Source organism: Drosophila simulans, chromosome X (assembly GCF_016746395.2).
Source record: "Drosophila simulans strain w501 chromosome X, Prin_Dsim_3.1, whole genome shotgun sequence".
NCBI classification, from domain to species: domain Eukaryota; kingdom Metazoa; phylum Arthropoda; class Insecta; order Diptera; family Drosophilidae; genus Drosophila; species Drosophila simulans.
This window is the reverse complement of record NC_052525.2, coordinates 10,949,233-11,501,011: the sequence shown is the minus strand read 5'-3', so window position 1 is coordinate 11,501,011 and position 551,779 is coordinate 10,949,233. Positions and strand designations below refer to the sequence as shown.

The 551,779-nt window shown below is 42.8% G+C and overlaps 78 protein-coding genes and 1 long non-coding RNA gene across 166 annotated transcripts in view; 41 read left to right on the top strand and 38 right to left on the bottom strand.

Annotated features, from left to right (window-relative positions):
• The window catches only part of LOC6725746 (regucalcin), a 4,587-nt gene extending 2,140 nt beyond the window's left edge, over positions 1-2,447 (bottom strand). Inside the window, exon 1 of one of the 2 annotated variants that reach the window (XM_016173788.3) lies at positions 2,307-2,447. The gene's annotated coding sequence lies outside the window, so the exon portion shown is untranslated. Of the gene's footprint in view, positions 1-369; positions 526-2,306 lie in introns of those variants that run through there. The other variant, XM_016173787.2, reaches the window with a different exon arrangement.
• A 132-nt stretch (positions 2,448-2,579) lies between these two features.
• On the top strand, positions 2,580-5,024 carry LOC6725745 (glutathione hydrolase 1 proenzyme). The gene is made up of 4 exons (XM_002106709.4): positions 2,580-2,809; positions 2,870-3,855; positions 3,929-4,122; positions 4,181-5,024. The coding sequence occupies exons 1-4, from the start codon at positions 2,719-2,721 to the stop codon at positions 4,686-4,688; spliced, it is 1,779 nt and encodes a 592-aa protein (XP_002106745.1). The 5' UTR covers positions 2,580-2,718; the 3' UTR covers positions 4,689-5,024.
• LOC27207333 lies at positions 4,846-7,495 on the bottom strand. The gene is made up of 6 exons (XM_039296372.2): positions 7,244-7,495; positions 5,973-6,516; positions 5,781-5,907; positions 5,567-5,718; positions 5,171-5,502; positions 4,846-5,112 (listed from the first exon to the last, which is right to left on the bottom strand). The coding sequence occupies exons 2-6, from the start codon at positions 6,411-6,413 to the stop codon at positions 4,959-4,961; spliced, it is 1,206 nt and encodes a 401-aa protein (XP_039152306.1). The 5' UTR covers positions 6,414-6,516; positions 7,244-7,495; the 3' UTR covers positions 4,846-4,958.
• Positions 7,496-10,666: 3,171 nt separating this feature from the next.
• Positions 10,667-21,778, top strand: LOC6725744 (sushi, von Willebrand factor type A, EGF and pentraxin domain-containing protein 1). 2 transcript variants are annotated; one of them, XM_016172662.3, is made up of 15 exons: positions 10,667-10,890; positions 12,089-12,671; positions 16,049-16,311; positions 16,976-17,450; positions 17,527-17,679; positions 17,740-17,889; positions 17,969-18,145; positions 18,308-18,603; positions 18,663-19,071; positions 19,181-19,360; positions 19,424-19,550; positions 19,615-19,727; positions 19,795-20,148; positions 20,208-20,732; positions 21,055-21,778. In XM_016172662.3, the coding sequence occupies exons 2-15, from the start codon at positions 12,503-12,505 to the stop codon at positions 21,186-21,188; spliced, it is 3,525 nt and encodes a 1,174-aa protein (XP_016039063.1). In that variant the 5' UTR covers positions 10,667-10,890; positions 12,089-12,502; the 3' UTR covers positions 21,189-21,778. The 2 variants fall into 2 exon arrangements, with proteins under 2 accessions (XP_016039063.1, XP_016039062.1); XM_016172661.3 differs by lacking the exon at positions 10,667-10,890 and having other exon boundaries at positions 12,088-12,671.
• Positions 21,779-21,889: 111 nt separating this feature from the next.
• On the top strand, positions 21,890-24,573 carry LOC6725743 (fibrous sheath CABYR-binding protein). Its single transcript, XM_039296699.2, has 6 exons — positions 21,890-22,111; positions 22,170-22,273; positions 22,333-22,404; positions 22,466-23,718; positions 23,796-23,982; positions 24,061-24,573. The coding sequence occupies exons 1-6, from the start codon at positions 22,021-22,023 to the stop codon at positions 24,451-24,453; spliced, it is 2,100 nt and encodes a 699-aa protein (XP_039152633.1). The 5' UTR covers positions 21,890-22,020; the 3' UTR covers positions 24,454-24,573.
• Positions 24,574-25,592: 1,019 nt separating this feature from the next.
• On the top strand, positions 25,593-26,582 carry LOC6725742 (protein twisted gastrulation). Its single transcript, XM_002106706.4, has one exon. The coding sequence runs from the start codon at positions 25,645-25,647 to the stop codon at positions 26,386-26,388; it is 744 nt and encodes a 247-aa protein (XP_002106742.1). The 5' UTR covers positions 25,593-25,644; the 3' UTR covers positions 26,389-26,582.
• Positions 26,583-26,733: 151 nt separating this feature from the next.
• Positions 26,734-29,568, top strand: LOC6725741 (serine protease gd). Of its 2 annotated transcripts, XM_016172665.3 has the most exons (6): positions 26,824-27,070; positions 27,123-27,273; positions 27,338-27,497; positions 27,577-28,128; positions 28,231-29,097; positions 29,160-29,568. In XM_016172665.3, exons 1-5 carry the CDS (start codon positions 26,858-26,860, stop codon positions 28,742-28,744), a joined length of 1,590 nt encoding a protein of 529 aa, XP_016039060.1. In that variant the 5' UTR covers positions 26,824-26,857; the 3' UTR covers positions 28,745-29,097; positions 29,160-29,568. The 2 variants fall into 2 exon arrangements, with proteins under 2 accessions (XP_016039059.1, XP_016039060.1); XM_016172664.3 differs by lacking the exons at positions 28,231-29,097; positions 29,160-29,568 and having other exon boundaries at positions 26,734-27,070; positions 27,338-27,515; positions 27,577-27,710.
• Positions 29,569-29,598: 30 nt separating this feature from the next.
• Positions 29,599-82,333, top strand: LOC6725738 (voltage-dependent calcium channel type A subunit alpha-1). Of its 30 annotated transcripts, none has more exons than XR_006542097.1 (36): positions 29,599-29,831; positions 34,338-34,656; positions 34,731-34,870; positions 36,909-37,009; positions 37,409-37,564; positions 37,629-37,849; positions 37,944-38,047; positions 40,080-40,195; positions 40,921-40,980; positions 41,043-41,147; positions 42,176-42,373; positions 42,443-42,956; positions 43,741-44,076; positions 45,200-45,763; positions 49,654-49,797; positions 50,155-50,356; positions 51,780-51,944; positions 52,056-52,166; positions 52,285-52,368; positions 54,286-54,291; positions 57,379-57,381; positions 59,963-60,145; positions 62,008-62,102; positions 63,957-64,238; positions 64,818-65,020; positions 65,233-65,441; positions 67,490-67,549; positions 69,996-70,213; positions 70,904-70,940; positions 73,965-74,086; positions 74,143-74,306; positions 74,859-75,059; positions 77,098-77,249; positions 77,448-77,692; positions 77,756-78,139; positions 78,209-82,333. XR_006542097.1 is itself a non-coding variant. In XM_016172689.3 (36 exons), exons 3-36 carry the CDS (start codon positions 34,438-34,440, stop codon positions 77,904-77,906), a joined length of 5,871 nt encoding a protein of 1,956 aa, XP_016039035.1. In that variant the 5' UTR covers positions 30,625-30,729; positions 33,354-33,775; positions 34,338-34,437; the 3' UTR covers positions 77,907-82,333. The 30 variants fall into 30 exon arrangements, 29 of the variants coding, with proteins under 29 accessions (XP_044779649.1, XP_044779642.1, XP_044779650.1 ...); XM_016172689.3 differs by lacking the exon at positions 29,599-29,831 and adding exons at positions 30,625-30,729; positions 33,354-33,775 and having other exon boundaries at positions 77,756-82,333; XM_016172668.3 differs by lacking the exon at positions 29,599-29,831 and adding exons at positions 30,649-30,739; positions 33,354-33,775 and having other exon boundaries at positions 77,756-82,333.
• Positions 82,334-82,915: 582 nt separating this feature from the next.
• On the top strand, positions 82,916-87,547 carry LOC6725737 (PDZ domain-containing protein 8). Its single transcript, XM_002106702.4, has 8 exons — positions 82,916-83,480; positions 83,549-83,809; positions 83,927-84,119; positions 84,332-85,601; positions 85,678-85,827; positions 85,884-86,516; positions 86,582-86,828; positions 86,891-87,547. The coding sequence occupies exons 1-8, from the start codon at positions 83,316-83,318 to the stop codon at positions 87,077-87,079; spliced, it is 3,108 nt and encodes a 1,035-aa protein (XP_002106738.1). The 5' UTR covers positions 82,916-83,315; the 3' UTR covers positions 87,080-87,547.
• Positions 87,548-89,162: 1,615 nt separating this feature from the next.
• Positions 89,163-92,224, top strand: LOC6725736 (leucine-rich repeat-containing protein 20). Of its 2 annotated transcripts, none has more exons than XM_002106701.4 (4): positions 89,163-89,691; positions 91,483-91,626; positions 91,698-91,865; positions 91,934-92,224. In XM_002106701.4, exons 1-4 carry the CDS (start codon positions 89,406-89,408, stop codon positions 92,083-92,085), a joined length of 750 nt encoding a protein of 249 aa, XP_002106737.1. In that variant the 5' UTR covers positions 89,163-89,405; the 3' UTR covers positions 92,086-92,224. The 2 variants fall into 2 exon arrangements, with proteins under 2 accessions (XP_002106737.1, XP_016039022.1); XM_016172702.3 differs by lacking the exon at positions 89,163-89,691 and adding an exon at positions 91,121-91,283.
• A 1,825-nt stretch (positions 92,225-94,049) lies between these two features.
• Positions 94,050-103,890, top strand: LOC6739887. Of its 2 annotated transcripts, none has more exons than XM_039297583.2 (7): positions 94,050-94,338; positions 98,877-99,118; positions 99,796-99,879; positions 99,950-100,087; positions 100,163-100,302; positions 100,358-102,560; positions 102,644-103,890. In XM_039297583.2, exons 2-7 carry the CDS (start codon positions 98,942-98,944, stop codon positions 102,791-102,793), a joined length of 2,892 nt encoding a protein of 963 aa, XP_039153517.1. In that variant the 5' UTR covers positions 94,050-94,338; positions 98,877-98,941; the 3' UTR covers positions 102,794-103,890. The 2 variants fall into 2 exon arrangements, with proteins under 2 accessions (XP_039153517.1, XP_039153518.1); XM_039297584.2 differs by lacking the exon at positions 94,050-94,338 and adding an exon at positions 97,907-98,003.
• A 244-nt stretch (positions 103,891-104,134) lies between these two features.
• On the top strand, positions 104,135-105,019 carry LOC27208795. 2 transcript variants are annotated; one of them, XM_016184348.3, is made up of 2 exons: positions 104,135-104,464; positions 104,528-105,019. In XM_016184348.3, exons 1-2 carry the CDS (start codon positions 104,448-104,450, stop codon positions 104,787-104,789), a joined length of 279 nt encoding a protein of 92 aa, XP_016039019.1. In that variant the 5' UTR covers positions 104,135-104,447; the 3' UTR covers positions 104,790-105,019. The 2 variants fall into 2 exon arrangements, with proteins under 2 accessions (XP_016039019.1, XP_016039020.1); XM_016184349.3 differs by having other exon boundaries at positions 104,142-104,440.
• Positions 105,020-105,791: 772 nt separating this feature from the next.
• On the top strand, positions 105,792-111,207 carry LOC6739888 (regulator of nonsense transcripts 1 homolog). Of its 3 annotated transcripts, none has more exons than XM_016180906.3 (4): positions 105,792-106,145; positions 106,264-106,436; positions 106,498-109,830; positions 109,898-111,207. In XM_016180906.3, exons 2-4 carry the CDS (start codon positions 106,269-106,271, stop codon positions 109,937-109,939), a joined length of 3,543 nt encoding a protein of 1,180 aa, XP_016039016.1. In that variant the 5' UTR covers positions 105,792-106,145; positions 106,264-106,268; the 3' UTR covers positions 109,940-111,207. The 3 variants fall into 3 exon arrangements, with proteins under 3 accessions (XP_016039016.1, XP_016039018.1, XP_016039017.1); XM_016180908.3 differs by having other exon boundaries at positions 106,204-106,436; XM_016180907.3 differs by having other exon boundaries at positions 105,793-106,145; positions 106,255-106,436.
• A 64-nt stretch (positions 111,208-111,271) lies between these two features.
• On the bottom strand, positions 111,272-116,588 carry LOC6740388 (poly(A) RNA polymerase gld-2 homolog B). 2 transcript variants are annotated; one of them, XM_039298160.2, is made up of 7 exons: positions 115,337-116,588; positions 113,805-115,276; positions 113,265-113,736; positions 112,998-113,211; positions 112,798-112,941; positions 112,200-112,509; positions 111,272-112,137 (listed from the first exon to the last, which is right to left on the bottom strand). In XM_039298160.2, exons 1-7 carry the CDS (start codon positions 116,393-116,395, stop codon positions 111,711-111,713), a joined length of 4,098 nt encoding a protein of 1,365 aa, XP_039154094.1. In that variant the 5' UTR covers positions 116,396-116,588; the 3' UTR covers positions 111,272-111,710. The 2 variants fall into 2 exon arrangements, with proteins under 2 accessions (XP_039154094.1, XP_039154093.1); XM_039298159.2 differs by having other exon boundaries at positions 113,805-115,279; positions 115,337-116,587.
• An 832-nt stretch (positions 116,589-117,420) lies between these two features.
• LOC6725638 (NADH dehydrogenase (ubiquinone) complex I, assembly factor 6 homolog) lies at positions 117,421-119,055 on the bottom strand. The gene is made up of 4 exons (XM_016173699.2): positions 118,817-119,055; positions 118,633-118,747; positions 117,778-118,403; positions 117,421-117,576 (listed from the first exon to the last, which is right to left on the bottom strand). Exons 1-4 carry the CDS (start codon positions 118,996-118,998, stop codon positions 117,495-117,497), a joined length of 1,005 nt encoding a protein of 334 aa, XP_016039014.1. The 5' UTR covers positions 118,999-119,055; the 3' UTR covers positions 117,421-117,494.
• Positions 119,056-122,911: 3,856 nt separating this feature from the next.
• LOC6725735 (glycine-rich selenoprotein) lies at positions 122,912-123,769 on the bottom strand. Its single transcript, XM_002106700.4, has 3 exons — positions 123,610-123,769; positions 123,468-123,552; positions 122,912-123,408 (listed from the first exon to the last, which is right to left on the bottom strand). Exons 1-3 carry the CDS (start codon positions 123,626-123,628, stop codon positions 123,156-123,158), a joined length of 357 nt encoding a protein of 118 aa, XP_002106736.1. The 5' UTR covers positions 123,629-123,769; the 3' UTR covers positions 122,912-123,155.
• Positions 123,770-123,883: 114 nt separating this feature from the next.
• Positions 123,884-124,885, bottom strand: LOC6725734 (glycine-rich selenoprotein). Its single transcript, XM_002106699.4, has 3 exons — positions 124,707-124,885; positions 124,555-124,639; positions 123,884-124,492 (listed from the first exon to the last, which is right to left on the bottom strand). The coding sequence occupies exons 1-3, from the start codon at positions 124,723-124,725 to the stop codon at positions 124,270-124,272; spliced, it is 327 nt and encodes a 108-aa protein (XP_002106735.2). The 5' UTR covers positions 124,726-124,885; the 3' UTR covers positions 123,884-124,269.
• Positions 124,886-124,936: 51 nt separating this feature from the next.
• On the top strand, positions 124,937-134,336 carry LOC6725732 (anoctamin-6). Of its 5 annotated transcripts, none has more exons than XM_039296342.2 (10): positions 124,937-125,180; positions 127,065-127,314; positions 128,507-128,934; positions 130,173-130,745; positions 130,809-130,864; positions 131,128-131,698; positions 131,762-132,383; positions 132,447-132,652; positions 132,725-133,006; positions 133,068-134,336. In XM_039296342.2, exons 2-10 carry the CDS (start codon positions 127,302-127,304, stop codon positions 133,311-133,313), a joined length of 2,997 nt encoding a protein of 998 aa, XP_039152276.1. In that variant the 5' UTR covers positions 124,937-125,180; positions 127,065-127,301; the 3' UTR covers positions 133,314-134,336. The 5 variants fall into 5 exon arrangements, with proteins under 5 accessions (XP_039152276.1, XP_016039008.1, XP_016039009.1 ...); XM_016172703.3 differs by having other exon boundaries at positions 128,507-129,021; XM_016172704.3 differs by lacking the exon at positions 127,065-127,314 and having other exon boundaries at positions 128,507-129,021.
• Positions 134,337-134,955: 619 nt separating this feature from the next.
• Positions 134,956-136,898, top strand: LOC6725731 (4-nitrophenylphosphatase). Its single transcript, XM_016172709.3, has 6 exons — positions 134,956-135,172; positions 135,309-135,390; positions 135,452-135,618; positions 135,670-135,804; positions 135,861-136,068; positions 136,132-136,898. Exons 1-6 carry the CDS (start codon positions 135,164-135,166, stop codon positions 136,473-136,475), a joined length of 945 nt encoding a protein of 314 aa, XP_016039006.1. The 5' UTR covers positions 134,956-135,163; the 3' UTR covers positions 136,476-136,898.
• On the bottom strand, positions 136,731-138,799 carry LOC6725730 (chronophin). Its single transcript, XM_016173786.3, has 3 exons — positions 138,607-138,799; positions 137,829-138,212; positions 136,731-137,668 (listed from the first exon to the last, which is right to left on the bottom strand). Exons 1-3 carry the CDS (start codon positions 138,607-138,609, stop codon positions 137,129-137,131), a joined length of 927 nt encoding a protein of 308 aa, XP_016039005.1. The 5' UTR covers positions 138,610-138,799; the 3' UTR covers positions 136,731-137,128.
• A 528-nt stretch (positions 138,800-139,327) lies between these two features.
• On the top strand, positions 139,328-140,754 carry LOC6725729 (BLOC-1-related complex subunit 5). The gene has a single exon (XM_039297898.2). The coding sequence runs from the start codon at positions 139,569-139,571 to the stop codon at positions 140,616-140,618; it is 1,050 nt and encodes a 349-aa protein (XP_039153832.1). The 5' UTR covers positions 139,328-139,568; the 3' UTR covers positions 140,619-140,754.
• A 178-nt stretch (positions 140,755-140,932) lies between these two features.
• On the bottom strand, positions 140,933-142,942 carry LOC6725727 (AH receptor-interacting protein). The gene is made up of 3 exons (XM_002106692.4): positions 142,759-142,942; positions 142,428-142,604; positions 140,933-142,359 (listed from the first exon to the last, which is right to left on the bottom strand). The coding sequence occupies exons 1-3, from the start codon at positions 142,849-142,851 to the stop codon at positions 141,667-141,669; spliced, it is 963 nt and encodes a 320-aa protein (XP_002106728.3). The 5' UTR covers positions 142,852-142,942; the 3' UTR covers positions 140,933-141,666.
• A 130-nt stretch (positions 142,943-143,072) lies between these two features.
• Positions 143,073-147,410, top strand: LOC6725726 (nardilysin). Its single transcript, XM_002105671.4, has 4 exons — positions 143,073-143,555; positions 143,613-145,373; positions 145,441-145,725; positions 145,791-147,410. Exons 1-4 carry the CDS (start codon positions 143,365-143,367, stop codon positions 146,968-146,970), a joined length of 3,417 nt encoding a protein of 1,138 aa, XP_002105707.2. The 5' UTR covers positions 143,073-143,364; the 3' UTR covers positions 146,971-147,410.
• On the bottom strand, positions 147,300-157,203 carry LOC6725725 (copper-transporting ATPase 1). Its single transcript, XM_039297897.2, has 4 exons — positions 155,887-157,203; positions 150,042-151,282; positions 149,180-149,971; positions 147,300-149,114 (listed from the first exon to the last, which is right to left on the bottom strand). Exons 1-4 carry the CDS (start codon positions 156,854-156,856, stop codon positions 148,359-148,361), a joined length of 3,759 nt encoding a protein of 1,252 aa, XP_039153831.1. The 5' UTR covers positions 156,857-157,203; the 3' UTR covers positions 147,300-148,358.
• Positions 157,204-157,340: 137 nt separating this feature from the next.
• On the top strand, positions 157,341-159,492 carry LOC6725724 (nudC domain-containing protein 1). The gene is made up of 2 exons (XM_016172711.3): positions 157,341-158,799; positions 158,858-159,492. The coding sequence occupies exons 1-2, from the start codon at positions 157,542-157,544 to the stop codon at positions 159,340-159,342; spliced, it is 1,743 nt and encodes a 580-aa protein (XP_016039002.1). The 5' UTR covers positions 157,341-157,541; the 3' UTR covers positions 159,343-159,492.
• A 139-nt stretch (positions 159,493-159,631) lies between these two features.
• LOC6740087 (transmembrane emp24 domain-containing protein 3) lies at positions 159,632-160,830 on the top strand. Its single transcript, XM_016180825.3, has 2 exons — positions 159,632-159,778; positions 159,860-160,830. The coding sequence occupies exon 2, from the start codon at positions 159,937-159,939 to the stop codon at positions 160,567-160,569; it is 633 nt and encodes a 210-aa protein (XP_016039001.1). The 5' UTR covers positions 159,632-159,778; positions 159,860-159,936; the 3' UTR covers positions 160,570-160,830.
• Positions 160,831-165,967: 5,137 nt separating this feature from the next.
• Positions 165,968-169,435, top strand: LOC6725722 (histone-lysine N-methyltransferase 2D). The gene is made up of 2 exons (XM_002106688.4): positions 165,968-166,128; positions 166,302-169,435. Exons 1-2 carry the CDS (start codon positions 165,979-165,981, stop codon positions 169,167-169,169), a joined length of 3,018 nt encoding a protein of 1,005 aa, XP_002106724.3. The 5' UTR covers positions 165,968-165,978; the 3' UTR covers positions 169,170-169,435.
• Positions 169,436-170,290: 855 nt separating this feature from the next.
• Positions 170,291-172,565, bottom strand: LOC6725721 (probable cytochrome P450 28c1). 2 transcript variants are annotated; one of them, XM_016173784.3, is made up of 6 exons: positions 172,348-172,565; positions 171,932-172,277; positions 171,463-171,873; positions 171,285-171,408; positions 170,765-171,225; positions 170,291-170,477 (listed from the first exon to the last, which is right to left on the bottom strand). In XM_016173784.3, the coding sequence occupies exons 1-5, from the start codon at positions 172,533-172,535 to the stop codon at positions 170,777-170,779; spliced, it is 1,518 nt and encodes a 505-aa protein (XP_016039000.1). In that variant the 5' UTR covers positions 172,536-172,565; the 3' UTR covers positions 170,291-170,477; positions 170,765-170,776. The 2 variants fall into 2 exon arrangements, with proteins under 2 accessions (XP_016039000.1, XP_002106723.1); XM_002106687.4 differs by having other exon boundaries at positions 170,291-171,225.
• A 1,461-nt stretch (positions 172,566-174,026) lies between these two features.
• LOC27206351 (protein new-glue 2) lies at positions 174,027-174,615 on the top strand. Its single transcript, XM_039297050.2, has one exon. It carries the CDS (start codon positions 174,034-174,036, stop codon positions 174,481-174,483), a length of 450 nt encoding a protein of 149 aa, XP_039152984.1. The 5' UTR covers positions 174,027-174,033; the 3' UTR covers positions 174,484-174,615.
• Positions 174,616-175,670: 1,055 nt separating this feature from the next.
• Positions 175,671-193,980, bottom strand: LOC27208139 (breast carcinoma-amplified sequence 3 homolog). 2 transcript variants are annotated; one of them, XM_039297044.2, is made up of 8 exons: positions 193,842-193,980; positions 187,477-188,674; positions 186,861-187,164; positions 185,865-186,795; positions 185,491-185,797; positions 185,174-185,424; positions 184,955-185,107; positions 175,671-177,269 (listed from the first exon to the last, which is right to left on the bottom strand). In XM_039297044.2, exons 2-8 carry the CDS (start codon positions 188,346-188,348, stop codon positions 176,725-176,727), a joined length of 3,363 nt encoding a protein of 1,120 aa, XP_039152978.1. In that variant the 5' UTR covers positions 188,349-188,674; positions 193,842-193,980; the 3' UTR covers positions 175,671-176,724. The 2 variants fall into 2 exon arrangements, with proteins under 2 accessions (XP_039152978.1, XP_039152977.1); XM_039297043.2 differs by lacking the exon at positions 175,671-177,269 and adding an exon at positions 177,508-182,450.
• A 1-nt stretch (position 193,981) lies between these two features.
• On the top strand, positions 193,982-201,998 carry LOC6725719. 4 transcript variants are annotated; one of them, XM_016172715.3, is made up of 8 exons: positions 195,241-195,392; positions 196,287-196,658; positions 196,944-197,128; positions 198,392-198,571; positions 199,195-200,140; positions 200,441-200,853; positions 200,922-201,249; positions 201,315-201,998. In XM_016172715.3, exons 2-8 carry the CDS (start codon positions 196,544-196,546, stop codon positions 201,845-201,847), a joined length of 2,700 nt encoding a protein of 899 aa, XP_016038997.1. In that variant the 5' UTR covers positions 195,241-195,392; positions 196,287-196,543; the 3' UTR covers positions 201,848-201,998. The 4 variants fall into 4 exon arrangements, with proteins under 4 accessions (XP_039152980.1, XP_016038997.1, XP_016038996.1 ...); XM_016172714.3 differs by having other exon boundaries at positions 195,242-195,388; XM_039297045.2 differs by lacking the exon at positions 195,241-195,392 and adding an exon at positions 195,561-195,582.
• Positions 201,999-204,536: 2,538 nt separating this feature from the next.
• LOC6725717 (endoplasmic reticulum chaperone BiP) lies at positions 204,537-209,965 on the top strand. Of its 3 annotated transcripts, none has more exons than XM_016172717.3 (3): positions 204,537-204,794; positions 206,607-206,752; positions 207,193-209,965. In XM_016172717.3, the coding sequence occupies exons 2-3, from the start codon at positions 206,628-206,630 to the stop codon at positions 209,036-209,038; spliced, it is 1,971 nt and encodes a 656-aa protein (XP_016038993.1). In that variant the 5' UTR covers positions 204,537-204,794; positions 206,607-206,627; the 3' UTR covers positions 209,039-209,965. The 3 variants fall into 3 exon arrangements, with proteins under 3 accessions (XP_016038993.1, XP_016038992.1, XP_016038994.1); XM_016172716.3 differs by lacking the exon at positions 204,537-204,794 and adding an exon at positions 205,235-205,392; XM_016172718.3 differs by lacking the exon at positions 204,537-204,794 and adding an exon at positions 206,225-206,366.
• LOC123327352 lies at positions 205,370-206,088 on the bottom strand. Its single transcript, XR_006542055.1, has 2 exons — positions 205,722-206,088; positions 205,370-205,565 (listed from the first exon to the last, which is right to left on the bottom strand). It is a non-coding gene; the product is annotated as an uncharacterized LOC123327352 (long non-coding RNA).
• On the bottom strand, positions 209,075-218,888 carry LOC6725716 (casein kinase II subunit beta). Of its 9 annotated transcripts, none has more exons than XM_016173779.3 (7): positions 218,741-218,888; positions 217,931-218,006; positions 217,576-217,678; positions 217,327-217,518; positions 216,555-216,744; positions 216,374-216,455; positions 209,075-211,628 (listed from the first exon to the last, which is right to left on the bottom strand). In XM_016173779.3, the coding sequence occupies exons 2-7, from the start codon at positions 218,000-218,002 to the stop codon at positions 211,560-211,562; spliced, it is 708 nt and encodes a 235-aa protein (XP_016038987.1). In that variant the 5' UTR covers positions 218,003-218,006; positions 218,741-218,888; the 3' UTR covers positions 209,075-211,559. The 9 variants fall into 9 exon arrangements, with proteins under 9 accessions (XP_016038987.1, XP_016038988.1, XP_016038991.1 ...); XM_016173780.3 differs by lacking the exon at positions 209,075-211,628 and adding an exon at positions 212,810-213,322; XM_016173783.3 differs by lacking the exon at positions 209,075-211,628 and adding an exon at positions 213,922-214,986.
• Positions 218,889-219,346: 458 nt separating this feature from the next.
• Positions 219,347-222,245, bottom strand: LOC6725715. Its single transcript, XM_002106682.4, has 4 exons — positions 221,955-222,245; positions 220,037-220,174; positions 219,849-219,972; positions 219,347-219,795 (listed from the first exon to the last, which is right to left on the bottom strand). The coding sequence occupies exons 1-4, from the start codon at positions 222,231-222,233 to the stop codon at positions 219,443-219,445; spliced, it is 894 nt and encodes a 297-aa protein (XP_002106718.3). The 5' UTR covers positions 222,234-222,245; the 3' UTR covers positions 219,347-219,442.
• Positions 222,246-231,136: 8,891 nt separating this feature from the next.
• On the top strand, positions 231,137-240,078 carry LOC6725714. Its single transcript, XM_016172719.3, has 4 exons — positions 231,137-231,864; positions 233,053-233,248; positions 236,852-237,167; positions 237,277-240,078. The coding sequence occupies exons 2-4, from the start codon at positions 233,102-233,104 to the stop codon at positions 238,911-238,913; spliced, it is 2,100 nt and encodes a 699-aa protein (XP_016038981.1). The 5' UTR covers positions 231,137-231,864; positions 233,053-233,101; the 3' UTR covers positions 238,914-240,078.
• Positions 240,079-240,355: 277 nt separating this feature from the next.
• On the bottom strand, positions 240,356-255,912 carry LOC6725712. Its single transcript, XM_016173773.3, has 8 exons — positions 255,522-255,912; positions 254,360-254,457; positions 246,412-246,517; positions 243,357-243,510; positions 243,159-243,286; positions 242,942-243,089; positions 242,722-242,844; positions 240,356-242,659 (listed from the first exon to the last, which is right to left on the bottom strand). The coding sequence occupies exons 3-8, from the start codon at positions 246,487-246,489 to the stop codon at positions 241,254-241,256; spliced, it is 2,037 nt and encodes a 678-aa protein (XP_016038980.1). The 5' UTR covers positions 246,490-246,517; positions 254,360-254,457; positions 255,522-255,912; the 3' UTR covers positions 240,356-241,253.
• Positions 245,216-246,265, top strand: LOC6725713 (farnesol dehydrogenase). Its single transcript, XM_002106680.3, has 2 exons — positions 245,216-245,867; positions 245,932-246,265. Exons 1-2 carry the CDS (start codon positions 245,292-245,294, stop codon positions 246,109-246,111), a joined length of 756 nt encoding a protein of 251 aa, XP_002106716.1. The 5' UTR covers positions 245,216-245,291; the 3' UTR covers positions 246,112-246,265.
• A 4,589-nt stretch (positions 255,913-260,501) lies between the features above and the next one.
• On the bottom strand, positions 260,502-272,212 carry LOC6725711 (synaptic vesicle glycoprotein 2B). Its single transcript, XM_039297615.2, has 4 exons — positions 272,007-272,212; positions 261,939-262,466; positions 261,210-261,866; positions 260,502-261,149 (listed from the first exon to the last, which is right to left on the bottom strand). The coding sequence occupies exons 1-4, from the start codon at positions 272,047-272,049 to the stop codon at positions 260,740-260,742; spliced, it is 1,638 nt and encodes a 545-aa protein (XP_039153549.1). The 5' UTR covers positions 272,050-272,212; the 3' UTR covers positions 260,502-260,739.
• On the top strand, positions 262,711-269,270 carry LOC6725709. The gene is made up of 2 exons (XM_016172720.3): positions 262,711-263,039; positions 269,142-269,270. The coding sequence occupies exon 1, from the start codon at positions 262,742-262,744 to the stop codon at positions 263,009-263,011; it is 270 nt and encodes an 89-aa protein (XP_016038977.1). The 5' UTR covers positions 262,711-262,741; the 3' UTR covers positions 263,012-263,039; positions 269,142-269,270.
• Positions 263,845-269,279, top strand: LOC6725708. Its single transcript, XM_016172721.3, has 2 exons — positions 263,845-264,282; positions 269,142-269,279. The coding sequence occupies exon 1, from the start codon at positions 263,975-263,977 to the stop codon at positions 264,218-264,220; it is 246 nt and encodes an 81-aa protein (XP_016038978.1). The 5' UTR covers positions 263,845-263,974; the 3' UTR covers positions 264,221-264,282; positions 269,142-269,279.
• Positions 264,561-269,266, top strand: LOC6725707. Its single transcript, XM_044923755.1, has 2 exons — positions 264,561-265,410; positions 269,142-269,266. The coding sequence occupies exon 1, from the start codon at positions 264,910-264,912 to the stop codon at positions 265,336-265,338; it is 429 nt and encodes a 142-aa protein (XP_044779690.1). The 5' UTR covers positions 264,561-264,909; the 3' UTR covers positions 265,339-265,410; positions 269,142-269,266.
• On the top strand, positions 267,358-271,490 carry LOC6725706 (mediator of RNA polymerase II transcription subunit 29). Its single transcript, XM_002106673.4, has 2 exons — positions 267,358-267,934; positions 269,142-271,490. The coding sequence occupies exons 1-2, from the start codon at positions 267,709-267,711 to the stop codon at positions 269,975-269,977; spliced, it is 1,062 nt and encodes a 353-aa protein (XP_002106709.2). The 5' UTR covers positions 267,358-267,708; the 3' UTR covers positions 269,978-271,490.
• A 475-nt stretch (positions 272,213-272,687) lies between the features above and the next one.
• LOC6725703 (BTB/POZ domain-containing protein 17) lies at positions 272,688-276,054 on the bottom strand. Its single transcript, XM_002106670.4, has 4 exons — positions 275,489-276,054; positions 274,334-275,318; positions 274,116-274,273; positions 272,688-274,022 (listed from the first exon to the last, which is right to left on the bottom strand). The coding sequence occupies exons 1-4, from the start codon at positions 275,825-275,827 to the stop codon at positions 273,768-273,770; spliced, it is 1,737 nt and encodes a 578-aa protein (XP_002106706.1). The 5' UTR covers positions 275,828-276,054; the 3' UTR covers positions 272,688-273,767.
• Positions 276,055-277,458: 1,404 nt separating this feature from the next.
• On the bottom strand, positions 277,459-280,067 carry LOC6725702 (thioredoxin domain-containing protein 5 homolog). Its single transcript, XM_002106669.4, has 3 exons — positions 279,769-280,067; positions 278,323-278,725; positions 277,459-278,261 (listed from the first exon to the last, which is right to left on the bottom strand). Exons 1-3 carry the CDS (start codon positions 279,957-279,959, stop codon positions 277,605-277,607), a joined length of 1,251 nt encoding a protein of 416 aa, XP_002106705.1. The 5' UTR covers positions 279,960-280,067; the 3' UTR covers positions 277,459-277,604.
• Positions 280,068-282,000: 1,933 nt separating this feature from the next.
• On the top strand, positions 282,001-286,937 carry LOC6725701. Of its 3 annotated transcripts, XM_044923754.1 has the most exons (5): positions 282,053-282,070; positions 282,274-282,499; positions 283,248-283,301; positions 283,368-284,290; positions 284,696-286,937. In XM_044923754.1, the coding sequence occupies exons 4-5, from the start codon at positions 283,492-283,494 to the stop codon at positions 285,544-285,546; spliced, it is 1,650 nt and encodes a 549-aa protein (XP_044779689.1). In that variant the 5' UTR covers positions 282,053-282,070; positions 282,274-282,499; positions 283,248-283,301; positions 283,368-283,491; the 3' UTR covers positions 285,547-286,937. The 3 variants fall into 3 exon arrangements, with proteins under 3 accessions (XP_039153550.1, XP_044779689.1, XP_039153551.1); XM_039297616.2 differs by having other exon boundaries at positions 282,001-282,499; positions 283,251-283,301; XM_039297617.2 differs by lacking the exons at positions 282,053-282,070; positions 282,274-282,499 and adding an exon at positions 282,821-283,034.
• A 160-nt stretch (positions 286,938-287,097) lies between these two features.
• Positions 287,098-290,758, top strand: LOC6725700 (alpha-(1,6)-fucosyltransferase). The gene is made up of 4 exons (XM_016172722.3): positions 287,098-287,892; positions 288,295-288,844; positions 289,111-289,535; positions 289,600-290,758. The coding sequence occupies exons 1-4, from the start codon at positions 287,648-287,650 to the stop codon at positions 290,237-290,239; spliced, it is 1,860 nt and encodes a 619-aa protein (XP_016038973.1). The 5' UTR covers positions 287,098-287,647; the 3' UTR covers positions 290,240-290,758.
• Positions 290,759-292,986: 2,228 nt separating this feature from the next.
• On the top strand, positions 292,987-293,750 carry LOC6725699. Its single transcript, XM_002106666.4, has 2 exons — positions 292,987-293,199; positions 293,286-293,750. Exons 1-2 carry the CDS (start codon positions 293,091-293,093, stop codon positions 293,519-293,521), a joined length of 345 nt encoding a protein of 114 aa, XP_002106702.1. The 5' UTR covers positions 292,987-293,090; the 3' UTR covers positions 293,522-293,750.
• On the bottom strand, positions 293,679-302,891 carry LOC6725698 (phosphorylase b kinase gamma catalytic chain, skeletal muscle/heart isoform). 9 transcript variants are annotated; one of them, XM_039297428.2, is made up of 12 exons: positions 302,612-302,891; positions 301,694-302,182; positions 301,465-301,602; positions 300,738-300,916; positions 300,387-300,671; positions 300,231-300,321; positions 299,554-299,690; positions 299,392-299,489; positions 298,594-298,677; positions 296,792-297,301; positions 294,498-294,656; positions 293,679-294,425 (listed from the first exon to the last, which is right to left on the bottom strand). In XM_039297428.2, the coding sequence occupies exons 3-12, from the start codon at positions 301,554-301,556 to the stop codon at positions 294,291-294,293; spliced, it is 1,770 nt and encodes a 589-aa protein (XP_039153362.1). In that variant the 5' UTR covers positions 301,557-301,602; positions 301,694-302,182; positions 302,612-302,891; the 3' UTR covers positions 293,679-294,290. The 9 variants fall into 9 exon arrangements, with proteins under 9 accessions (XP_039153362.1, XP_039153364.1, XP_039153359.1 ...); XM_039297430.2 differs by having other exon boundaries at positions 302,066-302,182; XM_039297425.2 differs by having other exon boundaries at positions 302,717-302,891.
• A 669-nt stretch (positions 302,892-303,560) lies between these two features.
• On the bottom strand, positions 303,561-318,906 carry LOC6725696 (serine-rich adhesin for platelets). 3 transcript variants are annotated; one of them, XR_005544640.2, is made up of 7 exons: positions 318,554-318,906; positions 316,741-317,011; positions 313,631-316,164; positions 310,331-310,504; positions 308,456-308,798; positions 306,461-307,181; positions 305,007-305,191 (listed from the first exon to the last, which is right to left on the bottom strand). XR_005544640.2 is itself a non-coding variant. In XM_039297424.2 (6 exons), exons 2-6 carry the CDS (start codon positions 317,000-317,002, stop codon positions 304,065-304,067), a joined length of 3,705 nt encoding a protein of 1,234 aa, XP_039153358.1. In that variant the 5' UTR covers positions 317,003-317,011; positions 318,554-318,905; the 3' UTR covers positions 303,561-304,064. The 3 variants fall into 3 exon arrangements, 2 of the variants coding, with proteins under 2 accessions (XP_039153358.1, XP_016038962.2); XM_039297424.2 differs by lacking the exons at positions 305,007-305,191; positions 306,461-307,181 and adding an exon at positions 303,561-304,456 and having other exon boundaries at positions 318,554-318,905; XM_016173760.3 differs by lacking the exon at positions 306,461-307,181 and having other exon boundaries at positions 318,554-318,905.
• Positions 318,907-319,222: 316 nt separating this feature from the next.
• On the top strand, positions 319,223-320,467 carry LOC27208023 (COMM domain-containing protein 10). The gene is made up of 2 exons (XM_016183649.3): positions 319,223-319,429; positions 319,483-320,467. Exons 1-2 carry the CDS (start codon positions 319,398-319,400, stop codon positions 320,165-320,167), a joined length of 717 nt encoding a protein of 238 aa, XP_016038961.1. The 5' UTR covers positions 319,223-319,397; the 3' UTR covers positions 320,168-320,467.
• Positions 320,468-320,472: 5 nt separating this feature from the next.
• On the bottom strand, positions 320,473-362,639 carry LOC6725695 (tyrosine-protein phosphatase 10D). Of its 4 annotated transcripts, none has more exons than XM_039297421.2 (13): positions 362,168-362,639; positions 332,748-332,997; positions 330,809-331,090; positions 330,567-330,614; positions 328,896-329,568; positions 328,397-328,821; positions 327,903-328,334; positions 326,007-327,404; positions 325,792-325,809; positions 324,909-325,591; positions 324,574-324,832; positions 324,383-324,511; positions 320,473-322,500 (listed from the first exon to the last, which is right to left on the bottom strand). In XM_039297421.2, the coding sequence occupies exons 1-13, from the start codon at positions 362,279-362,281 to the stop codon at positions 322,469-322,471; spliced, it is 4,743 nt and encodes a 1,580-aa protein (XP_039153355.1). In that variant the 5' UTR covers positions 362,282-362,639; the 3' UTR covers positions 320,473-322,468. The 4 variants fall into 4 exon arrangements, with proteins under 4 accessions (XP_039153355.1, XP_039153356.1, XP_039153353.1 ...); XM_039297419.2 differs by lacking the exon at positions 320,473-322,500 and adding an exon at positions 323,695-324,091; XM_039297422.2 differs by lacking the exons at positions 325,792-325,809; positions 330,567-330,614.
• A 3,256-nt stretch (positions 362,640-365,895) lies between these two features.
• Positions 365,896-370,409, bottom strand: LOC6725694. The gene is made up of 2 exons (XM_016173758.3): positions 368,279-370,409; positions 365,896-368,209 (listed from the first exon to the last, which is right to left on the bottom strand). Exons 1-2 carry the CDS (start codon positions 369,569-369,571, stop codon positions 367,352-367,354), a joined length of 2,151 nt encoding a protein of 716 aa, XP_016038959.1. The 5' UTR covers positions 369,572-370,409; the 3' UTR covers positions 365,896-367,351.
• Positions 370,410-370,718: 309 nt separating this feature from the next.
• LOC6725693 (replication protein A 14 kDa subunit) lies at positions 370,719-371,468 on the top strand. The gene is made up of 2 exons (XM_002106660.4): positions 370,719-371,076; positions 371,148-371,468. Exons 1-2 carry the CDS (start codon positions 370,840-370,842, stop codon positions 371,247-371,249), a joined length of 339 nt encoding a protein of 112 aa, XP_002106696.1. The 5' UTR covers positions 370,719-370,839; the 3' UTR covers positions 371,250-371,468.
• Positions 371,469-371,472: 4 nt separating this feature from the next.
• LOC6725692 (ATP-binding cassette sub-family F member 1) lies at positions 371,473-374,769 on the bottom strand. The gene is made up of 3 exons (XM_016173757.3): positions 374,490-374,769; positions 373,327-374,418; positions 371,473-373,258 (listed from the first exon to the last, which is right to left on the bottom strand). Exons 2-3 carry the CDS (start codon positions 374,414-374,416, stop codon positions 371,640-371,642), a joined length of 2,709 nt encoding a protein of 902 aa, XP_016038958.1. The 5' UTR covers positions 374,417-374,418; positions 374,490-374,769; the 3' UTR covers positions 371,473-371,639.
• A 137-nt stretch (positions 374,770-374,906) lies between these two features.
• Positions 374,907-380,745, top strand: LOC6725691. Of its 6 annotated transcripts, none has more exons than XM_016172726.3 (9): positions 374,907-375,047; positions 376,024-376,489; positions 376,564-376,772; positions 377,418-377,606; positions 377,701-378,305; positions 378,368-378,455; positions 378,509-378,777; positions 378,858-378,996; positions 379,059-380,745. In XM_016172726.3, exons 2-9 carry the CDS (start codon positions 376,030-376,032, stop codon positions 380,220-380,222), a joined length of 3,123 nt encoding a protein of 1,040 aa, XP_016038955.2. In that variant the 5' UTR covers positions 374,907-375,047; positions 376,024-376,029; the 3' UTR covers positions 380,223-380,745. The 6 variants fall into 6 exon arrangements, with proteins under 6 accessions (XP_016038955.2, XP_016038957.2, XP_016038956.2 ...); XM_016172728.3 differs by having other exon boundaries at positions 377,415-377,606; XM_016172727.3 differs by having other exon boundaries at positions 377,412-377,606.
• Positions 380,658-386,878, bottom strand: LOC6725690 (protein rhomboid). The gene is made up of 4 exons (XM_016173756.3): positions 386,351-386,878; positions 381,897-382,258; positions 381,484-381,826; positions 380,658-381,420 (listed from the first exon to the last, which is right to left on the bottom strand). The coding sequence occupies exons 1-4, from the start codon at positions 386,588-386,590 to the stop codon at positions 381,112-381,114; spliced, it is 1,254 nt and encodes a 417-aa protein (XP_016038950.1). The 5' UTR covers positions 386,591-386,878; the 3' UTR covers positions 380,658-381,111.
• On the top strand, positions 382,332-383,297 carry LOC27208202. The gene is made up of 2 exons (XM_016183814.3): positions 382,332-382,490; positions 382,655-383,297. The coding sequence occupies exon 2, from the start codon at positions 382,670-382,672 to the stop codon at positions 383,216-383,218; it is 549 nt and encodes a 182-aa protein (XP_016038951.1). The 5' UTR covers positions 382,332-382,490; positions 382,655-382,669; the 3' UTR covers positions 383,219-383,297.
• Positions 386,879-387,114: 236 nt separating the features above from the next.
• LOC6725688 (kinesin-like protein Nod) lies at positions 387,115-392,196 on the bottom strand. The gene is made up of 7 exons (XM_039296362.2): positions 391,934-392,196; positions 391,675-391,869; positions 391,036-391,570; positions 390,758-390,903; positions 388,459-388,649; positions 387,685-388,395; positions 387,115-387,622 (listed from the first exon to the last, which is right to left on the bottom strand). The coding sequence occupies exons 1-7, from the start codon at positions 392,048-392,050 to the stop codon at positions 387,517-387,519; spliced, it is 2,001 nt and encodes a 666-aa protein (XP_039152296.1). The 5' UTR covers positions 392,051-392,196; the 3' UTR covers positions 387,115-387,516.
• LOC6740084 lies at positions 388,771-391,011 on the top strand. The gene is made up of 2 exons (XM_002076931.4): positions 388,771-390,412; positions 390,469-391,011. Exons 1-2 carry the CDS (start codon positions 388,800-388,802, stop codon positions 390,746-390,748), a joined length of 1,893 nt encoding a protein of 630 aa, XP_002076967.2. The 5' UTR covers positions 388,771-388,799; the 3' UTR covers positions 390,749-391,011.
• Positions 392,197-394,132: 1,936 nt separating the features above from the next.
• On the bottom strand, positions 394,133-396,104 carry LOC27206743 (transcription factor grauzone). The gene is made up of 4 exons (XM_016182555.3): positions 395,868-396,104; positions 395,128-395,801; positions 394,873-395,070; positions 394,133-394,814 (listed from the first exon to the last, which is right to left on the bottom strand). The coding sequence occupies exons 1-4, from the start codon at positions 395,991-395,993 to the stop codon at positions 394,178-394,180; spliced, it is 1,635 nt and encodes a 544-aa protein (XP_016038948.1). The 5' UTR covers positions 395,994-396,104; the 3' UTR covers positions 394,133-394,177.
• A 200-nt stretch (positions 396,105-396,304) lies between these two features.
• LOC6740083 (enhancer of yellow 2 transcription factor) lies at positions 396,305-396,819 on the top strand. Its single transcript, XM_002076930.4, has one exon. It carries the CDS (start codon positions 396,458-396,460, stop codon positions 396,761-396,763), a length of 306 nt encoding a protein of 101 aa, XP_002076966.1. The 5' UTR covers positions 396,305-396,457; the 3' UTR covers positions 396,764-396,819.
• LOC27207417 (transcription factor grauzone) lies at positions 396,780-399,203 on the bottom strand. The gene is made up of 4 exons (XM_016183106.2): positions 398,946-399,203; positions 397,736-398,877; positions 397,292-397,676; positions 396,780-397,232 (listed from the first exon to the last, which is right to left on the bottom strand). Exons 1-4 carry the CDS (start codon positions 399,069-399,071, stop codon positions 396,891-396,893), a joined length of 1,995 nt encoding a protein of 664 aa, XP_016038947.1. The 5' UTR covers positions 399,072-399,203; the 3' UTR covers positions 396,780-396,890.
• A 93-nt stretch (positions 399,204-399,296) lies between these two features.
• On the bottom strand, positions 399,297-400,240 carry LOC27209291. Its single transcript, XM_016184738.3, has one exon. It carries the CDS (start codon positions 400,105-400,107, stop codon positions 399,436-399,438), a length of 672 nt encoding a protein of 223 aa, XP_016038946.1. The 5' UTR covers positions 400,108-400,240; the 3' UTR covers positions 399,297-399,435.
• A 199-nt stretch (positions 400,241-400,439) lies between these two features.
• Positions 400,440-401,206, top strand: LOC6725687. Of its 2 annotated transcripts, none has more exons than XM_039297246.2 (2): positions 400,440-400,730; positions 400,781-400,922. In XM_039297246.2, exons 1-2 carry the CDS (start codon positions 400,445-400,447, stop codon positions 400,873-400,875), a joined length of 381 nt encoding a protein of 126 aa, XP_039153180.1. In that variant the 5' UTR covers positions 400,440-400,444; the 3' UTR covers positions 400,876-400,922. The 2 variants fall into 2 exon arrangements, with proteins under 2 accessions (XP_039153180.1, XP_002106690.2); XM_002106654.4 differs by having other exon boundaries at positions 400,444-400,730; positions 400,789-401,206.
• Positions 401,201-402,153, bottom strand: LOC6725686 (transmembrane protein 242). The gene is made up of 3 exons (XM_002106653.4): positions 401,953-402,153; positions 401,625-401,866; positions 401,201-401,563 (listed from the first exon to the last, which is right to left on the bottom strand). The coding sequence occupies exons 1-3, from the start codon at positions 402,017-402,019 to the stop codon at positions 401,432-401,434; spliced, it is 441 nt and encodes a 146-aa protein (XP_002106689.1). The 5' UTR covers positions 402,020-402,153; the 3' UTR covers positions 401,201-401,431.
• Positions 402,154-402,368: 215 nt separating this feature from the next.
• Positions 402,369-409,901, top strand: LOC6725685 (DNA-directed RNA polymerase II subunit RPB1). The gene is made up of 4 exons (XM_016172729.3): positions 402,369-402,825; positions 403,408-405,651; positions 405,716-407,960; positions 408,086-409,901. The coding sequence occupies exons 1-4, from the start codon at positions 402,745-402,747 to the stop codon at positions 409,177-409,179; spliced, it is 5,664 nt and encodes a 1,887-aa protein (XP_016038945.1). The 5' UTR covers positions 402,369-402,744; the 3' UTR covers positions 409,180-409,901.
• LOC6725683 (peptidoglycan-recognition protein SA) lies at positions 409,895-410,791 on the bottom strand. The gene is made up of 3 exons (XM_002106651.4): positions 410,402-410,791; positions 410,225-410,343; positions 409,895-410,159 (listed from the first exon to the last, which is right to left on the bottom strand). Exons 1-3 carry the CDS (start codon positions 410,704-410,706, stop codon positions 409,975-409,977), a joined length of 609 nt encoding a protein of 202 aa, XP_002106687.1. The 5' UTR covers positions 410,707-410,791; the 3' UTR covers positions 409,895-409,974.
• A 3,011-nt stretch (positions 410,792-413,802) lies between these two features.
• On the top strand, positions 413,803-417,065 carry LOC6740627. Of its 2 annotated transcripts, none has more exons than XM_016170929.3 (4): positions 413,803-413,919; positions 415,983-416,145; positions 416,217-416,402; positions 416,534-417,065. In XM_016170929.3, exons 2-4 carry the CDS (start codon positions 416,029-416,031, stop codon positions 416,711-416,713), a joined length of 483 nt encoding a protein of 160 aa, XP_016038944.1. In that variant the 5' UTR covers positions 413,803-413,919; positions 415,983-416,028; the 3' UTR covers positions 416,714-417,065. The 2 variants fall into 2 exon arrangements, with proteins under 2 accessions (XP_016038944.1, XP_039153179.1); XM_039297245.2 differs by having other exon boundaries at positions 413,803-413,925.
• A 2,210-nt stretch (positions 417,066-419,275) lies between these two features.
• Positions 419,276-473,121, bottom strand: LOC27206814 (death-associated protein kinase related). Of its 3 annotated transcripts, none has more exons than XM_039297244.2 (6): positions 473,001-473,121; positions 472,180-472,485; positions 421,611-421,823; positions 421,374-421,549; positions 420,974-421,292; positions 419,276-420,583 (listed from the first exon to the last, which is right to left on the bottom strand). In XM_039297244.2, the coding sequence occupies exons 2-6, from the start codon at positions 472,311-472,313 to the stop codon at positions 419,410-419,412; spliced, it is 2,016 nt and encodes a 671-aa protein (XP_039153178.1). In that variant the 5' UTR covers positions 472,314-472,485; positions 473,001-473,121; the 3' UTR covers positions 419,276-419,409. The 3 variants fall into 3 exon arrangements, with proteins under 3 accessions (XP_039153178.1, XP_039153177.1, XP_016038943.2); XM_039297243.2 differs by having other exon boundaries at positions 472,815-473,119; XM_016182612.3 differs by lacking the exon at positions 473,001-473,121 and having other exon boundaries at positions 472,180-472,500.
• A 1,231-nt stretch (positions 473,122-474,352) lies between these two features.
• Positions 474,353-480,242, top strand: LOC120285322 (dentin sialophosphoprotein). The gene has a single exon (XM_039297242.2). It carries the CDS (start codon positions 474,557-474,559, stop codon positions 480,074-480,076), a length of 5,520 nt encoding a protein of 1,839 aa, XP_039153176.1. The 5' UTR covers positions 474,353-474,556; the 3' UTR covers positions 480,077-480,242.
• A 342-nt stretch (positions 480,243-480,584) lies between these two features.
• On the bottom strand, positions 480,585-481,579 carry LOC27208620 (signal peptidase complex subunit 2). The gene is made up of 2 exons (XM_016184182.3): positions 481,392-481,579; positions 480,585-481,255 (listed from the first exon to the last, which is right to left on the bottom strand). The coding sequence occupies exons 1-2, from the start codon at positions 481,428-481,430 to the stop codon at positions 480,695-480,697; spliced, it is 600 nt and encodes a 199-aa protein (XP_016038941.1). The 5' UTR covers positions 481,431-481,579; the 3' UTR covers positions 480,585-480,694.
• Positions 481,580-481,697: 118 nt separating this feature from the next.
• LOC6725682 (ubiquitin-like modifier-activating enzyme 5) lies at positions 481,698-483,315 on the bottom strand. Its single transcript, XM_016173754.3, has 2 exons — positions 482,878-483,315; positions 481,698-482,785 (listed from the first exon to the last, which is right to left on the bottom strand). Exons 1-2 carry the CDS (start codon positions 483,156-483,158, stop codon positions 481,852-481,854), a joined length of 1,215 nt encoding a protein of 404 aa, XP_016038940.1. The 5' UTR covers positions 483,159-483,315; the 3' UTR covers positions 481,698-481,851.
• Positions 483,316-483,551: 236 nt separating this feature from the next.
• LOC6725681 (cytochrome P450 4g15) lies at positions 483,552-489,794 on the bottom strand. Its single transcript, XM_002106649.4, has 6 exons — positions 489,032-489,794; positions 488,230-488,427; positions 487,615-487,797; positions 484,616-485,313; positions 484,229-484,520; positions 483,552-484,119 (listed from the first exon to the last, which is right to left on the bottom strand). The coding sequence occupies exons 1-6, from the start codon at positions 489,228-489,230 to the stop codon at positions 483,956-483,958; spliced, it is 1,734 nt and encodes a 577-aa protein (XP_002106685.1). The 5' UTR covers positions 489,231-489,794; the 3' UTR covers positions 483,552-483,955.
• A 551-nt stretch (positions 489,795-490,345) lies between these two features.
• Positions 490,346-516,095, bottom strand: LOC6725680 (TWiK family of potassium channels protein 7). The gene is made up of 8 exons (XM_002106648.4): positions 515,409-516,095; positions 493,405-493,566; positions 493,212-493,335; positions 491,856-492,005; positions 491,359-491,550; positions 491,188-491,303; positions 491,033-491,125; positions 490,346-490,974 (listed from the first exon to the last, which is right to left on the bottom strand). The coding sequence occupies exons 1-8, from the start codon at positions 515,649-515,651 to the stop codon at positions 490,819-490,821; spliced, it is 1,236 nt and encodes a 411-aa protein (XP_002106684.1). The 5' UTR covers positions 515,652-516,095; the 3' UTR covers positions 490,346-490,818.
• A 399-nt stretch (positions 516,096-516,494) lies between these two features.
• On the bottom strand, positions 516,495-520,714 carry LOC6725678 (microtubule-associated protein 1B). 2 transcript variants are annotated; one of them, XM_016173751.3, is made up of 4 exons: positions 520,284-520,714; positions 518,975-520,189; positions 517,698-518,807; positions 516,495-517,248 (listed from the first exon to the last, which is right to left on the bottom strand). In XM_016173751.3, the coding sequence occupies exons 1-4, from the start codon at positions 520,396-520,398 to the stop codon at positions 517,166-517,168; spliced, it is 2,523 nt and encodes an 840-aa protein (XP_016038939.1). In that variant the 5' UTR covers positions 520,399-520,714; the 3' UTR covers positions 516,495-517,165. The 2 variants fall into 2 exon arrangements, with proteins under 2 accessions (XP_016038939.1, XP_016038938.1); XM_016173750.3 differs by lacking the exon at positions 516,495-517,248 and having other exon boundaries at positions 518,658-518,877.
• Positions 520,715-521,062: 348 nt separating this feature from the next.
• Positions 521,063-542,965, top strand: LOC6725676 (ecotropic viral integration site 5 ortholog). 5 transcript variants are annotated; one of them, XR_006542117.1, is made up of 10 exons: positions 521,063-521,651; positions 536,489-536,920; positions 537,286-538,321; positions 538,387-538,501; positions 538,734-538,751; positions 539,097-539,764; positions 539,824-539,941; positions 540,011-540,109; positions 540,680-540,995; positions 542,083-542,275. XR_006542117.1 is itself a non-coding variant. In XM_016172731.3 (9 exons), exons 2-9 carry the CDS (start codon positions 536,689-536,691, stop codon positions 542,218-542,220), a joined length of 2,424 nt encoding a protein of 807 aa, XP_016038936.1. In that variant the 5' UTR covers positions 521,063-521,651; positions 536,489-536,688; the 3' UTR covers positions 542,221-542,965. The 5 variants fall into 5 exon arrangements, 3 of the variants coding, with proteins under 3 accessions (XP_016038936.1, XP_016038935.1, XP_039152389.1); XM_016172731.3 differs by lacking the exon at positions 540,680-540,995 and having other exon boundaries at positions 542,083-542,965; XR_006542118.1 differs by lacking the exon at positions 538,734-538,751.
• On the bottom strand, positions 529,226-533,077 carry LOC6725677 (sphingosine kinase 2). 2 transcript variants are annotated; one of them, XM_016173749.3, is made up of 2 exons: positions 532,875-533,077; positions 529,226-532,023 (listed from the first exon to the last, which is right to left on the bottom strand). In XM_016173749.3, the coding sequence occupies exon 2, from the start codon at positions 531,955-531,957 to the stop codon at positions 529,996-529,998; it is 1,962 nt and encodes a 653-aa protein (XP_016038937.1). In that variant the 5' UTR covers positions 531,958-532,023; positions 532,875-533,077; the 3' UTR covers positions 529,226-529,995. The 2 variants fall into 2 exon arrangements, with proteins under 2 accessions (XP_016038937.1, XP_039152392.1); XM_039296458.2 differs by having other exon boundaries at positions 532,973-533,063.
• Positions 542,966-545,250: 2,285 nt separating the features above from the next.
• On the bottom strand, positions 545,251-551,363 carry LOC6725675 (glutamine synthetase 2 cytoplasmic). The gene is made up of 5 exons (XM_039296459.2): positions 551,204-551,363; positions 550,841-551,025; positions 546,566-546,906; positions 546,279-546,470; positions 545,251-546,211 (listed from the first exon to the last, which is right to left on the bottom strand). Exons 2-5 carry the CDS (start codon positions 551,022-551,024, stop codon positions 545,819-545,821), a joined length of 1,110 nt encoding a protein of 369 aa, XP_039152393.1. The 5' UTR covers position 551,025; positions 551,204-551,363; the 3' UTR covers positions 545,251-545,818.
• Positions 551,364-551,779: the final 416 nt, after the last annotated feature.

Below are 551,779 nucleotides of genomic sequence, written 5' to 3'. Positions count from 1 at the left end.
GGCAAGAGCGCGCGAAAACGACATATGACAAATCACAAGTAACTGCTCAGATGGATAGAGCATATGAAAAAAATTGAGTACTTAATCCGTTTTTCATTCAAAATTTGTTTCGACTTCAGTTTTTTTTAATAAAAAAAAATAATTAAAAAAAAAAGTTTTTGTGCTATTACTTTAATAGAAGAAAAATATTGAAGCTATATTTTTTAGCAAATTTAAATATATTCTTTTGTGTAAGCTTATAAATTTCCATTTAATTTTGACGTTATTTCGATTTTTTCGAAGAAGTTTTCAGCATAAGCTAAACCTTCTTTTTCGCATCACTTTGCATCACTTTGAAAAAAAAGGGAATCCTTGCAGGAGAGCGCCTACCTTGGAGATAGTTTTAGCTTGAGCTGAGAGATGGGGAATCGAGAATGGAGAATCGAGAATCCTTGGACACGGCTCCGTTGAGTAGCGCGTTCAAACTGAATGCCATCCGATCCGGCCCAATTCTTATATACCCCAGCTGGCACGGGCGTGACACACAATCTCGCCAAAACCTCCTCCACCTTCACCTCCTCCTCCGCCCACTGATAAGCGGACAATTGGAGGGCTGGATAGCCCGGCCTGATAACAGAGCAACAGAAGTCGCCAACGGGCAAATTAACCCGATGGCAAATTGCAAAAAATATTCCAAAACAGATTGCGAAGCGCAGCATCGCAGTTTTGAAAAGCGTAATGAGAAGTTTTCAAGTTTAAGCACCTCAAAGTTTGAAAACTTTTTAAACAGACAACAAAAACTGAAGCCTAAATGTTGGGACATAATTTTCAGAATAATTAAGCTCCCTAAATTTATAAAAGTATCTTAGTAACTATAAAAAATAATATTTAACCAGCAGTTGATCAATATATGTGTTTTAGGATTTGCTGGCTTCAACTAACTACTAATCAATTTCAATTTTCAGCTGGCTAATCTTAACTTTTCACCTGACTTAACCTAATCAACTTGAATTTTTTTTACTAAAAATGCATTAAACTTAAACTTAAGGGGTTAAGGCATTATGCCAATTTTTTACAATAATAAATGCACAGGAGTGGGCGAATGGCGATAAATTTAAATTTCAATTTTAAACTTGAAACATTCAATGTTTCTCATTTCTTGGGCGCATTTCTATGCTTCCGCTGGACGAGAGATAAGTTGCAGCGATAAATCGCATCCGAGCCACTGTGCCAAAGTGCCAAAGGATGGATCTCCAAGTACATGGTGCATGTGGTGGTCCATGGTATCAGCTGCCCAAGTGACCTCCAGTGCCAAGTTATTTATGGCGCATCTCCCGCCGCCCTTTGCACCCAGACCATGGGATTGGGTTCGGAATTGGATTTGGGCATGGGATTGGGATTGGGAGCCATGACTGGACAGAATCCAAGTCCAAGTCCGAATCTGGATGGTCCAAGATGGATTGCTTATCGGCAGACGGCTGGCACACAGGTTTGCCCCCTGACTGGTGTTTTTTCTATTTTCATCGGTACTTTAAATTCGAATTGTTATTTAATTAATTGCTGTAAGATTTATGGGCATTATTGATAAGGAAAGCGCGACCTTTTACCAACCAAATTTGCAATAAATCTTAATAAATCGTAACAATAGAGTGGCCACTGAAATCCAAATGCTAAGCACTTAAATATTCATTTTGTTTGTAATTTTAAAACAGCTGTTGGAAGTTAATTATTACTTTTGGTTGTGTGGGATTATTGCTAGAGGTATTACTTTCAATAGGAATTTAGTTTATTTAGCTACTATTAATAATATATATCTAAAGCAGTTATTTTAAATGGTCTGTTCTTTGTATTTTAATTCCAAACCAAAAAACGCCTTCAAAACGCACAAAAAACGCGACAAAAACAAAAGTAGTGGCAAACCGCGCCAAAATCGCGTGCAAAACGCGTCTAAGCCAAATATATTTTACCGTTTCGCTTTGTTCCGTTTTTGCGCGATTTTCGTGCAATTTTGGAGCGTTTTGCGTTTGGTTAAGTCTTTTTGAACTTCAAAGCATGAAAAATACGATTTATGTTTATATGTTTGTTTATATTTATATACGTAAATGGAGATTTTTGAAATGAAAACATATTGTTGCCGAACTACCGTTACATTCAAAAAGATTGGCAGCGCAAAGTAAAAAGTAAACAGCGCTTGATCAACCAGTTTTTTGTTGTTGTTTTCATCGATAATGTTATTGCCCCCTGTTCTATGTCAAGGTTATAATAATTGTGCAAATTAGACAGATTTGCAACGCCTGTGCATCACCTTGCAACCTGTGGTTACTTACTGAAGATGAGCAATTATCAAATCACAATTAACTATGCTTAAATTAAGCAAAATAATTACTAAACAAAGCGGTAAAAGAAAAGATAAAAGATACAACAACAAAAACGCTCTATGGGGTCAGCTGGTAGCTTAAAGGGCTGCCACCTTCTACACTCTTTGGAGTTGCCAACTGTCTGGCAACGCGCATACCCTGACATTCGATAACAAGTGGCACAAATTTTAAATAAAAACGCGCCGTTTTTTCAAAATTTTAGTATATATATTCGATTATTTTGACCTATCGACGGCAGTATGACCACTAGAAAAGAGCAGAGAACAGCTGATTTTTGAAATGAAAAGGATATGGATATTTCCATTTGAACTGCGATGGTGCGGCAATGGGGTTGAAAACAATGGAAATCTAGGTGCTAGCGATGTACATTAGGATAGGATTGAATAGTTTGATATCCGTGGTGATTGTCATCCTGGTGGCAGTCTATATCTACCGACATCCGGGCGGAAATGGTGGGTTAAGCGACGAAGAAGCAGCTATTTGCACACAATTAACCCACATTTCTCTTCCAGCTGGCACACGGAAGGCGTCCAGGAGACCGCCAAACCCGGAGGATCAACTGCCACCCTCCAATTCGCTGCTCCATCGATTCTCCCAGGCGGCCATTTGCTCCGACAGCGATGTATGCAGCCAGTTGGCCAGAAAAGTCCTGGAGAATGGAGGAAGTGCTGTGGATGGCGCCTTGGCGGCCCTGATTTGCAACGGACTCATCGGGATGCAGAGCATGGGCATCGGTGGCGGCATGGTGATGAACATTTACGTAGCCAAGGACAACAAATCCTACAGCATTCTGGCCAGGGAAATGGCGCCGCTGGCACTGCGTGCGGAGAACTTCTCGTCGTTTCGCGATGAGCAGGATTTCAAGAGATCCGGCTGGTCCATTGCCGTGCCAGCTGAATTGGCCGGCTATGCGGTGGCCCACCAGAGATTCGGGCGACTGAAGTGGAAGGATTTGGTGCTGCCCACTTTGGAATTGTGTCGTCGTGGCTACCGATTGTATAAGCACCAATACGATGCGCTCATACTCAACCAGGACATGATCAGGGCCGATCCTGGCCTGCGCCGAATGTTCATCGATCCCGCCACCGGTCGCTTCTGGCCATTGGGCCATCTCATCCGCCCCGCGTCTCAATTGTGCACCACCTACGATCGGTTGGCCAACGAGGGACCACTCAGTTTCTACCGCGGATCTATCGCCGATGATCTGCTGGCCGACTTGAGGGACGCGGGCAGTGCAATAACTAAGGAAGACCTCAACCAAGCGCACGCCAAGTTGAGTAGGGCGATTGTGATGCCACTGGATGAGTATGATCTCCATTTGACTCCTCCACCTGGAAGTGGTCACGTTCTCGGCTTTATGATGAACATACTCAAGGAGTTCCGGGCGGAATTCGCAAAAGGGGGAATTATGAGCCCACGCCAAATCCATTTGCTGGTCGAGGCGATGAAGTTTGGATTCGTGAAGCGATGGCAACTGGACGAATCCGCGAGCGAGGAGGTGAGCACATATCCATCTCTTTCCAATTCGTGTGCTTTTGAAATTGATTAATAATGTACCCTTTATCCTACAGCTTTTGGCTAACTTGACCAGTTGTGAATTGGCAAAATCCGTGGCTAGGAAAATTAACCACACACATACCTTTAACCGCCCAGAGTTCTATGGAGCTGCACCTGGTATTCAAATACGAGATGAGCACGGCACAGCGCACACTTCAGTGATCCATGAAAACGATGCAGTTTCAGTGACCAGCTCCATCAATTTCTAGTAATTATATATTAAGAATGCTCTATAAATATTCCTATATCACCTTTATATTTTGCAGTTTTGGCAGTGGACGAACTGGCAGACGCACAGGTGTCATCTTTAACAACGCCATGTCGGATTTCTCCATCGAGCAGCTCAAGAACTACTTCGATCTGCCCTTCGTGGCTGGCACGAATGGTGTAGCTCCTGCCGCCCGTCCCATGTCCTCCATGAGTCCAGTGATTGTCACCGAACGCGCCACTGGCAAAGTTCGCTTGGTTGTGGGAGCCGCTGGCGGTACCAAAATAATCTCCGCCCTCCTGCCCCTCCTCGTGCGCATCCTGTGGCAGGAGGCGAGCATCAAGACCGCCATCGATGCCAGTCGCATCCATCACCAGATGCTGCCCAATGTTCTGCTCTACGAGTATGGACTACGGCAGAGCGATGTGGATAGCTTGGCGGAGAGGGGACATCGATGCGAGCGTTATGAGAACCGCGGTTCCGTCATCTGTGGAATCGCTCAAGCAAATGACACCATCTGGGTGAACTCGGATTTTCGGAAGCCAGGTGGAGTTAGTGGATTCTAAGAAGTCTGATGACTTTTTACAAATTATACCAAACATATAGTATTCACACAAAGTATTAATTATGTTGAAACACGTTAATTGCTCAAATATGTTTGAATTTACCAATTATTTTTGAAGAAGTTAGTAAGCCGCACGAATGAAATAGGAACAACCAGTATTTGTTTAAACGTTGTGTTATTTTAATAGTACTTAGATATAAATAATAATTTATTTGTAATTTGTATCAGTTGCTAAAATAATTTAAGTAGTATGTTTAATTTAAGTAATACCCTACACAGACGTGTAAAAGTGTTCTCGCTTGCGGTGGCAACAAATAAATAGCGTTATGTATAAGAATGTTGCAACAATGCCCAGAGTGTTGAGCGCCATGGAGAAGGCGAGCAGATACTTCCATTCGATCCGAAGCTCGGCACAACCATCGTTTCTAGAAAGTAGAATATTCTCCATAACGATGTTTAAGCATACTGCAGTTGGAAACTTACTGTGACGGCTCCTCCTGGCCAGCTGCGAATGCCGTTGGAGCCTCGGAGGAGGAGTAGTTGGCCACCATCTCACCTGCCGCCAAGCAGGTGCAATTGTGATAGCTAAGCAGTGAGCTCGATGTTGGACCACATTCTCCGTCTGCGGATGAGGTGAGCTCCGCGAACTCAATGGCCGCACAGACGAGGGCCAAGCAGCAGAAGATTAGCGCCAGGCCAGTGAACACATACGACTCGGCCAGCAGGACCTTGTAGCAACTGTTGGGCGGTCGGTGCTCCGTGATCTTGTGATCCCGTCGCAGCAGTATGAGCCCCGCAATGCTGGCCAAAAGCAGCTGAGCAAGAGATAAGTTTATTCTTATTATACACACTAATCCATCCACTTCACATTCATCTTACCGACAGTCCACTCAGATACGGATTGATCAATATGGACGCATTGGGGGCCAGGATTAGTATCCAAGCGGCAAGAGCCACAATGAACAGGCCCACAGCTAATTGCATAACCAGAAGCTGGCGCGATATATTCAGATTCCTGGTGGCCTGGAGACCTGTACATAAAGCATAAGTATAGATAGCCAAACTTTGATGACACCCACACACTCCGACTTACTGTCGTGGTTTTTGTGATTGACAACGATCATGCGGCTGTGCCTCAGGCTGTTGCGAGTTGGCGTATGTCGTCCGGCGATCTTCATGCCCTTCATGTTCTGCGGCACTGTGGTGCTCATGTAGACGGCCTTTTTTGGAATAAGAGTTGGAAATTTGATTTGGACTTTTCGATTATCTAGATGGCGTCATTCACCTGCGATGCCTGCGGTGCTTCCAAGTCGCTGAGTGGAATCTGCTCGTAGGTGGTCGCATAGCGCAGTGCCCTACTATGATCGCCAGCTGGAGCCGGCGGCTGTGCTGGTTGCGCTGGAGGATCGGGAGCAGCCGCTGCCGGCAGCTCCTCGCGTTGCGGAACATTTTGGTACCTTGGCTCTGGCTTGGCCATCGTCGTCACTCCGGCTGCACTCTTGCTGGCCACGGGTGACTCATAGTTGTTGATGCCAAAGAACTTCGACTTGGCATCGTTGAGAGCCGCCTTCACAGCGGCTATGCTGTGGCTGGTGTGGCTGCCATTGAGCTCCACTTCGACTTCCGCTTCCGGTTCGCCAGCCATACCGGCGGCCGTCAGCTGCCTGGACTGGGAGACGCCCAAGTTGTCGTAGGTGCTCACGGGACGCACTTGCTGCACTGGCATGACTCCCCAATCGCCTGGCTAGATGGACATTCCGGAACTAGGAGGTAACCAGGCGGAAGCAGCGCTTCAGGTGCTACGAGCATAGTACTCTCGGCTGCATTCGCTGCAAGAAAAAAGGTTTATTTAGTTTACAACACTATACAACACAAATATGAGTTCTTAAATAATCAACTAATGATGCAAAGTTTGTTGTTTCTCAATAACAATTCCCACGCCTCTGGTTATGCTACTATTTTTGTAAGCAACTTCGAGATCCTAAATGTTTTTATATTTTGAGATTGCAATCTAATCGATATATTATATATATATTTTAGCTGTTTTTGAAACAATTTCTAGTTTTTTTAACTCAAAGCACCGGTGCGTAAAGATTAGTCATTTTTTCCGGTTTCATAGATTTTTCCGGTTTTTAAATGGGTCGTTGGCATCCCATTGATGCTACCAATCGGCGAGAGGGAGATGCAGACAGCGAGAGCGAGACAGAGAGAGAGAGAGAGGAATGATAGTTATTCACAAATTCCAGAGAACGACGATATTGGTATTTGCTGGTTTCGTTACTTGGCCAGTTTGTTGGAACTCTCAAAATTTCTCCGTTCTAAAGTTACGGATCGCTGGACAGGCGTTCGTTAAATGGGAAAATACGAAGATATTTCTGCCGCTGGTGCAATCAATATATAAACCTCTGATTGCCAAACTCCACTACTTTCGATCTATTTAGGGACACACACACACACATAACACACATCGAAATCAACAAAAAACATTTCTGATCGTCGGTTGGGCGGGCCAGACTAAAAAACTTTACAACTTTATAAAGAGCAAACTTGTCGTACCAACAGAAAAACGAAAGTCCGATTCGGAATCGTTGCGTTGGAGAACAGCGAAGGCGGGGAAAGCAGCGTTCACAAAATGAAACAACAAAAAAAGGAAAAGAAAAACCGAACCGCACTAAAAACGAACTGAAATCAAAACAAAATCGAACTGAAGCTGAACTAAAAAAATAATAAAAAAATAAAAATATAAGCGGATTGGACGGATCGTGAGTGCAACTGTACGCACCAAGAGGCGAAAACAAACTAAAAATAATTCTCATCGAGTACGATCTAAAGCGAGCCATTTCCACTTATGCTCTCTATCTCTCATCTATGCATGTGTGTGTGTACACCTATGGCCTTAAATACCTGAATGCACAGGTACTGCCCAACACCTCGCTCTCACTCTCTCCTACTCTCGCTCTCTCTCTCGGAGAGGCAGTAAAACACAAGCTGAGATCGCGAGAGAGAGAGAGAGTTGGGAAAAGTGCGGTCTTGTAGAAGGCATTTTAGCCAAGGTTAAAACTATTGCCCACTTTCAGTGTTTGGAAGAGCAACAGATGCTTTTCCACATTTTCGGTTTGCTGCGGAATGTGGATGGGGTAGAGCTGATCCCAGAAGAAACTAATAAATATTTAAATATATGTGAAAAAAAATATATTTTTTATTTGGAGAATTATTTTAAGATGTTTTTTAGAGCTGGATTTAGTGTTAAAATGAATATATCCCTTTAAAAATGGTAAATAAAAATATCTTCTGCAATTACGGTCATATGTTCATGAAACTTTCATGAAATTATCGCCTAATTGCGTTTTTTATCACACCATTTACATTGATAATGAACTGAAGACTTTTGAACGCATATATTTATTCATTAGGAAAATTGGTTTGTTATAACATTTATAGCATTTCAAAAGATGCATATATTTATAGTATAGTATTAGTATTAGTTTATAGAACAAGCCTAAGATGTCCAGGTTCTACCAATACCTAAATTTGTATAATATTTTACCATAGATCATTAATAGATCATTAGTATTTCGTAAGTTCTTAGTTCGAAATGTATCTTGTAGATAAATTTCGCTTAACACTAATTTGCTATTTAAATGGATTTGCGTATATCTTAGCCCATATTCGCAAGCTTGATTATACTAAGCTTTCAGTTTGAACGGTTCAGCTATAAAAAGCTCTTATTAAAGTTGGCAAGACGACTAAGCCAAGACGTTAAGTCGTTGATTAAAATGGCTAGTACGCTAGTTTTTGCTGGCCACTCTTTTGTTTTAGCCCTCGATTTCAAGACCGCTGAATTGCTTTGCAGTTGTCTTTGCATTTAGCAGTTAATCTAGTTATATCATAGGTAAAAATGTTAAATAATATATGCCAACTGAAGCATTGCAATGCTGGCTCAAAAGACCATAAACTGACGTCAGTTGGGGGCAAAAAAAAAAGGGGGACTGTTTTCACGTCGAAGATGACGACAAAGCCTGGTCAACGGACCAATGCAACTTTGCGAAATGTTGCGGAATAACGTTAATAAATTGTTAATCATGCGCAATGTTGGATTGAGAATGAATCGAAAATGTTACGATGACAAATTTTAAAAATCCCGCTTCCCACAAAAAGCTGTCAAATTTGACTTCCTTTTTCCGCTAGTTGAACTATAATCGCCAGATGCGTTTATAGATTTTTCTTTTTAGTTTCAGAGCTTTTTTTTTGTTGCCAAAATAGCACTTCTCATTGCGGTATATTGAACCTGGAATTAGAACAACTATAGAAATAAAATCCGAAAGTCCGTTCGTCACCTTTTACTTGCACAATTTGCCACAGTTTGCGACTTAGAACGTTGGGCATTTGCCAATTATCGGTATTAAATAGAACACGGCTACTATTGTGATCCAGTTTTAGTACGGGTTTTAAGTCCCACTTCTTTCATTAACTTGTGTTAACTTGTCGGCTTGGGTTACTTTGCTGGGAACCAACTGGCCAGCGAAGTCTGGAAAACGAGCAAGCCGAAGTTTGTATACCCTTTCATATGTACATATTCGCAATAATTATAACTACTGGAGTTAACTTCTTTTCTTGATAGATTATTAAATTCTGTATAAAAATAACCATTTTATGTAGCTTTAGTAACCTTTTAATTTAGGCATCTATCTGTAAAGTACATTTAATCAAACATTTCTGGAATCAAAAAGGGAGACAAGATTAATTAGCAAATCTTTTTTGTTGCCAAAAGAAAGACTGTTTTGCCCCCGCTAATTGCGAAATTTACACAAATTTTTTATAGCTTAGCCATTTTGGCGGCATAAGTTTATACGCCTCTTGTAGAATTCTAAACAATCAATCTATCCAAATACGGACTTTCTAAAAAATATATGCAAAAAGATTCTTTCCAACGAAAAGAAGTTCCAAGTCAACGGATGTGATGATAGATTCCCGAAGAAAGGTGCGTCTAGCATCTGGTGGATAATATGCTAATAGTTGGCCACCGCGTTTTCCTTGATGGCTCGGATGAACTGCCTCGGTGGACGGGGGGCAGTGAAGGTATAGTATATATAGCGTATGGAACGCTTGGATCCGAATTGTGTAAAGCTCTGCGATTGCGCATATTGTGTTTCGCGTTGCGTCGGCAACGACGCCACAATGCAAAGACAGCCAAGCGACCAGCGAAAAGCAACCGCCATTCGTCGAGCGGTAAATAAGGCTACTACACTGAGAGAAATTAGGCTGAACTGGTAAGTTTACAACAAAAATGAAAATATATGCATAAGTAACTTCCATCAAAACGGCATTAGTTGGCCACTTGTAAAAGCGCATAATTACAAAAATAAAGAAAAGTTTCAAGCAAAATATATAGAAAATATTTTAAATATTAAATAAATATTAAAATATTTATATTATATATACTTTCGACTCAAAACCGGTTGAGTTAATAAATAATAAACTGTAAAGTTCCCTTTCGGATCGAAGTGATAAGAAAAGTGTGTGAGAACCACAGCATACTTTCGCCTTTCCAAATATTTTAACAATTTTGGGAAAATCTAGTAACTTTTGAGAATGTCTGTTTGTCAAGTGTAAGCGGCGATCGGTCAGCCAAGCAGACAACCTACCAATCAACCTCATGTTGGTGACGGTGCACAATGGGCCATTTTGGCCAACTTACTAACTGGTTCAACTGAAAAGGCTAACAAAAGCTGTATAGCCTAGGAAATATTGGGAGTATCGTATTGTGGCAGATTCTGAAACTATGTAGGATCTTTATCAAAATAACTCATAAATGGGAAAAGCGCCTGTTTGTGGCCCATGGTTGCTTCCATTGGCGAGTCCATCGCTGCACATGCGCAGTACTCAGCTCAGCGCAACGGATCGTGTTGCGTCGGTTCGGTTCGGTTCGGGTCGGTTCGGTTCGGGCTAGTTCGGCTTGGTTCGTATGGGTTCGGCTGCGGTGCAGAGTGGCTTGATACAGCTTGGAGTGCGGTTCGCTGCGAACTTCTGTGGGACATTAAAACCAGTTATAAGCCAACTTTCATTCCGAGCAGACGTGCTGGGAGTTTCGCATCGGAAAGCGGCGGTTTTTTGTTTCGCCGTTGCAGCAGCAACAGCAGCAGCGTTAACTCGTGCAAATGCAGCCAGGTCGCCCAAAACGAGAAATAAGTTCACGTTCATAGGTAGCCATTAATTTTTCCCATTTTCCTCGGCAATCCAATTCAGCCGCAAAACCAAGTCGCGCTCTTTTTTTTTTTCTTTTTCTTTATTTTTATTTTATTTTTTTTTCCTGTGTGTGGTTACTGTTTTGTATATATTTTTGTTTTAGTGGTTTTCAAAGTGTTTCTTTTCTTCATTTATTTATTTTTTTTGTGTGTGAACTGGTCAGAGATTCAGTGAGTTTGCTTGTCTTACAGCTCCCACCCAGAAAAACGGCTAAATCCGGTCATATTGAATCATGGCTGAGATATGAATGTTAGCAGTTCACGATTCATATGTACGTATGTGCACACACATACTATAATATGCAAATAAAATCGGGAATGTTTTTGATCGAGTGTTGTGCTTGTGTGTGTGTGTGCCCCAATATTTCTAGTTCTCCATCGAGCCAAAAAAAAATAAAAAATAATAATAAAAAACCGTGTACTTTCTCGCACGGCTCAAATTAGCACCGACCAAAATCGAATTAGAGTGCCCAAGCCGAAACTTTCCTAATTCTCCACCAGCGGCTATCCACAGTAGCCGATAATTAGTGAAAGATATATACCACATACATATATAAAATGATAGTGGCCTGGCTCTCGCACGAAAGTTGTACCGGATGGTACCCAGTTTCAAGTTTTCAGATCCATATCCCCGGGGCGAAGTGAAACCAAGTCCCAGTGGGTTCTGTTTTTTTTTTTATTATTTTTTTTTTTTTTTTTATAGAGTGGTAGTAGTAGTTGCAACCTTGAAAGCAACACCAAAACACAACACTCGCCCTCGGGCGATTTCGTTTGTTTCTCTTTTATCCATACCATACCATACTATACCATACTATATGTATCTGTATCTATACACATATATATTTCATCGAATGTCTGTGGCTTATTCTTTCGAATACCCATGGCATAGCCGGGCAGCCCCCAAAAAGGGAAGCCATTTAAAGTTTACTTTTACTTTTTCAATCGAAGCAATCGAATGGAACTGAGTCGCTCAGACGGCCAGACAGACTATATCTATAACTATATAGTTGTTCATACATATGGATATGTATATATTAGCTAGCAAGGTATGGGAACTTAGGCAAGCGGTTGAATTGGACAGGTGAGGGTGAAGTCAACGGCCGACAGCGAATACTATGTATGTGATTATCACGATTATTACAATGATTTTATGCAGTATCCAGTATCCAGTGCTATATGTAATATACATAAAGCATCATAATTAGCCAGTGGAAATTCAGTGTGAATGCAAAGTGAAACCTTAATGAACGCATCACGATCGCTCACGCCATCTATGTGTTATGTTTATGTGTAAATTTTACAACAATCTCACAACAAAAAATATACATATATATATGAATAATCGACAAGTGTATGCATAAATTAATCGCTGCTCATGCCGCAACAACAACAACAACAAAAACACCCCAACTAAAACAACAAAAGCTAAAGCTATATAGCCAAAGCTAATGCTAATCGTCAGCCAACGAACGGCATCGGGCATTATAATCATCAACTTCAACTTCAACTCCAACATCCCGGGCATTGGAAACAACAATACCAGCACACCTGCCACCAGCAGACAAACACAATGTTTTGCTGCAACATGCTGCTGGATGCATCCGTGGCCACATCCACATCCACATCCATATCCACATATCCATTGCAACGGGCCACAAAAAGAGCCATGACTCCTCCAAATGCAATGGCACTCATTATGCTGCTGCTGCTGGCACTGTGCGCAGCTGGGAATGGCCAAAGTAAGTTCATCCCATACTGTATACAAATCTATATATATATATATGTATATAAGACTCGTAGTATTTTTCAATTATCACCTCTAAACGGGGTCACCACGCTGAGAATTTCTCAAGTCGTTCTTTGTGATCTTGGGAAAGCGCCAGATGAGCAGCTTCAAGTTAATTATAAACTCAGAAACTCAGACGCTTTTCGATTTATGTAATCTTCGGGTAATTTATTAATCTTAAATTTAAAAAATATTTATATATAAATTTGAAAAAAAACACACAATTCTGAGCTTCAAAAGAAGCTGGAGTGGTGACTTTCTGTATCTGTATGCCATATTTTAATGATAATCAATCTTCTCTATTGAAGAAGATTTTTGAAGAAAAGTAATCTTATTTGAACTCATAAAGAATGTAATGATTAGAAACATTAGAATAAATATAAAAATTAATAGTTCTAGCCATGTTAAATTTTATGTGAATTTCTTAACAAAACCACTTGAGTATTTCCATACAAAATCCATAGTAATGATCTTGCAGTTAATGGGGTGATTTCAATTAGAGTTTGGGAAGAGACATCCCAATTACTGTGAGACATAAATTGCCTTATGGCCTGTTTCTTCTTCTTCTTCTTCTTCTGGCTGTTTGTTTGTTTGCTTCGGCCGCCAAGTAAATGGGGCTAACTCTTTTGGGTCATTTGGAGGGAGGGGCGAGAAGAAATGGACAGCCGGCTGGAGTGGAGCAGTGAAAGTTTCACAGACGCAGTGCCTCGAAAGACTGAAATGCTCAAAGACTCGGAGACGGAAAGACTGAAAGACTGGAAGACTGGAAGACTGAAGACTCAGTGGTTGAACGACTTCTGCGACAATGTGTTTGAGTTGGGTTTTATGTTGGCTTCGAGGAAGGCACTTTGCTTGTGACATTCTTACTTCAAAAGTTTCACAAGTTCACGTCGTGCAATACGTGATTGCGTTTGTACATTTCACCGTTTGTAGATTTACTAGCCAACAGTTACAGGTATCCAAACCACTCGCATATGTATGTAGTTATATATTTAGGTATTGCGCCCTCCTACGTGCACTAAATAACAATTTCCCTTGGCGATTTGCGTTTGATTATCATCGTCGTCCACCGATGTTGTCACATCGGCAATATGGGGCACCTTTCTAATAAGCCACAATACCCAAATATTGGCCAAAGCTTATTTTTGCTACTGAGCAGCTATTTTCACTCATTTATGTGGCTTAAAAACGCTGATATTTGCGCATTTTTTTAGGTAGAAAAAAAGTTATAAATATGGGATAATTCATAGATTTCGAAACAATTTCTTTTTGAGGTCTTTGAACGCTGATTCCCCCTTGACTTCAGTTTTTCGAAGGTCAGCCATGAATCGCAGACCAAAAAATCTTGTTAAATACGCAACTTTCGCATCAACGCACAGTGGGATTAATCAGGACTTTTTATGTAAAAAATAGAAAATATCTACAACTTATTACAACTTCATAAGTAAATGAGGCTTAGTATGAAAAATGTAACTACTTTGGTGGCTGCTTCTTTATTTTAACCAGTTTTCCCGCATTTTTACCACTGTGCGTGGCCTGTAGCATAGCCATAAATGTTTTAGGCATCCTTCCTGGGTTCTCCTATAAAAAAATTGTCAAAAATCTGGTTTCCTTCAACGATCCACGCCCTTTCAGCATTTTTACCTTTCGGAGGAAGTTGGATGGTTGGATGGATGGTGGGAAGGAGGGATGGATGGAGGAATGGATGGGGGATGGCTGGGAGTGTGTAGGAAGATCATTGACACCAGTAAAACCGGATGAATGCGATTCAAAACTCATAACAATAACGGCTCTTTGGCGGTTGGGAAAAAATAACATCATCGAGTTCAGCGAGCGCAGCTGTTACCATTTTTTTTTTTTACCATTACCATTTTACCATTTTGCGAAAACTCAAGACTGACTGCCATCAACAGCTGCAGTCGAATAAGAAATAAAAGCCAATTTCGATCTGAGAAACCTACGTATGCAAAATACTGTTTTCAAATTCGATTTAGTCGGATTTCGAGACAGCTTGTGTTTTTTTTTTTGCTAAAAAAATTAGCCAGGTGAATGCATATAAATACGTTGAATTCAACTGGCTTGTGCATCTTTTTGGGAGATTAGGTTCGAAAGACAGTCGGCAAATACAGAAAAGTGGTAACTGGGCCACTCAAACCGCACTTTGCATTTCGCAACCACTTTGTTTGCCTCGCAAAACGGCGTTCCCCTTGGAAACAAGACAGCTTGGCTTGGCCAACTTGTGCCCTTTAACTTGGCCAAAAACATGTTTGCCAAACCGTTTCGCGCTCTTTTTCACATTGTCCCCTAATTGCCGCTTTATTCTTAATGAAATTACTCAGGCCCAAAGAAATACACATATATATGTAAGCTATGCACAGCATAATTATGTATTTTTTTTTTTTGCTAATTTTGTGAGCAACAAACAATTGTGGGAGCATTGGAATTTTTAGGCTTTTGCATATTTATCATGGGAATAGGAAAAATACTTTTCACAAGTTCTTAGCTCAAAGTGTTCGTTTATAAAATTACAATTTTCCTGAATGGGTCACGGGTTTCGTCGGATGGAGAAACAAAGCTGAGAGATACGAGCAAGTAAAAAAAAGAAAAAATAAAATACCCACGCAATGAAAAAAAAAAAAAAAAAACACAAAGAGACACGACTTTTGGCGTCCTACTATTACTATATAAGGAATCGTTTAGCAAACTCCCAACTCAGCCGACTTAACTGGTTTGCTTTTTTTGCGGCTCTACGTGCTTTAGATATATTTTTTAGCACTCTACTTTAAAGAAAAAAACATTTTTTTTTTAAATAAAAAAAATATATATAGATATATTTAAATAGGCTTTTATAGGAAATATTCTCTCTTAAACAAGTCGATTTATTAAAAAGAAGTATATATTTCCTCACACAAAAAGTTTTAATTTTGCATTTATATTAAACAAATGATCAAAATAACTAATTGTGTATTTACCTACCCTTTATTTAAGCATTTTTGAGCAATTTATAAATGCTTGCTTTAAGGAAGTACCCATTTTCTAACACCCATTGAAATCTTTAGCATTTCCCTCGATAAATCCAAAACTCACAGCAATTAGCACTTTCGAAAATGAATTATAAGCCGAGGCGAGTCTAAAGCGATTAAAAATCGCTTTCTGGCTACATTTAATTAATCCAGTTTCTCGGCAAAAAAAAAACTCGATTGCGTCAAGCGGCGAGTGTGTGGATATTCGAGATTTAAGTCTTTCGTGTTGTATATATAGTATAGTATAGATATATATATCATACAAATATCAACGTCTTATGCCTGCTGTTTATTACCTTTGTTTCAGTCTGCGGTCCGCCGGCGGTGCCGCTGAATGCCAAGGTGCGAACCATCACCGTTGACTCCCAGATCGCGGAGGCGCACTACGAGTGCGACGCTGGCTACGAGCTCTTCGGGCCATCGGCGGTCAAGTGTGACCGGCGGACGGGCTGGGAGCGGGACCTGCCCTTCTGCGGGGTGAATGTGGCGTACCGCAAGCCGGTCAACCAGAGCTCCTACACGCGCAGCGGTCCTGCCAGCTATGCGAACGATGGCAAGCCGGGCAACAAGGTGAGTTGGCCACGTCCTTTGGACACATAACATCCAATCCAACATGCAAATGGCCAATTTTACTTTCATTTACTTTTGGTTTGACCTTTTTAACTGATTTAATTACTACCAAATATATTTTTAATCCGTAGTGCGAATAGTATTATTAGCAATCATTTTGTTGCAATTCGCTTGCTTCGTTTTTTCATGCAAAAAGTCAAAGTTCAAGGTGTTCAGGTGTCAAATTGTTGTATTAATCGCATGCAAATTATACATTCTGCTTGCTAGCTTTGTCTATTTTTTTTTATGTGCCATTTTAGCGAATTAAAAACAATAACAATAATATCTGTCAGGCTGCGCCAAAAAATATTGATGTATTCATATCCAAAAGGTGATTTGAAACAAGTTGTTAAAATTAATATCATAGATTTAAAATAATAGAATTTACTAAAAGCTATTGAAATTGTTAATAAAGCTTGGCAATATATTTTTTAAATTAGCATGGAAAATTTTATAGATAATAAATAATATATAATATGCAAATAACTAGAAATATTACTCATCCGCCATGTTGGCCAAGTAGAAAATGTTTATTTTGAGGCTCAAACTAACTAAGATAACTGCATTAGCTACTCAATCGCTTGGCTTGGAATAAAATGAGTTTCTTTTCCGATTCCCTGCCCAGAATCCCGATGGCCAGGAGTGCTCCGAGACGCAGAAGGAGCCATCGCCGTGGTGGCGCGTCGATCTCCTCACCCCGCAGGCGGTGCACGTGGTGCGGATAACGACGCGCGGCTGCTGCGGCCATCAGCCACTGCAGGATCTGGAGATCCGTGTGGGCAACAGCAGTGCGGATCTGCAGCGGAATCCGCTGTGCGCCTGGTATCCGGGCACCCTGGACGAGGGCGTGGTGAAGACCTTCACGTGCGCGCGCCCACTGGTCGGCCAGTATGTGGCCATTCAGCTGGTGGGCGTGGAGGGCAGCCTCAGTTTGTGCGAGGTGGAGACCTTCACCAACGACGAGTTCTCCGTGGATCGATGCCTGAGTCCGAAAATCGGTGTGGACACCGTGGTAACGACATTCTCGAAAACCTGCTACGACTTTCATATCACAAAAGGAGAAAGCTTCGACAAGGCGCAAGCCATTTGCAAGCAAACTGGTGAGTTAGTTGGCCATCCGCCTCGCTATGTGGGCATGTCCACCGGTGGCACTGATGAATTCCTCCATAATCATAGGTGGCGACTTGGTACACGACTTTCGTGGCGCCACCAGTTCGTACATCTTGTCCGAGCTGGAGCGCCGGAAGAGCGAACTGAAGCCGCAGCTCGTGTGGATTGGCGCCCAAAAGGAGCCGGGCATCACATCGCGCACCTGGAAATGGGTGAACGGTAGGTCTGGCCAATAAACGACTTGCTATCATTTAACTAATGATTGATCTTAACTTCCAGGCGATGTGGTGCAAAAGCCCACCTGGGGCAAGGACCAGCCGAACAACTACAATGGCGAGCAGAACTGCGTGGTCCTCGATGGAGGTCGCAATTGGCTGTGGAACGATGTGGGCTGCAATCTGGACTATCTGCACTTCATCTGCCAGCACTGTAGGTCTTGCCAGTGCGCCATCACATGGCGGCACATCACCAGCTCGTCTCATTTCGTCTCTTTACCTTCTTCCGGCAGCTCCATTGTCTTGCGGCTCGCCGGATGCCCAGCAAAACACCACTGTCATGGGCAAAAAGTTCACTCTGGGCGAGAAGATCCAGTACACCTGCCCCAAGGGCCACTCGCTGCTCGGTCAGACGGAACGGGAGTGCAGACTCGATGGCACTTGGAGTGGCTCCTCGCCGACCTGCAAATGTAAGCGATATTGTGCAATCGCACTGCTTCAGTTAGCCAAAACAAAGAGAAGTGTAATGATCAAGCAATTGTGCAGAAATATTATGGCAAATGGGTTGCAATTTCATTTGTAATTAAATTCAATCAAAAATCTCACATCGAAATCCTTGAACTCTCCCGCAGATGTGGACTGCGGCAGTCTGCCGGAGCTGAAGTTTGGCTCCATCCACATGTCGGAGGAGCGGACGAGCTTCGGCGTGGTGGCCACGTACAGTTGCCACGAGAACTACACGCTGATCGGGAATGAGAATCGCACGTGCGCCGTGGACGGCTGGAGTGGCAAGCAGCCGGAGTGCCTGGTGGACTGGTGTCCGGATCCGCAGCCCATAGCCGGTGGCGATGTGCGATTCAATGACAAGCGAGCCGGTTCGACGGCCACGTACGTTTGTGAGCCGGGCTATGTGCTGGTTGGCGAGGCGGTAGGTAATGAATCAACCCGTTACGTACACCAACTAAGCCCGTTAACTTCACTCTGTAGATCATCTCGTGCGGCTTGGGTGGCGAGTGGTCCAGCAAGACGCCCTCGTGCAGATTCGTCGATTGTGGCGCACCGGCACGACCAAATCGTGGCATTGCCATCCTGCTGAACGGCACCACCACCGTCAATTCGGTGGTCAAGTACGAGTGCGACGAGGATCACTGGTTGGACGGGCAGTCGGAGCTCTATTGCACCCGGGATGGCAAGTGGTCGGGTGAGGCGCCCGTCTGCGAACTGGTCACCTGCGAGACGCCATCGGTGCCATCCGGTTCGTTTGTCATCGGCTACGATTACAATGTCCACTCGAAGATCCAGTACAACTGCGATCCCGGTCACATCATGCACGGCACTCCGGTGCTTGAGTGTCTGGACTCCGGAGAATGGAGTGCCGATGCGCCCTACTGTGAATGTAAGTCATCGGTTACCATTATAATGGTGATCTTTACAGAAGAAACTTCTTATACATAGTAAATATAATTATTATATATGTATTAAATATAATCTTTCTTTCGATACAGATATCGACTGCGGCACAATCCTGCCCATTCCCTATGGCAGCCACAAGTACGTGACGAATACCACCTATGTGGGCTCCGAGGTGGTCTTCAGCTGCTCCCAATCGCACAAACTGAGCGGAGTCCTCAAGCGCACGTGCCTGGAATCGGCTGTCTGGAGCGATGCGTCGCCCAAGTGCGAGGGTGAGTATCCAAGCGAATAGATGCCCCAACGATGCACCTGCTCATCGCGTACATCTTCCACAGAGATCCGTTGTCCGGAACCGAAACTGGCTGCGCACAGTCTGCTCTCCGTCACCGGGAATGATCGCATGTATGGAAGGACACTTATCCGCACCGCTGAATCCTCGCAGAACACAGCTCAAACCTACAAGTAATTAATAGATCCCATCATTCGTAATGCTCCTTCTAATTCTATGGGTTGCTTTCTTCTGTAGGATTGGAGCACTGGCCAAGTACCGATGCGAACGGGGCTACAAGATGGTGGGCGAGGCACTGGCCACCTGCACGGATAGTGGACAATGGAGCGGCACCATTCCGGAGTGTGTGTGTAAGTATATAGAACCAATCCTACCAAGAATTCAATTCATGATATCATATTTTGCAATCCTCTTTAGATGTGGAGTGCGGTGCTCCGGAGGGCATCAACAATGGCAAGGTGGTCCTGGCCACAAATGCCACCTACTACGGCGCCGCTGTCCTCTACGAGTGCAATGTGAACTTCAAGCTGAACGGAGTATCACGACGCCTGTGCACGGAGCACGGCAACTGGAGCCACGAGGCGCCGGAATGCGTCGAGGTGGTCTGCGATACGCCCAACATCAATGAGAATCTGATCGTGGAGGCGGGTCCGCGTGCTGTGGGTTCCGTGGCCACCTTCAAGTGCGCCAAGGGCAGGATCATGATGGGAAACGATACGCGCGTCTGCCAGAAAAATGGCAAATGGACTGGCAAGAGTCCCACCTGCAGACGTAAGTATATGCCACTCTAACCAAAGATTCATATTCACCTCGCATCGTCTTTAACTCAGCCGTCGACTGTGGTCGTCCGCTGGCCATCGAGAATGGTCGGGTGATAGTGGTCAACGATTCCACGCTGTACGGCGGATCGGCGGAGTATCACTGCATACCGAACTACAACCGGATTGGCCAATACCTGCGCAAGTGCACCGAGGATGGAGCCTGGAGCGGCAAGCAGCCGCGCTGCGAATTGGCCACGGCGGAGGGTCAGGAGACTTCGGAGCTGGGCACGGGCGTGGGCATTGGTGCCACCGTGATTGTCGCCCTGCTGGTGATCTTTGGTATGATCTTCCTCTATCGCAACAAGGCGAGACCCGTCAAGAATACGGAGAACGTGCAGGCGGCAGAGACGAAGGACGAGCGCAATGCCGCCGTAATGTCCTACTCCACACTGGAGGCCAACAACCGGATGCACATGGACAACAATCCGTCGGCGACGTTCAACACGTTCCACGGCGGAGCCGGCGGAAGGAGCAACGGCGGCGGTAATCCGGATGCAAATAGCAATGGTGAAAGACTGAACAACAATCGGTCGGGTAAGTGGGAATTAAATTATATGGAACATAATATTCATAAATATATAAACAATATCACAATAATTGTATAGAATATTTAAAAAAAAGGGTAGAATAGTTAAATCTTCTTCAGTATATAAAAATAGTAGTTTACAAATGTTTTGAGCTTTCAAAAATATCAAAAAGTTTAGAAATATTTGAAAATCTTCAGGACGTTTAATATTAAAATGACATGTTAAATATAAGGAACATGTAAAACTATATTAGAAATTCACTTATTATCTATATTATTATCTATATATTTTGTATATCTTACACAATTTTTGTTTCTTTTTCTTTACAGAAAACATTTACGATCAAATACCAAACGAGCAATTCTACGACGCTCCCTACGAGATGCGCACCAATGATGAGGTTTACGAACCGGAACCGGTGGCCAGTAATGTCATCACCATCAACGGGATTTCCGTGAGATAGAGATCGATATCGATATATATACCGATATCCTTATTTATATAAGCATCCTTGTCTTGATATCGAAATCCAAAGGGATGGCAACGGATGGCAGAATTAATTGACGAACGTTAAACGTTAGTTTTGTGTTAATAACTGTACATATTAATTGTTTAAGGGAGGTTTTGAGTTACTCGTAGTTCGCCTAAATTTTAAAACTTGCTCACCCTACGCACATGTACACTGTAGCCCCTTCGTATGACATAGGTCTATCCATATACCGCATAATCTATTATTATTATTATTACTATTATTATAATTATAATTATTATATGTACTAAACATATCCAAATCGATGTACCTACTCTGCAGTCCATGTACTGAAATCGTGACTTGTCGCGTAGGAATTTTGGATCACGAGCCGAAAGATATGCGCTCCATATTCATACTCGTATTTTTGTTTGTTTGTATTGTTTAAATTATTCGAATTGTATTTGTAGCGTGAGAGGAGTGAACAATTTTTTTGTTATGCAATGTGTAAGAACTCGCCAATGTGTGTAATGTAAAAAGCGTTAATTTTACGAACAATTAAACGATTGTGGTTGACTAATTTATTTACGATTGCCAAGTGAATTTGAATTCAATGCAAAAAAAAGGAGGAAAAACTGGTAAATGAATTGGGAGGCGGGCGAAATTGGGGCGTCTTGTTTAATCAATAGTTCATGGAACATTCAGTTTCGTTTTGGCATCCAATTGAAAGGGGAAAAAATAGGCGTTCAAAATTCAGAAACAAAATCCAAAACTCGTTTCTTTTTTTGTTTTGTTTTCGGAAGTTGGTATGCAAATTTTTGGCTAAATGGCAAAGAAGGGGGGACAACAACAACTGCAGGCTGACATCCAGACGGACGAGGAGCTGGAGCGTTTCATGGAGCGGCCAGGACTCTTGGGTTTGTCTGCAGCCCATTTTAGGCTCCTAAAAACTCTATAAGTAATCCCTCCCATTAGTTTTGGATGTTTACTCGGAATGGTGTGGTCCTTGCCAGGGTATGGTCGGATCCTTGCGTAAAATCAAACTGGATGTTGGCGGCGATAATCTGCATCTGGCCATTGTGGGTTAATTCGTACTATTCACGTTGATCCTCACCTCCCTAATTGATTTCTTACCTAGTGCAAATCGGATACGATCACGGCCTTGAAACGATTCAATAAGCGTAGCGAGCCCATCTGGCTTTTTGTGACCGTAAGTCTTAGTTTTATCACTGGATTGTTAGACATAGGGATGTATAATATCTGATTTATAGGGCGGCAGGGCCGTTAATCTTCTGTTCGGCTCGGATGTGCCCAAGCTGGTGGGGCTGCTGATGAAAGAGCTTGAGAAGACCACGCAGAAGGCATCGCGTCCAGGCACCTACAGACTTGACGAACTGCAGCCCATCGAGGTGGAGCAGCAGCGCATCAAGATGGAGGCCATCGAGCGGGCCGAGCGGGCGGAGCGCGAGATAAAGCACAAGAAGCAGATTGACTACCTCACCCATGTGACGGACTCCATTATGGAGAATATGCCCGATATTGGAGTGACGGTCTTTGGACCGCAGGTAAATCGCGATATGTTCAAGAAGCTAACCGAACCAGCAGAGGCGCTCAAGATGCAGTGCAAGGATCGCCGGGTCATCCAGGTGAGCAGCGATCAGTTCGAGACTGTGAACTTTGCATGCAAGAATCCCATGCCGCCGGATGTGATCGAGCAACTAGACGGCAAGGAGCTGCTCATGTGCTTCTGGAAGATTGACGAAAGCATCGGCACAGTGCCCAACGTCCTGATGGCCTATGCCCACGAGCTGACCAAGGAGCGAGTGGCGCCGCCCAACGATGATATACCCGAGGAGCATGTTATACCGCCGCTTATCACAACCATGAAACTAAAAGTCGAGGTGGAGCTGAAGGAGGGCGAGACTTGGGTGGAGGAGATAAGCTCCGAGGAGGAGGCTAGGCTGCACCAGGCCAAGAGCAAGGCCAAAACCAAGTCCATTAGCCACGAGGAAGCGCATCTGGCCGAAGAGGAAGCAGCCGATCTGGATGCCGAGGAGGAGGCCAGCGAGGAGGAGACAGTCATGCCTGAGCCCGGAGGCGATGCAATGGGCGGGATCCCATCCATGCCCGGCTTCGAGCTGGAAGTGGATCCCGTCGATGAGGCCGGCGAGGATGAGGAGGAGGTGCAGGAGATCAAAGAGGAGGAGCCACCGAAGCCACTCACTCGCACCAAGACGGTGAAAATGCCACCCATTTGGGTGCCCAACAGCCGGCGCACCCATGCCGCTCTCATCTATGTGTTCTTCCGCGGTCAGACGTCCGGATTTCTGCCACCGGATCCCAAGCCGGAACCGCCGCACGTCATCATGGCCTTCGACGCCTCCAAGCGCAAGGAGATCATGCATGTGATCGATCGACACAAGGACGATGTGCCGCTCTATGGATTCTTCTCAAGCGCCGAACCGGATGAGGCCGAATTGATTGCCACCTCAACGGACAAGTACGAGAGCAGCCCTCACGCAGCGTACGTATTCTGGCCGGGATTAGCCCAAGTAGTTCAATAGTACTTCAATATTCAATCTCTTTCCTGCCCAACTGCAGGAGCGACAAGATCGTGCTGAAGGTCAACAAGGTCCAGTCCAACATGATGTTATCCTTGGTCTCGTACGGTCCCAGCTATGTGAGTCCCAATGTAACTGTCGGCAAGGACGAGGCGCTCAAGTTCTTCCCGGAGGACTACAAGCCCCAGGAGGAGGTCGTCGTCGAGGTCGAAAAGAAAAAGAAGAAGGTAGGTTCTATCTAAATATTATTACATTAACAATATCAAATATATTAATCATATTTCGTTTAATTGCTCTTTCTGCAGAGCAAGCGGGCCACCGAAATCAATCAGGAAGTGGAGGCTGCAGCTGCAGCTGCAGCTGCAGCGGCGGCTCATCCTCCGGAGGCTCCTGCTCCAGTCGAAGGCGAAGCTCCCGCCGCAGAGGCTCCCGCTGCCGTGGAAGGAGATGCCGCACCAGCGGCTGGCGAAGCACCGCCAGCCGGCGATGCCGCACCGGTGGCCCCACCAGCTGAGCCAGCCGCCGAAGGAGCGGCGCCGGAGGCACCGGCTCCAGCTCCAGCTCCGGAAGCCCCAGCAGCGGAGGAGGCGCCACATGAGGCGCCCAAGGAGGAGGCACCTGCCGCCGAAGCGCCACCAGAGCCGGAGGCAGAAGCTTCTGCTCCTGCCGAGCCAGCACCTGAGCCAGCAGCCGAGTAACCAGTATGACAACCAATAGCACTCATTATTTGGCTACTAAAGTTTTTAGTGTATGCGCAAAAATTCCAAGTTGTTGAAATGTTAAAATTATCTATTTAATAAAAAAAAGAAAAAGTAATATCGCTACCCATTAAATTTGTTGCGTAACGAAAATCGTTGCGTTTGAAATGTGCATAGCTATCTGAAATTATGCAAATAAAAATCAGTATTTTGGTTAAAACATTGGAAATAATGTTGCGAATATGGATTGTTATACCTCGTTCAACTCGTAATTAATTTCCCAATCGAATGGCATTCAAATTTGGATATATAATTTTTTTTCAGTTTTTTGACAATTTTAGTGATCTACAAAACATGCAAAAAATTGGTCAAAAAATAATTTTACAAAGTTCGTCAAAAAGTTTTAGGGATGGTTAGTATTGGTAATTAGGAGCATAAAACGGTAATTATTTTAGTTTTGTGACCATTTTTGACCAAGTTATACCAAAAATCGTTTCCCCGTTTTTTTGTAAATAAAAAAATCAGTATTTTGGTCAGAACATTCGAAATAATGGTCTATATATGGAATTATATACCTCAATAAGTTTGTTATTTAAATTCCAGTCGATTTGGATTATAATTTGAGTAATTTATTTTTTTTGAAAATTTTTCTCAGATTTTGATACATAACAAAAATGCAAAAATTGATCTAAAAATTAATATCTTACTATCCGCTTAAAAGTGATATGGGTCTTTAGCATTGGTAATTATCTGCGCAAATCAGTTTTTCTTTTAGCTATGTGATGATTTTTAGCCAAGTTATACAGGTAACAAATACCTGTTTGCGGTTAAGATATAGGTTTAAGAATCTGCGTTTTGCGTCAGCCAACCAGTGGACTTTATTTATGTTACCTAATTGGCTTATTTTATGGCGGTTCATATTAGTCAATAATACAGGTAAAAAGTGAGGTTATTTTGAGATGATCATCCCTTATTTTGGCCTATTTTATAGGGGGAGTTGCCTCTAAATGGTTTTAAATGACCAGCCCGGCTGATGTGGGCAACTACCTGATTTTCGCGACACGAGGATTAGCGAATTGTGGTAAGGATTAGCCATCTACCTGACCATCTGGATACTAATATAACCAAAACATATAAAGGCATGCCGTAATCGTGGATAATGTATCATAAGGCCGCGAGATCTCGACCAGAATGCAGTTGCTGTGCTACTTCGTCATACTTTTCGTTGGAATCGCACCGTGGTCATCATTGGCCAACGACGATGGATGCAACGAGGTGGTCTGCGGATCGGTGGTGTCCAAGTGCCTCATCACCCAGAGCTGTCAGTGCAAGTTGAATGACTGCCACTGCTGCAAGGACTGTCTGAATTGCCTTGGCGAACTGTACATCGAGTGCTGTGGCTGCCTCGACATGTGTCCCAAGCACAAGGATGTCCTGCCCTCGCTGACGCCGCGCTCGGAGATTGGCGACATTGAGGGAGTGCCCGAGCTGTTCGACACTCTAACCGCCGAGGATGACGAGGGATGGTCCACCATACGGTTCTCCATGCGAGCCGGCTTCAAGCAGCGCGTCCAGGGCGGCGCAGGCGGTGATGCCGGAAACGGAAATGGAAATGCCGGGGCTGCAGGTGTCACCTTATGCACCGTGATCTATGTGAACTCGTGCATCCGGGCGAACAAGTGCCGGCAGCAATGCGAGAGCATGGGAGCCAGTAGCTATCGATGGTTCCACGACGGATGCTGCGAGTGCGTCGGCGAGAATTGCCTCAATTACGGAATCAACGAGAGTCGCTGCCGCGGCTGTCCGGAGGATCAGGATCAGCTGCTCACCGCCGATACCGTTCCGGCGGAGGCTGAACAGGATCTGGAGCGATTCTTTGGCAACGAGGAGATCGAGGACGAGTGGGGCTATGGAGAGGAGGATGAATTTTCCTAATAGCACAGACAATTTCAAATAATTGTGGCTCTCCAATTTGGAGCTTGGAGCTCATCATGGCAAACGATCTCTTTGTAAATATCCATGTAAAAATACCAAATGCCTTGCTAATTTAAGTTCATATTAAAAAAGACAACAATAAACTTGGAAATTATAAAAATATCCCATTAAGTTCTAATAGTGGATCCAGTAAATGTTACGTTGAATCAATAATTGTGGGATTTATTCATCTTTTTAAAATTTGAATTTGAACGGAATTGAGAATTTGAAGGATCAATTTCCCTTGCGTGGGCATTTCTCTCTCATTTCAACTAACAGGGGCTATTTTCTTGGTCTGGCAACTCTGTTGGTGGATAAAATGCACACAGTGTTCCCGGACTGTCAAAGCTTCGATCGAGATTGCGGCATTGTTGTTTACGTTTGTTTTGAGTGAAAATCATTTTCATCCGGGCATTCCCAGACACTAACGATGAGGCTGCACCTGGCGGCGATCCTCATCCTCTGCATCGAGCACGTAACTAAGGCGGTCGCCCAGGGAATGCCGATCAGTCCGTGCCCCAAGGTGTTTCAGTACCGCTTCGACGGCAGCGAATGGTTCGGCCTGATGGCCGTGCGCAGTCCGGATGGCCACCAGCCGCTCCACATCCGAGTGACGCTCTCGATGCGTGGCAAGCCCACCACGGTAAGTGGTACAGTGTCATCCAGATGTTACCTAATCCTCATAGTACACACAGAACTATCTGGGCGAAATCGAGCTACTCACACGCGGCAAGTTCACCCACAATGCACCGGTGCTGTACAAGATCCGCTTTCCCAAACATCACTTTCCGCCCAAGCTGCTCCTCATGTCGGCCAACAATCATGTGATCTGCTTCGGATCCGGCGGTGCGTATCCATGGAACTTGGGTAGCAAACGATTTAACCCATGATTTGTTTGCCCGCACCACAGAGCACAGCATCTTCATGACCCAAATCCAGTTGGAGCACATCAGGAAGTTGTCCTTTATACCGGATAAGAAGAGCTCCCTGCTGCTGGATCCCGAGGAGGAGGAGGAGGTGCGAAAAACGGACGACAAGCCGCCCAGTACGCCGCACATCCAGTTCAAGAAGTATGCATCCGGATTTTGGTCGGTTAAAACACACACACGATCGTCACATTCATTCGTTACTTAATGTCCGCTTTTGTAGAAAACCCTTTGCCCAGGCGCCCAAGGAGATTTGCGGACGCATCGACAGGGATCTGGACTTTCACTTGTCCCAAAGAACGGAATCACTACATGGCGAAATCGGTGAACCAAAGAGCTCCGATGGCATCACATCGCCAGTTTTTGTCGATGACGATGAAGATGATGTCCTGGAGCATCAGTTCGTGGACGAATCAGAAGCAGAAGCGATAGAAAGCGATAGCGCAGATAGCCTGCCATCGATCACCAGAGGATCGTGGCCTTGGCTAGCGGCCATCTATGTGAACAACCTGACCTCCCTGGACTTCCAGTGCGGCGGTTCGCTTGTCTCGGCACGTGTGGTTATCAGCTCGGCGCACTGCTTCAAGTTGTTCAATAAGCGCTACACATCCAACGAGGTGCTCGTCTTTCTGGGCCGCCACAATCTGAAGAACTGGAACGAGGAGGGATCTCTGGCGGCCCCCGTCGATGGCATTTACATTCATCCCGACTTCAACAGTCAGCTGAGCAGCTACGATGCGGATATCGCAGTGATTATACTCAAGGACGAAGTTCGGTGGGTCCAATGCCTAAAGTATACATATTCAATCTAAACCGCGATTTAAGACCCAATATAAATATCATTTATTATATTGACATACCATTATTTTCTTCGCAGATTTAACACCTTTATTCGACCCGCTTGCCTGTGGTCTGGTTCCAGCAAAACGGAGTACATTGTGGGCGAGCGGGGCATCGTCATCGGCTGGAGCTTTGACAGAACGAACAGGACGCAGGATCAGAAGCTGTCGTCGGGGCTACCGGGCAAGATCTCCACCGATGCCAGTGCACCCAAGGTAGTAAAGGCTCCCATTGTCGGCAATGCCGAATGCTTTCGGGCCAATGCCCACTTTCGCAGCCTATCCTCAAACCGAACCTTCTGCGCCGGCATCCAGGCGGAGGAACGAGATAAGCATCAGAGCGGTGCGAGCATTTACACCGGTATATCTGGGGCCGGACTTTTCATCCGCCGGAACAATCGCTGGATGCTGCGTGGCACAGTATCAGCGGCCCTGCCCGCCGTAGAGTCACCGGATGCGGAATCTAGCCATAAGCTTTGCTGTAAGAACCAGTACATCATATATGCCGACGTGGCCAAGTTTCTGGACTGGATCACGGCCTTCGTAATTTGAATCGCATCCGAAATGTGTATGGGAACGCATTTCTAAGTGAGCGCTGTGATAGCCCCTTGGGCATGGCGATGGGAAAAAGTTACTCGGAGTAATTAGCGGATATCGGTTTTTTTTTTTTTTGGCTAGTTTCACTACGAAAACTTCTGATTATGGCATTTCAGTTATACTTTTATCTAAGACAGTAGGGCAATTCAAATAATAAATTATGGCACGGGAAAGCCAAAAGCAATTTTCCCATAGAATCGCTGCGCTTTTAGATCTCCACCTTAAAATTAACATTAAAAATCTCGAAATTTGCAATGTTTAAAAGTTCCTCCGACCAACATATAGAAAACATGTATGTAGAATCACAGGTATGTTTGATATCGAAATTAATTGTAATACAGAGTAACGTTTACCATGCCTTTGTTATCAGTGTGTTGGCGCTCGTGAACAAAGGAAGCTGCCAATTTCCGGAGTGGGCGGCCTGGCCCGTCTGAGTGGCGTTCACCCATGGACACCTGGACACCCTAATTACCAGCGGCAGACTGCACTGCGCATATGCTGACTACTATCAAGCACGTCATCAGCCGCAATCGTCGTCATCGCCATCTGGGCCGTTATCTATCTTGCTGGGTTGTTGGGGCATCGACAGCAGTCGGCGGTATCCATCGACTTTCAGTTCCGTCCGGACCGTGGCAGCTGGTGCATCACACCCGGGGCTCTGGGCCCGTTCGTCTACGGACATCCGCAATCGATGAAGATCTTCAGACAAGTGCAACGCATTGAATTGTGAACGTGCCCGGTAGTTGGTAGTGAATATTTTACAGAAATGGCCATATTTGGAGTACATTTCGCGCATTGCAAAGTTCGATTCACCGATTCCCAGAATGCTGGGCGGAGTGGGAGCTCGTCGCAGAAGGGGCTCATCTCCTATGGCGCGATTGACCATTAGCAACATCAACGGCCTGGATGACAATATTGCCATCATCGGCGATGGCGTCATCCGGCGGAGCACGCACTACGGCTCGCAAGGGTCCAGCAAAAGGCGCCGGGCTCCGGAAAGCTTCGCTCTTGTCCAGACGCGACCCAATCTAGGCGACCTAATGTGAGTACCACCAATTTAAATATAAATTATTTAAACTTAACATTCTTTTAAAAGATCAATTCATAATTAGAAAAGTATTGAAAATTGGTAAAAATCCATGGCTTATTATAGATAGTATGCACAGGTAGTTGTTCTGGCAAAAACTATTCACTTATTATGGAATGTCACCTTTTCGGAAAATACTTTGCTGTTCTTAATAACTGAATCAACTGATAATGGTTATTGAAATGCACAGAGATAAAATAAGGTCTGAAATAGAGTTAAATATGTTGCTCGTTTGTTTTCTAAACTCATTAATTAGATCAAGCATGAGAGCCCCTTTGATTCTTTGTAATTCGGTTAAAGCCGGGTTTTCAAATAACCGATATCTTGATGCAATGGTTTTTATAATAAGGGGTTGAAAGTATTCAGAGCTTAAAGCTTTATCAAAAATTGTGGCAGTAGTAAATCAGCAACCTTAAACATATTTAAATATCTCTTAGGATGGTTAAGTAGGTTAAACTTCGCCCATCTTTTTTTAAAGTGTAGAATTATGATTTAAGCCCGGTTTTTAAAACCTCGATTTCTCGAAAGTTCGATAGTTTTGTTCCCAAGGGGTGAATAGCAAGCGGAGCTTAAAGCTCAATCGACGACGGTAACGGTCCTACGAGCGGGTTTCCTTGGAGGACACGCATGCGCTCTCGCCCGCACTTGCTGGCCAGTGTGTCCACCCCTCCGATTGAGCTTGAACTGAAGCTTGGAACGGAGCTTTCGGGCGGACGCAGAGCGCAGGGCTGGTAGATTTTTTTCCCATATTTTTGCCCTTTGTGCGTGTGTGTGGACCCTGGCGATGTGGTAGTATGTGATACAAAGTCGCCGAGTTGAAGTCTTGCGTTTTGTTGAGTTTTTCGTCCAACTGGTGAGACAAAGTCGGTGGTGACAGCTCCCGTAGAAGCGGTTTTTGTTTTTTATTTTTAACTCGGGCCCATCGAATTTAACAGCAAATGTGCGACAACCCAAATGTGGCTGAATACAGAAGCCTGGTGTTAAGAAATCAAGTGCAAATCACTCGCAATGCGGGCTTAAAAGTGCTGTGAAAATTCCACATTTCGAATGTTGTGTGCGCTGGCATCCGAATTCGGGTCGAGTGGTGAAAAAACACTACAAACATCCAAACCAAGAACAAGAAATATAGTCGGAAAAGCGTGAAAATCGTGAGAAAACCCAATGGCAAAACGTCGAATTGGCGACAATGGCGGCGAGGACAGCAAAAATCGCAAGAAAAGAAATCGGGAAACCAAGTGAAAAGCATTATTCGGGCTTACTGAAGCCAATAAACGACCTCTGATTGTGCTCCTCCAGGCACGCAGATCTAATTTTTATTTTTAGCCACATACATATACCTATATATACAATCGTTTCAAGTCCCAATTACCCAAGTTATCCTTAAAAACCAGTTGTAAAAGTTAAAGTTAACAAGCACCACGAACGCACCACACACACCAACACACCCGCACGAATATACATATTCATATACATATACATATATATGTATATGTATAGCTATATATATACATATATACATAGTTGTTGGGATTGGGTCAGCGGGTCGGTAGCACAACGGGCGGAATGTTGCGTCGGTGGTGCTATATATTGCGGTGGATGGAAGTGGAAGTGGATGTGGCAAGAGGCAAGTGGAAAAGCAAAGGCGAAAGGAAAAGCTAAAGCCAAAGCTAAAGCTGAAGGAGAAGGAAAAGGAGATATGGAGTTTTCGGGTGTTTTAGCCTATCGGTATATCGTTTATTTTTGTGACGTGTACACGCACTTTCGAGGTGAATGAATTGCGGCGATGTAGCAGGAAGCACCCCCCGAATTAATATTTAAATTAACTATATTCCCAGTCCACACAAATATTTACTAGTCGTAAATTCCCCAACCCAACCACACACACACACATACGAATGTGTATGTTTTCCATACCGGAAACGAATTCTAATGATGTTCTCCTCTCTTCACGGAAGTGAAAAATTTGTTTGTCTCTGTTCTTTATACAATGCTCATATGAATATTCGTATGAATGCCAGCATATGAACAAATATTGTGGTAGTCGTGTGCTATGTAACTAAAGTATAACGACATATCAAATTTCAGTTAGTTGGTCCTTTAAGCCCAATTAAAAGTGTAACTGTTTCCAGAAAAAAAAATAACAAAAAGCGTTAGTTAAGAGGGGGCGACGATGGCAAGTGTGTCATTGTTGCTGTTTATTTTTGGCAATTACAGGTTCGTTGGTCTCACTGTGGCCCGATTGTAGTCAGACACACAGATATATATAGCTTCTGCCCATTCCAAAAACCCAAACTCGTTCCGAAAAACATCGTCAACATACAAAAAAAAAAACTGCAAACAACTGTGCCTGGTGACGTCACTAGGGAAAATAGAGCTGGAACTATATAATTGCTTTTAACAGCAACGATTTCCTTTAAAGGAAAAGACATTGCTTTGCGCAATTGAAAATGGACTATTCCAAATAGGGCAATAGTTAATTTAAATGCAAATGCAACCAGATTTACTGGGCCCTTAAAAGTAGGCAAGCGATTTGTGGCTGCGATGTTATCGTTATCGGTGTGACCCAGTGATTGTTGAAACCAGAGAGAGAGAGAGAGAGAGAGAGAGAGAGAGCTTCTGCCGGTACGTGTGTGTGTGTGTGGATGGAATGGAGAGAGTTGAAATTTGCAAATGCCAATTCTTGTTATCAGCGAAATAAATCAAAACATTTGACTAATCTGCAAAAACCTGTAAAGATAAAACCTTGTTCGTAGCTTCACTGCCTTATGGGCTAATTTGTTAATTCAAGAATACTCGCAAAAAGGTAAACAAGTTTTCAGAATTCTTCCAGTCGGAATTCAGAATCTCACCGTTTCACAACTCACCACAGCCCGTGTATGTGTGTGTGTGCGAGTGTATTGAGCTTTTTTTTTGGTGTTCCATACACATGCATTTGTATGTGTGCCAGTCTCTCAGCCTCTGACTTTTTCATCCCCTAACGTTTTTCATTCATGGCGTGTTCCAGTAATGGAATTTTATACCAATAACCGAAATAACCACATCTATCTGCTGACCGTGTCCATAGCCATTGCCAGTCCTAAATGTTGTGGATCTGGTTCTCTATAGATACATCCCATATTGGGTACAAAAATAACACCAGCCATGCACTTGGCATGCACCTAAGTAACCACATTCCCATACCCATGCCCGTACCCATGCCCATCCAGTCATATGTATGTATATGTTCGTGCGCGAGTGTATGAGCATGTTTTCAATAGGTCATGAACTGAATTGACCCGAGCGCATCATAATTATCGGTTGGCAAAATAAGTAGCACAACATCGAAACACTCAAAGCCACCGCAAAGCCATGCGAATGAAACAGAGATTCCGGAATCTGACCAGTTTCACTTCAAATCGAAATCAAAATCAAAATCGAATCGGGTGTGTGTGTGTGAGTGTGATTTGCATCTAATCGAATTCGTATTTTCAAATTCAGTTCAAGTGCAATAATAACACGGTGGTAATGCGGAATAGCTAATAAATAATAATAAAAGACAACGTTTTAAAGAGCGATAAATTCGTCAAAGGGATAAATAATAACGTGCACAAAAGAAAAAAAAAAAAACAGACGAGCCGAAATCAACGATCGAGGGATTCAGGACGAGGACGCGAGTTAAGGCAGTTAAGGAATCGCAGCCGGAATCCTTCAGCCACCAGCCTCCATCCTAAACAACCGCCACATCCTCCAGTAATCACCAGCAACAGCCATCGGACTCGCGAGCTAAATGTCCAGTTGCCGCTATCGTTCCATACGGACGGCGTGTCACTCCCGACAAATGCGTATTGTGGTTGACCTTGTTTAATATAATTATGGCCGAGCGGTCGTTACAAAAGTATCAGAAATTGGATACAGTGACGGTATGTGCCACCTTCATCTAATTACAAAATATTATGAATTCAGAATTCCAACAACTTGATGTTCTGAATCTCGGGACGGGACTGACTTTCCCTTCCCTTGAATTCGAGCTATAAAAATGTAATATTTTTTGCAATTATTTGCCAAACTTAATAGTAAACCACCTACGGAATATATCCCTGGGATCTTTGTTAGTCAAAATATAAAGTCTCTTTTTAATTTATTTTTTTTATATAAAAACCACAATATAACAGGCATGTAATGTGAGCAAAATATGAAATATAGAAACCAAAACTACCACCCACTTGGCGTATGAGCAATACTTCTATAAATACTTTAGAGACAACAAGAATTGAGATTATTTAAGTTAAAAATCCTTTTTTTTTAAATTTAAATTTATAAGGCCAGTAATGATATAGGTACAAATACAAGCCAAACAATTATTCCTTCATTAAAATCTGGTTTATGTATGTTAGGCGCTAGTAACTGACTAGGAATAGCTCAATTTGATTCGCGTAGGAAGTGCATATGTAAATATTTTACACTCTATCCTTTTCCATACAGGTTGGAAGCGGCTCAGGAAGTAGTGCAAGCAGAGCATCAACAGGACTCCTTAGGCGGGGGGCACTTGGGTCGAAAGGGAGCCCATCGCTTAGCTGATAGAATGGGTGGCCCGAAAAAAGAGGAAAACCCACCAGGTGGTGGTCCGACGTCATTGTTTATTCTAACCGAGGATAACCCAATTAGAAAGTACACACGATTCATCATAGAATGGCCGCCCTTTGAATACGCTGTGTTATTGACAATCATAGCCAACTGTGTTGTGTTGGCACTAGAGGAGCACTTGCCAGGGGGCGACAAGACAGTATTGGCTCAAAAATTGGTAAGATCAATTATGTTATTGGTATACGGAACGTGAACGGATTGACTGATCTACGTTTTTGGCCATTGAACTAGGAAAAAACGGAGGCCTATTTTTTATGCATTTTCTGTGTAGAAGCGTCGCTCAAGATCCTCGCCTTAGGGCTTGTTCTGCATAAACACTCCTATCTCAGGAATATTTGGAACATCATGGATTTTTTCGTTGTAGTTACGGGGTAAATAATGAACCAAACTATTTTCGAAACACATGCACCAATTTTATTTTCAACTAATATCGTATTAAAAAACTACACGCCGTGCAAGCATTATCTGTTTTTATTCAAACCAAAGCAATATCACCTAATGTTTAAGTCTTGATCATAATGAATCGCAAGAAAAAGTTAACTTAATACGCTCAGAAAAACTTAGTTACTTTTTCTACATTCATTATAGATCTGATCCATTTTAGTTGTAAGATATAAAATTGTAAAAACCACTCAAACTCTATATTAAGATATGTATTTAGTTGTTAAGTACCCAATATATTTTTGTGTTGCGGTAAGATATCTGCCTCAACTAAAGCATATAAATGTATTATAAGTAAGCGACTATATTAACAACTTCTTCCATATGTTCAAATTCGTGTAACGAACTCGATATGGCAAATAACAATGCCAATTGCAGAGCCATGACGATATTTGCTGAGGCCAATATAGATGTTGACCTGCGTATGTTACGATCTTTTCGTGTTTTACGCCCACTGAAGCTCGTATCCCGAATTCCAAGTAAGACATCTGCCAACAAAAAGAACCATTAGTTGCTACTACCAAAAACCTAGGCCAGATAATACATCGTTTTCTTCAGTAAACATATATATTAAGTAAACAAATTACACTCGATAAAGCTAGTTGACCTATATGGATCTTTAATATAAATTTAATTGGATTAGGAGTAGTGAAAACGACATAAACAGAAGCAAACTTAGATGCTAGGAGCCACGAATTAGATGCTAAAATCTATTTATTAGTTATATATTAAGTAGCTACATATAAAATGATATCACAATCAAGCTTACGATTTCCCTTGAGCCTTCAAACGAAACAAAATAAATTATATTCAGGAAAACGGTAGCATGGTTGTAAAATATTATTATAAAGAAAATAGGATTAGTATTATTCAACTATAGATGGCATCAGTAGGATGCAATGTGTTAACTTGTAGGATTAAAATATAAATCAATTCATGTACAGTGGTAGCCACGAATTTAGGAACTTTAAAACCGTATTATCTTTCGTGGCTATCACTCGGTAGTTTTTTTTGAATTTATATATACATATAGCTGTATATACTTTCTGATTTGTAGTGATTTCGACTAGCCATTTTTATTTATGTTTACAAAATATTATATTAGCTTTATAATAACTAGATATTTATACATATAAGTGAGTTAAAGACTATATAACTGTGTGTGATTCTGATGACTAAAATGTTTATATATTAGACATTAAGTCTTGAACGTAATTCAAGTTACCTTTCCATTCGATTTAAAATAGATCGCAACCTGCAAGTCATCTATGAACCCCCTTTTAAAGGTGGTAGAATAATAGCGAATATTATTGATTTTCGATAATAGCTGGCACATAAATGATAAATTTACATCTATATATAATGCCGAAACTATAGAGTGACTGACCAAAATCAGTTTTAGCCAACTGTAGATGTGTTCAATTTTTTATTATTTTTTATACATCGCAAATTTGTATCTCTTAAAGGGAAAATTTATTTATACTGTCCTAGAACATTGGTATAAGCCATGTGTATGTTATAAGCAATAGATTCATGTTATATATAGTTTAAATTATAGCCTTAACTTATATTCAACTCTATAGATGACCAAAACTATAGTTTATATTTGCTCTTTAACACTAATGCCTGAAAATATTGACCAATATTGTTCGGAATGGAGAGCAAAACTAAACTATTCTGCGTTTTCGCTTGGGTTACCCATTGTGTGTGCGAAAAATATGAACTAACCGCGCGTTAAACGTTACTCTGTATTATTTAAGTTATTTAAATTTGGTACACTCCTTAGTTGCTTCTTGCTTTCGATTCAAGTTTCGATTTAAGCTGCACAATACATATGTATGAAATTTTGTTTCGAACGTACACGTATGATTTCGATATTCCAATTATGATTATCTGATCTGTATCCATTGAGTATCGCTAATCAATATATATATAACTTCATTTCGATCGCTTAACGTCTGCAAACAGATTCATGACACAGTACCCACAAATAGGGCCCGAGGTAGACCTAAGAACACTTAGAGCCATTCGTGTGCTACGGCCCTTAAAATTAGTGTCTGGAATTCCTAGTGAGTAGTTCCTCTGTTTAATTCTACATGTCGTTTGTTGTCTTTACATTCTTGATTTTAAAACCAAATCTCGCTCCAGACTCTTTAATGTGCGTACATGAGATTGTTTTTGATTCTGTTTTAAGTTCTAGTACGAGTGAGTGGAAAACGAGTAAGACAAGAGCCTGCATTTTTGCCACCACTTAGTTTTCGATTTTCGTTTGAAACGTACTCTTTTTGACTAGAATGGTTGTTTGTGGCACATGATTGTCGTGGCGGAGCTATCCATGTCTGCGACAATCATGTCCTAAATGTGAAACACATATCCAGCATATCCATATTTCTAATCCAACGTCCATCTTCTCCAAACAACTAACTAACTGAATCGTTTCTGGATCGGATGAACGGCAACGTCAACAGGTTTACAAGTAGTTTTAAAATCTATAATCAAGGCGATGGCACCTTTACTGCAAATCGGTCTCTTGGTGTTGTTTGCAATCGTAATTTTTGCAATCATTGGACTCGAGTTTTATTCGGGCGCACTGCATAAGACTTGTTATAGCTTAGAAGATCCAAGTAATATACCCTTGAATGACTATATTCCGCGATCGCGAATCTAATCGATTTCGTTTCTGAGCAGACAAACTAGTGAAGGAGGGCGAATCAGAGACGCCTTGCAACACGGACAACATCCTGGAAAAGGCCACCGGCTCCTTCGTATGCAACAACACCACGAGCATGTGTCTGGAGAAGTGGGAGGGACCAAATTCAGGTATCACGAGTTTCGATAATATCGGATTTGCCATGTTGACCGTATTCCAATGTATCACGATGGAGGGCTGGACGTCAATACTGTATTGGGTAAGTTGAAATGAATCAATACGAGAATAGACTCGATCAGTGATCACTGATCTTGGTTAATATGTTTCATATCCTAATCGATTCTAATTCACAGACCAACGACGCATTAGGTTCAGCATTTAATTGGATATATTTCGTGCCTCTTATAGTTATAGGCTCATTTTTTATGCTCAACTTAGTTCTTGGTGTCCTCAGTGGGTAAGTTGATCGCGAATTGCTTTATTTTGCCGATGAAGCCACTTCTACACCAGTTCACATTATGTTCTACTTATGATTTCGATTACTTCTGTTCTACTGAGAAAAAAAAGTAAAAAAGAAAAAATTATGGAAAAATGGGATCTGAAAATACTGCATACATATGTTTAGATCATTTCCATATGGAATGTCGTCGAGTGTTTCTTCTGACGCGTTTAAATATTTTTGTAAAGATGAAATGTAAAGAAAGTGTGTCCAATTGCCAGATTATACATATGTATATATCGGTTTTACGTAGAGCTACGTGCATGTGCATACACGGTGCAAAAAAAGAAATGAAACAAAGTCAATTTGGCTGTAAATTATTCAAAATTTTCGCCTGTCGCCGGACGATTGAAATATATGTATGTACGTGTTTGATATACTGTCATTTTGATTTGCATTCAACTTGTACGTTTCGTTATATATTTGTTTTTTATCTTTTTCCGAAATTTTGTTCAATGCATTTAACTATCGTATTCCCGAATTCAGAGAGTTTTCGAACGAACGAAATCGTGTCGAACGTCGCATGGAGTTTCAAAAATGCCGCTTTCGGGCCATGTTTCAGACAGCAATGGTCTCGTACCTTGACTGGATCACACAAGCAGGTTTATACAACTAGATCTATATCTAAGTGCAACCAAAGTAAACTGCCATAATCAACCCGAACGTCATACAACACAACCTGCAATTATAACTAATTATAACTATTATCGGCCAAAAACAGAACAATAAGTCAACTCGTATCGTAATGCTAATGCTATCGAATCCGAGCGAGTTCATTGAGTTAAACACCCATCTAATTAAACCAAAAAGCAAACTCCGACCTATACTTCCTTAACCAATTTATAAAGAACGTGTTTGATTTGCTGCTAGTTATGTATTCTTAAATAGATCGCAAGCAATTCCCCGGCTACAAAGAGTTCTGGTACCCAAAACTAACTAACTATCAATACAATACAACTACTATGTACTTCCAATGAACCGAATTAATAATATTAACTGCGAAATGCCGTTCACCCCACTATAGTTTCAACTAACCAACCAACCAATAATCTAATCCATATACTCTGCAGTGCGTAATGCGTATTATATACTCTGCATTTTGCCACACACTTAACCCGATTCTTACTACCATAGCGATAAAGTTGAATTCCCCCAGTCCAACTAAACCAAACTAACCGAATACATAGCTATTTCAACTGCAGTTAGCCAACTTAACCTCCAGTTATATACTTTACATGCATACAATCCCCGCCAGCGGACTCGTGAATTGTTGTTGAGTCGCGGCCTCGTTCTCGATATCTCGGCTATATAGTACACTCCCCATACACTATATACACTGATAGAGCAGTGCACCCACCTATCAATATCAATGTTCTGTCCCCGGTTAACTATCGCCATCAAAATGTATCATCGCTCCAGACTCAGAGACTCCAAGACTCCAAGACACCCAGACTCCCCAGCGAATCAGGGCAAGATTAGAGTTATTCAAAACCCGATGACGCTATGGCATCATCACCCCATGCGTACTCTATATTTATTTGTCGCCACCGAATAAATCATCTTATATATGCTTGTATGCACACATATAATCTAACACATTTCCCTTCTTTTTTATATATATTTTTCCTTGACTTTTGACCTCATTGAAGGTTCCCGTCGGGGAGGCGCAATAAATATATATAATATATATAAATATGTGTTAAATTGCATTTCTGTTACTTCATTTCCAGTAAATAATTTCGACTTTCTGTTTATGCCCGTTTGTTGTGTTCTAAAAAAAAAGAAAACAAAGCACTGGAATATTCTTGATTGATTTTACGAATCTTTAAGTTATTCTTCTCTGTTGATTACACTCGTACAAAAACAATGACGAAAGTATGGTGTGAACTTTGATATTTTATTACCGAATACCAAAGCATACATGATCGTTTTAGCAATCAATCAATCCTGTTTTTTGGTTTATCACGTTCTATTTAATTATTTTTTGTAGTGAATTCGCAAAAGAACGAGAAAAAGTAGAAAATAGACAAGAGTTTCTTAAACTTAGAAGGCAGCAGCAACTAGAAAGAGAGTTAAACGGCTATGTTGAATGGATTTGTAAAGCTGGTATAGTATTTACCCCTATTTCTTGTTTGTAAATCTATATATACACACACAATGAATAACTCTCATACACACATATATACAAACATAAAAATTTAAACACTATGCGCCCCATATTCATCCACATCCATATGTACATATATATATTATAAAAACGAGATATATGCCAACATTTAAATCAGGTCCTTTTCTATGACTATAAAACTGAATTCAATGAAAATAGGGCAAATGCAATCACATTAAATTTACTTTCGAAATTCAAACAGGGATCACAAAAAATGCCTAACATAAGATTCTTCTTCAATGTCATTGCTTCACTGAAAGATACATTAACTGGATATCGTTTATATCATTTTCATATAAAATGACGATGTATTCATACATATTTAAAGTGATACAAGAATAAAATATACGTTGTATTGCGATGTTTCTTAATAGCCAGCACACTTTTGGCACATTCTTAGCATCCCTCTCCTCATAGAATTGATACCCTCGAATCCTATACATTGCCAAATTTGAAAGTGAATAAATTCCTCAATATACTCAGAATTAAAATGGTTTTCGTGGAAATATGGACACATATCCCTCATGCCGCCCCAATATATAAACATCTAACCACATTGACTATAATGTACATACGAGTATATCCTTTCTGCTTATGTGTTGATCAAATCGATTCCCACTTGTTGTGACCCATCACCAATCACTGGATTTTGATGCTATTTCAGAGGAGGTAATCCTGGCCGAGGAGCGCACCACGGAAGAAGAGAAAATGCACATAATGGAGGGTAAGTTCTAACAAAATGGATTGTGGCACACATATATATGATAACAACATTTTGCCTTTCAGCTCGAAGACGAAACGCTGCCAAGCGGAAAAAGCTGAAAAGTTTGGGAAAATCAAAGTCCACGGATACGGAGGAAGAGGAAGCGGAGGAAGATTACGGAGACGATGGTAAGAAAGATATTTTGAATATAGTTTTCAATGAGCTCAGGTCTATAATTGATAAACACACAACATAAAAGACATTCCAAGAAATGAAATGGATGCTTAATGGGATAAAGCAAATAACAAATAAACGAAACCGAAACAATTGGCTGCAAACTTAATTTAACTTTTTAGTTTTCCTATTGCATTGCGTTTTAACGAACTTTCGATATGCAATTAATACATTTTTTATTTCTATGTTTGAACTTACAACGACAAACGAAATTGTAAATCTTACCTTGAATATGTTCCAAAATGTGTAAGTAAATTATTATTTATTTTTTCACAACGTGAAAAATCTGCACAAGCGTCAGATAGTTGAAATCCCTTTTAAAACGCTAACAAAATAAATAGAATTGAGTCAACTCATTGTTCTCATCGTACAGAAACTCTTGAAAAAATATATGTAAACTTGTCACTTGTGTAAATACGAGAAAGTAGTTGGTATTAGATGTATCTGGGGTATACGATCTCCATAAATATTAGTAAACTAAAATCAACTAATTAACTCATAACGAACATTCGCTTTCGTAAACAAAAGCCCATATTTTCCCAAAAATAAAACACTGATTTCTTACGTTCTGGTAGTGAGGGTATGAATTTGTCTAAAGGATCTTTGGTATTTGAAAATAAGCACATTAGATAGAAACTTTAAGGACTACAATTGCAAGGACAGAGTGCCTTCTTCTTAGAGATAGTGCCCACCCAAAACAATCAACTTCGCACTTGTACAACGTCGTCTTTTCAACAAATAGTCAATCATACTCTTTTATCGCTAAGATCAACAACAACATACCTCTGTCGCATTATATTTGAGTACATTACTTGTTGCCAACAGTGCGTTTCAAAACAGTAGAGGCGATTGTTTTGAAGTGCACTGCACCCGTATTTAAAGAACGGTCACAACACTTGCCTGGTTGTAATCATAGGTGGAGATATATCAATGTATTTAAAGGCTTCTAAACTGATTAACTGTCCAACTCTGCTCTCTGTAGGTTACCTCAAAACGCGCTCGAAACCTCAAGGAAGTTGTACCGGATTTTGGCGGGCGGAGAAAAGGTTTCGTTTCTGGATCCGGCACACGGTGAAGACGCAGTGGTTCTACTGGTTCGTGATCGTCCTCGTCTTTCTGAACACAGTCTGCGTTGCCGTCGAGCATTACGGCCAGCCCTCGTTCCTCACGGAGTTTCTGTGTACGTATCACGATATCCATTTATATATACATTGGATAATGATTGTAAACTGTGTGTTATTCCCTGCAGACTATGCTGAATTCATCTTCCTGGGACTCTTCATGTCGGAGATGTTCATCAAGATGTACGCGTTGGGGCCCCGCATCTACTTTGAGTCGTCGTTCAACCGATTTGATTGCGTTGTCATTAGTGGTTCGATATTCGAAGTGATCTGGTCCGAGGTGAAAGGCGGTTCGTTTGGTCTGTCTGTGCTGCGTGCCCTGCGATTGCTGCGCATCTTCAAAGTCACCAAGTACTGGTCGTCGCTGCGCAATCTAGTCATCTCCCTGTTGAACTCGATGAGATCGATCATCTCATTGTTGTTCCTGCTCTTCTTGTTCATCCTCATATTCGCCTTACTGGGCATGCAGTTGTTTGGCGGCCAGTTCAATCTGCCCGGAGGCACGCCCGAAACCAATTTTAACACTTTCCCGATAGCACTGTTGACTGTATTCCAAATCCTCACTGGCGAAGATTGGAACGAGGTCATGTACCAGGGCATCATATCTCAGGGTGGTGCGCAGAAAGGAATGATTTACTCTATGTAAGTTTATGTTTGTATTACGTACCCATCATTCTATCACGTGCATTGTATGTATGCCAGTCGAAAACTCAAACAAACAAACAAACAAGTACCAGTAAATGTAAATGTAAATGTAGTTAACGCACAATGCAAAACCTTTTGATCTCGATCAAAGACGTTAGGATTATGATTCTATTTGCCGCCCCTCTTCTATCCCTCAAAATCGAAATGATAGCGACAATATGATTATGAAATTTCTACCAAGCGAGCATATTCGCAATTCATTGAACGTCGAACCATTAATGTGTGCAATCGACCTTAGACTTACGAGCTTGAAGAATTTTACGCACCAAAATTCTGCAAGCGCAAGTCCCAAGAAACCGCCAATCAAGCCACCCACTAACTATATCATTCATCGTGAATACCCATTAATCCGTAAGTGTAGAGAGCCTTTGGTCTTTGATATTGAAACTGTACAGCCAATTAAACGCTATACCTTTTGTCTATTCTCAATCTCATCTCTCTTTACAGCAATTCAGCAGAACAGAAAAAATTGAATGAAATGAAATGGGTTTCTCGAAACCAAACGTAGTTGCCCCAGTTTTCAAACAGCCCCCACAATGCCGTACAATTAATACCCGATTACGTTTTTTTAAGAATTTCCCAGCACACGTTGACGTATCTTTTGAGTTTCATATCATCGAGGAGGTTCCTCTCCTGAGCTAATGCCCCAAAAATAGATTGATACAATTGAGTGTGTTCAACTCTGATTGTTTTTTGTGTGTTCTTGATGCTCTTTCGACAGATACTTTATCGTTTTGGTACTCTTCGGAAATTACACGCTATTGAATGTGTTCTTGGCTATCGCCGTTGATAATTTGGCGAATGCCCAAGAACTTACAGCAGCCGAAGAGGAACAAGTCGAAGAGGATAAAGAGAAACAACTGCAGGAGCTCGAGAAGGAGATGGAGGCCCTCCAGGCGGATGGAGTCCATGTGGAGAACGGCGATGGTGCTGTCGCCCCCAGCAAGTCCAAGGGCAAGAAGAAGGAGGAGGAGAAGAAAGAGGAGGAGGAAGTGACCGAGGGTCCCAAGCCGATGCTGCCCTACTCATCGATGTTCATACTATCACCAACCAATCCGTAAATATTCCATCACTCAATCCGCTGTCCATTGATCATGGTCATGGGTCATTCAATCGTAGTGCTATCAGTTAGGGTTCCATCCTAGAGTTAAGTTAATCGAGTCTCTTCCAGGATCCTATCCCGTTTGCTAGGGAGATAATAAGACTACTGGAACACTCTCTATATGATATTATAATGATGCCTTGATCATTTTGTAGCCATGATCCAGTTTTGAAGGTTATCGAAAGTTTTTACGGGTTCTATAGAAGTATTCCTTATCCATATTGTACAGTATCCTATTCTAGTTACTACGTATATCATCCATAGCCAATGACATATTCTAATATCTGATAAACTTCTATAACCGTAGTACAACTTAATCAATTACTGATGCAATATACTCTTTTCTTTTTACCTTTTTTCCTGTTTTGAATTACAATCTTATGTTGCACACAAACAAACAAACAAACAAATTAATGAATTGACATGTGTTTGTAAATATATTCAACCACAATATCCAACTACAATTATCGTCATCATCAACCATCAACCACCACCACAAAATCATCTCGAAAACCTGCAACAATTTTGTTAAAAAATCATCGACACTTCGAACCAAACAACAACAAACTGCTTAACAACAACAATTCATTATAAACAACGAACTCATCTCAAAATTCAAACAAACAATAAACTAAATCGAAACCTAAACAAATTCAATGCGAATTGGAATGATGACAAAAATGAAAACCATCAACAAATTCAATAAAAATGAACGGTTACCCCCAAAAAAAATAAAACAAATCAATAAAACCCAAAAAAAAAAAAAATGCGAAAATTACAATCGGATCTGATATTGAAACCTGAACAAAAATCTTTGAAATTTTCTACCCACACCAAAACGAATTGCGAATCAAAAACGATCAAAACTATATAATAAACAAAAACTGCCACCGAATTTGACGCAATCCCGAATGCAAAAATACGACCATGATCCTAATTGATTACATGATTAAACCAAACTCTATATATTTATATATACTGAATACTGAATCGAAACCAATTTAAAAACCTATCCACCGATGATGAATTCGATCAATTCAAAATGAATAACGATAACGATAACGTACGACTTATACAGCATACGACGCGGCGCCCATTGGGTGGTTAATTTGCCATATTTTGATTTCTTCATTATGGTTGTCATCTCAATGTCATCAATAGCATTAGCAGCCGAAGATCCCGTTCGTGAGAACTCGAGGCGAAACAAGATATTGAATTATTTCGATTATGCATTTACCGGCGTATTCACGATAGAAATGTTGCTGAAAATTGTAGACTTGGGTGTGATCCTGCACCCTGGCAGCTATTTAAGAGAATTCTGGAATATTATGGATGCTGTGGTCGTTATATGCGCTGCTGTTAGTTTCGGTTTCGATATGAGCGGTAGCAGCGCTGGACAAAATTTATCGACTATTAAATCGCTTCGGGTATTGCGTGTACTACGCCCATTGAAGACCATTAAGCGTGTACCGAAATTGAAAGCCGTGTTCGATTGCGTCGTGAACTCATTGAAAAATGTTGTTAACATTCTAATCGTGTACATATTGTTTCAATTTATATTTTCTGTTATTGGAGTACAATTGTTCAATGGAAAATTTTTTTATTGTACGGACGAAAGTAAACATACTTCCGCAGAGTGCCAGTAAGTAACATTTATATTCAATTCAAAGTTTACCAAACTGTTCGTTCGCTTACCTAAGTTCTTCGTAATCTTATTCTTGATTTTCCAAATGTTGTGTCGCTATTATTTTCTATTATTCGTTTATCATTTTGCCATAGGAACCCCGGCCGAGATGCCAACTTCAATATCATTGTCCCACCGTAGTGATCTCTATTTTCGGTTTTTCTGATTTACCATCTCGACCATTTAATCCAATACAATCGTATAGTTGCGTTACATTGTAGCGCTCTAGCTTTCCCTACTTTCTACCACAAAAAACACGCTCTCTATGACTATCTTTCTATCTGTCTCTCTTGCTAACTTTGTGTGTTTCTTTGTCTAAGGTCCATTTATACAACTAGATGATTGAAAATACCTCGAAACATATGTAGCTTATAGATCCGGAAAGAACAAACACATACCACCCACTCGTACGTACATTTCCCGATATTTTTCTGGGCTCTTACACGTACATGTATAGCTATGTTCAAGCAAATAGTACCACCCTCTTCCATCACCCATTCAAACTGCCTTGGCTCTATACAACTTTTCTATAACTTTTTAACTGGTCGGCTGTGCAATAGTTTGTAAGACTTAACTAGATGTTGTAGAAAATAATGTAACTTTAATGTTTTCCTAAACACCAATTATTACAGTAGAGCTAAAGTGAGTAATTTAACAAACTAAATGTCTTTCAAATCGACCCGATGCATCATTATACATATGTATGTGTTTAGCTATGTGTGTTAGGACTAGCGATTATCCTATTTTATGTTGCCTACTTAAAAGGGCAGCCTTCGAAAATGCTGAGTAAAACAATCCTGGTGGTGCTACGTTTATTTTCTACACAACATAGTTAAATCATAGATGGAATTGCACAACTGTTCTAAACCCATATGAAAACCAGAGACTTCTTGTGGTTTTAGGTGATGGGAGTGAGGGATGAATACTACAAGTTATATACATTTCTAGGCCAGATGCATTTTTTAGGAGTGCTTTGCCTACACAACACTCTCAAAACTCCGAATACATTGATGTTTAGCTGTAATATTTCGACATTGTGCTTACAAATATTCTACTTCCTTGCGAGTTTAACACTCAGAATAGCTTAATTAATATTTGGTGGGCTTTTGTAACTAGGATCTTTAAAACCAAACGATGCAGAGAGAAAGCAGGTTGAGGCCTTTGTTAGATAATCTATCCCGCTTAGTGTATATAACTATGAATGCCCACGTTTATGTATAAATTTGAAGTGGTCCTAATAGAGAGCAATTAGGATATTATATAATATATTTCCAGATCCATTCCTGTTTTGTATGTGTGTTGTACGATTGTTTCGTTAACCTGAGCATTTTTATTACCCTTTCGTTTGTTCTATTATCATATTTGTTTTCATGAAACCAAAAAAGGTGCACTGATTTAACAGAATGTAAGAGTAGCATTTTATAGTTTCTCGCCATGTTTTTCTTGCCTGACTTGTCTAATTAACAGTCACGCGATTAAACGGGCCAAAAACAACACAATAAAATAGAAAAAGAAAAAAAAAACAAAAACCCAAAACTAACCATAAACAAAAATTGAAAAGAAGAGGCAAAAAAGAAAAGAAGAAAAAAAAAAGAAAACCAACCGAATCAAAAAGTGACTGATAAAAAGAAGCATATGAAATAGAGAGAAAATGCGTTCGAATCCAACATCTGTGATATAGAAATGCAAACCTACAGTTTCTAGTTGCCACCTGAAATACCTTACCAGTTACGCCTAATTTTCTATAATTATTTTATATATGTATATTTAATCAGTTAAGCCGTATCAGTGTATGTTTGTATATGTTGTCTTCACAAACCAAAGCTCGGGTAACACCAATACCAATGGAACTAGCCAAGAATCTTCGCGTTTAGCTTGCGTACTACCATAATTATATCAATATTTAAATGTTTCATTTTTACTTGCAAATTGGGTATTCTCCAAATACCAAAGAGTCCATATTACTACCAGAAGATTTCTTAATAAGCACGCGCATAGCAGTCCACGGACCGCTTTAGACTAGACTACTAGATAGGGTAACTCAGATCGAATGTTTGAAGAAGCTCCAGACGCAGTCCACCTGCCCAGTTCGAATTTCAGTTCTTGTCCAAGGTCCTGGCTTCCTCTTTAACTCCAAAGTTTTTCTCCAAACCAAGTAGTACGTGTGTATCCCAATATCTAGCCATCATCCATACATACACGCCATTATTTGTATGTTCCAGTATAAGTCTTTCGATCTGTTAAAAAAAAAAAAAAAAAAAAAAAAAAAAACATAAAAAAAAGAATAGTGCTATCGTAGGAATCGTAACCATATTTTGTAGTAGACTATATCCAACTAGATGACGAGCGCTCTTTCCCAAGTTATGTGTGTATAAAGAGTATCATTATGTGTATTATATTATTATATAACACCGCGTATTTCTTACACTCGACGCTGTTGAGAAGTGAAAAACAAAGCACGATACTTGCGTTGCAACCGAGGGACGTTCAACGACTATCAAAAGCCAATGAGTATCGATTTGTTTTAGCTGTTTGGCCTTCGTATGCAATAACTGTGGTCAACCCTAATTGACAACCAAATCAAATCTAATAAAAATTTTACTTAAAAAACCAAATACATATGTACACGTACATCCCAACGCCCACTAGCATTTACACTCACGCCTATACGCCGCCAGCGATGAAAGTTAATGTTCTGTTCTTTTTTTTTTTTTGAGTAACTCAAAATGTACCCAAAATTTGAAATCGGTTCGAGTTCAACTTTAGGAAATAGAGCCTGTGCAGGCTCGTAACAGACAGCTAAAGTTTTCGAATACATTTTCGTTGGCATTTTACCCTTTTTTTTTTAAATAAACTAGGTGTGTAGTCTAGTTAGATTTCTTTTAAATTAACGTTGAGAACCCATTCATTTGAGCGCAGCTGCTTTGTTACACATCACCGAACCGACAACGGGCCGAACCACGAATTACCAACTACGAACCACGTAGTCCCAGTAAAAAGGGAGCTCTACCTTTGATCCACAGCTCCAAGTCGACCCATAGATTTTTGTTCCATTCATCCATTCCACGGGTAATGGGCGTAGAATTTCTCCTTTTTTTTTTTATTGTATGTAGTAATTTTCGAGCATTTCTTTATTTGTACGCCTTCCTATTCAGACCGTATCGAGTGTTGATTTGGTTTGAACCTTCGTATTCCAAGTCAAATTGCCCACTCGTACAAGGTCAATGCAGTATGTAGATGTGACAGCAGCTTCTTGCACCACTGACTAACCATCATGTCATTTTAAAAAACAAAAAACAAGGCCCACCGTATTTCATCGACTCAAAATCAAGGGGTGTCAAAAAATCCTGAAATATATTGGTAGTACATAAGACAGAAGTCCTAAAATCTTGAATATCTTGCGGCACAGATCGATTTTCCAAATCGCTAACGATTTTTACGGCACCCCAGTATGTGTTTCTATAGAAAACTAACTGTCGTTCTGTTTACTAGACTTCGATTTCACATTAAAATCATTTCACCACTCCACTCCATTAAGATTTCAAAAGCTACAAAACATAACGAAATAAAAAAAACCTAGTACAAAACAACGATTCCCAATTGATGTTCGGTTCCGTTTTAGATGCTTGCCAAACTTTAGTTTCATTGCTATATTTTTTTTTCGTTTTGAACTTAGTGTTTAATGTGCAAACCTTATTTTGGTATTTTCTCAAATGAGTCTCAATCAAATTACTAATATAAATCCACATAACTAACTGACTAAACCACACCATAAACATGAAAACCCCCATTGAACCGAAAACCAAAAAAAAAAAAACAAAAAAAAACCCTTAAATACGCAACCAAAGGGGCTCGTACTTCAAGTACGAGGAGGACGAACTGCTGCCAAGACAGGAACTACGGGTCTGGAAGCCGCGGGCCTTTCACTACGACAATGTTGCCGCTGCGATGTTGACCCTGTTCGCCGTTCAGACCGGCGAGGGATGGCCACAGTAAGCCAATTTGTTGTTGTTGTTATAGCTCATAAGATCGAATATTGTATACTTCCCCCCGCTATATCTACATTCATATCTACAACTGTTATATGTATCTGTAAAATGTATCTGTATCCCGTCTATCGAACTCTCTATCTGTCTATCTGTCGGATGAACAAATCGAAATGGAAGACATAGCTAACTGATATCTTTTGCCTCTCTTTCTTCAACAATCCACAACACAATAACAACTGCACCTGAATGTCCATCCACACACATCCGTGTACAAAACGACAAATGCATTCCACATCGATCTCGAAATCGATCGAACTCGATTCCGAATGAACTGCGAATATACGAATATACGAATAATAGGGTCTTGCAACACTCAATGGCTGCCACTTATGAAGATAGGGGTCCAATCCAAAATTTCCGGATCGAAATGTCCATATTTTATATTGTGTATTTTATTGTGTTTCCGTTCTTCTTCGTCAACATATTCGTCGCCTTGATTATTATTACGTTTCAAGAGCAAGGCGAAGCTGAGTTACAAGATGGCGAAATTGACAAAAATCAGGTGAGCCACACCCATTCGACCCGTAATACCTACATATGTGAGTCCAAATCTCTACCTTTCTCCGTCTCTCTCTCTCTGCTTATAAATATGTGTGTGTTGTGTGTGTAATGTACTGCTAGTCGTATATGTAAAACCCAAAAAAACAAAACCAAAAAACCATTAACAAAGTTAAAGTTAATTATTACTGAATTGATTGATTTGCACGTACATTTCACTAACTCTTAAAAGCCCGCTATTGACATTACCACAACTGCCTACTACTAACAAACTACTACTTTTCAAAAATATACTTATAAATACCTATAAGTCAACGAACTCTCCAACACAACAAGTACACACTGTACACTGAGCCAAATACTCGTACATCGAATGTGTCCAAATCCAAGAACGTAAAACCTAGTCTAGCTCCATACATATGTATGTACTCGTATGTACTCGAAATGTTTGCCTTGCTTTTTCGCCCTTCGTTGTGGATGTTCCCCAATAACACCTCCCACAAAAAAAAAAAAAAACACTCTCTTTCCATATACATATATCTCTACATATATGTTTGAATAGATATACTTGCGTATAGATCCGCCCATAGATTCCCGTGTATTTTGGTGGGCCTCAAAACGACTTTAGTCCTTAGTCCCCAGAACCATATATACATATAAATATTTATGTACATTCGCTTAGAAGCCTCGATTAGTTGCCTTCGTTTTTGATATAAATAGTGAACATTTACCGGAAAATAGAGATATATCATTTCACACACGATAGTCCTTAAATATTCCGCATTAGTTTTGGAATATTTAACGATCTGTATCGTTAAGTCAGTTGCCAAAGCATTTCAAACGCGCGTTGTCCATCAAATCGCAAATCGCGAACAAAGACGATTGTAAGTATGCATTCTACAACATCCGCCATTAGAAGAACTATCGTAAGAAATGTGTATTATTAGTTTAAACTTTTTGTTTTCGGAAATCTGGAGCCGCGATTAAATGGGTGATCCCTTTTTTTTGTGCCATCCAAATACAGACACATCCTGCTAGACAAAACTCGAAAGTAAAACCATAAATTTCAAATTGGGCATGTGTTAGATGAATGTATTATTCGCCTTTAACTAAGGGGGTAGAACTTTTTATTTTGCTTCAAAACAATTTGCATAAACCTATTAATATATATTTTTTGAGTTTGTTTTGATTTGAAATGATTTGCTGAAATTGGTAACGAAATGTAGTGGTTAAAATCGATGTTGATGATTAATGTGTGTATATAGAATTGAAATCCCATTTGTAAATGACCAACTGGTATTCGAATTAATGTGTTACTAACATTTAAGATGTTAACGTTTGGTACAAAATGTATTGTGCAATGCCACGAGCGTCACTTCAAGGACATCCGAAATTCATCTGCATAATTACATTTCTCTTCACTCTAGAAATCCTGCATCGATTTTACTATAGGAGCACGACCTCTCGAACGCTATATGCCCAAGAATCGGAACACCTTCAAGTATAAAGTGTGGCGAATTGTGGTGTCAACGCCTTTTGAGTACTTCATTATGATGTTGATCGTATTCAATACCCTATTGCTGATGATGAAGGTAAGTTTCTGGGCCTTGAAGCACTTTGGCCATATGTATACTTATCTGCTATCGATTCTATGTCCAAATCGTATATATATTGTATCTGATTATATCTGTAAATCTCCACAGTATCACAATCAAGGAGACATGTACGAAAAGTCGCTGAAGTACATCAACATGGGATTCACCGGAATGTTTAGTGTAGAAACGGTGCTGAAGATCATTGGATTCGGTGTTAAGGTGAGTGTTTGTGACTATGAATATTCTTTAATGGGAAAGCTGGCTACCTTTTTGTATTATTAATTACTGTCTATTATTTTGCATAATAATACATAATCTGAATTCGATCGCGTTGTAGAACTTCTTCAAGGACCCGTGGAACATATTCGATTTAATCACCGTTTTGGGCAGTATTGTGGATGCACTTTGGATGGAATTCGGGGTAATTATCAGTTGCTTGTCATTACACAACCCAGAGCATACATATTATTGTTGTGTTCGATTTCTGTGCCGTTTTGCAAGACAAGAAACAATGTAATGCCAAACCTAATAACAAATGTATCTAGCTTCATTATTTTGCCAAGATACAAGTCTACACTTGAACTTTGACACAAGCACACCTTACCAAGAACACTCAACTAAGAAAGAAGAGTATATCTAAAATAAGTATCTATATGATTACCCTGATGCGTATGTTCATATGCATCTCGGGTGTATCTTTAAGTCTATATAATTTCGTAACCAACGTTAGGCTCTCATACACATGAATGTTGTTTTGCAAACAAATATTTTATTCGAAAAATTCAGAGAATCAGGGAAAAAGATTTGAAAAATGCTTGCTCCAGTTAGCATCTTTCAAGAGTCATTAGCTTTTGGATCTGGCTCTTGAAAACCATTTCAACGATTTGCTTTAATCAGGGGGAATCAGCTAAGTTCGTCCGATTTTGCGGACTTTTAAACCATATATCTAATACACTTTTTTGCGGGCCTTTACCGTTTAGCATTAAGTCGTATTTTTATCCAGCGCAACAGTCAGGATTTGGCACTATGCACAGATGGCAAGGACAGTACAGTTTACACCCACTGTTTTAACATGTTTTATCAATTATCCTTTTACATTCAAACACCTATACCTGAATTTATGTTGGTTTTTTTTTTATGAATATGATATCGAAAACACACAATCAGTATAACCAAATCAAACAACAACGAAACAAAACATCACAAATTACAGAAATTAATAATCATATATCTTTTTTGATTTCCTTTTCCATATTTATTTATGTACGAATACCAAAAACCAAATGTGGTTTCAAAATCGGGAAAACCCAATCCGAATCAATCCAAAAATATGTTTCGATGAATGCAAATAAAAAAAAATAAATTACATAAAATATATAATAATCACTCACGCAATGATATATATAACTATATATCTACACAATAATGACAACAATCCAAAAAACCCACGCACACATCTCAAAAAATGTGTAATTTCATATATATAACTCACGCCAATCTCCACATCTATACACTGGTGTACAATTATCCTATATATAATGTAATTTATATATGCGAACGCCACGTTTTATATGTCCTTTGCAATTGGCCACATCGGGAATGAATTGATATCGAATTCAATCAACGTTCAAACAACAATAACTTCAACACAAACAACTACAACAACAACAAAAACAAATACAACCAATAACAACAATACCATCTATGTAATTACAAATACCAAATGCAATGAATGTGCAACAAACTCTATATATGTCTCTCTCGATCACCAAAAACCACCACCAACCACTGTACCACTGATCCACTGATCCACCGATCCACTGACCCACTACCACAATCACCAATGCCACCAAATCACGAATTTGTATATGAAAAAAAAACAAAATATTTATATATCAACTCACTGAACCAATCAAATTCAACCGATTATTATATGCAAAATGTGAACAAAAATCAAATGAAATCAATCAAAATCTGAAATGGAATTCCAATCGAATCGAATCAATCAACATATCGAATTAATCGACCAAATTAATCAAACAATCGATCAACAATGTCGATTACAAATGATCAATCATCTGAACAAATCGAATCAAATCCAATCCCATGCATGTGTATGTGTATGTCCTGCTACTGTGTCTGTTAATCAACCGCGTGCACGCACATATACACATGCATAAACGCATCCTTGCACGTGCACACACACATATGTGCCCGGCTTCCGGTGCCCGGTGTCCGTGTATGTGTGAACGTGGCTATATCTCTATATATCATCATCAACAACAACTACATCCGAACATCGATTACAAAATGTACAACCAAACGACACAACCTGCAGCACGATGTAAGTACGAAACACTGTCTACACTGATTTTGCATTTATCCAAAAAGTTTTCAATGTGTATTCCAATACCAATCGATGAACTTAGATTCTTAAAACGCTTAAAACGCTAAGTAATGGCCTTCCACCTTAAGAAAAGCTTATTAATTACGATCCTCTAACTCTATTAACTTCTCTATCATTTTCTTTGTGCCTAAGAACATCTACCTAGTTTCATTTTAGTTCTTATCACAATAATTATTAACTCACCGACCATTAGCTCAATTTTTCCGTGCGACACTATATATACTAATTTAACTTAGTTGATCCATCTTGCTTAAATTTCCTATTTTCATTTCCGTTTCCGATTTGGCATTCAGATTTTCTGTTGCATAGCACACTACATTGCGATTTGTACTTGCTACTGTGTCTTTCTGTCTGTCACTATATCTATCTGTATTTTATGGTTACCTATAAACTGTCTTTTCTGTCTCCTGTAAAAAGTTGCTTATATAGGCTTATATAGTCAAGCGTAAGATAATGGTGGAATGTACAGCGAAAGGGTGACCCATGCATATGTATATGTGTTATCAAATCCTTGGGAGTTTGGAAGCTCAATTAAAAGTCCTTGCAATATTTGCTTTCATCAATATTTCACTAACTTAAATCCTAGGCTTTGATTAAGCATCCTAAATAAAAAGGGCGAAGTTTTATTTACAATATAAATATAAATACAAAACAAATTGCTTTAAAATGGTTATAGTTAGTAAATATTCATAAATGATTTGTGTGTAATCATTGAATAAAAAAGAGCAAGAGATCATGAACAACTAAAGGATTCGATAACAAAATATTCTGCTTCAGGCTGTTGAGCTTTTCAATGACCAATTACAGCTGTAAGTTAGTTATATCTGACTCTTAATTTTAGTAAGACCCTTTGCTGAACCAATGGTGTTGATCTTAAAGTGCCTACAGTATGCATATGCATTATGCTACTTTTGTTCGAGTTTTGATCCACTTGCTTCCGTTTGGTTAACAGTGCACATGGACTTCTTTGGTTTAATCGATATTGCAATTTCACGACATTCGTCACCAATCCAGAACACACAACCCAAAACTCGTTGCGCTCACTCATACTGTCGTCAATCATGCACACTTAAAATATACGCAAACCCTCTTTTAACCTGAGAACATCCGATATTGAATAATGCTTCGAGAAACTATTCGATATATAAAACGATATATAACCAAATCCTGATCAAAATCAGCATCATTGCCATCATTATCACATCGAACTTGTGCATCGGATGAGGTATTTTCTGAGCTGCCCAACAGTCGATCAGTAACTGTAAGTAGTCGCATTCGAAGTCAGCGAGTAAATTGCATTGAGGCCAACCAAAGAGGTACTTACATAAAAAAAAACAGCAAAAAGGCTCAGACTGGATTAACCTTTAACATATAGTACGTCTATTGAATTCTGTTGATCTTGAACCAATCGTAAACTTGACTCTTCAAAAGCATGATTTCAAATACTACTGTCTGGTCTTTAGTTTTTTTTTTCGTCTGTGATTGATTGAGAAAACCCCAGCCCATTTTCCGCCTGCTCCTGCTAGTTTTCTCTCTGGGTAATGTTTTCGCCGGCTCAGCCAGTAGTTTCTCTCTATCATTAGTCACAGGATGGCTTTCCAGATATGCTTACTCCTCCCGCCTCAATAAGAAAGTAAACTAATGCCCCCAAAAAAACAATTCTATTTAACACCGCCACATTCAGTTTTGCTATGCTCACATCTTTCACCACCATGACTGCAACTTTTTAGTAGGGTTTTGGATTAGCTTTCGTTACATCTCCTGCATGTTCCACTCACATTTTGCACCTTCAGATACACATTCTGGTATAACCATTAACTCGAGTCACTCACACATTTGCGGTTTTGATCGTTCAATTCACTCGGAGTTTTTCTATCCAATAAGTTTTTGGCTTCCGCTTACTAAACACACGCAAACCCAATTCTTTTTAACTGCTTAAGAAGTTTCCAATGCTGAAATGTGTGGTTATAGTTGCTTGCATTGGTTGTTCCACCACAAATCCAGCGAGTCCTTACAAAAGTCAAGTCCTGGGTAAGAGAGGTACCAAAAAAATGAAAAAAAAAAAAATAAACGAATGCTATTATCCGAGGTAACTTTCGGTTTTCGTAATTAATTTCGTCTATCAACCTGCCACTCTCTCTCTTTTCTGTTTTCAATTCATTTTTAATAAATACAATTCTGTGCTCGAATATAACAGCCCTTGTAGAAGTGAATATAAAACAAATGCCTAGCATAGCTAAGCCGATCTGCGTGAATAGAAATATATCAAATTTTAGACCCTTGCTGAGCTGTAATTTCCCCAACCAAATGAATTAGAAAACAATCGAGACACTAGAACAATGACATACATAATTTACACACAACAACATAGAAAACTCTCTGCTTACTGATATTGATCTTGATCTATCTTTGTATACCTGCTAGAAACTGCAGAAAACTTGTCCTACTAATTTTCAACTCTACTTTATTTGTTTTCTGTATTTTTCAAAAAAACAAAAAAAAAAAACGAATCGAAACGAAACGAAAATATCACAAAAACTGTGTTAAAACCATTACGTAAATCAACAAATTGAACGCCGCCCAACGAATTTCGTTTGACCTGTGATTGATCGATCGTCAAACGTCTGAGTATATATTAACTGCACTGAAAAAAAAAACGAAACCCAAAAAAAAAAACGAAACCAATTGAATGCAAAAAACTATCATAAACATTTCCCTGTTGTTATTCGTCTTGTAAATTGCAACGATCTGAACTACAAATCTGAATATCTGATTGCAATCGATTGCAAACTGCTGAATGATAAATTCAACAACACCAACCACTACTACTACTACAACTAACAACAACAACTACAACAATGATTGAACAATTGCCTGAGTCGTCAAAAAATATACATATATATATATATATATATTCAAATATATATACGAATCGTTTCTTGTGCTGTTTATGAGTTGTGTGCACATTGATTTGTCTCAAAACAAATCCAAAAATTTCAATTGAAAATGGTTTCTGACTAACAGGATGTAAGTAAACAAATCTATCCTAACAAGCTTTCTACTTTCAAAACTAACCAAAACTCCAACATCAACGATGACAAACAATACAATATGATACAAAACCACAACACAACACTATACAAAATTCTTTTCTCTAATTAGCAAATTTAGCTAAACTTAACTTCAACCAAAATGTTTGCCACGAATTGTAATTTCCATTTTGAACTTAAATTCTTTATATACGAGTAGATCACATCGATGAATCATCTGTAGATTCAAGTTCAACTTTCTTTTATTCGTTCGCCCACTCTCTACGTTATTACTCTTAGCTAGTTAACCATATATAAACCTTTATATATATTTACATATATATATAAATGAGCGAGTATAGTCAGGGTTGTGATCATCAATATATATATTTGTGTGTACTTACCCGCATCCATAATTTTCGATTTTTGGGTTAGATTAGTCCATCCAAGTTACTTTTAAGTGCGTCGTCCCAAGTTTCCCAAGACTCACATCTTCGCCAGGAAGAACAGCGTGGAATTATTCTTCATTGAACTGTCCTCAATCTCTGTCTATATCTAAATCTGTATCCCGCATAACCCGCAGAGCTATTCCAACTACTATATAGCCGAGTGCAGAATCCCAGGTAGTGATATAGCCTCTCTGCTTAGCTTTCATGCCATTCTATATCCCGTGTATATAACTCTCGACCGAGGCATTGGATACGTACACTGCGACGTTAGAGTCTCTTTCATTTTTTGATCACGTACTTCACACCAATGTTTTTGCAACAGGCAACGAGGACACTGTAGTGTCACCACTTGCTACTCAAACATCTAATATCCCTCATCCGCTCTAGACTCCGTAGTCTCTATATACACACTCTCTAACTTTAAGTATATGCAAACTCATTAGTTAAGTACTCACACCAAATTCACATCCGTACGGGATTGGCAATAGGGTAATCCCGAAATTGGCCTAAATTGATCCGAAAGAGATTACGCCTTAGTGTAATAATGTTAATAACTTTCAACTTTAATCTTTTTCGAATAACAATTCATCGCGTTTTCAGGACTACCCAGTTATCAATGCCGTTCGGTATTGAATTCAATTTTGTTTGTTTCAGTGTACATACGCAATATTAATATAACCACCAATAGTATATATATATATATATATATATAAATAATTCCATGTTCTACAGTGTCGAGTCGAATGTGATTTATCAATGCAGATCCCACGGTGAGGCGGTATGCGTCCTTAAATCAGCGGTTGATGTGGCGGTTACATTTTAACCGCCACTTAATGCCACATTCACATCGCGCATGATCGGACGCATACCGGGTTAAATGCAACCCTGGCTTGCATCCGCCCATGCGACGATTTCAACAGCTGATTCGTAAAATATTTTGGCCAAAGCCCCGTCGATTTCGACCATACAGTTTTACAAAAATCAAACCCAACGTGTACAAGCAACTAGTACTGCAACGTTCACTTCCTTCACAAATCGAGAATTTCATTGTACATAACTTACCTAACTGTTGTACTGTCCAATTGGTTTTTCGCCAGCCTAGGCCCATTTCAAATTCAATTTACGTACACATATGTAGAACACGCCTCGCATGTTCCACTTTTACCTTGGGACGATTAGATTAGACGAAAAAAAAAAAACAAAATACAATTTTTTAAATACAAACTATTAAGTACCAACGCACAAACATCGCTTTTCCAAATTGCTTCCTTAGACGAACAAACTAATAAATAATATGTGTAATTTTTTCTACTCCGTACAGTTTGTTAATTAGTATTTGGCAGATGCCCACGCACAAATCACTATGTTTTTGGGTGATAATCTAAACACAAAACACTGAATCAGAACGACACCGACACTGATACGCACAAAATACTAATTAAATAGATTACTTTTCTTTTTGCTGATCAACTTTTTGCGAAAACCAAAAAAAAAAAAAAGAATTTGTATATTACAATTTTGCTGTACAAATGGTTTAAAAGACAAGTTTTTGTTTAGCATTTGGCCTCTATATAAACATACTATCAGTAAATTCAAATTGGATTGTCTTTGCTTTGAATTCATTTCTGTTCCTTTTGCGATAGAGCAAACAACTAACTAAAATAGCTTCAATTATTTACTTCGATTGTAACGTACAACTAACCCAAGAAACTACTACTGCCACTTCTATGTATGTAACTCTCTACCTATTACTTACTACTTACTAAACCATACTACTGCACCTCACCAACTACAACCTACTCTTACTAACTACCTACTGCTACTAACGGAACGAGCTACTAACTACCTACTAACTACTACCTACTGCTTACTACTACCAATCGATAGCTTAGATTGAAATGCATCGAATCACGTAGATCGATGGCGACGCCTTCTAGATCCTTGAGTTCCTTGAGTTTCCCGAGTTCCCTGGATTCCGTGAGCCGAGCTCATTGAATTCGCACTGTAATGATGGGAACTTGAAACCAGTCTAATGCCAATTTCCTTATCCGTTCTGTTTTCTCTCTCTCGTTTTTTTATTTGTTTGTTTATCTCTTCGACTCTCTTCCTTTGGCCAATAATATTTTACAGTCGAACTCAATCAACGTCGGCTTCCTGCGTTTATTTCGAGCGGCGCGACTTATCAAATTACTTCGTCAAGGATACACGATTCGAATTCTTCTGTGGACATTTGTGCAATCCTTTAAGGCACTTCCCTATGTCTGTTTGCTTATAGCAATGCTATTTTTCATATACGCCATTATCGGCATGCAGGTAAGTCAAAAACCGGAAATCCTGATTTCCGAAAACGATTAACGATAAACACTGGTGGGCTTTTTTTTAGCAAGGGGTTAAATAGGCTATCTCCACTGTCAAATGCTTTTTGGGGTTGAATATTCGGGTGATCTACAAATAAATATCACATAGAATAAGTAACTAGTTTTCTTGTTTGGTTTTGCATTAGTAACTTTTTGAACTAGCCTTCTAGATTAGAAAAAAAAACGAGGACATTGGTTTCGTTTGAAGCAAATAATACAAATACATGAATGCTGGACCCATTTAATGCCTATTCAATTCAATTATAATGTTTACATCAAACCAAAAGGTTTTCGGCAACATTAGATATGATCCGGACACGCAACTCAACCGCCACAATAACTTCCAGTCGTTCTCCGGTGGAATCATGCTGCTCTTTCGGTAAACGAGAACTGTAACCTAGTTAGCAATAGTAACTCAATAGCGAATACCCAAAACGATAAAGGCACCACAGTCACCTATATACTCTACTCAACATCAAAACGTAGTCATATGTCGAGTCATTATTCGAAATAATCCTACGGTTGTGGTGGATTCGGTCGGTGTAATTATACTAGAGGGCATCCATCCGCTGTGGTTGTGCTCAACTTTCCATAATCTAAAATACCAAATTATAATCATCAATCCATTGTCTGTTCGAATAAAAAAAAGAAAAACCCTAAAAGCTTATGCATATTCGCTATAAGTCGTGGATACAGTGTATGCGTTTGAAAGTTGTTTGATCCGTATTGTTTGCAGTTGCAGTTGAGATTTGTGACTTTGAATCGAGCTACATATTCGTATGCTATTGGTAGCTTTGATTTTTATACCTTTCCATTATCCCGAACTCGTTTCTATCACTAATCGAATGTGAATGTAGCTTTTCCATAGCACATTTTATTTTAATGTTGTACATAGATGCGCTAGTTAATGAAGTTATTTTCCCTTTAATATTTGTGTGTTTGCAAAGATGCCAGTAGTGCATCTAAAAAGCTAAAACTTTCCCAATTTCCCAAATCGAATCGAGTTAGCATAAAAAATCGATTAAGCAATAACAGATTCATAATATTGTAAGAATGATGTATTTTGAAATTATTTAGTAGATATGCTTCAATCAAAGATGCTCAGATTTTGTCAACTGTATAAATATTTTATCTATTGTTCGGAAGTTATTGTAAAAAAACACGCAGCTTAAAAGGAAAAACGTATAAAGTAAATTAACTGAACTCGTTAATAGTATACATGCCAAATGCATTTGAAGGTTTAAGGAATTGCTTTTCTTTGTGGTATCCAGAAGTCATTATTGTTTGCATTAATTATCATTTGGCTTTAGTTTTTGTGGGTTCAGTAAATAGCACACTTATAAGTATAATTTATAAATTCGCTAACCTCGTTAAGTAAGCTTTTTAATAACCCGAAACTTGAATTTATTTACTGGATTCGTGAGCTGCTGAGTAAATGAAATAAGCGTTTCCCGTTCCAATGTTAACTGTCATAGAGTTTTAGCTATGCAACTCAATTCCCAAACTATCCAATCAAACACACCTACACATCCACATCGACTTTGCAAATCGGGGAAAGTGGGCACACATTGTAGTCCTGATCGTCCTGAATCACTCACACATGGATTTGCCGTTCTATATATTTTTTTCTGGTCAGGATTCGCGGGTTTTGCATTGGTAGTAGAGACAGCATTGTGGAGAATATTGAATACTATTGAGGTGGAGGCGAATCTAAATCTGTGTAATGTGTATAACGAATATAACTTAACCATTTCAGTTACTAAACAAAAATGAACCAATAATCAATGCATTCTTTACCGATATCTGAATCGTGAATAGGTGTTCGGGAATATCAAACTAGGTACGGTGGAAAATTCCATTACTAGACACAACAACTTCCAATCATTTATTCAAGGCGTCATGTTGCTATTCAGGTACGTAACTCCTAGATCTCTCCAGTCATTTGTTATAACCCAACAAAAAGTTTCGTCTCTCAGTAATTAAGTTAATAGTTATACATATAATACAAGTTAGCATAATTTAACTTTACCACTATCCATATGTTCGCATTGATAGATACTCGTTCCAGTCGCGATCTAACATATCCTATAACTAAATAGTAGCGATAGGGTCCTGGTGGTTAGCACCTTGGAAAGTGAAAAACCCTAGCAACAACGATATGTGTGAGTTAGATACTTAGAGATTCGTAGCCTTAATGGGATATATTCGTCTAATAGAGATCTTTAAGTCCTAGCCCATTTTCGGATTCTCCCAAAATAATTACAAACTACTAATAGCCTAGCTCATTTAACTCGAAGTCATGTATAGAAAAATCTAGATTTTAGAACGACTCTCTTAGCATATACTTACGTAACCCTTATTGGTTTCTAGTACGATGAATTGTAACTTTTTCGAGGTTCTCCAAGCTGATCGCGGAGTAAATCGGATTTGTGACAGCCATATAAACGGTGGTAAATCCATAACTACAATATAAAACCACTCAGATCTCGAACCAATTTCATTACATACATTCGTTTTGCGTAAAACAACAATTCAAGTTCTTTGATACCTGTGTAAGTAGATTGAGTTCTAGAGTTGTGACACTGATTCAACAAAACTGGAATATACGTATACATATATGTATGTAATATCAATGTATTTACAAACCTGTAGAGCTACATATATTATTCAAAAATTACTAAATTTGAGCGCAGCTTGATTTTTCAAAGTTTGCACTTTTCGTTATTGCAGTTAATCAGTTGAGATTTAAATGAAAGTTCAATAGTTTTACAGTATTGCTGGTAATTTACGTTATAGCTACTTATATAAACATACATACATATATAGCTGTTATATACTTGTACGTCGCAAAACGATTTTTGACGCCCATCCCAACTTACAATTTTCTATATCTACATAACTATATCGATAGCAAAGTTAATAGAACTCTCGATTGAAATATGTCTGTATGAAATCCATATCATCATATTCCATTATTAACACCATAACTCTAGGTATGAAAAGACTGTAGGAATAAAAACATTAATTCCCATTGGCATAAATATCCGTTTGTCCGGAATACCATAAGTAATTTTAAACCGTAGCTTAGTCTGTATGTAAATCAATCGTTATAGTGTATACTGAGAAAAAAATAGTCCTAGCAATTCTGAACATATAACCAGAGTCAGAATTTAGAAAATCATACCAACTCCAAATTGTTTTCATTTACTGAACGGCCTAACTTTATAGCATATATATTTAAAGTGTAATTGAGAATTTGTAAGCTTAATACTAATTTAATGGTAATTTATGAGAAAGCCATATATTTCAGGGTAATTGAACAAGCTGCATAGCTGCGATCTCGTACTATGCAATCCTTGCGATCCCTGAGATATATAGCAATATGTGTCCATCGCTCGTAGATAGATAGGCTAGATAGATAGGTAGATAGCAACTAGCCTTGAAGAGAGTGCATATGTATACCTCGTAATCATATATAGAGTAAGCTTTATACCGATAACATCGTTCAGTTCCCGATATACCATACCCCCGCCGTCCCCCCATCCGTATGTATATACACTTGATCATCCTGGCGCTTTCGAGTGCCAGGTATCTGTAAATACCTAGAAGTTGGTCAGTAGTTGCGAACCGACCCATTTTATAAACATCAAGTGCATTTTCGTACCGACCAATCAATCGCACATGTAGAGCCGTAAGTCTGGGCACGATTAAGCCGCATTAATTAACCATGTTGTATATTGTTGTATATGTAACTGAACGACACACAGGTGTGCAACTGGCGAGGCCTGGCCCAACATAATGCTGGCATGTTTGAAGGGCAAGGCCTGCGACGATGACGCCGAGAAGGCACCTGGGGAGTACTGCGGATCCACACTGGCCTACGCCTACTTCGTATCGTTTATATTCTTCTGCTCCTTCCTGATGCTCAATCTGTTCGTCGCCGTCATCATGGATAATTTCGATTATCTCACCAGGGACTCCAGCATATTGGGTGCCCATCACTTAGACGAATTTGTGCGCATATGGGCGGAATATGATCCAAATGCGACGTAATTATCTGTTTAATATAATCAGCATCACAAACAACACATGCCACATTTACCCCACCAACCACTCAAAATCAGATTTTATGTTCTTATCCTATGATTTCACTTTGATTTCACTCGATTTCTGTCATTCGAGCAGGAGAAATTTAAGCCAATCTGGGCTGTCTTTCTATATTAAACGATTATTATTTGGTCGTATTTGATTCATACTCGTTGGTTGACATCGCTCCCGAGCGGCTTTGTGCACAAGTTGAGCTTAAGTCCTATCTAACGACCGGAAAATGCCGAAGGATTGGGTAAAATGCAATGCCGAGTACTTAATTTTTCTTTACTTTTTTCCTCGCATGAAATAAACCAGTCTGAGACTCAAAATATGTCCGATATTACCCAATTTAAACGATTATCTACACTGTTAATGCCCGGTATTCACATTTCACGAATAGCAGTTGAAATGTGAGTGCTGGGTGAATCATAGTCTGTACACTCGACTATAGATATGATCTTTGTTGCGGAACAAGTTCCCCGATCTGAGGTACTAACCAACTAAGCATCTAACTTTTGTTGTGTTCCCCGGATAACTAGTGGAAAAATACACTACACGGAAATGTACGACATGCTGAAGAACATGGATCCACCGTTGGGTTTTGGCAACAAGTGTCCCAATCGACTGGCCTACAAGAAACTGATTAGAATGAATATGCCATTGGACGATGAATTGAGAGTTCAGTTCACCACAACGTTATTCGCTTTGATTCGTGAGAATCTCAGCATCAAAATGAGAGCGCGTATGTATTTCTACTGATAGTCAATGTATAAATATTTAGCATGTATCACTTGTATTATATAGTAGTATATCAATTTTAAAGAAACAAAATGGCATGTTTAGAATTTATAGATTTGACTTCAAAACGCAGCACTTCTGTTGTGTAATTTGGGTTTATGTTCTTTATGGAATCAATATAATGCTCTATACTTAACATATTCATCTAACCATCAGCTGAGGAGATGGACCAGGCGGACATGGAACTGCGGGAGACCATCACGAACATCTGGCCATTGCAGGCGAAGAAGATGCTGAACCTGCTGGTGCCGCCCAGTGATCAGCTCAACAAGGGCAAACTGTCAGTGGGTAAAATCTATGCAGGTTTCCTCATCCTGGAGTCCTGGCGTAGCACGCGGTTCGGCCAACTCGATTCGGGAATGCCGGTAAGCCACTCAAGATACCCACTCATTCAGCCCCTTAAACACAAACTACCGCACAACTCCAGTTGCGTAGAGTCGAAGATGAGTCGATATTCGGTGGTCAGACCACCTGTCCCCCAGGACTGACTCGCCCAGTCAAGATATTACCCAGTTTTATGGTAGACACTTAAGGTTCGACCCGTTAGGAATCCTTAGGCATCAGTAAGGCCCGAAACATAGGCAGATTTATTTGGAGTACGTCGATTAGTCCTCTTTAATGTAATGATAAGTCTAAGTTTACATTTAGCCAGGATTAGGGATTTATTTAAGTCAACTATCTATCTATCAGTCTCTTGCAAATTCTAAGCACTTAAAGCTCATGCTGCACTCTAAAAAATCGCCCTGAATTACAAAAAAGCGTCACAACTTTCAACTTTCCTAAGCTATGTACATATATATATATCAAGAATAGATATAAACCTCAAGTGTTGCAAGCTTTTCAGTTTTGACTTTTCAAAAAATATACTTTATTAGAAATAAAAGGTTTTATAATCCGCATTTGAAGCGGGAAAATCTTATCTTCGGAACGTTTATGTATATAACACAGAAACTTACTATATAATACAAAATAAGGTTTACATTTACACGCCGTTTTTAAATAACAAGTATTCTACTATTAAATATTTTAGGGCGATTTTCTGCTTAAGAGCAAAGATAAAATTTCTTTTCACCCCAAACAACCTACATTTTGAAACGAAACTACACCAACTACAAAATATTCTATAAAATCTATATACCATGGAATAAATATGTGATATTATGATTTCTCTTCTCATACGACTGAATATATGAACTCTTTCATAAACAACAATTAAAACTAAAAAAAAAAAAACGTAAACAAATTAAACGAAATAATGAAAATATGCAGAACTGGAAGGAGGTATATAATTAATTTTATATGCAACCTCATGTTTATCACATTTGTATATACAATACCCTATATATTCCGCACATACATGCCCGTTTGTATGTGACTCAAATACACGAATCTTAGAATTACACAATCGCATTTATATAACCACATAGTTGCGTACATATATGAAAAAGTATGTGTACACGCAACTGCCCATAATTGGCAAAATCAGGCACGATCAGATCCGATCCCAAATACTATATATTTAACTGTCAAAATTTGAAATTATCTACGGGCAGGCATGTGGGACCAAAAGGGGCGGATCCAGAGGAAAATTAACGAGCAAATTTAAATGAACTATGATTCCATCCTGATATTTTGTTTATTATTAGAACTCTTGGATCTGCCACTATGTGGGATGCATAGTTTTCTGCTTCTCGATGCAAAATCGAATCAAGAGATTCCAAATCGATAGCTGAAAATATTGCAACCCAATAGGGGTGACGGTTAAACTTAACTCGTATAATGAGCAATTGAAAACCGTTTAGTAGAAGTCGAGTATCTTTAAGTAACTACATACTCAAATATATATACCTACATATATATCGGTAGTGTTGAGAAGTTCGTATTTTGATTCTCCAGTTTGCGATTGTATGTTCGTTCTAAGTAGATACGACAAACAAAACAAAAACAGAGTTAACTACGTTACACAAAACTGTATGTATTGATACTTAGATATTTCTAGAGGTTTGCCATTTGTTTTTACACAACGTGAACACAAGAGAAAATTTGGAAACATTTAATATCCGCAAAATTAGTCGTATTACTAGAGGGTCAAGGAACATCCTAACACATCCATTTTATCTCTAAATCTTACCACTTTCGGATTCGCTTTTACAATAAATTGTTTAAAAAAAAACATGATTCTATGAAATTACCTAACAAAGCGAATTCATGTGGGTTGAACACACTCGTATGGAAATAATTAATTCAAATGTTTTATCTGTTATCCTGTTTTTGTGCACAACACACAAACGATCAATTGACAACTCAAAATTGATACTTAAAAAATCCATAATTGACATTCGGTCCACGTTCACTGAACGTAAATGATAATTGGACGATGTAAAATGTAAATTACATCGATGATCTATGATAGCGGAAGAAGCTGGAGCACGACGATGAGCATAAATATAGCCCAACGGCAGTCGAGGAGCCGGTATATAATATATTTCCATATATATACCTATCTATCTTTCGCTTGGTTTTACTTTCGCCTTTTAAATATGAAGCTCCTCCTCTTCCACATGTTTTGCGTCTACTACTTTTGTACAACCAACTGTTTCACCATTCTCGGCTAGAGGCATGTTTTGCATACTCGCCTAAGAGCAATATCACTAGGAAACCAGAATAACCAGCCTGCCTACCCATCATATCAATGAAATAAAGTGCAACCAAATACCAATTACCGAAATCCAGTACGAAAACACACCTATATCCTATATAATAATCCAGCTGTAGATGAACACCCAACTGCAATGCCATGGTCATGTTTCGCTTAACACACCCACTAGTCAATCACACTTTAATAGCCATAGAAGAGTGTGCACTTTACAGGGCTAATGCCCCGTGGTCTGATATAGGTTGCCTGCTTTTTAAATCCCTTAAAAGGACCCTCTGAGGTCCTGGCAAAAGCTTTGTGTTTAGGCCTATTCTTTTGAGCTGGAATGGCGCAAGTGATGATGGAAGTTCTGACATAGAAACCAGTCCTTCGTCCTCTTGAGTCTGTTACAATTTTCAAACACGATGGCAGCAGAGGACTTTTACTTGAAACGAAGGATTGTAAATATTATTTTCATATAGGAAAAATCGATATATAAAAAGTGAATATAGAGCAATTGAAGATTTTATTAGTCTGGCGATGAATATAGAATTCTGTAGGGATCTACGATTTTAATATTTATTTTTACATTGTGGAACGTCTAAGTCCTTGTGTGTTGATGCATTTGAAGTAATTGTCCTTTAGTTAATTGTACACTTTACAAAAGTAAAGCACTGTGTTTTAAGTATGAATCGGACTCAATTGCACTCAATCGCAAGTCTGCATTTTAATATACCGACCAAATATATATATACTTAACCCTTGATACAAAGAACTCTAGAGTATGTGTACATATTGGAATTTGATTAGATTCAAAGACACATGGATTCAATGGAAGCATTCTTCATATGAATCAGGCCATTTGTGATAGTATCTCAGGCAAATGTCCTATATTTAATATTTTCATTTACAAGTCGGATTGCCACTGAATTTCTTGTAATCTTTTCTGCTGAATAGGCATGCTTAAGGTAACCAAGCGATCGCATCAATTTAAGACACTAATTAAAAAATTAATAAAAACAGCAGCATGGAAGAATGAAATCGGTCCAATTTTTGTATGCTTATATGCCCATATGACATGAGACTTAAAAGTGTTAATAGCAAAGTATTCGAAGATATTTTTAAAAGGGGTTTTAAATATTGTTCACTATATTCAAAAAAGAAATATCAACAGCTCATATAGCAAATCATGAAAACCAGGGTTTAATATATAATAATCTGGTTGATTCAAAATATTGCAATATTCCAAATATTCAAATGTCATATGGGCATGTAAGATTATTATTAATTTGGTACAAACATTTAAATGCCATACAAGCATAAGTTTTGTTTTTCTTTTCCACCCGATAGTTTATTTTTTTGTTATTCATAGTCAACACTTTAATAAAACTCGTAATCACTTTTTTGGTTGACCATTTCTCTAAATCGGCACATAATAATAATAACAATATTAAAAACAATCGTAACAATTTTGTCTCATAGCGGTACCTCTTAGATTTTCTTTAAATCATAGTGAGTTGTAAAAATGTTTGCGCATGCTTTTACCATATTAAGCAAGCCTCTCTTTTAAGCTATTTATGAAATCTTAAGCGAAAGCATCTCTTATATACATTGCCTCCTCTAAACCAACCTACATAATACCGACACAATCCGAATAGAGCTTGACACATCTCGAAATGCTATATACTACCATACCTCAATGTAAAGATATTAAGCAGGGGCTATCGCTCCATTATTAACAATCGTACATATGTATAAACCAAAATATATACTATGCATATGTACATACATATATGCGATAATAACGATACTTTTTAATTATCATTTCTGTTCTGTAATCTACTTATACTTTTTAATTACTCTATAATAATTCTTACATTCCATTTTCAATGCTTATACAAAAAACAAAAACCAAAACAAAAACAAAATCAAAACCAATCCCAATGCGTTGCAATGTTACTACATCAAATATTCACCAATCACCCAACTTTAACCACAACTGTGTCTACAATAAACAACAATTTAATTGAATTGCAACACTATCTGAAATCTGTATTTCTACAACTTAAAAACAACTACAACTTAAAAAAAAAAAATATATATATATAAACAAAATACACGAAAAATATTCATGAAAACGAACAACAACGAACGAAACCAATACCAATACCAAAACGGAACGGAATGGCAATTAAAACTATGAATTACAACCACTGCACTTTCCTGTCTACCAAATCGACTGCCAATTGCCAATCAAAAAATCGCAAAATCGAAAAATCCGTAGAAACAATCATTCTTTAACTGCCTACTCGATATGGCCGCCCTTGACAAAGGAGGATCGCGACAGGGCTCCATAAGTTTCGAGCCGAATGGGGAAGGAGCCGCCAACTCACAAACACATTTGTTAGCCAGCACGCACCACCACCACGCAAACGGTGATGCCGAACACAACAGTTTGGCAACACTAGCACGGCGGAGTACGATCAGAAAGCGATCAGTTAGGTAATTTAAACCAGCTTCAATCTTAACCATAGTCCGTAAAGTGCAAAGTATCATAACCATCGCCATTGCCATTATCACCATTTGAGTCCATTCATTCGATCACCATCAGCCATAAAACCAGACGACGACGAGTGGTCTTCTTTACTCGATTGTACTTTATATACATAGATCTAAGCTCTGACCTCGTTCCCGGAATATCTATTCCGCTTTGCGCAAGAAAGTATGCTATATAATCTTCAGTTGTAAATTCATTTTCCCAGCTAAACGAACAAGTCAACGAGCGATTCCGTAAAACATTCTCTATAAAGTTTCAGGATCTTAAAAGCGTATTTACCAACACTACAACAGCTGTTTGGTTGTAAACCCAAAATACAAGTGTTGAGTTCAAGTAACTTTTATCTAAAGATTTGCAAGCAGCTTTTCCAAAAATCAGATGTAATCTTTATATCTTCCCATGAAGATAAGTCAGTAATCTCGCTGATCGTGAAGGACCATAGCATACATTCAACATACATACGTACATGCATAAGATAACTTTCGCTTCACAACACTATCGAAATACAACTACTACTACTAACAACAACACCTACCAACACTATTAGCAACTAACTACAAGATCTTTGTGCCTTTGTGCATTCTTCAACATTGACATAAGTAAATTGTTTTTCTTCTAATTTTTAAATATTTCAGAAACAAAAAGGTGAATAAGTTTGATAAACTCCAAGCGGTAAACCAAAATGAAATTATCAACAAATTTTACTAATCAAAAATAATAATTAATTGTGTATTATATAAATTTATGTGAATACTCTTTGTGTCCATACTCCGTTTCCGATATAAATGTTGTTCACAAACCGATTAAGTCAAGTAATCAACTAGTACCTTTAAATACATACTCACTCATAAGTATATGTATAGCTGTACGCGCCCATGTACGACGTATCTATGACTATGTACAATATGAATATATAATATGCCAGATATTGCCGGGTGCTCAGCTTAGCTCCACATGCATAAATATGAATATATATAAATACATACATACATCATATATACATGCGCACATGTGTGTACTGCGTATTCAACCTACTATAAAACTTTAATTTGCGTTTACTCAATAGTGCAATACATACTCGTACCTAAATGTTGCATAGCAATTTAACAAAAAAATATTAGAAACGCAAAACTTGGCTTAGTACTCGTACTCGTACTCAATGTTGTAATTTGATCGTTTCTATAACCACTAAATGTACTCCCATGTACTTAGGCATTCCTTGGTTCGTTGGTTTCTTGGACAAGTTGAGCAGTTAACAGTGGCAACGAACAGCGAACCGAAGGGCTCTGGCAAAGCTCCACTCAACCCCAATAAATCGCAGTCCGATTTTGCCGTCTGATCCCACAATTCAGTCCTGAAAATATACAGTGAACCATAGTTCATCAATGAAAGATATGAGGTTTTAACTTTGAAAACGCACTCTTCTGATAAATGACACTTAAGTTGTGGTTCTCTGTGCATTATTCAGTTATTAAATAGTTTACTTCGTTAACAAAGTTGAGTGGCCTCTTTGAGCAGGCTTAGTTGACTTGTAGTTTCAAAAAGCGGACTTGCAATCGTTTTTCACCAATTCCAATGAGTGTGTGACCCCGTTGCACCGACTGGTTTGCGAGGTCCTTTAGGAATATAGTGTAAGCATAGGCAAGTGCAATAACATCTTTGGTTATCACGTACAACATGCCAGCAATGTATGATTAACTCACCAATCCCAGTACAATTGCGACCTAGACATACCGCGACACCTTCATTTTACACCAGAAACTGCAATTTTCCTACTCACAGATCAAGTCTGCCCCATTAACAATTAACAATTGACAATCGTTGATTCCAATTCGCATCAGGCGTGCCAGCCATGTGAAATAAGTTGGCGGTTCTAACTCTGTTCCCACTCACAACAGCCTTTTGGGCAAAGTCCGATAATTTTGGGTTCAATCAGACTGAATAATCACGTCACTTGTAGTTGTCACGTTCAATGTCACCGACTTCCGGTGGGACATCGGAAGTGAGATCCGGAAATGACCTGATCGACTTTTCTACGTACACATAAAGCCACGCGAAGAAAAACATTTGAATTCTCGGTCGCAAGTGAATGAATTTATCAGGAAATAATTTGTAGCCACTCTTAGGGCAACAACTGTAACACTACTATATACATAACTAGAGAATGGCTTTTTCTCTTAGAGTTAAAGCCAGCCACTTAGCACACAAATTGTAACTTGTATTATAATGGTTTAGACTTAAAGTGTGGCGAAGATACCCCATTCGCCCAAGTGATTCTTGATTTCTAGCGAGTTAACCCTCTAGTTACACATGTAAAGGCGGCTTTATGTGTAGGTAGTAATTGTTTTCGAATTCGATTTGAATGTAATAAGTAAACAGTTTTGGTATTTGAATGTTAATCGTCAGTCCAATCACGAATGCGAAACGGTTTGTGAACGGTAAGTAAGTTCGTCGGCCTTCTCGATTCTAAATCAATTGGCGCTCGATGAAGCTGCTCTTTCCACGGCCCAAAAAGGAGCAATTGGAAAAGGACTCAGGACCTGACCAAAACCCATTACCCACCATCACACCACACATTTATCCAAAGAATTTTGACTAAGTAGTGCATGCCTATAGTTACACATTTGCTTAGCTTTCAATGTTCCGCCTTGTTGTTATTGAGATTATATCACTGCTTTATCAACTAGTCGCTATAAACACAATCACTTGCATGAGTAGCTATCCTTTTTATCTTGTAGATATATCTTGTAGAGAAATCTGGCTAAATCTTCACTTTCCGGATGCGAAGATCGATTGATACTAGCTGTTCCTTCGTATTTTGCGTTTCACTTCTTTTGTACTACATCAAATCACCATAAATATAGGACAATAAACCAAAATCAATAACGTAGATGAAGTCGAATGTTAAACAATTGGCGTAAGATGAAACGCAATATGGCAGTCATATCATTTTCAGAAAAACCTCAAATATAAGCAGACATCCAGTCGATTATAAAAGAACCCAAAAGAATCCCAATTATCTAGAGAAAGTGACCAAGTATATATGTATATGTATACTCCCGAGTAGTGTATGGAATTCCTTAAATGTTACATGCCCTAAAATAGGTTAACCATCAAATACAAAACCAATATAATCCCGCATTTAAGAACCTTTCTATACAAACTAGTACAATTAAAAACGCATTTGAATATGTATTTTGTTGCAGTGGAGTAATGATTGCTTTTGTTTACTTTTATATACCGTATACCGTATATCCCCTAAATACTATATCCCGCAAAGTAAGCATACATGTCTCTATGTATATTTATTTTGTAGCATTATATACAAGTACAAGCATATATACATATCTATTGCCAACGCTCCATTACGGGGCATTGGACAACTATAGTTCTAAATTTATAAATACACAGATATACTTAAACTTACGTATCCTTGCAATGAATGAATCCACAAGAAATCGGTCTAGAGGAGTCCCAAACAAAAAACCAAAAGAACACAAAAACTTTGAAATGCTGACCAAATTAGAATCGATTTGACCATCTGGAAGTGTTTCCCCCAATGGAAATCACCCACCTGCTTTCCCCAAACCCCGTACCCCGAACTACTTCTCAATCTTTTTGGACTGATTTCGAGTGGTAGCATTCATGGTGAACCAGTTGGCTTACTAAAACGTTCCACAATCATCTTCCAACTAGATGCTGGAGCTGCAGGACGCGTCGAGACATCCCTCGCAGGAGTCGCTTACCGGTGCCGATGCTGGCCATTTACATCCTGGACATTCGTATATGAATGGCCATCGGCGATCGCCTAGCTTGAGGTAAGAACGCTGCAAAGTTGATTGATAAATTTCCTTATTAATTAATTATACTGCAGGCACAACGGCTCTCCACTGGCCAGATCTCCGAGTCCTCGACGGCGTGGCCATCAATACATACATCATGATATCGGGTTCTCCGATACCGTATCTAATGTTGTAGAGATGGTCAAGGAGACTCGTCATCCTAGGCATGGCAACAGTCATCCGCGGTATCCAAGAGGTATTTATTGGCTCGACATCCATGGCATTTAACCATTAATTACTTCCAACTGACTATAGTGTGTGTGTGTGTGTGCTGGTTGTAAGCCAAATGATCTGGTTAGGGATTCGTCAACATTATCCTGTAATCGAGTTGTCTGTCCTTGATGTTGCCCCTAATCACTTCGTATCCATTTGAGATCGGCTTGCATGGGGCACACACAAAACCAGGGACTTGGATACTCCAGGGATTTTTGATCTATTTTGTAGAACCGTAGTTATATACATATATACATATATGTCTACAATTCCATAGCTATTAACGAAATCTTTTAATACAAATATATTATATTTCAATAATAATTTTATCGTTTCCGTTAAGTCGGTTCTCTATCGTTTATCTCTTCGAAAGCAATTTGAAAATCGCAAAAAACCAAAATGAAAAAAAAAAAAACAAACAAAACAAAAGAAGAGAAGAGAAAATATGTTGCTAAGATCCAATACGTAAAATGTTGTGCCCCGACATCCTTAATTATTACTTTTTTTTATTATTGTTGTTATATGTACAATATAGGTTCATGGTCAGCATCGACAAGTCCGGCCCGTTCGCCTTCGCCTTCTCGATATGGTGGTCATTTGTCTCGCAGTAAACGCACTCAACTGCCTTATCCCACATATGGGACAACCAGTCTATGTCAAAGATCACGATCGCCGAGTCCCGCTAGACTTCAGGAGATGCGTGAACGAGACAGACTTGGTTATGGGATTGATATGGGTACATCCTTAGCACTTGTTATCTAAAGTCCAACAAGCTCAATCAAAATCAACTTTAAACAATTTAACAAAAACAACTACTCAACTTGTTTTCTATATATGCTAGTATTTTCTTCTACACAATTTCGACTTCAACCATCTCAACTTTAACAAACATCAAAGATCAGACATGCTTACTCGTAAATCGTTAACTCGTATCTCGTAACTAACTTGTATTCGTACATAGTTGCCAACCATGCTTAACATGTATACATGTATTGTCATGCCCAGACGTTCAATCAGAAAACAAACAGTCAATCAATCAATCAATCAGCCAATCAGTCAACCATAAGCTTCAACTAATCGAATAGTTCAACTACTCGTTTCATACATCCCACACAGCTCTCAAATTCATTCAGATCTGCGATCTACCACACCGAAGAACTCATGATTATGTGCCCAACTATTCGTACTCGTACTCGTACTCTTGTTACACTAGCAGCGTTATTATTTTCATTTCTCTAGAAGCCATCCTCGTACCATCCACCTTATAATATAATCACATCTCGTATGTATGGTGCTGACATGTACAGACATTCATCCTCGTCATTAAACTACCACACTGAATCTCTCTGGCAAATGAACTGTTGAATAGCAATAGAGGAGTTTAAATATATACCATTTTGAGTCAGGACTACTTTCGACGGACTCTGACGAGAACACCCAGTACTGGTCACTTTTTAAAAACAGCATCGATGTGAGAGGAGTGTGAATATGTTATGGAACAGCAATGTGTAGGGGTGAGATAAGTGAACATCATTTCCTAGTCTATCCCACAAAGAAGGTGAAGTTCGTAAGCCATAGTATGTAGTACATGTATCTATTTTTTTTTGTTCGAAATTGACCTCTGTCAGCCTGACCAGCACAGGATAAGACACTGACCAAGAATCTCTATTTAAAGCTTGCTTCTTGTTCCAAAAAAAACAAAAAAAAAAAAAAAAAACACCCAGTTACTACCACAGATATGCAGGCAATGTTCCAGTATTGTTTTTTGTACCAGTTTTGGGCGGTGAAATCGACTGAGCTACATACATACTCGTCTATGTAATATTTACCAGAGGAATAATTTGGGTTGCAGCCTTCGGGTGTTTCAGTATCTAGACGTGTGTGCATATTTATCTATCTTATCTATCTGTGAATGTGCGTCAATAGTAATCTGCACCATTTCTTAATCCATCCTTTTCGTTTTTGCATAAATGGTATCTCTATAGATCAAATTGAAATCAAAACAGTCACGCATGTTGCCATGAACAATTTAGCTGCCGACCGGCCCATTCCCCAAATCATCCAACTACTTGTGTATATTTCTCTCAATACATTATATAGCACTGTTGTTACTGTTTCATATTTTTCTAAGTTGTATAATTCTGTAGGGTGCTCAAATAATTCCACACGCTTATGAACGTAGATACAGTGAATGCATTTTTGGCATAGCAACAATTTTTAAACAACATTAAAGTTTAATATGTAAACTACGTTCTGATTGGGACATGTTCATCCTTTACACAATATCGTAAAATAACCATAAAATCATAATTGTGCAAAAAATATTAGCTAGGAGTTTTGAAAGAACCTGTCAAATAAATCTTGTTTATATAATGCTTGTACATGTATTTTTAGAAATAACTAATGAAATCTTAAATCATTTAACGCTGATTTTGACCTGTACTTTCAGAATTCAATAGTCCTTACTGAGACTAAATAATCCCACTAAATGTCGCACAATAAAATTCCACATAAATCTGGTTACGATAAAGTCTGTCTGATTGTCTTCAGTTAATAGATAGTTAGTTAGTCCTAACTAATCCAAATGAACATGTCCCATTCTATATTATGTTTCATATATTTGTATGTATGTTTTAAGTCCATGTTAATGTCAATGAAGAACGACTTAGGTACACTTTGTTCAGTATCATAACAGCAGAGTATTTTTGCAACGACTTATGCCCTAAACTGCACTTGTTCAGCCCACAGGGAAGTAATTTTTCGATTTCCCGCAGGTGTAACGCATGTACAGCATAGTTACCCAACACTGGCCTCCCGAAGAGCCGGAATCGGAAGACGCCTTCCTCCGACTCCCAGCAAACCGTCAACACTGCAGCTCAAGCCAACCAATATCAATTTCCCGAAGCTGAATGCCAGTCCCACACATGTAAGTGACTATCGATCGAGGGTATCTGATACCCTAGACTCACTCTGCCTGCGAGTGGGATGCAAGCATCAAAGCGACTGTTTGCTCATAATGAGAATAACCAAATCTTCAGTAGAATATCAACTAATATTCATAGGAAAACAAAAAGAACAACTATATAGAATTATCATAATGAATAATGTTTAATTTTTCTGACAGACACACCACTCAACGCCCCACAGTGTTCACTCGCTACCACACCACCGCGACCTGCTGCGAGATCCAAGGGATATGTACTATAGTAGTAGAGAACGCGAGCGGGATCGCGAACGCCTTAGGGATCGGGATCGTGATAGGGATCGCGATCGTCTGCACGAGTACGACCTGCGGTACGAGTACCGGGATCGGGAACGGGAGTTGTACGAGCGCGAAAGAGATCGCGAGCGGGAGGTCGAAAGAGAAAGGTGAGTGGTGCTATATATGTAGTATTGGAGCACTCAAGTAATATATGCCCTTATGTCCCGCAGACTGGAATATATAGCACCGCTGTCGTTTGAACAAGCGCTGGCTATGGGCCGAACAGGTCGTGTACTGCCATCTCCAGTTCTAAACGGTTTTAAGCCAAAGAGTGGTCTGAACCCTCGACACTCCGATTCGGATGAGGAGGATTGGTGCTAGCAAAGGCTTTGATTGCGATCGCGTAATCGAAAGGATCAGATCTGGGTATAGCATCAGGCCATTTGCTCCTCTTTGTCAGCACCAAACTTAGATCACAATTTTGATACGATACGACACAGCTACCAGATACCCGAACATCTGCAAACCCTTCCATACCTTTGTCCACCAGTACACCAACACCAACACCAAACCCAAAACCAACGACAACACCAAGAGCAGCACCTATATCAAAGGTATGGCACGAACGTATCGACACCGAAACTAGGAACAACTATATCTGATATCAAATTGGCTGGAGTTAGCTTACAGGAATTAAACCCGAATCGACAACCGCAATCGCAACAGAAGCAGGAGCAACAATTGCATCAGGATGGGTGGCTTAGATGGTACCGGCAATCGGGTCCATACGGATCCCCAGTGATGGCATCATTGCCGGAGACCAGAGCAACATCGCCCCACTCCGATATCGAATTCATCAGAACTATGAAGAGAAGTGAAACCGGAACAACTGCAATAACACCAAGGACAACTAAAACTGAAGCAATGATATTAAGCGTACCAATTACAATAACGTCCCCATTAGCTATTAAAAAGATATATTCAGATAATGACATTAATTATAATACCGAACGAGCCACTGATAATGACAGAGTGGACGAAGCACCAGCTCATCATTATCACCAGCCAGAACTAACTACACCAGATCTACAACACGAGCCACCACTGCAGCAGCATCACCAGCACTATCCGCAGTATTCGTATCATACGCTCTAAGGAGGATAGGATCAAGAACGAGCATCCATTATGCAGACGCCACAATCCATAGTTCATAGTCCAGAAACTAGTAGCCAGAGTCTAGAAACTAGAAACTAGAAACCAGAAACCAGATCCACTAAAAGTGCAACTTTAATTGAAACTCAAACTGAAACTGAAACGAGGTGTAAAGAATGTGAGAGTGATTCTATTCCACGCAATTGGATTGGGAGTGGACGTGGGGAGATTGTAAACAGATTAGAGCTACTATTTGCTTAGACATAGGAGTAGACAATTTAATTTTAGATATGAATATGATCAAGTGTATTGTACTTTTTTTTAATATAAGGGCAAGTCTAGACGAAGAGCACATCAAAATGAAGCTAACGATAACAGAACTCTTTCAAGCAGAACACACACATAGATCTAGGTCGAAAATATACATAGGAAATAAAGATTGTAGGTACTCGCATACATTGTAAGTTATCTAGGATTTAGCTCGAGGAATCGGTACGGTAATCTGCAAGCGTTTTTGACTTGTTTGTATTAAAAGTTAGTACTTCAATTATGTGTATTTAAATGCGACATTTATTTATTTACTCAATGTACATACCAGATAATTGTAGATATGAAATTGTTATTTATTTTCTTCTTTTGTATGTAACATATTTACCTACGACTACTATTATAAATACCTTCATCGGAACGAATCCCTATAGCGAATATTAGCAACAATTCAGCGCAATTTAGTCCCCCACGGTTTTTTACATTCAGTTGTGTATTTATACTCGAGCGGATACTTTTTTTCCCACGATTAGTAGAAGTCCACGCAACATGGCAAGTCCAGCATATTGAATCCAAATCCAAGTCCAAAACTAGATCCAAATAACTCAATTATGACCAAAGCATGTATCTGTAAAGTAAGCATCATTCAGTGCCATTTGTGTATACAGACTCTAGCTAACTTACAATAGCTTATTTATCATACATATATTTGCCTTAGCGAATGAAACGTTGTTTTCATAGTTACTCTGTAATCTGTAATCGAAGAGAGGTTTATGCTTCTGTTAATGCGTTTCGTATGCTGAAATAAGCTCCTCGCAAACTTTCCGATCAGTTGAAAGAACTCGATGTCCATATGTATTTATAAATGACAAGCAAACAAGGCATTATTCTCACAATCGAGCATCCTCGACGTAAACAAAAACATGTGTAGATATAATATATACACCTCCGACTCCTCATACTCGAATTGAATGTGTATAATGTGTAAAAATGCAGAGCTCATGGCACACCAAACGTAATGTATTCAAATATACTATAGCCATGCACACAGCCCCTCCAACCCACTACCAGAAAATGCAGTCATCATGTGTATAGATAGACGAATCGTACATGTTGGACGACGGGATATCGAAGAGCGCACAATAATTGTAATTTAAAGAAAAGAATCCATAACTTAAGTAAATAATTATAGCAGCTGAGCAGTAATGCGAATTTACACAGCAAATGAACTTACCATTACGAATATGACGATGACTAGCGTAGAGTGCATACGGAAGTTAAAGGAAAAAACTAAAACAAAAACATTTAGCAAACAGAAACACTTGCCCTAAACTAACTTAACTGAGCTGACTTTAGCTGTGTACGATACTTAAATATTAACTGAGCAATACTGAATAGGGAAAACGACTAACCTAGAAACGATTAACCCAAATATACACTCAAAAAAGGTCAAGATCGCCATTTAACTTAGAAACTCGCCATTTTATAATGTCCTTTGGCTGTGAGCCGTAAGTTTTAAAAATCTCCGAAAATTTCCCAAGTTCCAAAACGCATTTTTCAGTTACTATTTTATACTTAATTTGGAGGTTTCGTTCGCTATTAGTTTGTAATAGCAAAAATCATTGTGTGAATACGATTTTGTACTTGTTGATATAATTTTGAAAAATAATTGTTCGTAAACACTTCCTGCACGTTGTGAAGTTTTTGAAAACCTTGAATTTTTGATTTGATGGCGATTTTCTAAAATCTAGACAAAGAGAATGGAGTGGAGTGTGAGAAAGGTAACCGACAAGCGTATTCTTCTATAATTATCTTAATTACGGATGCTGACAAACAAATACATTGAAGATATATATACACGCCTACATAGATAAATATACAATAGTTTATAACTAGTATCAAATAAAATGGGAACTCCAACGCTAAGGAAAAACATAGAACAAAGATCGCCGATATAAAAGTTCACTCTCCAATGAATTAATTAATCAATTAATTAATTGTATACACGTTGCACGTTGTATTTCCGAGGTTCACTTTTGACTACTTCCAGTAAAAGTTTGTCCACGCGGCAAATGTTTCAAGTCCTCAGTCCTAGGCTAAGATCCGATTTTTTACCTTCATTTTGCACCGCTTGCTTAACATTAACATTCGAATTATAACTAGCGATATCCCCACACAACAGTAGAGTTCTTGGAAGGGCAGCTTAGGGCTCATTAGCTCAATTACTACTACTGAATCATTGCCCCGATGCCAAAACTAAACAAAATATAGATAAATAATAAAAAACACCAAAGAAAATAAATAAAAAAAAAAAATACGAGAAAAAACAAAACCGAAAAACAAAAAAAAAATAGAAATGAGTACAAAGTATGAAGTTAGTTTACTGATGTGCATTTCAGTATCAGACGTTTATCCAGTTCATGATGCCTATAGAGGAAATATTTAGTTAGCTAAAATATTGGCATGCTCGTGACCATTTCAACTCGATTCCATTCGATTCGCTTCTAATGCCCACAACCTTCGCTTCGTCCTTCGAAAAAGGCTCCCAGCTGGCCGACCGCGATCTCTGCCCAACATGATGTACTCCTACTTGTATGGTTAGGTGCCAAGTGCAGGGATCCGATATGAACATCACTTTCCGGGGAAGAACAATTCGGGCACCACGTCCCGCCATTTACTACAAAATTAAAACAAAAATATATATTGTTACACAATGCTGCGATCGATTGTTCTTCCAGCTCCAGATCCTTGCATGGAGATGCCATGGAAAGCATTGCCCGATCCAGATTCAGATCCAGATCCAGAGTCATTAATCTGGTTACCTATGCATGCAACCATGATGAAGTGCACACAAGGCTGCTGCCGAGCCAATCCTCAATTCGAACACTTGAATTCAAATCCAAAAATTGAGGTGACCCAAACGGTCCGCTCCTGTGTTGTTAAACTTGACTCATGTCGTAGGTGGCTTACTTCTGTCGAAATGGCAAACATTTTTAACCATTGAACCCAAAACTTAACGATTCGACTGCATATTTTGTTATTTGTTTACTGTCTAGTGTGAGCGGTTACATGAAACAAAAAAAAAAAAATTAAGAAAACTAAAACAAAAATAAGAACGGAAACAAGCAAAAATAAAAAGGAAATACATATATGTAAGTAGATCTGACTTTTTTTTACAAAGCAAAAGAGAAATATAAAATATAGGATGTGAGAGGGGATGCTACGCAAATAGGAAAGGAAACAAAATTAATAATAATGAAATTAGTTTAAAATTAGAAGAATGTAACTGTTACGGCTAAATTGTAATGATAATACATATACATAAATATATGAGAGAAAACATAAATATAAATATAAATATCTTAATTTAATATACTAAGTGAATAAAGCAGTTAAATTAATTACTAAGATACGCTAGAGATAATTAAACTACATTTAATAATTATGTAATTATAAAGATGACTCGTAATTTATATACAAGATATACATACATAAACATATAATAACATAAATACCTGCCTTCAACAAATTTGTTAATAAAACTATTAATACTTTCTTATTTTACATAAAGTAAAGGAATACCATAATAAAAAAAAAGCAAGAAGAAAATAAATGTCAAAAAAATAACACAAAAATTGCACATCTTGTGTTTTACTTGCGCATTGAGTAGATTTTGATACCTTTTCAATACATGACCAACTATTTTAGTTTATATTGACTAAATGGATGAGCACATGGACCCCAGCATCCTTGAGAGATTGAAGAGCCCGCAACGCCTCTCGAAATTATCTACCCCAAGGCAATTGAAACTTCCTGCCATCAGGGATTCCTGGGCTGTACCCAGTCCACCGTTCCGAACAGCTGTTCCAAGGGGTCCGGCTGATGACTGGCCTCCGCATTGGATTGGCTGCGAATCAACCCCCAGGAAGATTGCCAGCTGATCCGGGCGCAGGCGCACTGCGCTGGGGCCACGGCACAAAAAAAGGTGCAGCCAGTGCTGCGGATACATATTGATTTTATGTCGCCTATTCAGCAGTTGTAAGTTGTTGTAAGTTTACAGCTACCGATAGCTGGGAACAGCCTCAAATTGGCGAAATCGGCTAGGGTATCAGCCAAATGGATGGGTCAAGAGCTCAGATACGGATGCATCCAAACTCCGTGTGAACTGCGAACGAACTACTGGGCGAGGGTGATACAATGCGAGCACATCCAGAACGTAATTGAAAAGACTGACATCAGATATACAGTGGCCAGTGGAGCTTTGGACTCCCCAGCTGGTCCAATCGAAGCCTCGCAGCTCCTCCAGCTAATACGATCCAGAGGAATAGACAGTAAATTTGAGTGAGAGTGGGAATTGAAGGCGTCGCCAGCATGGAAATACCCATTTCAAACATTCTGCTGCTCTGCCTGATCTTTCTGCTGATCGGCGGTGTGGTGATGATCCTGCTGCAGTACCTCATCTTCATCAAGTTCTCGAATCTGCCCGACGAAAGCGAGGAGCAGAAGCAGGCGAATGCTAAATACACCCTACCATTGGTAAGAACCTGGAGTACATTTCCCTTCATCGATTGACAATTTCGAACTTCGTTTCTCCACAATCGCAGAACATCAAGCAGACGGCCAGGAACCTGAAGAGGCTATCCAATTCCGGACTGGGAGGTGCCGCTGGCAATGGATGCGAGAACCAGCAGGAGAGCCTCCGGCGGGCCTCCGCCCTGGTCTCCCTCAACTTTGTCATGCAGTTTCTCTTCCACGAGTTCAAGAACTCCAATCGGGTGCGGAAATGGTTCTATCGCAAGCTGTCCATCGAGCTGGACGAACTGATTTCGAAAACTACCACCGGAAAACTGCTGGACAAGCTCACGGTGAGATGTATTTCGAGTTTTGTTTTTGATTAAAATAAAAGAGTTAGAGTGATATTATGCTCTTTCGTTAGTTGCAAAGTTAATTGGTGTACTAAAAAATCATCTATTATATTTCAGATTAAAGAGCTCGAGTTGGGCGACCAGTTTCCAGACGTCAAGTCGCTATCGGTGCACAACGTGGAACTGGATAAGGATGAGCAGCGCATCGAGAACCTCGACCTTCTGCTGGACATCAACTACGTTGGCAATTTCACAACTTCCATTGACGCGGACATGGTGCTGGGCAAGAAGGGATCGATAACGCTTAGGGGTGAGTAAGTTGGCGACAGGGAATGGGCTTTAATTGTTCCTACCACCAGCCGCCTTACACGAATCTGGAAAAGCTATTGGGAATGAAAAAAAAATGCATGGGTTTTGTGTATATTTAAAAATATTTAAATATTTAATGTTGTTCTTATATGTACATATATATTTTACTTATTCCTACTATTTTTATTAACATCAAAACATCTTTTATTGCAGTCAAACAGCTTTCGGGAATGGCGCGTCTGCAGTTCACGAGAAAGCCCTACACGCATTGGTCAATTAGTTTCCTGGGCGATCCGGAGTTGATCCTGGACATCGAGTCGAAGTACCAGGGCCGCCAGATGCAGTCGAACATAACCAACCTGATCTCGAACCAGATCCGGAAGGCGGTGCGCCGGAAACACACGCTACCCAACTACAAACTGCGCTACAAGCCCTTCTTCCACTGGACGGCGGAGGAGGACGCGGGCGACTGTGACATTCAGCCGAATGGCCTGCTCACCGTTAAGCTGGCGGAGCTGTCCCGGTTGATGGGCTACCCGGGTGCCAGTGAGACGTACTGCACCATCACGCTGGCGCCGGTGCCCTTTATCGAGGCCAGTCAGCGGGACAGCCGGAATGTGCTAATCTCGCTGGACGTGTTCATTCACAAGGCGAAGAACCAGCAGATTGGAATCGTCTTCAAGCAGAGCGGCAGCCAGGTGGTGCGAATCGAGTCCGTGCTCCCGAATACACCGGCCTGCAAGTCCAACCTGCTGGCCGGCGACGTCCTGGTGGCCATCGAGGGCAGGCCGGTGACCACCATTCAGCAGATCGCCAAGGTGGTCAAGACGCTGCAGGCCACTGTCTTTAGTCTGCGCATCGAGCGCATTATTCCTGGAATTATTCGCAACGATGCCATACTGGAGGACTTCGAAAAGTACGAGGATATCGGCGATCTGCCAAGTTCGTATCCCTGCCAGCCGAAGTTGGAAACGGATGAGCCTGCAACCGCTGATCCGACACCCAAGCACCTGGTGGTGAAGCCCAGCTTGAGCGGAACACCAACCAATTCCCCCAAGAAGTCCAACCTCATTGCCAAGGCTATCAAGAAGACAATGAGTCGGGAGAGCGGGGATAAGGATCGGGACAAGGATAAGGATAAAGACAAAGATAAAGACAAGGATAAGGACAAGGACAAGGATAAGGATAAGGATAAGGACAAAGGCAAGGAGGAGGTGGAGGAGCCGGTCAACTACTTCTACCAGCATTCCACCATCGACTGTCCGTTTAGTCCACTTATCCACATGGAAGACGTGTGCAGCTTCCAGTTGGACAATTCCAGTCGCTTCCTCAACGTCTGCGTCTTTGGCAAATCCGCCGGCGAGAGTGTGCTTCTGGGGTACAACAATGTCCAGATCGGTCAGATCCTGGTCGAGTGCTCCGAAACCAGTCTGAATCAGTGCCTCAAGCAGATCAGTCTCAATCCGGCATCACTGCAGGCTGTGTAAGTTAGCCAGTAACCGCCACTGGACACTCCAGGATGCACAATTGTTTTGATATATATATTTACCGATCCCCAGAAAGACGCATCCGCTGTCCAATCAGTCCGGCTTCAATCCGAACCTCTGCTTTGGCGACATTCTGTTTGGTTTCTCCTGGATGGGCAATCCCAATTTGACGGTGGGTGATGTTCCCATCAAAAGCACATCCAAGTCCCAGTCTCCGGCCAGGTAAGCTTCAAGTTCCGGATTAAAAGAGTAAACTAATTCTTATGCTCCCAATGCAGAAACCCCTTATCTGGCGATCGAGTAGCTTCAGAAGATCAGTCGCAGTTCCTTAAGCTGACGAGCTCTATGGCGGACAGCTCCACATCTGGCGAATCCTCTAGTGCCACCACAGCCGCTCCAAGGGCACACGACTTTGTGAGAACCCACTTCCATCGGGCGACACAGTGCGACTTCTGCGGCAAGAAGATTTGGTTGAAGGACGCCATGCAGTGCCAGGAGTGCTCCATGTGCTGCCACAAGAAGTGCATAGTCAAGTGCCAGATGGCCACCGTCTGCGGTCCGGTGGACTGTACCGGCTCCATGCCGGCCACCTCCTCTACTCCTTCGATGGCCAGCCGACCGGAGTTCACCATCACACAGGCCGACAATCCGCAGATCCTTGATTCCAGCACCGGTGCGACTCCGTTGGATGAGACGTCTGCTGCATCTGGCGGAGATCAGGGGCAAATTCAATCGCCAACGGCCTCTGGCTTGGATGTACATCGATCCAGCCTCACCGGGATGCTGGCCCAGGGCATAAAGCGGCAGGCGAGCAACTTGGACATTCCCGGCATCGTATCCTCGCTAACTGGCAGTGGTCAGCAGGTGAACTCCAAGAGCTTGCCTCCCAGTCCACAGCACACGCCATCGCGGTAAGTTCGCATACAGAACCAACTGGAATGGCTACTTATTGAATACCATATTTGAATACTGACAGAAAATCGTCGATTGTGGAAGAGGCGACTCCTGCTCTGCAGCAGAATCCTTTCGAGAGCGTCACCCAGCACCTGGAGGCCTTGCCCTTGGACTGTCCAGAGCTCAGCTTCGAGCAGGTGATCGTCATCACGGAGCCCATCATCCGTCACACCCGCAACGAGGATCTGATGAATCTGGCCAAGAGCACCAGCAAACTCCTATACGTTGCCCTGCCGCCCGATGAGCGTGTGGCCAAGATAAACGAGTTGGTAAGTCTGCATGGCTTATGGATAAACATATATATATGTATGTATAATGTTCCAATGTCTAGTTAACGAAACTGAAAGTAGCCCTGGATGCGGAGACCGAGGGCTATACGCTGATGAACGATGCGGAGAAGGCCACCGAATCCTCGCCCTGGAGATCGGACAGATCGGATGAGCGTGTCCAGGCGCTCAGCATCATCATGCTGTACTTGTGCACGGGTCTGCAGCATGCCCAGGGTGTGGTGCTGCAGTAGATGATCCTGCGATCCTGGGATCATGGACTACAAGGATCTCCGTGATCTTCGTAATGTCAATGGTTAAATACTTGTGTATTCGCGTGAACTCGTACATAATCTTAAGTAGTAGACTGGAAATGTGTTAGTGAACTAATGGGCATTTTTAATTCGTGTTGTGGCATACTTAACTAGAAGTATTTCAATTTTAGCCATTTGTTTCGATCAAAATACGCTTATTTGTCAGTTTTGAAACCGATTTGTACATACATAATATGGGATTAACCCAAACTTAATGGATATATCAATGGCATCCATAGAGTTCCAATTTGTTTTGGCAAATAAACATTTTTAACCAAGTTCTATCACATTTCGTATGATATTCAATCTAATATTTTATAGCAAAATGTTTGTATATCGGTATGTAATAGAGTACGTAATGAACGTGTGTGCAAATTAAATTAAATATTTTTGACGTTGATTTTAAAATTTTGGCATTGATTTTCTCTACAAACACACTGCATTCTGCATATAATTATGAGAGACGTGAACGTGGAAATGTCAAGTTCAGAATGGCATGTTTTTACTACCAAGTGATATCTAATGAGACAACAGACAGTTCCGGAACAGAGAAAAATCATATGACGGATGCGTAGGAGATCGGTTCTATAAGTACGATTTATATACGACGCACTTTCTCCATGTATATTGAACTTTTACACTTTTCCGCAGACTTAACAAGCTTTTCCGCGCCAGCAGCAATGAGTTTGTATCAGGGGCTATTGCTCTTAAGATGACAAGACACTTTGTTCTCAATACAGATATACTCATCTGAAGGATATGAAATTTTAGAAATTAAACATGCTACTGCACCGGATCTTTTAGATTAGATACAAAAAGATCTCAATCCTAATTATTATTAAATAGGTGAAACTGTTCGTGTATTTTACATAATGTGCGTATCTATAGGGTATTGTGGTATTACAAATGTATATTGTTTAGTGGCGAAAGCTTTTCCCAACTTTAAAGAAAGTGCAGTGTGGAGCTTTTGGGGAGCAGAACTTAAAATTGGTCTTTTGGATTTGTGCAGCTCTCTTTGATCGAATGGAATTATCTTCATTCCCCGCAAATTGAAGATAATGGGTAGAATAGCCTTGACAACCTTGAAAATGGCCATTATCTTGAAGAAGTGTACAAATGCTTGCTTATTATTTATAATTACATATATGATACATGGAAATGAGGTGTTCAATACGAGTTGTTTTTGACTGGAAAAAAACAGCGAACGGGGCTGATGCGTAAAAGTCGATTCTATAAGTATGTTGGCCAATTTACACTGGCTAACAAATTGGACAGACGTTCCAAATGAACTGCATATATTGAATGTATATGCATATACATATGTCTCAGATCTTATATAACTTAAGGTTTGTTAAATTATTTGTATTATGTTTGCCATTATTTTGCTGACTAGTGTACGGTGCGATCCTCTCTCTCTCTCTCAAACGTTCACTCTCTATTTTCGCATTGAACTTTTACACTTTTCCGCAGATAGAACAAGCTTATTTTATTGGCAAGAGAAAGAAGGACTGTTTATATCAGAGGCTATTGCTCTTAAGATGACAAGACATTTTGTTACGAAGCAGTTATACCCTTTAGAAGGGGTTAATTGGATGCACCGTACCGCTTTATTTGAACATAACACATTTAAATTAGATTATATGAAGCCGCTTTTAGTTCAGTTCTCACCCTAAACAAGTATATATTTTTCAATATTTTATATTCTTTTTGATCCATTAGTCCTAAGCTTAAATACTATAATCTGACAGATACTTTTGTATGGAAATTAATGAGATCACTTCCCATTTTCTTTAAACATACTACCAATCAAGCCTTGGCAACATTCAATTAATAGTACCTTGTATCGCAGGGCTAATGACTATTTCGGAGCAAAGGAAAGAGTATCTGGGAATCGGTGTGCGCTTGAAAATGCCAAATTGTGCTATTATTTGCTGCTTTTCTTCCCATTTTATTTTTCATTTGTTTTGTTATGCGCAGCTTTTCTTTCTTCTTCGTGCTATAAAAACCGAAAGTAAAAAGCATTTTCAATATTTCAATGCGGAAGATAGTCACGTTCAGTTGGCTGCGAAGTAGCTCGCGTTTAAACAATCCAAATAATAGGAAAGATATATCTTGAACCAATCACACTTGCCACACTTGCTCGATTGCAAATACAAAAACACACATATTTTTTTCGAGTGATAACCCAGTGAGACAAGGCCAAATTAAAATATACCCACACCAAAGACTAGTTCAAACCAATTGAAAAAAAAAAAAAAAACAAAAGATGCGGCCATTTGGCAACGACATAACAAACATCCCGAACGGTGGTAATAATGGTGGTAATAATGGTAGTAATAATGGCAACAACGGTCCCAACGACGGCAACGACAACCGGAACACCAACATCTCCAGTGAGGATCCCAGCGAGGAGTCCGGACTATCGGACGATCCGAGTATTCCGCCGCATATAGCGAGGATCGGCGGAATCGTTACCTGCCCCCCGATCGCTGGACAAGGAGTTATCCGGGTGGTTCAGCGGTGCGAGGACGCCAAGGAGAATCACAAGCTGGGTAAGTTATGGTTAATATAATTATAATTATATTATTTATGCATATAGCACATACATAGGTATGTGTATATGTGACCCAGTCATTTTTGCTTGAGGCGCAGTTGCAACTACTATACGGGTTCTGTTTATTCCTTCCATATATGCACACATTCGTATATAGGTCGTAGTATGGACAATTGGCCAATTGCCAATTTCAGTTATTGCGCACCGACTTCCCCATACAAAGGCCGACAATTTGTTTATAATTGAGGGGCATTACCAATCCGAAAAGAACACTCCCCGCACAAATTGCCGATGAAAGTGCGTCTCTGCCGATTGCGATTCTACTACGTATGTACATATATATTGGTATTGCATTGTTTTACCAGATTGTTGCCACGAATTTCCATCGGTTAACAAAGAAAGGTAAATTATCAATGGGCGCGATAAGTGGTAGTGGGGGTGGTAATTATTGCCCAGACATTAACCCCCAAACGATTTCATTCTGCGATTCTACGATTCTACGCAGATTTGCCTTCAGCTATTCTTCAGGGTTATTTGTTGTGATGATGAATGAAATCAAAGACCGAGATCCCTCGATTGAAACTCTTAAATAACGAAGGAATTGTTATAGAAATCTTAAGAATACGTTCGTTCCAAAAGATCGGCAATTAGTGTTAGCTTATTATTATTATTAGCACAACTGATATAAGAAGTGTAGCCAAACTTTGGGAACTGTTTGTCTTAAAGGGTATCTGAGAGTCTTAAATTTGAGCAATTTGTTTCAATTTAATAGCGTAGTAAGGCAACATTTACGATGCTATAAACTAATTGCTATAAAAGTAAGGGTCACATGAATTTCAGTAGAAATATTTCTAAAAACAATGCAACTTTACATAACTAAAATGTATTAAATGTATGCACTTATTTTTAATGCTAAGGCATTTTTGTAATGGTGCATATCACATCCAAACGCAATGTAAAAAGAACGCAGTATTTATTTCGTTTTCGTTTTCCATGAACCGAAAACATTAAAAAAAATGTTTTTCTCAGAAATACTCTATTAATATGTTTACGAGTGCTTCTGCTTTTAAAACATACAAATAATACAACGGCACTCTTTGTAAAATGTTGTAAATCAATGTTTTTGTTTTCAATTTTACTTCATTGGTTTTCCCCAAAAAGAAAACACATCGCAATTTCCCAGTGTGGACAAACGCAGTTTCCGCGAAGCAAACAGAGTCTTTCTCTCGCTCTTATACTCGAAAATCGACGAAAAGCTTTCGCGATCGTGAGTCACTATAACTGTATAGAGCATATAGAGTATAGAGAGTCGCCGATATCGGCGCTCTTTTCGCATAATAAGTTGCGTGCGCAGATGGGGAAATGTATGTATTTATATTTAGTCAGTTCCATTCATGTGTTCAGTGTTGACCAATTCGGCTGTGGGCGAACACAAAGAGAATCGTGAAGTTATATATACATATAGGTATAGTGATAAGGCTGGTTACGATCGGTAGTAATCGAGGAGATCGCATGGAAACTTGGAGATGGCGCACTTGGTGGTTAGGGTGATTGAGCGTTGTGAGAATGCCAACGAGAGTGCTCATTTAGGTAGGAGTTCGTGAGATATAAGCCAAATCAATGTAACCATAACCCATACATTGCGGTCTCAAAGAACTATGTTGGATGATAGCTTTTTAATGGCAAAAAGCTATTTTTGCATCATTCTGTTCTTGAACCCAGTATTATTGTTTCAGCTATCCATATTTGAAGGTTATTATACCACTCGTATACATTTCGGTTCTTTCAGATCTTTCGAGCTGTGAACTGATGCAAATACCAGATGCAGTGTATCATCTTATGCGAAACACAGAGTTGATCACCTGCAATCTCAGTGGCAATGTGCTCAAAAGCGTTTCGCCCAAGTTTTCGCAAAAGTTTAGCACCATCACAGGTGGGTTGCCCAACAATAATATATAAAATATATTCTTATGTTTAAATTACAAATCGTTTATCCCTTTCCAGATCTTAATCTGTCACACAACAAACTTTCGAGGCTGCCAGAAGAATTCGCCAGCTTGTCTGCGCTAACCAAGCTGAATATCTCGAACAACTCGTTCATCGTTTTGCCACAAGTAGTCTTTAAGCTTCAGAGTCTTGCCAGTCTGGATGCCCAGAACAATGCCATTTTGGGTAAGTCTAAAAACAAAAACCGTCCATTTGTGGAATACCTAATGATCCAAGTACGTTGAATCCACTAGAAATTGATACCGATGAGGCAATTACCAGTGACAATTTGGCCCTCGTTGATCTTCGCAATAATCCGCTGAGCAGAAACTGCCGACGAAAGCTGCAGAACTTCAAGACCCCCTTCCTCCTTGAGATCTCCAAGGATGTCGATGACGACTGGTAAACCGGATGTATATCCTGTCCATCCATTTTCCAACACAGCACACACAAATCTCTCGTTATCTCGAAAGAGAGCGCCCTAAACGGCCCTCCTTCAACTTATTTATTCTGTTTATAAAATCTATATATATATTTATCAAAAACCCACCCATGTGTTATGAAATTCGGCGGCAAATCGCTCTGGGCAATGCTATGCATTAGTAACGTTATAATGTATTATTTTAATGTCTAGTTCAAATTAGTTAGACAATATATGTAAAGATATTTTAATAGAATTGGATAGAAGTTATAGCCCACAGGTCAATTCCTGAAGAAGAGTTTTGTGAAATGGAAAAATTTGGTCAACAAGCTTGATCTAATTGTTGTGGAATGTACTTTTTGGTCAAAATCATTGGAAATTGGTTAAAAGCGAAGCTTTTTACTAGAAGCATAAGCTTTTGGACCCAAAAGCTTGATGTTCAGGTGGGGAGAGACATTTGGAGCTTGAGAGAGTGCAGATCGTTAGCTCAATAAAAGATGCACTGGGCAAAATTACAATATATATACACATATATTAACGAATACTTGCCGATTATACTTTAAATTTCTTTGTTACATTACGAAATCTATATATGCAGCTCATTTATTTTCTAGTGACTCTGAAAATGTGTGGGAAAGTGTGTAAGCTTAAGGTTTTTCAACTAAAATATGGTTGAAATACGCTGAACCAGCAATGGTAAACGAGGCTTAAGCCGAAACCAGAGCTCAAATTTCGATAGCACGAGAAAGAGAGGGACGGCCAATAGTTACCCAGTGATGAGCCAAGTTAGCATTAGTAGCCAAATTACAGCTAACAAAAGTTGGTTCCTGATTTTCCGTAAAAGAACAACATTTTTTTTGAGCTCGCATTGAAATTTCAAACTTAAAAGTGGAAGTTCTTGGTTCTTAAATATTTCAAAATTTATTTAACAAAGTCCGTCAAAAAGTGATAGGGATGGTTTGTATTGGTAACTAGGAGTAAAGAATATGGAAACGTATGGCCCAAATATGGAATGTTATACCTTGTAGATGGCAACTGATCACATTGTCCTTGGATCTAATTTCATCCAACAAACGGAGCTGTCAAAACCATGTACCCCCGCCCCACCCGAAATTTATTCAGTTTACTTTCAGAGCTCGTCTGGAGCAGAACTCGTCTCAGAGCGAAAAATCTAAAAATCTAAAAATTTCCTAATTATTTTCTAATTGTAAGCTGCAAATTTTACAAGCAAAACAAAAAAGAAAAATTAAACAGAAATCGCTTTTTCGGTACTCGACCACCGCGTGATGGGCAAGGGCACGACCAAGAAGATAGCCAAGCGCTTGGCCGCCCACAGCATGTGTGTGCGGCTTGCCCGGGATTGATCCGGGCAAAATCAGCGACAGCATCTGCGGCGAGTTGGAGGGCGAACCCCGCAGTAGTGAAAATTATTATGGTGAATATCTCTGTGCCGAAACTGACCACGCAGCACGCAGCGACATGTGAGTTGAAAGTTTGAAGTTGAAGTTTGAAAAAAGAATGAACCGAAGCTTCAAATACCCTAGCTTACATGGTAATTGTTATAACTTGTAGTAGCACCTGATCTCAGTGGAGCAGAGGAATTTAAGGAATGTTTTGTATTGGTAATGAAGCCTTAATAAAATGCCGAAAAAATTAATTTGCCTAAATCCGTCATTGTTAGCAGTCATAATTGGCTGTTCAAAACAGTTATTACTTCGGCTGTATGCCATTTCTAGCCAGGTTATGAGAAACAAAGCCCAGTTAGAGCATACTTTTAGACATCTTCGGTTAAAAAAACGCTCGTTATAGTTAGATGATCATCTCCGTCGAGCCAAAGAGAGAGCCACAGAGAGAGCCACAGAGAGAGCCAGAGAGCCAGAGAGCTGTTTGGCGGGGGGAGACAACGAATGATAAGTGCACAGAGACCCAGCCGCAGCTCGGCAACCTGGCAACCTGGCTAACTGGCAGCTTGGCGACTTGGGAGCTTGGCTCAAAAGCTGTGGGCCGAGAAGGCCGATCCAACCAGTCTGGCCCAAAGCAAACAGTCAGTCGCCAGCCAGTAATCCACTAGAGCGCGTTCGGGCACGGACAAGTGTTAGAGACAAGTCTGGTCTCAGATCACACAAAATTCCAAAAAAAAAAAAAAAAAGTATAGTGAGAAAAGCAAGAAGAGAAACAAATCGGCATTTAGTAAATCCAAAATCAACCAGACGTCGAAGCGCGACTCAAACGGAAAAAGTATATACCAGCGTTTTTTTTTTGTTTTGTTTCATATTTTTTGTTCGTTTAAGTTGTAGTTTTTGTTATTTGCATATCTATTTCCCGTAATACACTTGCGAAAGCTCTTCCTCTCTTCGTGGCTAATTTGAATACCCCAACTTGCAAACAGCATTTGAAAATGGAATAGAAAACAACATTTGTGAATAACATTCGTCTGTGAAACTACATTTGGTTTTTTTTTTGAGTGTTTTAAGTTTTTAAGTTGGTAACCAGAAAAACTATAATGACCCAAGTAGTGTTATAGTCTGATAAAAAAAAGACGGCTTACGATATGATGGCCCATTAAAAGTACAAGCTAATCGCCTAAACACACCAACCTTCTAAAAACACAAGATCATTGTTTAAGTTTTCAATAATGCAACTGTGCTAGCACGTAAAAAACAAACATCGAAATGTGTTGTGCTGCAACTCAATTGAGTTTGAGATAGGTGTGTGTGACACCTTCTCAGTTGAGATGCCTTCTGGGTACTGAATATAAATCATCGTCGTCGGTCTTCCAGGAATTCGCATTACTAATCCTAACCCAGTGGAATGGTGGATACGATTCTCGGCCGCAAGTAGACAAATTGAAAAGCTTAACATTTCGAATAGGCAGTGTGCGGTCAAGTGGACAATGGCGCCCTGTTTCCAATCGAGGCAGGTCCATTCACAAAAGAACCAATCTGGCTTTCCCTGCCAGACAAATGAAAAGAAGGGATCAAAAGTAAGGTACAGTAATCCCCTGGCAGAATAAATGGCGTTTGATTCTGATCCGAGAAAGTTTCACTTCACTCCACTCCACTCAATTGTATCTGATCGTGTGCGGAAGTGTGGCAGAATGGAGAGTTCTCACCGCCTTGATGATTTCATCAAATTTAATTGTTATCGCCATCGTGACGACTGCCTTTTTTCGTGGACGGATGCTACTGGGCTTATGGGGCTCTTAAGTCGCTGCACTTCAATTAGCTCTTGGCCGAATTTGAATCGATTAGCTGGAATGGCTTTTGGAAGTGCATTCTTTTCTCTAGCAGTTAGATTCTGCATTAACATATTCTACAAGTCATCTGGTAATTGGTGTCTAAAAGACAATTAGAACTGGCTTAGAATTCTTTAAAGGTACTTTATACTGTATGGTACCTTAAAACTTCTGCAAATAGAGCAAGGTACCAATGAATTCACTAGAAGCATAGATATATCGAATGGATAGCAATTAAAACGAATATCATGATATGGGTACTTATTGGATTATATAAGATGGTTGCAACCAAATATGTTGCAAGTATAGGACAAGTATAGTCCAGTTTCGCCACTGCACCACTTAAGAAGGTAAAACGTGTGCCAAACCAGAATCTAGTAGGTACCAGGCAGCAGATTTTCAGTACCGATTGTATACCAGAAGGTACCAGTATTCATGGCTAATGCGTGGGTATCGCCCAGTTGGAATGCTGTCGAAACGCCGCCGTTGAAGCTGTTGTTTTCCAGAGCTTGAACACCAAACACCAAACACCGAGCAGTGTCTCCGATGCTTACGCATTTCGATGAGGCAAGCTCGTCTTTGGGGCGCGAAAGAGAGGCAGCGATGCGGGGCGGCGCAGAGCGGTTTGGACGGCTCAATAAGCGCACAGCGCATGCGCAGCTCGAGTTCGCGATACATACCTGGCGTACACCGAGCAAAATAGAGCGGTACTTCGTAATATGCATTGCATTCTCTGTTGGAAATCTATAAAAGAAGTTTACTAATTTGTAATTCTGCCAGGGTTCTGTCAATATTATTATAAAATTAAATATAATATGAAAAGTATAGGTTAATTTTACAATCCAGTATAAAGAAGGAAATAGAATAGATAGATTTCAAGAATGTGCTCTGCTATTTCTCTCGGTGCACTTGTATTTCAACTGGTACTCATGCCTTGCCAACTCTCGTTCGTCGCGTAATCATTAAACCATAGCTCGGATCTGGAGGGAGCGGTGTGCGGAGTATTGTGGAGCATGGTGGAGCTACCAGGGGTGTTTGAGACTCGGAGCGAGCGACCAGTCAAAATACCAGTTTTTTCCAACTGAGCAACAATGCGAACCTATCCTATAGATACCTTCTGGTCTCCCAGTGTTGGTTGGTGTATGTGTGTGCTGGTGTGCGAGTGTGCCTGTGAGGCTGCATACAAAAGATACTTACCTACCTGTGCATACATATATACATACATATGTACATACCCACTTACATGGCTAAAGGTGTGCTGCACATACACGTGTGTTTCGATGTGTGTGCCGAAATTTTTACATGAGAAAGAACACTAATCCAATTAATTGCGATTTTCTGCGCGGCCTCACGTACACGAAAATAAAACTAGAAAACTTTTTATGATTTTTCCGGTGCAATTAGGATAGTAACATAAAAAAAACTCTTTCTTTGCTGGAAAGTATTCAAAGTTGTGAGCTCATAATTTATTTTCCAACTGGGGAAGATTTTAAATATTTTGGTTGTTATTTTATTCATATAAGGTACATTTAAAAAGATACTCATAAATAAAAAAAAAACGCTATATTTCAGAAAGCGATATCTTACTTATTATACATTTAAACAACTAAAAAAAAGAAACATAAATAGGTTTCTATGTTTACTTATATGCTTCATCGCGCAATTACCTTTCTGAAAAATGAATAAGAAAAGCCTTCGGCGCATTCAACTGACTCATTGCATTTTTAATGATTGAGTCAACATCTTATCTCATAGGACCTTAGAATTTTTCCGGTTGACTGCACTTACAGCCCCCATATAATATAGTATATATGTATGTACATATATATAAAATAACGCAGCTTAAAAGCTTAGCTGTTCAAGCGAAATTCAAAAACACGGGATTTTAAAGATCAGAGTTTAGAGAAATCATATATATAATATATTTCAAGTTCCGTTTGAAATGGGCAGTCAAATAGCGGGTTTCCGGTGGAACCAAAAACAAGTTCTTTGCGCCTATCTAAGCCAGCTTCGTGAGTCACTCGAATGATAACAAAGTTTGTCTATTGAAACGCGACAGCAACCTTGACAAGTACATACATTTCCAGTGCAGTTCGAGTGCTGTATGGCTTAAATCGAGCGGCTGGAACAGGATTTTGGCCCAGGTGTACCATTAAGTTACCTTGCCAGGGCTGTGGCCAAAATCCGCTCCTACGTGCCCAGCTTTTTGCCCTGCCAATGTATCTGTATCTGTGGCTGTAGCCGAGCTTCGTCGTATCTGAATCTGTCTGCTGAAACTGTGTTGTGCCTTGTGTTGGTTGGCTGAGTGAAAAACCCGTTCTTGCTAAAAGTGGTAAGCTTATATCGGAGGAGTAGAGTTTTAGCCACTGCCATTGCTGGTTTTTCGCTACACTTTTGTCTTGGATCGACTCGAACTGGCTCTGCTTTTGCTTTGCTTAGTCTCTGCTTTTGCTCTGCTTGTGCTTTGCTTGTGCTTTGCTTTGCTTTGCTTTGTCGCAATGCAGTCGGCAGATGGATGGAGATCCGCTTCAAGGCGAGTGCCTGTGACAAATATGGCTAAATTGTCGTAGGTGTCTGTCTATATTGGTCTACCAATTGCCTCAACTTCTACATCGAATCTCTTGTCTTGTCAGCATTGCGTGAGCCCAGACGCTTTTATGCAATAAGTGTAAGTGGATGGCATGGCGTGCATAAATAAATAAACTGGATGACAAAACCAAATTATCAGCATCCAAGTAAAGATATTTCTTTCTGCGGCAAAAGTGCTGCTGTATCATTGTGTATTTTGTGTTAGCCAGTGTAATCTGCGTATGGCAGTCGCAAATCTCTTCAAATCCCAAGTTGGCTGACCTATCAATCTTCGCATCGAACATCTGTTAATCTGCGGCGGTCCACGCTTGTCCATTAAAGCCAAAATTGAAGGCAAAGTGAAAAAAGATACAAAAGAACTCAGATCGCAGCAAAAGCCGCTTGAAAATTGGTTCTTGGCTTTATAGCTAAGCCGTGCTCCACATGAATCACATACATATGTGTATGTGCCTAGGTATCCATGTATCTATGTATCTCCGTTTCGCGATATTTGGGGCGAAGGTCGTTGACAGAAGGCCGCCAAAAGCCAAAAGCAAAATAAATACAATGTGCGAGGTGGAGGTAGTTTATTCAAAGACTCGGATGATGGTTCAACTGAACGGTACCCTTTGCGATGGCAATAAATTATGCACTTCAACTACCTGATTTATGCTCAGTTGTTTAACAGAGCTACTTTGAAGTTCCGCGAAAGTCTAGGAGAAAGATAGAACTTCAGACAAGAAAACACTGTTATCAATTTAAGCGAAGAGAGTTTGTGATCTTATGGTACACAGGTCGTATTAGATGTTTATCACACATACGTCATGTTGTACGCTTTTTGGGTATGCCATTTGGAATACGTAACTATTTTATATCTAAAGAGAAAGATAACATCATGACACAAGCAGGATACTTCTTATTTTTTATTCCATTCCTTTAAGGGAAAACCCTAATTGAGCTTTCTTTTCCACAGCCCGAACCCCGCGTTTTGTCTGTTTTTCTGGCTCTGGAGAGCCCCGCGTGGAACTGCCAACCGAAATGAGCTCGGACCAAGGGCCACTCTTGGCCAAAAGAGGACGGCATGGCCTGCTGGCCGCTCTCCTGCTGATTTGCCTCGCCGGCCAGACGGCGGCCCAGTCCAATTACGTGCAGCATGGAGACAGCGGTAACTACACCACCAACGGATTGCCCGAGGAGGCGACACTGGACGGCAAGGTGAGTGATCACTCCAACCGCACTCCATTCGCTCGGTTTAACGCCCTTGGAATTGCCAGTTGGCCTGTTGGGGCCAGGTGGGGCGTCATGGCTGTGCCATCCATCAAGCGTGGCCAGTTTATCCATTTAAACGGACGTCAATGTCGAAAACTGCATCCAAGACTGGGCTTAATCGCAGCTGAAAAGAATAGATACATCGCTAATGGGCTAAAGAAAACTGGCGAACTTGCCAGCTTTGTCTTGGTTTTAATGAGGAAATGCAACTGCAACCACAAATTAATGATATGTTAGCGATGCATTTTCATCTTTCCGTTTTATAAGCTAGTGTTATATCAGTAACTTTGGGCTCCATATTCAACTGTACTTCCGATGGAAGTGGGGTCCACACTCACAATGGATGCTCGGTTCGCCACAGAGCCAGTTGCACAGATCCTAGGGAAAATCCCAGGCCCATTGTCTTGGATCGAAATGGAGCACGAGCATGGCAGAAAGTGGCCATTAAATATGCATGAACCTAGCCACCTAGTTAGTTTGTTGTGGAATGTCTAAGCTTATACGTTTATATGGGAATTATTATTGGGCATCTGGAGGAGGTTTTATATTGTTTATGGAAATACCAAACGGAATTCTCGGAGATGCAAAAATATGGCTTTAAAAACTACTATACTTTCTTAAAGGTTACCAAACTGGACGACATCAGTCCACTGATTTTCCTCAACCGAACGAAGGCCGCTCTCAATTGCGCCGCCGGTTCTATGCAGGTAATTGGATCTCCTTTCGAGGATTACCCCATCCCAAAGCCGCAATTAACTAAGCTTTTCCCCCAAACAGGTTGATCTCAAGTTCAACGATCCGTTCCATGGCATTATCCAGGCTGACTATGATCGCAGTAGTGCGTGCCGCGTTAGTGGAAAGGGAGCCCTCAGCTACCGACTCGAGTTGCCGCTCAAGGGATGCGGTACCATCCAGGTGAGTATCTTCAGGGCGACAGCTACATACCTTGCAGATGGATCTGAGTCTTGGTTTTTCCATTCTCCTCTATAGAACCCCACCCGTGTGTTCACCAACAACATCATTGTTCGATTCCACGCCAATCTGGAAATGGACGGCGACGAGATCATCACGATAGTCTGCCGCTATCCACCTCCAGTTCCCTCGCTTCCACCTGCACTGCCGGCTCCAATGTAAGTCCTTCCATCCGAACCTATCTGCTTGGATACTATCTATGCTCCTCCACAGCCTGAACCCGATCGCCACCAGTTCTGTGCTGCAGCCGCCGCTGAAGAGCATCCAGATCCTGATGATCATCTGCGCCATCATGTTCCTCACGCTCCTCCTTCTGGGACTCGCCGTTTCCTACTACTGTCTGCGCAGTCGGTCAATTCCGGTGGTACGTCGCCTGCCGATGAGCATGGGCAGCGGATCGGAGATCACCAAGCTGAGTGGCAGCAGTGTGGGTAACATCAGTGCGTTCGAGGGCGTCAAGATCCCCAGAGCCCATGCCGCCCTGCAGGCAGTATACAGCTCTTCGGGCAGCGAAGGTGCACTGATACCCTCCGACTATCCCAGTGAATCGCACTCGGAGATCGAGGAGATCGATACGAGATCACTGCCCTTTAGCTCAGCGGGTAGCTTCGAGAATCGCGCCTTTGTCCACGAAACCTCCAGCATCTACAGTGATCACTATGCTCCGGCTCAGGAGATGCCGTCCGCGAATGCGGTGATGACCACCACCTCGGTGACCCGCCACTCGATTCCCATACAGGAGGCAGTGGCCGCCGTGGATTCGCCCAAATTCGATGTCCAAGTGCGCGTGAAGAAGTCACCACCCCCACCTCCATCCCCAGTGACCTCGGATACGGAGAGTGTGGCCACTTTGCGTCCGGATCGCAACAATCTTTCGACCATCATGGAGGCCTACGAGGATCGCGAGAGCGTGCTCACCATGGACTCCCTGCCGCCGCAGGTCGAGACGATGCACTCGCAGTTCACCTATGTTCCCGAACTCCATCCAGCACCGCAAGCACCCCAATCTATTCCCCTCCCGCCGCCGGCTGTCGTCGAACCCAAGTTCTCCGTGTACACACGAACCCATCACGAGGTGGTGGATGGTCGCCCAGAGACCTGGTCCGATTACACCGACGGCCCGGCGCCCAGTGAGATCACGGACTTGTCCTCTGAGGCACCTGACATGACTGTGGAAACGATGCACTACTACGAGGATGAATTCATGCCGGCGTTGGAGCCACCGGTGACCTCGCACACCGTCGACGATGTCTACCTGCGCACGGTGACTGAAAAGAAGACAATCGAGGACATCGAGAGCCACAAGCGTAGGGTCACGGAGTACAAGAGCAAGCCGAGGGCACCACTGCCGCCGCCACCACCACCACCGCAAGTGGATCCTAAGTTCGATGTGCGGGTGCGCAACTATCCTGGCGACCGGGAGCAGCAGCTGTGGGAGAACTTCTCGGACATATCCAGTGCCTCTGGACTGACCCTTACGCCCAAGATGGAGCGCAGCGAGCTCAGTCTGCCGCCGGCGGAGCTACCAGCTCAGATCCACGACAACAAGCTAAAGCTCACCAGTCCGGAGCTGGTGGGCAACATGAAGCCGATCGAAGTGCCGCCACAGGACAAGGATGTGCCCAACTGGGACGTGCTGATCCGTATCCTAGAGGAGCCCGAGATGTCGGAGGTGGGCCAAGACGACGTGAGCTCCGTGCACAATCTGACCTACGACGATCGGGCCAAGTGGAAGGAGATCATCACCACCCAATCCTCGCTGCGCACCATGCTCACCGAGGCGGTGGTGAGGGAGGACTTCGAGCGGATTCGTCAGGACACCCGGTACGAGCGCATGTTCGAGCCACAGACCTGGGACGTGATCATTCGCATCCTGGCTCCGCCCGGCGACGATGATCCCGACGTGGAGATGCGCACGCCAAGGCGCGGCAAGAAGGCATCACCGCAGCCATGGGACACCCGCTCCCGTCGCAGCTCGCTGCCCACGCTCTACGAGTACGACAGCGATGGTGGATCGAGTGTGCGGACCATCCGCAACGATCCGGGCATGTCCGGCATGCTGATGACAGGCGCAGGACCTGGCGGGGCACCTGGCGGACCCTTCAATATGCAGCGATCGCGTCGCAGTTCGCGCACCTCCTACCAGACCGACCACAACGACTTCCGCTCGATGTCCGAGGTGACCGTCGACTTTGGGCGCCCGCACCAGGTGGACCATCCGGACAACGTGAGCGACGCCAGCAGCTACTACAGGATGCAGTACTACGACGACGACGATCGGCGCTCCTTCCACCGCTCCCTCAGCCATCCCTCGCTGGCCCGATCCGCCAGCGAGTTCACCGAGCACTGGACTGCGCCCGACGAGATGGAGGTCTCCTCCCCGGAGGGCACTCCGCACACTCGCCGCGCCCGACAGGTGAGTCAGTCTTCCAATCGAATACCAATCACTTTTCATATCGTGGATCCTATATGCGCACATCCTATATCAAATCTTTGCAGCCCCTGTCGTCGAATCAAGTGGCCTTAGCCACCGGCAGGAGCGGCGAACGTGTGCTGTCCCAGACCCAGACGCAGAGTGAATACGTGGAGACCCATCGGAGGGTCTACCATGCGGAGAAGGAGATGCCCTTGCCTCCACGCAAGTGGTAAACGGATTGGAAGACAACGCCCATTGAAACTAACAATCGATATAGCACAAAACATCCAGATGAGCCACCCATTGTCCCATCAGGAGCGAGTAATCGAGGGCAGTTCAACCAGTTTCGGGAATGCCCCTTACATGTAATTCGAATCAATGGGTCATATATGCATGAGTACTCAATAACCTTACAATAATTAACAAACGTGCCAATTACAATTGCCTGACAAAGTAGCCACTATAAAGAAAAATCTGATTGTCAGTTCGAAGCGTATGATGATTTAGTTTTCGGTTTTCTGATTATTATTTTTTTTTTTATCGTAATTTTGAAATTCATTTCCCAGTGGTATCAACTCCATTCGATTCGTGTGTTCTGCACTCCCAACTGAGATTTCGCATTTAATCAAAGATGTTCAAAGATGAGTGAAAAGAGCAGGGTAGTTAATTAACCAGATGGTTACAATTCTAGCTAAATGTGTTCTTTAAATGTTACGCTGCCGTTCGATAGGAAATTTGTATGAGCAGTCACAACTTCTCAACTTATCGTCAAAATTATTTGATCGCAAGTCCAATACTTTCTAGTTACAAATGTATATATAAACAAACTGCCACATGCACACGATTGAGTTTTGAATGGATTCGAGGATCCTTCAGTCTTTAAAAATATACATATACACTATGGTAGTTGGGATAGATACATACACAGGTTTGAAATAAAAGTATTACTACTGATTAGTATTCTTCTCGATACACTGCATATTGGAATTGAATACGAGTAGCCTAATGTTGGGGTATCCTAATTGAACAAATGACACAAGTAGATTGCAAATCCACGATGAATCGGATGCCTTTCCAGGCTGCACACACGATATACTTTCTCATGATAATCAATTTTCGCGCAACATAGTACTAATCCGTCCAAGACATATACTATAAGTTTAATTGATAAATAATAATTGTCGCGAAATCAGCGAAAGCGACATGCTACAGCCGTATAAACAAACTTACATATTTAATTCGCTTTTTGGCTGGGCAAGCCTTCCAAAATGTGTATAATCTAAAACAATTTGAAATAAATTATAAATAAATAAAAATACCCACTAACAAAGGCGTCCTTGGTTTCATTTCAACTTTAAGTACTTCTTAAAAGCATTTCAATACCACCACAATCGAGTAAAAGGAGATATAATATCAGAAAAAAATGCATAAATTGCAAAATGAAGTTTGATATGCAACCACCCAAAATTTGAACGTTTATGTGTTTAAATATTCAAATTCAAATGCTCAAAATCAAAAAAATATATCAGTTTCTCTGCTACCTTAATTCATAAAATTAAGAAAATAAATGAATGAAATGAAATACATGAATAATAGCAAGATTTGTAAACATTTACCTTTAAGGTTTATGCAATTATTTTCCCAAGTGTATATTTTAAATGATGAATGCGCATTTTTTGATTGTTTCGCTGTCGCAATTTAAGGAAAATGCCCAAACATATGCACATACATACATGCGAATGAATGTAAATGAATGAAAATAAATTTTTTCTGAACTCAAACCGTTTCAGAGACTCGAGCGGGTAACACGTAAATTATCTCGATCTGTTAAGTAATTGTTTAGAACAGCTTTTTGCATCCAAAAATTGCAGACAATTAAAGTGAGTGATGCCAATTCACAAATGGTATAAATATTACATAGTTGGTTATTTTATAACAAATATTTGAAATCCGTTTTTGTGTTATAGGTGGACATTGTTCAAATCTAATTTAAGTGCGACCGCCTTTAATTCTAAAATGAAAATCAACAGCGATTCAAACCAGGAACAATACTACAGACGAAATATTTTAGGGAAAGTTAATGCTGCGGATTGCGCCAGCTATTCCCACAATTTATTTATTGAATATAAGCTACAATTATTTTTCTGGGCTGCAGTATGCTGCTGCGTTCTCATATTTTTGATTTGTCTGGCTATATGTATTTCTATATATGTATATTTTTTAAGCTAATCAAAGTTAAAGTTATAAGTGGTTCAATCTAAGGTAACCACTGTATTATTATTTATGGGAAAACCTCGACTGTATTTTATTATGCTGATTCGTTCACATTTGATTGGTTTCCTTGTTTATTTAAGATTTGGGTTTTTTAGTTTAAGTGTATCCTATTTTTATACCCGTTGATCGTAGGGTATACTAGATACGTTTAAAAGTATGCAACAGGCAGAAGGCACATTTTTGAACCATTTTTCTCCATTTTTTTTATTTTTAATTCTATTAGTCTTGTAAATTTCTATCGATTTGCCAAAAAACTTTCTGCCACGCCCACTCTAACGCCCTAAAGCCGACAAAACAGTCACGCCCACACTTTAGAAAATTTTTAATTTTTTTCTCATTATATTTCCCAATATATATCGATATCCCAGAAAAATGATGAAATTTCGCGTTCGCATAGACACTAGCTGAGTAACGGGTATCTGATAGTCGGGGAACTCGACTAAAGCATTCTCTTTTGTTTTGTTTTCAATTCCCCCTAATAATTACAAGGAACACTTGCTACTGAAGGTAAATCTTGATGAATCGTATTATTGTATATATATTTATATCATATATTCATTGATAACGGAAAAAGTTTTGATTATAATGATTGCATTCGCAACTAAAACTTTAACCAGTGGGAAATATTTAAAGGTTTTATTTGTTCCTCCATTTTATCCAACAGATTGCATAATTCCAACGGTACCAACGGTATCAATTTAAACCTAATGGTTAAATGCTGTTTGTAATAGTTCATCATAAAGTCTACTATATAAGTACCGTTAAATAAATACGCAGTACGGGAATCCTATGCTTGTTTATTCATTTCTTAAATTTGGGAGATATTTTGGTAAGCAGTAATTTTTTTATGTATTTAGCAAGAAAATTATTTTACGAATTACTAAAGGCACAATACTTAAACGATATTTTATTCACCCCGTCACCGATACTATCTACAGTCAACACTAGCGATTGATGTTGCCATCTGCGGTTATCGATAGACCCCTCGTGAGTCAAATGCAAACTGACGTATATTTATTACTGGCAAAACAGGCCGGGCAAATTTGTTGAACGAGCAAGAAAGTGTTCGTTTTTTTGATCCTACATTCCCCGCAATAGCGTGGGACTCTTGAACACACTTGATTCAAAACACACAACAGCCACAGTTTCGAAAGAGCGCCGAACGGCGGGCTCCCGAATACGGAAAGCGCGAAACGCACACACGACACCATCACCATACCATAATCATCGCGGCCACGCTCCAAGCTTTGGTATTTGTCAATTCCGGAAACACTGACCAAGCGATCCGTGGTCTTGGAACAGGTACTGCAGGTAAGCATCAGCCCCATCCGGGTAACGTACCTATCGGCCAATGCTCATTGCTAACTAGATCTCATCACGATCCCTTCGGAAACGCACCATAATCACCTTGGGTGAGAAGAAACAACAGGCGCCATGAGCGTGGACACGTACGCGCCCAGCTCGGCGCTGTCGTTCCTGGACATGGACGACAACGAGCTGCTTCCGGGAGCGGATACTCAACCCACGCAGTATGATTACCGCGACTTCACCATGCCCTCCAACTCACAGAGCCAGACCCAGAATGATCAGCTCGAGATGCACGTGAGTTGTCCCCCAAAACATACCGCTAAACCCAAATGGCATAACCCTTTTTCATTTACAGTCACGCCGCTCTGCCGGAGACTCGCATCCACGACTGGCCAGCATCACCAACGATCTGGCCGATCTGCAGTTCGAAGAGGAGGACGACGAGCCTGGCAGCTCGTATGTGAAGGAGCTGCCGCCGCATGCGTGCAAGTATTGCGGCATCCATGATCCAGCCACGGTGGTCATGTGCAACAATTGCCGCAAATGGTTTTGCAACGGTCGTGGAAGCACTTCCGGTTCGCACATCATCAACCATCTGGTGAGGGCCAAGCACCGCGAGGTGACGCTCCACGGGGAAGGTCCCCTGGGCGAGACAATCCTGGAGTGCTACTCCTGTGGTGTGCGCAACGTCTTTGTGCTTGGCTTCATTCCGGCCAAGGCCGATTCTGTGGTCGTGCTGCTCTGCCGCCAGCCGTGTGCCGCCCAGAATTCGCTAAAGGACATGAACTGGGACCAGGAGCAGTGGAAGCCTCTAATTGCAGACCGCTGCTTTTTGGCCTGGCTGGTAAAGCAACCCAGCGAACAGGGACAGCTGCGAGCGCGCCAAATCTCAGCCGCTCAGATCAACAAGCTGGAGGAGCTATGGAAGGATAATATTGAGGCCACGTTCCAAGATCTGGAGAAGCCAGGCATTGACTCGGAGCCAGCACATGTGCTACTCCGCTACGAGGATGGCTATCAGTACGAGAAGACCTTTGGGCCGCTTGTCCGCCTCGAGGCCGAATACGACCAAAAGCTGAAGGAGTCGGCCACGCAGGAGAACATCGAGGTACGTTGGGACGTCGGCCTCAACAAAAAGACCATTGCCTACTTTACGCTGGCGAAGACCGATTCGGACATGAAGCTTATGCATGGCGACGAGCTGCGCCTGCACTACGTGGGCGAGATGTACAATCCGTGGAGCGAGGTCGGCCACGTTATCAAGGTGCCGGACAATTTCGGCGATGACGTCGGCCTGGAGCTGAAATCCTCAACGAGTGCCCCGGTCAAGTGCACCAGCAACTTTACGGTGGACTTCATTTGGAAGTGCACGTCATTTGACCGCATGACTCGTGCTCTGCGCAAATTCGCCATCGATCGCAACTCGGTGTCAAACTTCATCTACTCGCGCTTGTTGGGCCACGGTCGTGCGGATTCCAACGACGAGGTGCTGTTCCGCGGCCCGCAGCCCAAACTCTTTAGTGCCCCGCATCTGCCCGATTTGAATCGCAGCCAGGTGTACGCCGTGAAACACGCGCTTCAGCGTCCGCTCTCGCTGATCCAAGGGCCGCCTGGCACGGGCAAAACCGTAACTTCGGCGACCATCGTTTACCAGCTGGTCAAGCTCCATGGTGGCACAGTGCTGGTGTGCGCTCCCAGCAACACGGCCGTGGATCAGCTAACTGAGAAGATCCACCGCACAAACCTTAAAGTGGTGCGTGTTTGCGCCAAAAGTCGTGAGGCCATCGATAGCCCGGTAAGCTTCCTGGCGCTGCACAACCAAATCCGTAACATGGAGACCAACTCGGAGCTAAAGAAGCTGCAGCAGCTGAAAGACGAGACCGGTGAGCTGAGCTCAGCTGACGAAAAGCGCTACCGCAGCCTGAAACGTGCCTCCGAGAACCAACTGCTGGAGGCTGCCGACGTTATCTGCTGTACATGCGTGGGCGCCGGCGATGGACGTCTATCGCGAGTCAAGTTCACCTCGATCCTGATCGATGAGTCTATGCAGTCGACGGAGCCGGAGTGCATGGTGCCAGTGGTGCTGGGCGCCAAGCAGCTGATCCTCGTGGGCGATCACTGCCAGCTGGGACCGGTTGTTATGTGCAAAAAAGCAGCTCGTGCCGGCCTTTCGCAAAGTTTGTTCGAGCGCCTGGTGGTTCTGGGCATCCGTCCGTTCCGGCTGGAGGTGCAATATCGTATGCACCCCGAGCTGTCCCAGTTCCCGTCCAACTTCTTCTACGAGGGATCGCTGCAGAACGGCGTCTGCGCGGAGGATCGTCGCCTTAAGCTGGATTTCCCATGGCCACAGCCGGAAAGACCGATGTTCTTCCTGGTAACGCAGGGACAGGAGGAGATTGCCGGCTCCGGCACCTCGTTCCTCAACCGCACAGAGGCGGCCAACGTGGAAAAGATTACGACGCGATTCCTTAAGGCAGGCATCAAGCCGGAACAAATTGGAATCATCACGCCTTACGAAGGTCAGCGCGCGTACCTGGTGCAGTACATGCAATACCAGGGCAGCCTGCACTCTCGCCTATACCAGGAGATCGAGATCGCCAGTGTGGACGCGTTCCAGGGACGTGAGAAGGACATTATTATCATGTCTTGCGTGCGATCTAACGAGCGTCAAGGCATCGGTTTTTTGAACGACCCACGTCGCCTTAACGTTGCCCTTACCCGGGCCAAGTTCGGCATCATCATTGTGGGCAATCCCAAAGTGCTCGCCAAGCAGCAGCTGTGGAACCATCTGCTCAACTTCTACAAGGACCGTAAGGTGCTCGTCGAGGGATCTCTGAATAACCTTAAGGAGTCGCTCATCCACTTCCAAAAGCCCAAGAAGCTCGTCAACAGCATGAACATTGGGGCACATTTTATGTCTAACATTATTGCCGACGCTAAGGAAGTGATGGTACCGGGCTCCATTTACGATCGCAGTGGCGGTTACGGCCAAGGTCGACAAATGGTGGGACAGGCAATGAATGGCGCCCAGTATGGTGGCAGTGGAGGTAGTCCCTACGGAAACTCACCTCTCGGCTACGGTGCTCCCAGCTCCAACTCCATGATGGGCTTTGGCATGGGCAGCGGAGGCAATGGCGCGGCCGGTGGCAACAACAACTTCGGAGGGGCAGGACCCAGTTGGGCAGCTGCCCAACTCCACCACGACTCCATTGGCTATATATCCAACGAGCATGGAGCAGCAACCCTAGGCAACATGCCAGTGCCGGTTGGCATGTTCATGAACATGAGCAATATTCCGCCGCGTTTCTACAACCAGCACCAGCAGGCGATCATGGCGGTCAAGCAGAATCGCGCCGTTCAACAGCAGTCGGGTAACTTCTCTCCGGGTAACTCGGGTATTGGAGTCACTGGAGTCGGAGCCGGACGAAGCGCCTCCCTAGGCGGCAATAAGAAGACCCACAAGCTGGGAAAATCGCGGGTAATGGGCGGTGGGACTGGTGGAGCACCGCAAACACAAGGAACCTCGGTATCCAATGCTGCTCCATACAGTCAGCAACCGATGCCTTTGTCGCTGCAGATGACCCAGCCCAGCGGTTTTGCTCTGTCCCAGCAGCCAGAACTTTCACAGGACTTTGGGCAAATATCGCAGATGGACGGTTTGCTATCCCAGGATGTTGCCTTTAACGTGGTAAGTGTGGAAGTGAATTTCTGAATCAAAAGAGTATTAGGTAATCCGAATTATTTGTGTGTCGCAGTCGGGCGAGCGGAGTTTGAATCAGTTCTCACAGCCTTATTGAGAATCCGGCTGGAGGTGCAATAACTACAATCGATAACAAGCAACACAAACGAAACAACAACAAACTCAACTTTGAAGTCATCATCAAGGAGTAGCATGAGTAGACAGCAGGGACAAAGCAGATAGGACTATCACGGGAACAACGACAGATGCGGAAAACAATGCGACCTAAGAACATTAGGAGAAAGCGGGACATTAGAGATGGCAAATCGAGACGAGGCAGCGTGATAGATGGATACGGAGATGGCAAGATGTGGAGTTGCAAAGTTATAAAGAAGACTGAGACGGGAGAGGAATGTCGAATGATCGAAATGTCGAGTGCAAATCACTGTAGGCTGCCAGGATGCACAGCTGCAGCCGCTGTTCCCGTAGCGCCGCGGGCCATGGTGTCATAGCCAGGCGTCTTGCCAGTGGCAATGGCCACCGGCCATTGGCAATTAGTCACGAGTGCGCTCCCAAGACGGAGTTCGCCCACGGATGAGACAATCTGCCAGCGAGGCGCCACACAAGATGGGACAACTTCTCGACACGTTTCTTTTCTCTTTTGCCAGCCAGGATTCGCAGCCGGAGCCTAACAAAGACGCAATCACTCCCGCCCAGGACATGTATTCACCAAGTGGCTTATCTTCTAACCTTCTTCTGGCCTCTAGTGCAGCAGCCAATCTTTAGCTCCTGTTTTAACATTTTCCCAGCCAAAGCGGCTTACTCACACACCGATCCCCATATATGTATGCCCACTGTTGTACATTTTTTGGACTCTTTTTTGATGCATTTGTTATCCTAACAAACACGAAAACAAAATCAAACAAAAACAAGGAAAATCACGCAAACAAAAAATCAAGACGAAACAAAATCAGACTCAAAACACATGGATACACCGTTTTTAATCGCTCGGAAACGCTGGCGGATCCCCCAAAGCGGATGCATGCTTCCAGCGCAGATCGGATATCGAATGGTTGATAGGAAAACGCATTGCGATTTACCGATCTACATAGGTACACCACAAAAAAAACACCACAAAAAAACACGCAAACATTAACAAACCCCGAACCAACGGAATAAATGATCAGGATCAGAAAAGGTTAGTTATTAATAATATTAATGCAGTTCCAGATGCCTGATCATTGTTTTTAAAACGAAATAACAAATTGTATATATTTCCATATATTGTCAGTTAATTCTTCCTCCATGCGACTATTTGTCTCAAGAAAATGGAACATTTTGTTTGAAATTCAAAATAAAGATTTCCCTTGCGAAAAAAACCAATAAGTGCGCCAAGAATTTTCTCTTTGGGGCATGTGAAAATTGAATTTAAATTCGAGTTACCAGACACTTGGCTGTTTTGTTGCTTTTTTAATTTACAGAACTTGCAATTTTACATTTTCGGTTGACATGTTGTTTTTCAAAAAGATACATACACACCACTGGAGGAACGAACATCGCACACCTCCGTGGCTGTTTACAATAATTAATGAAATTCGAGCAAACAATTCGAGTGTTTATAGGTATAAATAGGAGAATATAATAACATTTAACAAGATAGTGTATGTAATGTAAAAGTCTATTGAAATTCGATTCCAGTCGGGCGGCTGCTTTCACGTTCTTTTCCGTACGGATTCGGTTCGGATTCTTTTGAATTTCAATTTACAAGCTTTCCTGTTTCGATTTAACATTGCTGCACATATTACCTATCCATTTAGTTTCTTCATTCTTGTTTCCAAGTACCATAAAGTTGTGCTTTCTTTTTATGTTTGCCATTTAAAGGGCTCCAATTAGGCGACATGCGCTGCAGTCGTTTCGGCATAAGTCGAGGCTGCATTTGGGTTCAATGTGCTGGACACTGGATTGGCACCTTCTCCTCCTCCTCCAGTACTTCGCTGCTGACCGGAAATGGGATGGAGAAGCTGCTGCTGGTGCTGCAGCTGGGGAAAGTGCTCGGGCACGTGGTGAATGGGGCGGAAGATGGTGGCCAGGTCGAGCGTGTGATCGAGGCGACGTGCCGAGACCAGAAAGACGGCCTTCACACGCTCAAATGTGGGCGCATCGTAAACGGATCGCGCCGTATTGGACAGATCGAAGGGCTCCTCGATGTTTAGCTCCTTCCACTGGTAGACATCGTTCTTGGGGCTCTTCGCCATTCGACATGTGGATACCGGCAGGACACCACCAGTTCGAATCGAGATGGCAAAGTTTCGGAAGCTGTATGCAAACGAACAATGGGAGATTACCTGCAATGGATTCGAGATCGGATCGGGACTTACTCAAAGCTGCTATAGTACTTGAAGAAACCCAGAAGGTGCTCGCCGAGCGTCTGGGTGTTTAGCGCCTGGTAGGGCTCGATGGGTTCGATGAGATCCAGATCCAGGCAGTCCTGCTGTCCCAGCTGAAACTTCTCCGGGTACAAGGAGTGCAGGCAGGGCAGGACGTGGGGCACACATGCGTGCTGAAGGTAGTGCAGAACCATTAGCACCAGCGAGTAGCTGGAAATGGTCATGCGCTTGGCATCGTTGATGTCGTGATACTGCGCCCAGAGCTTCACGATCACCACCAATGGTCGTGTACGCCAATCCACTACAAGGACATAGTTTGAGTTAAAGCATATTCTCTATACAAAGTGGGAAACACAATTGACATCGAACATATTTAATGGATTCAGACGATAACTCGCATTTCTAAACTTACTTGTACACTATCTTTTGAAAGGATTGCTAGATAGCTTTTAAAAACATTTAGGACAGGCACTCAAACGCACACCAAATTCTTTCAGAACTGTTTAAGCTGCTTTCATTGACAAGAACATGAAGAATTTTCAATACACAATTAAATTTTAATTCGAAAGGACTCTGAAGGTCATCTTACTTTGGGCGTAAAGTTGTAGCAGATAGGTGTTTTTGATGCCCACGCAGTTGTTGAAGTTAAGATCGACCTCGATGCCATTGCTGATGTCCTTGAAGCGCAGAATCGGCACTCTCGCCTCGATCAGATTGAAGTCCTGGAAAACCTCTGCAAACGACAGTCACTCTGTGCCGAGATCAGTGTACGGAATACGCTATCCTTACCCGTGTCCTTCAACACCGCGTTGAATAAAGTGAGAATGATCAGAGCCTCCGTTCGCTTCTCGTTGTGGAAGTGATGGTGTTGGTGGTACTGATGCTGGTGGGGGTGTACCCCCTGCTCGGGCAGCAGACACATGTCGATGTCGGAGGAGTCCGTTCCGAAGCCCGTGATGGTGGATCCAACTAGGCAGATGCGATACCTCTCAAACATCGGTTGCTGTATATTACGTTGCTATTAATAATGTTCACACATCGATTATCTTAACTTACATGCATCCATAGGTGCAAGTAGCGCCAGAGACGCATTTTAAGCTTAAACTTCTTGTGCGTTTGCTGGGCTCCCCTGAATCTCTTCCAGATTTCCGCCGACAGATTGTCGTACTTGCACATGCAGATGAGCTTCTCTGGCTGCACGGTGACCTCAATGTTTCGCGCTTGGGCCAAGTAGCGATCGGGCGGCAGGATCATCTCGTACCAAGGCCCTCCGGCTCCAGCAGCAACTGGCGTCGGGTTCGGCGACGAGATGGACGGATGTGGTGGTGGTGGCGGTGGGCGGTGCTGGACATAGGAGCTCATTGCATGTCCGCCCATCTGCCCATGTGGACGATGACTGGCATGCGATGGAGGATGTTGCTGGTGCAGTGGATGCTGCACACGCATCTCGGGCAGATGCGGTGATAGCTGGGCAGATCCCAGTGCGCTGGGAGTTGGCGAAATGGAGAGGTGGCCATTGTGGCCCAAGCTGGAAATAAATGCAATGACCCAATTATCAGCTTGGCCTCACCTGACCTCAGTCCGTCTCCAACTTACCGACTGCGATTGCTTGTACCGCTCCAGTGGGACTCACTGCCAAGTGAGGATGAGGAAAGTGCTGGCGATGCTGGTCGCAGTGCACCGGCATTCCCATCATTGTTGTGCGGTGATGTTCCGGCTCCAGTTCCGCAGCTGGATCCGTAGGAAGCCGGGTAGCAGGGAGAGCTAGAGTGTGGCCACACGGTAGCTGGAGGCGCCTGGTGACCCTGACCCGGATTGCAGAGCCCGTCGGCAAAGTGAAAGAACATATGTGGCGGGGGCGGCGGCGGAGGATGTGAACTCGTTCCAGTCGGGATTGGGTGCGACGACAGCTGCTGCTGCTGCTGGGGCGGCATAATGTAGTGCCCCGCCTGATTATAACTGGGACTCGTGGACAACTTGTCACAACTGGCGGCCGCGGCAGTTATGGCCTCATCTAGCTGGGCGCAGCTAATCATTTTTGTGGGCGTTGTCGTGGTCACCGGCGACAGCAATCCGTGGCTACCAAGCATAGCCAGCGGTGGCGGTGGAAACATGTTTCGTACGTGGTTCGCTGGCGCCGGCAGAACAGAACCGGACACCGGAGCAGATACGGAGCGAACCGCCGGTAGCAGTGCTCTGTCCACAGCTGTCGGCGTTGTGCTCGAAGCTGGCGTTATCGAAATGTTCGGCTTGCTGAGCAGCGATGGCTTGACCACCGGTGTTGATCCCGCTGCTGATGCGGTCTCGCCGGTTGCCTCCGTGTCCACGTGAATATAAGTAAGATTATAGATATTTTGGTGCTCGGAGCGCGTGGGCGTGGAACCAACTTCGCCCGTCATCGGGTTATAGCTGTGCTGATAGTATCCGTTCTTATTATTCCCACCCTGCATCCGGCGGTGCATGGCGTTGAAGTGGCTGCTGGCCAAGATCTCGATGGTCTTCTGTTGCTGATGTGGATGGTGGTGCTGTTGCTGTCCAGATGCGGATCTGTCCGCTGGATCCCCACTCTTTCCCGGTGGACTATAGTGCATCTTCTTGTTGATGCCGCTGCCATTGTCACTGTGCTTCCGCCGGAAGTGCGGATGCGTGTGCTGGTGCGCATGATGTTGCTGCTGATGCTGGTACTGCTGATAGATATTTTGGGCATTACGGTACCGCTGCTGCTGCTGCTGGTAGCCAGACCCCGTCGACTGATGGCCATATTGATGCCGTGAGAAGTTGCTGTTGCCGTTGCTGCTACTTCTAATAATGTTGCTGCTCCCCGTATTACTGCTGGACTTCTCAGTGCTATCCGGAAGCATTTCCTTCTGCAGGAACGAGGCAATGGTCAACTGCTTAGGTTGCGAATAGTAATACGGATAGTAGTTGTGCTGCTGATGCTGCTGGTAGCCCGAGTTGCGCCTGTGCTCGATGGACAGTGACTGCTGTTGCTGCTGTTGCTCCGATGATGTTGCGGCTGCTGCTGCAGCTGCTACTGCGGCCGCCGACACAACTGCTGCTACCGTTTCCTTCTGAAAGTAGTCATGGATTAAGCCCTGAGTTGAGAGCATATCTAAGCAACTACTCACATCTTTAAGCTGACTGGCGCTTGTCTGTGGGTAATTAGTTTTCCAGAAACTCAGAGGTTGCTGTCGCGGTCTCTGCTTGACCGTCTGATCCTGCTCCTGATCCTGGCTCTTACCCATGGTTGCTTTAGTGACATCATCTGCACTCGACGATTCTGCAGTGGTCCTGTTGCTGTTGCAGCCACCTGTTCGAGTTCCATCCGTTTCCGTCGATTCTGCTGCACCTTCCGAGCTGCCGGATTCCGATTCCGATTTGCGATAGTAGGCGGCAGTTGCGTCCGCTGATGAGTTGCGTCGCTTGGTATCAATGCTACTGGTGTTGTTATTTCTGCAGCTAATATTATTGTTGTTGCTGCTGCTGCTGCTACTGTTCTCATTGAGCCATTTGGCTGACTTTGTTCTGTTGATGCAACTGCTGCTGCTGCCAGTATTGTTGTTGCTGCTGCTGCCAGTGTTATTGTTGCTGGTGCTGCTAGTGTTGTTGTTGCAGGTGCTGCTGTTGTTGTTGTTGCTGTCGCTAGAGTTGCAATCAGACACGAGTGCGTTGACAACATTCTGATTCTTCATCAGCGCATCGTTGTTGTTCGTCGCCTGCTTCTCTTGTTGCAGCTGCATTTGCTGTTGATGCTGCTGCCGCTGGAAGTACGAAGATGTCTGCTGTTGCTGCTGCAGGAGACTGTTGCTGCTGCTGTTGTTGCCATTGCCAAAGTATTTTTTTCGGGCCCACGAGTGACTGTTGTTGCTGTTGCAGTAGTGAACTGGCTGCTGTTGTTGTCCCTTGATGACCTCGTTTTTGTTGTTGCTAGTGTTGCTGCTGCTGTTACTGCTGTGGCAACTATTCACCTGGCGCAGCAGATTGACCGTCTTATTGTTGTACTTCCCGAACTTCAGATGACACTGTCCCGGCTTGGAGATCGGCGATCCGGCGGACATTCGTGGCCGGAACTCGAGTTGCTGCGACTGCTGCTGCTGTACGGACGTGTTGCATGTTGCTGTGCCGCTGCTCTCGGCAACATCTGCGGCAAAGATCTTCATATCGCCGGATATTCGGGTGCTGAACATATCCCAGGTATCGGGTTTTCTAGGGTATGCGGCTGTCGTGGCTCGAGTGCTCGGCCCGTGCGCTCAGTTGCTTAGAACTAGTTTTAAGTTAGGGTAAAATTATGTTTTATTTTTTTAGTTTCCTTTTCAAATGCGAAAACTTTTTAGATTTTTTATTGTTTTTTTTTTTTTTTTGTTTTGATATATATGTATTATAAATTTTGTGTATTTTTTATATTTTTTTACTTTTTCTTTCCTTTTTGTATTTTGGTGCTTTTAGTCAGATACACTTTATTTCATTTCAGGATTTTTATATATTGACTCTGACTTTCACTTTCAACGTCCACCAGTGTAAAGTACCGTATTTTCACACACACACTATCCTAGTATTCGTAAATTGCGGTCACCTTGCTTCTCCTCTCTTTGATCTTCTCGTTTCGTTGTGTGTGATAGGAGGCTTGCAAGAACCGTTACATGCGAGGAGAAGCGAAATCGCAACGCAAAGTGGGCAAAATAAAAAAGGCAATAAAGGCCGGCAACTAAAATAGAGAGGGAATCTGGGCTTACAAAGTTCAATCCAGGAGTGCGAAGAAAGCGCGCCAAAAACTCACCATGCCAAGAATACGGGGGCGTTGCAATTTTCCCGGAACCAGCAACCGGAAGCCGGAAACGGGACCAAAAACAAACGGTGCTTATCTTGTTGAGCGATCGTCGCACTGCTCCGTTCTCATTAATATCCAACACACACTTTCCACATCAATTCTAACATTCATAAAAAACTAAAACTGCTCCCGAAACGCTCTGAAATCAGCTAGCAACTACTGTACCAATCGGGTCTTGCATCGTATCCACCGATACCTTCTTCGGGACGAACCTTTGGTGCACATGTCATCGATAGTATTTACGTCCCGATTCGAAGCGAGATAGCGATATTCCTGCAACCGCCTTTAACCCTTTTCATCCAAAAGATCTACGATCCGATTCACTTTGTAGTCTTATAAAAATTGGAAATCCTTTTCTATTGATCCGAGAAAAAGTAAGAGCTCTTATTTTAAAGTAATTTTTATTAAAGAAGTCAACAATGAAGAATTTTTTCGTACTACTACTAACATAATCGCTATCAGAACCGATTAAACAGCGACTTCCAGAATAAACGTGCTGGTAATAAGGTGTCGCGGCCTACGCAGCTCTTGTGGGTTAGCCTATAAGATAGAAAAATTATTCTATTATTATGGGTTTGTTAATAAGAAGGGTCCCCTCCATGGATACTGAACAAAAAACAAACTATAGCTAGGTGAAATAAAAAGGCAAATAAAAATAACATCTTAACTACAAAAAGAACTTGGTTGCCTTCTGTGTTTGTCGCAAAATAAAACAAAGTTATATAGAACAAAGGAACTCACAGGAAGTTAGCACGGCGGAGGCGCTCCAAATATGCATCCGTGGCCACGGCGGAGAGGAAGATCTTGCGCACCTGCGGTGGCACCTTATCGTGCAGCTGCCTGGCGAGCTTTAGGTGCGTATTAGCGGCACTGGCCACATCGAATATACAGTCCTCGACACCCTTGTCGTCGCTCTTGGAGCGAATGATGCGCTCCTGGCTGACGCCATGCAGCACTAGCACCTCGAGCGGAATGCAGGGCGCCTGCTGACGTCCTGCCAGCGGTATGGATCGCAGCAGGGTGGCGATGCCCTGGGCCTTGCCCAAGTGGGAGGCGGCATGATCAGCATTCAGGTCACGCACTCCGCCCACCTCCAGCAGTAGGAGCAATAGCGAGGAGAAGGTCTGTTCCGTGTACTCCTCCAGCTCGCGTATCGACTCAAATGCATGGGTGGGCGGACGTTCACGTGCTGTGACCAGACGGCGCAAATAGACCTTATTTAGCTTGCGACTGCCCACCGTGTGCTTCAGTTCGCGCAGGACAGGCTGGTCCTCCACGTACGATCGTTGGGTATCCGGCTCAAAGCACTTGTCTATGGAGTCGTGCCAGAACTTAAGGCGCATTTTAGCTATTTGCGGCTCAATTTGCTGCAAGGACACATACATTATATAAACGATTTTGTTGGACAGAATGAAAAAAGAAGTTTAAAAAAAATACGCGGTTTCCGTTTAAAAGGGAGGAGAGAAATTCCACTCTTTCAGTGTATACAAGAAATTAACTCTGTTAACAGCTGAGTAACAGCTCCTTCTGAATTTAAGGCACCACGTTGTTCTAACTTAGCAAATAAGCCCCAAGGAATTTCGATGCTCCACTCACATGGCCGCTAACCGATCTGGAGACCTCCACATTGAATGCACGTAGGGCGAATGCAGCTCGTCGCAGTTCCCGCGGCAGGAGCAAGGTGCACAGGTAGTTCTCGTAGTCGTATTTCCTGGTTATCCGAAATATATCCATATTCAATTACACGGATAACTTCAATCGACAAGTTTGCGCTACTTACTCGACTAGACTCATGCAATGTTTGGCCCCGTATCCATTCTTGTCCGTCTCAACCACTTTCTTTTCCTTGGGAACCGCATTGATCTTGGCCTCCTGGTGAATTCCGGCATGCCTGACAATTTCTTGGCCGGACTTGGCGTTGAATAACAATCGGCAATTCCAATTTCGCACCAGGCGCCGCATCTGTGCTTCTTCTTTCCACCAGACAACTGAACATATGTTCTGAGCGGTGCTGCCAGATGGCGCTCGGCTTGTCAGAAAGTGGCCACATTTGGGGTATTCTCGATTACTCGGAAATTAATTTTGGCGGAAGATTCAAAATCCTGTATGTGACTTGTTGGTAAATTTATAATAGATTATTATAGCTTAGCTTAGGTATATTTAAACTATACCTTCCGTAAGTATTGTTTTTGTACAAAAAACACCTTACAAAAAATGCGAAAATTTGGCGAAAAATTAATTTTACAAAATCCGTTTAAAAGTGAAAGGGGTGGTTAGTATTGGTTATAAGGAGTATAAAATGGTAATCCTTTTTGCTGTGTGACCATTTTTAGTCAAGTTATCGCCAAAAAAGGTCACCTTCTGGAATTCCTGGTCACCTGGTAATTTAAACCGAAAAATCAAACAATTTGCATTACAAAATACGCGTTTTTGTGCCGAATTTGTTAGATTTTTGGATTTTTGGTACCAAGTGATCATAATCAGTAACAGGTGTACTCTGAAAACCAACTGATCGTTGGTCACCTTCTGGAATTCCTGTTCGCCTGGTAATTTAAACCGAAAAATCAAACAATTTGCATTACAAAATACGCGTTTTTGTGCCGAATTTGTTAGATTTTTGGATTTTTGGTACCAAGTGATCATAATCAGTAACAGGTGTATACTGAAAACCAACTGATCGTTGGTCACCTTCTGGAATTCCTGTTCGCCTGGTAATTTAAACCGAAAAATCAAACAATTTGCATTACAAAATACGCGTTTTTGTGCCGAATTTGTTAGATTTTTGGATTTTTGGTACCAAGTGATCATAATCAGTAACAGGTGTATACTGAAAACCAACTGATCGTTGGTCACCTTCTGGAATTCCTGTTCGCCTGGTAATTTAAACCGAAAAATCAAACAATTTGCATTACAAAATACGCGTTTTTGTGCCGAATTTGTTAGATTTTTGGATTTTTGGTACCAAGTGATCATAATCAGTAACAGGTGTATACTGAAAACCAACTGATCGTTGGTCACCTTCTGGAATTCCTGTTCGCCTGGTAATTTAAACCGAAAAATCAAACAATTTGCATTACAAAATACGCGTTTTTGTGCCGAATTTGTTAGATTTTTGGATTTTTGGTACCAAGTGATCATAATCAGTAACAGGTGTATACTGAAAACCAACTGATCGTTGGTCACCTTCTGGAATTCCTGTTCGCCTGGTAATTTAAACCGAAAAATCAAACAATTTGCATTACAAAATACGCGTTTTTGTGCCGAATTTGTTAGATTTTTGGATTTTTGGTACCAAGTGATCATAATCAGTAACAGGTGTATACTGAAAACCAACTGATCGTTGGTCACCTTCTGGAATTTCTGTTCGCCTGGTAATTTAAACCGAAAAATCAATCAATTTGCATTACAAAATACGCGTTTTTGTGCCGAATTTGTTAGATTTTTGGATTTTTGGTACCAAGTGATCATAATCAGTAACAGGTGTATACTGAAAACCAACTGATCGTTGGTCACCTTCTGGAATTCCTGTTCGCCTGGTAATTTAAACCGAAAAATCAAACAATTTGCATTACAAAATACGCGTTTTTGTGCCGAATTTGTTAGATTTTTGGATTTTTGGTACCAAGTGATCATAATCAGTAACAGGTGTATACTGAAAACCAACTGATCGTTGGTCACCTTCTGGAATTTCTGTTCGCCTGGTAATTTAAACCGAAAAATCAAACAATTTGCATTACAAAATACGCGTTTTTGTGCCGAATTTGTTAGATTTTTGGATTTTTGGTACCAAGTGATCATAATCAGTAACAGGTGTATACTGAAAACCAACTGATCGTTGGTCACCTTCTGGAATTCCTGTTCGCCTGGTAATTTAAACCGAAAAATCAAACAATTTGCATTACAAAATACGCGTTTTTGTGCCGAATTTGTTAGATTTTTGGATTTTTGGTACCAAGTGATCATAATCAGTAACAGGTGTATACTGAAAACCAACTGATCGTTGGTCACCTTCTGGAATTCCTGTTCGCCTGGTAATTTAAACCGAAAAATCAAACAATTTGCATTACAAAATACGCGTTTTTGTGCCGAATTTGTTAGATTTTTGGATTTTTGGTACCAAGTGATCATAATCAGTAACAGGTGTATACTGAAAACCAACTGATCGTTGGTCACCTTCTGGAATTTCTGTTCGCCTGGTAATTTAAACCGAAAAATCAAACAATTGGCATTACAAAATACGCGTTTTTGTGCCGAATTTGTTAGATTTTTGGATTTTTGGTACCAAGTGATCATAATCAGTAACAGGTGTACTCTGAAAACCAACTGATCGTTGGTCACCTTCTGGAATTCCTGTTCGCCTGGTAATTTAAACCGAAAAATCAAACAATTTGCATTACAAAATACGCGTTTTTGTGCCGAATTTGTTAGATTTTTGGATTTTTGGTACCAAGTGATCATAATCAGTAACAGGTGTATACTGAAAACCAACTGATCGTTGGTCACCTTCTGGAATTTCTGTTCGCCTGGTAATTTAAACCGAAAAATCAAACAATTGGCATTACAAAATACGCGTTTTTGTGCCGAATTTGTTAGATTTTTGGATTTTTGGTACCAAGTGATCATAATCAGTAACAGGTGTACTCTGAAAACCAACTGATCGTTGGTCACCTTCTGGAATTCCTGTTCGCCTGGTAATTTAAACCGAAAAATCAAACAATTTGCATTACAAAATACGCGTTTTTGTGCCGAATTTGTTAGATTTTTGGATTTTTGGTACCAAGTGATCATAATCAGTAACAGGTGTATACTGAAAACCAACTGATCGTTGGTCACCTTCTGGAATTCCTGTTCGCCTGGTAATTTAAACCGAAAAATCAAACAAGAAACAGATAAAGAATTTTACGGAAGCGGTCAAAAAAATTTAACTGGGCGTATGGAATATTAGAATTTGTTTTTTGGGGAAAGAAGCCATGAAAAGAAGATAAAAACTTTTTTAGAGCCGGTTAAAATAAATGCTTATTTTACATTCAAAGTAGATATAGCTACATATATCTCGGCATATATAAATTACAATATGTATAAGTACAATATGTATAAGTGAAAAACACAAATAAATGACATTGTATATTCTGAATATAGAATGTCATACCTCGTTGAGCTCGTAATTAAATTTCCAATCGAACTGTATTCAAACATTGAAATTTTATTTTTTCGCCATTTTTCGCAAATTTTGATGATGTTACCCCTTACAAAAAAAGCGAAAATTGAGCTAAAAATTAATTTCCCTAAATCCTTCAAAAAATGACATGGATCGTTAGCCTTGGTAATTAGCTGCTCAAAACAGTTATTCTTTCATCTTTATAGCAAGTTTTAGCGAAGTTATGACGAAAATTCCGTTTGTAAATATTAAGTTTTTGTCAAAAACCGTTTTTCCGAATTTCGGTGATAAAATAATCCGTTTTTTTGCCACAACTTTAAAAATAATTGCCTGAATATGAAATGTCATACCTCGTTGAGCTCGTAATTTAATTTCTAAGTGAACTGTGTCCAAAAATAAGAATTCAATTTTTTCGCGATTTTTTTCAAATTTTAACGATGTTACCCCTTACAAAAAATGCGAAAATTTGGCCAAAAATTAATTTTACAAAATCCGTTTAAAAGTGAAAGGGGTGGTTAGTATTGGTTATAAGGAGTATAAAATGGTAATCCTTTTTGCTGTGTGACCATTTTTAGTCAAGTTATCGCCAAAAAAGGCAAATTGAAAATTGAGTTTTTTGCCAAAAATAAGTGTCCAGATTTTTTGTGAAAAAAATAATCGGTATTTTGATAAAAACATTGAAAATAATGACCCAAATAAGTCAAAAGAATGTAAAAGTACGATTCATTGTAAGTTAGGGAATTAAAAAAGTATATTTTTATGAAAATGTACATACATATATGATTGCATATTTTGAATTTTCCCAATTAATCAAAATCATTATGACTAAAACATAGCTTTAATATAAACGTAAAACAAAAACCTATCTACTTCAATTGCCGCATCACAGAGGTGAGTTGGATTAATTATTGGAGCATTTTGGCTAAGCAGCTCCGGGGACCAAAATGCATGAACTATTGGCTTAGCCGCAGCATCCTCCGGCACTGCAGGATTGGGAGGGGGGCGGAATGCGCCCAATTCGTTTGTTAGGCCTTAATCCGCCTCCGCGATATCCACCGCCGCCGCCACCGCCACCGCCACCACCTCCGCCACCACCGCCACCGCCGCCACCACCGCCCCCTCCACCCCAGCTGCTACTTCCCCATCCATTTCCTCGACGGAAGTTATCTCCGTTGCTATCATTTCCAGTGAATGGAGACAGGAACGATGCAAACCTGAAAGGAGGGATATGGGTTAAGGAATCCTAGACTCGGAACACCCATTGAGCACTCACAACTGTTTGACGGCGAACCATATACCCACGAATATGTCCAAAACTCGTTTCAAGTCCCAAGGACGTTTCTCCCACAGACGACCATCTGCAAAACAAAGGGCTTAGCATTCTGGAGATCATATGCTCATTCACTAGCACTCACATTGATCGACGTACGCCATTTTAAAGCTAAACGCAATATAGCGTTCAATATCTTTCGTTTCCTTGAAATATTTCCAAATCTGGGCCAAACCTGAATATTTTGATCTGTTTGTGTAGAAAACAAATTGACGTGGTGTTTAGAGATGGACAAGCAAAGCAGCTGATGAAACAAATATCGCATAGCCTACGCTGATGTCATTCGATAGTCTCATATGTTAATATAAATTCTTTTGGAATTTAAAATACAGTTTTTTATGAATTCATTAAAACAAAGCTTTTGCAAAAGTTATGGTTGGTATTTATTTATGTATTTTACCAGAATAACTATCCTATTTGGGTACTGTGACTTCGAACTTGCAATTGTAAATTAACGAATGTAAACCCGCAGACCGATAGAAAAAAACCTGTAGCCATATATTGGAGCTAATAGTTGATAAATGGAACCGACGACGGCCACGAAGCAGCGGCCAAGGAATCAGTGATCAATCGTATTCAGCAATTGCCCGCTCGAGTCCGAGTTTAAGACAACTGCGTCATAAGTGCCACGTGGGCGGGATAAACCGTGATATCTGGGCCATTTAGGGTGCTGCTAGACATGACCAGCCTTCTGTCGGCGCGACATCCTCCCAAGAGTCTTGGGAACCGGATGTCGCTACTATCCTCATCCGCCTCCAGCGGGCATATTACAGCTCATAGTCGGCTGAATGCGGCCGATCCGGCGGTTTGGTCTTAGTCCTCCTGATCCTGATCCAGGTCTTCCTCCTCCACCGCCGCCACCTCCTCCACCGCCGCCGCCCCATCCTCCACCGCCTCCCCATCCATTTCCGCGACGAGGGTTGGCCTGGCTATCGGTGCCCGTAAAGGGAGCGAGGAATGTGAGGAATCTGTGGGGGAATCATACAGCATTAGTTTTTTTGCACGACGTTCAGTCTAGTGGTAGACTCACAGCTGCTTAATGGCAAACCATATCCCGACAAATAGCTCCACAATCCGTCGCCAGTCCCACGGACGCTTCTCCCACACGCGCCCATCTGTGGAATTAGGCCAATGCGAAATGTGAGGGAAATTCAAGGGTGTACCCAAGTCAATTGCACTCACTATGGTCGATGTACACCATGGCGCCTCGCTATCCTCCGGGAAGCTCCAGCCACCCTCGATTTAATGCACTATTTAACGGAGATATATGTTTTTTACGGACGTTTTAGTTTCAACAAATATCTCAAAATACTACTAGGGATGGACCAGCTGCAATGTCAAGTCACTACCATCGTTCACCATAAACATACACCTATCGATAGATAATTTGGTGTTAGTAAACGCAAAACGAATAACCCAATCAACAGCTGATTGGATAATGTAATGCATCTGGCAACACTGGCCTCGGACGGTTCGGTTGTGGCGTTTAAGTAAATTTATTAAAAACAAGCCTCGCTGGCGGTCTCTTTAAGCACAATAATTGCTTGTCGGCTGTGCAAATCGAGTGGAGTGCGCGGGAGGCGGCATTCAATTGGGGGGCCAGTGGGTATGTTAACTACCGTGAACACCAGCTAAAGTCAACGACAACAAACCCAGGTGAGACCAACAAAGATAAATGGGTTTGGAATTATCACGTTGGCAGGGCATAGCCAGCTATACTAACAGCTTGTTCCTAACCAAAATCTCGATATTCCGTAGCTATAGTATTCAATGGTCCACCGGCGGCAGGCCTTCCGTTTATTTTCGCCCACTGCAGTTTGCTAAAAATAGAAATGTCCACATAGACAGAATCGAAGGTGTAGTGCATCATCATCAGAAAGGCCATCACCACCATCATCATCATTATCATCACCACCATCGTCATACGGTATTCAGAATTTTTGGGAATATAGCTTTCTCCGGCATGCTTCCATGTTCTCTCAACCGATTCGCGTGTCTTGGACTAGTTCCTCCCACCTTTATTTTATGGGTGTTCCATTATACACATGCCAAAACGGGTTTCGTTCCTACAGAAAGAATTCTATACGAGCATTCGGTTCGCACTTTGGTTTGTCAACAATCTGCGGGAGCAACTTGACCTTTACCTTTGCCGCCAACATGTTAACCCGTTCTCCCCCGTCAAACATGCGTCTGCCACCCAGGGATTGTCTGTACTCCGTCAAGGTTAATGCTTCTGGCTTCTCCCTTGGATTTTGGCATTCGAAAACAAATGTAGGTTGCACTTAGTATTTGAATCATTATCAGGTTGAATTTTGTTGAAAGAGCTGTCTCTAGGAAGAGTCATAAATCTATATCACAATTGCCCGTTTCTCGACTTTTATATATTTTATATAAAAATCCTGTCGTTGTTAGCATATTCAAACCAGACGGGTCAACTACTTGACATCAATCAGAATCGATGTCATCTTTTTTTTATAAGCAGTCAATGGCAGTCTAATATGTTAAAACAAATGTATTTCTTTCGAAAAACACAAAAATGTTTACCAACTGCGGTAGTTAGATTACAAATGTAGTGGGTTCCCATTTTCTAAATGCTCAACTTTTAAAGAACCATAAATTAGCATTAAAATAAGCATCACCTATTATCAGTTTTCTGGTTGTAAAATTGTACAAAATTAGAAAAAAATGTTCACCATCGCATTAAAAGCTGTGTATATATGCCACAATAGTAGCATAACACATGAGAAATTGAATCTAAACCACAATCGACTGTTCGGATTTATTTACTTTTTAAGATGAGCAAAAAAAAGTTGCTCTCTCGTGAAATATTCGACGCAAATGGAGATTTTTTCTGTATTAATGTTCATATGACTACAGTGGGATATATATACATATAATGTGCAGCTATAATATTCTTAATTTTCTTAAATATTTCATATAAATATCATGTGAAACAAGACCATTTTTTGAAATACTGAAACTAAAGTATGTAGAACTGCAAGATCCCTTAACTGAATAATTGATTGAACAGAAGTTATTTCTTCTATTTTTCTGGATGCTTCTGAAGTCTGGCATATTTGTATATTCTTGGGGGTGCATAGACTTTATGGCACTCATTTTCCACCGATTTCCGGCCACTGTGCGACGTCACTTCTAGCTGCACGCCTATTTGGGCAATCAGTTTATTGTGGCGGTCGGCGATTTGTGAGGTTGGTTGGTTAGCTGCCTGGCTGGCTGGCTGGCAAACCCGAACCGAATTTGTGTATATTTCTGCCTCTATTATTCTTTTCGTACTCTGTTTTCAGTAATCGCCAAACACTCGCGTTGTACGCACATTTCATTCCCACTGGCTCAACATTTATTTTTCCCTCTGACATCATTCGCGGGTGAATCTCTCCGAGTGTTTCGCTTTCGCTTTTGGTTTCAATTTGTTGCTTAGAAATTTCCAGTTTTTCGTTTTTTTTTTTTTTTTTTTTTTTTTGTCCTGTGGAGCCACGACCTTATTCCCTGCATCAATTGCTCTTCTTCCACTGCCGGCAGTCCGAGTATCGTAATGCGTGGAAGTCGGTGCCGCTGCGCAGCCGCCGAGAAAGTGCCGAAAGATTCAGGATTCAAGAGGGAGTCGCTCGCGACGAGGGATCAGAAGGAGCAGAAGGCTCAGCAGGATCAGCTGGATCGCTGGTAACAGACCGCTGGAGGGATCAGCGATCGATCGACTTCCCCCACAAAACAAACTGCCGCCAAGACATTCACCTTGCTCTTCCCCAGCCACCAATCATGTATTCGGCGGGTAAATAAGTTAACTGAGTAAACCACCATTCCCAACATCGCACCCGTTGTCATGCAAATTTGTTTGGTTGTTCTGCTATTTATGTACACACTTAATGAATATGTCGGATCGTCCAACTTGTTTCATTTCGTTCGCATAATATTGATCTTTGGAGCGTTGTCATTGTTTAGTTCTTGTTTCGAGCTTGATTTGGTTCTGTGTGTCCGTTTTTAGTTTGGGATTAGAACTGGGCTGGGGGTTTCCGGCGCCGGAAACTGATCATCACCATCTGCAGCAGTGGCCACACCAACCATTTGTGTATCCATCCGTCCATCCAGCCAACCCTCGATCCATTCATTCATCGAAGTTCTCACACGCACTCTGCCATGGACATGGAAACGCACTTGTGGGCCACTTATGTAATTGACCGCATTTAAATGAGTCAGGCGGCGGCGGTATCAGCGACAGCTGGAGCCCGATAAGTTGGCTTCCAAATTGGGTACGCCTGAAAGGCCATCAAATTCCATCATCCCCATTATCATGGCCACAGACTCACTATCGGGATTTTCGGGGCTTATCAGTAATTAATATTAGCGGGTCTGATATTTCGATTAATCTCAATTAATAACATTGCGGAAATACTCTATTTATTGCATTTATTTAACTTATTTCGTTGGCACTTGTGAATGATCTCCGAAAAATTTAGTCTTATTCATTAAAATATTATTTGCTCTTCATATTTTGATGACGCTACAAGCTAAATATGTCGCTCTTTTCTAAGTAATTAATAATTTAATGAAGTTGCTATTATGTCATGATGCCCAATTGGATATTCGTTCTAGAGGGGATTGGGTCAAACACTTTCGTTTTTTTACCAGTTCAAAGTAATTTTATAGAATGATCTTTTAAATCGCTAAATCAGAACTATCAGCTATCATTTGTTAAACTAAAAGAACATCAAGAGATCATATTTCATACCATATTTAATGCAAAATCAAATTGTTGTTACTGTTCTTGATAGATACGCTTATAAATTAAATGTAATTGTGCACTTTTTTGTGTAATTGAAATGTGGCAATGTAACAACTAACTCATCAGCACCACCGCCTCACCTCACCTCTCAGCTCAACTTAACTCAACTCATCTCATCTGAATCTCACCTACTTGTAATGCGAGTTCCAGTACTTCCGACTAATCTCAAACTTCGTTGCAGTCCGCACCCACGACTACGACTATCCCGAATCTGAAATGGACGAGCGGGAGAGTCTGTACTTCGACACTATATCGCTGGCGGAATCGGAGGCGGCGGCTGCTGCGGCGGCACATCGCAAGTCGATCTCGCAGTCGCGCAACACCATCTACCACTCGGCGGTCGATCTGGCGGGCGATGAGGGAGGAGTAGGAGGCGGAGGAGGAAGGTTGCGTTTGGGCGGCGGAGCAGCGGCCGAGCACGCGGCGCTGGCCTGGCAGCCCGGATACCGCCAGTCCACAGCACTAGAGCACCTCAACGGCGGCGGTGGTGGTGATCACACGGATGCCGCTATTGCCGCCCAAATGATTGCCCTGCAAAACGGACGAAACCACCTGCCCACCGGGATCGGTGTGACCGGAGATGGAGGACAAGGAGGTGGTGACGATGAGGTCTCTAGACGTCTGTTAAGAACTAGTAGCAACATTTCTAATAAAGATAAGAAATTGCCAATAACATACTCCCAGTGGAAATCAAGGGTAAACAACGACAGTAGCATACGATTCCAAATCAACTTTCAAAACCAAATACGTTCCACAACGATTAAGCACATGGCTCCGGTTGAAAGCCACGCTTTTGCACTGCCGCCGATGTCCTTATCCCTCGCACGTCCATCGATCTCACCTCCATGTTTGTCTTGCAGTTGCGGATGCGCCGGAGTCAGTCAGTCATCTCATTCGCCATTCGCCAGTCACATTCACCCATCTGCCGGATCGCTCATTCCCCAGCTTTCACACACGAGTTTCGATGGTCAGTGGTGCAGTGGTTGCTCCTACGCACTCCGAGGAAACTTTTAACAATAGTACTTAGAATATCTCTTTTCAAATTCATACCTAATTTCACAGTGTTCCCTTTGGAAATGCAAAACAAAGCGATAGTCTAAAGATTATTCAACACATAGAAGAATGAATAGAGGCTCCGTAACTTTCATATTCATAGTAGAGAATCGAAGAGGATTTCGCGTTAAGGAGCTACCACTGTACCCACACCAGTCACACATACGATTGCCCCGCTGCTGTAATGATACACACACATTTACATATGTATTCTGCACTTGATCAAGTTCTTGCCGCCTTCTTTCACGCTCTCCTTTGTTTGTTTATATTTCTCTATTTCCTATAGTTTGCTTGCGGGATTGGGTATGAACACTTAATGCGAATTTTGTATACTGTTATTTAGTATCTAAGTCGGGCGTTTTGTTACTTTGGAGCAGCGCTACTGATTGCAGCAAACAGCTGGGCCATCCAGTAGAGCCTGCAGAGCGGCCAAAATCCAATATTTGCGTGTAGTGTCTCGACCACGACGGTTGTGTTTCGGTTCGGTTCGGTTTGGTTTGGTGCCCGGGCTGTCATCATGCTGAACTGCTGCCTCCTGCGCGGATTGCGCTCGGGAGATCGGCGGGAGGAGTCCGCCACGGTGATAGGGTGGGGTGACCAGGGGGAAATGGCCAGTAGGCAAACACGCACCCACACGCTTTGTTTCCGTCTAGTTGATAAGCAAATGTATATTTTTAAGATAGCTCTCGAGTGACTCACCGTGACACTGATTTATACTAATGCTCTCCATCTCCGTTACTCTCTTTCCGCTGTTCATCACGTGCTCCTCTCCGGATCTCTCGGAATCTCTGCAGACATACAGACGCTTCGACGATGGCAAACGGAGCGTGGACTTTGTGCTGGCGTACAACGGAGAGACGCAGCTGGAGGAGCATCGGCGCAAGTGCGAGATCTTTGAGGCGAATCTGCAGCGGGAGGGCTTACAGCTGGAGCACAACAAGGTGCAGCGCGTCCACTTCATCAAGATCCATGCGCCGGCGGAGGTGCTGTATCGCTATGCGGAAATACTCAAGATCAAGGTGCCGCTCAAGCCGATTCCCGGCCAGGATCAAATCTTCGCCGAGTCGGCGCACGAGTTCAAGACCTGCTTCAGTCGCATGTGCAAAAGTCTCTTCAGCTCCGTCCAACTGAATACGGCCCTGTTTCCGGAACGCGAACCGCGCATCCATCTGGAGTTTTCCCGCAACTACCTGGAGCTGTACGATACGGAGCACCCGAACTTTCTTGACGCCAGCACCCGCTACTCCATCATCAATTTCATTCTGCAGCGCCAGCGTTTCGTGGAGGGCGAGGAGACGGCCGACAATCTGGGCATCGAGAAGCTCGTCCAGGATGGCGTGTACACCTGCGCCTACACCTTGCATGATGTGGGTTCTAGATCCATTTCAATTCAAATTTTCCACTCATAAGGTATACATATTTTATTGCAGAAAGACGATCGCGATCGGCTGCTAAAGGAGTGGGCCAACATATCCAAGTGGAAGAAGTAAGCAAATCTGTTTAAACAATAGTTGGATTTCTTGGAAAGCCTGCTCGAGGAGCGAAATCTGATCTCTCAGAAGCAAGCTCGATCAGACATACAATCTAATTCCGCTGAAGCAGGTGTTATGTTAGAAGATCTTATAACTTGATATAATGTAGCATTCCTGGTAGATCTATGGAGCTATAGAAGCGGAAGAAATTATAATATCATAAGATTAGCACTTGATGGAACCAACTAATAGAAACATTACAACCACTTTATTGCAGCCTGCAACCACTGGACCAAATCAAAGACTACTTTGGAGCAAAGGTGGCACTCTACTTTGCCTGGCTGGGATTCTACACGCAAATGCTAATACCCATTAGCGTATTCGGCGTGCTCTGCTTCCTGTACGGCTTCATCACGTGGAATAGCGATCCGATTAGCCGGGACATTTGCGACGACAATGGAACGATCATGTGTCCACAGTGCGACCGCAGCTGCGACTATTGGCGACTGAACGAGACGTGTACCTCCTCCAAGTTCAACTATCTGATAGACAACAATATGACAGTGGTGTTTGCCTTTTCGATGGCCATTTGGGCAGTGGTTTACCTGGAGTTCTGGAAACGCTACTCGGCGGGCCTGGTGCACCGCTGGGGACTGACTGGCTTTACCCACCACGTGGAGCACCCGCGTCCGCAATACTTGGCCAGAATATCGCGCACCAAGAGGCTGGCCGGAAAAGCATATGAGCAGGACCAGGCTGGCAAGCGGACCATCTTGGATCCGGATGTACCCTTCTGGAGTTTCAAGTTCCTGCCAAACTTCACCAGCTATAGCATTATGGTCTTGTTTGTGAGTATACCTCGACGGATCTGGTGCCATTGGAGCCGCGTTATAATGTTTATTCTCTTACAGATTTGCATATCAGTCATTGCCATAGCGGGCATAATCATCTATAGAATGGCTCAGCGAGCATCGCACAGCATTTTGGGCAGCGAGAATTCCATGACCTTTAAGGTTATGATATTGCCCATGACGGCGGGCATCATTGACCTCATAGTGATCTCTCTGCTGGACATGGTCTACTCGAGTTTGGCTGTGAAGCTAACCAACTACGAGTACTGTCGCACCCAGACGGAGTACGATGAGAGCCTAACTATCAAAAACTATGTGTTCCAGTTCGTCAATTACTACTCCTCGCTCTTCTACATCGCCTTCCTCAAGGGCAAATTCGTCGGCTATCCGGCGAAGTACAATCGCGTGCTGGGCTTTCGCCAGGAGGAGTGCAATCCTGGCGGCTGCCTTATGGAGCTCTGCATGCAGTTGGTAATCATTATGGCTGGCAAGCAGGCGGTCAATGCCATCGTGGAGATGCTAATCCCCTATTTGATGCGCACCTTCAAGGAGCTGAGCTACCGCCACGGCTGGTACAAGAGCCACCAGGACCAGCGTCTGGTGCCCTACAACCAGTTCACCGAGGACTACAATCTACTGCCTGCCGAGAACAACTCGCTCTACGTGGAATACCTCGAAATGGGTACGAATTTCTCTAACTTAGCTCGAAAGTTCCCTATTATTTATTAAAAATTTTCCTGCGCAGTTGTGCAATTCGGCTTCATCACACTGTTTAGTCTGGCGTTTCCATTGGCGCCGCTGCTGGCCCTGCTGAACAATGTGATTGAGGTGCGCCTGGACGCCATCAAGATGCTCCGCTTCCTGCGACGGCCAGTGGGAATGCGAGCGCGCGACATTGGCGTTTGGCACAGCATCATGACCGTCGTCACGCGGATTGCCGTGGCCTCGAGTGTGAGTCTGTGGAAGATATGTCTGCCCCAATTGCTTTACAATTCGTCATCCAAATCCTTATCCTCTTTGCAGGCAATGATAATCGCATTTAGCACGAACCTCATACCAAAAATAGTGTATGCCGCCTCCATGGGTGATCCCGAGCTGAACAACTATCTGAACTTCACGCTGGCCGTGTTCAACACCAAGGACTTTCAGGTGCAGCCACTGCTCGGTGGCAGTCAGCATGTGAACGAGACGGTGTGTCGCTACACGGAGTTCCGAAACTCGCCGGAAGATCCGCATCCCTATAAACGCCCCATGATATATTGGAAGATACTGACGGGTCGGCTGGCCTTCATCGTCATCTACCAGGTGAGAATGATCAGTGCAAATCAGATAAAATTTCCAGCTAACCTTGATCCTGTCGCCACAGAACATTATCACCATGCTGCAGGGCATCCTGCGCTGGGCCGTGCCGGATGTCTCTGGTCGCCTGCTGAAGCGCATCAAGCGCGAGAACTTCCTGCTGCGGGAGCACATTATCGAGTACGAGAAACAGCACGCCATGAAACTGGTGCAGACGGAACTCAATGGGCAACAGAAGTCGGAAGGTGAACTGCGTCAGCGGAACAACGAAACGGTGATCCGGAGTCGCGACGAAGCCACCTCGTTCGTGTAGGAAGCGGCGAATGGAAGCTGCATGTTCGTCAGATCATTCCTTGGTTTCCGCCCACCCCCAGAAACACGTAGTTAGCTAGACTTTTGTATATACCGACACGCGAATATCTAGGGATTGTCGATCTATGGGGATCGCATGGATGCAGTGCTTCGTACTTACGATGATTTTTGTACTGTGTTTGCATTGGAAATGCTCAACGAATATGGGGCATCGGAGCCCCGAGTCAAGCAATTGCATTTTTATATACATACACGAATAGGATTTTATATTGTTAGTTGATTTCCCAAACGGATCATTGTATTTTGTACAATGTGTAACCCGACTCATCCATCACCCGGTTGGATCAACAGTAAGGCCAAGTCGCTTTAGCAGCACACAGAGATATACTACAATTCTAGGTATATGTATTTGAATATTTTTAAATTATATACACCACACCACACCACACTACACTACCAAACCACACCACACGTCCGAAGTGCATTAACGAGGAGTATTTATGATTTGGAAAGGGGGCAACTCCTGGTGGCCATGTTGGATCGATCATGAGCAAAACGATCACGAATTATATACACCACAAGTGGGTGCGAGCTGAATGAGCAGCTGGCAGCCCATCCATCCAGACACTAAGAAACAATCCAATGTACCTTGCAATGTTGCCCACAAACCGAGAAGCGAACTCAGACATATGTATGTGCGTTTCATCCACCTGCTCCTAAACCCCCACAAATCCATCGTTTTTATTGTTGATTATTGGCCAAGCGAGAAGCGAGAGCATTGCACATTTCGCAATATTTTGTAGAACTCTAAATGCTACTTACCAGTGCGTAACACCTATAGTGAATTGTTGTTTTGATAAACATATTTATACGATACGAACTAAAACTAATCATAACAGCTACGATTACGATAGAGATTAAGCCAGAAACAAAACAAATTGTGTTGTGTGCCCGGGATAAAAAAGAAAATATGAAAAATAACAAATAAATCAAATGGGTTTAACTCCATTAATGTGAACGGTGATCATCGCCCTGTGTTTATCCATATGTAGTATATGATGGGTTTGTATATGATGCATATGCAAATACAAGTATATTTTCGTAGATAAGTAAACCGGATGCACTGGATAAGGTGGCATCCAAATTGCTCAATTGAGAGGCGATGAAAGCAAATCAATTGGAACGCCACCCAGCGACCTGGCTGGACAACATTCAATTGACAGAGACACCACTTACTGCCCCTTGCCACCACCTAGTTCCCAGTCGAGCAATCCACGGATTACGAGCGATTGAGGTGTAACTACACTGGGAAAACACACGCACACAAACTGCGTAGTGACGAAGCGCACCTGCAGCAACCATTACTACTATACTATGCAAATCTGCGGTGGTCGTGCGATCTTAGCGAGTGACGCAGACTTATAGATCTACATAGATCTCTGCTATATTTTCAATTTTCTTAGTTTGTACTAAGATTTTTGAAAATATCATATATATATTTTGATCTACTATTTGCCCGCAGTGTGTGCCACTTACCTCGCCCCAATCTGCACACGCTGGGCTGCCTGCTGCCGGTCTAATGCAATTTGAAATGTGTAATGCAATCGTTCCTCGTTCCACGACCAGGCAGTTCTCTTCGGGCTGGGTCTTCCCGATTGGCGAGCTCGTCTCGCTGGACTTGGTTACACATCTGTCTCTGGCACTTCGATTGAGTCGCATCGCTGGACTGGAACTTTGCGCTGCGAGGAATCGGAATCCGAATCTGGATCGAAATTGGAATTGGAATTGGAATACCGTGCTAAAATCTCTCTAAATCCGGATTTGTGTCGTAGTTTCTATCACTCGATCGGAATGAGCTCGGTGTGTAGGGTAGAATGGAAATAATGAATAAGAGAATCATTATCTGGTTGAATAAGCCGATTCAGCTGCCTGATTTTCAATTTATCAGATCTAAAGGGATAAGCTTTCAATTGTTTAAAAATATCTATTTCCGTAGGTTAAGTATCTAAAGAATATGACTGAAAAGGAACGCGATGAGTTCTTTGACTCATTCGATTTGGTTTTGTGCGATTGCGATGGCAAGTTTGTTTCATTTGTACCTACACAATATATGGTCATGAGTGGGTCTTGTTCCTCCAGGTGTGGTTTGGTATCCACTGAGGGATTTCATACCCGGTTCCGCCGAGGCATTGGCCCATTTGACCCATCTTGGCAAGGATGTGACCTTCGTGACCAACAACAGCATCAGTTCGGTGAAGGAGCACATCGAGAAGTTTGAGAAACAGGGCCATCTAACGATTCATGAGGTGAGCAGCAATGATTGGGAACTACATAAACTATTGTCTCTTCCTCACCAGCATCAAATCGTTCATCCTGCCCAAACCATCTGCGATCACTTGAGGTCCATTAACTTCGAGGGACTCATCTACTGCCTGGCCACGGCGCCATTCAAGGAAGTCCTCGTAAATGCCGGATTTCGTTTGGCCCAAGAGGTAGGTACTAGAGATCTGGGTGAAGGCATTCCAATCTCTAGATGGAATTTCAATAGAGTGGTTCGGGAATCATCACGAGTCTGAAGGATCTGCACGAGGCCATCTTCTCGGGCGAATCGGTGGATGCGGTCATCATCGACGTTGACTTCAACCTGTCGGCGGCCAAGTTGATGCGTGCCCATTTCCAGCTCCAAAATCCCCAGTGCCTCTTCCTCGCCGGAGCTGCCGATGCTTTGATTCCATTTGGCAAGGGTGAAATTATAGGTAAGCATGGTCTTTCGGAAAATCCATGTCATAGTTTTTCCCTTTGTTTCCAATCCAAAACAGGACCTGGAGCCTTTATCGATGTGGTGACCCAGGCCGTTGGCCGTCGGCCCATAACCTTGGGCAAGCCGGGCGAGGATCTGCGCAAGCTTCTGCTGGAACGCCATCGGGAAATCCCGCCCAGCCGCGTGCTCTTCGTGGGCGATAGTCTGGCCAGCGACATTGGATTCGCCCGCGCCAGTGGCTACCAGACACTCCTCGTCCTCACCGGCGGCACAAAGCTGGAGGATGTCCAGCGACTGCCGATTGACCATGCCCAGATGCCCGACTATCTGGCCGATTGCCTGGGCCAGATAGCAACCAATAATCCGGCATCGAGTAACTCTGACTCGGCGCATTCGATGTGATGATAGTGTTCAAGTGTTTGTCAAACTTATCTGCGGCTTTTTAATCAAGTTTGTTTGTTGGTAATAGGCGGAAACCCAAAGTGACTCCAATTACTCACTGCACAATGTGTTCCTCGACTTCGGAAGTGGGGGATACCCTATAATCTAGGCACTATCTACTATTATAAGTGCAAAAGTTTCAATTAACTTGCATGTCTTTTTTGTTTTTTTTTTTTATTTAATCTGGTATAAATCCCATTAAATCTATGTTTTGTCGAAATTTCTAAATAAAACTAACTTTTTATTTGTTCACAACCTTTAATATATGAACTCTGTGAATTGCGGGGTATCCCAAAGTTCGTTTGCTTGTCTCCAATGTCTTGCTAATTAGTAATTGTGTATATTTCAGTTAATAAAATATAGTGCATTGTTTCAGCCAGACTATATATTTCTATTTATTTGTTTATATGCACTGCACATCTATGGATCTTTTACGACCAAATGGTTGCAGTGGTTTTGTTTACCTGGAACTCCCAAGTTCGTCAACTCTGCTTACTACGATTCAAATTTCGCAGACAGAATGTGATCTTGTTAGGAATACGACACTATATCAGCTACCCAGGTACCCATAACTATGGATATATTGTTTTTCGATCTCCTCCGCCGGACGCCGTCTAGACACGCGACTTGGGCGCCTCGCCTAGCATCTGGGCCACATCGGCGACGCTGTCCGCATAGTAGTCCGGAATGCGCTGCGGATCCGTCTCGGCCAGGAGCTGCTCCCTGCTGCATCCGCCGCTAAGCACGAGCAGCGTTTGGAAGCCGCACTGGCGTCCAAAGCTCACGTCCTGGGCCAACATATCTCCGATCATGAGCACTCGACTGGGCTGAGCGATTTGGTAGTGCTCGACAAGCAGATCACCCAACTCGCGACCAGGTTTGCCCAACGTAATCGGCTTCTTGCCACTGGACTCCACCAGGATGGAGGCGAAGGCTCCCGGACCGATGATGCTCACTCCCTTGGCCACCGGCAGCAGGCGATCGGTGGCGCCTTCGATGAGCATGCACTCCGGATGGCGCAGGTACAGGTGAGCGCGCAGAATCTTAGGGGATGTCAGGTTGAAGTCCACGTCGATGACGACGGCGCGCACCGGCTCCCTGCCAAAGATGTGCTCGGCCAGGCTGGCATAGCTCTCCTCGATGAACTCGTTGGGCTACAGGCAGAGTTGGTATATCAAATATAGATAGGTTAATGGATTGTTCAAGTTCAAACTACATGTGAAACCATACGATGCAAGGATTCTAATCTTTGGCAAGTGGCTCAGATGCACTGAAAACCAGCATCACTTTCCACCCATCTTAGTTACCACTCACCCCGTCCAGGAGCTGGAATCCCGCCTCGCGCAACACCGTCTTGAACGACTGGCTGGCGATGATGTAGATGAGCCCATCGAACTTAATGTTCTGCAGATAGCTAACGATGGACTGGGCCGGATGCCAAATCTGCTCCGGGCGCACCTGCATCCCTATCTTGTCGAAAAGTTTGACGCACTGCGCCGACGTGCGAACGCTGTTGTTGGTCAGAAAGGTCAGCTGCTTACCCATCCGCTCGAGAGCGGCGTATCCGTCGGCGGCACGCGGCACGCTGTGCTCCAAGGTCCACAGGACGCCATCGATGTCGCTAATCACCCGGTCGAAGGAGTCGACGAAGTTGCTCCGCTGCTCCTCGCTCAGCTGCAAAATGTGCTGTGGTTTGGCCTAAGGTGACAATTAAAAATCCAGTAAAGATTAAAAGGAGCAGGGAACGCTTTAAAACTAAATAATAACTAAACTCAAAACTAATAAAAAAAAAATAGTAATGGAATTTTTTGAAAAAAACGAATTCGGCACTTGGTACACAAAATTAAATTTATCTATAGCTCTTATCTCGTAGCAATAAAAGAAAATTCCATTCTCAGTGACAAAACATCTCTTGGCATCCGTGACCTAGACCAACATTAGCTAAAGTTTGGTCTAAAATATGGAAACATTTGAGATGGCAGGCCCAGAAAGTAATAATAATAGTATATGCGTAGACTTGAAAAACACTTAGGTGGGGATCGATGGTGCACCTCGATAAGATTATTCCAACAAAGCCCCGCTCCCTGCTCACCATTGCAATCCGTTCTGGTGGGTGAAAGTGTTGCTATCGCGATCACGGTCGTCAGCCAACTGACTTTGCTGAATATTGCTCGAGCTGAAATCGAAACCAAAACCAAAACCGAATCTATATCCGATGCTGAGAATTAGCACCTCAAACGGCAGAACGACGACGGCCACTAAAACACTGGCGAACTTATACGGAAGCAATGGAAGAGAGGGCTTTCCACTTATCGCCTGGTCTTATCTGAACCTCAACGACATCCCCCTACTTATACAGTCCCCAATGGAGCTCGATCTCAAAACAAGAGACAACGAAAGTAGAAGAGCTTACAAACAAAAGTTATAGTATTTATATTTAAAAATATCAACAGATACCTTAAAAGTCTAGGAAATGACAGGAATTGAAAGTTATAAGCTATAGCTTCAAATTTAAACTCCATGTCTAGATCTTAAAACTAAAGAAATAATATTTCTGTATTTAAAATACTTTACTCAAAGCTCTCAATATAAAACTATTTAACTTGAACATATTTTAATAATTTCAATATCATTGGTTTATAGTTTATAGTTTTATAGCTTTTTTATTATAGCTTAACTTTTTTTATATTGATATATATTTATATTTAAGAAAAGCCTAGTTTTAATGAAAATGGAAACCCCCCTATTTGAAAGCTGACATCATGTGTGCAGTGGAAATAGCTCGTTATCTGTACTTTAATACCGAAAAACGCACTAGCGCATTCCAGCTGGGCAGCTGGGAAATTTTTAGGACCTTAATGAGACTTTGTTGCGATTCGTTTTGAGGCTTTGGCATCGATTTGTTTTCAGGTGTAAATCCGCAGGCTTGGGCCACTGGAAATGAAGCAGCAGGTGTGCCCAGGACAGCAGCAGTGACAGCGCCAGCTAACCACATACTTCGGGACAGGAGTACGCGGTACTTGGAGTCGGAATTGCCAGGAATCGGATCGATAAATGGGCGCCGAGCATTCGCAGCAGCGGGCTGAGGCCGATGGCCACGAGATCTTCGACGGACGCCAGCCACCAGGAGCGGGCACTGGATCCCTCGGCGATGGAAGCTCCATGATGCTGGCGGCCACGGCGGCGGCCAACAAACGACGCGGAGTTGGTCATCGCCAGCAGACGACAGGAGGAGTAGGCGGAACAGTGGTGGGCCCGGGAACTGGAGTGGGCCCAGCTAGCATTGTGATAGCTAGCAAGCAGATCATCGCCGAGGCCGCTTCGCCCGGCGGCTCCGAACTGAGCAGACCGCCTTCGCCGCCGCTTAGCGTCTGCTCCGACCTGCCATATGTGTCCTATACAGATCGGCCGATCGGCGATTCGCCCAAGATACGCAGCAAGCCGGCTCACATCCTGCAGCAGAGCAGCGCCAGCCGTGCGGCGGCCAGGAAGTCACATCCGAGTGGTCTCACCAGCGCCGTGAAACCGAAGCGACCGCAGTCCACGGCCTCCAGTCATAATATAGTGATTGTGCGTCCCGGTGCCAGCGATGCTGGCGAGGATGTGGACATGGACTTGGCACGATTGCGCAATATACCGCAGTTTCTGCCCGTGCTCCGTGAGTCCATCACATCGGCGACCAATACACGAGATGCGGAGATTCTTGAGCGGCTAAACTCGCAGCATTTGGTCAACATATGTACCCGCATGCAAACACACCTGAATCTGTGCGCCAGCTATGTGGCCAGCGAACAGAATCACCTCGTGGAACGCACCAAGGTGGTGAGCAACTCGATCACCACCCTCTTTGCCGGATTCGTGGACATGCAGAAGACGTACGCCTCGTACGCCGAGCAATTCGCCAAGATTCGGAGCATATCGCATCAGCTGAGCAGATGCAACTCGCTGCTGCACGAGAACATAGCCAGTCTGGAGGCGATCAATAACTTCCTGGACGACGAGGACCGCCTGGAGCCCTTCGTCTGGCGCACCGACGACAACAAGCTGCGCGGCGAGGCCGAGGGCGCCATCGGAGGCAACAGCAGTCGCCTTTGGCGGCTTTAGGATCCCCACACACTTATTGGTCTCCAAAGATTTTCCTAGCTCATAATAATCGTGTATTTATTGTGTATATTACTCGTTAACGATGCCGCTTAATCGTGATTTTTAATTAGTAAATCAAACCTAATATTAAACTCAATTTGATATTTTATTTCCCGAACTGCAAATAGTTACGTATAATCAGGAAAAAATTCTTTATCATTGGAGTGAGTCTAGCTTAGCAAATGCGATAATTATATTTCGGTCAGCCAACCACAATAGATATCTCACCACAGTATTATCGTTTAAAACTCATATAAAGGGCGAAAACAAATTGCTTACGACATTATTTGTCCATTTAAAGGTTCGGATATTTATTTTATACAGTGTATTCTCTTATGCAAATGCATATTATTACGTATGCTCGCCGCATATATACAAACAATAAAGTCTCCAACTACAATTAACAATTAGACAGCGGTCAAAAGCACATTTATTACATCTTACACAATTTGTCTAGATTTAGAGTAGATTCTAGCTACGAGTAAATATCGCATATATAGGGATATACAATACAATACAAACATACATATACGACTATGGACAACAAATGTGAAACATTTGATTACTATTTTTGGTAACGCTACGCAAACAACATTTTGCATTCCATATACACACGATTACAATTCCACACAAGCATCTGGATGGTACATTTACATTATATTTAGACCCTTTAGCCTTCACCGTTGACTATGAATCGAGGCGGAGGATGAGTATGGGCGTATAGTGCCCCGAAATGCAGATCTCACAAAATGAGGTGGTATGGTACCGAGGTGGTTGATTGTGTTATGTGGTCGCAAGATCACCAGCTGAGCCCCTGCAGTGCTCGCAGCAGCTTCTTGAGGGTCCAGCAGCAGAGGAATAGGTTCGCCATCGAGCAGAGCAGTACGAGACCATGAGCGAAGCTGACGGCCAGCGAAAGGAAAGAAGGTAGTGACAAGTACTGCTAGCGCTGCAGGTAGCTGCTCCAATAGACAAGCAGCATGAGCAGCACGTTGACGCAACTTATGTTCTAGAAGAGCTTCTGCATGTGAATGCGATCCTGGACGTTACGGGCCTGCTGCTGATCCTCGATGGACTTGAGCTCCTTAGACACGGTCGACTTAAGGCTGGCGTCCAAGGCCAAAGCGTCGAGGAAGTCGCGACGTGCCTGTGCTGGATTCCAGGCACCCGCATGGGCCTTGGCCCGACGAAAAAGTGCCTTGACATTGCGCGGATCCAGGGTGAGCACCTCGTTGCAGTGCTCAATCACAGCGTAGAAGTCGCCGGCGATCAACCGACATTGCGCGTAGTTCAACAACAGCGGTGTCTTGATGGCCGCCAGCTCCTGCCACTCCTCGTCGTGCGGCTTCTCTTTCAGCATCAGCTGCTCCACAATGCCGACGGCCTCGCGATAGCAGGTCTCCGCTTCTGTGAACCGACTGGCCTTATAGAAGTTGTTGCCCCGTTCGCGCAGCGTACTGGTGGCCAGCATCTTCTCGTCGTCGGACATCTGCCAGCGCTCCTTTTCGTACTGCTCGGGCAGCTCAATGGAGAACAGTTCAATGATGAACTCCAGCTCGGCAGGATTTTGCAGCAGCTCATCCAGGTCGGTGTACCCAATGCCCTCGTTCTGCAATGTCATTCCGCAGCAGTGACGTCGCTCCTCCGGTTTCTTGCCAATGTCCCGCAGGGTCTTGGATATAAAAGGATATTGAGCGCAGAGCTGCAGGTGAATAATTAGGTCAGTGGGTATCAGGTTGTCCAGGCTCTGTGTACATAACATTCCCTTACCGACTTATGCACCGTGAACTTGGCCACTTCGTTAAGGGACATCTGCTGCACAATCAGCTCCCAGACCTCTAGCTTAAATTTCTTCCCCAGGACCAGCTCCATGGGCTTCTCCATCTTGCGGCTATCATCGATGATGCGACTGTCGCCGGCCCTCCGCGTTTGGAAGTGGAACTTCACCTGGAATAGGGCAATATTATGAGGCGTGAGGCTGTGTTGGTTGCACCACCCACTGACTGTGGCCTTGGCCCATTTTCCCACTGTTCTGCTCCTGCTGCAGCTGTCGCAGATGGAACTAAGCCTGCCAAACTGCCAAGCGATTTTGGTAACTCACCCTGGTGCCCGGGGTTAGCTCTATGTAGGCGTTTCCCGGATTGAGGATCTCCTTTCGTATGGGCTTCATATCGGACTTGCTGCGCGACTGCATCTCCGCTTGAATCGGTTTTATTTGGAATAAACACAATTTCCTTTCGATACCAGACGTTATTTGTCCGAACCTATCGAAGCCTATCGGTTCTCGATATCTGCACTCGCCAATCGGTGCAAAGCTTTCGGTATTTTTTATTACCTATTGATAGAAATGTTATGTGTAGTTTTTTTTTCTTCGTCTAAGCCCACACTGAATTACTAATCAACTAGCTATGAAGAACACTGTCGTACATCACTAAATTTATTCCAATTTTCATTTCCCTATATGTAAAAATACCGTCGTCACACAAACCATTTCACATTTGCGGCGTTATCGATAAGGCGACACCCAAGCACCTGGTCCATCACTAAACCCACGTCTTTCGATTAATAGCTTGTATGGTTAACATATAAATTCGTTGCCTTTGCGTCGGATATTGGACAGCCTGTGATTTTTTCCATCTGGATTTTCCATAGATCCGATCACAGTTGATACGGATTCTGATACGTCTTATTCTCATTCGAGTTTTGCATGCTCTGGCAGCGATACAGCGCACAGTTGTTCAGGAGATTCGAATTTCACGTACGTACGAAACGCCGGAGCCCAATTACTCAATTAGCCGGCGTACGGGCGATCACATACAGCTCGTTGTGCAAAATGACCGACCAGGTCAAGTATCTGGACACACCGGACAAGTCGGAAACGGACAAGAAGCTTTACAAGTAAGTTGCGGGCTATTAACCCAGTTGAACTGGATTCAATGGTTGTTATTCTCTTAGGACTCTGCTCTTGGGGAATGGATTGCATGCGTTGATTGTCTCTGATCCCAGTCCCATGCCACACGATGGCTTTACCACATCCGAGTCGTCCTCGAATAAGTCGAGCGTGTCGACCAGCGGTTCCACGACTTCACGCAGCGATTCCAGCTCATCTACCTCCACCAATAGTGAGAGCAGCGAGGAAACGGACAGCGAGGAAGGTGACGAGAAACTGGCCGCCTGCGCCCTATTGATTGATTATGGATCTTTTGCTGAGCCCACAAAATACCAGGGACTGGCACACTTTCTCGAGCACATGATCTTTATGGGCTCCGAGAAGTACCCAAAGGAGAACATTTTCGATGCACATATTAAGAAATGCGGCGGCTTTACCAATGCCAACACTGACTGCGAGGAGACGCTTTTCTATTTCGAGGTAGCCGAGAAGCATCTGGACTCCAGTTTAGATTATTTTACGGCCCTGATGAAGGCGCCCCTGATGAAGCAGGAGGCTATGCAACGCGAGCGCAGCGCCGTGGACTCAGAGTTCCAGCAGATTCTTCAGGATGATGAGACCAGGCGTGATCAACTGCTGGCCAGTTTGGCCACCAAAGGTTTCCCCCACGGCACCTTTGCCTGGGGCAATATGAAGTCGCTAAAGGAGAACGTTGACGATGCGGAGCTGCACAAGATTTTGCACGAGATCCGCAAGGAGCACTATGGCGCCAATCGCATGTACGTTTGCCTGCAGGCTCGTATGCCCATCGATGAGCTGGAAGCACTCGTGGTGAGCCACTTCTCTGGTATTCCGCACAATGACGTGAAGGCTCCCGATTTGAGCAGCTTCAACTACAAGGACGCCTTTAAGGCCGAGTTCCACGAGCAGGTCTTCTTCGTCAAGCCGGTGGAGAACGAGACCAAATTGGAGCTGACTTGGGTGCTGCCGAATGTACGTCAGTATTACCGCAGCAAGCCCGACCAGTTCCTCTCGTATCTTCTGGGCTACGAGGGACGTGGCAGCCTGTGCTCCTACCTGAGACGCCGCCTATGGGCTCTCCAACTGATTGCTGGCATCGATGAGAACGGCTTCGATATGAACTCCATGTATGCCCTGTTTAACATTTGCATTTATCTCACCGACGAGGGCTTTAAGAATCTGGACGAGGTCTTGGCCGCAACATTTGCCTACGTCAAGCTCTTTTCCAACTGCGGTTCCATGAAGGAAGTTTACGAGGAGCAACAGCGCATCGAGGAAACCGGTTTCCGTTTCAATGCTCAGCGTCCAGCCTTTGACAATGTACAGGAGCTGGTGTTGAACTCGAAGTATTTCCCACCAAAAGATATTCTCACCGGCAAGGAGCTCTACTATGAGTACAATGAGGAGCATCTCAAAGAACTGATTAGCCACCTGAATGAGATGAAGTTCAACCTGATGGTGACCTCACGCAGAAAGTATGAAGGTGTCTCCGCCTTTGATAAGACAGAAGAGTGGTTCGGCACCGAGTACGCCACCATTCCAATGCCAGAGAAGTGGCGCAAGCTGTGGGAGGACTCGAAGCCCCTTCCGGAATTGTTCTTGCCCGAGCCGAATAAATTTGTCACGGAAGACTTCACACTGCATTGGCACTCGATGGGAAAGCCGGAAGTTCCCGAATCCCCGAAGTTGCTGATCAAGACGGACACGTGCGAGCTCTGGTTCCGCCAGGACGATAAGTTCGATTTACCTGAAGCCCAAATGGCTTTCTATTTTATCTCGCCGCTGCCGCGGCAAAGTGCCAAGAAGTAAGTACATACATATGCGTCGTTTTCTAAGTTCCTCTCATATATTAACACGTAATTTTTCGTTCAGCGATGCCATGTGCTCACTTTACGAGGAAATGGTCAGGTTCCATGTGTGCGAGGAACTTTATCCAGCCATAAGCGCCGGACTCTCTTACACCATAAGCACCATCGAAAAGGGCTTGCTCCTCAAGGTCTGCGGCTACAATGAAAAACTGCATCTCATCGTGGAAGCCATTGCCGAAGGCATGCTCCATGTGGCAGAGACGCTCGACGAAAATATGCTTTCTGCCTTCGTAAAGAACCAGCGTAAAACCTTTTTCAACACTTTGATCAAGCCAAAGGCACTGAACAGGTAAGAAATCCCTGAAATTACACAATGCTGATACTAAACTATACATCTTGCTCGCCATTTTTCAGAGATGTTCGTCTCTGTGTGCTGGAACGAGTCCGCTGGCTGATGATCGACAAGTACAAGTGCCTAAACGGTATTACTTTGGAGGAGATGCGCGAGTTTGCCCAGGAGTTCCCCAAGCAACTATACATCCAGTCTCTCATCCAGGGCAACTATACGGAGGAGTCCGCTCACAATGTAATGAACTCGTTGCTAAGTCGCCTCAACTGCAAGCAGATCAGGGACCGTGGACACTACTTGGACGATGTTACCGTAAAGCTGCCGGTGGGAACTAGTATTATCCGATGCCATGCGCTCAATGAGCAGGATACAAACACGGTGATCACAAACTTCTATCAAATCGGACCCAATACCGTTCGTGTGGAGAGCATTCTTGATCTGTTGATGATGTTCGTGGACGAACCATTGTTTGACCAATTGAGGACCAAGGAGCAGCTGGGCTACCATGTGGGCGCCACTGTTAGAGTCAACTACGGCATTGCTGGCTATTCCATTATGGTTAACTCACAGGAAACAAAGACAACGTCCAGCCATGTGGAGGGCCGCATCGAGGTGTTCCGAGCCAAAATGCTGCAAATTCTGCGCCACCTGCCTGAGGATGAATACGAACACACTCGCGACTCGCTGATCAAGCTGAAGCTGGTGGCGGACATGGCATTGAGCACGGAAATGAATCGCAACTGGGACGAGATCATTAACGAACACTATCTCTTCGATCGTCGACGGCGCCAGATTGATGTATTGCGCACGCTTCAAAAGAATGAGATCATTGATTTTGTTATGGGTATTGACGGCAATAACATGAGGAAGCTATCCGTACAGGTGATTGGCCATCGGCCAGAAGGTGTGCCGGAACCATTGTGTGGTACCCAAGACGAAGACACCGCCAACAACGCTAGCAAATCGGATGACGAGAGTGAATCTGGAAATGACGATGACGAGGAGGAAGAAGTTTCATCAGAGGAGGAGAAGGAGGTGGCCGACGAAGACGATCTATTTTATGCACTAGAAAACAAGTTGAATGTCGTCTTCCTGCCCGTTCCATCCAACGATGCATTTATTATCACGGATATTTGTAAATTCAAGGACGATCAACACGTTTTTCCCAAGCAAAAGACCCAGCCGACGAAAGAGGAGGATGAATTGATCTCTGATCACATTGCGAGTGTAATCCGTCAGGTGTGAGATTTAAGGCCATACCCACCACCACCACCACCACCCAACAAACTATCTACGATTTCGATTTTTTTTTTAACTAGCCAAAGGTAGACGATTAGTTACACAGGAAGTAACCTCTTTTCCACGACATCCTCCTGACCAAGTCGGGAATTCACTCTTATGTTGTAATACGCTCATTCATTATAAATTAGAAACACAGCAAATGACGAATGCATTTTGAAGCATCGAGGAGACACCATATATGTTCGATTCCAATGGACTTTCGTACTGCAGGAAAAAATATTCAAAATTTGATGTGATCAAGTTGCCTAATTAGAAAACAACTTCCGATGCAATTTGCTGGTATGGGGACTCTTCTTTCCGCATCTATCGTTTTATTCATACAATATGTACAACATCAGTGCTTTTTGTTTATTAACAATAAAGTTACACATAAAGAATGTTAATCGTTCTTTTGCGTTTCAATTTTTCTTATGCGCTTGTGCCCAATTGGTATTACAAGTGTTAAAGCCGATATGGGGTCAAATGATCTTTTTGTTCGATTTTCGTCTTTTGATTTATTTTACCTTTGCATATGTGGATATATATGATAATGTGAATTAACAATGAGTAACAATATTTCAATGATTGATGTCTGGGTTTTATCTCCTGGTCTGTGGACTCCTTTGCCTTTGTTCAGTTGAACTTAATAATAAAAATATTGCACTTACGATTATAACAAAAAAAAAATGTTTGCATACAATAATAATAATAATAATAATATAATCAAGTGGGAAAGAAGAAGCTGTCGTATCGAACTTTTTTTGTTGTAGGTTTCTTAATAAAATAAAAAAAATATAGGAAAATAACAATTATATAGAAAAGTGGGACGGTTTGGGTGCGCGGGTCTAAGAAATGGAAAACCGGCCACAAATTGATTTCGGAACAAAAGATCTCTAGAATCAGTGGTAGCGAAATGTCATCTTTGTTTTCAACAATCTCCAATACAACGTTTGTAGTTCTCAAAGTTAGGAAAGACAAGTATCTAATTGCTTTAACATAAAAAGGCACCTCAGTAGTTCAAAAAAGCATACTTAAAATGAAAGCGAATGACTTTGTGATTAAGCTATATATATATATTTACATACCGAGAATACTTTCTTAAGATACCTATATCTTTTCCCTTATGTTGAGTCACACAAACTCATATTAGACTGCCACGTAGTACAAAGATAACCCTAGGATCCTAGTGCTCAACCTTTGTCAAAACAATTTGCAAATATGTACATAGGTTTTTATAATTCGCTCTCTTACTGGTTCAATTTAAAGTCCGCTAATAATTTCACTGAAAATTTGTCGTTTTAAGGTCTTCGGTTGGATTGTGGTTGCTAGCTTGCTAGTTGCCATCGTTTAGCTCACAGCTTCTGCAGTTCGGTGCTGTCATTGGCATGGAAGCGACTCCTCACGATCTTGGTGCGGCCATCATACTGCTCCTCGGGATCCAGCAGTCCCTCCTCGTGTTTGCCATCCGGCGAAGTGATGCCCCCGTTGCCGTGCATGAAAATGCGCGAAATCAGCGATGTGCTGGACCGCTTGAATGCCATCCTGCCCTTTTCGGGCAGATCGTCAAGGCCGCGATGGAGGGACAGCTTGTCCAGCTCGTATTCGGAGCCACCTGCGCGTTCCGCCGCCAGCTGCGCCTCGTACTCTGCCGTGCGCAGCGTCTTCGCCGTGGGCTTGCGATACATCTTGAGCAGCAGCGAGGAGCATACCACGCTAACGGAGCTGGCGGCCATGGCCACGGACGCCATCCATGGCAGCAGGGTGAAGCCGTACGGTGCGAACAGGCCACTGGCCAGCGGTATGCCCAGCAGATTGTACATGCTGGCAAAGAAGAAGTTGTAGCGAATGCGACGCACCGTGCAGCGGGACAAGTCCAGGCAGGCCACCACATCCAGCAGATCGTTGCGCATCAGCACAATGTCCGATGCCTCGGCGGCAACATCCGTGCCCGCTGCAATCGTAATTCCCACATCTGCCTGCGCTAGCGCCGGACTGTCGTTGACTCCATCGCCCACCATGGCCACGCGGATACCGTTGGCCTGTATCCGCTGGATTTTGGCCACTTTGTGTGAGGGCAAAACCTCCGCATACACGGTTCGGATGCCAACCTAATGAATATACATAAGTTTATTAGCCTAGGAACAGTATTGCTGTTAGCACGCTGGACACTCACCTCTCGGGCTATGCTGGCAGCCGTGTTCTTGTTATCCCCCGTGAGCAGCACCACATCGATGCCCATTCGCTTTAGTGTATAGACGGCAAGATGGGCCTCCGGCTTGACCATATCGGACACCGCAAACATGCACACCAGCTGCCCGTTGAGGGCGCATAGCACGGCGGTGTGTCCCTTTCGTTCTTCATGCGTCATACAATCGCTGATCTCCAGCGGCACCTCGATGGCATTGCGTTCCATCCATTCGCGATTGCCGATCAGCACCAGAATCTCGGGTCCATCGATGATTTTCTGATCCGTGAGGAGCTCTTCCTCCGGATCCAATACCAAGTCGGATAGCAACTGCTGATTGTTCAGTTCCATGGACTTGCGTACGCTGCGGTGCGGCAGCAAGTGTTCGATACTGGCTCCATTGTCCACCGGCACCGAACCCTGTGGATGAGTGCGATGCAGGTTCTCGTAGTTAATGATCCCTTCGGCGTTGCACGCCTGTCGCAGAGTCTGCTCGTAGTTGGAGACGGTGACGCGGATGCCACAACCGGGCACAGCCTGGAAGTGACTGCTCTTGCCAAAGCTGACGGCCTGGGGTGTGGCGCCCACGTTCAGCATATCCTTGGCGAAGTGCACAATGGCGGAGGCGATCGGATGCTCGCTGTTCTGCTCGGCGGCTCCCACGATCGTCAGAGCCCGCGCCAGGCTGCAGACCTGGGCTGTGACGAAGAGGGTAACCTTGCTGGTCATCGGAGTGCCATGGGTTATGGTGCCGGTCTTGTCGAAGACCACAGTCTTTACCTGAAATATTTGGGAAGCGCAAAAAGCGTATAAGTGGGTTGAAGTTTTGCATGCTTATGCGCTCGCTCACCTTGTGGGCATTCTCTAGGGCTCCTTTCACCAGCACGCCATTGATCGCACCCGTTCCAGTGGCCACCATTACGGCGGTGGGCGTGGCCAGGCCCAAAGCGCATGGACACGCAATGGCCAGCACGCTCAAGGCACATTTAAATGCATAACTAACGATGATGGTGTTCTGGTCCATGTGCATCTTATGCTCCATGGCCACGGGCACCAGGCTTGGATTGGAAAAGCCAATGATGATCCAAGCAATCAGCGTGATACTGGACACCACAACAACGAAGGGCACAAAGTAGCCGGCGATCCGATCGGCCAGCTGCTGGATGGGCGCCTTGCTCGTCTGGGCCTCCTCCACTAAGCGCACAATCTGTGCGAGCGTCGTATTCTCACCCGTGTGCGTGGCCTCCACGAGGAGCACACCATTTTGATTAATGGAACCGCCGATTACGACGGATCCCTTTCGCTTGGCCACCGGCATGGACTCCCCGGTGATTAGTGATTCATCGCAACTGGAGTGACCGTACAAGACTTTGCCGTCCACTGGAACTTTGGCTCCCGGTATCACCTTTAGGATATCGCCACGCTGTACATAATCCACAGATATCACCTTCTCGCTGATGATATCGAAGTCCGGTGATATCTCGACCAGCATGGCATCGGCCGCCTTTAGCGACAGCAGCTTGGACAAGGCCTCCGAGGTCTTTCCCTTGGCTATGTGCTCCAGCCAGCGACCCAGCGATATGAAGATCAACAGCATGGGCGGCGTATCGAAGAAGGTCAGTGGGGAGCTATTCTGCTCTAGCAGCACGGCGGCGATCACCACGGCCACCGAGTACACATACGAGATGGTCGTGACCATCGAGATCAGTACATCCATGTTCGTGGTGCCGTGTTTGATCGCACGATACGATTGCACATAGAAGTGGAAGCCACCGAAGAACTGAACTGGCGTCGATAGCAGGAACATCACCAGATTCTCCATCGACAGGCCGGGCACGAGGCAGCACATGTTGGCGTGTCCCTTGTCGCTCATCTCCAGCATGAAGTATATCATGGCCACCATGCAGGGTCCGCCAAAGATTAGCGAAACGAGGAAGGCGTTGCGCCACTTCCGTATCTCCTCCTTGTGCTCCAGATAATTGTGGGCCATCTTGTCCCGGCCGGTCATCAGTTTGGCCTCGAATCCCAGCGCCTCGATCGCCTCGCAGATGCTCCGGGGACCCGTCTCCTCCGTGATGTACCGGAATTTGCCTGTAAAAATGAAGATTAAGATTATAAGTTGCTATCTTACATATGTATGGGTTTAAGTATTCATCAAAATGGAAGTAGCCTATGTAATGAACTAACTGAGACCCAACTGAATATCATCTATTCAAATTAGTTGAATAAGTTAATTACAGTGACGTAGTAGCTCACTTATTCCTCCTCATTTCAGCCTAGTTCGTTTCAATTGGTACACTAAAAAACCGGACTTGCTTCATGTGCAACGTTTACAGAACCAGTCGTAAAACAAAAAATAATAGAGAAAGCCACTTTGAATGGCCAGTGAATATTCACATAGGATATTTATCACAGATTCAGTTGATTGAAGTGAAAGCTATATACTGCTGATCTATAATAGCGATAATAGCTATGCAAGCCAAGAAAAATAATTAAGCTTATATCTAGGGAATTGATATATTACCACTTTTCAGGAATATTCGATTTCATTTCGATGAGTATGTATACCTCAATCTGAATGTGCACACTCGCATATCTGAATGCCATATCAATTTCATCACAGTTTCTGCAGCTTGTTATCACTTTTATGGCCGCTCCTGTTGTTTTGACAAAGACCCCAGCGAAAACTCTATAGGAGAAGGGTTTCCTTATGGTAGACATGGACAGAGGAGTAGGGAACCCATGTGGGTTTCCTTTTTCGCTGGCGTCAAATGAATAGTGTTTGTGGAAATAATGCCGGTTGTTCTGGTATTGAAATTGGAGCATACAACCGGTTCGATGGCGACAGATTTGAATCGATTCGATTGCAATGCATACACATACATTTGCCTCATTACACAACTTAAGGTAGTATTATTTGCCCATATATCAGACATGTGGCCAAAACTATCGCATCATGCAGCCGAATTATAGAGAAATCCGTGGGGCTCACAGAGGCTCCGGGAATCTTGGGTACAAAATATCGCAGCTGTAGGTTCATTGCCTTTCCCCCCAGCACAATTTGTAGATAAGATAGCTACTTTTCAACTATGTCGAATGTGTAAACTGAATCGCTGCCGTTTCTACATGATTAGAGAGCATGATGTTGTCGCCCCAATTTTGGCCCGCAAAATGGAATTTCTCGACATTATTTCCAATCTGTTGGCCATGTTATTCCCCCAGTAGGTTCTCCCATTCATCGTCTTATTTGTTTGCCTTCATTTGCAAAGGGTAAATCCATATACCATATTTATTACACAGTTCTATAATGAGTAACTTACTTAATTATTCCACCAGCCAAGTATTATTTAAAAAAAAATTATAGAAACCAAGAAAACTGGATTTATTCATCGGCTGCGCTTAGTAATATTTTTATATTTTATTAGCAGGCACAACATTTCAGTCTATCAACATTTGTGAGCCTGCACTTTTGCCTACTCATTGCAATCGTTGTTAGTTCAACTTTCTTATCAGACGTGGGAATATAACAAAAGATCATTCTGTTTCGTTTCGGCATAGCGTAAACTGTAACTAGGCAAATTTACGTTTAGATTAGAGCAACGGTTTGTTTATTAAACAATTTATTAGCCAGCCGTCTGTGTAGTGAAAGATGATTTAATCAGACAAAGGGAAAATGTTTTATCCAGGTAAAGTCCCTCAATTGATGTCAATGTGAGTTTCTATGGAAATCTCTGCCTAGTCATCTGCAAATATGCTTTAATAGCAAAGATTGGGAGCTGACATAACCCATGATATCATTATTTATCGTTCAATTAGAGGGCCATCCAGTGGACACCAGACCATGGGTCGTGTGCAAAAATTGAGGAAGGATTAGGGTTGATCACACCGAATGTGACAATTGCCGCTAATTATCAGTGCTACTCATCGATCTTCGCCCACTTTTCAATTGATAATTGATGCGGGTCGTGTGTACGTACACTCGAAATCGCTTTTTCGAACTTCAAGGAATCAAAAGTAAAGTAGTATAAGTAATATATGTAGGTATCTTAATCTAACCCTTATGCGTTATGCAAGTAGTCGTCGAAATGTACATTTTCTAGGGCTCTCGATTCAGTTTTTTTCAGTTTTTTTTTTTTTCTTTCTTTTATTTGCCCGCCTATTGCATCTTATCGCCCGCGATTCGTTTGTTACAATTTTAGAACATTTTCAATTTGAATTGAGATTGCCTGTGGTTCCTTCTCTGTCGTTCACTTATCGCCGGACGATAAGAATCGGGGGAAAACATATGTTTTGCTCAACAGTTTACATTCCCAATTTCGACTACCGACTTGCGGCAAACAAATTGCAAACAAGCCAAGTAACAATTGGCAAACAACAAGTTTAGCTAGCTAAATGAAGTTTAAGTGCTAGTTGATTGAATGATAAGAAGCCGCACGGAATTGGCCCAATCCATATGGCAGAAGTCCAACTTCGCAGGCCCAAAAACAACTATGAACTCTTTCAGAAGTATGCCTGGTACGTATTTGTTTTTCGAAAATGATTACAATGCAATTAAGTATCTTAAAAAGTATATGTAAGTTCAAAATAATCAAATAAACTTAAAAAAAAAACTTAAAAACAAACGATATAGTGTCTCATATACCATCATACAGCTGCCAGCGAGTGATATTCATGTGGACTCGCTGTTTTCACACCACTTTTAAATGTCTGAAATAATTTTCAGTGACATTTAATCGAAATAGTTTCACTCGCTTTTCTCCACCGTGTGCATATCTCCATGTCGAATGCGAAAAAAGCGCAAAAAGTCAGTTGAACTGAAACAGAAAACAAAAACCAGTTCCATTGCAATCATAATTACGAGGCTCCCCATTTATGCATTTTCCATTTTTGAATTTGCAATTGAGCTTCTCAAAACGGCGCACGTACACCTTAGTACATACAAAACTACAGGTATGCAAACCGATATTCGTGAATCAGCCAGAATTCAATGCGACTGTGGTGGCTCAAAGCAAAAGTTATTGCATAATTCGCCACTAGTTCACTAATTTCAAATCAAGATACTCGAGACAAGAGCAACATTTTTTTGGGGGGCAAAGCAAAAGTAAAGGAGTCGAGCTCTAAATCAAAGTGAAGGTGAATGAAACTGGAAATGCACTGGAAGAAAAAGTGTGTGCCTAACATAAGCACTCGAGTAAAGGAACATGCTGAATATAGTACGATTTCTGCTTCCAAATATTAGTAGATTTTATATGATAATATGCGAAAGTATATAGCACTCTTCTATTTAGTGCTAATATCAAAGTTAGCCCCATTTCTCGCTGTGTACAAAGTGGAAGTGGAGTTCGTGGCCACGCATGCGGAGCAGAAAGAGTCCAACAAAGCTGAAAAGAGAGAGGTCTCCCTCTTTCTTTTCCAGACAAAAGCGAGATTAGTTACTCGCCCGTTTGAACGCCAATCGCGGGTATATGAATTATTATACATTCACGCATATATGCATAAGTATATAAATGTATGTACTTGAATTTCGAGGCGTGTTTGTAGCTCTTTCACTTTTGTTTTGATTTTTCTTTGACCAAGCGGACTTTCAGTTTCAAGGCTTAAATGCTAATTGCTAAATGCGATTGGCAGTATGAAGTTTATAAAAACAAAGAGCTCGTATCATTTCATTTGTTCTTTAGCCCGCCCATCGCATTTTAATTGAGCTCCCCCCTTGTCAGCTAATCTCTCTTCCTGAACACTCGCAAAAAAACAACTCGCTATAATCTGGCAAATAAAACTCAAGCTGCCCCACAAAATATTAGTTATATTATGTGTTTCCAGCGAATATCTTGAATATTTAAAATATTCCGCCTCTCGGCTCGCCAATTTGAATTCCCCTCACCCAAGTGCTCCAGATAACTTTACTGCCCACGCACACGAGCGTTGTGGATTCCAGCACTTTAATCTAGTTGCCACTGGCATTGTTTGCTGAAAGCATAGTTAGTAGTGTATGGTTTATAATGTACACATATATATGTGTGCATATTAGTGTTCCTCGCACTTTCTTATCAACGAACCTCCCCCTTCCCAGAAAAAAGGAAAGAAAGAAAAAAACTAAACCCCCCCGGCCACGGAGCATAAAGCAAATCGAGTATATCAGTTGCAATAAACAATTGCTGGGCCCGTTTTCAATTGTGGAAATTGTGAAAAGCGAACAATAAATAAAAGAAACATTTGCACCGATTCCACTCGATCTCGATGCTAATGGGTTAATAAAAAGGAACAGCTGTCGCTTTCCGCGAAATGCAAAGCAAATAAAAGGGCATTCTACGAAATTCCCTTGAGAATGGCTTATTAATATTTGATATTTGCCATAAGATGCATCAACCGACGATTGCCAATAGTTTACTTCTGTTAGCTCTCATTACTCCGATTGCATTATTCGATCCCTTACGTTCGAATTTAAACAGAATATCCCAACATCTGTCTGTGGTAAATAAAGCGCAACAGGTGCATATCGGTTGATGGCCCCGTTCCAGGTGTTTATTATTATAAATATTGCATAACAATTGGCACTGCCACTTGTTGTGGAATGCTACTAGACTACTAGACCCGCAATTCGATTCGTGTGCATGACCCAGAACGTGATTTGAAATTCTCTCTGGATAAACTAGTTCCAGAAAGCCACTTAGCTTAAGCACACAAAAAACACTCACCCCTTTTTGTTAGCAGTGTGACGGAGGCGGTCGTCACGCCCTTTATTTTGAGCACATGACTCTCGATCTTGTTGACGCAGGAGGCGCAAGTCATGCCCATAATCTCCAACTCCACCTCCGCCTCGCCGTTGTCCGGCTCATCGATGAGTTCGGTGGGGAAGCCCAGCTCCGTTATGGATTTCGCTATATTCTCGGCCGTCACAACATTGGCATTGAACTTGACCTCCGCCTTGGCGGCCAGCAGAGCTACCAGGATGCTGTCCAGGCCGTAGATCTTCTTGCAGTGCTTCTCGATGGCGGCCACACAGCTGGCGCACGTCATGCCTCGGATGTGCAGGAAGCATTTGGTCAGTAGCTCTTGTTCGACGGGTATGGCCACTGCCGAACCATTTTGAGCATATGAAGGAGGTGGAGGAGTAGCAGTTGCCCTCTTTTTGGGTGATGACGCGGGGGCGGGCGACGGCGAGTGGGATGGGGATCGAGGCTCCTGCACGCTAGCCTCAAAGCCCATGTCATCGATGAGCTCGGCTATCTGGGCGGGATCATACTGGGCGGGATCGTACTGAACGCGGGCATTCTTGGCCGCCAGTTGCACCTCAATAGAATGGATGCCCGGCTTGGTGCCGATATTGCCCTCGATGTTGCGCACGCACGACTGGCAGGTCATGCCCACCACCCGTATGGTGGTCCATGCGCTGGCAGGAGTTGTGGGAGGATTTGCTGCTTCCCCTGGATAGCTGCACTCGAAGCCCATGTCGTCGATATCGCTGGCTATCCGGGCGGGATCCGTTTGTCGGGGATCGTAGTCGAAATAGCCCGCATTCTCCTCGAGAATGACGCGCACGCCAAGGATTCCCGATTTCTGGCCAATGTGCTCTGTGATATTGCGCACACACGATTGGCAAGTCATGCCCACAATGGGCAGGCGCACCGTGGACATCGTCGCTTCTACTCTCTCGTCACTTGGCATCCTCAATGTGCATAATTTTGGGTGGGCGGAACACGACGATGCGGAATTACTTGAGATACTTGAGATTTTGAACTTTTGAGTTGCCCCTCGCCCTATCGCACGTACCGAATTGTGTCACTAAACTATCTTTGTGGAGTCGGGTGAGTCGTATTGCAGCTGCTACTGATTTGTTGTGATGTAGTAGTCGCCTCCCGCCAACGCTTTTCACTTGGCCAAACTCCACACGAAACTCACAATTTTGCGTTTATTTTTTCAATTAGCAGGCAACAGCTGCTCCGCTCCCGTTATGTTTTTCCCACGGCACGCAACTAGCGATGGCCGTCCATCGATAGGCAGGCTTTGTCGAGATGAGCGAGATACCCATGTAGGGTATATCGATACATTGCTTAAACTTTCGATTCGATAAGCAAAAAAACACAATTTGTGACTAACTAATGGTTTCTATGCTATTTTTTTGTTTAGTTAAATTTCAACCAAAAAAAATGGAATCTTATTAGATTTTAAAATTATCAAGGTATCGTACATATCCCCCACTCATCGATCAGAAGTCGATAGGAGCCCTCGCCCGAGCTGTCATTCCTATCCGGTCGACTGCCGATTTGATTTGATTTGTTTCGGAATATCTATTTCTATTTGTTCAAAATCTGCATTAAAATCCAAATAAGAATTGGCGTAGTAACCCAAGATGCCGGTGGTGGAACTAAAAGTGGACCGCAACCTAGTGCACTCGGACTTTGCTGGCTACAAGTTGACATTCGATCCGGTGCCAGTTCTTCGGCAGGAACATGAATATGAAGCCCACACGGTGCAATCGAGCAGCAATCAGTTCTCGCTGCTGCACACGGAGCTCTTTGCCCAGCACAATCACCTGGTAGCCGATCCATGGATGCGTCACTGCAGCTACTTCTTCAACAACCGCCATCAGCTGGTGCAGTGCAACTACGATCTACAGACTGGAAACGCACTTGCCCAGCGCGTTGTCCTCACGGTGGACTATAACGATCAGGGCGATGAGGAACTACATCGGCCGGGTGACTACAACTACACAATAGTTTTCGTTTCGGAGCGATTCTGTGTGATCTGCGACGGTATGACCAGTTACCATCTTGTGGACACCGGCGACAGATCGCGCACCGGTGTGCAGGATTGGGAACGGATTACACGCTCGCCGGTAAATAATAACAGTGGTAATCGCGGCTTCGCACTCTTCGATGCCCGGCTGGATGTGCTGCAGGAACGCAAGCAGATCTCGCTGGTGGCCGGTCATGTGGCACGCCGTGATGCAGTTGGCCCAGATCAGACGCACGTCTATTACATGGACTTGACCTGGGCACGGTGGACTCTTTCGCCCACCAATAAGGAGTGGTCATATAATATCTGTCAACGGCTGGAGACCACTGGCTCATTGCACTACTGCGCCTTTGAGCCTCGCGCCGATTCCCTAGTCATTGCCAGCAACCACGATGTTCAGACTCCCGAGGAGCGTCGGGCAGCCGATGAAGCAGCCGCTGCCCGCTTGAATGCCCCAGATGATCACGATGGCCAGCTGGAAAATGGTGGCCCACCTAGTTATAGCTGGTCCCAAACGGATGATAATGTGCTCATTTGTTTCAATGTACCATCAACTGCATCCGCTGAAGAGTTTGACGTGAGCGGTTCTAATACCACTGTCGTTGTAAAGCATCTGGATGAGGTTATATTCACCGAAGAGTTATACGCCCGTGTGGTAGATGATTTAAGTGCATTGAAGTTGGCTGATAATGGCCTAGAATTGTCACTTACCAAGGCGGAGATTCAGAATTGGCCACGTTTGCTCGCACAGGAGAATGATGACGTACCGGAGGAAGTACATCCAATTCAAGCTCCACCACTGACCATTCCAAATCTGCAGGATCCCGTTGAAGAATGCGACATAATATCCGCAGATGAAGAAATAAAGATGGGTGAGCATTCCATTATATATCTGCTGCATATGCTTAATAATAAATTTTCTCCTTTTAGTACGCTTCAATTTGACCAGCAGGAGCATCACCCACACTGTTTTTCTTGGTCCTCCGCCACTGGTGCTCACCACCACGCTGCGTCCTGGCTTTCCGGCCGCCTTTTCTACCCGCCAGGGCGTCGACGCCTCCATATGGCTACAGATGTACCAGCCCAGTCGTCCGGATGAATGGAGTGTCCGCCACGAGGGCCAGCTTCACGCCTTCGGCTACGTGCAGGCCTCCAAGGTTGTGCGGAAATTCACCGTCTGCAGTCCGGACTTGGATTACGTGGTCATATGTGATCCTGTTCGCTATCTGCTCCTCTACTTTCCGTCTCGTAGCCCCGCTGATGGTCTCCGCAGGCGCAACGGACCTCCCGTCACCTTGGGTAAACAGAACTTCATCACCTTGGACGACGCCATAGAAGAGATTCTAGGCATAACCACAGCAAACAATGTGATCACCATTCTCTCCAACCGAGAACTGGTACGCCTGCAGGTGTAGACCGTGTTCAGCTACCATTGGAAAGTAGCTTTTCCTTTTTTCTCCATTTACTTTTAAAAAATTTTGGCTTCACAATTATAATTCTGAAATGTATATTTTTAAAAATTAATAGACTTACAACAATGATGACGAAATAAAATTTTAAAAATATATGGTTGTATGTATTTTTATTGTTTATTTAAGTTTAAGTTTATTTTGTAGTGCCTAACAAATTTTGATAATGGCGCCAAAATAAACGAGTGGCAACTCTGCCGCTCACAGTAGCCGATATTACCTACGTGGGTACCCAGTGCTGCACAGCGAGTGGCGGAAAAGAGTGTTGACACGTCAGAACCCCGACTTATCGTGCGGCGATAACAAAGAACGCCGACTGTTGGCGATATCGATAGCATACCACAAATAACAAAAACACGTCACGTAATCCGGACGGAGGCTGGTGAGTAAATGGAATTGGAATGACAGGTGGCATTGCATTTGGCCGGAATCTTGGCACTAACCGAGCGCATTTCTCTTGCAGCTGAAAGAATAGCAGGCGGTGAAGCAGGGAATCATACGAATCCAGCAGGGAATACCAAAAAGCAAAAAGGGCGAACCATGAACACACAAATCGTTGTACTTGCGGTAGCTCTGATGATGCACTGCATCTCTGCCGTCGAATTCACCTTTGATCTGGCCGACAACGCGGTGGATTGCTTCTACGAGGAGATCAAGAAGAACTCGAGCGCCTACTTTGAGTTCCAGGTGTCGGCCGGTGGCCAATTAGACGTGGACGTCACCCTGAAGGATCCGCAGGGCAAGGTCATCTACAATCTGGAGAAGGCCACCTTCGATAGTCATCAGTTCGTTGCGGAGACAACGGGCGTGTACACCGCGTGCTTTGGCAATCAATTCTCGGCCTTCTCGCACAAGATCGTCTACGTGGACTTCCAAGTGGGCGAGGAGCCGGCTCTGCCCGGTGTGGATGAACATGCCACGGTGCTCACACAGATGGAGACATCGTCGCAGGCGATTCACAAGGGCCTCAACGACATCCTGGACGCCCAGACGCATCATCGACTGAGGGAGGCGCAAGGTCGCAAACGGGCCGAAGATCTCAATCAGCGGGTTATGGTCTGGTCATCCGTGGAGACGGCCGCAGTCATCCTGATCGGTCTCGTCCAGATTCTGGTGCTGAGGAACTTCTTTACGGACCGAAAGCCCAGCCAGGCGCACTACGGGCGGCTCTAGAGGATCGGGTTTCATGTTGGGATCTAGCTTAGTTCAGAGCCCTCGGATGGAGAGGGTCTCCTCCAATACCCAACTGTCCAAATCCCCCGAAATGTTGTCAATCTCGTCTTAGCCACAACGTATTCATTCCTCTCCCCATCCCCCCCTCAAGGGCGTTTCTTTTTCGGGAAAAAAAACCCCCCAAACGACACATGTAATATTTTTTGTTAAGACCCCACCCGGTAAAATACATAAAAAACCAGAACTCGATAGCTGAAGGTACTCACAAAGCGTTTTAATAGAAGGGGGTCAATCGGGCATGAATCTCGACCAGAAGCAAGGAAATCGGACAAAGAATCGAAAACCCCTATTGACTTGATCTATATTTCGCGCTGTAAAAGTATCTAGCACTATGTAAATCTATCTTAATTCCAATCTGGACACCAAATCAACTGAATTTTCATAAGATATATCCTACATATCCCATTTCAGATGGCGTGGCCGCTATTATACTACATAGATATAGCTCAGATCTGTACGTATATATATATATATATCTTCCAAAATTCAGCTGAGTCAATAGAAAAGAATGTTAGCCGCGTGTGAGAATAGGTGGTATTAGAAAGTGTACTTTAATGCAGAATTCATATTAGCTTCACACGGAAATTAAGTTTCAGTCTCTATAAAGGAAGTTAATATACAGATATGACATCAAATTGAATGGATACAAAGATACAAATTAAAGGAACCACGAATATGATAATTGCAACACGTACCCATCAAGTGGAATAAAAGGGATATACTTATCAGAAACGAAAAGTTATCATTGATTTTTATTAATGCATTAATCTTGTTCGTGCTATCAATCTTATCGGCATGATAATTATTCGTGCAACTTGGTCAACTTTTGAGATACATTTGGGCTTGCAAGCTGATAAGAGGATATCTCTTCGCACCCCGTTATATCAAAATGGTATTGGGTATTTTGAAATCCGTACGGATTCGGGTTACTAAACGACAATTATGCAAACCAATCTATTGCCACCGCCGAATGTAATAAATCTTTTTAACCGCTTTGTGTACGGACTGTCATCTTTTGTTCGCTGATCTTCATTGACTGACTCTTGGAATTTCGCAGATCTTTTGTCAAGCGCATATATGGCATTGCCAAATATATATATATATATATATATATATGGCCAGATATCAAATGCGATGAATGGTATGCAAATAGCGCCGTTTGTCCGCCGGCCAATTAATAGTATTTAAATCAGTCCAAAACAATGACAGTGACACATCGTTGGTAGTAAATTGTTTATTGCCCCATTCAGGCAAATAGTGCTAAAGCAAAAACGATTTGGCAAAAATGTTAACTCTTTTTCTTTTAATCAAATGTATATTGAATGATAATATTAATGATAAATACACACTTTATCCTGTGGGTACTTTTGTTATCAGTTTATTGTTGTTTTTGCTTAACAACTACTTTGCAAAATATGAAATATTCTAAATATCCCATTAGTTAATAGTATTATTCATACATTGAAATTTCCTTGTTGGCTTGGTTTTTTCCACATTAATTAATTACCTGGCGCGCTGGCCCTAAACGATATTGGCCCAAACGGAATTCGCGACTTGGCAACAACAGATGGCCAGCAGCAGCTTAAGGCCAAAGTGAAAGGGTTAACCGATGCGAAGGACTTTTGTAAATGAATTGAGTCAGCGGATCCGGATCGATTGATCCCCCAAAAATGGGGTTAATCACACTTGGGGTGCCAATTACCCAGTTATAATGATAGTAATAACTAATAATAACCGGCACACGTGTCACAGTTTAAATCGCAGACCCAGAAACCGATATGAAACCTTAATTACATTTCATCAAGTATCTTTCATCGATTAAAGCGTGCTCAATGTGTTATCTACATTTCATCATGTATCTTTCATCGATTAAAGCGAGCTCAATGTATCTATGTATCTCTGTTCTGGCTTATATTTTATTTGAAAAAGTACTAGGATATTTGTATAGCCTACAATCCTTTATTGCATAAACAATCGTTGATTGATATAAATTATTCATGTGCAGCAATTAAATTTTGGCCAGCGGGCGGTAATTAAAAACTTTGAATTCAAAAGTTTCCCAAGTTTTGCATGGCGTGGCTCAATAGATAATGGTCAATCAATGAATCGTCACTCCGGAGGCCCCCAAAACAAATAAGCCCAAGCTTCCTAAAGCGCCACGCCCATTTTTATGTGAATTTCAATCCCTGTCCTCCCCACTTTTTTTTGTTGGACAAGAGGTCGCCGCTTTGGCTGCCGGAGTCACTACGGGTTTTATGTGTCAATTAGTAATCCGACGACACCGGTTCATCCGTCAAATGGGCGATCTTGGATCGGATGCTGCGAGGGTTGCTCAGTAACTACTGGAAAATGGCAAGTAATATTCCTTATAGGTAAGCAATGAGCGAATTATGCTTGTTATATATTCAAAAGATTGGGCAATTCATTTTTAACTATTAAATATTCTTCATTTAGACACTGATTTCTAAAAGAAAAGTTTTCTAAACTAAAAGATTTCTGAACTGAGTCTGTAATGAAAATGTTTCTATGATTAATATATATATATATATATTAATAATATTATAGAAAAGTTATAGATCTGCCCTCTTGGCAGACGCATTTTTAAAATCGATTCGGTTTCCCTTTTCATTTCGTTTTCATTTTTCGTGTCGTGATTTTTTTGTGGTAGTAAGTTTGTTTATCTTTATCGTCTTTGCTAAATATGTGCAATGCACTGAAAGAAATAATAGTAGCAATAAAAATGATAATTTATTGATAAGTACTTTCAGTTACCCTTCTCTACAGCCTAAAACAAATATAAAAAATAAGAAATAAGATTAACTAGATACAACCGGATATATCATAAATGGTATTTTTACATTTTTTATATATGAAGAAACACCTCGTTTCTTTCAGTGCAACCTGTTGCTGTTCCAGCTCGAATATGGCACAAATTCAATACTGGTAGATATTCCAATAACTATGTAAATCGACCTGAAATGGCCCACTAATGGGTGGCGATGTTTGTTAATGTGAATATATGTATGGATGTACCATACATACATATTAAAGTTTTTGAGCATTTTAACATTTTCACAGAGAACCGGAAAGAGAGAGAGATAGAGTGGCAGAAAGAGAGAGACGGGGAGCGAGAAATTAAATAATTAACAAGCCAGGCAATATGCATATCAAATTTTGTAGTTATGCCAACAAACTGCAGGGGAACACTCATAAATAATTAATAATGCATATCCAATGCTAATTCAACTTGAGCCCAAATTTATGGCCCAAAAGAATTGAGGATGAGTCGCACGAAAATTCCGGATTGAGTTACAAATGCATTTCATAACTCATTTTGAAGAGATTCCTTTGATAATTTGATTAAATGGTTGTAATTACTGTGGCAACAAGCGTCATTTGATTAAAGACTTAATAATTATAAGCACATTTAAAACAAATTATAAAATAACATAGTTATTTTAAACTTAATATTGATGAATATATAAATATTCTTGCTAAATTATATATATTACAAAATAAAATACGTCTTTAAATTAAAACTTAAAGTTTAAGTGTAAATATTTTATAAAAGATAATTAAGCAAGCTAATACTCCATATATAGTTTATAATTTATCTATAATGAGTTCTTAAGCTGCTAACTTTTTCTCATTTTTTCTAAACTATTATAGATCATGTCAAAATATGGCCATAAAACATTTTGAAATAATATGCAAATAATTGTGCAATTTCCACAATAAAAAAATGTTCACACATTGTTTTATTTAATCAGTTAATAAGTATCTTTGGGCCAGACCCTTTTGACCATTTCGATATTGTTTGGCCAATATTTCGATTCAATTCAATTCGATTCAATTATTTGCATGTCCCGCCTTTGTTGGCCATCTCATCTGTTGGCCAAGTGGTTGGCGATCGTTTTGGCCGTTTTGTGTGCATTGGCCAGTTGGCCAGTCGGTGGGCCAAATATGCATAAAATATTTGAGCCAAGATGGGTCAAGGTTTTCTCGATTAGCGGCGCGAGGGGGAAATCCCCCCGAAAACCGATCGCCATGGGAAAATTACACGCGTTTCTGCGGAAAACCAAATGAAAGATACATATGTGGCTATAATGGTTATACAATCCAATCTGTTTTGTTGTGATTGGTATCAAAAGCCTATGAATAGAGTCATGTTTTATGTTGTTTTTTTTTTTTTTACTAGGCGATTTGTGAATGGTTGACATTTTGGTGGGCCTAGTTTCGATTTTTGATGCATAGAGGTGAAATATTATATTCGAAAGATAAAATATATATTTTACACTGTGTAAATATATTGCCATATAAAAGTACTGATAATAATTGCCTTCCTCATTAAAAAGGGGTTTTTATATATACTAAACTTTAAAGCCATCGTTAAATATCAACTGATGTTGCACAAGAATCTACGAATATATCGTGTTTAGCAGGTGGTATTATTTTTTTTAAACTTTATTCGCGACTGAGGTGAGGCGACATGCTTATCAATGTTTAATGTTTAATTCATAGGCCCTCGAAAAACAAAAAAAAATCAAATAAAAATAAAAATGAAAACCCAACGAAATCAGCCGACACGCATTGCTAATGACAGGTGTAATAATTTTTGGCAATGCCAGCCAGATATTTTAGCAAGCATTTTGCGAAACGCGTATCTGAATCCGAAGTCGAGTCCGTATCCGTATCCGAGACCGATGCAAATGCAGAGCTAAATAGCTAATAACAGGAAATCCAAGCCAGTCGATAACGAGCCGGAGTATTGCGCAATCCGGACGGAGAACGCACTGACCACCGGTGACTGATGTCCCATGTCCGAGGCGTTTTGGCGGCAGGCGTATTAGTTACATCCGCCCAAAGCACACGGCTTCGGGAATTAGTCGGCATGCACTGCGAGAAACTGAAGTAAGTTGGAAACGGAAAAATCATTCGCAGCGATCTCGATTTCAGAATTTCAAGATATCGAAACCCGACATTGCGATCGTTTTCATCTCAAAATCAAGCAGGTTAGCTTATAATTGATTATAATATAATAATTATATTATTAAATAGTTAAATCAAACTTTTTTTTTGCCAATATACTATGTACGGCCTATAAATTTTTCTGCGTGTAGCTGAGCGGCGATAACTCAATAAGCGGAATCTGAATATCCGAGCGAAATGCGAACGAGCAGCCACAGCGCAACTATTCGAAAATGTTGCGCAGCATCCCATGGTAACTAGCCCCAAACTAATGAAAGGCCCCCTTCTGTCCACTGACCACTGACCACTGGGCCGCTTGGAGTTTGGAGCTTGGCGAAAGATAACGAAGGTTCGACAAACAGGGGGCAAAATGATGCGGAGATGGAGAGATGGAGATGTCGATCGATGTCGATGAAGATGCGCCGACTAGTTTTCGGATGGCCCTTGTATAAAACGCGTGGCTGGGTCAATGGGGGCATCATTGATCGGTTGGACATCGAGGGCTCAAGCACGACCACTGTGAAGATGAATGTAAGCAGGGCACTTGCCCATGGCTAAGGATTACCATTCAGCCAAGGATCCATTTGCATTCCATTCATCTATTCATCCATCCATATGACAGTGATATAATATCCATAAGTTCTTTTTTTTCTGTGACTCAAAGTATTTGTTTTGTGTTCTCTTACGATTCGTTCTCGGTGAAGTTCTTTGGCGCCTTCATTGCGCTCGCCATCTGTGCACTATGCGGATTAACCCAAGCGGATATATCGCTCAAGTTGCGACAGCAACAGCAGCAACTGCAGCAGCAGCAACAACAGCCGCTGATCACCAAGGAGCAATACTACAAGACGGGCGGTGGCTTCCAGGAGAGCAACTACGGCAATTCCGGCTATCAGATCTTTGAGGTGCACAACCATTTCGCCGCCAAGGGACCCGCCTATCTGCCGCCTCAGGGTCAGGCTGCAAGTGGTCATGCCAACGATGATAGCTTGGACTTGAGCTTCCTCAACTTCCCCGATGCGCCAGCTACAGCGCCAGTTGCCACTTCGGCTGCAGCTGCTCCTGCAGCAGCTCCTGCGTCGATTCCCGTGCCCTTCCCTTCGAGCTACCAGCATGATTTCCAGCGCAAGGCTCCGGCTGCATCCTCGGTGGGTTACAGTGGTCAGGCCTATCTGCCACCCACGGCTGCCGCACCCATTGTCCAGCAGCAGCAGCAGCAACAGCAGCAACAAGTGATTCAGCAGCAGGAGTATGTGCAGCAGCAGCAACAGCAAGTGGTGCAGCAGCAAGTGATTCCACAGCAGCAACAGCAAGTGGTGCAGCAGCAACAGGTGCAACAGCAGTACAGCCAACAGAACTACGAGGCACCAGCATATCTGCCACCCACCACCAGCGAGGCAGTTGCTCAGCCAGTGTCCAACTACCAGCTACCAACTACCATCAGCTACCAGCAGCAACAGAAGGTCTTCCAAGGACCAACATATCTGCCACCACAGCAGGAACAGCAGCAGCAGGTGCAGCAAGTTCAAGAGGTGCAACAGCAACAGCAGCAGCAGCAGCAGCAAGTGCAGCAGATTCAATCCGTTCAGCAGCAGCAACAGCAGCAGATTTCAGTGCAGGAACAGGGTCAGGAATACCGTGCTCCTGGCTATCTGCCACCTGGCTACGAGTTCTCCAATCCCGATCAGTTGCCCGTGTCGCTCAGCCAGAGTGTCGCCACCTCGCAGAGTGTGTCGTCCGTTCAGAATGTTGCCACCGCACAGAGTGTTGCATCCGTGCAGCAGACTGTCGGCGAGTATCGTGCTCCTGGCTATCTGCCACCTGGCTACGATGAACCACGTCCTCAGGCACCAACTCAGATCACGTACCAGCAGCCACAGCAACAGTTGCAGCAGCAAGAGTTGCAGCAGCCACAGCAACAGCTGCAGCAGCAACAGGTGCAGCAGCAACCTCAGCAGCAGCAACAGGTGTATGCTGCTCCTACACAGGCAACCATTAGCAATCCTGGTGCCGGTGCCCTTCCCGATGGCTATGATTTCGTTAAGCCCGAAAATGCCGAGGCAGCCATTGCCGAGCTGCACAGCCTGCAGACTCAAACCAAACTGCTGAAGCAACAGCAGGAGCAGCAGCAGTTGCTGTTGCAACAGCAGCAGCAGCAACAGCATCAGCAACAGCAACAGCTGCAGCAACAGCAGCAGCAGCAACAGATCGTGGTGCAGTCTCAGTTGCAGGTTGCCCAGCAACAGCAAAACGCAGACATCGTCTATGGTCGCCCCAAGTCGCAGCAGCAACAAGCTTTGGCTCCTCAAACCACACTTGCAACATCAACTGCCGGCAGCTACCAGCAACAGTTTACGGCTCCTGCTTACCTGCCTCCAACTGTCACTGCCCCAGCTCCATCGCCAGTTGCAGCTCCTGCTCCCGTTGCCATTCCAGCTCCTGCTCCCCTGGCTGCTCCTGCTCCAGCTCCAGCTCCTGTTGCCGTTGTCCAGGCTACAGCTACTTCAAGTGCCTACCAGCAGCAATACAGGGCTTCTGGCTATCTGCCCCCAGCAGTGGCCGCTCCTGCTCCTGTTCGAGTTGCTGCTCCGGCTCCAGCTCCTGCTCCTGCTCCAGTGCATGTTTCAGCTCCAGCTCCTGCTCCAGCTCCTCTGCGAGTTGCTGCTCCTGCTCCCGCTCCCGTTCGAGTTGTTGCTCCTGCTCCAGCTCCAGTGCGTGTTGCAGCACCCATTCCAGCGCCCGCACCCGCTCCTCGCGCTCCCATCCACGTGAGTGGACCCGCTCCCATTGCCATTTCCCTGCCAGCTCCAGCGCCCACGCAGGTGACACACATCCACTCCCTAAGGAGCTACATGAACACCGTGCAGCCCTTCGCACGCTATGCGCAGCCAGTCAGTCTACGCCAGCAGCAGCAGTATCATCATGTCCAGCAGCAGCAGCAGCAGCAGCAACAGGTCATCGAGGTGGCGCCCATGTACCGTGAGCAATCGAAGCGTCCTCGTTTCTATGCCCCCGCCTACGTGAGCAACGCTGTGCCCCGCCAGCAGCAGGCCCAGCACCACCTGCACCACCACTACCATCGCGTGGTGCAGAGCCAGCAGAAGCTGCAGCCCACGCTGAGCTTCAAGGCGCAGCAATCGCTGCAGAAGTTCATGCCCAAGGACGTTCAGGTGGCGGTGAATGTGGCCATGGCGGCGACGGCGCCCGTGGTGGCACCACCCGCCCTGCGTGGCAGCTCCCGTGTGCGCACCGTGCAGATAGTGAAGCCACATGCCACACGAAACTTCAAGGTGCTGGAGCAACTCGATCAGGCTGGTGTGAAGACGATCAAGATTCTGGGAGCGACCAATGAGCAGCCGCAGGGACGCCATCAGGTGGTCAAGGTGGTCACCCAGAATGCGCACAGTGGTGCGGAGAGTCATGTGCAGACCGTCAAGATCTATGACGATGTGCAGCAGCCACTGCGATTGCTGCCGCAGAGCAATGCCTACTTGCCACCAGCGCGTCCCAGGGCGCGAATTGTGCGGCAGGCGTCGAAGCCACTGCGTCTGCATCCTGTGGCCAGTCTGTAGAGGATTGGGCCAGGATTGGACCCGGGCGCAGTTCCCAGCACTGATTAGTTGTTAATATATCTATCTCATCCATCCAGCGTCTGCACTGCACTATTTTTTTTTTTTGTTTATTATTCTGCATTTTAGTTTTTGTTCCAACTCTGATGTCGATGTTTCACCTCATTTCGCAGGAAATTTCTGTGCACAAACAAGCGATTCAAATGGCCAATCATCGCATTCGAAATCAAATCATTTGCATGCAACAACAACCGATTCGAATTTCTTACCTAATAAATTTATACTTACGTAAAATATGTAAATAATTTGACTGTTTAATTTCGTTGGGGATTGGGCTAATCGGAAATTGGAGTTGGACCTTCAGATTTTTATGGCCAACAGAAAATGGGTTGTGCATTTCGAGTTTTATTCGTTTCAAATTGGTTTCGATTACAAACTCAAAACTCAGTATTCACATTAATCACTTGAATATTCAAAGATCTGTAGTAGCAACTTTATGAATCATTTGCATTGCATTTTAAGCAGTTTGTGGAATCATTAGTTCGAGTAACTATTATAACTATTATTACTTTAAAACAGCCATGTGAACAAATGTTGTGGCATCTCTATGATTGCCACTATAATTTAGACGATGTCTCTGATCCGAAATTATTCATCCCAAAAGGCGTGTCAAAAACAAAACTCTCTCCCAAACGCGTGACCTTCGTGGATTTTGTGGTTTCATTTTCATTTGGGGGCTGTGGACAGTGGGCTTTTGACGGGTTTTTATTTATTTGTTTGCTTCCGCTCTTAGTAAGCGGCTAATAGTGAAAGGCCAGACCGGATTTGTGGCCTACACGTTCCATTTTTCAGTTTATTCGTGCTACGATGACAATTATTCGCACCTTACTCAATACCAAATATCGTAGGCATAAAAAAAACCACATGATTTTGCAAGTAACTCATTTAAAGTTATTAAGAAAATGTTGTCGCCATTGTGAATAATATCATTAATATTTATTAAGATGCTCCATCATTTGTTTTGTTTAATTAATATTAAATTGAATTAATATTCAGGATTTTTTTAGGGTAATTAACATGATTTTGAATTAAAATTCAGGATTTCTTTGGGGTAATTAATATGATTTTGAATAAATATTCGACACAATTCTTGAATTATTCGGGTTACACCACTTTCTCTCAGTGTATGAATGCATTTATTTCCTCCGCCCTTTTGATGAATTATAATTCCAGTGTTTTGACATCGCCCGATGACATAATTCCCAGCTGAATGCAGCTAAACCCTGAGCCTAACAAAAGCGATGGTCCACTCTAATTTCCATTGATGAACCATACAGAGATGAAAAGAAAATACAAGTCTTTGAAAAGTTGATGGAAAAGCCCATGTGTAAAAAAAAATATTAAAAAAAAAAAAAAATAGATCAAACTGAAATCTTTTCTAGCAAACAATTAGAAATATAGAATTTAGCCGAGAATATTATATTTTTAAACTTACTAAAAGGTTTCAGTTTATAGTTGTTTAAATTCTCCTGCACTTAACCCCTTCTACAGCTTAACCCTTTTTTGTGTTTCTGCTGCAACTTCTTTCTCGAACTTACTACTGGATCCATCTATTTCTTAGTCACATTTTCCCGTGCGACGAACTGCAGCCAAATGCCGCCCTTGTGGACGCCCACAAAGATCAGGGGATCTAACTCTGTGCCATTGAGTGTCCGTGGACTGACCAGGACCTCGAATCGCTGGACAATGGCCGCCAGTGCGGCCTTGGCCATGGCCAGACCCAATCGCATCCCGACACACTGACGTGGCCCGTTCCCGAAACCCAAAAAGATGCCCTGCTGTTTGCAGTTTTTCAGACCGCCGTCCAGGAATCTTTCGGGTCGGAAAAGATCCGGTTCCGGATACAGATCCGGATCATTGTGCAGGGCGTAGATGGGCACCATCACATTGTCGCCGGGCCTCAGCCTGAGGGGTTCCGAGTGGTGGCTACCCCGGAGCTCGTACTCCTTTGTGCAGGTCTTTGATGCCCAGCCGCCAGCCGGATAGATTCGTAAGCTTTCTGAATAGATAGATGGATGTGATATTTGGTACTTCAATGTTCCATGACCCATGACCCACCATTAAAGCAGGCACTCAGATAGGGCAGGTCTATCAGCGCATCCAGATCGGGCAGATAACCATCGGGATTGACCAACTGGAGTTCCTCGTACAAACGCCGCTGGCAATCGGGATTACGACCAAGCTAAGTGTATATCTATGAGTTGAAATATATCTAATACAAGATGAAGCAACTTACCAGCAGAAGACAATGGGCAATGCTATTGGAGGTGGTGTCCAGGCCGTCGAACATGAAGGTCATGGCATGCGAGGCCATGTCCTCCTCGCTGAGATCCAATTCCCTCTGCATCTCGAGCAGATGGTTGATGAAGTCGTTGCGATCCTGGTGCTTGGAACGGCGCAGGCGCAGAGCTTCGCTAATCATCTGGCTGTAGAATAGATCGTGGGAACGGGGAAAGACCTTGGGACGCAGCCAGCGCGGAAGATTCGGGAAGAGGCCACGGACGGCGCCGGCAATGGCCAATCCTCGATTCTCGGCGGACATCTCGTGGTTTTGCCGCACAACCGGCAGTGGATTGTCGGTGAAGGTGCGCGCTTGGATGCCCAGGACGCAGTCAAACAGCGATTCACCCGTGAAGCGGAGACCCAGCTGGACAAGAACGTCGAGCTAGTGCATCCTTTTCGAAGAAGTTTCAAGTGATACTCACATCAATGCAGTCCAGATCCTTGCCGCCAGCCGACTTTATCGCAATGAACCGACAGAGATCCTGACAGACGCGCTGCATGATGGCATGAGTGGTCCGGATGCGACCATTGGTCAGCAGGGTGGAGAAGACCGCGCGCTGGTGGCGCCACTCCTCGCCCTCGAGCACGAAGGGATTGAGGGCGACCAAGCGATCCTTGGCGATGTCCACCATCTGGGAGGCATCGTTGTTCTCGAAGTGACTGAACGCGCTCACATAGATCTCGTAGATCAGGCGGGGTTCCAGGACGAGCAGCTTGGGTGCACGCAACAGATAGCAGCCCACATAGCTATGGGTATTCCTGTAATGCCTGCAAAGAAAACATAGTATGGGTCGTAATTTCATCCACTAAAACCCAACTCAAATATGAGGATACCCACATATAGATATCGCGCATGTCCATGGTGAAGTGCTGGCGTGGCCAAATCATGTTGGGAAAGGAACCGAAGAGCGGAAGGGCTCTGGGCTCCGTGACTCCGCGCCGCCGCCAGTGGCCAAAGTTGGACACCAGAAAGGCGTAGATCGCGCCCAGCAAGGTGGCAATCCCCAGTAGAAGCGATCCAAACATGACGACGTTGTAAGCGAAACTGAGTGGATGAAATTGAATCGGATACGCGCATCTGGGGGGCACAAGGAGACCGGCGGAGATTGGGGATCTCCTCCGTAGCGTGCTTCCATTCCCCATACATATACTATGCATACACTTATTATTTCCCATTTTGCAATGATCTTATGTGGGTTTTGCGTGTCGCTGGAACTTAGGAGGGGTGCCATTATCGAATTAACCAGCGAACTGCTCTTATATCAGAACAACTAAAAGTTGTTCAAGCAAAGGTCACAGGTCACAAGCAAGTTAGGATCAGCGGTAGTGAAAGTAACTGCCAACAACCTGACAACCCTGAACGAAGCAAAGTCAAGAGTCACAAGACAATCGCGGAACACTTAATTCAACAAAAGAGGCCATTGTCGAATGTTTAGTTGAGCTGCTTTTTATTCGCATATTTGAGTGTAAATATTTATTCACGAACGACTCGTGCAAGAAGAAAATTCCAAGCAAAGCATTTCTCTCTTTCGAAAAACGTCAGCGAAAAACACTTGCAATTTCGAATCGCGACAGATTGCCATCTTCTGTGCCATTTGCGTTGTGACGAATGCCATTAGATGAGGTTGCTTGTTTGTCAGCTTAGTGAACTAATCAATCAACTGCGAAATCGAGTCTCTATTTGGGGATTTGTGCAGTAGTCTTTTGCTTCATCAATCATCCAAGATTGTTCCGTGATTGATGGTATTATGTAAACGAATTGCTCCAATTCCGGATAAAAAATGGAAAAATAAACAAGTATTGCTCTAAGATTATATATTATATTATATTATATATTCAAATATAGATATTAAATTTTTTTTATATATTTATTAAAAAATATATATATAAAAGTTTTGGTTACTTTCGAATACTTTTGATTATAATTTATTTTCAAATATAGGTAGGGGTGGTCTTTAAGTGTAGATCCCACTATTAAGTGTAGATCCCACTAGTCAGTGGCATTGACATTGTTTCGCCAGACGAATCTCGAGACCAGACCGTATCCAATGGACTCCAGCTCATCATGAAGAGATCTTGGCCAGCTTTTGAGGTGATGATTCCGCTGGTCTGCAAGATATGCGAATCCCTAATGATATATTCTAATATATTGTATCAGATTCATATATCTTATATAATAAGAACCAACATTTTCTCAAAAACTGCCTACAAAAATGAAACAGAACTATCAAACAAAATCGCAAGTGCAAAAGATATTATTAAAATGCCTCACAGCTCCAACAATGCTTTAATTACGAACAGAAGTTTTACCCTCGATTTTGGCAAATAGTGCCAATTATGTGACTCGTGTTCTTTGCAAATAGCGAAGATAATGAAACAATGCCATGGATCGGAGCACCGGAGATCCAAGACAGATGACAAATGGGGGGCTTGTATTTGCCCTGGTCAAATAAAAGTTTAATCTTCGGGTGGTTGGATGCTGGTTAGATGCCATAGATATGGGTGCTATAAAAGCCTGGTTAGAATGAAGCGAAAGACACAGTTCCAAGTGCCACTGCCCCAAAGCAACAAGATGCGATTCCTCTGCGTACTGATCCTCGCCTGCCTCCTGGCAGTGGCACACAGCACCTCCACTCCAGCTGCTTCACCACCAGCTTCTACGCCGACTCCAGCAGCTTCTACGACGACTCCCACTGGTTCAACTACTTCACCTACTTCAAGCTCTCCTTCAACTTCGTCGTCCTCATCATCCACGGTGACCACCACTACCACGACAGCTGCTCCCACGACCACCACCACCACGGAGGCGTCCAGTTCATCATCGTCGAGCGATAAGAAAGTTCGGCACAGGAGGCACTACGTCAACCGGCGCCACAGGAAGGACAAGAAGTCCAAGAACAAGAACAAGAAGAGCAAGAAAAACAAGAAGGACAAGAAAACCAAGAAAGTCCGACGTACCCGGCGCAGTGGTTAAATATTTGAGTCCTTTCCCTCGAAATCAACCCACCGATCGCAGCAAAATCTATGATTATATCACATCGTCACATTTTTTTTTTACCAAGTAAAGTAATTGAAAAACATTGAAAAATACAATTTCTAAATCGAATTTTAGTTCTTTTAAGGGATTATATAATAATATATACAAAACACTTTTTTAAAGGGAATAATTATACTCAAAATCCTTGCAGAGAAAAACGATAGTTGTTGAGTTTTTAAGTTTATGCATTTATTATTATTATATGGTGGAATCAATTCTAGAATCGACCTCTCAAATGAATTCTATGACACTTTCGGTTATACAAATGAATTAAAAAAGATAGATTTTTTTGTGATTTTTCTCTTATAGACTTTTTTTTTTGTTTGATTTTCGATTAACTAAAGGGGAAAAACATGCGACGACATGAAATGAACATCGGGATAAGATGCCCACATAAACGTAGATATATGTATATGCTCATATATTTAGGTATAGGTTTTAAGTAAATGGTCTGCCAATTTGTGTATCTATATGTCTATATATATATATATATATGTGTATATATGCGAAATCATATCCGTAGACTTAGTTGGCTAAAATTTGTTGCTGAAAATCGAAACACAAAGTGAAGACGACAGTTGCAAGTATAAAAAATATTTGTATGCTTCTCGGTTTCTCCTTGCACAAAACCTTCAATCTCCTCTCTTCAATATTTTGTTATATAAAATGTTCAATCTTCTATATCCACAACCTCAACCTGGCCAGCAGTATGCGTGTGTGTGTGTGTGTATGCTTTTTGTATCTATGTTTGATTTCAGCGACCTCAGTTTTGTATCTTTACCCTTTTTACTTTTAGGTGGAAACAGGAAGCGGCAACAAGAGCAAATTCTCGTTGCTTATCTGCGATTGATTTTTGATTATTTGTGGGATGGGATCTCTTAGTATGCTCATCTATAATATATAAATGTGTAGATCATTCGTTCAACGTTTATAAAAAAATATATATAGTATATATGTTTTGCCATGAAGTTTGAACTGTTCTCTCAAGACTTTTGTTTCTTTTTTCTTTTGTTGGGTTGTCGTTAATGCACCAATGTGGAAATATTTATACTATATGTATATCTGTAAATGGATATGTTTAAATTTTCTCATCTATTTGGGCAACTTTATATTATGGACTTTACGTTAATGTTTATTGCGCGATTTATTTATTTTTTTTTTTTTTGTATTTGTTTTGGAATGAATTCTCGTTTCCGCATCGAAGAATTATTAACAAGACTGTGAATGCTGAAGGCAGAATATTCAGGACTCGGAATCAGTTAACTATTTTCAGTGCATCTCACAAAATTTGGTAAGGAAAATCCGTAAAAATAAATCATTAGTCACTAAACGCAGAGTGAATTCTCGAACTGGACTTCATTGGTTCACAATAGAAAAGTATATAAAACTAAATTCCTACTTAATTATGGTATAAAATAAGAGTTGGAAAAATAAGCGAATTTTGGGCTTAAAGGAGCTCTTCTTTAGTCTAGGGTAAGTAGATGCAGCTATTATTATGCTATTACATAATTCATATTTTGTGGTTCATTGTGGTTGCTTTATGCGCCTTTCGATCTCTGAATACATACATATATTTATTAATATATATATATTTAATAATGTACTGTATTTCGCCTCTCGCTCGCTCTACGCTCCTCAATTCATTTCCTTTCATAACGTTTCACTTTGTTTTTGTTAAATTTTATTTTAAATATCACGGCATTCAGCTGAGGTCTGATCTGATCTATTTCTTATGCTTATATATCTTTTCACACGATTTTGTTTTCACTTTTATTGCATTGGCATTTCACATTTTAGTTCTCTCGGGGAAAGTACGTATTCTTCTCTTTCGTAGAAATCAAAAAACAGAATCAATCAGAATCAAAAAAAAAAAAATAATAGGAAGTATAATGGCTACAGAAACGCTGCCGGATATATCGACTATCGACTACTTGGACTAAACAAAACAAGCAAAAAATTAAACTACGTTAGCTCGTCGGAGACACAGATACAGATACAAATACCGAGGCAGATGCAGTTGCAGATGCATATGCAGTTACAGAGAATACAGGGTGTAGCCAACGGCACCAAAAGCTTCGTCTAGGAATCCTCGCCAGCGTGCGCACTAAAGAGCTGGGCGCACATACGTCGCATCTGGTGGAGCTGGCCACCCAACAGGCCCGCCCTCTGCACTAACTCTCACAAATTCCGCCTGCCCAGTGGGCGATCCTCCCGCTCATCCTCATCCGGCTCCGGCTCCTCATCCAGCTCCTCCTCCTCCTCCTCCTCCTCGTCGTCGTCCGCCTCGTAGCGATTGGCGCCCCTTCCATGCGCCTGTGCCTGCGCCACTCCAGTGCCATGCGCACTCTCGCTGAAGTGCATCAGATTGGTGTCCATCAGGCCGTTGGTCAGGCTAAGCGGCGGCGACGATTGCGATGGCGGTCCCTCCAGGGAGAGGCGACTGTTGGTGCTGATGCTGCTCATGCTCAGCTGGTCGTCGAACACCTCGATGTTCACCACCGTCGACAGTTCGCCGTGATCGCCGTACGAATGCCGAATGGGATAGTCTCCGGCATCGGTGACCTCCGCTTTCTGGACCTTGTTGCTGCTCGGGATCGCATTGGGATTGGTATTGGTATTGGGATTGGGATTCGGGTTGTCTTTGGTTGGGATTATGTTGTTGTTGATGTTATTGTTGTTGTTCAGAGCCAAGCCATCCAGCTGATCCGTGGTAAAATAGTTGCCTACAAAAAATACATACAATGCACATAAGTTTATGATTTTTCATTTTTGAATGTATCTAAAGAATACGCAGCATAAGAAATTAGTTATAAAAACATCTAAAAATTAATCTTTTTAAGATTTCAAATCTAAAAAAGGTTTGTCATGCATTTATATTAACTGAAAGTCCTGGAAATTTTTTCCAAATCGCTGCTAAAATCATAAGTTTCCGATTCCCAATAACAACACTTGATGGCCACATTTGTTGTTTTAACTAAAATTGCATTTATTTAATCATACATCATTTAATTAAATTAAATTTTAGTGTTTAGCGATTTCCTTGCCTCCTTTTTTCATCCATCTCTCAAACGTAAATCATAAATACTGCGAGTTAGATGTAATTTTTATACGATATACATATATTTATATACAGAAAACAATTGATTTCCTCACTTTTTACAATCTTTTCAAGAAACAGAACATATTACGAAATTAAAACGAAATAAAAACAAAACAGAGACCATTTCAAATAAAATGAATAAATTAACAAACAAAAAAAAAATAGGATTTAAAAAAGAGACCTTGAGTTTGGGAGGATCTATATGAAACTTGAACGAGTATGGAGAAAACTTAACGAAAGCAAAGCCTAGAAAACGAGTTTAAACAATTGTGACATTGGACAATTAGTATTATAATCCACATAGTTTAGTCATTAGTCGCTTTGCAGTAGTTCTTACACGCAGTTGGCTTCTTGGGCAGGAAAATGTAGTTTTGTTTGGGGGAAAAGTCGTTCGTTCTATTGAATACCACCCATTTATGGGTCTGAATATTACTATTTAACCATTAAATTCCAACTGTGTGTCCTGCAAGCTTTAGCTGCATGTGTGTGTGTGTGTGTGTGTTAGCTAAGGGGCAGGATATCAATTTTACAAATTTCGATTTCCACACTGAGTGGATTTTCGGGCGCCTTTTATGTACAATTTGAGAGCATTAATTAGTTTGTTTTTACTTTTAGGCCTTTTTCAATATATTATATATATATGTATGTATATATATATGTGTGTGTCTGGTTTATATATATATATATATATTGTTATACTTTTAATTTCTAGAGATGTATAGCTAACAATATAACTTTGCACTTAAAAATCGGTTAGTATTTAAATATTTTTGTCGCTTTTCCTTAATTCTTTTATGTTTTTTGTCTAAACGAGTAGCTACAGTCGTTTTGTTTTTCTTTTTTGTTTATGTTTCGTTTCGCTTTAAATTATGCATTATAACTAACTTGTTGTTTTTCTTTTCGATAAATCACAATTTTTTTGCAGAGTTTTGTGTTTTGTTTTGTTTTTTGTTGGTTTTCTTTTTGTTTCGCGTTTACTGAAATGATATACTTTTCTTGCACTCAGCTACAAATCTAAGAATCTAGAGTCATCATCATGTCGTGGTTGCCATCTCCATCTCATGTTTATAGTTTGCGAATCTCTTGTGTGGAGCTCACAGTAGTGACCTCCTGCACTCGTTTGCTTGGCGTCCATTGCTCTTCTACTTGGCTCTGGTTCTGCCCACCGGCTGCTCAACTTCCTCCTGCTTCAGCATGGGATTGGGCTGAAAAATGGCTGTGCCTGGCTCCTCCGATGGTGGTGGATGATCCGGTGGCGGCGGCTGCAGCGGCTGTTGCGCCTGCTGCTGCTGCTGTTGTTGGAGCGCATGGGCAGTGGGTGCTCCATCCTGTCGATTGGCGGCGTACAGATGCCACAGCACCACCAGGCTAAAGACGCACAGCAAACAGATCGCTAATTCTTATCTCTTCCGGCGCTTCGTCTTCTTCTTTGTGGCACTCGGTGGGCTGGCCACGCCTACGGCCAATCCCACAGAGGTAACGCCACCGGCAGCGGGCAGAGATGCAGTTGTAGCGGCACCCGTGGTCGAGCTTCCAGCACCGACTGCAGCGCCCGGCGAATGGGATTGCAGGCCAATGCCCAGACCGAGGCCCGTAGGATCTGGATGTACCGTCGTCTCCACACTGCTCTCCTCCGCCGAGGATGTGGACGAGGAGGTGGCCGCCTCGATGGCCGCTATCAGATTGATCTTGTGCTCCAGCTTCTTGGTCTTCAGCTTGTGCGGTGCGGCATTGGTTGTGCTGGAGGAGCCGTACACCACATTATCATCGGATGTGGTGGCCGGCACCGGTCCCTCGCTGTCCGTTGTAGTGGCATTGGTGGCCACTCCACTGCTGCCAAAGTGCAGCAGATCCTCGGGCAGTGATTGCTCCGGCTCCGTCTCGGGCTCCTCCTCGACTCCCTCATCGTCGTCGGGCATGGCCCTGACTGGTATATCCGGCACGTCCAGCTGGGAATCGCACATGCTGATGCTGATCAGGGGACGCAGCTCCTCGTCGTCCGGTTCCCGCTCCCTTTGCTGCTGCTGCTGCTGCAGTTGGAGCTGCTTCAGTCGCTTGTGCTTCTTGCTCAGCTTCTTTACGGGTTCCTCCATGACGACAATCTCCTCAGATCCGGATGAGTTATTCGATGTAGAGGTGGATTTCTGCAGGACCATCGTATCCAGGGTAATGTATACCGGTTCCGGTGTAGTTACCACCTCAGGCTGCACCTCTGCCTCCGTTTCCCGGATACGTTCCTGTTCATTTTCATAGTGCAGGGAACCGCACAAGGCGAGGATCAAATTCTGTTCGGTGAAACCACGTGGCGGTGGGGAAATCTTCCGCGGTATGGATGCTGTCTCCTGCAACGGACTTTCAAAGTTGATTAGACTGACAGTTTCCTTTTTCGAGTCCTCCTTAACCTCCAGGGGTTCGAGAGCAGGAAGAGGTGGCAAGGCCTCCAGTGGCTTTAAGCCGCTCAAGAAGTCCTCAAAGGTGTCGTTCACCTCTTTGGGGGGAGTAGTCAGTCCAGGCAGCAGTTTTTCATCCCGCTTCGTCTCCGGACTCGCTTTAGTGGGTTTCTTGCCAAGACTGGGATAGTCCTGAACCGCAGGCAGTTTGGGTGGAGCATCCTCGACGACTCGCCTCCATGGATTGCTAACGGTTGCCGAGATGAGGAGCTTTTCGCTTTCTAGGGACTTCTCCTTCTCCTTGACCTTGTCTTTCTCCTTCTTCTCCTTGAGTTTAACCTCCTTTTCCTTCTCCTTGAGCTGTTCTTCCTTTTCCTTTAGCTTTGCTTCTTTTTCCAGGTCTTTAAGCTTTTCAGCCCTCTCTTTCTCTTTTAGCTTCTCCTCCCTTTCCTTTTCTCGTTGTCTCTCTTCCGTTTCCTTTTTGAGCTTCTCTTCCCGTTCTTTCTCCTTGAGCTTCTCTTGCCTTTCCTTTTCCTTGAGCTTTTCTTCTCTCTCCTTTTCCTCCTTCTCCTTTTTCTTGAGCAGCTCTTCCTTCTCCTTGAGCTTTTCTTCCTTTTCTTTCTTTAGCTTTTCTTCTCGTTCCTTCTCCTTGATCTTTTCAGCTCGCTCCCTCTCCTTGTTTTTCTCTTCTCGTTCCTTTTCCTTCATTTTTTCTTCACGCTCTTTTCGGAGCTTTTCTTCTTTCTCATTCTCCTTCTCTACCCTTAGCTTCTCCTTGAGTTTTTCCTCCCTCTCCTTTTCCTTGATCTTTTCCTCCCTTAGCTTTTCTTCTCGTTGCTTCTCCTTAGCCTTTTCTTCGCGCTCTTTTTCCTTGATCCTTTCTTCTCGTTCCTTTTCCTTAAGCTTCTCCTCCTTTAGTTTTTCCTCTCTTTGCTTCTCCTTGATCTTTTCTTCTTTCAACTTCTCCTCTCGTTCCTTCTCCTTGATCTTCTCTTCCTTAAGCTTTTCCTCTCGTTCCATCCTAAGGTTCTCTTCTCTTTCCTTCTGTTTAAGCCTTTCTTCTTTTTCTTTCTCCTGAAGCTTGGCTTCCCGTTCTTTCTCCTTTAGCTTCAGCTCCTTCTCCTTGGCTTTTTCCTTCTCCTTGTCGATTGTCATGGTTGCTACTGCATCTCCTGGTTTTTGCTTCTTCTTGTTGTCTTTAGATATTGTTTTGGGTGGCTCCTCCTCGAGCTCTTCTATCTCTTCATCTTCGTCTTGCTCCGCATCCGGCGCACTCATCTCCACGTGCAAACTTAATCCCTGGGCACTGGCACTGCTCACCATAACGGCCGCAATGCTGCTTTTGTTGGCTAGCAGACTATCTGCATGATCAGACTCTGCATCCGAATCCTCCTTGTTGGTGGTTTCCTTGACCACCGGTAAAGCCCTCTCTTCGTTTTCCTCTTTCTCGACAGAAACCTTCTTCTCGTCCAGATTCGTCTGCTCTGGCTTCTTTTCGCTGACTTTTGCGCTGGTCTTTTGCTTGTTATTCTTGGCCTTCTTCGCTGATTTGGCGAGTGTGATGGTGGTGGTGGCCTCATCCTCGGACGTTCCACTACCACTCTTCTGGCTGGCAGTTTTATTGTTGTTGCTGTTGCCCTTGGGCTTGTTGAGATTTGAAAGCTCTGCGAATTTCTGCGCCTGTGCCGCATCCTCGGCGGCAGCCAGGGATCTTAGGGTTTTCTGTTGTTGTTGTTGCTGCTGCTGCTGCTGCTGTGCCTTGTGCGATTGCTTCTGGGACTTTTGCTTCTCCTTCTGGACAAGCACCTCGTCCACCTCCTTGGCAATCACCGGTACAACCAACTTATTGACCAACACAACGGGCGGTTGGCAACTGGCCTGTTCGCGTTCCAGTTCCGATGCTGTCGCTTCTTCCGTCTGCTGATCCTTTTGAAGGAGCTTTTGTCTCTCAGCCGGATCACTGCAAAAGATGGCCACCACTGGCCGGAACAGAGCCTCATCGCAATTCTCATGGATGACCGTATCCTCGGCGGCCAGTTGGCCGACCACCTCGTCCAGCATATCCGTCTGCAGTTCACCGGAGATGCCAGCATTTAGATCCGTCACAGTGCCCAGCGGATTGACCATTTTCTCCACACGCGAATAGCTACAGATGTTGGGAAGTACGGATGCCAGAGCTGAAATGGAGTCCATTGAGTGCAAATGCGTCTCTGCATCTGGATGCTGATCCTCCACCACCTCGTCCAGATCATTGAGACTCTCGTGCTCGGCGAGTGCATCGTAATAGCAGGCATTATCACAATTCGAGGAAGCACTTCCTCCGGCGCCGGCAGCCAGGAGATCCGCTGAAGCTGGCGAGGCACCGGTAGCCAGGTGATCGCCACACGGGGGAGCTGCCTGATCAACAGTTGCAGCTGGAGGCGGGTCAACAACGTTGGGGCACAGGACACAGAACACAGAGCGGAGAAAAAAGAGAAATAGAAGAGAAAACAAATTATGAGAAAAGCGCAGTTTTGTTCGTACAAGAAACAAAAAACAAAAAGCCAAAGGCGAATTTTGATACTGATTTCGATACTGATTCGAAGTTTTGAAAATGTTTAATTGGAAAATACATTTCAGCGTCTGTTTGATCTACATATTTTGTAACATTTAAGCTAAGCTTGTAATGCATTATTGGCAGTAGGCGCGATTAAAACTTGTTTTTCTCGAGCAGTTGATCGATTGAAAAGGAAGCGGAAAACACTCAAAACAAAAAAGGAAAAATCGAACGTGAAACAGAAAAATATATAAATTTGTAAAGATATATATTTGTATTGGGCAACTAAAAAATGAAAAACGAAAATAAATTTTTAACTGTCTTTTTTTTTTTGTTTGTTTGTTTTGTTTTAGTGTGAAAACGAAAATAATTTAAAAATAAAGTTAAGAAAATAGCGTGACATTGAATTTGGGGAAGTAATAACGAAACTGGAAATAGTTTAATCGTGAATTTTGAATTGCGTTTTCGAAATTTTTATGACTTTGGCTTTTTATTAAGAGATTCATGTAGATTAATGTGCTCTTTCCTCTCAACCGTTCTCTCTCTCTCTCTCCCCTTGCTTTCTCCCTCTTTCCATCTCACTCGCCCCCAATCACTCTAATGCTTTCTCACTCGCACGTGCAATGAAACTTTCGGTTCACAATTTTTCTTTTCTTCTTTTTTTTAAGGAACACAAATTTTTAAGTGCATCAAACGAATCACAAGAGACAAGGGACGAAAAATAGTCGCCCATAAGTGGAGTGAAGCAGTAGAAAAGGAAGGGGAAGCAGCAGAGTACAATGGTGAAAATGCATGTGATAAAAAATGCAGACGTGTGATGAAAAGTTAGGAATCAATGTGCAGTTATGAAGAAACGCCATAGTCGAATGCTCGACTATCTGTTACCCGTTGCATTGGTAATAAATTGGAAAATAAATGTACTTTTTCGAAAAACTCGCGGAAAAGAGCGTCATCTGTCGGTATTTTTAAGAAGTTTATACCAACAGACAATTATGCAGAAGGACAAGCGAAAAAAGATACGGACAGAACAGAATAGAATCTCTTTGTAACTTTTACTTTACGGGTAAAATTACAAAAAATGGAAAGTGAATGGATAGTGTAGCTTGTAAAAAAGTGTGTTGAAAAAACTTTTGTGGTGAGTAAAATTTTAAAAATAAAGCTTGCAACTGAAAAAAGATTAATGGGGAAATGAAGTGTGGAAAAGTAAAATAGGATCAGAAGTCTGTGGTGGAGAAGAAGAAAATGGAAATACTGTGCTGCTTTGTGTTGAGAAAAGCGTTCAAATTTTCATTAGGAAAATCAGACAAGATCGAGGATATATAACTCCATACATTCCACCCGATCCGTCCGACCAAATTCCAAGGGGTTAAGTGCTCGACAGGATTAACAGCGACCAATGGGGCAAAAGTAGATGTGTATATAACGTGTTGCAGAAGAATTCTTTTTGGGGGTATGGTTTTGTGGGTTTATATTTTCGTTTAGATAGTGGACACTGCTGTGGCAAAAATGTTGTTAGCTTAAATTTAGTTGTCAATAAAATAGAAATAGATTAATTTTAGTGGTATCTCATTTTAGGGCTAGACAAAAACACCAAAGATAAGTTCATTAATAATTTGGTTAAGTGAGTTTTGTTTCCGGCTAGAAAAATAAAGTTTCAACAACTAAAGTTTAAAAAAATTACCAACACACTTACACCACAAAAACACTCCAATACACACACTCATATATACACACACACAGATAAAGGGGGGAAATGTGAATGGATGGAGAATGAGGAGAAAGCTTGGTGAAATGAGTTTGAAGTAGAGTAAAAGGAACATGCAAAGGTGAGAGGTGGGAGGGATGGCTATAACATCATCATTATCAGCATCATATCATCAAAGTTTATCATCATTATCAACAACCAACAACCAATGCCAATTTCGTGGTGTTTCATAATCAAGATCAAAATACAGCTTTTTTTTGTTTTGTTCTTATGTTTGACCACCAAAAATATTTTGAATTAAACATTTTCATTTTGAAAGCGTTCGAAATAAAATACGTAAATATATATATATATATATATAAATTGATAAATATATGTGTTTCCAAAACAAAAATGTAAATACAAATCAAAAATCGAAAATGTAGAAAGAGAACATAAAACGTTTGTATAGAACGTAAACAATCAATAAACAGATTTGTGAAGACATCGAGAATCGGCAAATGATCAACGAGGATGCCTTTGATTCCGGGAGCTAACCCGCTTCAATGATCCCGTCCAGAAGCACACAAGCAAGTTAATTCCCGGAATCAGCAGCTAACATTCGAATAGTCTTGCACAACATGCGTAAATCTTGTGTACATCTATCCAGGACGATATAGGATTTGCCTGCCACTTACCGGTAGTCTCACGTCGAGCTGCTGCCGTTGATGGCGATTCTCGCATGGCATCCGCCAAATCCTCCTTCAGGCGTGTATCGCCGTGTCCATAATCCGAATCCAAGTGACCATGTCGGAAGCGATCCATCAACTTGGGACTCTGCTCAATGCTGCCTGTTTCGTTCATGAATATATAAGAGTTCGTACATTGGTACGTTGAGAGAAGATTTCACCACTTACTGTACGACCCGGATTCGATGAGAACCGGTACACCGGCACCGCTGCGTCCTGTGACCGCCGAACTGCCAATACCAGCTCCTCCCACCGATGTGGCTGCACTTAGGGGCATATTGAGCGGACTGGACCGATCCTTGCCTCCCACCGTACCCAATCCCAAGGCAGATGAAGCCGCCGTCGAGGGCAACGTGGTGGTCGTCGTCTTGGTCACGCCAATTTCCACAGCCTCTGCATCGACGTGGTTCAGATTGGAACTGTAAAAGGATGGACATATACGGATAAGATTTTACTCAACATATTACGCTCTAACTATATCTCACCCGCTGGGCGTATTGTAGTTCTTGAAGACGAACTGCGGCCCCATCCACAGCCGGCGGTGGGGACCAGCGTGCGTGATGATCTCCACCTGGGCCAACCAGCTTTCGGTTCGCTCGTCCTGATCGTCGAATTGATGGGCGCTGTCCAACAGCAGGCTGGCATGGCGATCCTTAATCAGCCAATTGTCCAGCCCCAGTGGTGGTGCGATTTCTTGAGATCCATCCTTGCGCCGTCCCAGATTCCACTGGGCGCGGGCCTCAACCTCCAGCTCGATGGGCGTGTCATCACAAATCTTCTCTTTGGCAACATCTGCAATGGATAAGATGATTGTGTGCCATACAGTAGATGCTACGTAAAAGCTAAATGAGTGACTCACGTGAGGCTAGCTTCGTGTCCAGATCGTACTGGATGAGCGCCCCGTGGCCGGCCATCACGAAGAGCGAGTCCACCGCCTTGCGCTGGACACGATGCGGCTGCTCTCGCGTCGCCATTGGTGGCTCCAGCAGCCAGGAGCGCGACTTGGCGAAGATGGAGCAGACACTCAGTGGTTTGCCGCTATCGTCTGACAGCGAGGAGAGGCGTTGTCGCTGCCGTTGGCTATTGCTGCCTACACCAACACCGACTCCATGACCGCCGGAACTAACGCCAGAGCCCATCACTCCACCGCCGCCCACTCCACCGCCCAGACCCGCCGATCCTGGCGGTGATCCTAGAGTGAAGGGCTGGCGCAGCTGGGCCAGCGGCTGCACCACCGAAGGCCGCGGATACGGCGGCAAAGTGGGATTATGATACGGCTGCAGTGACTGCACGAACGTCGTGCTCTCCGAGTGCGAGATCGGCGAACTGGAGCGTCCATCGGCTCCGAGGCCGGCGCTCCGGTGGAAGCGGGACAGCTTATTGACCACATGCAGCGAGGTGTGCGTGCGTACGCCCATGGCGCCGCCGTAGGGCGTGATTGGGAAGACGTGGGTGGTGCCGCGCAACGTGGACACGGCAGCCCAGCGCGAGTCCAGCGAGAAGGCAATGTGCTGCACCTTGGCGCTAGTGTCGCCGCGATGTAGCACGTACAGGTGGTGCACGGCAGCCAGGCTTGGACCGACAGGATGCGGTTGTACGCGAAACACGTGGAAATCATGACCGCGTCGATCGGCGGTGAGAAGCAGCATACCGGAGCTGTCGAACTCCATGGCCACCAGAGCCTCGCTGTGGGCCACAAAGTGAGCAACGATGGGATCGCCGCCGCCCTGTGAGCCAGCTGTGGAGCTCAACGGAGTACCCGACGTGGGGCTGTAGTCCTTCACCGGATGCTGCCAATCAAAAATATGATTAGTTATGCATCGAGTATGGAACCTATTAATATTCATTTACGCACCTTCACATCGATGATGGTGACCACACCGGACTGCTTGGCATCCGGACCGCCGCTGGCCGAGTCGAAGCTGCTGCTTTTGGAGCTGGCTCCGCTGCCGGCGGTGGTGCCCGTTAGGCCGGCGGCCACCTGTTCCCCAAACTCTCGCAGTCCCTTGCTCAGGGATTTGGCCGCATTGAGAACAGTGGCCGTGTAGCTGGGAACGCCCTCGCCATCGCATCCGCCGCCGCTGCGCTTGGAGTGGAGTAGTTTATGCTCCGCATACGCCAGCCAGCGCGGTCCCAGAGCAATGGGATTGGGGTTGATCCTGCCAAGAAAGACAATCAATCAATTAGACAAGTTCACGTCAGTAACACAAGCGGTGAATATTTTCAACTAAGTCTAACTATCATCACTTTTGAACCCAATTATACTAAAACTAAGAGTCACTATCAAAGTTAATGGACCATCTAAAATGATCCACTGTCACCGTGTAATGAAAATTAGGTCCATTAGATCCTCATTATCATTAATCATTATCACATTCAGTTAATGTGATATGATTAGGCGTTATAATTAACTTATATTTCAACTAATTTATTATGTGGATTCTTTTAAACGTGGAATAAAGTTCACTTACCCCGGACTGGGATAGCAGGTGGTAATAGTGAGACGGTCCTCCAGTGTCCTGGCATCAAAGACGGCTATCCGTTCGTGGAACGTGATGACCACCGCCGATCGATTGGCCTGGATGTCCAGCACGGCGTTTTTGAACTTGATCGTCTTCACCTGGACACCCGTTTTCAGGGACATGAAGTTTACGGCACTGAATTGGGCAGCGGCCGACATGCCGATGCCACCGACACCTCCAACCGATCCGCCAACTGTTGTGACTCCTCCGCTGCCGCCACCCAGACCCAATCCCGAGCTGCCAGCCAGTAGACCACTGGCCGCTGCACTGCCTCCGTCGACGAACGCCACCAGGGGACGCTTCTCGGCAAACGCATCGACCGGCTCATCCGCGCGACCATTCTCATCCAGAGCTACAGCCGTGGCCGGCGTGGGCAGCACACGAAGCGCAGTGACGACGCCGTGACGCCAGGATAGCACCTCGACCGCCTCGCCGTTGGCTGGTATGGCCCACACTTGGACGCCCAGACCGTAGCCGAGAATCAGCAGTAGTGGTGGCGCTGCATTTCCCTCCAGTTCCCAGTCATCACCGAAACGTGGATCGCTTACATCCGCACACGTTTCGAAACGGGCCCAGGTGATCGTGTCCTTGGGATCTTGCACCGGCTGATTGGCCAGCGTCACATCGTTGATGAAACCAATGGCCGAGTCAAGGATCGATCGATCCGACACTGTTTGCGGAGGTACAATGGCCGGCACGGCGGCACCCGATTTGCTGCCACCGGCAGAGCCGGAGCCCAAGCCAGTACCGGATCCGGAGCCCAATCCAATGCCGGAACCGACCACGCCAGAGGGATGACGGCGTGGCGAGTCCGCGGACATGATGCAGCGGCTGCTGGGGGGGATGGCCGGTGGTGACTGCTGACCGCCGGAATTGCTCCTCTTCTAGCTGCTACCACAGCTGTTGCCAATGATGCAGTGCCTCCACACTGGAGGTCAATGGGCAGCGTCCGGCTGGGGGTGGCAGATGGTGGATGGCTGATGGCAGTGGGTGGCGGGTGGCAGCCTCGCTCGCTAGCTTCTCTCGCCTACTCTCTTTCTCTCTTGTTTGCCTTCTATGGAGACACTGCGTCTGATCGGTTGCTTCTTTTGCCCAGCTGTTTCGCTCTCTCTTTGTCTCTCTCTCTCTTTTGCTCTCTTGTTGTCAACTGCAAATAGAAAGCAAAGACAATAAATAAACAAATTGAACAATCTCTCACATTCATCTGTCCCACTCTCTTTAGGGTGAACCCAAACGACCTTTGGTCGAGTTTTCGAAACATGAACTGTGCACCAATAGTTTAAAGATCTTATGTTGATAGTCTGCCCAACCTTTTGTTCGCTTTTGCGAGTCATTATTATTCGTATAAGTGGGTTGACTCATCGCTAAGTACAATTACAGCAAAACAACCTAAAATGCACAAAAAACAGGTTGCACAAACAAGCGATACCAGAAAGTAACTTGATTAATCATTAAAAAATACCTTTACGCCCAGTTAACGTATTAAACATTGGTTGAACAAAGCAATATTTTAAGTATGCAGTATTTGCAGTCAAGCTATGTATGTTAAAAATACGTCCGAAGATATTTGAACTTCTGATTTTCCGCCGAAAAATAATGTTTTTTTCCGGCAATATTTTAAATATTGGTATAAATGTGAACTGTAATATCCCGTTGAACTCGTAATTAAATTTGTAATTATTTGGCATCTAAATTTGGAAATTTTATTTTTTTCGAATTTTTTGCAAAATTTTATGATGTTACCCCTTATCAAAATCGAAAATTCACAAAAAATTTAATTTTTCTAAATCCTTTCAAAAATGTTAGGGGTCGTTAGCATTGGTATTTTGCTGCATAAAAATGGTATTCTTTCAACTTTATGTCGATTTTTAGAAAAGTTATGATGAAAATACAGAATTTTGACCAAAAATCGTAATTTATACACACATCGTTGAACTCGGGAATTTAATTTCCCAATCGACTGGCATTCAAATTCGAAAATCTTAGTTTTATGCAATTTTTCGCAAATTTTGATGATGTTACCTTACCTTACAAAAAATTCGAGAATTTACACAAAAACTAGTTTTTTAGCATTCACCCAAAAATTACGTGTCGTTACCATTGGTAACCATTGGTCACCATTGGCGAGCTCGTTCCGAAATAAGCTCCCTAAAAATGACAACACTACGTATGCGTGATATAAAATGTATGATTGAACATTGAGTTAAGGTCCACCCTAATGCGCACATTTCATAGTTTCTTTTGGTCATTCCATTTCGTTCCGTTTCCCTTTGTCTCAATCAAAGTGCTTTAATCTTTGGACAGTGCCACCCCCCACCCACTGCACCCAATTCCCCGTCCCCTCTTCACTCTCTTGTTACCAATTTATTAGCGCATTACGTGTATTTCTTCGCTGCGCTTTGTTTTTACTTAAATTTAGCTTTTTGGCTTTTTGTGCCCATCTCCTCCACGTTTGTCAATTTCAATTCCATGGGTGCAAATTGTGTGCAATAAAGCAGCAACAAAATACGCTTACATATGGCAAGTATCGAAAAAATAAATATACAGCGCAAAAAAATAAAACAAAATTTGTAAACACGTAAGAAAAGAAAAGCAAGCTTCAAAGCACAACAACAAGCCTCAAAGTCACGAAGAAATCTTTAGCCATTTGCTTTAGCTTTTAGCTTCTAGTTTGGGTTTTCTGCTCCTTTTCACCTCAAATTCGCCAGCAAAACGCAATATGCAAACCACAAAGAAGCTCGCAATGAGCTTGTTCTTCTCTCCGTTTCGTTTTCCCTTCTTGTTGGAAATAACCGTTTAAGCCAAGCCTAAGATCTCTTCTCCATTTCCCATTTTCCAAATGTCCAGGAAAGGAAAACACATTAACCCTTGTGAGCCTGCGTAGAAAATCATTTCTCTTTTATCTTTACTTTTTATTTCCAAGCAGTTTTAAGCTTCGCAGCTAATTTAATCATCTTATTATAATTTTAAAAAATTTGTCTTTAACTCTTAAACCATTTCGCAGATTCAATTACCATTTAACCCATTCCAAGGACGTTGGGTGAACGATCCCTATCGATGATGACTGATCAAATAAAATGCATAATGAATATATGCAGTTGGCAAAACTTTTCCACGTGTGGTGGCAATTGATTAAACGGGTATTTCGCCACATATAGATAGAAATGAGGTAATTACCACAGCTATATGCGTCTATAGTATTCCGTATTGGAATTAACAAATGATAAGGCACGAAGTCGTGTTGTAAAGGCGTAATGATTCAATTAAACGCTTGTTAAAATTGCGAAATACCAGTGAGGAATTTCGAGAGATGGGGCACACATTGCTCTAGAGCACTTGAAATTCCCAAACGAAATTCCAATTTCAGGACCAAGGGGGTGGTGGTGGGTTCAAAGGGGAACCAAGGGTTAAGCTCCCCCACAGAATCGGGAGAGTGGAAGGAGTGCAGCTGCATCACTGCATTCCTCAATTGGCTTGGCACACGCGCAACACAAACAACAACAAAAACAATAACTGCAATAGGAACGTGCAATGTCACACAAACCTAAAAGCGACATACTAGCGAGCGAAAGAGAGACAATCGACCACCCCCTCGCTGTTTCTCGCTCGCTTCCACACACACACGACGACCATAAGTAACGCATTTGTCTTTGTTTAGCAATAGGCATCCAAACGGCATTAATTCGCAGAAAGAGTGAAGAGTGAGGGAGCTAGAGACAGACCCCTCAATGTTGATACAGTCAAACTTCCGAAACAAAGGCAGCATCAAAAATGTAGGTCAGCAAAATAGTAATTTCATATATGGATTTGTATATCTGTACTCAATATTTATTTTGAGTTCCAAGATCGTTGCTTTTTGTTTAATCATTTAAATCATGTTGCAAACTATATTTTATATAAGAACGATTGTTCAGATTATTTGATGTGCTTTTGAGCATGTTGCATTTCCTATCTTGACTTGCCAGGTTGTTTGGTTAACTGAGATTCTTTATATGGAGGTAAGACTGCACCTGGCCTCGAATTAGTTTACACGCATCCTTGACACTCGATCAATTCCAGAGCAAGTTCAAACGGGAACTCGGCCTACGCATAAACGAGTGTCAGGCCCAATGCAATTCCATCGTACCGCTGAAATGCAAAGAGAGACATGATTTTTTTTTTGCATTGGAAGCCCCATTGTTTATGCTGCTCAGTGCCAAAAGCCACTTGACAAAATCTCAGCAAGTCTTTCGCTTTCCTTTTACAATTGGCTAAGAACATACAACGACAGCTCTCTCGCACACAACTGCAGTTCGCGAACAGGTCCCTGCAGTCTCACTATTCATCGCCTCTCAAAAACATCACACACCGACACACCGTTTAGATATTAGACAACTAATTTCACCAGTTCTAATAATTAAACGTGTTTTTAGGCTATGAGCAATTTTGAGCTGAGAAATACCTGTTTTAAATTATACAAAGAAATATCTATCTCCTGGTTACTATTCTATTTTGGAGTGCTTATTCTCCCGAGTTCTACATACGTATGTACATATGTACATAGCAACTTTATAAAGTATTTGTGAAACAGATTTTTTTTTTAATAGCACAAGTTCATCAACCCACACACAGCTGATTATTTTTACTTGATTACGACGGGCGAAATAATTCCTATTGATGCAGATTAACGTAAAATACATATGTACATATGCATACGTATATCAGTCACACACGCCCCCATATACACCTCACCAGATGATAAGGCACATGGGCTTCCGTCCACGTCCCTCAACCTTTGGCAGTCCTTGGATGCGAACAAAGGAACCTCTTGGTCTAGAGCAGATAAAACTAGCCCATAGGCCATACTAGCACAGTAAAATCCCTTCAAGATGAACAGTTTAAAGCAAAGATATTTTTATGACAATTAAAAAATAATAAGGCAAATACAGAGCCAATATTTTATTACATAGTTTTTGATTTCAGTGCATTTTTCGTTTACTGTCAGTAAAATTACTGTCAATTAAAATTAGAAATTTCAAAAGTAAGTAATACTGTAGTGCTGACAGGCGGAATGCAATTTTCGCTTTTACTTTGTTTTGTTTCTCTACTTCTGTGTTTCTGCTTATTTTCAATGGCACCCACCCACTCGGACAAACATTGGGCGATTTTTTGGCAAACATTTCTATTAGGTAAAATCACAGATGGGACCAGGGGGAAAGTGGGGTGCAAACAGTGATGAAGCGGAATGAAGAAGAGCAGCGGTGGTGGCAATTGAAAAATGTCACTTTTAATGTGCGTTTTAAATTTTGTAAATGAAGCCAAAACAATTTGTGCCATCCAAATATTTTTGTTATTCTTTGATTACACGACAGCATTTTGCTGTTCTTGCTTTTGCCCTCGAATTCAGCTGGAAAACAAAGAGGCAAAAGCAGAGCAATTATCAAAATATATACAGAAGTCGAAAAGTGAGTGGGACAGAGAGAGATGGCGAAGAAGAGAGCCGAAAACGAAAACAAACCTCTAACACACAGCCAGTTGCACTTGAATGCACACACAAACGCATTTTTCAGCAACTCAGCTGCAACGAAATTTTGTTGCTGTCCTCTCTTTTGCAGCTAAGCTCTTTATTTCTCTCTCAATCTCTCTCTCTCTCTCTCTTTGCCTTGCAGCGTCGCACAGTGGAACATAAAAATGAACACATATTGTATTTGAAGTAAAAGTTTTAGTGCAATGAGATTGTAGATTGAAAAGAAAACTGTGCCAAGTTAAGAAGTAAAATATAGTATTTGTCCTTGTCAAACAAATTATGGTAAATAGCTTTCTATTTTCTATGACAGGTTTCTCACTTTTAGCGCACTGTGCCCAAATGTGTTCCACTATCAGTCCGTTTCGATTCCACTGCTTTGTTGTTGGCCGTCTAATGCGCACATAAACACACATACATATACGTGGGTGAGTGTATCTGTGTGATTTTTTTTCCTTCATTGTTTGTGTTTTGAAATATTGTTTTTTTTTCGCGTCACAGCCAAAACAAAATTTCCACTACTTTTGACATTTAAATAACAGCAAATACTTGGTGGTACAATTTCTGCTCTCTCCTTCTCTTTCCACTGCTTCGCTTCCCCATTTATTTCGCTCTATTCTTGGCTCTTTGTTTGCACAACTTACACGTCTGTGATTTCGACAGAGCAACAATAAACAAATAGTTGCATAAATAGAGGATTTGATTTTTCATATCCGTACACATATATAAACGATTTTCTTTCCTTTTCGTTTTCAATTTTTTTTTTGCGCGTCAAACAAAAACAACTAGAAGAAGAAGAGGAAGAACTTACCACTTGCGTTGTTGTTGCTGTTCGCTGGTTGAATCAGCAGCAGCTGAAACACAACAACACTGCCACTCGTTTCGCTCGTTCCACTTTTCTCACACGTTCCGCAGAGCGCGCGCAAAAACAACAACACAAACAAAAATCATATGTTTCAGCTGCTCGCTCTCCTACTCTTTCTCACTTGGTCTCTCTTTCTCGCTTTAGGTTTTGTTGTTGATTTCCTTTATGGTGTGTGCTTTTCGTCAGTTGTTGCTGTTGTTGTTCTTGGTTCTTGTTTAGAGCTCCTCTTTATTATTATCTTCGGTTGTTGCAGGCGGCAGCAGCAGCAACAAAATCTCCAATTGCGTCTTGCTCTTTCTCTCTCTTTCGCTCCGTCTCCCCCTTATGTTGTGTTTATGTGCTTCTTATTATTATGATTTGCCACGCCCTCCAACTGTTGTTGCTTAATATTGGGCGTCTACTAATTATTACAAGCTTTTTCGAGACGCGCAGCAAATTCTCAACTGCGGAGCTCGAGTTTTGTTTGAAAAAAACTGAACTATTTTTTTGTATGTTTCTTCTTCGTCTTCCTCTGCCGCTGCCGCCGTCGACGCAGAGCCCTATTGCTGGCTCACTCCCACTCGCGTTCACAAACTCACGCACACGCACCAATACAGACACAACGACTGCGCTGCGTCGTACGTTTTACTTAAGTTTCCTTTTCGTCGTTTTTCGTTTATGATTTTGTTATTGTTATCGTTGTTGTTGTTGCTGCTGCTGTTGCTTACTGCCAATGCTGTTGTTTTTGCTGCACAAAAAGTAACTGCGACATTAAATCTGCAAAACGTTCGCCTTGTTTTCGTACTCTCCCGTTAACTTATATATATAGGTCTATATATATATATGTATATATCGATTAAGAGACGATTTATGCGTCGCAACAGAAAAAAAATAAAATAACCAAGAGAGACTGCTGCCAGAACGAAAGGGAAAAGAACTAGTACTAGCTGGTCTGACTGCTGGCGAGCGTTTGCCTTTATTCGTGCAATATCTTTAGCGGACACTTAGTATTATTAATTGTTATTATTTTGGTTGCTGCGCTGTTTCTGTCTCTGTTTTTTGTCTCGCTCTTTTGGTTTCTGGGTGCTATGCCAGTGTGACCGTGGCAGTCGTAACATGAAATACCAAATTATACAATGCAACACTCCGAGTGTGACCAGTGTGATTATTCTAGTTGCCGTCAATTAATTTAAAATATTACCAAAACAGCTTGATATGAATAGCTAACGTCTTTTTAACTATAAAATCAAAACACCATATGCTCCGAAAAAAACGTATACTTTCAAGATCGAATTGTTGAATAATTATTTTAATTAGTATTTTTTTCATTTTCAAATTTGAGCTTTTGTAGTATTATTTAGTATATAATTGCCCTAGGCCGGAACCGATTATTGAATTCAGACCACCGCCATTTGGCAACACTGTCGCTGCATTAGCGGCAAAAAAAATTAATTTGGCCATTTACGTTGGCGTAAAGTTCTGTCGCACAACAATTATAAAGCTCGACCAGCTGGGTTGGTAAGCGTTCATGATCGCTCCCGTTCGCCGCAGCATTCCTCTAATCCTGTCCAGCGGCATATTTTTGCACAACAGCCACATGGCGCATTAAGTTTGTTGTTTTTCGAAATTCGCAAAATGTGTGTTTATTTGCGGTTGTGCTTACGTGTGTGGGTGTGTGTGCGTGTTGGGTTGTGTTTTGGTATCCAGAGTGAGTTCATCCAATTGGGAAAAATGGAAAGGAAATGAAGAAAGTGTTATATGTTAAAAATAATATATTTGGGTCAAATCTGTGGATGCATGTGTGTGCGTGGGTGTGATTGTATATAAGGCACATTCGTTTTTTTTTTCCTTGATTTCCTTTCGCCTTACTTTCGTTTTCTTTGCGCCGTCTTGTTTTGCTGCTCCGCATGTTTGTTGTTGCTGCTGCACGCGCTTCTTCTGCCGGCGCAACTAATTCGATTTATTTATAAAACGTAGATTTATACATGTTTAAATATTCTGCTCTAAACAAATGCAAAATAAAAGCATCTATCTATTCGCGCGCCCGCGCGTATATGTTTGTGTGTGTGACCTTCGTGCAATTTTCCAATTGGAAGAGGGGAAGAGAATGAAGCAGCGGCGAAGGAGAGGATGGAAGCCGGAGAGCGAGGTCCTGCGATAATGCAATCAGATCGCCTGTGCATGCGTGTATGTGTGTGTGTGGGGGGGTATTTTCCCAGCTTTAATTCAATTTCCACGAGCAACAAGCACTTACGGTTTTAAAACAATTACACACGGGCACTTTTACAGTTTGAAAGCTTTGTAATCAGGCAATTTACCTTCTCCTTCCTTACCCAGCTCCTCCATATTTATTTGTTTTTGTTTTTTTATGGTGTGTGTTTTTTAACTTTTATATTGCTATTTCTTTTGCAGCACAAGAACGGCGGAGGTGGCGGCAGAGAGAAAAGAGTGAAAAACAAACCAAAAGACACGGCAAATCAGTCTAGTCAACAAAAGCAGACCAAATGAGCACGCACTTCGGGACTAACGAGCAGCACAAACTAAGCCAAAAATAAAGCTAAAGATAAAAGAGAGGCAGAGGCATCACACACACACACACACACACACGCACACGAACACTAGCACAAGCCATTACACTGAGCGAAACCGCATCGCAAATCGGCTTCAAGATGCGGGTAGTGGCCATGGTCAGTGGCGGCAAGGACAGCTGCTACAACATGATGCAGTGCGTCGCCGAGGGTCACGAAATCGTCGCCCTGGCCAATCTGCATCCCAAGGACAGAGGTGAGTCCACAACGATCACTTGGTCTTTAGTTTAAAGGATATAGAAAACGTACCACATCGTACCACTTTATCCCAACGTAAATATCGTACATACCCTGTATCCCCTTTCAATCATGATTGAGTTCTGAAGAAGGAAGGTATGCTTTCAATTTGGATTCTTGTGACAAACAGATTCCAGCAGTGCCATTTTGGTGTATTCCTATTTGCACTATCACTTACCACCGATACGCCTTATTTGATCTCTTGCCGCTGTGCGTCTCCTCATCATGCATCTTCAATTTCCAGACGAACTGGACAGCTTCATGTACCAGACGGTCGGCCACATGGGCATCGAGATACTGGCCAGCGCCATGGGATTGCCACTGTACCGGCGCGAAACCAAGGGCAAGAGCACCCAGACCGGCAAGCAGTACGTGCCCACCGATGACGACGAGGTCGAGGATCTATACAGTCTGCTGGAGACATGCAAGGTGATTGATTGCTTAATGATTGGCCGGCACCAAACTCAAACTCAAACCCCAATCCCGAACCCCTTACCCAAACACTGATTAATATGGGTGATAAGAAAAGTGGGGAGAAATCGACTGCAATTGCTGTGTTGATACTCTTGTTTTGCTAAGCCCTTCAAGTTCGGTATATAATACATAATTGATTTTCAATATATATATACTTATATGTATGACCTTCAGTGGGTTTGGATTACATACACCGACAAAACTAGCTACAGACAGTATCAAAACTATATTCGCAAGAAAATGAGCTTGGGATTTCCTTTTGGATCTTTACGAGCTTGAAATATATTATATATTAGTGGGAAACATTTTGTTTACTGTACGTAATAGTTTATAATTTTCGTTCGTGAGCCTATCAGAGATCTGCGATTTGGTTCGTCTATCCGCGCTTGTTGTGCCATGTCCTTGGGCTCCTGGTCGTGCCCACTCATCCGCGTTGCAGCGCATCAATCAACTGCAGCCCAGATTGCAACTGCAACCGCAAACCACTTGGTAATTGGGTGGGCGCAATCGCATTTAAATATTCACATACTCGGTATATGTATATGTACATCCATCCATTCGCGATGGGAAGGCGCCGGTGGGTCGGTGGGTCGATGGGTAATCTTATCGCGATGCCCAACCAATCGAGACGGGACGAACCGAACTGTTGCCGTGCACGTGAACCATTCCACCGGGTTAAATAAGGCAAAAAAAAAGAATAAAATAAAAAAACTCAAAATAGTGATACAAAAAGTATTAAGACCGCAGAAACCAAAACAATAACAACGCAAACCAGGAGTATTATAATATATAATCATACAATTTGCTTTTGTTGATGGTGTTTACAGTTTGGCAGGCCTCATTGGCATTATAGTATTATTAACCGACCCATCAGTATCAGTATCGCCTGCACTCACAGTGTAATTACATTTTTGCATTCGCTTGGCTGTTATCGTGCATTACAATTTGATCAGCTTTGAGCTGATAGGAAATTAATTGCATTGAAAATGTGTCGTATATAGGAACTTATAATTCACTGAGAATTTATTGATTATGACGATGACTTTAAGATCAACTAGCAAGTAGGGTTTTTGGGCAGCTCATTTTCCAATAATATATTTATTGCCCCAAGCTCATTAATTGTTTATTCAACCAACTCCTCGCCCTATACGCACTTGTACCATTTATATTTATCTGCTTTTCCGCTCGATATATACTCATTCTGCATTCAATTCACAGCACGAACTGCAGGTGGATGCGGTGGCCGTGGGCGCCATCCTCTCCGATTACCAACGCGTGCGTGTGGAGAACGTGTGCAGTCGCCTGAACCTGATATCCCTGGCCTATCTGTGGAGGAGAGATCAGACTGAATTGCTGCAGGAGATGATCGACTGCCAGGTGCACGCCATCATCATCAAGGTACGAACGAAGGAATCCACCAGCACGTTGAGATATCCAAAAAAGAAATGAAGAGAAAGAGTTAAGGAACAACTTCGATGTTGGGCAGATTTAAAAGGGTTGTACTTAGGATGATGGACTCACATGACATAATCGCTTGTGGGTTTCATAATCGTATCCAATCCACGCTAGCTGTAGTTCCTCAGCTGAGTTGTCATTTGTGCTAAATTTAGCCCATGTAAACAGAACGCTCGACGACTTGCTCAGCTGAAAATGAGCTATTTCACCTGGATGCTGCCACTCCAACTGCCATATGCAGCAATTGTAAATAAACTAAATAATTTACTGTTTTGTTTGCCCATCAATTTGAATCTTCAACATGTGTATTGTACGCAAATGAACAACATAGTAAATTGCGAGCTAAAAGAGATGATATGCCACATTTCCATTTGCGAACGATGGAGGTTTTGAATGAAGAAGTCATAGTAAATAATGAAAAGTAGTAGTTCCTAGAGTTCATATGCTGAAAGTAAACCTAGCTAGCATTGGGAATCTGCCCACCATCGAAGGTGTTCCTTGTGTCGCAATATTACCCCGCTTAACCATCCATGGCGCCTCCATCTCCCCCGATATCCCGGACACAGGTGGCTGCCCTGGGCCTCGTGCCGGATCGTCACCTGGGCAAGTCGCTGCGCGAGATGCAGCCGCACCTGCTGAAGATGCGCGACAAGTACGGACTGAATGTGTGCGGCGAGGGTGGCGAGTATGAGACATTCACCCTGGACTGCCCGCTCTTCCGGCAGCGCATCGTTGTCGAGGACATCCAGACGATCATCAGCAGTGCCGATCCCATCTGCCCGGTGGGCTACATCAATTTCACCAAACTGACGCTGCAGCCAAAGGAGGCGGCGGGCGCGGCCAGCAGCGGCGGCAACGAGGTGGTGTTCGTGAAGCGTTCACTCGACTATATTAGCGATCTGAACGAATCGACGTACAGCGACCTCAGCGATCCGGATTTCAGCGAAACGGAGCTGGAACTGATCGAAAAGGAGACCAGGCTGCGCGAATCGCTTAGCCAAAGTGAGCTGATATCGCGCAGTAACTCCTTTGGTCGCCATCTGGCCGCCACCGCCTCCTCGCCGATACCCATTGTCACGAAGAGCGCCAGCGTCGACGAGCCCACAGCGGCGGCGGCGCCGATACTGGGCGGAGTTGGAGGACCGCCAATCTGTTCCACCTCAGCCTGTGCGTCCATGCTGCTGACCACCACCGCCGACGGCCTGAGCAGCCTGGCCAGCTCACAGAGCCAGGGCGGTGGCCATGGGCTCGGCAGCAGCACGGCCGCCGTGTGCGGCTCGCTGTCGCTGGCCATCTCCTCGCTTGGGCTCAGCGCCAATACCTGCTGTCATCCGGGCGGAGCTGGAGGAGGAGTTGGAATTGGAGTAGGAGCAGGTGCAGGAGCAGCAGCACCTTCGGCCACCACACAACCGCCCAGTCCGCTGAAGTACGAGCGGGAATTCCGTCCACTGGCCAACGAGGCCAGAGCGGCCATCAATGCCAAGGGCTGGATGTGGCTGGCGGGCATACAGGGTATCCAAAGAGTCTCTATTGCATCTCTATGCTATCACTTTCAATGGGCACGGTGGCCACTTGATCTTTGTAGACTAACCCATTTCGAATTTGTTACTAACGTGTCTAATAATCAATTTTGATGTTGACAAATTGCGTAGTTAAATTAGACTAAAACTAAAACTATTTAAAAATGTCTAACCAGAGTAGAAGTAAATTAACACTAGAACACTGCGAGTAAATTTTTCAAGTGGCCATCGCGCTTGACATTTATATCCACTGCAAAATCGATTGCTAATGATTTGCTTAATTCCTCGACAGGCTCCGGAACGGAGGGCATTGAGCAGGGCATGCAGCAGGCATTGGACACGCTGCGCGATTTGTGCCAGTCCAAGGGCTACGATCTGCAGGATCTGTGCTATGTCACGCTATATGTCCGCTCGATCGGCGAGTATTCCTTGCTGAATCGTGTCTACCATCGCGCCTTCGACTTCCACAATCCACCGACGCGCGTCTGTGTCGAGTGTCCGCTGCCCGATGGCTGCCATGTGGTGATGGAGGCCATTGCCTACCGCCAGCCGGTGGCCGGAACGATATCCAGTGCCGAGGAGCGTGATCGCGAGGGCGAGGAGACTGCGGCGGCGCTGCTCAACGGGCGACGGAACACGATGCATGTGCAGGGCATCTCGCACTGGGCGCCGGCCAACATTGGTCCATATAGCCAGTCCACCAGGGTGAGATTTACAGATCCAAGGATCCCAATGGCTATATTCAATCACTAATCACTCGCGTATCTTTAAAGATTGGCGACATTACGTATATCTCAGGCCAGATCGCCCTCGTACCCGGCAGCATGACAATCATCGAGGGCGGCATCCGACCGCAGTGCAAGCTCACGTTGCGCCACATCAGCCGGATTGCGAAGGCGATGAACGCCCACGGCCAGCTGCGTGATGTGGTGCACGGCATCTGCTTTGTGACCCATCCAGCCTTCATTGGCGAGGCGCGTCGCCAGTGGGAGCGTCGCACCACCAATGCCATCATGGACTATATAGTGCTGCCGGCACTGCCGCGTGAGGCACTCGTCGAATGGCAGGTGTGGGCGCATACGCACAACGATCGATTCGATTGTAAGGCACACACATTATAGATCACGAAAACATATCCTTATTTTTTTCACTATTTTGCTTTACAGATGAGGAGACTGGCTGTTCGGTGGGCGACTACACCATCTCGATACGTCGACGCTGGAACTACGAGAACAATTGTGCGGCCATCGTTTGCTATGTGTCAACCGGCCTGGCCTCGTCCACCACCCAACTGACGCAGCTGAGCGACGACATTCTAGGGAATCACTGCCGTCTGGCGCAAGCGGTTAGTGCCGAACACCTGGACGAAATCTTTACGTACGTGGTTAATCGTCTGCTCAAGGACTATCCGCTGGCCAAGAAGCAGGCGCAGCAACCGACAAATTCGGGAACTCCACCGGCCACGCCCACGCAACCGGGCGGTGCTGGCGGAGATCAGCAGCAGCCAGTGCCGTCGATCCACCTGAAATTGTTCTATCAAGTGAATGCCGCACCGGCAACGGATCTGCTGCTACAGGCGCTGCACGATTTCCGACTCAAGTGCCAGGATACGGCCGCCATTGTCTACACAGTGTTGCCGGCCTGCAGCCTGCACAACTTCAGTACGTTCCTGTCCATTTGCGGGGTGAGGCACGAGTAGGAGCCGCACGCAGAAACTTGAAGGATCATGATGATGATGATGATGATGCTGATGATGAGGATGATATGGAGGAAAATGATGAAACAATTTGCTGCCACCGCACCAAGCAGAACACAGAATATATATATACACCACTATATATACACAGATATATGTAGAATGGGTCTTTTTTTTTTGGTTTGACAATGGCAAAGGGTAATCTTTGGATAATTCCAAGCCAGTTGGCTTTCTCACATGATATGGGTCACAAAATACTACATTTAATTCGAAAAGCTTCCATGTTTGATCAACATTTCGACATTACTTTTAAAGTAAGCAGTTGTTAGTTGTCTGTTGTAAATAATTGAGGCCAACTGCCGGCAGGTATTGTCCACAGATTACTCCATGGTTCCACACTCTTTCAGTAACACCAGCTTGCCCTTTGTTGATATTGTTAACTAGCAGGCGAGGCGATTCTAAGATCGCAAAGATGCATCCATAGAATAAATCACTTCGTGTCGCAGTTTCGGACCAAAAAACTCTCACACAATGGTAACCAAAAAAAAAAGGAAAAAAAAAAAAACTAAGAACACACTTAAAACGGATCTATGCAACTCAAGTGTTTCAGCAACTCGCGATGGAAAACCAAGCATACAAATTCAATTTAAAGCAACTTTATATATTATATACGAAGAAAGCAAACCATTTTTGTGCACTCTATTGCCGAAAAGAAAGAAGAAAACTGTAACTATACTCTTATACAAACTATTAACTATTAATCGTTTTTCGATGTGCTTTTCTTTATGCTCCGACTTTTTATATACACATATACATATATATATGTATATACGTATAAAAACCTTAGCGATTTTAGTTCACTTTTCATCACAAATAGCCACAAACACATTTGACCAAACAAAACAAAAACACGACAGCATGTAAAGCAATTAATGTTTATATGTCGTAAGCTTTAAATATTGTGGAGAGCAGATGATGTGGCCCATTCTTCGACCACGTCGACCATTATTTTCATTATCCATAATCCAATTTTAGCAAATTTGCCATAGAGAAACTAGATTGTATCAATTCTTTTTTTTTATTTTTTGTATAATTTTTTTGAATAGATATGAAAATTACCGAATAGAGATTATTGAATGTATTGCTTAGAGTACAACCTGTCCATAGTTTTTCCTGCACACAATCTGCGACAGAAGGAAACCTAAATTGGCTGGATTCCAAAAAACCAGAATTTTGGTCAACGTCTACTTTTATAATGTAAAGTACGGTACGATATCGACGGGGCGCTGAGCGGGGAGATGATAAAAAGATTATTACATGCTATTATGTATTGTTATGAAAATATATTGATATTGAATGAGTGTCATTACAAAAATCGACAAAAAAAAAAAAAAAAGAAAAGAAAACTAAAAAGTGGGTGTTTTTCATTCTCGGGCGGATGCGGACTGATAAGTCAAGAACTCGCTATAAATATGCTACATATATGGAATGGGGATTGGTCTTATCGGTAGTCGCTTAATTTATGGAAATTATCATTTCAAATGAAGATTGACGAAATGCCTGGAAAGTGCCAGATAAACGTGGTGTTTTCGACTTTTTCGGAAAACGTATCATTTGAATCCCCCCAAATATAAGTCATGATATTATCAAAACATTTATGAATCAGAATTTGAGTGTATTGTTTAAACAGCTTTTAAATCTTACTTTTCAGATAAATATTATTAATACAAATTCTGGGAATTATAATTATAATACAAAACTCCGTTAGTTAACCACTCAAAACTATGGATAAGCAGTTATTTTTACATTCCGTAAAATTTATCTTTCGTATTTACATTTTAATATTGCAGCACCATTTCCGGTTGTCACAGTATTAAAAAACAGCTGCTAATCAGCCTAAAATTAAATATCTAATGTATTTATTTGCTTATAATTATAAGAACCCAAATTATAACTTTAAATATCGGAATGAACAATTACCAAGTCTAAAAATAGTTTTAGGAAATCGTCAATAATTACGCCCCACTTAAAGTAACGGCAAACATCCAGATCCAGCTGGAAACATAACGGTTAACCTGGAGCAATGTACACGTCAGTGCTCGTTGCTGCGTTACTTAAGGCAAACGCATATTTGCATCAGACAAACCAAACACCATAAAAAGAAAAAGAAGAAGGCCAAACACCGTACGCTCTCCGCTACGAAAATGTTTGGGTAAACAAATAGTGAAAAGCTCTGGGAGAGAGCGAGAGAGAGAGTTGGCTTTAGTGGGCGGAACCGCGACGCCTGCGACACGTAAGTGCTAGAGATGGAACAGCTAAAGATAGCTATCGATTAAAATTACATTCAATCAAATGAATATATATAAAATAAGTTAAATTAAAAAAAAACGATTATTAAAATTATTGTAAGCCGTACACTAGAAATAGTAATATATTATTTTAATTTTCTATTAATTATTTGTCTAAAATAGTTGGACATACCTACACATGCATGATAGCTTGTTTATTCAATTCTTAATTTAAATAAATAATAAATCAACATATTATATATTCTCAATACCCTTATTTTGATCTAACGTAATATTTGTTCGACTTATTCGATTGCCAGATGCCTATCGATGTTTCTAGAAAACTAAACTCATCGACACGTCAGTGGTACGTGAGAGCAAAGAGCAATAAATAGCCGGAAAACAGAGAGCGAAAATCAGTTTCAAAACAAAAGTACAAGGAATAACATCACAGCAAAAGAGAAACGCGATTTATTAAAAACAAATTATAACCCCAAGAATATTGTAACGCGCTGTGACCGCAAATATAAACAAGAAATCGTTACATTCCCATTAGATCAATTAAAACCAAGCCAAAAAACAACAAAGACTAATACTTCTGTGACAAAAAGTGACAATTACCTAAATAAGTGATTTTTTTTTAATAGTTTTAGTTAGAAAATGTAAGTATACGAAAAGAAAATGATATTGAAAGTTGATATGAGTGGATGCTGTTGACCTTAACATCTAAGAAACACGAAAATATTTATCACATTTACTTCGGCCCAAAAGAAACAGCATTAAGTGCATATTTAAATATATATATATATATTTTTTATTAGTATGTGCTGCAAGGAATTCAGTGGCTTGAATTACGTTGTATCATTTTTTTTATATCCTATTTTTGTTTATTTTGAAACAAAGTTGAGGCAAAAATTCAGCGTTTAAACTGACTGAAAAGTATTTATAAAAGTATAAAAAAGGATTGCTTGACATACACATTGGTAACTCTACAACATATTTAAAAAGCGGTTATTCGTTGGCCCAACAATCGCGTGCTTTCCAACACCGATCTACCACTGACGTGTCTTTTTGGCCCCAGAGTTGCACGTGTGTGTGTGTGCCGCAGCGTGTGACTGTGTGCGAACGTAGAAAGCGCCGGCAAAAACGTCAGATAAGCAGCAGCCACATATTCTACTGCTCTGTCAGTTCACTTTGAAGCGTCGAGAAAGCACATTAAATCGAAACAAATTTGAAATTGTTAGCCGCTCAGCGATAAGTGTAAGTGTTTATTCAAAGAAAAGGCCTAAATACAGGAAAGTGCATTTGCACTGCTAGAATATTCGTGAAAAGGAACCGATGGCAAAGAGGGTCACCAATACACTGCAATTTTACAGTCGCCATGTTGGCAAAAGTAAAAGGGGTCTGCTACAAAAAGTTCGTCCGCACGTGCCCTTAAAGAAATAGAAACGTGTGAAATTAATTTCTATTATAGTTCCAACCAATAAAGGCCAACCAATGACGTGGTGGTCGTGACGCACGAATAAGTTATAATACACAAATGACAAGTTCGGTGAATGAACTTTGTCTTCTTCGTATTAGTTTCTTACAGCCTAAGCTTGCGTTTAGGTGAAGTTCTTGTTTTCCCTTTACATTAATTTACGGTTAATTTAGCTTGCATTTCCTTCTTTTTTTAAAAAAAGACCGCGAAGCGCCTGCGCATTCTGGCGTCTGTGTGAGTGGGAGTAGGCCTATCTGTGTGCGTTTGTCTGCGCTCAATCCGCTTGGTACACGTCATTTATTTGGCAGATTTATAAGCTCTCCCTTTGCTCTCTCTGTGTGCCTCTCTCCGCTGGTCGCAAAGTACACGTCAGTGCGGCATAGAAAAAAAAGAATAAAATACCTAAGTGGTTAAGCTACAAACAGCTGTGCAAATCCAGCTTTCCTTCTAGAAATGTGCGTGGGGAGGGGGAGTTTCTCGGCGTGCGTGAAAGAACGAAAAGAATTAAACCAGTTATTTGGCCGCTCTCTCACCGGCAGCAGCAAAGAAAGAACCAGAAAAATGTTACACGTATACAAATTTCGCTGCTCTTTCGTTCGCTCTCTCTCTCTCCTTTTCTTGCTTTCCGGCGACGTCGACGTCGGTCAATGTCAGCAGAACGGAGATGAGCGCACCGCTTAGCAGTTGCCGGGCAGTTAGCCATTGGAGTAGACGTGTTCTTTATTCGATATTGACTACTAGTAAGATTTACAAGGTACTGATACTGGTAGAATCGTGGTTAAAATAATAAGGTTGCCAAAGTGGCACAGCTAACGGTACATGTTGACAGTTGGCCGACGTCATCAGTACTGGTTCTCTCGCAGAGGGAGAGAGAGAGCCAAATAGAATACTGTGCCCATTTATGTTTGCATGTGTGTGATTGTGTTGACGTGTACAAAAAGCCGAGCTTGAAATAATTGGGCGAAAATTAACGCAATCCCTTTCTTATTTGCAGTTTTCCTGAGAGATCTTCAATATGAAGTTATGCATATTACTGGCTGTCGTGGCCTTTGTTGGCCTCTCGCTGGGCGAGGAGAAGAAGGAGAAGGACAAGGAGCTGGGCACAGTGATCGGCATTGATTTGGGCACCACGTACTCCTGGTAAGTTAGACATGCTCGTCCTTCGACTCTAAAACCCATTTATGCTTACGTGAAATATCTGGATCATAAAGTATACAGTGGCCATAAATCCTACAGTTCATTTATATGCTTTAGACGTGTACATTGCAATTGATTAGTTTTTATTACGGGTCATAATCACAGTTATAACTAAATATTTGTAATGTAAATATGACCTTAAAATAACGTAGAATGTATAAGATTTTGCTTCTTAAAAAAAGTGGACTTTATCTATACTCCCATACTAGTAATTTTAGGTGACACACTTCCACGTGCGCATTGTAATAAGAAATTTTCGCTGTAGTTAAGTGACTCAAGTTCAAGTTTAGCACTACTCACACTTGTAAATGGGTATCTCTACCACTGCTTTCATTTACGATTCGTTATTAATCTAAATATTTCTTACCCAAATTCTCTTACAGCGTTGGTGTGTACAAGAACGGACGCGTTGAGATCATCGCCAACGATCAGGGTAACCGCATCACTCCCTCCTACGTCGCTTTCACCGCTGACGGTGAGCGTCTTATTGGAGATGCCGCCAAGAATCAGTTGACCACCAATCCCGAGAACACGGTCTTCGATGCCAAGCGTCTGATCGGTCGCGAATGGTCCGACACCAATGTGCAGCACGACATCAAGTTCTTCCCCTTCAAGGTTGTCGAGAAGAACTCGAAGCCCCACATCAGCGTGGACACGTCGCAGGGCGCCAAGGTGTTCGCACCCGAGGAGATCTCCGCCATGGTTCTGGGCAAGATGAAGGAAACCGCTGAGGCCTATCTGGGCAAGAAGGTCACCCATGCCGTCGTTACCGTGCCAGCCTACTTCAACGATGCCCAGCGTCAGGCCACCAAGGATGCTGGTGTGATTGCCGGTCTGCAGGTGATGCGCATCATCAACGAACCCACTGCTGCGGCTATTGCCTACGGTCTGGACAAGAAGGAGGGCGAGAAGAACGTGCTTGTGTTCGATTTGGGCGGCGGCACCTTCGATGTCTCCCTGCTGACCATCGATAACGGAGTGTTCGAGGTGGTGGCCACCAACGGTGATACTCATTTGGGAGGTGAGGACTTCGATCAGCGTGTGATGGATCACTTCATCAAGCTGTACAAGAAGAAGAAGGGCAAGGACATTCGCAAGGACAACCGCGCCGTTCAGAAGCTGCGTCGTGAGGTTGAGAAGGCCAAGCGTGCCCTGTCTGGTTCCCACCAGGTGCGCATCGAGATTGAATCCTTCTTCGAGGGCGATGACTTCTCCGAGACCCTGACCCGTGCCAAGTTCGAGGAGCTTAACCTGGATCTGTTCCGTTCCACCCTGAAGCCAGTGCAGAAGGTGCTCGAGGATGCTGACATGAACAAGAAGGACGTGCACGAGATTGTGCTGGTCGGTGGCTCCACTCGTATCCCTAAGGTGCAGCAGCTGGTTAAGGACTTCTTCGGCGGCAAGGAACCATCCCGAGGCATCAATCCCGATGAGGCTGTGGCTTACGGTGCTGCCGTGCAGGCTGGCGTGCTCTCTGGCGAACAAGATACCGATGCTATTGTCCTGCTCGATGTGAACCCACTCACCATGGGTATTGAGACCGTCGGCGGTGTGATGACCAAGCTGATTCCCCGCAACACCGTCATCCCCACCAAGAAGTCGCAGGTGTTCTCCACTGCCTCCGATAACCAGCACACCGTCACCATCCAGGTGTACGAGGGCGAGCGTCCCATGACCAAGGACAACCATCTGTTGGGCAAGTTCGATCTGACTGGCATCCCACCAGCACCCCGTGGCATTCCCCAGATTGAGGTTTCGTTCGAGATCGACGCCAACGGCATCCTGCAGGTCAGTGCCGAGGACAAGGGTACCGGTAACAAGGAAAAGATCGTCATCACCAACGACCAGAACCGCCTGACGCCCGAGGATATCGATCGCATGATCCGCGATGCCGAGAAGTTCGCCGATGAGGACAAGAAGCTGAAGGAGCGTGTGGAGTCCCGCAACGAACTGGAATCGTATGCCTACAGCCTGAAGAACCAGATCGGTGACAAGGACAAGCTGGGCGCCAAGCTGAGCGACGAGGAGAAGACCAAGTTGGAGTCGGCCATCGATGAGTCGATCAAGTGGCTGGAACAGAATCCCGATGCCGATCCCGAGGAGTACAAGAAGCAGAAGAAGGATCTGGAGGCCATCGTTCAGCCCGTGATCGCTAAGCTGTACCAGGGTGCTGGCGGTGCTCCTCCTCCAGAGGGCGGCGATGATGCCGATCTCAAGGACGAGCTGTAAGATGGCCACCCCCCCTCACATAACTTACACACAGCCCAGCCTGCATCCATTCGAGATCATAGTGTTGGAATTCAGACTGAAAAAAACAATTATAACTTAATTGCAAACGCAGTAGCCACAACAACAACAACAACAAGAAGAGAAAGATAGAGAAAGATCACAACAGCAAAAGATAATACTACTTTACAGCCCTCAGCAGCCATCCCCCCATCCATTCGACCTTTAAGGCAAAATTCCCAAAAAGAAATCCATTCGAAAAACATGAAAACAAAACAGAAGAAAAAACACAATCCTTTTTTTATACATTTTTTTTTTCTACATTTAAATTTAAAGTATTTTTTTGTCGGCAAAAAAATTTGAGAGATGTAATAGCGATTTATTCGAGTGTTCCTCGCATTTCTCACGCCCTTCCGCCCACTCCCCCCTCACGTTAGCTGCATAATTATGTAAAACTGTAAATTTTTTTTATATATGTATACACATAAATGTGACGACTGTAAGCCCCGAAATCCCCGAGGAGTCGCAAATCAATAGGTTAGCCTACGGATATGTAAAGCGGTAGCAACAAACAAAACAAACAGACAAATGTTATATGTATAAGCGAGTAATGTGGCACCAATTCCTCGGGCATATTTCCCCACTGATATCCCAATAGCAGTGCGAATATATCGGGGAATCGGGCTATGTTGATGAGATATAGAAGAGAGAGAGGAGCACAGGGAGCTGCGGGTCGTGCGGAGGAGGAGAATAGGTCGATGAGGAATGCGAACGGCAGCGAAGCAAGAGATAAACCACGAAATCATACGGAAACCACTAGAGAGCAGCGGCACACACCATCGGCCAGGCTTCATAAATGGGTTCTTCGATTTTACGAAGAATTTTCTAATTTATTTAAAAATAAAATAAAAAAAAATTGAAAAAATGAAATCTGCTTGTTTGAATTGGGCATGGGAAATGATGGGTAATCAATCGGTGTTGGTTTTCCCAAATAAATAACAATACTTTTCGTTTTTCTTCATCTTTATTGTTTTCTCCTCATTCGCTGGCATCGAAATGCATCATCATTTCATTTCCTTGCGCAACATATCAACCTTATCTCTGATTTTTGCTATATAATTCCTGCGATAACTGCATTATCATCATCTTACGCCAACTGCTTTCTTTCATTTTTGTTTTTCTTTCTTCTTTTTAATCTTAATTATTCTTAAATACATTAAAAAAATACATAAAATATTTTGTTGGTTTCCGTTTTGTTTGTTGTTGTTCTTGTTTGTTTTCAATATCAGTTCTGTTCTCGTTTTCGCATTTGATCTTGAATTTAACGAACTCGGAATAGCGGCGTTTTTGACCCCATCGAAGAAAAGAACTTAACAATTTCTTGGCTTCGCTTGTGAGTGAAAACAACTGAATTTCCGGTTTCGCTCAATTTAAACCCGATTCGAATTTGGGAACAGGTCTGGATGTGTGTGTGTGTATGTTCTGTGTGTGTGTGTGTGTGTTTGTGTTGTGTGTACATATATAAATAAGCTAACGGTATATTGTTTATATGTTTATGTATATGTATTTCTATATAAGTATATGCACTCTCAGATTTCGAAAAAAGGGAACGCCGAACGATTTCGCATTCGAATTCGGGTCACGTTCAGTTTTGGGTTTTTGTTTTCCGTTCTTATTGTTTTTGTTGTTGTAGATTTGCTGCATTCAGCTTTCGATATATCCAAGTTTTTGAAGTAGTAGCAGGCTTTGAGGAGGAAGCAAACAGGCTGGGCGATTCGAAATCGAAATGGGCTCTTTGCGGGCAGGAGGGAAGTATTGGAAATGAGGGAACAAAGGCGGGTGTTTATACGGCCACTTGACTAAATATTTTAAAGATACTATATATCTAAATCGGTTTAGCCCCTTTCATTTCACTTAATAAATAAAATGCAAAGAATATAGTTGACGACACCTGTTCAGTGTGACCAGCGTAAAAAGTAATCTAATAACTCTCAATTCAGGAACAATTTTCAAAAATTCTCGAACATCAAATATTTAAAGTACAAGTATAAATAGTTTGGTATTTGAAGTGCGTCAACTTTGAATTAGCACATTTGATGCACTCGAATGGTAAATAGGAAAATAATAACAAGTCTTACAATTATTTTAGGATCAAAAACCACAAAACATGGGAATAAATAATGCATTACTCAATTTTGTACTTGTTATTAGATTAGTTTTTACCTTTGCGTTCAAAACTCTGGACACACTGCACCTGATCCTACTTTCCTTCTTTTTTCGAACAGGAGCTGGCTGTGTGTGTGTGTCTGTATGTCTGTATGCGTTTTACTGGTGACTTGTTGTTGTTGGTTTTGGATCCAGCGTTGAAGATTTTGATGTTGGTCCTCCTGTCTATATCCAAATTGTTTTCCTCAGTGTGGGCCGCCCTGCGTGTGTGTGTGTATCTGTATCTGTATCTGTGTCTGTCTTCAGGTGTGTGTTGTGGTGTATCGGCTGCTGGACTGCTTGGCTGCACTGCTTGCGCTTAGAGGCGCTTCGGCACCGTATCGGCATTATTCTCAGGCTCTTCGTCCTTGGGCGGCTGACCACGTTGCTGCACGGGGATCAGCGAATTACCATTATGAAATCGGATCAGATCATAGCGAATGGTTGGAAAAACAAGCGATAAAAAAACACGCGTACAGGAAGAAAAAAAAACGTGGAAGATAGGAGAAAGTAGAAAAAGAAAGCGGAAGAGAAAGAAGAAACACACACATCAATATGAATTCAATCAATTGTGGGAGTAAGTTGGTGTAAATACAACCGTCTTTCCAATTTCGGCAGAATCAAAATTAGTGCAAGTTCACGAATAAGTTTTTGAAAATTTGTATAAGTTCTTAATCGAAACAGTAAAATTGTTTTAGTATTTACATGTTGGGGAATGTTAATTTTAATGCAAAACTAAAAATTATGAACTTGATTTGGAAAAAGTTGCTCTTTAGATGAGGCATTTGTTTCTTTCGATATGTATTTGAATGTTTTGTTAAATGTATGAAATAGTACAATTGCATTAAGAGTGACTCAGTCAACTTTATTTCGAAATTGGAAAACGGGTTGAGATTATAATGGCATGGAATGGCATCAGGATATTGATCTGAACCGTGAATGTCTATACCAAATGAGTTGGCCGAGCCAACGGAAAAGTTCCATGGGAAATCCGGGAAAACGGAGCGGTGATATGAGTGTCCTTCTAAATCTCCAAATTCTTAGCAATCTTCATTATGTGTGTGTCTCTGCGTCTCTGTGTGCTTCAATTAATTTTCCAATTGTGTTGTTTTTATCTAAAAATTTCTGTGGTACTCTCGAAATCTCTAGAGATTTAAATAGTTCAAACTAATTTTTTGAGCGCAGCAAAAATACAGTAAATTCAAAAGTGCACTTGAAAAATGCATTTGGTTTTTATAATGTTAGGCTTACATAATTGAAAAGATTTTTGAGAAGTGCTGCAAAGTATGGTTCTAAAACTATATATTAAGTGATTAAAACAATACCGCTGCAAGCACCGGATTAATATTTTCTTTTTGAAATAATATTATTAAATCTCTAGAGCTTCCGCCCTCCCAGGTGTAAGTGTAGGGCTTGTGATTTTCGGGAGTTAGTGTTTTTTATGTCCATGGAAATGGATAAGCAAGCAGTGCCGAACTTACTTACTAAATTCGTATGTGTGTTAATGTCGGTTAAGGTGCACGATTGGGCCCATTTAAGTTAAGTTAATTAAAATAAACCAATAATGTATAAGTTCAGCATATTTATTTGTTCACATGATTGTTCATTGCCATATTCGTTTCACATTCGCATTAGGATCGGCGGCTAAGCAGGTAATTTGTCGAGGTATATAAATAAAAAATGGGCCAGGCGGGTGCTGCAGCAGGCAGCTTCTGTAAGCACAGGTAATATGAAGCAGTGTGTCGTCGTTGGTGAATGGATCGAGATATATTAGCAGTAGAACTTCTCCAACTATGTGTTTGAAAAACTCATTATCTCGTCGAACTGGCAATCCTAAAGTAACATCTATTTGAACTCTATTTTCAAAGACTAAAAAATGTCTGGCAACACTAAATTTCAAACTGTCAAACTGATTCCTATCCTTTTTAGCTTTTGAACATTATTTTTGCAACTTTAGGACTCGAAATATGCAATTTCTGTGTTAGAGAAGTTCGTCTGTGGAAAATGAATTGACGACGATCACTCGGCCTCTGCCTCGGGATCAGGACGACTCAGGATCTCCTGGCAGAGTGCAATGTAGTCCTTGAGGAATTGCAAAAAGCGAAGCATATGGAAAAGTGAAATCAAATTAAAATGGTACACGAAAATACCCATGAAACATAAAACACTGCTGCGACATACATAGTACAATCCTTGTGCGTGCGTATCGAAAATCTTACATGGAAACAAAAGGTGCAGCCACTCACAATTCTACAAATCAATTACGGTTAAGACAATGGGCCCAATGGCAAATATAAATAAGTGTTAGTAAAGGGCAGAGCGGCATTTTTTTATGTTTGCAATGAAAAGAAAGATTTTCAAAAATAATATAATATTTTCTTGACTTTATCTGTAAGTGGATTGTGGGACGTTCAAATCGAAGAGGCGCGAAATGATAGACTGCGTTTAGTATTAAATATCAGTTTCGTTTTTATTTTAGTTATTGTTATTATTACTTTTGTTCTCCATTATTTTCATTTCTCGTTTCGTTTTATTTTCTCATCAATTAATTGTAAACAGTTTTCTGCACACGTTCAGATTAACTTATCAACGGTCCTCGGCCTTTCTATCGATCTCTATATAGATTTTCATATATATATATATATATATATTTATACTTTATTTCTAATTTTCTTAAAAAACGTTCTTCACTTCACGACTTATTGTTTGTGTGTTTTTTGTTTTGCGTTCTCCTAATCACGCAAATATTCATATTGATCTTAACAACAAAAAAAAAATCAAATTCAATTAATTCGTTTTGGCAGAAAAAATGCTATTCTCTATATTATTACAATTGGGTGATAATGCTTTTGCACACAACATACAATACGTTTAGAGTTAAGAATTAGAAAAAAAAGAACAACAAGGGGAGGGCGAGTTGAATTTAGTAGAATTTGAAATGGAAAAGTTTCCAATTTTGGACCCTTAAAAAACTAAACTATACCGATTAATGCCGCTACAACTGGAACAAAGCCAAAGCTATATTGTATTATGTACGTTCCGTTTTTTTTTATGTTTTCTTTACTTTACTGAACGAACACACACATTCTGCAATGAAATTTAATGCTGGCTTCAGATTTCAATTTATTTATCATTCGTTTTCTTATTGCGCTTTTGATTGATTGTTGAACACTGCTACAAGTTTGTTATTGCTTCTGGGAACGATAGGGCAACACTTGCCGTAACTATCGGTTGGATAACAGTGTGTGCACATCATGGAAAGAAAAGGGATCCTGCTGCCATCCTTTCGCTTTCCGCTTGTCTGTGCGTGCTCATGAGTGTGTGTGGGTGTGTATGTGTGCTTGTTTCATTGTGTGTGTGTGTCTGTTGGAATTTTGGGGCTTGATTCGTTCGGTTCGTTGCTCGTGTCCTGCTGCCAATCTTCATCCTCTTCTTCGATCCACATCCTTATGTTCCAAGCGGTTGCTTCTGCTTCCGTTCATTTGCATTCATTCTGTGTATGGGTGGGCGGTGTTAGGGGGGTTTTGCGGTATCTATGTGTGTGAGTGAGTCGCTGTGTGTGTAAATCAGTGGGTGAGTGGGCGTTTGGTTGGATGGGGATGACTTTACTGGGTGTTTTTCTTGATTTCATTAATTTTCGTCTACTTCTTTGGGAGTTCGGGTTCCGGTAACTTCTTTCCTTCAGTAGCCATCTTCTTGCTGGCCAATGCTTTGGGACTCTTCGCGCGTTTGACTGGCGCATTGGGCTATGGAATTTATACAGGGTTTTATTTGCGTTGTCGTTTACATAAATGCTGATCGGTATTTGTGTTCTCTATTATTTGGAAGTACTATGTTGCTTATATCGTTGTTTTCTCTACTTTAAATTAGTTTCTTCATACCTATCTCTATACTTCTAACTCTCTCTCTCTCTCTCACACACTCTCTTTTTCTGTCTAATTCGAGTATCCTTTTTGTTTGTTTTGTTTTCTTCTTTTTATCTTTTTTTGGTCAAGTGTTGCACCGCCAGTGTCTTAGAATGTTACACAAAACATACATAAATACATAAAAAGTGAGGAAACGAACATATAAAAACACATTTAATTGGTTAATTGACCGAAGAAAATAATCTATATATAAGCGTGTGTGTGTGTGGGCGTTTGTGTATGTGTGTATTTAAGAGTTATGCATGTATAGTCCTTGAACTTAAACTTCAATGCGAAGGATATTCTGCTCAGCGGTAATATTAAAATGTAACATAAATACATGTTTCTGAATATTTTCATAAAGTTTAGATTAATAAGAAGTTGCAGTGTTTTAAATAAAAAATCAACATCGCATACAGTTCCACATGTCTGAGTGCTTAAGGGCTCTAAATGAATCTGCGTGTGGCTGTGTGTCCTTTTATCTATTTTGTTTCGTTATACATTTTCTTCTGTTTCTTTTCATTTTGAAATACAAACGCAGTTGGTTTTTGTTTTTTGTGTTGTTTTTTTTTTAGTTTTTATATTTATATAAATGAAAGCGCCTAGCGTTTAAAAACCTCAATACAATTGTCTCTCCGTCTCTCAGTGTGGCTGTTGTTGTTGTTGTTGTGTGTTGCTGTCTATCGGTCTTCCCGTTGTAAACTATCATTTCGATTTATGTTTCGTTTACATGCAGTTAAATGGATTGTTTGTTTGTTGTTGTATTCGTGCGTATGTGTTTGTGTTGTAGTATTTGTTGTTGTTGGTGGTGTATTTATTTTATTAGTTTTTCTACACCCAATTTTAAGAATCGATCGATTGGAACGATCGATAATGTATCGATATTTTGGTTTTATTCAGACAGGCAGAGACATGATTGTATTCATAATCATATTCAGGTTCAGGTTGTCGATCGGATTTTATGGATGTTTGATTTGATTTGGTTTGGTTTTTTATTGTAGTGGTGGTGGTTGGTTTGGTGGTTTTGTATGTGTGGGGAGAGAAAACAAATAAAAAAGATATAATATATTTATATGCTTAGTAGTTGAATGATCCCTTGGTGGCTTTGTGTTTTTTTAGTCAATATATAGATTTTTAGATTTCAAAATAAAATACAACAAAAAAGATGAGAGAGTGGGGTAAACGGTGGGAAGGATACTAATAGCTAGTTATTAAGTTTTAAATTTACCGCTCGTAGTGGCATTTTAAAATTGGCTGCTGCCTGCAGCTGAATTTGATAAGCTAAGCTGTGTATTTTGAATCCATACAGCCTATGTGTAGATCAAGTTGTCGTCGTATCGGGCACATAAAACGGAAGAGAATGTATCAACAATGTGCATCTATAGTACTGTATTGGGAATAAATCTTACCTTGGAACAAACTGATTAGTAGGACGCTTGGGACGATATTCGGGATGCACCATGAAGAGCATGTGTGGAAATCCAGTGCCGAAATAGGCGCCATCGGTATGGTGGTGACGCGACGATTTTGGTGTGTACACGTCAATGCACTTGGGGCAATAGGTCTTCACCATTGCCTCGCCGGGGATGTCCGACAGACCTGAGGATGATAATCAAAGGATTAGAGCAGTGGCAGTGAAACTTGAAGAGCTAGATAAAGCAGGAATTCATTGGTGGAATCTGGTACAAACATATTTAACTTGATTTAACTCAACATGATATGCATAGTGATCATAGAAATGTTTACAAGGCTCGTCTAGCCACTTTGGCCCAGTTTATTTTCACAGAAATTGAACGAGATTGCCTTATGGAGCACTTTGTTTATTACAATGTGAAATTATATCTTACATTTGTGCATGCATTTGATTGAAGTTTGTCTTATTTGATGGATAACAACGTTTAGGGAAGTTTCCATTAAGAAAGAGTTGATTTTTTCTGGGTGTAAGATTTCATGGGAAATCCCCATTGATATGCTATTCAGGGAACTAAGTTAGATGTTGAGCCAATGATCGCGTTGATAGTTTCTGGCTATGCAATTGCTAGGCGAAGCTTAAGTTTTGAAAAGCACGAGGTTCCTCGTGGATGTGTTGTTTTTTTAAGATTACAATCAATTTCGCGCAGAAAGATTAGTAACTATTTTTAATAGCTATAGGTAAGATTGATCAAGGATCTGGTTACGCACCCAATGGCAGCATGGGCTGACTTTCACAGTAGACACGTGGACAATGTCCGAAATCGCCAGTTTGATATTTCTCGATCATTTGAGCGATGCCGCGATTTGTTAGTATATATCTGGCGTGTATGAGACCGTAGAGCATCTCGGCGGCCTGCTCGGTCATGTCGGACTGCAGGGGATTGTCCTCGAGCTCGTCCTCTGTGAATGGTAAGGCGCATTAGCTACATACACTACGACAGCCCATTCCGATCTTACCCGGTTCCAAGTCCAAGATCATGTCCAATGCTTGGCGATAGTTGGGTACCTGCTCATTTAAACCAGTTAAATTGAATTTATCCTGTATGTAGTCCTCATCCACCTGGAAACGAAAGCGTATGCAATTAGGATCTGTACTGGAATACCCACTATATAGTGGGTTATCTGGGCATGTGTGTACAGTTGGGCACAGTATTGCCCCACCTTGCGGCACACACACACACACACGCGCGCGCTAAGGCAGAGATTGAGGGCTGCACTTTGCAATTGTTGCACTTACAGCGCGCGCTTAGATAACGCGATTACAGCGAACAACGCGGGTAATTCGTCGTTGATGCTGATCATAATATCTCACCTCGCAGAAGAACTCATTGCCACGAAGTCCACAGAACCAGGTGACCCAGGAGACTTCCTCGGAGCTGCTCATTTTGCTGCAAAGATAAGCGAATGGAGTTGCTAATTCATATTTTCATCGTTTTTTTTGCTGACAAATTATCCTGCACACGCATACCACACATGCACACCGCACTCACACACACACACACGCAGTCATGGCACACACACTAAGGCAAACGCTCACGCACTATTACATACATTAAGGGGATTATTTTGCGTAATTTGGGGCTGGCGTGCGAAATTTATTGTTAAAATATCATGGAACGCAATCTTGGCACTTTCTTGTCTACCCACCCCCCCTGCTTTCTTCACGTTTCCTTTTGGTTTCGCTTCTTGTTGCTCGCACACACCACACTCTCTTTTTCCGCTTTTTTCTTCTTTCCTCCTCTTCTTTTTTGGTTGGATTGGTCTTTCGGGGTTTTTGTTTTCGGTTTTTCGTTTAATTCGCGTTGCTTGTGTAATGTTACTAGTTTTCGATGATCGCACCGTTGAAATTGGGGAGCATAAAAATAAATTTTTATACTCGTATTGTGACAATTGACAAGCGCTCATACAAAATGTGCCGAGCAGTAAGAAGAAGCACACTCTGTTGGAAATTGAAAAAAAAAAGAGACACATATACAGGGGCCACCACACGCACACAAACACAAACGCACACCGCGAAGCGCACACACGCACGCCTTCACACTGATGAGCGCAATCCAACGCACACCAACTTGCTATTCTGTATTTTTCCCGCTGCGGCTGTCTTCCAGTGGCCAGCACTCACCTAAATTGTTAATAATTACGCAAATTGATTGACTTTTGCACTGCAGCTGAACCGGTAAAGGCAAATATTGTAGCGAAGACGATGATATCAGGTATGCAATCTCGACTATCGATTACCGCTGTCCTGCGCTGTCCGCAGGCAATTGCCAATCGATGTGGCGCCGTGTCATCGCTAAGCGATGTATCGGCTAATCAGGGTTGCGCGTTTCGCAACACTGGTTCGGGAAAGTAATTAACCAAACAAAACGCGGAATTATTTCTTAAATAAAAGCAAGCCAATTATTATAATATGGTTTATTACCAGCATTTAGTTGGCTGTTTTGCTATTTGTCAAACAATTTACCGATTGTCTTACTACTAATTTTAGGGTATTTTTTCGTTTAGGTATATGGTAACACTATATTGAATGTTTTGAACGTGCGTTTTTAAATTTGAATTATCGACAAAATAAATCGGTTATTCGTGGATTATTTTCTCTTATTTGATTGATTAGATCGCTCGAAAGTTGTCAGAGTGAGAGCAAAGCGAGTTGCGAGCTCAGGCGACAAAGCGAGAGAGCAGTTTGCAACCTGCTTTATCGCTTCAACTCGCTCAGAGCGCACGATTGTTTTTTTGTATCCTGTGCTTTAATTACCGTTTATTTTCAAAGCACAGTAGCTCGTTTCTCGCAAAGCTCTCACTCTGCCATCTTCTCGCCTTGCTCTTAGCTTCTTGATTCGCTTCTCGCGCGCACTCTGCCGTCAGGCTTATTGATAATTTTGAAGATTTCCTTGGCTCTCTGGCGTCCATTCACCACATAGGCCAGCGGATCGTCTCGACTGGATTCCATTAGATTGTCGCACGATTCCTGCCCGATGTTGAACATAAAGGACGTGTCGATGTCCTGCGGCAACTTGCCGCGCAGAAAGCTGATCTCGTTGTCGGCCAGCGATGTTTTCCTCGACAAAAGCAGGGCGGACAGGTAACGTGGTTGCTTCTTCTTCTCGGCGCAGTGCATCACCAGGCCCCACGTGTCGTAGTCCGTGTCCAGAACGTATGTGTTGTAGATGCCCTCATCTGCAAGGAGGTATCTTCAACTACATGCATATATAAACATTTCCATCACTCACAGATGTCCTCCGTATGCTGCCAATGTCCTGGCTCTTGGAATTTTGGTATCATCCAGGTGATGTTGCCCACGAGCTTCTCGCGCAACGGATCCTCCGCAAATATGTAGCTAAAGTTCATCGTTATCTAATTTAAATTAAGGTATTGAGGTATAATTTATACGGGGATAGAGATCCTTGCTGCCACTCACATGTTGATCCTCTTTGGAGAAGGAAAAGTGACTGCGCATGCACGCGTACTCCGGAAGTTCCTCTGTAGATGCGTAATACTGAACCACGTGCCAACAGCCCATCATGCGCTCCAAATCAAAGTTCTTAATGGCGCCCACCTGAACGGAAAATAAGATCCAAAATAAGTTAGATAAGTATTTTAGAGAAGGTCTTTATAATGTTATTGTAACCGAGAAACAGGAACATCTCTAGAGATCCCTAAAATATTATTTATAACGAGATCTATTATACTTTAGTATCTCGGGAGTCCTTTTCTATTGCCTATATACATTAGACAACGATGTTTTTTGGTTAAGATTCACATACATATCTTATATTTATAATCACCTTAGAGACATTGGTGCTTTTGAATGGGTATTTAAAAACCCTAGTGAACGATCATTATTATGATATTTGAGAGGTCAGGACTGCTAATAAATAAGCCCAATAAACGTTTAGACCACAAACGCCTCTTGGCTAAAATCCCAATTCAACTTGGCTAGCTGCATGTGTGTATTTACATAGTTAGCCCTGGCGACCACAAAACAAAAGAAACTTCGGTTGGTGAAAGAGTCGAAGAAGCGACAGACGACGAAAGCCGTTAGCGCTGTCACCGTGATTGACTACTGACAGTTCATTGAGGAGTCAGTATGGCCGTCTCTCTCTCTGCGCCGCTGTTGCCGTCTCTTTCGCTGTTTTGGAAGACGCGACGCGCAGACACGAGATGCAGACGCAAGACAGCCTCTGATTGATGCGCCTCAAAAGCGCATTGCACCGCATGTGCTGCCCCCCCTTATCCTCTTTTCACTGCACCCCCTCTTTCGGCACTGTCTTCCCGCCATCTCTTTCTTCGGGTCTCTACGTGCGTGTCTTTTGTCTATTATTGCTGATTGTTTTCTGGCTTTTGGCTCGCTTTTCGGTGTTTGTATTCGTAGCAGTATTTGTCGAACTGCACCTGCATCAAAGTGCAATTGTCGCCGCCAACGGAGATGCAGACGGCGAAGAGAGGGGAGCGAGCAGAAAGGGGGCGGGCGGAGAAGAGAAGAGAAGACAAGACAAGACTCAGACGACGTCTGAGCCACTTAGAAAGTGTGATTGATTTTGGCATCGGTGTGAGCCCATTTCTTCTGCCTGGCTCTTTCTGCGCTCGCTTTATGTCCCATTCATTCTACGCGCTAGAGATGGAACGTTCCCGCCAAACGTTGGATGATTTCCAGTGGGGGAGGACACAGGAAAGTCTACTATAAGACCCACAGAACTATTATAACAGAATATTAACATAGCTTTGAGGTTAGAGGTTCATAGCTTTTGCCACAGAGTCGTTTGTTGATTTAAGGAAGTTCGACTGTAGGCGCTATTTTTTTTCTACCAGCTAACTGGATGGTGCCATCACTAGCGACTTGAAATGTGTCACAGTGCGCCCGGCATATTGATGAGCCTTTGAGTTTGACTCGCTTTTGGGCTTGGATTTGAGATGCTTTCCTCCTCCGGCGGCTGTGCTTAGAATGAAATCGAATCGAAGCGTTGCCAAAGAAAGTGATCCAGTTAGAAGAGGCCGGGGACGTGACCAGGGACGGGAACCTGTACATCCAACACTGCACCTGCGTCTGACTATCTAATGGATTGCCTCGCCTGTCTGCCGTTCTATTCGCTTAGCCAAATTCATAGCCCGAAGGTGACCTTAATATCTGGTCGGTTGGTTTAAAACAATTGTTGTTATTTTCTCTAGGAAGTGCCTCAGTTTTAGTAATAATTTGAATTTCATAAGGGGCTTTTCACTCAGCAAGATTACATCTCTATCAAGAGTCTGAGTCATAGTATGAACTATATGTACATATATGTATGCACTTCAATGTTTAGTTGACCTTGACGGGAGTGGCTAGTGGGTGATGTATTTACCTTGGGACACCGATTGCTGGGACCTGAGCGCCTCCTGGTTTGATGGGCATTGCTATTGTGTCGTGTCCACATGTTGGCACCGACTGGGTCGAGCAAAACATCCAGGATAATTATGAGCACGGCGGTCAGTAGGAGCGATCCATTCCTGCCCATGATCGCCTCCATTATTCCGGATGACGGTGAGCTACTATTGTTTATTGTCGTTGATCTTCCGGCGGTTTCAGACGCTCGATCTCCGTTGCGCTGTAGCTGGAACTGTTTTCGATGGCACTGCGCCATCTCCGCGAGTAGCGTGCGACATTAGCAGCCAGCAATAAGTACACTCTAAAAAATCTTGGCACAAAGTGGTGCAATAACATTAGTTTTGGAAGAAAAGTCTTGGAGATCTCTGCATCATCACAATATTTAAGTGTCTTAATCTAGGGTTCCAAAATAATTACTTGTTCTACAAAAGACAAATTGATTAGCTCTTAAAATGATTATTATTATTAAATGTTGAGAGTTGTTTCTTCGAGTGCACAACAAATCGGAACGCAACGGATTCGGATGTTTTTGCGGATAAGGCGCCTCTTCTTATTGCCACAGAATTCTATGGGAATAGCTGTGGCTGGGTCATTATCGGGTAGCTGGAAATAAATGCGACATTACTGAGCACTTGGCTCGATTTTAGCCATATATAGGAGTGGATTTGAGCGGAAAAAAGTAGCAGTTGTCGTGCCATTTAATAACAATATAATCAATTGAATTATTAAATTAAAAGTATGAAATTTGAGAACGAAGATATGGTTGGCTCCACCTTTCCAGTAATTCCTTTAATCGCTACCACCGAAAAATTAGCGGTTTTCCAAGGCGATGCCATCTCTTTTCAGCAGTTTAATATTGGAACTTAATCAGTCGCCGTTCCATTTCTCCTCGCTCCCAAGAGCGCGGGTGAGTTAGTCGCTCTTATCAATTATAACGTCCGTTTGCCAGTAAAGTCCAGTCAACGCCTTCCAATGCGCACATACCTATATATGTAAACATATACATACACATATTTGCAGGCTTGCATGGAAATATATAGAGTCTGGGGAACGCGAGTAGGTATTTTTGGCTGCATCTTGTTTTCACTTGTCGCATGGATGCAGATTTCCAGATTTCCAGGCAACTTTCTCGCCGCGGAGAGCGAAATTTTCGGGGTGGCGAAGTGGATGCGGAAAAGAGCGGGTGAGAGCGGGGAGTGTTGAGCGGTGGTGAGTGGAAACAGGAAACATTTTAATAGCCTGCAAATTTATTCTTTACGATCGCCAGAACGAACAGCGCGATCCGCTGGACACTTTCTCTTTATTGCGAAACGAGTTGCGCGGCATTTTCACGACCGGACTGGAATGAAACTGGACATCCTCGAAGGTTGCTACTTTTGCAGCCGCCGCCGCCGCTACTTCTTCCGCCTGCGTCTGCAGTTTAGCTTCTTTTAGCTTCGTCTCTTTTTTTTTTTTGCTTTTTTCTCCCATTTCTTTTGGAGCCGTCTGGTTTTTTGTTGGCCAGCCCAAAAAAGCGGCGCAACTTTCGTCGCCGCATTGCGTTGCGATGCGTTAGCGGCCAGTTCCGGCTTCTACGGCAGCTCCTTCCTCGCCCCTTCCATCGCCTTTCTCCCACCTTTCGCCACCCCCCTCTTCTCAGCACCCCCTTTCGCTCCTTCGCAGACGCACCGAAGCGAAAAGCGGCTCTTAATGCGGCAGCGAGACGAAATGAAACAAACTAAAGCAACAAGTGCGCAATCGAAGAAATGTCTCCTGCTCCTTTCGCTCTCTCGCTCTCTCTATTTTCCACTCTCTCTGCACGCGCTCTCTCTCTCTAAATGGAGCTTGTGCGTGCGTATGTGTGCGGATGAATGAAATCCAAGATCAAGGGCGGATGAAGGACAGGATCAGCGGGGAGGAAGATAGCGAAACCGAATAAGTAGGCCAACATTCCGAAAGACCTTAACCCATATGTGGGCGAACATTTTGAAGCCTATTCAAGTAAACAGGATATCATTGAGATATTCAAATATACTTTCAAATTCGAATAATTAATTTTAACTATAATAAACCTATAAAATAAAGGTTAGTTAACATGTTATAGAACTATTTGGGTATTATTAAGTTCAGCCAAAGATATTTACTATGTTGGAATACCAAATCAGAAAGTGAGTTGGCTTAAAAGTTTAATGTAATATTAGAACTCACTTATAACATTTTGAGCACTTTAGTAATCGCCAGTTTCTCTCAGTGTGCTCATCCGGCTACCCATTGCGTTTTCTGAATGAACGACTCTGGCTGAGATCTTTCGGCCACGCCAGCCGATCATCCATCCATCCAAACGAAATGGCCACATAAATGGGGGTCTGTAGCCGGAATCGGAATGCCTCACTCACTGGGAGTGCCACACCCGAATCCGACTTCGAATTCGAGCTGCCATCCAAAAACTGAATGGGGCAACAGGTGGGGCAACTGAAAACTGAAATCTCTGCAGCCGGAATCGGAATCCACAGGTGAGCTGAAGCTGGAGCTTGAGCTACAGGTGACAGTCGACGGAATGTCTGGTGTGGAATGTCAAACGTTTATTTGCCGGTAATTAAATTTGAAAATGATTTAAATTTCACCAGCGAATATTCCAAATTGGTCTTAACACTTTCTTTCGCAGCATCGCTGCGTTTGGTGTCTCTTTTTTTTGCCAATTGCCCACCCGCAACCCATCCAGCTGAGTCCCCTTCCCCCCCTTTTCGATGCTCCACCCATGGGCAATCCATGGAAGCAATCCGGCTGATTGGAGATTTGTTTTCTATTTGCAATTGATCGATGCTCGCCTGCCAAGCAATCCGCAACAACAGCCGCATAAAATGGCAAAAATAAAACGCAACAACAAATTGGTGGAATAAAAAAAAAAATAAAAAAAAAAGTAAAAAGTTAGCGCAGAAATTGAGCTGGACGTTGTTGGATGGTGTCCACGTCCGGTGGGTTCGTTAATGGCATACCGAACTTGGGATCAGACCGATGGATTATGGTAGCAACTTTCAGCTGCCAAGACAATCGACCTTCTTGATTAGCGATAGGCAAATTTCTCGTTTTATTGCAAATATATATATATATATATGTACATATATATTTTACATGGACATTACTTTGAAGTTGGAGATTTTTTTAAAAGTAGCTTGGCAAGCTCATAAAGTTAATAAATATGAAATACATATTTGAAACAAAAAACAGAAGGTTTAGATACATAAATTAATCTTATCTTAAACGTATAACTTAACATTAATATATCCTACTAATATCATTTCATCCTACTAATAATAATTTCCTCAATATTTCACTAATTTCTTGCAATTAGTTGCAACTTAAACCCATTCGTGCAACTAAGCCAAGCTATTAAGATCTTGGCCTTTGCAAGTAAATCAACTTTTACCCACTCGCGGCACTCCGGAGCATGATTCTGGAGTGCAGTGGTGGCCATCAGCTGCTCCTCCGCCAGATCTCGAGTGCGTGTGGCTGGGAAAGCGTGTGGGATTACTTGGAGTGCCACACTTGCTGCCACATGATACACCGTAGATCATGGCTAGTTTTCGCTGGCCGTTGGCTCAATTATGCAGAGACACAAGCTCGTAAATGCTGGAAAAACGGCGTGGTATCCATCGGTGGGGGGATATGGGTGGGGATTGGGGTCTTGGGGCTTGTGCGTGCCCTTCCCATGGCCACCATCCATCATGCGTCGTCCAAGATCGTCCGAAAAAGAAAAAAACATAGCCCATCAAGTGGGTTCCGTTTTGTTTGCGCATGCGCGGCGCATTCAGCATCGATATTTCACGATCGTCGGTCTGCGGCATTCATTTTTTTTTTTATTTTTATGGCGATGGAGTAGAAAAATAAAAACAAAATGGGAAATATGGGGGAAGAGGATGGAGCCGACTTCGTGCTGCTATTTGGTGGTCCGCGATTTTGTTTTCATTTGGAAAGTGGGTGTGTTTGTCTAGCTGTCCGAATGGCCGGGCTCCCAGACTCCCCAGCCTCCCCATCCTCCCCATCCTCACCAGACTCGCAGACTGTGTCCCCTTCTCCAATGTCAACGCTGTGGTCACTACTTGGGCGCTTCGAGTCTGGGAAAATGCCTCCTCTGATGGACTGGGGTCAACTGAAAACTGAAAACTGAAAACTAAAAACTGAAATCTATGGGCCCGAAGAAAGGAAATGCGAGGAATGTCGTGGAAAAACGAGGAAAGTGATCTACGATGCTCTTCAAACTGATCTTCGTAATATGAGTGGTAAGTTCAACGCCAGTTAAGTGGCCCATCTAATTTACGATGACATTTTGCATGATCTCTAAATATTTGCACTGAGTGTTTAACCATTTTTTTGGGTTTCTAATTTACGAGTGAAAAATAAATTTATTATATACTTAGCAAGTGAAATATTAGACGGGCTCAAAGCAATTTTTATGTGTGTGTAATTAAGCAATCTATTTTGTTTTTGTATCTCTCGTATTTAGAGCAAATTAAGTTGTGCCTGTTGCAAAGTGTTACCCAACCCATCGATATGAAAGTTCAAGTTCTTCATCTCATTTCCCAGAAATAAAACTTTCATGGCGAGAATGTAGCTCTTAAAAGTATCCGAAAAGTGTATACTATATATTGTTTTTTTTTTTTTTTGCGGAACTTTCATAACCGACTCGCATCGATCGATCGACGGATCGTACCCATCCAGCCATTCAGTCCGCACCTGAAATTCCATTCGATTTCCAGGCTGAAGATATGGCCGCGGGCCAAGATACCCGCTCGGATACTTGGGATGCCGAGATACGTACTCTCAGATACTCCGAAATACTCGAGATACATACGTACATGCTGGCTTAGATTGCCGAATTGCAAAGCGGATCGAATCGAATCGGATCGGATTGGATCGTATCATATCGCTTGGAATCGGATGAAGTGGACAAGGGGCTGTGGAGCCGGGGACTGGTTCGACTGAAGAATCTTTTTCGACAGCGGCTAATTGACTTTCAATGTTGTTTTATTTTTCCTTCGTTTCGTTTAATTTCATTTGAGCGTTGTCGAGGCGAGAAAGTGAAATTGATAGGCAGACAAGTGGCTCTCCCGGCGAATCCGAGCTCCAAGCTCCAAACTGTCTGTCAGGCGGCGGGCATCCGAATGGGATTCTAAGGAGGCACTTTCTAAGCCTCCAAAGGCATGAGTTGGCATGCCACTGGCCGCGCACGGCGAGAAAATGCGTTACAATAGTGTGAGCAATTCGAAATAAATCACTAAGAGCTAGTTAAGTATTATAAGTTAACTATTGTAACACAATGGAAAATTAAATGAGGAGCATATAGGTAAACTACCAACTTCATTCTGTGTTTTTTTGCGTTTCTTACATATGTTATAAGCATTATTACTGCGCTTTTCTCGCAGTGCAGCGGCGGCTGCGGCTTTAACCCCATTCTGCTCCCTTGGGTGGCGGCTTCTTCGCTTAATATCTCCACACCCACCGCGGACAAAAAGTGTCTTCTCATGGCCTAATGGCAGCTATTGCTACTGTTTGCTCTTTTGCCGCCTTGTGGCGGCGACACATGCTGCTGTTGCAGTTGCACTTGCAGCAATCGTGGCACTTGTTGTTTTTGCTGTCGGCATTTTCACTTTGGTCGATATCTGCCATTGCCACCTTGTAACCCCTCTGGGCGCTGGCCAAACAGCCGAAAGGTTATACCAACAGCAGCAGCAGCAGCGGCAGCAGCACGTTGCAGTTGCAGCAGCACGTTGCAACAGCGGTAGCGGCAGCGGCAACAAGCGCGACAGATGACAAACGCAGGCTGTTTTGCCCGGCGATGATGAAGTGTCAATGCAATGAAAACTAAACCAATAAATTGTGAGAGCGACCCAAATAGTTGGCTAGAAAACCGGCGTGGCGAAGAGGATTTTGGCCCGTCAACTTATGTATGTATATAGATATACATATGCATGTGTATGTGTATGGGTGTACTATATGCTGCATTAGCCTCAGATGCAACGCAAGAACCGTAGAATCCCGATGGACGTACTTCGACCTGCTCGTTTTCACCCAGACCTTTTGCAACGCAGCACAACAAACACATGTGCCACCACATTTGGTCAGCCAACAAGCCCACAAAATAAGAAGAAAAAAAATGGAAAAAAAAAACACACAGAAGAAGAAAATAAAAACGGAAAAAAAGTTGTGAGAAATTGAAGCGCAATTCAAGTCGGCGGTGGATGGTGAAAGTAACAAGATACTTTTAATAAGACATCTCGCGATGCCGCTTAAGATGCGTGAGGCGTGCGACCAGAAAAATCCAGCGAGTTACTGCCCTTCTTTATATGATATATGCCCATCGTGCCAGCATGCCACATGCCACATGCCACATACGTATACGTATGTACCCCATGTGCTGCACACGGTTCTACCGCACAGATTTGGCATTGAATGCGAATGCGAATCATCATGGATCATGCAAAATTGACCAAGTAATTGACCAAGTTAGCAGACGGTAGACGGCAGACTGAATGGCGCGTGTTACTTAATGTGTGCAATGCGCAGCGATAGACGCCACTTTCTGGCGGAACCGGAGCAGCTTTGGGCCATCGCCGGCCCCACCGCCGGCCCCGCCACTGGTGACTCCAATCGAAATTACTCCAATTTCGAAACGGGTCTTTTTGATCATATTTAGCAAACAGGAATGAATCGCGCGAGGTGGACGCGCCGTGGCGCCCCTAAAAACTCAAAGCCGCAAAGTGGAATTGAAATGGCGATGAAATGCCCCGGAACGACATGGGATCGTCATGGGGCGGCACAGTGGGTCATTGGGTCATTAAAATGGCCATCCAGAGATTATTGCCTCCAATGTGCGAGTGTCGATTGATCGTGAAAATGTTAATTGATAAATTTACAATTCATTCACGGTTCATTAAACATAATACTGCACGTTAAATGGACTATTTCGAAAACAATTACTTGAAAAAGCCGTGAAAATTTGATAATTTAATAATTTATTTCTGTAAATTAGTGTTTTGTGGACTAATAATGGTCGTATAGTTAAAAACATAACAGTTTTGAAGAGATTATAATCAATACTAATTATACCAATCACTTTTTGAATGATTTTGAAAAAATATATTTTGGGTCAAAATTTGCATTTTCGGTAAGGGGTAACATCATCAAAATTTGCAAAAAATGGGTCAAAAATAAAATTCCAATTTATGAATACAGTTTGAATGGGAATTTAATTACGACGACTCAACGAGATATGGCATTCCATATTCAGACTATTATTTTTAAAGTTTTGGTCAATAAACTGATTATTTTATTACGCAAATTCGCAAAAAGGGTTTTTGGGAAAATCCGCTATTTGTGAAGGGTCTTTTCATCATAACTTGCCTAAAAATGGTCATAAAGATAAACCAATTGCTGTTTTTTACAGCTTAGTACCAATACTAATTATCCTTATCACTTTTTGAAGGATTTTGAAAAATTAAATTTTGGGTCGATTTTCGCATTTTTGGTAAGGGGTAACATCATCAAAATTTGCAAAAAATGGCAAAAAATTTGAGTATTCACTTTTGAACACAGTTTGATTGGAAATTTACTTACGAGCTCAACAAGGTATTGCATTCCAGATTTGGACGAATATTTTTTATGTTGTGGCCGAAAAACGGATTTTTTGATTGCGGAAATTCAGCAATTCGTAAATTTGATATTTGCGAATGGAATTTTCTTCATTACTTGGCTAAAAATGCTCATAAAGATGAATTAATAACTGTTTTAAGCAGCTAATAATCAATACTTACGTTCCCTGTAACTTTTTGAAGGTTTTAGAAAAATTAATTTTTGACTAAATTTTCACATTTTCGGTAAGGGGTAACATCATTAAAATTTGCGAAAAATGGTTAAAAATTAAAAGGTCAAATTTTGAATGCCAATCGATTGGAAATTCAATTACGAGCTCAACGAGGTATGGCAATCCATATTTGGACCAATAATTCCATTGTTCTGGATCCTGGAAAATCAGGAAACAAGAGATATGAATGTTTTTGCCCCACTGTGCCGTCTGGTTATCAATTGGCTTCGTTGTCGCTGGTGTTGCTCAGTTGCTCATCCTATTATTTCAACGAGAGCAAGTGGCGCACAGTTGTTGTGCTTGTTGTTGCCTCAGTTGCTGGTGTTACAGTTTTTGTTGTTGCTCGACAATGCCAAATGCGGCAGTTGGCAAAAATATTTTATGGAAAAGTGGAACAGTCGATGAAACATTACAAGGGGAGTCTGCATAAGAAAAGTCCAGGAAAAAGCCACGATATCTCTGCCGCACTTGGGTGTGTGTGTGTGTGTGTGTGTGTTAGTTTTTACGTATTCACTGCCACCCAAGCCGGCCAAGCCACCTTGCAACACCCAGTTGCCACCCACTTGGGGCGGCGCAGCGTGCGGCAATCGAAGGGCGCCCACACACGCGTTTCCCCGCTGCTCGGCTTGATTGCTTGCCACAACTGGAGCATGGGCAGTGGCCAATAATTGTGGAGTCCGCGTCTTGTGGGCTTGGTCAGTGGCAAGCAGGCAGAAGGCTGGCGGCAGGTGGCAGGCGGCAGGAGGGGAATAGAAAGTGCAAACAGTTAGAGGACTTGTGCCACATGCAATTGTCAACGAAGTCGTCTGCTGCTTCTGTAACCCAGCGCAACTGAAAGTTGTACGTACACACGTACATACATTCAGACAACTAACTGCTGCCCAGTGTAAACAAACAGAAGGCTGGGGGAAACCAACTGGCGACGCATGCCACAAGCAGCAGCAACATGAGCAGTATCTGCAACAACAATAGAAATGGCCAAGGCAATGCTGCTGCGGCAACATTTGGGCCCAAAAAGCGACACCAACAACTGCAACAGCAACATGCAGCAGCAGCAACAGCAGCAACAGCAACATGCAGCAGCAGCAGCAGCAACAGCAACAGGCAGCAGCAACAACCACATGCAACATGAGCCGGCAAGCTGTACTTGAACAAGTCGTACTTGGCATCGTATTTTGGCTTTGGACTTGGCCGACTGCCTCAGTGGAGGCCTCAATGGAAAGAAGAAATTTCGCTGCCGACGTTGGCGGCGACAGTGCGCGCTGCCGCTGCTGCTGCTGCTGCTGCCGCTGCTGCTGCGCATGCGAAGTGTTCCGCTGCGAGAAAGCAGGTGTCTGCAGCATTCGGCGCTTAACCACGGCGCGAAGCAGACGCGTTGCTCCCTCTTTCTGCTCCTCCAGGCGCGATCGATCCTCGTTGCTCTCAGCCGCATGCATAGCGAAAAACAAAAATAACACAAAAAATACTCGATATACAAACCAAAATATTCGATATATGCGAGCGTAATCAACAAACAAGCCAATTTACATATGTAAAAAAAAAACAAAAAACAAAAAAGAAACATAAGTAAATAAAAACAAACAAACATAAAGCAAAGCCAAACGAAACGGAACGGAAAGAACCGCTGGGAAAACGGTTAGCAAAGTGGTGATCAACACGCTTTTTGTGTCCTTTTCTTTTTTTTTTTTGTTTGCATTTTCTTTTGTGTGTGCTCCACTTGCGATCGTTAATTGTTGACCGCGTGCAACACGCCGCCCTCCTCGCCCGCTGCTGTCATTACCAGCAACCCATCGGCAACATCGGCGGACTGCAGCAACTGCAGCAGCAGCATCAACTGCAGCAGCAACAGCAACAACATCATCATCGGCGGGCAGAAGTAACGGCCACCGTTCAAGTGCAACTGTTTTCGAAAGTTGCCGCTAACGCATCCTGTTTGTCAGCCTTCGGAATTTTTGATTTCGATTCGGAATTGGAATTGAAATTGGAATCGGAACTTTAGCTGCAACATCACGGAATCGAAATCGGAATTGGGCCTAGGACCAAATAGGTGAGTGCCGGCAGATGGGATCCACAAGCCGGAAGTTGCCTTGTGCGCAGCGGAAACGGAAACAGTAGAACAGCTGTGAGAGGATCCTAAAATACGAAAATGATAAGGGAAATAGGAGGTAGATATAGGGAGGGATCTTAACTTGGGCCCAGAGGCTACTTTTCGTAACCAAGTTGCTGTTACTAACTAACTAAGTTACATGTTTCAACTAAAAAGGGTAGCTACTTTTTACTACAAAAAAAACTTTTAATAGGTATTATATTATTTCATCACAAATGTATCAATACAGATGGGTTAGGAACACAGAGCAACATAAATAGATTATTAGAATGCAATGTTATTAAGCTTTCTGTTTTCATAAAACCAAGGTAGTAAATTGAAACGCAAAGAATTGCCACTTAAAATCCTGAGGATAACTTAAAAGTGTTTAGATTGTTGTTATGAAGGAGAAACCTCGAACTAAGTGAGAAAATAGATAAATTAACCATGAATAATCATCACTAATGACAGACGTCAGTGATCAGTTTTCAAGGTCAATAAATAGCGAGCGAAGAATTCACTTAATTCTTCCAGAGTGGTGCTTTCTCGCCTTCACTCTTTCCTCACTCTCTCTTTCGACGGAATTTCCTCACACCTTTGTCACTATCTTTGGCCTTCTAATTGGCCAACTAAGAGCACTCGTATTTGTCTGGGCCAAGATGACCCACTTGAGTTATGGGGAAACCTATTAACACTTTTCACCTCCGCAGTTACCCTTTTATTTTCTCAAGTGAGTTGTCATTAAACAGATTCTTTTCTTTCTTGACTTGTCGCAGCTTCCCTTTCTTTCTTTCTGCCTGTCTGTCTTTTTCACTTCAGTCTTTTCATTTATGGTCAGTGGGTGGAGTTAGAAAGGGGCTAGAAAGGGGGACGAAGAAGAGGGCCCACAACACTTAGCAAGTCAATCAATCATCATTGAGTTGACTGAGAAATTGCTAATAAATTGCAATTAGCGGGAAACACTTTCATATAGCAGGTAACCATAACAATGCGAAGAAATAAAAGCGAAAAGCACTTTCTTCGCCACGTTCTCTCTCCCTCTTCCGTTTTCCGTTTCTTCTGCTTCTGCTTCTCCTTCATTGACCGCCCACAACAACACTATAAATATCGAATAACGATAAACAAATTAATTACACACTTAACAAACAGCAACACCATCAACACAATCAGCAGCAGCAGCAGCAATAACAGCAGCAACATGCAACATCAGCAGCAACAGCAACAGCAGCAACAGCAGCAGCAGCAGCAACAACACAAGCAAGTGCGCTGCAGAAATCTACGAAGAAACGTAGAAATCGGTGCTAAGAAGATTTGGCTGCCGCTTATCATTTTCCTTTCACTGCAGGTGAGTTGAGCCGATGCAAATAATTGAAATCAATTTAAGCGAAAAGCCGCAGACACAACGGCAGCACAAGCAGCATCAGCTTATAAAAAGATAATTCCCATTAGCAGCAGCCGGCTTAAGCTTCTCTCTCTCTCTTACAGTGGCGTGCGGGGATTTTGATGAAAGGGGGTTTTAACTGAGCTTACTCTTATTAGATTGGGTTCTTCAATAGCCACTTGAATATACAAGGAATGTTTAGTTCAAAACTAAAGCAGTGCCTATTATTATCTTTGAAATAGGTGCAATTGGCCCCCCTCCCCCTTTCTCGACACTGCTCTGCATCCTGCTCTCTCCGCCTTGCCGCCTTGCCGCCCACCCCCTCTCCTTCTGTCTGCCTGTCGTCTGCCTCGCCGTGTGCGTGTGAGTCCAAGTGTGCATGTGTGCAAGTGAAAGAGCGCCTCTGCCGGAATGAAACGGAATAAAGAGGAGCCGAATGGAACGGCATGGAATGGGTGGGAATGTGCTGGGATGGGACGTGTAATTGGCATGGCCTCGTTTCTCGGGCTTGTGCGAATGTTACATGTGCTGCTTTTAGTTCCTGGAATCAATCAGGAACACATATATTTATAGCATATCCAAGTGAACTGACCAGCGGGGAAAGTAACGGAAAATCGAGTAATTAGTGCGGGTAATGAAAAGGATACACATCGGAGATATGGCATCTCTGGAATTTAGAAACTAAACATACATAGTAATGGTGGCGTTTTAACTAAGATTGCGGTTTTTAAAAGCATATTTCCCATTTGCAACAATTTGTGGCTCTGCAATGTCCTTTAAAGTATTTCCATGTGTGCAAATAGAATTCAGCAATAACAGAGCATAATTCTGCACTCGTTCCGCAGCATTCCTTTCTCTTTTTCGCCTTTTGGCACATATTAAAAATTCCATGTGCATCCCATGTGCTGCGTAGGTAATACCCCCATGCCCAGGCCCATCCCCCAGACCGAATCTCTTCTCGTCCAGCGTTCATGACGTTAGAAAGTTATTCTTTTTGTTGTTCGCCAGCGTTTTTTGGCCATTCTGGGGCGATGACACAATTTAGCCTGGTAGCCAAAAAAGCATAGGAAAACGAAGCATTTTCATTGCTTTAAACAGCGGCAGCATGTGGTGGCAGCATCATCTCCACTTTTCGCCTCTTTCGCCTCCTTTTCGCTTTCATCTTGGGGTCGAGAAATGCTGCCAAACGACCTGGCGTTCACCTTTGACCCTCCGTCCTCTATCCACCATCCGCCATTCTCCTCCAGCCCAAATGTTTGCCAAATTCCGATTCTCTGCTAATGTTTCACTTTCTCCCGATTTGGTGCGCTGCCAGGCAGACAGCCTCTTCCCGAAATCCACTCCAAAAAAAAAAAAAAAAAAAAAAACAGCCTAGCACCATGCATTGGTCGAGGTCAAGATTGGCAACAACAGCCGGTTTCTTCTGTCTTCCGTCTTTGGTCTCTAGTCTTGAGTCTTTAGTCTTTAGTCACATCATTAGTCTTCTCCATTTCGTATTACGTGGGGGGACTGCACAGGGGGTTTGAAATGGGGGATTTGGGAAGTGGGGGCCTATTGAAACTCACGACTTCCCACTGGCTTGGATGGGCAAACACTGTAGCCCACTTGGCACACATTTCAATTAACGCAGTTCTCTCGAGATGATTAGTTTCGCATATGAGTTGGAAAACGAAACAGGATACATTTCAATACTCATTCGGTGGATTTGCATGTGGCGGCGTATTAGTGGGAAAAAATGTGGTTAAAAATATGTAACTTTGTAATGTTTTCTAGTCATTTTTTGGTATTCATGGCCTGCCGCTGCAGTTGCTCCAAATCACGTACCTGCATGCAAATTTGATTATAGAATTTTGAGCAGTGGGTTTTCCCGAGTTCGTGGCCCACTCGTTTGCCATCTTGCCCCATCGAGCATTTACGATTTTACCATCTACTTGCTTACTTACCTTTTTGTCGTCAATCGTCTGCCGCGCTTGCCACATCACTTTCTACCAAACAGGATTGCTTCAGGATGCCGCCGTCTCAGCCGTTGCGACATCCCATCTTAAGAAAACAAAAAAAAAAAACCAAGTACAAAAATATAAAAATCCAATACCTGAGATACTGAGACACTGAGACACTCGGATGCTCAGTTTTCTCAGCTTCCCAGTTGGCGGAGAAAGTTGTTTTCGGCGGTGCGGCACAGATTTGGCCAAATGGGATGCAGCCTCGCCATCTTCGCTGGGCATCTTCATCATGGGATTGCTATGGGTATGGGTTTGGGTATGGGTATGGGTATCTTGGCCATGATCGCCATTTCCATGGCCATGGCCATCATCGTCCACCTGTCCGCAATTGCTCCAGTGCCCCCAACCTCCCGCTCCTCCTGCTCCTCCTCTTTCGTCTAATTGCCAAGATAGCCAGGTAACTTGGCAACTTGGCGAGTTGGTAACTGAATCAGTCCAGTTCGGCGACAAGTACACGGCCAAGCCATCGACGCGGATCAAGATGTTCCTGAATGGCCGGGCGAAATGAAGAAATGGTCACCCGGAACATGGCCACTGGCCAATCCAATCCGCGCCAAGTGAAGGACGCAAAAAGAAAGTAATGGAAAATTAATTAAGTTTATTAGCAGATCGCACAGTTGGTCACAAGATGCGACATGGGAATCTTGATTAGAAAGGATGGATGGGCTATACAGATACATTTTGAAAACGATTCAGATTCAGAGAGAAAGGTTTATTTATATATATATATCTATTTATCTGAATAGAAATTAACTTGAAAATTTGTCCATTATCAGTTAAAGTTTGCTGTATTACTCGTTAATTCTATGCGAGTTATTCTTTTCTAACATTTAATATTGACATTACTGGAAAAGTACAGAAGTAAAGATCTCTTGCTTCCCACCATCTAAGTTATCTGGATTGCATCTAATCTGTTACCCGGCTATTATCGGGTACACACCACCATCATCCCAGGCCGGCATCTCCTGTTCCATCCATGTCGATTGCGATCTCAATCTGGGTCTTGAAATGTCTGGTGTCTTGGGTCTTCCGTCTTCGGTCTTCCGTCTTCGGTCTTCGGTCTTTGGGGCTGGGTCCATCGTCCATGGTCTTTCGCCTTTTGTTTGTGTTGCCGTCTGGTCTGGGACCTGGTCTGGTCTGGTTCTAGCCTTGACATCGCCTTTTAAGCCAGGCGGATCTCCCTGGCAATTGGGTCGCCGCACGTTGCATGTGGCACAAGAAGAGTTGCTGCTTGGAAAACAGAAGACAGAAGACGGCGGACAGAAAACGGCAATCGGCAAACAGACGTCGGAAAAAAGCGAAATTGTTGCAGTGCCTGTGGTTTTTCTCTTGTTTTCCTCTTTCTCCACGGCAGCCAGTGGCTTTTTGCTGCCTTATGCAATTGAGTTGCATGCCGCATCCGCCTTGCAACCTGCCTACCACTTGCCACTAGCTGCTCTGCGCCCATTCCATTTGACATTCCCCAACTGAAATCATACCGTTCTTCATCATCGCAACTTCTCATCTTTTCACCCTCTCTTCATCTTACCCCCCACCAACCCCAAACCCGAAAATGGGGCTACAGGTCGCACTCGTTTGCGCGGACGATGTGGAGGTGGTGAAGGCGATTGCCGGCGGACCCGACGACGATCTGACCATCGCTCTTGGGGATCACGAGAACGAGCTGGACCAGATGGCCCAGGAATCGGAGCAGGAGCAGCAGGCCCAGGCGCAGCAGCAACAGCAACAACAGCAGCAGCAGCAACAGCAGCAACAGCAGCAGCAGCATCAGCAGTTGCCGCAAATCCAGATGCAGTTGCCCCAATCGGTGCCCAAGGTGCAGGTGCACTACCAGCACAACATGCCACAGCCGCCTCCAAATGTGGCACTCACCATGCGAAGTACGTGAAAATAGCCTAGCAACTACTTGCATATGCAATGTTTGAATAATTATATATAAACAGCTTAATAATATTAACAAAAATACTTATATTGCTGCTGCACTTACAGACAATCACCAGAACATTCCGCTGAGCTTTGGCCAGCCGTTCGGACCTCCTCCGCCGCCGGGTGCCCAGTTCTACAAGGGACCACCTCCGCCGCAGCTGCAGCAGCGACCGCAGCCCCCGCCGCAGTTGCAATTGCAGGTGCAGCCGCAACAGCAGCAGCAGCAACAGCAGCATACGCAGCAGCAGGGTCAGCAGCAGCAGGTGCAGGTGCCCGACTTGAGTGTGGGCGGATCGAGCAACAATGAGATATGGGCGGCACCTGTACAGGATATGCCCAAGATTGTGTCCCTGGACGTCAAGTGCGAGAAGAACGGGATGAAGGTGTTCGTGCAGTTCGACAAGCCCTTCAATGGCATTGTGTTCTCCAAGGGTCACTACAGCAACATGAACTGCGTCCACTTGCCATCGGGACTGGGACGCAGCTCGGCGAGCTTCGACATTGGACTGCACGAGTGCGGCACCGCCGGCAATACGGACAACTATGGCCAGGGGTATGGCCATGAGGCGGGCAGCACGGGAGCAGGCACCTACTTCGAGAACATCATCGTCATACAGTACGATCCGCAGGTGCAGGAGGTGTGGGATCAGGCCAGGAAACTCCGTTGCACGTGGCATGATCAGTACGAGAAGAGCGTGACCTTCCGTCCATTCCCGGTGGATATGCTGGATGTGGTGAGGGCCGATTTTGCTGGCGATAACGTTGGCTGCTGGATGCAAATCCAGGTGGGCAAGGGTCCGTGGGCATCCGAAGTCTCTGGACTGGTTAAGATCGGCCAGACGATGACCATGGTGCTGGCGATCAAGGATGACGACTCCAAGTTCGATATGCTGGTGAGGAATTGTGTGGCGCACGACGGCAAGAGGGCGCCCATCCAATTGGTCGACCAGCGGGGCTGTGTCACCCGACCCAAGCTAATGTCGCGCTTCACCAAGATCAAGAACTTTGGAGCATCTGCGTCCGTGCTGTCCTATGCCCACTTCCAGGCCTTCAAGTTCCCCGACTCGATGGAGGTGCATTTCCAGTGCACCATCCAGATCTGTCGCTACCATTGTCCGGAGCAATGTTCAGCGGAAACGAACCTGCAGGATGTCCACCACTTGCAGGTGGGTCCAGAATCGCAGTACGGTCCACCGCCGCAGCTTCATGTGGATGCCTACCACGTGGCCAGCGCGATTGGCAAGCGGCGGGACGAGCGAAGGGTGCAGCGACGTGCCCGAGCGGTGGCCGAACCGCAGGTGGGTCTGAACAGGATCATCAAGGTGGTGTCCTCCGGCGATCTGACCTTCGCCATCGATGAGCAGGCCGGCGGTAATGGAAGCTCACCGAATGGCGCGAACTCCGGCGTGGATCGCAGTCCACAGACCATGGTATTTCCACTGCGCGAGGAGGGCCTGATCTGCATGACCACGCCGGGCTTTGCCATCACGCTAATCGTGCTCCTGGGTATCCTTGTCACGTCCTGCCTTACCTCTGCGGTGCTCTACGTCCGACTGCGTCCGTTCTCCTCGTTCGCAGGCAGCGCCAAGGAGCGGGCTGTGGCCTTCACGAATCCCCAGCTGGCACCGCTCCCCGTCATCCAGCTTCCCTCGCCGGCGGATCTGCAGGGAACGCTCTCCAAGAAGCGGGCGATGTCGTGAGCACGACCCCGACTGTGCGACTGGAACTAGTTCCGCGGGCGGATTACCGATTTCCGGCGGCTGGGCAATGGCACTACTGATAGCTTCTTCGGGATCAGGTCTTTTGGTTGGCAAACAGAAGAAGTTCTTTTCAAATCCATTCTTAAATCGAGTAATCAAATTCTACAATTGAAATCGAAAACCATATAAATTGGTTAAGAAAATATTTGCTATAATCGTATTCTATTTATAACAAATTAATTATAATTTTGTCTTAGTAAGAAGGTCCACGTCCAAAGACCCCGATTTGAAAAGTAACTGCCATTAGTGTCATCACTAGCTACTGCGTTCTTTCAGCGCTTCCGTTTCCGGTTCTAGGTACAGTTGTGTCTGCGTCTGCGGCTCTTAAATTTGTAGCGTACACTTCGTTAGTATAATTTTTGATACAAATCATTTAACATTAACTCAAGCCGTTTACTGGGTTCTCCTCTTCCTCTTCCACTTCCACTTCCTTTTCCATTTTCATTTCTATTTTCATTTCCGTTTCGTGAAAACTGTAGCTCTAAACCCCCTTCAGCACACCACTTCCTGTTTGTTTCTATCATTTCCACATTCCCTCCTTGGTGGCAGTCCGATAATCGATTATTTTTGTTTTAGTTTAAGCCTAGGTTCTATTTCATGTAAAACGGTGCTAAGCCATGATCAGCCCACATCATACTCGTACATATATCCATCTGACAATCACTTGTAGCTTTCTTCAGCATTTGAGCCGATACAATCCATTACTTAGAGTATTTCTCGTAAGACTCTCTTAAGACTTTGTAGACACGCATACACGCACATTTTGCACACAAAGACACACACATACACGCACACTTATACAACATATGCATAACAAATATACACTTGAATTAGTCACTAAATATTTTAAGCGCTTTAAGCCGTAGACTAAGCCGAATACTTCTGCGTCCCACTGTCAGAGATTTTCCCAGACCTGATTTACTTATATCAGATAGTACGCCCTATAGTCCACTTATTTATTTGCATAATGACTTATACATATCGCATACATACCCACATATATACCGCCTTATATATATCTTCGATTTTTTTTGTCTACTTTTGTAAGCCGAGCAATGCGAGTGAGAAGAGAAAGTGTTCAATAAATTGTTTAGAATCCCTAAAACGCTGTTAATGTTTTTGATTTTATGGAAAGGGTGTTTAATATTCTACGTAAGTGTTGCGAAATCACTAAAATGGCTTAGTGCCACAGAAATTACCTACAAATTTATCTAAAACTATGCAACACTATTTTAAGACCGATAGACGAACGCGTTTTCCACGGAAGTCTGCGTTCCATTTTTCACTGCATACTTTTAGACACCTTGCAAAGTGCAAATGGTGTGGATTAATAGCGTACCTTTGTTTCATAAAGCTTCTAATGAAATCCAACAATGGCGGGTTATTTATTTTTCATCTTAACTAGTCTTTATTCAATTGTCAATTTTGCAGTTATAAAATTTGCACTTAAGTTTAAATTTTGATATGCATGCAAGGAGTTGCATTTGCTTTTCTTCATACTTTCAATGGAAAATGGTAGTCGGTTTTGTATGTGTGCGTCAGTAAGTCTGTGCTTTTATGAGTGTGTGTGTGTGAGAGTGAGTACTAAAATTTAACTAAAATTCCCCTAATTATGTTTTGGATGCCGGTCGAAAAGAGCACACAACAAAAAAACAAAACAAGTGTCCGAAAGCAAAATAAAATTAAAAATTTCCATACCACACGACTTACAGCTAAATCTCGTATGTATACTTTATAGATATATGTATAAATAAATAAGTTCCCTTACGCCTAGTGGATGCGTTGCATAACATCCGTCTCCTTAAGCACGGAGCACCTTTCCGGAGTCTTCATTTCATTTTGTTTGTGCATCTCTCTCTCTCTCTTTGTGTACTCTTCCATTATTTTTCTATGATTTCCTCTACGCAATTTAACGACTAAATGCAACCAAAAAACAAATTGCAAAAAAAAAACTTTTAAAACATTCAGCACCGAATCGAGCAGTTTGAGTATTGCATTGTTGCCCGATCTCTGATATCTGATATCTGATATCTGCACCATGTGTATCTCTTTTCGTTTGGATCAGGATCCCGAACAAACAACCCAATAATACGTTTAAAAAAAAAACAATAATCATAATAAATAAATAATAATGGAAGGCGTAGATGTGGGCAACGTGATTTGATTTCGCTTTCTGCTGGTTTCCATTTCGATTTTGAATTCGCTTTCGATTGCTATTCCGATTCTGATTATGGTTCTGATTATGATTCTGATTGCGATCTATATCTTGATGCCGAACGATCACTGGACCGTTTCGTGACCTGAACTCGGCTGCCTCACTTGTTGCTGCTGCTGAACCTGTTGTTGCTGCTGCTGTTGCATGTGTCGCAGGCGGAAGAGTCGCAGGGTCATCCAGGAGGCCAGTGTTCCGGTCACCGGCATGGGCGTCTGCTTCTCCAGCGCCTCCTTTTGCAGCTGATAGCGATATAGCAGGGATCCGGCCACCAGAGCGGACACGATCGTGGCCGAGATGACAACGATGAAGAGAATGCTGAAGCCGGGCACTGGCATACAAATGCCGTAGACGACCTCCTCGCTAATCTTGCCCTGGAACACGGTGACCGCCTCCTGTTTGGAGTCCGGCGAGAAGGCCAGATCCGCCTCGGATATAACATCGTACAGACCGCTGACGCCCACGTCGGCACTGCGCACCTTGCGATCGGAAATGACCAACGAACGACGGCGACGGCTCTTGGAGGAATCATTGCTGGCTGCTGCACCTGCTTCTCCTGTCAGCTTGTCCTCCTGCTGCGTTTTCTGTTCCTTCTCCTTCTCATCCTCCTCCTTGTCCAAATCGATGTGATCCTCGCGTGGCTGCTTCAACGCCTCCGCCTGTGGTCTGTAGACGGGTCGTGGCACGTCCTCATCGCCATGACCGTGTGGCTCCAGGGAACGGGGTCCCGCCATCGGTACACCCATACGTTTCTGGGCCTCCAGCTGCCGTGGACCGTGTGGGAACTTGCCGCTCTTCTTCAGGCCCAAGTACCGCTCGCCCTCGCCGCCTTCCATGTCCAAGTCGGCAAGATCCTCATCGCCGAACAGATCTGAGAGATCCGCCTCCTCCTGTTCCTCGTGCACAGGTCGTGGCTGCAGATTAACACTCTTCTCGTGACCATAATCCCCGCCAGCTGGCATTCCTCCGCCGCCCAGCGTTTGCTTGTGATCGTGAATGATGTCCTCGTAGAAGATGTCGTGATCTGGACCCATTCCCATGCCCATGCCGTGTTGACCGCCCGGCGGCAGTGCCAGATCCCTGAGCAGATCGTTGCTGCTACTGCCCATGGCATCCGACATGTGCACATCCTTGCGCTCATTGGCATTGGTCAGTCCCAGGCCGAGACCCAATCCCAGGCTCTCGCCGGATCCACCGCCACCACCGCCCACGCCCGTGTTCTGGCAATGATCGAGGCAGCCGTGGCGGCAAATCTCCACCTTGCACTTGATGTGCACGCTGAGGGCATCCGGGAATTTGAAGGCATGGAAGAAGGCATAGGTGATCACGGTGGCCCTCTCGTCGGGCGCACGTGCCTTCAAGAAGCGTGAGATCATCTTGGGTCGCAGCACGCAGCCAAATTCATCGGACAGGTTGATCACATGACCAGATCCATCGGAGGCCACGCAGGATTTCACACGCATGTCGAATTCGCCTGGCAGGGATCGAGTATGAGTTAGATTACATCTAGCATTAAACGCATAGTCCCATTCTCACCTCGATAATCATTGATGGCCACTACCAGGGTCAAAGTTGAGCCAAGTGGTACAATACCACTTACTGGCGGCGCCCAGGGTCCCTTGCCATGCTGAATCTCCATCCAGCAGTCCACATTGTCACCTGTAAGATCGAAGAAAGTTAATTGCTTTCCACAATAGTAGACCACGTGAGTAAAACGGGCATAATACTAGTTAATATATGTTTGTAAAGTACTTACCTCGGAAATCCAGCTGGATAACATCGAGATCGGCAATGACCATCGGTGGCTTGGAGGCGGTCTTCTCGTAGTCATTGAACCACTCGCATCGCAATCGCTTGGCCTCGTCCCAGACTTCCAGCAGATCCTTGTCGTACTGAACCACCACCTGGCATTAAAAGAGAAATAGGATGTTCAGACGACGTTCTTCCTATAGAGGAGCACTCTGACCACCCACCGTATTCTCGTAGAACTGTCCGTTGAGATCCGGCTTGGTGCCGCAGCGGGAGTACGAGATGCGGAAGGAGAAGAACGTTTTGCCCGTGGAGGGCGGCACGTAAACGCAACGCGGATCGCTGTGTTGTCCTTTGCGGATAATGAAGTCGATAAGTTAAAGGATTATATGGGACATTGTCACATGATGAAGGTGACTCACCTTTGGAGCTGACAATGCCCTCGAACGGGTGAGAAAAGGTGAGATGTACATCCATGTGATCCTTGCCGCACATCACCTCCAGTGAGACGATATTGGGCATTCCGTCTGGCCGTTCCATGGGCCACAGTTCATTACCAGCTATGACTAAACTAAACTGTAATTAAAATTAAGCCGAGAATCACAATTTAGTTAATTGTATGGAAAGAAAAAGAAAACTTTTATGCATTTTAGGCTGGACGAAGTTTAAGTGATGAACCGCTCAAAGAACAGAAATACCCGTAAAAGTCTTCTATGAATTACAAGTTGTATGGATATCAGCTATAACTTGATATTCCCGATCCCGAAATTCATTGGCCAGCCTTGTGGGTGGGCTCCTAACGGTTCCACTGGCACCTGGCACCTGACAAACGTGTTGCCAATAAAAACGAAACGGCAATCCAGTCTCTCCAGTCTTCAGGCTCTCCAGTCTTCGGTCTTCGGTCTGTTGTCCTCAGTTCCCCCCATTTCGATGGCCAATGAAGGCCAATCGAAATGGGAAAGCGAATTCCACTTGGCCAGCATCCGTTTGGCTTTTTGAGGGGGATCTAACTGGAACCAGTGCAGTCCAATCATGCTTGTGGGGCTTGTGGTTTTCGGGAAGGTAGTTGCACCTGACATATTTGCATATTTGCATACCGATACCTGCCCCAAACTGCCTTGCCACATGCCGCATAGATCGGCTTCGATCAGCAAAATCAAATCGAGGGAAGTCTGAGCGAGTCGCTGGCTCAAGGAATTTGCATTTTCCTTGCCCCCGTCCGCAGTAAAAGTTGACTTACTGGATGAGTGGCTCCTGAACAAGTGGGTATTCATATATATATATATATATATATATATATATATATATATATATATATAACCGGGTATATAGCAACCGATCTTAGCTGGTGCCACATTGTCTGGCGTCGCCACAACGGACGAGAATGGAAATGCAGGAATGGATCTTATGGATCGCAGCCAGATCTTCCAGTTGCTTGTTGCTTGTTACTGTATAAATTAGTTTATGCAAATGCGTTGTAATTGTTTTACATCTTGATCAAGCCAACGAATAGTTTAGCATTATTGCATTTACAAGCTTATCTCTTTTAAATAAAACATTGAAACATAATCAGAGACAACAGTGCGTATACGTAATAGTCAAATGCAAACAGTCAACAGTACGTATACGTAATAAAAACATCAACTTGTTTCCCAAGTTTAGCTCTTGCTTAAATTCGATTTTCGTTAGTCTGATAATATGTACATATGTTTATCTATACTTATAAACTTATAAACTGCCTACTATCAATGATTTTCCCTTCCAAAAGCAAAACAAACTGCTTACTTACAATGAATTGCAGTTTTCAAGCAAAACAAATATACGTCATGTTTGAATTCAACTACATTAAACAAATAGAGACGATTGCCAGCGATTCCATATCATTCTAAACGAGCGACACAATTTGGTGTTCCGTCTTCGGAAGCCTCCTCCCCCCAAGCCAAATGTGCTGACCCATAATGAATTCCACTCACGCTCATTCTCATCATCGTCGAAAGGGGAGAGCTATCGCATAGTAGGTATATATACATATATGTTTGGAGTATCTTTCGAGAATGAGTTGATCGACGGAGGCGCGTTGGCTTTATGCAGACTCACGATTACGCTACAATTGAAAAACGCCGGCTGAACGGCGAGATTGTTTTGGACTCGGGCCAAAATGGAGACGAATGGTGAAATACTACTACTCTCTCGAATTTCAGTTCGGAACTGGTCGGCTCTGCAGGGGACTGGGTTGGGGTGATCTATAAAAGCAAGTGGGTCGGCATTGAAAGAGCAGTTCTAGATCAGGTCGCAAACCAACCGTATACACATATATATATATAGATATATATATAAACAAATAGCAAATACAAACTATGGATCGTTGGCTAAATCGCGTTGCTGTTGTCACTGGCGCCAGTTCGGGAATCGGAGCTGCCTGCTGCAAGGATTTGGTGGCCAAGGGCTTGGTGGTCGTGGGTCTGGCACGTCGCGAGGAGCGTCTGAAGGAGCTGAAGGCTTCGCTGCCGGCGGAACAGGCCAGTCGTTTCCATGGACGCAAGTGCGATGTCAGCCAGGAGCAGGAGGTGATCGATGCCTTCGCCTGGATCGATGCCACACTGGGCGGTGCCGATGTGCTGGTGAACAACGCTGGCATTGTTCGCATTGGTGTTGGCATCACCAACGAGGGCAATGGCGCTGATCTTCGTGCCATTCTGGATACCAATGTGCTGGGCGTTTCGTGGTGCACCCGCGAGGCATTCAAGTCACTGCAGAGGCGCAATGTGAACGATGGACACATCCTGATTGTCAACAGTGTGGCCGGACACCGGGTGATCAACAACCCGGGCATCACCATGGGCATGTACTCGCCATCGAAGTACGCAGTCACCGCTCTCACGGAGGTGCTGCGTCAGGAGTTCCACAACAACAAGACCCAGACCAAGATCACGGTAAGTGTGCACATAGATACATTGCTTAGGTTTGGGTTTTCAATCAATTCCATTCCATTTGCAGAGCATCAGTCCCGGTGCCGTGGACACCGAGATCATCGACAAGGAGGCCCTCGGTGGCATTCCCGAATTTCCAATGCTGCGCTCCGAGGATGTGGCCGATGCCATCAGCTACTGCATCCAAACCCCGCCAAATGTCCAGATCCACGAGCTGACCATCAAGCCCATTGGAGAAACCCTCTAGACGTACGATTTCCCACTGGATGCACCTGCTATTTGTGTTTACAACAAGGAAGTGTCATATGAACTTGATCTACTATATTTTATTTTTATTATATATTTATGTATGTATGCATATGCAGCAAACGTTATGTGATTAAAATTCTTTAGCAAACCAATTCCTAATTGTTTCTAACTTTTCTTAAACATTTGTTGTTCAAACAAATTGTAATCATATTTCCGTAGAAGAGATATTGTTCTTTGTTGTTGTTTGCCCATGGTTCACACTAATTATTATTGTTTAAATTTGATTTAGCTTACTCACCATTAAGTGTAAGATAAATATACAGCTACTAAACCTAAGGTCCCACAGTCGTGTAGGGCCTTTTTGTGGGCTCCACATGTTGGCGCTGTGGGCGTGGCGATCGGATCTGAAAATAGCGAAAAATTCATAACAATCAGATAAGTTTAAACAATAGTTAAATTCTGGGACTACCTCAATAATATGTGTATTAGCACTGAAAGGGGGAAATCCAGAAGTGGTCTTAACTGGTTTTTTCTCTCTTTGTCTATTTTTTCTTAATGGATTGCTTGTTCGTTGGGCAACAAGAAAAGGTGAAAAACCTTAACAATATTATTTTCTGGCATTCATAGTATTTATCTTATTTCACTACAATTTAAATAATGCTCAATTTAGAAAGTAGAAATCAGCTGTTTCCCCCCAAAACACAACAGATATGTATAATTGAAACGCTTTCACTGCACTGCGCGTGTGTTATTCTACGTCCGTGCCAGCTAATCAACACTGTACTCCATATATAGTCAATTAATTGCACACTCTTAATTGATCTCATTTGCACAATAAACTGAGGGCCTTGTGTTGCACTATACATAGTAGATATTTCGCGGCAAGCAATCGATTTGGAGGCACGAATTCGGTTTGCGGCACAGGTTGAGGGAGCGAAAGTCGTGATCCGCAGTAAATGTGGCCATAAAAATTGCGGCAATTGCATTGAGAGATTGACTGATCTCCTGATCCCATTGCGATGGTGGTTGTTGGCCAGAAAAAAACCCCAAATCGGGATAGTTTTAGGCTAAACTATTTCAAAGAGCGAATGTCCATAATAAACTCTTTTTAGGGCAAGAGATATAGCAGGGAATTAATATCTTCGAGCTACCAAGGTATATATCGCAAATATTTCCGCTATTTATTAAACCTTCCGATTGAATTGTTGTATCTTTAAGCAAATTCCATCTGACTTAATTACACAGCCCAGTCCACAGACCTTCTTCCCATCGAATTCCTCTTGCCTTTCTTCGCCTTTTCCCATGAAATTCCCTAATTGTTCTTTTTTTCTTTTTTTTTTTTTTTTGGTGGGGCGGCACAAGAACACAGAGTGGGCGCGGTCACATCGTCATCATCATCATCGTTGTCGTCCTCCGACCAATTCGTATGTTAAATATCAATTGTTAAAGGCCCTTACCCTCATGCATCCTTTTTTTTCTTTTTCCCTTGTTTTTTTTTTTTTTTTTTTTTTTGGAGCTTGTCGATGGAGCCCGTTGGGGTAATAAAGATGTCGATGCTCGTCATTAGCGCGCTGCTCGTATCCGGGGCCAGATCGCACTTAACCTGACGCCCCCGGCCAATGCGCCAATGCAGCAATGGACCATTGGACCACTGGACCATTGGACCACTATGCCATTGGACCACTGGCCAAATGGCCAAATGGATCGGCCGAAAATTGCCCGACTACGTGAAATGGCCGCAAATGTGAGGCTGCGGCCGCGACCACGAAAAGAAGCCATAAACAAATTGAAATTTAATAAACGGCCGGGCGGCCAATTTCGCCCGGACCTGATCCTCGAACCCGAACTTGGAACTTGCAACCTGCCGATCACCATCGACTCTGATCCATTCGATCGCGGGACCCCCGGGGGCGTCATTTCAACATTGCAAATTGAGGTGCCTGAGATCGATGTCGATGAAAATGGAAATGGAGGTGGAGTTGCAGTTGGAGGTGGAGCCGGGTAGTTGGGTTTGGAGTTGGAGGTAACTCCGCTGGTCGTGAGTCATGCGGCGGCGGTGGAAATATCCGCTTGGTGACCCACTGCCCACATTATGTGGCAAATGTCAAACTAATTTATTGAGACATCAAATTCCCAGTGGAATGTAAGTACATGAGTTTTTAAAGAACTTAATATTTTGAAATATTACATCATCCTTTTGGCATAAAGTTTTTTGGTCACCTTTATGGAACTGTCCGCTGTCCCCATTGACAACTATTTATAGAACCTTTTTTTGGCGCAGAGAATCATCAGGAAATGCCATTAATTGCTATTTGATTGACGAACATTTCACTGCAAACTTTCCAATTTGTTCAATTCTTTCGCACACATTGGCGTATAAATAAATTCGACAAATATTTACCCGGTCGATTGTGCGTTGGCAGCACTTTCCCTGTTCACCAGAGATCGACCAGCAATTAAGGAGACGCCGGCAATCAATCAATCAATCAGATAGTCAGTCGGTCGGTCGGTTGGTCAGTCAAGCCCACAGTGCACAGAGCACAGATCACAGATCACATAGCCATAGAGCAATAATAATAACAATAATAATAAAATCTCATTTCTTGTCTGCTTTTCATTGTGCGATTTGTGTGCCCACTTTTACCCAGGTGCGCGGCTATAAAACAGGTGAAAATGAAATTGGGAAACAAAGCGAATTCGAAGCCGCCGATTCGAGATTCCGAATTCGAGATTCGAATGCACGAAAAGATGATGGACAAGCCTCCGAATGAAGCGAAAAAATGCGGTCACTGGAGATTCTCGCGCAGAACTGTAAATAAAAAGAAAAAAAAAAAAACTGAGAGATAATAAAAAAAAAGCCCGACTTCATACAGACCCAACGGTAAACGGCAAACAGCCGATATGCTTATTTGTCTTTAATTCGGAGCCAATTAATTTCTCTCCACTTGTTTATTGTTTTTTTTTTCAACTCTTTATTTTTTTTTGTCTTTCTTCTAGCGAGTGAAGAGTGAAAACTCGTCGGATTTGAGCCCAAAATTGCCAAGTAGCGCCCAAAAAACTCCAGACTGCGGCTAGACTAACTGTAACTCAGGTGCTAATTTGCATGAGCGCCGACAGAGGGCGTCCAATTAAGAGTTTTTACCCAAGGGGCACTGATGGGTGGTATCTACATATCTGCGGGTCTCTTTACCGTACTAGATTATGGATTAGATTATGGATTAGGAACTGAGCTGTCTGTACTATACTCAATGTGCCAGAGAAGACGAATCAAAGATTCATAAAAGAGGCAGTTCTTCTTTGATTTTAGGATAGAAATGTATGTAGCACCTTTCCCATCGCTTGGGGACATGACTGGCACAACTAACTAACTGGCAAGCTAGCTAACTAACTAAGCCAAAGAAAGTGCGATGGAGCTAGAGCTCTTTGGCCGCGTGTTGCACGCTCTAGTGGCGCTTAATTAATGACGCCGCCGATGGTGGTGCTTCTTCTTCTTCTTCTTCGTCTTCTTCCACTGCTCGCGGTGCAATTAACAGTACCGCACTTGCAACGAGCAGCGAGGAGAAGAAGCGAGAAGAAGAGTGAAGAAGAGCGGAGTAGAGCGGAAGAGCGGAAAAGTAGAAGTTAACTCGACACGCTCGGTGAATTGGGCCCCCTAAAATCCAACTAAATGGCCAAAAAACATACAAACATATAGAAGCACTTCAATAGATCTGATTTGATGCGATCCATTCGTTGACTCATTAACTATGCATCAAGTCAACGAGTCGAACGAACGAATATGAATCAAAAACGAATCAAAATCGAATCAAAACGAAATCGAAATCGATTAGAAATTGTCGCATCAAAAGGCGATCAATGCCGAACTTTGCTTACGGTTAACCCCAGTTTTCACTTTTCTTGTGGAAATGGAAATGCCAGTGGAAATGGAAGTGGAAATGAAGTTGGATCCGACTTGGAAATGCCGATGGCGCCGACCACTTTCGAATCGAATAACGGTCTGTGCAAAAAGCAAACGGTAAATCACCAGCCCATGCTTCATTTCAGCTTAGATACAGATATAAACGTATATATATCTTTTCGTTGGCTTATTTTTTGATGAGATACATCTATGTATACCATAACCATCTCGTATTTTTAGCTAACCGTGCCCCAGTGAAAAGCACAATAATCACGATAATGATAATGATGCTTTGGCTATGGGAAAAGCGCAATGCCGAAATCAAAATACATTTTTAAATGGTTCACTTTCTTTTAATTAAACTGGTTACAAACCAGCTAGCCACCTCCGACTTAGCCACCTTTATTTTTCGAGCAAGTTTGTCCACTTTTGGCAACCGTTTTTCATTTAATTTTTTTTTTTTTTCGGGGGCGCATTTGCCAGCGTACACAATCGCCAAATGCAATTTTATGCGGCTTAATTTGGCTGGCACGAAAAGCCGGCTCAGCAATTAAAACACAACCATAGAGATGGCCAATTTACGAACTTAAGTTTGCCAAACAAGCTGCGAACAGTCCGGAGTTAATAGCTTCAGAATATTAAATTTGTGGGCCTCCTCGACTCGAAGAAGGCAACAATTTGCCACTAAATCTCATGGCAGTGAGATGGGAATGGGATGTGCGGCGACACAGTGAAGATGACATCGTTTCCCAGTTGTTGCAGCAGTTGTCAACAGCTATTCTGCAGCTGGAAAACGTTCAAATGGCGCTGGCAAAGACCGAGAACGTGTCAAATGGCCCCTGACTCCATTCCGCACCATACCATGCCATGGCGCACTATGGTATATGGCATACCATTCCGTCCTCCGACAGTTGCAGTTGCCATTCAAATTTGGGCCAGGCCCAGAGCCTGGGAATCATGCCTTCGGCTTGGAGACCCATTTGCAAAACACCAAAACCGCCCTCCCCGCCTATTCACTCGGTGCGATGAGGCCGTTGCAGCGAAACTTTTGTTTGGCAGTCTGTTGTCAACATGACAACTGCCAACTGAGAGACCGCTCATCCTCCATCAGCATCCATGAGTCCCACTCCCACTCGGAATCCCACTTCCCCACAGCCATCAGAGTCAAGTGCAAACAATGCTGGCCGGAATCGAGAATGGGACACGGAGTGGGGGGATTGGGGATTGTGGAGCTGGGAACTTGCAGCTTGGAGCTGCTAGCAATGGGGCAGACCGTCTCGACGGCAGAGCCAAGCCCAGCCAGCCAGCCAGCCAGCCAGCTGCTTATCATCGGATGCACAGACGAAAAGCTAACATCTTTATTGGGCATGTTTATGCCAGAGAGTGTTCAAGAGTTGCTCGATGCGCTGTGCCCTTGGGTCACTTGGCACTCTGCTTTTGAAGAGGACTCGAGGCCTTTAAATATGTATGTACTTATGGCATTTGCTTCAAGGCTCACTCAGAGTGGCTTCGACTTTGAGGACCGATTCTGCATAATTTCCACGCCTTAATAGCAAATGTAACTAATTTGTTGGATTTTTCGGATGAATATAATCAGTTCTTAGGCCAAAACATAGCAAATAATGGTCCAAAAATGGATTGCCATACCTCGTTGAGCTCGTAATTGAATTCCCAATCGATTGGCATTCAAAATTGGATATATTAATTTTTGACCATTTTTCGGAAATTTTAATGATGTTACCCCTTACCGAAAATGCGAAAATGTAGTCAAAAATTAATTTTTCTAAAACCTTCAAAAAGTGACAGGGATCGTTAGTATTGATTATTAGCTGCTCAAAACAGTTATTTATTCATCTTTATTAGCATTTTTAGCCAAGTAATGAAGAAAATTCCATTCGTAAATATCGAATTTTACGAATTGCCGAATTTCCGCAATCAAAAAATCCGTTTTTCGGCCACAACTTAAAAAATATTCGTCCAAATCTGGAATGCAATATCTCGTTGAGCTCGTAATTAAATTTCCAATCAAACTGTGTTCAAAAATGGATTTTCAAATTTTTTGCAAATTTTGATGATGTTACCCCTTACCGAAAATGCGAAAATCGACCCAAAAATCAATTTTTTAAAATCCTTCAAAAAGTGATAGGGTTAGTTAGTATTGGTAATGAGCTGTAAAAAACAGCTATTGATTCATCTTTATAAGCATTTTTGGCCAAGTTATGATGAAAATACCCTTCACAAATAGCGGATTTTTCAAAAAATCCTTTTTGCGTAATAAAATAATCAGTTTTTTGACCAAAACTTTAAAAATAATAGTCTGAATATGGAATGCCATATCTTGTTGAGCTCGTAATTAAATTTCCAATAAAACTGTGTTCAAAAATGGATTTTCAAATTTTTTGTAATTTTTTGGAAATTTTGATGATGTTACCCCTTACCGAAAATGCGAAAATTGACCCAAAAATCAATTTTTCAAAATCCTTCAAAAAGTGATAGGGGTCGTTAAACTGGGTAATTGGATGCAAAAAACTGTTATTATTTTTGATATATGACCATTTTCAGTCAAGTTATAGTGCATTTTGGCCAAAAGCAGTTTAGCGTAATAAAACAGTCGGTTTCATTACCATAACATTCGAAATAATGTCCCAAATAAGAAATGTTATACCTCGTTGAGTAGGTTTTTTAATTCCCATTCGAACTGTAATTAAAATCGGAATTCCATTTTTTTTACGAATTTTTACAAATTTTGATGCCATTCGACTGTACGGCCTGTTTTGACCAAGTTACGTGAAAAATCGTAAGAAACCTCTACGGATTGGATTATTTGAATATTTACTTTCGACCGTATTGTTCAACTGTAATCTCAACTCAACAACATTCCTAAGTGTTTGAGACATCTTAGCTTGATGAGCTCCATTGGGTCCATCAGTACTCTCACTTTTCTAACCGTTTGGTTGGGCCAAAGATGCACTAAGGGCCGAAATGTGCCACGAAAAGTTTCCATTTCATTATGGAATGTTTGTAGAAAGGCGAAGAACAGTTAGACGACGAGACGCCGGCATCTCAAACTCAATAGACCCCCCCGCTCCCCGCCACACACACACACACAATCTAAATATTTTCCAGTGTCCAAAGTATCTTTGATGTTGGCTGAATACAAATTAACATTCTGTGAAAGAAAAGACTTGTCGACGAGGTTTTATCTTGTATCCGCATCTGCATATTGTACACGTCTTCGTATTTGTATCTGTATCTACTGTATCTGCTGTTGCTACGATGTATCTGCGAATGTGTATATGGTATATGGATGTGAAAGAGCACTGGGAATAGAATTTACTGGGTCGATCGCGGCAGCAGCTCATAAATTATGCGTCATCGATGAGTGGAGTCGAGCGAGGGGCTCGGGAACAATGAATGAAGAAGCGAAGGGGCAGAATCAGACCTTGAATCGAAAAGTGTTAGGGGGTAAGGTAAGGTGAGGCTTAGGGTCCCACCAATAATGGTTAAAGCCAATCATTTGAGGCCAAACAAAGAGATAGTCCAGCGTGGAGATAGTTGCCGTTGTCCGATATACCGATACCAATAGCGATTCCGATGCGAATGCGAATGCGACAACGAGACTTGCAACTAGCTGGCTGCAACTTGGCGTTGCATTTATGGCCAAGTCGCGTGTTTGTTTGCTGCTGCCAATCTGGCCTCCTGGAATTGAGTTTATTGTGCCACAGCGGCGTGCTTCGGATTGTCGCATCAGCTTAATTAGAATTCGAAGTAGTTAACGGTGCATTTAATGCGCTCCAAAACGGATCAAATGCATTTGCACCGCTACCACTCACTTCTCCATCTACTTGGCCCCGTATCTGTGCAAAGATCTGTTCTATTTATCTGCTCTCCGCAGACAAGCTCGCAGACTAATGAACCAAGTGCCAAGTGACGAAAGTTGTCATAACATTTCATCTGCTGCCTGTCGCATTGCCACACGGCCTAATGGTGGCAATGTGGCCAGTAAAAGATGTCAAAACAGTATGCTAATAAACGTGCTCGTGGCCACTCTTATCCTCGTGTTATCTGTGTCTGGCGTGTATCGACCATCGTCTAGCTTGTTTAATTAATAAGTACATAGATAGGATGCGAAGGAAAGGGGCTCTTAGTTTCTTTGATTTGCTGGGGAATCTGACTGACAGTCTGAAGACTGTCTTATAAGAAACAATATGACCACAATTTCCTTTAGGAATCCTTAAAGAGCAAGCTTAGCCAACTTATGCTTCTATATCTAAAAGTAATAAATATGAAAATATCTTACCACTAAGTTAGTAGTTTCAATAAAAGATAGATAATGTGCGTAACTTACCGATAAAGTGTAATCTTTCCGAAGGTCAAGGACACAGCTGAGTGTGTTACAGCTGCTCTGGACTCCTTATATTTCCGTGCTTTTGTGAAATCCCGGCTCTGCGTTTGGCAAATGCATTAAAATGTGAGTGAGGCACAAACAAAAAAAAAAAAAAAGTAGCAAAATGGTGTGGCATAAAAATGTACAGAGCAGAGGAGGACAGAAGTGAAATCGGAACAGAACGGACCAAACCGAACCGGACCGCCTAACACGTAACGCAAATAAAGAAGAATCATCATCGTCATCAGAGACTTTTCAGTCCGAGAGAAGTCCGTGCTCATGACGACTGATTGATGATTAGTTGCCATTTGACAGGTGTATGCGAGTTGTGCGGGGTGGCCGTGGACAGGGGGGGGGGGGTTGAGAGAATTGGGGGCTTTGGAGTTCGGTCAATAAATAGTGCACCTGCTGGGCGTGTGGGAATATGATCCGCCAGATGACGTTGCTCTTTTTTATGGAACTCTAAGTCTCGCGTCTCGTCTTCTTGGTACGTGTGATTGTTATGACTAACTATTATTATGTATGATTGTTATATTTTCCACACGGGAAAAACTTTGGAAAGTGCCAGCCGCCAAGGCGCAGTGCATGCAACACCTTTGATTTTGATTTCGATTCTGGCCAGGCTGAGAAGACACCACTCTGCTGCAGAAGAATCAGTGGCAGAAGACGAGAGGACGCAGGGGCGCACAAGAAGCGGAGGCAACAAGCCAGCCGCATTTGTGCTAATTGGGAAAATTAGAAAGCATGAAATGCTCGGCTGCATTTGCTGTCTAGCTGGTTAATCGGCTCCACTGGCAGTGCAAGAAGACGAGGCAGAAGATGCTGGAAAGACTAAGATTGGATGTTTCACAGAACTCAAGCAATGCAATTGGCTCTGCGGAGAGAGGAAAAAGAATAAGATGCAGGAATGACAGATCCTGGATAAAGTCTTTACAGGAAGGAAAAGAAATAGACTTAAGATGTTGGAAAGCCGTAGACTGGCTTCTCCAAAGGAATAGAATAAGTTGCTGGTAGAGTTGCAAATCGTGGATATTTCACACAACTCAAAATTCAAATTGGCAATGTGACAAAAACAAAAAAAAACAAAAAAAATTATTTGCTTTTGGATGGAAGAAACACTCACTTCGCGGGGACGTTTCTTCTCAACTCTCTTCTCGTTCTTTCTCGGTATCTTGCTAAGCTTAAGCAAGTAACGGTAACAGGCAGTGGCAACAACAAGAACAATAAAAAAAAATTGCACTAACACTTGTAAGCACTTCGGGTGGTGTTACTTATTTGATTTTCTATTTTATTTGAAATTGATTTATTTGATCAACTTTTGTTGTGGGCGGGACTGGACAGCACACTGGGCATCGGATCACGGATCACGATCACCGATCACGACCGTTAGCAGCAGCAGCACGTGTGGACTCGGCGAGCGACGAACGCGAAATACGCGAGCCAGCCAGGCGATACTTTCTTTGGCCTCGTAATGTAACTGTCGGGAACAGCAGCCGCAGCAGCAGCGGCAGCAGCCGAAGAAAGAGGCAACAGCAGCAGCACAAGAAGAAGAAGAAGAAGCAGCAGCAGCACAAGCACAGTAGAGTGAGCAAAAGAGAAAGGGGGAGAGAGGCAGCGCAAGAAGCTGGCAAAGCTAGACACACACACACAAGCACACTGAGAGAGTAGCTCTGCCTGCGCCGACTGCGACTGCGCGACGAGCTTTTTACACCTGCGTTGGCAGCTGCGCAAATGAGCACAGCTCAGCCAGAACTTGTTGTTGTTATTGTTGCGACTGTTCTTGTTGTTGTTGGTGGCGCTAATCAAGCGGCCTAATGACATAGAATAGCCTGCCAATTAGACGACCAATGAAAAGAAACTTACATCTAGCACTTCAATAAAAATACATACATTCGAACGCCCACTCAATCAGCAGAAGATCGCGAGATTTTGAAAACTCCTCCTGCAGGAAAATGGCAACGCAGCGGAAAGCTGGCAGCGCAGCCGACGTTGACGTCGGGAATTTGGCGCACTTGAACTTGAACTTTCGGCGCGCTCGTTTCGTAGAGAAGCTTTCGACTTAATGGATACCCTAAAGTGTTCTCCATATGTACATTAAGTTATTGCATTATGAAATGTACGAAACGCGTAATAGGATTATAAGAAAATCTCTAGGAATTTGAAGCTTATATTTATTCAAAATAATTTAATTATAAAACGTAAAGAAACGCTTCAAAAATAATAATTAAAATGTAAGCACCTTGATACCATTCAAAAAATCGTTATACTCTTCATACCTTATCCGAAAAATACTGGACGCATGCAGGGCGAAATATTGTAGCCAGCTTTTCAGGTGGGCAAGGTGCATAAGTTAGCTTTTTGGGGCTGGGAACCGATCTGCCGGCTCATAACGGTTAAACAGTTTTCGCCCGTCGTTGACAACTAATCAAGATGGGAACAGAAGTTGATCAGAGCTGATTTGAGCAATAAACTAAAAAAAAGTACGAAATCCGTTTCCTCTTGCGATCTTATGCTCCATCTCTCTTTAGCACACATCGGAATTGGCAAGCTTACACATACATTTGCACACCAAGAATCTGCAACGGTTTTCATGCTGGCTCTTCTTTTCCTCGTTCTTCTTCTTCCTCTTGGTCTTCTACTTGGCAGCTGCTTTTCTCCATATTTGTTGTTAGTGTTTGAGAGGCTGCTCCTCGCTCCTCACTCGCTCTCTCGTTCGCCCTGTCTCTCTCCATCTCTTTCCCACGTGCTGGCTCTATCTCTCTTTGTAGACTGGGCGCATTTAAACGGTAAACATCATGAATGCATTTGGAAAGTGGTTGTGTTGTGGTTCGTGGTGTTTGCATTTTGCATTTCTTCGCATTCTTTTCTGTTTATGTGGCTGTTGCTGTGTGTTGCATCGCACAATTGTGCCAACAACAAGGCGGAGAAATGTGAAGAGCCAGAAGAATCAGAAGAGCCAGCGGCAGAAGCAGAACAACAGCAACGGTAATACCCACCGAAGACGGCGTTTTCATTTCTGAGAATTGATTGGCCGTCGCGCCTGCATACTCCACACGCCACTGCGACTGCCTCTTCCAGAGTCTCGGCTGCCACATCGGGTTTTTTATTTAGTACCCTCTGCTTTTGAGCACCTGGGAGCATGATGTCTTTAGCGGAAGAAAGTGGAAGAATCCCTGGGCTTCAGAAGAAAGCTCCTTAATTTGAAGTTTCCTTAAGCGAACTAGTTTATTGACTTACCATTTTATATTGTATTGTAAAAAGATATTTTACAATACCTCCACTTGAATTAATAAACCAAATTCGTTTGAAGCAACATTTTCTAAACTGTCAGCACATTAATTTGAAGGGGTAATGATAAGTATAATCCAGTTCGAAAAGGTATCCTCCATCATTTGGACTGCTTTTTTTGTGCCTTGATGCATTCCTTTGGATTCAGTACCGCTGCGGCAGCAGCACCTGTCGTAGCTACTTCTCCCAGGCCAGACTGGAGCTGATGCTGTTGTTGTTGCTTCCACTGAGGCCATTGCGATTGTGATTAAATAACGTTTGACTTGGCGGGCGTCCTCCTGGTCGTTCCACCAAACCACCTCTTGGCCCGCTTCATTAGCTCAACATGGGAGTCAGGGCAACAAAGTTGTTTCTGTCCCAACTCTTCAAGTGCGATTCTCCGATTCTCTGATTCTCTGATGCTCCGTTCGCAATCGCTTTCTCGTTCTCAATTCCATTCCACGCATGCGCAGTCCACTTTTGAATTTGGCGTCTGTCGCCGTCTCAGTTGCTCGTTCTTTCTTCCCACTTGGCGTGTTAGCTATCGCCATTGCCCGTTTCAAAGACATCCATCGGCACACTTTGTCCGCCCGCTGCTTCACCACCTCCTTGGCCACCAGACATACCTGGTCGGGAGGCGGACCAACTCATACTGCCCCCTCCTTCACCGTATTCCTGCTCCCCTCCGTTCTGTCATCATTGTAATTCCTCAACGCACTTCTAAAGCTGCCTCTAAATTCATCTCTGCTCTGACTGCTGTTCCTATTGCTGCTGTCTTCTGCTACACTCAGAGAAATGTATTGGAATTATACACTAAAATGTAACTTGAAATGAAATTATATTCTTCTAAACGGGTAAAAAGAACTTTTCGTCACTAATTTGGACCCATGAAAGCCACTTCACTGTTGATTGGTTGATTTAATCTATAACTTAAATTTGCTATTAACATTTCTTTTAGTGCATCCCTCTTTTTGTACGCTGCCTCCTTGGTCGCCAAGTGCCAATTTGGCTAAGTCGGCTATTTAACTATTTTTGTCACTCGCCGGCAGATGCTGCTCCATTTGGGGCGTGTGCGATGTTTGTAACCTCCATGAGCCCACCTGGTCCGGACGGTCGTGTGCCCAGCACCTGTGGCTCCAATGATGTCCCAAGTCATTTGACACCAGCAACAAAGAAACCAAGCATCGTGACCCAGAAGTAAATGAAGCTGTCTCCGCGGACAGACTCTTTCATTGTCATCGCCATTACGAACAATCATCGCAAGTGTTGTTGCCATTATCATGGCATTTGTGACTGGAGGAGGTGGTAATATCGCCACCGAGTTAATGTCGATGCTAATTTGCCAGCATTATGGGTTAGTGGGCCGGTCATTGGGCCTGAGCAAGATGGATGCCTCATTTGTCACCCGACCCTTAAAGATGGTGACCCCGAATCATTGAAAATAATTAAAGTTATTCTTATTGCAAGTGACTATTCCAGTTCCTGCAAACAGGTGACCCCGATGCGAAATATATTTGATTAGTTCTGTAGATAACGATAGTTTAATTTGTTAGAATGAGAATTGATGTTGTTTCCCCGATGATGACCTCGAGCCACCTCCACAATTGGGCGGTGGCCAAGGCGTTGTGGGTTGTCTGGACCGTGTGGACTGGATTCTCAGCTAGCCCCCACAGATGGCTCATCGGCAGATGGCAATGGCAATGGCAATGCCGTTGGCTAATGGAACTGGCATTGGGACCAGAACGAAGACGAAACTGAGACTCAGACGGTGGACACTGGAGTATCACCGAAACGAAGACTGGAGAAGTGAAGAACTGAAGACTGGGCATTGGAGACTGGAGACTGGGGACTGGGGACTGGCAGTTGTTAGGTGGTTATCTGGCCAATGCCATATAAGTCGAGAAATGCGCAGTTAGGCAATCAATGGCGATCGTTTCTTGGGCCCAGGGATTGTGGCGGAGGTAATCGGAATTGGACTTGCAGTTGGAATCGGCGTTAGGAATCCGCAATGACACTGTCTCATAGTCTCGCCGTCGGTTGGCTTGACTGTGGCAACGTGTGTGTTATGATTGGCAACGGTTTGTTGCTTGGCCAGCCAGCTAGCTGGGCTCTTTGGCTATTTGGCTGCTTACCTGGTTACCTGTTCACTTGCTCGGTTGCCCATTTCCTACCTGATCGGCAGGTTGGAGGTGCCGCCACAGACGCAGACGCAGGCGCAGACTGTGACCAGCCGGCGGAGCAAATACCGTTTTGCTGAATAAATACAAACAAAATAAAAGAGGCGCACAACAACACTGGCCGACAAGCGGGCAAGAACTCGTTTAAGTGGCTCGACTATGCTATGCCCTGTAAAAGATACATTTTAAATACAGCAAAGGATCGTTACTCTCTTGAGCGGACAAGTCTACGGACAAAACCATTGCTTTCTATTTATTTAAATGATATAGTTATAAATGATTTGGCAGAATAATAGTGACAAAGTGACAAATATGCCGAACAAGCCCCAGGAATACCCGCTACCTTGGAGAGCAGTTGAAGTTGAAGTTGGTGATGCGACGGCACTTGGAATGCGTTTAGTCTTCCCCAATCCCGTGACCACCACCTCCTGCGCCCAGCGACGAATGCGTGGAATGTTAATGCAGCTACTTCTACTTGTGCCTGTTGCCTCGGTGACAACATCCATCGCCACTGGCGGAGGAATGGGCACAAACATTTACCTAATCCATTTCCCATTTCCAAGGCGGCTGCTCTTGTTCCCGTTCTCGATTCCTTAGCTATTTGGGTGTAACTTCTTCTTTACCATCACCACTCCTCTGCATTACAAATAGTTTAACTTAATATTTAAATTTCAGCGTGGAACTTACAGAAGTCCTAAAATTTATTAAGCTTACGAATACTCTACTTCAGACTATAATAATGTATAAATGCATATTTAATAATATTGAAATAAAAAATTACTTTGTTTTTAATATATACAGTATTTAAGAAAACGAAAATATATAGAACGATGGATGATGGATGGGTTGTTGAATGGATGTTCTGTATGAAGCCTCTCTACTTAACGGTGCCTAATCCTACTTGGAGTTAATTGCGAAAATGGGACTAGTAGTGGCAGCCACAATGGCCTTTGCTGTGGCAGAGGGCTTCTCCTGCCGGCTGCGTGTCTTCTCCGGCAGGAAGTAGCCCAAGGTGCAGAGCAGCACCACCAAGACCAATAGGGCCCAGAACATCGGATCGCAGCTGGCGAAGAGCAGGCGACCCAGGATATTGCTGCCCACCACTGCGCCCAAACGACCCACCATCATGATGAAGCACATGCCCATGGCATTGATGTGCGTCGGATAGAATTCCATGGCTATGGTGCTAACCAGGCCGCCGCAATTGCCAATGGCCATCACAACGGTCAGGGCGATCACCACCAGGGCGAACTGCTCCACATAGTGCAGTGCCACCAAACAGATCATGGTCAGGACCATCCAGGCCACTGGAATGGACAAGGATTAGTAGGGGATGAGCAATAAACGCGATCTTTTTGGCTACTCACTCAGCAGATTCTTTTTGCCCATAAGGTCAATGATGAAGGCAAAAATCAGGTAGATCAGCACAAAGCAGGCGCCGATGATGATCATCACCTGGTATGTGGAGGTGTCCACTTCCACTGAGCAGCTCGACGCCTCATCCCCTGACCCAGAATTCATATTAAAACCCTGCAGAACATTGCAGAGCAGCGTATCATTGCCATTACGTGTGCCCAGCTCATCCAGGATGGTGGGGAACCACATGAAGATGCCCTGGGCCAGGAAATAGATGAGGAACTGGATGCAGCAGATGTTCAGGGTGTGCCACAGTCGCGTGCGATGGAATAGCGGAACTGTCTGGTGCCAAACGAGACGTACTGCGTCCAGGAAACCATGGACATCGGACAAGCTGACGCCACCGCTTTCCAGAGCCACTTCCTTAACCGGATACTCCGAGGGATCTCGGCCAGAGTTCTTGGCAAAAATGAAGCGCAAGATTTCCAGCGACTCATCGCCACGTCCCTGGACCAACAAATATTTGGGCGTTTCGGGTAGTGCGGTGATCCCCACCAGAGCTAGCAGAGAAACGGACACATTGGCGAGCAGCAGAACGCGCCAGGACGAGAAGCGCATACCCAGGACAATGGTCTCGATACGCAGTGGCAAAATGCCAATTGCCATGGCTAAAAGAACATTAAACGCAATTCGAATTGGTTTTTAGGTAATTACCAATAACTTTGCCAATAGTAACTCACCTGGCGCAAAGATCATGGCCGTGCAAAGGAATCCGGACAGCAGGGTCACATGCCTGATCCTCGATCCCGAGCCATGGAACTCACCGCACAAACTGAACACGCACGCCTGTCCGCCGGAAATGAAGAAGCCCGTCAGGAAGCGGAACACGATCAGCATCCAGATGTTCACCGAGAAAGCGGAAACGAGGGAGCACACGCAGCTGAGGCACAGGGCGTATCGCAATGTGGTTGCCCGACCCCAAGTGTCCGCCAGAAAGCCCATGGCATGTGAGCTGAGTACGACGCCCAGGAAACCGGCGGACGCCAGGATGCCCTGCTGGTCCAGCGTCGGTTGAAGGTCGCATTTCATCTGGTTCATGATTAGACTAACGCCCATAATCTCCACCATCACGCCCATGAAGCACAGTCCGCAGATGAGCAGCAACTTGTAGTGGAAGCGGCCCACTCCCGTCAGCGTGATGGCCTCCTCGAATGTGTGGGGGCGGGGCTTCTCCGACAGGTTCTCCTCGCGACCACCCTCCACGGTTGCTACACAGAGAGAAAATGTTTGTTGAGCCATAATTATTGAGAATATTGCTATTGAGTCTATCTGAAATTTCGAAGTAACAAATATGTAAAGTATCCTTGATATATGTATCTTAAAGTTTTCTTAACTTAAACTAATTTTTTTTCAAGTTTACCAATCAAATGGAATCAGTCAATCAGTGTCATTCAAAGTGAAACCCTAGAGTTTATGGAATAATTAAAGTTTTACCCAAGCAGTTTGCTTGGCAGGGAATCCCGAGCTCAGTTGGCGTTTAATCATGGCCTCGTCCACTTTGGATTTGGGTGAAAAGCCGGAGGAAAATGACGATGTGCGCCTGCCCAAGGAGCAGCCACCACCAGCCTTTTTCGAATCGAAGACCTTCCGGATAATCTCGATCTTTCTGTATCTGGGCGGGATCAGTGGCCTGGGAATGGTGCTGGCCCTCTACTATCTCATGTTCTTCGACTCCAGCATGCCGGACATCCATCTCAAGTTCCCCGTCTCCATTGGCGGCCATCCAGTGCAGAAGGTGCACGAGTACCAGTGACCATTTGACCACTTGACCCAGCCGGGTGGTAAGTACCAGTACCTTCACAATTGCAGGCAGTGCGGGTTGGAGATGGAGGGCAGACTGCTGCTAATTGGATTTGGGAATGCTAGCAAAGGTGGGCCAAGTATGGCCAAGTGGAAATCTCGACTGGGAGATGCCCTTGAATATATTTACTAGCTACAAAAAAGGAAATATTTCAAATATTACAAAGTCCTATTTTCAAATCAGAAAAAAACAATTTAGAGATGGAAACATTTAAAAGACGAATAACATATGATTCTATATGATTCATGAATCAAATGATTTGAATAGTTTTCAAATCTATTCGAAAGTCAAAAATCAATATGAATGAAACATTCTAGAAGATTTTCAATTCGGTTCTACCATGTAGACACACTGCCCATCACCATCGTCACTTTCATTTCCCTGGCCAAACATGAATATAGAATCTGCATATGGACGGAACGGAAGGAATAGGAGGGTAACGAATAGACAGGGAAAAGAATAAAGAATAAAGCGAAGTGGGCACGGAATCAGGATTGGAGGAGTGACGCCTAACCGGGTCAAGTGGTCGTCGACGGCGTCCAAGAACGCAGCACGTGATGCGGATCCGGTTGGAATGGGCTGCGCTCGGTTGGGATACTCAAAGTGCAACTGGCGAATCTTATTAGCGTGGCCGCCAAGACGATGAATCCAAGCCCGCTGCTCCCCAACCCTTTGGGTGTCCACGCCACCCAAAAACCCAAAGAAACCGCAAAAAACCGTCGAGCGGAATGCGAAAATCGAGGAGGCACGAACAGCAAAAGAAACACAACCAAAGACCAGATCCACGGACAGTCGGAGCAATTGCTCAATTGTGTTCAGTTCGTTCGAAGAGGCGGTTACGGTTGCAATTGGCCACCTTTTTCTCTATCGCTTGGGTCATTCAGTACATTCCCGAAATAAACAAGAAGCAGCATCATGAGCGGACAATCGGCACTGATGGCCAACCTGGCCGATGTGGTCAAGGAGGCCAAGGATGAGGAGATCCCGATGCCCAAGTCGAATGACTTCTTCGAGTCCAAGACCTTCCGCCTACTCACCCTGATGCTCTACATGGGCGGCGTGAGCGGCATGGGCCTGACACTGGCGGTCTACTACCTGTTCATCTGGGACTCACGCATGCCGCCGCTGCCCGTGTTCAAGCACACGCATCCGATTGGCTAGGATCGGATGGCTTTCAGTTAGTTGGCCATCCATCTCCCAGCGACATCAGTGACCGGAATTGGGTAAGTGGCCACGTGAAACTGACCACGACAGCGGACAGCATTTAGGGCCATTCGCATTGTGACAGTGCTGTCAGCTCGGCTATTTGTCAATTAAATCGTTGCTACCTAATTAGATTGGCTATTCAATATGCAACACACACAGAAAATATTCACTGATGTTAAATCTGGAAAAAACTGCGCGAAAAAGTATGCTACAGAATTGGGCTCTTGGGGTTTCTTCATATCATAATCGCACAATACAATATATTTACCTTTATATTTTGCATTAACATTTGGCTCGCCAAATAGTACTCTTTAATCCTATTGTGGATTAAATCCGCTGAAGAGATTTTATTCTGCAAAAAGCAGTCAACACTGTTTGTGGGTTAGGTTTAGTGGCTTAATTAGCCCCCGTGGCCAATATCAAAAGTTGACAGCCAGGCACAAAACTAATCCGCTTTGCTACGTGCCAACGAATCGCAGAGTTTGAACCACCAATTCCCATTTGCTCTACACTATCCACACAGCCTGGTGGGGAATATGGCGTCATTTGTGTGATTTTGATTTAATCGCGGTGGCGATTCCAAATCAGTAGCTGCCACAACGCGAACTGGACGGACGCGACCAGTAAATTACATATCCGTAGTAATGTCCACGACGTCGGAATCCGCCAGAGCGGGCCTGGGCAATGCCGCCAGCATGGCGAATCTGGCCAAGATTGTCAATCTCATCGAATCGAATGTGAAGAGCGAGGAGGTGGAGGTGCTTGAGGATGCGGTCAGGGGATCAACCGGAACCGGAACCGGAAGTGGCAGCAGCGTCCGCTTGGCCAGCAGCAGTGCACCGCGCCGGAGTGCCTGTGCCACATCGTATGTGCCCAAGTCACCGCAGCTGGAGGAGATTGTGTTCGCAGAGCCCACGTGTACCGAGCGATTTGCCCGATACTTTGTGATCGTGATCTATTTGTGCGGGCTCTGCAGCCTGGGCTTCTTCCTGTCCATCTACCACATCTTCTTCTGGGACTCACGTATGCCACCCGTTTACAAGGGCCAGAAGAAGGGACCTGCCTTCGGCTAGGGCAGCCTGGTTACACATCCACTTCATTCATCGAAATATTTCCCAACTTAGTGAAATTTAATTTCATTTTTGGTAAGAGTCCCGTTCTGGCATATGTGGCGTATGAGTTATATTCGAGGATCACGCTTTTGTTACTCATACACAATGTTGTCGGAGCATTTTTTGCTTTTACATTTTATGTTGAATGGCCAACCATCTTAGTCTAATTAATTCAAAGCCAATATCTCTCCTGCACACACATTTACTTGAGCCATGCCATTAGTTCTTATTAAGTTGATAAACCGCCCGTCTCGCCCATCGTTTTTTGGCCCAGAAACTTTTCGCCCAGCAAAAGTTTAAGTTTAATTATGTGTATCCAACTCTGTATCATGCATGTTGGGGGAATAAGTTTACCCTTATTCGCTTGCCAAGGCCCATAGCCCAAGTTATCCCATCGTTCCGGCTGCCCGAGCTGCTTAATCAGCTTTGTCTGCACATAAGTAAGCAGATGGATAAACCATCCTTAAACTTGCCATGGGCAAAATGGCTGAAGGGAAACGGAAGTGGGAAATGGTAGATGGGGGAGGGAAATGGAAAATGGAAAATGCAATAGGCCGGGCCCAAAACATTTTCGAGGCCAGAAAAGGCAGGATGAGGGCTCTACCTGGCCACGTTGGCGAATTAAACTCCTTGAAGGAAACTTTGCAACAATGCTGCTCGGCAAATGCATGTGAACTTGCGTGTGAGTGTGAGCGTGTCCTACATCCTGGCCCACATGATGAATATGCATTTAAGTGCAAGTACAGTGGAGCTTTGTTTTGAGCGAACGCGCGCCAGTAGAACTTTCTGGAACACTAAACCACTATCGACAAATAGGTTTTTGTTTTTGATTAATAACAACCTGCGACTTATGACTATTCTGTTAGATTTATGGATATAGTTTATAGGTTTCTAGGTTGTTACAGATATGATAAATATCAATATACCCATTTTGATGTTTTTGTAGCATACTTTTGGGCATTACAATAATCCAGCGTTTCCGTTTTGGAGTGCAACCTGTAACTGCACATGCATGTGGGTGTGTGACTGGCTATCTCTTTTCCCAGCACTTTCTTTGTGTGTGTGTGTGTGTGTGTGTGTATGGAACTTACACAACAAAATCAATGGCCAACATTGCAATACCGTTTGGCCCTCTCACTCGCACGTCTGCATTTCAATTCGCCGAGCGCTGCATTCGTTTCGCTCTTTCCCTTAGCTCTCTCCTGCTCGTTCTGCCGCTCTCTCTCTCATTCTCTCTCTCTCGACTTGTCCTAGTGACCCAGTTGCAGTTTGTTAACCCCCCGAAGGCAACGGAAAACGAAGGTGTGCACGGCGGGTTAAAGGTAGGCTGTGGGGGTGGGGGCGAAAGTTTGAACGTCCTTCGCGACACCTGCGAAGGTTGCTGTCAAAGCCAGCAGTGCACCGCCACGCCACGCCCACCAAAGGCACCCACCACCCACCGCCCACCAACAGCCCACCACAAATTGCACAACATTTGATTTTATCGATGCGAACAAACGCCTCAATTGGCACAACATTTGATTGGCATTGAAATTATTGAAATAATGGAAAATTAATTCAAGCGCGCATTTTAATTTCCGCATGTAAATCGAACGCAAAAAGGGGAGCGCTGATTTTCGGGGGAGTGAAAACTGCACTTGACACACAAAGAGCGGCAACGTGCCGACGTGCGGTTTGTTTTTGTTTTTATTTCGCCTTCAAGGAATGCCCACGGAATAATGAAAAGAACACAAAAAAAAGAAGCAGAAGAAACAACAATGAGCGTGGGCAGCCGAAAATGCAAATGAGCGCGAGTGAGAGAGATGGATTTTATGAATGAAATTAAAAGCGAAGATCGCTAATGCAATGGTAAACTCCCCCAAAGGCAGCCGAAAATGCCACGAAGGAAGAAAAAACCGAGTGCGAGAGAGCGATTCGCTCTCGCACGAAGCAGGAACTGCAAAAGCACGAAGGCGAAAAACGGTACCAACTCCAGCCAGAATCTCTCTCTCTGCTCTCATTTCGCTTTCACACTTTCGACGCGTCGGTTGGCAGACAAGTTTTTGCGCGCCCTTTTTTGTACTTTTAAGCTCGCCACGCATAAACAACAATAATAAATTAATTCGAATCAAATATATATCATTTACATGTAAAACTAATCGCGTGTGGCAAGCTAAAAACCGAAAAGAACTTTGCATTTATCAAACAAAAACAAAATACTAGACTATAACGGGACACTGCCAAAAAAAACAACGTGAAGAGAACTCAAATAAATTTTTAGAGGAAAGCAACCAAAATCAAGAAGAGCCATATCGAAACAATCAAAAACCAAACGAATAGATCGAATCAAAAATGAACTCGAAACACAGTTCGCTGGAGGAGAAAGTGAAACTGCCGCCCACGGAGACAATAAGCCGATGCTACCAGCCGCAGCAGAGCAACCGCAAGGTCATCCGCATCCTGACCGTCGCCGTCTATGTCCTTTGCGTTTCACTGGCGGCCATCATGCTATCCCTATACTACATCTTCATCTGGGACCCCACCATCCGGCCCTTTGTCACCAAGGCCACGCATTGCGGTAAGGCGGCGGTTAGTCAACCGTGTAATCACTGTACACTCCACATCATCGGCCAAACTGCTCCATCATAAACCGATGACTGCCAACCGGTGAACACTGACCAATGAACGGTGACCAATGACCAGTGACCATGTGACCAAAAAAGCCAGAAACCAATCACGCGCCGGGTAATTTGCGGCCAGCGGTCAATCTGGGACAAAGCCCGAATCTAGGCTACCAGAGTTAAGAGCTAGCGGTATTACGATTGCCAAGGGGATGGGTATGGGTATTAGGGTGAACGTTGGGGCTGGACTACCCATTAGTAGTTAGCCATTACCATTAGATGGGCTTCGATGGTTGGCAGGATAATGTTGACCCTTTTTTTTGAAGCCTCATTATAAAGTGCTTTTAAGGGAAAATGCACGAACACATAATGGATAAGTACGGCCATATCTGATTCAAAGAAGTGACAGTTATTAAAGTATTTGTTTCCCATTTTAAATTGATGGTTTAAAATGATAGTCTGAATATAATTGTTCTTCAATTGTTCTACCAAGCACTCTGTTTTTGTTATAACGTTTAAATAGAATGTACCCAAATTTCTTGGCAAAATATCGCAATTGGCAGCACTTTCTCAGGAAAGGACGTGAAAAAGCCGCCCACAACGCTCCACTCGCTTCGGCTTCAGCTTGTTCCGCCTCCTTCCTTCCGCTGATTCTTCGCTTTTTGTTCAGTTTTTGTAAATCAACTCGAAATTGGGTCAATGGGGTGTCATGCACACGACTACACCCGAAACCACCCAAAGCCAAGCGAAACCACCCAGCCACCCACCGCCCTAAGCACGCTAGGGTGCAGTTTTCCTTGGTGTACTTTCCATTTGCAGTTTGCAGTTCAATAAATCTAATTTGATGCAATTAAATGCGGAATCTGGGAGCTCAATGAAAGTTATACGCCAGAAAGCCAAACAAATTGCAATTTATGATAGCGAGAATGCACTGTTCCAGAGCTGAATGTAAGGTAATATGGTTAGTGTTCGCTTTTAAAGTTTTGCCCCCTTTGGAGGAGCTTTGCAATTTAATTCCATTCAGTTTAAATTTAAATTGAGAGACGCAAAAATGGGCATAAAAACACTCAACCAATTACGAATGAGAAACGTGTTAAGATTTCCATAAAATCCTACTCATAAGTAACAAACTAATCAAATCCTTATGATTCCTGATTCTTGCAGATAAAATTGTGATACCCGAGAAAATAGCCATTCGCCTCCTAAACTCATCGGAAGTGACCGCGGAGCAGTTCTACAAGCACATCCTCGAGCAGTACCGCATCCTCAGCCACATGCAGCAGCAGCGCCAGCAACTGCTGCAGCGCCAACATCTCCAACTGCAGCAGCTGGAGGCAAACAATCGCTTCCAGGAGGTCTTTGCCACGGCCACCATCATTCAGGCACATCCACATCCCCATCCACATCCCAGGGAGCCGCCCAAGAAGCCGCTTTTAGGACCATATAGCCCGCAACCCGGCAACATAAGTCACGCTATGGGTGGCGATCAGTTGGATGCAGAAACGGAGCAGGCTCACATGCCGCTAATCCTGGACACCTCGCCGCCGGTCGAAGTAACCGGAATGGGTCACCTGAAGCGGAAGACACATCGCGGTCACTACAAACATCATAGAGCCCGAGCCGGTGGTCAAAAGAAACTGTCCATTGCCAATTCGATGGCCAGCTCCACGCCGAGCACCACAGCCGGAGGAGACGCGTCCTTGGCCACTGCGGCCACTTTGCCACATGGTTATATGGACGCTCCACTAAATCCGGCGGCAGGCACCATTGTCCAGGCACCACAACTGCAGCTATACACCTCGATGCCCATTCCACTGATCCTGAGTCCCAGCGACGAGAAGCGTCCCTCGCACCATGCCCACGGTCATGTCCACGGCGAGAGGCGGAACGGGGCGCAATCCGGCGGCCGGCGAAGGACCACGACGGCCTCGGTTTCTGGCTACGAGGCGCAGACCTACCTCAATCCGTTCCTCACCGGCGAGCTGATCTTCGAGAAGTAAGGGACTGCACCCAAATCAGGAAACTTCGCGGTTCATTGTTTTTTTTTTTTTTTTTTTTTTAATGCATGTAGAGGTATATACACTACAGTCAAGATCGGAATTGGAGATTAGCTCACAGAAATGGTAACTGCCCAAGAAAAAAAAAAGAAATGACTAACATATGGGCAATAATACCCTCCATACCTTGTCATACCTATTTGAATGGAGAATTAACTCAGTTAAGCTCAGTACTGGCATAAGCATGGGGAAAATATTTCAATTAATCAGTTCGAGTAGATATGTTTTCCAAATTGATAGCGATATTAGACATTTCATATTGAAATTTACAGGTACAAATATAATCTCAGTTAATGCGTAGAATGCGTTTGCAATTGAACAAATTTAACGTTTTATAGCAAGAACTTAGGAACAAAAGTTGTAATCGCTTATTCTATAATAATGTTAACTAAAGCCAAAGCAAGTAGATCGGTTGTATAACTCATTTCTGCTATAGATAAGTCTTGACTTGTACCAGTACTGAGCTATAAATTGGTCCATATATACGTAGCCAGGCCTGGCCACATATAGAGGTTAATAAGCGTTATGTACTGCAAAAGGATAGTTGAAACCATAGCTAAACGATAGTCGATGTACCAACCACACTCCACTCCAATCAACTCAACTCAAATCAATTCAAAAACACACACTCGAAAGGGACACACACTCACGCATAATACGGGACCCACTTCAGTAGAAAGTCACACGATATCAGCGATCACGGATCACGGAATACGGATCACGGATCACACAGGCGGCTCACCTCACCAAGCTCAGCAGCTAACTCACCCCACCTAGGACACTGCTTCCAGGCAGCTAGCGAACGCTACACCAACTACAATAATTAGCCAACCCTAGAGTAATCAGTTTACCAGTAAACAGTAACCAGTAACTAGTAACCAATTACCAATTACCAGTAACCCATCCAAGGAGTATACCCCCCTTGCAAACGGGGCAGCGGATAAATGTCACTAGAATTCAGCATCATCAGATTGAATCACACACAATCCAAGTCGCCTCACGCAAAAAGAGAACTATGTCATGATCAGATATCGGTGTATGCATTCTATATTATGTACTTCTAAATATGTACTTTTACTTTTCATTCAAATTGGCAAAAAAACCTATTTTAAAGGTTTTGAATATTTTCCAAAAGCACTTAGGCTTTCTATGTAACATATGTTTTTTTTTTTTTTAGTTTTGGAACTTTATCATTGGATAAACAAATGTAAGCCCAATTACAGCGTTTATGATACTCAGAAGATTCGCACTATAAAGTGGCCTATAAATAGCTGACGTATTACCCATAGGCGCTTCGCTTCTCAAGATAAAACCTGGCGTGCTCAAGTCAAGAACAAATATGTGGTTATATACATATATACATATATATGGGGCATATAACCGATGTGTGACGTGACATTGGCTCGTTCTATTCACATACTCAAACACTAAATGCAAACCTATCAAAAACCAACTACACTAAGCGAAAAAGCGGGAGAGATAGTTAGGGAAAGTGGTCAAGAGAGGACGAGAGAGAGAGAGGGGAAAAGAGAGAGAGAGAGAGAGAGAGAGAGAAAGTGAAAGGGAGAGATAGTAAAACTGCATCTGCATCCAAAGACACGAGAATTGAATTCATCAATAATAACATACGTATAAACGATATGCATACGATATAGAATTGAATCTGTAACTGATGGGCATATACCGCATATATATCTTATATACCGCATATATCTTATATATGTATACCAAGAAAAACAAAGTCATTTTGGCAATAATAAAGCATAGCAAACAAAAATAAGTTAAGCATGGTCTTTTATTTATGCTTTGGGATATTTTCACTATCTTCACTTGTAAAAAAAAAAAAACTACTATCGTTATAATATTTATCATCTTATATTTCACCACTTTGTATCACACAGATTTCCATGTTGTAATAGATCTCACTTCAAACCGTAGAACCCATAGGGAACCATTGCTTTCTTTCACTCACCGAACTCGCGCTCGCAGTCAATCACATATCCGGGATTATCCATGATGTCCTGGAACTTCGAGGCGTTGCGTCTGGCGGCACGGTCCACGGCCAACTGATGAGCTCCGTGGGTCTGTGGACATAGAAGTATGTCCGGGTATCCGAACGCAGAGGTACGTGCTTCAAAGTCCGATCGCAATTGCGTTCTGTAAAGCTCGGTACGGTAACACAATCGTAAACCCGGCCAGAGATATCCGCACCAAAAATAAAGACGAAAAGCTGTAAATCTTGAATAACCGCCATCCATCCAACCATCTTCCAGCAATTTGCAAGTCAGTATCGTGGCGTTAAAGTTCTTGGTTAGTTGAGTTAGCAAGCTGGAAGATCGGCGATAAGACTAAGCCCAGCGATCGTAAATGGGGCATCGCATAAGATCAACAGCCCCCTGGGGACTGGATGTCTGAAAAGCAATTTGTGGATATTTGTGGAGCATGGCAACAGTTGTTAACCGGACTCAATGAAGGTATAGCCATAGGTAAAGATACAGATAGGTCACTAATTGGTAATTTGCCTTGAATTAATGATAAACCATGAGAAATAATAAAACAATAGTTCGGATTTAAAGTAAAATAAAATGCTTTATTTATATTCTCATGCAAGCCTATCGTATTTTGTACTACAGGAGGTAATAAAAACATTAAGTTATAGTTTTACACACCTTTATTCGAGGTTTCTCAGAGACGTTATTTTACAAAATGACTGGTCAACGTGTTAGGCAATAATTAAATTAACCGAAATCACTAAATTATATCGTTAAATGACAGTAATTCTACTCTTTAGTTCAGTCTAATGAAAACGCATAATAATAGACCATAGCTGATTTTTGAAGAGACATTATTTTATTTAACAACTACATTAACGCCAAGTTTAAATCAATTCGATTGATGGCCGATACCTGAACCGATTTACACATCTGTGCACGTATATTCGTTATGCCTTGGCTATCTGGCCATTTGGCCATTTGGCTATCTGGATATCCAGGGACCAGAGCCCAGAGTCCCATCTACATATGACATATTTGGTGTTCCGCACTGTAGACTATATGGACAGCAGAGCACACATAAAGATAGGCCCCCGAGACGCGACAGGTTGATCCCGGGCCATAAACGCACTCGTAAAGGGATCCAAAAGCCTAAGCAGCTACACATATGTATCTTCTATTGGCTGTAAAACATTAAAACTGATGCCTCATGCAAACGAGATGGCAAATAGCCAAACGTGATCCTCTCTCTTTCTCAGCCATGTCGGTAGCGATTTTATGGTTTTCTTTTTTTTTTATTAGAAAAACTCCTTTCCATAGTCCATTTTCATTTGCGATTCTTTTGCGAAATGGTCAGGTGAATACAGTACCAAATGGGCGTCGTGTCCAATCAATCACTGAATATGGCTCTGCCTACGAACTTACTCACTTACTCACTTAAAGGAAATAGTGTAATATAAAACAAAAAACTAATAACAAATCATATTGCAATCGATTTGTGATCGATTGGGGGCCGGAGTAGACCGCCAGTTAAGATCGCAAAGGTTGAGCCCAGGGGGATTTGCAGTCGCATTGGATTTACATACATACACATGTTAAATGGTAGGTTGAAATACAGTGGTGGCTGTGGATGCATGAGGTGCCTGTGGATGCGCCGGGAAGTACGGAGTGCTATAGTTGAGATGCCCACAGGACCGCTTCATAATTTGTTCTCTTTTTTTTTTTTTTTTGTTTTTTTTTTTTTAGAACTGAAACGGCGGCGTATCTCGGCAGGTGTGGGCGCCCATCGGCGTGATGACCACGTGCAGGGTAAGCGTGTTGCGAGCGGTGCCCGTCAGATGGGGACTCAAGTACAGTGATGTGTGCTCCAGCTCCTCGTACGGCAGCAGGTTGTCCAGGTTGACGACACGCGACGTATCGGAGAAGTACTCCGTACGCTCTGCAACAGTGCGGATGTGCATAATCTGGTTCTGCATGCCCACGATCAGCACGGCGATCTGAAAATAGGAATAATGCATGAAAGAATATGCTACAAATTGCGCCAATACTCGTTGATCCGCAACAGAATATTACGGTTGCCGCTTAATTACCTTAAATCGCTCCTCTCCGATGTTTTGATGCTTGCAGGTAACCCGTAGACGCACTGTGTTCAAGGAGCAGCCTGGTACGTCCTCGCCCCATACCATTTTGGCCTTGTTATACCTAACGCCTCGCGGGAAAAACTCGATTTCCCATGTCATGCAAGGATCTGGCGATTAAGTAATCGTAAACTTTTTCTGTATATCAATCGAAGTCAGCCACTACTTACCGTCCTCCTCAGTCTCGGCAATGTGTCGCTGCGAAAAGAAGCAGGTCACATAGTTCTTATAGTCCTCGATCGCGGTAAAGTTGTGCACATCGATGTCGACGCTCCAGGTGTCGTTCCAATAGAGCCGCGGCGTAAACTGCAGCTTACCCGATTCGGTGGCTCGCACCTCCCGCACACGATCTTCATGGCCCGACTGATAGCTCATGCCAATGGCAATGCGCTCGACGAGGAACTCTTTGTGATACTCCACCAGCGGATCCATTAGCAGGTGTGAGAGCTGGCGCGGCGTCATCATGCCGAAGCGTATGTGGGACACAGTCTGTTCGATCAGCTCCATGAAACCGCCACTGCCAGTGGCCTCCATCTGTTCGCGACGATGCAGCAGCCACGTCTGCAGGATGTCAAACAATTTGTACTCGCTGGTGACAACCAGATCGTTCTGCTGCAACAGCAGTATCAGTATGGCCGGGTCCATTTCCACAAAGTCCCGCGACTCGGCAACCATCTCGAGGTTCCATTTGAGAAACCGCTTGAGCGTTTCGGTGAGATCGTTGTGGGTGGGCGTGAAGGAGAGCGTATACTGCAGCCAGGACACAAGGTAACCGCTGGTGGCCGCCTTGGCCACGTGCTTGTTCATGTAGTCCACGCAAAGATCGATCAGGTCGCGAATATTGTACTTGTCGCTCAGCGCCAGCATTGGCATCACCGTCTGCAGCGTGACCTCGATTTGGCCAACGTATAGGTACTTGATGAACTGCGGAAACACCGCCGAGCAGCAGGCCTCCTCGTGCAGTTCGATCACATGCTTGCTGCACTCGTTCCACTCCGGATTCATTAGCATCACCTGAAAGACGTCGCTGCTGGCACAGAGGATGACGCGGTGGGCGGGAAACTCCTTGCCGTCCACCAGTAGTACTATGTCCGACATCAGCTGTTCGGCGTACAGGTTGGCGATCTTATTGAGCACACTATTCGCATCGATCATCTAGATGGGTAAGATTTAATCAGGATTAGAGCACATACTCCCAGGATCAACATAACTTAATACTAAGGTCTGAGCTAGTCCCCACTCATAGTGGACAAAATCAATAAATGTTGATAGCACATATGGCTGGTAATCTGGCAAATAAGATCATATTTTTGGCGTTTACCCACCGTGCTGGCTTCATCCTGGCCTTCTTCCGTTTCGCGACACTTGCGCCGCTTGGCGTCTAGATCCTCGCTAGAGTTAAGTCCGTTCGCTGGGCTCTCGCTGGTTCCTTTGGCATTTCCTTGTGTATTGGCAGCTGCATCGCCACCTGCTGCTCCTCCAGCTGCCTCGCCAGCCAAGTCCGCAGCAGCTGCTCCGCCACCGGGACCTCCGCCCGGACCTGCGCCACCAGCTCCACCGCCACCGCCAGCACCACCAGCGCCAGCAGCCGCTCCGTGCGCACCACCAACACCGCACACTCCACCGGAGACTGGCGCTGCTCCGCCGTTACCGTTGTCGTTCATCGGTAATCGGGGATATTGGGTATGGATAGACTTGCACCCGGCTAGGGATTCGTTCTGCGCTGACAACTGGCACAAGGACAACCTAAGGGACGGCTCCGTAAGCACGAGCCAAAGACAAGGCAAAAAGTCTCACTTCAAATGCAAGAACAAACTACAGACGATGCAGACACGATACGATTTATATCGAAGCAGCAGTGTGCCAGGCATGCATTGCAAACAGCAGTGCAGACCGATGACACTTCATATACGATATATGGATAGATTAGTCGTATCCGTAATAATTATTCCCCAAAATGCAATTGCGTTTTCAGTAGTATTTTACCGGGTTCAGCAATTTTAGATAAGAATAACACAACTATTAATTAAGTGCAATATAAATACATTAATCTATTACGTAGATCTGGCAGCCCAAATTAAGATACTCGACTATATCTGTAATCGATAAATTGTTATCGACACTAGCGCGCGTTGCTAAAAGTTCAATTCAAAAACCTGCCTGCTGTTAAATAATTTTAATTGGCATCAAAATCTACATGGAATTTAAAGTGTGTTAAATAAATATTTGAAGGACGCCAATAAGTCAGCTTAAACCTTAACTCAGAATTGGCATATTCTTATTTATTCAACAAACCAATAAACAACTGGTTTTTAGGCTTTTCTCGGAACATTAAATAGTGGTTTTTCCCAAACAATTATTTAAATAAACCATATGTACGGCTTATTATTTGCGATCTTACCGTATTAAGCTAACTTTAATAATAAAATACTTTAAACAGCAGGCTATTGTTTTCGAATTGATATTTATTTGCTTTGTGTTGACAAATTTTCCTAAAACGTAGGCTACAAAATTTTTTTTTTTTTTTTTTTTTTTTTTTTGGATATATTAATTTAAAAACTGTCCTTCGCGGACAATCATTAAATTTGATGACTAAACTTAACGGTAGAGAATTAATTGATTACATAAATTGTTGCGAAACTATACAATAACTGTCGATATTGTATGTATGATGTATATAATAATGTATGTATATAATTTAATTTAATTTGCGTGTCTAATCCCAGAGAGGTCCAAAGGGTGTGATCGGTGCAGCCTCCTGGTGCGTTGACTGGTGTCCAGCAGGTCTTGTGCCAGGTTGTTTGGGTGGTCTTGAAGCCTCTGCATGTACTGCCTGCTGCTTTTCTTAATCTCATCCTTCACCCAGGGGAAGCTGAGGACCTCGTGTATAGTGGCATTATCGTGGAAAGGGTGAGCGTTTGTGACTGTGCGGAGCGTTTTGTTTTCGAATGTCTGGATAATGTTGATGTTACTTTTCGATGCAGTGCCCCACAGTTGAATGCCATACGTCCAGATTGGCCTTATGATCGCTTTGTAGATAAGGAGCTTAGTGGAAGTCGGTAGCTTAGATTGTCTGCCCATCAGCCAGTAGAATTCACGGACTCGGTTCAAAATGATTTTAAAATTGAAATTAAAGTTCGCTAAATGGCTTATCTTCGCGCACACAGTCTCGTGCCCCATTTACGTAAACACTAAACAAATATGTATAAAAAAAGGTCTACAAAGACAGCTAAGGAAGAGGGACAAAAACGAAAATAGAGGAAAAGGGAGTCAAAATTCCAGCTAGCGCGTTGTCTTTTGGGTGTTGTTGGATATATTGATTAAATGCGGACTCCTCACAGAGGTTTATGCTGGAGAAAAATCATTACGATTACAATTAATTTGGCGGGCGATTATTTGATCATTCGACTACTGCTGATTCCCTGCGAACCGGCAGACGCTTTAGAGCTCGTCGTGGCCGAGGAACTTCTTAAGGTAGGCCTGCAGCTCCGGCAGTGAGCGGCTGCCTTCGTACTCGTTCTGGCGCTGACCGTTTTTGTACAGGAAGAGAGTTGGATAGCCCTCCACCTGCTGATCGATGCACACTTGCTTGTTCTCCGGCGCCGTGCAGTCAACCTTGGCGATTTTCACGGAACTCTGAGCCTGGTGCGTTTCCGTGGCCAGCTGCTCCCAGGTGGGTTGCAGCTTCTGGCAGTGTCCACACCACGGAGCATAGAACTTGATGAAGGCAACGCCCTCGGCAATGGCTTGGTCGAACTCGTCCTCGCCAGTCAGCTGTTGTGGGGCCAGCTTCTTGGCTGCGTCCTCCTCGCCGGCAACCTCCTCGATAGCCACCTTGTCATCGCCGGCCTCGCCAGCGGTCTTCTCTAGCGGCACGCCCACCATTTTCTCCACGTACGTCTTCAGCGTGGACAGATCACGAGCACCCGAGTACTTTTCAATCTTCTTGCCATCCTCGATCCAGAGAAGAGTGGGATAGCCCTTGACCTCAAAGTCCTGGCAGATGGAACGGAACTGGGTGCAGTCGATCTTCGAGATAGTTACGGCAGGCTCTTTAACCAGCTCCTTGGCCAGGTCCTCCCACGTGGGTGCCAAACGCTGTACGAAAAGGATGTCACAGTTAGGCATTTTAGGCGAGCAGTCATTGAATTCGGCTTACCTGACAATGACTGCACCAGGGTGCAAAGAATTTGACAAAGTGATTGCCGCTGGACACGTGCTTGGCAAAGGTGTCTTCGGTGAGGTCGACCACCTTGCCAAGATTGAGGTTCTCGACCTGCTCGCGCTTGACCTCGTCCAGATCCGCCTCGGCGGGTGCGCTCAGTTCCTTGTTGATGAAATCGGTAATGGCGGGCAAGTCGCGAGTGCCCTTAAACTTGACCGATTCCTCTTCGCCCAGCTTGAAGAGGCGCAGTGTGGGATATCCGGTTACCTGGTGCGTGGCGCAGAGTCCCTGGTGCTTGGTGCAGTCCACCTTGGCGATGATCACCTTGGGGTTAGCCACGTTCATGATCTCGGCCAGCTGTTCCCACAGCGGCTGAAGACGCTTGCAATGTCCGCACCTACGATTAAAAAATGCCATATGAAATGGATACGAATTCTGTATGACTCACATTTACCAAACAATATTTAACACCTAATCTATTGCGATTAAATTGATTTTGAAATAGGAATCGATAAATCGGTCAAACTCACATTGTTTTCCCCCCATACAAAGGAGCACGAAACAATGAACAGCGATAAGACTTGGCGCTTTGTCCCGAACAAAGAGTTTATCATCGGGCTGCTAGAGTCGCCGAATCGCATTTCGAGCTTCCTTAAACTCCCCCCTCTAATCGCAGGCACTTCCTAGCAACATAATTGAACCTAATCAAATTAGCTCATAGACATTGCGATGGCTTTTGATAAGACGTGAGAGCCGGGCGCTATGAAAACTATAATAGTTGCCGAAATCTGGAGTATTTAGTTTGTCAATCAAGGGGGACAACAAAGCCCCTTTGATCGTCTTATCGGCGAACGTGCGATTTGCTGGACACACATGACGAATCTTCAGTTCCACGGATCTTTAGTTTTTGACCAAATTGCCGGGGTCACGAATTTATGTCACTCACGATCATCAGGTAAATTTCTCACAAGCCGAAATATACCAATTTTAACAAAAGGTATGTTCTGGTTTTCAGATTGAAATTCTTTAGGATTTGAATTTCGTATTTAAAATAATACCTATTTCAGGATTAGCAGTTTATATTATTAATACTAGAAATAAAGGCGACTATTGTTAAATTGCTAATTAAATACTTATTTTCGCTAGCTTTTTAAGACCATTTTTGGTGAGCTAAATTTCATTTTTGGAAATACTTGTTGATTATTAACAATCTGTTTCATTACAATAAAATTGCCAGAAATTGAATCAATGTGTAAACCAAAACACCCACTGATAATTATGTGTGCGTGGCTTGGTCACACAAAATAGACGACCTATGTGGACCGCCGCGATTCGCCGGCAAAAGTTGGCCAATTTGGGACGGCGATTTTTTATTTCGTTCAGGTGTGGGCGCAGGGCGGAATGGAGGGGTGGAGGAACCCAAATCGAATTGCAACTCACCATGGAGCAAAGAACTTGACGAAGACATTGCCGCCGGCAATCGCAGTGTCGAAGGTTTCCGGGTCCAGTTCCACGGCGAACTCCTTGTCCTGTTTGCCGGCGTCCTCCTCCTGGGACGCACGGGTGATGGGCAGGAGGGGCGACAGAAGGAGGCCGCACACGGCAACGGATAAAATGGACCTGGTCAACATGATGCACGGAACGCTTGGAGAGATCTGAAAGTGTTGGGGGACCACGTCCGGATACAAAATAAAATTTCGATGAATAGGACTAGAGATGCCAAAAAGGGCAATCGATAGACAGGCAAGGCCAGCTGATCATCGATTTAAAAAAAATACACACTTTGTCAAGAGAAACTATATGTTATAAAATAATAATGAAACGGAATTATGTAAGTTTTTTAAGAATTTAATTTCTAGTCACAAAAAATATATGAGCACAAGTACATCATCCTCTTTAAGTTTAAAACACTCTGGCACCGGTAAAACGTTGATCTGGCAACTTCGAACAGCCACTTGTGTGTATTGGTGCGTGAACAGCGAGAATGGCAAAACACAAAAACGAGCGAGTCGCACACACAGAGACGTAGTTGATTTGGAAAGGGGCCTGTGCGAAAAAGTTGCTTGTATACCGAATGATTAATACATACAGCTGTGTCATGGCAAAGAGAGAATACAAATCCAACCACTACGAATACGAATGTCGCTCTCCAGTGGGGATTTTAGAAAATTAATCAATATAAGTTTTGAAATATACTCGAATTTGTAATTTGAAAAACGGGTTTTGCAACAGGGAAAGCGGGAAAATGTCGCAAAACAGATGGGCATCCGCATCGAGTATCGATGCGATATATCGCACGCATATCGCCGCAAGAAAAGGAAGCTATCTGCGTCTAGCCGACGTTTTAATGCTCTATGAACTGGAATAGTTTCTAGTAAATTAAATTTCGCTTGAACAATTTGGCAGCAATTGCCAATTGCCATTTCAGTAGATCATCAAATTGGAAGGCAAATCGCACTGAAGTACATATGAAACCATTTAACTGATCACATTGATAATGTATTAGATAGGATTACCGCTATCTAAAAAAGTGATAATGCTCTATGCAAGGGTATAATGAACGAATGGCAGGCACATGGAAGGCACAAACAGAAACAACTAAATTGCAGCTGCTATGTTGCTGGACGAATAGGGTAAAAACAGCAACAGCGAATGATGGCGGCAAAGGCAAACGAGTGATAGGTGAACTGAGGGGCGTACCGGCGGGGGGATCGAACTTGAGTCGACTGTTAAGTAGGGTTCTGTTTTTTAAATATCAAGTTGCCGCTCGACCGCTCATTTAGCTTAGACTTTGAGTAGCACACGTGTATACTCGATTATGGAACCGGCAGCTGTTCTCGAATTAGTTAATGCTTGAAAGCTGGAACAGTTTTGTAATATTTTTGATATTTATAAATGTATAGCTACTTTTTGATCACTATAGTTCCATCTGTAAATGCTCCAACCCTCAAACCGCTGATTAATTATGTACATTATTTAATATGTATGCATTTTTATTAAATGCGCAAGTAGACAAATTATATGCACTTAACTGCATGTAAGGGCAACTTTTTAACCAACCAACAACATATGCATGCATTTCTATCGCTCTTCGTGCTGAGCCATAAATAATTTCGGTTCGCGCAAACAAGTCGGTAAAATTCAGCAAACCTGACGCACCCCCTCATGAATATGAATAATGGCACAACGACGCCGCTGCCGCTGGCAACTGGCACAACAAAAGCAGCGAACATGCAGAGACACGCTGTTTACACTAGAATATCGCGAATTCTTAAATTATTAACAAGTCTCACTGGAGCCCAACCCACTCACACAACCCATTCCTTTTTGTTTTGCAACTTAGTACTGATTTAATCGAAGGGCCTGAATATAGAGATAAATATTTTTAAGAACATGCTGCTGTTTGTAAAAACATAAAACATATTTGCATTAACTAAACTAATAAGGGTAAACATTGCTTGAATATACATAGGTATTTTTTACTCGAAGTTTCTATAACCCGAACATGGCTTTTGGTTTCATGGATGTTGATCGACAAAGCCGCGTTTATGCCTCCGCTTTGAACAGGTATTCGTGTAATGACGCACTGCGCATAAACGCAGCGGCAGAGACGATGGCAGAGCGGCGGCAGAGAGCACGGACGTCGCCGGCAAAATGAAATGGAACGCCGAGGGTGCCAGAGAGATACAGATACATTCGGGCAGCGAGTGCGGGCGAGATAGAGCGACAACTCCTGTTCCCGGTTCGTCGTCGTTCGTCATTCCCATATTCGCTTCTCGTATTCCCTCTCATTCCCATTCGCAATCCCAATTCCCAATTCCCGTCACACGAGTTAGCAGCACATCGCACAGCTGCATCGCTCCGCTCCGATCCTTTTTAATTTTTTGTTGTGCTTTCGGTGGCGTGCTCATTTCGAGAACAGAGTAACCCCTTTTTATTTGTCAGTTGTCAACGGCGCCCCTGCAGGCAGAAAGCAGAAGCAGAAACTGAAACAGCAGAGGAAGAAGAAGAAGCAGCACAGCACGGGCACAGCTCGAAGCACGCAGCACAGCACAAGCACAGAGGCGAAGCGAAGCAAAGCAAAGCAGAGGCAACACAGAAAAACAGCAAAGCATTGGAGTAGTTGTTTGGATGTGGACGGAAAGGAAGACTGGCGGCGACTAACTAAAAGGTATTTGTTGTTCACCCACTCATCTGTGTGCGTGCAGTGCGCTAGTGAAAAGCTGTTCTCAGCGTTTGCCAAAAAGACAAGACGTACGAAAAAAGAACAAACAACAACAACAGCGAAAAAATAGTAGCATTCGTTTATTTAATGCTCGCGTTCGTATTTTTTCGAAAACCTAGATGGAAAAGAAATTTTCTGCTGCTGCTGCTGTTGCCTCAGTATATAAGTGTGTGTGTGTTTAAGTCAGTGTGTGTGTGGTGTGCGTGTTTTTGCCTGTGTATGAGCGCCTGGCTCTCTTTGGGTGGCGAGAGCGAGTGTGCTGAGTGAGTATGTGTGTGTCCGTCCGTGTGCCTGTCAGTTTGCCTGTGTGAGTGCATGGCGGACTAAAAAGAACCCGACGACCGCACTGTAAAAATTCGATTTGTGTGCTGTGCACACGGCGGCGGAAGCGAGCAGATTTTTGGCAAATAGTGAGCGATTATCGGATTGAGTAAATACAACAAACGACAGAGACACGGCCGCAGCAGCAGCAGCATTAACAGTAATCAATCGAACTACCTCCCGATGCCACCGCACCGATCCCCCTTGCATATGTAATCGTAACTGTAAACCTAATTGTGTGCCTCTTTTCTTCTCTTTTCATCCACTCTCCTTTGCGTTGCTGCTTCTTCGTGCTCCCTCTCTCGCACTCGCATTCTCTCTGTCTCTCACGTACTCGCTTCTTTCTCGCCGGGAACTCTCAACGCACGAATAGCAGTACGTTGACAGGAGCAGCTCGGAACGGACAGGAAAAGCAGGAGATTAAACAGTAAGCAATAAATTGATTTGGCGTATAGTAGCTTACACCTAAGTACATATATCGCCGCATATATAGTCAGCCGGGCACTTGCGGATCAGCCAACGTCCTGGGACCCAAGACGATAGATACCACGATACGGAGATACAGCGATACCACCAATCATTAGCAGGCGACAACGACACATCCGCATCCGCAGAAGATGTCCAACGGCAAGGCGACGGTCTCGTTCTTCGAGACCGGGAGCACCACACAGTTCGAGTACTGCTACCAGCTCTATCCCCAGGTTCTTAAGCTAAAGGCCGAGAAGCGCTGCAAGAAGCCGCAAGAGCTGATCCGCCTGGATCAGTGGTATCAGAATGAACTGCCTAAATTGATTAAGGCACGCGGGAAGGATGCGCATATGGTATACGATGAGCTCGTCCAGTCGATGAAGTGGAAGCAGTCGCGCGGCAAATTCTATCCGCAGCTTTCCTACCTGGTCAAGGTCAACACACCGCGCGCCGTCATCCAGGAGACAAAGAAGGCCTTCCGCAAGCTGCCCAATCTGGAGCAGGCGATCACAGCTTTATCGAACCTCAAGGGCGTCGGCACCACAATGGCCAGTGCACTGCTGGCAGCCGCCGCTCCCGATTCGGCACCATTCATGGCCGACGAGTGCCTGATGGCTATACCAGAGATCGAGGGCATCGATTACACCACCAAGGAGTACCTCAACTTCGTCAATCACATTCAGGCCACCGTGGAGCGCCTCAATGCGGAGGTGGGCGGGGATACGCCGCACTGGTCGCCGCATCGCGTGGAGCTGGCCCTCTGGTCTCACTATGTGGCCAATGATCTCAGTCCCGAGATGCTCGACGATATGCCGCCGCCGGGATCCGGCGCCTCTGCCACTGGCACCGGTTCACTCAGCACAAACGGCAACAGCAGCAAGGTGCTCGATGGCGATGATACCAACGATGGTGTGGGTGTCGATTTGGACGACGAAAGCCAGGGAGCAGGTAAGCAGCTAAGATGGTCCGGTAACTGCGGCTAGATACACACATGGAACAAAACACACAAACCGAGTAATCTTTTCCAGAAACCAAGTTTTTTTCCTTTCCGGAATTTTCCATTAAACATATGTTTCTAGTATCGTAGGAGTCAATTTACAATTTAAAATTTATTTCCTACGCGTGGTGTATTGTTAAAAAAAAGGAGGAATTGTAAAGTTACTACTGTAAAATTGGTAACTTTTAACATATTATCAGTATATTCAGCTTATACTTGTTGGCAGCTTAGCAAAAGTGTTAGGACGTCCAATAATTTTAAACACAGAGGGTTTCTTTGTTCGATTACTCTGACCGCAGTTTGCCGAGTTAACAAATTGACTATTGATGGCTAATCCAATGCTTTCTATCCCCCAGGCGGTCGCAACACTGCTACAGAATCGGAGACAGAGAATGAGAACACCAACCCGGCTCCTCTGATGCCTTTACAGTCGGGTGAGGCCAAGAATAACGCAGCTGCCGTTGGCGCCGCCCTGCAGGACGGTGACTCCAACTTTGTTTCGAACGATTCCACCTCCCAGGAGCCGATCATCGATGACAACGATGGCACCACACAGACAACGGCCACTACCTCCACAGAGGACGGTGAGCCCATCGCCCTAGACATTGGCATTGGCATCGGTTCGAGTGGCACACCGCTCGCCTCGGACTCTGAAAGCAATCAGGAGGCGCCGCCCAAGACCAACAGCCTGCCCATCCTGACTCCCACACAGCACTCGAGCCAGAATCAGAAGCAGGCGCCGAGCCAGCCCCACAAAACTAACAATTCGATCACCAACAATGGTCAGGCTGCTCCATTGGCAGAAGAGGAAGCGGTTACAGCAGCACCACAGCCAGCCAGCAAAGCGACTGCAGCACCAGCCAATGGAAATGGTAACGGGAACGGCGTCCTGGGCGACGAGGATGAGGATGAGGCGGAGGACGAGGAGGAAGATGAGCTGGACGAGGAGGAGGATAATGAGGCGGAGCTAGAGGCTGACGAGAGCAATAGCAGCAACGGCATTGTGAGGGACAGTAAACTGCAGCAGCTGGCGGCGAACAAGACGGTGGATGCGGTTTCGCCGGTAGCAGCGGGTGCAGACTCGGCACCAGCCATTGGACAGAAGCGTACTGCCCTGCACTGCGATATGGAGCTGAAGAACGCCGGCGGAGTGGGTGTGGGCGTGGGGGAGAAGTCACCGGAGCTAAAGAAACTGCGCAGCGAATGAGGCGGAGGTGAGGAAACGAAATACGGATACGGATGCGGATGCGTGTCAGAAACGGGGATCGGTTCGGCTCGGCACGGTTCGTTTCGCCGCGTATCCGGTGGAAAGACATTGTATGTAGTGCAGTTGAGTCGACATAGAGACATAGAGCAACATTACCTACACTTTACCACAACAACATTCAAGAAATTCTACTATTAAGCAACTAACTATACATACATATAATATATTATATATATATATATATACAACATATAACGAGAAGCGAACACCCAACACACTCCACTCTCATACACACAACACGACACCACACACGCCACAGACAGACAGACACACACACACACACAACCCAACATAACATGAACATAACCGATCAGATCAGGGCGGAATATAGGATCCCGATCCAGAAGGCAGTAAGCAGCACCACAAACAACATTTCAATAGCATAGGAAGCGCGCCAAGATGAAGAATCAGAAGAATCCGATCAAGAATCCGAAGAACAAGCAGCAGAATCATCAGCAGCAGCAGCAAAAGAGAGTTCAGAATGCAGCGTTAACGTAATTTAACTGAAACGAAAAGCAAATGCAAACATGAATAGTAACTACAAAACAAGATCAGATGGAAATCGATATTTTTACACAGTCAAAAGGAACATTTAAATATAAAGAAAATTTACAAATGCCGCAGTTGCCCACTACATACAAAAAAACAAAAAAAAACAAAAATATGAAAAAAAATAAAAAGCGAAAGAAAACAAAATGATTAAGATGGAAACAACAATAATTATAATAAAACAGAAACGTAATTTATATACATAGGTATTTAAATTTAATAATAAATCAAAACTTGTCGTATAAACCAAGCAAGCCCCCCACCACCAACTCCACCACCCCCTCGACCTTCGACCCGCAGCAACTCGCGCTCTCTCTCTATCTCTCTCACTCAAAACACGCCGCACACACAATACACCCCCTCCCCACACACATTAAACACACAAACACTCGGAAGAAACAAAACAAAACTCATTTCAACACTAAGAAATTTTTGTGGTCGTAATTATAATAATATAATTTATATTATGTGTAAAACTTTTTTTTAACTTTACATATACTGAATTTTTTATAATTTATATGATAATCACTTTTCATTTGATTTCCAAAAGAGAAAAAAGAAGAAACGGAAGCATAAGAAGCCCGCATCTTAATTGCACCCGACGCAGGTCGTCCGATCTCCGCGTGGTTTGGGTTGCCGGTACCGGGTGGTTTCCCCGATATCCACGACCCATACCACTCGCAGATCGGTCGGAACTTTGAAAGTAACAACACATCTGAAAATTATAATCATTTTTATTATTAGTAGCATAAGTGCGAATAAAATGTGAAATATTAAGAGAACACGGCATAAAACTGAAAACATCCCACAAGCATCTTCAATTGTTTTATCACCTCAATGGGTTTTTTGCATTTGGCATTTGAATAAGCGTTACATCGAGAGCCGTTGGAACTAGTCATCGACTTATCGGAAATAATGTTATGGCTTGTCCGAATATGGCAACGCTCTTCAAGTGGTGGGCAGATGTATCGATGTCTATGCATCGATAGCATGGTGTGCTAGCTACACAGCTCTAGTGCTAATCAAAAGAAAACACAGAACAGGACGGAAATATATAGAATACTTTTGCACTTAATTCGACTTTGCCACGACTACCTGGCCAGCTCGATCGGCGATATAGAGCGCCGGCCCATCCGTCAGTCAGAAATTTCATTCCGGCATTGATCGACCCGCGTGAAACTTGCATTCCAGCTGGCCACCATCCATACGTCCATATATCCTTTATAGAATATCTATAACTCGAAGAGGAATCCTAGCCCCGCCGACCATGTCATTGGATCGCCTTGGTTGCTGGCCGGATCGGAGTTAATTGGGACTATGCGCCGGAATCGAAACAGCTCGGCATCGAAGTACACGTAGAGAGCATTCCCGAGTCCGCCCCCCGTTCGGAGCTCCGTTCCTTGATCCCCTGGCAGATCGATTGTGGTCCCGACGAGCGGAGGGCAGAATCCAGAGGAGGAGCAGGAGCAGGAGCACCTGTGGGATCGCCGTCATGCTGCTGGTGCGTCAGCTATTCGGGGCTTCGGCCAACTCCTGGGCACGCGCCCTCATCATATTCGTACTGGCCTGGATCGGATTAGTCTACGTGTTCGTGGTCAAGCTGACCAATACTCAGGGCCAGCAGGCGGCCGGGGAGAGTGAGCTGAACGCCCGTCGCATATCACAGGCGCTCCAGATGCTGGAGCACACGAGGCAGCGCAACGAGGAGCTTAAACAGCTTATCGACGAGTTGATGAGGTAGGTGGCTGGAGCTGTGGGGATACAGCCGGGGGCAGCACAATAGCACAAAATATATCATTGTTAGCACTCGCCTGGAACCCCTTTTGGTCTTGCTATAAAGTAAACAAATGATTATACACGTTAATTGCGATTTTAAATACCGCCATAGCTGTGATATCAAAGAGATTAGCATCAATCAATAACCAGTTCTCGGTTTATGTAGAAATAAAGAAGCTTCAATAGTATTTGTATTAAATATAGCTTCCTGAAACATTGTAGCATAGCAGTTACACTTTTGCGATCACCATTATGATGATTTGTCAGCAGCGGGGCTAATTATTCGTGGCACGTTCGCGGAATTACATGCGATAAGCTGCTTTGCTAACCTGAACCCCCATCTCCCATCTTTTTATTTTCCAGTGACCAACTGGACAAGCAGAGCGCAATGAAACTGGTGCAAAGGCTGGAGAACGATGCGCTGAATCCAAAGCTGGCGCCCGAGGTCGCCGGCCCGGAACCAGAATCCATGTTCGAGTCCGCCCCCGCTGATCTGCGCGGTTGGAATAATGTGGCCGAGGGAGCGCCCAATGATCTGGAGGCCGGTGTCACCGATCATGGCGAGTTCGAGCCCAGCCTGGAGTACGAGTTCACGCGCAGACGCATCCAGACGAACATCGGAGAGATCTGGAACTTCTTCAGCAGCGAACTGGGCAAAGTGCGTAAGGCAGTGGCCGCCGGCCACGCGAGTCCCGATTTGGAGGAGTCCATCAACCAGGTGCTGCTCCAAGGCGCCGAACACAAGCGCTCTCTGCTGAGCGACATGGAGCGGATGCGTCAGTCCGATGGCTACGAGGCCTGGCGGCACAAGGAGGCACGCGATCTGAGCGATTTGGTACAGCGGCGCCTGCACCATCTACAGAATCCCAGTGATTGCCAGAATGCTCGCAAGCTGGTCTGTAAGCTCAACAAGGTGCGTTTTATAGATTATTCCCATTTCTTGAGCTAATCTTTTGGTATCTACTATCTATGGTAATCTATGGTAACTACCACGTTTGTCAGTCCGATGAGTATATTTAAATACCTAGGAAATGGTTTACTTTCCAACAAGTAAATCACTTAATCTGCTTTTTATTTGTAATTCTATATAGTTATTAGTAATTAGCTATTCATTCTGTAACTGCTTTCATATGTTTTCATCGACGACTCCAATCTAATTAATAATTCCTCAATCCCCAGGGCTGTGGCTACGGCTGCCAACTGCACCATGTGGTGTATTGCTTTATAGTGGCCTACGCCACCGAGCGGACGCTCATCTTAAAATCCCGCGGATGGCGGTATCACAAGGGCGGCTGGGAGGAGGTGTTCCAGCCGGTGTCCAACAGCTGCCATGATGCGGGCAACGCCAACACCTACAATTGGCCGGGCAAGCCGAACACCCAGGTGCTGGTGTTGCCCATCATCGACTCGCTGATGCCGAGACCGCCGTACCTGCCGCTCGCCGTTCCCGAGGATCTGGCGCCGAGACTTAAGCGTCTGCATGGAGACCCCATCGTTTGGTGGGTGGGTCAGTTCCTTAAGTATTTGCTTCGACCGCAACCAACGACGCGGGATTTCCTTACCTCTGGCATGCGCAATTTGGGATGGGAGCGTCCCATTGTTGGGTATGTGAATCAAGAGTGAATTCGTTTTCTTGAAGAAATTAAATATTCGGTTTTTTCCTTACAGCGTTCATGTCCGTCGCACGGACAAAGTGGGCACAGAGGCGGCCTGCCACAGTGTGGAGGAGTATATGACCTATGTCGAAGACTACTACCGCACACTGGAGGTAAACGGCAGCACTGTGGCTCGTCGAATTTTCCTTGCGTCGGATGACGCCCAGGTTATTGAAGAGGCGCGCCGAAAGTACCCGCAGTACCAGATCATTGGTGATCCGGAGGTGGCGCGCATGGCGTCCGTATCCACGCGATACACGGACACCGCCCTGAACGGGATCATTCTGGATATCCACCTGCTTTCCATGTCCGATCATCTGGTGTGCACTTTCTCGTCGCAGGTGTGTCGCGTGGCCTACGAGATAATGCAGACGATGTATCCGGATGCAGCGCATCGGTTCAAGTCGCTGGACGACATATACTACTACGGTGGCCAGAATGCGCACAATCGCCGCGTCGTTATCGCCCACAAGCCGCGCACGCACGAGGATCTACAGCTGCGTGTTGGTGACCTCGTCTCGGTGGCTGGTAACCATTGGGATGGCAATTCCAAGGGCAAGAACACCCGCACCAACCAGGGCGGCCTATTCCCCTCGTTCAAGGTGGAGGAGAAGGTGGACACCGCCAAGCTGCCTCTCTATGCGGGCATTTAGTTCTTTGCTCACATCACTACATTCTCGGCCGTGTTGTTGATCGATCTGTAAATCCTGTCTGCCGCATTCCACCTGGAATTTCCATGGTGCACTTCGATTCGGCTCGGATCAGCATCTCCAGAATCTATCGAATGTCCAGAATCTCAAATGAAATCTCGCTCTTTCTGTACTTGTCCATCAATATGTGACTTTTTCTTCATGTTCTCGTCTGCGCACTTTTACGCTCTGATTTCGATTCCGAATCTTATTCTTATTCTGCATTTGTACAAGTCTTTTAATAAGATGTAAGTCGAAAGCCGAAGAAATTATGTTGACAAGAATATACATAAATATATTTATATATATAAATAAATTATATATAGAAGTGCATGTAGTTTCACTAAGCGCAATATAGTCTATCACCTGTAAAATAGTTAAAAAAAAAAAACAAAGATAAAAAACGAACGCAAAACAAAACTAAAACTGATAAATTCGAGCGTCATAGTAAAAGAAATAAATAGTAATGTTTTAAAAAGCAAATATTAAAAGCGATTGTCCTTTTCTGCAACTCTGGGCTGTGGGCTCTGCTACCAGGCGAACATGAATTTCAGAAGGGAATCTTGCTACTTGCTGGTTATGATCGCCTGGTACCAAATATCTAAAAATACGCCTTGTTGGTTTTCAGCAGACACCGGCTACTACTTTGTTTTAAAAATCAATTATTTATTGATTTCAATATGTTATAGGAATTTAGCACTGGTAATAAGCTGCTCAAAACAGTTATTATTTCATCTATATGACAATTTTCAGAGAAGTTATGACGAAAATTCCCTTTGTGAATATCAAGTTTTTGGCAAAAGCCGTTTTTCCGAATTTCATCAAATAATCAGTTTTTTTGACACAACTTCAAAAATAATAGCCTGAATATGGAATGTCATACCTCGTTGTGATCGTAATTAAATTTCCAATCAAACTGTGTTCAAAAATTGAAATTCTATTTTTTGGCCATTTTTTGCAAATTTTGATGATGTTACCCCTTACCAAAAATGCAAAAATCGACCCAAAAATTAATTTTCCTAAATTCTTCAAAAAGTTATAGGAATCGTTAGCACTGGTAATTAGCTGCTCAAAACAGTTATTCTTTTATCTATATGACAATTTTAAGCGAAGTTATGACGAAAATTTCCTTTGTAAATATCAAGTTTTTGCAAAAGCCGAATTTTGTACATCAAATAATCAGTTTTTTTGCCACAACTTTAAAAATAATAGCCTGAAAATGAAATATCATACCTCGTTGTGCTCGTAATTAAATTTCCAATCAAACTGTGTTCAAAAATTGAAATTTTATTTTTTGGCCATTTTTTGCAAAATTTGATGATGTTACCCCTTACCGAAAATGCGAAAATCGACCCAAAAATTAATTTTTCAAAATCAGTCAAAAAGTGATAGGGATAGTTAGTACTGGTAATTAGCTGCACAAAACAGTCATTATTGCACTTCTATGACAATTTTTAGATAAGTTATGACAAAAACACCCTTTGTATAAATCGTATTTTTGGCCAAAAGTCGTTTTCCAGATTTAAAGGAAGAAAATATTTAGTTTTTTGGCCAAAATTTCGGAAATATTGATCCAAATATGGATTGCCTTACCTCGTTGAGTTCGTATTCAAAATTCTAATCAAACTGCATTTAAAATTTGGATTTCAAATTTTTTGCCATTTTTCGCAAATTTTGATGATGTTACCCCTTACCAAAAATGCGAAAATTGTTCAAAAAATAAAATTCCCTAAATCCTTTTAAAAGTGATAGGGATCGTTAGGATTGATAACCAGCTGCATAGAAAAGTAACTATTTCAGCTATTTTACCATTTTAGGATATCTTATGATGAAAAATCCAATTGCAAATACAACATTTTGAACAAAATGCCATATTTGGGGTTCAAAACAAAAACCTTGTTGAGTTTAGCTTGTTATACGTATGACTTACATCAATTACATTAGCCTGTGGGTTGAAAGCCTTTTTAACCTGAGCTGGATATCAATGATCATTCATCAACAATATGCACTGTATTGTAAATATATACATATAATCATCGAATATTGAAGGACCAGTTTTTTATGATGGCTTTGCGGCGGTTCAAGAACCCCGAGGCGCCGGTGAAAGTGCAAATTGAAGATGCGTGCCCTCGTGATGATGAGTCAAGTCGCGGTAAACCCGCTGTAAACACTGCTACTCTCAAAAAACTCGCAGGAATTCCAAAACACAAAAACAAGAAAATTCCCCAAAAAAAAAAATAATAAATAAAAAAAAAAACGAAACGGGTGCCGAAAATTCGAAACGTGATAAGCCTCCACACACCGTCAATAAAACAAAATAAGAATAATAACAATAAGCACGCGCGTGTGTGTGTGTGCATAAATAAATTAAAGGCGTCTGTGTGCGCGGAGCAATTGTAAATGTAATCAAGTACTCAATGAACCGCAGGGAAGTAAAAAACAAAAAAAAAAGAGCACAGATATAAAAAAAGAATAATTATAAAAAAAAAATAAAATTAAAACAAAGCGGCCAAACAGGCAGCTAAACCGGCAATCGGGGAATCGGAAAAAGGAGCTCGGCTCGTTGGACAAGGTCACGTCGGTGTCGTCGGCAGCTGGAGCGGATAAGCCGCCTCATTCCGGGGGCTTTGGCTTCGTTCTCGAATTCGGATTCAGTTTCGCCTTCTGATAACCGACGCCCCCGGCTGCGTATAAAACATTGCCAGTGCGGCTCAAACATCAGCACTTGCGGACCAGCATCCCAGTTGATAACACCTCGCTCGATCCCAGAGTTACCACCAGAGATTAGCCAAAACCAAATCCAGTGTCAAGCAGTATGTCGCAGTTCAGTACCGTTGCCGCACTCCTACTCCTCGGCCTGGTCGTCATCCTTGGCGGCCACGGTGGCCAGGCGGCCGTTGCCAAGGTCAAACTGAACAATTCAGGTAAGTTGGTGGTGCTGTCCACTTGGGTGCCAGCCTCCTTGCAGTCAGTCATATACGATACTAACTATTTGCTTCTTTGCTTGCAGCGCATCCCGGCAAGTGTGTGCTGGACACGCACACGATCCTGTCGCCCGGGGAGACGGGTCTGGCGCCGAATCTGCCATGTGTGCGGGCCGAATGCCATGCGGATGGCTTGGTGACCTTCAAAACCTGCGATGCAGTCGCTCCGCCGCCGGGCTGCAAGCAGCGCGACTTTGTGAACATCAATCGCGAATTTCCCGCGTGCTGCGAGCGGAAATACAATTGCGACAAGCACATCTAAAGTCATTATTAATTGCCATAATCCTTAAATTGCTCGACTAACTAGGAGGCAATGGGCAATGGATTTGTTTTCAGCTTATTATTTCGTTCTTTTTTTTTGTTTGTTTTATTTATTGTGTATACTACAACATAACAATTAAAATGTAAACGCTTAGCAATACAATTAAATAATTTAATAGAATCATTAACAGAAAATACATATGCATGTACGCTTGCTTGTGTGGGCTTAGTTGGGTGTGGAGTATGATGAGATGAGGTGTGTGTGTGCATTCCCCAACCCAACTTTCAATCTCATCATCCGATTCGGCTCGTTCTGGCGCCGGATAATAACGTTGAACCACTGGCTAGCCATATACCATCGGGCTGGTATGCGTGGCCGTGGTTGAACGCTACACTCACTACACTAACTGATTACACTAGATGGCTGGCGCATTAGACGCAATAAAATCGAATTTAAAAGTATTAAACAAAATCACAAGGACGACGAAGGCAGGGAGGTAATGTTACTAGGCGATTTGTAAATCCGTCCAGAACGAGCCGAATGTATGGATGGATTGAATCCTTTTTGGTGTGGTGTCTCTCCAGTTGCAATCGCAATTTCCTGCTTTTGCTAATTCGTTTGTTTGTCTGTTTGTTTGTTTCTAGGTTTCTTGTTGCTGTGTTTCCTTTTTTTTGCTTTCTGTGTGTGTGTGTGCTTGTGTAGATCAGCGGGACGCCGCCACCCCCCACGTCCCATGCCCCATGCCCCATGCCCCATGCCCGACCGACTTCTATCGGCTGAGATTGTTGATATAGAGCGCGTGGAGCTCGGTGCGCGGAGTATTCTCGAAGAGGGCGGCCCGATTCTGGCCCTCACCCTTCTTGACCCAATGCCCGTAGACACGGAAGGCACAGCCATCGATGACCTGCAACAAAAGTTGAATTAGTACATGCTAAGTATATGTATATTCGAGATATGCATCCTTGTGGCAACTCACCTTGCGCAGAACCTTGACGCGATACGGATCCCGGATGGCCTCTTCAACGTGCAGCGGCTCGGCGGTGAAGCGCAGGCGCCGTATGCGGATGACGGCCCGTATCACGAGTATGGCGAATTGGAACTTTTTGCGCGCGTTGAAGCGACTTTGTTTGCGCAGCTAAACATCAGATAGAGAGAGAGGGCAAAGGATACGGATTAAACCATCTGGATGCTCGGCAATGCGGATCGATCTCTTTCTTTTGGCTTCGTGTTTGGGTTAGAGGTGCACACGCCACGGGTTAAATTAGCCGGGGATTATGGGTTTCTTGTTAACTCGACTCGTGGTTAGCAGTTGGTGAACTACAGCCTAATGGTTAATGGTTACTTCCTCGGACAAACGAGGAACAACAACAACACGGATCGTGGACAGCGATATGTTTCGATATGCCCAGTAGTGTTAGTCCTTTTCTTTTGGTTGTTATTTTTTTAGTGAAGAGTACAACATCGGGGTCAGTGTTTCGATGGGTGATTCGTTGTTAGTGATTCGGGTGGCATTAGTTACTTTCGTTTCGAATGATTCTAGGTTTAGATGGTCAAGCGGAGGCAGTAACAGAAGACAACAAAGCCATAACCGAAAGCCATTAGCCAACAGTTTGGGGTCAGGGGTCAGAGGTTAGGGCAATGGGTTAGCGGTGTAATTACAGTCAGAGAAACATTTCGAGGTAAACCACAACATTGACAACTGGCACGATATACATACATACATAGATAGATATATATACACATGTGTGTGGCATTAGGCAGATAGTACGAATATACATAGACGATAAATTTAGGTATATGCGGAGTGGGCGTGGTTGTATGGATATAATACTGAATGAAAATCTATCTCAGTTTGACTTGGTTTACTCACAAGGGAGTCTCCACAACACCGACTTATAGACACACATCTTATAAGGGCGTTGAGACTCTGACAATATAGAGAACATGACACACAAACAAAACGTGTATAACATCATCAACAGAGGAGAAATTAAACAAAATAATCCGTCAGTGAATCGATTTTGGCGTTATTTCATAATTGATACGATTATAGATGGGCAGCATATGCACACCCAAAAGTATATTAAATCCGAATAAAATAAAGCTTACAGTTGATTTTACAAATTAATTAGAAGCAATGGTTAATAACTTTTGTTACGATCGAAAAGCACCATAGTTTTTCTTTGGGTGTATATATGTACACAGTGTGAATGTAGGGTTATTGGTAGTTAAGTTTAAGTCTATCATGCTAGTTAGCTTATCTAACTATCCTGACTTCCTCCACAAGACACATGAGACAAATGAGAGACACTGAGTGGCGGGATTAGTGATCTTTATACTATTTACTATAGGGGCTACAACACAGAGGTATAAACGGCAGAAGCAAGTCAACTACATACAGTTCTTGTAAATATCATCCAGTTCACCCGAGAGATATGTACTAGAGAAAGGTGCATATAATACAAACATAGTGTTTACTCGCTATGATATGACTAAGTGTCAGCTATAAGAGAATACAATAATAGTAATAGTAATAGTAATAGTATAATGCAGTAGAGGTACTTTCAAAGTCTTACGCTAAATAGTAGACGAATGGTTTGGTTTTGGGTGGAAAGCAGCGGTGGAAAGCATATCGATCGCTAGATATAACGATCCATCGACGGATCGAACATCATTTAGAAAGAGACAGCCGAACGACATGATGGAGTGAAATGGATTAATGGGTGAGTGATACAATGAAGGTGAATCGAGTGCAGCTTGTCTCTGATGATGTATGGAGTGGAGTCGACCGATTCGAATCAACTAAAAGCACTAGAAATTAATCGGTAATAGTACGTGTGGCAACTAAATATTAGGTATAACCCACGCGGCTGTCAAAAAACGTTAGCAAAAACGAAAAATTCCATACAAAACTGACTGATATATGGTGTTTAACCAAATTATTATCCAAATTAATAAGGAATGTTAAATGTTTGAAAAGTAATCAACATAAGATTACATTTAAAAGTATTTAAGCAAATATAAAACACACATTAAACAAAAAGTTCAAATAAACAATTGTCAAGAAAAGGCATTTAAACATTTAAAAGGATCGTAGTTTTAAGTATTCCTTTAATGACTGAATGGCTAACCACACTGTCTAAAAAAATCTCAGGCAACTCTAATGCTTTGTGGTATGCAATTTAACGTTTCCCTAGCGATTCCTGCCATCGCCCGCTGGGCCATTCGTGATGGGTAAGCAAGATCAAAGAATATCATTGGAAAACCTGCCTGCACTGTAGGAGGTGCATACACCGATTGCTTGCCATCGCCACCGGCCTGCAATTGTGGATGCTGCAACTGCAGCTGCACCGGCAGCTGTGTCGTCTGTTGCTGCTGGTACTGCTGCTGCTGCTGCTGCTGCGTCTGATGCTGCTGCGGCTGCTGCTGATAGTAGACCGTCGCCGTGAGCGTTTTGTGGGAGGAGGCGGATGCCAAGGCCGAGTTCGAGGTGTTGGCGTTGGTGCTGGTGGCGTAGGAGTTGGAGGCGCTGGATGGCGACATGGCATGGCAGGTGGCGGATGCAGCACTGGCAGCCGCATCGTCCAGCGGCCCGTCGCGCATTCGATTCGACGAGTAGGAGCTCTGTGGCGCACAGTACAGGTAATTGGGGGCACCGGCGCCACTGCTGTTCAGCTGCCCAAAGCGATACGATGACGCCTCGGATTGGAGCAGGTGCCTGCTGTTCGTGTGGGCGGCCGCGATGGGCGGGGCCGGATGCCGGCGGTCACCCATTAACACCTGATCCCGTCGACACCGCGATTAATAAACACAAAAAACCGAAGGCGAGGCGAGGCGGAGGAAGGATGAGATTGGCAGTGGGCAGGAGGGTCAGAGGCAGCAGCAGATTGGGCCCGGAAGAAATTAAAATTGGTTTATCAGTCACGGGGGTTAAATCAAAAATTGGGTTGGGTGAATCACAGGACTTTCTTATACGTATATGAATATAATATATAATACCTAAAATGACTTCAACTTACAGTCTACTTATATGAACTGTGGCAATTGTACAACATCCTAGTGGACTACTAATAATATATACCTACGTTTTCATACTTATATGCACCTTGTGGGGGGTATTGTATCTAAAGTACGCCCGATATCTTGAATTTTATTCTACTCTATTATTTTACTCTGTGAATTCTCTTCAAGGTATGGGGGGTACTATCACCAAATCCTCAAATCTCACTGCCTTTATATCCTTCTTCTCGCTAACTGAATGGTTAATGCACGCTTGCATGCAGTGACTCAAAATAGGAATTGGGGTTTTCTTTGGAGGTTGGGATAAAGGAAACCCTGCTGGATTTTTGTTTGGTTGATTGGTTGGCATGCAGACACAGTTATTAACTTAACAGATTATGATTCAAATGGCGAGCGCTGAGCTGCAGACGTGTGTTATCGTTTTTAGTTATCGAGGCAATCGGTTGATTTGTACAAAAAACACACAAAATCGACAAAAAACATCGAGTACAAAAAGGAATGGGATTGGAAAAGGGTTATATATATATATATATATATATATATATTCTTTCTTTTTTGTTATCATTGTGGTGCATCGATCAGTCGACAAGCAAATCAAATCAGATGCAAACAAAAACGAAGCAGATCGGGTACGTATTCGATTTTGTTTCGTTTTTCGCTGGCTATTGCCGGCCGGTTAAAAGTTATTATGCTTGGCACAGATGACCTGAACGGGTTTTAAATAAATAAACATGTATAGTATACAATTGATATGCACTATGATGTACAGTTTAGCTGGGTTATATTAGATCGGCACAGAACGAAACAGAACAGAATGCAACGAAACACAGACACACGAATGCTGGGCCGGCAGGGTTGCATATGGTCATGAGTTGGGTCTGCCGGCCCGATAGTTTGATTTTATTATCGGGATTATCAGGATTATCGGGATAATCGTTATTACAGCAATTACGATTACGTCTCCGATATCAATATATGGACACGGAGACACACAGCACAGAGAGATTAAGAGATAGAGAGAGCTTTGGGTTAGTCCGGGAACGGTTCGTTACCAGTGCGATCTCAGTGATGCGACTCATTCGTCGGGACTTGGTCGACAGGCTGCGCTTGAGGCCATCAATGTTTTGCTCGAACAGCTATCGATGGTAGTGTGTGTTCGTTATCGTTCGTTTGGGTTCGTTTAAAATTAATTGGATTCGATTTGATATATAGTTTATATGTAAGGAAAAGAAGAAAGAAAATGTTTGGTATAATAAATAGTAATCATAGAAATAAAAAGTTAACAAAACGCAAAGAGGGTCCGAAGGGTTTTCAATTTTTTCTTTTTTTTTAAGGGGGCGGGGGATCCAAACTAATGACTGATCCTGTCAGGCTATAAATCTGACAATTGAACTAAGCTACGGGGTTAGGCTGCTACCCTAACCGAATTATAAATCATAATCGTAATTTTAGGAGGTAACAGTAAGAAGAAGCAGTTAATAGGCTGTTGTGAGTGGTTGGTTTGTGAGTCACAGGTGGGTGTTCTTTTCCATCAGAGTGTGTGTTCTTAGGTGTACGTTGTGTTTAGAAACATTTGCAGGGCCAGGTGTTTGGTTGGTTGGGTGGATTGGTTGTGTAGAAGATAAACCCACCCGAGGTTAAACCCATCAACTAGAGATCTAGTATCTATGTACAAGAACAGGAACCCGAAAGCTAAACTCTGCTGCCCGAACACAAAAGGCGACTCGAAGGCGGACCTCATTCTTGGCGACTAATTGAACTAATTTGACTGATTTTCCTCTTGTATAGGCGGTTGTAGTAGTGGTGGTGGTAATTGGAGCCCGGCGGCTGCCAACAATTCCGGCACTTACCATTTGGTTGAAGAATGGATGTCTTAATACTTCCTTGACGGTTATACGTTGCGCAGGATCAACGACTAGACATTTGCGTATCAGATCCTTGGGATCCTCTGCAATCAATCGAAACAAAGCAAGTAAGCATACGTTTGGCATGTGCATATCAATTGGACTAACCTGAAATATCAGCCCACTCCGGCGAGGTGAAGCTGTACTTGCCCTCCATGATATTCCGCAGCATAACCATCTGCTTGCGGTGCCAGAAAGGTGGACAACCGACGAGCAGCGTGAACATAATCACGCCACAGGCCCATCTGCAAACAACAAAAAGAAATCGAAAAAGAAATGGGTAAAAGGTGTCAATTTTTCCTATTAAAAATTTTTGCTGAAACCAAGTAACGTAGATACCAGTGGGAAACGTTAAAGAACTCGAAAATACAAAAAGCCCTACGTTTTGCTGAACCGAAGAAATATAGACGTCGGTATCGGAACTACTCAGATTTCATTCATGACTCATTCATTAAAATGCACACCTAAAGATCAAAACAAATCGCCTGACACGAATCACACCAGTAAAGGCAGTGTATCAACTATCAGCAAAATTTGCGTCTATAAAAAAAAGAAGGAAAACGGGTCTAATATCGATAAAAAAGTGTAGGCCTTTCTTTTATATTTATGTAAGGAAAAAATTGTAATAATAAAACTAGCTGTTAACATGAGCAATTTAGTAATTTGAGCAGACAACTCGTATTACAATAAATGTGATACTTTTTGTGCTTAAATTACTTCTATAATTTACGTGAGCCAAAAAAAGGTGTAATGCAGTAATAAGTGGCTAGTTTATACGCTCTTACATGTCTACTTCCTGCGAGTAGCCGGGGGATCCCTCGAACATGTTGCACTTGAGCGTTTCGGGCGCCAAATAGCCCGGCGTTCCGCACAGATCTGAAAGAGGGAAGTTACATATAGTTTAGCTTAGCAAATAAAGGAGGATGCTGTGTTGTTATTACTTGTAAGTTTCTCGCCCTCTTGCAACTGCTTGGCGAAGCCAAAGTCCGTGATCTTAACGTTGTGGTTCTCGTCCAGCAAGATGTTCTCGGGCTTAAGATCCCGATGGACAATGCTCTTGGCGTGTATGTACTCGACGCCCTCGAAGATCTGTCGCATAATGGTGCGCGTCTTCTTCTCGGAGAGCGTCACCACAGAGGTCAGATAGTCGAAGAGTTCGCCTTTGGGACACAGCTCGAAGACGAGGAAAACAAATGCATCTGACTCAAACACATCCTGCAGATCAACTGTGCACGATAACGTAGATGGTTAGTGGTGAAATTGAGTACATGTGGTTGCTATGTGAGACTAACTTATGTAGGGATGCCCCATGACCTGGCGCAGTATTGAGATTTCTTGTCTGGTTGCTTCCAGCATGTGATATGGATTGGTCTCGCCCGACTCTGTGGTGGCGCCCAAGTCGATGATCTTGGCGGCGAACTCCTTGCCCGTCTCTTTTTCGATGCATCGCCTCACGGTCGAGCTGATGCCCCTGTAAGACAAACATTGCATGTAGATAAAGAGCTCTGCTTCTGCTGCACTTGACATTGCCATGATCGGGAATTTATCTAATCTCTAATCCCTAGAATTGTAATATGTAATTAGCCCTTGTTTTCGCTTAGTCGCTACTATTTGCTTGGCAAATTCTGATCTTCGTTGTGGCGTGAGTGGGCGGAGAAGTGGCCGGCAGACAGGCGCCGCTTGAAAAGCAGCCCATGCCATTGCTCCATGCAATGGAAGCTTGATGAGGCTGACTCACTTGGCACCATTTAGCCCAAACTGCATTACTGCAGACTTGGCAGTAAGAGCTTGGGAAAGCAGAAACAATCGATATTTGGATGTTCTAGTGGATTTTTCTGAGGATACAAGTATCAATATTTCTACGATCTTTAAGTTGCAAAATTAACTACGCCAAGAATATTAATTATTTAAAGTGAAAATAAAAAGAAACGTATTTGTGCAGGTTAAGTGCAGGATCAATTATACTTCAACTGAATTCAAAAGGATCTGAGATCACGGCAAGTGTAATTCGATTCTTACCTGCCCAGAATCTCCTTGGGCTCGTATTTGGCATAGAAGCCCTTGGCCGCATCCTTGTCGGGCAGCAGGTCATCCTCCTCGTCCTTGGCCATTAGATTTCGTGAAATCTTGCCGGCTGCCGAAACGGCAGTGTGGAATCTATTTGGTGAACGAGCGGAAAGCAATTGGTTAGTGAAGGATTACATGATGATGACGGTGATTATGTTTGCAATCAAGATCAGTTAGTTACTCTGTCAGGCTGCCTGCTAATGAAGATGATGGGGATGGGATGCGGTGGCGATGGCGATGGAGGCGTAGGAGGGGGCTGTGTTTTCTGGTAGTGTTCTGTTGATGAGGTTGATGCGATCGTTTAAGGCGTTGCTATTTTTATAACGACAGTGTGGAAACGAACGGACGTGTGACACGAGTGGAATCTCTCGCCGACTGCGATTGAGACTGTGACTCTCCGACTTTGCGACTTTGCCGACAATCAGACTTGCCGACTTTCCGACTCTGCCGACTTTCGTTCTTTTCTTTTCGTTTCTTGTCGCCTCGCCTCACTTCGCTTCGCTTCGTTCCGTTTCAGTTTAGTTCAGTTCGGTTCGGTCTTCCTTTTAATTACCAAGCCCCTGCTATTCGATTCCACCCGATTCGATTGGAAGTGGATCCTCTCCTGTTGCTCTCAATTTGCTCTCTCGCTCAGCTGTTGGCGGCTGATTTAATTAATAACGAATGCCAACTGCAAAAACACAGATCGATTTGAATAACAGGCAAAAATTAAATCAAAAATAATAGAATTAAAATGTATTATTACACAAGTGTGTGTGTGTGTGTGCGGTGTGTTCACAACGAATGATTACACAACTACAACTTTGTTTTGTTTGCATTTCAAAAGGGTGCACATTATCATTGCTGTTTTTGTTGTTGTTTAGCCTCCTTATCACTGATACTGCTTCTCTTCTTCTTACTACTGTTGCTGATTTCTTGCAGTTGTTTTGCTAGCACGCACACACACACACGCACGCTCGCATGCACCGACTATGTGCAGCAGGTTCCTTTTGTTTTTGTTTTTGCTCTGCTCTCGTTTCACCCATCCTCCTTTGCAATCCCACACACACACTCGCGCACACAGACGCCGCACAGCACACATATACGCACACACACGCACCATCGTGGACATCCAACTAAGCGGGTACATTTCAATGTCAACTAAGGTTAAAAGTAGTACGCTTTTTGGCGGAGTTGGCGCCCGCACCGCCAGTGAAACACATACACGTGTGACCGCTCGCCTCTTGAATCGCTGGCAACGACGTCTCGAACATAACTCTACACAAAATATATATTCCTCGGATTAAATTGCTAGTGCAACAATAAAACCCTGTATTTTTGACACAATCACAAAACTGGAGGTGGCACTAGTACCGATATCGGAGTAATACTATCGATTATTCCCGACAAAATGTCATATCGATAGCATATCGATATCTATCGACGATGTCTATGTTTAGCAAAGACACACACCGACCAGGGATGACACAATTAGCTAAGACAACCATCCAATTTAGCAAAGACTTGATCCCAATTGGCATGGTTAGCAAAGACGCACTAAAAAAATTAAACCTTCAAAGCAGTTATTTTAAATGAAACCGTTTCTAAATACCAATTAAATATAACAAACATAACTGCACTATTAAAATAAATCACTTCACAGAATTTAATAATAATTCAATGTTAACTTTTAACAATAATTGTTGCCAATATTTTGCTGCGGCTTTAGAGAATATCCTTTAACTTAAAACACACAACTAGAAGTTGATGTATATTATATTTATTTACGGAATACAATTGTAAAAAATATTCAATAAGCGCTAAATGTATATAATAATTATGAGGCAAATGTTACATTTTCCTTTGCTTTCTTCCGCCGAATGGGCAAGCGGAGCTTAGAATGTTCTTCATTTTCGTTTTGGAAGGGTCGCGGAAAGGGATGATGATGGGTCACAAGATCGGATCGTTAGGATCCATTAAGTTAATACTCGGGCGGAACTGACCGCTCGTCGCGTACTTCGTGAATTAAGGTTTCAGTAACCTTCTGGATGCAGTCGGAAATACGTTGATTTGTTGTTGTTGTATATTTACTATCAAAATGCCGTAAATGGAATACACAATACAAATACAAATACAATTGCAGCAGCAAAGTTGTTCATTCAGTGCCGTATGTAGATACATTACAATAATATAATTATTAATTTATCGAAAAAAAAAACCATATATATATATTTATAAAGAAGACAGACACACACGCTTGCTGTTGTACACATACACATCGGATCTCTAGGCCTACAAACTTACAAATAATATCTATTTATATACGTATCTTGATGGATATCTTGCCATACTTGGTTTACGTTGCCTTGTTGTTATTATTTTTATTTCCTTCATTACTGTTTTCGTGTCTAACCGAAATTGATATTTCACCTAAGCGCACGCTTTTCAATTGGGGGAACGACCAGGATGTGGTAGGGTACTATGCTCAGAAGGTTTGGAGTTTGGGTTTGAAGTTTGGTGGAAACCGGTAGAAAAAGAGCTAGACGCTCCGGTTATTTGGCTGGCAGGACGACCTAATATAGCAAATCCGTTTTATGTGTACCCTCGCTGTACACAACTTCGGCGCCCGGCGTCGCCGTCAGATGGTAATCATCCTCGTCAACAGCTGAACCCTTCTTGGAGGCACCTGCTCCATCTGCAGCTCCAGGTCCTGCTTCCGCTGCCGCCAAGTCGCCCTCCTTGATCAGTCCCTCGCCGATGCCCATAATGCTGCCATTCCCGTTGAACATCAACCGGCTGCCTGCAGCTCCGGCTGGACTGCTCCCGTTGCTGCCCGGGCTGTGGCTGCCATTGCTGCTCCCACTGCTGCTGCTCTCGGGCAGGGCGTACCGGGTGACACCCAGCTGGAATAGGTTGTCCATCGCCGTGCCCTTCATGGGCGTGTAGAAGCCCAGAGCCGTGGAGCCTGCAATTAGAACGAGATTAGTCGATTGTATATCTTAATTTCAAGTGGGTTTAAATCCTTGGAAGGATTTGGGGTTAGTAAAATGGTAAATAAGGTGGCACCGAGTTCGGAAATATATATTTGAGAATATATATATATATATATATATATATGTATATATAATCGAGGTAAGGTGACGGTGTTGTGGATAAAGGAGGATCTCGCCTGGATCTTTTCAAGCAAATGAAAACGAAACATGACCAGTTGATGGAGAAATGGAAGTGGAGATGAGCGATGGAAGTTGATGATATGACTAGGATGTGCCAAGTGTGGGTGTGGGTGGCTGGTGTGTGCGTGTGTTTGAGTGTCTGTTCTAATCTGGGTTAGTTACCTTAATAGTAATATGAATTGGCGATTAGTTTGATTGCCCAGCGGAGCAGACAGAGCAAGTGCACTGGGTTAGAGGTGTGGCATATCTGTTCTCGCACTTGAATCGGTTATTGGGTTATTTGGATTGGCATTTGGCATTTCGCATATTGAATATTGCATTTCTCATTGTTAAGTTCTTCTATTCTTTACTTGATAGTTATTTATTGCGGTTCGGGTTGAGCGGCTGCAGTTATTAATCGGTTATTCAGTTTACGGATCGGTTTAATTGCCTTTGCTTGTTTGTTATCATAGATATTTTTGGTTTTGGTATACAATAGATATTATTTCAACGCTTTGCTTATGTATTCTGTTACATTTAAATAATATCTGCAAAAAGAAATTGGTATGAACAAAAAATAGAAATAGAAGTAAACAAATAGCAAACAAACAAAGCGACAGCGGTGACTTTAACAAAAGGTTGTTGTTGAAATGAAAAACCATTTGGATGGCGGGAAACAGCGGGGGCGAGAAGGTGGGTTAGCGTAACTACATGGCTACAATTTCAAATCGCAAATTGCAATTCAATACATGCCCCACAACTGCATACCAAACCGAACTGAGCCAAACAAAGCAAACATACATAAGCACATAACACATAACTAACGCCAACTCACACGGGTGCACAAATATGTATACTTAAGTACGTAACTCAAATGAAAATAGTCACTAACTAGTGTTCTATGATTCGTTTTTGTTTGGTTTACACCGGACACATGTCGAAATCAGCCGCTACATAAGGTTCTTTGATTTGTCTGCAGATTTAGTTGCAACTGAAGGCTTGCTTTTAGTTTATTAAACGCTTAGTTACACCCCAAAATTGCCATGAACACTTAATTATCAATTATCGCAATGGTTTCTTCGATCTCTAGCTGAATAGTTAGCTTAATTCTTAAGCGTTTCCAACATTTATAAGTGACCTAAATACTTTTCTACAATCATCTTTAGGTTCCACATAAGCTAAATGGGCATACTACAGTTCAATCTGATGCTTACGATTTACTAGGTAAAATACCATATAATGGTTGCTATAGACTATGGAGCATCTTATACCTAAGGTTGTGGATAATGAATACAGACGGGGGAGCAGGGCATTATCAAGCAGCAGTCATAGGAACATGGTTTGGTTTTAGTGGAACATGGGGACACCAGCATAATCCTTCATTTAGGTTAGTTCTAAAATCCATCATCCTTCGCGTATTCTTCGATCGCTAATTCGCGAATTGCTGTTGATTGTTATCCAGAGCATCGCATAAACGATAAACGGCGTCAGTGCATCGGCATCGGGAAGCATCGTGGCATCTATGAATCGATTAAACGTGTGTTTCGAGTGTCCGGTTGCCCCAGTGTTTGTTTTCTTGTGTGTGTTGTGATTGGTGTGTTCGGGTTTGGTGTTCCTGGTTTCCGCATTGAGTTATTTGTTTTGGAGTGAGTCGGATATGCACAGGGTTACACTTTACAGTTTAGCGGCCATCAAACCAATATATATTTGTTTTTTATTTTTTGGGAGCGGAACGGGGTCACCAAGAGGTATCCAGGGGATGATGGGTGTTCTTTAGCCTAGTTGTAAACATATAGTAAAGCTTGGGCAATGCCTACGTTTCGCTGGCGGTTTCAAATCGGTTCGGAGTTGGAGTATCTGGTTATCTGGATATCTGGTTATCTGGAGTTTGGAGACTAGTGCTTTTCATATCGGGTGGCCATCAGACATAGTAGAGCGTGGTGCCTGGAATGCGTGCCTGGAGCAGGGCCGAGCTGGCATTGGACAAAGCCAGCGACGACGGCAGACTAGGCCGACGACGTCGCTGCTGGAGTTCTGGAGCTGGACTCTCGCCACTGCTCCGACTCCTACTGCAATCGCTGCGTTCATATTTACTCTGCTGATGCTGCGGCTGGTAATGATGATGATGTTGCTGCTGCTCCTTCGATTGGCGTTGATTGCCCAATGAAAACGAAGCTGCCTTGCGCGGTCGTCCAGCAGCAGCTGGCTGGGATTTGGGTGCACCATCGTCGTGCTGAAGGAAGCAGGCGTACTGCGGTTTCAGTAGCACCGATGGCCTGGCCCTACGCGCCGCTTGTTGTTGCTGCTGCTGTGCTGGCTTCGCCGGGAGCTGCGGGCGCTTGGCGACTGTGACTGGTGGTGCTGGTAGTGGTGGCTCGATTTCCACTTCGGTTGGCATTGCCACTGCTGATCCTGCCACTGCTGCCAGTGTTGCTGTTGCCGATGTGGCTATGGCAGGTTCTGGCTGCTCCTGCCGCTGCGGTGACTGCTGTTGTGGCGACTGTGGCAAGATAATACCCCTCCCTAAACTTGGGTAATCTGCAAATATGCGTGAGGCGAAATTGAAAGCCTTTCAGCCAGAAAAGACCACAGCACGATGGTTTGCTATTTGGAGATCTCGGTGGCTTGGGTTTAGCTTTTGGTTCGTTGAGAGCTGTGACATAGCGTATGTATATAGAAGAGCAGGGGGATCGGGGATCGGTAAACGGGGCATTGGAAGGGCTGCTGCTAGCTGATGGCTGCACCCACCTGATGCGCCTGGTCAGCCGGCGAAACTGAGCACCAAGGACCGTACGGAACTTCGGCCACGGCCAGCAGCCGCCGTTGCCCGAGGTCCTGGCGCTACGACATTTGGGATCTGAGACGGTTACGAAAGTTGAGGCGGAGACGGAGGCTGGAGCGGATTGTGGAGCGGGCTCAGAAACGGATACGGAGACAATATGCTCTGTGGCTCTATTATCAGCATCTGTAAAGTGCAGAAACCTTCGTTGTTATATACCCGAGAGTTTAGCGAGGCATTGGATGTGGGCTTCCAGGTCGCCCAGTTCCGAACTGGGTTCGTAGTTCTATAAATTCTAGTTTGTACGAGAACTACACATTGATTTTTTTAATTTGGAAACATTTTAATTGGAACATTGTAAATCCTAAATGGAGCATAAGATGGTGCATGTAAATTCCTTAACATCGTCACATTTTATAACTAGCATTGTAAGAATGGTTATCCACCTGATTTACATATATTTCCCTGCTGCTCATTGGGACTACCTTTCTACGCTCATTGCTAAACAAGTGTCTTGAGTTGTCTTTGGGTTTTTTCAATTGCTATATTCGCGATCCGCCCAAGGCAAACGAAAGTGTTGAACTCAAACACAAAAAAAAAAACAAAAAACAAAGAGATCGCGACGATGTGTGATGGATGAGTGGGTATTAATGATGTTAAACAAACAAACAAAACTGAAGAACACAACGCTGGTTGATGGTAAGTCAAGATTAAGGACAAGGCAAGTGACAGAGATAGAGACGGGTATAGATTGTTATAGATAGAGATGGATAGATAGAGGCAAGTATGCAGGCAATCAGGCAGACAGAGAGAGAGAGAGATATATATATAGAGAGAGAGACGGCGACAGAGAGCGCACAGAGAGACAAAGACAAAAGCCATTCCATCATCATTCGCTGCTGCATGCCACATACAACAACACACAACATACATCTCGTACAACGTACAGCAACAACAATAAAAATAATAATAATAATAATAATAATAATACAATGCACGCTTGGATGGACTCGGTGGAACAGATATTACTTACCCAACGGTAAATTCCCCAGCATCGTGCCGCCGCCCCCCGCTGCACCCGCCCTGTGTCCAATTCCGATGCCATGTCCATGTCCCGCCGTCGATGTGGGCAGCTCGATGATCTCGTCGACGGTCACATGATGGTGCTGCTCCGGCGCCAGCCCCAGCTGGTGCATCTGCTCCAGCTCCAGCTGCTCCTGGTGCTGCAACAGGTGCATCTGCTCGGCGAGCAGCATCTGATGGTGTTTGCTCACATGGCCGAAGGGATCGGCGTACGGCGGATCCTCGATGGTCATCGATGCCTCGGAGGGGTATTCAAACGTCGACGTCAGCGTGTCGTTGAACTGCACGCGGAACTGTGGGAAAATCGAAAGAAATCTGATCAGTGGTCGATTCTGAGATTACTTTCACTTCGATGGGCTTCGATGGGGTATCAGGTAATGTGGCAGAATCTGAAGTCAGCAGCGTTCATGTTATAATTAATCGTTTGTTGAATAATAACCATAACTAATAATCAAATGCCATTTTTGCTACAGATCTTTACATGCCTAACTGTTTTGAGTCATATAATTAATACCCGTAGTGAACTGAAATCATGCCACTCAACCACTTTCCCTTTAAACGAAACTATTTTTAATTTGGCATAAATGTATGACTAGCTGGCATTGCTGATAACGAAGCGAATGTAGAATTTACAATAATACTGGCGCCATTGAAATTAGTGATAACTATTTGGATATTGCACTTTGACTAAGATTACATATTAACTTAAGGCCTCTAAAGGCACTTAAGTATGTCCATTGTTTTCTAACCTTTATTTTGGTTTCATTTGACTATTGGCCTAAATGTAATTTGCATAACCAGATGGTTCGATTTACATTTAGCGGTCCAGAAATCATTGAATATACATATATTCGAAACTAAGTAGTTTCTCTGCTAGCCATAAAAATTCAAGGTTAGACGAAAGCATTGGACCAATGCCTTGTTATAAATAAATATAATAAAATATCCAACTGATTGATGGACTTTCGGCAATGTGGGGTGCAAATGCATAATGCATTTGATAATTTTTGGCCAGTTTTCAGCTGGCAATAAAGGCATTTAACCGTGACATTGGTTTAATGGCAAATAGATTGTTACAAAAGCAACTCCCAAACCCGGTCGGCACTTACTCATCGATGGATGCCTTATCGCAATGCCATATCAATGAGTCAACCCCAATGACTGCAGAAATCGGGCTCCTTCCTTATCGGAGAACAAACCCCAACAGGCCGACGCAATTCGATGCGATGCGATGCGATACGCGGAATACGATTGAATTGATACCGAAATACAGCCGGTGGCTGCTGAGGCTAAAGACAATAGTCGAGTAGCGATTCCCATATCAGTCACACTGATGGAACGCACCCGAGCAAAGGAATAAATAAATAAATTAGCGCCAGGCGAAACAGATCTGGCCGCAGCACAAGCACAAAATGGGCAAACAAATCCCGAAATAAGGCGAACCTAATGCGGGTTGATTAATAGTCCCTGGGACAGGCGACGACCGACCGACACACACACACACTCGATATAAAGGTTATATAAGGCAAAAGTGTTTATGCTTTACATTCCCGCTTATCGGACGCCCTCACCACCCATCGAAGTGAGTGGTCAAACAAGTACAAGTAATCTTATCTTATCCTTTTCACCTACACAACTCAAACTGGAATTGAAAAAAAGAACCAATGCTATCTACCCTTCGGTGGCAAAAAACAAAACGCCGCACCTGACTCACTCACAAGTAGTGGGGTATGTAACGAACGCATACATAAATGGCTTGGGATTGAGTTGAGATCTAGGCGATCTCCAATCGAATCCCAGCAATATCTCCTGGTGTAGTACATACCGAAGACTCTTTGGGTTTCTGGCGTATGCTGGACTTGCCGTCGATCACAATGTTGGCATTCTCAAACTCCACATCGCACGGCGATGGTGGGCACATGGAGTAGTCGTCGTAGTCCGTGTCCGTCGACGTCTCCACGGAGAGATCGCCCAGCAGCACGAAGCCAGGTTCATTTGGCTAAAAGGATAAGATGATAAAAAAAACTATTAGTACAACCAAAAAATACTTGACTCTTGGCATTACCAAGTAGTTCAAATAGTTCAAATAATAATAATAAAAAAGCAGTAGATGTTGATTTTGAATTAGTATACAACACCCCCAACAAAAATATTCATTATCTTCAGTGCAAACGTTTTGTTGGCTTGGAAATGAAATTCGTTAAAATGCAAACAAGGCACTTAAAAAATGTGTTATTGCTTTCGAATGTTGTTAAAGCTATTTGCAATGTTCTTCTGCTGCTTCAGATATTATCAGTTAATGGTTAACACGCCTTTATTTCGCTTTAACTACCTACAGAAGTTGCAGAACGTCCAGCAACCCTCCTCTTTTCGCTGATGCATAACTCGTTTACCATAAGTATTTCATTTTTTTTTCTTTTTTTGGATTTAAATGGCTGTCTCTCGACAATTTACAAAGGAGGATCAGCTTCACCCCTGCCACACGAAAATCTGTCCAAATTCCAGGTCACCATGTGTTCGAAAAGTGAAATTCATGGAAAGCCATTCTTAATCGGCGTTATGTTATGGGTCATCTGTGACTCACGCCGGGGGTTCCAGAGGTCCAGAGCAGTGTACCAAGTACCAAGTCCAGGTCCCCCGGTTCCAATTTCAGTTCCCAGTCCCGTTCCATGTCATATATCTACTCTATCGGCTCCGCTCCGCTCCTCTCCTCTCCTCTCCTCTCCTCCCCTCCCTCACCAAAACCCACTGTCCCACTGTTTTTGGCCCATTTTTTTATACTTTTTTTTTGTGGCACAAATCGACCCCCATACCATACCATACCATACCATATGCTATATATGCCATATATATACCAGTGCCGCAGATAATAAAGTTCATAGCGAGATAAAAGAGACAAGGCAAAGGCAAAAAGCAAAAGCAAACACAGTAAGTAGAAGTGAGCCTCAAAAAAGAATTGACAAAATTGAGTTCAGTGGCAGGAAGAGGGCGAAGAGAGCCATGGAGCCATGGAGATATGGAGATATGGATATGGACATAGAGAGAAACATGGCAGCTGAGAAAGAGAGAGAGAGAGAAAGAGAGAGGGAGAGGAGAACGGCACTAAGCACAAACAAAACGGGTTTGCCAGCGAGAAGAAGGCAAGAGGAAAACTCAACCGCACCGAAAGCTAAGTCCAAAGCTAAGGGAGAGCTATATAGACTCTATAGAGTATGGGCTGCACCATTCGCTTTTCCAATTGCGAAGAATAATATTTGGGTTAGAAACTATTGTGGAGATTTGGTAGTATCCCTTTCATATCAAATCAACCCATACGTATTGGATATCTACTATAAACAAGAATCGTTCTATTGATTTGATGTCTCAAGTTAAGCTATTGAATTGATAAACAATTCTGATCATAATATAAACAATAAGAAAAGCTCAATTGCCTGCACAAAATAAAGGGTATTTAAACATGCCTGGCAAGGCAACAGGAACAGCTGTAAGGAGCAGCCTTGCCTTGCATCCCATCCCATCCCATACCATCGAAACCGGCATCCCGAGGAGCTGCTGTGTGCCCCAAGAATAAAGTTCCCCACAGACAGGCAGACCGAGAGACAGACACATAATATCTCATGGGCACTGTGTACACATACATATCTCTATAGACTCGGACTTTTGCTGGCAGCAGCAGGAAGCGCAGAAATATCTTCTCATGTCCATATGCATGCTTCAAAACTGGTTTCCCATTCTTCCGATCTCGAAAAGTGCAGCCACAGAAGAGCCCAAACGAAGAAGAAGCGACCGAAGACAGAAGACTGCCAGAAGATGAGACTTGCATCTGGCTGGGAACAAAGCAGACTTGGGAAAGAATATGCAGATATATGTGTTATGTACATATATATATATATCGAGTTATGTATATGCATATATAGGAGGGGCATCTGCTCATGTCGCACACGATCCGGGGCTATCGATCGGCAAGCTATTCAAGGCGAATTTTAATTGACTCGGACCAGAAGATCACATCGAACTATTCGCAGCTGTGATGCAAGCCTCGATCTCTATTAGGGGTTTGCCACTTCCTAAAGCAATAGCACCAGCAATGGCAGATCCCCCCAACTGATCTGCCAGATCGCCGTATTGTTGTGATTAACCGACTGTGCTGTGTAATCTTGGCCAGATACTTATTGATCAACACGATGATTTGGCTGCCGGCAGATAATAAATGGCCACACACATACCCATCAGAAGTCATTGGAAACCTGTGGTTCTGCTAATTTCAATGATAATTGAAAAGGGGAGGCCTAACCATCGAAACTGTATCATAATGCATTTACATATGTCCCATTACTGATCTCTTGTATATATTGCAGATGTATTAAGTGTAACCCAATAGTTTCCTAATGCCATACCAACTAAAAAACACAAAGTTTCCTAAAGCAACTAACAACTGCTTCCTAATCTGTAAAACTCCAACCCATAAAAATATACCCATTAACGATCAGCGATCGAACAGCTGGCGGAGATTGCAAGTGAGCAGTTAGTCAGTCATCTTGGCAATATTGGCGTTATTAACGACGTATTCACGACACATGACTAATTTCCCAGAAGGCAAAGATATCAAGATACATGTACATACATATGGCACACGAGTTTCCTCGAATGAAAGAAAGAAAGAGTATCCAAGTGGCGCTTTGTCACTGCGCCACCCAATTCTCCGCAGTTCCTCAGTTCCGTTCTCGCCCTGAACTTTCGAAATGCGCATGATCGCTGTTCTCTGTGTGCTTTGTTTCATATTTGTTTATACGGCATGGCTGCCGCCGCCGTATGACACAAAAAAATAATAATAATACAAAAAAAGTACGCGAGAAAGAAAAGGAAAATGAGCCAAAACAACAAAGATATTGGGGACGGACGAAAGAAACCAAATTACTATCGGCGAAAATAATAATGCATGGGGTAATTGTTAAGCATGAATAATCCGCAAGGCTGCCCGCCGATAAGACGTCTAAAATGTGACTCTTCCGGGAAAGATTTCGTAAAAATGAAAACGAAACGCACGAAAGAATTGCGTGAAGGAATGGAAGTGGAAACCATAGTACCTAGTAGTAGTACCCATTTCCCCAATCCGGGGACTCACCTTTGGCAGCTCCCGCTTGCGCCTGTAAATCACAACGTCGCTTTCGATGTAGTCGGGCACTTCCTTGGTGCTCTTGGAAAAGTTGAACACCATCGAGGTGTTCTCTGTGGAATGAAGGCTCGAACTGGGACCCGATCCTCCGCCGGCCGACTGGCTCTGATTCCTCAGCTTGCGCAGTGTCCACAGTGGCGAGGCACTGGCATCCGTTTCGCTGCTGGCCGCTTCCTTGGTGTTTATCACGCTGTCGAGACTAGTGGTGGGCGAGGTTCCTGATCCAGCACCAGCAATCGTTCCGGATCCGGATCCCGATCCGGTTACCGCACCACCGGCATCTGTGGCCGTCGACTTCTTCATCTCATTGATGCGATTCTTTTCGATCTCGCGACTCGTTAGCGGCGTGCTCCCAGCTCCCTGGCTATTGAATAGCGGACGGATGACTCCGATCTGTTTGGTCACCGCTGGTCCGCTGCTGGAGTCGTTGTTGTTGCTGAGCTTGCGTACACTGGCACTGGTACTGCTGCTACTCCCGCTGGCTACATGCGCGTTCTCCGTCGAGGCAGCGAATGATCGTTGGGCGCCTCCCGCTGCCGATTCCGCTGAGGGCTTAGGCTTATCGCCTGCCGCCGCCGCGCCCATTTTATCGCGTTGCTCATTGTTGTCGCTGCCTTCGTCGCCGTCGTCGTGATCGTCGTCGTTGTTGTTGTGGTTGTCGTCATCGACTTCGCCATCGCCTTCATCGCGATCATTTCGCTCAGTCTCACTTGGCGCCTCGCTCTGCGGTGTGGCCTCTGCGTCCCGTGTTTCCCTTTCCGGCGTCTCGGGCTCCTGCAGCTCCATGCGACGCATCATCACACTCAACGCCGATACGGGCGAATCCACCTGACGGGGTATAATATCCGGATGGACATGCCTTAGCGGCGTTGAGGAGGCAAAACCCATGCCGGGCGGCGGAGGCGTCGCCGCTGCTGATGATGGTTGCTTCTGATCCTTAATGATCGATTTGTAGTTGGCCACCTTGCTGGCCACTCCGCCAACACCATTGGAACGATGGGCCGCGCGCGGTCGTCGATTGGCACTCGCCTCAAACATCTTGAGCGTCTGCTTGACCAGATCCGGTGGCGGCCGCTCGGTGTCATCGATGATGGAGGTCAGACGCTTGGGTGGCGCCGTATCCGTGCCGCTGTGCAGTCGTTCGCGGGCATTGTGGATCTTGTCCTCGATGGTAACGCAGGTGGGCGATGTAACAGGTGAGGGAGCAGCGGCTGTGGCCTTGGGAGCAGGTGGTGAAGGCGCTGCTGCTGAAGCTGCGCCGGCAGTGCTGATTCTCTGGCTGTTCCATGGTGATTTTTCGCAGAGCAGAGCCTCCACGGAACGTGCCCGCTTCATCACCTCGTTGCCGCGTTTAAAGTGACGCGATCGTTGGCCAGATCCTGTGCCTCCATTGGCAACGGCGCCCGTTTGGGCCTGATCCGAATTCGAGGGCGGGTTAACAGCTGATCCAGTTCCATTAGCGCCCAGACTGACGGGACGCTGATGCTGGCTGCTGGGTTTCGGTGTCGGTTTTGCCCCCAATATCGGTGGCGGTGTGGATTTGGCACGCACCTGGCTGTTGGGTACTTCGGGCTCCTCCACTTCCACCTCGTCATCGTCGCGGTCGAGCAGGGTGTTCAGACTGGTGGAGCGTTGGAGGCGTTGTTTGCTGCTCTGCTGGCGGGACTCGCGGAGGGCCAGGCTCAAGTAGCGGCATCGCAGCTTGGACACAATTCCGGGCCCGTAGCTCAGATCCTCACCGGTGTCCAATGAATCTGGTATGGGATTCGTCGGTGGATGTTGTGGATCCACATCTCCTCCTGCTACGCTGCCAATTTTGCCCGCTAGATGTCGGTGCTGGCCATTTTGTTTGGTTGTCTTCTTCATCTCTTGCATGGCGACCATTGTCGGTTTTACCGTTACCTTTGTGGGCGACAGTTGCTGTTGTTGCTGCTGCTGCTGCTGTTGAATTATAAACTTGTTGCTCTGCAATTTATCGGAAATACTCTTGGTTTTGCTGCAGCTCTTGCTGTTATCGACGATGGTCTCTTTCGCTGAAGGCTTGCCCTCAGCAACGCTCTGTCCCGGTTTGCATTTCGTTTTTAAATGATTTGGGTTTGGATTTTGATTTGCTGACGACGACGGCGATCCAATTGTGCCAGTTTCAACTTCACCGCACCGGCTGCTACTCACCACACCAGCCGGCTGTTCGCCGCTCTCTGGCTCTCCATCGCGCTCTCCGCTCTCGCTTAGAATATATCGCACCATCTCCCTCTCCTGACTTCTTGTGTTGAGTAAACTCGATCGCTGCTTTGGTATTGGTGTTACTGTTACATTTGTTGTTGCTGCCGCATCGGGCGAAAGGGAGACGGCAACAACAGAGTGATGACCTCCAGTGGAATCGGAATTGGTATTCGAAATAGAAGATTTCTCAGACTTTTCCTCTGAACCGATCATGTTTCTCTTTTGACTAGTGCTACTGATTGTCGCCGGTTCTGTGAAATCTGTTGTAAAAAGGGTTGGAGAAAGAAAGCACATACAAATGTTATAAAGACAAAACATTAAAACATAACTTTGTTTTTTTTTTATCTTATTCGTCCGCAATCTGACAACTCTGTGAGCTATCGATAAGCGAATATCGATATGTAAGGCGGCTAATTTAAAAGTATACTGGCATTGGAAATAGTCACTGTTGGCAAAACGAATTAAAAACACTTGTTACCATTACTCATGGCTGGTTAATGCCAACTGAGCAATTGCAGATTGTGTAAGTCACAATTAGTCTTTCGCATTTTTCCAGTCAATATATTTCACACTGATTACTATTTGCTACAGCAGTTTTTAAATATTTTAAAACTCATTCCGAAGTTCGTTGAGATTATTATAAGTACCGAACGGTATTTTTTAAAACGGATAAGAAAAATAATTGCAAGTATTCCGTTTGTACAAAAATGCAAGAAATAGCTATTAGAAATACGAATACTTGCACCTAACATGCCTTGACAGAAATGCTTGGCTTGAAAATACCTTTAATTTGCATGTCAGGTGAAAGTATTCCAGTTTGTCCAACCACCACTCACCTGCAATTGCACCTGGAGCTGCGTTGGCTTCTGCCAAAGCCCCACAACTGCCATCGGTGGGCGAGGTGATGGACGCCGCCTGGGTGCGGGCCACGTTCGTTTTCCGGCGCTGGATGAGGTCCTTCTTCCACTGCGGCATGTCCGGCAGAAAACCGGAAGTGGGCGACATCTCAGCTGCAGCTCCCAGCCCAGATCCTCCAGCTGCTGATCCTGCTGGCACATCCGTGTGTAAATCCAACGAAGGCCGCTTCTGTGACTCCATTATCCCCGTCTGCAATAGGCATTATTCGGAGCATTAGTGCATGTCAGCCGTGTTCGCGGTATCCGTATCGCAGTAGTATCCCCTATATAGTGTGGCACACTATCCAGCTCTACATCTCGACCCAAAGACCAAGTCTGGCGGACTGACTGGCCCGAAGCTGGTGCCAATTGCAAGTGCCCGGTGCCCAAGCTCCTCTACGAAGCAAAGAGGCGGGCATAGCCGACCCAAAAGATTGGCCAACCATGCAAATTATATCCAATTCAAGAAACTATCTCAAGATTCTCTGTTTAGTCGACCAGTTTTCGAGATTAACCAATAAGTTACGGTTTCAATATATTCTAATAGACAAAAGTACTATTTTTTCAATATATCACATAAGAAGTAGAGTAAATATTCAATATTCATTTAACAAAAAATAAGCAACGTTACACATAAGCTGAAAATGAAATATTCGTCATTGTAGCAAATATTTTCTGCTTATGTATAAAGTTTAATAGCAAAGTCGAGATAAAAAATTGAATCATTTTTATAAAATCGCAAACTGCAGAAATCTAAGTTAATAAATAATAATAATAATGACTGTAAAACAGCTGCGATTAGCAAAAATTCTATTTGAACAAGTGTATGGTACTTTTATATATTCACAATTTAATATTTATCTTGGAAAATAAATAAGATGAATATCTTTTGAGTAGATAATAGGTGATTTCGAATTCGTGGTGGCGATGGCATTTAGAGTTTTATTTTTCTTAATTGGATTAACTGCTGTTTTTACAGCCCGACAGCAAAACAAAACGTAAAACAAAGGTAAGAAGCAAAGAAACCCCAATATTTTTCCAGCATAAATATGCTAAACTGCCATAATGAGCGGAAAATGCGATAAAACCGAATATAAAGAGGAAAAAAACGGAAAAGAAAAGCGGGGAAACTGAAACCAAACGATTCTTCTTATTGTTTGGCTAAAATTGATTGCATGGCTAGATTATTGCTGTTGGAATTGGAATTGTTTCTGTTTTTGCAGCTTTGCCTTTTGCATGCCGCGATAAAAAGTATTATTTTTAATTTCCCGTATCAGCCGTATGCATGTGTGTGTGGGTGTGTGTGTGTATGCATCACACGACTCCGCCGGAGAGAGTGTGAGTGTGTGCAAGGGTGGGTGAAAAGGGGAGAGCGATAAAAAGGGGCTGCAAAATGCAGACGAAGCATAAAATAAACAACCGACGACGCGCTATCGATTTTTACGGCATGCTGGAAGCACCAGAACACTGATACACACAGTTTGCAGAATAGGGAAATAAACTGGAAGTTATGCTATGCCAAATTAGGTGTTTTCAATAAAAAATCCTCGCAGAGAAATGCGAAACGAACTAAGGAAGACTAAAGAGCCGGGTTTTGTTTATTTACACAGGAACAATACCATCGCACGCAGCTAAAGTCACACATACGAATACCACATACACATGCATATATCTCGACGCACTGTTCCGTTAGTTTAGTTGGCGTTTTTGTTTTCCTCGCGCTTTCGCAGAAACTTTAGCTTGAAATCCTTACTTTTAAGATGCTTCCTTTTTTTATAATCGGTGGTTGGGTTTGCTTCCAATTTTCCGATCCCGAGTTCCGTTTATCATCCGCTCCGCTGCGCCTGTTTCCCCCGCTTTTGCACTTTTCCGTTTCGCTGTAGCTCAACGAACTTGTCGCTCTCCTTGCTCCGCGCACTTTTCAAGCTTTCCCGACTGCAACTGCACTCGAACTCGGGGGCGTGGGTGCACTCGCTGCGGCTCAAAAGTGCATCTTTAGCAGCCGAATCAGCGGAAAAATCTGCATTAAGTTAAGCCGCGTTTCCAATACACAAATACTGCCTATCGATTGTTGGCTCTATCGAGCGGACCATCGATAGGCATCAGCGGAGTTGCCAGGTAGGACGATTATTTCAATGAGTTGGGAAACTATACGTACTTAATAATCTTTTCCAAATTGAACCGTCGACCGTCCAATGGTGCGGTCGACAATCTTGTATTGATAATTGCTGAAGCGTTTTTTTTTCATACATTTTATTTTGCAGGCAACACAGCAGGAAATATTATTTAAAACATTGTAATTTTATATGTTTATTTAACCAGGCTTCATTACAGAAAAATAAATTAACTTAAGAACCCAAAAAAATAATAAAAAATATGTTTAAAACCACATCGACAAAGTGTAATATTTTCGTATTTTAACACTTACCGTTATTATTGGCAGTACTAACTGTGTGGCAGCGCCGAACCGTGGCAAGTCGATAGTTTTTTTTATTTTGTTGGTCAGTATAAACAAATAATATTAAAGCCAAAATAAAAAGTGCTGCTAAAGACTTAATAACTCTATGTTCCTTACAAATTATTAAATATATCTTACAATGAGCATTAACTGGATAAAGATCACGGAAAGGTATGTGATATCAATGTTCTAATAGAGATTAATGGCTTGTATTTATATCTTAGGGCCCGAGAGGGCATCAAAATCATCAATGCCTTGCCCTACGAGACCTTTACGACGGTTCTGTTCTACACCCACCGGCAGATGAGTCCCAGCGGAGCAACGGCGAGTGCCACCAGTAGTACAGTGGGCACCAGTGTGACGACCGCCGGCCGGGTGGACAGCAGCACCGAGGAGAACCCCACGAGCAGCACCGAACCGGAGTACACACTCGAGGAACTGGAGCGATTGGTGGGCGTACCACGTCAGGACTTCCTGCTGCTGATCAAGACCTTCTCCTACATCCTGCGTCGCATCTCCACGTTCATCATCAAGCCAAGTTTGCTGCAGCGTGAGCTGCGCGAGAAACTCCAGCTGGAGGATGAGGCCAAGATCGATGCCATATTGCGTTTGTGGGTGCGCGAAACGACGCCCATTATGAACAATTTGGCCAGCAAGCGGTACGAATCAAATGTCATCGAAGATGTGGCCTGGAAGCTCAACATGGAGATCTCCTCGCATTGCCAGCAGCGGGAGAAGACCCCGCTGGCCGTGCTCCAAATGAAAACGGCCGTCGGTGAGGATATCAACATCGAAATGACGCAACCGGAACTAATGGAACTGTACAATCAGTTCGAGAGCATCCAGGGCGAACTGGACGCCATGCTGGCCATGAAGGCTTCAGGAGCAACGGCGCCTGGCAATCAGTAATAGGGGACACCATCGACCAATTCCAGTGCCAATTTTATTGTTAATTCGCACAAAACTCTGTGCAAAAAGATGGACCTAAAAGTATGCAATACTAACACGATCGTAGCCAAATGTTAAACACGTTTTTTTGTTTAATTCAGTAGGGATTTTCCTAAGTTATGGCTAATTTTCCGAACGTAGCCAAATGTTTACTAGAGTAAGAGTTCTGCTTTGATATATCAAACGTTGCAATGATTTCGAAAATGCATTAAGATCTTCTGCAAAATAACAAAACCCTTAATAAATTTAGATAAAACAATACGTGGCACATTTTACAGTACACTTTAATGGATCTCTGCATGCGTTTTACTCGTCTGCTCCACCTCGGATCATAATTCTACTGATAAACATTACAAATTATTACAATGATATATATTTAATATATGTCTATATTGTATATGCATATGTTATTCGTCGGCCTTAGTATGTGTGAGTGTGTGTATATAATGGAGTCGTATATTATGTACGCATTATACAGACTTTCTAGTTTCATCGTCTCTAACTTTTGCATAATTATGCATTATGTGTATTTATTGTTATTGCGGGAGGGCGGGGATTTTGGGTTTGCTTCGTATTCAAATTAGGGGCTTCGTTGTATTTTTCACTAATCTAGAAGCAAAACGATGTCTATTGCACTCTTTCACAGTTCGGTTAATCATTTCAACTAAGTTTGGACAAAATACAAATGTTTGCAAATTATTTGGACTACAATTTTCATTAAAATTTATTGCTATTGTTACATTTAGTTGTCGTGTGTGTAGGTGTTGTTATTATTATTTCTCTTTTTGCTTTGGCACCGGCTCCATTAACTAGCCCTTCTTAACTTGGTTGTTAGTTAGTCTTCAGTTTGCGTGGGATTCTGTTTAATTATATTGGTTTTTCGTGTAAATGATTATCGCCTTTCGAAATGCGTTGGTCATTTGTTCCTGTTCTTCTATTTGTGCTGTCTGTTTGTGAGTCGCGTTTCCATATGCACTTCATTTCAATTTTGTCTAAATAAACCAATAAATAAGTTCTTTTGGGTTAGCAAATTTAAATGATCATTTGGGCAAGCACTTTGAATCGAGCTAGGATAAATAAAATTACACAGTGTTAAACTATTTAATATATACAACAATTTTATCGATTCAAGCTTGCTGAATTGTTAAAAGCTGGAGTCTTAAGCTGAATATCCAAACACCTCTTTTCATCGCATGCCGATTTAATCAAGTGAATATGGAAACACGACCCTTTTCACTTTGTGTGTTTATGTTTAAACATTAACTTCGGTGTTTTGCATTACTTTCTGCTGATTGGATTGACCTCCAGCGCCCGCTGTATTCGACCTATATAAGTAATAAGTGTGAGCGCCAAGTTCAAATGAGGAGAATGCAAGGTGGTGTTCGATTTTTTAAATAAAAACTTGATATAATTAAACAAAAATCAATGTAGCACATACATACACAGTTTACGCTTTGTAAAAAGTTACAAAAAATTAAACACAAAACAGACATAAAAAAAAATAATACGAGAAACTAAAAATTGTACACTACATCTCCGACGGTTGCAGCAAAATGTTTTAACATTTGTTTAAAACTATGTAACTCAATTATTGCATTGTGTTTTTGTGTGAGTGTATGAGTGTGTGCGATTTATAGTTAGTTTAGTTTAGGTCTAATATTAGGTATATGTTTATCAAGTATTTATATATATAATAATATAAAAAAGTAAACATTTAGCGCTTTTAGTTTGCTACAAAATTTGCTCGTCTCGCTCACATATTTCAACTAACATTAGGTGTACAAAAAAATTGGAAGATATATAGTTTATATCAAATTGTGGCTAGCGTAAAAATACAATCAGTATTCCAGTATTTAGTATTGCCGTCGGTTTGAAGCGGCAATTGCGGTTACATTGTACGCCGATTCCTCGATATCTTAGATATATATATTTATATATATATATAAAATGTATAAATTGATGCGTGTTCGTTCTGTTTGGCGAGATTGCTGCATTCCCATTCGATAGATCGCGGTGTAGAGTATATATATATATATCCAGTAGTATCCAGTGTAGTACACATATATCCAAGTATAATATCAAGCGTTGATCCTCCTCCGCGCTCTCTCCGCTCTGCGTCCCTTAAGTAAATAATAATGTAGTTGCCACAAGATGGTTGGGTTCTGTTGGGTTGGGTTGGGTTTCCATTCGGTTGAGTTGAGTTCAGTTGGTTGGTTGCTTGGCTGGCTTGGATTGGCTGGAGTATTGGGTTTTGGAATGGCTTTACATGCCCGACTCTGCAATGCCCTCGTCATCTGAAAGACAGTGAAAATGGCACGGTTAGAATTGTACGATGACTACAAAGCAAAAGCTTAGCACATGCACGGGGTTAGAAAACCATAAAGGTGGCATACAATAATTGAAACAAACAGGTAATCATGCAGGTAAAAATAATCAGGCAATATACAAAACATCTACGGAATGTGGCCATAGTGCGTTTCACGGTGAAAACTTTCAATTTAACTACAGAAATTATATATTTACAAAGATATTGTTTTGACCATGAAATGCACCTGGACGCACTCCTCGGGATTTGCGTATTTGTCTACAAACCCATGAACGGATTGGCATAGATGATGCCGCCGCCAGCCTCGGAACCAACACCATTTCCCAAAACACCACCACCGTTAACAGCGATTCCACCGCCGATGGCAGTTCCACCTCCTCCCCCGCTGACCACTAGTCCGCCGACTCCAGCGCCGGATAATCTGGATGCCTTGCTGAGTTTCGTGGTGGAATAGTCGCCATCGCCGACCAGCGTGGCTATGTCGTCATCATCGCCGTTCCGCGTATTGCAACTGCTGCCGAGCAGCTGATCGTAACAGCTAACGTCCGTGCTGATCACATCCACCTCGATGTCGTCGTCATCCTTCTCCAGACTATTTCGATTGCTGCCCCCCAGCGAGGAGTGCAGGGCATGGGAGTCCTCGTAGCTGCCGCCACCGCTGTCATCGTTGGCATTATTCGACTTGGTGTCGATGTGCGTCTCGAACTCATCGTGCATATACAGCTCCTCATCCTCGTCCTCCTCTTCGAGATCCTCTTCCATTTCGTGGGGTGCCAGTTCACCATCTTCGCCCACCTCCACACCGAGTTCCACTTCCAGAAGCGAACGACGTCGGGTGAAGACCTCGTCATCTTGATGATTGGATTGCTGACTGTGGTTTTGTGGCAAGATCATCACATCTTCCTCGGCGAAACTTAATCGGACATTGGCACGACTGGCCCGATTGCTGCCTGGACCGGAACCGGAACCAGAACCGGAACTGGGTGGACCATTAGCTGCCGATCCATTGGATCCATTGATGTACTCATGACTGAGACTGTTCTTGATATCACAGGACGACGAGCTGAACGTGATCAGCTGGGATTTCCGTCTATGCTGTAGCGTATTGTAGCCGTTGACGGCGGATATGGTGGTTATGTTGTGGCCTCCCTGGTTGGGCTGCTGTTGCTGTTGCTGCTGCTGCTGCTGCGATTCGAGCACATCGATGTTGCCGCCCTTGCTATCCTTGCAGATCATCGAGCTGGGCTTGTTGTCAACCAGGACGATAACCACCGAATTGTTGTTATCACTCTGGTTGACAACCGAATGTCATCTATCCGGTGCATCCACATTTGTATGGCCTCCACCTCCGCCGCCAAAGGAGCTCATCGATGTGGTGGGCGGCATGTGAGTGTGGTGTCCAGTAAAGCTACTGGTCAGCGGCTGCTGGTCATCGTGGAGTATCGCCGCATTCTCATCGTCAATGGCCTCCGCCTCGGCCTGCTGCAGATCATGATGCGACAGGTGACCCTCAATGGTGGCCACCACATCACCGTTCTCGTCCAGCTGCACTTGTTGGCCTGCGTGTTGCGTTTGCATTGCATTGTTTGGGGGGGAAATGAAGGAAAATGATTTTGCTCATAGTTAGTCACCCATCACCAGAATGAAAATCGAAACATAAAGCTTAGGTCTACTAAGGACTAAGTAACTAAACAGAAAAAAAATCAGCTGGCTGCAAGTCCCACAATGTCCTGGGGCTCTTTGTCCATCTGGTTTCTTTCTTTTTTCCTTTCTCTTTGGTTAGTCAGTGTGCGAACGAACGGTTGGGGCTTAGCTGGGGAAGTATCAATGCCCCTGGGCCAACGACCTACCTTCATAGCCCTCGTTGTCGTGCATCTCGCGGGCGGGACCCACGATGTTCTCCTTCCCCTCGAGCACCGCCAGCAGGCACTGGTGGATGCAGATGTACTGCTGCTCCGTCTGCACCATCCAAACGCGCTCTAAAAATTGATAACCGATATAGATGTGCATTTAACAATGGTAACATCAAACAAATACTCACCCTTGCGCATGGCATACACAATGCCAAATATGTCCACATAGTCAGACGTGTTGATCTGCTGCAGGATGCGATCCAGGGTGATGAAGGTGCCCGACCTTCCCACTCCGGCGCTACAGTGGACCACAATGGGTCGCTGTTCCGCACCAATTCGATCGCGGAAGGCGCGCACGAAGCGCACCAGTGTCTGTGGCGGATTGGGAACACCGAAGTCCGGCCAGGTGGTGAAGTGGAAGTGCCGCAGGATGCGCTGTTCGCTGCCCTAGAATTCGAAGAGATATTCCAGAGATCGTTAGTGAGTATGGTGTGTACGTAATCGTGCTTGATGGACAACTCACCCTGCACAGCATGAACTCGGTCATCACCCAGTCGGCATAGTGACTGTCGTTGAGTATCTGCACCTTGATGTCCCCGTAGAAGACGGGCACCGTATCATTTGGCCAATACTGGTCGCACTTCTCGCGCCCCTTCTCAAAGCACCTGGTCAGCATGACTATGGCCCGCGAGTTGCTCTCCCAGCACATTCGCCAGAAGTCATCGCGAGTCGAATGCAATGGTCCCTGGGTCACGATGAACTCGCGCGGTGAATTGTGACCCGGCACGTAGTTGGCATTGATGTAATCACTGCCCTCATCATCGTCCACCGGCTGAAGCTTGAAACGTGAGTGATCGTAGGGCAGTATATTGGTGAATCTGTTCTTCGGACGATTGCAGGGCAGATCGGCAAAAGTGCACGGCTGATCCCGGCCCACGTGCTTCAGTTCCTCGAATTCCTCGCTGAAACGGAAGTCCGAATCGGCGGACATCAGGCGATAGTGCTCCGCAAAGTTCTTGATCAGAATGGGGCGATTCTGTTCGATTACGCTATCCGGCAGGGACATATTGTCATTGGCCCTCGAATCCTTGGTCGTCTTACGGCAATTGTTGCGTCGTCGTTTGTAGAACAAAAGCGTCACCAGGAGCACCAAGATGATAGTTAGCGGCACCGTAATGGCCACAATCAGTGAGGTGTTGTCTTGATCTGTGGATGGAAGTTATTCATTACATTAGTAGGATTATCGAGGAAATATTGCAGTAAACCAAATCATAAATCATAAAAAATGCTAAAAAATTCTTAAATAAAGGTTCAAATATTGAAAACATAACTTTGAAGATGGATTTTATCTTTAAACTAAGTAAACGTTGAGGTTAATACAATTTTGTATAATTAAAATTGCTTACCCGGCGAACTTAGCATTTCTATATACAAGTATATATCGGAACAGACATACATAGATGTTGGATAATTAGAGAGATTTAAGGTTTAGGTATCATTTGTTACAAATACAAACTTAGTTGATCTGAATCATAGATATAAGTTCATTTGAACTTTATGAGTTCTAGTGACTACCTTACATAATTGCATTTAATATCTATCCAGCTAACCCCACACTCACCTGTCTGAATGGGAAAACTGTAGGCGGTATCCGTGAACTTATCCGCTCCGGTGAACGCCCGCACCTTCACCCGGTAGGTGGTTCCCGATTTCAGTGGTCCGTTGCAGTAGCCGATCTTGTGATTGTCACAGTTCTCCGTGCCGATGGTGAAGTCCTCCACGGATCGGTTCTCGAATGGATAGTACGGATCTATGGCCTGATAGGGCAGCCAAACGCTGTACGACTGCACATCCAGCCAGCTGGGCATCTCCAGGCCGGAGGCATTTTTGGCATCATCCTCGGCCACGATGATCGTGTACATGCGCACCTGGCCGTTTTGATCCGAGAAGTAGTTCTTCCTAAACCGAATCTGGATGGTCGATGAGCTGCGATAGACCTCGGTGGGCACCACTTGGGTGGCAGGACGTGGTGGCGCCAGTATCGGCATCGTTTGCCGGTACTCCCGCTCCGGACCGAAACCGATGGCAGTCTTGGCCTGAATCTTGAACACATAGGTCTCGCCGGGCTTTAGATTCTTGATCACACCGAATGCCTCCTCCGACTCAAAGTCCTGCATGCCCGCATCCGTGAGATTATTGATATTCGTATAGGCTATCGAGAACTGGCGGATGACGCCATTTGCCTCACTGGATGGCAGCGACCACTCGAAATTGATCTCGCTGGGCTGGACATCCGTGGGATGGAAGCGTTCAACTCGACCTGGCACCGCTTCATTTGTCGTAAAGCTGGCGGACAGTGGTGAACTGCTCCTCAGCACCGACGATTCAGTGCCGGAACGAACCACCACGGTGAATGTGTAGTTCCTGTGGGGTCGCAGGTCACTGATGGTGATCTCATTCTTGGTGGTCATATTCTGGGCCAACAGATTGTCTGCCGTGAGGTAGGCGATATCGAAGTCATTGTACTCGCCCTTGGGCAAATCCCAGCGCAGTGAGATCTCTGTATCCGTGATGTTGGTGGCATGCAGCTGAGTGATGGGTTCCGGATACAGGCGATCCTGTCGTTGTATGGGCAAACTGGCCACACCACCGCTCACAGTCCAAACTGTGATGTTGTACAGTCGACCAGGCACCAGACCCGTAAACGTCACCTTGCGATCCGTATCGTTGGCCAGCTTCTCCTTGTCCCGGATCTCGGCATCGCCGAGGGAGAACCGATAGATATCGAACTTGGACGACGACTGCGGCGTGGGTGTGTAGCTCAGAGTGATGGTGTCCCGCTCGTCCTCCTTCTCGCCATTGGCCACCACCACGTCCGACTGGATGAGCGGCATAGTGCGCGGATACAGACTGGTGATGCCCGACAGGATTCCATAAGACGTCGTCTGGATGTCAAACTTGTACTGCACGCCGGGCATCAGTTCGCCGATGAGGACACGCACTGTCGACAAATCGTCGGCTGTTGTTGGATGAGTTACAGAAGCAGAAGGGGAAGGGTTAGAGTGGAACAGAACAGGGTGAAGCTTCAGAAGATTGCAGTTGAAAGGGAAAGGTAAAAGGAAAAGATGTGGTATAAATGGTTTAGGTTAACAAGAGTATATGAATGACAAGTTCATAGCCGAGAGGAAATACTTTGGAAAAGTTGATCCATCAGAGAAATGGAGAATATATTATATATATACCATCAGGAAAGATTTAAAGATAGAGTTCAGATTGCAGGCAAAGGAATTTAGGGTATCCATTTAGGGCAATGAAGAGTATTTCCAGAAAAACGAATCCAAGTCTAACGGCAGAAGCAGTTAAGATGAAATTCGAAGAAATTCGAAAATTCAGAAAGAAAATGGATGATTTTTGAAAGATGAGGAGGGGGGGTTTCAGACAGAAGGATGTGAGAGTGGTTCCGATTTATATTCAGGATTCGAGAAGGCGCCAACAATCCAATCGATCGCTAACTCACCCGACTTGTTCTCGGAGACGTTCTTGGTCTGGACACGACCGGGATTATCGCTGGGCCACCACTTAAGAATGTACGATTCCACGCGACCCTCTGGCTTGGGCCACTCCAAAGTGATGTTACGTGAGTCCACCAATTGAATGATATTGGACACCGGATTTGGCGGCACTGTGGTGTTCACCTCCTGCGGCACTGGACTCTCCACGCCAAAGCTGACCGTGTTCACCTGAATGGTGTACTTTTCGCCCTTGGTCATGTCGGTGATATCCGCCTCCGTGGACCGAACGCTGGGCAGGCGCACCCACTGCTGTTCGCTGTCCGTGCGATAGCGTATGGAGTACTCGGTAAATTCACCGCTTTCCGGCGGTGACCAGTGGACCAACACCGAGTTGCTCCTCACCGTCTCGATGGTCATGTTGCGTGGTGGATTGGGATCTTAAATATAATAGTTTTTAGTTAGAAAAAATATATTTCAAAATCTTGCTCATCAAACTTACAAACTGCTTGGAAATAGGCATGTGGTTCGCTTCGCAGATCGTGACTGACTGCAAACACCTTGAGTTCATAGCCAGCACCCGGCTGCAGATTCTTGATCACCAGGCGCGACTCCTTGGTCTTTTGGGTGCGCAAGTCGCTGGTTCCGTTGCGGGAGTACAGCACCTCGTACTGCTCCTGCTTGGAGTTGACATCGCTCTTCCAACTGATGTTCAGGCCCATCCGGATGCTCTTCAAGTCCTCGATGATGGGCGACGAGGGTCGGGTGACCACAAAGATGCTAGTCTCATTCGATTCCATCTTCTTGGATACCGCCTGGACGGACAATGAGTAGTTGCGACCGGGCAGCAGGCTCTCCAGGGTGAATCGAGTCCGATCCGTGGTCAGGGTACTGGTGTCACCATTAAATGTCTCCAGTTCGTGGTATCTGGTGGACGTAAAAGGCAAATATTACCATAGAGTTGAACTAGAAAAAAGAATCAAATCCCGAAGATTACTTACACAATGCGGTACTCATCCTGCGTGCTGGCCGGATCCGCCTCCCACGTAATGATCATGGTATTCGTCTTGTCATCGTTGATGCTCCGCAAATTGCGTACGGGCAGTGGTCGCAGTGTCACATCCCCGGTGGCTGGCCACGAGGTGACCTTGCCGGATACGGTCTTCACGATCACATTGAACGTCTTGCCCGGTTCGGCGATGTCGCGAAAATCGAAGAATGCCACCGGTTCGTTGCTGCGCGGCACCGTGGATTGGCGTCGTGTTGTGGCCACCGAAACCTGGTATTTGTCAAATTCGGAGATGCCCTTGGGCGCCTCCCACAGCACCCGGAACGAATTGGAGGTAATGAAGTCGCGGTCAAAGGTCACGTTCAGCGGACGCAACGGCACCGTTCGATATTGCGCCGTCGTCGGCAATGAGATCTCATCCTCGGACATCGTCTGCACGGATATGTTGTACGCCCTACCGGGCACCAGACCCTTGAAGGCAGCCTGCGCCGGTCCGGGCGGTTCGCCCTCCTTCTCCACATAGAGCACACTATCGTTGGCATCCGGCGGCTCGATGGATACCTTGTAGTGCGTGTAGATCCCCGCCGGATACGGCGGCTGCCACAGGACCAGCAGTGTCGTCTCATTACGGAACCAGACGATGAATTTCCCCGGAGTGTTGGGCTCTGCGGATTCCCAATTGCGCGTTGTGGATGCGGAAATGGATGTGGATGTGGATTCGCCGGACAAGACAGAGAAGTGGCTTTGCGTTAGTTGCGGTCGCGTACGGAATTTTTGGTTGGGTTGGAGTTTTAGTTTTTGTTGCGGGGATGTTAGAATTGTTGGGTTTTGGGCAGGCAGTGTGTGTGCGTGTGTGTGTGTGTGTGTGTATAGTATGTGTGTGTGTGTGCTAGTTAGAAATTGTTTGGCACAGTGGTTGTGAGTCGAGTAATTGCTAGTTGAGTAATGATTTAACTACTAAATAAATTATATTCGAGTTTAGTTAAGGAAAACTTCAGTGCCGAAAATTACATACAAGTAAAAGGGTTAATCATTAGCAATTATATATAATCAAGTATATAATAATCCACTGCTTGTTAAATTCCAACTTCCCCTGGCATTTTGTGCGATTATTTCCGGTTAAAGTATCTATGCCAGCAAACGTTGCATTTACAAAGTGACCACTGTTATTTGCGATTCGGTTGCTTTGCTGTGGCTGGACAAGCCACATTGTGCGATGGGAAAACTGCGAGAAAAGCGGCAGGAAAAAGTGTGGGAAAATGGGGAAAAGCCTCCTCCTCCATTTTTGGGTGGAGAAAGTGCACTGCGGTTGCCAATTGTCGGATCAAAAATGCATTTTGGAATGCAATTTGGACTGTAGCCTGTGCAAAAGGGGTTGGTTTGAGGTCAGCTATGTGCTACGTACACTGACAGAAATTAACTACCAGAAACAATTCACTGCAATTTATGGCTTATGTTAGTAAACTAATAGGTTAAACAAGCTAAATGAAAATTAATGGGTAATATGCGAGTCGCATGAACGGAAAATCGTATAAATACTTGAAATTGCAAATCTTTGTGTGCTGATGTTTTCTTTAAGTGTACAAATCAGTGGATTATGGGTTAGTTGTAGGCGGGGAGGGATTAGTTCTTTGGGTTGGTGTGGTATAAGCTTAGATATTACCTCTTAGGATCTTAATGTCCAGCAATTCTTTATGCCGCGTCCTTCGACCTTTTTGTCACGTGTTGTTAATTTAAGTTCATGTTTTGTGCGTGTATATTTGGTTTTTAGTTACAATGAAAGCGGGAGACAAAGAAGTTAATCAGGTTAAGTCACCATCACCGAATAGAACAATAACATATCTTCGTTTTTTGAGTGTATTGGTTTGGATTATTCTAGTTATGCATTGACTTGGATGGACTCACTTGTGGTGAAGTTGCGACTGGTGTAGGCCACCGACTCCTTGCCATCGTAGATGGTATAGGCCTGCACCTGGTAGGTGGCTCCCGGTGTCAGCTCCTTGACGCTGTGCTGGAATGTGTTGTCGTTCACCTGGAAGGTGCGGTTGTAGCTGCTCGACGCCTCCGACAGTCCGAGCACCTTGATCTTGAAGGCCGTATAGCTGCCCTGGGTGGGCGGAGACCACAGGATGATGGCATTCTTGCCGCTCCTCACCTGAACGGACAGATTCGATGGCGGATCGGGAGCTGCAAGTTGGGGAGAGCACACCAATTAATACGATTCGATTTGGATTTAATTCCTATCAATATTCCAAAGGCTTTGCAATTGGAGAAGCTTTGGAAGCCTGTTCAAAGGATTTAGAAATAAAATTACAACTACCCCCGTTCGAAATAGTTTGAAATTCAAGATGCAAGATTACAAACTAATAGAACTTGGCCTTGTCCTCCAAATGGCTTCCATCTAATTGCCTTTTCCTGTTGTGTTGCGTGCTGTTTGAAAGAGAGCAAACGAAACATGCAACCGAATACGAGTTGCAAGTGCCACAAACTGCTAATTGCAGTTCGATAGTACACATCCCCCCCCTCCCCCTTCCCCTTCAAACAGCCCCCTCGACAAATGTTTGTAAGCTGGCTAATGAGCAAATCGAACTAAGTAACGAAATCAATCAGACAAACGGATAAAGGGAAGGTACAGCGAAAAGAACGAAAGTTGGTTAATTGGAGTGGGAGTTCGGAGTACACTGTGTCTACACTGATACAAAATACGTATATGTTCTGGGAATTAGAAAATTGCATAGAAACATATTTGCCAGCATAATAGTTGTTATGTAGGATTTATAGAAAATGTATTAAAATTGCAGCAAATGCAAAGAAATTAAGTGTAATCTAAACTAATTTAAGGATCTAAAATCTAAGTTATAAAATGTGATTTAAACGAGTAACTCGATATTTTTGCGACTGTAAAAAGTACAGAGGGTGAAAATTCGACCGACACCTGCGAAAGTCCAGCCAAAAAGGGGGGTTGATAAAGGCAGTGGGAGTGGGGACAAAAACAGGGCGTTGAGTGCCAGTCTATGCCTATAAATTACCCAAGGGTCTCGTTTTGGGGAAAATGGGGAAAAGTTATGGGAGAAGGGAAGAAGAGGAAAGAAAAGCGCTACAAACGATTGTATCATTTGTAGTTTTAACTGTTTACAATAATGAGCAAAATGCTGTTATGTTATTATTGCCAACGCATTTTCAAGAAATTCCGCAAAAAAACACTCTTCGCTGCACTTTTGTTTTTATTTTCACTGCTGTTTTTGCAAAAAAAAAAACAAATGAACCAAGCTGGTCAACTAAAGAAAGTGTACAAAAATTTCAAGTTATCGGCGCCGATCGACAGCAAAAAAAAAAAAAAAACAAATACAATAAAAAAAGAGACAAAAGTAACATAAAGACAGAAAACAAAGGCAAAACAAACAAAACCAGTAATAGCCAACCACTTTTACTCAAAAACCGGCAGAGTTTGCAAGTGAAAGGGAGACAACAATATATATATATAGTCAAGATGACGATCGATTATATATATTTGGTATACTGCCCTATACTGGAGAATACGCATTAAAGGAACTTAAATTACGCATACGCCACGTTGATCTACCAGAAGAACTTTGTTATATCTTTTATTTATGCTACTAGAATTCAAAGAGCTACTATAATAGTTTTATAATTTAATAGCTATATATTTAAATAATTGAAGCAACAAAGAGCATTTGGTAAATGAGTTCTAAGTCAACGTTGCGTATGAGTAATATGGTTGAAAGCTTTGTAATACAACCTCATATGTTCGTATATCTTAAAGGTATTGATACAATTGAAGTATATAGTAATAACAGGACTACTCTTATCACTTATCACTCACCTGTTGTTATCGTCACCGTCCAGGTGAGCCAATCGTGGTGCGTGAAATTCGTGTAGTACAGCCAAAAGTTGTATTTGGTGCCCGGTAGGGCGCGTGAGAATTGAATCTCATCGCCGATTTCCCGCGAGGCAATCGTCGTGTTGGGCTCCGGATAGCCGAAGGGCGGACTATAGTCCAGTCGATAGGAGGCCCCATCGTCCAGGCCGGGATTATTGGGTATACTTATGGCTAGATCTGCACATCGAACGTCCTGCAAGAAATAAGATATGCAACATTTAACATTTAGTTAGTTAGGAGCTTCCAAATGCTTAACCCAATTTAAAACGTACTTATTATTCATTAAATAAATAGTTTATTATGACATTGCCCTTTATATGCGTTTACGTGTGACTTCGTTGTTACGTACTTGCATTTAAAGTTTACCCTCCGTCATTTTCAGTTAGCACAAAAAGTGCAATGACATTACAGCAACAATACCGGCAGCAAAAGCAACAAGGACGACTGGCAAACAAACAAAATGCAACGCGAGTGACAATTAAATGGCACATCATGATGATAATGACGATGATGCAGATAGAGATGCAGCTACCGATGCAGATACAGATACAGATGCAGATGCAGATGCAGATACAGATACAGACAGGGACGGCATGAGTGGGTGTTGACGTTAACGGTTGTCCTTGTTACTCAGCTCGCTTGCACAGAGAGAAATGGGGCGTAAGTAATTGACGAGTTTATACGGAGTTTCCTCATTAGCTCTCTGATTTATTACCTTCTTTAATACTGCTTTATTTTTTGCACAGTTTTCGTACTTTTTCTCAGTGCATCCGTCGGCATTCCTGGCGCTGTCTGTTGGTGCCAGACGCCAAATATTAACACCGCAAACAATGAGCTCTGCCGACGCCCACTCCCAACTATTTGGACTCCTCTCGCAGGACTCGATACCTCACCCCGTCCCCCGTGGAAACTGCCGCGAAAATGAGGCAAGCGGCAAAAATAAAATAAAAAACAGGAGGTATAATGGATTTGACTGGCAGAGGGACATGGGACGCAGGACACAGGACACAGATGCTGCCACATATCCCGCAGGACGGCAGACGCGGCGAAAAGGACTACGGCACATTAAAGGATTAAAATGACGGAAATGCAGTCGCCGTCGGTTGAGACTTAAATCCGGACTCTGCATTATTGCTTTGCATTAAAGCGAGACAATTGTACACTTTATGAAATGTAGTTCAACTTTAAATTGAGAAATTAATATAGAAAATAGCTTTTGAATTAAAGAAAGTAAAATATTAATATTACTTTAAGAAACTAGAATAAGTACATACATTGTATAACTTCAAAACCAAATATTTTCTAGAGCTAAAAAACCTTTTTAAAGCATTAAGTTTATAGTAGTTTAATACAGACCCTTCCTTCCCAGAAAAACACGATTAATCCTACAATTCCTCTTAGTTCCTAAGGGCATTACTATCCCCAATTACTTGACGTTTTGCGAACCACTCAATTTTAACGCTCAATTAGAGAAATGGAAATGAACGAAACCCGTGGTTATATCCTCCAATTCAACTGAAACTATCAATTTCTCCGGGGCGGTTGTTCAAACTTTTGTAATTTCATTTGGCAGCAATTCAATTCGATCAAATTGCGGGACTACTCTTATTTTTTTTTATGCGAGGCGTGACTGTTCTAATGTTTTCAAATGTGTTCAAATGACCGTACAGAGTACGGAAAGTTCATAAAAAGGCAGAAGCAAGTTGACCATCAAACTGAAAGCGTTTGAACAGCAGAATGAAAAAGGTATAACTCAAACACACACAAAATGGCGTTCGAAAAAATGGCGCCAGGAAGTGGATAAAAAAAAAAAAAGAAAAGTTCCTCAACTTGTTGGCTTGATTGATGACTTTGGTCGGCAAATAAAAAGTGGCTTGCATGCCATGTTTATGCGTCAGAACTTTATGATAACTATTGATACACATTTATGCCAAGAACAACTATTAAGAATGTTTCGTAAAAAAATTCCATTAAAATTTAACTATTCTCTTAATCGTATTTCCATAGTTCTTGAGCTGTAAATATTATCAGAATAATCACCAATTTGAGGCACGCATAAACCCGTATAACGTGCAAAAAATCACCAGCGTATGCAAATCTTAATTCAGTGGCAATTTTCACATTGCCATTTAGCAAAAAGCATTGTCAACCTGTTTGATTTGACAGCTCAATTTTCCCCGTTTTTTTTTTCTTTTTTTTTTTTTGCGCCTATCACTTTAAAGAGAGCACTTAGTGGCGCCCACCTGTACCCCCGTCGCAAAATCGCACTCCAACGCAACCCATTCCATTGCATACGGAATGGAGTTTGCCAATTACCGTCGTCACTCACTCAATCAATCGGTCAAACAATCAATTATTTATTATTTACCCACCCCAGTCGGCTTACTTGCAATATTTTCACAACACTTTTTTCGCCAGAAAACTAAGGCAAAGTGAAAAAGAAAAATGTACAAAATGAATTCAATTGCAATTTGCGTTGCGCTTTCGCTTCGAAATCGAAATGAAATGTTGGCCAGCAGCTCCAAAAACGGCTATACCCCACTTTTACCCCTGGAATACCCGTATTACCTCTTTTATTTAATGTTTTCATTTTTTTTCTTCTTTTTTTTTTTTTTGATTTGGTGGGCGCCTAACTGTAACTCGCTTGCATAATTGAACACTTTTTGTTGAGCTTCTTGTTTTCCTTTCTTCATTTCGCTTTTTCAAGCTGTGCGTCTGTTACTGGCGTTTTCTTTTCACTTCTTTCTGGCCATTACATGAGCTCAACAGCTACCATGGCCCATTAGTCATTAGCCAAGATAATGATGATGGTGTGAATTAGAGATGCTATTATTTCAAAGCCATATAGCTGGCAGTCAATGGGTTTTATGCATTATAAACCAGAGAACTTAAAGTGTAGCTGCCTCTTATCAACAGAACTTAGATTGGCTTTAACCAGTTGGGAATTATAGCCTGCTCTATATAACAACGGCGGTGCAAGAATGAATAAAAAGCCGTTTGACTGGAAAAACTCCAAACGCACATCACTGAAATCAATGGCAGCGTTAATGATGATGATGATGATGGTAAGTTTGTTGATTATTATTAACGCATAGTGTGTCAGTCTGGTCACATTATGCAATTAAATATTCGCATCGCATACTCCATTGAAGAAGTGTATTATATGGATATGGATATATATATATATATGTACGATTTGTTGTGGTTTCGTTTCACTTAAATGCTCAATTTACACTTTGCATTATTCGCACATGAGTTTTCGCTGGCGGTTTTATTTATTTTTTTATTTATTTTGCAATTGCTCGGGCACAAACCATTTGAGTTAATTTAACCACACCCCATATGTACAACACTCCTCTCATTTCGAGTCCACGCTTTGTGACTCACACATTGTGCGTTTAAGCCAGAGGCAAAGCCACGATTTTTGCAGAAATACACAAGAAATCATAATAATAATAATAATATAAAATTAATGGCAATTAACAATGGGCCACAAAGCCTTCGAATTTGTTATTTAACGTATAGAGTATAAACCCTAAGCCAGACATGGTCTTGAAGTTCGTAAAAAAGTGGTTTTATGGCCAAGGCTTCGAAAACATCGCAGATTATCAAGGATGATCATTGTTTAAAGTCGATCAAAAATGGGTTTTTAACTGCAGATAATGTTTTTCAAAATACACACATTAGAGAGTTGATGTTTGATGTTTAAAATGTCTCTGTAAAAGACTTTTTCCGCATTTAAATCATATTTATTCGTCATGTTGTTTTTGCTGCGATTTGTTTGTGCGTGCTTTTCAGCCGTGAGCCACTAAGGAAACATGAACTTCAACTTTTGCCGTCGCTGTCGCAGCTGCTGATGCAGACTGGCCAAGGCAAACAAAGGCCAAGAGCAAACAATCAAACAGACAAACAAATGCAAAGCAAACATTGCGAGCGGAGCAAACAAACACACGCTGCAAACAAACAACAACGACAGCGGGCGAGTTTCATTTAAATAATTAAAAACACAGTAGCCAAAACGGTTTGGCTAACAAGTCCAAAGCCGTTATAACCAAAGGCATTTTGGTATTAGGCCGTTACAGGTACATGGGTACAATATTGGAACCTAAGTTGAAATATGCTCTATCAAACTGCTAAGACTGAAATTCCCCAGAGTCTGCCGACTAGATTCCTACCTTTTCAAGTCCATGAAGACATTTGGACAAGAAATAAGAAGCGAAATCAAGATGCGGGAAGTTACGAGAGCTCACAAGTTAAAAGTTCAACGTCATCTCAGGTGGGGCACAGCCTATGAATAAAAGAAGTTCACAGCAGAGCCAATACAAGAAGCAACAATATAAGTAGAACAATGGCAACATGGCCCACACAAACACAATGCCGGCAACAACTGAATAAAGAAAAGCTGGACATTTTCCAGAGATAAGCCAGCACAAGAAAACAACTGGAGCACATTTTGTTATAGTGCTTTTTAGGGTAAATGCACGTAAATACTCGCCCTTAGAAAATTTGGCCTCTGTCCTGACCTTTTCTTGACTTGGGTACTTAGTTGTAAACACAAGTTTTCCCTGTTCCTCTCACTTGGAAACCTAAATATCGTTCGCATTCTGTTTATCCGTTTAAATGCGGGAATTTAGGAACGGAAAATTTCATAGGATTTAAAACTTCAATGTGGAAATGAATGTTTCTTAGCGTTGCAAGTTCACACTGTATGTACATGCTTCTTTGTGTTGCAAGGTCACACTATTTTCAATATGCCCGTTGCAAATCGCAAAAAACACAGCTAAATTGTTAACTATTATTTAGTCAGCTATTACTCATCTTGAAGTGAGTAACATAATTGCCAAGATCGCTTTAAACCATTAATTAGCCAGTAATAGTGCACTTGAAAGCTACATTTTTGTATCTCTTTTTTGCACAGAACTTTTACTTGTAAAGTCCCCCCTCCCCCTTTCCCCTACTCCACTCAGCGAATAGCAGAGCATTTGACTTGTCTATGAGTTGCATTGGTTGCCGGGCTACCTGTCCGAGAGGCAAAAGCGCAATTAGCATAAAGTGCTCCATTCGGGGGTCTCGAGCTTGTTCGTGCCTCGGACAGCTAACTGACAGTCGGTTGCGCATGGCAGTGGCGCCACGAAGAGGGGCTCCCAAAAGCACCAGGATGCCCTCTTGCTAATCATAAAACAAATGTCCGGCAACGCTCTTTCAAACTCTACATTTCTTTTCAAAGCAATATGCTGTTATTCTCTTAGAATAGTGTTGTGAAATCATATATAGTCAATAAACTAACCTTGTTGGGATATGGTTAATATATGATGTAATACATATGGAATACATTTTTTTGCTTACATCTCCCCCCTTTGAAAAAAGAGCACCTAAGCCCATGGATCCAGACGCTGTTGTAGTTGCAAATAGTTCTTTACTTATTGCTGTTGCTGTAGTTGAAGTGTGAAAAGTTGGCGGTTGAATTGCAGGTTTCAGGCGAAAGGTGGAAGACAGACGTGGTGCGGAATGGGGAAATGAAGGTAGATGGGGGGTCAAGATAAAGAGTGAACAATGAAATGAGTAAGTGGGCGTGGCGGAAAAGGCAGGGTAGTGAGATATGTAAATACATATGTCTGAATAAGTTGTCTGTTTATTGCGTGTGTACACAAATAAAAAAGCGGATCTTAACGTTTTAATGATCAATTGTTTTGTGTCACCAAGAAAAGATTTTTCTCAGTTCGAAATATTTCTTAATATTTCTTTAATTTAAAATATACATACATATTAAGTATTTTAACAGGGATATTAAGTGTGCAACAATCCTTTCTTATGTTGTATATGGTAAATTTATATTTTGCAGTGTACTTCGCTCCCCACTCTCCCCCCTCAATTGCCTCAATTTATGCTCATTTGTTGCTTCTTCGCCATCTCTTTGCGTTCAAATTGCCATTCATTGCACGTCTCGTTTTTTTTTGGATATGTTTTTGTTTTCAGTCGCTTTTCTTTTCGTTTCTTCTCGTTACTTTTCTTTTATTTCCATTTCTATTTCTCTTGGAATTCCTCTCCCTCCCTTCTTTCGCATTGCACCCGTATTGTTGTTTTTTTTTACTTTTATTACGGATGTTTTTGTGCTCTGAGCCGAGCTCAGTTCAGTTGAGCGGCTATTTAAATCGCTTAAGACCTATCCCCCCCTCCTCCCCTCCGCATTTCACCTTTCTTTCTTTTATTGGTTAATATGCGTGACTAGAATTGCTCACTCGCTCGTTTATTTGTTTGTTTTGCTCGTTGTCATAACATCGCCAGTTATCAGTTTATCAACATTATCCGCAACTTTAATAACTGACAACGAAAGCCGGAAACTTAAATTGGAGCCGAGAGAATGGTCTGCAAGTCAAAATCCGCAGTTGCGAATCAAGCGGAATCAGACGAATCTTAATCTTAAGCTCAGCCGATCATTACTTTCCGCCTACGACTTCCGCTTTGCATTAATGTCTGGCAAGTTCAGTTCGCCGTGGGCTTGAATCGCCAAAAATAGGTACATATGTTCGTTAGCTTCAAGTTTAGAAATGAATGTAGTTCCAAGGAAGAAGAAAAACTAACTAAATATTGCCAAATTGGCCTTAGTGCTCAATTTTGCAATTTTGCAATCAACAAATGTCCCAAAGGAACCTCAAAGCCCAAATCCTCATCACCGGCGGTGGTCAGTGTCTAAGTAGCTTCGCTACCTTCTACTTTTCCCATTTTCCAGCTGCCATTCCCATTGGCACTGAAGATGCCCAAAGGTATAGAAAAGTATTTGGTGAATGGCTCAGTCATAAAGCACAAGCAGACAGCGAAAGGACAGCATTTGTGGACTTGAGTTAGGCTCCCCGACATAAGGACATACCAACTTATGTATTTGTGCACTGAGAGAAAATGTGCCAACAATAACCCTTGTTATAAAGTTGTTATGCTTAAGTTGATGCAATAATATATGTTTAAATTTTAAACTGCTCTTAACTATCTTGTGAAATTTGGTTGCTTAGCTGAAGTAGTTTTAAATTTTATAATTTCTTTTTTTTTTTGTAGTAAATACAGATTTCTCTCAGTGCATAACTACACTAACTCGTGGACTGACTTGCTTAGCCTCCCTGCAAGCAAACTACAGTTCGCCTTTTGCTTTTGACCAGGCAATTTACCAATGAAACTTTTGCCCTGTTGACATGTGTATGCCGGCCTGTGTGCGTGCGTGTGCGAGTGTGTGTGTGTGTGCAAAAGTTGGAAACTTGCAGACAAAGTGAAACGGTGGATAAAGGAGGGACAAAAGGAGGAGGAAAGGCCAAGTAGCGCAGTAAGAGAATTTATTAGTTGCCTTTCATGGCAAATATTGCGACAAATGGGCATATAAAAGGAGCCAAAGGTGCCGGCAAATGTGGGCGGTGGGTGGCGGAAAATAGGCAGCGGGAGGGAAAGGGATGGCATGTCTAGGCGCAGTTTGTGCCCGTATGCGTGTGTCTGTGTGTGTGTGCTCTTGCACACATGGCCAAATTACCTGTATGGGAAAGTGAGCGAGCATTCAAAAGTTCCTGTTACACAGACGAGGCGCCATCTTGATAATTGCTTAATACAGGATACAGGTGAGACAGGTAGACTGTGCGAAAGAGACGGCCTGTGCATCTCGGGGATTTGAGAAACCGTCATTATTTCTCTAACAATATTTCGATAATGCTTATTTTAAGACTATTTTATTTATCACCACCAACTAATTATAATTTCGTTTAAAAATTACTTCACTGAGTATTCTGAATGTTGAAAATTTAACAAGTCTGTTTCAGCTTTATCATAATATTTTCAACACCTCACCATTTTCATTTTTTGCTGCTTATCTTTTCTGCATATCGAATGTGTATATGTAAATTGAAAAGCCAGGGGGAAAAATTGTCAAGTGCTTGTTGTTGTTCATCGTGTTTTTGTATGTTCATTGCAAGTTGAAAAAAATGTACGAGAATATGTAAATTTAAATGGGCTCCCAAAGTCAAAAATAAAGGCAAAATGACCGTTTTAACATTTTATATATAGTATTCTTTTCATTCTTTCAAAAATGCATACTCTGCATTTTACGAATTATTTCACTGATATTATTTTACACTCAATATTTGGAAACTTAGACAGTAGAATTTATCTGCACTTAAATTGTTTTTCATATGTATTATTATTGCAATTCATTTCGATTGAATCGCCATAATTCATTTCGGTTTAATTGTTGCCTATTTCAATCAATGCATTTTCGCCAGTCAATGAAAAATGAAAACTGCACAATGGGAATTTAATGAGCCGACTTCTCCTGCGCTGAAAATGACACTTTTGAAAACCCTTTTACTCCTGCCATCAAAGTTTCTGCTGCGGATTGCATAAATTATGTTTTAAATGAGGGGAGAAATTGTGAAGGGTCTGCAGTTAGCTTCCCTTACATACATACATTCATAAATATATGCAAAATTCAAAATAACAAATGCAAAAAAGAAAAAATCAATATTTATGCCAAGATGGAAACAATTTTCCGCTGCCAATTCTCCTTAGCCTCCTCTTATTTTCCTTCTTCTCTTTCTGCCAGAAACTTTTGCACTGAATATTATTCCTCGTTTTGCCATTTTCTTTGCTGCTCAACGATGCGTATCCTGGATAGGGATACAAATGAAAATATTTTGGGGAGGATTGCTGATTCCTTGAGGCAACTGGAAAACTGGCCATTTCAATGGGAGAACATTCAGTGGCTATTTAAGGTAAAAGTCTGAACCCAAAAGCCATGATAACGCACTGGGCATATTTTGGAAATTGGCTAAAAGTTGCCAAATAATGGTCAAAAAATGGATTGCCATACCTCGTTGTGCTCGTAATTGAATTCCCAATCGATTGGCATTCAAAAATCGGAATTTTATTTTTTTGCCATTTTTCGCAAATTTTGATGATGTTACCCCTTACCAAAAATGCAAAAATCGACCCAAAAATTAATTTTTCAAAATTTGTCAAAAAGTGATAGGGATAGTTAGTAGTGGTAATTAGCTGCACAAAACAGTCATTCTTGTGCTTTTATGACCATTTTTAGATAAGTTATGACAAAAACCCTTTGTATAAATCGTATTTTTGGACAAAAGTCGTTTTCCAGATTTAAGCGAAAAAACATTCAGTTATTTGTTCTTATAAATATACACATTTTTAAATCCCAAATATATTTAACACACAGTTACGTAATCGGGGTCACCATCGGCAATAAACAAAATGAGTGGAATTAGATAAATGAGTGGACGCAAAATCGAGTTGTGCAACACGAAATCAATAAATTAGCATTATTAATGGACCTTGTCGAATGCCCATCTCGGGGAATTAACCTTAATGTGTGCTTTGCATTTCTCCGGCTTTTCTTTCGATTTCGGATTTGGCTGTTGGCCCCTTTGACATTTTGCCAATACAAAGCTTTCTTGGTTTTGGCCATGTCAAATGTCAGTTAGGATTTTCCCCATAACCGAGTAAATGAGGTTGGGGAAATTCGTTATACACCAACCTATTTTCCATCGACGAACACGAAGAACTTGACGAAATTGAGCGACATTAGTTGGTTTTGATTTCATTTCCAGAGATTAGTTATCATGTTTGCAGTATTTATTTATATTGTTTTATTTTAAGTATCTTCTCCATTAAGTTGCCATTTTCAGATTTAAATGGCGAGTGCGTTAAATCTTAATTAAAAGTTAGCAGCATGCGGCATGCAGCATTTTAATTAAATGACTTCGACTTGCACTCGGCGTCGTTCGCATTCGCATTTGGATTTGCATTTGGATTTGGATTTGCGCAGCCACTTGCTTTTTGCACATTTTGCCATTTTAGCATGTGCAGCGAAACGTGGCGAGGCCTTAGCCCCAATTCAGCTGGCTGAACTCAATCCTTTAAGGATTTAAAGTGAGAGAGTGGAGAATCGCTTCTTAGCCCAGTTGGCCAAATCCCGGCAGATTGATGCCAAGGCAGATGGGATGCCCAATTGCGCTGATTTTGGGCCCAAATGAACAGCGCCTTTTCGGCCCTTTTCCTGTGTTGCCAATTAATTGGGCCACCTTGGTCCTCTGTTGTTTAAGCCAAACAACTGGCGCAAAAGTATGTCACACTTGTAATTAAAAACTTTGTTGCCCGCTTTGCATGCATTACTTTGAGCTCTCTCCAATTTATGCCCAACATTGTAATGAAACCAACTGATTCCTGCATAAAAATTCGCAATGTCACAGTTTTATGTGCTGTTTTTTTATGTGCACTTTTCAGAAAGCAATGACAAATGAATATAGCCCAACCACGATAAGCAACAGTGTTGAATCCGACTTTATAGTTCACAGTTCACATTTCGCCAGAACTTGGCTTTGTGGCTACACTTTTGGCCACAAATCGCGATGAAAAGAAATGTGTGAAGTGAATTTTGCACAAACCTCAGACGCGGTAATTGAACCACGCCCACTGAGGCATTAACGCCCCTGCCATACAAGTCCAAAGAGCAACATTTTAAGCAACATAAATATTTACGCAGCAGAAGAAGCGAGGAAGAAGCCAACAAAAACGCATAAAAGAGAGTGAAAACTAAATGGGAGGTGGTGTTGGTGGGGTGGAGTGAAATGTGGAAAGACCATAGGAAAATTCAAAAACTCCATTGGTGGCGGAGGTGGCTCCATAAGGCCTAAACCAAAACCAAACTAGGCTAGGCAACATTTAGATGAATGGCAGAGGGCGCAGTGCCAGTGGGTAGGGTATATGGCGAGGATGCACTGGAAAAAACGAATTGGAACTTTGTAAGTACACTGTTGCGAAGAAGTCAGCAGAGATTATGGCATTATATGACCTATTGTCACCTTCATAAGATCTTAACACTCCTCTTAAAAACATGACCCGATAATAACTACCACGTTTTTCTGCCAGTGCAGTTTGCTTAGTTCTCAACTGGTGTTCGTTATGAGCCCACCACCAGCCGCCGTCGACACTTGAAAGTGTCGCAAAGTTTTCTTTTTCAACGCTATTTTTCCACATTTTTTCCTAGTTTGGCCAACAAACAAACAACGGAACAACAAAAGCCCAACCTGCCGTGTGCCATTAATTGAAGTTTGTTGAACCAAAAGCTGTTTGCTGAAAACCAAAACCAGCACTCTGCACTATATTCCATGCTATAGATACTAGATCTATGTAGGTGCATGAATATAACCACCCAACCACCAATAGCGAAAACATTTTCAGCTGATGGTTTTTGATGATGCGAAAAGATAGAAATATACACGGATACGTGCATATGGGCAAAAACACACACTATTCGGCTAGAACGACAGCTTGAGGACCAATTTTCCGCGATAAACCACACCTGCCAGTGCTGGAAAATGTATTGAGAAGCGTCGGAGTGCACGGAAGTGTCAAAAGTTGAAGATTTTTTCTCTTTAGAAGCAAACTTTATGGCCAAGTTTTTGCTGAAATTTCCGAAAGTTTCGTGTTGGTTTCGCAATGCAACGCATTGAAATTGCAGAAAAGCGGCGAATTTTTTTTACTATCAATTTTTGTGGATGAAACTTTCAATGCAAACTTTTTCATTTATTTGGTGCACTAATTGGGAAAAATTAAATAAAGTTTCATTCGATAACTTCAACTTGTAGCAATAAAACTGTCATAAAATGTAGTAAATTAAAGAAAATCTCTCGCAAATTTTCGCCACTAGAAGTCGTTGAAAGCGGAATGACATTATTCAGTGGAATTAAGTAGCTCGGTTTTCCGCAGAACCACAAATGTATATCAAGTACTTTAATGCTCGAGTGCTCGAGCATTTTCTCTTTGTAAGGTTTTCCCCTCACCCTATTTGGGATTTTCCAGCGATTTCACTTCGCATGTAACTCAAACCGCAAAACTCAAACTCAAGTATGCAGACAAACACTTGTAGATATTTAGATAAGGTTATCTACGAGTATGTGTGTGCAATGCATATGCTAGTTAGTACCTATGGTTTTTTGCTTTTCATATATGTACGTATATACATATATGTATGTACGAGTACATACATAGGTTCATATATTTATGTGGCAAAAGCAGGCCGCGTCTGTTGACGTGATGCAAGTTTTCATCTCCAGCGCCCAGCTCACAGCCGCCTTCTTGTTGTGTTATATTTTTCATTAATGATGTAATTTGGTGTCATTGTTATAAGCGACAGCGACAACAAACTACAACAATGCATCGCATTTCCTACTTGACAGCGGCGTCAGTTTGTCATTGCATCAGTTTTCCAGTTTCGCGGGAGTGCTATCATATACACCGTACAAAAATGTGTAATGAAATGGGCTATAAACGTAATTAAAAAGCTATTTTTAAATGTATGCAGCAAAAAAGAACAGTTTCTTTCGGTTAAAATCCATCGTGATAAAGAAACAGAAGTGCTTTGATTATAAGATAGCCGGGCGCCACCTAGCGGCGGCTATTTTAAATACTTCTTACTTTTTACTGTAGGCTTCTTTTTATTTATTCTTTTTTTATTCATACAAACCAAATGATATGCATATTTAAAATCATATTCAAGCTTAGAAGCAACATAATTGTTTTCTCTGCAGCAAAACACAATGGCAATGGGAAATGACGGCAGACTGGCCCGCCCTACTTGGTGCTGAAATTCAAATTAATTAACATTTTGCTGTTCTCATTTTGCAGCAACGGCTGGAACGTTGGCAGCAGGAACCCAGCCACCCAGGAAAGCAGGAGAGCAGGATCTGCAGGATTAGGAGGCAGTAACTTACGGCAGCTGTGCGGCAATTTGCATTTGCCAAACTCCGAAATGAAGAAACAGCAGCAGAATATTAAAAGCCAGACAGATGTACGCAGAGTTTGGGAGAGCAACTACAGAGTTTGCCTTCTTTTCTCGGGCAATTTAAATTTTCTAATTGCCAAAATAGGTAGAATGCGGAATTTGAACAGAACAAAACACATAAATACTTTGGATTTCAAGTGCAAAACCATTCCAAAACTATGCCAAGAAAAGCATAATTTGCTAGTGATTTCAAATCACTTCGATTACTATTTTCGATAAAAACTGATTAAAACAGAAATAACTATAAGTCTGCACATTTCAATCCCGTTATCGAAAAGGTTCTTCTTGAGCGCCCGTAAAATATTTGCCAACAAATCCTAGAGTAATCCTAGATGAAAATCGCTATACTTTTCCTTTTGTGGATGCCGTGTGGACTGTAAGCTTTTGTTTTGTTTTCCTTTGAGGCCGCAAGCGGTGGAAATATTTGTGCAAACAATTCCCGGTTAATAGGGAAATGGGAAATGGAGGGCCAAAGGAATAGGACCTGGAATAATAGGGAATGCGGTGTCGGAGGCGTCGAAATGATGGTGGGGCGAGTGTTGGAAAATGCGGAAAATGGCTTTTGGCTATGGGCCACCTGTATACATAGCCATATACATACACACAGACAAATATACTCACATCCTTTCAAGGACATTATGGCGGATCCAGCGCCACAAATCAACGTCTTCTTTTCCCCATTTCCACTCGCATTTCCGCTTTTATTCCTTGCCATGTGCCGCCCATTGTTTTGCTTACCCCAACAGAATCCCCAACTCCTTTTTCTGCATCTCTGCACTCAGTTTCCTTTTTGTTTTTGCCCGTTTTTTATCCTTTCTCGGCTTTCAGCTTTCTCGCTGCAAAAATTTCTTGATCACATCCTTGAGCGAGAAATGGAGAAATGGGCGTGTGCTGCACATAAATTTGCATTTTTTTTTCAAAGGAAATTTGCCATTTTAATTTGCCTAATTTACTGCGAAAAATCGAAAAGAAATCCCATTTCCCCCAAGCCTCAAAAAGAACTCCCCTTTTCTCGTTTTCCCTTTTTTCCCCATCTTATTTTTATGACGCCTTATCCCATGACATTTTATGGCCATCAAAATCGCATAAGACGTCAAAAAAATAAAAAGCCAGATGATGGCAAAAAAAAAGAAAGTTTGGCCATAAAAAAGGGTTGCACAATGGGAAGGGGAGAAAGTCCGAGAATTTAATGAATTGATTGATTGATGGAATGATTAATAGGTTGGCCGGATTGTAAAAGGATACCGAATGAAAAGTGCAAACTCTAATGCTTGATTAAAGACCATAAAATGTGAAAACAAGAAATCTCGAAGGGAAAAAACTTCATACAATTGTTATGACAAATTGATTATTACTTAGCAATTGAAACAGGAGACAACCAAAAATGGAAGCCCATAAAAGTAGGCAGCATAAATGTGGAAAAAGCCAAGTAACTCTATACCGAGCTCACTTCGAAGTCATATGTATGTAAGGACTTGCAAGGACCTTTATTTAATTTACAACACACACTTCAGGTCTTTCTTGGACTTCTATGCTGAATCTCTAAATAATCCAATTAGATGCTGTGATACCCCAAAAAAAAAAAATACACAGCCCAAGAAAGCCATACACACAATCAGGGAATTAAATTCAATTAAATGCAGACAGAAGAAGTCCTGCGTCCTGCGTCCTACGTCCTGCCCTGTCCTATCCTTCCATTCAACGTTTGTTTAAAAAATCTATGCAAAATTCAAAGGGAAATCTGAGCGGAAGGAAAACTTTCACTGGCTGAACGGAATGAATATGAATATTCCCGACTTTAATACTATTAGACATGAAGAGGAGACACACAGAAGTTTGGTTTGTTCATCATCAGCGTTTCATTTCACACAAAAAATCCTTCTACTGCTTGCCAAAAGATTTGTGCAAACAATTTTCAGCCACAAAGTGTGTGTCTGCACATAGTATATAAATTGCTACGAGTGTGTGGGTGATGTTTGTATGTATGTGCATATGTATGTATGTATCATCATCAGTGTGTGCATATGTATGTATGTGTTTGTGTGGGAGTGTTTACAAATGTGTTCGTCCTGTAGCCATTTCAGGATCCGCTCCTTTTTCCACTTTTCCCGGAAACCTTTTCCCCTGGCGCTTTGTTTACGGTTACAAAGAGCCGCCTGAAAGTGAAGCTAAGGGTTACAGTGAGCACTCGCTAAGTAGGACCATATAAAATAGACCATTTTTGTTTAAATATCATAAAGTAAAAACTGCTTAACTTTAAAGATTTTTTGTACAATATTTTAAATATTGAGGTGTTAAGTTTCCATACAGATATACGATATGTTTCCAAAGATTCCCATACATAATTCCTATAAATTTCTCTATAAAAATAATATTCAAAATTAGTTACTGTACTTGCTGGCCCTTTTTCGCACTTTCTCCGAAGGGAATTCCTAAAAAAGAGGGATTCTCTTTGGTTGCCGGCAAAATCTTGGAATACCGGGCAGACAAATTCAATTTGTTTTCTCCTACAAAATGTTTCTTTCAAATGGGAGGGTCTAAAGTGGGCGGCTCAGGGCGTGGGAGTGGCAGATGGAAGCCCAACTATGTGAAAGCGGAAGCTGCACAAAAAAAAGAGCCGACAGAAAAAAGTACAACAAAAATAAAGCTGAGAAAGCAAATGTAGTGCTTATTGTACAGTGGGATCAATCCACGATATTTCGAAGTTTATTTATACCATTTTGAAATATCCGAAAATTATATTATATTTATATTATAAATAGCATAGTATATTTTCGTGTATTTTTTAATCTAATTTAAGCATTTTCTAAATTAGAAAATAAATTAATGTAGTATGTATGTAAACAACTTTACAAATCAAATTACAACACTGTGCCAGGGTTGTCAGGCAACAAAATAAAAAAATACAAGGGGGGAAATATTAAATGAGCATTACAACTATATGTATTCTTCACCCGGAACCGGCAAACTTTTTGTTGTGATTTCCTTTATTTTTTTTTTGCTGCAAAAGTTACAACAACAAAAATGGAAAGTCTCGTCTGCGGGTAGAAAAGAGAACAACAACAAATGCAGACAACAAAAGCCACAGTGAACAGAAAATGCTTAATAAAAGGGAATAGAGAAAATCAATATATTTCGGCAGATACACACACAGACAAGCCGACACACACACACACACAGACAGTTTGCTCCTGTGAGGAGTTGCCGGCAAAACTTTCGTATACGTATACGCCATGTGGTACAGCGCCAAAAGCGTTAGAGCGAAAGAGAGGGCCCGATGCCGGAAGCGAGAGAGAGGGCGAATGGCCAAAGGAGGGAGAGGGCACGATTGTTGCGCAGTAAATGCCGTTAGATAAATGCGAAAACAGCGGCGAAAATTTGAATTTCCATGAATGAACAGAGGGAAAAAGAGTGCGAAAGAGATGGTGCGACAGACAGAGACAGCGATACAGCAGCCATCATTCACAAAAGTCTTATTTTTTCGGCAAGCTTCTGTTGTTTTTTCCCCACTTCCGTTTGCCTTCCGTATTTACTTACATGTGTTTGTTCGTATCTCGGTGCGTTTTCCATGGGCATTTCATCTGACCCACTTGTTAATTCCCACAAAAATTCATTGATTAATTCCGACCACCTTTGATGGCCACTTTTTTGGTCTATACAGATTTTTCCAAATATTTCTCCTCTCTTTATTTGGCTTACAAATGCTTTTTGTGTGGAGTTTTCTATTCTTCTTTATTTTGAAAACAATTTATTAATAAATGAATAGAATTGTTGCTCATCATTTTTTATCCAACTATGAAATTGATAGCAGTTCTTCTATGTATTCCAATTCGGCTTTGTCTTTATTTTAACATGCTTTTATTGGAGCTGTCAAAAATAGTCCCTCTTGTGTGGCTACAAAATGACTTTTTCCATTTGGCAAATGACTCGCTTTGGAACAAGTTAAATCAAGCGTTGCTGATGCAATTAAAAGACCAAACGGCAGAAGGGATATGCCCCAAAGGCCAAACAGGACAACAACAGGACGACGAGTGAAAGTGGATGGCGAAGGCGAAGGCGGAGGGATGTGAAAAACGTAGTCGAGGAGACCACTGGCAGTACTTCACAGTAAACTGCATGTAATTGCATGGAAAATTAGCTGTGACACCGGGTGAAAGGAGGCAAATAGGGGTTTGACAGGAACCAAAGAGGTGATTTCCACCGCTTAATGAAGTCCGACGTGGACCCAGACAGGTAATTTGATTTGGGTTCATGCATAGTTCAGTTTATTTGCCCGCATTGGGTCCGCAACGATCAATACGTGTGTGTGTGTGTGTGTGTTCTATACACCTTTGCTTTGCTCCCTTGCAATCTCCACCTTTCCAGCTATCACACAATGCACAACGAGAGCAAAACAATTCCCTTTTAGCTACTTCAGCCCTTCAACCCGACCCCATCATACACATACACCTTCTCCACTTTTCCTCGACACTTTTCCATTCGTCGTCTGTGGCGGAAATGTTGACAGGGACAGCCACCAAAAGTGAGACAGATGCAATTTACCGGAGCACAATGGATGAGGTGAGCATTAATGCACAAATGCGACACCTGGCGTCAGGAAATTGCTAGGAAGCGACTAGCACGGAAATGAAATTGTGATCTTTTGTTGCGGGCACAATTCGCAAAAGCTTTCTCCACTTATTAATAAAAGTGAATTTGATACAAGCATCACAACTTCCGAACTGAGAGACACTAGTACCTAAATCCAAACTGTACACTTATTCAAATCTTACTAGTGGATCCGCCATGATTTTCACGCAAATGTTTAGCCATTTCACTAATTATCCACTTTATAACGCTTATCCACGAATCAAATAAGAACCAGAATACAAATTTCAGTCAACACCTTTCCCCAGATGTCGCAAACTCATTTCCTTTTCGCAAAAATCTTTGCCGACTATCAATCACTGCGAATCACATGGGGGAATGCAATGATAACAACACTCAACAACAGCGACAACGCAATTTCAACAACAATGCTCGACGGCAACACCAATGGCATTCAACAATGACGGCGTGACAGCTGTCAAAGCAGACGATAAAATCAACGAGCTGACTTAAAAAAGGGGGTTAAAGGAGGGTGGAAGAAGGCAGACAGGCGAAATGGGGAAAAGGTGATTTAAACACGGACTTTCTTTCCTGTCATTTCAGTAGGTCCCACACCGATGCTCTCTCTCTCTCTCTTGGTGCAATATTACTGATTTTAAAACGTTAACTAATGTTTACAACACCGAATTCAACTCATAACATAGCCAACTAATATCAATCATATTCCTGATCACAAAGCGTACTCCTAACCTTAAGTAATTAAAACTCAATGGGCAAAGTGGCATGAAAGAGCATCCATCTTCATCAAATGTATATCCATCGAAAAATCATTTACCATTAATTATTCCATGCATTTGTCCCTTATCTTTTACTGGCCCCCCAAGCATTCAGAGTTCTAGCTGGCAATTTTTATAACCTTCTTCAAATGAAATAAACCTGCGACTCCAAGCAAACCAACCACAATAGCAACAACAAACAGGAGAAGCTTAAGCCTAGAGCAACTATTTCCCCACTCCACACCCCCTCCTGATCAACGGAAATGAAGGGATAAAGTGGGGTAGAGTTCTGAGGAGTACCGAGTCCAGAGTTATTCCCCCTTTGCACCAAAATCCTTCAGAAATTAGACAATTTTTCCTGCGGAGTTCGGGGGTTGGTAAGCTGGTCAAAAGCACTTCCCATCGCCATAGCGACAACAAATGCTCATTGCTCCCACCATCATCGTCATCATCATCATCATCTGATGCGACAGCTTGGCGGGGTGGCAGACTTATAAGGGGGATGGTATCCAGTTTTGGGGGACGGGGTGTCTATATAAAGTTGCGTTTAAACGGATTTCATCACATCGCCACAGCCCGGCAAAGGCGGGGAATTCAATTTAATTTATCAGGCGGCAAAGTAAAAGTCGCACAGAGGAACACGCCTACGCAAAATGAAAAGCCCTTCGGAAATAAAGTACTGCTTTGAAGACTTTTCTTGCCACGGAATACTCGTTCTAATGCCTCAAGTATTCGACTGCAGATATATATTATCAAAAACGAATATACACTTAAAATCGAATCAAAAAGCTAAGATTTTTTTGAGTTCATCAACCCTCGAAAAGTGTTGGCAGTGGCTGGAAGGGAATTACTTAAGAAGCTGGAAAATTCTCTTGTTCTTGGCGTTTTTCCATTTTTCCTCAGCCGTGAAGCAAATGCAATTAATCATTTTCCTTTTAGCGTTGGCTTAAAAGTATTTCAATGCTCAGCAGGGTGTACACTTGAAAATGTTTGAGGTTTCTGTGGGGGGGTTGAGGTTTTTCATGCTCAAATTTGTTGACAATTATGTGTAACCGCTTCAAATTTCGGCTTTTAACTCTATTTGTCTGCTGGATGGACGGGGTTAAATAAAACACGAAGAACAGCCAATGTGGTGACCCCGACAAAACCGAAATATTTCGTTTTAATCATGTGTGCGTGTCCTGTCATCTAATTAGTCTCATTTGCATACAGTCAATCCATCCATCCATCCACAAAACCTTTTATTGGCGTTGACCTTTCGGCTTTCGGACACATTGGACAAGGGAATTCCATTTCAGTTTGCGGTCAGTGCATCTAACTCTTCTCTGGGGTTGCATGCAACTCGTCACCGTACGTCACCCATTTATTATCTGCACCCCGTTTGATTTGTTTACTTTGGATGGTGGCGATGGGGAAATGCTTTAAATTGCTGTTTGATTAGGTTACCATGTGGTCGGGGTTGAATTGAACACGGAAATTATCGTATTAGGTAGATAATTAGTGTATATTTAATGAGAGAGTTTCTTGATCGAACTACAATTTTGTAGGAACGTTGAAAACGAAACACTGGCAAACTGAAAGATCTCAGTTCAAAGAAAGTTTAAAAAACTTAAAATGTATGCAAGCCCATAAATCAAACGATTGTACATTGTTTAAACTTTTCTTCCATTTCTACCTCTACATTAATTCTCAATCCTTTGACAACGTCTCCTTGATGAAGAGAACTTTTTCACCCTTTTATAATTAATTTCTCCTCACTTTCTCGAGTTCTCTTACTTTCTCAAATTGAGGAAACGGAGCTGTTCATTAGGAACGGATCTATTACAAGAAATCCTTTCTCCATTAACTTTTCTATGCACCCACAGTTCAATCTCTATCCATCTCACTCAGGCCCGTCTACCCTCTCGCTTGCTCCCCTCTCTAATTGCAATGCCTTTGTCAGGGCCAATTGGTGTTCCACTTAGCACCTCCGCCAGAAAGAGATGGAGAGAGAGGCTGGGAGTGAGACAGACGGAATGAAACAAAAAGCGAAAATTAACTGCGAACGCATAGAAAAGAACAGAATGGAAATAAATTTGTTGTTGTGTGATTTGAAGGACAGAGTCAATGTAGCATACACTGAGAAAAGTTAAAGGCAGTACCAACCTAATATAACAACATATATAATATAAACAACAATTTTACTATATACATATGTACATATAAACTTATGATCAAGTTAATTAATAATCTACATAGATTGCAGAAGTGTTCTAAGTAGGACTGGTATTATTCGTGCAAGTGATCATTTGAATTTCACTTCGGTTTTTTCCAGTGTATTCGCCCAAGCAGCAAACCAGCAGAAGCTGCAACAGAGGGCAGAAGCATTTAAAAAGCGGAAATCAGGCAGACGGCATAAATAAACCGCATAGAGCCGCACTCACACACTGATCTGTGTTTGTGTGTGTGTGTGCGTTGGCGAAAAGAGACAGAAACAAAGGAGTGCGAAAGAGAAGTCGCACTTGCCTGGTGCAGACAGATAAACCAGAAAGCTTTGTCTTAGCTTAGCGGGCTCCACAGCTCGCCTCTATTCTTTAAGGGGGCTGTCAGGGGTTAAGGCCGACCTTTTGTGGAGCCCCCCCCCACTAAACCCCCTGACCCACCAATCCCCATGCACATACATATCTTTCCATATCCCACATCTTTCCGTCTCCATCTGCCTGTTTTCAGTGCCAGCTAAGCGTTTCTAAATGCATTTAAATGCAGCAAGTAAGTTTATGCAGGGGCCAAGTGCATGAATAAATTTCGGGCTGACAATAATGCTTTTCAAGAACCCTTTGTAATAAATAATATAAAATTATTCAAAATCTACGATAAGTCTTTAAAGCCTTTAAATCTTTAAAGATGCAGTTTACATATATTGGAAATATAACAATTGCTTGCGACTTGTCTTAACTTTGTCTTTGTCACTTTTTGACAATAAAACTGAATTATGTGAGCAACAATGAGTTGGATTTCGCCCACTCTTTGCAATTTTACTATATGTATATGTACGTATGCATGTACATATGTATGTATGGTATATAAATGCATATGCATATATAGTTGTAGCTGCTCCTAGGAGCATTACTGCGACAACTTGAGTGCTTTCAAGTGGCATTAGACCTAAACCTCTGAATTTCCGCATTTCCCCCCTTTTCTTTCAGTGGTGAGAGTTCACAGAGTTGCATTTTCTTCTCATCGGGCAACCATAGACGTTTTACAGTTAAATTCGTGAGTTACGAACCTGAAATGATAAGAGCGAGAAACGGAATTTAAATACACATTCTAATCCAATTGCATCATAAATTATTGAAGATTATTGAATAACTTTCAATCGCTGGCAAGGAATTCGTAAGAACTTCACGGATTACAGAAGATGATAGTGTGGAAACAGCGCAAATTAGTTATACAACATTCAAAGGCGGCAACCAGCAGCTTAACTTTTGCTTATGTGAGAAGGCAGAGAGACAAAAGCCAAGCCATCCGACAGCTTAATCGAATGTCATGACCAACTGCAGCACAAATTGTTATTGCCTCATTATAAATAATCCGATCCCCTGCCCAGAGGCACCCTTCTTCACCCACCCTGCCCATCATACGTCGTCTGTCTCTGTGTAATTGCTCTAAGCGTTGTTAATGTCATTTGTTGTTGCCCTGCGATTTAACCCCCCTGAAAACCTCCGAGAACCCCTAGTCGAAATGGATGAATGGATAAATAAAAAAAAAAATAGAAAATAACTAGAGCACACAAATATCTCAATTGTCCGCGGGTGGTGGCTACAGTTGGCACCAGGCGTAGGAAGCATCGGTACAACCTGAGTCCCGGAGCTTCTGGTGCGGCAATAAATTAGCATAAGCCAGCCCGACACGTTGCCCACCTAGTGACATAATACCAGAAAGATGTCAAAAAATAGATGGCTGGTTGGTTAGCTTGCCACATATGTTGGCCTTTTCCATTCTTCAATCATTTTTCAACAGATGTTGAGGGACGTTTGATATGTTTGTTTGTTTGCTTTCTTTTGGTTTCGTCTCGGCTTTTTCAGCTTATTTGGCTTTAGATTTTATTTTGTTTAACTTAAGGCTTTACAAATTTCAAATTTCATGCCAAGTAGTCACATTTCCTTACTTTATTCTACGCTACTGAACGTATTTACCGAATAAATTGAAAAAAGACGATGTTTTTGAGCCTGAGGTGCTTTTCCAAAATAATCAATTGATGTCTGTCTGTCGTCCATTGTTCGCCAGCTGAACTGTTAACAGGCAGAATGGCCAATCGAATGCCAATCGATAAATAATAAAGGCAGTCAGATCGAACTACCCCGCGTTGCCCACTCACACCCCACGATTTTCATCGTATCTGGAGGCAGGGGATTCCCCCTTTCATTTTTTTATTCCACCCTTGGGAAAAGTGGCGCGAGATGCGTCCCAAAAAAGTGTTAAAAATGCATTCCACAGAGGGAGAGAAAAAAATCTGCTTTGATTTCCCTTCTTTGTGCTGGGTTTTTCCCTTTGGAGGTGGATGGTAAATCATTCAACTTTTATTATACTTCAAAAATAATATATACTTTTTTCTTTAAAACTTAAAAAGGTCTCAGCATTCTTAATGTCTTTTCTTTTTGTATGTGAAATTCCATAAAAATGGCAATAAAATACTGTGCTAATAAAGCGCGACTCACACACACACACACACACGTGTCGAAAAGGCCATTTAATGAACTTTATCACCGAAAATTGCCAATGGTCATTGAATTCGTGAACCGTTTAATGTGCTGATAACTCGCACAAACTGCAAAGGACGATCAAAATGTCGCTGGCGCACACGATATCATATATTCACAGTTGACTTGAAACCCTATGCGAATTATGGCCATGTAAGCTGATTGCTACGTTTAAGAAACGGCTTAAGGATGCACCTCCAATTTCCACGTGCCACACAACCACCCACCACAACCTGGCATAACTGTCAACAGCGTGGGCACTGAGAAAATAAAGAACATTTAAAATAATTATGAACTTTGTTATAAAAAACTTTATCTTCACTAATAAGAAAAAATCGGAATTGGATTTTTTTTTAATTTTTTTTAATATAATATTTAAATAAGAGTTGAAAGCATTAACCAATTGAATATATTAAACATTACAAAATCAGAACAACATTTGTGGCGCCCCCGGGTGGACCAAACTTGTAGTTATTTGTTGTGAGACTTTTTTTGACTTTTTTTCAAAGAACCCAACTAACTAAAATAACTTCGAACAAAGTTTGAGATAATTTTTGCAGTGTTTGGTAAACTTGCGGTAAATTGAATTTGCAGGGAAGACGCTGTTGACTCCTCAGTGCACTTTAGCACGTAGTCCTAATGCTGGATGATGGTGCACGGTGGGATTTGGCTGAGTTGGGAGTTGCGAACGCCGTATGTGGATGGCAGAAAGAATGGAAATGTTTATGCAAACAGTTTAAGTCACGAGTGAAGTTGGAAGGCTTGAGGAAATGTGTGGAAACGGAGATGCAGTTGCAGATGGTGGTGGTGGTGGTTTTGGCCACAGGTGAAGCCGAAGCCAACTGTGCGAAATGTTGCCATTTCCATGCTAAACGTTATTTAGCGTCTAGTTACATGCTCGTTCAGAGACTCCAAGCCCTGGAGGAGCACATCCTCTGAATATTCCTGCACATTTTTTTTTTCCTGGAGCATAAAGCACCTCAATTATGGAGTCCATAGCCCAGTCTGGCGGGTGATTGGGTTGCAAGCGATGAATATGCAATGTGCAGGAACTCTGTCATCCTTGTTATGTCCAATTTAACTTCGTTTGAAGAAGTTTAAAGTTCTATGACACTACGAAATCGGGTTTAGATTGGTGTCAATTTGAAGAGATTTGATTAGGAAAAAGGGAAAATATCTTCAACGATATCAGTTACTTTCTCGCCCCTTATACGATATCACTTTCATGTTGAAGTAAAAGACATTCTTTCATTATTCGTTTATCGATGGCAAATAACCGTCTTGCTTTTATCTTTGATTCTGCTCGCATCGACTAATTGAATTGGTGGACCATGTGGAGTGGATTAACTTGCAACCCCGATTCGATTGAGTTTGAGGTTTCCGCATTCCGATTTCCAAATACGAGTGCATATATCCCAAGGTCAGTGAATTGTACGCACGCACTCGATAATTTTCTTCGGGGGGTGGACATTTTTTCTATCCACCCTCGCTACGCATTCGCCGCTTCTGCGGCACAGAAAAATAAAACAGGAGTGCCAGGGAATTGGGTTTCACAAAACGGCACTGAGAGAAAAGGAAGCTATATTGATTGACATTAAGCAAAGTTGGCAACTAAAGAACTTGGCCTATAAAATGTTATTCACATGCACAAGTCGCGTAATAAGATGCTTCAATATAATATTTAATAATGTTAATGTTACCACTTTTTTTCAAGTGCACTAGCTACAGCAGCAACTAATAATTAAATCGACAAATGAATTCACACCCTTCGAACTCAACTAAATTACGATCGTGCTGGTCAAACAGTTTTCCAAGAGGGAGTTTTCCCTTCTTTCCCCCATCGAAGGAGGGTTGTCGAATTTAGAAAAGTTTCAAGGCCAATGACATCGGTCACTATTTCCTGCAATGGCAAATCATTGATGCGTTCCGATTTGTCTTCGCCATCCATTCCCTTCCTGTTCAGCTTCGATTTTTGGGTGGATTCGTTCGATTCCAGTTGGCTTGCTTCATTGTTGCAAAAGAATTGGTGATATATGTACGAGTATAATAACCCCATGAAAGTGGTTTACTGCATTGAGATTGTTAATAAGTTTAATATTAGATATTTTTTCAGTGCTGTTCGAAATTACCTCTTGAATGTATATATATAGACATTCTACCCTAAATTGATGTCAAAGTTTTAGTTGCAGTGCTCAAGTATTTAGACCTACTTCATTCACACCTAAAAATCACCTTATTTCGCCTGTCAAAATATGGAATAAAACAGACAACCTGTCAGTTTGGGCAAACTGACAGGCATCGGGCTAAGAACTATCCAATAAACAGATTGACAAGCCCGGAAAATTCGATGGAGCTACTATAATGCGTCCATATGGAGTAATTTTACTGGGCACGCAAGAATCTTATGGATTATTTCGCAAGATTTTCTTTGTGAAAAGTTCAACGCATGGGGAAAAGTGGCGCAGAAAATGGGGAAAACCCGGGTGTGATTTCTTCGGCCATCCTGCATCTGTTTCTCCTCTCTTTTCCCACCGCTCGACGGCTCCAGATGAAACAATTTACAAGCGGGCAGTCAATAAATTTCAATTAAACAAACAGCAACTGCAAAACAGTGCCGCCCCCAACCCCCCTCCCAGCCCATTTTCCATTGCATTTTTTCATTAGTTTTTTCTTTTTTTTATTATTATTATTTTCCCGCCTGCTTGTTCTCCTTTTGTTCACTTGAAATTGCGAATTCCTGATCGGGATTTACGATTGCAGCACAGAATGTACGTGCATCGATTTTAATTAATACAAGTTCAGCTAATCACAAATGGAGTCAGGATTTATTAAAAAAAAAAGGGAGCATGCAAAGTGGATCAATATAAGTAATTAAAGTTGTAGGGAAAGTTTGAATAGTTTTTTCACAATTTATCAAATAAGAATTGCAAGTGTTTAGCACACATTTTCAGTAAAGAATGCTGTTTTGCATTACGAAATGGATTAGACTGGGTACACCACATAATCCGACCATATGTTGTTATTCTATTCTGGTCTAGTTTTGGCCACCAGATTTCAGCTCTCCATTTGTGCCAAGTCATTTTATCGACCTTTTGCTGCAGAATACACAACCACACACACACACACACAAGTAATTAGTAAGCAGACAGAACGTGTAACAAAGTTTTCGCATACAAAAATTATGACTTTCATAATGCTCAAGTGGCGGCAGGAACTAGTGCAGTCTCCTTCCGGCCTCGCCCTCATATAATAACTCCCCTCATTTGGAAGAAACCTCCCCGGTTATGAATCATGTGTACAGTGAACTAAATATTAAGTGACTTCGCATAGTAAACGCACACACACACACACATATTTCGGCAACAGACGCGTTCACAGTTGTAGAACTAACTTAAAAAAATAGTATCAAAAGATGTAACTTTCGTAATGTAATCTTTCGAAATACTAAATAGTATTGTAATGAAACTTAGTGTTTAAAAACGAACTAGGATTCACAAGAAGTTTAAATATTAAAATAAAAAAATATTATATTTAATAAGTGTGTTACTTTTGTATGTTATATATCTACTACTGCATTCATCGCCGCAGTTGTAAATACCTTAAAAGATATATATATATATGGGTGTTCTATATGCCCAGAGTTGTGCGGAAAAGTCACCCTTATAAATAGTGGGTGAATCGAAAAACGCCTCACGGGAGCAAACACCGTTAGAGCAATTTCGTTTTCGGTTCTTTTCATGCTTTTGTGGCAGGACAATGAGGAACACTCTGAATGGGCCAAACATTTCCTCGATGCCGAAAAATGCTCGTTTTTCCAATCAGAAACTATTCTTGAAGGCAGGGAGGATTGGCCAAACGATTCCCCGGGCCTTAATCGATCATTGAAATAATGTTGCAGGCAGAGAAATGGATCCAGTTATGGAAGCAGTTTCCCCCCACATCGAAAAACCACATTTTCCTTTTCGATTTTGCACTCTTAATTTCACATTTTGATGTTGCATTTCCGGCATTAGGCTCTATTTTCAGTCTGCGTTTGATGTCTGGGAAAGCGAGTGGAAAGCGAAGTGGTAACTCGTTCAAAAAATATTGTTGCAAGATATTTTTAACACTCGCGCAAAAGTAGATCTGGCATATATCAGTGTGAACGGCAGTCCGCGTAGTGACGAATCGCACCGGGATAGTGTGCCAAGGCGACAACGAATATCTTTGCTAATTCTGGTTGATTATGCGAGTTAAGTGGAAATGATCTGAGATATCGAATATGATTTCAGGTTCTCAGTTCTAAGGAAACCTTCACTTTATTCTGCACTTCCAACTAACTCATTCCAGTATTGCTAAGTTCGAACAAGATCAATTAGTCATGCCATCGCAAGGTTAATAAGCTCAGCTCGACTTGGCTTAATTGTTACTTAATTTATGCACATTTTCGAGTAGAATTCGGTTTATGCTTTGGTTGGTAAAAGAAAACCAAGGGGTTTCATTCCGCCAGTCGAGGGGGTAAAAACCTAAGTGTTTTCGGTGTCAATTGCATGACAATGCAGGGTTGCATTTAATTGCCATCCTGCACCGACCGACTTCTTGCCACCTTTTTCCCCCAATCTCGGCTATTTTCTGGAAGAAATGTGCCCCATCTTGATGTTTTTGTTTCTACGGCTACGGCTGACACGTGTCCTGGACATGAAATGGGTGTGGTCTTCCACGGGGTTTCTTTTGGGAGAGGAGTGTCGTCCTATCTGCCTTGTGCATCTGAGGATTCTGGCCGGCATTTAATTACCCAACACTTTCCCGTTCCCCCCAGATTCCTACTGGGATAATTGTTTTTAATTTTCTCTGTAAGCCACATTTTCCGCTCCATTTAATCGGGCACTTCGGTGCATAAATATGTATCCATTGCTTATTTGTTTAAGGCTATCAACAAATTGTTTAATAATGCTTTATAATATTATCGCATAATAATCGGTAACACAATTCGGCTAAACACTGTACCTTTTTAAACGGAAAAGAATATAAGTGAAAAGTATCTTATGGATGTGTACTCGCATTAATGAATGTATGTACGTACTCGTGTTTACTATTAAACTGAAACGTGACTTATGGCCACCAGCGACGAAATAAGTTGAGATTGTATGTGACCAAATGGCAAATATTTCTGCCCATTTATCGGTGCAGTTAAAGAAAAAAAAAATAAACAAAACAAACCGACAACTCAAATGACTTAAAAAACCCAATTGAAATGGATCTACCGGGAAACAATTGGATAGTTGTACTAGAAATAAAATAAATGTTTACACACATACATAGTAGTCGTTACGCGCCAACAATTTTGCTAAGCAATTAAACAAATAAAAAAGCCAACGAATGAAAGTTTGTCAATGTAAAATGAAACCGATTCAGAATTCTAGCCGGTTGATTGCGGGTCCAGAATTCATGCCAAGTCGTGCCCACATTAATTATCCATAGTAACCAGTAACGAGTAAAAAGCTAATAGTACGTAAAAATACGACTCGATGCCCTATGAAAAACCCTATTCTCAGATATTTCCCCATAAAGTATAAACTTTATGAAAATTGAAATTCGTGCAAAAGTGCAACAGTGAAAAACCGAATTAGGAAAATTGCTAGCCTTATCGATTGCATCACTCAGCTGGTTGCACACATCGAGGAATCGGCAATGCAATTACTTATTATGCAATACACAGCTCCAAGTATCAATTAAAAATGCCAGGCATGCAAAGTATTTAGACAAATTCCTTGAAACGAAAATCGAACTGCCTGTTAAGTTTGATATACCTAATTCTTCTGAGTGTACAGGGTATCATCGTTGTCTTCTGTTGAATGCATTCTACTTCATATCTGCACAGCACACGACTTAAGATGCAAAATGCAAAATCTTGTTCGGTTATTGTGCTTTTGTTTGTTGTTTCCTCAAGGTCTTTGATCGGGTTGGAGTTTGTTTGTTGCTTTATTTGTTTGTTTTTCAGTACTGTGTCCAGTGAGACAAATACATTCGCACAAACAATGGCGAAAAGCAAACACGATGCGAAATAATTGAATTTAATTAACATGGGAAAAGACCACAGACAAAAGTGACGAAGACGATGATTTCCATGTGGGTGGTTAAATGCGGGGCGGGGGCGGGGGCGTCACAAATAAATAATTAAATAACTTCGGACAATGTTGGCAGAACCTTGTCGTTCCGATAGCCCTCGAATTTAGAAAGTTAATTGTGCACACTTTGAGGTTATTGTTGTTTATCATATAACTTTTAACTTCTATCTATTTTTGCATATTTCTCTTGTATTGATGTACATATGTACGAATAATGATGTAAGATGAAAAGTTATGTGGAATAATCGTTTTTTCCAAGCTAAAACTATAAATCCACCCGCTACTGTGTGTTTTGGCCATGTTTGTTGGCCCTCTCGCTTACCTTTAGTGTAAATGCTGCCAGAAATGCTAAACTCCAGAGCCAGCGATGTTGTGGAACGGCTTTTTGCCTTTTGAGCCGGATTCTAGTAGTGGCTTTGCTTAGCTGGTACAACATTTTGGGGCCGTCGTTTTGCTGTTTTCGTTGTTGTTTTCCTCTCCTCCTGGCTCTCTTTTGTTGCCTGCTTTTTGTTTTATTTTTTTATTTTTTGTTCCTACGGTTGTTGTTGCTGTGGAGTTTGCAATTTATTGTGCGATTTTTGAATTGGGCTTTTCGCTAGTTTCTTTCGAATTCGGGCATTTTCAGCGCGAGTTTAGTCTTTACTTTGATTAAATGCATTGTTTTCACAGTTTTCCCGTCAGTTTGGTGAAATTTTGTATATTTTTATCCTGAATCCAATTGCTTGCAATTTGTTGGTTTAATTTGAATTGATTATAACATATTTTTGTTTGTTTGTTTTTTTTTTTTTCGTGATCTGCAAGAGAGTATGAATTAAAAATAACTGAAAGAGTGATCTCAAGAAGGAGATAGCTAGATAGTGGCGCTGTCCTGCTCTCTACCTGCTCCGCTTCCTCTTCTTCTTATCCAACACTTTGCGCTTGCGCCAAAAGCTTCAGTTCCTTTTTTACATATTTTTCTGCGACTTGTTTCTATATTTCTGCACAGTGGAACTAAAACTAAACATTTTGCTTATATACCCGTAAAGTATAATATTGAAATACCCGTTCTTCTTAAGTTTTCATTCCTGGAACTGTGTGATTAAGCAATGCATTAATTCCATTTAAATCTAATTCGCAGGCAAGTGCTAATTAATTGCAATGTCTTGTGCAGTTGCAAAAAAATACTGCTGATCAATAATTTAGCCTCCGCTGACGTCATTGAAATATTTAAAATATCGCAGCCAGCAAATAAAACAAATAAATATGAAGAACAAATAAAACTAAACGTCTGAAAACCAGTTTTGCGAAATCGAAACGATACACGGCACAAAAATCAAATTGTTTTGACAATTATCATATCTTCTGGGGGACTAAAGCTGTAATCCTTGTATCTTTTGAATAGACTTGTAATAAATCAGTAATCCTGGTGTAGGACTAATTTAATTTAGGAGTGTTTCCTTTTAAGCTACTCTAATTTTGTTCTGTGTATGGTTTGTTTTTGTTGCACTGTGTTGTTGTTGCCTTCTGCGCTTGGCAACGTTGTCATGCAAAAAAGACCTTCAACTTTGTTGCAAAGAGAGGAGAAGACAGAAGAAGAGCAGAGCAGATTTGATTGATCTTTTTCCTTCTGGTCGAGAGAGAAGAGCAAGAGAGACAGAGAGGAAGAGAGATATAGAGAGAGAGAGAGCTTTATGATCTCGGCACATAAAACACAAAAACAAAACAAGTTTTTAAAAACGTATTTCTTCACCTGCTATTTATTGTTGAATGAGGGACAAGTTTTTTTAATGCGGCTGGAAATTTTTCGCAACTTATTGTGAGCATTAAATAGAGATTTTATGAAACAAGCCAAAAAGATCCCCCAAAATATTGAATGCCGTCAGAGAAACAGGAAGTGGAGAAATTTGCCGCACAACAACAAAATATTCAAATGAGGCTGCGTGTGAAAGAGAGAAAGCAGCGGCATGCCAAAAAACGAAATAACACATAAAAAAGCTGCGTAGGTGTTGCTTCTACCTCTCTCGCTCTGCCTGTGTCTGCCCCCCCTCGACCAATCTTTTTTGTTATTATTATTGCACACACATACACACACACAAACAACTCTCAATTTCTGCTTTTACTTTAAGCTTTATTTCAGCATTTCTTACGTTTTCCACTGCGTTTTTCTCAAATTTTGCTCATTCGGCACGCCACCAAAAAAAACTAAAACATTTAAATATATACACCGTTAATTTGTGTATTTCATTTACTTCTCTTCTGTTGTTGTCGTTGGTTATAAAAAAATAACAAAAAACAAACACAGGCGCACGCACACTTACACGTACACGCAGGCACGCGACGCAAAGCACAGACACAAGAAAAAAGCGGAACGGACAATCGACAAATTTTGCGTTTTTCGAGCGTTTGCTTTGCGGCCCGCCTAAATAGATTTCGCGTCCGTACCGTCCGCACTCCCGTTCGCTCTTCACCACACTGAATTGGAATCTGATTCAAATTCGGATTCGAGTCCGGAGTCGAAATTCGAATCGGAATTGGAATCGGAATCGTCGACGCTCGTTTCACCTGTAGAGCTGGACAAATAATCGATGACATACCGATAGTATCGATAGGAACCTCTGCCGCTTCTATGGTCGCTTGTAACTGTCAACTATTTAAAATCAGCATTAACCCTTACTTTGCTGCGTGGCTATAAAATAGTTAAATACAATTAAATTTCTTTTACTCGATTCTTTTTAACGTGAACCAAGCATTGCGGCAGTAGGTTTTTGGCCATTACAAGTCAGAGTTCCGTAATTATTATTACTCAATTACTCACACAAAATGTTAGTCCAATTGGACTTCTTAGCTCCAGTGAGCCAAGGGGATAGGCTGTATATGCGCACCCAGACAGCATGTACGACGAAATGTTAACAAACAAAACACTTCATATTTTGTTGTTTATTCCGCGCAAAACCGATCTGATCGAACTCGAGGTGTTCTTTGTTTCCGAACTCCGAATGCTATCGATTATAATCGATAGTTCAAACTCACCTCAGAGGGGAATTGAATCACCGTTATTCGGCTACAATGCGCGCGAGCAAGGCAGCAATAAGGGGGCGCGCATTTCAAATCAGTTTTTCGATTGAAACCTATGTACCCACTATAGAAAAGTGTAGTATTCCAACTCCTTCATTAAATAAAAACACTTTAATTTTCTTTTATATAATTTATTATTTATTAAGGTTTCATTTGCATGAACTGTTACTGGTTATTATAATTAATTATTGTTAATTACAGGCTATGTTTTAATTGCTAGAGATTAGCAAGTTCTAAAAATTACATTACACATTATTATTCTTATACAGAGTATACCTCTTGACATTTGACATTACACTTAAAACTAAATTGCTAAAAAAAAAAAAAACAATTCAAACTTTAATTTTTATTTGGACATATAACAACGCAAGGAAAACAAACAAAAATTAAATGACAGGATAAGCCAAAAGTGTTTAAAGAGCACAACTCGTTTGAACAAACACTGAACGATTCGCTGGGGAATTAGCATTGGACTTTTAATTAAATTACACACTAGACAAACCGAGTTATAATTAAAAATACAAACAGAAAATTGAGCTAAACGAAAAGTTAATAGCATATATGTATGCATACATTTATAGCTACAGGAATTTCGCTATAAAACAAAAATAACGAAACGTGTTAAACCAAACCCCCCCCTCATCGCTACGCCCATCACCAACCGCCGTGGCCCCAACCCCCCGAAACCACCCACCGCCTCATATTTACCACTAAAAACACTTGCCCGAAAAAAAAATCATATATTCCCTCCGATACGCCGGTGATAAGAACGCAACGCCAAGGACAATGGCAAAGGCTTTGATAACAGGTCGGAGCGAGATGGGAAGATGTCTCGCTCCCTCTCTGTGAGTATTGAACTACAGCCAAACTTCGCTAGTACGAACCTCAACCACACTTTGGAATTTCAACTTAATCATATTTTGTAACTTAGAACAATTTAAATGATTATATTGTATTTAGCGGATTGGATTTTAGGTTTTTTTTTTTTAATTTTGAACAAATTTTTAACAAACTGCAACGTTTATAAGGGTATGGAGTATGGAGTATGGGGAAGTTAGCTGTAAGCATATTTTAAAATACACATTTTGGCTTCCCTAGTTTCTAATATCGTTCTCTATATTCTTTGTAATGTTCCCAAAACTAAAACTGTTGAAAAATAAAGCTGCGCCTGGAAGTGTTTTTATAGATTACAAAGGGATATCGAAGGAGATTTGTGATATAAATATATATATATATAAAAATAATATGCTCTTCTTCATAAAATAAAAACATTGTTCACTGACAAGTTAATAAAATCTCCAATTCAAAAACTGAAGAGTTTGACTTGGAAAAGTTTGACTGTACATATGTAGTCCTCTCTCTTTCTTCGAGTGAGACGGCAAATCAAAAAGCAAGCGTTTAATTTCCATCGATTGCAACATCCGTTTGTTTAACTATTAATGAGTTGTGTTTAGCACGTTCTAGACTTAGGGCGAAATAAATATATAATTGTTTGTTTGTTTTTCTATTTTCTTTTTTTTTTTTTGTACTCTTTTTACACTGGTGTTTTGGGGCGGAAGGTGATAACTGGGAAATCGGGGAAATGGGGCTTAAATTTCAACTAAAACCAAATCCGAGCACTGATCTAATGTTCATTCACACCCATGCTCACACGCTCACACACACACACCACTCACTCACGCTCACCACTCATACATATTTACAAATTAAACGTAATTACATAACGAAGATTATTGATAATGGAACGCATTTAGCAGCACCCACCGATCGCCATTCAATATAACATGTAATCAAACTACTTCTTTATACCGAAATCACACACAGAAACAGTTATGGCCAAATGTACCCAAAATGTATCGCTTATGTTTTTGGGAAAACCGATTATCGTGATCAGATCATTATTACTGTCATAATATCAAAATAAATGCGAGCTTATATTGCATATTCATCACATAGCCATATGCTTATGTTTAAAATCAAATGAAACCGCGTTAATTTCGTTTATAATACGGAAACCTTATGAATCAGTTTGCTGTATAATGAAAAATGCGTTTGGAACAAGTTGAAAAGTACGTAGAAAGCAAAAATCGCGGAAAGTCCCATATTAAATTACACAATTGCTTGATTTGTTAATGGCTTTTGTAAGCCAACTCATTATACATATGTATACTGAAACTTAAAATTGTTTGATTTCTCAAAGCTTGGAAATGTGAATACGAAAACAAAAGGTTCTTCAACCCACGTTCTTTTTGTCAAAAACACATTCAGTTTTTTGGCTGCATTTTCAAATTATCTGATTAATGCTCGTCTTCCTGATACATTTTGGGTTTTGACTTTGCGATTGGCCAGGATTACCGATATTACCGATACTAAGTCGTATGTGGGCATGTGAGCTACCAATGACGTCCATTTCCACACCCAATTAGAAGGCAAACCAGGTTCCGTCAGCCCGTCATCGCAGCGTGCTGGTCAGGGTTCGATGCAGGACACTGGGTCGTGTGTGGAGCGACGGTGGCGGTGATGTGTTGCTGTGCGGATCGGGCGTGTCCGGTGCCTCGCCGGCACTCAAGCTACTGGCTGGTGATAGGGTACAGGATGCCGTTTCCGCCTCGCTGAGACAGCTGCTCAGTTGCCGGATCACGCCCTGCGTGGCGTTGGTGCGCTCCTTAAGCTGCTCACGGTCTCGTTCACGCTGCTTCTGATGCTCCTGCTGAAACTTTCTGGCCGCCGTCACATTGACCACACTCACCGACTTGGAGATGGAGCTCTTGACCGATGAGGGAGCCGGCGGCACCAAGGCCAAGGCGGGCGTGGGCGAGGGAGCTAGCTCCTCGAGGGTTAACGTATTTGCTGGCGAACTGTAGCCATCGTCCATTAGGCTTTCCATGCCCTGGCCGCCAACCGTCTCTGCTGAATCCACACTCTTCTGTAGGTTCTCTATTAGATAGAGGACAATCCGCTCCAGCTGCTGCGGTGCCTGCGAGGCGGGCAAATCGGGACTGCTGCTCTGCGTGGGCATCTCCGCCTTGATGATTGTCGAGAATTTCTCCTTCATCTCCTGCACCTTTTGCCGGCCCGCCTCCTCATCGAGCAGCGTGTTGACGCACAGAAAGGAATGCACCTTATTACTGCCACGGTCGACCTCCAGAAAGCCCTTGGTGTGCAGGTAAATGAAGCGCCCGTTGCGGGACAGCAGACGGTAGCAGCTCTCGCCATAGTCACTGTTGCAATCGTACATTTGTCGAAGGGCCACAATCACCCAGCGAACGTCGTCCAGGTGCATGAAACAGAAGGGACTAAGGTTGCGCACCTGATTCGAGTGGAGAATACATGGTTAGTTATTATAAACTGTTCAGGGAGATGATGTTAGTATACCCACCTCATCCTTCATATATCCCGCCACCAGACCAATCCTTTGATCACAGTCGATGATGCTGCCGTCGATTAGATGCCTCGTATGGTACTCCAACTGATAGGGTTCTGGCTGCCTATAGATGGTCAAGCCCACAGTACCCTCCGTCTCCTCAGGCGGCCGTTCCTCTCGCAGCACCCTGGCCATGGCCACCAGGACAATATCATTGCCGCTGATCCCGTGCAGCGCCGCCTGGGCAATGGCATCGTGCTGGGGCGGGACCGTCGCCGCTTCTGCTGCCACCGCTGCAGCAGCAGCCAGCATATTATTGTTTCTCGAGCGTCGTATCAGCTGGGAGACAATGGGATAGTTGGCAGCGGCACCTCCGGTCAAGGAGGAGTCACTGCGACGAAAGCAGCCATCGATCTTCACCCGCTCGTAATGACGCGTGGCCTCCGCTCGCGTGGAAGCCCTGGCCAAGCGGACTGTAAAGCAGCGGCGATCCATGCGTAGTCGTTCATCAATGGTCGCCAGATGGGCCATTCTCCGCGGGCTGGGTGTTCGTCGGTTGTACGGGTGATCCTCGTCTTCGTCCGCCTCTCCCTGCTGCCGCCCCAGACGGTGTTCCTCCGTCTCCATTTCCTCCTCCTCCAGATCACTGCCCGAGGCTGAGGCCGACGTGGAAGTGGAGTGCTGCTGGGGATTGTGACCCTGCTGCTGGTGGTGCTGATGCTGATAGAACAGGGTCTCTATATCCCTGGGTATTAGCTGCTGCCTCAACAGGTCCTGATCGTCGGGATGCGTGATCTGCAGCAGATTCTGGCCATACAAATCGGACTGACAGTGGCCCAATAGCTGCTCCACGCTGGTGGATACCAAAACGATTTGGCCACTGCAGGTTAGGGTGAGGAAACAGCAGTCCAGCAGTTGCATTAGAGTGTCCGTTAGATGCAGACTGGGATTGGGTAGATCTCCGACAGGTGAGGCAGACATGCCCGTTCCCTTGAGACCGGGTTTCTTGCGACGTCTGGAAGCGGATTTGCCAAAGACATACTGAAGTCGCAGGCCATGGGTGGCGAATCTGAGGACGGCGGTTTTGTCCAGGCGACGGGAGGATTCGGCTGCATGTGGTACCATGGTGGCCAGCTCCTGGATGCTGGCATTAAGCTTATCCCGTCGCTGTTTCTCGGCAAGATTACGGGCCTCCCGTCCGTTCGCTGGATCTGAGGAGCTCCCACTTCCCGATCCCGATCCCGATCCCGATCCTGTCGAGCCAGCGGATCCTGTGGAGCCCGTGTTGCCCGTCTCTGCTGCTGCCATTTTGGACTTTTCGGGCGTTTTCTGGAGTTACTGCCTCCTTGTTTTTCACTTGTAATCCTCGATTTATGGATTTTCCCCTTTAATTGGCGCCTTGCGGTAAATGAAAATCGTCACTCTCCATAACAGAGTGTACGCTCCGCACTTCTAGAATTGTTATTATGGAAATTTTTCGGCTAAAATATATTTTTTATTACTTTTGCAGCTTTTAGTTTCTTATTTTTGGCTGTTGTGTTGTTTTTTTTGCTGCTTTTAAAGTTTTCAAGGTCTCGCTTATGCTGTGATGTTGTTTTTGTTTTTGCTCGCCTCCCCTCTCTCGCGAGCTCTCCTTCGCTCACTGACACACACACACACACGTCACTCTCACGCAACGTACATATGTTTTCTCTTTTCGCTTTCGTACTTTTCCACTTGGTTTTAGTCTTATTATTACTATTATTTGCTTCCCTATTTATTTATGCGTTTCGCCTTGTAGTTTTTTATTTTTCGTTTTTTTTTTCGTTTTGATTGCGTTGCGAATCTGAATCTCCTGCTTATTGTTGTTGCTGCTGCTGGTGGCGTTGTTGTTGTTGCGTTTTAATGCCCGCAATAAGAAAATTCGAAGGGCGGGGGTCGTTTTAACAACGCACTTGCTGCTTGCACTAGTTTTTGTTTATACTAAGTGATTAATTGTTTATTTTTAACATTTATTTTATAACAATAAACATTGGCCAGTCTAAAAACTATCGATACATCGATGTAACTGGTTGTCGTACTAAAATTCGCACGTTCACACCGGACGAAGTATCAGAAAACCTCGAACCTTGTTGCTTGTCGATAACATTGTTGTAATACATGTAATCTATTAGGGTTGAAGTAAATTTTCAGATTATATCGCAACTCCGTATACTTTTTTTAAATATCGCATTACACATTGATGTTATAAAAAAGAGTTATATTTCGTATTGCATTAAACATTTGGATTATTATATTTAGTAACCAGATAACACACAGCAAATCACTGTTTAAATAGAACACAATTGGTTTTATTATTATTATACATACAAAAAGTTATTAGATTCTTACTGTGGGAAAGTAATAACTTTTGACGTTTCAATAAGTCCATAAATATTTTTGCAACAAAATTCGAATAATATCGATATGAGACGTAATGCAATAATATTATCGATTAGCATACTTGATAGCTCTATTGGCGCTCTTTCTCGTTGACAGCATTTCATTTTCTGCCGAAATAGGCTGTTTGTTGAACGTTAATTAACTGAGAAGTTATTATGGATGCCTTTGATCCACGCTCGATTATCAACGGCGGCATGCTGAAGCAGTTTTCCGGCCAAACCGTGAGCATAATGGTTCGCGTTGAAAGCGTCGCGGGATCCACTTTGTTGGCCAGTTCCACGGACAACCACAAGCTGAAGATCAATCTGCCGGGAGAACTGGGCGCCGCCGAAGGAGCCTGGGTGGAAGTCATTGGAGTGCCCCATGGCGCGGACACCCTCAGGGCCAAAGAGGTGGGTGCACTCAATCCATGCAGTCATATACATATATGATCACAAACCATTTGCCCACTATTCACTTGCAGGTCATTGAGTTTGGCGGCGAGAACATCGACTTCGATAAGGATGGCTATAATGGATTGAGCCACCTGATTAACAATGTCAAGGCCTTCTATCGCAGCGGCTAGGATGTCCACAATTATATTTAAGAATTAATATTATGTACTCTAATGTTATTTTTCTCATTTTCTTGGAGAACACCCAGAGCTGGCATAAACTTTAAATATAAAGCATCTACATATTTTACGAGTACAATTTACGGGTGTTTTCAACCAGTATGTACAACAAAATACTCTCATAATTCCTGTTTTCTTATTAGATCAATAATATAAACAACACATTCTTAACCGCTCTTGTGTAATAACATTTACTTTCACAATTTGTTATTGTATATATGTTGGTATAAAAAGGCTAACTAGCAGATAATCAATTCAACAGTTGAACAATTAACATAGGGCGAGCCGGCTGACGAGTGATGACCAGTTGCATGGACTCCAAGTCCGTATGCAACTTGAGGGTTATTGCAGCACAGCCGCATTGGCCACCACGCTAGGATTGTTGACCACCTCGCCGAGCGAATCGAGAACCTCCTTTCTGTAGTCATCGAACTCTCCAACAATCTCGTTGATCGTCTGATCCTCAATCACGTAGAGTGTGCAACCTGTTTCACGGATCAAACGCTCGTCGTGGGAGACGATGATCACGCCACCCTCGTACTCGTTGATTGCCTCCGCCAAGGCGTCGATACTCTCGATGTCCAGATTGTTCGTAGGCTCATCGAGAATTAGTACATCCGGCGCACTCAAGCAAAGCTCAGCGAGGGCCACACGGGCTTTCTGACCACCGGAAAGATCCTTCATCTTGATGGTGTGTGCATGACTGACCAAACCAAAGGAACCCAATGCCTTGCGCGCCTTTTCGTGAGGCAGATTGAACAGACGCTGCAGGTACTCCGCAGCCGATTCCTCTGCCGTGAGATGTTCACCTGAGTGCTGATCAAAGCGGCCCACATGAAGTCGGTGATTCTTGCGCTGCTCACCCTCCTGCGGTTCCAATTCACCGAGCAGCAGCTTCAGGAAGGTTGATTTGCCCACACCATTGGGTCCCACGATGGCCACTCGACTAGTTAGATCAATGCCAAAGTCAACCTTGATGAACAGCGGTTTCTGGCTCGGAAAGGCGAAGGTGACATTGTGGACACCCAGAATGGGTGGCTGGAGCTGCGATGGCTCCGGGAAGCGGAACTTGACAATGTATTCCTTGGGCCTGGCCAGCAGCTCCTGCGGTCCCTCATCCTCGTCCTGTTTCTGCTGCTTGGACTTGTTCTTCTCCTGCTTGCGTGTGAGCGATTCCTTTTGCTTCTTTTCCGCTGCCTTCTTCGACTGACCGTGGGCCTTCAGCTCGCGCAGGCGCTTCTCCTGCTTCTCGTACTCCTTGATCATCTCGCGGCGTTTCTGCACATACATCTTCTTGAACATGGAATAGTTGCCCTTGTAGTATTGCAGTTTCTTCTGATCCAAATGTATGATCTCGTTGCAGACGTTGTCCAAGAAACTCTGGTCGTGGGACACGATCAACAGGGTCTTCTTCCAGCCCTGCAGATAGTTGTCCAGCCAAATGACAGCATTAAGATCCAAATGATTGGTCGGTTCGTCGAGCATAAGCAACGTGGGCTCCAGATAGAGAGCTCTTGCTAGGGACACTCTCATGCGCCAGCCTCCGGAGAATTTGTTCGTCGGCCTGTCCTGCATCTCTTTGCTGAAACCCAAACCGGCAAGGATTCTGCGTGCCCTGGCTTCCGCCGAGTAGGCTCCAATGGCTTTCAGTTCCGCGAAGGTATCGTTTAGCTCCTCCTGCACAGTCAAATCGCCACCGACAAACTGTTTCTCCAGTTCATCGGCCTTCTTTAGCATCTCTGTGCGACGCACATCCGCTTCCAGGATTGTATTGATGGCCGTTTTATCGGTAGCTACAACTTCCTGTTCGCAAAGCAGCACATCGATATTGGGCGGTATGGCAAAGGCACGGGTGGCAATATGCCGGAGCAGGGTGGTCTTGCCGTGCCCGTTGGGACCCACCAAACCATAACGGCGTCCATGTGCAATCAATAGGTTGGCGTTCACAAATAGATCGTTACCTAAAAAATAAATGTTCGGGTTTAAAATTGATAATGCACAACGAAAAGTTATAGCAATGATGACTCACCCTTGGCTGAGATGGTGAAATTCTCGATCTTGATGTCCACGGCTTGCTCCAGAGCCGCCTTTTGACCTGCGCTCTTCTGCACCTGCGACATGGTGAAATTGTTGTCCAAGTCCGAGTGACCGGCACCACCCTTCTTCGTCATCAGCTCCATTTGGCGTTCGTACTCCTGCTGCTTCTTTTGCTTCTTTTTCTCCTTGTGAGTGAGTTTTTTCTCCTTGGTTTCTTTGCTCTCCTCGAACTTGGGATCTGCCTCGGCTTCGCCGTCCTCGGCGGGTTGGGGTTCAGACTCGGGCTCGGGTTCGGGCTCGACCTTGGGTACGAGCTCAGGTGTCTTTTCCTTGAGACTCACTTTCGCCACTTTTTCGCTAAGGACTTGCGCCACTTCCTGCTCATCCACTTCCTTTTCGGGCTGTTTCTGCTGTTCCTCCTTTGACTCCTTGGCCGCCTTGTTGGACACCTGTTCCTCCTCCTCCTCTTCGCTGTCATTTGGCAGATCTTCGGCGACCTCATCCTCCTCATCATCACTCATGGCGAACTTGTTCTTTTGCTGAGCCTGCTGCTTCTTCTTGGACTTCTTGGAGGCTGGCTTGGCAGCAACCACTTCCACCTCGTCCTCACTGTCCTGGTCGTCCAAGTCCAGCTCCGGTTTATCTTCGTCCGAGAAATCGTCGTTCTTCTTCTTGTTCTTTTTGTTCTTTTTGCTGGGCTGTGGCTTTTTGGCAGCTGGCTTGGATGCCAGAGGCGCCTCATCGTCATCTTCATCGTCCAGGTCGTTGGCAGGCAAACTCTTCTCTGGCTTCTCATCCTCGTCGCTCCAGTCATCATTCCTCTTGCCCTTTTTACCCTTCTTGGCCTGCTTTTTGCCGGCAGACTGCTGTTTGCTCTGATTCGAGGAGGCTATGCTCTCCAGATCCTCGTTGTCCCGATTCTTGGGCGTGACATCCTCGTCGCTGGAGTCGCCGCCGCCACCTCCTCGCTTTCCCTTCTTACCGCCCTTCTTGCTCGTCGGTAGCTTCTTCTCCTGCACTTTCTCCAGCTGCTCCTCGTCGTCATCAAAACGCTCCTTCTTCTTACCCTTGGCCTTGGACATGTCTGTGAACACATAGGGATAAAGAGATGGTATTGTATGGCAAGATGGTACTTGCATTTAGAGCTTGACTCACTTGAATTGATCACAGATTACTACAGCCGCCCTCGAATTTCACGTGCAGAGCTGGCAGTATATAGGTGTATGTAATATCGCTATATACATATGTACTTTGTACAACCAGTTGTGTCGCCAGGGATGATTGCACGCGATATTTTTTTGTTGGACTATCGATGACAGCACATGGAACGAAACTGTGCGATGGAAAAACCGTTAGGTGGCACCAGAAATGGCAATTTCGATAAACGTTACTTTTAGTATACAACAAGTGTTGAGAAAAATAAAATACGTTTAGACATTCGTTTGAATAAAATCTGTGATCTCAGTGAAGGTATATGTCGGTATGTTTTAAAACATATCGTATGCTAATGTGTTTAGTATTTAAATGTGTTAGGAAAATCCCAAAACTTATTCGATAGTATTGAATAATCATTTTCGAGATTTTCCATCTAACCGAATAATTGTGTGAATGGAAGTCGACAAGTTAAGTCGCTTGTGAGTTAAATTCATATTTCCGAAAGAAGTTGTCGTGTTCAGTGTCTTTTTAAGTGAACTTTTTATTTCTTTTTCAAAGGTAAGCTTAAAAATTAAAACAAAATTGTTGAGTTCGACACGATTTAGGCACGGTCAAGTGAACAATCCGCTGCAGATTTAATAAGCGTCGCATCCACACACACTTACATGCAACGCAAGTTCGCGATACACCGAAGAGGCGGCAATGCATAGGCTGATAAACACATTGACAAAGCGAAACGGTCCGAAAGATTTCTAGTAAATTGAACTTAAAAGGAAAACTGTGTAATTTGTGAAGGCGAAAGTGCAAGAACCCGCTATTCAGTTTTTTCGTGTGTGAGCTTCGGGTTTCCTCTCGATTTACAATTATGGCGATCAAAGCAGAATCGTAACGAAAACAAACCGCGAAGCAACAACCCTGACATTTGTATAAATTTATATACGTGTGTGTGTGTGTGAGTTGTGTGCAGATTTACCGGCAAACGAACACAAATGCGTAAAATACAGTGTTAGCTCCTTGTGTGAAACCAAATGCTCGTGTTGTCCGAATAGGAAAACATATTTAGTTTTTTTAACATTTGTAATCGGCGTTCGCTTGTTGCAAAGCTAATTTCTAAACACCAGGCCTGACAACTCTTGTCTTTCTCGAAAAGTTGCTAAGTAATATTTTCGATAGCCCAAATTACTGTTTTATATGGAAGGAGGAGAATATAGAGCAAAAAGCTTTTTTTCAGAATTTGCTTACAGTAAAGTACCAAAAAGGGCTAATTCTGGTGAGTAGACTTTACATCGCATACTTCTGAAATAAAATGACTCGGCAATAAAACGCATACTTCTGAAATAAAATGACTCGGCAATAAAACGTCGCTACTGGAAAAGGTGACAACCCAGGTCTTCAAGGTCAATATTTTTGACAGCCGATATTCCATTGAATTGTTTGCCTATCGCTTCTTTAAGTGATGGGTATTACTGTTTTATAAGAAAATTTACAACATATAGGCAGAAACTTTGCTTGATTTATTGCACATCCATTCCAGAGCGACATGGACAAACCTGGGCCGTCAAAGCCGCGTAACAAGAAGCCCTTAGCTGAATACTCTACCAGCCCTACCAATTCATCGTCGGATACTGATGATGATAATGGTAACGTTGATTCCGTAGTCGGATCATCTACAGCTGCAGGACGTACTTCCGGTGTCAATAGCACAGGCGGTGCTATAGGTGCTATAGATGGAAAAGGTGCTATAGGTGCTATAGATGGAAAAGGTGCTATAGGTGCTATAGATGGAAAAGGTGCTATAGGTGCTATAGATGGAAAAGGTGCTATAGGTGCTATAGATGGAAAAGGTGCTATAGGTGCTATAGATGGAAAAGGTTCCATCGGTAAACAGAGTGCCGGCATAGGACGCAACATTATTTACGGCGACCTGCCGGTGTCCAATGACACTGCATTGAATCTTTCTGTTCATCGGGATAGCTCGAACACTGAGCAGGATAAAAAAAGTAAGCATAAATAAATAAATAATTGAACCAGCATCTGTAGCGTATTCTAACACATCTCATGTAAACCCACTTAGGTACTATGATTATGACTCCAAGGCCATTCAGGGAAAGGAGACCTTGTGAACTCCGCAGACGCCGTTCCCCACGTCCACGTTTCCGTCAGTATATGCGCAGCAGCCGCGAACTTGAAGCGTGCGATTTAGGTCTGATGGGGTGGACTGGGGAATTCCCAAAGCTAACGCCCATATCCAACATCGAAAGTAACTCGGATAAAAATCCGTTGGTGAGTAGAGGGGATGACGGTGCTGTCCAGGAGACGAGCTGGCCTGCTGCTGTCTGTTCAAGCTTATAGAACATACCTCTCTGTATACTCATGTCCAATCCACAAATGGGCTAATTTGAATCTCCCTTTCGGTCGGCATATATTACACATAATTACACATATTACACATAATTAATCAAAGTAATTTGAGTATAAACTTATACTCAAATTGCCCCATCGAAGTAAACATAAAAATATTGTAAATAATCTTGGGACGGAAATTTCCATACATCCAAAGAGCTTAAGGTTTCTAGATCCCCATTAATTGTTTATTGGCTAATGCCCTATGTTTATTCCAACTCCAATCCAAACTTGGTAACTGATATACAGAGGACTATGTTTGTTTTTTGTGTGTCCGTTAGAGCGCGGACAGCGTTTTGTTTGTTCTGTATTATTGTATTTCTCAACACGAAATCGTATCTGTGCTTATCTCAAATCTCAACCAAACAATACACAATCTGCACACGACGTCAATAGTCGACGGCCAAGTCAGGTGTACTGCCATGGAGTGGCCTAAAGGTTTTTCCGAGAGTGGAACCGCAAGAGGAGACAGCAGCAGGTTCAGCAAAGCCGGCTCATATCACTAATCAGTCTATGGAGCAGCAGCAGCAGCAGCAGCAGTCTCTAACAACGCCGATAATGACATCGCAACTCGACGCCACCGGGGGGGAATTGGATGAAGCCATTAAAAAACCTTTGAACACAAATAACAATCCAAATGCAATTGGTACTGCAACCACATCCAGTTCCAGTACAACAGCAACCAACATGCAACCATCAGACTTAAACAATCAGGTGGAGACCCTAAAAAAATCTTATGCCAAGAGTCGGAAATATCGCAGACTTACTAACCATTGACCTTCTCTTCCGCTTGTTTCGTTCCCCTTAGGTTGAAGTTAATAAAAAGGATACCTCGCACAAATCTCTTATAGAAACTAAGGACGCTATGTCCGCTCGCATCATGAAACGTTCCATGTCCACCCATGAATCGCCTCCGATGCAATCGCGTTGTTCCGTGCGCTTCAGTAGCCATACGCCGCTGGCCGATGAGACGAACAAAATGAAAGAAACATCCACCGACACCTCTTTTAAAGTTATTTACGCACGCCTAAAGCAAACAGGCGTCGAACGAGATCTCTTTATACCCAGCACTGGAAATCCAAGGACTCGCACCAATGGTATCCCAGCCCCAAAGGTGGCGGAGATAGAGCATGTCCCGGTGGTGAAGGATAAGACGGTGGCAAAGGAAGAGGCGGTGGTAAAGGGCAAGGAAGGATTGGCCAATCCGTCCAGCGTTATGCCCCAGACGCCTACCTTGGCGGTCACTGGAAAGCGGGTGTCGAAGCCCAAGGTGCCCAAAGGGGCAAGTCCACCGAGTGAGGGCTGGACCTCCACCATGGCGGTGAAGGGGAATTCTCGGGCTGATGCAGCCAGCTACAACAACAGCAGCTCGTGCAGTTCACCGATTGGTAATACCAACATTCGCAGGCGCAGGTAGATATATTGTATGTATATACACATTTCGATCTCTATATAGTCTGTATTTTCATGTCCAGAGCTCACGCAAAAGCAGCCCCTAAGAAGTCAAAGCCTTGTGCGAACTGCACGGCTTCGGTTCATCCGTCTGGACCTAAGTTGTGCAAGGTAATTTACGAAATGCTATTGGAGATTCAAAGGCCTTTAATATCCTTTTGCAGAAGTGTATCTATGCGAAGGGATTTGCCAAAAAGAGATGGTTGGACAAGGCTGCAGGAAATGATCGTCATCGTGATGATGATGATTACGACAGTGATTTCAGTATGGTAGAAGTCACCGTGGAAGATGAAATATCCGTTCCACAGGCGGAGAAAAAGCAGTTAGAAAACGTGGTGCAGCAGACCGCTACAAAGGAACAAGAGGTTGTTGTAATTGGAGGACGCAAGGCTGTAGCCATCAAAGCCGATCCGATTGGTTGCAATATGAAAGTGTGAGTCGGTTTAGTTCCAAGACCAACGCAGAGACCTACGAAACCCACAGTTATTTATATGTATTTCCCCAAATTATCAGGATTCCGAAACAGATCAATTTGACTGGCCTTAAAACGATCTCAACGGACAATGCTAGCTCCAGTTTGGTGCAGAGCCTGACCGATTCCCACGTCGGATGCCAGATAGTGATGGCCGTTATGAAAATCATGACGATGAAGGTAAAATGTCTAGGTTAAAGTTAGTAATCCCATCTCATCGCATCCCATCCCATACCATACAGGAACGTGTAACTATGGCGCAGGTTTGCAAAACTTGGTCCATGATCAGTCAGGATAAGAGTGTGTGGCGCACAGTCACGCTACGCCATACCCATATCAGCAACTGGCCGTGCTTTATCCGTGAACTCGCAAAGAATGACACTCGCGAACTGGACATGCGGGGCACGTTTTTGCCGAGTCCGGTTATTCTCGCTAGTCTCGACCTTAGCGTCCTGAAATCATTGCGCGTTCTTCGCACTTGTCCAGTAGATGACCAGTTCCTTTATGCGATCTTTCGTAACTTGCCCCAACTGCTGGAGCTAAGGGCAATCTGCTGCAGTCCAACTTATAGTTTTTCCAACCTGGAACACAAATGCGCTGAGCTTCGCGTGCTCGAAATCCTAATGACGGACCACAGAAGCAAAGTGGAATCACTAGACTCTCTGGGCAACCTGTTGCATCTAACCGAGTTGAATATTCGTGGAGTGAATTATATAGGCTCGCAGGACTTCAGCTTCTTGAAGAAACTATTAAAACTGAAGGTGCTAGTGTTGTCTTCATGCCAGGGCATGAATACCAAGGAATTTGGCCAGAAAGTGCTGCCCTATCTAAAGTCTCTACGCAGACTGCGCTTGGAGAACAAGCACATGGTCAATACCTTTTTTCCCCTGTACCACATTTTGGGTGGTGTAGCCAGCGGTGGTACGGTAAACCAACTGGAGCTGGTGAACGTCGAGGTGGATGACCTTCTAACCTCGTTGATTGGAATGTGCACCACTGTTACGGACCTGCTGCTGGTCCCGAAGTGTCTTCAAAATTCGGCCAACGTGATCTATTCCGTGATGCGTGCCGTTCGCGAAAATGCCTCACAGCTTCGCGTGTTCCGCCTGGGATTGGTTACCCAGCTGTTAAGTGCAACGGGAGAGCTGTACAAGGGAAGTAAGAAGGATGTGATCCCCGTGCAGCGCCCTGTACCGGGAGTTCCGAATGACGATGACCTAAATTATTGTGCTCCCGACGACTGTTGCACCGAAAAAGATCACACAGAATGCGTGACCTTTCTGCCCGCCAAGCGCCTGCTGATGATTCTGCGCGATGTGGCACCAACAACTTTTGTTACGTTTGTCAAGGTGAACATGTTCAACAGCACCATGGTTACCTTCCTCAAGCCGACAAACAATTCCTAGATGCCATAAGTTAGCTCATATTTAAGCCCCCCCCAGTAGCAGAGAATGCCAAGACTGAGTCTTTTCGAGAAGCATCACTCCCAAACACCACACCACATTTAACATTTAACACCACACTCTCAACAATTTCCTTGAACGACGTTCAGTACGTTTCTTTTTCGCAAGCGGTGGACGATGCAATCAGCTTGTAATGAACATAAAACAAAAACATGTAAACACAATAAATAAATGGGTTAATTGCTGGGGCGTACTAAATCGACTTAAATCACAGTTTTGGGAAGTGAACTATTAATTTCACTATAAAATTATAGTACTTATGTAAGATTGCGTGTAAGTTCTGTTGGTCCTGCTGGCCCTGCGAAGTTGTACTCATTACAATTGAACATGAATGACACAATTAAAAAATATAATTCATACGCAAAACAACCCATCATCTTCGTACAAAGACATTGTTTTTATTGCATTTAAATATAAGATCTTAATAATAAATCTCCAAAAATATACAGTACACTTTGTTTAAAGATATCTCTTGTTATTCTTGAAAAAAAAAATGTCGACGAAATGTATAATACAAATGCAGCTGAGTTTTGTTCTCCGTTGACATTTCGTTGCGTCGCGTCGCGTCATGTGGATCGAGAATACATATATGTATGTATATAAGTATATAAAAATACGTACGACATGCGTGCACCACGTTCGGATTGGGATGAAGCTGACATGGCAAGGTGTAAGAAAATAAATTATGTTTGCAGCTGGCATAGGCACATGGTCGGGAAACCTATAGTTAGTACTGTGCGTACTGCAACCTCGGCTAAATATCGAAGTGCACTTTGGACATGGTCTAGGGCTAGGGCTAGGGCTAGAGCTAGAGCTAGAGCTAGGGGTAGGGCTAGTTGTACTCCTGTTTTGGGAAGTAGTCGGGAACAAACACGTGTATGATGATGCCAGTGGTCATGAGGGCAAAGTAAACGATGACGGCGACCCACCAGAGGATGCGCTCCCAGCGCCGCACCTCCAAATTGCGCAGCACACCGATCCCCACCAGCAAACCCGCGACGGCACCGGACAAATGCGCCACATAGCCAATCTGATCGTGCTGGTCGGTCAAGTGGCGGTACACCGAGGTACCCAAGTCGGTGAAGCAGAAGACCAGGAAGGCCAGCAGCTGGACAATGGCGTACTCCATCTCCGAGTAGTTCTATTTGGCAACCAGAAGGTAATGATGGAATATCAAATAGGATCAAAAATATCAACGACTTACCATTATTATCGTGGCAATGTGCGCTGTGATCAGTGCGTATACTCCACCCGATGCGCCCGCCAGAAAGATGCGAGGACTGGTGAGCGAGGTGCCCATGGAACCGGCTAGCACGCCAGCCAGGTAGACCAGACCCACGCGCCACCAGTGATGCACCAGCTCCAGGGCGATGCCCAGAAAGATCTGGATAATCAGGTTCATCATCAGATGCATGATGCCCACGTGGACGAACATGTAGCTAACAAAGCGCCATCCCTCATAGCGCTTGTACGGATTGTAGATGAACAAGGTGGCCGCCGGTCCACTTGTGCTCTCGCCTATGCGATCCTGGTAGTTGGGATCGTCCCTGAAAATAGCACATTAATAGTTAATAGTTAATAGAATCATATGCAACCAATTGTACCATCACTACTCACTGGAAATGTATGACGTCCACGAGGAACATGATGATCTCGATGATCGAGAAGAGCACCATGGTGAGCGGCGGCGGGCAGATGGACATTTGCTTCTCGTAGGCACCGTCGGGCTCATCGCCCTCCAAGGGCTTCGGTGGCGGCACAACGTAGCGACAGTAGCGGGTCAGCATGTTGCGCACCATCCACTTGTGGCGCAGGGACATCGCATAGAACTCCTCGAAGTCCAGGTGGCCGTCGTTGTCCTGGTCGCTGCGCTTCAGGATCTGGTCGGCGATGTAGGCGGGAATGTCCCGGCAATAGCCATCCGAGATCAGTTCCTTCAGCTCGTGCGTGTTGATCAGCCCATCTCTGTCAGAGTCGTGCTGTGTGAGAGTCATATATAGTTGGTGGGTTAGTCATCGTGGTTAAGCTCACACCTATGAACTTGGTAAGTCAACATTTACTACTCAGTAGGCCATATACTAAAGCGTCATGGGGGCTTGAAAATATTAGGGATTCAAACTATCAGTTCCCAGCTGAAATTCCGGGTGGTCGGACAGACCCGCACCGAATCCAGAAAAAAAACAACATCTTGGAAACACCGATTACAATTGGGTACATATCATCATCCCTCCTACCTCTTAGAACTAGACTACTGACTCATCTCTAGAACGAAGTAAAGAAACTACCATTTGCCATCTACTCTAGTGACATCGGTTAATGATATAATTATTTAGTATAAACTATACTTATCAGTTTATTTGTATCTTCGCCTCAAGATTCAACCGAGAACGATGTCGCAACTGATGGAGATGACCCGCCACGTGACCTCTTGGCTTGGCTGGACCCCGACGCCCACATGCGACGTCGAGGCGGAGGAAGAGCCGATGCAGGAATCATCCGGCATTATGACCGTACTGGTTCTCTACCTGGGCATGGCCGGCATCTTTGCGGTCCTGAGTCTCTGCACCACGACCAGCGACGACCAGGTGCGGGCTCGGGCCAAGCGGGAACTGGTGGCCATGGAGCGCCGCCAGTTGCAGCGTCTGGAGCGACAGGGCAGGACAACTGGCTTAACTCTGCCGCCAAACTGGCCGACCGCCATGCCATCGCTGATCCGCGAAGTGGCTGCTCCAAGGCGTCCAGTCGTTCAGCTGCAAGAGCAAGAGCGATTGCAGATGCGTCTGATCCAGCTGACGGATCAGAAGGAGCAGGAGTTGCCGGATTCTCAGGCTTGGCACGATGCTGTGGATGTGGAAGAGGAGGAGCAGCAGGCCACCGGTTGCCTCGCTCCCAAGAGCCAAAATTCCACTTTCTTTGACCTTCCCTTGGACTCTGAATGAATCCCATCCACCCGAAGAACTATTCCAAATCATAGCGTAGCGGCATGAGTTCACAAATAAACAAGTCCCCACATATTAATATGTTTGTTGAGTGATTTTTCCCCTTTTTGATTGCTTCACCAGCAGCAGCACTTGCAACACAGCCGCGAATGCTGTCGGGCCAAAAAGTGGCCATAAATGGGCAGGAATGAATGCCACAGATCGAGACGAGAAACTAGAAATCCAAAACGGGGCTAATCGAAAACAAATCGAAACAAAGTCACTTGAAGTTGCACAAAGGCCTACAAAGTTATAGTTAACTAAACGCAACTGATGGTTTTTGCAAAAGCTCAATACCCACTGATAACTACAAAAGGATCTATTCCTTTCAGAAGTTCGAAATTCTCAATTGGATGTTACTGTCTTATCGACTTGTGTTCCCGGTTCTCGATCATAAAAAACATTTGTCATAGATAAGCTCTGCACTGACCCTTTTAAGTATCGTTTATTTTTTATTATTTAGCCGTCTGCCTTTTTCGAATTTGTCACCATTATAGGTCTATTTATAAATGTAATTCAAAGGTATCTGGTACTGGGAAATATTCACAAAACTCTAGTCTAAACAAATGGGTTTCCAGAACTTAATCGGAATACAAACAATGGCACATCATCAGCTCACTCTATGGATACGTTCATCACATTTCAGTTATAGTTAAGTAAATAACTGCAAACTGGGATAACAAAGAAAAACAAGCGAAAAGTCAATGTTCGCACTTAAAAGTTAGATTCACGCAAAAAAAAAAAAAAGAAAAGACAATGGCATATACTATAGGTAATTAGATAGGTGCACATGTACGTGAACATATGTAGCCTCCTTTCCAGTCGTAAACTAATATATTACACCTTTAGGTGTTCTTAAAAAAGAACAGAACAGGGGAAAAAACAACCAAAAAGTTGGATAACCAGGCGATAAGCTGCCAGTGGTTATGGAGTCTCGCGGGGATTGGGACTTAGTCATAGTCGTGAAGTGTTGTTGGTCATTGCATTCGCTGGCTTTATGATTCGGAACACACAAAAGCCACTTGGTCAGTTTGTTAGAAATATGGTTTTCGGAAATAGTTAATTGCAAAAGCATTCGAACACCTGAAGTTCCAAAACTTTCCTATATTAGCCAACAGACAACTTAAGATTTACTCTTTGGCACAGCTCAATGGAAATAATATCAACGAAAATGGTCATCTATCAGGTATTTTCCCATATCAGAAAGACTGTTATCTCTGACATATCAAACATGATATTTCAAAAATATCAAAATGATACAGTCCCCTTCGAGTTCAAGTTGAACTTTGCAACGAATAATGTTGGTTGAAAGGATAATTGGTGTTTTTATTTATTTATATGCTCTATATGCTTGCTATTATTTGGTGTGTACTTTATTTTGGTTGTTATATCATGGCTAGATTATTGAATCAACGCTCGGGAAACCCAAACAGAGTATTTTGGCCACTTGAATGTTTGGAGCGAGGGAATTCAGATAAGATTGCCAGCCGAGAGAGTGGGAATGTGTCTGGAATGCCGATTTCCAGCGGCATCGAATGGGCTTGGATTGGATGGGCAGCTCATCTTGTATGCTAATCGTATGGTCAGAATACCTACATATGTATGTACATATCTGACCAAATCTACCAGGAGAGAGTGCTAACTAAACTGGAATCGAAGCGGCCTCAACTGATGGATTCGTAGATAGAATCCCCCTGTTGCCGGGGGCCATTGAACGCGATATGAACGCTTAACACTCTATATGGGTATAAACAAATGGTGAATCAAGGAGGAGTATGTGTACGTCGAGGCACTCGCAGTGGCAGAAATCGAAAAGCTGAAATCCACAAATTGCTAAATTGATAATGGTAACACTCGGGCAAACAGGTGGGCGGTGGGTGTCAACGGGGGACGGTGGGCCAGTTGGGGGTTAAGTGACTAACGCCACCAAAGAATAAAGCAACAACAAAGACAGAACTCAAAGCGAACAAACAATAATTTATAACCGGTTTTTTTCTTCTTTTTTTCTTGCTGTTTTCCCCCAACCCTCCTCTGTCACGATAAGAAAACTCAGTCCCCCAGCAGTAGCCCCCCTATTTTTTTTTTTTTTTTGCACCACACACGATTTTTCAATGTTAAGAAAACAAACTGCAGCGAAAAATAACTCATAAAATGTGATACGAAATTCTGCGAAGGTGCAAAGTTGAGTGACAGACACACGGTGATGGGTTAAATACACCGAAAAGTTGAATTATGATTGTGTGGTATAAATACATAGAGCAGTTGATTCTCCAGGCAATATAATCGAATTCTTAACTCACTAAAATCTCACGTATTTATTAATCACCGCAAGATACAGGGTTTTTTTTTACACCCAACCGCTTGACATTAAGTTTGTTCCACTGTTGGCATGTTTGCAAACAAAAGCATCTGATTGTGTCGCTTTTCGCCCGCCGGCCCATTGAAGGGTTAAAGGTGGGGTTTTTTTTTGGTGGAGTGCGAAGAGAGAAGAGCGCCGACATAGCAGATCGATGCTCAGATGATTCATCGAACTCAACTTTCACCGAGGGTGAGAAGAAGACGGCAACAGGGCAGCCCACCCCACAAGCACAAGCAACTCCATTCACACGCACGCATGGCTGTGTGTGTGTGACTGCCGCAAAGTGCCGGCTGAGTGTTTTAATTACAGTTGTTCTTCTGTTTTTCGCCAATTTCCCATGCATTAATATGGTGCAATTTCACAAGATCTCAGCATTAACCCTCTGTTGCTTACCAGCCAGTTTTAACTGGAATAATTAATGGTAGCTGGTTCTAATGGATTAACCACTATGTGCTCTCCAAAATGACTTGAAAACTACTAGAAATTAATTATTCCCTCACCTTAATCCTACATTTCCGGAATTCTATCCGATAATAATGAGGCATAACTATTAAATCACCGTTAAAGCATCACAGATTTAGTTTAAGTAAACAGTAATTCCTTAATAGTTCTAGTTACCATGGCTACTACTTGGTTAGCTGGCTCTACAAACATAAAATATCTAAGATGTAGGATGAGCTCCTACTTGTGCTGGGAAAACTGTGGGATTTGCGAGTATTATAAGTTCTGCGTACCTTGTCAAATATCTCGTGCATTTTGCGCCGATCCTCGGGCTCCTGGCTGTTCGTCTGATTGAGCGGTATTTCCTCCATATCGATGGTGTCCTGTCGCAGCGTTTGTGGACGCGAAGGGGGCGATCGTCGCTCGGCCGGAATCGTGGGATATAGCCCATTCTCGACGTCCCGCTGCTGCTGCAATTGCAGTTGTTGGGCGGGCGTTTGGCTCTGCTGGCGATTCACTGTTTTCACGGGCATTTTTGCGGCCACTTCTTGTTGTTTGGCTTTTCGATGCAATGCGATGCGATTTGTTTGAATTCGAATTCGGAGTGCGGAAATGCCGTTACCGTTAGCCAAAAAGTGCAATTACGCTGCTCATTGGCCGCGGTTTGATTTGCGATAAGATTAAGAGCGGGCCATAAAGCGCGTAGCACCTGCAAAACAGCGGAGCGAACTAAAAAAAAAAATTAACAACACCAACCGACTTCTCGCACCAAAGAAACCAAACTGCGCGACTGTGCAGTGTGACCAGCTGCTGGAGCAGCACAAATGGCACACTACCCAGGAGTTGTGAATAAAAATAATGAAATCCCGCATGCAACCCAATCTGGCAACGCCGAAAGGCGGTTAAATTTTAAAAAGTTAGTGAATATTATTTATTTGGTCACTTTTAATAAGTCATTTATTTTAAAGTTTTTCTTTTTTTATTAGTTTTTTTTAAACCCTTTTATAACAATCAATTAACAAAAAATAAAACCCCAAAGCAAATAAAACGGCTTCAATAATCAATGTATATATATATTGTCTAAAAATTATATGCCAAGAATAAAATATCTAAAAAAAAAAAACTAAATATGCGAGTCCTATTATTATTGTTATTATTGACTTAAAAATGAAATATATATTTTACTTTAAATCAATTAAATGCCATTAAATATTGACTTACAAAGCGCTTATTAATAGGTAGTCTAGCTATCATAAAGTAAATTATAGTCGAAAATAAAAAATAAGTAAACATCTTGAGAAATATTACACATATTCATATAACTGTTTGTTTTAGGATATCCGGCTCCTTTTTTTTACTCCTTCTATAGTTGTATAGTTGTAAAATCAAAGTATTTGGCACATAAATAACACTCAGTATACTATATTCGAATTACAATTCTATTTAGTTAGCAATTGAATCAAGTGTCGAGACAGTTAATTTGACAAAATCGTTCCCATTTATTTCCCGACCAAATGGGCAGGGATTTGACTTGGAAGAGATTCTCGAAGCAACCCAGGCGGGATCTGAAAAACGTGGATTAAGGTGGGTTATTGGGTAAAACGCAAATGAACGTATGCCGACTGACCTGTGCAAGGCCAAACTGAAGGCGGACTTTGGACCGATCCCTGGAATCTCCTGCAATTGCTTAACGTTTCCATTGTTGAGCAGATCCAGAAAACATCTAGTATTATTAGCCATCCAGGCCTTGGGCGCAGGTTTCACTTTTCGCGTACGTTTCTTCTGAACTGCACCTCGAGGGCGTGGTATCGCATCCGTCTCGTTTTTCACAACAACGGAGGTGGCATGTTCCCGGATTCCCGCCAGCCGCGTGCTGCGCCGCAAATTCGTCACCTTGGGAATGGCGCCGTAGTTCTGCGAACGCATGCTATTCGCTAGACGCATGGAACGACGAAGGCATGGCTGCTGTGGCGAAGCCACTATTGTTTCCTCCATTGGCTGGATGCCGCTAAGTTCTCGCTGAGAGTTGGATGCCCGCAGACTGATGGGACTGATGGTGGTGTTGAACAGCTGGCAGCGTACAGTTGTGGGCACCGTGTTGGCAACAATTGACTGTTGGACCTTGGACGACTCCTTGGGCTCGGCCTCTTCGGCAATGCCCATTAGCGTGGAGTTCTGGCTGCTGGCTTGTCTGGTCTCAAGCCCTGTTGGAGGAGGCATTAGATGCCTATCCTTATCGCTATCGCTATGGAAACCCAACAGACTGAGGCTGTTGTCCGTGATGTGTATGGACGAGAGCTCCAGCGTGGTCTCCTCCAGCTCCAATAGCTTGCGAGCCCTACGGAGAAAGATATGGGAGGATTAGAGCATGTTCGCTTTGCGTCCATTCCGCGTTACTCACCTTTTCTTGGCTTTGGGCGTCATGCCAAGTTCGGAGCGAGTTCGATGGAGCACGCCGCTCAGCGGCTTGGTCGTGCTATATTTGGAGTTCGGAACCACTAGGCTGTTATGATTGGCGGCGTTGGGCTTGATGGCCGTCGAGGTGCATAGCGCTTGGCGGAGGACGTGTGTTGTCCGTGCGGCCAGCGATTGCTGCAATCAGAGCGAGATGGGTGAATGAAACTCGAGTAACTGCATCGTTCGACTTGCGGTCAGTGCGGTTGGGATGGGTTCGGTTCGGTTCGGTATGGTTTGGTTTCTCTATATAAACAATCCACACTCGCGGCGGTGGCGTAGTGTGCCATGGAACAGCCCAGTGAGAAGACGCAGGAGGAGAAGAAGGGCGAGAATGAACAGAAAGATCGCCAAAGTCGGGAAGTTATAGAAGTGGCATCCGATCAAGGAAATTCGTCAGACTCAACAGAAAGTAATCCAGATGTTGAGAAGTCACCTAAACGAATTGATGTTGAGAAACCAAAGGAGGAGGACTCAAATAACAGCGAAGAAGTACCGGATTTAGAAGATGGTCGTGTGAAAAAGGAGGAATGGGTGGCGGAGTTTCACAAACCGGAAGTTGCTGAAGTGGAGCACATTGAAAAACAACTAGCCGAAGAGATTGATTCGAAAGTAATCGACAGACCGGAGCTCAAAGGCATAGAGGAGCTTGAGGAAAGTATTCCCCAGTTGAATCAAACATTTGGTGATAAGTTGTTGGAAGAAGATAATGAGCCTGAGGCGAAATCAAAGGATGAGCTGGCAGAGAATGCGGACAGAGAGAAGAAAGCAGAAATCTCAGCGAGTGAGATTCAGCTCACTGGCAATCTAGAAGCTCCAGATCCAGATCCACATGAAGACAAACAAGATGAACGAAACGAGAAGGTGAATAGAGAGCACCCAGACAGGGTGGAGAATCCTGTAGAGCCACAAAAGGACGCAGGCAAGCCAGAAGAAGATCTGCCCAACGAGCAGGTAACACAGTTCCTTCGCCAACTGGTCAGCCAGATGTGGCCCGAGCTGGGCGCCAATCCGGAACTGCGTCTTGAAAGGGCGAGTGCCAAGGGCGACAACTATTTGGGTGTGGTGTGGCGCCTACAGGCGGCCTCCGATTCGAAACGCAGCCTGGTGGTTAAGCTGCCGCCGCAGAATCGCGTGCGCCGCAAGCAATTCTTTGCACGACCATGTTTCCTGCGCGAGACGGCAGCATATGAGGTTTTTCTGCCGCTGACTGCGTTGATGCAGGATAAGTGGAAGATAACCGGAGATGATCGTTTCCGGCAGCACGCGCTCTGTTTTGGAACTCGCCAGGATGAGCCCAACGAGTGCATCGTGCTGGAGGATCTAACCTGTGCCGGCTTCTCACTGCACAATCGCTTTCTCGACCTACCCGTCGAGCATGTGCGTCGCGTTGTGCTTACCTATGCCAAATTACATGCTATATCATTGGCCGGGAAGCGGCAGTTGCCCGAGAGAATGCAACAACTGCAGCAGCTGGTGGATATCTTTGAGCAGCGACGCGATGATCATGCCTTGGGTGTCTACTTCGAGAATCTGAAGGGAAGCGCCCTATCTGCACTGCTCGCACCGGCAGATGATGCATACAGAGTTCGTCTGGAGGCGTATTTCGCCAGGGGATCGTACTTTGAGCTGCTGCTGCCTTTGGTCAGCGGATCCAATTGCGAACCCTTCGCTGTCATCTGCCACGGCGATTGCTGGAATAACAACATTCTCTACAAGATTGCAGAGCGGGGAGATCTCGAGGACGTGCGCCTGATCGACTGGCAACTGATGCGATATGCCTCGCCGGTCACCGATCTAGCCTACTTCCTCTTCACCTGCACATCGCGGCGATTCCGGCAGCGGCACCTCGAAAGTATGCTCGACGATTACTACGAAGAGTTGGGCCAGCAGCTGATTAGGTAAGTGAAAGTATGAGAATCCTAGAGCTTCAACTATTGTATTGTGTTCGCAACAGACTAGGCGAGCGGGTGGAGCAACTTTTTCCCCGTCCTGCTTTCGATGAACAGGTGGCTACCAAAGCGGCTGTGGGCCTGCTCCTTGCCATGATGGTTCTACCCATTGTAACGATGCAGGGTCAGGATGTGCCCGACCTTCAGGCGATCAGCGAGCGCATCGAGGCGGGGGCCACAACGGATCTCCATGGAGCTGGTTTCCTGGGCGCGGGCAACGAGGCTACTTTTAAACAGCGTATACGCGAGGTGATCCTCGACTCTGTGGACTTTAACTACATATAGATGGCTCACCTTCTGGCGCGCCACTTGCATCGGATTTAGGCGAAGCTTCTTGGCACTGGTGCCAAAACGCAGGGTGGACAACGTCTCGCTGAGATCGCATCGATGCGGACTGATGCAGGCCAGAAACGTCAGATACGACTGCGCGGTTAGCGACGCTGCAAAGAATTAAAAAGGGAAGAAGTTGCAGTTAATATTTATAGTAGTCACTATGCTAATCAATAAAGGCTTGAACCCAAATGGTTCCATTAACTAATTGAACATGAGACGATCCCAAACGGAGCACTTACCCTGCAGAACTGTGGTAAGGACGCTGTCGCGGTATGGTATCACTGTGTGTCCCGCCGCCATGGACATCACCACCTTGTTGATGCTCAACAGGCCCAGATTGATGTTGACGCCCTCCTGCCTGGCCACGCCCTCGTGCCCAGTTCGCCGCACGCCCTCCGAACCGGCCAGATCCACAATATTCATCCGCGAGTGATGGGTTTTACTCTTTACGTGAATGGTGACTATGGCATGGGATCGCGAACTATTGGAATTCATATTGGTGGGACGAACGCGTCGATTGCCAGTGCCCAGCTCCAAGATGTGATTCAGATCCGCCTGGCTGTGCAATGGAAGGCAGGTGCATCGCTGGCAACGCGCCGCCACCATGGGCATATGTGGCGTGGAGCCCAGCAGATCGAAGGGTTTCTCATTGTAGATCTCTATAAAGGAGGCGTACACCTGAATCGCGTCCTTGTTGTTTTCCTGCCGGGCGGTCACGCGCTCAAAAATGTCGCTCAGGGCGCGAGGCAGAATACCCAGATGCTCGGGCAGTATCTGTAGAGGATTAAAAGCGATAGATTATGGGGTAAGACTTATGCCACTGTGTTTTTGAGTGATCTCGTGCCGAGGATCAACCGATGGCTAAACCAAAAACCCACCTTATCCGGAGGAGTCATGCCCATCGAGTAGCTCTTGCCCGTTCCCGTCTGGCCGTAGGCGAGTGCGGTGCACTGGAATCCCTCGAGCAGCTTGTCCACCAGCGGCAGGATCAGCGCCTGGTACATCTCATCCTGGCTAATGGTCGCGGGAAAGGCGTGATCGAAATGGAATTCATTCTGCTCCACCATTAACGACTGCAAAGCGAGATGGCGGTCATATACCGTTAGATGTGCACATAGCCAATGGTGGGGCACATACCTTTCCGTCGCTCCATGGTGGAAACTGGACGACGCTGGGCTCCCGACGCCCCAAGAACTGGCGGTACGGCGCCTCGCGGACCGCAATCCGAACTGCGCTTAATTTGGCGCCCTCCATGCAGATTGATGGATTGAAGTTGTTTGAATATTGCACAATTAGCTTGCATTCACCGTAAGTATTTTACTTTTTTAACGAAGCCAAGCGTCATTTGTATTTCAAATTGCGATTTTGGCAGTGTGACCATCGCGGCAATAACATTAAAAACTGTCTGGGTTGGTGTCATGGATATTTACATTGAGGCTTGTGACCTTGCTTTCGGTACGTGTATATTGTAGGGGCTGCCTCTATTTTAAACATAAGCTGATTTTAAGCAATTTTATCTTGCCGAAATACTGAATACAACTTAACTTGTTTTGCAAACATACCCTGCACAATGGCATAACATAACAGCACTCTGTTAACGCGCCACCCTTGCCAGCCCTGGCCTGCGCTGCCACCCTATTTGATCATAGATAATCAAAGCAAGCGCGGAGGATCGGTATTGCCAACTTATTAAAACTGGAACAAGAACTAACGAATTTGATCGATAAAAAGGCAGTTAAAACGGTATTTGCAATATCAATTTAGTCTTTATTTGTGATACGTAATTCAAGTTTCAATTCTGGTCACCCTGAAAACCAAGGTGGCAGCCCTAAAAGCATCTCGAATTTCCGTTACTTTTAGCGCCAACAAAATGGCGGCAATGTTGGAAGTGAAACATTTAAACAAATGTTTTTCATAAAGCAGTTAAGTAGTATTACCATCTCGCTCTAAACCAGCACGGTTCGCCTTCTCTTTCCTTTCAAGATTCATATACGAGAGAGATCGCCTCTCTATGGCCATCTCGCTCTAAATAGATCTGTATTATTTGGCAATTGTTAAGTTTCGTATAACATTTCACTAGTTATATGAAATTTACCAATTTATTTTGTATTTTGACTGGTTAAGGCGCGTAAAACATTACCCATATATGCATATATATTTGCTTAATTTGCAACATTTTACACGTCTTTTAAGACTTCAGTTTGCATTGCGACTTGTACAATGTTGCGTTCGAAGATACATTTTTCTTGTCTTGTTTTGTATAGTATTGTATATTGTATTTCATTCATTTTGTTTTGCAGCTTGACAAACGTGTCAACCATGAAAACAATTCGCTTTTTGATTTCCAAACAGTCGTACTCATCTCACTGTCCGTAAGACAATTCAACTTAAACATTTTCGACTGTGCGGAAATCGTTACTCTTATGATTTTGCTTCGGAGAACGTTTCGCACCATTATCAATGTGATTCGAAACGATCTCTAAAGCTATATGTAACACCAATTTACCCTTCCGATGGCCATCCGAGCTACCTAAACGAAAGAGAAGAGGATGGAATTAGGATTGTCGTGGGCGCAACGTGTCGGATAATCTAATTCAATGGATGCTATACTGGTTGGATTTGGATCTATGTTTTAATTTTATTGGAGAGGATCTCGGAAGTAACGCACTCACTTGCAGCTAGTTGGAGACTGGAATGGAAAAGCGAGGGAGAATTGGACGGATGTTATTAATAGGTCACCACCATTTTGCTGCCACAATTCGAGTTCAAGTGTGTATACGTTGCACTGCGCGGAGTACTCACCAGCTCGATGGGAACTGTACCAAGTGGATGGAACTTTCTAAACACCCCGAACGTTCCTTTTTCGTTAAATTTATGCTGAGTGCAAGGCAATCGGAGAAAAACAAGAGCAAAATGCCAATTGAATGCGTAATCAGTGTGTATGTATACCAGAAAATAATGAACTCAACTGCAAACGTGTTTTTCAGTGTCTTTTGGATCAAAGGAAGTGTAGTTTTTAATTTAGAAATAATAGCAACCAAACTGATACCTCTAACTAAAGCTCTTTTTGTTTCGCTTACCTAAACGCTCGATTTATGATATAAAAAGTAGCCCTAGCTTAGAGTGACCAGGCCGCGAATGCCGCAACATCTAGCTGCTCTAGCCCTTGATATCATCGAGTTTTGGCCACACTAATGGCTGCAAAAATACCAAATAAAATATAATGGGAACAGCATGAATGCGAAAATAGCGGGATTCCAAAACCGTTCCAATTGCAAAATACTCTTTTGAATAGTATAAGCTAATAATACCCAAACTACTTTCGGATTAAATGTGTTTTATGTGTCATTCCAATCTAGTTTATTTGGTTTTTAGATTCAATCAGTCATTCATGTCGCCCGCGCCCATGACGTGGTTCATATCCTTGCCTCCAGCGGCCAGGACGTCGAGCAGCAGGTCACCCTTGTCCTTGCGCTTGCTGGGCGGCACCTTCTTCTGCTGCTGCAGGGCGGCCACCTGGGCTGCGTGCATCTGGCGGCGGTGCTTGTGCATGTTCCCCGAGTTCTTGAAGGTGCGCTCGCAGAATGCGCACTCGTACAAATCCTGGCCGGTGTGCGTGGCCGTGTGCTCCTCGAGGCTGCGACTGCTCTTGAACTCCTTGGCGCAGTGCGTGCACTTGTGGTATTCCTTCGGATGATGGTAGCGTATGTGGGCCGCCAGCTTGGCCCGCGAACCCTTCTCCAGGCCGCACTGCTCGCACTTCCACTGACGCAGCGAGGCGGCATCCAGATGCATGTACATGTGCTTGCGCAAACTGTTCTCGTCGGACAGCCACACCTGGCACTCCTGGCACTGTACCTCGGGCAGCTGGGAGCCCTCGCGATGCACGGTCCGCTTGTGCACTAGCAGGTTCTGTTTCGTCTTGAACTTGGCGCCGCACGAGTCACAGATGAAGGGCACGAAGGCGGGGTCATGGGTGCGTCGCATGTGCAGCCGCAGGTCAACGGCGGTGCGAAAACTGTGGGCAGATATAGGCAATTCATCAATTCGCTCTTCTACTTGCTGCCTACACTTACGATCTGTCGCAGTGCTTGCACTGCTCATTGCGCTCCTGCTGGTGCACCCTGGAGTGAATGGTGAGAAGGAATTGCTTGGAGAACCGCTTGGAGCACTGATCGCACGCGAAGTTCAGGTCGTCCTTGTTGGGATGGAAGCGCAGCATGTGTACATCGTAGCTAATCCGGCTGACCAGTTGCTTGGAGCAGATCTTGCACCTGCACAGTTCATTCATTAGTGGGGGATTCAATCAATTGCCTGGGCTGGCCTAGTACCTAAAGTAATTCGGATCGTTGTGCATGTGCAGGTGGTCCACGTAGAGGGCACGCTTCTTGTAGCGCCGCTGGCAGCAGACCACATAACCGAGGGACTGGTGATGATTCCGGAAGTGCCGCTTCATCTCGGCGAAATTGGGAAACTGATCGTCGCCGCCGCAAATGCTGCACTCCAAACGACCGTGCAGAGCGATATAGCTGTCCATTTCGCGGCTGTTGCTGCTGCGGCTCTCTGGATCGCCATCGCCTTCGCCATCCTCATCCTCGTCCGCCTCCGCCTTGCGGGGCATCGACCTGGCCTTGGCCTTGAGCGCCTGAGTTTTGGGTGCTGTAACTGCCCGGGGTAGACGCATACGGCGTCTAATGGGCGACAGCAGGCACATTTCTCCTAGCGATGTGGTGCGAGTGCTACTGCTTCTGCTGTTGCTGCTGGCATCGCCATCGATCTCGTTGCACTCCTCGTTGTCGGCGGCCGCGGGACTTACATCGATCTCAGGTTCGCACAGGATCTGCGCCTTTGTGTCCGCATCTTCGTCCTCGGAGAACGGCTCCATCTTCAGTTGCTGCAGGCCCAATTGTTTCTTCATCACCATGGCGCAGAACTGCTCGAAGTCGGCCAACTGCTGCCAGCACTGGGTGCAGAGGCTCTTGGACACCCCATCGTTGGGCAGGAGCTGGTAACAAGGATGCAATCTGGCCATAAACAAATGTTGGTGGTTTAAACGGAATTCACTGCTTACCACCAACTGCAGGTGTTTCTCAATTAACTCCGCCAGATTGGAGGGCACTGGCTGATCGCCGGAGTCATCCTGGTCGAAGATTGGCACACTGTGCTCCGCATCGTCCAGGCACAGGCGGCATATCATTGCACTACAGCTGTAGAAAAAGCAATTAATTCAATTAATTGCCTCGCAAATTCAGTTTAAGACGTCGCCGCGGTGTTGCCAGATCGCAGGCTGAATAAACTTCGAGCGACAGAGATGCCAAGGTGGGCGTTTAAAAGCAGCTTAAATTTAAAGTGCCCCAGGAAAATGATCAAAAACATATAAGTTGCGCATACATTCCAATTAAAACTATAAATTATCAAAAAATTCACGTATATTTGGTAACATATTTTCATATATTTGAAGTTGGTTAATGTCTCCATCTAAAAACTAGCTACAAGGTAGCCAGACTGTTTGCGATTGCCACTGGACCAACAACACAACAACAACAAAACGAAAACAGGAGTAAACGATAGATGCAGCGGAAAAGCAGGCGCTGTGAAATCGACAAGGACTGTAGAAAAGGAGACTTGGTAATTTGCAAAGCGTAGATAGGCGACACAAGGATGAGCGTTTCCAGCGCAGTTGACCAGTACACGGTGCTAACCGGCGACCGTTCCAAAATCAAGGATTTGCTCTGCAGCCGCCTTACGGAATGCGGTTGGCGGGATGAGGTGCGTCTGATGTGCCGCAACATCCTGAATGAGAAGGGCACCAACAACAGCTTCACCGTAGAGCAGCTGATCGCCGAGGTAACGCCCAAGGCACGCACCCTGGTCCCGGATGCCGTCAAAAAGGAGCTGCTTATGAAGATACGCAACATTCTCACGGAGATTGAGGAGGAGGCCGATGAGCCAGAGGACGAATCCTAACTTTAACTCAGCGTCATTGGATTTGTATATTAATAAAGTTTATTTGTACGATTTTATACATAAATCCCGACCAGGGAACGTTTACACTAAGTTGGGACAGACACCAAGCACAGACACACACACAGATTCAGTCGGGCGTGGGGCACACGGAGCTGTTGCTGACGAAATCGAAGCCCTCGGTATCGGGTATCTCAATCAGCGACTTGGCAATGCCACCGAGTGGCGGCAGCATGTGCCCGGCTAGGTTAGCCGGAGCTGCCGCTGGAGGAGCAGGCTGGTTAGGATGATTGGGGTGAGCAAGTGGAGCCGCTGTGGAGGTAATGCTACTGCTGGGCTGCGAGTACTTTCTCACCCAGTCGTTGGGATGCATCTTCTTCTTGTGGTTGTGCATGTTGGCGTGAGACTTGAAGGTGCGCGTACAGAACTGGCATTGGTACAGATCGATGCCCGTGTGAGTGGCCATGTGCTCCTGCAATGAAAACGTTTCGGAATTAGCACGATCAGCATCTGATACGCCGGTCAACTCACGGCCAATGCCCGCGGCAGCTTGAACTCCTTGTCGCAGAGACTGCACTTGTGCCGCTTGGCGGAGTGATGGTACCGCATGTGGCTGCTGAGTGCGGCACGGGATGACTTCTCTGCATTGCAGAGCAGGCATCGGTACTTGGTGTCGCCGTCGCGGTCATCGTGGCGTGCCAGATGCTTGCGCAGGCTCCGTTCGTCCCGCAGCCAGCGGCCGCACAGGGTACACTGCACCTCCGCCACCGGCCCGTCCGGATGCAGCGCCTTCTTGTGGATGAGAAAGTTGGCCTTGCTCCTGAAGTGTGTACCGCATATGTCGCATATGATGGGCGTAAAGTCAGCCGCATGCATGCGCTTTACATGGGCACTTAGCTCGAACTTGGTGCGGAATCTATGAAAGTGAGAGAGCAACGCATTAGAGCATTCGCCTACCAGTCTAGCGCCACTCACGTCTTGCTGCAGGTGTCGCACACCTCGGGACGCTCGGTGCCCTTGTGTCCTTTAAGGTGCATGGTCAGCAGGAATTTCTTGGCAAAGCGCGCCTCGCAGATGGCGCATTGGTGGACCAGCTCCTGCTGCTGCGAGTGGAAGCGCAGCATGTGCATCACCTGGCTGTTACGGTTAAGGAAGTTCTTGCGGCAGCTCTGGCAGCTAAAGTACTGCGGATCCTTGTGGCAGTGCAAATGGTCGACGTACAGCGTCCGCTTCTTGTACCGATTGTTGCAGCACTTTACATAGCCAGTGCAGTCGTGCTCCACGCGAAAGTGGCGCTTGAGATCGTTGAAGTCCTCCAGCGGAGCGGCGCAAATGGCGCAGTCCAGCTTAACATTGGCGGCTATATAGTCGTCCATTTCCTTGATGCTGCTGCGCTTGACGGGCACCTCCGAGGTATCATCATTATCGTCGGCGGTGACCAGTTTCTTGGTCTTGGGTCGGCCACGTTTGCCGCGCGGCTTTGGCTGTTCGTCGGCATCTGGCGTTAGCTCGCCCCCGACATCTTCTTCCTCCTCCTCGTCCTCGTCGCCATCCTGATCGTCCTCTGGTCCAGCACTGCTGCGTTTGAGTTCCCTTTGCCGGGCTCTTGATTCCCGCAATGATAACTCAGTGATCTTTGCCTTGTTCTGCTGTTTGCGCTTCTCGTACTTCCTTTTGATTATTTGATGCGTTTGCTGCAGCGCTGTTTTGCGCGGCCTGCCCCTGGGGCGTGGTTTCACCGGATCCGGCTCCGGTTCTTCTTCTTCATCCTGCTGCGATTCCGGCTCGAAGTCCGGTTCAAAGGTATCGCCATAGTCGCTGTCTTTTTCATCGCCCGCGGACAAGGCGTCAATGACGGGCTCGCACAGTATGTGATCCTTGATGTCATCGCCCTCATAGCTGAGCTTTGGCTCGATCGGAGACTCTGTGTTCCACACGACCAGGGCGGGCTCCGGCTCCGTCAGTTCGGGCAGCTCCGGCAATTCAGTTTTCAGCTGCAGGGAGCGGTGCAGCGACCGCTGCTTATCCGCCACCATGGAACAGAAGTGCTCGATCTCGGCCAGCTGCCGCCAGCAGCGGTTGCACAGGCACGTGGACACCACATCGTTTTCCGCCAACTGAAAACGAACGATTCAATCATTAGGAAAAACGTCTTTTTGGGGTAGAAAAGTCCGAATCCACTCACCACCAGCAGCAGATGTCGCTCGATCAGCTCGGCCAGGTGGCGATGTGCCGGTTGCCCCATTGGCGGTTCCTGGCCGAAAATGGGCACCCCGTGCTCAGCATCCTCCAGGCAGAGTCGGCATATCATCTCATAAAAGGAAGGACACAAATCCCGAGTCAAATCGCGTTAAATGCAGCTGTTTTTGATTCGTTGCTGAGTTTTGTTATGTGAGTGTTACCGGACCGCGAACAGAGACCTCCGCATCTGATTGTGCAAACAGAAGAAAATAGGCTAGAAAAAATAGCTAAAAAGTAACCAACACATTGGTTCAATATTTTGTGACTAAAATTAATAAATTTAAATGCTTTTTTTTTATAAACTTTATTTCTGAGATGTATGCTTTTCGAACGCTTTGAGCCTTGATAACTTCTGTCTGACATATTGAGGACATCAATTGATGTTACATAAACTGCTACGAAAGATTTATTTCTTGCTGGTTGGTCGATGACGGCTAACGCATTGGCTTCGGCGGTATTGGAGGTCTCTCCTTGGGCTTGGAAATAGGCTCATTAATGACCAGTAAATCAGATTCGGATCCGTGCAGCAGATCCATATTTAAGTCGATATTTTCTCCCAAAACCTCGTTGATGGTATCGGATAGGTTACCCATCTGTTTCCGCTTCTCTTCCAAGTGCCTCTTGGCAATGGCATCGTTGACCAGATCCTCGATGCTGGGCGTTATTTGGAGGGCAGGACGATGTCCGCGGGGCAGGAGATAGCGATCTGCCAAGATCATCAAATGGCTAAGAACAGAGCAAACTTGTTGACACGCCAATTCTCTCCATTCTAAGGTGATACGTCCCAGGACCTGGTCGAAGGATTCGTTACAGCTAAAGGATCGCAGGAACTCCTCGTAAATCACCACACTGCCGCCGCCCACAGAGGGCAACATCCAAAACAAGAGAAGCAGCTTGAATTCGCTTAGTAATGGAATGAATGCCAACAGACCCGCAGTGAAATAATCAAAAGCCACAAAAACTCCATAGGCAGTCCAGTAGATCAACCACCCGCGAAGATCATTGTCACTACATTTCTGATTGCTCAGGATTTTGTAGGACGCGAATGCTGGATAGAAACAGCCCACCACCAGGGACAGTATGTGTACCACGATTGCATAAATCATTATTTGGAAATTTTGAATAATTTTTAAATTATGGATAATTTTTAAATTTCGGATTTTGAGAAAGTATATAGCTGTGTATTCGTTTCTCGATTTGGTTCGTTTGGTTTGACTACTACTTGAACAAATACAATAAACTGAAATGTGATTCTAAACGCTAGACCTGCTTAGCATTCCTAAAATGACTATAACAGCCTTTTCAGTTGAGCTTTTTTTTTCAATAAATATATTTTTATATTTTACTTTTATTAATTTTAAAAGTGCTAGTTTTCAATCGTATATTTGAATTTCAATAAAAGGTTTTGGCTTGAAAAGAGCCAGAGCGAATTACGTTCAAAAGATGTGGCATCACTGGATCAGCGATGGGTGTTGGCAAGCGTTTACAGATTTAAAAACTCAAAACAAACGAAGCGACGCGATGGAGCCAGCCGAAAGTCCAGAAAAACTAATGAAATCCGTACGCCGCAGTGACGTACTGGAAGATGTGGGCAACATGAGTGCCGTCGATCTATCGAGCGGTGATCTCTCCGACATCGATCTTAAGGACGTGCCCGCCCAACTGGAGGCCACTTTAAAGCCGCGTCGCTACGAAGCAAGCACTTTGTTTAACATTGACCTGGACGATAGTAAGTGCAATCCTGGTGGTTAATTAAATTTACATTTACGTAATGTAAAGACTTTCAGTCTGGGATCCCAGCTGTCAGCAGGACGAGGTGCAGCATTACAAGGAGCGCGCCCAGAAGGAGCAGCAAAAGTTCTTCGACTTTGTGATGCATGCGGCACTGGATACGGACAATCGCAAGGTTAGCTTCCAGCCAAACAAGGAGCAGCAGCGTCACCTAGATCAGGGACCCAATTTGCAAAACTTCGTGCGAAGCTCGTTGGCGTTCACAAACGCGGCCATCCGATTTCAGGCGGAGCACGAGGACATGATGGAGCTGCAGTGCAATCTGGACGATCAATACCTATTCATGCGGAACACCATGATCAACAACGCTATACACCAGAATATGGCCAGCCAACGGTGACCCTAAGCTATGCATAAATATACATATGTGAATTGTAGATATTGATAAATTAAAGTAAGACTCGGAGATTGTAAGACGGTTTGCTTTTGGCTTATATTTATTCCTACCCTAATATATAACTCCCTAAGTTGCACTTCTTATGACGACTGCCTTTAAATCTGACAGAAAGAAATGAAAACCGGTCAAGCGTCTTGAAAACATTGGCTGAATGTAAACTGAAGTTAACAAAGGTTTCGTTTTATGTTCTGGTCTACTTAGGCGTTAGGTTTACTTTAAATTGTGTGTTATTTGTGAGCTGCTTATTCCTTGTTCCAGGCTGCCAGGTATTTCATGAGGTCCGTGAGACTCTCGAAATCGGTGCGGCTGGCTGCTGGTTCATCCTTGGTAATCCTTGGCAGTGCATGGCCCATCTTGAGGCGGAACTCCTGGAACTGCGAACGAAACGAAAGATTAAAAGCGAAATTCATTGAACAAACCGCAGGCAATGCTCACATCCTTGGCCCCGGATAGCTTCCAGAAGCCGTAGCAGAAGGCACCGGTGCCCATCACGGCGTACAGTGTGCCCCAGCCCAGTGCCCGCAGGGCCAGGGTGGCGCCCTCGTCCATCAGGATCATGGCTTGCCGCGTTCCAGCCTGCTGGAGGACTTTGCTATCCGTCTTCTTGGCGGTGGCCAGAGTGCGCGAGAAGCCGAACAGAGCGGACACTCCGCCCACCAAACCCAGAAAGGCGCCGGCTAGAAATGAGGATGAAATGGAGTTGTCCTCCAGTCAGTCGCTGGCTGATATACACATATGTGTGTGTGTTTGGAGAACCACCCACCCTGGATGCGGAACTTGCGCTCCTTCTCGGCCGCCACTGCATCCGCGTTGGTGCCGGCCTCGCTCATCCTTCTCAATTGCGATTTATTGTTGTCGTAACTACTAATGCCCAAATTGGATCGCACAACACAGCTGATTGCTTGACCGCTGTTGACCGCCAACACTGGTGCCGCAGCTGCCACTGCCACCGACGCGTTTGCAGAGGTGCTAAGATGGCGGGAGGAAAAGCTAGAAGTGAAATGCTGGAAGATAGTTAAAAATATTCAACAAGTGCTGGCCTTTATCACAGATTATGCAAGAAGTTTGATTTTAATGTGCTGCAGCTAATTTATTTAATAAATAACTGACTGCTAATAGATATATATATCTAACAGAATAGCTAAAAACGCCAGTCTGGCAACCCTGTTATCACGACCGCTATGCGATATGGTATTTTGCCGCTCGCTCTGCAGTCACACTTTTCGGTCGGCGTTGTCCGCATTTTCACATCGCAACGCGTCTTAAAAAACAGGCTAATTCGCATTCGCAACTGCCTGTAGCGCCCGACTGGTATAGAATGCACGCCCAGCGTGCCAGCAACAAACAGTGATTGCTTACCTTCAATTTGGGCATTCGCGTTGTTCGATCTCCTTCTTTTCCCTTCCCTTGTCTTTCGCACGAGGTGAAAAGTGTGACGACGCAGCAGAAAAAGCAAAAGCAAAAAAAAAAGGGTGGAACAAAAAACACCCGCACACACACATCGAAAGCAGGCTCCACTTTGGTCTAGTGGCCACCAGCACCGCCGACGACCAGGATGAGCACCCCCACGGACTCGAAGGCGCCGTTGCGCCAGGTGAAACGCGTACAGTTCGGCATTTTGTCGCCTGATGAAATTGTAAGTGCGGCTCAGAGATTCATTCGATCGACGCCATATTGAAAAATTGAACAATATTGTAAACGCAAAAATAGCATTCCATCGAATTCGCAATTCCTATATCGTGGTTTTATATGGGTTATATGGGCAAATGAATGGCTATTTTATGTACACACGCATTCCAGTTTGATTTGTTCCAAGGTTAATTCGAAATGGAACGGGAGCAGGGCAACAAATACTGATAGTTCAAGTCATGTATCTGTAGGATCTCTCCCTGGTATCAGAAATGTTTTCCATCTGAATATCATTACTTCTCAATAAAGTTTATGAATATATTACGTAAAGAAATTGTATACTTGTTATTAGTTTCCTGGAAAAATTCGAAGTCATAGGAAAATAAAACACAAGATTTTGGGAACTGGGAATCTACTATCTCGAATATCAAGTTATTGATGAGTATCTAAAGGGTTCAAGACAAGCAAATTCAGATAGATATATTCTAACTATGATCCTTCAAGAACCTGTTGGCGACATCAATATGACACGCACTTTACGAATTCGACTTTTGTTGATCCATATGTGTTACTTCTTTCCTGCTTGCAGCGTCGCATGTCCGTCACCGAGGGTGGCGTCCAGTTTGCAGAGACGATGGAGGGCGGACGACCGAAGCTGGGCGGATTGATGGATCCGCGCCAGGGTGTCATAGACAGGACGTCGCGCTGTCAGACGTGCGCCGGCAACATGACCGAGTGCCCCGGTCACTTTGGACACATTGATCTGGCCAAACCAGTGTTCCACATCGGCTTCATCACCAAGACAATTAAGATTTTGAGATGTGTGTGCTTCTACTGCTCCAAAATGCTTGTCTCGCCACACAATCCAAAGATCAAGGAGATCGTGATGAAGTCCAGGGGACAGCCGCGTAAGCGCCTGGCCTACGTCTATGATCTGTGCAAGGGCAAGACGATTTGCGAGGGCGGCGAGGACATGGACCTCACCAAGGAGAACCAGCAGCCGGATCCAAACAAAAAGCCCGGCCACGGCGGTTGCGGTCACTACCAGCCGTCGATCCGGAGAACAGGACTGGATCTCACCGCCGAGTGGAAGCATCAGAACGAGGATTCGCAGGAGAAGAAGATCGTGGTCTCGGCGGAGCGGGTTTGGGAAATCCTCAAGCATATCACCGACGAGGAGTGCTTTATTCTGGGCATGGATCCCAAGTATGCGCGTCCCGATTGGATGATCGTGACCGTCCTGCCTGTTCCACCGTTGGCCGTACGGCCCGCAGTCGTGATGTTCGGTGCTGCCAAGAATCAGGATGATTTGACACACAAGCTGTCCGATATCATCAAGGCAAACAATGAGCTGCGCAAAAACGAGGCCAGTGGAGCGGCAGCGCATGTGATCCAGGAGAACATCAAGATGCTGCAGTTCCACGTCGCCACACTGGTGGACAACGATATGCCCGGCATGCCCAGGGCTATGCAAAAGTCGGGAAAACCCCTTAAAGCCATCAAGGCGCGACTCAAGGGTAAGGAGGGTAGGATTCGTGGCAACTTGATGGGCAAACGTGTGGACTTCTCCGCTCGTACTGTCATCACACCCGATCCAAATCTGCGTATCGATCAGGTCGGTGTGCCGCGTTCCATTGCCCAGAATCTAACCTTCCCCGAGCTGGTCACTCCCTTCAACATCGATCGCATGCAGGAGCTGGTGCGCAGAGGTAACTCGCAGTATCCGGGTGCCAAGTACATTGTGCGCGACAATGGCGAGCGTATTGATCTTCGCTTCCATCCTAAATCCTCTGACTTACATCTGCAGTGCGGCTACAAAGTAGAGCGCCATTTGCGCGACGACGATCTGGTGATCTTCAACCGACAGCCCACGCTCCACAAGATGAGTATGATGGGTCACAGAGTGAAAGTGTTGCCCTGGTCGACGTTCCGCATGAACCTGTCGTGTACATCGCCCTACAATGCTGATTTCGACGGCGATGAAATGAATCTGCACGTTCCGCAGTCCATGGAGACGCGCGCCGAGGTGGAGAACATCCACATCACACCCAGACAGATCATCACGCCGCAGGCGAACAAACCTGTCATGGGTATCGTGCAGGACACTCTGACTGCAGTGCGAAAGATGACCAAGCGCGACGTATTCATCACGCGCGAGCAGGTGATGAATCTGCTCATGTTCCTGCCCACGTGGGACGCTAAAATGCCGCAACCCTGCATCCTGAAACCGCGTCCCCTGTGGACGGGCAAACAGATCTTCTCCCTGATCATCCCCGGCAACGTGAACATGATACGCACTCATTCCACGCATCCGGACGAGGAGGATGAAGGACCGTACAAGTGGATCTCGCCCGGTGACACCAAGGTAATGGTGGAGCACGGCGAACTTATCATGGGCATTCTCTGCAAGAAGTCACTGGGTACATCAGCCGGATCATTGCTGCATATTTGTTTCCTGGAACTTGGTCACGACATCGCTGGTCGGTTCTATGGCAACATTCAGACCGTGATCAACAATTGGTTGCTTTTCGAGGGCCATAGTATCGGTATTGGTGACACCATTGCCGATCCGCAGACCTACAACGAGATACAGCAGGCCATCAAGAAGGCCAAGGACGACGTGATAAACGTTATCCAAAAGGCCCACAACATGGAGCTGGAGCCCACGCCGGGTAACACTCTGCGTCAGACGTTCGAGAACAAGGTGAACCGTATCCTAAACGATGCTCGTGACAAGACTGGTGGTTCGGCCAAGAAATCTCTCACTGAGTACAACAATCTAAAGGCTATGGTGGTGTCTGGTTCCAAGGGTTCCAACATTAACATATCCCAGGTGAGCAACTGACTAGCGATTTTCATTCGAACTCATTTAATGTGCTTGCATTCTTATCTTCCAGGTTATTGCTTGTGTGGGTCAACAGAACGTGGAGGGTAAGCGAATCCCCTACGGTTTCCGCAAGCGCACTCTTCCCCACTTTATTAAGGACGATTATGGTCCTGAGTCACGCGGTTTCGTGGAGAATTCGTATCTTGCCGGCCTGACACCCTCTGAGTTCTATTTCCACGCCATGGGTGGTCGTGAGGGTCTTATCGATACTGCTGTAAAGACAGCTGAAACCGGTTACATCCAGCGTCGTCTTATAAAGGCTATGGAGTCGGTGATGGTAAACTACGACGGTACAGTGCGTAACTCGGTGGGCCAGCTTATTCAGCTGCGTTACGGCGAGGACGGTCTTTGCGGCGAGCTGGTTGAGTTCCAGAACATGCCAACGGTGAAACTGTCGAACAAGTCGTTTGAAAAGCGCTTCAAATTTGACTGGAGCAACGAGCGATTAATGAAGAAGGTATTTACGGATGATGTGATCAAGGAGATGACCGACAGCAGCGAAGCCATCCAGGAACTGGAGGCAGAGTGGGATCGTTTGGTTTCCGATCGCGACAGTTTGAGACAAATCTTCCCCAACGGCGAATCCAAGGTGGTACTGCCGTGCAACCTGCAGCGTATGATCTGGAATGTGCAGAAGATCTTTCACATCAACAAGCGCCTGCCCACGGATCTCTCGCCCATTCGGGTGATCAAGGGCGTTAAGACATTGCTCGAACGGTGTGTTATTGTCACGGGAAATGATCGAATTTCAAAGCAGGCCAACGAGAACGCCACGCTGCTATTCCAGTGCCTAATCCGCTCGACACTGTGTACGAAATACGTGTCGGAGGAGTTCCGCCTGTCCACGGAGGCGTTTGAGTGGTTGGTCGGAGAAATCGAGACGCGTTTCCAACAGGCCCAGGCCAATCCCGGCGAGATGGTGGGTGCCCTGGCTGCCCAGAGTTTGGGTGAGCCTGCTACTCAGATGACACTGAACACCTTCCATTTTGCTGGTGTGTCTTCAAAGAACGTAACACTGGGTGTGCCTCGTCTCAAGGAGATCATCAACATATCCAAAAAGCCCAAAGCGCCGTCGCTAACCGTTTTCCTTACTGGCGGCGCTGCCCGCGATGCGGAGAAGGCCAAGAACGTACTGTGCCGCCTGGAGCATACCACGCTGCGCAAGGTTACGGCCAATACGGCTATTTACTACGACCCGGATCCGCAGAGAACGGTGATATCCGAGGATCAAGAGTTTGTGAATGTCTATTACGAAATGCCCGACTTTGATCCCACACGCATTTCGCCCTGGTTGCTACGTATTGAATTGGACCGCAAGCGGATGACGGACAAGAAGCTGACAATGGAACAGATCGCCGAGAAGATTAACGTGGGCTTCGGGGAGGATCTTAATTGTATCTTCAATGACGACAATGCCGATAAGCTGGTGCTGCGCATTAGGATCATGAACAACGAAGAGAACAAGTTCCAGGACGAAGACGAGGCCGTCGACAAGATGGAGGACGACATGTTCCTGCGCTGCATTGAGGCCAACATGCTGTCGGACATGACACTGCAGGGTATCGAAGCCATCGGCAAGGTGTACATGCATCTGCCACAGACCGACAGCAAGAAGCGTATCGTGATCACTGAGACCGGAGAGTTTAAGGCCATCGGCGAGTGGCTGCTCGAGACGGACGGCACATCGATGATGAAAGTGCTGTCTGAGCGTGACGTGGACCCAATCCGAACATCCTCCAACGATATCTGCGAGATTTTCCAGGTGCTGGGCATCGAGGCGGTGCGAAAGTCTGTCGAAAAGGAGATGAACGCCGTGCTGCAGTTCTACGGCCTGTACGTGAACTATCGTCACTTGGCCCTGTTGTGCGATGTGATGACAGCCAAGGGCCATCTAATGGCCATCACCCGTCACGGCATCAACAGGCAAGACACTGGTGCCCTTATGCGATGCTCCTTCGAGGAGACAGTGGACGTGCTGATGGATGCCGCCGCTCACGCCGAAACGGATCCCATGAGGGGCGTGTCTGAGAACATTATCATGGGACAGCTGCCCAAAATGGGTACTGGCTGCTTTGACCTTCTGCTCGATGCAGAGAAGTGTCGTTTCGGCATCGAGATTCCCAATACGTTGGGCAACAGTATGCTAGGTGGCGCTGCTATGTTCATTGGCGGAGGATCCACACCGAGCATGACGCCACCGATGACGCCGTGGGTTAACTGCAACACGCCGCGATACTTCTCTCCACCCGGCCACGGTGAGTACCCATACATTATGTGTTTTTGATTGACTCTCGACTCAGCAACGCTGTATCTTTTTTTAAATAACTTTTTTAATTCGATTGCCTAAAATATTTCATCTCTTTCTTTTTTGTGCTTGCAGTAAGTGCCATGACTCCTGGCGGTCCCAGTTTCTCGCCTTCGGCTGCATCGGATGCGTCCGGAATGTCGCCTAGCTGGTCGCCGGCTCATCCGGGCTCATCGCCCAGTTCACCAGGACCTTCGATGTCGCCGTACTTCCCAGCCTCGCCGAGTGTTTCTCCCTCTTATTCGCCAACAAGTCCGAACTACACGGCATCTTCTCCCGGTGGAGCCTCGCCCAATTACTCGCCCTCGAGTCCGAACTATTCGCCGACATCGCCGCTTTATGCAAGTCCACGTTACGCCTCGACAACGCCAAATTTCAATCCCCAGTCGACGGGTTACTCGCCATCTTCATCGGGATACTCGCCAACATCCCCGGGGTACTCGCCCACGGCACAGTTTCAGTCGAGTCCGTCGTTTGCGGGCAGCGGTAGCAACATTTACTCGCCGGGCAATGCGTACTCGCCCAGCTCGTCCAACTACTCACCCAATTCACCATCCTACTCGCCGACATCACCATCGTACTCGCCGTCGAGTCCTTCGTACTCACCAACGTCGCCTTGCTATTCGCCCACATCGCCTTCGTACTCGCCAACGAGTCCGAACTACACACCCGTTACACCCTCATATTCGCCGACAAGTCCGAACTACTCAGCGTCCCCGCAATATTCTCCAGCCTCGCCAGCTTACTCGCAAACGGGGGTGAAGTACTCGCCTACATCGCCGACGTACTCGCCGCCGTCACCTTCGTACGATGGGTCTCCAGGATCACCACAATATACGCCAGGATCTCCGCAGTACTCGCCGGCCTCGCCTAAGTACTCGCCGACCTCACCGCTGTACTCGCCTAGTTCGCCACAGCACTCGCCCTCAAACCAGTACAGCCCAACAGGATCGACCTATTCGGCGACGAGTCCGCGTTACTCGCCGAACATGTCCATCTATTCGCCGAGCAGCACCAAGTACTCGCCCACCTCGCCAACGTACACACCGACGGCCCGCAACTACTCGCCCACGTCACCGATGTACTCGCCAACGGCACCATCGCACTACAGTCCCACGAGTCCGGCCTACTCGCCCAGCAGTCCCACGTTCGAGGAGAGCGAAGACTGAGGAAGGGAGGACGGGGGTAGCTCCCCCAGCACGTCCCGATCCCCGGGGCGGTCGAGCCGTAGTTAAGTACCGACTACGCTTGACCGCCGGAAACGGGAAAGGTGAATTTAATAACATCTAGTTTTTATACAGCTAATAGGTCTCTCATAGAAAATTCAATACTGTTTGCAATAGAAGCTTTAAGTAATTTGTATAAATTAGCGTGCAGTTTCGTATTTGGTTTTGTGGTAAAGTAAACAATTTGAATTGTTTGCGTTTAACAGAAAAGCGAATTCGAAGCCATTTATATTTGCACAAATTGTTTCAAGTTGCAATGCTCGAACAGTATTTGATAATGCGAATCTATTTCTTTGCACAACCTACTGTATGAAATTGTTTATTAACTGGAAGACTCTTGTCACTATTCTGCAAAGTACTTTCACATTTTTTTAATATCCCTATCCTTAAATGGCCTCAAGTTAGTATAAAGACCCTAGTTATTAAGGACACCAATTCAACAAGCCAACGCCAAACACTATTTGTAGCGTTTTCCATATACCCTCCAATTAACCCGATCAGTTGTTTTCGCCTGCACACAAAAGTTACGTATAAAAGCATAACACGTGGGCACCCATACGCTACCTATATATTCATATATATTTTTATGTCCGACACATTTTTGTAAATTATGACAGAAAACAAAATAGAAAATTATAAAATAAAAACCGCAAAAAAATACTCAACAACATTGGATTATTTACTTTACTAAACTGATGTGCTCACGCTGGCAGACAACTGCTATTCCTTGTAGTTGATTTAGGGATTTGAGAGCCAGTGCGGCCACTCCTGAATCTCGTTGTATAGCGTCAGTCCGGGACTCTGGGTGCTGATCACCTGGGAGCCAGCGATCAGGGCGTAATCCTCGCTCAGCTCCCCCTGCTGCACTCCGCAGGCCAGCAGATCTTTGGCCGCTTGGAGAGCCGCATCCGATGGGAGTTTATCTATCGGAGATGTTGGTCATGTAGTGCTCCACATAGCGAAGAATACATATCTATTTGCAACTTACCCACAAAGTTGCCGATAAAGGCTATGCCCGTGCCAATGGCATTGTATCCATAGGTGTGGGCACCGCGCAATCCCCAACCAGTGCCCTCGTATACGACACCATCGTTGCCGATCAGAAAGCTGAAAGAGATCGTTATCATAATGGTTAGCTGGATAATTGCGAAGATACCAGCCGTACTTGTAACTAATATCGTTGTAATCCAGCTCGTTCTGATGATACGCCTGCATGTTCTGGAGAATCTCGGCGCACTTGAGCAGTCCGCTGCACTCGCCGGTGACCGTGTGATGGATGACCACGTAGCGGATGGGACGCACTTGGTAGTGGAGTCCTAATGAAGGCTTGCCGCCCCACTGACGCTTCAGCTTGATGGTGGGGCAATTGGCTGGCGAACGCTGACGCGACTTTCCGGCGGAGACGAGTGCCACCAGTAGCACCAGCCCGATGGCCATAATCCAAGGAGATCCGAATCGAACGGTCTGCATGATGTTGATGTGCTAAGATCTGAGGCTGGATGAGAACTGATCTCGGTGGCCTATCTCCCGGATTTATCAGGGCCAACGATCCGAGCTTTCTGAAGCTTACGATCCCACAGAGCCACCACAGGGGACTCCCGACCATTAGCCATCTCCAGATCTTCCGATCCGTCGCAAATCTCCGCGTTCTTTGTTCGGTTCTTTTTGTTTTGCATCACTGTTGCGAAGCGACAAGCAAAAAGCACAAACAACCATTTAAAACGGGTTAAAAGACGATCTGTGTTGGCATTTCCGCTTTTCAGCTAGTGACGAATGCTTCCCCAGAAGCAGTAAAATATGTGATATGTACTGTACACACAAATACTAACTATTAACTAACTAATAAGTCTAATCCAATGATTAGCTGAAAGTCTCGCGAGAAGTTCGCTGATAACAGCCCCGCAGAGAGCGTTTTTTATTTGTTATTGAGAGGGTTTTTTTTTGTTTGCAAATTGTGTAAGAAATTTATGAAATAAAGTATAAATAAAGCAATATTACTCACGAATATATGATATATTATCGTTCGAGTTTATAAATGAAAAAAATAGAAGGCTCGCATGCCGACATGTCGTACATTAAACCAATTTATGGTTAATGGATTAAAAAACAGGGCGAGGAAAAACGTATACTTCCCTTAAATAGAACTTAATGGTAATGGTAATAGTTTTTGTAAAAACAAACAATACATTTTTTAGGTCAATGAAAAATGCGTTTAAATTGTATATGCCGTCCGCTTTTCTTTTCTAACACTAATTTCCAGGGGTAAAAGAGTTCGCTTTGGGTAAGAGGGAGTTTCATAAGGATGAATGGCTCGCGGGAAAAGTTCAAGATTCTTTTACAAAGTAGATAATAATTGACCCCCATGCGATGAACTTGATTGCGATGAGTGGTGTCTATAAATTGTGAATTACTCATGGCATTTGCATTTGCATGTCTCTGCCTTAAGGTTTTCCTCCGAAGGCGATCCGCATTGCAAATGCATTACGCTTAAGCACTGCATGCATTTTTTTCATTCATTCATTCATTCTATTTTGGGTTCTGTTATTATTGGCGCTATTGATAAAAGCCGTTTGCCCGATAACTGCCACCCACCCACTGGGGCGGGGCAATCCGGCGTCATCTCCGCCGCAGAAGCGTTACTCATCGGACTTACCGCTCAGTGTTTTACTGCTGCACGGCTAGAAAGACTATCTAATTTCTAGCATTACTTCACCGAATGAGATACTTTTATCAATATGTTTATGATATAAACAAATGATGAAAAGCAAGCAAATGGTAATAGATATGTTGTTTATAAATGGGTTATCCATAAATAATTTAGGATCAGATATTTATAATCATATAAATTCAGTATGCATACGTACTTTGTAGTACTAGATACATTATCTAAGCAGTTACATATTTATATAATAATTCCAATAGAATGAATACACACTAGTATTTCTTTCCAGTGCACTCTCTATCGCCCTCACCCACTCTTCTCACTCACCACTTTCAGGTGGCGCTGAGTCAGAGAAAAAGTCGAAGGAGCTTCCACTAGCAAGTTTAATTCCTTTCTTTTTAATTGCCAATCCGTGGGCGGCTAGTGAACAGTGTCATGGGGGCGTGGCCGGGGGCCTAGTTGCACTTGAAGATTACAAATATTAAGGTTGGCCGCTCCGCTGCTCGGCTGCTCTGCCGCTCACTCGATGACATCATGACGTCAGGCGTCATTTATACCGCGCTAGCCAGCAGTCTGAAGTCAACTTGTTGGCGTTGTTGGCTGAATTGCCTTGCTGATACCCTGGATGAAAACGCCTACGGGTGGCATCGACCAGTCCGGCGCAAGAGCTTTCGCGGTTTTTTGGAGTTTCAGTTCTTTTTAATGGTTTTCAAAGTGTTTTATCATCGTAACTCGGCCAAAATGGGGCACGCAGCTGGAAGAATGAATGCTTTTTGCACCTTTTGATACAAACTAACGATCTGAATCACTTTTTAGCTGCTTTACAAAAATTAATTTTTTCCCGATTTTCGCATTTTCGGTAAGGGGTAACATCATCAAAATTTGCAAAAAATTGCAAAAAATTTCGAACGCCAATCGATTGGGAATTAAATTACGAGCTCAAAAAGGTATGGCAATCCATATTTGGATCATTATTTCCAAAATGTTAGCCAAAAAACCAAAGATTTTCTTCCTTTAAATCTGGAAAACGACTTTTGGGCAAAAATACGATTTTTACAAAAGGTGTTTTTATCATAACTTTTCTAAAAATGGTCATAAAATCACAAGAATAACTGTTTTGTGCAGCTAATTACCAGTACTAACTATCCCTGTCACTTTTTGACGGATTTTGAAAAATTAATTTTTGGGTCGATTTTCGCATTTTCGGTAAGGGGTAACATCATCAAAATTTGCAAAAAATGGCCAAAAAATAGAATTTCAATTTTTGAACACAGTTTGATTGGAAATTGAATTACGAGCACAACGAGGTATGATATTTCATTTTCAGGCTATTATTTTTAAAGTTGTGGCAAAAAAACTGATTATTTGATGAACAAAATTCGGCTTTTGCCAAAAACTTCATGTTTACAAACGGAATTTTCATCATAACTTCGCTTAAAAGTGTCATATAGATAAAAGAATAACTGTTTTGTGCAGCTAATTACCACTACTAACTATCCCTATCACTTTTTGACTGATTTTGAAAAATTAATTTTTGGGTCGATTTTCGCATTTTCGGTAAGGGGTAACATCATCAAAATTTGCGAAAAATGGCAAAAAATTAAAATTCCCAATTTTGAATGCCAATCAATTGGGAATTCAATTACGAGCTCAACGAGGTATGGCAATCCATTTTTGGACCATTATTTCCCATTTTTTGACCAAAAATCGAAAGAATTGCAATGAATGTTTTGCACTACCAAACCTAATTCGCTTGTGAAGTGATCCAAGATACAGGGTATCAGCCGCGTCGAGTCGCAGTAAATCGGGCTGGAAGGCTTCTGCTGGGTCGTGTTTTGTTTTCGTCTCGGCTGCGTCGACCGCGACGCTGAAAACTGAGGCAGAGGCAGCGGGCCAAACGCTTTTATTTTTCAGTTTCGGTTTCAGTTTCGTTTGCAACGTGCGCGCGAAAAGACGCAAAAGTCGAAAGAAAAGTGCGAGGAAAACCAGTTGGCCGAGTCCTACGCCGAATTTTGAGAAAAGTAAGAGTAAGATCCATACCGAAAACTTTAGATATACAGAGAGAGGTACATAGCACCCATTTCTTCCGCTGGGACTATATGTGTGTTTTATTGTTTTTTTTTTTTTTTTATTTTGTATATACTTTTTTGAACATTTCGAAAAGCACAAGGAATTGGAATTTTCGGTACTTGGCTGTGCATTAAAATGTTGTTAATTTTTTTTTTTCTCCTACAAGCATTAAACTGCATTATTATTGACGGCGATGATATCATTTCCAGAGGTCGAAAATGCGAAACGAATGTGAGTCGCGTTTGCAGTGGGGAAATACTCTTATCAGCAGACCATTTGATAGCTTGCTTTTTTTGGTACATACATATAATTGATTAACTGTTGTGATTTGGGAAATTACCAAAGGCGGCCTCTTTGTTCATCTCTTCCGGTTCCAAGGGGAAGGGCATCTCGAAGGGCCCAAACAACAACAACCTGTTGCTTGGCCCAAGAATTAAACTATCGTATATCATATCATTCATTCCTATGATATCATTCCGCTCTTCGGCGGAAATCCGCCGTCTAATCAATATTCGGACTGTATTTTGTTTAATTCCGACAAAATGTCGCACATGGGTTCTTGTTATTTTGGTTTTCGCTTTGTTTTGTTTTCTGATTTTTATTTTTTTTTTGGTTTTCGGTATTACGCTTCGGAATTTGGGCCACACCCCTTCCATGCCACTGGGATATATGTACATATGTGCCTCTACCACATTTGTGAATTTCGATGAGCATCATTCACATTGTGTGTAAACTATTGCGTCACCGGTGGCGTCATCGTTTTTGGACTCGTCTAATGCGCCACCGATTTTGAGGAAGGTCTAAGTTCTGAAATCCAACCGCATTCCAATTTCAATTGCCATCAATCTTGTAGTTTTTTCTAAATTGAATTCTTTCTTTCTTGGTTAAATATCAAAATATATATCCTCTGTATGGTTCCTTACTAGGCTTGTTTGTTTTAAGCCAAATATAGCAAATATAGCTATAGCAGTGAAGTTAATTTGGCATTAATCTCACTATCCTTCCGTTTGTTATTTGTTTTAAGCTTATTTGTTAGCACAAATAAGCGAAACTGGTTTTATTTGTTTGCCTACAATGTTTTTCGGCTTGATTACCAATCATCAAATCTGAAGTCAGATCTTATAGTCACAATCTGATTTCGAGGTCTGGAACGGCACTTGCGAATACCCTACATTATGCCCACCCACGGCATCTGTACACTTAAAGTGTGTGTGTGTGTGTGTGTCCCAATTACGAACGCGGCGCTTTTCTTCAGTTTTCCTTCAGCTTTTCCACAACGAACAGCAGGCAGCAGACCATAAAGTTCATGACGTTTATGCATACATATGTACATATATGTGCATACATACATACATACCGACTTATATCCAATCCTAGGCGAACATATAGACGAGAGCGATTCATCTATTTTGTACGATCCCCAAGAAGGGGGGAAATCGTTGCGGGGAGGGGGGGGTTTTCTCTCGTCGGTCAAGTAAATAGATTTTTCCGATTCTCCCACTGCTTCAATAACGCATTTGGCGCTTTTTCGCCTGCGAGGCCGGCATTGAAAATTGTTTTAAAATTAGACAAAAAGCAAAAATCCAAAACAAAAACAGCAACAAATGGATGGCCAAAAATACACAAACATTGTATGGATACAGTGCAGATCGATGGGCGTGGCAAGGGCGTTCGATCTGTAACAGCTGGCCAAAAAGTACAAAAGATACAAAAAAAAAAATAAAAACACACCATATGAATTACGATATTCGGAAAAAAAGCCTAAGAGTCTTACTCATTTTAATCAAATAATTTAATCAGAGATTTACACATGTATGCAAATATACTTAGCATGAATCACTAGCAAACTTTTTTGCTCATCTCCACGAATTTTAGGAATTTATTGTTTGATAAATAGTATAATTTAATTTCGGTTCTTATCACCGAAGTTTGTAATGTTTCTGTATTGATATTAATAGCTAATAACCGTTTTCCTACCTATTTACTTATTAATTTATATATTTATTCTTTGCAGACCCCACCTTTAACCCCCCGAAAAGAACCACCGAAGCAGAGCGAAGATGTCGCACTCAGTGACCATTACCCGCACCACCACCAGCACCACCAACACCTCCTACATTGTCCTGAACACGGGCTATCTGAAGTCCTTCCCCGGCATCCTCAAGCTTTTCGAGCTGGTGCGTTACAACTCCCAGAATTCCATCTCAACTTTAAAATTAATGTACCTTCCATAACGTTTTTTACGCAGATCATTGGTGCTTCCATTGTGGGAATTCTGGCGTTCAACTACCAGGACTACCACAGATACTTCTATGGCCAGCAGGATCTGTTCCATTATCTGATGGCCGTTACCTTTATGATAGGGACGTTCTGTTTACTCCTCGCCTGCCTCACGTCGCTCAGCACGGGAGGCATTATTGCCAAGACGATCTATGTGAGTATAATCATCATTGCTATATCTTTTGGATTCCTTAGGATTAGCCATGGAACTCCAAACGTACACATATGTATGCTTGGCCTTATATCTGCCATCACTGCATTTCAATGACCATTCACCTTTTGCAGGAGCTGATCTACCACAGTGTGGCCGCCATCCTGATCCTGGTCTCGTCCACCATCCTGCTGCTCAAGTTGCGCGATGTGAAGCACGACGCCTATATGGCAGCCGGCGTTTTGGGCCTGGTCAATACGGTGCTGTACTTCATCAGCGCCTTCCTGGCCCATCGATCCTATCGCGGCATTTAAGCACTAAAGCACCCAAAACCCACCGCCCACTCGGCCATCTCCCAGCCCCTCAGCGAGTGGAATTTGCAATCTCGAAGCATTTGTTCTTCCCACATCCAACCCTAGCCACTGGCCATGCGAAGCAGGAAGAGGAGGCGAGAGCCCAGGGATATACATACATACATAGGTGTAGAGAAAGTGGGTGCCAAGCGGCGGAATCTTTGTTGTACTGTGAAACGTTCTTTGGCGCTAGTTACACTTACTTGTACTTTTACCGATATATACAAAACTTTTTTTTTGTCTCACTTTCTTTTGTACCAAACAGATTGTCATGTATTCGAATAAAGATGTGTGTCTATATGTTTTTTCTAAATGTGCAGTAGTTTGTATATTTGTTGCTTCAGCTGCATTTGTTTTTTAATGTCGCCATGCCTTAATTGTGTTGGCCAGTGTACTTTGGGTTTATTTTCTGATTTTGAAAAAAGTGTTGCATACTTTTGGGCTGTGCGGGAAATGCAAACAAATACTTTCGATGAAATTATAATTTCATTTAATTTAACATCGAAGAGGAATAGAAAATACATTGTGCTAATTTTTATGGTTTTTATTGAATATATTTTAAATTAGTTATCTATAAAATAATTACTATATAATATAATATATAATAGAATTTGCATCTTTGTTTGTCTTCTCATAGAAATAGATTCTCTAAACACAAAAAATCAATAGAAATTACTAATTACTAATAATAATTAAAACACACTTCTCGCTCCATCTGGCGCAGCTTTTATTATCTGTTGGTGGCCATTAAGCCCTCGCCTTTAACTACTAATTTACATATACAGTAAACACAAATAAGTGGTTTAGGTGTATTAAAAAAAAAATCATAGTAATTAAGAGAAGTACACGCAAGTATTAAATATAAAAGAAAAGGGTAATCGATTACGATAAATTAAGCATTTTTCTTTAACAATTAACTGACCCTCCTTCGATCGCCGACCACACAAACGTTTCGCCTAATAAATACAACTCGTATATCAAGCATTAAGATATGATTATCGAAAAAAAAAGAATTACATTTAATTATATTCGCTGCTGGCTGCATTTTGCATTCTGCTGGCTGGAAATATATACAAAAACCGACTTAAAACGAGGAGCGAACGACTGGGGGAGCTGGGAACTGGGAACTGGATCTGGATCTGGATGTGAATGTGGATTTGGGTCGGCATTGGAATCGGAATCGGGTTAAGGATCGGATAGATGGTGGATGGGTCGCCTATGTGGGCTAAGCAATTAGTTATTTCCCTCTAGATGTCCTCCAATATGATCCATGTGGCTGGCTTCCTGCCTTCCTTCAAGTAATGTAATGTATTCTAGGCAACATTTATGCAACGATTTGAACGATTGAACGATTGAACACACACCGAGACACACGATTAACAATTTTGCTTGGCTGGTAACATTCTCTAAATTCTGATTCCCCCTAGGCGAATAACACTGTATGCTATGCTATGCTAAATGATTGATTATCATCTGATTGATGCACTCACTGATTGGCCGATTAACAAACACACTACATAACCAATGGCGGGCTGGCTCTCAAATGTCGTTTCACTTCACTTTTTGGTACATATATATGCTATGTATAGTCTATATGTGTATGCGTATGTATATATAGATAATGTATTTAGTTGTATAATTTATGCTAGGCCAAAGGACTTACTTGCTCGCCTTGTGGGCCAAAAATTGACATTTATATATTCGTTGAAACAATGAACACTATCCCCTCCCTCAGCAGCTCCTAGTGTCTTCCTCTAAACGCGTAACAAACATGGATGATATGTCTACCAAAAATTCCGTTGAAATCAGCTTACTCTACTCTAATACACCTAACACTCTGTTCGATCCCTTAATCTTTCACATTCATCTCTTTTTTCGTTTAGCTTCATTTTTTCCCTCACATTTCGCATTCTCGTGACTTTAGCTAAGTTGTTTTTCGTTTTTCTAGTGTGTGTGTGGTGTGTGTGTGAGTGTGTGTGTGTGTGTGTGGGGTATGCTGCGGGTCGCCAACGCACGGTTGCCACCGAAAAGGTCCAATAGTGTAGTCTAATACTACATTCATTTTAACAAATATTAAAAAAACATCAATTTCTTTAACTTATAAAACTGCAAAGTTTGGTATGATGAATATGAAAACTTTCAATTTTCCGTTGAATAAGAAGAGGTTCTCTAGTGGCAACCGTGAGATAGTGTGGCACTTCCTCCAGATGCTAAGGCCGTAAAAATTATCTAAACTAAGCTCAAATCAAAATCAATGCATCATCGTCTTCGTGCCAGTCTGGCGGATGATCCCCTCTCCACTTCCACTTCCATCTCCATCTCCCGCTGCAGCACCAATTCCAGCTCCACTTCCAATTCCAGTTCATGTTCAAGTTCCCGTTCCCGTTTCCTATTCCGTTCCAACTCCACCGGCTTCCCAACGGTGATCCTTTGCCGTAGCCATAGCTCCTCAAATCGCCACTTTGCCTCCTAGTGATCCTGCAGCTAGGTGACTCGCAGCCACTCCTCTTCGCCTTCTGCCAGTGGGCGGTGGTTGGGGGAGGATGTGGTGTCGTGTTAGTGGTCGTGGTGGTAGCCATGGCAGCTGGTGGTTACATGCAGCACAGAAAGCGATGAAAGAAACTTTTGGCATTGCGGCTGGCCCGGCTGGCCCTTAGCTAACAGATGATACCCTGATCCAGGCTCAAGTTGTTGGTGGCGGCCACGGCAGCGGCATTCTTTGCCGCAATCACCACATGATGGTGGTGGTGATGATGATGGTGGTGCATGTGATGGTGGTGCAGATGGTGGGCGGCACTTGTTGACTTCCCTGAGCTGCTGCTGCTGGCGGAGGAGGTGGCTGTGGCTGTTACTGGAACGGCGACGCAGTGGCTCGCCGGCGCTGTGCTGCTGCCCAAACGCTGGCTGTGGATCAGCAGGGTGGCGGTGCTGCCGGATGTGGTGGGACTGCTGCCGGGACTCGGGCTCGGATTCGAAGTGCCGCTGCATCCATTCTGTGACGTCTGCTTCTTGTAGACCGTGGTCAGCGGCTCCGAGGCGCGACGAATGCTGTTCAACCTGACCGATGTCGTCGTTGGCGAATGCAGTCCACTGCTGCTGGTCACCGCTCCTCCACTGCGCCGTGCCACCGCCGAACCGCTCGAGTCCTCCAGCTGAAATTTCTTCACCAGAGCCTTGACAGACGTGGCCGAGCCATTCGACTCGCCCGTCGGCGTCTTGCGAATCACCTTTGGTGTGGTGGGTGCGTCGGGAAACAGAGTGAGGGTGGCCACCACCGTGGCATCCTCGATGCCATTGGAGCTGCCCAGCTGGATGGTGGCTACTGGCTTCTTTACAAACGTGGCCGTATACGTGTTCTCCTTGTCCGAATCCGAAGCTCTTCGCGTCGGCGTCACAATCTGAGTGGGCTTGTGCACGTGTCCATTGCTGTTGCTGGTCAGCGTGTGGATGGCCGTGGTGGTCTCGGAGCTGGGACTACTCTGCAGTTTGCTGGTCGCAATGGGTATCTTGGAGATGCTGCCGCTGCTGTTCGCCCGATGGTGGCCATTGTGCGTCGGTTTGCTGTGAATTTGGCCGGATTTGGCTAGCTGATGCTGCTGGACAGGTTGTTGCTGCTGCTGTGGTGCTTCTGTCGTTGGCTCCTCCACGTTCTGTGCCTCCTCCTCTTCCTCCACCTGCTCCTCCTCTTCCTCGTCCTCCACATCGTCGTCGATATCCTCCTCTTCCTCCTCTTCGGCATCGCTCTGGGGCTGCAGATAAATCTGTCTGTCCAGCGAGCAGTCGTCCTTCAACCAGATGTGATCCAAGCAGCCAGTGGCATTCATGCGATCGCTGCAAGAATAGTTAAACAACATAGTTAATACATTTAAACCAACTGCATTATAAATAAATACTAATACAACAACACTATTACATTCTGTTTACAAAACTTCTAACGATAATGGCACGTACAGGAAATCCACTGATTGTTTAATGGAATAGGTAATGCATTCACAGCAACGGAAGTTACGAATTCCTTTCATGTTAATCAAAATATTGTTTATAAGAATCAATGTCATGAGGCAGAAGCTTTACATTAATCACCATGCATCATATTTAAATCAATGCGTATGAACATTATTAATCAGCTGACCACAAAATTAAGAATCATTTCATTAAAGATTTGTGTCTAGTCTAGTCTAGTCTACTGCTGATACATTGAATTACAAAACCGACACTCACTTTGGCTTAATTCGCAATGCGCGACGGATGAAGTCGATGGCCACCGGCGAGACGCCGCCGAAGAGGTTGTCCGGAAAGGTGAGGGCGCACTGCGAGATGTTGAGGAAGGTCTCCTGCTTGGTGTCGCCGCCGAAGGGCGAGAATCCGGATAGCAGCACGTAGGTGAGCACGCCCACCGACCAGATGTCCGTCAGCAGGGACAGCGGCTCGTATTGCAGCACCTCGGGGGCCACGTAGTCCGGTGTGCCGGCCATTTCTCGCACATTGATGCCCTCGCACACCACCCGCGAGATCCCAAAGTCGCACAGCTTCAATCCATCTGTTGTTTTTATTAAAAGGCAATCCATTAGTTCAGGGCATTCTGCTTGCATCTGCATAATTGATTCAAAAGTATACAAACCTTCTATGCGCTCGCCGGCGAGCAGGATGTTCTGCGGCTTGAGGTCCAAATGGGCAATGGAGCGATCGTGCAGGAACTTCAGTGCCTTGAGCACCTCGCGCATGCAGTGGCGGGCCTGCGCCTCCGTCAGGCACTCCTCGTTGTCCAGGATCGTCTGCAGCTCGCCACCAGTGGCCCTGCAAAGGAAGGAAAATCCATTTAGATTCCCATTTCATGTGTATATATCGTTTTACTTACAGCTCGAGGAGGAGTGCTGTGTCCGAGCGCGTCTCGTGGACGGCATTGAGGTTGACGATGTTGTCCTCGCCCTCGCAGAGCATCAGCACCGCGATCTCGTGCTTGATCTCCTTGTCGCTACTCTGCGCCCGGCGCCTCCGCTTTAGGAACTTTGCCGCAAAGTGAGAGCCCGTGTTCTTGTGAATGGCGCGTCGAACGGCGGCGAATTTGCCCCTGCGAATGGAGATGGTATTGGATTGGTTGGTTGGATTAGAGCCACTGGTTTCTTTTACGACCAGCCCACACAGTGCGTGAGCCAGCTGCGATCATTTTTCATTCATAAGTTAAGTGGATTTTTGGGCCGAGTTGCGGAGAGAAGAAGAAGGAACGCTGGTCAGATAATAAACACTGAACGAAAAAGCTTAAAATTCCAAAAAGTTAGATACGAAGCCATTTTGATTCATTCCTAATGGCAATTTTCTTAGCGAATGCTTTAGAGAAATATTTACACAAAAGGGGTAATCTTAATGTTTTGCTAAGATATTCAAATTGGTTTTTTTTTTTGTAGTGCACAAATCGAACGAAAAGTGACTCAACGCGACGCCTTTTGACAAAGTACGTGCCATAATGAAGCAATTGCGCTTCCGGCAACAGGCAAACTACTAAAACAACTAAAACAGCAACACTACGAGTATTGCCAACACCCAAAGCGACACAACAACTGGCGATGCGATCCGGCAGCCAGAACAGGAGCCAGAGCCAACCCAGAGCGGTGGCCAGAGGAAAGAAGCTTTGGTGACAAAGCTGGCATACCAAATACTTGGCCAGCTGCTTCTCTTGTCGGGAACCCCACCGCCCACCACCCACCTCATCCCGCCAAGAAGACGATCACGCAAGCCTCGATCGGTTAAATGGTTTGGGGGGAATGGATAAAAGGGAGGCACTTATTTCGATCACAACCCATTGCAAATACTCTTAGCAATGGGAGTATGATTACTTATCGATAATCTCGATAATAGCCGAAAGGCTTTAATACTTCTATTACAAATATTGCGAGATGCATAAATCATTTAAGCGAAATAATTAAAGCCTACTAACTAACAAGCTCAAGACTAAGTGAAAACAGACAATACAAATGAGGTGAAGATAACCATGTTATCAACTTTTTCGATAAGTAAGAGAAATTCCGATTATTTATATAGTTAAAGCATGCGCTTAGGTAGTTTCCAACCATAAGAAAGAGCGCCTTACAAAAATTCCCACAGATTGCTTCTGAATTTTGATAGTCGCTTGATGGCCCATTGGCGTCACTTAGCTAATGAGCTCCTTCGATCCCAAAAAGGGGCTTTGGCTGGCCATCAATAATGAGTAGCGCTTGGACGTCGTCGCCTTCGCCACACTGGTTTTCTAATTGCCCCCTCTGGCTGAGATGGCACCCTCCTTCCCCATCCCCCTCCCTGCCCCTTTGGGGAGCTGTCAAGTTCTGTGTCTGCGTTCCGGCAGCCAAAGTTCTTTCGACCCCCCTCTCTCTCGCTAAACTATTCGAGCCCCTGGTAACTGTCCCTGTCTCTTTCCCTGACATTGACAGCGGACAGACGACAACAACAAACATTGACTTGGACTCGGGCGCTCCTGTCTTTCTATGTCTATTTGCCCTCCCGCTTTCACCAGCTCCTCCAGTGACAGTTGTTGTCTGGTCTTACAGAGAGAGAAAAGTCAGATTTATGCAATGTATGATCAATTTAGTTGAGGAATATATGCAATTGTCGAGTTTGGTAAGAGGTATATGTTAAGATAAGAAGTACTATTACGAGTTTTACTATCTTTTGGTTAAAATATTTTCAGTTTTTGTAGGAGTGGGTTTTTATTGCGGTGCATCCATGACTAGAATCGGCTGCCGTGTTTAGCATTTGGGCCAGTCGGCAGTCTACAACTAAACAAACAACACAACATGCCTGTTGTGTAGTGTTGCGGGTCATAAAATAAAAGTTGTCCCGGCATCAAATTGAAATATTTAAAGCCTGCAGCGGCACAACACAACAGCAACATGAACATACATATGGAATATGGAAGGAAGTCTGGGCCACAACTCAATTTCCCAATGGTTTTGTATGCATGTTTTTCGTTTGATTTAATTAGCCAGGCGATTTGCATACGCGATGAGAATAAACAAAATGCAACAATGTTGCAGGAACCTGGGGATCATGTGGGATAATTTTTTTTTTTTTTTGTGCTGGTGAGGGTAGAAACATGCTTGTCAGCATATAAGGATTACTTTAACGGAAGGTAGGGGGTAATTATAATTCCATTATTAATTCAATTTTATTTTTCCCCATTTACGGCAGGGTATCAAGTGCTTCGACCAGCCAGCCACATGTTGCGACGACTGTGCATTAACATAAATTTTAATTAAATTACAATTTTTGCACTCCTCACTTCCCAGCAGCAGCAACAAAAAACATTGCCTAATTGGGCAAGGTCTTCTCTGATCGTAATAAAGTTATTGCCCTCTTCTACTCTCCTTTTTGGAATTTTATCTGCTCTTCTGTTTCTGTTTTTATTTCTTTTTTTCTTTTTTTTTGTGGATTTTTTTTTTTTTTGCTGGCTGTTGTCCGTTACGTAAGACAGTTGAAATGCTTTTGGCACGACTTTTTTGGATTGGATGGACATTTTTTTGTTCAGGGATTTTTCAATTTGATTTGGTTAACAGTTCAACTTAAAGTTAATGGGCGGAAAATCGCGAAAATCGGTGTGGAATTCTTAGGTACGCACTATAATATAATTTAACAAAGAATAACACCTACCTAAAATAGAAGACAAAGAGTAGTGCATAGCGACTTTTAATACCTTTCAATTACTTGCTTTTTTTTTAAATGTACTATTCTGACTGCAAGTGTTTTTCGTATTTATGGGCACTAAAAAGTGTCCGGCACTTGGTTAACTGAACTTTAAAAGGTCAAGCCCGATGACGATGATGATGACTATGTGATGATGATGATATAGGGGCAAAATACGTTGGCTATAGTCGAGAGTTCATGGTTGATCGGTGGCGTAGAATTAAACTGGACACACCCACGCAGCTTTGCCCTTTTTGTATTGTTGCTGCGTTGTCTTCTGACTTTTTTGAAAGCTCTCGACAAAACATAATAAATAAATAATAATAAACGCTTTATAAAGAGATCCCAAAAAATTCGAGTGTGAATTTTGTTCGATTCGAAGTGGTGTGGAATCGGAGAAGATTCTAAAATTGGTCAGCTTTGGCAGTTTTTTTTTTCTTCTTTTTGTTTGATCGCTTCAAATGATCGTCAATTGATCGGATCTACATACAAACATGGCACATTCAGCCCGCCCCTTTAACCCCTTAAATGCTGATTTCTTGATCCGATCCGCCGAGAAGCGAAGTGAAGAGATGACAGTGGAGATGGAGGCTCCAAAACCGAGGGCCAAATAAGGTGGCGTTTAAAAACGCGCAGAAAACGCGGCGCGTGCACGTGTCAAGATAATGCCAGCGGGATTATGGAAGGCGGGGGGAAACGGTTGCGAGGGGGTTTGCTGGGGTTAAGACTTGATGATGGGGGCTCCAAAAAAAAAAAAATAATAATGCTGCGCAATATTTACATTGCCCTTTTCCAGTCATTTACCGCCAGGCTGAGAGATTGGAAAACAATAAGCGAAAAAAAAAAAAAACGCCAGAAAATTGGGAAAATAAATCGTAAATGTTGCGAAAGTTTAGTGGTTTTCTGAAGGTGGCGATTGAAGATGCCCAGAAAGGTACAGTAAACACTGCTCGATTTATTTACTATTCATTTAATGTTGCCCAATTGGGGAAGGCAGCAGAAGAAGAAGGGTACTTTGGTTAACTAACTATAACTAAGACTTCTTGTTTATGGTGAAAGACTCATCGAACGAACATAATGATTTCGTACTTTTTTTTTTTTTTTTTTTAATAATGTTTGCTATCATTCAAATGGACTTTTATTTAAACATTAAATTGCTGAATTTTCCGATGAGTGATCTGTGTGATGGCCTTTTCGCTTAACTCTCTCCCTCGTTAAACAAATCACCCGCAAAAATGTGCAAATAATTTTCAAGTGGATTTTTGTTTACTCGCGGCTCAATTAAATAAACAACCGCACACGGAGAGCCAGAAAAGCGTTGCCTCTTTAATTTTTCCTATAGCAGATTGCAGATCGTATTGTTTCATTTGGTTTCTTTATACGTATTTTTTTTTTTGTTTTTTTGGGTTGTTTATGGGATTTTAATTGTTTTCGCCTTTCGCCGGGGCGCTCGTGTTTACGCATTCCACCTCTTGAGCGGGTCAGTTTTGGTTTTTCGGTTTAGTTGTTTGGCTTTTTAAGTTAGTCGGGGTGGACTAGCGATTAGGCAAATATGTAAACCAAAATCCAAACAAACAAATAAACGAATAAACAAGCCAGCAACAAATAGAACACATCAAACAGAACAGCAGCTGCAGTCGATTGGCAAATCGCATTGAGATCGTTGTAATTTCAAAACTCCCCCACATTTCGATCGAATCATTTCGATTCGAAATCCGATTTCAATTTCAATTCCGATTCCAATTCCCATTCTAATGCTAATGCAATGCGATGCGGAACAATGTCACTGGCATTCATTAGCTAATTGGGAATTGCAAATTGCGAATTTAAGAATTTGTTTTGTTAACAAGGTGCAAATTGTTAGGCGGGTGCTGTTTGTTCTATAGCCAAAAGGTTAGCCAGTCGGCCAAAAGCGGCAAAACGATCATGGGAAATGGCTGAAATATTCGATTCATAACGATTCCGAAGGTTTCGCGCTTTCCCATTCGCTTTAATTAAATAGCAATTATGAGAGTTTCAATGGTATGGTAATTACATATAGTTTGCGGACTTTGGTTTGCTGTTATTGTAATTGACTGAATTATGAAGTGCATTTAATTGATATTATTTAATTTCTTGTTTTTTGTTTACAGCTTTTAAATGTATATAGTTTAATGTGCTTCATCTGCAATTCAAGTTCCTTCGAAACAAAAGAACTTGAGCGCCATTTGGGTTGCATTTTAAGGAATCGGTCTCTTGAGCAGTCTGGCTATATATAATGGATCAACCTATCCAGGTGCCCAGATATTTCCTCTTTGTGGACTTACAATAACATTTTTGCAACTTGCACTTCTCGACGGCCTGAAGAATTTCAGCTTCCTCTTCTTCATTTGCCCAGCATCTTCGACGTTTTCTTTTCTTTTTTTTCGCTCGAGGTTTTTCTATTTCTTTCCCTCTTTTTTTTTTTTTTGTTTTTGTATTGCTGCCTTTGATGGTCTGGGCCCAAAGTGCATCTAAGTGTTGTTGTTGCTGTTGGGCTGGATGGATGCTTTTAGCACAGTGCAGCGAAAGAAAAGGACGGGTATGTGCGCATGGAGCAGAAAGCGAGAGAGACGGCGAGTGCAATGAACCAGGAGTGAAGTGCAGAGTGGAGTCATCATCGTCATCGTCATCCTTGTCCTCATCGCCCCATACCCATAGCCATACCCATACCCACACCATACCCATACCCATAACCATTCCCAACCCCATCCACATCCCCATTCCCATTCCCAATCACATTTAACGTCAAGCCAACTAATAGTTTTCTTTTTTGACTGACTGTTTGAAAGGTGACTAACGAGACAAGAGACATTCATGCACACAGCCAAAAAAAAAAAATGTCACTGAAATAATGATCAGCGAAAAACAAACAGGATATTCCTCAAAATCATAATAAAATAGCAAACGAATATACTAATAATTAATTTTCCAAAGGTATCAATATTAAACATTACTAATATGATTATATTTTACAGCATCGCATGTTCTCTCAGTGTGCTGGATTGCTTCTAATGTGACAATTAAATTTGTCAGGAAATCCAAGCAGTGCGAAGAATGTGTGCAAGCAGTGCATTGCCCAGAGGAGAAATGCAAGAATGCCGCGCAAAAGAGACAGCCTGCGGGCGAGCGAAAGAGACAGACCATCGTACTCACACATGCACACACTACTATATGAAGGAGAAGCGCTGACGAGATGAGGGCCCATGCGTCACGATAATATTATTAAGCTGCAGGGCAGCCAGTGCATCCACAGCGCTGGGAAGGAGGATGGTGGAATGGAGGCACAGAGGATGGGGTCCCTGGAGGCGGAGGATGGGGAGACAAGCCTCTTGTTATGCAAATAACAACACAAGGCAAACACCGAAGCGACGGACGGGGCATTGAGGTGGTTCTGATTAGGTTTTTGACCCACAAAATGTCAACAAACCAAGGCAAGGGCAGTTTCCTTCCAGCAAAGGGAAAACGAACAGACGGGGCCAAGCGACTAGGTGTGAGTGTGCCAAAATACAAGGATAAGTGGAAGTGTTGTAAAACACACAGGGAACCTGAAATAAACTTGATTTTGAAGTAAAGTACCCAAAAGGAATTAATTAATAAAACAAATTATATGAGAAGTATATATTTTCTTATAAGATTGCCAGATTTATCTGTTCACTTATTTTAAAATCAGAGAATACTCAAATCGCGTTTCTTTTCATTTTTGCTCGGCCTTTGTCCAAATCATATTTCATTTCCCGTTTGGCCAGCTACGAGTATCAGAATAAATCTCAGATCGAATGAAGCCCACTCGAATGTACGATTTTGCTTTACATATATTGTGCGATGATTATGATTATGATATTGTATTGGCTTTTGGCTTGGTTTTTTTTATACGTCGGGCACTTTCCAATTTGCAAATTGACATCAATAATTTCCGTTAAATGTGCCAATTGTTAATGCGTCTTAGAGCCCCCGGTTGGTGGCTTTTTTCGACGATCGCTTGGCCATTTTTGGTCAGCTTAAACACAAAAAAAGCATCGACTGTGACTGGCGAAGCGGCAAAAAACGCGCACAAATCGCGTGGGCGTCGCGCGCGCTTTGTTTTTAATTGTGGACAAATTTGGTCAGAGCTTAAAGGCAACCAAGCGCGTGTGTATGTTTGCCTGTGTGTGCATTTAATTCATTTAATAATTTTGCGTTCATTTTTTTTTTCTTTAGCTGTATTTCGAGTTTGTGTTTGAGTTTTACCATAGTCAAGGATTAATTTCTTTGTGTTATTTCATTAATTTGCAGCTCTGTTTGTTTGCTCGCGGCACACACGTAAAACACAAAAACGCAGAACACATGACAACATGCAATTTTTTTTTTGCGCCTTGCATTTGGGATTTTGCATTATGCATTTCCTTTTCAATTAGGAGCGTGTCAAAGCCCCCGAGACGAGGGTTTGTCAACAGGGACAGGTTCATAATCGGGTGTCCTGGGTGCTTTTGTTTTTCCCGCCTTTGTTTATATTTAATTCATGTTTTTTCCGCCGCTTCTTTTTTTCTCTTTTTCTTTTGCATTTCTTATTTTGTTTATCTGCCCGGGCGGAGAGATTTTGCCTTCGCTTTAAGCACTTGACATTATTACGAGGAGCTTACGGACAAAAAAAAAATCGCACACTCATATATGCAGACTCGGGCAAAAGAGCCTGCAATGTAGGTGGTGTAAGTACAGTGGGTGCCAAAAGTAAGGGATCTCTAGGATGCCACATAAATATTATATATTCAATTAAATAAATATAGTATTCAGCCCGTAAAATACCATCGAACTCCCTTCGATTTCGTGGCTATATTATTTTAATGTGAACATAGTTCAGACATCATTGAAAATGCCAATCCATGTCGAACGTAAATGTATGCAAATGTGTATTTGAATCAGTAGGAGCGCTGAATTAATATTTGGCTAGCCGATTTCCATTCGAATGTTAATTGGAAAGCATAAAAAGAAATATTTGATAGCTTTGGCCAGGTCCGAACGTAGACTTTGGCCACCCACTGTGCATTGCCATGCATTTCCGAGTATTCTTGGCGCACAGCATGCATTCGTATCCTTTTTGCAACCCTACTCCTACTCCCATTTCCGTTTCCATTTCCCATTTCCCGTTTTCCACTTCAGCTTGACACATTCATTTCAGTCAGTCAGTCAACAGAAAGAGAGGGCCATACGTGGCCAGAGAGAGATAGGCGGCGCAGGGCCATCGACACCCACTTGAAAATGTGTCAGGCTCGTTAGCTTAGTTGGTTTGGCTTAACCCCTGGATGGCTTTTCAGCAGCTTCCGTTCGGCTCACCTATTTTCGCGCTTTCACAGCAACATGTAAGCGGCTTTAATTATGATAAATTAGCTTAGCAATTGCCAATTGGCTGATATGGCACACACAGCTGCCTGTTCCTCGTGTACTGGCTCGCTGCTCCCCACTTCGATTTCTGTTTGCCACAGCCACACAATTGATCTGAGTTGGCTTTTGGCCTGCCCGATATCCTTGAGCTGCCGTGGCCATTTCATTTTATTTCCATTTGTGCTTGTTTTTTATTTCTGTATCGACTGTGATTGGCTGGCCATTGATAAGACTGCGACGCATTCCTCGAGTTCTTTGCAGCCGGATCACAAGACATGTTGACTTGTTTAGCGACTGTCGACTGTAGTTGATTGCAGTCGGGCTGAGCTGGCCAGTTTGGGGCAACTAGTAGTTTAGATTCAATGCAATATTCAAATATGGAGTAGGAGTAGTAATAAGGGGTTCGATCATCCTTATTTATTGCACTTTAAGGGCTAATCTTTGACTTTGTAACCTTAACTCCACGAGGGAACTATAGTTCCCAGTTGCTATCCACAGCATCCAACACTCCACGCAACTCCCATTCCATGTGGCAGCTGTGGGGCTAATCTCGGGGCACATGCCACCAGTTAAAATGAATTTATTGGCCAGCCCCAAGAATCACAGCACCGTGGACAAAAACAAAATACAAGAAACTGAGACTGCAAACAACATTGCGATTTGTTTGCCGATATAAGTATTCATACATACAAACATACTATATATATTCTTTCACACACATGTGCTGACCTTGCCAATATAAAAAATCAGGCGCCCAAGAAAGGGAAGACGAATCGAAGAGCTATATCTCTTTTTGGCTCTCCAGTAGAATATCATCGGTCTCGTTCCTGCGGCTGGGAATCATCATTTTGTCGCCGTTGTCCGTTGGACACGTAAAAACTGCTGTCGCGGACTGAGAGATAGCACGAAGTGCACGGAACACGCATTTAACATATTGTATATGGTGTACTGTACGTGTCATCGGTGCAATCAAGGCCTCGAGTCATGCCCGATGCAACAAGAGAACGATATAATGCCCTTGCCGGGATGGTGCATTTCGAATAGAACACAATTTGAGGGTACTAGTTCCTAAAATAGGCGAGGGATTACCAATGCTTCTTCACCAGAAGAATCATACCTATGCTACTTGAGATACTAATTTGGTAAACTGTAAAGCACAATGAACCTTGTCCATATCGCTTGTCCGTTAGTTATATCATTCAATACACCATGAACCTTGTCCGTATCGCTTGTCCGTTAGTTATATCATTCAATACACAATGAACCTTGTCCGTATCGCTTGTCCGTTAGTTATAGCTTTCAATACACCATATCCTTCTTATTCATTTCATAAATACTTCACATGATGCTACAGTTTATTGTAGCAAAAGATACATCTTAGAAAACATATCTTAGCCTTGTCCGTATTTTGCACTTCTGTAGATCATCGCCACAATACGACCCATCAAGTTATTCCATTTGGCCAAAACTCGATTCTGTTTCAGATTAATGTGCCCATTAATCTCAGAGGGTATCCATTCAAAGGTTCAGCTCGCGCGGAGGTGCATTTATTTTCTTCTCAAGTTTATGCTCATTTATGTGGCATGTTTTACTTTTTGTTTTCCTGTTATTATTGCCGCTTCTTCGATATGCGGATATGCAGCAGGAGATGAGGAATTATAAAAGAAAGACGGGCGCTGATTTTGCATGCAGGGCACAGCGAGAGATGGGAATTTCTTAGGAAATCCAACTGGCAGTCACCACAAATTATGATTTCTCGTGTTTAATTGTCGTGGCAGCTGGCGACGAAGGTCGCACAGCCAGCTTGTTGTTGTTTTCTTTAAGCCGCTTAAGAGGTTACATAAAAATCGGAATTGAAACTGAACCAAAAAAGCAGCAAAAATAGCCATATACGTATGCATGTGTATATTTTGTATAAATGAGGAAAATAATAACAATAACATGAAATGATGTATGATATGTGGACTAACGGTTTGAACTAGTTTTATTTCTTGGTTAATTCAACTGGTTTTCGCGGCACAAGAAAAGCGCAGAGAAAGGGTTTTCTTAGAAGAGAGTTTGTTGCCCAAGTTTCAGAATTGAGTCAAGTCCCCAATTTGTTAACCCCTTCTTCCTCACTCAACTGGTTTTTCTTCGTTTGGTTGGCCGCGTGATTCACTTGTGTACATACATGTGTGCATGTACATATGTATGTTTATATTTTATTCAAGGGGTTAAATACAAAATAAGTTGGTTAAATCAACACTTTGGGCTTAGCCCTTGACCTCAACTGCAATTTGATGCATTTTTCTGGGCTTTTGGGCCTGCCTTTCCCTTTGGCCGGCTGGATGATGATATGGCGTCGCTGTTATTTCCCTTGCCTTAGCTGTCATTAATACTTTGACTTTGGCCTTTTGTGGTTTAACATTAACCAAACAAAACGCTTTGGCACCCACAAAAATACGAGAGCTTGGAAAAAAAAAGATTGCAGTTGATTGACAGAATTGGGACGACAACAAAACTCTTACATCGTGTGGCACATAGCAACGATATGTAAGGCGAACACAAAACAAAAAAAAAATTAAATAAAGTAAGCATTTGAATTCTGCATGCGTGAAACCCAGCGAAGCGTTAAAGTTCAAAGCGTTGGATTACACGACAAAGTGGCAAAGAGCAAAAAAAAAAAAAAAAACCAGGGGCGACTAGGGGTTAAACTGGGTGGGGGTGTCTGCCTTGGTTTTGACTTTGGTCCAACGCAAAATACACTCATGCAACGCACACATACAAATGCAGCAGGGCAACCCACACGCGGTTAACCCTTGAAAGCTCAAGATTTCTTCAAATGCGGTTTTCAAAAGACCAAACGCGAAACATTTGCGCTTACATCATGAAATCAGCGTGGAGACTACGAATCTTCTGATTCGATTAACGGTTAAGCAGCAATCCTTTCCTTATTGAAATCCGACGATGATTCATCGACCAGGAACGCTTTTTACCTTCTCAGATTCTTCATTCAAGTTTTTTCTTCTCGCCGAGAGGCAGTAGAATGAGTCACACAGTTCAATTAAACGAAACGGGGAAGACGGCCAACGAAAGAGTCGCAAAGAATATTAGCACGAATTTTGGGATATGGAGTTTTGAAAAATAGGTTCCATAAGCTCATATAAGCCAACTTGATTGGCATAATCATAAGATCATTTTATAGCGACTTCAATGAAGTTATTAGCATAACTTGGCTAAAAATGAGCATAAAGCTAAAAGAAAAACTGTTTTGTGCAGCTAATTACCAGTACTAACTATCCCTGTCACTTTTTGACGGATTTTGAAAAATAAATTTTTGGGTCGATTTTCGCATTTTCGGTAAGGGGTAACATCATCAAAATTTGCGAAAAATGGCAAAAAATTAAATTCCCAATTTTGAATGCCAATCGATTGGGAATTCAATTACGAGCTCAACGAGGTATGGCAATCCATTTTTTGACCATTATTCGCCGTGTTTTAGCCAAAATGCTGACTATTTTTCGACGGAAATAATTCGCAATCTCCGACACCTTTAAGGTATAAAATAATTTTATGAAATTCTTTATTTTATTTCCTGTTTGTCCCTGAAATATGTTTGTGTTGTTTTGTTTTATTTTTTGTTTATTTTAGCCGAGAGCAGTTCCGCTCTCAATTGAATGCTAGTCAATTATGCTAATTCGCCTCCCCGCTTTTCTTTTTGTTTTCTAGAGCTCTTCTTTGCCTGCTGCTTGCATTTCTCTGGGAAAAAGTGGAAATGTTTTCACACATGAATGCGAATGCATTTTCTGGCGACAAAGGGGGCGGCACAGGGGCGCAGCGAAAAAGGGGGTGGGGTAGATTGATGGGGGAGTGCTGCAGTGGATGGGCGGAGTGGGAAAAAGGGGGGTTTTTTTTTTTTTAGCTTACAGCCGCCAAGCATTGAAAGTTTTTTCTTTTTCCTTTTTGCCCCGCCACTGCCGGCAAACGTTTTGATGAAAACTCGTTTTCCACGGCAGTTCGCAGTGGGAAAATTGTGGGAAATTTCATGGAAACAATTTTTTCGTTGCTAAAGTGGGAAAAGGCGAGACAGAGAAGGCGAAGGAAACAGAGGGAGAGAGAGCAAGATTGTGCAGTGGCATAAATGAAATACAAAAGCTCGATTTTATAGAGTAAATTAAAGTCTCCAAATTCTTCGCATGCAGAAGCCGACTGCCCAGCCGTCTGATTCTTCAGTCTTTCTTCACTCGGTTTCCATTTAAAAGTTCTCACGTCTCGCTGAATCAAAGATTTATATGCCCAGCAGTCCCCATTAGCGTGTCTGGAGATCTTCAATCCGCAGCCTAATCCCGTCTACAATTATAGAGTAAATGAATCCATTGAAGGGGTTGGTTTGTAGAAGGAAGAGTAGGGTACGATTTCAGGGATTTGGAAAGAAACTTCTTGAGGATTCCATGCTTGCTTGCATTGATCATACAGTTTGATACCCTGTTAATACCATATTTTATTCATATTAGTCGTAAGCTAACTAAATGATTTTATACAACTTGCCCCGTGGATGACATCAAAGAATTTATGATTGCCATGTGATTTCATCTTGCAATCGCTAACTACAAATTTATTATACTTCCACATCAATCTATGAAATCGTTTGTGCTAACAATTTTCCTTATCTCAGCTCATAAATCAAAGCTAGCTAAATGAAATAGAAGACGAAAAATCTTTACTATGTTAATGTTGATCGTGTTAAAAATGTTAATAATAACAATAATCAACAAACGGCATGATGAGCGTAAACTTGGCACTACTGACCGCCAAAGTGGAAACGAAATGCAAATGGAAAACTAATGAAAAGCTGCCACTCAAAAGAAAATGCGAGGAAAAAAACAAACATATATCGTTGTTTCATTTTTTTGCGCTCACATTAGAGAATTAAATACGAAAATAATCGAATCGAAATCCAGGCACGCAAAGCCAGTCTGCAGATTGGCAGAAGGGGGTAAGTAAATAGCCGGATTGCCTTGGCCAAGTGAAAGAAAGAGTTGAACAGAAATAAATAAAACCCGCCTAGCATGTGAGCGATGGCGGGGGAAAAGCCGTGGAAAAGCGGTGGAAAATGTCTAGAAGAGCCAGCCATTGGGGCCATGCAAATGCCAGCATTTAAACGATGGGGAAACACACAAATAAAAATGAAATGATAGTCGTCCGAAATGGTTTATTTATCGATAACTTATCAATTAAACATATCGTAATGATTATCTATCCCACTATCGAAGGCATCAAAAATGCATTAAATACGCGTGGATCGGCAGAAGAAAAAAACTATATAAAATGTAGATTATGAAAATGTCTGGGAATGCTGGGTGATAATACTTGGAAATAAACGTGTTAAAGCCTTCGTGTGAAAGATCAATGATAACATTAACTTTTTGATATGCTTCAAGGCAGATAAAGTGCACATAAGAAAGTGCTTAGAAATAAAACCCTTTAATTTAGAGGTAATAAAACAGAAAAACATTTTTATTTGTCTAGATTAAACTTTGTCATAAAGTTAAATATGGTCTGTAATGAATTTTTATTATTGTAATTATCGAACTGATTGGTGTCTTTAATGCCTGGCGAGGACACTCGATTTATTTCCACCTTCTAGCCCTGAACCCATGCCCATAGCTTTTATCCACACAGATCTCTCTTTCTATACATGCATATATCATGATGATGTTGATTTTTATTTAGTCATGCCACCACACCTTGCGTGTGTGAAATAAACAATTAATTGGCAATTAATTATTTTTATAACTTTTTAAGCAGCCGTCTCCTTCGCTAGTGTGTAAATATTTTTACACTTTTACGAGGAAGTAGTAGTAAATGGAAAAATGCAATACAAAATAACACAAAGAGTAGTAAATACCCAAGATGGTAGCAACGATGTTAGACCGAAACCTCAGTGCAAAAGTTTTAATTTTTTTATGGCTCTTTTTCCATTTATTTTTCTTTTTTTTTTTTGGGGGGGCCGAAAAATGGGTCAAACATGTGACGCTGAAAATGCAAGCTTTTACTTTACAGGTTTGCAGCATCATGGTAACCGGCTAACCCAGGGTCCGGTGGCGAGGGGGGTCCAGAAACCGGGGGACGCCATCAAGGGGAAGTTGGAGAAAGGGGTATGCAATATATAAATAAAAAAAGGGGGGGAAACTGAGAAAAGAGGGGGTTGCTCTCGTCTGGTGGCCGAGTGAAAAGTGAAGTTTCATTTCGGTTTCAGCAACTTTCCTCTTCTCCGGTGGGTGGCTTCCGCCTGTCCCAAACGAAAGAGAGAGCAACACTGTGCCAGAGAAAGACGACAGCATTGAAGCAGGATTCCAGAAAGAGATAGAGAGTGGGAGCATGCGAAATGAATGGGAGCCGAATATCTGAGCGTTTTTGTTAGCTAATTGAAATCTGGCAAAGAGGATAAATTCAACTTTTTTAACTTATATTTAAGTAAGTTCAAAAACCTTTGGTATCACGCACCCATCTCTAAAGCTCGACTTGGCATTGGACTCATTTTGGTTGCAAGGGCGCAAAGTCTTTCTAGTGGAAAGTATTGATGGGGGACATCGCATTAATGCCCAGCACGTACACCCCCTTTGGCCTCCGCCGCCCCTGGACGAGCACAGTGCGATCCACATGCCAATTGCAGCGGAAGAAGAGCAGCCCAACACATGGGCGTAGTCAAATAATATAAAATATACTGAAAAGGGGGTTCTTTGTGCAGGAATTCCAATAGTTCTACTACAAAAAGTTGGTTAATGTTTTTATCATTATTGCCCCCTAGACTACGCCCATGTCGCCAGGGAGCGACATGAGGCGATGCATTTTTATGATTCTTTTATACTATATATACACATTTTGTTGTTTCCCTTCGGAGGGGAGCAAACAAAACGAGGTAAAATCATGCGTAAAGATTTTTTTATACAAGCATGTGAATGATTCTATTTGTATGACTACTTCCGCTAGAAAGAGATGGCCTCAGTAAAAGAGCAACAAAGAGCGAGGGAGTTGGAGTACACACTCACAATGCCGACCACTTAAATGGGCCAGGAATCAAAGAAAAAAAAAAGAACAGAGTAAAGAAAAGGGGGAAAAGGATTTGTACCCCGAAAGAATTTAAATTAACTCTTTTTGGACACATAAAATCAACATGTTTCCTGTATAATTAATTCAGCAATCGGTATTCATGAATTGATCGATCAAAGTTACAACTAGTGAATCACGCCATGCGCAAGCAAATTTCAACACTACAACACTATTTCACTTGGAGTGTTACTCATCTGATATCAGGAGGATTTAAGCCATTATTCATATCTAAAATATTTTGCCAAAACAGAGATACTAGCGAAATATATCTTTAGGCACGATAATGATCGATTACAACGCTTTAAGCACGTTTCCCTTTCAATTGCAATTGATAATCATTGTTTACACCCCCATGAATGAATTGCTGGGCCATTTGATAGCCCACCGAATATATCGAATATCTCAGCTTATTCGTTTGCAATTCATTCATGCCGATACCGAAGGGCTAAAAGGGGGGAGAGAGGTGTTGGGAAATAGTTAACTGAAATTCAGGAAGTCGTTTGATATCGAATGACAGCTTTCGATCGAACACTCAAACGATGTACGACGATCTTTCTGCATTGCACTGTGGTCCAGAATTCGATTTTTTTGGCATAAAGTCTAAAAATTGAGCTACAGACTTGAAACTTTGTACATTTTGTTGTTAAATCACAAATAGTTTGCACAGAAAATTTGAAGTCTGTGCGACCACGCCCTCTCTTGCCTCCCATATTAACTACTGGTATGACTCAGGAGTCAACGAAATATCATTTTTTTTTTTTTTTTTATTAAAATAAATTTAAAATTGTTGTTTTAAAAATAATCGCCCTCTTCTTTTTCTAGTTCTACATTTTAAATTCCCGAATCTGAACTCGAATCAGAATCAGATTGTGAATCCAATATTTTGTCTCATGGATCAGGTTTAAAATTAGACTGTATTTCCAAAAGACTTATTACTGCCTTTGGAAGTGGTTTTTCCTATTTTTTCTCTCTTTCTTTTAAACAAATTGTTGATAATAGTGGGTCCGAGGAATCAATCGCTCTGTGGAAAATATCACTCATCCTATTGATCCGACTATTTTTCCTTGCATGTGATAGTCGGTCCCTTTTGTAAAGTTTATTCCAGGCTTCACTCGCATTTTCAGTTTCCTTTTTAATCTTCTCCTGCATTTTGGTAAGATAAGTTTCGGCGTCCCATTTGCTTTGGTGTCTTGGAGTTTTCAAAATCTCTAACAAGAATTGTTATCTTTGACGCCATCCACTTGGTATGTTTGGAAATAAATCGGTCTAGTTGTCTGTTTCACTCGGGCAGTTTTTTTTTAATAAATAATTCAAAATTTACTATTTTTTGTCAATATCTTCTGTCTGTTTCGATTCCTGATTATTGTTGTTGATTGCGGAATAAACGTTATCTGAAACATAACTTATTTGCCTATTGTTACGCCTCCAAATGTACAGGAGGTCGCTATGTCTGAACTCGAAATTGCCTATATAAAATCAAATTTTTAAGAAAACGAGCAAAAATGGGCAAAAGATATTACTTTACCGTGAAAGACAATAGTTAAAGGTACAAACTGACGTTTTTAACTTTTGTCAGAAATTGTCAGAAAATTAGTTATACTCCACGAAACACAGGGGACACGTTAGAATTTTCTGTAAAAATACACATAAATTGGATGTCACACAACATAAAAACAGTACAACTTCACATATATTACCTACATACGTTAAAAACATCATACCTTGGCATTTATTTTCCATATTTTACTATAATTTATGGATGCGTATTAACGATCATACCACATGCAAAAGTAAGCAAGTAATTTTTCGGAAATTGCATTCTCTCAATCGGCTTTTTAACACTTCAACTTTAAAAGCTTATAAAACGATTTAGTGAAGCTTTCGGTCAATTTTGTTTTTGGTTTTTATTTATATGATCAATTTTCTATTAGAAAATAATTGCTAGAGGACGATATATTGACATAAAAATTTAGACTTTATGCCAAAAAAAACGAATTCTGGACCATAGTGCATTGATTGAAATAGGGAAATGTGTTGTATAATGCATTAGAGGAAAAAAGGGAGAAGGTAAGTGGCATGGATTTGATTTTGATTGATTTTGACGGGCACAACCTGCTCTGCACCTAGTTACTTGCCCACCATCGTATGGATCAGAATCAACAAATTTAACTTCAATTACGAACACACACACAATCGCACTTTTCATTCATTGATCTCCCACACCCTGTCTCGCTCCCTCTCTGCCTCTCGCCCTGTCTCGCTCTCACCCTCTTCGATGGCCTTTTGGTTTCATTCATTCATGCGTGCGATCATTCATTCATTCACCCAGCCAGTCAGTCATTCAGTCATTCATTCATTCATATGCACAAATTAAGCGAAGGAAAATACGATTGTTTATTTATTCTTAGCTCGCCGCCACGCTTCTTCTTCGATTTCGTTTTCAGTTTTCTACTCGTTGCCATTTTTCAATTAAATTTCAATTTGAGTTTCGCTTCCTCTTCCACATTCCATGTTGATATTATCGATTGATAAACAAAAATAAATGAAAGCGTACGAAGCATTTTTGACTAATTAAAAGCAAAGAATGTTTATAAGCCTTTAAAAATGACGAATAAAACGAAGTTTTTATTTCACTTTGGTACTTAAAATGTAAAAAAAAATAGGTACAGGTTAATTAGGAATTATTTAGGCTTGTAGAAAAGAGTGTAAACTATAATAGGCAAATAATGAAACGAAAAAAAACCTCAAGGCCGTTGCTTTAAATGTTGGCGAATTATTGCACAGCATTAGCAGAAGAAAAGAAAAAAAAAAAGCTGTGCGAAAAATAAAAAACAAGAAAGTATAACAATTTCCCCTCATAAATTATGCAACACTATTTCCTATGTAAAGGGAAGCTTATTTTTTGTGCAGTTTTTTCTTCTCGCCACTATTTTGCATTCGAGATGAAGATGAAAATTTAGATGAAGACGGATTGGATTGTATTGGCCTGGAAGAAGTGGCAAAAATGCGGACGCGGCTGCGAAAGTCGCGTCGGAGTCGCCTCGAAACCGCAAAGAAGACAATTGCACACTCCACACACACACACACACGAGCGAAATACAAACACATGTAGAGTGTTGGTGTTAGCCAACTCCATTTTGGGCCGCAACATTCCATTGTCTATTTTGTAGTGCGCTTTGTTTTCACCTCTCTTTTTCGCTCGCTTGTTTTTCCCTTTAATATGTAACAGTGCAGCCAACAAGAAACTTTTCCTTGGCCAACTCGGTAAAAACGGAAAAATCCGGCTGCATATAGTGCAGAAAATTAAATAAAGTCGCAACCACCGCAAGGGTTTCGCCTATCTCGTTTTCCCGCTCAAGTAAATGTTTGCAAACTTTCCACTTTCTTCGAGACTTTTAGAAGTTTAAAATGGCTAACAAGTTTCGGCAACACTTGAAAAGGGCTTCTCATAGTTGTGCAACTATGATTGCGGTTTTTTCTGATAGGCAAATGCAGTGAAAGATATCTTAATTGCCTCTAAATATATACGATACATATGTTTTTTGAAACAACCAAAAAGGCAGGGCTTAAAGCCAAGCAACAATTGGCTTAAAGGTACTAGCTATGTTCTACCCTTTAATCTGGTAATTGTCTTTGCAAATTACATGTGCATAGCGAGCAATCGAAGGGGCAAGGAAAATGCTGGAAAAACTGGCGCCAGGCAGCAGCTTCAATTATGTTCGCAAACGCCAACGCGTTTTGTTGGCGATTTGAAAAGTTGGTTCTCGAATCGAACTATAGTTCGCCTGCAGATTATATAGATTAGCACACACACGCACACACACACATGTGCGTGGTGGTGGGCACCCCTTTCTAGGCACCCCAGCCCACCGCCTGCGATTTGTAATCGCCGTAAACAAATATGCAAATCAATTAAATTCACTTTTGTTGTTTGTTTTTCACTCGCCGCCTGCCCGCAAACCGCTGTTTGGCTAATTGCAAATGCCGCAGGCGTCCGCAGAGTTCTGAGCTGTCACGGCCCCCTTTTTTTTGCACTTACCAACACTCCCCGCCTAACCCTCTTTTTACACCTGGCAAAAAAGAAAAAAATTGGTAATATCCCTCGCTGACTTAGAAAACACCAAGATTATGCCAGATAATAGGCTTAAAGGGCCAAGTTCTAAGCTTTGCGTTCTTAGCTTTCACCCAGCCAAGTTTAAAGTGCACTTTGAACTACAAAATCATATGTAATTTTTAAGGCTTAAAAGCATAAAGAGGCTTGCATTTGCATTAGAGACTTGTATTTGCTTTAGATACTTGTTTATGCAGCAGATACTTTCTTGAGTTTCCTTTCAATCTGTATGTTCCCTGCTTTTCGCGCAGTGTAAGCCCACTCTCGAATCGCCGCCAACCGACTGACATAATAATTACCGCAAGTTGGCGACAAAACAGTTTCCTCCCCAAGTGGCCCACCACCACCGCCCTCCCTTTTTTTGCCCCCCTGGACAACTTGGCCAAGCGTTTAAAACTAATCGTCAGCTTGGATGGCTGGGTAGTGGGTCTTAAAAAAAAACAACCAAATAGATAAATAAATAAAAAAAAGACAAGCAAAGAAAGAAACAAACAGTAAAAGAAAAGACTGTCTTCTGTCGCAGAAAGCGCGGCGTCTAAGTTGTAACACGAAATGTTTCCTTTTGGGTTTTTTCTTTCTATTTCGCTTTTGCTTTGGCATTGAACCATGAAATGTTTTCTACGCTTCGACTGCAATTTTTTTTTTTGTTCCCTCCCCGGGTTTTTCAATTTTTTTTTCCATTTTTTTTTTTTGTAGTCATTGTGCGTCTGGCTTTGCGGTCTTGGCTTGGACAATGTGTCCCAGTCGCCGGTCCGCCCATTAGATAATAATATATATATAGACAAAAGCCGCCGCCGTTTGTTAATTTTAGCCCGCCCTTCCCGTCTCACACATTTTTTTTTTTGTATATTTGCTAGGCGCTTTGGCGAGTTTTATGCAATTTTTGTTGTCTTACATTACCTTGAAAATTGGCCAAGCGGGTGGCTTGAAAATCATTTCGCATTCAGTTGGATTTGAACCACGAATACGCGGGAATATGCAATTGGTACAAGGATCTTGTGTTCGAAATGGTATTCAAAAATTGCCATTAAATTACATTTGCTTAAATTTGGTAGCAAATCTTGCCGTTCAATTTGTTTAAAATTCCAGCTTTGCATTTGTAGAATGAATGAACCAAAGAGAATTGCAAATCTGTGAATGAAACTGAAGAGAAAGAAACGAAAGCCCAAAGAAGAATCAAAAAGAAACTCCATTTAGGTGGCATGGCAAAGAATGAGGAAATAACATTTGTGGTTTATTTAGCTGTACATGTTTCCGATTCTCTGAATTGCCAATCTTCAAGGTGGTTCTTTTGGCCAACAGAAAGTCATTTCTTCAGCGACTTCTTCTTCAGTTTTTTGGTTTTTTTCCTTTTGCTCTGCCATGCGTTTGGTTTCTTCGCTCTTTTTGCGGTTTCTTCTCGGCTACTTTCTTTTTCGAGTTCAGCCGGCTTCTTCTCGATATAATGCAATCAACTCTTCTCTTTTCCTCACACACACACACACACACACACACACATTTTTCGCGCTTTTCATTTCTTGCAATGTTATTTAATTTTTTCCTGCCCGCGGGCTTTTTACCTGACGGATCTTGGCTTCTACTTTGTCATCTTCGCTTTTAGCTTTTATATGGCTTGTCAATTATTTTATAATAAACGAGGTGGAGAGAGAAAGCAACAACTTATTTGGGCCAAGAACGTAAATGCTTTGGCCAAAAAGGTTTTAATTTTGTTGGGCTTTTTTCTGTTTTTTTTGTTGTTGTTGTGTGTTGACAGAATTGCTTGAAAATTGCGGGTAAGTGAAAAGCGGTTTGTCCACAAAAAAAACAACAACAGCAACAAAGAGTCGAGTATTGCTAATTGGTTAACTGCAATTGGCAGTCAACTTTTCAATGAGCTGACCCACAAAGCAAAAATGTTGGCCAAAAAGTGTTAAACACATTTTGCGCAACCAAATGTGAAGTGGCACGAGGGTTAATGGTGTACCAGGCGGGTTAAAGCGGGCGGTGGGTGGCAGGAGGCGTATTCATACACAACAACAAATTTACCAATTCAATTCATACAAAAACCAAGCACAAAACTATTGGCCATGCTTAAAAATGCTTCATTTGAATACAAAGTTAGCTGCTTACATTTAGGTTTTCAATGCATTTCGGGCAAAACTATTGTTTTTCTCTGTGCAGAAAACAAAAACGTGACCGCAAATGGCAGGCAAATTGGCAAATGGCAGTACACCAAAATTGTAAAATACACCCCGAAAAAAAAAAAAAAAAAAACAAAAAACCAAATTCAATTAACACAATTTTGGGAGTGGATACGAAACGGTAGGATCCATGAAGGGGGCGGCAGTGGGCGAACGGGGCGTGGCTGCCACTAATGTTTAAAATTTATTTACAGCCTCCTTTGACAGGTGAACAGTTGGCAATTTTCGCTGAAGCAAGGCGACAGCAAGCAAAACTACCAGATAACTCACTTAACATTTTCCCCTAACTTTAGAGATCTAGTATCCGCAGGACTTGAGATACAATCTGGCTAGAGAAACTAATAAATTGGTATTTATTTTTACTTTAGTAGTGCAAGACAAGCATATTGTAAGCCCTATGCTTGGACATTTAAAGTCTAGTTTACCCGAAAGCTTAGTTGCCGCAGCAAATGTGTCATAATTCAGGCAAACCTTGTCCACCAGCAGAGATAATTATACGGGTAATATGGGGCAAACTCACACAGCTCGGTTCCAGCGAAATTTCCTCACTTTTATCTTTTTTTTTTGTACTATTATTATATATCTATGGACGGGGCAAAAGCTTACCTGTAAAAAGAAAAGAAAAAGAGAACACAAACATTAATTCAATTGCTTATATGTGCAAGAATACAGGGGCGTAGGGAAAGGGTTTCATTTTGCATAGCAGTTGAGGAGCTTTTAGAAATTATAATGAATAATACAAATAGATAAGCTGCACAGTGTATGGAGATAGACAACTATACTCTATATATTTAATTGATTAAGTTGGGGCTTCTATGCATGTGTGTATGTGCATTGCCCGGATTTGAGCCCCACTTGGAGGCACCTTTTTGTCTACCCTCTTCTCTCAGTTTCATTTCAGTTCTGCCGGGCTAGACGCAATCATGGAAAATGACAATTTCTTATCAACTAGCAACACCACTGCGAACAACAACAAAAACAACAATAACATGGAGCCCGCATTGCGTGTATTGTTGTAGCACTCGTTCTTTTTTTTTTCATTTCTTTTTGTCCTCAATTTGCGTAAAATAGCACAACGAAATAAATTAAAATGCAGTAGCAGTCTCAAGTCGTTTTCCGCCGCCTTTTCCCCGCGCGATTTCCCTATACTTCATATCGCACGCAGCAAAATCAACTTTTGTGGACAGCGGCGGCGCGGAAAAAGGGGTCGCGGGGTCAGAGGCGTGACGATAACAAAACAAACGAATGCCGGGTTGGGAATTGTTATCGAAGAGTCAGAAGCACAAAAAAAAAAAAAAAAAAAAAAAGAGCGAGACGAACAGCAAGCGGAAAACATAAGAAATTAACTTCGCAAATTGCATCACAACGAATAATGGAATACACTATTTGGTAGTCCGTCAATTGGAAATATTCAGCTAATAGGTCACATCAATTTAATAAAGTTTAAATTAAAGAAAATTTACATTATTTTGAGGCTAGAAAAGTATAAGACTTCCATATTTTAATAGGTATATTTTTAAAGTATGATTTTATTTCAAATTAGGGTATATTTTAGTCCAGAAATTGTACTTTTTCGCCCCATTTTTATGGCGTGAGGAAAAGGGGTCGAGTGATAAGATGGAAGGCCTATGGGTGCTATAGTTGTATATCTCTACCCAGTTTTCTTCTGTGGCGTTCTCTTTTTATCAATTTTTTTTCTTATTATTACATTTTTCTTCTTCTTGTGGGTGTCTGTTTGTTGCACTGTATTTGTTGTGGTTGTTGTTATTCTAGTTGTCTTTTTTTGTTGTTCTTGCTGCCGTTTTAATTTGCATTTAGCAACGACAGCCGTCCGCTCGTTATGGCATCGGCAAAAGTTCAAAAGAGTTTCGTTTTTTTGCTTTTGTTTTCATCAAGTTTTTTAGTTTCAATTTAAATAAATAGGAAAAAACAATGTGCATGCACCCAAGAAAAAAATATCAGAATGAAAAGAAATCTGGCGGCAATTGCGAGTGAGTTGGAAAATCCCGCCACGAAACCCATTTGAGCATAGAAATATATGTGTATATATGGACAACTGCACGATGTCTGCCGCATTTCGTTGGTGTTTTATTTGTATTTTTTTTTTTATAATTTTTTTTTGTAAACTTGAGCACAGCAGGAGCCACACCCCCGCCACGTGTGTCGACTGGCTTGGATTGGATTATTACACACACACAGCATCCAGTCGAGCCATCAAGCAGTTGGCCAAATTGACGACCACCCGCAACAAAAATAAGAGAAGAAAAGACAACGAAATTAGCGACCAAAAACGCACGGGAAACGCGGCCAAAACGCAGCGGGCGGTGGCTGCAAAAATACATAAATAAACTTAAAAAACAAGTACAGTGCGTACCTTGGAGTAATCAACTTGGATTGTATTTTAAATGGAATAATGCAAGAAGTAGAAGTATAAGTAGATAAATTAGTATTAATCAGTTAATCATTAGAACAAGATTGATTTGCTTATTAAATTTTGGAAATATATATTCATACTCAGAAAGGGGTTCCAATGGAACTATTCTATTGTGAAACACTAAAATAAAAATGCAACTGCTTAGTACTAGGCTTTACTCAAAGATTTGCATTTCTTAATTTAGATTTTTAGGAGCACGAAGTCGGCAAAAACCTTCAGATCAGATCATATCGATATGGATATGGATATGGAAATGGGATCGGTGGCACTGGTTGTGCAATCGGCTGGCTTTCTAGCGGAGATGCAAACCACTTAAGGTCATCGCAGCAACAGCTTCCGCAAGTGTGTGTGCGTATGTGTGTGTGGGTGCATTGGACAGGGACAGACAAAAAGAGCGAATGAGAGAGAGAGAGTGGCAAAAAGATAATTAATGGCACCACTTCGCTGCAATTATTGCATAAATATATTGTTAAGACAATAAATATTGGCTGCACATTAGTCGCTTGTTTTTTGTTATTGCTCTCGCCAGTTGTTGTTGTTGTTATTGCTGGAATTACTGTGGCATTTTTGTTGCTATTGTTGCTATTGGCGGCAATTTAACAAAGGCCGCAGTCGCAACAACCGGCAAAACGTTTCGCTTGTTTAGACGCCTCAACATCGCCCCCAATACAGCGAGGAAAAATGAAAAAAATTAAAAAAAAAAAAACCAAGTACTTAACCGACTGTAAACGGTAAAGCTAATGTCGTAATAAAATCATAGAAATGAAAAGAAACACAACAAGCAAAGCAGAATAAAACGCGCACTTAAAAAATGCACACACAAAAAAAAAAAAAAACTAAGAAGTAGGGGGAAAAAAATGATATTTTGCACGCGTCGAAAAAAAAAAAAAAATAGAACTTCATAAAACATTTGTTCTATTATTATAGGGGCTTCTGGGCAAGCTGCTCGTTAACTTGGCTAATGAATGACTTTCGGCCAGAAACTCAAAGCGAACAAGTAACTGTAATTAACTGCCAATTGATTTGGTTTTGTGGTGAGATGATTCACAGAACAAGTTGTTAGATAAATGATTCACTTGGTTTTTTCTCCTTCACTTCTTGCTTAGCATACTTCATTGTGTCTTCATTTGTTATTAATTTTTTGCAAAATTAAGATATTAAGTGGGCACTTTATACTATAGAATTGACTCTTAATGCATTTTAATATTCATATTCTAGCCATTTTTTTTACATAATTACCTATTGTCTACAACAGTTAAGTTGTTTTTTGATTAAAAGATTAGATTCCTAAAGAATATCTTTTAATTATCTCTTGTAATTGTAGTACGAAACATTATTGGTTAATTTGCTGTATATTTTTTATGCATAAACTATTTAAGTTAATTCCTTTATTCAACGATTTTTGAATGCCAAACAAACTGGTCTGTTGTTGCCTCTTCTTGGAATTGATTCATTCGTTTAACCATTGATTCATTCGCTCGCTAGCACATAAATCATACGCCTCGTTGTCCCCATTTAGTATGCTGCTGGGTTTTCCTCAGCTCGCCGGCGCTTTTCCATTTCATAATTGGGTCAAAGTTGTCCCCAGACAAATTGTGGCTATCAATGCAAGGCACCGCCCCCTTCGCTATTCTCCTTTAATTCAGGGACTTTTATCCCCGACCGCGTGTGAAAATTCAATTTCAGCGAAAAGTACATTGGATTTTCTCGTATTTTAGCCTTCGGGCCAATGCAAATAATTGGGCATTCAGTTGGCCGAAGGAGTCGAAGTATGCACCCATAATCAATCGATTAATTCGAATATAGCTATGCATTCAAACCGCGATTGTTAACAGGCAAGTGAACGGGAACTGATTTCTCGAGTGGGATTTATTTGCATTGCATTTCAGATTCAGATTGAGATTCGTTTGTGATAACATTCTTGGCTACTTAATTTTCAGACAGACATATTTCTATCCGTGAAACTTGCTGAGTTACTGACTCACTCCATTTCCTCGTTTATTATTTCTGGCTTTGCATGCATAAATCAATGCTTGAGATTAGCTCCGGCAGCATGGGCGTTGGCAAGGGGGATCCTAATTAGTATGGAGAATATTATATCAAATCTAAATTCAAACTTAAGTAAACCGACTAAGTAATTACAATTCTCAACTAATTTTTCACTTGTCACCCCCATTGACAACGCCCCTGTTTTGAGCCCCGCTCTAAACGTGTTTGCATCGATGTCCGTTGGACTTTTCTAGCCGTGAGTTGTTGGTATTCGTTGTTAATTTGCCAAGAAGGGGGTGGTGCAAGCGCGGCGATCACAATTTATTGAACGTTTAAGTTTATAAGTTAAAAAGCTAATTGAAGTTTGACGTTGCCAACAAACTGGGCAACTAAAAACCGCATTAAATCATGAGCTGGCTGCTTTTGTCGCGAGCGCGGCTTTTGTTTTTCAGATTTATATATATACATATTTTTTTTTGCGGCGCCACTAGATAGCTAGTAAAAATTAAAAAAAAATATATACACAATAGCTACAAATGTTGGCCCGTTTTGGCGGCGAAACACGGAAAAAGGCAATGATCAAGCTCCTATCTACATTTGGCATCTTTTTCTGGACCGGAGGAGCGAGAATCGATTCGTATTCGGATTTGGTTTTGGATTCGGTTCGTATCGAATGGCGTTGCCTTTGATCGCGTTTTTTTTTTCTTGCTATTTTCAAATTGCGCGGGTGGCGGCGAGCTGGAATTCACGCGCCAAAAACGCGTTTTGCCAAATGGCAATTACTATATCGCATTTAATACATTTAATACGTTTTTATGGCTGGGTTTGGGCTTATGATTTATCATTGTTATTACAACATCCCCCCCAGACATCATATCCCCCCACTATTACCACCTGCAGTTGCTTTAATGGCGACTAATTTGACACTGGAACACGCCCGATATATGGTCGTTGTCATCATCATTATCACCATAGTCATCGCAGTCATCATAGTCATCGTAATCGTCATCATCTCGCCTCTCGGCTGTCAAATCAAACTTCGAAACCACTCGACACATTTCACAATTGAGCCAAGTTAAAGCCAAGCTAAGCCAACCAACCAGCCAGCCAGCCAGCTATTCATTCCCATTCCCAATGCCCGGTTCTATTTAGCATTTGCATGTAAATTATGCTAATTAAAACTAGACAAAACACGTTCATAATACACCAGCTTACTTAGGTGTTTCTCTTGACTCGGTTCGGTTGAGTTCGGTTCGGTATGGTTCGGTTTAGTTTGCATCGGAAGATTTCTTTCAAAAGGGGTTCGGGTTCGACTGGGGTTTTGCCATATTCAGAGATTCTGGCAGAGGCATAAATATTTACTTGCGACCAAGGCGAGGAAGTGAATTTGTCACCAAGATAATGGTTACTTGCTTGCTTTTCCCATATGGCCTGCATCTTGAGTGTGTATATGTGTGTGTGTGTCCAAGTGGCCATTATATGTTGATATATCTCAAAGTTTTATTTCGTCAAAACTTTTCCGTTTATGAAATATTCGAATGATTCACTGCGGGGAATTTCAAATATATCTTTAATCTACAGAATTACTTAAACACGTATCTTTAGTAGCTCTGCCATATATTTACTTTCATATTTTATTGGTATTCAAGTCCTTTGGCATTTATTGATCTTGTGCCATTTGAGCAGAAATAAACTGGATTTCATATGCATTTTGTTTAAATATTTCTGCACACTTTCGACATTTATTCACTCTCAATCATTAACATCGGAGCTGAACTTGATTCATTCAAGCTTGAGTCTCTACCAGTTTTTGGATCGCCACCTTAAATAGGTTTTAGAACAAAAATGTTTCTGTTTTCGATTTGTAATAAGCTGCTTTGCGGTGCCATTTTCATTTTCCGCATGTCGCTAGCCAAGTTTTTTGATTGCCAAATCAAAGTCGGGGTGTCGTGTTCGCTCCATAAACAGTCAAAACAGTCAGGCAATCGCGACTTGTCAGTTTTGCTCGATATATAGAGTTTTTTCAACCTTTTTTTTTGTGGTCTTTGGGTTTTCAGTTTGCTGCTCAGCCAAATTGTTTGTCACGATTCTTTGAGCTGCGTGCCAAAGTCTTCAGAAGCGATTGTAATTAAATATATGGGTATATAATAAATGTCTGAGCTTGGCCAAAATCACATCAAGTTCAAGGTTGTGTTGTGTCTCAAACGAATCGTGCTTTTGGCTTTGGCCAATAGCAGCCAGAGCTATATTCATATTTACTGTAACGGTTAGGCAAATTTGTGTTGCCATTGTTTTGGTGGCGAAAGTCGGCTTCTTTTCGCCAGTTCTTAACCTAATTAAGCCATTTGTTCTTGGTCTAGATGGCATTGGAGCGCAAACCGTTAAGTCTGTTGTTAATTTAATGCCTATTCCTTGGTAAAATGAAATTGTCATTTGAATAATGTGCAGAGCTGGCGGCAGTGAAGTTGTAGGTTTCACCCATGTTTCTTGCTTCTTCTGATAGACGTTAACAAGGACGGTTGTAGGCCTGGTCGAAAAGCCATGAGTCAAACCTCCGTGGGCGTCGCCGACTGTTGGACGTCTTGATTTTATTTCGTTTTATTTCGTATTTTATGGCTGGATTTTTGGTGCTGTGGTGTCAATGATGACACCATATCATCGTCACAAAAGTTACTGACCAAAGTGCAGCCCACACACACAGGGGTTCACAAAAAATAAGGCCTAAAAAGTGGTAGCAGACCAACAACAACACCAATGCGTAACCGAATAATAATGAAATAGTCAGATACAAATGTAGCTATGATGTATACACAGGTGCACAACACCACACACACACACACATACTCAGATCGAACCCAAATCAAAAATCCAAACGAAACGACACGAAACGAAAAGGCTACAAAAATGTTAAGCGCGACTCTCGTGCGGTTTTTGTTTTGGTTTCGGTGTATTTCGATTTTGTTAATGCATTTTGACCAAGTTTGTTTAGCGGGCGCCTAAACGGCGGCAAGGTCGTTCAAGGTAGTCCATAAAAATGCTTTTGTTGTTGTGGCTTTTTTTTTTTCCGTTAATGCCGAAGGCGGCACATGCTGCGTATACGCAATGTGTGAAAATTAAAAAAAAAAAAAGGGGGTGAGAAACTAGTGTTAAAGAAACAACGTTTATAAATCGGTTATTATGGCTATTATGGTTTTGACTAGTGCAGAACACCATTGACTTATTGCCCTGATTACACTTTGTAAATACTAAACAATATATAAATATTTTTACTACTTTAAACCAGCTTCTTCCTTCGCCAACATCGAACACTTGGTCTCTTATTTCATTGACAGCTGATAAATATTTTTCCTGTCCATTTCCTGCCGCCCACTCATTGATCTTTCCCTTGATTGGCAATTCCGTAAATTATCTTGGCCTTGTGCCACTTTTTTTCTTTTTTTTTTTTAGCCCTTTCGCTCCATCGGCCAGTGGTACCTTAATTTTCTTCCTGCTGATTTTGGCCTTGGCCTGGAATTGAACTTTCCTCCACTGATTGCTCATTGTTTGCTTAATGATATTGCATTGCGATCTGGCACTTTTGTTTTTCTTCACTACTTTGTTGCGAGCTGTTTTTATGTTTATTATTATTTTTTTTTCTTAAATCGTTTTTCAATTGCCATTTATTGCAAATATGTATTGTGAGTGGTTTTTGGGTCAATGGATTTGAATTCCGAGCGGTTTGTTGAACTCTTTGCGAACCAGCTCCAAACCGATCCGATCCGATCCGAATCTGTATCGGTTACCAACAATCCCCCATTGAGCATAGTGTATTGTTGTAGTGTAGTATACCTTTCACAAATGGCAAGCAAACAAAAGTAAAAAATCGTTATTTTTTATTATGCAATCGCCTGGGATCCTTATAATGAGCATGTAAAGTAGCAGCCGTAGAGCGGCGGGAAGTGCGGGCCATATGCAAAATGCAAAATCAATTAATTATGAATAATAAAGTTTTGCAATAAAAAAATCTATCAATATATCTAATGGCAGGCGATGGCGGTGGCGGCGGTGCCATGTATCTGTATCGCTGAGATACACATTACAAGACTCGCAATTGACAGACGATAATTGATGGTTATTGCCGTTGCGCCAAATGGATCCCTGGGTGAGTAATGGAGCGGAAATCTGGAAGTACGAGTACGAGTACGAGTATCTGTGCAGATAGAGCTCAACGCCCACGCCGACGCCCCGAATGGTCTTATTCTCCCATTTGTTTTCATTTTTCTGCTCAATATATAGTATTCCTTTTAATTGTTTCATAATGACTAACAGCGCGCAGAGATAATATGAGTTGCAATGAAAATAATTTTCAAGTTCATTTGCATAAGATATGAAAAGTTATTGTTATGGCCGCGTCTTCTCTTATTATAATGATCATGGCAACTCCCCCTTCACCTTCGAGCAAACATGGTTATCTTAGAACTATCTGTAGTTGCCATTGTGTTTTAAGCACTTTTTCATTTATTTACTTGTTTGTTTTATGTTTTTTGCTTTTGTTGCAGTTGCTTGTTTGACAAAGGTCAATGTAAACTCGTTTGTGCTGATTGATTCATTCGGTCGATCAGTCATTCTCGCGTCAATCTCTTCAAGTTTCCTGCTCTTATATAGACGTATCTTTTAATTATTTTCTATGCTGTATTGATGACTAATTAGTCACAATTAACGCAACATTTCAATTGCAATTGCCGCGCTTTAAAATGGTGCATCGCAGGTGGGAGGGGTGGCAGACGATCCCCTGAAACGATGACAGATGATGATAATGCTGTTGATGAGTTTATGCCGATGTTTATCAGGAAATCTGCATCCATGTAATTAACGAATGGGAATCAATCATCATTTAACTTGGGCTTGTTTGCTCGCAAAACAAAGATTTTTTTAATTTCGTTTAAATTAGGCAAGAGGAAGATGCCAAATTGAGTTGTTTAAGAAGGGGATTTACATATGCTCGCATTTGGAAAGAGATCTATAATAATATGGTTTGTATTAATAAATTACTACCACCTATGACTAAGAAGGTAAACTATAAAATTATCATCCATTCATCTTTAGAGTGTCCACTGACCATTTTTTTTTTGTCAGTCCCTCATATCCTAAGCCCACCTGTGGAGTTCCCCTAAAATTCTTAAATGTACCATCGTGTTCTTGGGCAATCAGCTGATTTCCCACACATAAATTTGGGTCGATTCGTATTTGCTTCCCCCCTCTGACCAAAAATGACAGCATAAAAGGTTACAATGGGGCACTTGGGCACTTCTGCCTCGAGTTCAAAACCTCCGAGTTGACAGTTCAAGAGGCTATTGAACTGCGATAGACAAACTGCTTTTGTTTTAAACTACAAAAGGAAGAAATATACAAAAAAAAATAAAAAAAAAAGAAATTATGTAGGTATATGACCGCCGACGACGGAACTTTATGGAAATTATTTCGACCGAGAAGTTTGTGTATTCACGTCAGCGGCATAAACCAAAAAATTCTATGTCAATTAACGGTCTTTTGTTTACAAGAAGCGAGCGGGACGGCGAATGTGCGACGGGGAGGGAGCGAAGGTAAGAAATAAAAGCAACTTTTCGTGTGGAGCACAGTCAGTCAGCAAGTCAACATCAAAAAAAAAAAAAAATATGCTAACAAAAATAAACACAAGACTTTGCAAGAACGTTGACTTAAATACCCTGGAATGAAATAAATATTTATGCAAATTGCAAACAAATGTTGGGGATTAAAAACTAGCAAGCAACGGGAGTATTATCAATCACTCAAGATTCCGCGAATTCTTTAGGTTTTTTTGTTGTTTAGATTGAATTTGAAGAATTAATCGGGTTGTTTTTTTTTTCTCAAAATTCGGTTTGTAAATATTGAGTACTTGAGTTGTGTGCAATGTGTTTACGCTATAAACCTTAACAACCTCTTTTCAGTTAGGGTATTTCCACGCAAAATCGTTAACAAGCCGCCATTGTGCGAAGTTCATTTTTCATTCTTCATTCTGCAGTCTTCGCTGCATCTTTCGCTAGCAGTCAGTCACTACATTATTGCTGGCTCGGATGTTGAATGTTGAATGTTGGATGTTGTGTGTGCGATGTGTCGAGTGCTAAGGTCAGTTGGTGGTTGCACACACTCGCGGTCATGTGTATATGCACATGTGTGCATGTGTTGCTTGCAATTTGTTTGCATGTGCGAAATCTGCGGAGCCACAAAACGAACTTTGCTTTGTTGTTTTCTTAGTTTACGATTGTTTTTTACAATTCTCTGCAAGCGCTTTCTGTTGTTGTTGCGGCTTTAATGGCGGTAATGGTTGGTTTATGTGCCGGTCGGTCTTCAAGTCTCCGGTCTCCGGTCTTCGGTCTCCGGTCTACAGTTTACAGTCTACAGTCTTCGGTCCGCAGTCGTCACTCTTAACTCTTCAGTCAAGTCAGTGTGCCATGGCAAAAGATAACGCAGTTTGAAATACGGGGAGCGGGGTAAATTTAAAGCAAAAGCAGGTCAACACCACACACTGAGATATGCCCGTGTTGGCCTTGCCAAGAGATTTTTTTTTTTATTTCTTTCAAAGGGACTCCGTTTTTACAGCACCCCCATATGGTGTCCTCCAATTTGAGATATGTTTGTTTGATTAATTACAATCGAGTCAAACGCATATGAAATAAGCTTTCAGTCATCGTAATAATATTTTAAATCAACGATTTTCACAAACAAATAGTTGTGAAAAATAGATATATTAGTGCACACAGAGGTCATTGTCATGAAATTGGAAAATTGAAATGCGTTGAAGGGGGCGGAAAACCTTCACTTGGGCTCGCATATCGCGGCGAGGATTGGATTACCTTTCCACATATGGGCGACATATCGAAAAACTTTCCAACACAGTTCCATTTACTTGCCACAATTTCGTTGCCCGTTGTCTGTTCGTTGTTGTTGTTGTTGTTATTATTATTATTAGTATTACTCTCTTTTTATTTATGCGGTGACATTTCAGCGTGCGTGTGTGCGTTAATTTTTTTGCGGCACAACTCCATCATGTGGATGATCATGATCATGGCCACGATCACGATCATAATCGCAATCATGATCACTTCTAATGCTGTGCGCGAGCGGCGCGCGTTTTGCTAGCGTCTTTTGCCGCTGGGCTGTCGCCGGTATCAGGTGAAAGTTAAAAGAAAAGCAACAGAGAGAGAGAAAAAAAATAAATACAATTTCTTCTTTCAGTTTTCGCCTGCACTTTTCCAAGCGGCGATTACTTTCGGTGGCTCTACGGTCTCTTCGATCTCCACACCGCCGATCTTAGACCACCTCATCAAAGTTAATGTGACAGTTTTGGATGAGTGTGACAATGACGATAATGATGATGGTATGATGGCAATCATGATCTCCAGCCGGATGCAAAAAAGATGCCACAACATTGAGTGCCACCAACCTTGTGATTCGTTTCGTCGAAGTAGTAAATTTGTAGTCACAAAACTTAAAATACAAATAGTCTCATTTACTTAATAAATAAATCTACCAATTTATGTTAATAACAAAAATGTATTGTGGAACGTGGATTATCATTCGCCCAACTGCAGGCTTTACATAACTTTCTGATTTATAAACATTCTAGTTAGTTGTGATTTACTCTGGCCAGCCGCAGACAAGTGAGCTTTGACTTGGCCTAGTCTGCAATTCAGTGAGTACGAGTAAGTATCTGCTGAGCGATCCAATCGGTTTGGCTAAGATCTGATCTGGTTTTGCCTCGGTTTTGTCTCTTTGCCGCCCACTTTTGGACATGGCAACGAAATGAGGTATTGGCCACAACAACAAAAATAACATGCCTGCAAAGGTCGTTTCCAAGTCGCACAACAAACATTTCAGTTCAGTTCAGTTCAGTTCAGTTCTCTCCATATCGCTATATAGCCATATAGCCATATATCGCCTCTGCTCCGCAAGTTTTTGATATACAACAAAGTAAACCTGAAACTGGCTCGAAAAATAAAATACTTTTAAGAGTATTTGCTGAGTTGGCATTTATGTACATATGTGTATCTGTGTGTATCTATCTGCCAATGTTTTCCAAGAAGTTTTTGTATTTCAAGTTGAAATATTTGTCCGCTGATCGGCGAGCTTTATATAGATATGTATATATATATATATATATATATTTATATATACATTTGGGTACGTGTGTGCATGACTAACGGCAAAATGCGGCGCCAAATTGGAGTTGGAGACTTGGTCCCAAACAAAAAGTATCTTTGGCGTGTGTGTGTATCTCTGCTCTGTCTATCCATATTTGTATCTGTGGCATCTGCATCTGTATGCCGTCTATCTGTATCTGTATCTGTATCTGCTGCTCTGTTTGCTCACATATTTCGGCTGCCTTTCTGACAAATAAATGGAAACTCGTTCATAGTTCGCCTTAATTAGGTTCTCAAGCCAAGCTAAAAAACTTTTCCGACGATCTTCTATCTCCCAGATGAGCAAATTCCTTAAGGCACATAAATATGCTTTTTTTTATCAGTTTGTAAATAAATGCTATCAACAACAGCTTGAGGAATTTCAACAGATATTTATGAATTGCTCTTATCAGAATGTGTTTTTTCTCCCAGCTATCTTTACATTAAAATTTAAATCGATAAAAAAAAGTATATTTATATATATATTTTATTTTATATATTTATATTTTACCAGAAAGTGTAAAGCCTTAAAAATCTACCAAATTACATGAATCGATCAAAAATGGATTCCATTAAAAACTAATCACATTTTTTTATTTATTTTGTTGTAAGGGGAAAGAGTTCAATAAACTGTTCGAAAAAGTGAACGAAAATCTTGACATTGAACTTTTGTGAGTAATTTACCTCCGCAGCCCCCTTTACCTTCTAAAACACGCACATCTCTTGACAAATGTCTCACGCGCTCGACTAATAAACCTTTCCCAAAAATACAAAAAAAAAAAAAAAAAAATTGCTCCAACTGAAAACAGTTTTATTTTCTGTTGTCGGGCTTTTCGCAATTAGAGGTGCTTAACAATTGGAGAAGAGCTTCGCGACGAGTCGGTCTTTTTATTTATGTATTTTTGTTGTATATTTTTTTGTTTTTTTTTTTTTTTTTTGTGGGGTTTTGGGGCTATTCCGTTCTGCATGACTGGACAACAAGTCGATGGACTGACTGACTGACTTGACTTGCTGGGAATCAATCAGCGATGGGCAGACAATGTTAAGGTTAAAGAAATTATATTTGATGCCCTAAACTGATCGATCGATCGATCGATTCAAGCAACTAACTAACTATCATCATCTACCATCATCATCATCATCATTGTCATCATCCGCTCTTTCTCTTCAATCAATTACCGTTGAGTTTCTTTACAATTTCAACAAATCGAATCAAGATATAGGCAAAAGAGAAAGAACAACCTCGGTTGGGGAATTTTTCGTGTATCAAGGTTAACGAAGAAGCAATACACTACTATAGCTATTAGTGGACAAACAATTGGATATTTCATTTCCATACGAAATTACTCTTTTTTCAGTAATTTTTAATATTTTTTCAAAAATTTGAACACTATATATTTATAATTCTAAAAGAACCCTTCTTAATACCCTGCGAGCAAAACGAAAGATTTCAATTGTGCAATAAGTTCAAATAGAAGATAATTTACCGTTTTCCGTTTGCTTTCCACAGCATTTATTTATTTATTTGTAGAATTCTTTCCTATTCATTAACCAACTGGGACTCCATTCCGACCCTCTGCCATCTGTGTTGCCCACAATTTGTTTTACAAACACACGCATACATACATACACACTCAGGCTGCACACATTACGCTATATAGAGATATAGAGTCGTGTACTGCAAAAGTTCAAAGTGCTCTAAAGTGCTTTGACTTCCCACCGACCGACCAACCGACTCAACTCAACTCGATTCCGACTCCGACTTGGGACTTTCCTTTCCTTTCCCCTCTACTGGCCGCATCCAGAACTTGTTCATCATCTTTTCATGCTTTGGCGATCTCGCGCTGTCTCCGGATTTCCCCCCCATCCCGGCTGCCTTTTCATGGCATTTTCATCTCGAGGAGAGCAGCTGGCCTACAGGTTACAGGTACGAGGCACAAATTATGCAAGGCCCTTCACAGTTTGAAGTTTATAACCTGGAAAAGTGTGCTCCACGTGAATTGATGGTTGGGGAGGGGGGAAATACAGAGCGAAGAACTTGTCTTTGCGGGGAAAACGGAATAACGAACTCCGATCGAAATGATCGTTGATCTTGAGGCAAACTGACATCCCATTTGTGATTTGTGATTCGATGCCTGTTTACCTGCCCGCCATCACGATTAATTAGGCAATCTCGGCTTCGATCTGCAGTGATTGCTGCAGTTGATCATTTGCAAATTATGGGATAACTTGGCAGTGGATCCGCTTATCAAGATCAGGCACATACATAGCAAATAGTTATTAAACATACATATTCTAAATATCCGTTGAGAACCACTCGAAATTTGAGAACTTTTCCCACTTACACGAGCATTCCGTGGCCCATCAAATTGAATAGTTATCATAACAATAACAATTATCTTGGCATCTCTTACCTGCAAGTAAACAAAGAAATATACATTATTTTTAGAGCGAACAATGAAGGAAATCACCGAAAGATGAAGAAGCAATAACAATAATATTTATATAGTAAAAATGCCCCATCATACGTACATACATGCATATATGGGATGTGAGAAGTTCTCGCTGCTCCAAACAATAAAAATTTTAATTTATGCCAAAAGAAACAAACAAAACAAAACAAAATGATATGAAAAGAAATAGAATGAACATAGTGTAAAAAAAAATAACACTGGCCAGAAATATCCACACCCAAAGCTGCAAGTTCCTCCTTCGTACTAAATCTATAAATACGATTCTCTCCATGTGGTTACGATGTTATTATTATGATTTTTATTTTCGTTTGCCGAGTTATTTTTAAAAACGCCACAGGCAAATCAGAATAAAGCACATGAAGTTCGAGTTCGGGAGATATGAGATATATCTCATTCGATTGTTGGCTAGGTTGGTTTCCAAAGACATTGAACAAAAAAAAAAAAAAAAAAATATAGCAAGACGCCAGCCAAAAAACTGCACAAAAGTTCAAAAGTTCAAGGCTTGGCCGAAATGTGAGAAAAATCAATAAATCTCAATAATTAAAAACAAATTAACGTGGCCGAGTGTTAATTACCTTTTAAGGCAGGAAAAAAAAAACAACACAATAAAAATGAAATGAGGAAAAAACCTAAGCCCAACAAAAGAGGAGCCTACAAACAATGCCAGCGAAAAATGCGAAATTATTAAGCATTTTTCAAGTTATCCAATCACAAAGAGACCTTCAAGCTGGTTAGCTAAGGATAATAAATGTCATTTAATTAGTCAACATAGGCAGGTGGAGAGACGGGGGTGCGGAGAAAGGTAAACGGAAGGTCAAGCGGGGCTTTAAATGCAATCTTTAGTGATCTACTAAAAGTACTCTTTGGAATTTACAGAGACAAACATTGAGACAATCAAATTCGAAAGATGGTTTTTTGGAAACTATAGTTATATAGTTATAACTTTATATTCAAAGCTCTTTAAATGCCCATAAGCTGGCCTTGTTCTTTCCCAGTTTCCCGGTCCATTGAACTGCTGTTAATGGATCGCTTTAATTTGTTTTCTTATTTATTTTTTTTTCAGTTTTTAGGGAGAGGTTCAAAAAACCCTTTCAGCTCGAAAATCTTTGAAGCGTGCAAATTATGTAAAGAGGAGACTGCGGTGGAAGACGTGGCCATTTGTCAGATTTGTTTGGCTTGTGATTTAGCGGACAGACTTTTTGGGGGATCCATCAACATCATCTTCGCATCATCATGATCATGAGCATTTTTCGTGGTGCTTGCTAATTAGTCAAGTACTTTTTGGAGTTCGCAATTTTTTTCCAGAATTTTTTTTGCTTTTTCAAAGAACAATGGTTTGCGTACGAGATGGTTAACAGGAAGCCGAGAAAGAGACGGCACGATGCCATCTCCGATTCTCCGCTCTTCTTGCGCTTTGCTTGGTTGCATCTTCTTGCAGACTGACCAGTTTTCTTGGCAGTTCCATTCGCTGCATCTCTGTTGTTGTTGTTGTTGTTGTTGTTGTAGCTCTTGTTGTTGGTTTCAAGGCGAACACAAACGACCTTGACAGCATCTTCAGACCCCCGGCCCCCTCTCTACCCATCTCACTCTTTCATGATCGTTAAAGCCGCATTCCTTTGGTTTGTCCATTTGATTTGATTTGCCTTTTCCTGCATTCCTCGTTATGTTTTTTTATGATTTTTTTTTTGCATTTTATAATATTGTTTCGTATTTTACTTGCGGGTGCGGTTGGGTTGATCTCTCCTCCGCAATCCGTTCTTGACTCTATTCTCTTCTCTGGCGTTCTCTCATTTTTTTTCTGCAATTTGTATACTTGACATGCCAGGTCGTTTATAGTGCGGAACGTGCGTGAGTGAGTGTGATGCGGGGTGTCAGTGTGTGTGTGTGTGTGCTTTGAAAAGACTTTTTCGGTCTTTCATCGTTGGTTCTATGGGTAACTTGGGATTCAGTTAGCCAACCGATCTGAATTTTGGTATGCCCTTCTTATATGATGCAAGATAAAGATTTCTAGACTTTTAGGATGATTTTTCCTTATTTTCATGAAAGATAGCTATTAAACATGTTCTTGTGTATGCAATGCTCGATTAAAAAGGTTAAGAGAGTGTAGTAGGGCTCTTTTGACATCAAAATTATAGAGCATTAAGGTGTCGAATCATGTCAATTCCCCGCGCACATTTTGCCAGGTTTTCTTAGCAACAGTCAAGCAAATGTCGCCTTGAAGCCAATACCGAATGCCGCTTAACCCCTCCTCCACGCCCCCAACGCACGATCTATTGCAATTGCATATTGCACTCACTCAATTATAACAAATTGCAAAATAAGCCATAAGCCATTAATTGTCTCTGTTGGTGGGCAAATTTCATCGAGAATCGCGAATCGCGGAATCGAGGGAAAACGGGCAGTCGGCGCATTTCTTGAATAACAATTAAAGCAATTACATCGGTCAAGAGAGGAAAATGCAACCAGAAAAACTACGCAACAATTGCAAAATAATTCTCGATTAATTTAATATGAAAAAAAAAAAATAAAACAGAATTATAAAACAAAAAGCAAACGGGTAGCAAACAAACGAAAAAAAAACCAAGAGATATGTAACTAATTAAAAAGTGAAACACATTTCCACACATGTGGGCAATGTTGTTTTGTTTTCCTCTGTTTCGTAAGGGGTTAAGAGTGAATGAGTGTGCGAATTATCAATGAATGAATGTAGAGTTCATTTCAATGGGAGCGAAATAAATATATTGCCAGCCCAAGGAATTCGCACAAAGTGTGGCAATAAATAAGCAAATGTATATGCAATCTTGACAACAATGCTACAAAGTACGAAAGAATTCGAATCAGGGAATATTCAGTATTAGATAATCGAAACGCTAGGAAAAATTCTCAATTTGCGTTGGAAAAAAACGCCTGCCTCATTTATTAACCTCTCAACTAAATGAGTACTAGAAACGAAACCAAAAAATCCGTTTCGGATGTAAAGCAATTGCAGCAACGATTTCCCATAAAACCCCCGACAAAAACTCGAAATAAAAACCGTAAAAATTAAAATTTCAAATTTGTCAAGCCCCCGAAGCGGTACAAACAAAAAGAAAAAAAGAGTTGAAAAAGAAAAATATTGTTGCCATTTTCGGTGTGTGGCAACACACACAAGGCAAAAGGTGAGTGAAAGAAAGGGCGACAGAGACAGGGATAGAGATAGAGAGGGAGCAGGGTCAACATGGGTTAAAGCCTTCAACAAGAGACAACGGCAAAAGCAACAGCACCAAACCAATTTTGAAGTCCCAAAACGATGTCACGTTTTTTTTGCCAACAATTTTGTTTTTGTGTATTGTTGTTAAGCGAAAAATTAACATAAACATACGAAAATTATGGCAAAGAAGAAATGGAGTTTGCTTCAGTTAGTTCATCTAACTAACATCTAACTTACCCTGAAAAATACAACAAATGTATGTACATAGTATGTGCCATTAAATGAATTTAAATATTTCGAATAATTTTATTGATTGGGCATGGAAATACCCTATTAAAGGGTATATAAACAAGTCGTAAGAACGTAGCATAAAATGGGCAACAAAAGGGGTGGGTGGGTGACAGGGAAAAGTTGGTGGCCAACGAAAAAGAAGAAAAGGCGCAAAGGTAATAAGAAGTTTATTTACCTCTTTTTTTTTTTTTGATTTAGCAACAAGCAAATATAAAAACAAATGTTCATCTGCTTCTTCATACGGATTTTCTAACTTCTGGTTTTTTGAAGTGCACTTTTTCGTGGGTTTTTTTTCTCTTCGACAATTGTTCACGCAAATCACGTAAACTGTTTTCATTGCTTGGTTGAAAATGTTGCGCATACGCCGCGTTGACCAAATGTTGTCCAAAAGTTGCTGCCCTGTTGCTTCGGCAATTAGACAATTTCATTTGCTGTTGTAGTTGTTGTTGCCGCTGTTAGCGGCTTCTGATGCAACGGTAAATTGGCTTTGCCAGCTTTTTTCTTCTTTTTTTTTATTATTTTGTTTTGTTGTACTTTTTTCGAGCGTGAAGTGCGGAAATTTCGTCGCAAGATTGCACCGTTAGCATTTAAAAATTAGTCATCGTTTTTCGTGGTCGGCTGTTTGGGTAGGGCAGCTTAAATTGTCTTTTTACAAATTAATTGTTGATAAGAATTTTGCGCACGACAGCTGTTCATTAGAACTTTAAGTGCTTACTGTTTTGCAATAACACTAGTACATTTGTTCAGAAACTATTTACGTCAACTAATTAACAATCGATATAATCGATATTCCATTGAAATAATATCTTTGCGATAACATTTCGTGTGGTTCTCACGAATACTGGTTATAAATTATATTAAATTCTTGGCTTATCCCTTATAAACAAACTAGCCCTTCTATTTTCACGTGGCACTGCAAAAACAAAAAGCCGAGCCAAAAGTTAAGTGCATAGCAGTTTTGGAGTGATAGTTTACGTATTATTATCGGCCAGAGTTTTTATCGCTCGAGCGATAAGCAGACTAATTGACCTGACCATCGATTAGATATCGGATGGGTACAGTTTTGAGGGCTAAAAAGTGAAAATGTGGAAAACGCAGAGAAAAATCGAATCCAAAGTGAATGCCAAAACTAAGGTTACAACTTGACCATAAACTTGGCTTTTTGCTGGCTTCCAATTCTGTTTCAGATTTGATTTGTACTTTTTTCTCTGCTTTGGGGAACGAGGTTTGGTTTTCCATTTCCATTTCTCTTGATTTATTTTTATTCTTTTTCCCTTTTTCACGGCTTGGCCCAATGCCATTTTGGCATTGCACTTGTGTGCCGGGACTTTTTTCATTTTCTTTTATTTTGCTTGGTTAGGTTAGTCACTCGAATGCATTTCTCAGCTTCCCATTATTTGTTTCCAGTTATAATTAATTCAGCGGAAATGTTTCAATCCCCCCGCCGCCATCGTGTGCATTTTGTTAGCTTTAAATTAAAAGCCCGCCTCATTGTCACCTTTGTGCCTGGCCAATTTTGGAATTGAACTCTATGTAGTTGGAATATATGTATTACATTACATATATCGGTCGGTCGCTCTTTCTATTCGATTACTTTACAATTGTGTGCGTGTGTGTGTGTGCGGCTCATTAATTTCAGTGTCAGTTGATTGATCGATTAATCGCTTGATTAGCTTCGTAGTTTTTCCTCGATCAAGCCAATGTCAACTTGCCAGTTTCATTATCAACGCCCGTCCTGTTTCAACTACCAGCGCCTCTTATCAACTTAAATGAAATGAACTGAACTGAACTGATCTGGACTATATACGAAAACAGGGAGATATAGTAGAGCCCTTAAGCTCCATACCGTGCCATCCCGATCAAAGTCCCCTCGTCGTCATATGGAAATTTGTTTTCTCATGCGCAACACAACTTTGTTGTCGGCGATTGAATAACACCGCACGAAACAACTAACTTGCATCATTCGCTGTGCAGTCAGCAGCAAACCGAACTAGTTCTCTAAAATAAAAAAGAAGTGCTTGGAAAAGTGGAAATCTTTCAGCAAAAGCTTACAACGTGCTGGATGAACTATGGACAATGTATACCACCAAGCTAATATTGCTTAAAACGAAACCCCAGCGATCCATCCAATCATTTGTACCCATGTGTGAGTCAGTTCCATTTGAGGGACAAAGGAGTACGTCCCAAGCTGCCTTCACTTTTGAACTTTTCAAAACGAATCCACCAGTGCCAACTTTTGTTCCTTTCTCGACATCCCCCGCAGTAAAAAAAAAAAAAAAAATTAAAAAATCAAGCCAAAAAATGACTCCTTTTGTTGCCCATGGCCATGTCAATGTCAACAGGCCACGGCTTTTTATTTTGACTTTTGTATTTGGCATGGCACAAGAAAGAAAAATGTATAAAAAATAATATAGCAGAGACAAGAACAAAATTGTTGGTTCACCCCCCCAATGAAATGCGTCATTGAGCCGAAGAATTTGGAATTGTGAGCCATGGAAACGCGAGAAGGCGAAGGTTGGGCGGCAGGAAAATGGGAAAGCACACGGGCTTTGTATGGTGGAAATGCGACTCAAGTGCAGGGCAACCAAATATACACAAATACTCATATAGATACAAAGAAATGTAGAGCAGAAATATAAGCTGACCGGCTACACAGAGAAATATTTCGCAGTGGGTTTGCAAGGCAAGTCTTTGGATATTTATCTATATAATTTACTTATGTAGATATTTGAAGGTCTGCAGCGTTTCTCACTGTGCATTCAGCGAATAAATTATTCGAAAAATGTCTCGCGTTGCGGAGTCGCATTTTATTACCTTATCATTCTCACCGAGAACAGAGACAAAGGCAAGCGATGATAAAACGCGTCGCAAAAGGGGGCAGATAGTCTGGGGAGGGGGTGTTGGATACCACCCACTCACCACCCAAAAACCACCCAGCCAAGGTATGTGGTTTGTGTGCCTAGATAAATTTCCACTGGTCTGTATGTACAAGTATTACGAAAAAAAAACATAGGTGCTGTAATCACGAGACTTGAAGACCAACGCTTTTGCAATACCAACTTGATGCAATGTTTATGTGAATAAAAAATAATACAAAAATCTGCAAGAACCGCCGCTTCATTTTTGGGGGAGGGGGTGCCGTTCCCCTGTCAAGGTCACTGCACATTGATTTCAAACTCGTTGGCTTTGCACGGCCTTCGCTGAAGTCAACTAAGCACAAAAAGGCAGTTAAAAACATATATAAAATACGTTAAAAACGGAGGGGGGTAACAAAGAATTCATAACTAAAAGGTTAAAGGCCAGCTAACAGCGCGTCAAGCGGAAATGGAAAAAACACAAAAAAAAAAATGGCCTAAAAATTGCTCAATAACAAAGCAACTGAAGCCGAAAAACCAAGCAACACAAAATATATGAACAAAAGACAATAATAATAATAATAACAAGCTGTGTGCGCAAAAAGCCAAACTAAATCATTAGGCTAAAAGGAAGTTGTCAAGTTGTCCTTGACATTCTATGTGGTATTTCCAGAACTTGACCAAATTGCATTTCCTAAGTTTATGGCTTTTGTGGCTTACCATTTGGGATGCAACAATCAATACTGCCAACCCCGCTCTATTGATCACCCTTCTGTTTACCTTTTGCCAAATTGTCGCATGCCATTTGGGCATAGTTCACATTGAGCTGTCACCATGACTTAGTCACCCTGTCAATGACCCTGCCCCCGCAGCCACACCCCCTTGGCAACCATCCCCCTGGCCCATACCCATACCATACCCATCCCCGTCGAAATGACAGCCAAAAACCTCATTAAATGCAGCTGCAGCTTTATCAACAAAAGGAATAGGGCCAGGGGCGTTGGGCGGGAATGTGGCAGGAGGGGGGTTTTATGGCAGCAATTAAAGTTCAATGCAGCGGGCAAGTGGAGGAGGAAGGCAAACACATGCCACATGGAGTGGCAAATGGAAACGAAACTGTTCGCACACAAAAGGGATAATATATCGTATGTACGATAATTTTCTAATGTTGAAGCTCTATATTTTGATTTAGTTTTTTGCATTAGTATCTGCATTAAAAATATAAACTTGGTTTGCTTTTTTTTCAGTGCATTTGTAGTAGCCAAAAAGATCCGAAAAACAAATATTAAACGAGTGGTGGTGTGGGGGCGTAGGTGGTTTACCATTTCCACATGCCAAGGGTTGCAATCCATGCCCATTTATTTAATGTCAATGTCCAGGGTTGTCGACAGCACGATTTATTTTTGGAAGTACTTTCTAGTGGCTAACATTTCACTTTGGACGAGAACATGAACATCTCCTCTAATTTTATGTTTTGCCATCCATTTTATTGTCCTTTCGGTTTTAGTTGTTCGTTCGTTTGTTTTTGGGGTAGGGTTTTTGAACATACCCCCCACCCCCCTCCTCCTCCTCCAACACCCACCGGATTTTCCATACAGTGTTGACAACAACTAGGAAATGTTTACAGAGACACATATTTTCTTGCATTTCTTTTGATAAGCAGCTTTTGTTTCTCTGATATCTGGCTCTCACGTTTTTGCTGCCGCATTTTACCCCTATTTTCACTGTGCCACAGTGAACGCACCACAGAGTGAACACAAATACGTTGTGCAATGGTAGGAATGTGTGTTACAAGGACGACCTTAAGCTACATTGCAGGGTAGAGAAAATGTATGGAAACTCCTTTATGGAACGGTTCACTTTATTGAACGTGCCCTGTAACAGCGGAAATTATGTTGATTGCACTTTCCTCAAGCTTAGCTTGCGATTATTTTTGTCTCTTTCTACATATCTAGCTCCGGCTCTTCGGCGTCTTCGCTCCCCTCAGCTCGCTTGCCTTTTTATTATCTTCAGTCTTCTGTCTTCGGTCTTCTGTCTTCAATTGTTTTTCTTCGGAGTTGTCAACGCGGTAATTATCTAAAGAAAACACAAACTTTTCTTGTTTTCGAACGCAAAAGTGTTGTGATGCTTTCGCTTCCTGATGCGGGTGCGTTTTATTATAAAATAATTATACCAGTTTACAAGCACCACCATTTGTTGTTTATTCACATGCATAACAAATGAATGAATGTTAGCCGCCACACCATTGAAAGTTTGTCTGTTTTTGGTCTGAAGAGTTCGCTTGCTTTTCATCGCATGTCGCGATGGGGTTTTCCATGTCCCGCCGACATTTTCCAGAACTGAAATTTCCATCATTCCCCAATATAGAATCGCCGTCAAGGTCGCATTCCCAGTAAACTACCCCAACATTTTCATATCGACTGTTGACTGCTGACTGACACAAGCCCCCCCCCCCCCCTTTCAAGAAGAAGAAGCAGTTGGGGCATATTGAAAAACTCAATTAAAATGAACTCATCATCGACAGTTCTTCTTCCATTTCGCAGGCCATAAAAGCGATAATCAAATGTGTATCAATGCGAGGCAATAAATTATTGGCAGCGTGGGCGTCTCGACTTGGTTTCGCTTAATTAGCCAAAATGGCAATTTGAAAAATTAATTTGCAAATAAACAAAAAGGCGATTCGAAACGGAGCAACGGCCCCAATGGGTTAATGTGGGTGGGCAACATTGGGCAGTTAAAGTTGAATTTTAATGCGTACGCTTGAGCAGATAAACAAATGCATTAAAACAAACCACCGAATGCAGATAAACAAATAAGAATTGGAACAAACACACGTTGTTTTTTCATTTAAATAGCCAAAGAGATGCTAAAAGTTAATAATAAGTTTTATTATCACTGCAATATTTAGCAAAGCCACTTCAAATTTCCGCCCCTTGTAGGGAAGTCTTTCCTCCAACTACCCCTATATCTTATTCCGAGTCTCGAGTCTTGTTGACTTTGTCAATGGGTCCTCCAGCCATTTAAGGACACCAAGATGTGCGATTGGCACATCCCAACCTGGGCACACGACCCCATAACATCTGATCGATATTTATGACCCCATACCACCCCCCTCGCACCACTTAATGCTGCGTCTAAGATTACCAGAAAACTTTGACTGGAGAATAAATGATGTTCGTGTGCTGGCGAAGAGGGTGGCTATAATAGGCTTTTATGTTATTTTCCCAAGGGCTGAGCCTCGCCCACGCACAAATTTGTTTGTGAGTCCAGAGAAAACGGAGCCCAAAAGTCATCATCTATCAGCTGTTTGCCTATGTATGTATGTATTTGCTATTGTGTGGGCGGCCAGCTCCACCACCTTTCCATTATCCCGGGCTTTTCCTCGCTTTGGTTGGGATTCTGGGGGTTGATTTTCCCGTGACGTCAGTCACACTCAATGAGGTTATGTTAGGTCCAAAAAAAAGGGCCAAAAGCATTGGGGAAAATTCGCTTTTAAGTGGGTAAGTCTGGCTGCGCAACATTTGACACTCGGTGAAATTTTATGCATTACACTATATTATATTTTTTATATTATATTTGTCATGAGATTTAACAAAAAGTATGGAGTTCAGGTAAATAGAGACATTAAAGAATTTGCTTAGGGAATACAATATTTAATATGCGTCGCCTAGGCAAATATACCTGCATACAATTTTCAGACATGTGAATAATAAATGGACAAATATACACCTATCCCAAGCTCAATCCAAATAAATAAATAAATAAAGGCCTCCCAAAGGTGTGACTTTCCTCGTGTGCGAGCTTCAATTGAATTGTAATTATTGTTATTTATTATTGATTCGCATTCTCTGCCAAAAACCATATACATATATATTATATATGTTCATATGTACACACATTATAAGTTTGCACAAAAAATTGAATAAAATTTCCATTATGCAAGCGTTCGACTGCCCACAAAATGTGCGTCCTAATTTCCAATTGAAAGGCCAAAAACTCCGGGCTACGAACAAAAACTGGACAATGTGCCAATGCTGAAGTCAAGTGGGCTTTGTGAAGTCTTGTGGCAGCCACAACAGTCCAACAACCAAATGGCCAAACAGGCAAACACGGCCAAAGACAACTGAAAAAGCAGCTAGCAAATCTGAAACTCCGGTGTCCACAACTTCATTTGTCTCGCTGTCAATTTGTATTTCTTTTTCTTCAATTTTTTTCTTTTTTTACCATATAAATTGGGCCATAAGCCAGCAGCAGCAGCAGCATAAAGTTGGTTTTTTATTTTTATTTTTCCATATATCATCATCCCATCCATCCAAGTCGAATTATGCACAGCTCAAAAAGTTATAAGAAACATTGTGTATGTGCGTCGCCCAATTGGCCAACATTTTTTGGCATTCCGGCTTGCAGAAATCAGGAATCCCCCCGCGATACACCAAACCCCCCTCCACAATCCACCATTATTTGCCATTCGCATTGATTGACGGCTTGCAATTGTCAAATGTTTCCATTTTGGCAGTTTTCCTATATTCCACTGGTCGGTCATTAGGGTTAAACATTGTGACATAGGTGGGTTAATTTAAATAAATTGCATTTGTTGCGCGATTAGCAACTTCATTTCAATTTGTATGTAACACACTTTCTGTGCTTAATTATATTATATTATATTATATTATATTATATTAAATTAAATTAAATTATTAAATAGTAAATCTGTCACAACAAAAGTTAGAGCTTAACTTGTACCGTTCTCTCTACAGTTGCAACACTTTTAGCCAAATCCCAATTCTGCGGAAGATTTTAATGATATTTATGGCACTGCAAACGAGCGATAAAAAAAAGAGTTCCCCTCCATTAAATCACCTTCCTCACCTCGTTTTCCTTATCTCTTTGCGACTGATAAAAAACTAAAGCCTTTTTTTGTAGCCAAAAGAACGCATTTCTTCGGCGAAACGTTTAAAAATAATGCGTTGATAAAGCCGACCCAAAAAAAAAACAAAAAAAAAATATTAAGTATAAGGTATAAAGTACATAAAAATGAATTTAACAAAGTGAAGACAAAACGTGAAACGAAAGCAAACGCAGCAGCAACAAGTTGGTATTGAGCGACGGAACCAGAGAATCATGAGAAACCAAAACGGAATGGCCAACAAAAGAAAAGGTGAAAAAAGAGCGCTATTGCCAAGGAAAAATAAAACCCGTCTGAAACAGAACATTTACTTCTGCTAAATAAGGCAATTTTGGCAAACGGAATTCCAAGGGAGTTGCATTTTAATATATGTATGTACCCAAATAAAATGAATATAAATTACGGGCCAAAGAACTTAAAACTTGAATCGAGAAAACAACGAAATGATGAGTGTAAAGATACAAGCCAAATGGTATTAAATAAATAAAACATTATTATAAAAGCACATTAGCAAAATCAAATCGGTTATAAAATAGAGAAATTTGAAGACTTCAAAGTGATCAGCAAAACAACAAATAGCAAAGCATAACATTTTACGAGAAAGTTGAATTTATTATAACAAATTTGAATCCATTAAATTTTGGCAAACAACAAAATTAGAAAATTACAGTTAATTGTTGCGATCGCATTTCACATTAATGCGATATGTACGCCTCTAAAAATGTATGTATTTTCGAAGCCACTTTTGTCAAATATTTCCCACATCACATACATACACGGTGGTTTACACTGCGCTTTTGTTTTTACAACAAACACCTCGGACAAACGGCTCACTGATAAGAATTACGATTTGAGAACCACCATCGATCGATGTGACAGAAAAATTGTATTTCATACGCCTGACTGCTTACGAAACTCAAACACGTCGATTGAGATTTACGTTTTATTATTAATTTTCGTTTCGTTTTCTTCTTTTTTTTTTTGTAATTTTTTTTTTTGGCTGATAACACAATGCTTATCAAAGAATGGGGGGAATATGATGATAGATTGGGCACCGGGCAGCACGAAACCACAAAACGCTCGAAAGCAAACGACCTTCGTGTGGTGAAAAGGGGGTGTGGGTGTTGTGGGTGGCGGAGTCTGAAGAACTTTGAAGAAACGATGAAATGCAAAACTAATGAGGCAAAAAAACACGGCACAATGCGAAAAAAATACAAACATACATATATATAATGAAAAAGGGTACAAAATGCAAATCTAGCTGAAAATAAAGATAGTCAAAGGGCATTCGAGACAAGGAGAGCAATGCTTGGCAGAAAGAGATAGGGCTGTCCCAACCATATGGTGTGAGAGAGAGAGGGCCTAGAGAGGGACGTAGAAAGAGACGACGGTGCATGAGGGTCAGTTCGCCAGCAAACGGTAACAGCTGCTCTTTGGAGAAGTGAGAAAAAAGGGAGAAAATGCAGGGAGCAGAATGAGGAAGATGAATGGAGAGGGAGGTAGATGCGGAAGAGGGAAGCAGGCAAAGAAACTGAAGAAGAGGAAGAAGCAGAACGAGGTGCACAGTGGTCGTTGCACAAATCTAAAATTCCACATAATTAACTGGAGGGCAGAACCCTTGAAACGAAATCAGGTAAGTAAATGAAACTGAATCTCTTGATACACACACAGTGCATAAGGACAATCGCGAAACTGACCATATTGTGTACCAATTAAATGGAAAACTAAAATACGTAACAAGCAAATTCTTTTTTAAAAGTTCAAATTTTTTAAATCCCAATTCATTAATTTCGGGTACAGAGCTATTTCCAAAACCAATTCGTACTGAATAGATACGTATTTGTTTACGAATCTTTCGATTTTCATAACAAAACCACTGTGCCGTTATCCACACAAAACTCTCTTTTTGTCTCCCGTTCACATGTCAATGTGTGTGTGTTGAGTAGAAGCTCACACACACAGGCGAGTCGCAAGAAAGAAGAAAAAAGTAAATAAAACAAGTTTTGAGACGCAGAAGTTTTTCAGAAAAATAAAACAGACTCGCCACTGACTGACTTTCTTTAACATTTTTAGCTTTGTTTCGGTGGTTTTTGGGATTCCGCTTTTATTTTTTATTGTATTTGACAGCTGCTTTCGCAAAAAAAGGAAAACAAATCTATTAAACGATGATAAATTCACTGATTTTAGGTGTGATTTTGTAGCAGTTACCTTCAATTGTGATCGCAAAATAAGTTTAGGTTGTAAATACTTAGAAGATAATTTTCAATATGGTTATTTTTGGCATAACTATGCATAGAGACATGCATATTTATCTTGGATTACTTTTGAAAATAATATGACACGAAAAGAAAAAGATCGAGCTTAGAAAAACAAATAAGGCGATCAACAAAAACACATATGTATAGATTAATGGTGTTTAAGTACCTAAAACAAGTAAGAAAAATTCCTAGTTTAGAATTTTCTTTAAAATTGGATTGTTGTTAGGTTCTGACCAGAATTCCCCAAAAGAGTTAAATATCTATATGCTTTCCTTTCTACCTGATTTTTTTTTGCAGTGTGGAGATGCGAGAAACTTGTTTTTGTGCTTCTTATTTTCGGTTGGATTTTTGGCAAGGGAAAAGGAGAATAATAGTGCGAAACTCAAAACAGAAAACTGAAAACTAAAAACTCACCTGGCAAACGGCGTCTGTTCCACTTCGTAGATCTCGTTGATGTCGGGACACGAGACGAGGAGTCCCTTCAGCCGATCGGCGTCCACATCCAAAAGTCCGTCGCCAATGGGAAAAATTCCCTTTTCGGTGAACATTTTGTGTGTGTGTGTGTGTGGGGGGGATTGTGGTGTTTGTGTGTGTGTAGTGTGTTTGAAGATCGAATCTTCTTTCGATTTTTGGCTGTATTTAATCCTTCGTTTGATTGGCTTTTATTTTTTTAGTGGTAACTTGTTATTTCTTTGAGGGTCGAACTATTTCAAATCTCAACTGCACAGAACCAAAAAAAATTGTAGTTTAGTGATAAAAACACACGCTTCAAAATAATTCAGCGGTATACGTTGCGCGCGGGAGAGCGACAGAGAGGGAGAAGGCGACAAGATTCCAGTACAAGACAAAAACAGCAAAAACAAAAAAAAAATCACACAAATGAATTAAAAGAAGCAAAAACTATGCAACTGCAACATACACACAGACACGCGCGCCAAGAGAGGCCCGAAAAAATGCCCGCGTGTGTATGTATGTGTGATGCTGTTGCTGCTGCTGCTGCTGGTTATGTTTTTGTTTTTGTTATTTTCGGTATTTCGCCAGTTAAGTACCGTTCTCTCCGAAGAACTCCTCCTCAGCTTCTCTTCTTCTTCTTCCTCCGCTTGCTCGTTTCAGAAAGGGTTTTATACGAAAAAACGGCTCGCAGATTTTGGCCAGGCTTTATTCTTTTTTTTTGTGTTTCGCTTTGCGGAGGCACGGAGGTACAAGAAACTCGCAGCGGAGCAGCGCGCACGAACCGTTCGTTGGCGGATTGAAATTTCAATTACTCGCGTTCGCGTAAAGTGAACGCACACCACGAAAATAACTTTGCTGCTGAGGCCTGGTATTTCTTGCCAGTGCCTCTGGTCACTCTGTTGTCCCGCGCTTAACGCTAGGCACTGCGAAAAATACCAGAAAATACCGAAAGTCTGTTAACAGCATTAGGTTATGTTAGCTGAGAAAAGGCAGAAATAGGAAAATTTAAATTGCCCCATTTCGTTTCAGTTTTAACTAACTATTGTAAAACTTAATATACAGTTGTATGAACACAATTTCATCTTACAAAACTATGTGTAAGACGTTTCCAATGTTAAGTTTGGCGGAAAGCACATGGTCACACAGCGGCCGATTCAAAGCATGATATTAATGTACCAATTATTGTTATGAGGTGGAAACGTAATATAAAGATATAGTTTTTGGGAGCCAATGTGCGTTTTGGGTGGCGCCTGTTATCGGGGCGTGTTGGCGTGGCACAGGCCGCAAATAGTTGGCACCTCGCGTCTTCATTGAATTCTCAATTTTAAATGTATATTTATATTTATGCTTGCTTGCAGTTCCCTGGCTTTTTCTCGCCCTCCAACATTTCCCGCTCTGTTTTCCCACCGTGTGTAGGTGTGTGTGCTCCACTTGCAAGCCACTGCACATTTCTCGTGCACTCTAAATCATTACTAAGATCTAAAATAAGTCTAACCAAAGTTTAAAAAAAAGTTTACTTGGTGACAGAGAAAACATTTTTTTTTTGATAAAATTGTACATTTTAATCCCTCCCTCAGGAATAAATCTATTTTCGACCTCGCCATTTCTACTTTGTTTAAAAATCATAACTTTGCTATTTTCTTTCAGTGTAATCGTATTGGATGGGATATGCAGTGGATATGCGTTATGGTTGCATTTCTCGTGTGTGTTGCATATATTTTTGTCACCACGACGGCATCTCAGGAATGCGGAGCACCAGAAATAAACCAAGTGCAAAAACCTTTAGCATCCGTCTATTAATAATGTTGTCGTCTCCGGATCTGCTCAGGTTTTTTACAAAATGATTTTATTTTTCTTTTGGTCGGGTGGTGGATTTTCTTGCCACGAACTCGCCAAAAACTCCTCTTGGCAGCCATTCAAGTTTAGCAGATCCGGCTTTTGACCTAGGGAAAATGCTTGGCCACTGCGAAAATAGAAAATGGGATCGCGAGAAACCCCAAAAAATGGCTGACGGAGGGGGGGGGGGGGGGTTAACCAGTAGAAACGGAGTAGTTTCTATTAAAAAAAAATTAGGAAACACTTATAAAGCCCCGTACATACAATGTTTACTATCGACATTTTGTTTATTTTTTCAAATATGGCCGATTGATTTGACAGTTGAAAGTTGACATTTGGTGCACGCTCCTTGGAGTCATTTCATTTGAACAAAGTCGTTCACTACGTAAAAGCGTCACAGCGGATAAAATTTTTTTATTTTCCCGTGTAATTCTTCCCAAGTCAGCCGAATTAGTGTCACCGTTCCCATTGCCATATCGGGAAGATAACCACGAATTTCAGCATGAATGTGCTTGGCGACAAGAACCGTGTCATCTCCGATCGAGGGGGCAGCGTGACCACCAAGAAGCATGGGAAGCGCCCCGCGCCTTATCCAATGAGCCGTAATTCCAATAATTGGGGTGTGCTGGAGGAGGTGGATGTGGAAAATTTGCTAGGCCAGCGTCATCAAGGCAGCACATTCGGTGCCCAGGACTTCGCTGTCAATAGCAAAGAAGATGGGAAGATGATTCCAGGCTCGGACAGCAGTGATACCAAGAATAATGACAGTCCCAGCATTCCAAGCACATTGGAGAATGTCATCTCCGATCGAGGGGGCGGCGTGACCACCAAGGAGCCTGGGGAGCGCCCCACGCCGGATCCAATGAGCCGTAATTCCAATAATAGCAGTGTGCTGGAGGAAGTGGATGTGGACAATTTGCTAGGCCAGCGTCATCAAGGCAGCACATTCGGTGCCCAGGACTTCGCTGTCAATAGCAAAGAAGATGGGAAGATGATTCCAGGCTCGGACAGCAGTGATACCAAGAATGATGACAGTCCCAGCATTCCAAGCACATTGGAGAATGTCATCTCCGATCGAGGGGGCGGCGTGACCACCAAGGAGCCTGGGGAGCGCCCCACGCCGGATCCAATGAGCCGTAATTCCAATAATAGCAGTGTGCTGGAGGAAGTGGATGTGGACAATTTGCTAGGCCAGCGTCATCAAGGCAGCACATTCGGTGCCCAGGACTTCGCTGTCAATAGCAAAGAAGATGGGAAGATGATTCCAGGCTCGGACAGCAGTGATACCAAGAATAATGACAGTCCCAGCATTCCAAGCACATTGGAGAATGTCATCTCCGATCGAGGGGGCGGCGTGACCACCAAGGAGCCTGGGGAGCGCCCCACGCCGGATCCAATGAGCCGTAATTCCAATAATAGTGTGCTGGAGGAAGTGGATGTGGACAATTTGCTAGGCCAGCGTCATCAAGGCAGCACATTCGGTGCCCAGGACTTCGCTGTCAACAGCAAAGAAGATGGGAAGATGATTCCAGGCTCGGACAGCAGTGATAGCATGGATGATGACAGTCTCAGCATAATAAGCATATTGGAAGTTGACACCTCCTATCGAGAGGGCGGCGTGACCACCAAGAAGCCTGAGGAGCGCCCCACGCCGGATCCAATGAGCCGTAATTCCAATAATAGTGTGCTGGAGGAAGTGGATGTGGACAATTTGCTAGGCCAGCGTCATCAAGGCAGCACATTCGGTGCCCAGGACTTCGCTGTCAATAGCAAAGAAGATGGGAAGATGATTCCAGGCTCGGACAGCAGTGATAGCATGGATGATGACAGTCTCAGCATAATAAGCATATTGGAAGTTGACACCTCCTATCGAGAGGGCGGCGTGACCACAAAGAAGCCTGAGGAGCGCCCCACGCCGGATCCAATGAGCCGTAATTCCAATAATAGTGTGCTGGAGGAAGTGGATGTGGACAATTTGCTAGGCCAGCGTCATCAAGGCAGCACATTCGGTGCCCAGGACTTCGCTGTCAACAGCAAAGAAGATGGGAAGATGATTCCAGGCTCGGACAGCAGTGATAGCATGGATGATGACAGTCTCAGCATAATAAGCATATTGGAAGTTGACACCTCCTATCGAGAGGGCGGCGTGACCACCAAGAAGCCTGAGGAGCGCCCCACGCCGGATCCAATGAGCCGTAATTCCAATAATAGTGTGCTGGAGGAAGTGGATGTGGACAATTTGCTAGGCCAGCGTCATCAAGGCAGCACATTCGGTGCCCAGGACTTCGCTGTCAATAGCAACGAAGATGAAATGATGATTCCAGGCTGGGACAGCTGTTATACCAGCGATGATGACAGTCCCTGCATTCCAAGCACATTGGAGAATGTCATCTCCGATCGAGAGGGCGGCGTGACCACCAAGAAGCCTGAGGAGCGCCCCACGCCGGATCCAATGAGTCGTAATTCCAATAATAGTGTGCTGGAGGTATTGGATGTGGACAATTTGCTAGGCCAGCGTCATCAAGGCAGCACATTCGGTGCCCAGGACTTCGCTGTCAATAGCAACGAAGATGGGAAGATGATTCCAGGCAAGGACATCAGTGATACCAGCGAGGATTATAGTTATTTCGAATATGAAATAATGAGTCCAGGCTCGGACAGTATTGCTACCAGCGAGGATTATAGTTCTTTCGAAGATGAAATAATGAGTCCTGGCTCGGACAGTATTGCTACCAGCGAGGATTATAGTTCTTTCGAAGATGAAATAATGAGTCCTGGCTCGGACAGTAGTGATACTAGCGAGGATTATAGTTCTTTCGAAGATGAAATAATGAGTCCAGGCTCGGACAGCAGTGATACCAGCGAGGATTATAGTTCTTTCGAAGATGAAATAATGAGTCCAGGCTCGGACAGTAGTGATACTAGCGAGGATTATAGTTCTTTCGCAGATGAAATAATGAGTCCAGGCTCGGACAGTATTGCTACCAGCGAGGATTATAGTTCTTTCGAAGATGAAATAATGAGTCCAGGCTCGGACAGTAGTGATACTAGCGAGGATTATAGTTCTTTCGAAGATGAAATAATGAGTCCAGGCTCGGACAGTAGTGATACTAGCGAGGATTATAGTTCTTTCGCAGATGAAATAATGAGTCCAGGCTCGGACAGTATTGCTACCAGCGAGGATTATAGTTCTTTCGCAGATGAAATAATGAGTCCAGGCTCGGACAGCAGTGATACTAGCGAGGATTATAGTTCTTTCGAAGATGAAATAATGAGTCCAGGCTCGGACAGCAGTGATACCAGCGAGGATTATAGTTCTATCGAAGATGAAATAATGAGTCCAGGCTCGGACAGTATTGCTACCAGGGAGGATTATAGTTCTTTCGAAGATGAAATAATGAGTCCTGGCTCGGACAGTAGTGATACTAGCGAGGATTATAGTTCTTTCGAAGATGAAATAATGAGTCCAGGCTCGGACAGCAGTGATACCAGCGAGGATTATAGTTCTTTCGAAGATGAAATAATGAGTCCAGGCTCGGACAGTATTGCTACCAGCGAGGATTATAGTTCTTTCGCAGATGAAATAATGAGTCCAGGCTCGGACAGCAGTGATACTAGCGAGGATTATAGTTCTTTCGAAGATGAAATAATGAGTCCTGGCTCGGACAGTATTGCTACCAGCGAGGATTATAGTTCTTTCGAAGATGAAATAATGAGTCCAGGCTCGGACAGCAGTGATACTAGCGAGGATTATAGTTCTTTCGAAGATGAAATAATGAGTCCTGGCTCGGACAGTATTGCTACCAGCGAGGATTATAGTTCTTTCGAAGATGAAATAATGAGTCCAGGCTCGGACAGCAGTGATACCAGCGAGGATTTTAGTTCTTTCGAAGATGAAATAATGAGTCCAGGCTCGGACAGCAGTGATACCAGCGATGATGACAGTCCCTGCATTCCAAGCACATTGGAGAATGTCATCTCCGATCGAGGGGGCGGCGTGACCACCAAGGAGCCTGGGGAGCGCCCCACGCCGGATCCAATGAGCCGTAATTCCAATAATAGCAGTGTGCTGGAGGAAGTGGATGTGGACAATTTGCTAGGCCAGCGTCATCAAGGCAGCACATTCGGTGCCCAGGACTTCGCTGTCAATAGCAACGAAGATGAAATGATGATTCCAGGATGGGACAGCTGTTATACCAGCGATGATGACAGTCCCTGCATCCCAAGCACATTGGAGATTGTCATCTCCGATCGAGGGGGCGGCGTGACCACCAAGAAGGCGGATCCAATGAGCCGTAATTCCAATAATAGCAGTGTGCTGGAGGAAGTGGATGTGGACAATTTGCTAGGCCAGCGTCATCAAGGCAGCACATTCGGTGCCCAGGACTTCGCTGTCAATAGCAACGAAGATGAAATGATGATTCCAGGCTGGGACAGCTGTTATACCAGCGATGATGACAGTCCCAGCATTCCAAGCACATTGGAGAATGTCATCTCCGATCGAGGGGGCGGCGTGACCACCAAGAAGCCTGGGGAGCGCCCCACGCCGGATCCAATGAGTCGTAATTCCAATAATAGTGTGCTGGAGGAAGTGGATGTGGACAATTTGCTAGGCCAGCGTCATCAAGGCAGCACATTCGGTGCCCAGGACTTCGCTGTCAATAGCAACGAAGATGAAATGATGATTCCAGGCTGGGACAGCTGTTATACCAGCGATGATGACAGTCCCTGCATTCCAAGCACATTGGAGAATGTCATCTCCGATCGAGGGGGCGGCGTGACCACCAAGAAGCCTGGGGAGCGCCCCACGCCGGATCCAATGAGTCGTAATTCCAATAATAGTGTGCTGGAGGAAGTGGATGTGGACAATTTGCTAGGCCAGCGTCATCAAGGCAGCACATTCGGTGCCCAGGACTTCGCTGTCAATAGCAACGAAGATGAAATGATGATTCCAGGCTGGGACAGCTGTTATACCAGCGATGATGACAGTCCCTGCATTCCAAGCACATTGGAGATTGTCATCTCCGATCGAGGGGGCGACGTGACCACCAAGAAGCCTGGGGAGCGCCCTACGCCGGATCCAATGAGCCATAATGCGAATAATAGCAGTGTGCTGGAGGAAGTGGATGTGGACAATTTGCTAGGCCAGCGTCATCAAGGCAGCACTTTCGGTGCCCAGGACTTCGCTGTCAATAGCAACGAAGATGAAATGATGATTCCAGGCTGGGACAGCTGTTATACCAGCGATGATGACAGTCCCAGCATTCCAAGCACATTGGAGAATGTCATCTCCGATCGAGGGGGCGGCGTGACCACCAAGAAGCCTGAGGAGCGCCCCACGCCGGATCCAATGAGCCGTAATTCCAATAATAGTGTGCTGGAGGAGGTGGATGTGGACAATTTGCTAGGCCATCGTCATCAAGGCAGCAAATTCGGTGCCCAGGCCTTCGCTGTCAATAGCAACGAAGATGGATTAATGATTCCAGGCTTTAAAAGCATTGATACCAGCAAAAAAGAGATAATGATTCCAAGGAAGAAATCTTCCTTAAAACGTAACCATGCCGAGGATGTCGGTCCCTCTGAGAGCAAAGTGATGAAGGGGCTGGACATGGTAGAGGAGATGGAAAGAAAGAAAATGGAAAAGAATAAGGAGAAAATTGAAGAATGGTGGAAGGTATCAAAGAAGCTCCCTGAGAAAAAAAAGAAAGATAAGATAAAGCAAAACTTGCAAAACCAGAAGATGGCCTGGGCGAAAATGCAAAAGAAGAGGCCGGAGACGGAACTGGAAAAGAAAATTGGGAAGAGGTTAAGGATAGCTAAGGAAAAATTGGAGGCTCTAAAGAAGGCCAAGGAGAAAATGGTAAAACAGATGTTGGAAAAGCAGAAGAATATGAAAATGAAACTGGCCCATCAGATGTTAGAAGTTGAGAAATTGGAAAGAGAGAAGAAATTTATATCCATTAAAGAGAGTATGGTCATGGCAAATGGAAAGAGAAGACGGTCTGCCCCAAGAAGATGGTGACGGAAATGAACATATGTATAATGAGATGTTTTAACGAAGGAAGCCGGAGGACGGAAGCCGCAGAAAGAAGGTCAAGACACACAAGACACGGATTTCTGGGTACACTAGGATTGGGTCATCTCCACATTGTGCCATTTAAAATAAAATATTGTAAATATACTTGAGATTGTCGTACATATTTACTCTCTTGTAGCCAAAATCTTTAGTATGTCATATGTATCAGCTAAAAATATATATCATTTTGGAATATATACACCACGTTTTGATTTTGACAACCCCTAATTTTGACTGCCAAGTTAAATATGGAAATAATACCAATGGCCTTATCAGCGCAATATGGGTTTCCTCATCGCCGCCAGTTCCAGTTTGGGCACCCTCTCCTCTTCCGCCACCGAAATCCCCGCCCTCTAACTTTTTGATTTTTGCAGTTGAAACCCTGAAATCAGCATGAAATAGCCCACAAATCATTGTCGAAGTTTCTATCAGATTTAGACAATTTATGATAAGCTGTAAATCAAAGAATTCATTTTATATAGTTTTTCCGCTTATTACAAACGACAAACAGTCGGCTTACCACGAAAGTGTACAATTTAATGAGAGAAAAGTGGGGGATTTGGTTTAATTAGAAGCAAGGCTGCTAGCGTTCTTCTTGTCGGCAGCCAAGGCGTTGAACAAACGGTTGACCTCGTTGGCCACCAGGTTGTCCAGGACGATGCCATTCTGATCGATGAAGGCGGCGCACGACTTGTTGCTGCTCTGCTCGCGCCGCTTGCCATTTTTCGTGTCGCGAACACTGAGGGTCAGCAGGTACTTGTCGTCGTACTTGCGCATATCGGAGCTGGCCTCCCACAGGCGCTCCCGCTCCTTGTCCTTCTGCAGGGCGACCGCAAAGGTGCCCTTCTCGCGGAAACTGGAGTGCAGGGTCAGAATGCCGAGGAGGGCAAAGTAGGCCAAAACGCTGAATAGGAGCACTGGACGGGATTCCGGGAAGGGGTGGGTGAAGTCCCAAGCATGGGCCATAATGGCCACGGAAACGGCGAGGGCGCAGAGGGCCAAACGGGTGTTGACCAGGCCGAATTGCTCCTTCAGCTGGGGACGATCGCCAAGGAGGCAGGTTTTCACTGCATCATCGAGGGCGTGCTTCACCGCGGATCCATCCCACTTGTTGACCTTCACCAGCTGGCAGGGCACATGAAACAGGGAACGAGTTAGTTTATGCACATATTAATAATATAACATATTATATTTACAGTCTACAATGACGTGGAACACATCTTAATGGACCAAATGCCAAGCCGGCAACCGGTTTACTCACCTCCTCGCCTTGCTGTGACTTTTCATCCTTCTTGCCCATCTTCTATCTGCTCTCTATTGCGTTTTGCTGCCCTTGATTTCCAAGAGAAGTTTGTGAAATGCCCAGAAAAACTCTTTATTCAGGAGTTTTCTTCGTTTTTGTGTGACAACGCGACAACAAAATTGACAATCGTTATCGCTGCTAATCGATATCTGGCTAGCTGCCCGTGCTGCCAGATTGGGCAAGCTTAAAATACTGAAATACTAAAAAGTGCTAGCATTGAAATTTCCCGCGTAATTCAAATATTTCAATCATTTTGAGCATAAATTAGCTTGACGCACAAAAGCGTGCACTTTATATTTAAATAAATAAAAAATGGCTTGGCCCAAATTTTACACAAATCTAAGCGGAGTTTATCCAAAAAAAAAAAACAGTGTGTGTTTTACAAAAAGTGTCTATAAATACGGAGTACGGAATCAATTTACATGGACTTCATTTGTGCCATCAGGTCTTCCAGACTGGTTTCGTCCGCGGTAGCTGCAGTTACAGTTTCCTCTGACGTTTCGCTGGACTTCTCGGGAGCCTCGTAGGCGAGCCTCAGCCCTTCACCCATCACTGGGGTTTCGGCGGGCGTTGGATTACTTTGTGGCGCATCCTCGGCGACCAGTTCGATGCCCCATTCGTTGGTGGCATGCAGCGGCTCTTCGCTGACTGCCTTCTCTTCGATCACAACAGGTTTGGGCCTGGCTTGGAACTCCTTTTGCCGAACTATACAGTTCCTGTCATCGCACTGCGGATTCGGTTTGAGCGTCATCTTGGGAAAGAAGTCGCTGAGGGCATTGTAGCCCAGATAGTCAGAGACCTCGCCGAAATTCAGCAGATACTTCAGTGCGTTCTGGACAAGGAAGCCAGCCGTAATGCCCATAGTTGTGGGCAACGAAGCGGCGCACACGCCCTCTCTCTTCAGCGTCTTCTCGTCGATGTTCTCGGCCACCACCAGGGGTGGTGCACAAGCGAAACAGGCGGTATCGCCAGGACGGATAAACTGAATGTGCCCTGAGACGGCATTCTCCGAAACGCCCGACTCAAACCAGTTGAGATTGCGTTCATTGCACGCCGCATTGATTGCCATTCGTGCTTCAAAATTGTCCACACAGCTGAGCACCAGATCCACCGGCTGGCCAGCTATCCGACCGCCCTGCGATATTGTGTCCAGGAAGCGATCAAAGTTCTCCACCGTTGTGATATTGTAGTTGTGCGTCTCAATCTCCACGTCCGGATTGATGAAGCTCAGCGTGGCGGCGGCGGCCGCAACTTTGGAGAGGCCCGCCTGATCGGGCGTAAAGAACAGCCTGTTCATGTTGGCCAGCTCCACTTTGTCGTAGTCGAAGAGTATCAGTTTGCCAATGCCGCAGCTGCAGGAAATCAATTGATTAATACATAGCCTTTGAATCAATACAGCATAGTTAGAATGACTGTTGCCCTTCTCTTCTCGCTGTGCACGCACCGTGTTAGCATGTCGGCGGTGACGCTTCCCACGCCGCCCACGCCCACAATGGCCACCGCCTTGTCGCGAATGCGCTCGTAGTCCTTGACGATGTTCATCCGCTGCAGGGCCATCAGGCGGCTGTACGGATTGGAGTCCACCACCTCGGCGGACATGCGATCGATGCGATCGCGTGCCAGGCGGCTGTTGCTAGCGACGCCAACGCTGGATTTCGGCTCCGTCTCCAGCTCCGTCTTCAGATCGGCGATGATCGCCTGCAGTTCGTCGATGGCGTGCGACATCCTAGCGTTGGGGTGGCTCCAGTTCCTGGCTCGTGTGTTTGACTGTGGTCGCCAGCAATTCTTAATTGTTAATTGTTAACTTTCGCTTTTAAGCCCGTTGTCGCCGTGTCACTTTTGGCCAGTGCTGCCAGATGGCCAAATTACTTTGGTACTTGCGTTCGATGGGATGGGGCAACGCCGCATGCTAGTGAAGGCCAAGGGTCGATAGTTAAATACCAAAAACATACCAAATTACCTTGCTTGCTGGTACAGTGTTGGTTAATGCTGCCATGGCGCGCATATTTAAATTTTAAAATACATAAAATAGAAGACGAGTAATAACAGCAACCAAATGGCTCTTAACTCTATTTGCTGTATGAAAACATTTCAATTTCCCACTAAAATCCATTTGTATAATTACACAAAAGATTTATTGTCAAAATCATTACACACAAATAGGTATTATAATTATTAAATAACCAAAAAAAAAAAGAGGAGTAGAACAATTAAAGGAAGATGACGATAGTTGTGGTTGCTTTTCGTGTTAAATGCGACAAAAAAATAATCATTATACTATTCAATAAATCGAGTGTGGGAGCACGTTTATTATTATTTAATATTATCAATATTACTGTATAAACCGGTGACTATCACTTGCCAACAAGTGGAGTTATATGTATGGATAAGTGTCCGTTCTGTGTAGCTTATTGTTTGCGGTGTACGGTGTACGGTGTGCTGTCCGCCTGCTCCGCCTGCCCCACCCGCTCCACCTGGTCCACCTGGTTCGCCTAGCTGATGTTCGTCGCGGCCACCGGGGTTCACCTGGTCCGCGGCTGGAGGCGCACGCGGAATCCCTCCTCCCGCTTCAGGATGATGTCCGCCTGCAGCTTGAAGTCCGATTCGGTCAGGTCCGAGTAGACACGGTAGTTCCGCAAAATGGTCGACAGTAGGATCTTCAGCTTGAGCATCGCGTACTTGCGCCCTAAAAAAAAAAAAATGTATAATAAATGAAACAACACATTAATGTTATTCATTATAGACGATCCGAATATACACATAATTTGCTTCAGTGTTATATATCTGCAACTTACCCACACAGCTGCGTGGTCCCGCAGAGAAGGGCACGAAGGCGTAGTAGTGGCGATTAGCCTGCCGCTCCGGCAGGAAGTTGTCCGGATCGAAGACGTTGGGATTGGCGTAGACCTTCGGATTGCGATGGAGCAGAACGGTGGCCACCGTCACCGTGGCGCCCCTGGGAATCACGTAGTTGCCCGAGTTCAGCTTGAGATCCTCCTGCAGCTCGCGGGCGATCAATGGAACGGGTGGGTACATGCGCAGCGTCTCCATCAGACACCGCTCCAGATACTTCATCTCCAGTGTGTCCTGCAATCGGAATGCGGACATTTTTATGCGGTTAACGTTCGACATTCAAGAATATAACTAACTAACTATGGTGATGTGTGGCATTAGTTACCCACCTGAAATGTGGCCGGTCGCTGGGAGTCGCCAAAAATGGAGTCGAGTTCGGCCAGCACGCGATCCTGGATGTCCTGGTGGATGCCCATCAGCGAGAGAAAGAACGAGGAGCCAGCTGCCGTGGTGTCGTGTCCCTCGAACATAATCGTGTCCACCTGCTCCTTGATTTCCGTGTCCGTAATGAGTGCTCCATTCTGGGCACTTTCGAGCATAAGATCGAGGAAGGCCAGCCGCTTCTTCTCGCCAATATCATTGTCCTCCACATCCAGGTCATCCTTGAGACCAGCCGACTGTCCATAGGACAGTCCCGCCACCGGACTGGCCTTCTCCTTATCCTTCTCCCGATCCTTCTCCTCGCTGCCAGCTGTTGATGCGGTCTGGTCACCACCACCAACACCACCATCCTGTTCGCGTTCCCGCTCCAAGGCGGCTGCCTTCAGCTCGCACTGGGCAAGGGATCCACGGGTGCCCTGCTCGAAGGCCGCCTTCTTGCTGCGGATCACCTTGGTGGTCAGGCCGTGGATGATGTTCAGCAGGCGACCCTGCTCCTTGTAGTAGCGCGTCAGGGTGAACACGAACTCGTTGCGCAGAAAGATGCTGCGATGGCGGGCGTGAAGGATGTCGCACATCCGCATCACGGCCATCGCGTACTCGAATCCCGACTTGTCCTGCGTTTTCTTCGACACACCCATCGCAGTCTCTGGAATGGTCCAAACGGAGCACTCAGCAGGGTGTGTATTTATACAAGGAGCTTTAGGTTGTGATATATATTAACTCATAACTAAAGGGAAGTATGGGTATAACCTCCATATCCAAGTAGAAATCCCTTGGAAAACAATATCCCATCACATTTGAATCGCACTTTTCCTTTCAGTGCAGAGACTCGTATCTGGATTTGAAGAGCAGATTGCGATCGAGATCGGATGCGAGGAGATCGGATAGAATGAGATGAGATGAGATGAGATGGCAAGGGATGGCATGTGGATGTGGATGGGATGGACCCCCAGCACAAATGGGGGGAAGTGGAATGCACTCGCCTGACCCAAGCGCCAATTGAACTTAACAAACAGACAACAGGCGGCGGAGGTAGACCCCGGATTCCCCGCCAGCTCACCATCCATCCACCGCCTGTCTAATTGTAGATACAATGCATAAATAGATCTATAGATGACAGCATAAACGAGCTTACGGACAAATCCGCTTCGTGTGTACAATCATGTGTGTTTTTGTGCTGTGGGAAAACTGCGAGCCTGGAATTTGGCATTTTATTTTTTGTGGATAAGCTCTCGATTGGCAATCACAGTGAATCACGGTCTATAACTGGAAGTGAACTAAAGGAAATGTACGGGGAAAGTGAGAGCGCAATCTGAAAACGATTTGAAAGATTCAGGTTGCGAATGAGATAGGTCAGTAAATTTGAATTTGAATTTTGCTCGTGCGGAAAAGGAATATGAAAATCTGGCTTATGCAATGACACATTTGGGTTTTTCCTGTGGAAACTGGCCCGGCTTTTCATTCGCATTTCGTCTGGCATTTTGGTTCGTTTCGTTGAGTTCTTAATTGCTAATTGCCCGTTTGCGTCAGACCCAGACCCCATATACCCCTGACTAATAATCGCCGTGAACAACAACCTCAGTCGTTGCATTCAAATTTTCCTGATTAAATGCTTAATGGCAGTGCGACGTGGCTTTAATTGCACTGCTGACTGCGAGTCCCGCATTCGTTGCATTTTCATTCGCTGCATTTCGGTTCGGTTCGGTTCGGTTCGCCTCGGTTCCATCACATCCCAACCCATTCCAACCCATTCCATCACATCGCATCACATCGTATCCAATCCAATCCAATCCAATCCAAGGCAATTGCATTCTGCAATCTTGGCTGCATTTCAATTGTGCAGGGCTCGGATTATTATGCAATGGCCTACAAATCAATCCCAAATCGGCCGAGCACTCCGAGCTCCACAATGTCATTAACATTGGCCACCAGCCAATTTGTCTAGGCTCTGGCCGGTTTCACTTTTCACTCCAGGCCCAAAACGTGTCTGGCTTTAAGCGAATTGCCGTATGGGTGGCATTGGCATGATCATAAACATGCCCATTTGGGTGGGCCAAACTCATAGGGATTACCTTAACCTGCATCTAGAAATATGAGGTTGTTTATTGCTGCTATAGAACTTGAATCTTTCAGATATCTCAGTGTAATATTCCCATGAAATTTAAACTGAAACTGAAACTATTGTTAAGCTTCTATAAAGCATTAATATTTGTACATGTTATATGTTTTTGCTATTACTTTCAAATTCCCAAATAACTTTGGCCTTCTTTTAGCTACAATAGTTATGTTTTGAATATGCTGCAAATTTACTCTATATATAAGACATCTATTAACTTTTTAACTGATCTGCGTTTGTTAGTTTTCACTTAGTAAAAACCTCTACTTATGGAATTTTCATAACCAAGCCACATGATCGTTTGGGGGACAAATCCAACCAGTTTGCATCAGTTTGGCATAATTCGGTTAAATCGGGGGCCGGGATTTGAAATATATATACACATATATATATATATATATATATGAAAAAGCACATGTATGCATATAGCTCATTTGCTCCCATTGTGGGGCCACAACAAAAGCGGCAAATTTTTGATTTGCCAGTATATAGGGAAATGGGTCTGCACTCAATTGTGTGTGGCATACAATATAATGTGTCCATATCCACGGCGTTTCTAGCGGGGATTAGGTGACTTGGGCGCACGCATATAACTGAAATGATGATGATGATGATGCTGGATTGTATGCTCATGGTATGCTATGGTATCGTATGGCATGGGTATTTCGGATGATCGTTGCGAGTGCGAGTGCGTGTGGGTTGACTGTACTTTAGTGTAATCATGGTATGGCTATCTCTAGCCCCGTATCCGTATATCGCACCTATCTGTATCTGTATATCTGTATATATCTGTATCTGTATATCCATATATCTGTAGATCTGTTCACTTACCCAATAGAATCTCCACGGTTGCCTCGCTCATGTAATCATGGCAATCAAAAGTGCGACCATCCTCCGCACGCAGTTTCCTCACCACATTCCGCGAGTTCTCGTTGAACAACTCGATGAAGCTCTTCAAGACATTCAGATGGAATGTGGGTGCAATCAGTTTGCGGTGCGATCGCCATTTTTGACCTGCAACAATAGATGGAGCAGGGATGTAGAACCGATCGTACATGGAAGCTACTCTTCAAAAATACCAACAATCTTCAAAATTTGTTCATGATTATCACTCAAGCTAACAAGTTTCAAGTTTTAAACCAAATAATTCTATGTTGACCAAATAATATTACTATAAACTCCTCTAAATTCTAACCAATATGTGTAATATTATTTATCATATTATCATTTTGAATTTATTACATTTGAAATTTGTATATTTTCACTGCAAACGACTCTGCATTTTTTTCCGTGACTTTTTTGCGACGTTGATTTTATTTATAGCGGCATTGTTGTGCCAACTGTCAGGCTAGCGGATCGCTTAATTAATTTATGATTTCGCAAATTGCATTAGTGGCAAGTGGACACCACCCCTTAAATGTGGGAGGATCTTCCCTCTCTCCTCACCTGTGCTGATCAGCAGTCCGTCGCCCAGCCAGGGCTTGAAGAACTTGTACTCGGATGCCTTGTCGATGTAGACATGGCTGCTCAGCAGCAGCTCCACGTCCCGCGGATCGTAGATGAAGACCACCAGCTTGGGCCCGATCCACATCTTGGCTATGTGCTCGAAGGGGGCGCTCTTGCGGATGACTGTTCGGAAAACAGCTGCGGGGATACGAGGATACACGGATTAATTGGAGGGGGTCAATTCAAAACCACGAACATTTTGGAAAAAGGATAATTAGTGCGCTAGTATATGTTATATTTTAAAAGTCAGAAATAAGTTCTCTCTTCAAATAGAAAGAGAAGAATTTTCATTTAACTATTATTCGGAAACTTTATCCCAAGTGACTAAAAACTAACAATTCATGTTTTAAATTAAGGAAAATGCATGATAATTACTTTTAAATCAGAATTAAAGTTTCGTTGAGCAACAATCTAGAGAGTAGAACTTCAAATAAATGTGTACTTTCAGAGGTGTTATAAAAAGTTTTCAAACTAGTGTTATAAAAGTTTCAAAAATGTTTGTAGTTATGTTTTCTTAGAGTTTAAAGTTTGTTCCAAATTGATTTCTCAATAGCAGCAGGATCTCTTTTTAAAAGATATTGAAAATGAAATATGTTTATTTGATTTAAATTAAATTGAGAGTTTGCCTGATAATCCGTATTTAAAACTGGTTATCCTCGTTATTCTCACTGGCTGCTTAACCCTTATGTGTGCTGAGGGGCTATTCCCGCGAAAAAAAGGGCACTTAGTCTAGTGGATTTACATGAAGCGGGTCCAATCACATCGAACAGATGGCCCACGATGGGCAGGCCCCGGGGTCCCGGCAGTCGTCCGGCCAACCTGTACAGGTGGGCCCGCGATAATCGCCAGTAGATGTACCAAAGCACCAGCGTGGGCAGCAGCAGGAAGTAGAAGACGTTGCTGGGTGAGCCCAGGGCGGCGTCCTTCTTCAGCACCTCCATTGCTTGTCGGGATCCTCTTTCTCCTGCTTTCTCTCTCACACACTCTCCCCCTCTCTCTCGCTCCGCTCGCTCTCTCTCTCTCGCTCTCTCTCCGTCTCTCTCTCTCTCTCTGTTTCGATCGGTTAACAATGTTCACCAGGTCACAGCAATAACACCAAAACAAAAAAGAAAACCAATCGATCGGCACACGCACACTTCCCACACAGTACACACGGATCGATCAGCTATCCATGGGCTGGGTTGGATCGGGATCGGATAGGATCGTATCGGATCGGTGGACCGGATGTTACTCGCTGCTCGGCCAGCGCACAACTAAACGGTGACAGCCCCTCGCCGAGGCAAAAAGCGCGAAATGATCGCGAATATCACAACCCACACACAGGGGATGCGATGGATAAAGATGTGATGGGATCGGAGCGGAGCGAAGTGGACCGGACCCGGATCGGATGGCGGAGTTACGGACTCGGAATCGGCTGGATGTGTGTATAAATTGGATACGTTGGACCCGCGCACTCGCACTCCTCGCGCCTCTTTTCCAGCGACTAGACAGCGCCGACGGTGCGAACGACTTTTATAGCCAACAATGTGCAGCATATGTGCACTGCGAAAAAAAACTGTGCATCCAGCTCGCAAGCAAATGCATCGGCTTGCTAAAAGTTGCTCCGCTAAACTCAATTACTAACTTAAATATTGAACAAAAATATTCCAAGTACACTTTTATAGTTCAATGCACATTTAAATATTTTAATGTGGCATACACTGCGAATTTTTCACGATCTTAGCACGCATTTTCTCACAGTGCTCGAGTAAATAACTGCCGTATGGAATTGGGGTGGTTCTCTGTGGAATTGGATCATGTGAATCGGAACTCAGGTCTTCTCTAAGCTCCTCCCGGTGAAAGTTCCATTCGTCACGAGAACTGAGCTTCAAAGCTTTCGAGCAGGAAAATGAATGATCAAAGGGAAAAATCACTTGATAAATTACTTAAAAAATCACTTGAAAGACCACTTGAAAAATTACTTGAAAAATCACTTGAAAAATCACTTGATAAATCACTTGAAAAATCACCCTTTTGAAAATATGTACATATCTCTTGGGTTAAAAACGCTTGCAGATTGTTGAAGTCTTTTTCTTGGTTTATTTTTAAGATGACATTTATGCATGGTATGGACAAGAGTTACGATTAAGATTACCAATAACCTAAGCTACCTCATACGGTTAGAATTACTCAAAAAAAAAAAGATTTTCTATTACTATAGATATTAAATCACCTGCCGTGCTTTGCATGTGTGAGTGTGTGTGTGTGTACGTATGAGCAATATTATTGCCTAGACATTTGACTATATAATAGCTATAAGTACGGACACTAACTTATGGAAGTCTGGCAGTGCTACAGTAGCCAGTGTCCACTGTAACATGTGGTTGACGATCGGCAGCCTAACTACAATTGATATTTCGCTTGATATATATTTTCTTTGCATTTCTGCCCGCTCGCCCAAAACTATGCAGCACTTTTCATCGTTGGAAGCTCTCTCTCTCTCGCTGTCTGGTTTCTTTCCCCCGATTTTTGGTTAATATTTGCATAATCCTAAACGGAGGACTCGTAGATGACGATCTGCAGGACCTTCGGCTTGTTGTTCTGCGCCTCCTTCACCTCCTTCAAAATGGCATTCGTGATGGCTTCCAGGGCCGCAATATCGGGACTGTGCTCGTTCTTCTTGCTATTCCATTTGGGCATGGACACCTGGTGGTACACCTTCATTTAGTATCGTATGATTGTGTTTATTTGATGGGAATCATACCGTAAGCACCTTCTGCAGGGCTGTGTAATCCAGGCCCGTGCCCGCTGTTTCGCCCAAGCGACGTAGAGTCTCCGCCATGGGACCAGATAGCTCCTGGAAAAGGGTTAAATTTGGTAAGTAATACAAAGAAAATAGTGCATACTTGTAGAACCCACCTGCAGCTTGGCCCAACTGGTGGCATATTGCCTGCGCACCAGCTCAATGATGGTCGATGTCAAGGCCAGGCCAATGAGAATATACAATGTGCACAGTAGCATGTAGTTAGGTTTCTCTGAAGAGTATGGCAAAATTAAGTAAATACACACTTAAGTGCTCCTACAACCTACTTGGCACCAAATCACCGAATCCGATGGTTGTCATGGTGATGAAACAAAAGTAGAAGCCATCGAAGAATGTCCAATCATCTTCCCAGAGCAGGAGAAGACCAGCTCCAGCGGCCAAGTAAACGCCCAGAAAGCCGACGGCCAAAATGGCATAGAACCAGGTTTTGCCAATAAAGTTGGTAAACTTTGGTTTGGCTAGTGGGTTGATATAATAACATATGCATTTATATGATTAATAAAGTATTCATTCAGCTGCAGCGTCTTCACGCATCATTGCAATAATTGCACAAATGAAATATGCTCAAAAGTCAACGGTGCGTATGCGTAATGCTTTTCAATGCAGCCGCATAATTATCGCTCATACGCACTGTGTACGCTTCTGTTTTTATTCCTATGTTATTATTGTATATTACCATTTAATTATCACTTTAATTTGGGAATTGCTACCTACATATACCTGTAATTTTCAGTAGCTTTTTTAATATGTTTCAGTTACTTACTGGGCATGTGTTTGCCAAACACAGAGACTGCGGTAGCAAACAGTCGACCCCAATCGGCAATCACGGTGAGGGTGAACGGGATGCCGATGAGGGCGAAGCAAATGCAAAACACCCGACCACCGGTCGTCACTGGCACAATATTGCCATAGCCTGAAATATTTGAATTATAAAAGTAATTCATTAATTTAATCAGGCTTACAGAAAATATTTAGTTTTTTTGTCAAAACATTGGAAATAAAGGTCAAAAAATGGATTGTCATACCTCGTTGAGTTCGTATTAAAAATTCTAATCAAACTGCATTTAAAATTTGGATTTCTAATTTTTTGCCATTTTTCGCAAATTTTGATGATGTTACCCCTTACCGAAAATGCAAAAATCGACCCAAAAATTGATTTTTCGACATCCTTCAAAAAGTGATAGGGATAGTTAGTAGAGGTAATTAGCTGCTCAAAACAGTTATTCTTTTATCTAAATGACAATTTTCAGCGAAGATATGACGAAAATTCCGTTTGTAAATATGAAGTTTTTGGCAAAAGCCGAATTTTGTACATCAAATAATCAGTTTTTTTGCCACAACTTTAAAAATAATAGCCTGAAAATAAAATGTCATACCTCGTTGTGCTCGTAATTAAATTTCCAATCAAAATGTGTTCAAAAATTTAAATTCTATTTTTGGGCCATTTTTTGCAAATTTTGATGATGTTACCCCTTATCGAAAATGCAAAAATCGAACCAAAAATTAATTTTTCAAAATCCGTCAAAAAGTGATAGGGATAGTTAGTACTGGTAATTAGCTGCACAAAAAAGTCACTCTTGTACTTTTTTGACCATTTTTGTATAAGTTATGATAAAAACACACTTTGTATAAATCGTATTTTTGCCCAAAAGTCGTTTTCCAGATTTAAAGGAATAAAATATTTGGTTTTTTGGCTACAATTTTGGAAATAATAATCCAAATATGGATTGCCATACCTTGTTGAGTTCGTATTCAAAATTCTAATCAAACTGTATTTAAAATTTGGATTTTTAATTTTTTGCCATTTTTCGCATATTTTGATGATGTTACCCCTTACCGAAAATGCAAAAATCGACCCAAAAATTCATTTTTCAAAATCCGTCAAATAGTGATAGGGATGGTTAGTAGAGGTAATTAGCTGCACAAAAAAGTCACTCTTGTACTTTTATGACCATTTTTAGATAAGTTATGAGAAAAACACCCTTTGTATTCTTTTCGATATATGAACATTTTCAGCCAAGTTGACACCATAGCTCCATAACACCGTAACTTCCACACTTTGGTGGACCTTGTTTGTTATTTTAAATAATTTATTAATAATTTAGGATGCATCGCTCACCTATGGTGGTTAACACAGTCGATGAGAAGAACACAGCTTGCAGGATGCTCCATCGCTCGTAGGGCTCTGGAAAGTCTTTGTCGGCCACAATGAGTAGCCCTCCCTCAGCCGCCTGTTGAACGGCCTGCAAAATGGGTTTTGTTAAATGGTGTTAATCAGTGGTTAGCTTGGGGTTTCCCATAGGGGTTCCAACCGCTTCATATTTGGCCAGCTCGAAGGACAACAGCTCGTCGAGATTGTGCACTTCGGTGTTGTTCAGTATGGTGTGCAGAAAGCGCTCTCTGTGCGTTTTCACAATATCCTTCAGATGCGAAAGGCGCTCCACTTCCGCAGGACGTTCTAAATGGCGAAATATCTGAAGGAAATGTGTGAAAAGTTAGCAATTACATATTTTAAAAATAAACTAAATAAATAAGATTTATTTGGGGAATGCAGAATGGGTATTTTCCCAGCATCCAATACAAACGCATTCGAATTCCGCTTAATGTTGAACTTTCCCCCGTGACCTTCGCCCCCACGACTAATAATAATGATGAACAATAACCTAACGATTATTTTTAATGAGCCAAAGAGGAAGATGAAAAAATGCCCATTCAGCGGAATTCGAAATGCTATTGTTTGATGTTCTTAAGTGATGGAAAGAAAACGTAAATACAACAGAATCCAATCTTCATTCAATTTCTCGCACATCATCGCTGGAAATTTGTTTAACTTGTAGTATGTTGTTTTCGATATAAAAATAGTTTGTACAAATTGATTTCGAGTTTTATTTTTAACAGCAAATCGAAAGGCGAAGCAGCCAGCCAGCGAAATGTTTGCAAAAAAAAAGAAAAGACAGAGAAACCAAATGAATTTGGAAATTCAATTTAAATGTGTCAGACAATTTTTCTTCGGCTCACACACACACACTGAAAAGAAAATGGGGTAAGAAAGATATATGGGCAGCCTTGAGTGACTCAAAGTGTTTCCATCACTTTCCATGACTTTGACAGAGTTGCCAAATGCTTTGCATTCCACGCACGTCTCCATTTTGATTAATTGAATTGGTTGCCCAGTTGCACATTTCTGCACTTGGTTAATTAATTCCCGTCCACCGAAATCAATCCCTCGACCAGCTCCCTGACCAATTTAAAGGCGACAAGTTGTCCAACCTCCAATGGAGCCATCTCATACATATACACACAGATAGATAGATAGATATACTTGGGGCAGGAGCAGGGATACAGATCTGTAATTTGGTTCGCTACATCCGCAGACAGACGAACAGCTGAAAGTTTGCGTCTGTGTTTATTTCTGTGCCGGCGCATAAATTATAATTATTATTGGACATGGGGTTATCCTGGGCCCTGCCCCATCTGCTGCCTGACCACTCGGAAAACAGGGGGTTCCCCTGAGTTATGATAAGTGAAGGTTTGTGGCAGGGTGAGCTGCACTCCGGGCAGCAAAAACGGTGGCTGGTGTTGGTACTTTAAGATGTATCTACAGATTAAGATATGCGGGTACCTTGAAATGTATCTGCAGGTTGGAATATGCGGGTACCTTAAAATGTATCTACAGATTAAGATATGCGGTTACCTTAAAATGTATCTACAGATTGAAATATGCGGGTACCTTAACATGTATCTGCAGGTTGGAATATGCGGGTACCTTAAAATGTATCTACAGATTCAAATATGCGGGTACCTTAAAATGTATCTACAGATTGAAATATGCGTATATAAGTATTTGTTTTAACTACAGCTTTTTATATGTTATAAGTAAGTAAGTAACTATTGCTATTACATTATACTTTGTAAATATGCGTGTGGTAAGTTCAAACTAGAAAAGTGCTCTACAAACCATACAATTGGGTTAAGCCCCAATCCAAATTTATGACAAGTGACTCTTTCCACCCGTTTTGCTCGTAAAATCACTGTTTCGCAAAGTGACTTCCTGCCCACAACTCTTCGCCGTGACCGGCTTATGGCACTTGTCACTTTGTCACCCCACTTTGCACACCATAAATCACAAGGAGCGGAGCCAGAGTGGGGAATCCCCAAGCCCCAAGCCCCATGCCCCATGCCCCATGCCCCATACCCAATTCCCAACTCCAGATCCTGAAACCCCTGACCATCCCAGCCATCATCATACATGTGCCGCAATTAACGCACGACATATGGAAATAATGGAGTGCTCCAAAATGACCACCTGAACTGGACTTCATGGTATACACAACAGAAAAATTCTAAAAATTCCTAGATTAAATAATTAACAAATAAATGATATTGTATATGCTTGGTTATATTCATTGGTTTAGTATTTACTTGGGTTATAAAGAAATCTATATATCTGTAAACTACTTAATCCATCTATAGATATCATGTAAGCTATATAGATACGATTTAAGCTATCTGTAAAGATGTTCATATATATTTCTGTAATATTTATGTAACTATATTTTCTTTCAGCGTTATTCCGGACTTTTCGGGAGTGGCAGTTAATATAGAAGTAAAGCTGGCAGCCCAGCTAATCCAGATTGACAAACAAAAGCCCAGAGACCGGAACCAGTTTCGTAATCCCCGCTTTTACAGCTCCTCCCCTTTTTGTTTTTTTTTTTAATGTCCACTGCGATTTCTCTTCATTTACAAATAACAAAAATGGAAAAAAAAAAAGAACAAAACCTAGGAAGAAGAAACCCATATAAAATGTTGCTCGGCTGCCATAAGTATGGCAATAATGATGTGCGCGCCCATTTAGCGGGCGATAATTCATTTCCGCCGCGAGCGCCCCGAAAAGTGGGCTACGGTCAGTAAACAATCCGTAGACTGGACGGCAGCTCCAGTTCGGCACAAGGTCACGGATTGATTCAACACACCATCCTCTGAAGGATTCACTAGAGGGGCGCAGGATTGACTATAAGCAACTTTGGCATACGAGGGTCATGTTTCGGGATCTATCAAGGCTGAACTTTCGGTTGAGCAGGGGTTAGATATATAGATAGATATAGGAAATAATAATTTAGACTTTATTTGAGTTATAAAAGTCATATATATATCATAACTGAGTATATATATAGCATATATGAGTTGAAATTGTAGAAATAGAGCAAGATATTCATATATCTTCATATGAATATTGTATCATAATATCATATCATCATCATATTCATATGTATTATCAGAAATATGTAACCATATATTTCAGTTCTTATAGGTCTTATATAAATCATATCATTCAGTTAGTATCACTGAACTTACATACCCTTTGTTTAAAAGCCCAATATCACAATGGCCCAAGATTTATGCCTCAAAATCAACAGCAACAAAGTGTGAATTGCCCAAATAAACGAAATGTAGACGGGTTCACTCAACGCACTACGCAAAAAATAACAATAAATCTTAACCTTGCGTATTTATGATTATTTACCAGAAGCGCACATTATTGCGAGCGAATGCATAATAAATATAAATTGGTATTATTTATTGAAAATTAGTTTCATGGGCGGCAATGACCGCCAGTTGCTCCCAGGACCCTGACCCAAGCTAGGAAAGTCTCTCGGCCAGTCCTGCCAAAACGGAAGCGTTGTGAAAATGTGGAAAATGCGGAAAATGTGGCAAAGGCGGAAAATGTGGAAAATGCGAAAAACGGACAGCGGCGTCTGCTGGGCGCGCTTCTTGAGCTTTTGATTTCGCAGCAACCTTAAATAATGTTAAAAAAAAAAGAAACTTCTTTGTTTATGGGAAAAGGGAAAACATTTTCCCACATTTTCCGCGCCGCTGCTGTCGTTCGCGTTTAAAACCGCGGGCGTCTTGTTGATTTTATGAGTTTATGATTTGATACCAAATTAGACATAATTTCCACAAAACTTGTTGTTGCACGCATAAATCGCTGTCAGTCCATTAAGTTTTGATTATTTATTGAGTGCGCCGCGCTCGTCGCAATAAAACCGAATGGCCTGAGGGCTCTTAACGCGAAGATCTATTGTAAGATTTTAACGATCGAACTTGTTAGGCGATTTGATGGCAGTGCCAAAAACTGGGGCATCCACACTTTCGGTTAGTAACTGAGTGAAGGATTAGGACTTAAAAGGGTGTATATAATGTCAAATTAAGTATTTATGAGATACAAATCTCAGGGGAACCTTGCTTCATAGGGTTGCAAATCCTTGAAGACCTTTTAAACTCATAAAACTGAATAGAAGTGAGTGTGTTTTGCTTCACTCACTTTAATAAATCATTCTGCATGGTGTGACTATTATTTTACAATAATCAACTTATCCTCAACTGAAGCGTAATAAATTCTTAGCTGAGCAGCAGAATCACAGCACGGCGGCACTTGTAACAGTTGGATTCCACGCAAAAACACTTCCAGGCAAATCCCCATCCGCATAGTATAGTTGACACACACACACAACGGCAGAAGGCCCAATTATAATGGTAAATGTATAAACGTTTATGGCTTTTTATTGCTAACGGCACAGCAGCCCGACGAGGACCACCCGCCGCTTGGCCCACTCCGTGCTCCATTCGCACCCTGGCCCACTTGACATATTTATGCGTAATTATTATGGCCAAGGCCGAGCAGCACAGAAATATAAAATAAAAAAAAAAAGATAAAAAAACAAAAACAGCAGACTGAAATCGAATTAAAGTCCAAAAGGAATGATAATGCCGGACTGTGGACTGTGGACTGTGCCCCACCTGCGGTTAATTAACCAATTCCGGACACAATGGCAATGGCCGGCAAAAAGGCGGCGGGTAAGTGCCATTCCTGATTCCTGGAGCGCCGGTTTGGATGTTCGTTTTATGCTAATGCCATCGCCTGACCCACATCGGCCATCGCCAGCGGACGAAGCTCATCCATGGGCTGGGCATGGTGGTAGCTACCAGAGATTGCCATCGCTATCATCGGGTCTAGACTCTAGACCCATTCAGCCACATGGCCAGGATGAGCACTTGATTTGCCATCCAAACGAACCGAATGAAATGGGAAATCATCAGAGGAATTGGAAATCAGCAGGAATGGTCAGCAGGAATGGATGGATGGATAACAACTGCAATTACTTGTTAAGTAGTTAGAGATGATGATCTCTTTTGGCAAATAGCATATTCAGTTTCGAATCTAATTAGTTAGTTTTCAATTACTGGAATATTTCCAAGTAAAAAGCAATCCACCAAATCACTTGACTCAATCTAAAGCCGACTTTAAGCTCTGTGCGCTGCTTTTGGGTACAACAAATCATAGCAAATGCGACGTGAGTGGAGGCACAGTCAACTCAACCTTTGACCCCTCCGCTCCCCCTCAGAATGACCCACCCTTTTTGCGTGTCCATCAGCACGTGACAAGCCAATGGAGAAGTTGAAAAGCCACCAAAAAAAAAAGAGGAAATCGCAGAGCTGGGTGCCATTTGCATGGCACAACAACAAATCAGCTGTTGGAGCTAATATCCATATACATATATATACATTTTATACACTCCAAACACACGTGCCCCCGCCCACCTGACTGCCAGTTTTGCTTCATGTAAGTTCCGCCTTTGATTTGTGCGTTTTTTACCGCTCCGCGTCCGCGATTGCGAGTGCGAGTAAGCCAAACATGGCAGCAGAAAGATTACGAACGTGGGATCGGAATGGAGGTCTTCGGATTGCGTGCCACATGGAAGGGCATTACAAGGGGATGGTGGGGTAGGGGTAGGGGCAGGGGTAGGGGGAAGGGGAAGGGTGTGGAGGCGGAGGCTGGCGATGGATGCCACTTACGATAGTATGCGATAGTATCGCAGAGCTTGCCACACAATATATATTGCTTGTCTACCTTTACGTATAAAAACGTTGCATACAAATAAAATACAATATATATAAGATAATATAATTTATAATAAAGTTTATAAATAATATTTGAAAGCTTAGAAATAGCGTTAATCCATGCTCCTCTCTAGCAACTTTGCGTGTGCCAATAAGAGAGATTCGTGGAAATAACAAGAAAGTTGTAGTTGCGCCCTAAATATGCAGTGTTTAAAATTGTTATATACCCATTTTCGGAATCAGGCATATATAATGAGTCATGAATTTGAACTGGCCAAATTGGACAAATCCCTGGACTCAGTCTCATCTCTAATAAATATTTCGAGATCATAGCTTCTCAAGTGTCTTAATGAGCGAAACAAGAAATAAAAACACACATAATGATTGTTCGAACATAATGAAGTGTTAGGCAAATTTCGTGGACAGCCAAGAATGATAGTTTTTTAATTTTCTAATTATGAGCTGGTAGTATTATGGCATCAGTATTTTATTTTTCTTTTTGGCAACTGTCCATGGGGAAAAAGGGGGGCGATGGGCGCTGACTTTTGATTGACACTGTGTTGTGGCCAGCTGCCGGATGAATTTGTTGGCTAATGAGATTGCTGTTCTTGGCTTGGCCACGATGATTTGTGGCTTTCACTCGCGCATATTTCACTTTATTTCATTTCATTTTATTCTATTCTATTTTATTTACTTTCAATTTGCAAGCGATGGCATCATTTCAAGCCATGAAACTGATAGCTTTGCTGGCCATAATAAGTTGGCCAAAAGAGTCTGCTATTTAAGTTACCACATGCATATGTAAATCATATGGGCTTGTTATTTTATAAACAATCTAGCAAAATGTGCAAGTAAATGCTGTCAAAAAATGTAATTTAACTTAAGAAAGTTACACATAAATCCGCAGCCAAGGCGCCTTAAGTCCAAGACCTACTAACATTGTCTGAACTTCGCTGGCAATTTACATAATCGACTTGTGTAACTTTCATAACTCGGCACCCCAACCCCGCCCCCCTTTTCAATAAGTTAAACTTTAATGCATTTTGCCGCTTGTCAAAGTTCAGCAAAGTATTACATACATCTATTTACTTGCTGGTGAGTGCGTAAGTGTTTTTATTGTTTGCCGCCTGTCGCTCACTTCTCTTCTTTTTTTTTCAGCTTCTTGCCAAGGCGGAAAATATGCTGAGTCGCGGCAAACTTTGGCCCAAACGCCGGCACACGCTGCGTATGCGCATTATGTGCATTTAGCGCACACTCGCGGCCACACACAGAAAGTCACCATCAATCAACGCCATTTCGACATGCAAAAATGTTGCACGCAACTTTGCCGCGGAAGTGGAATATCAGCACATATCAACTATAAGATACCCATTAAGTTAATTATTTATAAATAGCATCAAGTTGTACATAAGTTGGAGAATCTAACTTAGCAGCAGGAACATCAATGATCTTCTGCTAAGTTTTAGTCAGCCCAGCATGCCCTGTTGATACCCTGGGCAAACCTTTTAAGCATCTGCTTCTTCCTCTGCGTTTTCCGTTCAAAATTGAGTTGCTTCGACTCGGAATCGCGTGCTGCCTGATGTCTAAGATTATGTCGACTGTCGACCTGCGGGAAAGGAAGTAAAACAATCAAAGCCGCGTCAATGTTCAAGTGAAGGTAGGGGCAAATTGGCCCAGTTGAAAGTTGAGGAGTTGGAGCTGGAGGAACTGGTGGAGCTGGAGGAACTGGTGGAGCTGGAGGTGGGTTAATGGGGCTGAGGTTGGCTTGGATTTTGGCTTAGCAGTGATTTTGGTGCAGCACGCAAGGCGCCACAATGGCCGGGACTAAAAAGTTGACCGAGTTCTAGTTCGCCTGTTTTTTGGCCAACAACTCCTGTGTGTTGGCTCCTCTTGCTGGCATGGCTCTTAACTGCTGGTAATTGGTGCGAATGACGGTGAAAGTGTATGCGAAGTTAGTTTCTCTTATGCCAGGGCCAATAAACAATATTCCTTTAGCAGCACATAAACAAATTAATTCACAGAAATTGATGGAATAAATATATAGAGATATTAGACTTGCCAAAGTACCCATAGAGCAGAGATCAAAGTCAGTTGCTCATTTAGCTGTCTTCTAGTAGAAGCTATCATATGCTAGAAATCATAATGAGCATCTGGATTCGATCACATGCCCATCGATTCTTGCTAATAAAAATGTTGTATTTCCATTTATAGATCGCATTTAGGCATTATAAATGCATGCATTTAAATAAATTGTGATTTAAAACTTAAGTGTTACTGATATAAAATTACATTTTACATACAAAAGAGCATTGATTCAGTCTCTATGCAAATGGTTACATGTTTTCCTTTCCGTTAACTGAAGTACTTGCCACAACTCCGTTTCAATTATGCTAATTCGGCGTCGAACGTTTTGTTATAAGCCACTTCCACCCACTTACACTCACCTACAAAAACCGCAGAATACAAAAAAAAAAAGTGAAAATAACAAGACTTTGCGAAGAGCAAGAACAACCAACCTTGACATGCCAACTCCACATAAAATTGTTTGGTTCTTTCCATGTTGATTTTTGTTTTTCTTTTTTTTCCTTGTTGCCAATTTAAATTTCACACCACAAATTCGTTATTTTCGAGCAACGAACGAAGCATTATGCTAAGCAAATAAATAAATCAAATCGACGGCAGCGCTAGTTTATTATTTTAATTTGCGCTAATAAATTGTATAAATTATTAATGCCAGCACATTTTCAATGGCCAGTTTGTTTTGGCAGACATACGGCCAACAATCATCATCATAATTATACAGCGATTCTGCAAATAGTTTACAAATGATTTTCAATTTATTTCCGCGAGCTGGAAGCGCGAACGAGAACGAAATCGAGAAAAAGTCCGATGCAAACAAAGAATTCTTCAAATTTATTTGCTTCACGCTTAAAGATAGAAACCGAAACAAGAGGGGGGGATATGTGGAATATGCTACATGGTAGCATACAAAAAATCACGCATACGCATATTACTCATACGCCTCGTGCGCCGCAAGAAAAAAAAAAGAAAATAAGAAAACAAGGTGAGAACGATGCGAACAAGCAAACAATGCGGAAAAATGAAAGTGATAGTGATGGTAGGGGGGGTGGGGGTGTTTTAATTGTTGCTATTGTCAAGGGGCGTGTGCGATGTGCCCCGCCCACAAACAGTGACGTCTCTCCAATCGAAAAAAAAATAAAAAAAAAAACTGTGTGTGGGATGAGTTTAAAAAATCTGGATGAAAAGCACGAACATTTAAATGGCAAATAAATACTGTGCAAAATGTAAATAGTGTCCGTCTGGCGGAAAATGCAATGGAATTTCCTTGGCGACGGAAAATTGAAAATGACTGGCAAAAAAAAAAAAAAAAGTTTACAATTTCTTGGAGAAATCATTTCGTTTATTCCAGCAAAGGAATAGTTATTCATAGGATCGAAAAGGGAACTTATATTATAACTATATAAATCTGCAAACGCTTATTTACCAAAAAGTTTGCAAATAACTTTCGCTGAAAAAAAAAAATTCGTGTCATATCCATTTCTCGCACTTTTAAAGTACATAAATTCGCCAATTTTGGGCCAGATTTATATGGCGGCCCAGGGATATATAAATAATAAATCGCATCGTGTATACAAACAATTAAAAGTAAAAACTGATAAATGCGATGAACCAACTGGCTGGGACATTAACGATTGATTGATGGATCCAGCTTTCAGCTTTCAGCTTCCAGCGGATCGGGGCTAACTGCCCCATGCACTTCGGTGACCTGGATCGTCTGTGCATCCACTATATATCTATACTCATATATGATCTGTGTACACAGTCGCTTTGAGTGTGTGCAAGTTAACGAGTTTCCCCAAATGACTCAATTCGATGCATATTTATATCGTATTTTTGGATGGCACACGCGACGGAGGAGCAACTCTCGATTTTTTGGATATAAATTCATTTCACACTTGGCGACTCGACGCATAAATCTGTCCCATACTTGTCACCTGCCTGTCGCCGCATAATTTGTTAATAATTTTACGGCTCTCCAACTCGCAGCAAACACCCACCCATCCACTTGATGTGCATACTTTCATTCAGTTTGTATTCATTTTCCTGGCCGCTGGCCAAAAATAATTTGTATCTCGTGCCACTTGACACATGTAAAACCAAAGGGGGCCGGCTCATTCTTGCGTGTTAAATTGCCGATGGCTTTCCACTTTTGCGCCCTCGAAAATGAACGATTCGATTCGATTCGATACGATGGATATGACTATGACTGGCGATTTCCAACTGATCTGATCTGTGTTCCCGTTTTCGGTTGCAAATTGCGCAAATGCCGCTTTGTATGCCACATGCGTGGCAAGGATGAGGGACTTTCGCTTAATACACTTAAACACTTCGAACATACTTTGTTTATTTACACGCCCATCTGGCAGCGAATTGCCAGGATTGTCATCCTTTTGTAATTTAGGCAAAAGTTTCGGGTTGCGCAAATCGAGCGTACATGATTGGAATTTGCAAGAAGGTAGGTTTTAGCATTAGCAAACCAAATCAAATGGACTCTAGGTATTTCAACACTTGTGGTCAGAGTGCACAAAGCAAATAACTCAATTTATGTAGCAGTCACCAAATATATATATTTAATTATACATAGCCACAAAATATATATAATGAAAAGCCGACAGACTAACTATCTTTTGTAACATCGCTTGTTTTCGCTTGTCTAACCTTTGAGCCTGATGGCTGGCCAAGAAAATTTGTCAAAATATGCTGCTAATGTGAACCTGACGTGATTTTCCAGCGTTCCACGAAATGAATTTTCCTCGCCGCGCTTTTGTCCTTTCGCTCGTCTACGTCTGTAAAATCCCAAATAAGAAGACTTTACTCGTTGAGTTTTTGTAAGAAACTGATTTTATTTGGAAATATCTTCGGTTTAACTAGGTGACATGAGAATCGCATCTTAAAGTAAATGGCCTACGCAGAGGCCTAAGTAAATAGTCCCCGCCTTATCGAGGTCCCACGCTCGGGCACATCTGCCTATCTTGAGCGGCGAGGACCTTATCTGTGGTCTCCCGCTAAGGGACTATTTTAGGAGGCGGGGAACGATCTCAAGTGACTGACTCATGTAGTGTGCACATGTTTTTGAGCAATGCACCCATGTCGCCTTAGATAACAAAATCCTAAATATAATTTATCGCTCTCGATTCATTTACATAAGATATGAACGGAGCCCAAAATTGTAAGTCTTTAAATATATTCGTGTTCATGTGTGAACATTCTGCCAAAGGGCCAGCAAAGCTGAGATGTACATTAGTATATTAGTTGCATTTATAACAGCAGTGGACTGTATTTATTTGATATATGTTCATTTATTTTGCAACTAAGATTTCAATGGGCCTAGTTTTTCTGGCTTTTAATTTTATTGGATTACAATTATGGTTTATATTATTTTTAATTCAACAATTTGTACTCAATTAACTTATTTTAAACATTTTGCTTTTTCTATGTAGAAGTACATTTTCTATTAAACAACGATATAGTGGACTGTATATTTTTATTTGTTATATTATTTTATTGTTTATTTACTATTGATATTTATAGTACTGGCAACGGACCTGCAAAGGTTATTGCTTGCATTCTTTGTTGCACAGCACATTTCCGTATGAAATATATTATTAATACTATCATTAGTATTAAAGCAATAATTAATCCAGCATGTCCGGAAATATGATGGAAATGTAAATCTTTCAATTTTTGATGGTTCTCTTTCATAAATTTAATTTCATTATTCAATCGTTCAAATTCCTCAGTATGATTTAATATTGATAGTTTCAGCGGATCCCAAATAATCTTCGGCACTTCACTAACTTCTCCTATATAAGGTGTTGATAATAATTCTTCACTTTCGGACTGAATGTTATGGTGGGCAACTAGAATTTTATCGTCGGTTCTTGCCGTGCAATATGGCGCAATGCTTAAAACTCCTTGCTGAGGCAAATCAAACAATTCAATTTGAGAGCCAGTACATTGCAGACGGACTTTTGAATTCGCAGGAACCTTAAACAACCAACTACTTTTCTTTTCTAACTCTACCCAGTAACTTTTAGAGTCGACTACTGTTTTATAGATGCAGTTCGCCGCTTTATCTGGCTTTAGAGGCTGAATCTCACATGCATTATCATTCGCTGAATTCCAGGGCCAACTTCCTTTGCATATCATCTAAGACTAGACTACATTGCTCTTCAAAGCTATGAAGTCTTTCGCAAACTTTCCTCATACTTTGTATAAGCGCATTACCCTTTGTTAACATTTTAAAATATGGATCCATTTTATAATAGATAACCAAATTCCAAGAAGTACTCACAATCTCAACATCTCCTAGCGGGTCTAGATATATTGCTGAGGTTTTATTTATTTTGTCTATAGAATATCTTGGTGTTATATCTTTAGGTAATGCGCTAGAAACTTGACAACTTAACACAAACAACAACATTGCCATAATGATTCCGATCTTGGACATTCCCGATGTCGCTCTAGTTCGTCTTTTTGGCTCTTGGTCAGCCTCATTTTTGTCAACAGACTTTATTCCTTCCAAGGGACAAATTTTAGTAATGGGTCTAGTGATATATCCTTCCTGCATCTTTACTTTAGCCACTCGGACCTTATCATCATTCCCCTTATGCACCTTTTCCACCTTTCCTAAAGGCCATCTTGCAGGATGACAATTCTCATCCTTTAATAAAACTATTTGCCCTTCTTCTATATTAGGAATTTCCTTTTTCCATTTATTCCTTTGCTGGAGCGTATGCAAATATTCACTTTTCCACTTAACCCAGAAATCTTTCTTCATTTTTTGGATAAGTCTCCACCTATCCAAATTTCCGATTTTTTCATCTTCCATTGGTTCGACTATTTCTAAAGGTGGTCTTCCAATTAAAAAATGACCTGGTGTTAAAACTTCTTGTTGGTCCTTCTCACTAACTATAGTGTATAATGGCCTTGAATTTAAGCATGCTTCTATTTGACATAAAAGAGTTGACATTTCTTCGTAAGTCAAAATAGTGTCGCCGATTATACGCTTTAAATGGTATTTCATTGACTTAACTCCAGCTTCCCAAATACCTCCGAAGTGAGGTCCTGCCGGGGGAATAAAATGCCAATCAATCCTGTCCTTTTCAAGCTGCGCTGCAATCGTTATATTTTCTTGTATTGCATTAAATAACTCTTGATCTAATTTTCTTGCAGCTCCTACAAAATTTGTTCCGTTGTCTGAATAGATATTGGAACATTTTCCCCGTCTAGCAATAAATCTTCTGAGTGCTGCTAAAAATGCGTCTGAAGTTAGATCGCTTACCATTTCTAAGTGTATGGCTTTGGTGGCCATGCAAACGAATACAGCAACGTATCCTTTAAATGTTTTTTGGCCACGATTTTTTGAACATTTAACATAATAAGGACCTGCGTAATCTATTCCAGTATTAAGAAACGGGAATGTCATCGTCACTCTATATTTTGGCAAGTTACCCATTATTTGCTGAGCTGTATTTTGTTTATATCTTGCACACGTTACACATTCTCTTAAATACTTTTTCAACGAATTTTTCAACCCGAAAATCCAATACTTTCTTTGGATATAGTTTCGCATTAGGTTTATCCCTCCATGCAATGTTTCCTTATGAGCATTTTTTATTAATAAGCTTGTTAGGTGGCATTTTTCTAAAATGATTGGATGTTTAACATTAAATTCTGCATTGGAATTTTGCAATCTTCCTCCAACTCTTAGAACCCCATCCTTGTCCAAAAATGGATTCAATGACAATATTTTATTATTTGTCTTGATTTCCTTTTTGATTTTAAGGCACTTTATCTCTTGCCTAAACTGGTATTCTTGTTGTTTCTTAATAACAACTGTTTCCGCTATTCTTATCTCCTTTACTGAAATAATTGATGAATAGGCTTTATTTCTTGTTTTCATCTGCACGAATCTATTTATGTATGCTATTATACGTATAAGTTTTTCTATACTGGAATACCTTTCTATTAATTCGTAAATAGGATCATCTATTTTGTCATTTAATACCGTATTTATTAAGACAGGTTCTTCTACAGACTGCTGCCGAGGCCAAAGTTCTTTTGGGTCTGCTAGCCATTTCGGACCTTTCCACCAAAAATCACAGTTGATCAACTGGTTAGAATCCACTCCCCTGGATGCTAAATCTGCTGGATTATCCTCTGACTTAACATGATTCCATTCAGTATTTTTTAATTTCCGAATGTCATCCGTTCTTCTTTTTATAAATTTGATCTTACTTTGACCACTGTTAATCCATGCTAAGGTAATCGTGGAATCACTCCAAGCATAGATCTCCATTATATTGTCAATTGATCCTTTTAGTCTTTGGATTAATTCACTAAGCAGGTGAGCTGCACACAGCTCGAGTTTGGGAATTGTCTTCCTATTTTTTATAGGGTTGACTCTACTTTTGCTAGCTATTATATTAACATGAGGTCCTACTTTAGCATAGACTACTGCAGCATATGCTTTTTCGGAGGCGTCCGCAAATCCGTGAATCTGAATGACTGAAGAACTGTTTGAATTAATCCATCTTGGGATTCGAATATTCTCTAACAATAATAAATTTTCTTTATATTTTTCCCAATAATTTTTATCTTCTATGGATAATTCCTGATCCCATTCACTTTTATTTATCCAAAGTTTTTGAATAAAAAGTTTTCCTGAAACCGTGACTGGTGCCAACCATCCTAACGGATCAAATATTTTTGCTAGCGTTGATAACACCACGCGCTTATTTATATTTTTTGATTCATCATTACAATTTACGCTGAACTTAAATAAATCATTTTGAGGTTCCCATTTTAGTCCTAAAGTTTTAACACATTCATTTTCGATAATATTGAGAACCTTATTGTCCCCTGTGTCCTCCACAGTGGTTAATATTTTGGAATTGTTGGAAATCCATTTCCTTAAGTTGAATCCAACTTTCTGCAATTCATGGAGAATTAATGTTATTAATTTATTAGCTTCTTCTACCGAATCAGCTCCAGTCATTAGGTCATCCATATAGAAATCATTCCTAATTATTGCACTAATAACTTGGTTTTTACATTTATCTGCAATATCTACCAGAACCCTGGTAGCCAAATATGGTGCAGATGCAGTTCCGTAAGTGACTGTGGTTAATTTATATGTTTTAATTTTTTCTTTTGGAGAATTTCTCCATAAAATATATTGATATTTTTGATCATTATTATCTATTTTAATTTGTCGGTACATCTTTTCAATGTCTGCCGAAACAACAAATTCCCATTTTCTCCATTTAATAATAATGTCAAAAATATCTTTTTGAACTCGTGGCCCAACCCACATTATGTCGTTCAAACTTTTGTTATTCGTAGTTTTTGCTGAAGCATCAAAAACTACTCTCAATTTGGTCGTAAGGCTTGAATCTCTAATCACTGCCTGGTGCGGTAAAAAATATTTGCCTTCATCACTCACTTCAATCATGTGTCCTAAATCCATGTATTCATTCATGAATTTAGTGTAGTCAACCTTAAGTTTTTCATTTCTTTTTAGTTTTTTCTCCAGATTCATGTAACGAGCTATCGCTTGTTTCTTTGAATCTCCTAAGGTGACATCCTCCTTGAATGGAATTGACACAATGTATCGCCCATCTGAATCTTTTTTTGTCGTTTTGATAAATTTATTTTCACAGATTTCAGACTCGATATCATCTTTTTCTTCTTCTTCCACTTCCCAGTAGCGATCTAACTCTTTTATTTCTATTGTTGTGGCTACAATGGTTTCTTTTCCTTTGGATTTTTTACATCCAGAAACTATCCACCCGAAATCAGTTTTTTGCCCAAGGAGACCGTCTATTTTTATAACTCCATTTTGCAGAATGTGAGTATATACGTCTGCTCCAATGATTAGATCAATGCGACCCGGTTTATTAAAATCGGGGTCGGCTAATTTAAAGTTCTTCCATTTTTTCTGATCAACATTAATCGTGTTGACTGGAAGTGCCTTCATAAGTTTTGGGAGAATAATTGCTTCAATTTCTAAATTTTTCGGAGAATTTCTTATCGAAATAACCGCTTTGTGCTTGGAGATGCACGTTCCTGTGGAAGATACTCCACTTATTTCAGTATGAGACCGAAATTTTTTCAATTTTAGAATCTGTGCAGACTCTTCTGAAATAATTGTGCTTTGAGAGCCACTATCAATCAATGCTCTTAATTGTTCAAAGCCTCCATACCTCGACTTTACTTGAATCAAGGCCGTGGCCAACAAGGCTTGACCTGTTGTTCTACACGTATTCACTTTTTCTGGATTATGACCTGCAAAGTGAAGTAACGTGTGGTGAGGTTTACGACAAGTCGAACAAAGCTGCTCGCTTATACATTTTTTACCAAACGGATGCCTCAGACATCTTAGGCAAATCCCATTTTTTCTTACCCAGTCAGACCGTTCTGCTGGATTCATTATTTTAAATTTATGGCATTGAATTAAATAATGCCCTGGTAGTTTGCAATATGCACAATTGTCACTATAATTTTTATTCTTGTTATTATTAATCATTTTCTTTACAGGTTTTACTTCCTGTGAGAATGATGATATAGAATTGAGCCTTTGCTCTAAAAAGTCCATGACATCAGAAAGTGCCTGTATTTCTTTTGTCTTTTTAACATGGCTTTCATATAAATTGAGTGATTCTTTATTGAATTTCCGAAGAATTATGTGAGCGAAAATTGCATCCACATCTTCTGGTAATTGTGCCTTTAATTTTATAATATAAATTGACTCGTTAATCGTGTCAATAAATGTCTTTATTTGCTTATTGGATTCTAAATTTAAATTTGGCATATCCATAAGCCTATTCATATGATCTGAGAATATGTTTCTTTTATTCTCATATCGCTTGGTCAAAAACTCCCAAGTGGCTTCATAATTTTCTCCAGAGCCGAGCAGTAAATGAGTAACCACATTTCTGGCTTCTCCTTTTAATGCTGACTTTAGATAATTAAATTTGAGAGAAGGACTGAGATCCTCTCTCACATGTATGAGCTCTGTAAAGAGTTCATTAAAAAGATCCCATTCTTTGGAATCACCAAAGAAAGTGGGAATCTGTATTTTAGGCAGGGTTGGTAACTCCTCCGCCTTAACAACCGTCGACATTTCAGCTTTATTTATTGTGCCACTGAGTCGACTATTAATGGCTGTAAGAATATTTTGTTTGTCAAATTCAAGTTCGCTAATTTCTTCTTCGAATAGCGAGCTATCAAAATGACTATTCACCTGTTCAATCAGGTTATCTATTTTATGCCATAAAAATTCAATTTTATTTTTCCTTATTTTAAGGAAATCTGGACTACTGTCTATTAGTTTAGACGTATCTTCTAGATATACTCGAAATTGGCCAACATTATTTCGAAATGCCTGCTCTACTTTTAGAGCGTTGTTTTGTGCTATACCCTCTTTTTCAGGGTGACCACACATTTCAAGGTTTAATGTAGGGGGAGGGTTTGATTTAGGGACAGTGTTTGATTTAGGGAAAGTGTTTTCTACCGACTCGCCCTTAATTTTTTCATTTTTATTTTTAATTTTTTCTAACACCATCATTATTAAATCATACTGCTTCGTGTTAAAATATTCATGATCGACAACGCCGATCTTTAACAAATTGCTATGATTAGCAATGAAACATTTTTGAAGCTCATTTAATTTTAGAATTTCTTCATCTGTTAATGTTGGTTTTACTTCCAACTTTCTAATTTCCAAAATAATTTCGGACTGCTTCTTAAGGAATTGAATAGTCTTTTCTGACATCATTTTGAAAATTTTTTGTAATTTCTTAATATATATAGTACGTGTATATGTATTTTATATGTATTTATATATATATGTGTGTTTGGATAAACAGAAAATTCTTGTTTTGACTTAGCTGATGTCGTTGTTGTTGCTGCTGCTGTTGCTGCTGTTGTTGCTGCTGTTGCTACTGCTGTTGCTGCTTCTGCTGCTGCTGTTGTTGCTGCTTCTGCTGCTGGTAGAGGCTCCTTTGAATTTGACTTCCTTCTCTTCTTTAAGGCTCCGTCGATGTTTAAAGATGATTTTTTTTTTATTTGGCACGTTTTATTATTTTTGTAGTCCAGTCAGATTTTTTTTTTTTTTAGCCATTTATTTCGGCATTTATGCTCTTTTGGCATATACACTGCACTCTATTTATGAGCTGATTTAATGCTATTAGAGCATTTATAAGGCACTGTTTTCAGGCACTTTTTATTTAATTTATGCTCTTATGGCATATACACTGCACTCTATTTATGAGCTGATTTAATGCTATTAGAGCATTTATAAGGCACTGTTTTCAGGCACTTTTTAATTTCACAATTGCTGATGTATGGCCTCAAGCACGCCTTACCACAATTTATAATGGTACACAAAGCAACCTTTAGCTATAGACTATAAGGTGCTTGTTTTAAAACATAAAAGATTCTTTTGTATCTTTTTGCTTTTTATATTTATACTCTGTTCCTTACCTTTGGTAGGGGGAAACAAGAGTCACTTATTTTTGCTACCTTTAGCTGTAAGATGCTTAAAGGAGCTGGCCTTTCTCTGAGTTCCTTACCTTTGGTAGGGGGAAACTGCAGAGTCGATTAAAGGCTCGATTGACCAAATGTAAAATCCCAAATAAGAAGACTTTACTCGTTGAGTTTTTGTAAGAAACTGATTTTATTTGGAAATATCTTCGGTTTAACTAGGTGACATGAGAATCGCATCTTAAAGTAAATGGCCTACGCAGAGGCCTAAGTAAATAGTCCCCGCCTTATCGAGGTCCCACGCTCGGGCACATCTGCCTATCTTGAGCGGCGAGGACCTTATCTGTGGTCTCCCGCTAAGGGACTATTTTAGGAGGCGGGGAACGATCTCAAGTGACTGACTCATGTAGTGTGCACATGTTTTTGAGCAATGCACCCATGTCGCCTTAGATAACAAAATCCTAAATATAATTTATCGCTCTCGATTCATTTACATAAGATATGAACGGAGCCCAAAATTGTAAGTCTTTAAATATATTCGTGTTCATGTGTGAACAACGTCTTTGCTTTTCCTGCTGCAAACATCCGCGTTGGAAATGCGGAAAAGCGTCTATTGAGCCGTGCCTAGTTCCTGACTTTTGGCTTTGCCTTTTGCTGTTTTGGCCTGCGTTCAGGGCCAAGAAGCAAATTGGCCTCGATATGAAAAATCATTTCTGGGCAGGCTTGGATGGGTCAGTTAATCAGATAACACCAGCAAACACATGAGACAATCCACATATAAGACAAGACAGCAGGGGTCAAGCAAATAGTTGTCCTAAAGCCAAATACTAAAAAGATTACACAAAAAATTCCAGATTAAATAGCTTAAATAATTTATATTGTAACTTTAAAAGAATAATTGAAATGATGAGAATATTTACTAAACTCAGTTAATTTTGCCCAATATCTTTTCATTTTTTCTGTTTCCTTTTTATTATTGTTACATATTCCCTTAAGTCAAAATAATTATTGCTGACAGTTGCTAATAACTTGACCTTAGCTGTCCAATGTCCCATGGACAGAAAGGGGAGAAAGTGGGAAAATGGGTTGGGTTGACTTGAGTCTAATTGGCCGTTTTGTTGTTTTGGCCAGCAACTTAATTCACTCGGCCTCTAACTTTTTCCGCCGGACAACTTTTGACAAAGTGAAATTTTTCACACACGCACACAAGGACACAGAGACACACACAGATAAAGGGAGAAAGCTCACACATACGTGCAGGGAATCGACGACGCCTTGAAGTATGCTACAAAATGCTAATTAAAATGATTTATGGCCACTCATCCCACGAGTTTTTCTCCTTTTTTTTTAGCCATATGTGAAAGGGAGGCTGTTTGCTGGTAATTCGAGACCCACTCCCCTCGATCCCCTGGGAATTTGGCTTAATTAATAAATAAACTTGCTGTCGTGGGGAAAAAAGGAAGCGAACGCATTAAATAGATAAATGTCAATTGCTTCATGGCCAGCTCGTCAACAAAAGCAATTAAAACTTTATGGACTTGTGCCACCCAAAAAGTGATTTCACTTTAAAGTGGCTCATCTCCGGAAAATGGAGACAACCAAAAGGATGACGCCATCGAAATATTGTTTAAATGTTTAAAAAACAAACATATCAGTATCTTAAAAATTGTATTATTTAATTTGTGAATTTAGTAAGCTTTAGATACTTATAACTTATTAAAACTAACAAAGACGCTATTAATAAACACAAAACTGTATACTTTTACCCAAAATCCAAAGATCATATTTTAAAGTTATTTATATTTTGTTAACTTCTTAAACTTTTGTTAAAACCAATATCGAAGAAAACGCGATGGGGTTCAAAAGTTTTTGTCGCTGGTCAAGTGACCGAAACTGATTTCCGGCATGGGAAAACATAGAGGAAAAACTGTGCGAAAACTTGAATGACATGTGATATGCTGATGTGGACACTTCCGCTCACGTCGCAGGATTCATTTCCGTTTAAAGGGTTAAGTAAGTGGATGCGAAATTGCAAACCAAAAGTTGCCAATATTTTGTATGCCACGTGGCACCTAATTTAAGAACGATTATGATTTGTAAATTGCCATTTACTCATATAATTTGTATTTCAACAGCTCAAATGCATTCAGTTTATGAGGATGAAGAAAAAGATCAAGCGACTGAGGCCTCGGGAAATCGGAACATAAAACAAATGCCATTCACCATGTGAATTTGAATTCGAAATAAGTTTGATGAGCCATTTAAGTGAGAAGTGCGCATAATTGGCCAACATGTGGTGTGTGGCCAAGAGATTGAAGGGTCCCGTCCCGATCCGTTCGTCGGAAAATTCGGCTAGGGCGTGGAATGGGGTGGGGATTCCTCGACAATCCATATGAATGCGAATGTGTTGCCTGATTAATGCACGGCTCTAGTTGCCAGAAATCTGCGCAAATCGCCCGATATATCAGCGAGGTGTTGATTGGGCCAAGATAATGCTCTGCGATTTCCCATTCGATGTGGCCGAGAGGAAAATATCGAGCAACTCAAGGCGCCATGAATCATCATTAGTTGCCAAGGCGGTCCGTCGATGGAAGTACATTAAAATAGAGTCAATTTGCTAACAACATTTAGTTTAAGTTCGCCAGCTCAAGTCAAATTAATGATAAATAACTTAACATCTTTAGCTAGATTCCATAGAAATCAACTAATCTGCGCCTACTTAAGCACAAGTAGCCTGCTTTAGATGCTATATAGTGATGGCTACCTCCATCGTATATCCTCTATATATATCAGACATTCTCGATAAGCTTCGACATTCAGTCGCTTGGCTCATTTGGCCCATCACCCACACCCTCGTATCCGTTTCGCAGTGGCCAATTGTTGTAGTCCGCGGAAATTGAGAGGCAATATAACAAATACCCAACCGGCACGACACTTGGCCATATGTCAAGTCGTGGGACACAGCAATTAGGACTCCTGGCTGACTCCAGCTACTGCTCCGCGGATTAACTGCAGCCAGTAAGTAGTAGTTTGCAGTCGTGGACAACTGACGGCATCAGTTCCAAATACACATACATATATGTACTAGTATATATGTATCTATAACTTGGCCAAGAGCTGAAACCACGACGTCATTGGCGAAAATGTAAATGTTTAGACAAGGCCAAGAAGGCCTGGACGTGGTCCACATGATGCACTGCCTCCTGCTCCGCCAGCCAGACAGATTTGGGCGTCTGGATATGTGGCGATATGTGTGCAGTGGCAATTAGGGGAGGCGGGGCACTTAAATGTACAAAATAGTTTTATGACTTAATTTTGGTCTAATTTTTACTATTTCCCACTGCAATAAATTTGCGCTCTGTTTGGGTTATTGTTTTTAATCGCATTTGGTACAGTGTGCGATCGTTGGATTCATAATTTAAGATTTAACATTTAATTAAATGTGACAGCATTTATGGGTCCAATGTTTTATATTTGATTGGCTTTTTAAATTTGTTGGCATTGGAAGGATTTTAAATATTTCTTTTAGGCCCAGTTAATTCCCCAGCTCGATTGGTCACTGTATTTATGTGTGTTTTGCATTTCTTTCTTGCTCCAAACAATTTGAACGCTAGCCATTTTTCGGCTTTTGGCCCAACAACACAAATCATTTTGCATGTTCGCGGCAGCCGCAAAAGGCGAGCCAAAGTGAGGGGGTTGGTGGTAGACGAGGGAAAAAACAAAAATAAATAAATAAAAACATATTGAAAATAATTAAATATTTGCCTAGTTATGTTCGGGTCTGGTGGGCACCGAACTGGGCACACACGGCGCCCCCACCATCCCATCCCGCCACCACATCGCTTACCAATCCGCCCACGCCGCAGTAAATGGACAGGGAGACGAGCAGTCCGATGTGATTGAGCGCCGACTTCCACTTCATCGACTGCCAGCAGGCGGTGCTCCTTCGTCCGCCGGCAGATCCCTTGGCCACGCCACCGCCCTCGGCGGCATCCACACGGCGGTCGAGGTGCTTGAGCTTCTCCAGCAGCTCGGTGCTGGCCTCATCCTGCGAATCGTACTCCTTCACCGTCACCTTCTTCATGGGCATTCTGCACTCCGTTTCTGGTTGATTTGGCCGGCCTATGCCCAAATTACTTGTGCTATCATTTAATTGTGTATTTTTTTTTATAACTATTTAAATTCTTTCTTTTTTTTGGTTTTGGTTTTCAGGGGCCCGGGCCGCCTTGGTCCTGTGAGTCCAACATTTCGGGGGCACGTCTCACGCAAAGGGGCAACTTTTGAAATGTTTCGCACTCGCGCCAAACGATCTGGAATTCGACGCAGCCCCAGAATCCCGAGGAGAACCAACCGTCAACAAGTCAAAGTTGCGACTGTTTTGCTTTTGGCGCTGCATTGGATACGCAGGGCTCCCCACGAAAGGTGGCCACTTTGGGGGCAAGCATGTGGCAACGTTGGCAGCGAAACGGAACGAACGTAAAATCATTGAAAAAATTGGAAATAATACATACTTATAATAATACGAATATATAAAAAGGAAAAAACTGAGCGATGGTTGCGTAAGTATACAAACATTTTATTATATTAATTATACAAAAGAAAATGAAAAAAAACGAGCTTAAATTATGTTGATTGATTAATATATAAGAAAGTTAAGTGTGTGTTCATAAGGCAAGAAACAATTTTTCCAAATAAGTCACAAACAATTTTTTTTTTAAATTTGGAATATTTGGTGAAAAAAAATCATGTGATGTTATGTATTTATGTATGAGTGATGAAGTAATAAAAATAACATTATTTTTGCATAGCTTAAAATAAACGGTACAAAACTTTTCACAGTATGGCAACGTCAAATTTCGAATGTGGCAACATCTTCAAAAGGCGGCAAATTTCAAAAAAGTTTCTCGGCCAATCCCATCGAAAACTGGCAACATATTTTATACATTTTTAATCTGTTTTCTTTTTACATACATACATTTCATGATGATGTACATTAATACATTGAATTTACAGTACATTTAAGATGATCCATACTTAAATATATATTTATATTTATATATGTGCATAAACGAAATTTTTGCTTAAATCTAAGTTGTCAAAAAAAAGGGGGAGAAACGAACAGTACGTATTCTTTAAAGTAAAATTAAGGTAACGCTCTGTTTAAGTAGCTTAAACATTGAAAATTGATTTTCTGATTCCGCTTAACCGTTAATTATATTAAAATATTAATTTCCATGGTCTATCGCACACATTTGCAAGTTGAGTGAGTGAGTTGTGTTGATTTTAGTCCCTGTTTGCTGACTTATTCAGCAATCATAAGTGGTAAATATTAAAGTATGCACCAATAGCTTTCTCTTGCAAAAATACTTTGGTATTTTCAACGTGAGTTCGCCTACAAATCGAATATGTCTTTAAAAATAAACGTATGACTAATTCTTGATCGTAGGGAGAACTAATTATAATTTCAGTTAACTGTATAATTTAATCGGTCCTTAATAAAACTGCGTGTGGTGTGTGTGTGTGAGTTTGTAGCTATGTCTGTGTCCGTGTGTATGCTTCGGTTTGGATCTGTATCTGCTATCTGACTATCTGTTTGCCAGCTTACTACGATTCTAACGCGGTCATTATTTCGTCCAGTGTGCCCCTCGAGATGGCATGGCGGCTTGAGTTCAATTGAAAGTCGGGTTCTAAAAGGCACAAGCAGAGCAAATAGTTATTAGAAGGTGCATTCAAATTAACAACTAGGAAAGTATGAAATATTAGCAAGTTCAAATTGCAACTGGAAATTGTGCATTGAGTAAACACTTACACCTAATTAAGATACCCAGACTTGTAGAAAGTACAAAAAAAAAAAAAAAAAAAAATGCCTATTAAGTAGTTGTTCTAATGACAAATGGACGCAACGGGCGAATGATGATTAAATCAACCAATGGAATGCTTGACCAATGACCAAGTGTCGCTAAAGCTTAAACGTGAGGGTTTTTGGCCTCACAAAATAGAGGAGTTTCGTGAAAAGCGAGACAAATTGGCAAGAATCAAAGTAGAAAATGACCTAACAGTCCCTACTTCATCTCACTAATTATTCGTGTTAATATTTTATTTTGCCTTTCGACGTCGGCGAGCGTCTGGCACTTACCGGATAGCTGGTCCCTGATGACGTCATCTAACGTGGCCATGGAATCATCAATAGACGAGTAATATGGCGCCGATGCTCTGGATTCGCTGGTGGGATCACCATTCACTGTCCTGGGCGCCGAGGGCGGGGTCATAAGCTCGGCCGGAAGTTCGTCTGAATCGATGGGAACATCGATGATGGTTGCTGCTGTTTTTTGATCCTCGTCATCGTCCGACGCTTTGCTTGCATCCTTCTCAGTTTCCTCTATGGCTTGTCCAGCTGGCAGCTTGGCGTTTTCGCTGGCGGACTTAAAGCTGCAATCGGAGTCACCGGAATCGAGACGACTGCGCGATTTGGGTGTACTCTGGCGGGATGATGGCGTATGCAATTGACGGACATCGTCCAACGACGTCTGAATCTCCAGCACGTCATCTTCGTTATCGTCAGTTGTGGACGGGAGCTGTGGTGGGGTCGGCAAGTCACTGAACTCCTCGGCCTGCTCGACCACGTCCTCTACTTTCTCAACCCTGTCTTCGTTCGTTGGTTTTCCTGGAGATTCGCCGGGCTTCTCGATGGTTTCAGCTGCTTCTTCCTCCAGATTTTCCTCGTCCTCGTCTAGCGAAGCTTCTTCTTGATCATCTTCCGATTTTTCCTCCTCTTCTTCTACTACTACTGTTTCCTTCGCCTCATCTGTATTTTGCTCTGTTGCATCCTCAATTTGTTCCGCTCTATCTCTTTCTACTTCATTTGTCTCAGTTTCGTGTACGTCTCCCTCTAGCTCCTCCGTTTGGATTTCCTTCGCTGGTGGTTTGATTTGGTCATCAGCATCGGAGGATTCAATTTCCACATCTGGTTGTGGAAGTACACCCTTAACAATCTCATTTGAGTTTTCCGTCTTTTTCTCCTTTTTCGTTTGCGTTTTGTCAGTCGTCCCCTTTTCCTTTAGCATCTTGTCCTTCTTTTTGTTTGAGCTTGCTCTTAGGGGTTTTGTCTGCTTTTTTTGTGCATCCTTCTGCTTTTTCACTACCGGCTTTTCGTCCTCATCATCACTGATGGTCGTGGTAAAGGATATCTTCTTTTTCTTGGGCGGAGGCGTTCCAGATCTCTGGGACCCCGGCACATCGTTGGGCACTGGACGTGAAAATGGAGAGAATTGCATTAGTTTTAGCTCAATTCTTCTTTAATTTCATTTGGTCAAATCCTGTCATAAAAATAACGAAATCATTTAATAACAAATGAGACATGAATAATGCGATTACATTCAATTTGATGTCGGTTCAATTAATGAATCTACCTACCTATATACTCCTCATCGTCGTCACCATCATTATCTCCATCTCCATCTGCACCAGACCTGGAGGTGTTGTTGTCTATGCTCAGGCGGTCCAACCTGCGTAGCTGCAGACTCTGGTTGGAGCGCTTGAGCCTTCCGACCACGGGCGTACCGTTGCATGAGCGGCGCCTACCCCGCTCGCGTGAGCCTCCAGAAGATGGCGAGAAGAGCGGCGTGGAGGTCAGTGCTATGTCCTCCAGCACATTGCCAGTGGCATCCACACGCTGCAGGCGTGTTGGTTTCGGAGCTCCTCTCGATGAAAGCGAACCGAAAGTAGCCCGACGTGATGGACCCCCGGGACTGCCCAGAATCTCGACGGCCTCGCTGAAGGACACCGCCTTCTTGGGATACCCCTTCCTGAGACCGCCGACGCCAATGGGTGGGCAGTTGGCAGTTGGTAAACGCGTCCTCCTCACCTTCACCACACAGCCAAAGAAACGCGCGCCATAACGCTTAACCAAATCCGGATCGGTGTTGCGGCCGCGACCGGAGAATCTCTTCGCCCTGATCTTGGGCTTGGGACTTGGCTTCAGTGCCGACTGTGTGCTTCCAGCCCTCTTGGCCAAACTGGGCGGCGGTGTATGAGCGCGCAACGAGTGGTTCAGAGCACGCTTTTTGGCGCCATTCTGCAAAGGAACTTTGATGTGGAAATTGGTCTGCGCTGTTGATGATTTTTGTTTCTTGGGTGACGTTTTTTTCTTCTTGGGCCTGCTACGGCCACTTGTAACGCTCTGGTTAACGATCTCGGGCACATTGACAAATGATGAATTGGCCAACGATTCGACGGCCGAATCGATTTCTGGCTGTTTCAGGCGACGTATTCGCACCCGCACCTTTCTCTTAACGTTCGGCGCCTGCTGATCGCTGAACATCTTCTGCTGAGCCTTCGTCTTGGTGGGACCGACCACCATCGATGGCTGGTCCTCCTCGAAGGCCTCGCCTATGTCGTCCATGGACACTGTTGTACTCTTGTTGTGTGGCGTCGATGCAGAGACAGTGGATTTCCTCGTTTTTTTCGGTTTTGAGGTAGCCACGCTCCTACGCCTATTCTTGTTCAATAGCTCGTCGAGTTCGTCGAAGGATGACTCCGAATCCAATAGATCAATGCAATGTTCGACTTTCTTCGATTTTCTCGTCGTGTGTAAGTCGTTCTCGTCTACGTTTCCACTCTCCAGGAGGTCTAACAGAAAATGAAAAAAAACAGAACACGTTGTTGATTACATTTTGAGGATCGCTAGCAAATTTGCAGGCAAACAAAATTATGCTTAATTTACCATTTACGTCGATTGGCGAATCGGGCGGTATGGGCGACGGAGTGGAGAGCTTGGTGTCCACTGGATTAATAGTTTGCGGTGGCGGCGCCGCTTTGACCATATCAAAAATATCCATTATCGCAGGATTCCGCCCTTTGCGTTTTTCCCACGAAAATGAAAATTAGCAAAGAGCGCAGATTTCCCGCTTTAAAATATACGGTTTATATGCGCTTAGAGCTGTGTGTTTTGCGCAATTATTGGGTCCACTGTACCACGGATTAATTGTGGCCCGAGGAGCACCCGATTTGTCCACTTAATCAGCAGATTCCACCTTTAAAATCGCGTTTGCATTCAGGCAACTTTTCTTATTAATTTTACGCACTCCTAAAGACGCCATCCAGCCGATGTGACCGTGCGCAGATACCGCGAAATTATTTCACCGCCTCGGCGCCTTTTTATAGGTTGTTTATGGCGCCAATTTATTTTAAATTTATCAACAAAAAGCCTATTCCCTATCATTAAAGGACAAAGATCATCAATTGGAATGCCGATCAACAATTTATTACTCTGAGCAACCTAACTTCATGAAGATTCATACTTATCTCTCTTACATCTTACATGTTGTAATGTTTGAAAATCATTTCATGTAATAACATGTAATAACAGCACTTGTAGCCCACTGTGCAGGTTTGAGTCCAAGCTAAACAGCTATCATTGGTATTTTTTGTATTATTTAGATAATCGATAGTGCAGTAGAAACTTATCTATCGGTTATGTGCGTTTCTGAGAATTCTAGTATATGGTGCTACTTATTTAGCGGCTTACTTCAGCTTTTGCACGACGGTCACACCGCCAGTGGGCGAAAAAAAAAACATTCGTGAATTCACCGTCGTCGAACGAACGCTGTATTTTTTTCCAGTGCAATATTCGGTCGATGTATAACGAGTGATTGAATTAAAGTAGTCCCTTTACAAAAAGTAAAAGTAAATAAATAAAAATAAAGTCATACAAAACAGTATAGCGGTAGAGAGAGGGCGAGGGTAAAAAATTGCTGCTGCTGAGGTGTGTGCAATTGCCTGTGCGTGTGTGTGTGTTTGTGTGACGTTTACAGCAGCAAAAAGTTCGGTAGTGTCGTCAAAATTGTCGCGTAAAGTTAATGCAAACGATTCTCGATCGGATACGAGTTGATCGCGACATATTGATTTGGTCGGATGTGGAAAAGTCTAGCTGATTAAAAACGAATTGCGGATAAAAAAACGATAAACAACGGCAATTTGTTGCTGCCGCAACATCAACAACAGCAGCGCAGCAGCGCACTAACACAACCACCACCACCCCCTGTTCCAGCCTAACGGTTCATTCACAGTGGCCGAAGAAGCAGCAGCAAAGGTGAGTTCCAGCATCTTTATTTATATTTTATGTGTCGTTCTTCTTCTTCTGCATCATCTTCACTTCTTCTTCCGTAAAATAACTGAACGTGTGTGTGTAAACATTATCAACGAAAAAAGTGGAGTGAGAAAAAATACAGAAACTTTCTTTCGCTGTCTGTGTGGGTTTCTGCTCGCGTGTGTGTGTCTGTGTGAGTTGCTACCTTTTTTTTTACAAATTAGCGAAGCAGCAAAAGAAAAACGGGTACAACAAATTTAGTATGCTTAAATTTCGCGCATTAATGTAATTAAAAGCGTCCATTGTCCATTGCTCATCGCTCATTGTCCATCATCATTCATCATCGTTCTTCGCAGCTTCGCTGAGCAACAACAACAACAATGACAACAGGGCAGTCCTGCTCTTCCTTCCTTTTCCATTTCCATTCCTATTGCCATTCCCATTGCTCATTTCCCACTGCCCGCTTCCCTTTCCCAATTCCTCTTTCCAATTCGCTTTGCTCTTCCACTCCCACCGCATCAGCTGCTCCTGCCACTAGTTGTTGGTGTTGTTGTTGTTGTTCTTGCTCTGTTGTAACCTTGTCTTGCTCTCCTTTCCTTTGCTTTCCACCCACTTTTCGTGAGCCTAACGCACAGTGGGAAAATTCAGCAATCGAGGGGTGGAGAAACTATTTGTCAGTTAGAAAATGGAAATCTTTCGAAGAATAATAACTCTATGTCCGTTCTTCAGTAAACCATTAATAACGACTAATGGCTTAGTAATATTAAAAAAGTAATACTAAAAACCTCAGACAACTTTACACAAGCTGCATTGTTCTTCAATGTCCACTGTGCATCGCTCCATCTCGCTCTAGCCCGCTCTGCGCCTGCGCATTGCCAACTCGGCGACACCTTGCAGGCAGCGTTGCCACCTTGCACATGGCCCACGTAGACGCAACGAACAGTGGGGGTGAAAAAATTAGCAATAATTTGGTAGTAAAATAGTAAGTTACTAGCTTATTAAGCTTACGTCAACCTTGTGTTGTTGGTTTAATATGAATACAGTTAATTTAACAATTTCATTGCATTAAAAACAAACTCGCTGCAGCGAATTCCTTGAAACTAGCTTAAAGATTGCTGAACTCTTGCTTATCTGCCGGTCGTGATAAGATTTATATCCGTATGTAGATTACATCTACGTGCAACTGAGGGGTTTTTGCTAAATGATATTGAGATATTAAAGATGCCCAAAGGCAGATAGTTACAGTACTTTACTTTGCTTTGAAGCCATAGTCTTTTGACCTCTGCTGTACCCTACCCATCGCCCTCAAGTCTTTTGTTTTTGTTTTTTTTTTTTGTGCGCGGGGATTGTTGCGTGCTTATTCAAATTTCAGTTGTGCTATTTATTTAAATCACGAGCATTAAAACTAGTGGAGCACATGGAGCAGAAAGTCATCGTCATGTTAATTATGATCATAAATTTGCAGAGCGCGTGGGTGTGTTGGTGTATCATCCGTCATTATCTGGAGAAGGTTGGGGCAGGATAGCCTTCATTCTGCCTTCTCTGGCCAACAAAAAAAAAAAAACATATACATATATAAAAAAAAAATGATAAATAACAAAAGTCAAGATACTTTTTTTGGGTTATTTCAAACGGAATTCTTTTTGCGTTTAGCGGGTTTTTCAACTATCTGCTCAAGTGTTTTCGCCATGTTTCATTATTTGCATTGTTTTATGATATTTTGGCGGTTGTTTGTTGCTGCTTATTATGTTGCCCATTTGGATCGCGCGAGCTTTCGACCTTCGCCGCAAAGCCGCAAAAAATATATGTCAAAAATAATTTGCACTTGAGTCTGTTTCCCTATCGGCGTTTATTTTGTATTTATGTGTGTACACATATTTTTTAACGGATCATACCAAGCGCTTGCCAACACGTTTTCGCGCAACCAAACTAAACGCAAATTAAGTAAGCCAACTGTGAAATTACAGTGATCACTGTGCAAAAAAAAAGACTCCGAAATAAATACGATTTTGTTAACATTTTAAGTGCATTTAAAATTCTAAAATATATCTGTAATTACTTGTTTAAGCGAATACTAATTATTGGAGTCAAGTTCATGATCGAGCTGCCACCTTTCTTGGTGCTCAACGAAAAGTATCCATGTAGCGTGGCTTTACTTTATTGGCATTTCGTTACTTCCTTTGAAATTTGTTTTCGAAAAAGTTTGACAACCTCATGCCGTCTCTTGCGATTGCGCAGCTACCTTTTGTTAGCCGTCCCTTTCTGGCGAGGCAAAAAGTGCCGTTATGTAAAATCAGAGGCAATAGCTTCCACAGCATAAAACCCACACATACATATGTATCGCCGAGAAATATCGAAAATAACAACAATGGGGCGGCATCCAGCATCCACACAGTCGTGGCCAAGCTATTGTGGCCACTTGGCCAACTGGAGGCTTACCTGATTTACCTGCCCCAAAGCATAGAAAAGCAGGTAACAACAGAAGCGGTAGTGGCGATACCGATATGTGTGCCAATCTCCAATGCAGACGTGCTGGTATTTCGGGGCACAGTGAATGCCCGATAACTGCGAAATAATTACGATACTTTATTTTTCTATCAGCTGAACCAGAAATATTGTTTATTATTATAATTTGTGTAATCTTTGTATTTACATTGATATGCTTGCCTTTGTTTGTGTGAGCCAATAGCCACTGTGTGTTTGGTCAAATTCCAGATTTCAAGCAATGAATTTACAGTTTGGCCAACAATGTCGGTTTGTTTGTTGTTTTCTTCAGCCAGCCAGTTTTCTTTCCTGATTTGTTGAGGTTTTTTTGCTTTTGCTTTTGTTTTTGTTTGCCGTTCCCTATATTTTTTCACTCAGTCATTCAACAGCAATTGCAGACACATATCGTTTTTGCTATTTATTATTGCTGGAAACTGAAGGAGTTTCGTCTGTTTCCATTTCCATTTCCATTTCGATTTCAATTTCCATTTTAGTCTCGGTTTCGGATTCGGTTTCTTGCGGCTGTGTTGAAATCCAAAACGGCTCGAATATTGCGCTGAAAACACTTTTTATTGAAGCACTTGTGAATGCTACTGGGAACTTATTTTAGCCAATGGAAACTGAAACAACAATTGTACGAGTACACTGTAAATGGAGATGTATTATTTCGAATCGTGTCGTAACAATCCCTTTTGGAATTGAACTTGACATTTAAATTGATTGCTAATTGAAATGATTAAGTTAAAAGGTCATTGCTTTTCGTGATCATCTCATTAAGTACTGAAATGAAAAAACAAAAAACAGCTAAAATAACAAGATACATTCTAGATTTGCCATATTACTCTGCGTTATCTCAGCTGTTTTTTTTTTTTCAAGTGTACTTGTAGCATACAGCATCATGTGCTGAATAAATTATGTTAATGAGTTTGGGAGTTGGGAGTTGGGCTTCCGTGGGCTGGCCAAAAAAAAACTCAGGGGAATTGTATTTCATAATTCCATTTGGCCGCTGCTTTTCCCCTTTTTTTTCATATTTTCAGTTTGCTAGATTTCAATTCATCGTGCCGCCCCTTTCAATCCACTCAAATGCACTACAAAAGCTGTTGAAATAGTTCGATTTGCTAATAATACAAAATAACTAATAAATTAAATGTAAACTATACAATTTAAAGTATATTTCACTTGCAAACTTACCATTTATTCAGTTATTATGCAATTATAAAAGCTGATTTAGAATTTATATGAAACTAACCTATTTTTCTGACTGCATCTGTAAATGTAATTTGTGCGATAAAGTTTCATTGTTCTCAAATCTTGAATTGCGCTCGAGCGGAGTGCGTCTTTCGACTGATTGAAGAAATCGTCGAATTCTTATCGCCTGGGCCTCGTACACCCCCCTGTGGCTTCTATTTCGCCCTTCCTGCTTCTGGTTTTTAATGGGTAACTACGCCCTATCAGTTCCACTGTTGCACTTGTTTTTCACTTGTTTAGAATTCGTGGCGATAGATGGAAAATTGAGTTCGAGTTGGGGCGACACTTGGGAATTATGTTTGTATGTACATGGCCACATTGGCATTTCCACTAATTGTGGCAAGCAGACAGGTAAATGCATTCTGTAATTGCCACCCAGGGACAGTGGTCGCTCCTTAAGTGAAACCTTATGCCTTAAAATGAACATTGTTTCAAAATAAAAGAATTTTTTAAACACATTGTATATTAACCAAATGTTTCAAATATTTGAACTATTAAAAAAAGGGGGGTCGCAAAAATATGTGAATAATTTAAGCAGCTTCCATTATCGAGTGTTTACTGTGACTGACGTCACACCATTGCCAAGGGCTCGATTGGCGTGCGTGGGAGCGAGATAGCCAGCGAGTCAACAATTCAAATTGGGTTAATGAGAGTTGGCCAACTCAGGGCTTGGTTCTATATGTATCGGTGTTGTGTATCTGTAAGTGTATCTGTATCTATATGTATGTACACACAAGTGGGCGGCGGTTTGGGCGTGGGGTTGCGTGGGCGTGGCACTCTTGAATTTTTGATGATTGGGCTTAAATTACATTGGGGACAGCAAGCGAAGCACAACAACTTTGCTGTGATATTAGGGAACATTCTTATACGGGTCAGACGTATGATTAGGATTTGCTGTCATCCCATGGGCTTACAACCAACATATCCTTTGAGAAATTTGTGATACTAGTTGCATTCAATTTGCTTAAAGTCTAACTTGCATAAATCTACACTTTCATATTTCAAACCTATGAATAAATGAGTTTCTAAGCCAACCAAGCTATGATGTGATAACAGGCTAATCAGCGCACTGGCTGTGTGCATATGTATGTGCCTTATAGAAATGGACGCGAGTGTGCCAAGTGGTACTATTTGGCTCGGGGGCGTGACTCGTTGCATTAAAAGATGCAAATGCAAATTGCAGATGCAAATGCAAATGCAAATGCGGCGTGTGTGCGTGCGCAAATTAGCAAGACAACAAATGAACTTCGCTAAATGCTATCGCCCCGGTCACCCATGTATTATTCATTATTGTCCGGCAAAAAAAAAAAAAATGAAACAGAAACAGAAATCACACACAAAAAACCAAACAAAACTCGTAAACAAAACAAAACAAAGTGAAATAAAAACACGAAATAAGCAAATTGTGATTTGTTCGAAAGTGGCAAGAGTCAAAAAGAGACGGACAAAAATTAGCTAAAGCATTCACCATCAGGTTTCTGACTAATCGCCGCCCCGGTACAGTGGAGTCCATTCAAATGGGTCATACGCACGACAGGCTGTCGGCAAAAGATGTGGAGCAGATGTGACTGCGGTCGCAACAGATGTATAATTTAAGTAAACCGCGGAGATAAAATAAAATAACACTGCCATGTGGCTGGCACAAAGATTATTGTAATTTGCGAATATTCAATGCTCTACTTTGGAAAAGAAACTTTCCAAATAGGATGTACAATCGAAACTTACAATTTCTATATTTAGCCTTTCTAAATTATTAGTTCATATAAGATTTATTGATAGTTAAATGTTCTTGCTAATAACGCAAATGTTTTGATTTCATGCAAAGTTTTTTTTCCCATGAATAAAAGCAATGGGATACAAAACAGTATTTAAAAACCGATATTTTAGAAATCGATAGTGAAAGGGTGAGCAAAACAAGTTTTGGAAATACCTAATATACATACATCCCAAATGCCATGAGTCACAAAAAATCTGGCTAAAAAAAAAAAAAAACTTACCTGCGACAAAGCGAGCGATTGGTTTGAAATACCCCGCGAATCGAATCGGAAATTGTGATGGTGTTTTTTATACTCTTTGTTTGCCTTTTCCATCTGCGGGCTGCCGACGATTCTAACGGTCGTGCATATACGTATGCATAATGCATATATTTATAATGCCAAAACCATGAGTCGGCTCGGAACTAACGATTCTCATAAAAGCCAACGAAGCCAGCGACTTCAAGCCAAGAAGCTGAAGTAAAAAAGCGAAATGTGAAGAACTTTTTATGAATGAATTAGACTGGAAATAGTGCAGAAATATCTGCCAGCACACACATGCCACTTCACTCTATGTGCTGGTACATAAATATGTATTTATATATAATTTTTTTATATGTACATATATGCACTCAAGCTTAAGGCTGTAGAAACTTGAGAGGTCTTAGAACCCACAGTGGGCGTTAATAATTAAGGGGCCCAACTCGCAGACCATGCAAGAAATATATGTAAATGTATAGATGTACAATGTACATACATATATGCACAAACTATATGTTGTGTCCTCTGTCGTTTAAGCTGCAAACTTATGGTTTGCTTCTTCTGTCTAATTTAAGATCCATTAATTAAAGTCCAGAGGCTACTTTTTGTAGCGCCGCCAGCGGAATGTAAACATCTGTTAACAGACTGTGACTACAATTAGTTATCGTTATTCATTCCGTCTATACATATGGATGTACATATGTATGTACACTTGTCTGCTGGCATTATTTTCGCTCGATTTGTTGTTGTTGTTGTTGTCGCAATTATCTTTGCGTTGAATTGATAGTGGCAGTGAAATAATGTCACTGGATTGCCAATTCAGCACAAAAATATACATGCTAGTGGTACAGTGGTCACCCGCAAAGCACGCCGCTTAAATATATAGCAGTAAGAATCATATATCGAAGGCTACAATTCCAACTTATGGTTCCATTATATTTTGAAATACAAAATCAAAGTTTCTATGTGTATATGTATATGTAGGTAAACTTGTTGGTTTCCATATAGCCATGTCGCACTGTCACAAAAATTGTACCGCCTAAAAGTATGACTACTTTGAATGAGCGTAAACCAACACACATACCTATTGATTTTCATTGATCGGAAATCGGGTTAAATTGTTCGTGCCTCTGTGACGTCAAAGCCTTTGACTGTGTCCCACATTTAATAACAAATCAAAAACAGTAACTAGTATGGCCTAAAAGTATACCTCAAGTTTGATTTTAGTATTTCAAACCGTTTAACGCGCGTGTGTGTGTGTGAATGATAAGAGCTAAACTTGTTATCAGTGTATCCGCAGTAGACTCGTCTACATAACCGCTTTTGAGCCAAATATCAATGAAGAAACCGCTCTGGATGTGTGAGCGTTTGGTCTTTGGTCTATCTACCAGTTTATTACCATTTTCGAATGTCATTTATATCAAAGAGTGTTTATTTGCTCAACTTGTTTGAGTGCCTGTCAAAGATAATCCCACCTGATGTGTGCGATATAAAAGAGAAAAGGAAAGGCTGCCTAATTACACTGTACTGGGGAAAATGGGTCACTTCTATCGCATTTTGTGTTTTCCAATTCAGTAAGGAAAGTCTTGTCTTCGCATGAGCTTATTTTCATGGAATTTCTATATGAAATAGTTCATATTTTATGATGTTTTATTGTTTAGCCTGATTAATTAGGTAACTACATATCTATGAACTCCATGGATTAGCGCTACATCATCGCCACAAATTGACCAACTTGACCTTTAGTGTTTACACACGATTACTAGGTGTTAATTTTCCATATGGTTGGTTGGGTAACCGTAATCCCTTGCAATCGGTTTGCTTGTTTTATTTATTTTTTTTGTTTTTTCCTATTCAGTCAGGGTTAATCTGTCCAATCGGTGTTTGTATTAACACAAGTATGAAGTCCCCACTTGAACATCGACCAGGTGCGTTTCCATTTGCCTTCGTGTTGGTGCTTTCGTAGGCCCCAACTTTGGGGTCCCAATATCGATAAAGATCGCCATGCAACCGGATGAGCGGCGAATTCCCGCTTTTTTTCGGTGTATTTGTGATTATGCGAATTTGCAAAGCCGAATTTGCTAAATATGCAATAGAATCAATCAATCGTTTCCAAGGCAACAAAACACCTGCAAAGTACCAGTAGCCCTTGTACCCGCACAATCTTTTGCCACAATTTTTTTTATAGCATTTTGGTTTATTTGTCTACGTATGGTTCTTAAAATAATTAACACTATCGACCGATTAAAAACGACAAAAAAAAAATAATAGAAAACAACTTATAACCAACTACTTAAGTGCATAGTGTGAAGTTCCTTTTTCTTTTGATACATGGGCGGATGGAAAAATTACAGATTGCGTTTCAGAGCCATGAGAATGGGTTTTCACTAACAATAGAAACAGAGATAATAGAACTTTTGTCAACTTTACCACCTAATAAGTTCCTAGCAGATATAAAAAAAGTATGAATTTAGTAAGTGTTATTAATGGAAAGGCAACAAGTTTTAGGTGAGCTTCTTATAAACTAAGTTTGTTCTAAAGAAGCAGAATGTATCTCGTTATGAATAAGGCTTTGCAAAGCACACGGATTAAATATTCCACTACTGACCACTGGTGGTCATCACATTGATCAGGCCGGGCATAACCTCCGCCTGAATGGGTCCGTATTCCACCCGCTCGCCGTCCACCACCAGGATGCCATCGGAGCTGCTCGGCTCGATGCGGAATGCCCGACAGGGCACCACCTTGATGAACGGATCCTCGCCGATGGGCAGATGGGTGCCCGTGTTTAGGCTCAGCATGAAATTGAGCAGCTGATGGCGACTAACGCCACTCCGGATGATCACCAGGTAGATGAGGCCATCGTCCAGACGGGATTCGGGCGCAAAGAAAACGTCGGAGGAGAGATGGGTCGTATAGGCGGCATGGACCATCACAAAGTCACCATCCTCGCAGATCCAACCCTCGCTGCTGGGCAGTGGCATCTGTAATCCCGGAATGGTGCCCGTTGGCACCCTCTCAGCGAATTCCGCATTGGCCGCTTCGATCCGCTGGCTAATGCTCATCCGGCTGCGATTGGATCGCATGCTGGGTCCGCCCAGGGAGTAATATGCCGTTCGCCTGGACATGGCCGAGTGCCAACTGTCGGCATGCTGGCGATAAACCGAACGATCCAGGGATATGGCATCGGCGAACTGTTCTCCATCCAAAACCGCTTCCTCCTCCACCTCCTCCTCCTCGGGTAGATCATGGAATTCCCCGGCATTCAGAGGCAGAGATGAACGGATTGCTGCAGCGGTTGACGGTCGCTTCGGTTGGTCTGATTCTGCCGGCATCTCTCGAGCCTCCTTTGCCGCTTCCACTGGTGGTTCCTTCTTGCCCTTGGCCAGTAGATAGGACACTCGTCCCTTGTAGCTGCGCAGCCCGATTAATCGCTTGATGGCCCACAGCGTAAACCTTTGCGCTCCAATCGATCTCAATCGCTCGCTCTCTATATCGATGTCGGCTATCAGACCCCAGCCCACCGACAGGAAGGAGTACATCACAAAGTGCTTGTCCCGCGGTGCCAGCTCCACTCGGACCACATCCATGGGCGTACTTTTGCCCGCCATGCAGGTCAAGGTGGCATGGAGAATGGGCTTCGGCTCGTACGGTTCGTTGCAGTGATGGGCCACACTTTTGGCCAGACCATTCCCGGAGCCACATGGTATGATGCCAAGCGGCAGCTCCCTGCAGGCTCGGCGCCAATCCATGCGCTCCATCAGCCCATTGAGCACTTCGTAGAACAGACCATCGCCGGAGGCAACCACAATGCCTGAGTAGCGTTCCAGCAGATCCCTCCTGGTCCGCACGAACTCCTTGGCGTACTGCGGATGTGTGGTGATCTGGAGATCGTATTGCACCTCTGCCTCCGTCAGCAAGGGTGCCACCTGTTTCTGGAAGAGCTCACGCCCCTTGCCCGAACCGGACTTCGGATTCAGTAGGATGAGCAACTGTTTGCCACAATCGGCGGGCGAACTGCTGCCATTGCCACGCTTGTGCCTTCGAATCGTATGATGCCACAGCTCGGCGGTCTGTAGATTCACCCCGTAGTCATTGCTCGAACGAAAGCGTAGAATCCTGAGCGTTTGGACACGCCGCAACGGTTTCTCCTTCTTCAAGTAAGCATAGATGTACAAATAGGCGCTATTATCGCTATCCGGTTCCGGATCCGCCTCCTGGCCCGGAACATTAGGATTGCGGCAAGAGTTTAGACCTCCTCGGGCTCGTTTCTTCAAACGCGGTCCGTAGCGCGAACCTATGATATCATCGATCCTGATCAGCTGCTCATTGATGTGGTCATCTTCGTCGGTTTCGCGACGCAGGTAAACGCCTTCCGGGCACAGTTTCACCTGGATTTTGATGCTCTGCTTGCGCCGGCTGTTGTCCACGAAGAAGATCTCGCTCAGTTCCGTGGGCGTGCCGCCGCCCACTTCCGTATCCGAGGTGGGCGTGGAGGGCTCATGCGGCTGTCCACCTTTTCCCAGCAGATTTTCCTCCGACGTCGCTGTGTTGGCCGTCATAACTTCGTTGGTATCTTCGTGTTTATTTCGACTTAACTTCTCTTTTTAGCGCTTCTTTGACCTTGTCTTCACATGCAAAAAATATAAAAAAAAAACAAAACAAAAACACAATGGTTATTGGTAGTGCAAAAAGAAAAAAAAAAAGTAGTAGAGCGGTTGCAAAAAATATTATAATTGCCAACTTGAAAACTCGTTTATTTCGCTGTTTATTGTGCGTTGGCTTTTACTATCATTAGTTGTATTCCATCTATGTGAAATTGGAGTTTCAAAACTGGTTTTTGTTCCAGTAAATAATATCTACTGTATATATACAATTATTTCTATTTGTCTCGGATTTGTGTTGAAATTTATATGCGCCGCGATTGGTGATGATTTCACTTGAATGGTAACCAAAATAAACTCCTTAAATTACACTTTAAGAAAATAAATTTGTTAACTTTTTGTGGAGTTTGCAAACCAGTTAATGATTAAGTTTCTTTCTTTTGGCATTTGTTAATAACAATTTTTGTTCTTTGTTTTATCATTTTCTTTGTGTTGCTCGGAAATGGAACAATAAAGTAACAAACAATATAGAATTGAGTGTTTTTTTATTGCTCATACTTAAAAGAAATATTTTTTTATATCTGAGTGCACAAGAGAATTTAAGTTTTTATTGTTGCAGTTATTAGTTATTAATTTATATAGTGTTTTGTGTAAACTATGCACATTGACTGTTGATAGCGCTGTCTTGTTTATTGTTTATTTGTGGCATACGGAATTGGATTATTTTATTTACGCTTTATTTGGCAATTTCCATTGCGATGTTTACGTATTATTAAATTAAGGGTTATTATTATTAATTTTTTTTTGTTGATAACTCGCCCCGACTGCCGATTATTATTCGCTATTAACTATTTACTATTTTTGTTTGGCTTTACATTTAATTGTTTGTCCACATGCGATCGACGCTGTTCACCGTAAAGTCTGCGATATATAGGTATATATATATAGATGTATATGTGCGTGTATATAGTACATATGGCGGCTCGATCCGGCCGATCCAATCCGATCCGGGTTGCGATCGCTTCCTGTGCGCTTGACACGACAATTCGTACTGAAACTCTGAATCGCGAGGGTGAACTAACCTTATTTTCAATGGAGATTTGGTTTTACGATTGCACTGTATTGCTGTTGCTTTTGCCTTTGCGTTTGCCTTTGTTTTTTACTTTGCTTTTTACTTTCTCACACACACACACACACATCAGCGCACATACACTTGTTGGTTTTTGGCTTTTTGTATGTCATGTCGAAATCTAATCAACACGTATCGTATCGATGAGATATTTACCTGTGGGCTGCCTTTGCGCCAAGTCTTTATCATTTCCACTTTGCTTTTAGTTTTTGACTTGCTTTGCCGCGGGGCTTTTCTCTCAGTGCACTTCTGCAATTGAACAATTTGCCTTTGACTTTGGGAACGCGAGCTTTTTGGCATTTGGCATTGTGCGTTTGGGGATGTGGGAATGTTGCATTTTTTAGGTCTTTTTTAGGTACAGTGATCAGTCGATAAAGTATATTTGCCTTGGGCGTAGCAGTGTTGCATTTTGGGGATAATATTTAAATCAAATGCATAATAAATATGTATATGTATGTACATGTATTATTATTGGACCTTTGTTGCTAACTATTGATTTTTTGCGACTAGTATAATAAAATGGGGAAATAAAAAGGGAAATACAATAGAAAAGGTGAAGAAGTCACGAATTTGTTTGACCACTGTGCATGTGCCAGCTTTTTGCAATGTACCGACAATGCAATTGTTTGCTTACATAGACAATAAAACGGCACTTAACCCCAACAGTTCTCTGTGCACATGTGTGTGTGAGCTGTCTATTGTGTTAATCGATCATTTTGCGTGGGATATGTGAGTAATAGGCACTGGAGAAGGGGCATTGCGGCACATGTTGCGTATACGTCACGTTGGTCCTCAGATCTTATCGCTTATCATGTGTCCCAGTGACTCACCCAATCACAATTCACCCAAAGTGTCACATTTAACGCTCTTAAATGGCAAAAAAAAAAAAGAAAAAGTAAGTAACCATTTCGGTAGAATCGGCTGGCAGGTGTTGGTTTTGGATCTACTTGATATGTTTATGTCAATTTGCGATTTTAAAGGGCTTGCCATAAATAAATCGCAATTTCTTCAGAATAATCAAATTTGTTTGTTGTTTGCCTCTGGCAGGTGCACAAATTGTATTTTTTTTTTCTTTTAATATTTTCTATTTGCTTTTAAACTGCGCGTTTATCGATATCAGTAAGCGAAATAAAGATTGTACAGTGTATTGATATTGGCCACGGTCATTCCTGGACACATACAAAGTACAGTGGTAACCCGGAAAGAGCACCCAAAGTGATTTGAATTTGTAACAAAAATTAAGTGGCTAGATGTATGATTTTAGCTTGAAGCAAAAAATTGAACTAAAATTGCATTTATTAAAGATTAAATATCTTTTGAATTATAAATATACATATATATTTTTCCATTTTTATCATATAGTGGCAACCATTCCTTCGCTTTAAACAAACCCTTTGAAAAAGGCAATAAAATTGTTTTGAGTTTTCCAAATGAAACACACCTAAGTTTCGCTAAGTCAATAATATTGACGCAAGTGGACGTACCTACCCGTATTTTACTGTAGCTAAATTGAGAGATACGCCTTGTAAGAAAAAACACGCCAAAATGGAATATTTAATGGGCTTAAAACGTTTTCTCACTGATTCATGGAAGGTTTTGCGTTCGCACCTAAGTGAATCAGACCAAAAAAAAAAGTAGGAGCAATGCAGACAGTGCAGCAGGGGCAATACCATGCACTCCACTTTGGTAATTATAACTCGTTCATTAGTCTCAAAAGCTTAAAAACTTTGATTTATCATTTGAAAAGGGAACCACTCAAGTGGTGCAACTGCAACGTACACATATCTATAAGCATACAAACATACATCTGAATGCACTTGCTCACGAAAAGTCGAAAAGTATTCCATTGGCTGCCTGCTTGTTTATCGTTTCCTGACCTACATATTTATTTGAATTTACTTTGCCTTTCAATTCCATTGAGACCACACCGATTGGGGGGCAGGAGCAGCCATCTGTGGGCGGTGGGGGGGTTGGGGGCGTGGCATTGTCTGGCCAGAGGAGTCCATTAGATAATGGCCAGACGGAGCAGACGCAAACCCAAAGGCGGCTCAGAGTGCCGCCAGATATGAACAGCTGGTTTGGAAGGGGGTTAAGAGCCAGCTGATGGACTACAAGTGTATCCATTAGGAATGGCAAATAGTGCACCCCAAAAAAAAGATACATTTGAAATAAGCTAGTTTTCGTTGTATATTTTTATAAATGACAACTTTGTTTATCAGCATTTATCAAATTTTGATACCTTTAGATAAGATCACATACCTCTTGATGCAATGAAACTTGATAAATTCGAAATGTTCCAAATCCATAGATATGTACACCAATTAATACATTTCCTTGAAATCGTTTAATTAGGAATGTCGGATTAATGGAAACAGTAACTGCGGCAATAAAATTCGATTATCGGAACGTTGATAAAAGCGTCCTACTTCCACTGAAAATAAAAAAATTATCCGCAGTTTTTTACTGCATTAAAACCACACTGATTGATTAAAAAACCGCCGAAGAATGTGGAAGCTATCAAAATTGAGTCTTAATAATTACCAATCTAATATTGCGTCTTTTATTGTTTTTTTGTGGCTCTATCTTTGCTCTCCGAATTGATAATTGTTGCGTTTTTTGTAACAAGTTTGAACTTCCTTTGGATTTATTATGTTTTTGTCGCGTCAGCCAGAAAAGTCGGAAATTCTTGATAAGAATATGGGGTTCTCAGTGAATATAGTTTCTATTATTTCACTTGTCATGTTTTTTTATGTTTTATAAGACAATATTTCTAATTAATTGCTGCATTTCTAAGTTCTGCTTTAATTTTAACTACTTATTTTCGAAGTCAGTTAATTACCTTATTTGTTAAGCATTTTTCGCTGCTCTTTTTTTTATTTTTATTGAGAGCGAAAAAGAAGAAAGTTAAACTTGATCTAGTTGCGTGGTAAAGTTGAACATACCCGCCGCAAAGAAATTGCCGCCTAGAGGCAATCAACAGAAAGCCCTGACAGCTTTTTCCATTGTTCAGTTGCAGGTCCAAACCCCACACCCCCTCTGGTCCCCCCCCTCTAACCCCCTTTATAAGCACGGGTTTTGTAGGGCGCACGAATAATAAACAAAACAAGAGGGAAACAAAAACACAGAGGCTGGCAAACAGAGTGGAATACTTTGCACTCGCGCTTCTATTTGTTTAATATATATGTATATATGTACATATATAGTATTTTGTAGTATTTCCATTATGTGGCACATGCCAGATCTCGAGAGGAGTTCATTTCGCTGGCTTCTCGAATTCCGGTAACTTCAGTTTCGCCAGCCAGCCACTAACTCAATTGACAAATTAACTAACAACACAATTTTCCAACTCTTCTCTTACAGTTTGCGAAACTAGGAGCACCATGTGGCGGTTTTAGAGAAGCAGCAAAGAACTATTAACCACGATTCGGGATCAGTGTCAGGAGCACTACAGATTGCAGCAATCGAATTCGAGGAAAAGGGTTGTCCAGGGACGCAAGATAGTGAAAGAGGGGAGTATAGACTGAGATCAAAGATCGGAGAACGTCGTTCTGTGTCAGAAGATGACCCTGACCACAACGACCACTGCCTCATCAGCCGAGAGCCAAGCGAAAATGGACGTGAAGGGCGGCGCACTTCCCGGCGAAGAGAACCTGCCCACCTCCGAGATGGATCTGCTGGCCAAGCTGGAGGCGGCCAACAAGCTCATCGAGAGCGATGCCAAGTCCCTCAACTCACTGCACTCCACGCACAGTCGCAAGAACTCGGACACGAGTCAGATCAGCCTCTCATCGAGTAAGTATGAGTTAGTGGTAGTGGATCTTCAAGTGGCATTACCTTACCAAGTTTTAAATACTCGGTATATCCTATCTGGTTTTCTGTTCGGGTCAAAGGTTATCATTTCATTTTAACGACAAAAAGCAAAATCCACTTTAATAGATATTATCGATAAGGGATCCGACATGTGAGATAGCTAAATGGTGAATAGGTGGCTAGGTGACTAGGTGACAAGCTGACTAATAATCGGTGACTAAACACATTAACAAAATTACAAGCTAAACTGTGATATGTTCCACTACCTGGGTAATATATGTCATAATATCTAGTAGCAAGTGGTTAAACAAACAGAACTCGATGACTAACTAGTGTGTTCGCTTCAGGTGGAAATTCGGTGGCCGAAGAGGACATCTGGACGACGTGGGCCACCATCCTCAATGACTGGGAGGGAGCACTGAAACGAAAGAATCCCTGCGTCAGTGAGCTGGTGCGCCGTGGAATTCCACACCACTTCCGAGCGATCGTGTGGCAGCAGCTGAGTGGAGCGTCCGAGGGCGACAAGAAGCAGTATGCGGAGTACATCAAGGCGACCAGTGCCTGCGAGAAGGTCATACGGCGGGACATTGCCCGCACCTATCCCGAGGTGGAGTTCTTCAAGGAGAAGGATGGACCCGGACAGGAGGCCCTGTTCAATGTGATCAAAGCGTATTCCCTGCACGATCGCGAGGTGGGCTACTGCCAGGGCTCGGGATTCATTGTGGGCCTGCTGCTGATGCAAATGCCCGAGGAGGAGGCATTCGCTGTGCTCGTGCAGATCATGCAGCAGCATCGGATGCGGCACATGTTCAAGCCCTCCATGTCGGAGTTGGGCTTGTGCATGTACCAGCTGGAGAATCTGGTGCAAGAGCAAATACCCGACATGCACATTCACTTCCAGCAGCAGGGCTTCCAGACGACCATGTACGCCTCCAGTTGGTTCCTCACGCTATACACGACCACTCTGAATGTCAATCTAAGTTGTCGCATCATGGACGTCTTCCTCAGCGAGGGCATGGAGTTCATCTTCAAGGTGGCCTTGGCCCTGCTGCTCACCGGCAAGGAAACGTTGCTCTGCCTGGACATGGAGGCCATGCTTAAGTTCTTCCAAAAGGAGCTGCCCGGTCGCGTGGAGGCGGATGTCGAGGGCTTCTTCAGTCTAGCGTACTCCATAAAGCTGAATACCAAGCGTATGAAGAAGATGGAGAAGGAGTACCAGGACCTCAAGAAGAAGGAGCAGGAGGAGATGGCCGAGCTGCGGCGACTGAGACGCGAGAACTGCCTGCTGAAGCAGCGCAACGAGCTGCTGGAGGCCGAGAGCGCCGAACTGGCCGATCGCCTGGTGCGTGGTCAGGTCTCCCGGGCTGAGGAGGAGGAAACTAGGTAAGCAATTGGAATATGTTTATCAATGCATATTTAAACTGGTGGTTTTCCTGTTTCCCATACAGCTATGCCATTCAGACGGAGCTGATGCAGCTGCGCCGGTCATACTTGGAGGTCTCGCATCAGCTGGAAAACGCCAACGAGGAGGTGCGCGGCCTGAGTCTTCGGCTGCAGGAGAATGTGAGTATTGTTGGGTGAACAGCCCAATTACCCAATTGGCTTCGGCGATATGCGATCCCATGTCTCGGTCATTTGTCCTGTAACTAAAACGGAATCTGTTGCTAATCTTCTGTATTCTTTTCTATTTTATTTGATTTCTTATGGTTGTGGTGCTTCAAAATACACACACACAAATTGTTCGCTTTAATATGAAAACAAATAAATCCAAAATAAATTCTCAAATCACATACAGAACGTATCCATCGACAGCGTAAGTATCTCGTGAGTTGTTCACGCAACCTTGCTTTGTAGTTTGAATGTACAATACAATAACTCTGCCGTTCTGTTGTTTTGCATGTTTATTGTTTTGCCCTAAATACATAAATAGAATATCGTATTTGTAATCAGTACGCCCAGCGAGTATTCAATAACATTTAATTCGGCAATCGTACTTCGCTTTAAATTAAAACTATAATCTAGGATAAGTACATAATGCGATTTCTTAACCCTGTAGACTTTTTTGTCTCATAGCTAACAACTCACATTCTGCATGCCCAAAATCATTTAATGTTAACATAAAACAGCTCAACTAATCCCATTATCGATTGACATTTAGAATAACTCCCGGCAGTCGTCCATTGACGAGCTCTGCATGAAGGAGGAGGCGCTGAAGCAGCGCGACGAGATGGTCTCCTGTCTGCTGGAGGAACTGGTGAAGGTGCGTCAGGGACTGGCCGAAAGCGAGGATCAGATTAGGAACCTCAAGGCCAAGGTGGAGGAGCTGGAGGAGGACAAGAAGACGCTGCGGGAAACGACGCCAGACAATTCGGTGGCTCATCTGCAGGATGAACTGATTGCTAGTAAACTTCGCGAGGCCGAGGCCTCGCTTTCGCTAAAGGATCTCAAGCAGAGGGTGCAGGAGCTGAGCAGCCAGTGGCAGCGTCAGTTGGCCGAGAATCAGCGCAGCGAAAGCGAACGCACCACCAACGCTGTGGACTCGACGCCCAAGAAGCTGCTGACCAACTTCTTTGACAGCTCCAAGAGCAGCGAGCACACGCAGAAGCTCGAGGAGGAGCTGATGACCACGCGCATACGCGAGATGGAGACGCTCACCGAGCTCAAGGAGCTGCGGCTCAAGGTCATGGAGCTGGAGACGCAGGTCCAGGTGTCCACCAATCAGCTGAGGCGACAGGACGAGGAGCACAAGAAGCTGAAGGAGGAGCTCGAAATGGCCGTGACCCGGGAGAAGGACATGTCCAACAAGGCGCGTGAACAGCAACACAGGTTAGTTGCATTATTTTCACGAGCCATGTCACGTTATATATATATGAATTCATCTTTAGATACTCGGATCTGGAATCTCGCATGAAGGATGAGCTGATGAATGTGAAAATCAAATTCACCGAGCAAAGCCAAACGGTGGCTGAACTGAAACAGGAAATTTCCCGACTTGAGACCAAGGTATTTATTCACTGCATTTGATAACTTGTTTGCACATTTCTAAAATTGTTGATTTTTACTAAACTATAGAACTCGGAAATGCTCGCCGAGGGCGAACTGCGCGCGAATCTGGATGATTCGGACAAGGTGCGCGACCTGCAGGACAGGCTGGCCGATATGAAGGCGGAGGTGAGCGCGGCATGACCTGCAATGCCCACAGCATTTGTCGCTAATCCCCCACTGCTTTTGGTTTCGGTTTCGGTTTCGGTTTGGTTTTAAGTTCATTTAAATGCCAGCAGCAGCAGACATTCAATAATAACACGTCCCACCCACTCATTTTATGTCCACCCACCCAACTGACTAAACCAGAGGCCAGATCAGAGACACGTTTCCCATCTGGAGGAGCACGCTGTGGCCTCCTGTAGCGGATTTTCACTATAAATATGCTTTGTTTGCTAGCTGAGCGCAAGTCAAATCTGTTTGCTATGCTCAAATAGCAAAATATATACAGATTTGACTTGAAGTTACTAATTTAAAAGAAAAAACTAAAGAATTTTTGAGTTTGCTTTGCTTTACTGTGCACCCATTTATAATTGCTATTCAGGGATTTTATTGTACGTTTTGTTTTTAATTTTTGTTGGCTAATTTTGAAAACCCATTCCGTAAGCCAAGATAATAATCTTGTATTTCTCATTGAATTTCTCTTTCACACGCAAAAAAAATAAAAAAATACAATGCGTTGTTGGTCTTGCTCCATAGTATCCCACGCCAATAACCAGCCCCGACACTGAGCCGTGGAAATGGATAAGCTAAACTAATTTTAACACCGCCCCCGAACACGAAAACACACGAAATTGATTGATAACGAAACAAAACGATCAAAATTATGAAAATTACAAAAAAAAAAAAAGAGAAGATTTAAAAAGCAAATTACCGAAACCCAGTTTGAAAGTCAAGAAGCCACAATTATCCTCTAATCTATATTGCCACACATAAACACACACACACTCAACTCCCGAAAACGTTAAAGAAATTCAAAAGTCAAGCAGCAGGCCAAGCTACCAACTCAACCCAGGTCTCTATGAAACTGCTCAAGAAAAACTCAGTACTTTTAACCATTGCGTATCTGTAGCATTTGCTGTTCCTATCCATCCCATAGTTCGTTCGCACGATCTGTAGTCCCTAGAATCCTCGCCATTGAATCCCATTTCCATAGTTTGAAAATGCATGAATGACCCCCCAGTTAACCATTTTTGTATTGCTAGTTCATCGTAGTTCATCGGAAAGTCGATTTTAGTAAGCCATATTCATTTACGCATAATAACTTTTAGAGCTCAAAACTATACAGCATAAAATAATATATTATTATTATTGTACCTTAAACGTGCTGCATAGTGTACATCTCTCCGAATTTTGAAAAAAGCTTTCTGCGAGCTTTGAGCTTGTACGCGAACCTTTATATGGAATACCTTCTAGTTCCGATCGATTCTATATCACTTATTTCGATGTGGGTCAATGACTCCGAGTAGCATTCGCTTTAAGATTGACTGATGGTGCCATGTGGAAGGTGTCGGCTTGAGTTTAATCGAAAGCCTCTGTTATTTGTTTTGCATACTTGTAATGACGTATTGTAATCGTTGGTCTTGACATGAGAATGATGCTGTTTTGACACGAGTTCGTTTCGACCTTGCTACGGATTATTTCTATTTGATTTTCAATTTAACTGTGCCAGAGAATGAGGGAGTGTTCTAGACCTATGATTTATCGAAATGCATTTTGTAATATTATTAATTTTCTGCACGCTCGCATGCCTTCTTATCTAACAGACACTCACAGCACACTAATCAATAAGGTATTTAAGACACGTTCCACTACACGGACATTTAATAAGATTTATCTGTAGTCGGATCTATGTTACTTGTTTTCTAATTACTAGGTTAAAGCACTTAAGGCGGCTTTTTTTATAAGTTTTGTGATACTTGGTATAATAGTTACATTTGAAAGTTATGTTCATTTGAAGTAAAAATATGTACTTTTCAATCGCCGCATGATCAAAATTAGCAACTGCTTTAGCCTTGTAATCGTATTTTATACGTATGTATTTAATAACTAATATTTTTTAACGAACTATTTAACTAATAAATCTTTTCGATTTACTGCAGCTGACGGCATTGAAAAGTCGTGGCAAATTTCCGGGCGCCAAACTGCGCAGCTCCTCGATCCAATCGATCGAATCGACCGAGATCGACTTCAATGATCTGAATATGGTGAGGCGCGGGAGCACGGAGCTCTCCACATAACCTACAGATGGATCAGATCTAGCATATCCTAACCAACCAATAGCCACAACCAGGAGAAAAGCAGCGAGTGAGAGGGAAGTACAGGATACACCCAAATCTATATGGGTGGGTAAAAGTTGGAGGCGATTTATATATACTTATATATATATATATATATACATATATGAGGGGCCTGTGATCATGAAACGGAAACGGAAAGGGAAGGAGTAGCATCGAGTGGAGGGAGAAGTAGAAGGAGGAAGAGGGCAGAATAGTTGCAATCCCATTACAATATTAGTTATGTATAATATTCGTTTAAATTGTACTACTACTATTACGATATGTGGATATTTTATTACGATTATTATAATCAATTTTTTTTTTGCAATAATTTTATTACTGTTATGTTTTGCAATCGAAACACACTCATATTTATTTATTTTAAATCCTAATTGAAACGATATTGTGAGAGTATTTTACACCCCTGTACATTAATCAATACGGCAACTAATCCGATTCGATGCGATGGATTGGAGTTAGGAGATTGGCATTTTGATATCCCCTAGATGTATGGCACATATGCAATGCAATGAATTTTATGTAAACCCCCTGAGGAAAAAACAAAACCATTTCCCAACCCACGCATCCTGTGAACCACTTTTAATGTAAGTTTTAAGCGAATCCAATTGTTCTTGGCTACAAACAAAACAAAAAAAAAAAACGATTTTAATCAACACCCACACCTGTTTAAAGTGTGCGGAATATGCTTGGTTTAGCCACTTGATTTGTATTATGATTTCATCCCTGTAGAATGATATTAACACTCAAACACATAGTTGTCTGGAATGAATTTTGTAACTCTCGTATAGTAAGCTAAACCAATCTAAATCTAAAACGATAACTAAAATAAAACCAAGTGCGAAAGACAAAGTAACAAGCGTGGCCAAATGCAGGATGAGAAACTGAGAAACCAATATATAACTATTAAAAATAGTTTAAAACGATATGTGAAAGAACCACGAGAAAGGGGCCCACAATTTCCCCCGTTTAAGAACGATATTACGATAACGACTACGATATTCACACTACTTACGATATTCTACTTAGTTAACAGTAGCGCTTGTCACTATCCCCAAAACAAACAAAATACAATTATATGATTTATATGGTTAATTTAACCCATATTTGGCAGCTTGTCGCGAAAAAAGGATTTCGATTTGGACATCGACTTTCGAACGATTAACAACAATTATTCACAAACAATACAATTATTCAGGTTGAACCATGTTTTCCATGTGCAATATTATACATTTACTTTCGCTTCAATTGCGTTTCGTATTCTATGACAATTTTTTATTATCATTTGTTAGCATGACGTCCTCAGTGCTTAGGTTTGTTACTTATCGCAACTAAGACCGATTAACTTAATTAACTTAATTTTTTGTAATTCCATTGATTTGCCCATCATGACAAACCGATTAAAAAAAAAAACAGCGAGAGAAATAAGAGATCTATGTAAAAGTAGGATTCGTAGTTTGTAAGAATGTCGAAAATGATGTCACAAAACTTTGTTATGTAAACACTAAGTATGTATGTAATGCTTAAGTTTTGTTCCCGACTTTGGCAGAACTATTAGAATTTTTTGTTCTACGCGACAATTAATGATTATGATTATGTAATGTATGTACCACATTTATATATATATAATGATATGTTTGCGGCTAAAAGAGGAGGCTGCTGGGGGAGGGGCAGTATTAACAATCAGCAGCAGTTAACAGACATTTAAATATAGCAAACATTCCCGAGAAAGTCAAATTTCCCCCAAGAAAAGAAAAGATGTGAAAGATAAGCAAATTCCCCCCAACAGCCTCGAGTCTTAAAAAATTGGCAAGTCTAGAGTTAATTGCGTATTATGTTATGGCAAGCGAAGGCACAAATTATACGATATCTAAAATAGTTTATACAAATTTATACACGCAAATGGAGAGCATCATTGTTGGCCAAAGTCTAGACTTGGCCCGCGCATAGTTCGGTGTTAACTGATTGACCAATAAGTGTGGAACTCGTGCGAATTGCCGTTCAAACAACTGGGCCCCCCACTTAAGTGACTCATCGGGGCGGTGGTATAATGAACCTCGTCGATAGCAGCTAATTTCAATGCCCTGCCCTGTCAGTTCGATTTGATAAATGTGGAAATGTGCAAAGAAAGACTCTTGGCGTTTATCAATTCAGTGTGCGAATGCCAACGACTTTTGGGCCCAGACAGAAAGCAGACGGTAATGATTTGTTGACCTTGGGCGGCGAGAACGATCGAAACTCCTTCGCAATTAATTAGCGAGCACACTCGCTCATTGCGTATACTTAATTCAAATAAATCAAGTTCAGCTTCCATTGAGCAAGACTCTACAGTCAACAGTCTATAGTCTTCGGTGTTATGTGTTCTGTGTTCAACTTGATTTGCACTTATTGATTGCGTTTCATCGTTTCATTCATTGTTGATCCATTGAGCAAAGCCAGGCGACAAAATTATAAACAAAAATTCACAAGAACTGGAAAGTAGTTGACAAAATACCACAACAAATAGTGTTATATACTTTACATATACCTAACTATATCAATATAACGATAAAACTGATAACTGAAGAGCAGAAAGAAGTAAAATTCAACTAAAACTACAACAAATCAATAAAATTAAACGGATATACAAAACGAAATCAAAGTTACAATTTTTAGTATTAAATAAATAAAATGAAAACCAACAAAAATAGGCTTTATATTGGGGTAAATACGGCTTATCGGCCAGTGGAAAACATATGTACATCAACCCCATCAATGAACTCTCGCCGAACTGAACTTCATCCTTATCTGCATGCAGTCTGTATACTATATATGTACTATATAGCCAGTATAAAATCAGCACGTGCCGGCGACTCAGGAGAAAGAAAGTCTAGACGTTCGCTGGCATACTAAGTATTCTTTTTAAATTGTAAAATGATCTTAGCAATTAGATATCTGGCGAGTTACCAAGTAATCAAGAAAGTCTCCGCTTTGTATTGTTTATTTTTTTTTTATTTTTTAGTGCATTTACTTAACTAGAGAGTATATGTATGTAGTTTAGGATTAAAGTTAATTATTTAATATCATTAACAAGTAGGGGGCTGGGTTTACTTTTTTCGGGGTCTCAGGGAATTGTTTGATACTAGAGCTTTATGTTATCTTTTCTTTTTTCGTCTTCTTCGTGGGGATGTCTTTTTTGGGTTCTTGCTCCTCTTCATTTCATCGTCATTACGCTGACCACATTAGTATATATTTGATTGGTCAGCACAAAAAAAAAACTCATACTAAAACCTAAGTAACAGCAGCTACAAAAAAAAAGAAAAAAAACTTTGAAAATATCAGCAAGAGGAGGAGGGGGCTGCCTTAGGTTTCTAGTTCTGGGTTGTGGGAAATACGTTAGGTAAAAACTAATCCTACGTTATGCAAATAACTTCGCGTTCGGTGTTCAGTTGATCGGGTGTTCGTGGGTCATTGGATCAGTGGATCAATGGTGTGGTTTAACAACAAGCTATAAATCGATAACAACAATTCGGGAGATAGGCATGTCCCATGATGTCCCGTCCTATTCGTCCAGGCAGATGGTGCGCAAGATGGCCTCCACCACGGAGTAGGGATCGCAGTTGGAGCTGGGGCGGCGATCCTCGAAGTAGCCCTTGCCGTCATCGTTGACGCCGCGGGGAATGCGTATGCTGCATCCGCGATTGGCCACGCCGGCACTGAAATCGTTGATGGAGCTCGTCTCGTGCTTTCCGGTCAGACGACGCGCATTGTCCTGGCCCTGCTTGGGATCGTAGGCGCGAATGTGCCTCTCGTGGCACTTGGACAGCTTGGCCACCGCCTTCTCGATGTCCCGGATGCCGCCATCCTCGCGCATAGCCTTCGTCGACACATTGGTGTGGGCACCAGCACCGTTCCAATCGCCAGGCATCGGCTTGGGATCCAGAGTGGACACAATCTGTGCGGATATTGCAAATATATATAGTCACTCTGGCTCCGCAGTGATCGTAACTAATGAAACTTACGCCAAACTCCTCGGAGATGCGGTGCAAGAGGAAACGGGCCATCCAGAGATCATCACCAATGGAGATGCCCTCGCAGGGTCCCACCTGGAATTCCCACTGGGCGGGCATCACCTCGGCATTGGTGCCGGACACCTTGATGCCGGCGTACAGACAGGCGCGATAGTGGGCATCCACAATGTCGCGGGCGTAGACCTGTAAGCCAATTCAAAAATATGTGTTTAAGAATGAAATTACGTATACGCCCCATTGGCTGGGTAAGAAGTGTGTTATCAAATAAACGAACTCACCTTGTTGGCACCAACGCCGCAATAGTAGGGTCCCTGGGGTCCGGGGAAACCGTTCTTGGGCCAGCCCAGCGGATGGCCATCGAAGTCGAGGAAGGTGTACTCCTGCTCAATGCCGAACCAGGGCTCCTCGGCGGCGCACTTGTTGGCCACCTCCAGGCAGGTCTTGCGCTTGTTGGTGTCCGTGGGGGTGCCGTCGAACTTGTAGGTGTCGCACATCACCAGGATGTTGTTGCCGCGCCGGAAGGGATCCTTGTAGATGGCCACCGGATACAGGTAGGTGTCCGAGTTGGAGCCCTCGGCCTGGTAGCACGAGCTTCCATCGTAGTTCCAAACGGGTAGCTCTGCAAGATTCGAACACAAAAATGCAAAAATTGGGGGAGCTTAGTCTTTGGACATTTGTGCACGATGGGGGTTAATTTGAAAGGGGTGACCTCGTCGCTCACTTAGCATGCGATACCCTCGAATTAAATATAATTGAGGGCAATTGACTTGCGATTGCGGGGTTCCGTTCGAAAGTTCACATCCCCCGTATTTTCGTTAACTCGTTAACGTACTTTTGTAAATCCAATTGAAAAATGTTTACATAGCAAAATGATAGGTATTGTAAAACCGGTACAGATTAACCCCCCGTTCTGCTATTAAATCATAAAATCATTATTTAGCTTCTAAATTGTTACTAGCTCGAACTGTCATATATATATATATATTAATTTACCTTGATTTACAACTAACTTAATAGACTTCTATTTTAAATTTAAGTGGAGAGTGAGTCAAAGTACCTTATTTATACACAAATGATTTAGTGTTATTGTAAACAACTTTTTTCTCAGAGAGAAAGTAATGTATCTTTAGTGACGTTACATCTTTATAGCCCATTGTTTACGTAAGTATAAATTCAAATGGATTAAACAATTGTGCTTATTAAGTTTCAAAGCGCAAGCTGCAACCTCCCCTATTCTAGAATCTCGCCTTGCATTTCGATGATCCATAAAAAAAAAAAAAAATAATAAATAAATAATAAAAATGTCGAGATAATCAAGAGGTGTTGGGTGACGAATGTTTGTTTACTCGCCAACCCTTTTCCCCATTGCCTGTTGTTTATGATAATAAATAGTTAATTCCCCGTATGTAAATAATGCTAATGAAAATATTTCACTTATGCAAATCTTTTGTGGGGGGAAGTGGGGGTGTGGGGGGCGTTGCATTGTTGTAACAGGCGGGGGGTGACCTTGAGCCAGCGTTTTCATTTACAATCTGGTATCTCGTGTTGGTTTCCTATCTCCGCTCCCCATCCCTCTCCCACTTGCTGCTCCGCATGTGTGCGCGCGTGTGTGTGTGTGTGTGTGCGCTTGAGTATCTGTGTGCCACTCGAATTGATAAACAGCTGTAGATTTTTCCACACACGCACACACACACACACACGCAGCAAGAACGACTGGTTCTCAACGCACGAGTGTCAGTGTGTCACTGTGCCGGCAACACTACAGTTATTAGCCTTGCTCTCCAACCAGCCACCCAACGCCCACAGCTCCCCCCCCACGCCTCCGATTTCACCTTCTCGAAACTGAACAGACCCCCCTCCCCCCCAATAGCTACTGTTGCTATTTGCTTCCGATTTCTGTCCTACACGGCGACAAATAATGCAAAAGGCCGGCTATTATCAGCCACTATCAGTCGTTGGAGATTGCAATCCTAAAGATCATTGATCTTGAAAACTACTACTTAATGCATTTAAGCAAACATAATGTCAAATTAGTGGATCTTAAAACACGAAATTCAATCACTTCTCAAATCAATAGATCGTAAAAAGAGTTACACTCAGCAAAATGAAGCTCTCAACATTAGATTAATATAACTACATATAAGCTAAATTATATAAATTAATTGAAAAAGACATGTCTAATCCGCAGATTTCTTTCCTAATTGAGTTTCTTTTTAAATAAGTAAATTTTTTCCAAGTGTAAGTCTTTTCAATTTAGCAAACTGTACTTTTCTACCACCACGTACTTGCATCTATCTCTTTCTGACGTGCCCATCCTTGAAGTGACTGGCAATTTTGTGGCTCAAGTGTTTATAAATGCAATCGGGTTAAAAAGTTGTCAATTACTATTGATTGCAAATGATATTCGTGGCGGGGGGGTTGGGGGGTTGGCAAAAGGATTAGACAACAAAATCGATTGTCCTTTATTGAGAGAGGCACGCTTCAGCGATTAAATGTCATTTGCCTGGCAATTTTGTAATAATTGAATCCAAGTGGCACATTACAATTTGACTTTGAACCTGAAATGTGAGATGGAGAATGCAATTCCCCTTTTTTTCACTTCACTCTTCAAAAGTAATTAAAATAAATATTAGGAAACTGCAGCTCTCTCACACCGACGCTCTATATACCCCTCCTGCTCCAACGGCAATTGGAGGCACTTGGTGCGAGTGGGAGGTAGAGCGTGTGAGTTCATTAGTAATTGTGCACATTAAGGCATTGAGTTTGGTTGTTTTTTTGTTTTGTTTTGCTTTTGCTTTTTGCAAATGCAAGTCAAAAAGTTGCGGGCGACAGCTATCCGTCCTTGTCACACAGCTTATGGGGTTTTTCATTACAGTTACAACTTTTCTTGTTTCAAAGAAAGAAAGTAGAGTCTCCAGAAATTTAGTTATTTCCAAGTGCAATAACTAAACGTACTTCGATTCCAAATAAACATAGCTGTGTGAAGCTGATAAACTGATATGACTGATTGTTGTTAAACACTTGCTTTTGCTTGAGTGATAAAATTCACGTTTTTCCGCGTAATTAGAGCACTTCGAGCGCGTGTCACAGCCAAAGTTAGAGAGTTCGAAATGACTTTACAATGCCCCATAAGTCATATCCCTAAACTGCTTCCTCTTTCCACACGCCCCGGCTAATTGCACATTAAAACGGCATCAATTAGTGCCAAGCAGAAAAAAAAACTCTTTCAAGTCCATACGGCCTGTTAAAAAGCCCCTCCGCCCCGATTAAATCGCATTATCAGACGCGCGAGTCGTGAAAATTCTGTTTCTGTTTCTGTTCTGTTTTTAGACCATAAAGCTAAAGCGTCGCGAGCAATTCCCCAGACGTTCGAACTTCGAGGAGCCCAAGAACCGTCGCCAGAATCGTGCCAAGGCAAAGGTCAAACCCATCGCCGGGTTGGCTTTGTTGGGGTTATATAACCCCGTGAGAGGGATCAATAAAATAAAATAAAAAAACAAAAAAAAACCGCAACAGACGTGGCCATTGCCACACCATTTTTTTTTTTTTTTTTTTTGGGGCGTTTATGGGCTAGATTTTTCAGACGATCGTAAAATCGCACAGATCTACTTATAGTATAGACCCATATAGCATATAGCTATTGCGTAGTAATTGCTGCCAAATGCGAATTTAAAGCGATTTAAAAGACTGACAATTTGCAGGCGGCAGATAGTGGATGACATGTACGTCTATATAGTTTCTAATTAGGAAGAGATTATTATCTATGCTAAGCTGATAGTGAGAAGCATAGACCATATGGGAATAATAAACCTATGTGAACTTTTGATTTATTGGTCTATCATCTTCCATTATTTGGTCTATACGGAACTGTGTGAACTTGAGGGGTTTCCGAATTTAGAAATCTACTCAATTAGCTTCTAATTTAAGAGTGTGCCTGTATTTTCGATCATCAAAGGCGTCTGACTAATTAGCACCTGGCAAGTAGCGTGTTTTTTGCCAATTCCTTAGTTTCTGCATTTAAATTTAACTCAGTTTGAGATTAACTACATTTTCTGTATTTAAGTTCATTCACACGCGACCCATTAAATACCCATTACCATTTGCAGCGGGTTATAAAACCAACGCGGATCGGCGATTCTGTCGAATTAGCGCGATAAATCTAGCCAACTAACTAGCTGAGACGGAGACAGTTTGAAGTCTCTAGACCCTCCAGATAAGATAACATAACACTAACACACAAAATCGAGTATTTGGCACATAAATCAAGTGGGAACACGACCTATGTTCCGATAAGTTGGGAATTATTTAATGCCGGCCTTTCAAGTACTTAATCCAAGCGATTTTTAACTACTAACTAATCGGGCATTGTGATTACTGTTCGTTTTAATACTCTGCATTTGCACTATATATATTTTTTTATGCACTATAATGTTAATGTTAAGGCAGTGTGCTAAAGTACTCAAAATGCCATTCAACTGTTTGAATCTGTTTGATTTTCATTACAATTTTCATTGGAGCTCCTGATCTGATGGACATTCATTGGTGGTACTCACCCTTGGGACTCTGGGGAATGAAGTCCAAGGTGCGGTCCTTGCAGCGCAAATCCTCGCCGGTGCCATCGATCCACACGTAGGTGGCCTGGACGATGTTCTCCTGCAGCGGCAGGGAGAGATAACGATCGAGGATCGTCTTGTTGATGCGCGCGTTGGGCGAGTCCTCCAGGATCCTAGCGGACATACTGCTCTTGCGATTAGGGCACCCAAAAAAATAATGATACAAATCGAAAGCGGATCAGAAATAAACAATGTTCGTTTGGCACTCGTCCCGGCAAAGGGGTGGGGGAAGGGGGGCGATGGGGGCGATGGGGGGTTGCGACCCCTACGCTTCTGCTGTCGTGTGGAACTTAAGATCCGCACCTGATTGTTTGAATGCACTTCTGATTGGACTGACGATCTCTGATTGGTGGCGGGACGACGGCTGTCTGCTGTGTCCTTGCGCTGTTTGGTGGATTTTGGTACTGAATTGGATTTGGTGTGCGCGGAAGCGTTACTGGAACACGACTAAGCTGGAGCCCCTTGTTCCAACTCAATTTATAATGACCAACAATAAACAACAAAGCAAAACAAAAGCAACGCGCCCGCGTCGTCCCCCCGTTGTTGTTGTTGTTGGTGTTGGTGTTGTTATTGTTCTTGTTGTAGTTGTTGTCACTGTAGCTGTTGTTATGGTTGTTGTTGTATACTATAGTTACAACAAACTAGCTACGACTGCGACTGCGACGCCGGCAGCGAAGGCGGGCAGCACGCCATTGAAAACAAAAGCAACAGCTGTTGTCGCAGCGCAGTCGCCGCACGATCAACGCCCCCTCTCCGCCACTCATCCACCTTGCTGCCTCGCTCGCTCGCTCGCCCGCACCGCCCACCGCCCGCCTCCCACTCCCACCCACTGTCTGATTAGACGCTTTGCAGTTTGTCGCCGCTGAGTGCGAGAGCGAG

Bases quoted from the DNA above. Each gene is read 5' to 3' on its own strand.
- LOC6725677 (XM_016173749.3), bottom strand. From the start codon at position 531,957: ATGACGGCCAACACAGCGACGTCGGAGGAAAATCTGCTGGGAAAAGGT.
- LOC6725730 (XM_016173786.3), bottom strand. The intron at 137,669-137,828 runs GTGAGTGGTAAC...CTCTGCCTGTAG, and splicing joins GATTCCAGCTCCTGGACGGG to CCCAACGAGTTCATCGAGGA.
- LOC6725676 (XM_016172731.3), top strand. From the start codon at position 536,689: ATGACCCTGACCACAACGACCACTGCCTCATCAGCCGAGAGCCAAGCG. The intron at 539,765-539,823 runs GTTAGTTGCATT...ATTCATCTTTAG, and splicing joins GCGCGTGAACAGCAACACAG to ATACTCGGATCTGGAATCTC. The intron at 539,942-540,010 runs GTATTTATTCAC...ACTAAACTATAG, and splicing joins TTTCCCGACTTGAGACCAAG to AACTCGGAAATGCTCGCCGA.
- LOC6725735 (XM_002106700.4), bottom strand. The intron at 123,409-123,467 runs GTGAGTGCTCAA...CCCTCCTTTCAG, and splicing joins TGGTTCGCCGTCAAACAGTT to GTTTGCATCGTTCCTGTCTC.
- LOC27207417 (XM_016183106.2), bottom strand. From the start codon at position 399,071: ATGATATGCCGACTCTGCCTGGAGGATGCTGAGCACGGGGTGCCCATT. The intron at 397,677-397,735 runs GTGAGTGGCGCT...TCACTTTCATAG, and splicing joins TGCGACACCTGCAGCAAGAC to ATTCCGCACCAAGTTCGAGC. The intron at 397,233-397,291 runs GTGAGTTGACCG...TTTTCATTGCAG, and splicing joins AGCTGCCGCGGGCATTGGCC to GAGCACATGGCCACTCACAC.
- LOC6740388 (XM_039298159.2), bottom strand. From the start codon at position 116,395: ATGTTCAGCACCCGAATATCCGGCGATATGAAGATCTTTGCCGCAGAT. The intron at 115,280-115,336 runs GTGAGTAGTTGC...GACTACTTTCAG, and splicing joins GCGCCAGTCAGCTTAAAGAT to AAGGAAACGGTAGCAGCAGT. The intron at 113,212-113,264 runs GTAAGTTAAGAT...CGTAATATACAG, and splicing joins ACTTGCACCTATGGATGCAT to CAACCGATGTTTGAGAGGTA.
- LOC6725714 (XM_016172719.3), top strand. From the start codon at position 233,102: ATGCAACATCAGCAGCAACAGCAACAGCAGCAACAGCAGCAGCAGCAG. The intron at 233,249-236,851 runs GTGAGTTGAGCC...ATGGGGCTACAG, and splicing joins TCATTTTCCTTTCACTGCAG to GTCGCACTCGTTTGCGCGGA. The intron at 237,168-237,276 runs GTACGTGAAAAT...CTGCACTTACAG, and splicing joins TGTGGCACTCACCATGCGAA to ACAATCACCAGAACATTCCG.
- LOC6725694 (XM_016173758.3), bottom strand. From the start codon at position 369,571: ATGGCAGCAGCAGAGACGGGCAACACGGGCTCCACAGGATCCGCTGGC. The intron at 368,210-368,278 runs GTGGGTATACTA...CACTCGAATCAG, and splicing joins CGGGATATATGAAGGATGAG to GTGCGCAACCTTAGTCCCTT.
- LOC27209291 (XM_016184738.3), bottom strand. From the start codon at position 400,107: ATGATTTATGCAATCGTGGTACACATACTGTCCCTGGTGGTGGGCTGT.
- LOC6725678 (XM_016173751.3), bottom strand. From the start codon at position 520,398: ATGGATATTTTTGATATGGTCAAAGCGGCGCCGCCACCGCAAACTATT. The intron at 520,190-520,283 runs GTAAATTAAGCA...ATTTTCTGTTAG, and splicing joins TTCGCCAATCGACGTAAATG to ACCTCCTGGAGAGTGGAAAC. The intron at 517,249-517,697 runs GTAAGTGCCAGA...TGTGCCTTTTAG, and splicing joins CATCAGGGACCAGCTATCCG to AACCCGACTTTCAATTGAAC.
- LOC6725707 (XM_044923755.1), top strand. From the start codon at position 264,910: ATGTCCACGACGTCGGAATCCGCCAGAGCGGGCCTGGGCAATGCCGCC.
- LOC6725693 (XM_002106660.4), top strand. From the start codon at position 370,840: ATGGATGCCTTTGATCCACGCTCGATTATCAACGGCGGCATGCTGAAG. The intron at 371,077-371,147 runs GTGGGTGCACTC...ATTCACTTGCAG, and splicing joins ACACCCTCAGGGCCAAAGAG to GTCATTGAGTTTGGCGGCGA.
- LOC27208202 (XM_016183814.3), top strand. From the start codon at position 382,670: ATGTCGCAACTGATGGAGATGACCCGCCACGTGACCTCTTGGCTTGGC.
- LOC27206351 (XM_039297050.2), top strand. From the start codon at position 174,034: ATGAAGCGAAAGACACAGTTCCAAGTGCCACTGCCCCAAAGCAACAAG.
- LOC6725708 (XM_016172721.3), top strand. From the start codon at position 263,975: ATGAGCGGACAATCGGCACTGATGGCCAACCTGGCCGATGTGGTCAAG.
- LOC6725726 (XM_002105671.4), top strand. From the start codon at position 143,365: ATGCTCTGGCAGCGATACAGCGCACAGTTGTTCAGGAGATTCGAATTT. The intron at 143,556-143,612 runs GTAAGTTGCGGG...TTATTCTCTTAG, and splicing joins ACGGACAAGAAGCTTTACAA to GACTCTGCTCTTGGGGAATG. The intron at 145,726-145,790 runs GTAAGAAATCCC...GCCATTTTTCAG, and splicing joins AAGCCAAAGGCACTGAACAG to AGATGTTCGTCTCTGTGTGC.
- LOC6725741 (XM_016172665.3), top strand. From the start codon at position 26,858: ATGAGGCTGCACCTGGCGGCGATCCTCATCCTCTGCATCGAGCACGTA. The intron at 27,071-27,122 runs GTAAGTGGTACA...TAGTACACACAG, and splicing joins TGCGTGGCAAGCCCACCACG to AACTATCTGGGCGAAATCGA. The intron at 28,129-28,230 runs GTGGGTCCAATG...TTTTCTTCGCAG, and splicing joins ATACTCAAGGACGAAGTTCG to ATTTAACACCTTTATTCGAC.
- LOC6725711 (XM_039297615.2), bottom strand. From the start codon at position 272,049: ATGGATAATCCCGGATATGTGATTGACTGCGAGCGCGAGTTCG. The intron at 262,467-272,006 runs GTGAGTGAAAGA...CTCTCTGTGTAG, and splicing joins TGACTGCGAGCGCGAGTTCG to CAACCGTGGAGGGTGGTCGC. The intron at 261,867-261,938 runs GTGAGTTACTAT...ATGTTCTTTTAG, and splicing joins GGCCATGATCTTTGCGCCAG to CCATGGCAATTGGCATTTTG.
- LOC6725680 (XM_002106648.4), bottom strand. From the start codon at position 515,651: ATGCCCATGAAGAAGGTGACGGTGAAGGAGTACGATTCGCAGGATGAG. The intron at 491,551-491,855 runs GTAAGTAACTGA...TCAACCCACTAG, and splicing joins GTTTGGCAAACACATGCCCA to CCAAACCAAAGTTTACCAAC. The intron at 490,975-491,032 runs GTATGATTCCCA...GTGTACCACCAG, and splicing joins CCCTGCAGAAGGTGCTTACG to GTGTCCATGCCCAAATGGAA.
- LOC27207333 (XM_039296372.2), bottom strand. From the start codon at position 6,413: ATGCCAGTGCAGCAAGTGCGTCCCGTGAGCACCTACGACAACTTGGGC. The intron at 5,503-5,566 runs GTAAGATGAATG...TCTCTTGCTCAG, and splicing joins CGTATCTGAGTGGACTGTCG to CTGCTTTTGGCCAGCATTGC. The intron at 5,113-5,170 runs GTAAGTTTCCAA...TCTACTTTCTAG, and splicing joins GGCCAGGAGGAGCCGTCACA to AAACGATGGTTGTGCCGAGC.
- LOC6725727 (XM_002106692.4), bottom strand. From the start codon at position 142,851: ATGCAGTCGCGCAGCAAGTCCGATATGAAGCCCATACGAAAGGAGATC. The intron at 142,605-142,758 runs GTGAGTTACCAA...GCCCTATTCCAG, and splicing joins AGCTAACCCCGGGCACCAGG to GTGAAGTTCCACTTCCAAAC. The intron at 142,360-142,427 runs GTAAGGGAATGT...ATTCACCTGCAG, and splicing joins AGTTCACGGTGCATAAGTCG to CTCTGCGCTCAATATCCTTT.
- LOC6725682 (XM_016173754.3), bottom strand. From the start codon at position 483,158: ATGTCGCACGCCATCGACGAACTGCAGGCGATCATCGCCGATCTGAAG. The intron at 482,786-482,877 runs GTGCGTGCACAG...GATTTCCTGCAG, and splicing joins ACCGCCGACATGCTAACACG to CTGCGGCATTGGCAAACTGA.
- LOC6725709 (XM_016172720.3), top strand. From the start codon at position 262,742: ATGGCCTCGTCCACTTTGGATTTGGGTGAAAAGCCGGAGGAAAATGAC.
- LOC6725725 (XM_039297897.2), bottom strand. From the start codon at position 156,856: ATGCCAAGTGACGAGAGAGTAGAAGCGACGATGTCCACGGTGCGCCTG. The intron at 151,283-155,886 runs GTGAGTGTTTTT...TCATTTTTACAG, and splicing joins CACACTGCTAACAAAAAGGG to GCAAATTCCGGTACATCACG. The intron at 149,115-149,179 runs GTGAGTGTCCAG...TATATTCATTAG, and splicing joins CTGCCAGCATAGCCCGAGAG to GTTGGCATCCGAACCGTGTA.
- LOC6725724 (XM_016172711.3), top strand. From the start codon at position 157,542: ATGCCGGTGGTGGAACTAAAAGTGGACCGCAACCTAGTGCACTCGGAC. The intron at 158,800-158,857 runs GTGAGCATTCCA...TTCTCCTTTTAG, and splicing joins AGATGAAGAAATAAAGATGG to TACGCTTCAATTTGACCAGC.
- LOC6725692 (XM_016173757.3), bottom strand. From the start codon at position 374,416: ATGTCCAAGGCCAAGGGTAAGAAGAAGGAGCGTTTTGATGACGACGAG. The intron at 373,259-373,326 runs GTGAGTCATCAT...TTTATTTTTTAG, and splicing joins TTTCACCATCTCAGCCAAGG to GTAACGATCTATTTGTGAAC.
- LOC6725744 (XM_016172662.3), top strand. From the start codon at position 12,503: ATGTTTTGCTGCAACATGCTGCTGGATGCATCCGTGGCCACATCCACA. The intron at 18,146-18,307 runs GTAAGCGATATT...ACTCTCCCGCAG, and splicing joins CTCCTCGCCGACCTGCAAAT to ATGTGGACTGCGGCAGTCTG. The intron at 20,733-21,054 runs GTAAGTGGGAAT...TTTTCTTTACAG, and splicing joins ACTGAACAACAATCGGTCGG to AAAACATTTACGATCAAATA.
- LOC6725713 (XM_002106680.3), top strand. From the start codon at position 245,292: ATGGATCGTTGGCTAAATCGCGTTGCTGTTGTCACTGGCGCCAGTTCG. The intron at 245,868-245,931 runs GTAAGTGTGCAC...TTCCATTTGCAG, and splicing joins AGACCCAGACCAAGATCACG to AGCATCAGTCCCGGTGCCGT.
- LOC6725703 (XM_002106670.4), bottom strand. From the start codon at position 275,827: ATGAACGACAACGGTAACGGCGGAGCAGCGCCAGTCTCCGGTGGAGTG. The intron at 275,319-275,488 runs GTGGGTAAACGC...TTACCCATCTAG, and splicing joins GCCAGGATGAAGCCAGCACG to ATGATCGATGCGAATAGTGT. The intron at 274,023-274,115 runs GTAATTAAGCGG...TCCTATTTTCAG, and splicing joins TCGGAGAGGAGCGATTTAAG to ATCGCCGTGCTGATCGTGGG.
- LOC6725717 (XM_016172717.3), top strand. From the start codon at position 206,628: ATGAAGTTATGCATATTACTGGCTGTCGTGGCCTTTGTTGGCCTCTCG. The intron at 206,753-207,192 runs GTAAGTTAGACA...ATTCTCTTACAG, and splicing joins TTGGGCACCACGTACTCCTG to CGTTGGTGTGTACAAGAACG.
- LOC6740084 (XM_002076931.4), top strand. From the start codon at position 388,800: ATGGAACAGCCCAGTGAGAAGACGCAGGAGGAGAAGAAGGGCGAGAAT. The intron at 390,413-390,468 runs GTAAGTGAAAGT...TGTTCGCAACAG, and splicing joins TTGGGCCAGCAGCTGATTAG to ACTAGGCGAGCGGGTGGAGC.
- LOC6725691 (XM_016172725.3), top strand. From the start codon at position 376,030: ATGGACAAACCTGGGCCGTCAAAGCCGCGTAACAAGAAGCCCTTAGCT. The intron at 377,607-377,700 runs GTGGAGACCCTA...CGTTCCCCTTAG, and splicing joins CATCAGACTTAAACAATCAG to GTTGAAGTTAATAAAAAGGA. The intron at 378,456-378,508 runs GTAATTTACGAA...ATCCTTTTGCAG, and splicing joins CTGGACCTAAGTTGTGCAAG to AAGTGTATCTATGCGAAGGG.
- LOC6725732 (XM_016172703.3), top strand. The intron at 129,022-130,172 runs GTAAACAACGAC...GAATCTCTGCAG, and splicing joins ACTCCCAGTGGAAATCAAGG to ACATACAGACGCTTCGACGA. The intron at 133,007-133,067 runs GTGAGAATGATC...CTGTCGCCACAG, and splicing joins CCTTCATCGTCATCTACCAG to AACATTATCACCATGCTGCA.
- LOC6725716 (XM_016173783.3), bottom strand. From the start codon at position 218,002: ATGAGCAGCTCCGAGGAAGTCTCCTGGGTCACCTGGTTCTGTGGACTT. The intron at 217,679-217,930 runs GTGAGATATTAT...TTTCGTTTCCAG, and splicing joins GCAATGAGTTCTTCTGCGAG to GTGGATGAGGACTACATACA. The intron at 216,745-217,326 runs GTGCGTAACCAG...TATCATCCTCAG, and splicing joins TCAGCCCATGCTGCCATTGG to GTCTGTCGGACATCCCCGGC.
- LOC6725742 (XM_002106706.4), top strand. From the start codon at position 25,645: ATGCAGTTGCTGTGCTACTTCGTCATACTTTTCGTTGGAATCGCACCG.
- LOC6725685 (XM_016172729.3), top strand. From the start codon at position 402,745: ATGAGCACCCCCACGGACTCGAAGGCGCCGTTGCGCCAGGTGAAACGC. The intron at 405,652-405,715 runs GTGAGCAACTGA...CTTATCTTCCAG, and splicing joins CCAACATTAACATATCCCAG to GTTATTGCTTGTGTGGGTCA. The intron at 407,961-408,085 runs GTGAGTACCCAT...TTGTGCTTGCAG, and splicing joins CTTCTCTCCACCCGGCCACG to TAAGTGCCATGACTCCTGGC.
- LOC6725675 (XM_039296459.2), bottom strand. From the start codon at position 551,024: ATGTCCGCTAGGATCCTGGAGGACTCGCCCAACGCGCGCATCAACAAG. The intron at 546,907-550,840 runs GTGAGTACCACC...CGAATCTTGCAG, and splicing joins CATTCCCCAGAGTCCCAAGG to AGCTACCCGTTTGGAACTAC. The intron at 546,212-546,278 runs GTAAGTTTCATT...ATATCCGCACAG, and splicing joins GCATCTCCGAGGAGTTTGGC to ATTGTGTCCACTCTGGATCC.
- LOC6740087 (XM_016180825.3), top strand. From the start codon at position 159,937: ATGAACACACAAATCGTTGTACTTGCGGTAGCTCTGATGATGCACTGC.
- LOC6725712 (XM_016173773.3), bottom strand. From the start codon at position 246,489: ATGTGGAGCCCACAAAAAGGCCCTACACGACTGTGGGACCTTAGGTTT. The intron at 243,287-243,356 runs GTGAGTCACCTT...TTATCCGCAAAG, and splicing joins GGGCATTGTCAGCTCCAAAG to GACAACACAGCGATCCGCGT. The intron at 243,090-243,158 runs GTGGGTGGTCAG...TTTTAATGCCAG, and splicing joins GACAGTTCTACGAGAATACG to GTGGTGGTTCAGTACGACAA.
- LOC6725745 (XM_002106709.4), top strand. From the start codon at position 2,719: ATGTACATTAGGATAGGATTGAATAGTTTGATATCCGTGGTGATTGTC. The intron at 2,810-2,869 runs GTGGGTTAAGCG...TTTCTCTTCCAG, and splicing joins CCGACATCCGGGCGGAAATG to CTGGCACACGGAAGGCGTCC. The intron at 3,856-3,928 runs GTGAGCACATAT...TTTATCCTACAG, and splicing joins ACGAATCCGCGAGCGAGGAG to CTTTTGGCTAACTTGACCAG.
- LOC6725699 (XM_002106666.4), top strand. From the start codon at position 293,091: ATGTCGCAGTTCAGTACCGTTGCCGCACTCCTACTCCTCGGCCTGGTC. The intron at 293,200-293,285 runs GTAAGTTGGTGG...CTTTGCTTGCAG, and splicing joins GGTCAAACTGAACAATTCAG to CGCATCCCGGCAAGTGTGTG.
- LOC27208023 (XM_016183649.3), top strand. From the start codon at position 319,398: ATGAGCATTAACTGGATAAAGATCACGGAAAG. The intron at 319,430-319,482 runs GTATGTGATATC...TTTATATCTTAG, and splicing joins TGGATAAAGATCACGGAAAG to GGCCCGAGAGGGCATCAAAA.
- LOC6725738 (XM_044923707.1), top strand. From the start codon at position 29,614: ATGCTGGGCGGAGTGGGAGCTCGTCGCAGAAGGGGCTCATCTCCTATG. The intron at 40,196-40,920 runs GTATAGTATTTA...ATGCTATTTCAG, and splicing joins TGAATGGATTTGTAAAGCTG to AGGAGGTAATCCTGGCCGAG. The intron at 42,374-42,442 runs GTACGTATCACG...TATTCCCTGCAG, and splicing joins GTTCCTCACGGAGTTTCTGT to ACTATGCTGAATTCATCTTC.
- LOC6740083 (XM_002076930.4), top strand. From the start codon at position 396,458: ATGAGCGTTTCCAGCGCAGTTGACCAGTACACGGTGCTAACCGGCGAC.
- LOC6725683 (XM_002106651.4), bottom strand. From the start codon at position 410,706: ATGCAGACCGTTCGATTCGGATCTCCTTGGATTATGGCCATCGGGCTG. The intron at 410,344-410,401 runs GTACGGCTGGTA...GATCTCTTTCAG, and splicing joins TACAACGATATTAGTTACAA to CTTTCTGATCGGCAACGATG. The intron at 410,160-410,224 runs GTAAGTTGCAAA...CATCTCCGATAG, and splicing joins CTTTATCGGCAACTTTGTGG to ATAAACTCCCATCGGATGCG.
- LOC27208620 (XM_016184182.3), bottom strand. From the start codon at position 481,430: ATGGGCAAGAAGGATGAAAAGTCACAGCAAGGCGAGGAG. The intron at 481,256-481,391 runs GTGAGTAAACCG...GTGCCCTGCCAG, and splicing joins AGTCACAGCAAGGCGAGGAG to CTGGTGAAGGTCAACAAGTG.
- LOC6725702 (XM_002106669.4), bottom strand. From the start codon at position 279,959: ATGTTGACCAGGTCCATTTTATCCGTTGCCGTGTGCGGCCTCCTTCTG. The intron at 278,726-279,768 runs GTGAGTTGCAAT...TTTTAATCGTAG, and splicing joins GTCAAGTTCTTTGCTCCATG to GTGCGGACATTGCAAGCGTC. The intron at 278,262-278,322 runs GTAAGCCGAATT...CTTTTCGTACAG, and splicing joins CCTGGTGCAGTCATTGTCAG to CGTTTGGCACCCACGTGGGA.
- LOC6740627 (XM_016170929.3), top strand. From the start codon at position 416,029: ATGTCGCACTCAGTGACCATTACCCGCACCACCACCAGCACCACCAAC. The intron at 416,146-416,216 runs GTGCGTTACAAC...TTTTTTACGCAG, and splicing joins TCCTCAAGCTTTTCGAGCTG to ATCATTGGTGCTTCCATTGT. The intron at 416,403-416,533 runs GTGAGTATAATC...CACCTTTTGCAG, and splicing joins TTATTGCCAAGACGATCTAT to GAGCTGATCTACCACAGTGT.
- LOC6725736 (XM_002106701.4), top strand. From the start codon at position 89,406: ATGCGGCCATTTGGCAACGACATAACAAACATCCCGAACGGTGGTAAT. The intron at 89,692-91,482 runs GTAAGTTATGGT...CGGTTCTTTCAG, and splicing joins CAAGGAGAATCACAAGCTGG to ATCTTTCGAGCTGTGAACTG. The intron at 91,866-91,933 runs GTAAGTCTAAAA...TGAATCCACTAG, and splicing joins CCAGAACAATGCCATTTTGG to AAATTGATACCGATGAGGCA.
- LOC6725681 (XM_002106649.4), bottom strand. From the start codon at position 489,230: ATGGAGGTGCTGAAGAAGGACGCCGCCCTGGGCTCACCCAGCAACGTC. The intron at 487,798-488,229 runs GTGAGGAGAGAG...CTATTGTTGCAG, and splicing joins CGGACTGCTGATCAGCACAG to GTCAAAAATGGCGATCGCAC. The intron at 485,314-487,614 runs GTAAGTGAACAG...GGACCATTCCAG, and splicing joins AACCGTGGAGATTCTATTGG to AGACTGCGATGGGTGTGTCG.
- LOC6725698 (XM_039297428.2), bottom strand. From the start codon at position 301,556: ATGGCCAAGGACGAGGAGGATGACCTGCTGCCCGACAAGGATGCGGCC. The intron at 299,490-299,553 runs GTTAGTCCAATT...GATTGATTGCAG, and splicing joins GGAGTGGGCTGATATTTCAG to AGGATCCCAAGGATCTGATA. The intron at 298,678-299,391 runs GTAAGTGCCGGA...TACCATCGATAG, and splicing joins ATCCATTCTTCAACCAAATG to CTGTTCGAGCAAAACATTGA.
- LOC27206743 (XM_016182555.3), bottom strand. From the start codon at position 395,993: ATGATATGCCGCCTGTGCCTGGACGATGCGGAGCACAGTGTGCCAATC. The intron at 395,071-395,127 runs GTACTAGGCCAG...TGAACTGTGCAG, and splicing joins AACGATCCGAATTACTTTAG to GTGCAAGATCTGCTCCAAGC. The intron at 394,815-394,872 runs GTAAGTGTAGGC...ATCTGCCCACAG, and splicing joins TGCAAGCACTGCGACAGATC to TTTTCGCACCGCCGTTGACC.
- LOC6725737 (XM_002106702.4), top strand. From the start codon at position 83,316: ATGGAAATACCCATTTCAAACATTCTGCTGCTCTGCCTGATCTTTCTG. The intron at 83,481-83,548 runs GTAAGAACCTGG...CCACAATCGCAG, and splicing joins CTAAATACACCCTACCATTG to AACATCAAGCAGACGGCCAG. The intron at 85,828-85,883 runs GTAAGCTTCAAG...CTCCCAATGCAG, and splicing joins AAGTCCCAGTCTCCGGCCAG to AAACCCCTTATCTGGCGATC.
- LOC6725686 (XM_002106653.4), bottom strand. From the start codon at position 402,019: ATGAGCGAGGCCGGCACCAACGCGGATGCAGTGGCGGCCGAGAAGGAG. The intron at 401,867-401,952 runs GTGGGTGGTTCT...CCTCATTTCTAG, and splicing joins GCGCAAGTTCCGCATCCAGG to CCGGCGCCTTTCTGGGTTTG. The intron at 401,564-401,624 runs GTGAGCATTGCC...TTTCGTTCGCAG, and splicing joins AGCTATCCGGGGCCAAGGAT to TTCCAGGAGTTCCGCCTCAA.
- LOC6725715 (XM_002106682.4), bottom strand. From the start codon at position 222,233: ATGGCGCAGTGCCATCGAAAACAGTTCCAGCTACAGCGCAACGGAGAT. The intron at 220,175-221,954 runs GTAAATACATCA...TTTTCCGTTCAG, and splicing joins CCAGCAATCGGTGTCCCAAG to GTGGGCGCCATTAAGAACTT. The intron at 219,973-220,036 runs GTGAGTGGCAGC...AATTTAAATTAG, and splicing joins TCTCCAAAGAGGATCAACAT to ATAACGATGAACTTTAGCTA.
- LOC6725701 (XM_039297616.2), top strand. From the start codon at position 283,492: ATGTCCAACGGCAAGGCGACGGTCTCGTTCTTCGAGACCGGGAGCACC. The intron at 284,291-284,695 runs GTAAGCAGCTAA...TCTATCCCCCAG, and splicing joins CGACGAAAGCCAGGGAGCAG to GCGGTCGCAACACTGCTACA.
- LOC6725688 (XM_039296362.2), bottom strand. From the start codon at position 392,050: ATGGAGGGCGCCAAATTAAGCGCAGTTCGGATTGCGGTCCGCGAGGCG. The intron at 391,870-391,933 runs GTATGTGCCCCA...CTCGCTTTGCAG, and splicing joins CACCATGGAGCGACGGAAAG to TCGTTAATGGTGGAGCAGAA. The intron at 391,571-391,674 runs GTGGGTTTTTGG...AATCCTCTACAG, and splicing joins GCATGACTCCTCCGGATAAG to ATACTGCCCGAGCATCTGGG.
- LOC6739888 (XM_016180906.3), top strand. From the start codon at position 106,269: ATGAGCGTGGACACGTACGCGCCCAGCTCGGCGCTGTCGTTCCTGGAC. The intron at 106,437-106,497 runs GTGAGTTGTCCC...TTTCATTTACAG, and splicing joins ATGATCAGCTCGAGATGCAC to TCACGCCGCTCTGCCGGAGA. The intron at 109,831-109,897 runs GTAAGTGTGGAA...TGTGTGTCGCAG, and splicing joins AGGATGTTGCCTTTAACGTG to TCGGGCGAGCGGAGTTTGAA.
- LOC6725721 (XM_002106687.4), bottom strand. From the start codon at position 172,535: ATGTTTGGATCGCTTCTACTGGGGATTGCCACCTTGCTGGGCGCGATC. The intron at 172,278-172,347 runs GTGGGTATCCTC...TTTTCTTTGCAG, and splicing joins GACATGCGCGATATCTATAT to GCATTACAGGAATACCCATA. The intron at 171,874-171,931 runs GTGAGTATCACT...GTTCTTGTCCAG, and splicing joins AGGATCTGGACTGCATTGAT to CTGGGTCTCCGCTTCACGGG.
- LOC27208139 (XM_039297043.2), bottom strand. From the start codon at position 188,348: ATGTCCGCGGACTCGCCACGCCGTCATCCCTCTGGCGTGGTCGGTTCC. The intron at 185,798-185,864 runs GTGAGTCACTCA...TATCCATTGCAG, and splicing joins GGACACGAAGCTAGCCTCAC to ATGTTGCCAAAGAGAAGATT. The intron at 182,451-184,954 runs GTAAGTGGCAGG...ACCCGCCTCCAG, and splicing joins AGCTCGACGTGAGACTACCG to CTGCAACTGTTGATCAGGCA.
- LOC6725696 (XM_039297424.2), bottom strand. From the start codon at position 317,002: ATGGAGTCACAGAAGCGGCCTTCGTTGGATTTACACACGGATGTGCCA. The intron at 316,165-316,740 runs GTGAGTGGTGGT...TTTTTACAACAG, and splicing joins AGCTCCAGGTGCAATTGCAG to ATTTCACAGAACCGGCGACA. The intron at 310,505-313,630 runs GTGAGTCCCCGG...TTATCCTTTTAG, and splicing joins GCAAGCGGGAGCTGCCAAAG to CCAAATGAACCTGGCTTCGT.
- LOC6725695 (XM_039297419.2), bottom strand. From the start codon at position 362,281: ATGTTGTACCAGCTAAGCAAAGCCACTACTAGAATCCGGCTCAAAAGG. The intron at 331,091-332,747 runs GTGAGTGATAAG...CCCAACTTGCAG, and splicing joins GACGGTGACGATAACAACAG to CTCCCGATCCGCCATCGAAT. The intron at 328,822-328,895 runs GTAAGTAATCTT...TACGTCCACCAG, and splicing joins CAGGATGAGTACCGCATTGT to ATACCACGAACTGGAGACAT.
- LOC6725734 (XM_002106699.4), bottom strand. The intron at 124,493-124,554 runs GTGAGTCTACCA...ATTCCCCCACAG, and splicing joins TGGTTTGCCATTAAGCAGCT to ATTCCTCACATTCCTCGCTC.
- LOC6725690 (XM_016173756.3), bottom strand. From the start codon at position 386,590: ATGCCCGTGAAAACAGTGAATCGCCAGCAGAGCCAAACGCCCGCCCAA. The intron at 382,259-386,350 runs GTACGCAGAACT...ACTCTCACACAG, and splicing joins TGCACGAGATATTTGACAAG to CACGACTCTGACAGAGATGG. The intron at 381,827-381,896 runs GTGAGTAGTGAT...TGCTATTTTCAG, and splicing joins GTGGACGTCATACATTTCCA to GGACGATCCCAACTACCAGG.
- LOC6725638 (XM_016173699.2), bottom strand. From the start codon at position 118,998: ATGCGGCGCCTGGTGCGAAATTGGAATTGCCGATTGTTATTCAACGCC. The intron at 118,748-118,816 runs GTAAGTAGCGCA...TCGGATAACCAG, and splicing joins CATTGCATGAGTCTAGTCGA to GAAATACGACTACGAGAACT. The intron at 118,404-118,632 runs GTGAGTGGAGCA...GTGTCCTTGCAG, and splicing joins CCAGATCGGTTAGCGGCCAT to CAAATTGAGCCGCAAATAGC.
- LOC27206814 (XM_039297244.2), bottom strand. From the start codon at position 472,313: ATGTTCACCGAAAAGGGAATTTTTCCCATTGGCGACGGACTTTTGGAT. The intron at 421,824-472,179 runs GTGAGTTTTTAG...CTCCATTCGCAG, and splicing joins GAACAGACGCCGTTTGCCAG to GGGCAAATTCGCCGCCGTTC. The intron at 421,293-421,373 runs GTTTGTATACTT...TAAAAACAACAG, and splicing joins CGCCGGCGAGCGCATAGAAG to ATGGATTGAAGCTGTGCGAC.
- LOC6725700 (XM_016172722.3), top strand. From the start codon at position 287,648: ATGCTGCTGGTGCGTCAGCTATTCGGGGCTTCGGCCAACTCCTGGGCA. The intron at 287,893-288,294 runs GTAGGTGGCTGG...TTTATTTTCCAG, and splicing joins CTTATCGACGAGTTGATGAG to TGACCAACTGGACAAGCAGA. The intron at 288,845-289,110 runs GTGCGTTTTATA...CTCAATCCCCAG, and splicing joins TGGTCTGTAAGCTCAACAAG to GGCTGTGGCTACGGCTGCCA.
- LOC6725687 (XM_002106654.4), top strand. From the start codon at position 400,445: ATGTGGCATCACTGGATCAGCGATGGGTGTTGGCAAGCGTTTACAGAT. The intron at 400,731-400,788 runs GTAAGTGCAATC...AAAGACTTTCAG, and splicing joins TAACATTGACCTGGACGATA to TCTGGGATCCCAGCTGTCAG.
- LOC6725729 (XM_039297898.2), top strand. From the start codon at position 139,569: ATGGGCGCCGAGCATTCGCAGCAGCGGGCTGAGGCCGATGGCCACGAG.
- LOC6739887 (XM_039297583.2), top strand. From the start codon at position 98,942: ATGAGCTCGGACCAAGGGCCACTCTTGGCCAAAAGAGGACGGCATGGC. The intron at 100,303-100,357 runs GTAAGTCCTTCC...GCTCCTCCACAG, and splicing joins CCTGCACTGCCGGCTCCAAT to CCTGAACCCGATCGCCACCA. The intron at 102,561-102,643 runs GTGAGTCAGTCT...AAATCTTTGCAG, and splicing joins ACACTCGCCGCGCCCGACAG to CCCCTGTCGTCGAATCAAGT.
- LOC6725743 (XM_039296699.2), top strand. From the start codon at position 22,021: ATGGCAAAGAAGGGGGGACAACAACAACTGCAGGCTGACATCCAGACG. The intron at 22,112-22,169 runs GTTTGTCTGCAG...CCCTCCCATTAG, and splicing joins GGAGCGGCCAGGACTCTTGG to TTTTGGATGTTTACTCGGAA. The intron at 22,405-22,465 runs GTAAGTCTTAGT...TCTGATTTATAG, and splicing joins CCATCTGGCTTTTTGTGACC to GGCGGCAGGGCCGTTAATCT.
- LOC120285322 (XM_039297242.2), top strand. From the start codon at position 474,557: ATGAATGTGCTTGGCGACAAGAACCGTGTCATCTCCGATCGAGGGGGC.
- LOC6725719 (XM_016172715.3), top strand. From the start codon at position 196,544: ATGCGGGTAGTGGCCATGGTCAGTGGCGGCAAGGACAGCTGCTACAAC. The intron at 198,572-199,194 runs GTACGAACGAAG...TCCCGGACACAG, and splicing joins TGCACGCCATCATCATCAAG to GTGGCTGCCCTGGGCCTCGT. The intron at 200,854-200,921 runs GTGAGATTTACA...GTATCTTTAAAG, and splicing joins CATATAGCCAGTCCACCAGG to ATTGGCGACATTACGTATAT.
- LOC6725722 (XM_002106688.4), top strand. From the start codon at position 165,979: ATGGAGAGATGGAGATGTCGATCGATGTCGATGAAGATGCGCCGACTA. The intron at 166,129-166,301 runs GTAAGCAGGGCA...TTCTCGGTGAAG, and splicing joins CGACCACTGTGAAGATGAAT to TTCTTTGGCGCCTTCATTGC.
- LOC6725706 (XM_002106673.4), top strand. From the start codon at position 267,709: ATGAACTCGAAACACAGTTCGCTGGAGGAGAAAGTGAAACTGCCGCCC. The intron at 267,935-269,141 runs GTAAGGCGGCGG...TGATTCTTGCAG, and splicing joins CACCAAGGCCACGCATTGCG to ATAAAATTGTGATACCCGAG.
- LOC6725731 (XM_016172709.3), top strand. The intron at 135,619-135,669 runs GTGAGCAGCAAT...CTTCCTCACCAG, and splicing joins GCCATCTAACGATTCATGAG to CATCAAATCGTTCATCCTGC. The intron at 136,069-136,131 runs GTAAGCATGGTC...AATCCAAAACAG, and splicing joins TGGCAAGGGTGAAATTATAG to GACCTGGAGCCTTTATCGAT.